This window comes from Balaenoptera ricei, chromosome 1 (assembly GCF_028023285.1).
Source record: "Balaenoptera ricei isolate mBalRic1 chromosome 1, mBalRic1.hap2, whole genome shotgun sequence".
In the NCBI taxonomy this organism is placed as follows: domain Eukaryota; kingdom Metazoa; phylum Chordata; class Mammalia; order Artiodactyla; family Balaenopteridae; genus Balaenoptera; species Balaenoptera ricei.
In genome coordinates, this window is record NC_082639.1 from 140872416 (window position 1) to 141449131 (window position 576716).

Sequence of the window (576716 nt, forward strand, 5' to 3'; positions counted from 1 at the left end):
CCTTTCTCTCTCTCTTCTCCTTCTGGGACCCCTATAATGCGAATGTTGTTGCGTTTAATGTTGTCCCAGAGGTCTCTTAGGCTGTCTTCATTTCTTTTCATTCTTTTTTCTTTAGTCTGTTCCGCAGCAGTGAATTCCACCATTCTGTCTTCCAGGTCACTTATCCGTTCTTCTGCCTCAGTTATTCTGCTATTGATTCCTTCTAGTGTAGTTTTCATTTCAGTTATTGTATTGGTCATCTCTGTTTGTTTTTTCTTTAATTCTTCTAGGTCTTTGTTAATCATTTCTTGCATCTTCTCAATCTTTGCCTCCATTCTTATTCCGAGGTCCTGGATCATCTTCACTATCATTATTCTGAATTCTTTTTCTGGAAGGTTGCCTATCTCCACTTCATTTAGTTGTTTTTCTGGGGTTTTTTCTTGTTCCTTCATCTGGTACATAGCCCTCTGCCTTTTCATCTTCTCTATCTTTCTGTAACTGTCAGGTTTTTGATTTTTGATTAATTATTTTTACGGAACTTTTTTCTATTGTCATTTTCATAATATCCTTGTTATTCTCAGGGCATATGAAAATCAGTGAGTTTGGAGAAATCTATCAATACTGCATTCTACATTTATAACAGTATCTGAAGAAAATAGCAAAAGGGCCTTTAAGAAGAATCTTGGAGGGAGATGAAAGTATCTTAGGTAATTGGGGTGATTTTAAGCACTTATATGCAAAATAACTTTAACTTTTCCGAAGAGCTTCAAAGGTAAGTGATAAGGCATTTAATAGTAGCTGCTATAGTAGCAAAAGAAGTATTTTAGCTGATCCATCAAATTGCTGGCACCACACCATACTGTCTAGTTTTTGTTATCATTTCTGGTTATTTTGTTTTATGTGGGGTAAGGTAGGAAAGTGAAGAGGAAGAACAAAATTTGAGTCCTGACGGAGAATAAGACCAAGCAACTAAATCTGAAATGATCACTCCTCTGCGAAGAAAGAATCTATAACTGCCCTACAAACCAGTTTGAGGGCTCATTAGGAAGTAAAAGAGTAACAGATGACTCTTCCTGCTGGTACAGCTCACATGAAGAGATAATATTTAACATCCAGAAGCTGCTGGAGGGCTGAGGGTGGAGAGCTGAATACACAAACAGCTATGTTTTCACAGAATAATAGACAAACAGTATATAAACAATATAAATACCATGCAGGACTGTGCTGAAAATGTAAAAGTAGTCCCCCACAGTTAAAATGCTTTATCCAATAGTTTGTCAGTGCCTTGAGAATAGAGACCGTGTGTCTCAGTAGCCCAGTTGACCACTACATCTAGCACACAGCAGATACTCAGTACATTAGGAGGGTAGGAAGCCAGGAGCCCCCCAAGCTGTGTGGGAGAGCTACCAGCACATTACAATTCAAAGCCACATCCAAAAATGTTAAGGGGTCTTGCACCTACTTTCCTGCCTAAGTATACAGCTGCCAGGCATAATCTGATCCTTTCTTCTGACTAGTTCAGTATTGCCATTATAGATAACGTTATTATCTTCTACCAAAAAAGATGTCTCCCAAGAGTCTTGAGGTGCGTTGTAGTTTGCCTTTTCATTGAATTCCCCCAGATAGCTCTTTCTGACTGTTGCAGTTGCGGTTAACTTTTATCAACCTCAGAGATGGACTTTAGCCGTTGGTATAAGTGGGACATATTAACCTTCTAGTCTATTCCAAGAACCGTGTAAGATTTGCTACATAACTTATTTGCTCCAACACTCATGGAATCATAGAATTTCAGAGCTGGGATTGCTCGTCAAGATAATCTAAGCAAACTGCTTCATTTACAAGTGAGAAAGCAGAGGCTCAGAGAGAGATTGGCCCAAGGTCACAGTGCGGGTTAGTGGCTGAAGTAGCATTAGGATCTGTTAGGATCTGGCTTTCCTGATTTCTTGTTCGATTCCCTTTCTATCGAGCTCTTTGGATTTCACTCAACACTGTACAAAACAATAATATTTCACATTTTCATAGTACTTCACAGGTTTCAAATCACTGTCACCCAAATTGCTTTATCCTGCCAGTGATGAGAGCAATAATAATTATTGTTACAACTAGCACTTATTGGTAACTTACAACAAACCAGTTACTAAGTGCTTTTGCATTATTTTATTAGTCCTCACAATAGTCCTATTAGTAGGATACTATTATTTTCACTCTTTTATGGATCGGGAATGCAGACTTAAGGAAGTTAAGTAACTTTCCCAAGGCCACACAGCTAGGAAATGGAGCAGTTTAGAAGCCTCCTAATTGCCTGATGCCAGAGCCTGGCCACCCACTGTGCCCTCCCTCACAAACGCCCTCCACAGCAGACAAAGAAGGTATTGTAACCGTACATTTTAAAGCCATGCTTTTTGCTTGTAGTTTTAAGTTTAATTTTATAGGAATTTTACAGTAGTTCAAGCCTAGAAAATAGATGAATTCCCTGAAGAGAAGAACAGAGAGAAAGCAGCCTCCAGGGATGCCTGCAGTTAAGACCCAAGAGCAGGAAGAAAAGTTAACACATAATTAGGAGTACTACCCTATTCCTTATAGCCACAAACTTGAAACTGTATTGATTTTATTTAAATTTAAAGTATAGTGTGTAAGATTAAAACTATGATTATGTAAAGTAGTTTTCACACACACACATTCACATCTACACACACATACACACACACACACACACGCAAACACACACACGCGAACAGGATTTTAATGAAACAATGTGCTGACTGGGTTGCCCGGTTACCAGCCATCACTTAAGCAGGTACCAGCAGGCATTTGGGCTAAATTCCTGGCACCCAGATGGACTCATTTGGAAGCAATGGTGACCTGAACAATGTCTGCCATGGCCTCCAAAACTAATCACCAATATTTGATGCAGGAATCTATTTTTCATCTTAAGGCATCATTATGGAACCAGTTTACAAGTTCCCAAGCAGTCTGGCAACTTTATGAAGCCTTTCCAACCCCACCTCCCCCAGAGAGAACAAACCCTTCCCTTCCACATGTTCCCGCCCAAGAATTTTATAAACCTGGATTAGCTCACTAATCTCATTGTTCAGGTGGTATTTATCTGTTTATCCCAACAGCTAAGCTGTGAGCACTGTGGATGGTTCCGATGATAAACATATTGAAGAGAAAATAATTTAGGCCTTGGAATCAGAGGTACCTATGCTGGATTCCTGGCTTAGCCACTCAGTCATTGTGACCTTGGGAAAGTTACTTAACATCTCTGAGCCTCCATTTTTTCACCTATAAAACAAGCATAATAATAGCTGTGAGAATTAAACAAGATAAGCCAGTACATTGCAGCCCTCAACAAATGGCAGCTCTTATGAAGACAGTCCCTGTCCTTGAACCTTTCACCATCTAGTGGAGAAAGGCACACAAAAAATACGCTTCTAAGGGAATTCCCTACCAGGCCAGTGGTTAGGACTCTGCACTTCCACCCCAGGGGGCATGAATTCGATCCTTGGTCGGGGAGCTAAAATCCCAGAAGCCACGCGACGTGGCCAAAAAAATATAGGCTTCTAAAATGCCTGTGAAATGGCCTATGATAGGGGGCTGCAAAGGGGGCTGTGAGAGCACAGAGAAGGTCAACCTACCCCACTTGGAGAGCATCATTTCAAGAAAGTCTCCCAGAAGAGGGGTGAGGAAGAATTAGCCAGACAGAGGGCACAGCTAAACGTGTCCCAGGCAAAGGAGTGCATGAGAGAGAACGTGGCATGCTCAAGGAATTATAGGTGGTCAGTTATGACAGAAGTTACGGTTTGAGTTGGAGAATGGTGAGGGATGAGACTGGAGAAGAAGATGGTGGTGTAGAAAGAACGTAGGTATTGGAATCAGACAGTGAGGAATCCCAGCTTCACCACTTTCCAGCCAAATATCCTCAACCAAGTGACCTCTTTCTGAGTCTCGGTTTTCCCATTTGTAAAATGATTGTGATTCCATGAACTAGTGTATGTAAAGTGCCTGGCACAGAATGTACATTTTTTTTAATGATAGCAAGAATTATTTATCTCTGTTTATCTAGGACGAGCTTAGTGGTTGGCCATTTCGATTGAGTCGATGGAAAGATGAATGAATGGGTAAATTCATTCACTTATTAATGTTAGCATTTATTAGACACCATCCTGGTGGCAGACACTGTTCTAGTCACTGGGGATATAGTAGTGAACAAAACAGACAAAAATCCTTGCCCTACTGGGACTTGCAGTTCATGAATTGAGATGGAAAGGGGGCCACTGGTGTCTGTGAGGGGACAGTCTACTTCATAGCCCATGTGGCTCCAGAGTTATCTGATAAAAAGCTAATAAACTGACAAAGCAAGTTTCCAAGTTTCCAAGAGGTCTAGATGTGAGTCCCACCTCCTAACAAGGAGGAGTTTCTTGTCCCCTCCCTTAATTGCTTCTCACTTATCAAACCCCAGCTTCCTGTTGTGATCCAGGGGAACTGGTGAGTTGTGTTGTTTGGCAGGAAGAAATGTCAAGGAGGGCTCAGTTCATTCTTGGGCTCTCAGTCTAAAGTGGTGGCAAGAGGAAATAGGAAAGCAGCTCACACAAAAAGGCTATGGAGAGGGAGATTTGCCTATCTCAGCAGCCACGTGATCAGTGAGCTCAAATGCCTTGTGATGCGTGGAGGTTTTATTTCAATAGCAGGATAATCATATTCACATGTGCATATCTCATTACAAAAAGGGTTCCCCAGGAGATTTCATTTAATTCTCAGAAGGGCTCTACAAGGTAGGAATTAACCCCATTTAATCCCATCCCTTTCCTTTAAATTAACTCCTCCTGGCCTGTGGTATATAACTACACCCAAGCTTCAATCATAAACAAAACAACAAAAATCTTTGTTCATCTCTCATCCCTCTCTAACCAACACCCTATTCATCTCCTCCTAACAGCCAAGTCCACTGAACATTAAGAATATGCCTGGGCTTCCCTGGTGGTGCAGTGGTTGAGAATCTGCCTGCTAATGCAGGGGACACGGGTTCGCACCCTGGTCTGGGAAGATCCCACGTGCCGCGGAGCAACTGGGCCCGTGAGCCACAACTACTGAGCCTGTGCATCTAGAGCCTGTGCTCCGCAACAAGAGAGGCCACGATAGTGAGAGGCCCGCGCACCGCGATGAAGAGTGGCCCCCGCTTGCCGCAACTAGAGAAAGCCCTAGCACAGAAACGAAGACCCAACATAGCAATCAATCAATCAATAAATAAATCTTTAAAAAAAAAAAAAGTTAAAAAAAAAAAAAAAAGAATATGCCTGTTAGATAGAACTACCATATGATCCAGCAATTCCACTCCTAGATATATACTTGGAAAAGACAAAAACACTAATTGAAAAAGATACATGCACCCCAATGTTCATAGCAGCACTATTTACAATAGCCAACATAGGTAAGCAACCCAAGTGTCCATCAACAGATGAATGAATGAATAAAAAAGATTTATAGTGGAATATTACGCAGCCATAAAAAGCATGAAATTCTGCCATTTGCAGCACCATGGATGGATCTAGAGAATATTATGTTTAGTGAAATAAACATAATAGAGATATAATGTCAGATAGAGAAAGACAGATACTGTATGATATCACTTATATGTGCAATCTAAAAAGTAAAACAAACCAGTGAATATAATAAGAAACAGATTCACAGAGTGAGCAAACTAGCAGTCACTAGTGGAGGGAAGGAAGGGAGAAGGGGCACAGTAGGGGGAGGGGATTAAGAGGTACAAACTACTATGTATAAGTCAGCTACAAGGATTTTTTTTTTAATATATTTATTTATTTATTTATTTATTTTTGGCTGCTTTGGGTCTTCGTTGCTGTGCACGGGCTTTCTCTAGTTGCGGCAAGCGGGGGCTGCTCTTCGTTGCATTGCACGGGCTTCTCACTGCAGTGGCTTCTCTTGTTGCAGAGCACGGGCTCTAGGCATGCAGGCTTCAGTAGTTGTGGCTTGTGGGCTTAGTTGCTCCGTGGCATGTGGGATCTTCCCGAACCAGGGCTCGAACCCTTGTCCCCTGCATTGGCAGGTGGATTCTTAACCACTGCACCACCAGGGAAGCCCTACAAGGATATATTTTACAAGGAATTATAGCCATTATCTTGTAGTAACTTTTAATGCAGTATAATCTGTAAAAATACTGAACTACTATGCTGTCCACCTGAAACCAATATAATATTGTAAATCAACTATACCTCAATAATAATGATAATAATAAAAGGAATATGCTCAGTGACCCTGTTGCTCTCCTCCCATTCACTCTCCACTGTGCTCTTCCCCTAAATGCCACTGGTCCAATAGATGCTTGCCAGTCAGTCCCCATTGCAGTCGGCCTCTTGCCGCATTTGAAGCCAGTCTCTGCTGGTTCTCCTTCTACTTCTCAGCCCACTCCCCAGGCTTGTTCTTAGATTCCTTTCCTCTGCCACTTCTCTAATGTTGTCAGCCAGGGTTCTTTCTACCATCCTTCTCTCTCTCCCCCTCTCTCTCTCTCTAAGTGAACTCTCTTTTTTCTTCAAAATCCTGCCCAAGCTCCTGATTTGGGAACCCTTCCCTAATCATAGTCTCACCACTTCTCACCTTCTCATTCTTCTCTCCCACCTCCAAAACATACACTGTCCCCGCCTCTCGTTTTCCTGGGAACTCTTCTGTAGCTTCAGTAAAGCACATCCCACGTTGTGTTGTGCCGGTGCATGGGTCTGTCTCCGCAGGAGATTACACAAAACTGCAGGGTGGAGCCAGTGACTTCTCTATTTTTGCATTCTTGGTGCCTGGCACAGGGCCTGGCACATGGTAGACAATAAGATTCAGAGGCGTTTTGCAAATTCTCAAGAATCAAACAGCTAGGAAGTGAAAAGGCAGGACCTCAACCCTAGTCTTCTGACTTTAAAGGATATAGTCTCTCTGCCTCAGCACAGAAAAGAACCATGTTCCAAGTATTTTACTGTAAGTGCCTCAACCCCAGCAAATTATATATAACAAGGGGCAAGGTGGCAGGAAGGACTTCCTTTTCCCCACAAACACTGCCCCAGCTACCAGGTGTGGAAGGATTGTTTGGTATTTGTAGCCTTCCTTTTGCAAACTCCAGGATGAGGAGAAGGAAGAAAAAATAAAACCCACCTCCCATCTCTTCCTCCCAGTGGACAATCACCCCCATCACTTCCCTTTTGAGCCAGGAGGCAGGAAGCCTATCCTAGCTCATGAAATTCCCCACTTGAGAGGAGTAGGGGGTGGCTTAATAAGACACTTTGTGGCTGGGCCAGCCCTGAGTATGATCGCTGCCATCCTGAAGTAATTCTCCCGAGGAAACCTTCAGAAGGTGGTCACAGATATACCTAGGAGGAAAGAAACTTCCCCTTTCCTCGGGAATAAACAAGTTTCTAGGGAGATGCTCTGAAATCAGACAATGTGTGCATTTGCCAATTACAAGCTCAAGTTCCACCCAAATACACACAATCAAAGGCTTTCCCAAGGCCGTCATTACACACACAGGGCCCTCCTGCTGTTTAGGCAGCATTTTAGTACTGCAGTGAAGCAAGATAAATGTAATCAAAGCAGCAAGGTAAAGACAGACCCATCCAGTAGTGCCTTTTCCAAACCTGATGACTCACTTAGCCTTGTCTTTTATAATGTCGCAGTCTGAGAGGGGGAGAAGGAAATGAAGAGGAAAAGAGTGGGCTGTGTTGTACATGTAATTTGTTTCCCCGTTTCAGACGGCTTTTTAATGAGCTTTCTCATCAAGGGCTCTGTGAGCCTATGCTTAAAGTTTTCCGGACAAGCAAATGAGCAGGACTGAAATCAGATGGCATCAGGCCAGCACCTCATGTTTTGTTTTAAAGATATAGTAAGGGGGTGGGGTAGTATGAAAGAAAACATTGTTACTTGTGAGAAGAGAGATTTGATAACTCTTTAGTCCAAGATAATTTGGAAATGAATGTTGTGATTTTCCCCACTCCCCATGAAAATTCTAATATTCATCAATTATTAGAATATTAGTGTGTATCTGTGATAGCATTTCTCTGTTCAAACGGTTCCCATGGAGAGAAGTAACTGTCCTGTGCTATCCTAACCCTGGGTTCATATTTCTGATAAGGTACTCATCACATTGCATCAGAGATAATGTACCCTCTAGGCTCTGATCCCCCATGGGGCAGGCACTCAACCTCACCTAGCCTCCTTTATATTTCCATGGTCCAACACAGTGTCCAGACACATAGACACTCAATAAATGTGATTTTACCATTTAAGTGAATTCATTAGGTGCTGTTAGTACATGAAAAAGTACATAAAATAATTAGACCTAAGTACTAGACTGCAAATCAGAGTAATTTATCACCTTGCAAGGTTCAACAAACATTTAATGTGCTAACAGCCCCTAATTAAAGCAGCAGCCTTCAACTGAAATTTTCAAGAGGAAAGAAGAAAAGTACAGTCAGCCCTCTGTATCCATGGGTTCTGCATCTCCAGATATGGAGGCAGACTGTACCACACCAGTTTATATAAGGGACATGAGCATCCGTGGATTTTGGTATCCACTGGGGGTGCTGGAACCAATTTTCCCCTCCCCCACTCCCCAGGATACCAAGGGATGACTGTACTGATAGGTAGGGATTCAGAGATGCAATTTTTTCTTTCTATCATTGATGGATGTTATTTGGTTTCTGAGTAGGAATTAGCTCCTTCACAATAGAGAAAATGATGTGGGTTTTGCTCTGTTTATCTTTCTAGTGAGTTTGCTTAACAGAGCATAAGTATAGAATGTAGGAAAGCAGTTTCTAGCTGTTGCCTATGCTTGAACTAGTTGTCCTGCAATCCTTCCCTCTGCTTGTACGGCATAAGGCATGCCTCACTTGTGATGATTCCAGGGACCTCCAGAGATGACATACTGATATACATGAACAGTCTGACACAGTGTTGGCCACAGAGTGTGTGCTCAATAAAAAACAGTCACCCATTGCTGGGAAGGGCAAAAAAGAGGAGAGGGGCTACCCTCCATTAGATTGGAGAATAGACATCAAGAGAAGGTAACACAATCCTCTCTAAAACATTTTCTCAGTGGTCTAGCTAAAACTGCTGCTGACTGTTTTTGTGTTTCCTGGACTGTATTTCATACCAGAGGTCTAGGCTATCTCTGTGTCTTCCTCTCTCTCACTCATGTCCATACTTGAATGGTCAGCAAGGAGTCAGTGATCCATCCCTACAAGCAGAAGAATGAGACTGGGTGTTCTCAGACCACATATCTGGAACATTTTCTTTGATGGGCATCACTTAGTCGGTATTTCACAAAGTATGATCTGTGGCCTGTGCATCAGATGCCTGAAGGTGCTGATTAGAAGGACTGGTCTCCCAGCTGGCGTGGCATCCTGGCAGCTGTCATTTTATTAGGCTCCCCCATGGATTCTGCTTCCTGCTGAAGTTCAAGAGCATCTGGCCCTGGCTTCTGACCTAGTGGCACCTTGGATCACTAGAGGGCACCCTGGAACAACATTTTCCCCAGGCTTCGGGCTTTCTGCCAACCGACCAGGGCTGTGGCGCCCTCATACTTCTGGGCTACAGTTTCCAGGCCCATCCTGGAACCACAGTTTCCTTTAAGAAACAATCCATTGCCACATCACCAAATACATCTACCATGCATTTCCACAATGGCGCTGTAATAAATTCAGTTTCTAAAGAAAAAATTAGACTTTAAGTCATCCTTGTGTATATTCATTAAACACAAATTGTGAACAACATTAGGTATTAAAAGGATTGATAAAAGAAGTCATATTTCCTACTCTCAAGAAAAACGTGGGAAAGATAAGGCATAAATACGAAATCATTTGAAAATAATTAAATAATGGTAAATTAATTTTCAAATTAATAAAAAATAGAATAAATTACTAAATGTCACACAAACAGGTGCCAGTATATGCACAAACAAGGAACTCCACCGGTGGCCCTGAGTTGACCAGGATCCCTGGGAAGGCATCATGGAAAAGGAGAAGCAGGGTCCAGGGCAGCCCAAGTACAACACATGTCTTTTTAATTCAGGGCTCTTCCTCGTGTCTCAGCAGACAAATAAACATGCAAATACGAATCTGGGAAGGACCACTGGGACTTCTTTTGTCATGTTGGCATAATGCCCATTTGTTCACGAATCCTTGTGGGGCTCTACCACGTGCCAGGCACTGGCCGTGCACTGGGAAGAAAACAGTGGGCAAGACAGACACCTTAGTGCTGCCCTCGGGTGTTTACCATCCAGCAGGGAGACAAATGAACGCGTAATTACAAAGTAGTGTGTAAGTGATAGGTTTAGTAGGAGGTTTGTGGGAGCTCATAGGGGAGAAACCTAACTCCGAGTTGTGGTGGTGAAGGAGGGCTTCCTGGGATAGAAATGTTCAATGAAAGAAATTAAAGGATGAGTTAGGAGCAGCAACAAAAGGATGTTTGAAAGTTGGGGAAGAGAAGAAGCAGATATTTGAGGAACCGAAAGAAATTCAGTAGGGAATTCAACTGGGGGAGTTGGGGAGGGAGGGAGGGCAAGGGAAATGTGCTAAACAGTGTTGGGGGAGCAGTGCGAGCCGAGGCCAGCGTGTGAGGAGCCTTGTAAACCTTAATGGGGATATGTGGACATTATCCTAAGGGTACTGGGGAGCCATTGAAGGATTATGAGCAGGGGTAGTGCCATGATCAGATCTGCATTTTAGGAGGCTCTGCCTATGCCAGGGTCACTGTTAATAAGCCAGTAAAGAATCAGTCTCTCCCTTTAACTGGATCTCTCCAATTTCCTTCCTCCATCCCCAGTCACCAGCTCCCCAGGAAACCCTTTCAAAGCAGAGGTCTCTTTTTAAGGTCAGCTTCACAGGCCAGATAGCAGAGGAGACAGGAATAGCCGAAGAGGTGTGAGTGTCACAAGCTGGACTGCTCTTCTCTGTCTACCCTGTGGTCCTCACAAAAGGCAATCTCCGGCAAAGTAGACAGGGAGGCAGGGCCACGCTGGGTTGGAAGGGGGAGTGGTCTGAACCCCATTTCCTTGGCTGGCCGCCTTAAGCACCACCCTTGAACTGGTTAAAGGCAGTACAGAGGAGAAACAACAAACTTGTGAATGGTGTAGAAAATTTATGCAAAATATACAGAGGCCTTATCTACCTAGGTAGCTGCTGTTTTATTATGCTTATTACTGACTTAGGACTTCGGCTTGACCTGCAAATCAAAACTCTTAATCAGGCCTCTCATCCTTATCTGCATGGTAGCCAAGAGGCAGGTGGTAGCAGTAAACCTTAATGGCTAGAAGCAGCATAACACTGATGCAGCTGATTGAACTTTCCAATTAAAGTCCAGTGCCATGATTGTTAGCCTACAGAATAATGAGTTTTGTTTTTGTTTTTGTTTTTTTTAACCAATGCCACTCAGGTCCGCCCCAAAGCATCCTGCACTATATCCTTATTTCCTAAAATGGAGGTTGTACGGGGAACAGGCCTTCGAGTAATACAGGTTCCTGAATTCCAGCCTCTGTGACAGGGAGGCCTCATGCCCAGTTTCCTTTCCTTCAGAGTAAGGAAGAGTCTGTGTGCAGGGCCTGGAGCCTCTGGGCACAAAAATAGACTATTTGAGCGTTTGGATTTTCCTTTCCTGACAGTGGACTTACTCAGGAAGAGGCACTTAAACAAGACTTTTTTTTTTCCTCTGTGTTTTTCAAAAAACACATTTAATGGGGGGAAGCAAAATTGTTATGGAGAGAAGACTTTTCAGCCGCCTCTTCTTTGTTCCCTAAACAGGCTCAGGTGAGGCAGTCCTTTTGCCCTTAATTGCCTTTTCTGCCTGCACTCCCCACCTCCAGCCCACCCCCATCCCCCATCCCCACCCCCAGCAAACTTCCAGACCCGTTTGCTCAGCACCCACCAAGCCCTAAAAACCCCACCATCTCTTCCATTGTTAGGCTTGTAACTGAGACTTCCCACACAGTGATATGAAGAGACATATGATTCAAGCATCCCCGTTTCAGAAATATTATTATAGTCGCAGGAAAAAAATAGGGGCCTGCTCCATGTCTGTCACCTGAAATAAACTCCTAGTTCCTTCCCTACTGCTCCCCAGATGCTCAGTTCTGAAGATGATTCCAGCTGATTTTGCCAGCCACCCGCAAGACTCCTAACCCCAGCTAGTGGCTGAGGGAGAGGGAGAAGAAAAGGGGACCTCCGAAGCTGGCCACCTCAGGGTATGTGAAGCACATGCTCCTCACGTGGAGAAAAAATGTGCCAGGTAACCTCTAAGACTCCCCTGGGAATCCAAAGTTTGTGTCTCTTTGCAGAGCCCAGAACAGCCTGTCTGTTCTCCTCTCCCTGTTGTGTGCCTGGCGCCTCCCCAATGAGATATCTCCTGGAAAAGCTTTTCCTCTGAGGGGTGGGGAGCTTTTGTTCTCTGGGAAATATGGTGCAGCTAATTAAGAGCATTGTCCTGGGAGGGGGAAGGCTTCCACCAGGGGTGAGTGCCACTGCCTCTGATGCTGTCATGATGCTCTTGGTCTCTCTGCCCCGCTGGGCTAACCGTTTTGGGGGGAGACTGTGATAATGCCTACTAAAATAAAAATAGATATGTGAAGTGAAATCTCCCTCTCTCTCTTTTTAAAAAAACATTTTCTCTGCAGTGAATTGAGTTTCTATTACTAACTCATTTCAGAGAGGGACCCTCTGACAGTTTGGTTTTTGACCCCTACCTATCTGGTAGAAGCTGGAGGTTCCAGAACTAAAGCCATATTCTGTCTCACACTGTTTCCTACATAATGACACATAACACGCAAACATGCAGCTAAAGTAAAATTTCTAGCAACGATTTTGATTTAGCTGTTGGTTGTCAGTGTAGAAGTAGTTCGACAACTCTTAGTTCTTGATTTGAAAAACAAGAGTAGCATATTTCATGGCATTTATAGCAACAGCACCACAAAGGTCTCAATATCTCATATAAGCTGTGATTGTCCCCATAGTGGCAAACCCAATTAGAAATGAACTTTGTGGAGGCAGCATTCTGCGCTTACCTAGTTTGCTCTCTCCGGATTCTAGAATTTGTATTCCTTAAATGTTACAAATATTTATTGAGCATTTACTATGTGCTCAGTGTTCTGGGGGCTTGGCATACATTAGGAAACAGAACAAATACAGATCTGCCCTGTAGGGCTTATATTCTAGCCAGGGAAGATCAACAATAAACAAAACATAGTAAATAGATTATATATTGAAAGGTGATAAGTTCTTTGGGGAAGGAAAGGAAAAGTAGATCAGAGTAAGAGCAGCTGGGAGAGCTGGGGTAAAGGAAATGGGCTGGTCAGAGTAGCCATGAGGAGGTCATTGAGAAGGTGGCACTTGAACAAGGACTTGATGGAGGTGATGGAGTTGTCCATGTGGATGCCTCTGGAGGACAGCTTTTCTGAAAGAGAGAAGAACCAACGCAAGGGACCTGAGATGAGAATGTGCCTAGAGCAGCAAGGAGGCCACTGTGACTGGAGTAGCAGAGTATAGGAGGAGAGGGCAGTCAGGTGGCAGGTTCCAGGTCAGCAGAGCCCTGAATGCCAAGGTCAGAACTTTACCTTTTACTCTGAGTGAAAGCGGGAGCCACAGGAGGTTTGGGAGCAAAGGAATGAAATGATTAGACTTAAATTTTAACAGAATCACCCTACCTGCTTGGTAGAAAAAAGACTGTGGTAGGGTATCAGCAAAAGTGATGAATCCTAGGTATATGAACACATTTTTTTTTCCTGGATGTATTCTGAAAGCAGACAGAGCCAACAAGATTTGCTGATAGATTGGATGTGAGGTGTGACAATAAAAGTTAAGGATGTTGCCAAGGCTCTTGGCCTAAGCAAATGGAAGGAAGAAATAAGCATCACCTGAGAAAGGAAAGGCTGCACCAGGGTCACCTGGGGTCCATTTGATCTGAGTAACTTTTTCTGCATTCTTATCCAAGTGTGCAAATCAGAATCACATGGTGCCAAGTTTGCCAATTTCACTTGCCCAAGAACCTCGGAGATTCTGCTTTAGTAGATCTGGAGTGGGGCTCAAAAATGTGTTCGATGTACACTTTAGGTTGAGAACCACAGAATTGTAAAATAATATTTGGTGGGTTTTTCTGTTTAAAATTCTGGACTTTATAATGAAACAAGTGAAAGGATTTATAGAATTTCTCCCACTCTCTGGGATGAACTACAGGTTCTCCTTTCCAAATTTATTTCGAATGAACTACATCTAGCTTACAAAACAGTTAAAGCTTAAGCATACAGAAATGATAAATGATATAGAATGGAGCTGTGAGGTTAAATTTCAATCTTTTTCACTAGAAAGTTGGTTATGAGATAGTTCTATCCTGAGTCTGTTTAGGTTCCTTTGATGCTTTTCTAGTGTGGGCTAAATATCAAGCCAGTCGCCATCCCTCCAGCAACAAACAAGAAGATGGAACTCCCTGGTGGTCCAGTGGTTAGGACTCCATGCTTTCACTGCTGTGGGCCCGGGTTTGATTCCTAGTCGGGGAACTAAGATCCCACAAGCCCCGCAGGGTGGCCAAAAGAAATAAAAAATTAAAAATAAAACAAGACGACAAGGAGAGTATCTCTGGGGAAGTTTGGAGGATGGTTAAAAAGTGGCATGACGGTATCCTCAACTCAGACACTATACGTAAACATTAATCTAAAGGTAAAGGCTACAGATCCAGATTTTAAAAAACTGAGACTCGAGGAGGCCAAGTTCACTTGGTTACACGCAACTATCAATTCAGTGATAGGACTGGGCTTCAAAGCGACGAATCAAAGGCCCGAGTTGCTGGTTCCCACGGTTGTCAGCACTTCCTCGTCACAATTGGTTCCACCAAGAATCGGAATCCTTCAGTGAAAGGAAAAGTTGCATAATGAAGCAGTATTCAATGGGAACCCTCTATTCAGTCTGATTCCCAGCCGGATCATTCTTTTATCCTGGATCATTTTCTCCAACAATTTATTTCTGTGCAGTGGTGGTGGGAACATTGACAACAAAATGGCACCTTCTTCCTCAGTGTTGCTGCTCCCTGTGTGGATGACTCACACCTGCTGACAGGAACGAGCCTCAGCTTCTTCATTCCCCGCGGAGCTGGAGGTGGATTTTAACTTGCCCTTGCCCTCCCTGTCGTCATGAAGACTGTCAGCTTAGTTCTGATTTAAAAACAAAAAAAGAAAGAAACAAAGCAACTCCACAAACCTTTATTACTCAGCAGGTCACTTAGAGGCATAGGGAGAGCAGCTCAATTCTCCAGGCTCACGTGGAGGGCCCAGTGCAGGCAGTTGAAAAGCCAGCTTTTGACTTGTAAAACAGCAGCTAAATTGGCGGTAGAGGCTCTTAAGCAGGGAGGACCAAGGGCTCTTCTTTTTGTGTTCAAACTTTACGCTGAAAATATTCTTTTCTACTGGGTAGAATATCCTCTTGATGACTTTTATTTGGGGGACACAAAGTCCTGGTCTTGTTGAAATCAAGCATTTATTTGACCTGAAAAATAATGCTCACGTCCAATGAGAGTATAGAACAAATGAATGTAATGTGCTGTTCTTATTGCCAATAGGCTCTGATTGTGAGTTGCTGCCATAGGCTGGCCCTTTCTTAGGCTTTTCCCCACCTCAGACATTCTGGAGGACAGACATTTGCAAAACAGCGGGTCCAAGAATAAGGATTGTTCAGAGAGCAAATGTGAGTAGTTACATGTGATTTAAACCCCTAACCTTATTTTCCTGAGCACCTTGCTCTATGACACCGAGACAGAAGCCCTTTGGCATAGAGATCTATGGAATCTATTTAGATGTAGCCGATCTTGGGAAATAACTTTCTCTGGAAGCAGGACTCAGGTTACTTTCCCACTGTGTGGGAATATTTGACCTTTACTTGCACACTCATTAAATGGCTAGTGATTGAGCATTTTTGCCTGTCTCCTGGAGTTGCTTTGGGATATTGGGAAAGGGGGCACAATTCAAGAGCAAATTGCTCTGATTAATATTATATTTATAGTTCAGTCTATCAAGGTCATTTCCCTAGATGCCCGCCTTCCTTTATGAAGACAGAAATACTGTGTCAGTGTCTCTATCCCTAGAAGAGACAGGAGGCCAGTGAGGAAGGCGAACAGTAATAAAAGTGGGATGCACATGTATTTATATACATATGTATACACACACACACACACACATATTTGGCAATTTGGTGCCATGCGTATGTCTGGTCCAGCTTTTTCTCCTACTCTGAAACTTCTCTTAGGCCACCTTAGTTCCCTCTTCAACTGTTTCTTTGGAAACAAACCCACCTTTGTTAAATAATTTTATTCTGCTTCTATCTCTCCCCTGATCAAACTAAGCATCTGGTGGCACTACTTTCGTTATTAAAAACTGACTTTTAAATCACAAAAGCTTGTGAAGTCTGAACTAAGGTCTAGCTTCCATGACTGGAAGGGAAAGCACCCTCAGAACACAGCCCTTCCCTTGAGCTGGATGAGTGAGATTACAGGTCTGTGACACTGGCAGAATGGAAGGCCCAGTAGTCTTAAGTTACTGGAAAACAAGTTAAAACAGTTACCTTAATGTTTCCTTGCTTTTAACAGTCACATTTATGTAAAGAAGACATTACCTCAGAGTCAGTCATGACGCCTTCAAGGACCTTGAGGTGTCCTGTTTGATTCAGACCTCCCTCCTCTAGAGAGTATAATTCCCTGAGCACTTGGGTAGAAATAGAATGACCTCATTTCCAAAAAGCTCCAGGTGACCAGCGACCATATTGGTGTAATTTGTACGCATGGTGCTTAGCTTATTTATTATTCACTTTTGGGTTAACATTTTAGATACAAACAAGTTTAGATACAAACATTTCCTTCATTTATTCATTTCATAAATATTTAGTGAGTCGCTCTATGGAAGTAAATGATACAGTACCTGCCTTCAAAAGTAATAACAGCCCTCTTTTGAATGCTTGCTATGTGCCAGGCGCCATTCAAAATGCTTTACTTAGCTTTTTTCATTTAATCTTAACAACAGTTCTATGAGATAAGTACTTTATCATCTCCATTTTGCAGATGACAAAACTAAGGCACAGGGCTTCCCTGGTGGCGCAGTGGTTGAGAGTCTGCCTGCCAATGCAGGGGACACGGGTTCGAGCCCTGGTCTGGGAAGATCCCACATGCCACGGAGCAACTGGGCCCGTGAGCCACAATTACTGAGCCTGCGCGTCTGGAGCCTGTGCTCCGCAACAAGAGAGGCCGCGATGGTGAGAGGCCCGCGCACCGCGATGAAGAGTGGTCTGCACTTGCCGCAACTAGAGAAAGCCCTCACACAGAAACGAAGACTCAACACAGTCATAAATAAATAAATAAAAAAGAACGTGAATTTCTTTAAAAAAAAAAGCAAACTGGGCTACTCATTTCAGTAACAGTCAAGTGGTCTTAGTTTGCAAAAAAAAAAAAAAACTAAGGCACAGATTAGCAAGTCATCTAATGTCACAAAATTAGGACATCACAGAGTTTGATTTTGAATCCAGGCAATCTTGCTCCAGAGCCCGAATTCTTAACCAGTGTTCTTGATTGTCATGGTCTCAAGTGCCTTGGGTCTAAAGAGAGAAAACAGACAAAATGTTCTATGATTGAAGGAAGTGTAGGAAATCAGAAAGTATTTAAGAGATATATTGACTTAAGCTACCCATCACTATGACATACATTTTTAGCTAAATTCCCTGCTTTGTTTGAGACTCAAAAGCATGCCTGGGAAAGTACTTCAGCCTAATCCACAATAGGTAGAAACATGCAGGGATATAAATTAGTGGAGGAGAAATGATGTTGCAGAAGAAGTGTTAGTTAGATTGAGACTAAGGACAATCTGCTAGCAGAGAGTCCAGTGTCAGTTAGTTCATTGAGGCCAAAGAGAAGACTGTATGGGGGTAGAGGGGACAAAGGAGAGCTTGGTGACAGATGGCCAGGTCACAAGAGGCCACACGTGCCATGCCAAGAAGTTAGGGTTTTATCTTGAAAATTTTGCACTTTAGAAAGATCACCCTGGCTGCAAGATGGAGAATGGATTTGAGAAGGACAAGATGGGATGCAAGCAGACCAGTCAGGAGATGCTGGCAGTAATCCTGGTTAGAGGAGATGGGGGCTTGGCTTAGTCAGTGGTAGAGGAAATGAAAGTAAGTGAGTGGATTCCAGAGATAGTTAAAGGTATGACCATCAGATGTGACTGAAAATGGAGTACAGATTGAGAAATGAAAAGGACCCAACACAGAACTCCAAGAGAAAGGGATGGCCAATGAAAGAGGAGCTTAAAAGAAGTACAGCCAGAGAGGTACAAAGACAATCCAGCCAAGCAAAGAAAGCAGTTCAAGAGATGATGAACAACAGTATCAAACACTGAGAGGGGAGGAAATAAATGGAGTGAACAGTGTCCTTAGGATTTTGCAATAAGGAGGTCACTGGTGTCCTTGATGATGCAGACAGAGAAAAACATTGATAGCATGAGCTGAGATGTGGTGAGGGTGAGGAGTGTGTGGGAGGTAAAGAACTAGTGACACCAAGTGTAGACAATTCCTTAAGACATGTGACTGAGAAGGGGAAGAGAGAAAGAACAGAGGCCATAGGAGGGTGCTTTTTTTTTTTTTTTTTTAATTGATTAAGCTGAGACAACCATTTGAAAATATTGATGAAAGGATTTTGTTGGGAGGGAAAGGTGGGCAGTGAAGAGAGGAGGAGAAAACAATACATTCCTGAGAAAGTGGGAGGGTTTGGGATCCAAAGGACGGGTAGGGGCTTTAGCCTCAGAGAGGAGGAAGAGGACTTCCATCGTAACCACATAGAAGGCGGATGGGATATGTCTGGTGGGAGCCAGGCTGCAGGATTTGGGTAGGAAGCTGAGGTGGTTATCTAGGGTGGCTTGTACTTTCCCTATCAGTGGGTGTTGAGTCACTTGCTGAGAGTGAAGGGGAAGTGACATGTGTGGGTGGGAAGGATGGCTGCAGATTTGTGGAGAGAGAAGAACATGTGAGAGTCGCTTTGGAGCATGGAAGGGAACATATTACGAGGGTCCCAGCTGGGTCTGAAGTTGAAGAACCTCCCCCACTGTGATGTCTGCTTTTAGCCAAATTCCCTGCTTTGTTTGAGACCCAGGAGCTTGCCTGGGAAAGTGTTTTATCCTACTCCACAAACAAGTTTGAAACATAGGTGGATATGTCAGCTACTTAACTGGACTTAGAATAAATAAATATTTCTTGAAATTAATATTCATTGATGATTCATTTTAGGTGCTGTATTTTACTGGGGATATGCAGACTCCACAAATCGCGTCTTTTCATTAGATTCTAATATCACGACATTGGAATAATTGGTATAAGGAGGTGATATTGCCTGATAGTTAAAAGCACAGGCTCTGGAGTCAGTCAAACTTGAGGTTCAATCCTGATTAGGCTACCTACCAGCTACATGACCTAAAACAAGATAACTTTTTGTCTGTAAAATGGGGATAATAAGAACATTTATCTCATAGGGTTTTAAAGGAGATAATGCATTTGGTGGAATAATATTTTTGACACATTAACTTTTAAGTTATTAGCAACTTGTCTTCCTGGAACTGTTCCTTGTGGTCTACTCCTTGAAGTACAGTGGGGGAGGGAGGACAAGAGAAAAAAGGAGAAAAAAGTATCTGCCTAATTGAGGAGCCCCAACACCCATTAAGAAGATTATGCCAGGCAATCAATACATCTGAAGCCAACAGCAAGAGAAGGGTTTTCTCACCCAATCAAAAAATGGGCAGAAGACCTAAATATACATTTCCCCAAAGAAGACATACAGACGGCTAAGAAGCACATGAAAAGCTGCTCAACATCACTAATTATTAGAGAAATGCAAATCAAAACTACAATGAGGTGTCACCTCACACCAGCCAGAATGGGCATCATCAGAAAATCTACAAACAACAAATGCTGGAGAGGGTGTGGAGAAAAGGGAATCCTCTTACATTCTTGGTGGGAATGTAAATTGATACAGCCACTATGGAGAACAGTATGGAGGTTCCTTAAAAAACTAAAAACAGAATTAGCATATGACCCAGCAATCCCACTACTGGGCATATACCCAGAGAAAACCATAATTCAAAAAGACACATGCACCCCAATGTTCACTGCAGCACTATTTACAATAGCCTGGTCATGGAAGCAACCTAAATGCCCATCAACAGACGAATGGATCAAGAAGATGTGGTACATATATACAGTGGAATATAACTCAGCCATTAAAAAGAACAAAATTGGGTCATTTGTAGAGATGTGGATGGGCCTAGAGACTGTCATACAGAGTGAAGTAAGTCAGAAAGAGAAAAACAAATATCGTATATTAACGCATATATGTGGCATCTAGAAAAATGGCACAGATGAACCGGTTTGCAGGGCAGAAATAGAGACACAGATGTAGAGAACAAACGTATGGACACCAAGGGGGGAAAGTGGGGCGGGTGGTGGGGGGGGATGCATTGGGAGATTGGGATTAACATATATACATATATTAAAAAAAACATTATGGCAGGCTGGTAAAGGCTAACCAAATAACCTCATCAAGGGAAAATATACAGCCTTCATCTGGGTAAAAACAATCAATTGAAACACTTGCCCTGACAGGGAGATTAATTTTGCTTTTCCAAAAGTGTGTTGTGAGCAACCATACTTCCAGGAGATGCTTCCCAAAGGAAGAGTGCTGGGGAAAACTAAGTATGGGAAATGCTATATGTTAAATGTATCTTATGATCATTCACAATACATATTAGCATAATAAAAGTTTGTAGTAAAGAAAAAAAGAGAGAAGGGTTGTCTCTGGGCAATTGATTTTCCCTGAAGAGTAGAAAAGATTCCCTCCATCCTGGAGAGAAAGAAAAGGAGCTGAGGGAGTTTCCTGGTGGTCCAGTGGTTAGGATTCGGCGCTTTCACTGCCATGCCCCTGGTCGGGAATCTTAGTTCCCCGCAAGCAAGCCACGCGGAATGGCCAAAAAGGAAAAGGAGCTGAAAGAGAAGGGTGTGTGTGTGTGTGTACGGGGAGGAGGGTGTCACTGGAGAGAAGTCAAGATTTATGAGAACCAAGCCCATAGGAATGATGGATAACTCAGCAAGCTCTCTATTGCTGGACACTGCCGGTTATCCATTGTTCTGTAACAATTTACTCCCACACTTAGCAGTCAAAGGAAACAAACAAACATTGATTATTTCGCAGTTTCTGAGTGTTAGGAATCTGGGAGTGGCTTAGCTCAGTGGTTTTCGCTCAGGGTCTCTCACACGATTGCAGTGAAGCCATTGGCTGGGCTGCCATCATCTGAAGACTTAATTGGAGCTGGAGAATCTACTTTCAAGCTCACTTACATGGCTGTTAGCATGAAGCCTCAATTTCTCACCACGTGAGCCTTTCCATCAGGATGCTCAAGACACAGCAGCTGGCTTCACCCAGGATAAATGATCTGAAAGAGAGAAGAGAGAGACCAAGACAGAAGCTGCAGGGACTTCCCTGGTGGTCCAGTGGGTAAGACTCGGAGATCCCAATACAGGGGGCCGGGGGCCCAGGCTCGAGCCCTGGTGGGGGAACTAGATCCCTCATGTGTGATGCAGCTAAGGAGCCCATATGCCGCAACTAAGAAGCCTGCATGTTGCAATGAAGGAGAGCCCGTGTGCCGCAGCTAAGACCCGGCGCGGCCAAAAAAAAAAAAAAAAAGAAACATACAGAAGCCACAGTGTCTTAATCTTGGATGTGTCATAGGATCACTTCTGCCCTATTACATAGATCAACTCTGTTACAATGTGGGAGGGAACTGTACGAGAACGTGACTACTAAAGATGAGGGCCATTGGGGGTTATTTCAGAGCCCGGCTATCAGAGACACTGTGAGGCATTTGTTGGAACATCCAGGCATGAGTGGGAGCAGACCATGACTTCCCTGGAATTGTGATCAGCATCTATGGCTCTGCCAGCTCAACTTCCTTTTGGCATCATTTGAGGACTTTACTTCCACAGCAGACTTCCCTTTATTTGACAGGGCCTTCCAGCAGGGGTGATGGCCACCATGCTCTGGGACTGGCTCCTTCCTGCTTACCCTGTGTGTATGACCCCCACCTTGCCGTGAGCCCCAAAGCAGGAGGCCTGGATTTATTCATGGGTGCGTGTACTCAGGAAACTCCCTCACTCCCCAAGATAGTAGTTAAACATACTCCAACTTCATAATAACAGCTAATCTTACTAGATGTTTATCAGACACTATGGAGTCTTTCCGATGAGGAAATTAAGGCCCAGAGAGATTAAGTAACTTGGTGAAGGTAATAGCTAACAGGTGGTGAAACCAAGATTTGAACCCTCTAAACCTGGTTCTAAATCCATGCTCTCAATCTCTGGTTCTATATATTCAGCACAGAGCCCAGTGTTAGTAAGTATTCAATAAATGTTGGTTATAATTATTAATTTTTCTCATTGGAGTAAAAGGTAAATTTCTACATTCAAGAAGCTAAAATATTACTCAGCCATAAAAAAGAACAAAATAATGCTATTTGCAGCAACATGGATGGACCCAGAGACTGTCATACTGAGTGAAGTAAGTCAGACAGAGAAAGACAAATATCATGATATTGCTTATATGTGGAATCTAAAAAAAAGGGTACAAATGAACTTATTTACAAAACAGAAGTAGAGTCACAGATGTAGAAAACAAACTTATGTTTACCACGAGGTAAGGGGGGGAGGGATAAATTGGGGGCTTGGGATTGACATATACACACTACTATATATAAAAGAGATAACTAGTAAGGACCTATTGTGTAGCACAGAGAACTCTACTCATGCTGTGCAATAGCCTATATGGGAAAAGAATCTAAAAAAAGAGTGGATATATGTATATGTATAAATGATTCACTTTGTTGTACACCTGAAACTAACACGACATTGTAAATCAACTATACTCCAATAAAAATATTTTTTAAAAATCAAAAAAAAGAAGCTAAAGAATTGCTGTAGTCTTTTTAAAAGGTAAACTGTACGTTTTTGTTACTTTGTTACTCTCATTGACAACGCAACAAAGTTTATACAAAGTCATATTTACCAAATAGCCATTTTTTTAAACATCTTTATTGGAGTATAATTGCTTTACAATGATGTGTTAGTTTCTGCTTTATAACAAAGTGAATCAGTTATACATATACATATGTTCCCATATCTCTTCCCTCTTGCATCTCCCTCCCTCCCACCCTCCCTATCCCACCCCTCTAGGTGGTCACAAAGCACAGAGCTGATCTCCCTGTGCTATGCGGTTGCTTCCCACTAGCTATCTATTTTACGTTTGGTAGTGTATATATGTCCATGCCACTCTCACTTTGTCCCAGCTTACCCTTCCTCCTCCCCGTGTCCTCAAGTCCATTCTCTAGTAGGTCTGCATCTTAATTCCCGTCTTGCCACTAGGTTCTTCATGACCTTTTTTTTTTTTTTTTTCTTAGATTCCATATATATGTGTTAGCATACGGTATTTGTTTTTCTCTTTCTGACTTACTTCACTCTGTATGACAGACTCTAGGTCCATCCACCTCACTACAAATAACTCAATTTCGTTTCTTTTTATGGCTGAGTAATATTCCATTGTATATATGTGCCAAATAGCCATTTTAAAAAAATAAATTTATTTATTTATTTTTGGCTGCATTGGGTCTTTGTTGCTGCGCACCGGCTTTCTCTAGTTGCAGCGAGCGGGGGCTACTCTTTGTTGTGGTGCGCAGGCTTCTCATTGCGGTGGCTTCTTTTGTGGCAGAGCACGGGCTCTAGGCTCACGGGCTTCAGTAGTTGTGGCACACGGGCTCTAGAGTGCAGGCTCAGTAGTTGTGGCACACGGGCTTAGTTGCTCTGCAGCATGTGGGGTCTTCCCGGACCATGGATCGAACCCGTGTCCCCTGCATTGGCAGGTGGATACTTAACCACTGTGCCACTAGGGAAGTCCCCCAAATAGCCATTTTGATTGAAGTGCCCTCTGAATTGCTCAGTGGTGGATCTAGATTGGCTATGACTACCATGTGTTTTATCTTCCGTTTATACAGTTTTAATAACCCAAAGTCATTCTTTCAAACATGAATGTCAAGAGCTGCCAGTTCTTCCCTTGACTCAACTGTAATCCACACTGCTGCCTGCCTTGAGGGGACTGGAGGGAATGTGGATTCTTCCAGGTTTGAATTTGGCCTCCAACACCAAATCTGAGCTGTGTGACCTTGGGCAAGGTACTTAATTGTTGCTGAGCTGCTGTAAAATGGGACTGTTGGGAGGATTAAATGAGACAAGATATGTAAAACACTTAGCACAGTGCTTATCACAGAAGAGGCTATCCACAGTTAAATGCCATCTTCCCTTTCCTTCTCCCAGTAGCGTTTAATTACTCTAGTTGTTGTGGTCCCAGGTCATTCTGATTATGCCAGTTTATCAGATGATATTCAAGTGCATGAGTGCCTAGTGACATCTCTATTTTTGTATTTTGTTTAGAGACAAGTCTAATCTCTCCCAACATATTCCCTGAGAGCAGAGGCTATTTCTTATTCATATTTATATTTTTGTTCCCTGTAGTGCCTAGCAAAATGACTGGCACATAGTATAGAATTTAATACATATCTGCTGACCTAAACTGAAATCAGAGTATTTGGAAAGGATTGAAACTAAAACATTAAGAAATGCTTGCAATAAAAGATAAAGTAAATGGGTTTGGGGAGAAGGGAAATTTCTATTTCTAGGAAATAAATCATGTGCACTGCATAGATGTTCATATTACATTTCATTCAATACCCTCCACGTACACCTTCAAATTCAATTAAATAACATTTAATGGTGGCAGAAATAGACAGAGATTTATCTTTTGAAAATATTTAATGTTTTATTTCATGAGCGTAAATGATATGAACACCTAGTACTGGAGAAATTATACCATTAATCATATTAATGATTTAACTGGTTTCCCAGAGTGTTTCAGTTCTATTATTGCTTAAGGAGAGAGCTCTTAGAGAGAAAAAGAATTTGCTCTAGAGGAAGTCAGTTTATATTCTCCATTCATCTAATAGGACACTTGATAATAGATCCCTGATGTATCCCTGATAATATGAGTGAGACAATGGGCCCAAGGCATTTTATTTTCCTTTCCCTATTGTCTCATCACACCTGAATGACAAAATATCAACCCTGGATCAACCCAACCATCGGATTCCTCCATGCCCACATCTGTCACTTGGCAGCCTGAAGCTGCTGCTTCCTGTTTGGGTGGGCAGGGCTGTGGCTCTTTTTAACCTCCTTGCTCAAAGGTACTGTGTTTCATTCAATGGTGCATGTCCTGTCAAAGAAATGCCTGCTTAGTTACTCAGTTTCCTGGGTATCTCCTATTTATATAGGAAGTATACATATTATTAAACTTCTGTTTGTTTTTTCTTTTGTTTGGAAAAGAAAAAAGAAATGCCTGGTCACGGCACAGTTCTCGCAAGCTGAGGGGATGGGGGTTTCTCTTAGAGCAGAGTTCCTTCAGCCGCTTGCAGTGTTGTAGAGATGAAATGACTTTTTTAAGGGGCTGAGACAGATGGGTTCAAGAGCCCAACTACCTTTCTCTTTCTTCAGGTTGTATTGCTGAGTTGGGTCTACTGTTCCAGTCTCCTCCCTCCCTCATGGTGATTTTTTCTCCTATCAAGGGTCCCCCTGTCCACCTCTGCAGTCCAGCTTCTGTTGAAGGGGGTGGGGATGAGATGGAGCCCAAGGAGTGGGTGAGGAGGTCTGTCAATGCACATTACTTGGTAATAACTTTTTTAAACGAAAAGTTTATTGGTTTGTTTTTAGGCAGAGTCAAAATGTTCCCATATCAAAACAGCCACTTCAAGGCAGCCACATCAAGATGTTCCTGGCATCAAAATGACTGTGTCAAAGCTGTGTGTCAGCAAATTGTCTATTATAAAACAGCTTGTATCAAAATGGCTGTATCCTACATTGGCACAGGACTTGCCATCAAAGGAATGCTTTTTAGAATGTCAGTGCTGTTTATAAAGGTAAGATGAAAAGTTGTGTTTCTTTCCATTGATGCTCCAACTTTCAGTAGGGAGCTGGACTTAACCACAAGGAACTGGAAGACAAAGAGGCACCACTCTTTATTTCTAGTTATCAATGCCTCCTGCAAAAAGGAATTAGGCACAAATTAACAAAGATGATCCAGCTTTTACCATGGAAGTCATGAAACTCCCATACTAATTTTATAATCGTGCCTTTACACTTTGTTCTCAACACAAAGATCTTTTGGAATTATCGACTAAGAAGCAGCCAACAAATTTATGTCAATATGAAGGCAGCTTGGAGTCACTTGTTAACTGCCTACTACTACTGTGTTCATCACAGCCTGGAAGAACCAGAACTCGTACAAATGCCCTGAGTTGCTGCCTCTTCAGACACCCAATTAGGTTGCAAAACCTTCCCTGGAAGGTTTGATGTTAGAAACCTTTCTTGATGTCTATCTTCAGGCTAAGAAAACTTACAGGTTGGGCAGACTCTTGCACTGGGTATGCAACATATAGTGAACATGGCTCTTGTCCCTGATTAATTGTTGTCCCACTTTTTCTTGACTTAACAATACCATGCTCTCTTGGCTTTAGCTCGCCTCACTGGCCACTCCTTCTCAGTCCTTTTCGGTCTCTCATTTCTCTATACAACTTCTAAATGTCGGCATGCTTCACTGCTCAGGCCTGGGCCCTCTTCTCTAAGGATGACTCTCTTTCTAGGAGAGCTCATTCAATTCTGTTGCTTTAAATAGCATCTGTGTGCTGATTACTCCAAATATGTTATTTCCAGCCCTAACCTTTCCCAGAACTCCAGATTTGTATATCCAATATCCACATCTGAATGTCCAAGAGGTATCTTAAATGTATAGGTCCAAAATGCAACACTAGATTTCCCAACCTAAACCTGTTCTTCTAGTCTTCATCTTAGTGTCAAAATGAACTACATAGTTGCCCAAGCCACAAACATAGAAATTATCCCTCATTTTTTCTCTCTCTATCTTTAAATATATACATTATTAGCCAATACTACTATAGTTGTACCTCCAAAACATATCTGGACTACATCTCCTTTCTTTTCTCTCCACTGCCACAACCCCAGTTTAAGCCACCATCATCTCTTACTAGGGCTGCTACAATGGCCTCTTAACTGATCTCTCCATTTCTTTGCATGACTGGTTCCTTCTCATGTCTTAGGTCTCAGATAACAGGTCAAAGCTCAAAGAGGACTTCCCAAACTACCCTTTCCTCCCACTTGTTCTCTATCAACTTGCCATGCTGACTCTCTTCATAGAACTCACCACAGTGTGTGATTATCTACTTCCTTCCTATTGACTGTGCTCCCTGCTAGAATATAAGCTCCAGTGGAGCAGGGAGTTCAACTCTTTTCCTCGCCGCTCAGTCCCTAGGGTTTACCATACAGCCTGACCCATGGTAGGCTCTTGACAAATATTTGCTGAATATGAATTCAAGTCTTTCCAAAAGAGAAAATCTCTTTGGGATTCCAGAAGTTTAGGAACCATCAATATCTGCTGTTGTTCAGAAATATCCCATTCTGATTGACCACATATACATGTATCAAACATGAGGAATGTTTATTTAAAGGCGTTAAGTCGAGGCTATTTTAAGGCCCAGTTCAGACATAATTCTGTAAAGACTACTCCTTGGTTTGTCCCAATTTATAAACCAGGATGGTGACTATACGTGTTGGTTGGTACCACCTGGCTCAGGCACCAATCATTAGCAAAGTTGTTCTTTTACAAAAGATTTTACAAAAGATTTAATTGGGAAGAAATAATCACATGAATTAAAATGAACAATATTGAATTTTTATCTCTCTGATACATAAACATATGTACCATAAATGGAAATTAGTCAAGGAATGAGAAAATGTTATTTTGTGAACTGGCATGAGTTCTTTTTAGGTAAAACTTGTCTTTGTTTAGAATAATATCTTGAGAGACACCTAAGAAGCGAAAGTACAGGCTCTGTATGTGTTGGAAAGAAACAACAAAAAGATCACAAAGTCATTCTGCATAAGAAATTGGGAAATATGAGAAGAAAAAGAAGAAGTAAATGAGGAGGAAGAGTGGGAGAGAAGGTTGAGCAAAATGTCAGGAGACTTAACTTTGGGTTGGTAAGAATAGAGCAAGAAAATCAAATTTTCAGTTTTAAATTGGCTGCTGAAAAGTGCTGCGTATTTGCCATTTAGCCTCTTATCTGGCAAACATTATCTCTGAATCTGCACGAAGATACTACTGCACACAGCTGCCTCTCATGAATTTGGGGTGGGAAATCTAGGAGGAAGGGCTGTAACCCACCCTTGAGTCAGTGCCAAATGAAGATAAAGGAACAGCTGCAAGATAGAGAGCGAAGAATGGGAATTCAGCAGAAGCCAGAAATCAAATCCTGAGGTTATCAAGAGCGTGGGGAGCCCAGAAAAACTGCAGAGAGTTTGGGGAGAGCATTGGTTTCCCCATAAGACATGGGATGGGGTTTCCAGATGAGTTTATGTAAACCTCAAAGTGATATCTGATTTTCCAGATAATCCAGGAGACATTAACAGTGTGATTCTACTGATAAATATTCATTACTCCTCACCATAGTATTAGTGAAAACCCTAGCTAGGGATGATAGACAGTATGTGTTCCCGTTTGTATCCTCGCCTTTCATCATTGTATCCTACTTTATTTGCTTCTATTCTCCCTGGTGGTTCTGTACTCTAATCTAGACCATATTAGCCACATCATAGGTCACTGTTTTTTTACTATTCTTAGAGTTGGTTATCCAGGGCAAAAAAATTAAATTTATGAAGTCTATGTGGTGGGAAAAGTCTAGCGAAAACTAAATTTTAAGCAATAATAATCAGAAAGACCAAAAGTTTCTACAAAGAGAATATTCAGTTCAATGAAATCATTTATTCATTGAACTCAACAAATATTTCTGTGCTAGATACTCTGCTAGGTTCTCAAACTTTAAATATGAATAAAACCCAATTGCTTCTCTTGATAAGTTCACTGTCCAGTGGGGATACACAAACAGATAATTACAGTGCAATATGGTAAGTGCAAAATATAGTAATAACAATGACATTTATGAGATCATTAAAGAGAGGCACTTAGTGAAGACTGCAGGAGGGGTCAACATTAGGATGGTTTTTGAATGAGCTGACAGCTGAGTTGGATCTTAAAGGATGTGAACAGTTAGTCATGTAGAAATGGGGGTGGGGAATTACATTTCGGTTGGGGTACGTGAGGTGAAGGGAAGTGGAGCTGTGCTTTCTAGAAGGAACCACATGGCAAAGGCATGGAAGGAAAAATATACATAGGCTATACATAGTTTTGAGTTGCTGGAGGCAAGATTAAGACTTAAATGAAGCTAGAGAAAAAGATAAGGGCTATATACCTCTGAGATTTGAACGCCATTTTAAAAAATGTAGACCATCCTATCTGCAATTGAGAAACATTAGAGGGTTTTGAGGCAGAAAAGTGCCATGGCAAGATTAGAATTTTAAATAAATTACTTCAGTGACTGTAAAGAGAACAACTAGAAAGCAGTTGTAGTGGCGCCTGTGGTTGTATCTATATTTTTTAAAATTAATTAATTTATTAATTTGGTTGCGCTCGGTCTTAGTTGTGGCAGGTGGGCTCCTTAGTTGCAGCACGTGGGCTCATTAGTTGCGGCAGGCAGGCTCCTTAGTTGAGGCTCCAGGTCTCCTTTGTTGTGGCTCACCAGCTCCTTAGTTGTGGCATGTGAACTCTTAGTTGTGGCATGCATGTGGGATCTAGTTCCCTAACCAGGGATCGAACTCAGGGCCCTTGCATTGGGAGCGCAGAGTCTTATCCACTGCTCCACCAGGAAAGTCCCATGTGGTTGTATCTATATTTGAGGTAGACAAAACAAAGGAGATTTGTTAGCAAATTTTTGTTCTAGTCCAGGTAAAAGATGAAGAGAACCCTATCTGAGGCATGGATAGTGAAGGTAGAGAGGTGGAGCAGATCAAGTAATGTTGAGGAAGTTAAATTGTCAGGCATGGTAATTGATTGGACTTGCGAAACAAAGGAGAAGAATCCGAAGAATTCTCTCTTGGATGACAAATATGGATAAAGGTGTCATGAGCTAAGATTCTGTCTACAGGAGGAGAAGCTAGTTTAATGGAGCAGATGGAGCGTTCTATTCTAAACATGTGAAGTTCCAGGTGACTTTGGGACAGCCAGAATGAGTCAGGATAAGCTAGAACTGAAGGGAGAGGTGTAAGATGAAGGTACAGCATTGAAATTCATCTCTGTACAGGGATAGTTGAAACTTTGAGGATGCGTCAGATCACCTAGGAAACCTTGTAGAGTGAGAAGAGTGCTGGTCAAGGGAGATTCCAGGGAGAAGATAAAAGGCCAACAAAGAAGGTAGAGAAGGAATGCTCAAAGATACATGAGAGAACAAGGAGAGTGTTATTAAAATGAAGAGTAAATTTTAAGAAGGAAGAATTTAATTGTTATATGTAACAGAAGCATTGCAATATAGGGCTTTCAATTTATCCACTTAGATATCATTTTGAGAGCTGTGTCATAGAGTAGAAACAGATTGAGGAGTGTGTAAGGAGGCAACCCCCTTGAGTATCCAGGAAGGTTATTCAAGCCAGACAAGGACAACACCAGAAGGGAAAGTTATTGGTTCATCTCACATATAAATATAGATACATAAAAAAGAAATAAAATATTTACAGTTCATTAAAAATACAATATAATCAAGAAAGGTTTAATCCCAGAAATGGAATGATAATTTATTTTTTGAAATCTGTTAATGTAACTCACTATCTTATCCAATTAAGGGAAAAAACTAAATGATCACCTCAATAAATACAAAAGGAAACATTTAATAAAATTTAATACTCACTTTATGATTTTAAAATATCTTTCTTAGAAAACTAGAAATAGATCAGAGAATCATTAATATCAAAAACTTATAGAAAACATAATAGTTAATGATGAAATAATGGAAACATTCCTTTTAAAGTCAGAAACAAGACAGAATTAGTGTGTCCATTCCACATTGTCCTGGAGGATCTAACCAATGTAATAAGACAAGGCGGGGGAAAGGGATTGGAAAGAAAGAAACAAAATAGTCATTATATGAAAATAATATGATTATCTACAGAAAACATTCAAGATAATCTTTTGACGTGTAATCAATACATATAAGAGAGTTTTTCAAGGGACTTCCCTGATGGTCCATCAGTCAGGACTCCATGCTCCCAACACAGTGGGCCCGGGTTCGATCCCTGGTCAGGGAATTCCCAAAATCAGTGCTCAAAAACTGATAGTGTTTCTATACATAAGCAATAACCAGTTAGAGAATATAATAATGATAATACCTGAATTACAGTGGCAAGAAAGGCCATAATGTATTCAGAAATAAATCTAACAAAAAAATCTAATATCTGTATAAACAAATAAAACTTTATTGATAGATATAAAATAGGAGAGAAATAGCTTATTCTTGAAGGGAAAACTCAATATTATAAAGAGACAATTCTCCTCAATGTATAAATTTTGTTAAATTTACAGTCAGAATTCCAACAGGGTGTTTTGTGGAATTTGACCAGTTGATTTTAAAATGTGCATGGAATACTTCAGGGCCAAGAATAGGCAAGGTAATTTTGAAGAAGAAAAATAAGGGGGAGAAATTAACACAATGTGGTACTAGAGCATAAATAAATAAATGGGGACCAATAGAACAGGACAGAAAGCAACACATATGAGAACTTGGTATATAATAGAAGTGAAAGTACAAAGTAATGGGGAAAAGCTGGACTATTCAATAAATGGTGCAGGGTCAATTAGCTACCCATACAAGGAAAAATTAGATCCTTCCCACTGTACAGATAAATAAATAACAATTGGATAAAAGACTTCAATGTGAAAGGCAGAATAATAAAGCTTTCAGAAGATAATAGAGCACAATATATTCATTACTTCCAAGTAGGGAAGGCTTTTTAAAATAATTAATTAATTAATTAATTTTTATTTTTGGCTGCATTGGGTCTTCGTTGCTGTGTGCGGGCTTTCTACAGTTGTGGCGAGCAGGGGCTACTCTTTGTTGCGGTGTGCAGGCTTCTCATTGAGGTAGCTTCTCTTGCTGTGGAGCACAGGCTCTAGGTGCGCAGGCTTCAGTAGTTGTGGCTCGCAGGCTTAGTTGCTCCGCGGCATGTGGGATCTTCCTGGACCAGGGATCGAACCCGTTTTCCCCTGCACTGGCAGGGGGATTCTTAACCACTGCTCCACCAGGGAAGTCCCGGGGAGGCTTTTTCAAGGCGTGAAAAACAAACCATAAACAAACAAAAAAGATAAATTAAAATTTCTATTGAGAAAGATATCATAAACAATGTTAAAAGACAAGACTAAGAGAAAATACTTGCAAATCAAATAACTTACAAAAGATTAGGGCACAGTATATAAAGAGAACCTTATAAGTCAATAAGAAAAAGACCAAAATGCAATAGAAAAATACTTGTCAATAACTGTGAATAGGCAATTCAGAGACATGAAATCCAAATTGCCAATAGCATATAAAAAGATGCTTAACCTCTCTAGAGGAAAATGTAAATGTAAAATTTGACTGCTTTTCATATATATGAGAATGGCACAAATTTAAAATCTGATAATATTTTGGCAAGGATGTGAAATTAGAAACCCTCATACTCTGCTAATGAGAAAGTAAATTGGTACAACCACTGTGGAAAGCAATTTGCCAATATTTTATAGAGTGAAATCAATATGTACCCTAATACATAGCAATTCAATTTCCGGACATATATCTAGAGGCACACTTATACATACATATGCACAAGGAGAATTGCCTTAAGGATGGTTACTGCTTTATTGTTTGCAATCACAAAAATTTGGAAACAACCATCAGTAGCAGAATGTATAAATTAATACTGGAGTATTTATACGATACAAAGCTACGCAGCAGTTAAAATGAATGGACTAGATCCATGAGTATCAATGTAGATAAATCTTAAAAACACAATACTGAATGCAAAAAGTAAATTTCAGTATCTATTATGTATATGTAAGTTTCATGGAGTCACAAAAGACAAATTCAATAGGAAAAATCATCAAAAGATTTGCATACACACATGCTATATTTGGTTTATCACATATCTGTCCATCTATCCATCCATCAACACATTTTAGTGCATGCACTTTAAAGAAAGTTGCAGACATCAGTGCATTTCATAGGTCAGGAGATTTTTGATTAAATGGGAGAGATGAACATATAAACTGAGGGAAGAAGCCCTCAATGCTGAAAGTGTGGTTGAAAGAAAAAAGAGAGAAGATAATTGTTGAGGCTGAAAGAGGTGGGAGAGTTTGACTTTTGAAAAAGGGGAGGGACCACTCATTCTTTGAGACTGAAGGAAAAGGTGGTGGTGGGGTAGGGATGTTGAAGGAGATCTTTCTCGGTGGCCTCAATTTTTCTCCTTGATATGGGAGGAAGAAATATTTTGAGAATGAGAATTGGGAGTTGACTAGGTCCTGAGGAGAGAGACAAAGATTAGGTGTGTGTGTGTGTATAATTAAACCATGCCACGCATCTTGCAGGATCTCAGTTCCCCCGACCAGGGATTGAACCTGGGCCATGGCAGTGAAAGCGCCGAATCCTAACCACTAGACCACCAGGGAACTCTTAAGATTAGGTATATTTACCGGAGAGAATGGGAGAGGGAATTGATCAAAAATAAGTTAAGGGATTGATGGAGTCTCTGAGTGCCCGGATGAGCTTGAATCTGTAGCAAAGCAAGACTCTAGATTATGTGATTTTCTCCAGCTCTCAGCTGTTTGAGAAGGAGGAGCAGAAAGAAGCAGACTGAAGGAAAGATCTAGAGTTGATGCTGCAGGACAGGGTGCAAGGGAATGGAAAAGACTCGTGTGAGAGTATTTCAGATGAGCAATTCTTAATCCCAAGCAGGGCATGAGACTAAGAGAGTCTAGGAATCAAATAAAGAGATCAACAGATTTGAGTTCTCATGAAATGGAGAAATGGCCCCTTTGCTGAGCCACAAATTTAGAGAGAAGCTTTGTTCTAACTAGGCTCACTGCTACAACTCCAAACACAGAGACACAGTTTGTTCAAAAACAAAGTCTTCATGGCCTCTTTAGAAACTCTGTGGCAGCCCTCACCACATCTCTGCCTTTTGACAGAGGCTTTATCCTATTGGGACACCAAAAACTGTGCACCAAAGTGTAATATTTGAAGTCCGTCTCTTTCTCTTCCCTATAATCCTCAGTCACTGATTAAAAGAGAAATGCTTCTAGTCACCTATTCTCTTTTAGCCTTGTCCTTTTAATGGTTTAGTACTTTCTCACTTTTTCAGCTTATCACTATAAACCCCTTGTTTCTTATTTCTTGTACCTATCACTACAAGCCCCTTAATCATCCTTTCCACTGAGTCATATGGATCATTATTCCATTGTAATAAAATACATTCTTAATATTTCTTCTTGGAGGTATGTGCCTCCAAGGTAATTAAGTGAGTTTCCTTCAAGGCTAGAAATTGCCCTGCAAATTCCTCGAGTTGGGGTTGTTCATTTTCTCATACATTTGGTTATGTTGTGCTATAGAGGGAGTTGAGGTGCAGGGGTTGGTATTTGGCTACTTGCAATCCCATTGCTACTTCCAGACCATCACTCTTCAACTCTCATGTAAAAGATCACCCTTCTCTTAAGGATGATCACTACCCTCTCCTCCTCCCTGCCACTAACCACCCTTCAGGTTGCTTCCTTTCATTCCGCAAAGACTTTGAGACTTAACTCACAGTCGTCCTCTTTATCCCACCTCCTACCCCCATCCTAAAAGTTCAATAACTTAGCTTCCTTATTTTTGTACCTCCTTAACACTTGCAACCTTCTTTTCCACTCTACTTCAGTTATCTACTTCCCAGGACCACATTCTATTTCTTGTCATCACTCAGACATTACACCTCAGCAATGTTAAACGGCAGTACCCCACTTTCTGACTACTAGCTTCTAACTTCTAGCTCCTCCCTAGTTGTCTTGTAAGGATGTCCTGTTACAGACCAAGTGGAAAATGATCCAAAAAAACTTTCCAGAGTTCTTATTCTCAAAAGCAATCCACCCTGATCAATAATGGTGAGACATTTCAGGAGGTATGACCATGTTAATCCACATTTAGATGACAGCCTTCTAGGGATATATTTTGGGTCTTTTTTGGTCTTTACTCACGAGAGTCATTTTAAATAGGCTCCAACTATTATAACCGATGTCTTAACACCTTTATTAAACTAGAGGCAAAATGAAAATGGGCCAGTGTAGCCTCCACATGTCGACAAATGGTGATAGTATTGCTCTCAGGGTCACATAAGGACAGTGAAATCATTTAAAAAATCACCACTCTAGAATCATTTGGCTTTGATTTTTTTAATTGCATTTTTGGGGACTCATTAGAACCAAAATGCTAAGGAAGGGGTCATTTTCTTTAGCTAGGCTGAAGTAATTTAGTGTTTCTATAGCTACCAGAAAAACACAGAAATTAATTTGCTAAAGATTACCCCCTTCATAGATTGTGTTAGTTAATAGATGGTTGGTACTGTATGTTCCAGGCAGAGCTGGAAAAGATACGGTGTTCAGAGCGCTGGCAAAAGCAGGAGTACACAAAAACACACACAAAAATTTTAAGAGTTCGATACTTGCCATTTCTAAAACAGGCTCTGTAGTGGTCATCGCTGAAAAAAAATCAGCACTTTGTTGCTCTCTCTGACACTTTGCAATGTTTTCATTTTAATTACATGGTATGCGGTAGGACCCTTTATTATTTTCAGTGCTTAGGACCTTGAAAGGTTTCAATGAGGCCCTGATGTCGGTGGCCCTTGTGGCTCCATCTGAGTGTTTTTATTCTTTCTGCGTTCCTGCAGCTGAATGCTGAGGCAAGGTTATTATTCCAGAGGAGGTTGTACCAAGAAGAAATGACTGGCGGAGCTCTGTTTGGCCTGTTCTGCTGCTTTCCCAAACAATACGGTCATCGGTTGGTACAAACAGTGACTTTCTCTTAGGCAACACGGGCCAGGTATAAAAGAGTGCTCACAAAACCCCAGAAGATCCCTAAGTTTTCCTTGGTACGGATGAATGTCTAAGATCCAGCAGTTTCTAATTTATAATCACTGTCAAATGTTGCTGTGAGGAGAATCAGTGTTCCTTAAGTCCTCTACCTCAACCTCAGTTTCCCATTTAGAATACTCACTTCCTTTCCACCTGACCTGCTTCCAAACTTGACTCATGCCACAGCTTTGGTTTTCATCCAACTCTTTCTACCCAGAATGCAGCAGAATGAATGGCAGTCACCCAACCACTTGAGGCTTGCTGTCCTCGGCTCTTGAATAAAAAGACAGAAAGTAGAGAAAGAGTTCCTTTGAAATACAGACCCCTTCTAGGGAGGAGGGAATCTATTTTCTTCCTTTGCATTGGATTCTGCTTAAGACTAAGGATGCAGGATGCTCTCTTGATGGGGGACAGACAAGGCTGAAAAGAGGGACATACTGAGCAATGAGGAACAGCTGAGAGCTACAAAGATAGGGCTGTGCTCATGTATAAATAGAAATGTTGCTGCTACCCTGATGAATCAGACCAGATGTTTCTCTGATGTCTCTGTTTGGTCCTTTGGTTTATAAAAAAAAAGTATAATTTTGCTAAAATTATATGTGAGGCCAGGAATGTGGCACAAATGCTTTAAGCTTAAATAATATGTAAAAGAACAAAATTACGTTACTGAAGAAAACCGTATCAACAAGAAAAACCTCCATTTAGAGAAGGACAGAAAAGAGCAGGAAGGAAACAATCTGTTGATGGAATTGATGAATTAAGATTCAGGAGATCTGAACTCTAATCCTTCCTCTGTCACTAGGTGTGTGACCTTGGGCAAGCCAGGTCATTTTCTTGGGTCTAGCTATATTTATATTTATTTTTAAAAAATATTCATTGGAGTATAGTTGATTTACAATGTTGTGTCAGTTTCTGCTGTACAGCAAAGTGAACCAGCTATACATATACATATATCCACTCCCTTTCAGATTCTTTTCCCATATAGGTCATTACGAAGTAGAGTTCCCTGTGCTACACATCAGGTCCTTATTAGTCATCCATTTTATATATAGTTGTGCGTAGATGTCAATCCCAACCTCCTAATTCATCCCTCCCCCTCCTTTCCCCTCCTGGCAACCACAAGACTGCTCTCTATATCTGTGACTCTATTTCTGTTGGCATATTTATTTTTTTTTAAATGGGGGACGGGCAGGGTGAGAATGGGGTTTCATGTCTGGGTTCATTAAATTGACTTTTTTAGGTGTTTTTGCAGCCCCAAACATCTATGAACCCAACCATGTTTTCCTTTTCAGTTTAGTTTCTTGTTTCCTGGCTTCTAGTTTCATTGAGGGGTTGGTATGTGAAAGACAAGGTAGGGCGTAAACATGAATTAACACAAGGCCTCTGTCCTCAAGATGCTTATAACATACTAGCAGATATTAGAGTTACACAAAATACTATAAACTGTGATTGATTCCAGAGGCAGACATGAACAAATGCCATGGGAACTCAGAGGAAGAAGAGATCATTGCCAGCTTGGACGATAAGAAATAACTTGCTGGAGGAGGACATCCGCATTTGATGGGGGAGGCTTGAAAGTTGGTGAGTTTTTAGCAGTCAGAGGTAGAGAAAAGGACATTCCCGATATAAGAAACAAGAGGAGGCAAGGAGCAAGAAAAGTGCTGGATGTATTTGGGGAACATCAGCCATTTGGGGTGGCTGAGCATAGGCTATGAGTCAGGTAGCAATGATGGTTTGGGACCACACTGGGGAGGCCCTTTTGATCTTAGTAGAGCATGCATTTTACTTAGTAGGCAGCAGGGAGCTGTCTTTCTGAACTTGGATGTGACCTGGCCTGAACTGTGCTTTAGAATAATTCACCTACAGCAAAGTGTAGGATGAACTGGAAGTGGAAAGGTCTCAGGGGAAGGAGGACAGCTAAAAAAACCAATGCATAATCTTGGTGAAAGCTAACCAAGCCTGAGCTAGGACGGTGTCGGTGGGAATGGAAAGCATTCCAAATGGGTTAGATTTATGCAAGCTAGGGAGGGAGGAGGGGACTCAAAGGTAACTCCGTGTTTAAGCAAGTCAGTGGTAGAACCTACTAGTTCTACTAACATAAAAAGGAAATTCAAGAAGAGAAGGGTGTTTGGGCGGGGGAAAGGGGGAAAGAATTCACTTTCCATGCACTGAATTTGAAGCACAGGAAGCATGCATAGCTTAGTGGAGGTGTTCAACATTCACAAACTCCTCCTGACTGGACCTCAGTACTGTGGATGGGGCTGGAAATGGGTATCTTGGAGTCAACATTATCTAAGTGAAGGAGCTGAAATCCTCAAAGTGAAAAGAGCACCAAGGAATTGGAGAGTGAGGCAGGAAGAAGCCGGACAACAGAGTCTTGAGAAATGTCTAAATTCTTCCATTATGATGAACTAGGCATGGCCAATGTTACAGAATATAATCAAGAGAGTGCCACATCATTGTGTCCAAGGGGAAAGGGAATATTGAAAGGGATTGGCTGGTGAACCACAGCTGCATTACTGCTTGGGGAATTAGGGGTTTAGAGCTAGTGTCTAGATTGCCTAGAAGGAACTGGCTATTAAGAAAATAGTTAAGAGCATTTGTGATGATGGAGCCTCTTATGTAAGTGTTTTCTGACAGATGAACAGATGAGAAAATTGGACACGTACCTGGTCCTCAGACTGACAGCCAAGATTGCAAATCCTCATCTCTCCTTTATATTGAAAATGTGTACTTAGAACCCAAAGCTTCTTTCTTTCTTTTGGAAATCTCAGATTATTATCAGCCTTTGTTTTTCAGCCTATGACCAGGGAATTTATTATCTTTTCTCCTCCAGAGTTCCCCAACTTTTAGTTCCCTCTGGTCTGGGTTTTGGGTCAGATTCTTAGAGTTGAATTCCATTGACAATAAATATGTAGATCACCTCTGGGAGCTTGGTGTCAGAAGCTCTAGAGGGAGGAAAAAGGAGGAGAGAGTAGGGCAGGCAGGGAAATGAGACTTTATTGTATTTCACACACAAAGGCCTGTTTGCAAACTACAATGTAAACTAAGACTTTAACAGCAAAGGATTTATCTTCACTTTAAAATCTGGGATTTCACCAGGCAGATAACACTGGTATAAATCCAAGTAGGATTAACTGCTTCCCAGCAATGCAAATTGGTTTAACACTTTTGTTCATTTTATTTTTCTTCAATATTTTTTTTAAGTGATAATAATTTACAAAAACCACGAAATGTTTACTTTTGGCTCCACAACCGTTAGAACAATTCTACCTGACAAAGTGGGGAAACCCCTTAAGGAATCCAGATCCATCAATGAATTAAAAAATTAGGAAACTGGGGTTTTAATCTATGAACTAGTTATGTTACTTTATGTAGGTTGCTTAATAGAATTCTATGCTCCAATTTTTTTCATTGGCTAAATGGTGATTTTAAAAAACACTAGTTCGGCTTATCTCACAGAATTATTGTTCAGGTTGTGAAAGTATTTTCTCTTTAAATTATAAACAGTAGATACATTCCAGACATACTGTTACTTAAGCAACTAGATAACCACTGAAGCCAGTCTGGGGTCAGAATGGGGAGGTGAAGGAAAAACTGGGATTTGGGGAAACTGGATGCAGAAAGTAGGATTACTGGGGATTGGCAGAAGTTTTTTTCTTCAGCTCAACAATGAATGACGCTAATGAGAGAGCAAGCTAGGAAAAAGAAAAAAAAACACTGTGAATGTTTCATACACCACTCCTAATGCTGCTTTGAAATAACTGCTTGGGTAAATAAATTCCATATACAGTGACTAATAAAGAGATGCCCAAATTTGTACATCTGATGCCCATTATTCCCTTGCTCTCTGACTTCTTTCTTCTTTTTTTAAAAAATATTTATTTATTTATTTTCGGCTGTGTTGGGTCTTTGCAGCCGCTTGCTGGATCTTTAGTTGTGGTGCGTGGGCTTCTCTCCAGTTTTGGTGTGCGGGCTTAGTTGCCCACGGCATGTGGAATCTTAGTTCCCCAACCAGGGATCGAATCAGCGTCCCCTGCATTGGAAGATGGATTCTTCAATTTTTTTAAATTTTTGGCTGCATTGTGTCTTCGTTGCTGTGCGCAGGCTTTCTCTAGTTGCGGTGCGCGGGCTTCTCATTGAGGTGGCCTCTCGTTGCAGAGCATGGGCTCTAGGCACGTGGGCTTCAGTAGTTGTGAAACGCGGGCTCAGTAGTTGTGGTGCACGGGCTTAGTTGCTCCGCAGCATGTGGGATCTTCCCGGACCAGGGCTCGAACCTGTGTCCCCTGCATTGGCAGGCAGATTCTTTTTTTTTTTTCAGTGCCCATACATGCATTTATTATTATTATTTTTTATATATTTTTAAACATCTTTATTGGAGTATAATTGTTTTACAATGGTGTGTTAGTTTCTGCTTTATAACGAAGTGAATCAATTATACATATACATATGTTCCCATATCTCTTCCCTCTTGTGTCTCCCTCCCTCCCACCCCTCTAGGTGGTCACAAAGCATGGAGCTGATCTCCCTGTGCTATGCAGCTGCTTCCCAATAGTTATCTATTTTACGTTTGGTAGTGTATATATGTCCATGCCACTCTCTCACTTTGTCACAGCTTACCCTTCCCCCTCCCCATATCCTCAAGTCCATTCTCTAGTAGGTCTGTGTCTTTATTCCTGTCTTGTCCCTAGGTTCTTCATGACCTTTTTTTTTTTTTCCTTAGATTCCATATATATGTGTTAGCATATGGTATTTGTTTTTCCGACTTACTTCACTCGGTATGACAGACTCTAACTCCATCCACCTCACTACAAATAACTCAATTTTGTTTCTTTTTATGGCTGAGTAATATTCCATTGTATATATGTGCCACATCTTCTTTATCCATTCATCCGATGATGGACACTTAGGTTGCTTCCATGTCCTGGCTGTTGTAAATAGAGCTGCAATGAACATTTTGGTACATGACTCTTTTTGAATGATGGTTTTCTCAGGGTATATGCCCAGTAGTGGGATTGCTGGGTCATATGGTAGTTCTATTTTTAGTTTTTTAAGGAACCTCCATACTGTTCTCCATAGTGGCTGTATCAATTTACATTCTCGCCAACAGTGCAAGAGTGTTTCCTTTTCTCCACACCCTCTCCAGCATTTATTGTTTCTAGATTTTTTGATGATGGCCATTCTGACCGGTGTGAGATGATATCTCATTGTAGTTTTGATTTGCATTTCTCTAATGATTAATGATGTTGAGCATTCTTTCATGTGTTTGTTGGCAATCTGTATATCTTCTTTGGAGAAATGTCTATTTAGGTTTTCTGCCCATTTTTTGGATTGGGTTGTTTGTTTTTTTGATATTGAGCTGCATGAGCTCCTTGTAGATTTTGGAGATTAATCCTTTGTCAGTTGCTTCATTTGCAAATATTTTCTCCCATTCTGAGGGTTGTCTTTTGGTCTTGTTTATGGTTTCCTTGGCTGTGCAAAAGCTTTTAAGTTTCATTAGGTCCCATTTGTTTATTTTTGTTTTTATTTTCATTTCTCTAGGAGGTGGGTCAAAAAGGATCTTGCTGTGATTTATGTCATAGAGTGTTCTGCCTATGTTTTCCTCTAAGAGTTTGATACTGTCTGGCCTTACATTTAGGTCTTTAATCCATTTAGAGTTTATTTTTGTGTATGGTGTTAGGGAGTGTTCTAATTTCATACTTTTACATTTACCTGTCCAATTTTCCCAGCACCACTGGCAGGCAGATTCTTTAATTTTTATTTATTTATATTTATTTTTGGCTGTGTTGGGTCTTCGTTTCTGTGCAAGGGCTTTTTCTAGTTGCGGCAAGCGGGGGCCACTCTTCATCGCGGTGCGCGGGCCTCTCACTGTCGTGGCCTCTCTTGTTGCGGAGCACAAGCTCCAGACGCGCAGGCTCAGTAATTGTGGCTCACGGGCCCAGTTGCTCCGCGGCATGTGGGATCTTCCCAGACCAGGGCTCGAACCCGTGTCCCCTGCATTGGCAGGCAGATTCTCAACCGCTGCGCCACCAGGGAAGCCCATGGCAGGCAGATTCTTAACCACTGCACCACCAGGGAAGTCTTGGAAGGTGGATTCTTAACCACGGGACCACCAGGGAAGTCCCTGACTTCTGTTACCATAACTTCACCGGTAATTTAGTGTAAATAAAAATGCTCTAGCTCTATTCAGGGCAGGGCTCTAAATCTCTAGCTTCAACACTTTCTTTTGTCCACACACTGAGGGATACGATGGTTAGACTTGGAAGTCTGACTATGGAGTCAGATAGTAAGAAATCAGGGTTCTAGATACTGGAAATGATCACTTCAATACATCACCAAGCCACATATCAACAAGCTTAATCACAAAAGGTTTTTGAGGGAAAGAAGTTGAAGTAACCAATATCACTGAGGCATTGCAGACCTATCTGTACTGGTGGTTGATTTGCCAGGTAACATGGCTGTTCCTCAGTTTTCTCACCTGTTAAACAGGAGGCAGGATGAGATTCTCTCTAAGGTTACTTCCTGTTGTGAAATACTATTACTCTAAATAACAGTTTAGAGAAAATTACAAAACGCGTCCTCATACCTCTTGATAAGACTGAACAATACAGAAAACAAGATTGTCCCCTTGTAGACCCGTCTCTTTGTGCCAAGTAGGGAGAAACGGGGGACAAACACTAAACAACCCCCCCCTCCCCCCGGCAAAGGAGTTAAAAAGAAAAACCGCAATGTATACTTATGGAACCCTTGCTAGGTTTTATGCAGCCATGTTCAAGAAACATTGTTGGAGACCCACTATGTGCAAGACACTGTTTAAGTTGTTACTTTTCAATTTTAAAATCATAATTATTACTTTTCCAGCAACTCAAATCTGAACTGGTGAATATCGCTTTGGGTGGGCATAAGATTAAACCCAAGGTCAAGGGAGACAGTCTACAGATAAACCAAAAATAAAACGCAAGTGACATTAGAGACTTCGGCAAAAAAGCCAACATATTGCACAAAGATCAAAGGCAAAAAAAGAGAAACATGTTTGGTTAATACTGGGCTTTTGAGCATTTCGTGTGCTTGCGAGGCCCGTCCATCCATCCACACCACACTTCTTAACCATGCTATTCTAAACCGATGACAAATCCAGCTTTAGCGCGGACAGGTCGCAGAGCGCGGTCCCCACACAATCCCACAATCCCAGACCCCGCTGCCAACTCTCCTCTCTGGGAAGGAACGAAGCTTTTCCCCTAGGGTGACTGTAAAATAAAGCAGCATCTCCAATCTCTCCGTCCAATGAGAAAGAAATGTTGGTCCAAACAAATAAAGACATAAATGCATACGTACAAGGAAAAGGGTGGGAAGAGGGGAAAGGGAAGCTCTTTTCCTTTCTTTTTAAATTTCCCGCACCCCTTTTCCACCCCGCCTCTCCACGCCGGCTCCACTTCAAGAAGCAGTTGGGGAGACTGGTAGACCGGGAAACGCACTGCAGGGAGGTGGGGGAGAGGGTATTTGGAAAGTAGGCGGGACTGGCTGGATGAATAACTCGGGGTCCGATTTTTCCTGCCTTCGGCGGCAGTTCCTCCTCCGCTTCGTTACTCTACTGCACACGCGGCTTTGCTCTCGGCCCTCGATTACTCCGGCCTATCACCCTGGGATGCCGCCTGCCGCCGCCACAGCCGCGGCTGCCGGGCTTGTGGGATCCGCGGCGGAGTCGGAGCCGGACCCCGAGCAGCGGCGAGAGCCGTGGCCTGAGAGTTACAGGGGCGGGCCGGCTCATTCCTGGGGTGGGTGCTGAGGACTGGCGGGCGAGAACCCGGGGCCACCGCCCCCCCTCCCCCGCCCACCCAGGGGTGAGGGAGTGGACAGTCGGAGCCCCTGAGGCGGCGGCGGCTGCGGCGGCGGCGGGAGCCGGTCAAAGGGGGCGGCCCCTGGCGGCGACGCCCCCAGACCAGCCCTGCCTGGCCTCACTCCATCCCCAGCCCCGGCCCTATCGGCCCGCGGGTGACGCCGGCTGGGGCACAGAAAGGGGGCTCCGAGGGGGCGGGCGGGCAATCCGCCCCTCCCGGGTCCTTCCACGTCCCCTCCCGGGAGGGACCCATACCTGAGCCCGGACCCACCCCCACCAGGGGCCACGCTGGATCCGCCTCCCGGGCTGGGTCCCGCCCGCCGGCTGCAGGTGGGCAGCAGCGCCCGAGCCGCGGGCAGTGGGCGGCGGGGAAGGAGGTGAGCCGCGTCCGCGCCGGCTGCCGCTCGAGTCCTTGCCCCCGCTGCTGCGCTCTCCTCCTCCCCTTCCCGCAGGCAGGGCGCGGAGCCGCGCGCCCGCCCCGCCGCCGCCGCCGCCGCCGCCGCCGCCGCCGCCGCCTTGTCCCTCAGGGGCACCATGGAGCTCTCCCTATCGTGCGGAGGAGCCGCGGAGGCGCTCTCCTGGCCGGAGATGTTCCCGGGACTGGAGTCCGACTCGCCGCTCCCCCCGGATGAGCTGGACGCTGTTGTCCCGGTCAGTGGGGCCGTGGCCGGTGGCATGTTGGATCGGATCCTTCTGGAGTCCGTGTGCCAGCAACAGAGCTGGGTCCGGGTGTACGGTAAGGACCAAAGGCCGTCTTAGAGGCTGATGTTTCGTATCTTTGCTCAGGCTGAAATTCATTCCCTGGTCTCTGTCCTGTTCTCAGTCCCCATCCATCCTGGGTCCGTTTCCCACATCCCTTTTGGTTCTGGGGTGCATTTCTGACAAGTTTCTCCAGACTAGTACTTGAGGAGAGAGATGTGACTCAGTATGGTCTTTGGACCTTTTCAGATACCTGCAGTAGATTTAAGGTGGAGTTGGGATATGCAGACTTAATTCTCAGGTGGTGACTTCAAGAGAAGTGTCAGCTGATCTTCAAGAAGAACACACCGTGAAATCAAATGAATGGCGTTTCATTGCTTTCTCTGGAGTGAGGCAAGGCTGCAAACTAAGATATTATGAAAAAGCTTAGCAGAGGTTAAGATAATAAAGTAAAAATCAGAAGCATTTATTTGGTGGGAACAGTCTAATTCTATAACCTCCTTCTGAACCTCACTCTCCAAAGGCAAGCACTTAGTCCAAGGGGTGTGGATTGTTTCAGATTGCACCATTGTTTCTGGTGCTCTTTGTAAAGTGACTGGGTTGCTACTCAGCAAGTTAAAAAGTGATGAACACACTAAAACTTTCCCTTTCTGCATTCCTAGTAACCACCTCTTTAATTAAAACTGAATGATGAGATTCTATTAGGGCGAGCCTTGTGGCAGCATTAAAACCATGCTGGTTTTGAAAACCCATAGCCCAAGGATTTATAGCCTGGCATTCAGGACTGAGCTGTGGCTTTCCAAAATATTGCAACGTCAAGGTGTTTATCACTTATCTCACAGGACTATAAAAGACATTAGTAATGTGGCTGAGTATAAGATGGCAAATTTGAAGCACCTGAGATCAACACAATGTTAAGATGTTATCCTGCAGTCATGTGCATCTAAGCCTGTTAGTGATCAAGTACGTTACGTTTTTTGTTTTTTGTTTTTTCATCCTGAACAGGGTATGTGTTTAGTATTCAAGAGTGACTGTGACTTTGAAGTTGTCTTCCTGGATAGTTCAGTTGATTTCAAGACTTTAAGTCTTATCACCATCAGAAAGATCATAGAACTGGGAGTCCAGAGATCTGAATTTTTGTCTCAGTTCTGCCACTAAATGGCTATGTGATTTGGAGCAGAGCAGGTCACTTTTTTGACATCTCATTCCTCTTCTGTAAAATGAGTGAATTGGATTAAATAATCTCTTAATGGTCCTTCTAGTTCTAAAAATCCATCAATTTTTATAACCAATTCTTAAGAATTTATGTATGTAGCACTTTGTATTTTGCTGGATGTTTATAAATGTTTCTTGATGTTGTTTTAATTAACTGAAAGAATTAAAGCAAAGAAGTGGGAGATGATGCAAGGTCACCCTGTTCATTCTCAGCAGATTAAAAACTTTAGTCCCTGATTTTTCCACCCACCTGCTGTTCCTACTTAGCCGATGGTTTATAACAAAGGTTGGTGAGAATCTGAAATTGAGCTTGAATTAGAGTATATTGTGGTTACAACTTTTTCCTATTCTATCCTTCCTGTCCTTATACACTTCTTTTGCATATTGTTTTTTATATGAAGTTAGAGATAGGGCCTTGTTACTGCAAGAATATGTATATATGACAATTCAGTATTTCAGTGTCAAACTATTCTGTCTGGATTTTCTAGACCTAGTGTTAACTACCTTCTTTGCATATAACCCATAAAACTATGTGCTTGTTTTTGTAGTCCATTCCTAGGGCTAGATTTGTGTGTATATTCTTAAATATATATGTATATTCTCTCTCACACACACATATATAGTGTGCATTTCAAAGCCAATTTGCAGACTTTCTACTGCATTGTAACTTTTTTGTCTTCCCTATCAATTAACCAGAAGTTTTTATTTACTGTTCAGTACTGCTACTTTCCTTCCTCTAAGGCAGCTCATCTTGGGTACTACTTTATTGTCTTTAGTTTGATGTAAATATTCCAAAACTATCTGAATGACTTGGCTTTTCTATGTCCTTAGCTAGTTTTTAAGTTGCCTGTTGTATAGCTCTTTGAAAAGCTTTGAAGTAAAAAAAATAGAATGTAGAAAATCAATTTGGAAGAGAGTTTGTTTTGGTTTTCTTGTTTATTTGTTTTGTGTGTTCAAAATCCTGATTGTTTTGGAACATCAAGGTTCTTTTACACAATTGAAAGAGACTTTGATGAGTGTACTCCAATGTTTTTTAAAGAAATCCAGAAACTAGTCTAGAGCATGCAACTGGGGGTTGAGAACCTGGGTTTTCATTCTGGCCTTGCCACAAATTGTTGTTTAACTTTGGGCAAGTAATTTTAAGTCCGTGGGTCTAGGTTTCTACATAAAATGTGGAATCTGGAGTAATTGTATCTATGGTACATTTTAGTTTTAGAGTTTTCTGATTCTATGGCCTACCCTATTATTTAACCTACAACTTTGCCTCCCAATTCCACCCTGACTCTTGGGGCCAGGCATCAAGCAAGCCTTTAATACATTTAAATCATGACTATCAGGATTCTGGGGAGCACTTTTATCAAAAGGTCAGTGAACTGAGTTTTGAAAGAAGGAATGTTGAGGGCAGATGTATATTTGTTTGGAATGTTTTCACAAGATAGGAAGGTGGGGATGGGGATCTCAGATCTAGCTCATTCAGTTTTGAGACCTAACCTAGAATAGACCTGTGGGTTTTAAAGATAGGATGCAAAGTAAGGAGCTGTATTAAGTGCTTCTGGCTTCTGGCTATGGTTTATATCCTCTTCAATATACTTAACGTTTGAAATCAGTATGCATACAAACAACAACAAGAACAGAAGTAACCCCTCTCCCCAAATATCTTAACAGAAACTTTTATTTTATTTATTTACTTACAGAAACTTTTGGAAACAATATTTTATTAGTTTGCCTCACAAAATTTGAAGACTGGGCACTGTTTTGAGTTTGCTACTGATAGGTCTGGCTCTTTGGTGGATTATACCTATATTCAGAGTTTTTTGTATCGTCACGATTGCAAACTTTTTGGAATATGTCCAGAGCTTTATAATATGTAGACCTATATTTAGAACACAAACAAATGCACATTTTTGAGACACAGCCAAGAGAAAATAGTTATGCTGTGCTATTCTTCATTTTCTTTTAGTTGTAAAATGTTTCATTTGTTTTATTCCAATATTATTATAAGTTGTGCCCATGCCCGTCAAGACTATAATATTTTTGACACCAGGGAATCTGTCTGTCTTGTTTATCTCTGTATTCCTATCTTGCCACTCCCTTCATTGTCACAGTGTCTAGCAGATTGATGCCTCCCCCATGGTAAGTCAGTGTGTGCTGAATGTTGATCCATCTGTCCTTTGACCATCTAGATCTCAACCTGACTGACTGTATGGGTGGTAGAGTAGCTTAAACAAAGGCATGCCACAAACAGCTAAATATGGATGCAGAATCCAAGAGCATCAAATGCAGAACATTTTTCAGATATTTATAGCCTCAAAGTGAAGTCAATTGGCTGAAAAAGCTCAGCAGCCCAGCAAAAGGAAACGGGAGCGGCAAAGCCAGCCTCACTGTCTCTGCTTTCTGGTAAACAATGAGGACGTTAAAATTAACTACTTTACCATGAATGGATGGTGAGTGAAGGGCACTATTTGGGGGAAATTAAAGATACCAATCTCCAGCAGTGCCCGCATTGGAGCTCTGCACCCATCAGTACAACAGATCTGCAAGTGTATGCACAGATGTGCGTTTAAATAGCTAGAGGGGAAATATAGTTCTCATGATGAAGTGATCACCAAGAAACCATATTGTTTTTAATTTTAATAGTATGGGCAGGACTTATCTAAAATATTCAGTTAATAAAATAACATCAACATTATTGCCTACCATTAAGCTAATATATAGCTAATTGTTTATTAATGATTGATAGGGATCTCCTGGAAAATTTCTAAAGGCTGGTACTATTTCAGCAAGCAGAAGAAAAAGGGAATTAATCATTCTGCATCAAATATAATATAATTCTAGAAATATGGCAATGGGAATTTGGTAAGAATTTCTCATGAACTGGATATGAGTTGATGGGGGCAGAAGTCTTACCTGCTTGTAGTAAGTAATATTGCTTATACTTCATAAATTAAAACAAAGGATGATTTAATTAAAAAAAGTATATTTTATTGCATTTTTAGAGAACATGTTTCTATGTTTACTTAAAATGTTGCAACCAGTAACAAGTCCAGGAAGTTATTTTATTTTGGTCCAGTATGAATTAGTTATGACTAACTCGCTGGGCTTATACAGAATGTTCTTAGCATAATTCATCTTGAATATTCTCAGCAGCTCACTCATTCTTTTTTTAAAAAAATACTTATTATTATTTTTTAAATTAATTAATTTTATTTTTGGCTGCATTGGGTCTTTGTTACTGCACACGGGCTTTCTCTAGTTGCGGCGAATGGGGGCTACTCTTCGTTGTGGTGTGCGGGCTTCTCATTGCGGTGGCTTTTCCTGTTGCGGAGCACGGGCTCTAGGCGTGCGGGCTTCAGTAGTTGTAGCACGCGGTCTTCAGTAGTTGTGGCTCGGAGGCTCTAGAGTGCAGGCTCAGTAGTTGTGGCACACGGGCTTAGTTGCTCCGCGGCATGTGGGATCTTCCCAGACCAGGGCTTGAACCCATGTCCCCTGCATTGGCGGGCAGATTCTTAACCACTGTGTCACCAGGGAAGTCCCGCAGATCACTCATTCTTACATGCCTTACATATGCACCCCATGACTCCTGTTTTGTGGTAACATGTAGATAAATGAAATTGCTCAACCAAGACTAAAAGTTTTATGTGCTCTAGCTAATTGATTGCCAGAAGAAAATCAGTGACTATGTATTGAGTATATCCCAAAACATGTTCATGTTACTTAAGTGTTTTAATTTCCTCAAATACTATTAATTGAACTTTTACAAATGAGTATTAATGTTTTAGGAATCCTTGGGATCTTAAGCTTGAGTTCAGTACTCAAGGGTGGGGACTTCCCTGGTGGTCCAGTGGCTAAGGCTTCAGGCTCTCAATGCAGGGGGCCCAGGTTCAATCCCTGGTCAGGGAACTAGACCCTGCACTCCGCAGCTAAAGATCCCGCATGCAGCAACTAAGACCCAGCACAGCCAGATAAATAAATAAATATTTAAAAAAATATATAAAAAAAATATTTAAGGCCATTCGTTTAAAAAAAAATATTCAAGGATGGGGCATTGACTTTGAGTGTTGACACATCATTTTCCCATAATCTCCAATACATTTTATACACAGTAGGAGTAGACAGTTCTCCACTGAAATTAAAGAGAACTTCCAAGAAGGCCTAGGTATATACTGTTTATTTTAAATTATATTGATTTCAAGTAGCCCTCCTTTTTTTCCTTCAGGAGAAAATTTATGTATCTCATTTAAATTGTGTATTCTACTAATGTCACAGATGGTGGACAATTTCCTTTACAACATCATAGTATTTTTCTACCCTCTATCATGTTGGTTTATTGCTATTTCATTTTCAAAGAACGAAAATATTTTTGCAGAATAGAAACTATACATCCACAATCCCTTGTCCAAAACCGTTTGGACTGGAGTGTTTCAAAATTCAAAACTTTTGATTTTAGAAAATATGGTATATATAGTGATATAAACCCCCTAGTGGTGTGTGGAGCAACATCAGTCATGTTAATATTTCTGCAATTAAACAAATGGACATTCATGCTAAGTACGGTATAACACTATACACAGTATGATGTCAGTGCAGGTCAGATTTTACTGCTAGAGAAGTTATGGAAAAAGAGTGTTCAGAGCTTTTTGGGTTTGAGAATTGCCGATATGGAATTGAGGATCTGTACAAATTCTCTGATGTAAATAATATGAAGTTCTAGAATGCCCCTGTTTATCTGAGAATAGTTTGTTTATAAGGATTGCCTTTATCTTCTTCAGATAATAAGATTCAGTGTATGCACTTTAAAAAATGATGTACAGTTGTGTCCTATTATGGTGAATGAGATAAATTTTTCTGATTTGCTAAGGAAAAGAAAAGGGATTCATACGACAAAGTAGGCTTTACTGAGATTACTGAGGAAATGGTAGCAAGGCAGTGGTTTCTTACACTTTGTTTTATTAGAAAGAAGGATAAGGTAAATTGAAGTGGAGGGTTTATGTAATTGTTTTTAGCAGTTGCTCTCTTGAGTAGCACAAAGTGATTTGATCACCTTTTGAGTAGGTGAAGCACAAAAAAGCATTGAACTAATGACTGAGTTAATCCAGAAAAAATTCATCTGTCTGCTCCCTTGTCCCACCCTATTGGAATAATTTTTAAGTAACTAGAGAGGTGTTCGGTCTTGTTAACCAGGAGGAGGAGTTTGAAGTGTGCTGAGGGCACTCCGCCCTTGGCAGAGGGATAATTGCTCTCTGATGTTTGTTTCTTCCCAAAGGCTATCAAGTGCTTCTCAAGACCTGTTGGTAGAGAACCTTTTACAAGTTTAATGTAGCTGGTTTTCTTGTGGAAGGCAGCCATCAAGAAGTACATGATATGTAAATAGTAGGGGAAAAAAGATGTCCTGAGGCCCAGCTCAATGGGGTTAGAGGGAACACGGTAAACAAAAGAAATAAAAACTGAGCCCTTGAAAGCATGACAAAACTTCATTTCTGCCCTGTGACATAGACGTTATCATCTTCCTATCTCTATCAGCAGGGTTCAGGTGTTAGGAGTCTTGAGTTTTACCCTCCCTTACTCAGTGTAGTTACATTAATTAGTTGTCTGTGGCCACTTTGCTCATAAGGGTCCAGTTTAGATCCTGATTGCATTCTTATTCCCCCATAAATTGTCTTCAACTTGGCTCAAGTTCTGTTCATGTTGTGTCATTTACAGTAGGCTTTCTAAAAGTATCCCCTCCCTGCTCCTAAGTCTAAGACATTGGTAATACTTGCAGATACTGTTTGGGAGAGTGAAAATTTAGAGAGGAAAAATTTAACGTAAGGCAAGAAAACAAAGTTCAGAAGAATAGTGTGAAGAGTTAAAAAGTGTAAAAAGTTGATAGTCCTAAATATTTTTCAAAATAATCCTTTAAGTTTCCTCATTAAGTAAACTGACTCAGGAAATTTAGCTTATTCCCAAAATAGGAGACAAATTCCACAGTTTGTCAGGATTAGAACTCTTAACCTCAGATTCCTCAGCCTCCTGGTATAGCTTCTAGATCTTACTGCTTTCCCTTAGGGAGATGGCCTTTCAAAGCTGAAGGTCAGTGAGAAATACCAGATTGTTAGTTTCACAGTCTTTAAGGGAAATGCTGGAAGTACCATTACCTAGGTAACAGAAAACAAAAATGGTCAAAACATCCAGAAAGTAGGAGGAGGAGAATAATCTCATAGTGATCCTTAAGAGGCAGATTAGAGGACAGATTAGATCTTTTCCTAAATTCTTTATTCTGCCATTGGAGTGATGTTTTGAGGAAATTTGAATGTTTCATTTATGATCCTTAGAATCCTGGATAATCCTTAGTAACTTTATACCTCCCTTTTAATTTCTAACCTCTCTGATTCATATTATTAAAAATTTAATACTATTTTCCTAATTATGAATGTAATCCATGCTTAATGTAAAGAATTTGAATTATAGGAAAAGCCAAAGAAAATTAAAATCAGCTATAATTCCACCTCTTAGAGATAATTCTTCCTTTAATATTTGATTATATTTTACCAGTTTTTTCTGTGTACAGATATACTTGTTTGTACATATTTGGTATCATACTGCATCTATTTTATATCCTGCCTTTTTCTAATAGCATATTTTCTTATGGCTTTGAAAATGTTTAAAATTTTTTCAAATATATTTTTATTTTTAAATGTAATTTTAAAAATAGGAAATACATTTCCTTCTTTCAGAATTCAAAAGGTATAAAAGGATATGCCATGAGGTCTCTCTCACCCCTCCTCCCCACCCCTCACTTGCCATCTGACAGGCAATCATTTCCCTCCCACACAATGAATAAATGTTGGAAATTTTTGTGTATCCTTCCATACCTATTCCAGGCGTATAGAAATAGATAGATAGATAGGTAAAAACTGCCAAGAGTGGAATCCAAGAAATTTAGTTTAAAAAAATTCAGGGTTTGGGAATTCCCTGGTGGTCCAGTGGTTAGGACTCCGCACTTTCATTGCCGAGGTCACAGGTTCAATCCCTGGTCAGGGAACTAAGATCCCGCATGGCCAAAAAAAAAAAAAAAAAAAGGCTGGGTCATTTTTTGGTGAGATTAATGAAATGACTGGAACAAACCCCCAAAGGAAGTTGGTTGGGTGTTCTGGGGGTCTGGAGCCAGTTGTTGTTAATTGCTTAGTATCTGAATTGATAGTATCATAGTTTTTACTGTGTATATGCTTTTTTCTCCTTTTTTACAGAATTGTTTTTCTCCTTTTTTACAGAATCGTTAACCCATTATAGGAATTGATCTGCAGCTTGTGTTATTCCTCCCTCACATCTCCGCTCCACACACTTATTAATATATCTTGGATATATTTTCCTGTCCATTTGTAAAGTGGTTCCTCATTCTTTTTATGGCTGCATGATGCTTGGATGAATCATAATTTATTAAACCAATCCCCACATTTTGTTGGTGCAAGTGATAGTGCATGAATAATCTTGGATATAAGCCATTTTGCTTGTGTATATCTATAACAAAAATTCATGGAATTGCTAGGTCAAAGATAGGTGTATTTGTAATTTTGAAAGCTATTCCCAAATTGCTCTTCTTAGGGGTTGTACCTATTTATATTTCTCCAGGTATGAGAGTGCCCATCTCCCCGTACATAGGGAATTATCAAGGATTTTTAATGTGACAATCTAAAAGGTAAAAATTAGTCTTAGCTTAATTTTAATTTTTCAAATCTTACATTAAGTGTGATTGAATATCTTACAGAGCCATTTAAATATACCCTTTTTTGTGACTGTACATATCTTTTGCCCATTTTTATTGGGTTGTTGGATCTTTTTCTTAGTGATTTGCAGGAACTCTTAGTATATTAAGAGCCCCTTGTCTGCCATGAGTTGCCGGTATTTTCATTTATCTTTTTTTTTTCTTTTCCTCTATGAGGAAATTATTTTTATGCAGTTGAATGTATCAATCTTCTTCTTCTTCTTTTTTTTTTTTTTTTTTGCCACACTGTGTGGCATGCAGGATCTTAGTTCCCTGACCAGGGATTGAACCCGTGTCCCTGCAGTGGAAGCGCAGATTCTTAACCACTGGACTGCCAAGGAAATCCCGAATGTATCAATCTTATGGCTTTTTGGTTTTATGTCCTAGTTAGGATGGCCTTTCCTATTCTGAGGTCATAAAATAATAATGGTTTGTCTAGTACTTTCTTGTTTTTATTTTTACATTTACATCTTTGATCCATTTAGAATTCATCCTGGTATAAGGTATGAGTATTGATACAATTTCACTTTTAGAAAGATGGCTTTCCAGTTATCCTAGCACCATTTATTGAATAATTAATTTTTTCCCCACTGATTTAAGATGACTCCTTTATCCTTCACTAGATTGCCATATACAATTTGGTTTATTTCAAGATTTTCTATTATGTTCTGTTGGTCTGTTCATGTGCCAGTATCACACAGCTTTATTACTGAGGCTTATATGAAAATATAATTTGTTAATGACTAATTGAACATAACTCATTTAACCATTATCCTATTTTAAACATTAATATTTTTCAAAAATTTTATATTAGCAGTCTATTGATTCTCTTTGTGCATAAGTCTTTGAACTTCTGACTGTTTCCTTAGGCTGAATTCCTAGAAGAGTATGTTTTTAAAGGCCTGAGACTTAGTGCCAAATTTGTGTGACCTTCCTGGAAAGCAGTTCTTGCCACGAGTATATGAAAGTACAGCTCATAATTTTAAGTCCTACTTCTGTATTGCGACTTTCAACATATTGAAGTATATTTGCATAGATTTCATGTAGTGCCTTAAACGTTATTTAGCACATGTTAAATGTGCTCAGAGTTCTAATGTTTATAATGTTTATAAGACTGAGTTTATAAAACTGAGAGTTTTCCTCAATGGTACTCCTTTTGATTAATGGCATATTTCCAGGTGAATGAGGGGAGCATGAGTATAGAGTTAAAGCAGTTGGTCTGCTAAAGGTCAAATCCATGACCATGGCCTTATTTATACGTCAGACTCTCCAACTGAAATGACCTGACACAGATACATAATGTTCTAGATACTCTAAGAAGAACATAGTTGGTGGCTTTCATCTCAGCTGATCGTGTCCTCCTTCTACTCTTTGTTTCTCAGAGTATCAGAAGGAATTGACATCAGTGATTTGAATATAGGTTCATTTAGTTTTAGCAGGATGAATGACTGAGGTCAGGTTAATATAATACCTTATATTAACACTGTGTTAGTGCTGAGTTTTTAGCATGGGATTCATTTAGGTATGTTCTAGGGAAGTTTATAATGTCAAAGCCAAATTTGAGGAATGGCAACAAGAACTAACATTAATGACAAAAGTAATTTAAAATATTTTCTTCAAAAAAAAGGGCAGGAATAGGAATTGTTTTGAAAAAGCATAGTTTGTATAGACCATTAACCAGTTAACCAAATTTTCTTTTTTTTTTTTTTAAGGACTTAATTTTTTTTAGAGCAGATGTAGTTTCACAGCAAAATGAGAGGAAGATAACAGATTTCCCATATATCCCCAGTTCCCACACATACATAGCCTCCCCCATTATCAACATCCCCAATCAGGCTGGCACATTTATTACAGTTGATGAACCTACATTAACACATCATTTTTACCCAAAGTCTACATTAGGGTTTACTCTTGGTGTTGTACATTCTGTGGGTTTGGACAAATGTAAAATGACATGTATCCACCATTATGGATCATACAGAGTATTTTCACTGCTTTAAAAACCCTCTGTGCTCTGTCTGTTCATCTCTTCTTACCCACTACCCCGCTAACCCCTGGAAACCACTGATATTTTTACTGCCTCTGTAGTTTTGCCTTTTCCAAAATGCTGTATAGTTGAAATTATACCCAAATTTTCTTTTATCCATTAGTCATTTGTTTAGCATGTAATAGGAGCACACTTAGAAAGGAACAAAGTAGTTTAACTTTTAATAGTGACATAGAGCAGTTTGAGTGAAATGAAGAATCCTGTATCCAGTTAATATTGTGGAAGTTTGTAGGAGATTTTGTTTGATTTAAATTTGGGCAGGATATACTATATAAGTATCTTGTTCCCATGATTTCCTTAGGCTTGACTCTGTACAATTTTCTGTGTATTTGTAGATTTCAAGAATACCCCAGAGTGAGGAAACCCAAGGTCTTTCTAGTGCACGATCCTATTTTGAAATGGGCCAGTTTTGCCCAGTGGTTGGTGATTAGCCTGTATCAATGTACCTGAAAAAGATGCCCAGCATAGTAGCTACCAACTAAGAAAAGACGTGGTTCAAATCTAAAAAATGACTCTACTTTTAGTATATTCTGGCTTCATAAAGACTTTATAGTAGTTTTCATTTTTAGAGAAATGAAGATTTATTTTTGAATCTTGTTTGATAACATGGTTAAGAAAGAACAGTATCGTATGTGGTGATTCCTATTGAAATAGAAAGATTCTCTAGAGGATTTAATATGGCCATATTTCTTTTGTTTTATTCAGGTCAGAAAGTCCTAAGTCATCTTTTTCAAGCACCCCCTAAATCAGTTTGAGGAAATTTTTAGTTACTTGCACTTTAGGTTATGTTTTTGGTGTACATCTTGATTGTCATACCTTGAGAAGTAGTCATATTACCTTGTGAAGCCGGTAATCTTTCTTTGCCTGTAGCTTAACTGGCAATGATAATGTTTCGCTTATATAACCAGTAATGTTATTCCATTTACCTGTGAGCATATTCTATAAAATGATACCTTTTTACAAAGTTGCTTTTTTTCCTACAGTCTGAAAATACCCTGTATTTTTTTCAATAAATTTATGAAAAATGATAAGTCTTTTCTCCATTTTATTGGGAAGTAATCATGTAAAGTTAGTGATTTAAAGATTCTTGGTGAAGTTATATTGGAATCTGAGTAAGATTGGAATTGAGTTACAATCCAGTACTTTTTTGGGAAAAATTACCCTATCTCTATTATCCAAGTTCATAGTTACTGTTTCCAGTTTAATATAGTTGTGTTAAAATATATCACGAGCTATTTTTTATAAATTAAAAAAATATATTTATTTATTTGATTGTGCTGGGTCTTAGTTGCAGCAGGCGGGCTCCTTAGGTGCGGCTTGAGGGCTTCTTAGTTGTGTCATGTGAACTCTTAGTTGCAGCATGCATGTGGGATCTAGTTCCCTGACCAGGGATTGAACCTGGGCCCACTGCATTGGGAGCATGGAGTCTTAACCACTGCGCCACCAGGAAAGTCCCTATCATGAGTTATCAAAGTAGCATTTTTATGCTTTTCTAAGTTCTCTTAGAATTTAGCAGTATGTCTTATCCTAGCTTCTCTGCCTTTTTTGGAGCCATGTAGGTAAGAATGGGTATTGAGTTCTTCATTGGTGAACTGAAGGAATAAAAGTGAGGATACTAGAGAGAGTAACCAATTCACTGTACAATTCAGTGACATTAAATATATTCACAAAGTTGTGTAACCCTCACCACTACCTATACCCACTTTTGAGAAACTGCCACTTTTCCACAACATCTGCACCTTTTTACATTCCTACCAGCAATGCACAGGGTTACAATTTCTCCACATCCTTGCCTACACTTGTTATTTTCCTTTCTTTTTTATTAAAGCCATCCTAGTCAGTGTGGAGTAATATCTCACTGTGTTTTTTTTTTTTTAATTAATTATTTTATTTATTTGGCTGCGTCGGGTCTTAGTTGCAGCACGTGGGATCTTCGTTGCAGCACGTGGGATCTTCGTTGCGGTGCTCAGACTTCTCTCTAGTTGTGGTGTTTGGGCTCCAGAGCACTCTGGCTCCGTAGTTGTGGCACGTGGGCTCTCCAGTTGTGGTGTGCAGGCTCCAGAGCACAAGGGCTCAGTAGTTGTGCCATGTAGGCTCTCTAGTTGTGGCACGTGGGCTCAGTAGTTGTGGCGTGCGGGCTTAGTTGCCCCGCGGCATGTGGGATCTCAGTTCCCTGACCAGGGATGGAACCTGCATCCCCTGCATTCCCACCAGGGAAGTACCCTTATTGTGGTTTTGATTTTCATTTTCCTCCTGATGAATGGTGCTGTGCATCTTTTGATGGGCTTATTGGCCATTGGTATATTTTTTTTGAGAAATGTCTATTCAAATCCTTCTTTTATATTAATTCTTAGTAGATATATTTGTATTTTTCAAATTATCAGTGATAAGTGTTAATTATCCTATATAGTAATCTTAACTCTAATAACAGTGACAATCATAAGCATGACTATAACAACAACAATAATGTAAAACTTCTTGGGTGCTTACCATGAGGCAGGCACAGTTCGTGGTTCTTTAGGCCTATTAATTTATTTAATCTTCATAACTACCCTATGAGGTAAATGCTATTATTATCCTCATTTTATAGATGAGGGATCAGAGGCGTAGAGATATAAAGGAGCTTGGCCAAGGTTATGGAGCAAGTAAGTGGCTAGTGTGAGATTTGAACTCAGGCAGTTCAGTCTTGAGTCTGTGTTCTTAACTACTGTATAATTTCGTTTCTCATAGATAAGAACCTTAAACTGTTATTATAAAAAGCATTCACTGTGATATTTGTTAATTTGAACCTTGAAGTTTACCTATGTGTTTTATACAGCACCATAACTATAAAATAATGACATTTGATGTGCTGGATATGCTTTGGATGTCATGATGTTATTGAACATCTTCGTAGAGTTGTCCAAGTTTTATTAACTGTAGACAACATGAGGAAGCTGTATGTGGGTGAGTGGTGTGAATAGTTCTATATTTAAAAAAGGTTACACAAAGTCTATTAGTGATCTAAAATTTATGTATTTTTAGCAGTAATACAAAATATAAAAATAGTTTTTTTTCCCCAATAATGCCTTTGTCGGCCTATTATTGATGTTTGACCAAGCCAGTGAGAATACTGAAATTTAAGAGACCACACAATCATAAGAACCATGAATCATTTTCATCTGGGGCATAGCTTTATTCTAAGATTTACAGTTCAAGTGCCTCTCCCCTTTGATATCAGAAATTCTGAAAAGAGAATCCACTTTCATAGAGCCAGGTAAACCCAAGCATTGGTCAGAACTTGGCCATATAAGAGACATTTTAGGATATTTTTAGAATTCACATGTTCTTTTCCAAAAGCCCAGGAACACTGGCCTCTCATCGCTCCTGATTTGTTTTCATCTTAGTTCCTCTTGAACCTGGTTATCTTTATGGGGCATATGCTTTGTAGTTTAAAAATATCCTAAGGTTTGTATTTCAAGGACTCAGAAACTTAAAGCATGATTTAAACACAGCAAACTGTGAATCAGTTCTGAAATTTAACTTTCCTACTAATGAATTGCAGTTCTTCAAAATCTGTGATTCTTTGAGTTATGGGCAGTATAGCAATGGGAAGTGAGTTATAGTGTTACATTCTGATCTAATTCATACGTCTTAAAAAAACCAATTTGATATAATATATTTGACACACAACAAACTACACATATTTAAAGTGTAATTTGATATGTTTTGAAATATATAAATAACTATGAAACCATCACCACAATCAAGAAAATGAACATCTATTTCCTCTAAAAAGTTTCCTTGCATCCCTTTGTAATCTTCCTGCCCGATCCCCGCCACCGCATCACCAGACAACCACTAAACTGCTTTTTGTCTTTATGGGTTAGTTTGGATTTTCAAGAATTTTATATAAATGAAGTCATATAACATACACTTATTTCTAGTCTGTCTTCTTTCATTCAGCACATTTTGGGATTCATCCATGTTGTGGCATGTATCAACAGTTAATTCATTTGTATTACCTAATAGTATGCCACTGAGTAGATATTCCATAATTATTTATCAGTTCACCTTTTGTTGAACATTTGGGTTGTTTCCAGTTTTTTGGCTATGACAAATAAAGCTTCTGTGAACATTTGCGTTCAAGTCTTTGTGTAGATATATGCTTTTATTTTTCTTGGGCAGATACCTAAGAGTAGAATGACTGGGTCATATGGTAGGTTTATGTTTAACATTTTAAGAAATTGCCAAACTGTTGTCCTAAGTGCTTGTGTCATTTTACCACCAGCAGGATATGACAGTTCCAGTTTTACTGCCTTACCAACACTTGGTATGGTCAGTCTTTTTAATTTAAGCCCTTGTAGGAGATGTGTAGCAATATCCAAAGTGGTCTTAATTTGCATTTATCTGATGACTAGTAATGTTGAGCATCTTTTTGTATGCTTATCAGACATTCATCTATCTTCTTTAGTGAAATGTCAAATCAAATCTTTTGTCCATTTTTAAATTGGGTTTGTCAGTGGGCAACAGGTCCTACTGTATAGCATAGGGAACTGTATTCAATGTCCTGGAATAAACCATAATGGAAAAGAATATAAAAAAGAATATATATATATATATCTGAGTCACTTTGCTGTATAGCAGAAATTAACACAACTTTTAAATCAACTATACTTCAGTAAAAAAATAGATTGGGTGTGTCTTATTGAGTTTATATACGTTGTTTGTGTATTCTGGATACAAGTCATTAATCAGATATGTGATTTGCAGTTGTTTTTTCCCGTTCTGTGACTTACCTAATCATACTCTTAACACTGTCTTCAAAGAATAGTAGTTCTTAATTTTGATGAATATTTTCTTTTCCTTTTGTGGATTGTGCTTTTCATATTTTACTTAAGAAATTTTTGTCTAGTCCAAGGTTGTAAAGATTTTCTCCTGTGTTTTCTTCTAAAAGTTTTATAATTTCAGGTCTGTGATCCATTTTGATTTTATTTTTGTCTATAGTGCAAAATAAGGATTGAGATTTACTTTTTTTTTTTTTTTAAACATTTTTTTTTTTTTGAACTTAGCTATGTTTTATTATTATTATTATTATTATTGCTAGATACATTCTCTTTTTTTTTTAAACATCTTTATTGACGTATAATTGCCTTACAATGGTGTGTTAGCTTCTGCTTTATAACAAAGTGAATCAGTTATACATATACAATATGTTCCCATATCTCTTCCCTCTTGCATCTCCCTCCCTCCCAGCCTCCCCATCCCACCCCTCTAGGTGGTCACAAAGCACCGAGCTGATCTCCCTGTGCTATGCGGCTGCTTCCCACTAGCTATCTGTTTTACATTTGGTAGTGTATATATGTCCATGACACTAACTTTTAAAAATATGGATATCTAATTGTTCCTGCACCATTTGTTGAAAAGACTGTTTTTTCTGCACTCAAATGCTTTTGTACCTTTGTTGAAAATCAAATATACATGGGGGTCTACATCTGGTCTTTTGTATATTCTGTCTTTCTACTGTCTATCCTGATTCACAAGCGTACTATTTTGATTACTATAGATTTCTAGTAAGTTTTGAAGTCAGGTATAAATCCTCTAACTTTGTTTTTCTTTTTTCAAAGTTATTTAAGCTATTCTAGATCACTTCCATGCCTGAATGAATTTTAGACTCAGCTTGTCAATTTATACAGAAAGCCTGCTGGGATTTTGATTGTTGTTGTGTTGAATCTATAGATCAATTTGGGGAGAATTAATATTTTAATAATATTAATAACAGTACATCTCTCTGTATTTTGTCTTTTAAAATTTCTCTCTACAAAGCCTTCAGTGTACAGGTCTTGCACATCTTTTGTTAGATTTACCCCTAAGTATATTACAATTTTTGATGATGTTGTAGATAGTACATTAAAAAAATTTAGTTTCTAATTATTTGTTGCTAGTATATGGAACTATAATAGATTTTTGCATTTTTGTCTCCTATCCTGCAGCCTTGCTAAATTCACTTGTTATTTCTAGTGGGTATTTTATAGATTCTATTAGCTTTTTTATACAGAGGATCATATATAATGTCTGCAAATAAAGAATGTTACTTCTTTTCGGATCAGGATGCCTTTTGTTAGCTTTCCTTGCCTGATTACACTGGCTAGAACCTCCAGGATAATGTTTAATAGAAGTGGTGAGAGCAGACATCCTTGCCTTCCTGATCTTAAAAGGAAAGCTTTCAGTCTTTTACTATTTAAGTGTGGTGTTAGCTTTAAGTTTGTTTGTGTTTTCATATATGCCCCTTACCAATTTTAAGACATCCCTTTCTATTCCTATTCTTGATAGGTTTTTTCAGTCAGGAACGGATGTTGTCAAATGCATTTTCTGCATCTATTGAGATTATCATATAGTTTTTCTTTTTTAGTCTATTAATATTAATTACAATGTTTTGTTTTTTTTTTTTCTGGCTGTGAGACTTGTGGGATCTTAGTTCCCTGACCAGGAATTGAACCTGGGCCACCACAAGTGAAAGCACCAAGTCCTAACCACTGGACTGCCAGAGAATTCCCTAATTACACTGATTTTTGAGCCTTAAACCAACTTGCCGTTCTTGCATAAACCCTACTTGATCTTGATGTATTATTATCTTTTTATATGTTGCATGATTTGTTTGATTCAATTTGCTAAAATTATGTTAAAGAATTTTGTATCTATATTCTTGGAGGAATATTGGTGTGTAGTTTTCTTGTGTTGTTTCTCTGGCTTAGGTTTTAGAATGTGCTGACATCACAGTATGTGTTGTAAAGTATTTCTTTCTTTTTTGATTTTCTGGAAGAGTTTGTGTAGAATTGGTATTATTTTGTCTTTGTACTTTTGGTACAATTCATCAGAGCAGCCATCTGGACCTGGACTTTTCTTTGTGGGAAGATTTTTTTCACTTCAAATTCAACTTCTTTAATAAATATAAGGTCATTTAGGTTATTCATTTCTTCTTGATGAACTTTTGTTTTTTGTGTCTTTGAAGGATTATGTCCATTTTGTCTAAGTTGTCAAATTTATCAGAATAAAATTGCTTATGATATTTCCTTATCCTTTTAATGACTTCAGAATCTTTAATGATGTTACCTCTCTCATTCCTGATATTGTAAATTTGTGTCTTCCCTATTTTATCCTCCATCAGTCTGGTAGGTTTAAGTTTATCAAATTTATTGGTCTAAGAAACAGCTTTTGGTTTCATTGTCTTTTTTCTATTTTTTCTTCTTTCTTTCAAATTTTACTGATTTCTGTTCTGATCTTTATTATTTCCTTTCTTCTGTCTACTTTGGGTTTCATTTGTTATCCCTTTGCTAGTTTCTTAATGTAGAAGCTGAGGCCATTGATTTGCAACTTTTCTTCTTTTCTAATAAAGGCATTTCCATGCTGTAAATGTTCCTCTAAGTACCGCATTAGTTCCATTCCCACACATGTGGGATGTTTCATTTAGTTCAAAATAATTTTTCATTTTTCCTTTGGTATCATCTTTGACTCATGGGCTTATAGAAGTTCATATAGTTTCCAAATATTTGAGGATTTTCCAGGTATCTTTTTGTTACTAATTTCTAATTTGTGGTCAGGATATACTTTGTATGATTTGAATCCTTTTACATTAACTGAGACTTGTTTTATGGCCCAGAATATAGTGTACACTTAAATGTGTATTTTGCTGTCGTGGAGTGGAGTGTTTTATAAATATCTATTAGGTTAATAGTGTTGTGCAAATCTTCTGTATTCTTCTTGATTTGCTATCAATTATTGACAGATTTGTTGAAGTCTTTGGTATAATTGTGGATTTGTCTAATTTTCTCTGCAGTTCTGTCAGGTTTGTTTGTTTTTTTTGGCTGCATTGGGTCTTCGTTGCTGTGTGTGGGCTTTCTCTAGTGGCGGTGAGCGGGGGCTACTCTTCGTTGTGGTGCGCGGGCTTCTCATTGCGGTGGCTTCTCTTGTTGCAGAACATGGGCCTTAGGCACACGGGCTTCAGTAGTTGTGGCTCACGGGCTCTAGAGCGCAGGCTCAGTAGTTGTGGCACATGGGCTTAGTTGCTCCGTAGCATGTGGGATCTTCCTGGACCAGGGCTCGAACCTGTGTTCCCTGCATTGGCAGGCGGATTCTTTTTTTTTTTTTTTTTTAATCTTTAAGATTGTGTTTATTTTTTATTTTTTTTTAAACATCTTTATTGGAGTATAATTGCTTTACAATGGTGTGTTAGTTTCTGCTTTATAACAAAGTGAATCAGTTATACATATACATATATCCCCATATCTCCTCCCTCTTGCATCTCCCTCCCACCCTCCCTATCCCACCCCTCTAGGTGGTCACAAAGCACTGAGCTGATCTCCCTGTGCTATGCGGCTGCTTCCCACTAGCTATCTATTTTACATTTGGTAGTGTATATATGTCCATGCCACTCTCTCACTTCATCCCAGCTTACCCTTCCTCCTCCCCGTGTCCTCAAGTCCATTCTCTACGTTTGCTTCTTTATTCCTGTCCTGCCCTAGGTCCTTCAGAACCATTTTTTTTTTTTTTTTAGATTCCATATATATGTGTTAGCATACGGTATTTGTTTTTCTCTTTCTGACTTACTTCACTCTGTATGACAGACTCTAGGTTCATCCACGTCACTACAAATAACTCAATTTCGTTTCTTTTTATGGCTGAGTAATATTCCATTGTATATATGTGCCACATCTTCTTTATCCATTCATCCAATGATGGACACTTAGGTTGCCTCCATGTCCTGGCTGTTGTAAATAGAGCTGCAGTGAACATTTTGGTACATGACTTTTTGAATGATGGTTTTCTCAGGGTATATGCCCAGTAGTGGGATTGCTGGGTCATATGGTAGTTCTATTTTTAGTTTTTTAAGGAACCTCCATACTGTTCTCCGTAGTGGCTGTATTAATTTACATTCCCACCAACAGTGCAAGAGTGTTTCCTTTTCTCCACACCCTCTCCAGCATTTATTGTTTGTAGATTTTTTGATGATGGGGCAGGTGGATTCTTAACCACTGCGCCACCAGGCAAGTCCCTCTATCAGGTTTTGCTTCGTGTAGTTTGAAGTTTCGTTATTAGGAGCATAAACATTTAGGTGTGTTATGTCCTCCTGATGAAGACATAATATCATTATGTATTTTATCGTTATGAAATCATCATCTTTATCACTCATGATATTCTTTGTTCTGGAATCTATTTTATCTGATTTTAATATAGCCACTCTAGCTTTCTTGTGACTTGTGTTAGCATGGAATACCTTTTTCCATCCTTTTACTTCTAACCCACTTGTCTCTTTATAAAGTGGGTTTCTTGTAAGCAGCATGTAGCTGAGTCTTGATCTTTTATCCAGTCTTTCAGTTGGGGTATTTGGACTATTTATATTTAATATGATTGTACTTAATTATTTATATTTAATGTGATTGGTTAGTTTTAAATTGAGTGGTTGGGTTTAAATCTGTTATCTTACTATTTATGTTTTATTTGTCATCTGTTCTTTTCTCTCTTTTACTCTTTTAATGCTTTTTGAAATAAATGTGTATTTTTTATGATTCAACTTTCTATTTTGTTTCACTTTAGTGATTGCTTTATAGTTTATAGTATACATCTTTTAACTTATAATAGTCTACCTTCAAGTGATATTACACTACTTCATGTATACTATAAGAACCTTATAACATTATACTTACAATTCTTCCTTTCTGGCTTTTGTGCTATTGTTGTCATCCATTTTACTTCTACTTATAAACCCCACAAAAATATTGTTTTTGCTTCAGTCTTTTAAAAAGATTTACATAATATGGGAAAATAATAATTTTAGTTGTTTCAGACAGAAGGGTAAATCTGGTCCTTGTTAATCTTGACTGATAGAAGTCCCCCCATATCTGGTTTGGACCCGAATGATAACATGTCCTGGAGCAAATTAGCAGTGTTCTTCTTTTCTTTCTGCGGTTTCAAATCTGGTGTTTTCACCTCTTCAAGGAGGTGTGACCTTGAGCTATTGAAGCTTTGACAAGTTGGGTTTCTTTAGTGCCTTTTACTTATTTAAAGTCAGTGTTCCAACGAGGTCACTGTATCTCCTTAGTGTAGTGTCACCCATATAGCCATCTGACTCAACACAATAAAAAACCTTCATATCTACTTTAAATTCCTCCAAATATGCTGCAAACTATTAATGGCATAAGCCCTGACTACAAATTTCATAGCACACCTCTTCCTATAAATGGTGGAGTGGAAGTTGGGAATGTTTACTTGACCTGAATAAATCAATGAAATACTTTTTTTCTTTTCTGAAGGCGCTATTTTTGGCAAGCAAAGTCAATTTTTCTACATTTAGACTAAACTTCCTAATCTTCTTACTAGCAGGCAATTAAGCTACTAAATCATGCTTATTATTAGGTCAAAAAATAAAGTAATTTTTGCCAAATAGACAATGGGAAACAAGAATGGGTGGGAATTGGTGAATGGCCAGAATTTGGTGTACAGACTGCTTGTTGTAGTGTAGGCAGGGCAATGACGTCTATACCTGTTGGTTCACCATATATATTTTGACTGAAAAGAAAATGTATTGACTTAGGAACAAATGTGTATGTTGGCAGGTCTAATTATTTCTGAATCCTGTCCTAATAGTGTTTACAAGTTTAGTCAGGGAGGTAATTACTTATCAAATAAACACAAAATAAATATAAAATTACAATTCTAACAAATACTGTATAAGAAAGTACACAGGGTTGGTCCTAAGAGTATATAGCTAAATGATCTAATTTAGTTTGGGAGAATAGAGAAGACTTTCTTAACGAAGTGACTAAGATCTAAGAGGTGAATAGGAGTTAACTAGGTGAGGGGAGTTAGGAGTGGGCAGGTGTTCCAGATGAAGAGGGTAGCATGTGCAAAGGTCCTGGTGTTAGTGAGCCTGGCAAGTTTGAGGAACTCGGAATAAAGACAAGAGCGGCTGGGTCATAAATAGTGAGAGGGCATATGGTATAAGATGAGGCTAGAGAAGTAACCATGTGTCAATGATTTGGGTCTGGAAAGTAGTGTCTGGTATATTTGCTTTAGAAAAGACCACTCTGCCTTCAGTGTAGAAGATAGATTGGTGTGGAGCAGGTAGACCAGTCAGAAGGCTATTGTTGTAGTTTGGGCAGGAGATGATGGTAATTCAGACTATGGAGATAGTGATGGAGAAGAGAGAAGTGGACAGATTTCAGAGATATTTAATAGGTTAAAATGGGTAAGATTTGGTGAAGGATTAAATATGGGGAATTGAGATGTGGGGAAGGATGGGGGGATGTGAAAAGGGTAACTTCTGTTTAATTGTGAATGAATATTGGAGGGATATTGGTACTATTTAACGAGATACAGTTTTTTGTTTTGTTTTGTTTTTTGGGTTTTTTCCCCCCAGTGAACTGGAAGCATTTTTCTTCCAGGGAAATGTGTATTTTATTTAGGGATGTTTCAAAGTCCTCTTCATCCTTTAGGACCTAGCACAAATATGACTTCTTCCCTGACATCTCTTTGCCTACTTTCCCCCATAGCTAGAAATAACATTTCCCTTCTCTGAACTTCTATTAAACTTTGTTATGGAACTTTTCATCATCTAACTTGTTGTATTCTACTTATTTGTATATGTTTTATTTCCTTTATTATATTGAAAGCTGCTTATTGAATGGGAATTTTATTCATTTTGATAGTCTCACAGCTAATAGTAACTGTTTCTTTACTGAAATATTCTTTAATGAATTTGATAGTCTCACAACTAACAGTAATATTTCTTTAATACTATCACCTTAGTAAGGTGTGAGTTCCATGAGGAAGTGTACTATTTCAGTTAATTAAAGCTCTGTGTACATTAAGATATCTATATACAAGAAGAATTCACTAGGGTAACATAATGGTAGAAAGGTCTTTTATAATTTCATTTTTAGATCATTAGTCATTATTAAACATTACTTTTTCTAAAGAAGGAACTACAGTTAAATATGCTTTTGCTCAAGGTTTCTTAACAAAATAGGTGATTAATTCATCAGTCTGCAATTGATGAGCTAAGCATATTCTTATAAAATGCCTAACATTTGTGTAAGACTTAGTAATTGTTCAAAACATATTCACACATAATGTGTCTCAATCTAATCCTATAATAGCCCTATTAGGTAGGTAAGATAAGTATTGTTCTAATTTTTTAGATCCATGCCATATATTAAAGGATACTTTTGAAGACCGTGGGGTGAGATTATTTTGTGTTTTCAAAGATCAAAATGTTCCTTTTTACTTTCTCTAATAGATCTAACTGGAAGCCCTTTGAGTGTTAAAGTCATGATACTATTGTAAATAGTAATCTTTTGGATGATTTGACCTGAATAGCTTTTTGGGCTGTCATCTCAATCAGGTTCAGTTTCTGAGATGAACTCAACTCTAACCCATTCTGTTTAAGCATTGTATGATGTTTTTATATTTTAGTTTAAAAAAAGCTCTTAAATGTGTATTCCAAGTAACTAGTAAAGCTGCATTTTAAAATTGATTTACTTATATTAAAAAATAAATGTACCTTGAGTGAAGGAAATAGCAAGATCTTATAAATAAAGCACAATTAAGATTCGGAATATGACAATACGATTCTTTCAAGTTCTTTTAATCTGTTAAAGGGAATCAGAGCAGGATCCCAGAAACCTTCTTTCCCCCAAGTTTTTAAAAATCAGCTGTTTCATTATACATTTTCAGCTTTTTCCAGGTGTCATCAAACTTACTGGTGATTTAGGTTTCTAAACTGTTAGGTTTCTGGGACCTAGCCCTAACTCCTTTATGAAAATCAATACAATATTTTCTTTACATAAGATCACCTTCAGAGTTCTGTGAATAAATTTTTCTCTTTTTCCAATTTCTTCTTAATGTTCCTTTTTAAAAAATGTATTTTGTTCATTAAGGGATTAAAAACTTATATTTGTGTAGCTCTTGGGCATGTAAGATATGCATTTTCCTTTGTGTTCCTCATAGCAATTTTGAGAAATAAGGTGATAGATGAAGAAACTGAGCCTGAAGCAGGTTGGGACTTACTTAGAGTTAGAGACTCCAGTACAGTAGTTCTGCTTTCTCTTTTTTTTTTTAAAAATTAATTAATTTATGGCTGTGTTGGGTCTTCGTTTCTGTGCGAGGGCTTTCTCTAGTTGTGGCGAGTGGGGGCCACTCTTCATCGCAGTGCGCGGGCCTCTCATTATCACGGCCTCTCTTTGTTGCGGAGCACAGGCTCCAGACGCGCAGGCTCAGTAGTTGTGGCTCACGGGTCCAGTTGCTCCGCGGCATGTGGGATCTTCCCAGACCAGGGCTCGGACCCGTGTCCCCTGCATTGGCAGGCGGACTCTCAACCACTGCGCCACCAGGGAAGCCCTCTGCTTTCTCTTGGTCATTTGTTGTCATTACACTCTTTCCCTTCAAACCCTAGATCTCTCTCTGCTTTGTTTTTCTGTAAATTGCTTAAAACAAACAAACAAAGAACAAACCAACAAAAAACCCAGCCTTGTTTTGTTTATCTTTAGCATTTTTCACTAACCTCACCTCATTTTTGGTTTTAGTCTTTCTGATAATGGTTTTCATTCCTGGGTTCCTTTGGAAGCTTTTGGAGATAGATGTTCTTTAAAAGCTAAGCCTGGCTCTAGGACTGCCTCATTTTTATTTATGGTATTCCGTACCTTGAAGACAAAGGGCACCCTAAGTTTGCTCAAAGGAGCATGGAATCCATGGAGCTGACTCCTGTTGTTACTGCTAAAAAAAATCAATGACTGAATGTACCACTAGCTTGAGACTCATGAAATGTTCAACTGAATGGGTTTGGAATGTTAGGTGAAATGTGAAAACATTAGTGTGCTTTATCAGTAATCCTATTTTTGTATGGTATAAGAAAAAAATAGACAAGTATGGGAATATTCATCTATTTTATAAAACCAACGCTTTTTAAAAAATTGAATATTTTGGGAGGCACATTAAGTCAAAAAGAAAATAATGCCGTCTGCTTTTACTATGCTTAAGTCAAAAATGGAGAAAAAGAAATTGACATGGCCACTTGCTTAAATAATATTTTCAGGTCTTCAGGAATGAAGACTGTAGAAGGAATGCAGTAAAAATGATTGGATGTCAAAATGACATGAGAAGTCATTTATCTGTTTGCATCCTAGCACGTCATTTTAACGTGTATCCAGGAAGACAGTGAATCAAAACGACTGGTTCGTGAACTGACTGTACTGTTTGTTAGAGGCAAGTATGTTTGGGGTGCATGAAAAACCTTTTTCAGAGGGCTTCCCTGGTGGCGCAGTGGTTAAGAATCCGCCTGCCAATGCAGGGGACACAGTTTCGAGCCCTGGTCTGGGAAGATCCCACATGCTGCGGAGCAACTAAGCCCATGTGCCACAACTACTGAGCCTGCACTCTAGAGCCCGCGAGCCACAACTACTGAGCCTGCGTGCCACAACTACTGAAGCCCGTGCGCCTAGAGCCCGTGCTCTGCAACAAGAGAAGCCGCCTCAATGAGAAGCCTGTGCACTGCAAGGAGAGAGTAGCCCCCGCTCTCTCTCAACTAGAGAAAACCTGTGCACAGCAACGAAGACCCAAAACAGCCAAAAATAAATAAATAAATATATAATAAAAAAAAAAAGATTAAGATGATAAATTAAAAAAAAAAACCTTTATCAGAGAGCTAGAATTTTTATAACCAGTAAAGGTTTATTTATTTGGGGGGATAAAATTATAGCCGCGGTGAGTGTAGTTTTGCATGAGGGAAAAATAGATGATACAGATTCATTGGATTTTATAGCCGAGCCATTCATCATAAAATGAATCTCTGATATTTACTTTTCATTTCTTAGCTCACACACTACTGTGGACCATTTAATTGTATAGTATTTGAAATCTGTTTTTATCTTTAGATCTTAGTTGAGTCGACCAGAGGCTAGTGGTAATAAATACCAAGTATAGTATAGTCTGTGGATAGAGATTGTTAGAATTTCATGACATTGGTGCCACATTCAACATGTCAACCAGTGTTATTAAAAATGAGTCTTTCAGACAATCTACATAAGAATCACTAGGAATGCTTGTTAAAAATGCAGATCTCTGGACCTTTCCTATTCCTGTCTCCCACTAATCAAAATCTTTGGGAACATTGCCTAGGATTTACATTTTAACAAGCACCCAGGTAATTTGGAGGCACATTAAAATTGAGATCTCCTTTACAGATGTTTGAACATGTTACATATGTTACTCTTCTGTTTAAGATAGTTAAATTAGTTGTGATTTTGTTTATTGCCTCCCCTTTTTTGTATGTTCCTTTGTATTCTTACTGTTTCGTTTGGTAATCATGGTCATTCATTGCACAAGTTACCCCTGTCTCTGACAGGTTCCTCAGGGATGCAAATAAAAACAAAATCCTAATTTATTATGAAACAATCAAATGATCTGACTTAACTTTTTTAGGCTTTTTAAAAATTGAGATATAGTTGATTTATAATATTGTGTTAATTTCAGGTGTGCAGCAAAATGATTCAGTTATACATATGTATGTGTATATCTATATTCTATTCCATTATGGTTTATTACAATATATTGACTGTAGTTGAGTGTGCTATAAAGTAAATCCTGTTTATCTATTTTATATAGGGCAGTGTATAAGCTTTTAATATATGTAGAATTGATGGTTTTAAAAAAAATCTTGCATTTTTTTTCATTTCTCACTATAGGTGGTCATTTGCATTGGCTTCACTATAGGTGGTCATTTGCATAAGGATCTCTGATTTATGTCAGATAATGCACTAAAATAAACTTTCACTTGTAAAAACAAAACAAAAAACAAAACAAAACAAAACAAAACAAAAAGATAGTTAAATTAGGAGATCTTTGAAGGCAGGGAAGAACAAGGATATCTTTTTTTTTTTTTAGGGCCATGTTGTGTGGCATGTGGGATCTTAGTTCCCCGACCAGGGATTGAACCCGTGACCCCTGCATTGGGAGCATGGAGTCTTAACCACTGGACTGCCAGGGAAGTCCCAACAGCCTCTCTTTTAGAGTCACCCTCCCCAGCTTGGGTGGGCGGTTTGCTTTTATTTTATGACCAGCTTTTATCAGATAATTTGACTTTTTTTAAAAAAAGAAATTTTAAATCACCTTTATTGAAGTGAGTTGTCTTTTTTTTTTTAAATTTTTATTTTTTATTTTTGGCTGCGTTTGGTCTTTTTGTTGCGGTGCGCGGGCTTCTCACTGTGGTGGCTTCTCTTGTTGCGGAGCACAGGCTCTAGGCACATGGGCTCAGTAGTTGTGGCTTGCAGGCTCTAGGGCGCAGGCTCAGTAGTTGTGTCGCAAGAGCTTAGTTGCTCCACGGCATGTGGGATCTTCCTGGACCAGGGCTTGAACCCGTGTCCCCTGCATTGGCAGGCGGATTCTTAACCACTGAGCCACCAGGGAAGTCCGAGTTGTCTTTTTTTAAAGTGGAAGTATTTCTAGTTGTAGAATCTTTCTCCATAAACTTGTTCCTATTAATGCGGCAGCATTTTAATTCAGTATTAAATTCTACAGAGAGAGAAAAAAACTTGCGTTTAGAATGTTGTGTTTCAGTCTTAGAGAAATTATCTCCTACCCCTGTTTTTTTTTTTTTGGCGCATTGGGTCTTCATTGCTGTGCGGGGGCTTTTTCTAGCTGCGGCGAGCGGGGGCTACTCCTCATTGCAATGTGAGAGCTTCTCACTGTGGTGGCCTCTCTTGCTGTGGCACACGGGCTCTAGGCGCGCGGGCTTCAGTAGTTGTGGCTTGCAGGCTCTAGAGCGCAGACTCAGTAGTTCTGGCACACGGGCTCTGTTGCTCCGTGGCATGTGGGATCTTCCCGGAGCAGGGCTCGAACCCGTGTGCCCTGCATTGGCAGGCAGATTCTTAACCACTGCGCCACCAGGGAAGTCCTCCTACCCTTCTTAGGTCCTTCCTAACAGCCAGTCCTACAGATATCCTGAGGGAGTTGATGCCCAAATGTTAATTAGAAAAAGTACGTTAAGGAAGTTCTGTTCACCCCAAATGCTTCCTTCAGTGGGTATGTAGCATTTTACCCACTTCCTGTGACATTATATATTTAATGGGAGTACCACATTTCAGATAATTTTTGCTTTATATTTCAGGGGAAATTGAAGTATCTGATTGTTGAAGAATGTTGGAATGATATTCTTACTATTCTTATCTAAAAGTTTTTCCCTATTTTTTTTTCATAAGGCAGTGGGATGGTGTCTCTTCATATGCAATGTAGAATATACTTACTAACTTGTGTAAATTAGGAAACTAATAACTAGGCATGGAATTTTTCATAAAAGTGTAGAAAATTTAGTACCTCAACACTTTCTATGGATGTAGAAAACAATAGCTAGCTATTAATTTCACCCAGTTTTATGAAGTAGAAACAGAAGGCATTTGAAAACACTAACTTTACATGCAACAATGCATGACCATCCTGCTTTATGTGGTATTTGGTAATTCTGTGAATATAGGAGAGTGCTTTTGAGTTTGCACTAGGTGGAAGCTGCTAGAACTGCCACCTGTGTCTTGTTACTGTGATTTGTAAGATAAGTTCCCAAAGAACTATTTATGTTATGATAACCCATTTTTTTCAATTTATTGCTCACCCTTTGGTTATTTCTAGTGTATTGTCATGATGAACTCAACCCCTTGTCTTAGGAATAAAATGCAAATTTGAAGGATGAAACTAGAAACATGATTTTTACCTCTGTTCTGTTTGAGCAAAGTAGTACAAAATTACTGTTGACTTACATATTGAATACTTACTAAGAATACTTATTATAGAAGCAGAAATGCTTAAGTTGATCATAGTACTCCAGGCTTTTGTTGTTGAGTTATAATTCACATATAATAAATTGTACCCATTTATGGGTACAATTCTGTGAACTTTGATGAGTAGACACAGTCATGTAAACTCCCATCTACAATCGAGATAGAGAATGTTTCCATCATCCCGAAGGTAGCCTTGTCTCCTTTACGGTCAGTCCCCCTTTCCCACTTTCAGTCCTTGGCAACCACTGATCTGATTTCTGTCCCTGTACTTTTGACTTTTCCAGAATGTCATATAAATGGAATCATAGAGTATATAGCTTTGTATGTCTGGTTTCTTTAACTTAGAATGTTGCTTTTGAGATTCTTTCATTTTTAATTTTTAAATTTTTTAATGTGTTAGTATTTTATTCCTTTTCACTGCAGAGTGTATTCTATTATACGAACGTGCCACGGTTTATCTGTTCACTTACAGGTTGATGAATATTTTGTTTTCAGTTTTTGGCAATTATGAATAAACCTGCTATATTCATTGGCATGCAGGTTTTTGTCGGGTATATGTTTTTATTTTTCTTGGGCAAATATCTAGGAGTATTAGATTACTGGGTCATATGGTAAGAGTATATTTAACTTTATAAGAAACTGTCAAACTGTTTTCTAAGGGACTGTCCTCTCTCTTCCTCTCTCTCTCTCTCTCGAATAATCTATCAATACATACAAACATATAGTGGTAAAATATTAATAAAATTGACAGTTTTAACCATTTTTAAATGTACACTTCAGTGGCATTAAGTACATTCACATTATTGTGCAACCATCACCACCATTCATCTCCATAATTTTTTCATTTTGTCAAACTGAAACTCTGTACCCATTAAATAACAAATCCCTATTCTTCCTCCCCTTAGCCCAGGCAACCACAGTTCTACTTTCTGTCTTTATGAATTTAACTATTCTAGGTACCTCTTATAAGTGGAATCATATAATATTTGTCCTTTTGTGACTGATTTATTTCATTTATCATAATGTCTTCAAGGTTCATCCATATAGTAGCGTGTGTCACAGTGTCCTTCCTTTGTAAAACTAAATAATATTCCAGTGTATTATATACCACATTTTGTTTATCCATTCATTTATCAGTGGACACTTGGGATGCTTCCACTTTTTGGCTTTTGTGAATAATGCTGCTGTGAACATTGGTGTACAAATATCTGTTTGAGTCCCTGCATTCAGTTCATTTGGGTATCTTCCCAGAAGTGGAACTGCATCATATATTAACTCCATGTTTACTTTTTTGAGGAACCACCATACTCTTCTCCACAGTGGCTACACCATTTTATATTCTCACAGAAATGCACAAGGGTTTCAATTTTTCCACATCCTTGCCAACACTTGTTATTTCTTTCCTCCCTCCCTCCCTCCCTTCCTTCCTTCCTTTTTCTTTTCTTTTTATTTTGATAATAGTATTCTAATGGGTGTAAAGTGGTATCTCATTGTGGTTTTAATATCACAAGCTTTTTTTTCTTTTGTTACATTGTGAAAAATGTCTCTAAAATATCTTATTTTGTTTTGCTCTTGAAATTAAGAACTTATATTATTTTTCAAAAAAATAATAGTAAACTTTCCTGTATTCTGATAATGTATGTGATATTCTAACCAGTTTAAAATTGGATTGCCCTAGGTTTTCTGCTCTCTCATACTTCATAGCTGGGACTGTCGAACTGAAGAATTTGTTCTGTGCTTAGTAGTTATTTTTTAACCTCCTCCTCAAACTCTCCCAGCACACACATCTGCATTCTCTTCGCTGCTGGTATCATCTTACTCACTGGTTTTAAAAAGCTGCGATTCTGGTTCTATTACGAAACAAATGATTTTTTTCTTACATCTCTCCCACCCCTATTGCAAAGTTTTGCTATGACTAATCAGTCATTCTATGCAAACCTCCCATGAATTTAAGTTCTTAGGAACTATATTGTCTTATGAGTTGGAGCCACAAAGATGATGGTTTGGATCAAGTTTAGTCTCCCTACTACAGCAAAAAATATAACATATTTAAAATTTTCTATCTTAGTAGTTTGCTATTAAAAACTATGTATGCAAACTAGTCTAGCACTAGATTGAAAAGTAGGGATATGTGATGCTACATTTTAGACTAACTGAGCAAAATATCTTAAACAATTAAAGAAGGTGTTCTTGAACTGTAGAGACTACATTGTTCATAAATTATATGGCTGTGATAAGAGAAATTGTATTGCTGATAAGAGTTGTACATTTTTTGGCCAATTAGCAGGTACTTGAACATCTACTAAAGGAGCAAAGCTTGGTACTAGGTATTGTAGGGGGTACAGATAATTATAATAACTAATATTTTATGGTGCTTCCTATGTGCTGGACACTCTTTTAGGCACTCAGAATTTATTGCTTATATAATTTTTACAACAGCTATGTGCTGTTATCCTCACTTTGCAGATGAGAAAACTGAGGCATAGGGAAGGTAAATATCTTGGTCAAGGTCACAAAGCTGATGAAAGAGCTTGGATTTGAGCCCTGGTGGTATGGTTCCAGAGCCTGTGCTCTTAACCTGTACTCTATACCAGAAAGTAGAAGACATGGTTTTTGCCCTCAAATAACCTGTAGTCTAGTTGAGGTGACATGTATCTAACACATGCAAAGATATATAATATATATTTTTAAACATTGTAGACTGTAAATAAAGGCAATAAGGAGAAAGATGGGTCCAGTTAGTAGTCAAAGATTGGCATAGCAAGGCAGAATCAGAATTCTAGACTCCGGCAGTATTGTTGCATAATATTATGGAAAGCTGGGATGGGCTTTCCGCTATGCATATGTACTCTATGTGGGTAAGATGGAAAGAAACACCATTCTTTTAGGCAGTACGTTTTTTGTTTGTTCATTCAAAAAATTTTTTTAGCCATGAATATGTAGTCATATTGAATAGCTTATTAACATTCTTTCACTTGTTTCTGAAGTCTATTTAAATGAAAATCTGGGAAAGCTTCAAGAGCAAGTATATTTTATAACCTAGCTGCCTTTTCAAGGGATTTCTACTTGTACTACCCTTTGAAAGTCGTTCTTCATAATCCATGGGAGAAGATGGGGAGAGGGAAGAAAAGAAGGGGGCAGTTGCAGTCATCCAACCCCCCATAAATGACTTTTGTTAGCTTTGTTTTAATACTTCACAAACCTGGTAGAGATGATTTTTCTGAATTAACATTAAATGGTAGCCTGGAAGAAAGGATATCCTTTACTAACATGGTTACCTGCAGCCAGGTGCATTTCAAGTCAAGTGTGCTGATGGGACCCTCTGTAAGCTCAAGCCAAAAAAAAAAAAAAAAAAAAAAAAAGCAAAAGAGAGAGAGGGGTGGTGGGAAGGTAATTATCACAGAACCTGAAAACAGATGTATGTAAACCTTCGAAGGAGAAAAAGGAGGAAGATCCTGAAGAAGATCCCAAAGGTTCTCTGTGAAAGATGCAGCTACAAAATGGGTGACCCTGTCTCAGCTCAGGCTCTGCAACAGAAGCATCAGGAGAACTGCAGCGATTAGTGTACAGAGGGTGCAGACTGTAGGTACCACGATCTCCGTCACCATCTGCATGTAACTTAGCAAAGGCTCTGCAGTGGGGGAGAGAGCAACACGGCAGAAGAGAATGCGGTCATTTTGGCGAATGCAGCTTGATCCTGAAAGCTTCAGCTGTCTGGATAAACTTGGAAAATGGCATCATCACACTTGCTAATTATTCTCATTTGCTATAGAAGAGAACCTGGTAAATTGAATGTTATAAAAAAAATTACGTGAAGGCTTTGTAAGATATTTCAGAAAATATGGACAAAGAATGCTTAAATTTGGTTCTTCCATAGGTACTGTAATAAAGTCTAAATGTATGTCAAAAAACAAAAACAAACAAACAAAAAACTTCAGGTCTGTGTCATGCATTACACAGCATGCTGTCATGTGCTGTCTGCCTCCTCATGACTCTCTGAGTAAATCTGACTCAGTGGTTTGATTGAGGCCTGGCCTCAAGGGAGGCAAACATCCACTTAGAGCAGCTGGAAGATTAAGAATGGTTTTCATTCTTTGGTCCTTCATTGTATAGATAGCTTCTTTTGCCCTCAGTCACATTGTGACCCAAAGATTATAGGCTGATTCTACTCTTCTTTTATTAATTTTATTGTTTCCACAGTGTGTCACAGATAGGAAGATAGAGTGGTTTGAAGATGGAGACTTAAGAAAGGTTTTTGTTTTTAAAGTAACTTTCTTTCTAACAATCACTATTTTCTAGTACTTAATGATGCTATATTTAAGTATGTTTAAGTTTAACACTTTCTCTTGACTTTGAATCATTCTTGAGTTTTAGTGAGATATACAGCCTCTTAAAAATTAGGCAGCATAAAAAAAAATGCTTTCTGTTCTGAAATGGAAGCATTAAAGACACAAGGAAGTTTTAGTCCCTTTTTTTCCTGAGGGAATAACAACAGCATTAATTTTTTTTCATCCCCAAATAGTAAGTAAAAATGATTCCTTTGAGTCATTGATAGTGCTTTCTCTGATTTTTAAAATTTCAAGGATAGATTATTTGGGAAGAACACATCTTTTTGGAACTTCATTTAAGATACATAGATATATATATGAAACTTAAGACACAGAGGAAATGGAATGAACATTACATTTTGTAACTTTGTTACTTTTAGGCTAGAGATAAATTCCTATAGTGGTGATCTTTGTATAAAAGGCCTTTAGTACGTTTGCTTTTCTTTGCTCAATACTTATTCTCAAATCTAGACTTTTCTTATGTACATTTCCATAGCCCATAAACATATTTCCCCTTCAATTTCTGATCAGGACAACTGTACATAACTTCAGTTGAATTCTGGCATTGTTACTTTGTTCCTAAAGAGTAGAAGTTTGCAGTGAATGACTAGTGGAAAAGAGGGCCAGACAGAGAACAGTGCCTCTCTACCCTACTTACTAAAGCACATTAAAAAATTAGGAGGGAGCAAATGATTGCCATGGTGGCTATGTTACAGAAACCTATAGAAAACCTATGGTGAAAGTGTCTGTTTTCTTCAGAAGACATTTTATTTTGTGAAACAGAATTGAAAGGCATTTAAAAAAATTTTTATGTATGTATATATATATTTATTTATTTATTTATGGCTGCGTTGGGTCCTCGTTGCTGCGCGTGGCCTTTCCCTAGTTGCGATGAGTGGGGGCCACTCTTCATTGCAGTGCACGGGCCTCTCACTGCAGAGGCCTCTCTTGTTGCAGAGCACGGGCTCTAGGCGCGTGGGCTTCAGCAGTTGGGGCACGTGGGCTCTAGAGCACAGGCTCAGTAGATGTGGCACACGGGCTTAGTTGCTCCATGGCATGTGGGATCCTCCCAGACCAGGGATCGAGCCCGTGTCCCCTGCATTGGCAGACGGATTCTCAACCACTATGCCACCAGGGAAGCCCCTGAAAGGCATTTTATTTTAGAGAGACAACCTAGTTCAGTTCTCATTTTTACATAAGGTTTATCAACTTGGGCCTTCTGACCCTGATGAAGTGTTCTTTCTATGTCACTTCTTAGGTATTTATGATCTCTTCGGTGATCTAAAGAATTTCTCTCCTGTTGAAAACCACAGGATTAAAAACATTGATCAGTATAGAAAAAGCGTATTGCATTTTATAAACAAATGAAGTACTTATCGATTTTGTAACTTGAAGTCAGATAAACTAGAGTTCCAATCCTGGTTCTGCAGTTTATTAACTGAATAACAGGTTATTTAATCTCCGTGTGTCTAAGGTTCCTGGACTGTGATGTGGAGATAGTAATAGAAGTCTAGCTTATTGTGAAGATTAAATGAATTACTCAGTATCTCATATTGGTAACATTATAACAGAAAGAAGAGACTCTTTTTATGTGATTTGAAACATAACACACTGTACTTTTTTTTGGTATATCTTTTTTGTAAAAAGCTTTACTGAGGTGTAATTTGCTTACCATAAAATTCACTTATGGTAATTGTACAATTCACTGATTTTTAGTAAATTTATACAGCTGTGCAACTGTCACTTCAGTCCAATTTTAGAACAATTCCATCACCCCCAAAAGTTCCCTTGTATCTGTTTGCAGTTAATTCCCACTCCCAGCCCTAGATAACCACTAATCTACTCTCTGACTAGCTAAATTGCCTTTTATGGATATTTCATATAAATGGAATCATATAATATGTGGTTGGTTTCTTTCACTCACCCTAATCTTTTCAGGGTTCACTCATGTTGTAGCATGAATCAGTACTTCATATTTCATTTTATGGCTGAATAATGTTCCATTGTATAGATGTATCACACTTAGTTTATTGATTCATTAATTGATGGGCATTTGTATTGTTGCCACTTTTTGGCTATTATGACTAATACTGCTATGTATATTCATATACAAGTTTTTTGTTATTATGTTTTCAGTTCTCTTGGGTATATACCTACAATTGGAAGGGATGGGTGGTATGATAACTCTATGTTTAACCTTTTGAGGAAGTGCCGAACTGTTTTCTAAAGCAGCTGCACCGTTCTACATTCCCAACCAGCAATGTTTGAGGCTTCCAATTTCTCCATATCCTCCCCAACACTTACTTTCTTTCTGTGTGTGTGTGTGTGTGTGTGTGTGTGTGTGTGTGTGTGTGTGTGTTTTGTATAGCTATCCTAGTAGGTGTGAAGTGGTATCTCATTGTGGTTTTAATTTGCATTTTCCTGATTACCAGTGATGTTGGATGCCTATTAGACACTACTATATCTTTTTGTTAGTGAAATGTTAATTCATATCTTTGGCCCATTTTTAAATTGGGTTGTTTATCTTATTATTGGGTTCTATGAATTATTGATATATTCAGAATACAAGGTCTTTTTAAGAATATGTGATTTAAGATATTTTCTCCCAGTCTATGGCTTGTCTTTTTATTTATTATGGTATCTTTTGAACTGTAAAAGTTTTTAATTTTGGTGAATTTGTTTGTCAATTTTTTAATTTTATGAATTAGGCTTTTGGTATCATATATTGTATAAGAACTCTTTGTTTAACCTAAGGTTGTGATGATGATCTATGGTTCTTTTAGAAGTTTTGTAGTTTTAGCTCTTAAATTTAGGTCTTTGAGCCATTTTTAAGTAAATTTTAATATATGGTATCAGGTAAGATTCTTTATATTCATTTTTTTTCATGTTGATATCCAATTATCCTGTCCCCATTTGTTTAAAAAAAACTGTCCTTTCCTCATCAGATGATCTTAGCATCTTTGTTGAAAAACAGTGGACCATAAGGTAAGACTGTTAGTGAATTTTTGATATGTTGTACGTACATTGAAACATTTTTTTCTTTTTATATCAGCACAGTAAGTTAGAATAAGTAAAATAAACTATTATGGCTCATTAGCAATATTTATATTTTAGCATTAACATAAATACCAGTATTATAGCCCTTTGCTTTTTATAGGATACGGATATTTGCATAACTGAAGAAGGAAAATCTTTATTTCAAATATAGGACAGGTCTTTTCTGTATTATATCCAAATTCATCAGGGCAATTTGTAAAAGAAGTATAACACATTTTAAATTATGGCTCACGTTAAACATGATTTGTTTAAAAGACCAGTCCCTACATCTTTATTTATTGTCATTCTGGGTCTCTGGTTATTGACTTCTACCCAAATTTCAATACCAGTAATATGTGATTGATAATTGGCAGATCATACAACTTTCAGAGGATAAAAGTCAAAAGAAAAATGCTTAATTAAGTTTCTTTTCTGTTTTAGGGACATTTGCTTTTAAATATTCCTCAGGGCCACACTTACTTTTTTTTTTCTTTCTTTTTTTTTTTTTTAACATCTTTATTAGAGTATAACTGCTTTACAATGGTGTGTCAGTTTCTGCTTTATATCAAAGTGAATCAGTTATACATATACATATGTCCCCATATCTCCTCCATCTTGCATCTCCCTCCCTCCCACCCTCCCTATCCCACCCCTTCAGGTGGTCACAAAGCACCGAGCTGATCTCCCTGTGCTATGCAGCTGCTTCCCACTAGCTATCTATTTTACGTTTGGTAGTGTATATATGTCCATGCCACTCTCTCACTTTGTCCCAGCTTACCCTTCCCCCTCCCCGTATCCTCAAGTCCATTCTCTAGTAGGTCTGCATCTTTATTCCCGTCTTGCCCCTAGGTTCTTCTGACCATTTTCTTTTTTTTTTGATTCCATATATATGTGTTAGCATACAGTATTTGTTTTTCTCTTTCTGACTTATTTCACTCTGTATGACAGACTCTAGGTCCATCCACCTCACTACAAATAACTCAATTTCGTTTCTTTTTATGGCTGAGTAATATTGCATTGTATATATGTGCCACATCTTCTTTATCCATTCATCTGTTGATGGACACTTAGGTTGCTTCCATGTCCTGGCTGTTGTAAATAGAGCTGCAATGAACATTTTGGTACATGACTCTTTTTGAATGATGGTTTTCTCAGGGTATATGCCCAGTAGTGGGATTGCTGGGCCGTATGGTAGTTCTATTTTTAGTTTTTTAAGGAACCTCCATACTGTTCTCCATAGTGGCTGTATCAATTTACATTCCCACCAACAGTGCAAGAGGGTTCCCTTTTCTCCACACCCTCTCCAGCATTTATTGTTTGTAGATTTTCTTGATGATGGCCATTCTGACCGGTGTGAGATGATATCTCATTGTAGTTTTGATTTGCATTTCTCTAATGATTAATGATGTTGAGCATTCTTTCATGTGTTTGTTGGCAATCTGTATATCTTCTTTGGAGAAATGTCTATTTAGGTCTTCTGCCCATTTTTGGATTGGGTTGTTTGTTTTTTTGATATTGAGCTGCATGAGTTGCTTGTATGTTTAGGAGATTAATCCTTTGTCAGTTGCTTCATTTGCAAATATTTTCTCCCATTCTGAGGGTTGTCTTTTCGTCTTGTATATGGTTTCCTTTGCTATGCAAAAGCTTTTAAGTTCCATTTGTTTATTTTTGTTTTTATTTCCATTTCTCTAGGAGGTGGGTCAAAAAGGATCTTGCTGTGATTTATGTCATAGAGTGTTCTGCCTATGTTTTCCTCTAAGAGTTTGATACTGTCTGGCCTTACATTTAGGTCTTTAATCCATTTTGAGTTTATTTTTGTGTATGGTGTTAGGGAGTGTTCTAATTTCATTCCTTTACATGTAGCTGTCCAGTTTTCCCAACACCACTTATTGAAGAGACTGTCTTTTCTCCACTGTATATTCTTACCTACTTTATCAAAGATAAGGTGACCATATGTGCGTGGGTTTATCTCTGGGCTTTCTATCCTGTTCCATTGATCTATATTTCTGTTTTTGTGCCAGTACCATACTGTCTTGATTACTGTAGCTTTGTAGTAGAGTCTGAAGTCAGGGAGCCTGATTCCTCCAGCTCCGTTTTTCTTTCTCAAGATTGCTTTGGCTATTAGGGGTCTTTTGTGTTTCCATACAAATTGTGAAATTTTTTGTTCTAGTTCTGTGAAAAATGCCAGTGGTAGTTTGATAGGGATTGCATTGAATCTGTAGATTGCTTTGGGTAGTGGAGTCATTTTCACAGTGTTGATTCTTCCAATCCAAGAACATGGTATATCTCTCCATCTATTTGTATCATCTTTAATTTCTTTCATCAGTGTCTTATAATTTTCTGCATACAGGTCTTTTGTCTCCTTAGGTAGGTTTATTCCTAGATATTTTATTCTTTTTGTTGCGATGGAGATCTCTGGGAGATTTTTGCCATTTGATATTACGTGGAGCTGGGAGGTCTATTGTGGACCAGTGTCCTGAACTTGGCTCTCCCACCTCAGTGGCACAGCCCTTATGCCTGGCTGGAGCAGCAAGAGCCTGTCCTCCACACGGCCAGATTATGTAAATAATTTGCAAGGCAAAGTTCCAGTGGTATTAACACCTGCTTCTTCCGATGTGTACCTAGTAGTAAATCTTGTTTTGTAATTTGGAGGCATGTGTTAAGGCCAACAAGCAACCAAATTTTGCCTGCTCCGCCGGCTGCGGCGGGGGCCAGGGGGCCAGGGCCACACTTATTATTTTGGCATGTGAAAGAGCATTTTTTTTTTTTCCTAAAAAATCTTATGTAACCTCAACCACATCACCTCTGTGTGAGAGATAGAATGTATTCTTATCTTTTTGTATATTTTATACAAGTTAAATCTTGAATATTGTCTTGACTACAGTGTATGTTGACTTGAATAGTTTATCATATGGGAAATATAAGGAAGCCATATGTCATTTACAGTATGTCTGATTTAGGTCCAGTCTTTGGGTGTTACCTTTGGTGATAAACCTCAAGGTTAAAGATTTTTTTCTTTACCTTATTGGGCAGATATAATCAAATATTAATTTTGATCTTCTGACTTTGCTTTTCCTGTCATATATTCTTTCCTTCCTTTCTTTTTTCCTCCCTCCCTTCTTTCTATACACTTAAAAAATAAAATATTTGTAATTTTGTTTTCCTAGGTTATGAGATGGATTTGTATAATTAAATTTCCATATAACTAGATTATAACCTGCTAAATGCCAAGATCCTTTCTACAGTAAGCTTCTTGGATGGGAATATTCAAATTTATTTTCTTGCCCTCTTAGAAAGTAAACACCAAACTCAATTTAACATTCTCGTTATTTATTTATTTAACCATTGGGAGTGGTGATGGTGATGGTGTTTTTCAGAAACTTGGCATTAAGCTGAACATTTATATCAATTATCTTATTTTCTCATTAGCACACAAATTAAGTATTAGTATCTTTAGACTAAGGATTAATTGAATCACCCCCAGGGCAGTAAAATAATTGTAACTTTCCAGTCACATGAGTTGTGAGTGGCGGAATGGTACTGTAAATTCTGGGCAGTCTGACCACACAGTCTGAACTCTTAATCACTATGCAGCATTACCTCTACATCTTTATAAAAATCAGCAGTTATATAGTACTAGAATGCCCTCAATAAGACTGTTTATTCCTGTATTAAAATCCCAATTTGGCTATTCTTTTTTTTGGGGGGGTCTGTACATCTGCTTTTCTAGTTTTTGTTTCCTCATTTTATGGCTTCTTTTTCTTCTTTTTTTCTTTTGATAATTTACTACTGTCAAACATACTTGCTTATATTCCTCTTATTTTTTTTTTTCTAATCTTCTGTAGGCTTGAACATCAGGTAAACAACCTTGTTAATGTTTCTAATCTAAAAGTGAGTAGATCATAAATCAGGATAACATAAATTACAAGATAAATTATCTCCAAATATGCAGAGTGTTACTACAGTAAGATGTCTTGTGGGACACTCAAGATTTTTTTCCAGAAGGATCAAATACTTCATTATTGTATTTAAACATAACATATTTTTTGTTCCAGTTATCTTCTTGGCACTATGATATGATTTTTTCATTTCAAGTTATATGAAATGTATGCAAACAAGCAAGTTTGTTTATTGGAATGGTCAATTCTGGGAATAAATGAACAATAGGTACTTTTTAGTAACAAATCAAATCTACAAATATTTATTTTCTACTATATGCATGGTGCTGGGTAGGATGCAAATAAATATAAAGCATAGCTCCTTTCTTCAGAAGGAAACAGAATACAAGTATGTGAAAAGTAAATAATTTCCAATTTTATGGATACACAGGAAACTTATGTCATTTTGATACATCATTGACGTATCTATTAACTCTAGTGAATAGAACTAAGGTCTGGATGTGGGAGAACTTTTTGTATTCTAAAATTTTTGCTATGAGCTTGTTTTATTTTCACAATATAAATAAATGCTTAAAAAAAGTAAATAACAATAACTTTAAGTAACAGTTCAATACTATAGTAGAAGCAGTTCCCCAGTGATGAATTGATGAATGATAGCTGTTTAAAGTAAGGGAGAAATCTCTCTGGGTATTTAACTCGGAGATAGAATTTGAACTGCAGGATGGGTTTTTCTTGAGGTTTGGAGGATGAGTGCTATAACTGTATGATTTGTACATCTTTTATGTTACTTTCATTCATCTTTTGCAATTTGGAAATTTAGATGATAACAGAAGTTTGATTGGGGCAAGGAAGTGAGATCCATGAGATAAGAGTACAATTTGGTGTCTGTTAGTGCTCAGTGCTTTGTCTGCCATCATCCTTTTACTGTATCCATTCTTTTCCTCTCCTTACTTCCAACCCCTTCATAAACTTGCCTGAGGAAATAGCTTCAGTCTTGTATTTTGCTTTCTTTATTTTTTTTGTGGGGGGGTGGGGGTGTTCTAAGTTCTAAATGGCATGAAACGAACTGCCTGTCACCTGCCTTTCTATGATCACTTTGGTCTCGTTGTATCAGCCATGAGTAAACCTCACAATTCTATGAACAGCAGGACAGACTTGAATGTGGCATGTGTGCAAGGAGGGTATTTACTTTCCTCACACTTAAAAAAGTGCCACCAGAAAACACTTCCCTGTTGTTGGTCTTTTTTTGTTTGTTTGTTTTGTTTTGTTGTTGTTGGTTTTCACAGGAGGTTGGGGGCATATTTGGTGGGAGGGGTAGTAATTTAAGTTGTTCTATAACTTACTAACAAAACTTTGAAAATTTGTCTTATATGTAATTAGGTACTTTAATGTATTAGAGTTTCCATAAGAATTCTGGTGGGGCTCGCGCTCTCTTCCCTATGCGTAGGGCTCTTGCCCTGCTCCCAATGAAAGCCTTTTCATATTGCTCATGTGAAAGAGTAGGGGGAATCCCTCTGAGGTTTAGATAAATCATACCAGTTAGGAAAGTCCTGGGAGAGCCTGGGTGCTAAGTCTGACAAATCCTCTTATCTTTCTTACTGTACTCAACATCTAAAGGGCATTTCATTTATTTTCAGATAATTATGTTCTTTATCAGTAATTGTCAAATCAGGGAGAAGTGTGACAGGATCATGTGGGAGGACCTTTTCTAAATAAATAGCTACCTTGCTCCCCAGGATTCTGATGAATGTTGGGAAAGGAAAAAGGTTGAAGCAGATGTTTATTGGTATCAATAAGAGGATTTTAACAGTTGAGAGATTTCTTAATTCTTTATCTATTGCTGCACAACATCCCCCCACCTCCCCAAACTTAGCAGTTTAAAACAATAATGAACACTTATTCTCTCACACAGTTTTGTGGACCAGAAATTCAGGAGCTGGTTAGCAGGGTTGTTCTGGCTCAGGGTGTCGTAACATTGTAGTCAAGATGTCAGCCAGGATGTCATCATCAGAAAGCTTGTTTGGGGCTGGAGGATGGCTCACTCATATGACTGTTAGGAGACTTCACTTCCTCACTGGCCTCACTTCCTCACTTGGCCGGAAGCCTTAGTCCCAGCAGAGTGGACATCTTTGTAGAGCTGTTGGAATGTTCTCAGGACATGGCTGCTAGTTCCCCTAGAGTGAGTGATTCAAAAGAGGGAGCAAGGAGGAAGCTGCAGTACCTTTTGTGACCTAGTCTTGGAAATCATATACTGTCACTTCTGCCTTATTCTTTTCTTTAGAAGGGAGTCACTAAGCCAACCCACCCTCAAAGGGAGAGAATTAGGCTTCATATTTTAATGGGAGGAATGCTAAGGAATTTGTGGACATATTTTAAAACTAACATAGGGGATATAAAAGAAAAAAATTTTTTTTTCCCCTAATATCTGGCATTAGAAAATATTTTGAGTCGTTCCATTGCAAGGTATTATGGATATATATAGGTTAAAGACTCTGCACTCTAGGATTTTGTAGTCCTAGTTGGGAAAGTTAGGCATTTATATAAACAACAAGAAACGAAGATAAAATATATTTCCAGAGTACTTGTGAATTTTTTCAAATTAACTTTTCCTCATATTGTTTCAATTTATTAAGTTTAATTGGAGAATGCTAACAAATCTTCCCTTCATTAACAAAAAATGTGCTGTTCCTGAGTGTGTGTTAGTTGAACTCTTTAGTGTAAACTCAGACATTCAGGTAATTTAATTACTTGATTTGCCTATTATACCAACTGTATAAAATATAGAAGAGAAATAGCAACATTTTAAATATATCTCATGAACTCTTTCAGTCTTAGGAAAAATAGCCATTCTCCCTTTAATGATCCTAGTTAGCTAATTGCTAATATAAAAGAAATACAGATACCAAATGAGAGTTCTGAATAGAGTTAATTATCCAGACTGTCAGTTTATAGATCTTTATGTAAACTACGATCCTTTTTGTAGCTTTGTATTTAATTAAACATTTCCTCCTAGTAAGGTAGTTTCTCTTTAAACAGAGAGGCAATATAGTACAGCAGAAAGATTGTGGGTTTGGGATTAGACAAATTCAGGCTTGAATCTTTGTTTTGTATTACCTGTGTGACCTTGGACCAGCAATTTAATCTCTGAGTCTGTTTTCTCATCTATAAGAATAGTACCAGTCTCTTGAGGTTTATAGTGAAGATTAAGTGGAAATCATGTGAAGGGTTGCCCCGTGTTTCTTAGGTTCTCAGTAAATTTTAATTACCTTCATTTTACTCCTTTCCCTTAAAGAATGAAAAGATAAGGCAGTCAGGAAAGGTTTCTTTGAGGAGATATGTTTAAACTGAGACCTAAAGGTTCAGCTCTGTCCAGGCAGTGGGGGTAACGTGTGCAAGGCTGTAGGTGGAGACGAGCTTGACAATTTATAGAACTAATCAAAGGCTTGGTGCCTGCACAGAGTGGGGATAAGATTGGAGAACTTAGTAGGAGCCAACTCTTAAAGCTCTTTGAGGTTGCGACAAGCATTAATTTGTATTTAATTCTGAGTGTAGTGGGAGTCATTGGAGAGTTTAAATCCACAAGGGCTGCAACTCTGATTTCCCGAATTTTGAGACAGTAGGCTGCAGTTAATCCCAGAAGAGGGATTTAATTTTCTTTTATTATTCAGAATCTGAGAATTTAATGTTTATTACTTGGTTTCAAGGTTTTTTTATTTTTTAAAATCCAGTGAATAAAATTTTCTAGAGGAGATCCATGTAGATCTAAGATCCTTTCTCAGCAAGAACTTTAAAATAACTGCAGGGACTGAGATAGACTCTCCCCCTCCTCTCTGTTCTGTTTCTGCTCCCAGAATTGAAGTTATTTTTTCCTCTGTCCTCTTTCTTCCTATTACTGCATTTTTAAGGAAGTTAGGAATTGAGCATTTGAAGTGAATTCTGCTGTCTCCTTCTGTTGTTTTTCTGTGGAGTGCTGCACGGTTTTACTGTTGGCTAAGCAGATTATCTGGAACACTTCGAAGGCACATATACTCCCATCCCTTTTTTCTCTTCATGCCAGCAATATTCTATTGCTATGTATCTGGGATATATAGTAGGGAGTAATATTGGTGATTAATTTATTAACCTCTGTTAACTTTGAAAGGAAAAATCTTGTCAGTGCTTTTAGGAAGAGTCAGCCTTAGATGCTGACTGATGCTTTCAAATAGTCACCTATTTTGACTTTCAAGATAGTAGCAGACTTAAGGATTTTTTGAATTGATTTGTTTGTGGCCAAAATATCAAGACTGTGACTATGATGATTTGTTTAAACCAATACCAAATACTTACTTTTTAAACTAAGTAAAAATATATAATGTGTCTGTAGCAGGTACCGTTTTTTTCCCACCATTTCTCCTCTTCTGGATTGCCAAAGACACTGTGGAAACAGACATGCTTTCGCTTCTCTCCCACTCCACACTTTCCAGAAGCACTCAGGAGAGAAGCTGAGTATGTTTTCCTACATTCTGTTAGCTGTGGAGAAGGAAGAGGAAGAAAATGACTAATATTTAACAAATCTTTAGTGTTAGATAATACTTAATTGTCTTATTTAATCCTTATAAACATTTTTATAACACAGGTGATATTCTCTAGAAACTGAAGTTAAAGGATTGAGTAACTTGCCCATAGTCACACATCTCTTAACTGATGCAGTCAGGATTTGAACCAGGTCTGTCTAATTCTGAATCCATGTCTGTCTTTCCTTTTCCATTCCTTTCTTCCCTTCTTCCCTTTTTCCCCTTCTCCTTCCTCCTCTATCTTCCTTCTTTCTTTTCTTCTCCTTCCTTCTTTCTTCTCTTTTCTTTCCTTTTGTTCCCTTCCTTTAAAAAAAAACCCTTTTATTATTATAGAAGTAATCTAGGTGTGTTGTTGAAAATTATAAAATGCATACATACTTTATATTTTACTTAAATACTTAGATAAGCAAAAAAAGTTAAATTCCCACCATTTAGCACCTACCATTGTCTGAACACTTAATGTTCCTTTGCCTTTTTTTAGCTCTCCCAACATTTCAATAAATTTTCATCTTTTTTCAGTGAGCTGATTAACCCCAAAGTTTCCTTTGCAATTGATTTTTCCAAACCAGTATCAGTCTAGTATATGCATTGCATCTACTTGTTACGTCCTTTAAGTAAGATCCCAAATATAGTCCTAGAGAGTAAAGTCACTGGCAAGATTCAGTTGGGAGGAAATTTATATATTATCTCCTAAAGCTGGTTAATATAAATTTTCTGTGACTTTTATGTTTTTCACAAGTTTTCCATGTGAATGACATGAAGGTTAAATATGTCAGTTAAGCATTCACATTACTGTAGGAATAGAAAAATGGTGATTGATGCCTGCATTTGGGAATCTGGGAGGGAATCTGGAATCTGAAGATCTTTTGGCCACCTTTACAAAAAGGGGAGAATAACAACTGATAACCAGTTCTAAACTCATGAGCTAATTCTCCTTAAGTGCCTTTACTTTGTCGGATGAACGATATCATATACTCTTGTACATGGCTATCATAATTGTGGTTCTTTTATGCCTCATATGGATATATTGCAGCTGTAAAAGTTTTTAACAGAATACTTTTTCAGAATAGTGGCCTGAATTAGAACTGACTTTATCATGCATGTTCTCTCTATAATGCATCACAGACATCTCTGTTGGTCTCTTTTCAGAATGGAGAGTTGTGGCCACATAACCCTGAGCAAATAGCAGGACCTTCTTATTCCGTAGTTCCCTTATCTCTAGATGGAATGGAAATGCCCTGTTTCCTTTGATTCTGAACTGTAAACATTTTTTTTTCATATTCTAAGTGCTCTGAAGTTGGGATGTATGTTTATGATTGCTATGTCTTACTATTAGCCAGATGACAATAGAGATGAAGTTATTTGAAAATCTTTTGTTGATACCTTCTGGTAAGATATAGCAACTAGCCACCTTCAGAGATCTGATGGTAGTACTTACCTCAAAGGGTTCTTTTGAGTATCAAATTAGTTAGTATATATATAAAGCACTTAGTACCTGCTACATAATAAATGCTATATGTGTTAGCTATTTTTAATATCTATTAAAAATATAACAACCATGGTTGGCTGATTTATTTATAATTTTAAGATTATATAATACCTTTTCTCTGTGGAACACAAAACACTTTCCATTGGACATTTTGAAAAAGAAAACTGAATTCCTTAATGTTATAGATATATAGTAAATACAAAGGAGAGAAGATTACTGAGTTTTTGAATTTTCTGGTTTAACTCCTTACCATTATTTCATTCTTCTTTCTGATTACCGATTTGTTACAGAGTTATAGATAAAATATTCTTTAGTTTTTACCAAATAGGAAAGTTGCCTGTGATATTGGGGGAAAAAAAACCGAGGAACTTATTTCTTTTCGTATGGTACTGTACTGTTCACTAAATTATATGGACTATATGCCATATTATAATTGCCATATAAAGTTATCAATTGTCATAATATAATTTTTTTTTTAATGTAGATTTTTCCAGGGTGATTTCCTTTGTGGTAAATTAAGGTAGTGGTAAAATAGTCTAGACACCTTGTTACCTTTCATGGGAATGAAATGTACACAAATTTAGCTGTTTCATGATAAAACAGTGGAAGGTTGCGTTTTACTGAGCTCCTCTGTGTCAGAGTCTGAGCACTTTACAAGTGCACTTATATTAACCTTGCTATTCATAACATTTTCCTTTTTACATATACCCTATGTAAAGTTGGTATTCTTACCTCCATTTTACAAAGCTGAGAGAGGTTAAAAATCTTGTTACCTTATTAGTAAATGCCAGGATTTGAACCCAGTTCTACATTATTCTAAAATCTCCGAAAGCTGGTTAAAATTTAAAACTGAAATAGCTGGATCTTCTCTTTTTAGACTAGATCAGTGCTTCTGAATGTTTTCTTCTTTATGTCTCCTACCCCATGCCACTCCCACCCCCCAGCCTTAACCCCCCCCCAAAAAAAAAACTTTATTTTTTTGGAGCAGTTTTAGGTTTATAGGAAACTTGTACAGAAAGTACAGAGTTCTCATACCATCCAGCCCCCTCCCCAACCCCTGCACCCAACACATGCACAATTTCTTCTATCATTAGTGCAGTACATTTGTTACAGTTGATGAGCCAGTATTCATACATTATTATTAACTAAAGTCCCTAGTTTAGGTTAGGTTTCACTCTTTGTGTTGTACAGTTCTATGGTTTTGACAAATGCATAATGTCATGCATTTATCATTACATTATCATACAGAATAGCTTCACTGCCCTAAAAATGCCCTATGTTCCCCCTCTTCATCCCTCTTCCACTCCCCTGTCCCCCTGAATCCCTGGCAATCATTGGCCTTTTTACTGTCTATAGTTTTGCTTTTTTCAGAATGTTCTGTGGTTGGAATCATATAGTCTGTAGCCTTGTCAGACTGGCTTCTTTCACTTAGCAATAGCCATTTAAGGTTTCTCCATGTCTTTTGGTGGCTTGATATGTCATTTCTTTTTATTGCAGAATAATACTCCACTGTATGGATATACCACAGTTTGTTTATACTATCAAAGGACATCTCTTGTTTGCTTCCAATTTTTGACAGTTATGTATTTGTGAGCTCGTTACTTGTTGGACCAGAAAAGCAAAATCTCAAGGAGCCTTTTAGACCCCACCATGAAATTTTAATATCATAGATATAATATGCATTTGTTTATGTGGCCCTTTGGAGGGCCATCAACCATTTAATTAATTAATTAATTTTTATATTTATTTCATTTATTTATTTGGATGCACTGGGTCTTGGTTGTGGCAGACGTGTTCCTTAGTTGCGGCCGACAGGCTCCTTAGTTGCAGCTTGCTGGTTCCTTAGTTGCAGCACATGGGCTCCTTAGTTGTGGCTCACCAGCTCCTTAGTTGTGGCATGCGAACTCTTAGTTGCGGCATGCATGTGAGATCTAGTTCCCCGACCAGGGATCGAACCTGGGCCCCCTGCATTGGGAGCGTGGAGTCTTAACCACTGCATCACCAGGGAAGTCCCTCAATCATTTTAGTAGCTAAAATTTTTCGTCTTCCGAGAACCGTCTTTAAGGTAACTGCATAGACCACTGAGCTCAGCCATTGTGTCAGTATTCCAGATTGCAGCAAAGAAGAAGGGGATAAGACCAAAAGACTCCACTGTTCAGTTGAACCAATTACATATAAGTAACCTTTCCAGAAAGTCCCACACAACATTTCCACGTGATCTCATTAGCCAGAATTTAGACATGTGGCTACACCTGGCTATAAGAGAAAGTAAACTAGATGCATTACTGCCCCAAATAAAATTGGGGCTCCATTATTAAGGAAGGAAGAGTGCATATTGGATAGGAAAGTAGCATTCTCTACCATAGAGAAGGAAATAATAGCTTCTGTTTCTACTGAGATACAATAGGTAATTCTGAAAATTTTGTTGATTATTGCAAGTTTGTAATAAATTAATTTTAGTCATCTATTGACAAGGTCTTTCTTATAAATTCCTTGTTGGAAGGAACATGGAGGATTGCCATGGACATATATTCAGAGGGCTTTAAAAAGGTACTTCTGGGAAATAAGACAGATTATACTTTGATTTTTCACTATAGAGAGGAATAATCTTTCCTATTTTTACTCTTCATACTCAAGCTCTGGAGTCCTAAGGGGATTCTGACATTATCCTTTGCAAGCTTTATTTAGCTGTTATATGCATACCAATTCTAGTTGGATTTCATTCTTTGTTTTCTGATGTTCGAAAAGAAAATTAGAGAAAACTTGAGATATATAAATTATTCCATGAGACACTCAAAAAATATTAGTTGTGCCTATTTTTGCATGCAATCATGTTGTTTTCAAAGCTGTTGCAAGTTTTATTGCTGAGATACTTGGGAAACATGTTCCTGTCTCATTCTGTTATTCTTAGATGATTGAGCTGGAAATGTTTATGCAGCTTTTATAATGGTGACTTATTGGCTGAGTATGTGTGCCTGCTGCTGTCTTTGGCATTTGAATAATGAATTAACTTGTAGGTGGCCTTGGGAAGGGAATGTTATGAATGGATTTTGCCTACGCTTTTTTGGTAGCAAATTATATTTGCTACGAGGTTGCTGTGCCATACCTTTATTTCTTCAACTATTACAAAGCTATTAATTTTCACAGTGATAGATGGCAGTAACCTTTCCCACACCGACCTAGTCTCAGCATGGCGTAATGTCAGGCTAACCTGTGGGTGGAGATGTCTATATAAAGGCTTGGTATGAATGCCAAAGTCACTTAATAGCATAAAATGCTTTCTTTTAGCAGTAGCCTTTGGCTGTTTCCAGCTTTCTTAAGATTGGTTCATTTATTCCATACAACATGGATTATTTATGATGTTGCACATTATAGCTATAATTAAATCTTCCTTTGAATTGGTTATGCCAAAAGTAGATGCTTATGGTAAATACCTCATTGTTTTATTTTGAACTTTTGTATTAGGAGGATTGGATATTTTGTCTTCACCTTTACCTTCCATTCTACTCTCCTTAAGTTTGTTTATAAAAGCAGTAAAATGGGTAAGTGAATATGAACAATCTATTAAAATATATATAAGCTCACAGGCTCCCTTTGGCAAATAAATGAGATTATACAAAGCAAGATGTTTTTTCCCTGGTGGTCTGAGATGCAGTAAGAGAACAACGTTGTGTACATAATGTACAGCTGGAGAAAGCTCACTTTACTGAGCAACTTTATTCCTGAAGTGATGTGGCTTTCATTTTCCAGACTTGCCATAAAATGATTGAGTTGTTAGTTTACCATAAGCATCTGCACTGGAGTAACTGGTATTTCTCTGATGTTCATTTTTTTTTCTTTACTCATTTTTTAAAAAGGGTATAAAACCATAAGTAAGGGATTAGATAAAAGAAGGGACAAAAAAGAGTAAGCCTTGGTAAACTGCTTTGACTTTTAATTTTGACCCTTCAGGGGCAAGTTTCATATATACATCTTAAATCGTCCAAAGGAAAACCATTTAGTTACTGTCTCCTTAATGGCGAATTTAAACACAGTCATTTTATTACAAGCATAATCAACAGGCTGACTGTGTTTTATCTATTTTATTCTTGACTGTTTACTAGGTTAGAGTTTAGAAATTTGGAGAGTTGTCCATGGCTACTTAAAGCTGTTACTCTACACTTAAACGAATATCAGCATGTAAATATATGGGTTTATTGAGGCAGTCTTGGAGATTGCCTTTGTAATTTTGCAAATTACATTTTCTTTTGCTATAATTTTCCACTTGTCTTCTGTATCTCTTATCTGGAAAAAAATGGGACTACTGGGATGGTTAGGTGCGTGCTTGCTTGTGCCTCTTCCCCACCCCACACCCCACCCTTTCATCTTCCCTTCCTTACTTCTTTTAAATATAGATAATTAAAATTATTTCATTAGGGAGGATTTTGCCATGTGGATGATCTACACCAGTGTAAAAATGTGCTTGTTGAGCTAGGTTATTCTAGGACATAAGCTATATCTAAACTATTCATTAATTTATGTGTTACATAGCGATATGAAAACTAAGAAGCCTTTTAGTGATTCCTAAGATATGGAGAATAAAGATAGGAAGAGTTTATGTTCTTAGATATTTTTGAGTATTTGATGTATACAAGGGAACATACTAGGCACTTGTAGGAGTTTTAACCTCTTAAGGAGCATGCCAAAGTCTGATTAAGTAAACATGTGTCTTAAGTAGATTTTTTTTTTCTGATGGTTGTACACATTGTCAATAAAAGAAACTGCAAAATTGCTGTGGTTTTAATTCGTTTTTCTCCCTTAGCCTAAATATTTCTTTCAGTGCCTCTTCAACCATGGCAATCTTTCTCTTCTGTGTCATCTCTTAATTTTCTGTTATTTGCCTAATGGTGTTTGCTGTCTTCGTCTTTTTTCCATATTTTGCCTTAATCATTAATTTACCGTTTTGCCAAACATTTTGAGTATCACTTGAAGAGGGATTCCATATTCTCTCTGTGAGACACATTGGAACAAAGTAGTCACTTTAAAAAGGATGTTCTTTTTTGTTTTGTTTTGTTTTGTTTTTAATTAATTAATTTATTTTTGGCTGTGTTGGGTCTTCATTTCTGTGCGAGGGCTTTCTCTAGTTGCGGCGAGCGGGGGCCGCTCTTCATTGCAGTGCGCGGGCCTCTCACTGTCACGGCCTCTCTTGCTGCGGAGCACAGGCTCCAGACGTGCAGGCTCAGTAGTTGTGGCTCACGGACCTAGTTGCTCCGTGGCATGTGGGATCGTCCCAGACCAGGGCTCAAGAACCCGTGTCCTCTGCATTGGCAGGCAGATTCTCAACCACTGCGCCACCAGAGAAGCCCAGGATGTTCTTTTTTGTATGAAATCAAAACCATCCTATAGGACTTCCCTGGTGGCACAGTGGTTAAGAATCTGCCTGCCAGTGCAGGTGACACGGGCTCGATCCCCGGTCTGGGAAGATTCCACGTATTGCGGAGCAGCTGGGCCCATGAGCCACAACTACTGAGCCCATGTGCAACAACTACTGAAGCTCGCATGCCCTAGAACCCACACACGGCAACTACGGAAGCCCATGCAATCTGGGGCCCGCGCGCCTAGAGCATGTGCTCAGCAACAGGAGAAGCCACTGCAATGAGAAGCCCACACACCGCAACTAGAGAAAACCCGCATGCAGCAACAAAGACCCAACACAGCCCCCCAAAAAAAAAAAAAAACCGTCCTATATTCTCCTTAAACACTTTCCCATCATCCTTCCTTCTACCACCTTCCTAAATGGAAGGCAGATTTGATCAAATAGTGCAGTCTGAATGATTTTCTGTTACACTTAAAATAAATTACATTTAAGATGCAAATAGGATCACTGATTCTTAATTATCTTTTGTCTGACCATTGGTTATCCTCCTTCATTAGCTAATGGGAACAAATTAGACTAGGAATGGCTGTTAGTGGATTGGATTTGGAAACTGCCTCAACCCCAGTATATAAACATTGTGAGTTCTGTTAGTGTTGTTTTCTGCTTTAGATGCTTCAACTTGTAACTTTCCCATTTTTAAAAGTATTGTCCTCTTTTGGAGAGTTAGATTGTAAATTAGCTCCTTGTTAGGTCATTAGATAAGCTTGTTCCTTAAACTTTTCATCTTCTTTTTTTTAAAATACTGTTAATACTTTTTAAAAAATTAATTAATTAATTAATTAATTAATTTTTGGCTGTGTTGGGTCTTCCTTTCTGTGCGAGGGCTTTCTCTAGTTGCAGCAAGTGGGGGCCACTCTTCATCGTGGTGCGCAGGCCTCTCAGTATCGCGGCCTCTCTTGTTGCGGAGCACAGGCTCCAGACGCGCAGGCTCAGTAGTTGTGGCTCACGGGCCTAGTTGCTCCGCGGCATGTGGGATCTTCCCAGACGAGGGCTCGAACCCGTGTCCCCTGCATTGGCAGGCAGATTCTCAACCACTGTGCCACCAGGGAAGCCCAAACTTTTCATCTTTTATAGATTTTCTGAGATGTTTTTAAAAATTAAAAGCCTTGTTTTGTTGTCTGATTCAATTAAGAAATTATAGCCTATTGGACTTAACTGTTTTGTATTTTTAAAGGCAAAATAAGAATCCATTGATTATTTTCTCCATAAAAGATAAAATATCACCTGCTGTTATATTAATGGGGACATTAGGGATTAAATTCAAATATCATGATATAGAAATAATAAATACTTGTCGCTTCTATGGGGATTGTAGTTCAAAATTCTTTCATCATCATTATCATCATCATCATCATCATCAATTTTTTAAACTGTAGTTTAGGATCTCTCAACCTTTAAGTATATTACATTTCCCTGAGCTTTTGGGAGTGGGAGGAAAGGGGAAGAGAAAGGGAAGTAAGATCTGTAAAAATCTGTGAGTAGGGGAGGAGTGATATCTTCACTGGGGATTTTTGTAATCTTTGGAGAGGTGGAAGTGTCAGGCATAGCTGTCTTAGAGATAATTGTTTTGACAGTTAAATGTAAATTTCTAAGGACTGAGGATTCTTGCTATTTTATAATTTATGAGGAAGTAGTAATTGTAAAATTATAGAGTTGGAAGTGTTCTCATTGCAGGTCAACTTTTATATTTCAAAGGTAAGGAAATTGAGGTTTTGAGAAGATAAATAGCTTGACCAAAGCTGGTATAAGCGCTAGTATAGTAATTCATGTCTCCTGAATACAGTTCGTGTTAACAGTGACAGTGGTTTAATGAACACTTGCTTTGAATGGGCTCAACATTTTTAAAGACGTGTAGCTTTCTGATTTTTTAAAAAAATATAGGTTATTGTATCTAGTTTTCAAAATGTGTGAAGTTTGTATGTAAAGTTATAAAGCTGTGATTAGATGGTGATGGTAGTTGGCCCTCTGTATACACGGGTTCTGCTTCCTTGGATTCAACCAACCAGGGATTGAAAATATTCGGGGAAAAAAATACCAGAAAGTTCCAAAAAGAAAAACTTAAATTTGCCCTTGCAGGCAACTATTTACATAGCATTTACACTTTATTAGGTATTATAAGTAACCTAGAGATGATTTAAAGTATATATGGGAGGATGTACATAGGTTATGCAAATACTATGCCATTTTATATAAGGTACTTAAGCATCTGCAGATTTTGGTATCCATGGGGTGTCCTGGAACCATTCCCCCCCATCAGATACCAAGGGATGACTGTACATTTTTGGTGGAATATTTTAATTAGTGCTTTTTGTTTGTTTGCCTGCTTTTTAGTGTTGTGGAGGTTGAATAAAAGGTTATTTAGGTCTTTTGTACATTTTCTGTTTTACAGGTGAAACAATACTTTAAATACTGCTTATAACCCTAAAATGATCATTAGGAAAGTGTGGTAAATTTTTTTCTTCAAAAATATTCCCCAGTGGAAAAGAAAATAAACATCTGCATCAAACAAGATGCTTACCTGGGGTTAAAAATAAAAGGCAAAATGAATATTAATAAAAAGCAGCTAGTTACTTCTAAAATTTCAGGGGTATCAGTAAAATTTGCTGAAATTTCTCATGTTAAAAAAGGATTCATTTAATTGGCTCTATATCTCCTTAAGCATTGTAGGGTATTACATTTTAGACCATTCTCCTTAAGGAGTTACTACTTAGTAGTCGCAGATGATCACTGAAACTCCCCAAATGGATGTGCAACTTGAAGTAATTGTGCTTTCCATATGTAATTGTGCTTCATTATTCATGGATTCTGTGTTTGAGAATTTGCCTACTCGCTAAATTTTATTTGTAACCCAAAATCAATACTCTGATGCATTTGTGGCCATTTGCAGAACAGCAGAAAATTTGAGTTCCCGGATGTGCAGGTTCCCAGGTGAGATCAAACAGGGCAACCCTCTCTCTTCTTGTTTTAATTCTCATACTATAAACGTGTGTCCTTTTTGCTGTCTATTTAATTCCACATTTTATCCTATTTTTGTGCTTTTTGTTGGTGATTTTATTATTTAAAATGGCACCCAGGCATAGTGTTTAAGTGCTATCTTGTGTTCCTAAGTTCAAGAAGGCTGTGATGTACTTTATGAAGAAAGCATGTATGTTAGATACACTTCATTGAGGCATGAGTTATAGTGCTGTTGGCTGTGAGTTCAGTGTTAGTCAACAATATATATTAAGATACTTTAAACAGAAACACACATAAAACAAGATTATATTGATCAGTTGATGAAAATGTTGTCAGCAGAGGCACACAGGAACTTAACTATTTCCCTTAGCAGTAATGGTCTAGTAATCACTAATTCAGTGTTTGCAGTGATTTTATAGAACATACCTACAACAAATAATGAGAATCGATTGTATAGTGTGGTAGCCAGCCTCCAAAATGACCTCTAATGATCCAAGCCTCCTTGTATTCACACCCTAGTATAGTCCCCTTCCACACTGAATCTTGTGTGACCAATAAAATACGGTGGCAGTGATGATTTGTAACTTCCAGGACTAGATCATGAAAGGCATTATTACAAATTTGGCGCTTAGATTGCTCTTTCTTGGGGGAGTCAGCTATTGTACCCAGAAGATATCTATGTACTCTTATAGAGAAGCCCACCTAGAAAGGAATTGAGGACCCCAGCTGAGGTATAGTAAAAATATATATTTGGTCATTGTCTCCAGTTTCTGGCATAGAGCCCCTTAGGACCCTTGGAGTTTCCTGCATGTTAGGAGTGTCTTTTGTTATTCATAATGAGCCACTTTTGATCTCATCTGAGTTTGTGTAGGTGAGGTGACTTAGGGTGGGCCACCTGGTTGGCCTCAGGATGGGGCTGGTCACCAGAAAGACCAAGTGATTAAAAGGTAGGAGCTTTCAACCCACCAACTGACCTCCAGGGAAGGAAGGAGAAGCTAGATATTGAGCTCTTTAGGAGCTTTTGAACCGTGAGATTGGGTGAGCTTCCAGATTGGTAAACACATGGGGTTGCTGAGCAGGTGGTGTGGAAGGGCATGGAAGTTCCACAGGGACTCCCCTCCCCACCCCCCCATACCTTGCCCATGCATTGCTTCCATTGGGCTGTTCCAGAGTTTATCATTTATAATAAACCGGTAAATGTAGGTAAAATGTTTTCCTAAGTTCTGCGAGTTGTTCTAGCAAATTATTGAACCTGAAGAGGGGGTTGTGGGAACCCCCAGTTTAGAGCCAGTCGGTCAGAAGTATGGGTGGCCCCCTGTAGACTTGTGACTAGCACCTAGCAGTCTTGTAGGACTGAGCTTTTAACCTGTGGGCTCTGTGCTAACCCTGAGCAGTTAGTGTCAGAATTGAATTGAATTGTTGGACACTTGGTGTTGGGGAATTGGGGAATTGGTGTTGGAAAAGACACCATATATTTGGTGTCAGAGATTTAAAAAACTGTACACAGCTATAGCACCAACTTGCCAGTCAGGTGAGTGACACCTTGGAAATCGATCTTCCATATCCAATCAACCTTCAGTTGGATGTAGCCTAAGCTGCCATCTGACTGTAACTACCTGGGAGACCCCATGTGAGAATTAACTGGCAGAGCTTGTCTCAAATTCCTGACTCACAGATCCTGTGAGACTAATACATGATTACTGTGATTTTTAAGCCTCTAATTTTTGGGATAATTTGTTATGCAGGCATAGAAACTGATACATCTCTCTCTCTCTCTTATTTTTAACCTTTTTGATAGCAAATTTCAAGCATACACAAAAGTGGAGAAAACCGTGTCATGCGTCCCATGTGACCATTAGTCAACTTCAATGATGATTAACTCATGGCCAATCATTTATACCAGTTTACTCCCCAGTCACACTTCAGATTATTTTGAAGCAAATCCCATACATTTTTTTACCCATAAATATTGCAGTATGTATTTATAAAAGATAAGAACTCTATAAATCATTATTATATCCCTCCAAGTTAATCATTTCTTAAAAATCATCTAATACCCAATCACTATTCATATTTCCCTGGTTTTATAATTTCATTTTACGTTTAGTTTATTTGAATGAGATCCAGATAAGTTCCTGCATTTTAGTCGTTGATATATTCATAAGTCTCTTCTACTTTGTAGGTTCTTCCTGTTTCTCTCTCTTTCTCCCACCCCACCCCTTGCAATGTTTTGTTGAAGAAATAGGATTGATTCTTTTTTGCAGTTTCCCACAGTCTAAGTTTTGCTGACTGCATCCCTGTGGTGTCATTACCATGTCATCTTGCCCCTGCACTTCCTAAATATTTGTAGTTATATCCACGGGCTTGATCTGATTTAGATTTTTTGGCAAGACTGTTTTGTTAAACAGCCTTATTGAGGTATAATGTACATAATGTAAAATATACTAGCTTTAAGTAAACAATTCAATGAATGTCTGTATATTTATAGTTATGCAACTATTATAACAATTTTAGAACACTTGCAAAACACTAATCATGCCCATTTATAATCACTTCCTATTTCTGCCCCTAGACTTAGGTAACCACTAATCTATTTCTGTCTCTGTAGATTGGCTTTTTTTTTTTGACATTTCATGTAAATGGAATCATAGAAAACATGTTCTTTTGTGTCTTGCTTCTTAATACAGAGTATATTTTTGAGTTCATCCATGTTGTGGCATGTATCGGTAATTAGTCCTTTTTTATTGTTCAATATGGTATTTCATTATATGGTTATATCACATTTGACCATTCACCAGTTGATGTCTCTTAATAATAATGCTGCCTCATACAACTCAAAGCAGAAAAACAAAAACAGAATGCAAAAACAATCCAATTAAAAAATGGGCAGAAGAACCAAATAGACATTTTTCCAAAGAAGACCTACAGATGGCCAACAGATATATGAAAAGGTGCTTAACATACCTAATCATCAGGGAAATGTAAATCTAAACCACAGTGAGCTATCACCTCACACCTGTCAGAATGGCTTTTATCAAAAAGGCAGATATATGTGCTAGTGAGGATATGGAGAAAAGGGAACCCTTGTACACTGTTGGTGGGAATGTAAATTGGTGCAGCCACTGTGGAAAACAGTATGAGGGTCCTCAAAAAATTAAAAATAGAATTATCATATGGCCCAGCCAATCTACTTCTGGGTATATATCCAAAGGAAACAAAATCTTATCTCAAAGAAATATCTGTACTACCATGTTCATCACAGCATTATTCACAAAGCCAGGACACAGAAACAACCTAATATGGTATATTTTTATACAATGAAATATTATTTAGCCATAAAAAAGAATGAAGTCCTGCCATTTGTGACAACATAGATGGACCTTGAGGGTCCAAGTAAAATAAATCAAACAGAGAAAGACAAATACTGTGTGATCTCACTTTTATGTGGAATCTAAAAAAACCTAAAGATAGATACAGAGAACAGATTGGTGGTTGCCACAGGCAGGGGGATAGGAGAATAGGGGAAATGGGTGAAGGCGGTCAACATGTAAAAAATTCACTTACAAGGTAAATAAGTTCTGGGGATTTATAATACGTAGCATATTGACTGTAGTTAACAATACTGCATTTATATTTGAAAGTTGCTAAGAGACTAGATCTTAAAAGTTCTCATCACAGGGAAAAAAATTGTAACTGTGTGAGATGATTGATGTTAACTAAACTTATTGTAATCATTTAGCAATATACACATATATCAAATAATTTTGTTGTACACCTTGAACATATAATACAATATTATATGCCAGTTATATCTCAATAAAACTGGAAAAAAACCTGAAAAGAAGAAAATAATGCCGCTATAATATATTTTTAATATATTTATTTATTTATTTATTTATGGCTGCATTGGGTCTTCGCTGCTGTGTGCAGGTTTTCTCTAGTTGTGGCGAGCGGGGGCTACTCTTCGTTGTGGTGTGTGGGCTTCTCATTGTAGTGGCTTCTTGTTGTGGAGTATGGGCTCTAGGCGCTCAGGCTTCAGTGGGCTTCAGTAGTTGTGGCTCGTGGGCTCTAGAGCACAGGCTTAGTAGTTGTGGCTCACGGGCTTAGTTGCTCCAAGGCATGTGGGATCTTTCCGGACCAGGGCTCGAACCCGTGTCCCCTGCATTGGCAGGCAGATTCTTAACCACTGCACCACCAGGGAAGTCCCACCGCTATAATCTTTTGTATGTAAGTTTTTGTGCAAACATATGTTTTCATTTCTCTTGTGCAGATACTTAGGAGTGGAATTGCCAGGTAATATTATAATTCTATAACTAACCTTTAAAAAATCTGCCAAACTGGGCTTCCCTGGTGGCGCAGTGGTTGAGAATCTGCCTGCCAATGCAGGGCACACGGGTTCGAGCCCTGGTCTGGGAAGATCCCACATGCCGTGGAGCAACTAGGCCCGTGAGCCACAACTACTGAGCCTGCGCGTCTGGAGCCTGTGCTCCATAACAAGAGAGGCCGCGATAGTGAGAGGCCCGCGCACCGCGATGAGGAGTGGCCCCCGCTTGCCGCAGCTAGAGAAAGCCCTCGCACAGAAACGAAGACTCAACACAGCCAAAAATAAATAAATAAATAAATAAATTAATTAATTAAAAAAAAAATCTGCCAAACTATTTTCCAAGATATTGCCTGTCTTTATGGCATGCCTATCATTTTAGTTGTCTAATGTTCATTCTATAGCTCCATGACCAAAAACTAGCAACATAGCTATTTAAATTAATTAAAATAAAATTAAAAATTCAGTTCCTTTGTCACACTAGTCACATTTCAAGTGCTTAATAGTCGCATGTGGCTAGTGGCTACTATATTGAATAGCATAGGAAGAACATTTCCATCATTGCAGAGACTTTTACTGGACAGTGCCAGTTTATAGTCTGTTTTCAGGAAGGGCTCAAGGGAATTATATTCCCTGGGTTCTTGCATATTCATAAAAGTATGTGCCAATATACTTTAAGGTCAGTTTGTGTTGCTATAGAATCTTTGGTTATACACGTCTTGTAGCTGTTGGTGTTATTGCCTTGTTTGCTTATATTTTGAGGTTCGTGGGAATTTCACTTTATCTAGTTTTTAAAAAAATGTTGTTTGTGAATTATTGGTTTAGGTATCCTAGTTGTTCTGTTTTCACAGGGGAATTTAGGGAAATTCAAAAGTCTGCAGCCTTCATCGTCATCGTCCCCAAATCCCTTCACATTTATTTTACTTGTACCTGTTACTGAGAATTGTAACGGGTTAGGGCTAGGAAGAACTGGGAGGTCATTTAGTCTCTAAACTTCATTTTAGAGGTGCAGAATCAGAAATTTGGAGAATTGTATTGTTATAAGCAGAGTCAGGTTATACCCCAGTTTGCTTGACTCTCATCAGTGCTCTTCCCCACATCTGTAGCACTGAGACAAAGGATAAATTAAAGGGGAAGTCAGATGACTTACAAAGACAAAACGGATACTTGGGTTTAATTGGCTCATAAGGTTAAATGAAAAGAAGGAAAGGGAAGCAGCGTAACCAACTGAAACAGTTATAAAGAATCAGATATAATATTCAGATATACGAATATATATTGTGTGTTTATAAATATAATTTTAAAAATTTAAGACTTTTTTTAAAGAGCAGTTTTAAGTTTACAACAAAATTGAGAGGGAAGTATAGGGAGTTCCCATATACTCCCTGCCCCCCACATGCATCCTCCCCCCACCCCCCCACCAGAATGCCAGAATGGTGTATTTTTACAAGGATGAATCTACACTGACACATCACATAGTCTACCTAAGGTTTCACTCTTGGTGTTATATATTCTATGGGTTTGGAGAAATGTATAATGATATAAATCCATCATTCTAGTATCATGCACAGTATTTTCACAGTCCTAAGAATCTGCTCTGCCTATTCATTTCCCTCTCCTACCACAGCCACTGATCTTTTTACTGTCTCTATAGTTTTGCCTTTTCCAGAACGTCATATAGTTGCAATTATATAGTATGTAGCCTTTTCAAATTGGCTTCTTTCACTTAATATGTATTTAAGGTTCTTCCATGTCTTTTCATGGCTTGATAGCTCATTTCTTTTTAGTATTGAATTAATATTCCATTGTCTGAATGTACCCCAATTTACTTATCCATTCACCTACTGAAGGATATCTTGTTTGGTTCTATTTTTTGGCAGCTATGGATTATGCTTCTGTGAACATCCATGTGCAGGTTTTTCTGTGGACATAAGTTTTCAGCTATTTTGGGTAAATACCCAGGAGTACAATCGCTGGCTTATATGGTAAGAGTATGTTTAGTTTTGTAAGATAGTGCCAAACTGTCTTCCAGAGTGTCTGTGCCATTTTGCATTCCCACCGGCAGTGAATGACAGTTCCTGTTGCTCCACATCCTTGCTAGCATTTGGTATTGTTGGTGTTCCAGGTTTGGGCCTGTATAGGGGTTAGTGGTATCTCCTTGTTTTAATTTGCATTTCCCTGGTGATATATGATGTGGGGCATTTTTTTCATATGTTTATTTGCCATCTGTATATCTTCTTTGGTGAGGTGTCTTTTAAGGTCTTTGGCCCATTTTGTATTCATTTTGTCCTAGTCCGTGGCTTGTCTTCTGATTCTCTCTATATTGTCTTTCACAAAGCAGAAGTTTTTAATTTTAATGAAATCCAGCTTATCTCTTTCATGGATTATGCCTTTGGTATTGTATCTAAAAAGGCATCACCATATCCAAGGTCATTTAGGTTTCCTTCTGTGTTATCTTCTAGGAGTTTTATAGTTTTGCATTTTACAGTTAGATCTATGATCCATTTTGAGTTAATTTTTGTAAAGGATGTAATACCTGTGTCTGGATTTGTTTTTTACATGTGGATATCCGGTTGTTCCAGCACTATTTGTTGAAAAGATTTTCTTTTCTCCATTGTACTGCCTTTGCTCCTTTATCAAAGATCAGTGGACTGTATTTATGTGGCTCTGTTTCTGGGTTCTCTGTTCTATGCATTGATCTATCTGTCTGTTCTTCTGCCAATACCACAGTGTCATGATTCTTGCATCATAGGGAGTCTTCAAGTCAGGTAGCATCAGGCATCCAGCTTTGTTCTGTTCCTTCAGTATTGTGTTGGCTATTCTGGGCCTTTTGCCTTTCCATATAAACTTTAGAACCAGATTGTTGATATTCATAAAATAACTTGGTGGATATAATGAAAATATTTTTAAGGTAGGTAGTTAGAAAACTATTTGTCCATTAAAATGGACTGAAAAAGCCTCCTGGAAAAAGGAAGAGTAAGCATTCCATGGAGGCTTCTTAGGGTGTGTTGGTAAGATTTGGTAATTCTGTGACCAGTTATCCTCTTCTGGGTCAGCTATGTGTTTACTGCAACATTTTATAATGTCATCATTTGTAATTGTTGAGAATTGTTATTACTATTTTCAAGTAAAAACAAAATTAATTTAGACTATTAACCGTTGCCAGAAGTAGATACAAATAACGGGAAATTTAAGATTGTTTTATTATACAAATATGATCAGATATTTAGGAAGTAAAGGAATCAATTGAACAAAACCTATGAAAATTACTAAAAAGTTTGGCAAAGTGATAAGAAATAAGATAAAAATACAAAACAAATAACCATTATGTACCTAACAAGATTGTAATCTTTCTAAAAGCAAAATCCGTATTTCTTTTTAAAAATCCTCCATTACTGCCCAGTTTTAATACTGAATTTAAAAACTTTCTTAAATTATCATTGGTATATGATTAAAGATTAAAAATAAGTATCTCTATCTTTTTTGACCCACCTCCTAGAGTAATGGAAATAAAACCAAAAATAAACAAATGGGACCTAATGAAACTTCAAAGCTTTTGCACAGCAAAGGAAACTATAAACAAGACGAAAAGACAACCCTCAGAATGGGAGAAAATATTTGCAAACGAGTCAGTGGACAAAGGATTAATCTCTAAAATATATAAACAGCTTATGAAGCTCAATATTAAAAAACCAAACAACCCAATTAAAAAATGGGCAGAAGACCTAAATAGACATTTCTCCAAAGAAGACATACAGATGGCCAAGAGGCACATGAAAAGCTGCTCAACATCACTAATTATTAGAGAAATGCAAACCAAAACTACAATGAGGTGTCACCTCACACCAGTTAGAATGAGCATCATCAGAAAATCTACAAACAACAAATGCTGGAGAGGGTGTGGAGAAAAGGGAACCCTCTGGCACTCTTGGTGGGAATGTAAATTGATACAGCCACTATGGAGAACAGTATGGAGGTTCCTTAAAAAACTAAAAATAGAATTACCACGTGAGGGCTTCGCTGGTGGCGCAGTGATTAAGAATCCGCCTGCCAATGCAGGGGACACGGGTTTGAGCCCTGGTCTGGGAAGATCCCACATGCCGCGGAGCAGCTAATCCTGTGTGCTACAACTGGTGAGCCTGCTCTCTAGAGCCTGTGAGCCACAACTACTGAAGCCTGCGCACCTAGAGCTGGCACTCCACAATGGGAGAGACCACTGCAGTGAGAAGCCTGCGCACCGCAACGAAGAGTGGCCCCCGCTCACTGCAACTGGGGAAAGCCCGCGCGCAGCAACGAAGACCCAATACAGCCAAAAATAAATAAATAAATAAATTTATTAAAAAAAAAATAAGAATTACCATATGATCCAGCAATCCCACTACTGGGTATGTACCCAGAGAAAACCATAATTCAAAAAGACACATGCACCCCAATGTTCATTGCAGCACTATTTACAATAGCCAGGTCATGGAAGCAACCTAAATGCCCATTGACAGACGAATGGATAAAGAAGATGTGGTACATATATACGATGGAATTATTACTCAGCCATAAAAAGGAACGAAATTGGGTCATTTGTAGAGACGTGGATGGACCTAGAGACTGTTATACAGAGTGAAGTAAGTCAGAAAGAGAAAAACAAATATATATTAACGCATATATGTGGAATATAGAAAAATGGTACAGATGAACTGGTTTACAAGGCAGAAATAGAGACACAGATGTAGAGAACAAATGTATGGACACCAAGGGGGGAAAGTGGGTGGGGGGTGATGGTGGTGGGATGAATTGGGAGATTGGGATTGACTTATATACGCTAATATGTATAAAATTGATAACTAATAAGAGCCTGCTGTATAAGAAATAAATAAAATTCAAAAAAAAGAAAGTATCTCTAGTAGTGATAGACGGTTAGCTAAGCGGTGTATGGCTGTTTTGCAGATGCCTTTTAGTGATAAGCTTAGTAATAAATAATATTGAGGCACTGAGTAGTCACTTGTAGGTTTGAGTGTGTATTTTTTGAATAAGGAGGTGGTATAAATTAAGTTTGATCCTTCGATATGTATCAGATAAATTGGAGAGGGCAGATCCTAAAGACATGGGAATCTGGACAATCTCAGTAATAGTGATAAGGGTTATGAGTTAGGGTAGTGGCTCTCTAAAAGTAAGGGAAGATGTGGTTAAGAAATTGGAAAAAAAAACCCTTTATTTTGAAATAATTTTAGATTTACATGTGTTGCAAAAATAGTACAGCGAGTTCCCAAGTGTTTTTTTCCTAGCTTCCCCTAATGTTAATATCTTATGTAACCTTAAATCAAAATGAAGAAATCAACATTGATACAATACCATTAACTAAACTACAGACTTTATTCAGATTTCACCAGTTTTTTGACTAATACCCTTTTTCTATTCCAAGGTCGAATCCAGTATATCATGTTGCATTTAATTGTCATATCTCCGTAGTCTCTCCCAATCTGTAATGCTTTCTCAGGCTTTCCTTGTTTTTCATGACCTGATACTTTTGAAGAGTACTAGTTACATATCCTGTACAGTGTCTTTCAATTTGGGTTTGGCTGATGTCCTATCATGATTAGACTGGATTTATGCCTTTCTGGGAAGAATACCACACTTGTGAAGAACCCTTCTCACTGTGTCATTTCAACAGGTACATGATATTGGACTTCCCTGGCGGTCCCGTGGTTAAGACTCTGTGCTCCCAGTGCAGGGGGCATGGGTTCCATCCCTGGTCGGGGAAGATACCGCATGCTGCGTGGTGTGGCTAAAAAAAAAAAAAAAAGAGATACATGATATCAACATGACTTACCACTGGTAATGTTAACTTTGATCACTTGGTAAGGTTTCTCCACTGCCAAGTTGCTATTTTTCTCTTTCCATAATCTGTTCAGTAGAAGCAAGTCACTAAGTCACTATTCAAGGGGAAGAGAATTAAGCTCCACCCCCTGGAAGGAGGCATATCAAAGAATTTGTGGACACGTGTTAAACCTACCACGTAATTAATCAGTATTTGAGGGAGATATCCTGAGGCTGTGATAATTAGTAAGGAACATTTTGAGAGAAGAGTTAGTTTTTAGTAATCGATTAATAATATGACATAAAAGAAAGGGAAAGGAACTCCCAGATTTTGAGTCTCGGTGACTGATTGATATATTGTTGAAAGAAATAGTCATTCACTTTGGTTCTGTCATTGATTCAGTCTTTTTTACACTAAAATCTAGTTCTAGAAAGTATAAACAGGGTTTAGACAGATAATCTAGATATAGTACCAGGAAACAGGACCTTGATTCTATATTCTTCTCCGGGCCCAGAGGGCATTAGCATATTTCAGGATATAGATGCCATTCTGATGTAAATGACTTGGTTCTGAGTCATCTTCGTCTGGTTGCATGCTTTGTCTTCTAACAAAATTTCTTGATTATAATTTATGCATTTTTTTTCCCTGATAAACTTGCCCTTTATTTTTAAAATTTAAGACATTTTTAGGAAGTTTTTCCCTGTCTTGAAGAACATAGCTCAGTACATAATAACCCAGGAAGAAAAAAAAAAAGATTAGAAATGTGGTGACATCCTATTGTTATAATTTACATGTTACCTTTAAAAAAATCTGTTAATGTCTTCCAGGAGATTTTTTTAGTCAGTTCTAAAGCAGCCTCCTACATCTTTTATATAGCACAGGAGACAGATTTTGCTGGATCACCGTCATCTTGCCAGCCTAATTTTTTTTACTTTTACACAGAATATGTTGGACTTCCTCTGTCAGTTCTACTTAAAGCCCCCCGTGAATGACTGGTTACCACTGATGACTATCTTTCAGCAGACTGTGGTGTATGCTACAGGGCTTTGTTGAGAATATTGTACCTCTGTTCTATGCAGGGAACAATTTAGTTAGGTGCTATTACATCTGTATCTAAGTTGTTACAGAGATCTTAGAACCAAGATCCCTTCTCCTTCCTGGTAATTAGTAATCTGCCAATTGAATTCATAGTTTCCAGAAACCTGTTGTAAAATCGTGCTTCATTGTTCCCCCACCCCCCCATAAACCTTATATTTCTTGGCTTGTTTAATGATTACTAGGTATTTTATTGCAAAGAGTATTTTAAGAAGTTCTGTTTAGGTAATATTTACTTCACAGCTGGGAGCTCGTAATTACTCCTTATAATAGAAACTTGCAGTCCCCAAATTTCTAACTGGAGGTTTAAAAATGATTTCATTTGAGGCATATTAAACACTGGAATTGAGCCACCAAATTATTCACTATTTGCTGTTGAAAGCACATACATAAATGAGAAGAAATGAAGCTATTTATTTAGAAATGATAGTGATATAAATTATTGTTTGTTTTGAGAATTTTCTCTCATTTACCTGACTTTAATTTTAATTTTGTGCATTATAAAAATCATTCATCTCTAAGTAAGCATTGTGTGATTTCTGCCCTCTTCCCCATCTTATTATATCAAGTAGTTCTAGGATGAATATGAGTTATGTGTTAATTTAGTGGATTCCTTGTAAACAGTAGATTTAGAATATGATATGAATGTTAATATGGAACTTTGGTGGTTATAACAGTAAATTGTGGATGGGATTAGGGGATATGTATTTTTTTTTTTGTCAGAATGTCAGCTGTGCTCAGATGCATACTTTTTTATTTGAAAGAAATTAGAGTGGCTAAATTATTAGTGTTAGCTAAAGTACTAGACTTTTTTAGAGCCATTTAGCAATTCTATTTAGAAGAGTAAGTGATGGAGTTTTGGATGATTGGCATTTAACAGGTCTTGTATTAGACTTTCCAGTAAATGCTAGTCTTAAAAACACAGTGAAAAATGTCAGTGTTAGAAACCTGATTCAGTGAATGTGTATAGATAGATGATACTAATTAACATAAAATAAAATAAACATAATGTTAGGACAGGTTGGAAAATGTGATTATGTATAAGACCCTTGGCAGAGTCATTTTGTGAATGCCTAGAATGGCATTTCATCTATAAATCCACAATTCTATTTAACCTAAATACCTACTCCTGAGTATCATCTCTTCTTATAATACCTGACATTATGGGTAGCCTTCTTTGTGTATATAAAATGATAGTACATATTTGGTGGGCCTTGACTGTCATAAAAATCCTATTTCTGAACATTATATAGACTTCCTGAATTCCTTTCTGCATCCCCATCATCCATATTCTGTTTCCTGAATCTTGATGATTTTGAACTATTGCATTGTGACACTTCTTGCCCCAGATCATTCACAATGTTTTTTAGCTTAGTGTGACTGGGCTGGCAATAGTTTAAATATTTTCACTGTGTCCTGACTTGTAGAGGGAGCCTCCCAGAAATTTTACATTGCCAGGTGCTTCCCTGGATCGCCGCACAGCCAGAGCCTAGAATTTGTTTACAGTGGTGCCCATCTGCTCAGGGTTCCCCCATGTCCTGCCATTCACTTTCTGTCATCCCTCTGCCATTTTACCACCCAGTTTTTATTCTTGTGGCGATTGGTGCTTGGTCAGTGGAAGGGCTATAGGCCTGTAGGAAGGAGAAATACCTGGTTCTAATTCCCAAGGCCAGAGATTATTGAGGTGCCTCTGAGGGTTATCTGCTGCTCCCTGGGTAGCTGGTTCAGGTGACAGGCTCTCAAAGCCTTAATTAGGGATACGATTATATCTTTTAGTACCCTGAGAACATTACCACCATTACAGCATATATATCTATTTTTAGACTTGTACACATTCAGCCTTCAAGCGCATCTTTGTAAATGTTAAATATAAAAGTAAGGGACAACCAGTATTAAGTGATGCTTTACTAAAGAGTTTATTATTGCTACAAAGTTTGTATATAAGATTCAAAAGTTAAAGGAGTTATTTAAAAAGTCAGTCAATGTTTTATTTTATTTAGTTCAGTGTTAACCGGTTTCAGCCCTATACATCTCATATGAAAACCACTAATTTTTCAAAAAATACTTTTGTATTCGGATTGCTTTTCATCTTTTGCTGATTTCTAAATGGTAATTTTCTTTTTTACATGTATCTAGAAAATTAGTGGCCAGTGGATGTATTTAGTTTGGCTGCTTTCTTATGCTTGCACAATATATATCAAGAGGCCAGGTTGGGTTAGGCAGGTGTATGCTTGGTTGCAAAGCCACCTTATTCTCTATTTGTTTAACTCACTGCATACATTTTATTTTAATTGCAAGTCTCCTGTTGACATTTGAGTTTGCAGCCCTGCTTTAGAACAACAAACATCATAGTATAGTGAAGGGATAGGTTTTGGAATTAGACCAACTTGGATTCAAAACCCCACTCTGCCTCATATGTTGTGTGTCCTTGGACAAAGTAGTTGACAAAATCTTATTTACCTCATTTGTAAAATGGGGAAAATAATATTCTTTTTAAGGATTAAATTTAAGAGACAATTTGTATGTAGCATCTGGCATATGGTAGGTACACCATAAATGGTAGTGATTCTTATTGTAGACAGAAGAACCACTAGTATCATGGTAGCTTTCTCAGAATATTAGTAGTATCTATTACTTTGATCCTCCATGCTTTCTTACCTTATAATTCAAATCCCCAAGTTCTTTGTGGAAATATTTAAATGGATTTCTCCCTTAGAATTTACTTGATGTTTCTCTTAATAGGTATCCATTTCATCCCAATATTTCTGAGGTCATAGAACATGGGACAACATGCAAGTGTTAAAAAGTATTGTAATAAAAATGTTTCTTGATGACGTCTAGATTCTAAGGCATAAATTTAGATTACTGGATAGTACTTACTTTGTGAACTCTATATTGCCAAAATATAGGCTTAAAAAAGTATTAATCATACTGGAAGCAGGTAAAAATGTAACCTGAAGTTTGGAATATAAATAGAATAAATAATAGAAGACTTAATTTAGAAATTATTCTTGGAAAATAAAATATAGTTTTAAAAGAGTGAAAGTTTAAGCCTGTACTTGGTGTTTCCAACTAAATTGTGCAAGTTAGTATTACACTGGATATGTTGGGTTTTTATTTTAGAATTCTTTATCCTTCATATTTTTGTCTTCTTTATTTAGCATGCACATCATTGCCACAAGAAACATTGCTCATGAGATATGACCCCATAGCATCCATATTGATGATGTCTCTCTGACTATCATGTGTATATATATCCTCTAACTAGGCCAGTCACATAATACAAGAGGGTAGACCTGGCATATCTTATTTCAAAGTAGTGCCAAGGCTTTGTCTTGGCTAACCGGACAGTCTGCTTAACAGCCTAGTAGTTTTCAGATGCCCTAGAAAATAAAATTAAACAAAACAAAGCGATGCAGGGAAAGTGTTTCAAGACAAACTGATTTATACATCCACCTGTTCTTTTCTAAGATGCTTTCACTTACTAGACAATTATTGAAAAAATTATTTTCTCTTCTGCATGTATTCCATAAAATACCACTTTGGATGAGTGTGGCCAAAGCAAAAATCAAAATGATCAGAACTTTAAAATTTCCAGTTATTTCTGGGAAAGTTTTCTGTAGTTTTGAAAACTACAGTAGAACTTGTCCAGAGGAAAAAAATAACTTCATAAAAATAATAAAGTAATAAAATTATTACTTTATAAGATTGTCAAGAGAATAGATTTTCTTTTAATAACTAAACTCACGAAATGAGATCAGGGTCAAGGTTGGTAATGAAGGGATCCCATTTATGTTAAATTTATTGAGGAAATATTTACTAAGCCTGTCTAATGAAGAAAAGGTCAATCAAACAGTGAACAGCCTGACTTATGGAACATTTTGAAAGAAGATAGCTTGATTGCTCTCAATAATGTGCAGGATTAGCCCACACTAGAGAAGGAAGAGGGAGTAGTAACCAGGCTTCTTTTGTAAGAGAGAGAACTTAAACTGGGTGAGACTTGTATTAAGCGTGTTCATCACTCAGAATCAGTTGTCAAAGGGATTTGATGCTGTTGACTGTGGTGTTCTCTGGGACATAATAAACTCCACATTCTCTCTGATTGCTTCTTTGGCCTCTTTTTCCTCTCTGCTCCATGTAGGTGAGCGTTCTCCCAAGTGTCTGTCCTGCTGTTTTTCTTTCTCTTTTTACTCACAAAGGTCTCAAACACGTTTTTCTTTTTTTTTTTCCCCTCAAATAATTAAAAAATTGAGATATAATTTACATACCATGAAAGTTACTCTTTAAAAACGTATAGTTAGGTGGTTTTTAGTATATTGCTCAATAACTTGTGCAACCATCACTGCTGTCTAATTCCAGAATATTCATCACCCCAAAGAGAAACCCTCTATGCGTTAATAGTCACTGACCATTTTCCCCTCCTCTAGTCCTTGGCAACCGCTAATTTTCTTTCTGTCATTATGGAATTGCCTATTCTGTACATTTCATTTATGTGGAATCATATAATGTGGCCTTTTGTGACTGGCTTATTTTACCTAGCATAATGTTTTCAAGGTTCATTCATGTTACAGCATGTATCAGTACTTCATTCCACTTTATGACTGTATAATATTCCAATGTGTGAATATACCACATTCATCAGTTGATGGACATGTGGGTTGTTTTCACTCTTTGACTACTATGAATAATGCTGATATGAACATTTGTGAACAAGCTTGTTGATGGGTTTTCAGTTTTCTTAGGTATATGCCTAGGAGTGAAATTTCTGGGTCATATTGTAACTTTGTGCCTAACTTATTGAGGAAATGCAGAAATGTACCATTTTATATTCCCACCAGTGATGAAAGAAAATTCCAGTTTTTTCACATCCTTATCAACACTTGTTACTGTCCATCTTTTTCACTATACCCACCCTAGTGGGTGTGAAGTGGCATCTTTTTGTGGTTTTGGTTTGTGTTTCCTTAGTCATTGATGATGCTGAGTGTCTTTCCATGTGCTTATGGGACATTGTGTATCTTCTTTGGAGAAACGTCTATTCAAATTCTTTGCCTGTTTTTTAAATTGATGGTTGATTTGTAAGAATTTTGGATACCAGACCCTATCAGATATATGATTTGAAAATATTTTCTCCCATTCTGCAGGTCGTTTTTACACTTTCTTGATGATGTCTTTTGAAGTATGAAAGTTTTAAATTTCAATGAAGTCCTGTTTCTTTTTCTCTCTTTCTTTTTTTTTTTTTTTTTTGTGCTTTTGGTGTCGTATCAAAGAAACCATTGCCTACTCCAGTGTCACACAGAATTATGCATATGTTTCCTTCTAAAAGTTTTATAGTTTTAGCTTCAAAAGATATCAGGAAAGTGAAGAGACAACCTGCAGAATGGGAGAAAATATTTTAAAATCATATATTGATATAAGTATACTGATAATGAACTAATGTCCAGAATATACATAGATCAATGTTGAGTCAATTTTTGTGTATGATATGAGGTATGAGGTCCAATTTCTTATTTTTACATGTGGGTAGCCTGTCATTCCAGCACCATTTTTGAAAAGACTGTTCTTTCCACATTAAGTTGTCTTGGCACCCATGTCAAAATCAATTGTTCTTAAATATATGGGTTTTTTCTGTTTCCTTGATCTATTTGTCTATCCTGTGTCTGTACCACACAGTCTTAATTGCTAGCTTTGTAGTTAGTTTTGAAATTGAGAAGTGTGTGTATTCTAATTTGTTCTTTTTCTAGATGTTAAGTTCTAATTCTGACAGCTAAATTGTTTTAGCTATTTTGGGGTTCCTTGCAATTCCATGAGTTTTAGAATAAGCTTATGAATTTCTGCCAAAATATAATCAGCTGGAATGTTTATTGGGATTTTGTTTAATCTGTAGATTAACTTGGGTGGGGGACTATTGCCATGGTAATGATATCCAGTCCATGAACATGGGATATCTTTCCACTTATTTAGGTCATCTTTAATTTCTTATACTGGTGTTTTATAGTTTTCAATATACAGGGCTCTCACTTCTTTTGATAAATTTATTCCTAAGTATTTTATTCTTTTTCATGCTATTTTGTTAAAAAAAGAGAAAATGATAAAGCATATGTGATAAAATAAGAACATTTGCAGAATCTGGGTGAAGAGTATATGAGAATTCTTTGTACAATTCTTTCAACTTTTCTGTGAGTCTGAAATTACTTCAAAATAAAAAGTTTAAAAAACATTACATAAAAGGAAGATAAGGCAACTGGTGGATACAGGAATTAGCTCTTAGATTTGCCAGTTATTTATTATTTGCCAATACTGGGTGGGGTAGGCAAAAATAGAGTGCATTTCTGAGTTCAGGACGCCAATTATAACATCTTCTGTTTTGGCAATCATTATTGTGCCAGCAATCAGATAGATTAGTGTCATTTCTAATTCTAATTATTTAAAAAGTTGGTTCTTTCCAAATGGAACAGACTCCAAATCTTCATGGGAAACATTTAATTTTTAAGCATCTAAGCAAGAATTACAATGATAAATAGCATTGTGGTCTGTATATATGTGTATGTGTGTGGTGTTTAAACCATATTTCTCCTTCCTTGTTCTAAGTGCTTTCCTGAAAATAAGCTATCATTAAATTTGTTGATGTCGTTTTCCTCTAGGAATGCAGGATTTTTGTCTTCTTTAAAGGAGACAAAAATATGTATGGCTGATTATTGACCATGGTATTAAAAGCTTGATCTTGGGCAGTCCTGTGCTTGATAAATTACTTATTTTAGTGGAGTGATATATTGTCATTTTTACTTATTTTTCTCATTTCATGAGACCAAAGTTTTAAGTTTTTTCAGAAGACATGCTTTTGTTCTTCAAACATTTCATATATGTGTGTGTGCGTGCATGTGCACGTGTGTGTGTATAAAATTATTTAGAAACAGTGAACATGGTGCTTCAGTTTTTAATCAGATCAGCCTTAGGTCCAGAAGTATGTAGTTACAGTGAACATGGTGATTGAGTTTTTCATCAAATCATTCTTAGGGCTAAAACTATGTTTTATTCATTTTTATGTTCCTAGTAATTGATATTCAATGAATATTTGATTTTTAGAACTGAAAGGAACCTTTAAACTAGACCTCCCGCCTAGCATTAACCTAGTATTTGCCTGTTGCTCTTTAAAGGCTTTAGTTGTAAATGAGTGAGATGGTAGAATTGCATTCACGATCTTTCCCCTTCTTTATGCACATGCACACACATGCATACTCATACACAGTTCTAGAAACAGAGAAGATGGGAAGATTTTTTTTTTAAATGGGTTGTGTGCTGTGATCAATCTCAGTGTTGCAAAGTGTGAAAATAACAGCTGTGTGACAATACCAGTGTGGTCACTTAAGGGATTTTTCAATTAAATGCACTTAAAAAAAATCAAAGCATGTTATCGACAATTTTAAGGGGAAAGTTTTTAATGAAATGACAGACATACTTATGGAACTAAAATCAGTACGTACCTTATATGAATAAGACATGGCTAAAAGTTCTATATAGTTTTAAAACAGAGAGGTAGATATTTCATTATTAGTATGTTTATTCAAAAAGGAAGCAAAAATAAGAAAAAAATCAGTGAATGCTGGTCACTTTTTAGTTTAAAATTTTAGTCATTTATATGGATTTTTTACAGTTTTATTACAGTTCTTTCTAGCTTTTGTTCTGAGGAATGCATTTCCAGTTGTTACTCAAAACAATCAAACAAAAAACTTCCCTAATTGATACATCCAACAAGATTTTTATTTCCTTCCAGCAACATCTGGCAAGATATTTTCCATCTTTAGTGGGTTTTTTAAGGCTTTTAGTAGTATGCACACTAAGAATGTGCATATGCTACTAGTTATTAGTATTTTATGCTATTTAAACACAATGACAGAATGACAGTGGACTTTAGCCCAGAAGACTTGAAGTTTAAATTAGAGAGGCAGATAAAGAAACGACAGAATGAGAGAATGAAGATTTATAGTTTCCAGTTAACTGTTGTGAAACTTAGTCATGTAAATGATTTTACTTTGCCTTTTTTTTGTCTTATCGTTGATATCTGTACCATACAAGAGAGAAATAATTTCCAGTTTAAAAGATGAGCTTGTTTTTCAGATAATCAAAATAATAGATTTTCAGTTGCTTGAGAGTACTATTTTGAAATCAGCAGTTTGCATAATTCAGTTCTTTTTAAATTAGTTGTATGAGAAAAAAAAGATATAAAAACAGACAGCTGCTTTTAAAGGGGAAAACAAGTTTTTAACTACATCTAAGAGCATTTTTAAAAATATCAGTTCATCTTGGATTTAGAGTGTGTTTTCAATGTTAACTAAACAACCAGATTTTCCTGTCAACTTTGGAAACTGCTGAGGGTTAGCTTGATTCATGGCACAAGCAGATGGCATAGTGCTTCTGGCAGAATGGGCAGAAAATTCCTCAAGCACCCACCTGCGTATGTTCTAGTATTCATAATATCCTGTGCACTTTTAAACTTAAATACTCTCTACAGTTTTAACACATTGATTGAAGTTGAAATCAGAGATAGCACACAAATAGCTAAGATTTAGTCTTATTTCAGATCCTGTGACAAACTAAAAAGTGAAAATCGTAGACCAGAAAGTTGACTGTCTTATTACTGGCAAAATACTGCATATTTATTATATGTAGATGTAGATGTATCCTCCAAGGAGAAAATTGATCAGAAATCTTATTACTAGAAATCTTTTTTTCTTTTCACACCTTTAGCTTAATTTCCAGAGGTAATTCCTTTAGAGTGCTTTATAAAGGACCGATTTGTAATCAGAAGTTTTCACTGGTAATCTGTGAGAGAGCACTTCTGTTCTGAGTATGATATTTTCTACTCCCACTTTCCTGTCTCATTTTAAAATTTGGGATTGTGGTATGTTCTGCCTTTAATGTGGCCTGAAGGTCTTAGCAATAGCACTGCTAGCTTTGGAAGCTAGTGGAAATGCACACTGGGCTCTGTATTTCTGAGATTTTTGCCTACAAGCTTATGTTCAACCTCACAGCAGTCAGTGGGGCTGTCTGTACCATCACGTGAGCAGTGGGTAGTGGGTCACACAGAATGAACTCTTTTATAGTCATGCTTATGTCAAGTGTTATACAGCTCATATATGGAAACCAAAGTCTTTTAATATTTTTTTGAGCATGTATGGTATTGTTGAAGTTAATTGTGGCTCTATAAATTTATTCTTTTAACTACCAAACTAATTTTCATTTAAATTTAATATTTCCAAGACAATGAGGAAAGATCAATGAAATTATCCTTAGTTTTCATCATGTATTAGGGCAGTAATACAGCAATAGAAGCTGTAATCTTTAAAATTATTTTTAGCATTGGTATATGCAACTGCATATACCAGTTGTCCACCTGCCCTTTAAAATGTAACATTTGTCAATTTTTTGACATTTTTATGATTACCTTTTATTTTTTTAAGCCAGTGTGTACTCAAAGAAAACAGCCAAATGTCTATTTATATTTGAATATCTCCAAGTCTTACTTAACTGTAATGGTTACTTTTTTTCCCTCTCTGATTGACAAGTTGTATTCACAATTTAGAAAAACCCAAAGGGATCTTTGGTGACAGTTCTTATTAGAAGATTTTATTTTGGTGAAGTGTTCATTTATTTTTATATGTCTTTCAGATAAGGCTTTTCAGTAGGTTCATTCTTGGATGAGTTTTTTTTTTTTTTTTTTAATTTAAATATTTTTATTTTTTGTCTGTGTTGGGTCTTCGTTTCTGTGTGAGGGCTTTCTCTAGTTGCGGCAAGCGGGGGCCACTCTTCATCGCGGTGCGCGGGCCTCTCACTGTCGCGGCCTCTCCCGTTGCGGAGCACAGGCTCCAGACGCGCAGGCTCAGTAATTGTGGCTCACGGGGCCAGTTGCTCCGCGGCATGTGGGATCCTCCCAGACCAGGGCTCGAACCCGTGTCCCCTGCATTAGCAGGCAGATTCTCAACCACTGCGCCACCAGGGAAGCCGCTGGATGAATTCATTTTTGAAAGGTGTTCTTTTTAATCACTGCAGTTGACACTAATTGCCTTCCTTTTTGGGTGTTTAATGAGGATGCTAACTTTTGAGTAGATCCAAGAGATGGTCTTTATCTTTTACCCGTAGAGGAGGTATAAGGCAAGAGATATGCAGAAGTCTTATTGGTCTTGCTTATGACACAATTATTAATTAAAGATTCCTCTCCACAATTCTCAAATTTGTGGAGAATTTTTTTTTCTTACCATTTCTTTTTTTTACCATTCTATTTATGATTGAATTTGCCTTTTAGGGTTTGCAACCATATGTTGAGTTCCAAATGTAGAGAACAGTTTGAAGTTTTACCTTTAAAATGAAGGCTATATTATTTAATTATGGGACAGCACAGTTTTAAAATGGGGATGGAGTTAGGCGGGTGGGCCTTTCCAAAAAGCAACTTGTAAGAATTACTAGGGTGTTTATGCTTGCCAGAGTGCTGCCTTCTTAACATTCCACTTTTATATTTCAAAGAAATACATGTCATGGAAGAATGGAAGTTTTAAAATAGATTAGCAGTTTGGCTAAGTGATTATGAATACATTTATTTTCACTCTTAAAATACTTAGTGTGTGACTTTGTCCTTCCCCATCCTCCTCACCCTGATTTATTTTAGATTTGTCTTGTTTGGTTTAAACTTTTCCTCATTTCTGAATATATAGGTTGAAAATAGGCAATACTTTCTATTACTTGGTTGCTAAGAAGGATTCCAAGACATTTGAAAGTGGATTTTTGACTTGCATTTTATAGGGAATAGAATGTTGACCAGAGAATTAAACATTTATGGAATAGATTAAAGGATTTCCTCTCTATTTTAACATAGAAATAGATACAGTAAATTGTATTAGGAACTAGCTAAATTGAGATACAGAAATTCTGTGGTCTTTCCCCAGAAGAAGTATGTTAAGACATAGTATACACATGTTTTGGTAGGAGCATAAAAGAGGAAGCTGCTAAGTTAAATCTAACAGCTACTATTGTGGGAAGAGTTAAGTCATAGTTAATTCCTCCATTGCAATAAAATATATAATCAGAAAAGGGAATTTCTAATTAGAAACATGCTTCTTAGGAGGATTAAAATATTTTTAATATTCATTCACATGTGCAACTATTTAAAATTTTCTCTCCTGTTTTACAGCATACTTTTCAAGAGGAGTTCTTTGGTGGTTCTTTTTTTTAGGGTTGGCCCTTCTGTGTTCACTTTTTAAGCTGATTCAGTTTGCCCTGTCCTCTGAAAGACATGCTATTTACTTGTATTTCATGCTTTTTTCACAGATCTTATTTATTCAGGAATTCTGCTCTATCTTTAGCCTTTTTTCAGATCTTCAGGTTTCAAATGTTAATCATTCATGCATCAGCATCTGTTTACAATTAAGCACACACACACATATACACACACACACTTATGCATGCATGCCCATATGCACATACATAGCAGCCTGGGTGTTTTTCTGTTTAAAATGATCAGTTCTTTTTTAAGTTTTGTTGCTTTGAATTGTTCATCATTCCATTTCTTCCTTCATCATTTCTCATTGATTTTTAATGACATTTTCTCAGCCAGTTTGAATGGGAGCAGTAAATTCATTTTGGCTAAGTTTCTTGGCATATGCTCTTGCTCAACATAAATTTGCTTGTCTTTATGTCTTTAATAAGTTAATAATTAATATTTACTTAATCAGCGGTCAGTAAATTCATACACAACTGTACACCAATTGTTCCTGAGAGTATGGAGCATTTTTATCCACATACTACATCTCTAGGCCATCCAAAAGCAATTTCTAATCCTGAAGATATGAGTTGAAAAGATAAGGAACAAAACATAAGCCTTTTAAAGTAACCTGATCTATCAGCATATTGTTCCTCCTCATTCTTACCCTCACATTGGTCCTGGTTTTGTTTTGAGAAGCATCAATACCATGGAGCTCAGGCAGTTTAACCAGTAACTGGATTCTGTCCACAGGGTAGAGGCTAAGGAAACATTAATAAAACCTGCAAACTCTAATATTATGTGAGCAGCTTCCTCTACAGAAGAATGAAAATAATAATTGAAACTTGAGTAACTTGCCTAAAATATTGGTCTGAGAAATTCAGTCTTGAAGTCTGAGCAGTTAGTGGTTCTGAGGGAAGCAAGGACTCTTTAAAAATGGGGTAGATTGTACTTTGTCCTTTCAAATGATATTGTACCCATGGAATTGGAGTGAACCGGTTCTACTGTTCTGTGGAGCTTTTGATACTTTTATAATTGGTAGATCAGATCCTCATAGAAAGAGTAGATTGTGAACAGTTTCTGTGGCAAAAATTCTTTACCCAGTACTTAATATAAGCTATTTTAATCAAAATTTAAGCTATTTTAATCAGATGGCTTATTTGGAGATATTTTACGAAGTTTTGGCCTGGGGGGAGATGTGAGACTGAAGTGCTAGGAGCGGGACCCCCCCCCCCCCACCAAGTATTAATTGCTTTCTTTTTTCACAATCTTTTATGGGAGTAACCCTGTCCATAAATTTACCCTCTTACTTGGTTGTATCATTCAAGGCTTTTAAAAAAGATTCATTGCCTAAGATTTTTTTAATCATTGAGAAGTTTATCGGTGTATAAATTTTATCCATTCCTGGAGAGCCTTTTTCATCTTCTGTTTCATGGCCTTACCAACCTGAGCAAGATTCTTTTTCTTTTTCCTTTTCCCCTCTTTCCATTCTTCTCTTCCTTACGTTCATTCATGACAGCCCTTTTCCACATTTGAACCTGGTCAAGGCCTGACTAAATTTGGAACTATTATTGACTGTGCCCTGTTTGGAGAAGTTGTCAAAGAAAAATTGATACATGAAAGAGATGTATTTTTAATGAATTTGCAAGTCCTTTTAATCTTTTTTTTTTTTTCCCCCTCATCCAATTTCACAAAATCAAGTATACCTACAAATTGGCCCAGGTAATAGTGTGTCAAGGGTTCAGGTGAGAGGAAGGACTACTTCTAACTATGGCCTGCGTAACTTGTGGAAATGGTGGTAGTCTAAGAGATGCTGACTATAAACCCATCCTCTAGCATAATGAGATTGATAAAAATACCCACAAATTAATCCTATAAACTATCATTTAACAATATTCAGTTTATAAAGAAGCTTGACAGTTTTCCCTTTTAAATGTAATATTGTCATCCCTAGATCAATGATTCTCAACTCTGTCACACTCACTGTCTACTTGTTATAGCAAATATTTTGTGATATTCTCTTTATCCTATCCTGTACCCTCCTGGTAGTCTTTTTAGAATATCTGTATCTCTTATCTATCTGTATCTTTCTATGTCTTTACTATTTGGGAATTGGTGTCAGGATTCTCTCTTCTAATATTTATCATATTTCCTTTTTTATTTGCCATCCAAGATTAATGTTTACCTGATAATAGTTTCTACTGTATTAATTTGGAAAATTCTAAAAGCATTTAGCAATTTTTGCTGAGACAAAATGTGTCTTCTCTAACATATAATCTGAATGATGCCATAAAATATCTTTCAAGTGAGTATATCATTGGGGGAAGAAGAGTTAATGGGGGCTTCTCTTATCAGAGTGGCACCTAAGTTATGTATTCCATAGGTTAGATGAAGTTAAACTGTTTCTAGGCCAAATTCCCTAAATGATTAGGTTGTGTTGGAGATGAGTTATAATTAGGTCAGACAAGAAGGCCTGAACAGATAATAAATGAGAGGCTAATTAGTTTCCTGCCTCTGCTTCTGGATTTAAGCAGCCTAAAGAGTTCATGCATGAACCCTTTGACTTTGGCATTTACTTTCCAAGGACAATTGCAGGCAGCAGCTAGTTCCTTGATGAGCTAAATTCAGCTCCTTCCTGAGCTCACTTTAAAAAATAATCATCCTTGCCAGATTTCAGCTTGAGTTGCCTGTTTTCAAATCAGTAAAAATGATTGTCAAATCCTGATTGCTGTATATTGCTTACCTAGAGTCAGTCAAGAGACACTTTTAGAAAGGTTTCTACTGTTCTGTGGAGCTTTTGATACTTTTATAACTAAGGTGAGATAGAATGATATGGTACTTGCCACCTTACTGAGAATAGGGAGGTTCTAGATTTTAGAGCTGATGTCACTGACTTGACTGCTGACTTTAGGAGAACAACATTTTCTTAATTGTTGTTTCAGTTTTCTCAGTAATAAAATGCAAAGAGTGATCTTAGGTCCCTTTTACTTCCATGATTCTAACACTTTTTTCCCTTTTAGTTAAGTTATAGGAATGATTAATTATTCCCACTTAATTCCATTCATTTAACTTAGAAAATTTTTATTAACTTTTTAGGGGGGGAAGTCATGTGAGTATGGAAAACATTATAACAACTACAAGGAAGTATGATGAAAGGGAAGTCCACTTCCTACCCTAGACTCTCCCAGTTTCTCAGGCCTCTCTCCCAGAGCTAACCATTAATGCCATTGTATCCACTCAGAAATATTCTATGCATGCATGAGCACATATATGTTTGAATGCATGTGTGTGCCCACTTTTCACCAAACATATTTTGTATTTTACTTTATTTTTATCATATTTTATTTTGTATTTATTTATATTTATTTTAAACATTGACATTCTTTTGAAATAGATTATACATAAATAATAATGGCTATAGAGTTTTACAGTTATTTAATAACTAACTTATTTACTTAATGCAGTTTATTTTGCTAGACAGTTACTACACTTTGATCCTTATTAGAAAATAATTTATGATCAGTTAGTACTTTTCTTCCATTTTAAAGATGGTGAGAAGGTATGTGATATAATTTCAAACAACAATAGTAATGGTGATAGTGCTTTATATTTTATAGTTTTTTTCCATTTGGTTCACATGTTTTAAAAACTTACTGTGTCAAAACTTTCCATTTTCATATGGCACTGAAAGTGGGGTGGTATTTTCAGAGTGGAAACATTCCATGCCAAGGTTTCCAAGTCCAAGAAACCTGTCAGAACTAGTTATGTAGTTGACGCCTCTTTGTTTTGTCTAGGCAATCAGTAATTTAGGTAGTTAGAGCCTCTCAATACACTGTCCTTTTACCTATGCTCTTTTCCCCTACTGGCATTTAGTCCAGTTATATATTCAGATAAACAAAATGTTAATGTGATTCACAAAATACATAAACATTTTAAATTCTCTCATAAATAAAATAAATCCATGCCATTTAACTAGGATGGGCAAATTCATTACATATATGCCGCTACTCTCCTGGGCTTTTGCACTCCTGGCTGATACTTCATTAATAATCCTTCACAGTTCTCTTTTCTCTGAGCTTAGACTCAGCCTCAGGATCTTTCCTTTTTTAATTTTATTTTTAAATTAAAAAATTTTTTAATTTTATATTGGAATATAGTTGATTTACAATGTTGTGTTAGTTTCAGGTGTACAGCAGAGTGATTCAATTATACATATATATATATCTACTCTTTTTCAGATTCTTTTCCATTGTAGGTCATTACAGAGTATTGAGTAGAGTTCAGGATCTTTCTTAATATATACTTTAGATAGTCAGTGTTGACTCATCAGAGTTGGTTAATCATATAACATTAAACCACATATAAAATTAAACCATGTAATATTAAACCATTGTAATTTTAAAGTTCTGTTTGGAGCATCCTATCAGTGTAGACCATTATAAGGAAAATGGATCTAAAATTTGCTATCTCTAGAATCTCCTTCCTCTGAATATTTCCTTCTTCTTTTTTTTTTTTTAAAGGAACAGTGGGTAACATGAGTAGGTGAGAGAACAGTGTCATGAATACAGGGTGTGATACTGCCTGAGAATTACTCAAAGTCTCCCTGCTATTGGAAAAAAATAAAATGCCTGAGTGATGTCTTTGGAAGCTGATATATTCAGTGGTATCAGTAGGCTCCAATATGATCTTTTTCTTAAGTTTTGATAATACTGTATCCAGATCAGTGTTGTTTGGGATTTAGTAACTATACCATGATCTTGAATTACATCTATGGTTGATTAATATATCTTGAAACTTAATTTGTGTATATCATTCATTCATTCACCTGCCATGTGCCAGAGACCATGCTACATCCTGAGGTTATAATGGTGAACAGGAATAGACAAGGTCCCTGCTCTCATGGAGCCTAAAGTTTAGTCTCACAGACAATGAATGTATAAATATAAACTGGTAAGTGGTGTCAAGAAAAGGAATGTGACTTTCACTGGGAGATAAGGGAAGATTTCTCTGAGGAAGTGATATTTGAATTGGGATTTAAAGTGGAGGGAGCACTGGGAGAACATTCCAGTCTGAAGGAACAACATTGGAAAGGCCCTTTGGAATGAGGAAGGATAGTGTATTAGAAAAACTAAAGAAACCAAATAATGCTGGGTGTGAAGGGTCTTTGATGGTGTTAGATTGTTCCAGAAAGTAGGCAGGGAACAGGCCTACAGTAAAAATAGCTAATTTAAATGACCACAGGACTTGATTAATTCTAAACTGTTCTGTAAATACTTTTTGTAGTTCATAATAGATAATGCCTCATACTACCATTATGTTTTAGACTAGAAAAACATTTCCAATCTTGATGTTAATAATTTCCATGAAGTTTCAAACTAGTCATAGCTGAAACCTGAATCTCATATTGAAGAGTTTTATCTATCTGTCTTGTGATTACAGTTTTCAAATTTTGTGTTGAGTGTTACTTATTGAGTTGATTTTTGGCTTTAGGAGCATTAGCTATCATAAGACTTGTGTCAGTGATAAGAAAGGAATTTGAGAGCTTCTGAACACCAGTGCAAACATTTAGACATTAGATTACCATAAAAAAATTAACTTCAATACAAGTAATAAATCAGCATCAGAGGATATATAGGACAGAGTAGGAAATGTGAGTACTAACCACTTGAAACAAAGAATGAAAATAAAACATTATTTAAATGATTTATTTCATTTATGTCATGTTTGCAACGTAGCGATAATCTGAATGAAGAACTGGTATTTATTTATAAGAGCTGAAGTAAAAAACCACTCAAATCATTATTTAATGAAGGAAGAAAAACAATATCTTTCTAGACAGATTTATAAACACTTTTTACTCTGAGACACTTGGAGGCCTCCAAGTGATCTTTTTAAATGAAGTATGGTAAGTCAGTTTATTATGCAGAAACTGTAGGCAAGGGATTTTGCTCAAATTTCTGAAGCCTTCAGTAAAATGAACTGTGAAAGCCTCAAACACAAGACCCAGAAGTAGGGATTACAGTCCAAGATTATTGGTCACAATAATCCCTTCTCTTCTGCCTCCTTGTTTAGGAGAATGTCACATTTATAAAAAAAAAAAAAAAAATTCCACTTTTTCTAGTGGAAGCCAAAATCTTGGTCAGTGTCAGAAGAAATGGTAAACAGGTGATCCTAATGATGAACCTAAGAGTTTTTTTATATGCTTAATTACAGTTACTAAATTACCTCTATTTATGACTTCCCACTTACGGTACTTCCTCATAGTCTTGTGGCTTTCTGAATCCTTGCAAGTCACTACTCAAAAAGTCTGCATTTATATGATATGTAGTGGTGGCTGACAACTTGAACAGAGGTCATAATTAAAAGTGAACCTGGAAAATTGGAGTAGATGCAAAAAAAAAAATTTGTTCTCATTAATTGAGGGGTATTGTATGGAATACTATGCTAATTTTTTCCATTTATAAATTCTGAAAGATCTAACAACCCTACTAAAATAAAGTTCAAGTGTTTTATTATACTTTTTCATATTGATTTCATGGCTTATATGGTTTTTTTAATGCTCTACTTTCAGATAGCCAGACTCTAATACCGTAACAATGTTGCCATCTACCACATACTAAGTGCCTTATATGTGTCTGGCATTTTGCTAGGTGTTTTATTTATATTATTTGAAATTCTTACAACAAATTTTCAGGGTTCACATTATCAGCCTGTTTGAGAAGTGTGGACACTAAGCCAGTGTTCAGTGTTGTGTTGGTGAATGTTCAACAACTGGCTCCTTGGTAAAAAAAAAAAAAAAGCCCTGATTTGAAGCATTTGCTGATTTCTGTGGGGTAAATGCTCCCATCATGGCTGATTTCAAGTTATCAGCTGACTTCAGATGAAGTCAGTGAAGGGGATTTGGGAAGAGAAGGGCATGACTGGCCCTCCAGCGGTATGAGCAGGCTCTAGGGTACCACTGACTGAGATCTTAAAAACAAAGTAACTAATCTGATAAAGGCAAAATTCACACTCATATCAGTCTAATTCTAAAGACTGTACTTTCTCTAGAATACTCCTTTTCCTTTGTGGATAAAAATTAGTAGAGTACTGCCCTTTTAACTTGAGGAAGACAAAGAATTGGAAGAGATGGGAGAGAAAAGGGGGAGGGAGGGGAGAAGGAGGAAGAAAGGAGCTTTAAGACTGAAATTTGAGAGCAACTGATTCAGACCGTGTTGGAGTGGGGGAAGAGAAACATAAGTCTTAGTTAAAGTCGTAACTCAAGTTTTATCAAAATGGTAGCAACCAACTGTGATTTTTTTCACTCTCAAGAGGCTGCACAGAATATAGAAATGATAATAATGGCTACCATATCTTAAGTGGGATTGTGTTCAGACAACCCCCTTCCTGTAACTGATGATCTATTCTTACCGCTCTTATTCACACCATCTTCAACCAGTGACCACACCATTGCCCACAAAAACAGTCCAACAAAGTAGCTAATGTAGATAATAAATAACAATCTCTTATTCATATGACACAGAAAATGATCACAATTTTCTGGGGTAAAAAAGAAAGCCAAATACGCTGTCATATATTCAGCATTTGCAAAACTGCTTATTGTTATAAATAACAAGGGGAGAGAGGGTTTCAGAACACATCTAGAATGAGTGTTCATTCACTTGAATTTTACAGAGACTGATTATGAAATATGTATTAATCTCGATGCTCTATCTACAGTAAAATCCTATTACTACATGTAGCTTTGAGATATATAAGGTGACAGATTAAAAAATTTTTCTGTATGTTTATAACCAATCACTTAAAAACCATGTATTTTACTGAAATGTTCTGAGTTCTTTTAATGGTATTTAGATTCTTTCATGAAGCATATAAAGGCTGAGTTGAGCCAAGTAGCATTAATACCCAACAAGAAAGAGAACACATTATTAATTTTATAAATCTTTCCTTTTCCCACTCTTGTAAAATATTTGGTATTAAAAATAGGATATGGGAAAAGAAGAAAAGAAGACATCATTACCCTACCTTAGCCACAGATTTTATGGTTAGTTTTGCAACTAGAAGCATCTAAAATGTTTATTCAGGAAAATACTAAAATAATCCTGAATAGGGACTTTATAAAAAAGGCACATAGTATAGTAAAACACACTTTGTTTGTGTACAAATAATTGTAGCTTACAACCAAATGTACCTATTGAAGCTGGAAAGAAGAAACCACTGAAATTTAATTCTACTGGCCAGTTTTTTTTTTTTTTTTTTTTTGGAAACTTTCCTTTATTTAAAATTTGATTTTATTTATTTTTTATACAGCAGGTTCTTATTAGTTATATATTTTATATATATTAGTATATATATGTCAATCCCAATCTCCCAATTCATCACACCACCACCACCCCCCACCACTTTCCCCCCTTGGTGTCCATACCTTTGTTCTCTACATTTGTGTCTCTATTTCTGCCCTGCAAACTGGTTCATCTGTGCCATTTTTCTAGATGCCACATATATGCGTTAATATATGAAATTTGTTTTTCTTTCTGACTTGCTTCACTCTGTATGCTACTCTCTAGACCTATCCACGTCTCTACGAATGACCCGATTTCGTTCTTTTAATGGCTAAATATTCCATTGTAAATATGTACCACATCTTCCTTATCCATTCATCTGTCGATGGGCATTTAGATTGCTTCCATGACCTGGCTATTGTAAATAGTGCTGCAATGAACATTGGGGTGCACGTGTCTTTTTGAATTATGGTTTTCCCTGGGTATATGCCCAGTAGTGGGATTGCTGGGTCATATGCTAATTCTGTTTTTAGTTTTTTAAGGAAAAAATACTGTTCTCCATAGTGGCTGTATCACTTTACATTCCCACCAACAGTGCAAGAGGGTTCCTTTTTCTCCACACCCTCTCCAGCATTTGTTGTTTGTAGATTTCTTGATGATGGCCATTCTGACTGGTGTGAGGTGATACCTCATTGTAGTTTTGATTTGCATTTCTCTAACGATTAGTGATGTTGAGCAGCTTTTCATGTGCCTCTTGGCCATCTGTATGTCTTCTTTGGAGAAATGTCTATTTAGGTCTTCTGCCCATTTCTTAATTGGGTTGTTTCTTTTTTTCATATTGAGCTGCATGAGCTGTTTATATATTAGGAGATTAATCCTTTGTCCGTTGACTCGTTTGCAAATATTTTCTCGCATTCTGAGGGTTGTTTTTTTGTCTTGTTTATAGTTTGCTGTGCAAAAGCTTTTAAGTTTCATTAGGTCCCATTTATTTATTTTTGTTTTTATTTCCATTACTCTAGGAGGTGGATCAAAAAAGATCTTGCTGTGATTTATGTCAAAGAGTGTTCTTCCTATGTTTTCCTCTAAGAGATTTATAGTGTCTGGTCTTACATTTAGGTACTTAATCCATTTTGAGTTTATTTTTGTGTGTGGAGTTAGGGAGTGTTCTAATTTCATTCTTTTACATGTAGCTGTCCAGTTTTCAGAGCACCACTTATTGAGAGACTGTCTTTTCTCCATTATATATCCTTGCCTCCTTTGTCGGAGATTAGTTGACCATAGGTACATGGGTTTATCTCTGGGCTTTCTATCCTGTTCCATTAGTCTATATTTCTGTTTTTGTGCCAGTACCATATTGTCTTGATCACTGTAGCTTTGTAATATAGTCTGAAGTCAGGGAGTCTGATTCCTCCAGCTCCATTTTTTCCCCTCAAGACTGCTTTGGCTATTCGGGGTCTTTTGTGTCTCCATACAGATTTTAAGATTTTTTTGTTCAAATTCTGTAAAACACTGCCACTGCTAATTTGATAGGGATTACATTGAATCTCTAGATTGCTTTGTGTAGTATGGTCATTTTCACAATATTGATTCTTCCAATCCAAGAACAAGGTATATCTCTCCATCTGTTTGTGTCATCTTTGATTTCTTTAATCAGTGTCTTATAGTTTTCTGAGTACAGGTCTTTTACCTCCTTAGGAAGGTTTATTACTAGGTACTTTATTCTTTTTGTTGCAGTGGTGAATGGGATTGTTTCCTTAATTTCTCTTTCTGATCTTTCGTTGTTAGTGTATAGGAATGCAGCAGACTTCTGTGCATTAATTTTGTATCCTGCAACTTTACCAAATTCATTGATTAGCTCTAGTAGTTTTCTGGTGGCATCTTTAGGATTCTCTATGTATAATATCATGTCATCTGCAGACAGTGACAGTTTTACTTCTTCTTTTCCAATTTGTATTCATTTTGTTTCTTTTTCTTCTCTGATTGCCATGGCTAGGACTTCCAAAACTATGTTGAATAATAGTAACGAGAATGCACATCCTTATCTTGTTCCTGATCTTAGAGGAAATGCTTCCATTTTTTCATCATTGAGAATGATGTTTGCTGTGGGTTTGTCGTATATGGCCTTTATTATGTTGAGGTAGGTTCCCTCTCTGCCCACTTTCTGGAGAGTTTTTATCATAATTGGGTGTTGAATTTTGTCAAAAGCTTTTTTTGCATTTATTGAGATGATCTTATGGTTTTTATTCTATAGTTTGTTAATATGGTGTATCACATTGATCGATTTGCATGTGTTGAAGAATCCTTGCATCCCTGGGGTAAATCCCACTTGATCATGGTGTAGGATACTTTTAATGTGTTGTTGGATTCGGTTGGCTAGTATTTTGTTGAGGATTTTTGCATCTATATTCATCAGTGATATTGGTCTGTAATTTTCTTTTTTTGTAGTATCTTTGTCTGGTTTTGGTATCAGGGTGATGGTGGGCTCATAGAATGAGTTTGGGAGTGTTCCTTCCTCTGCAAGTTTTTGGAAGAGTTTGAGAAGGATGGGTGTTAGCTCTCCTCTAAATGTTTGATAGATTCACCTGTGAAGCCATCTGGTCCTGGACTTTTGTTTGTTGGAAGGTTTTTAATCACAGTTTCAATTTCACTACTTGTGATTGGTCTGTTCATATTTTCTATTTCTTCCTGGTTCAGTCTTGGAAGGTTATACCTTTCTAAGAATTTGTCCATTTCTTCCAGGTTGTCCATTTTATTGGCATAGAGTTGCTTGTAGTAGTCTCTTAGGGCGCTATGTATTTTTGCGGTGTCCATTGTAACTTCTCCTTTTTGATTTCTAATTTATTGATTTGAGTCCTCTCCCTCTTTTTCTTGATGAGTCTGGCTAAAGGTTTGTCAATTTTGTTTATCTTCTCAAAGAACCAGCTTTTAGTTTTATTGATCTTTGCTATTGTTTTCTTTGTTTCTATTTTATTTATTTCTGCTCTGATCTTTATGATTTCTTTCCTTCTACTAACTTTGGGTGTTGTTCTTCTTTCTCTAGTTGCTTTAGGTGTAAGATTAGACTGTTTATTTGAGATTTTTCTTGTTTCTTGAGGTAGGGCTGTATGGCTATAAACTTCCCTCTTAGAACTGCTTTTGCTGCATCCCATAGGTTTTGGATCATCTTTTCTTTGTTGTCATTTGTCTCCAGGTATTTTTTGATTTCCTCTTTGATTTCTTCAGTGACCTCTTGGTTATTTAGTAATGTATTGTTTAGCCTCCATGTGTTTGTGTTTTTTATGGTTTTTTCCCTGTAATTGATTTCTAATCTCATAGTATTGTGGTTGGCAAAGATGCTTGATATGATTTTAGTTTTCTTAAATTTACTGAGGCTTGATTTGTGACCCAACATGTGGTCTATCCTGGAGAATGTTCCGTGTACACTTGAGTAGAAAGTGTAATCTTCTGCTTTTGGAAAGAATGTCCTATAAATATCAATTAAGTCCACCTTGTTTAATGTATCATTTAAAGCTTGTGTTTCCTTATTTATTTTCATTTTGGTTGATCTGTCCCTTGGTGCAAGTGGGGTGTTAAAGTCTCCTACTGTTACTGTGTTACTGTCGATTTCCCCTTTTATGGCTGTTAGCATTTGCCTTATGTATTGAAGTGCTCCTGTGTTGGGTGCATATATATTTATAATTGTTATATCTTCTTCTTGGATTGATCCCTTGATCATTATGTAGTGTCCTTCCTTGTCTCTTGTAACATTCTTTATTTTAACGTCTATTTTATCTGATATGAATATTGCTACTCCAGTTTTCTTTTGATTTCCATTTGCATGGAATATCTTTTTGCATCCCCTCACTTTCAGTCTGTATGTCCCTCTAGGTCTGAAGTGAGTCTCTTGTAGACAGCTTATCTATGGGTCTTGTTTTTGTATCCATTCAGCAAGCCTGTGTCTTTTGGTTGGAGCATTTAATCCATTCACATTTAAGGTAGTTATCGATATGTATATTCCTGTTACTATTTTCTTAATTGTTATGGGTTTGTTTTTGTAGGTCCTTTTCTTGTCTTGTGTTCCCCACTTAGAGAAGTTCCTTTAGCATTTGTCGTAGAGCTGGTTTGGTGGTGCTGAATTCTCTTAGCTTTTGCTTGTCTGTAAAGCTTTTGATTTCTCCATCAAATCTGAATGAGATCCTTGCCGGATAGAGTAATCTTGGTTGTAGGTTTTTCCCTTTCATCACTTTAAATATATCATGCCACTCCCTTCTTGCTTGTAGAGTTTCTGCTGAGAAATCAGCTGTTAACCTTATGGGAGTTCCCTTGTATGTTATTTGTCACTTTTCCCTTGCTACTTTCAATAATTTTTCTTTGTCTTTAATTTTTGTCAATTTGATTACTATGTGTCTCGGTGTGTTTCTCCTTGGGTTTATCCTGCTTGGGACTCTCTGCACTTCCTGGACTTGGGTGGCTATTTCCTTTCCCATGTTAGGGAAGTTTTCGACTATAATCTCTTCCAATATTTTCTCGAGTCCTTTCTCTCTCTCTTCTCCTTCTGGGACCCCTATAATGTGAACGTTGTTGCATATAATATTGTCCCAGAGGTCTCTAACTTAGGCTGTCTTCATTTCTTTTCATTCTTTTTTCTTTATTCTGTTTCACCGCAGTGAATTCCACTATTCTGTTTTCCGGGTCACTTGTCCGTTCTTTGGCCTCCGTTATTCTGATATTGAGTCCTTCTAGTGTATTTTTCATTTCAGTTATTGTATTGTTCATCTCTGTTTGTTTGTTCTTTAATTCTTCTAGGTGTTTTTTCCTTAATTCTTTTAGGTTTTTGTTAAACATTTCTTGCATCTTCTCGATCTTTGCCTCCATTCTTATTCCGAGGTCCTGGATCATCTTCACTATCATTCTGAATTCTTTTTCTGGAAGATTGACTATTTCCACTTCATTCAGTTGTTTTTCTGGGGTTTTATCTTGTTCCTTCATCTGTTACATAGTCCTCTGCCTTTTCATTTCGTACATCTTTCTGTGAATGTGGTTTTCGTTCCACAGACTGCAGAATTGTAGTTCTTCTTGCTTCTGCTGTCTGCCGTCTCGTGGATGAGGCTATCAAAGGAGCTTGTGCAAGCTTCCTGATGGTAGGGACTGGTGGTGGGTAGAGCTGGGTGTTGCTCTGGTGGGCAGAGGTCAGTAAAACTTTAATCTGCTTGTCTGCTGATGGGTGGGGCTGGGTTCCCTCCCTGTTGGTTGTTTGGCCTGAGGTGACCCAGTACTGGAGCCTACCCGGCTCTTTGGTGGGGCTAGTGAGGGACTCTGGGAGGGCTCCTGCCAAGAAATACTTCCCAGCACTTCTGGGCCAGTGTCCTTGTCCCCACAATGAGCCACAGCCACCCCCCACCTCTGCAGGAGACCCTCCAACACTAGCAGGTAGGTCTGGTTCAGTCTCCTGTGGGGTCACTGCTCTTTCCCCCAGGTCCTGATGTGCACACTACTTTGTGTGTACCCTCCAAGAGTGGAGTCTCTGTTTCCCCCAGTCCTGCAGTCAAATCCCGCTAGCCTTCAAAGTCTGATTTTCTAGGTATTTCTCCTCCAGTTTCTGGACTCTCAGGTTGAGAAGCCTGACGTGAGGCTCAGAACCTTCACTCCTGTGGGTAGACTTCTGTGGTATAAGTGTTCTCCAGTTTGTGAGTCACCCACCCAGCAGTTATGGGATTTGATTTTATTGTGATTGCGCCCCTCCTACTGTCTCATTGCAGAATTCTCCTTTGTGTTTGGATTTGGGGTATCTTTTTTGGTGAGTTCCAGTGTCTGCTTGTCGATGATTGTTCATCAGTTAGTTGTGATTCTGGTGCTCTTGCAAGAGGGAGTGAGTGCATGTCCTTCTGCTCTGCCATCCTGAACCAATCTCTACTGGCCAGTTTTGGTATCAGATAAGATATACATTCCATTCTAAGTTGCTGGATTTAATGACATAATGTTTTTTATATTATATTCTTATCTGTTTAGTGTCTCTAGACTCTATAGTGATGTCTCCATTTCATTTGTGATATTGGTAATTTGTACCTTTTTTTCTTGGTTAATCTGATTAGAGGTTTTTCAATTTTATTAATCTTTCTCCAAAAAACCAGCTTTCTGTGTCAGTGATGTATAAAATTTTAAAATATTTATTTATTTTTGGCCGTGCTGTGCAGCTTGTAGAATCTCATTTCCCCATCCAGGGATTGAACCTGGGCTACAGCAGTGAAACCCGGAATCCTAACTACTAGGCCACCAGGGAACTCCCAATTTATTTTTTAAATTGCGCTATATTTGACATATAACGTGTAAGTTTAAGGTGTACAACGTGTTGATTTGATACATTTACATATTGCAGTATGATTACCACTGTAGCTTTAGTTAACACCTCTATCACATCACATAATTTATCATTTTTTTGTGGTGAGAACATTTAAGATCTAATTTCTTAGCAATTCTGATGTTTATAATACAGTATTGTTGATTATAATCTTTATGCTGTGCACTAGATCTTCAGGACTTAACCATCTTCTAGTTGCAAGTTTGTACCCTTTAATAACATCTTCCCAACTCCCTGATCAGGGGAAGAGGTATTTGGGACATCAACTACTGTTTCACTTCCCTCCTCCTTTTCATATCAGGTCAGCTACATTTTATCCTCCTACCCCAAATCCCTACACATTGAAAATGCCCGTGACACCTTGGAAGACTAGAAAGAGGTAGAAATCCAAGGTAAATGGCATCTTGATCATATCTGTATTTTGTGCACTGCATTATTTTTCTTTCATAATTTAGTGCCTGTTCCAGAAAAAGAGGTGGAGTGTGTTTGTTGAGAGGGGCAGACAATATGCGTAGTTAACTAATGTTGTTACATTTTCTTTAAATAAACCTTTAATAATAGAATAGTTTTAGATTTGTACAAGAATTATGAAGATACTACAGCATTCCCATATACCCCACACCTATTCTCCCCTGTTATTAATATCTTAGTAGTGCACATTTGCCACAATTAATGAACCAATATTGATATATTATTATTAACTGTAGTTCATACTTTATTCATATTTCCTTATTTTTAAAAAAATTTATTTGGTTGCTCTGGGCTTAGGTGCAGCAGGGAGGCTCCTTAGTTGTGGCACGCAGGTTCCTTAGTTGTGGCATGAGAACTCTTAGTTGCAGCATGCATGTGGGATCTAGTTCCCTGACCAGGGATCGAACCCGGGCTCCCTGCATTGGGAGTGTGGAGTCCTAACCACTGTGCCACCAGGGAAGTCCCTCCTTAGTTTTTACCTAATGTGTTTTTTCCATTCCAGGATCCTATCCAGGATACCACATTAAATTTAGTTATCATTATCTCTTTAGGTGTTTCTTGGCTGTGACAGTTTTCAGGCTTTCCTTGTTTTTGATGACCCTGACAATTCTAAGGAGTAATGGTCAGGTGCCTCAGTTGAGATTTATGTATCATTTTTCTCATGATTAGATTTGGGTTAGGAGTTTTTTGGAGAGAGATGCAGAGGTAAAGTGCCATTTTCATTACATCATATCAAGAGTACATACTATCAACGTAACACTTTTTTTTAAGCTTTATTGAGGTATAATTGACAAGTAAAAATAGTGTATATTTAAGGTATACAACTTGATGTTTTGATATACATTGTGAAATGATCACCTCAGTCAAGCTAATTAACATATCCATCACCTCGCGTAGTTTTGTGTGTGTGTGTGTGTGTGTGTGTGTGTGTGTGTGTTGAGAACACTTAAGATCTACTGACTTAATTTCAAGTATACAAAACAGCATTATTAACTATAGTCACTATACTGTACATTCAGTCAACTGAGTTTATTCATCTTGCATAACTGAAACTTTGTGCTTGACCAGTCTCTCCCCATTTTCTCCACCCGCCTAATCTCTGGCAACCACATTCTGCTGTATGTGTATTTCAGATTCTACATATAAGAGAGATCATACAGTATTTGTGTCTCTGTGTCTGACTTAATTAGCATAATGTCTTCCAGGTTCATTTATCGTGTTGCAAATGATAGGATTTCCTCCTTTACAAAGGCCAAATAGTATTCCGTTGCATATGTGTGTGTATGTATGTATGTGTGTGTATATATCTCACATTTTCTTTATCCATTTATCTTTTGACGTTTAGATTGTTTCTGTGTCTTGGCCATTGTGAATAATGCTGTAATGAGCATGGGAGTGCAGATATCTCTTCGAGATCCCGGTTTTATTTCCTTTGGATATATACCCAGAAGTGGGATTGCTGGATCATAGGGTAGTTCTACTTTTAATTTTTTGAAGAACCTTCATCCTATTTTCCACAAGGCTGTACCAATTTACATTCCCACCAACAGTGTACAAGGGTTCCCTTTTCTCCACATTCTCACCAACTTATCTTTCCCTTTTTCTGATTGTAGTTATTCTAACAGATGTGATGTGATATTTCATTGTGTTTTTGATTTGTATTTCCCTGATTATTAGTGATGTTGAGCACCTTTTCATATATCTTTTGGCCTTTTGTATGTCTTCTTTTGAAAAATGTTTATTGAGGGCCTTTGTCCATTTTTTACATCGGTTTTTGGTTTTTTTGCCATTGAATTGTTGAAGTTCTTTATGTATTTTGGATATATATATTTTTTAAATTATTAAATGTAGTTTTTATTTTTTAAAAAATTATTTATTTATTTATTTGTTTATTTACTTTTGGCTGCATTGGGTCTTTGTTGCTGCGTGCGGGCTTTCTGTAGTTGCTGTGAACGGGGGCTACTCTTCGTTGCAGTGCGCGGGCTTCTCATTGCGGTGGCTTTGGCTTCTCGTCGCAGAGCTCGGGCTCTAGGTGCACAGGCTTCAGTAGTTGTGGCACGCGGGCTCAGTAGCTGTGGCTCACGGGCTCTAGAGTGCGGGCTCAGTAGTTGTGGCGCACGGCCTTAGTTGCTCCGCGGCATGTGAGATCTTCGCGGACCAGGGCTCAAACCTGTGTCCCCTGCACTGGCAGGCAGATTCTTAACCACTGCGCCACCAGGGAAGTCCTATGTTTAACCCCTATCAGATACAAGGTTTGCAAATATTTTCTCCCAGTTTTAGGTTGCCTTTTCACTCTATTGTTTCTTTGCTGTGCAAAAGATTTTTAGTTTGATGCAATCTCATTTGTCTATGTTTGCTTTCGTTGCCTGTGCTTTTGGCATCATATCCCAGAAATCATTGCCCAGACCAATGTCAAGAAGCTTTTTTGCTATGTTTTCATCTAGTAGTTTTACTGTTTCAGGTATTACGTTTAAGAACATGATTTAACACAATTGATGTTGACCTTGATCAGCTGGCTGAGATAGCATTTGTCAAGTTTCTGCACTGTGAAGTCATTCTTTCCCCCTCTTTTTCATATTGTATTTTTGGGAAGGAAGTCCACTGGTCAGCACACTTAAGGAGTGATGAGTTATGTTCCAACTTCTTGAAATTGGAGTATCTACATGAATTATTTGAAATTATTTCTGCACAGGAGATTTGTCTACTCCTCCTTGTCTCCCCCTTCCCCCCATTTACTTATTTATATCACTATTTCATACTTTGGGTTTACAATCCATACTATTTTATATTTTTTGTTGTTCACATTATTCTCGCTTTAGCCTTTGGGAGCTCTTTCAGCTGGCTCTTTGTCCTTTTGACATTCCCCATCATTGTGCTTTTGTCTGAAAATGTTCCTTACTTTTTGGAACTACAGGATGCTCCCGGCCCATCTTATATATTTTCTACCCCAGTCCTAGAATCAGCTATTTCTCCAAAGAGCCCTGGTTCCTTTTTTTATTGGAGAATGGCATTGGGACTCAAGATATGGGCACTAGGTGTTCTTGTTTATACTGGGGCTTTGTTGCTTCTTGGCTTTCTAAGTTGACAGAGGAAGGACATATATGTGTGTATATTGACCTGTGTATATACACGTATCAATAAATAGTTTTAAATGTAACCATCTGTATCTATATAAGCTAAAACATAAGTTCGTACTCATGTCTCTAACTGTTTTCTATTACCACATGGATCATTCTACCTTCCTTCCATGGCTTATCCGTGAATTCCCACTCCAACAAGGAGAAACCTGGCTCCCATAGTCTGACACCCATTTACTTAATTGTTCAATTTCAGTATACCTGTGTAGGGGTTTCAGAATTGTTAATCCACATCTGTGAGAAATAACTTCATCACCTAAAGTAGACTGCTTATATATAATTACTTTTACTTTTAGTCTTACAGACTCCAGAGTTACTTACAGTAGCACTTGTTACCCCCACCACCTAAAGTGAGATTGTTTCATTTGTATGAGAGGTAGTTTGTTTTATCAGATTCTGCATTCAATCCTGGGATCCCCCGACTTCCTAAATGATTTATTTTTAGTTTGTATCCTTTAAGGTGCAGTCTTTTATGCTATAAAGTTCTATGGGTTGACAAATGTATAGTATCATGTATTCCCCATTGCAGTATCATAGCGAGGAGTTCTGCTGCCTAAAAATATTCCCTGTACTTCACCTATTCAACACCCCTGTCCCCTCTTACCCTGGCAACTATTGATCTGTTTACCATCTTTATAGTTTTGCCTTCTCCAGAATGTCATACAATTGAAATCATACATATTATATAGGATTCCCAAACTGGCTTTGTTCACTTAATAATATGTATTTAAGATTTCATGTCTTTGTGTATCTTGATAGCTCATACCTTTCTTTTGTTTAATAGCTTATTATTACCACTACCTATTGAAGGACATTTTGGTTGCTTCTAGTTTTAGTGATTATAAATAAAGCTACCATGCTCATCTGTGTGCAGGTTTTTGTGTGGATATAAGTTTCAAACAGTTGTGTAAATACCTAGAGGCATGACTGCTAGGTCATATGACTATATAAGACTATGTTTAGCTTTTCAAGAAATTGCCAAATTGTATTTCACAGCATCTGTACCATTTTTCATTTTTACCAGCAATGATTGAGAGTTCTTGTTGTTCTGCATTCTTAGCAGCTATTGGTATAATCAGTGTTTTGGATTTTAGCTATTCAAATAAGTGTGTTATGGTATCTTACTGTTCTTTTTAATTTTATTTATTTATTTATTTATTTATGGCTGTGTTGGGTCTTCATTTCTGTGCAAGGGCTTTCTCTAGTTGCGGCAAGTGGGGACCACTCTTCATCGCGGTGCGCGGGCCTCTCACTATCGCGGCCTTTCTTGTTGCGGAGCACAGGCTCCAGATGCGCAGGCTCAGCAATTGTGGCTCACGGGCCTAGTCGCTCCATGTCATGTGGGATCTTCCCAGACCAGGGCTCGAACCCGCGTCCCCTGCATTGGCAGGCAAACTCTCAACCACTGCGCCACCAGGGAAGCCCACTGTTCTTTTTTTAAATTAAAAAAAATTTTTTTTAATTGAGGTATAGTTAATTTACAATGTTTTAGTTTCTGGTGTACAGCAAAGTGATTCAATTATACATTTTCTTTTCATATTCTTTTTTATTCCAGTTTATTACAAAACATTGAATATACTTCCTTGTGCTATACAGTGGGACCTTCTTGTTCATCTATTTTGTATATAGTAGTTTGTATCTGCTATCTTATTGTTGTTTTAATTTGAATTTCCCCAATGACACATGATCATCTTTTCATATGCATATTTGCTATCTGTATATTTTTTTGATGAGTATCTCTTCAGATCTTTTGCCCATTTTTTAATAGGTTGTTTATTTTCTTACTGTTGAATTTTAATTATTCTTTGTATATATTGAAGACAAGTCCTATATCAGATATGTGTTTTACAAATATTTTCTTGCAGAAAATATGGCTTGTCTTTTTTCTTAGAGCTATCTTTTGCAAAGCACAAGTTTTTAATTTTAATGAAGTCCTACTTAATCAGTTTTTTCTTTCATGGATTATGTATTTTTGATGCCATACATATTTAAAAACCAAACATGAAACGCCAGGTCACATAGAATTTTTCCTATGTTCTCTTCTACAAGTTTTATAGTTTTGCATTTTGCATTTAAGTCTGTGTTCTATTTTTAGTTAATTTTTGTGAAAGTTGTTAGATCTGTGTCTGGGTACATTGTTTTACATATAGACATCTGATTTGTTGGAAGACTATCCTTTCTCCGTTGCATTGCCTTTTTGCTTTTGTCAAAAATCAGTTAACTATATATGTGTGGGTCTCCTTTCGGCTCTCTATTCTGTTCCATTGATCTATTTGTCTCTTCTTTTGCCAATACCATGCTGTCCTGATTTCTGCAGCTTTATAGTTAGTCTTAAGATCTGGCAGTGTGATCCTTCATCTTTGTTCTTTTTTAGTATTATGTTGGTTATTCTTAGTCTTTTTCCATTTTATAAAGCCTTAGAAACAGTTTGTTGGTATCCACAATGTAACTTGCTAGGAATTTGATTGAGGTTGTGTTGATATATATAGATCAAGTTTGTAGAATTGACACTTTTTCAGTAATGAGTGTTCCAATACATGGGATAGCTCGTCATTTATTTAGATCTTCTTTGATTTCTTTCATCAACGTTTTGTAGGTTTTGCATATAGTTTCTGGTCATATTTTGTTAGATTTATACCTAAGTAATTCTTTTCTTTTTTGGAAGAGGGTGAGATGCTATTATAAATGGTATTTTAAAATTTTCTAATTACAATTGTTCTTTGTTGGTGTATAGGGAAGCAATCGACGTTTGTTTAACTTTGCATCCTGTGACCTTGCTATAATTGCTTACTGGTTCCAGGAGATTTTTTTGTGGATTCTTTGTTTTTTTGTCCACAGATATCCATGTCATCTGCAAATAAAGACAGTTTTATTTCTTCCTTTCCATTCTGGATGGCTTTTATTTCTTTTCTTGTCTTAGTGCAGTAGTTACGACTTTTAGTAGGATGTTGCATAAGAGTGGTGAGAGTGCACATCCTTGCCTTATTTCCCATCTTAGGGAAAAAGTGTCCAGTCTCTCACCATTAAATATGATGTTAGCTATGTAAGTTTTTTTGTAGATATTCTTTATGAAGTTGAGGAAATTTGCTGAAGGTTTTTTTAAAATTCACAAGTGTTGGATTTTTTCCTTTTTTTATTGAAGTATAGTTGATTTAAAATGTTATATGGATTTTCCAAGTCTTTTTTTTTTTTTTTTGTCTTCAGATGATTTTATGATTTTTCTTCTTTATCCTGTTCATATAGTGGATTACATTGATTATTGATCTACTCTTTCATGCTTGGAATCCTACTTGGTTGTAGTGTATAATTCTTTTTGTACATTATTGGATTTGATTTCTAATATTTTGTTGAGGACTTGTATGTCAATGTTTATGAGAGAGATTGTTCGGTCGTTTTTTTTTCCCTTGTAAAGTCTCTATGTGATTTTGGTATTAGGATAATTCTGCTTCATAGAATGAGTTAGAAGGTGGTTTCTCTGCTTCTGTTTTCTGGAAGAGATTATGGAGAATTAGCATTGCTTGTTCCTTATGTGTTCAGTAGAATCCACCACTGAAACTATCTAGACCTGGTTCTTTGTTTTTAGAAGATTATTATGTTACCCAGTCCAAGCTTGTACTGCTCTCCACACCACAGGCCAGTAAATCAAGAGACGCAGTATTGGGGCAAGGAATAATGATTTCATTAGCAAAGCCCGCAGACCGAGAAGATAGTGGACTAGTGTCCCAAAGAAACATCTTATCCAGGTTTGGATGCTGGTTTCTTTTATAGAGCAGAGAGGGGGAAGTAAAGTAAAAAAGGTGATAAGCTGTTGCAAGTATTTCCTGGTTCTGCCAGACTCTGCAGGACATGTGTTAATTTCTTCTTTCCTGCAACCATGCACAGGTGGGCCAAGTCAGGATGTTTCCTGTTACCTTAAACAAAGGTATTTTAGCTTAAAGTTTAGGCATGGGAAACAGGGTTCCCTGGAGATATGGGCCGTTATGTATACTTTAAACTATAGGCAACATCCCTTCAGTGATTAATTTGTAGCAAAAGCAGTAGAATACAAACATTAAAGTAAAAGAAACAGATCCAATACGGAGTCAGATTTGTTCTTCCCTGTTTTAATTATTGATTCATTTTCTTTAACATACATAAGGTTATTAACGTTTTTTATTTTTGTGTGAGTTTTGGTAAGTTAAGTCTTTCAGGAACTATTTCATTTAAGTTTTCAAATTTATGAGCAGAGTTGTTTGTAATATTCATTTATTATCCTGTAATGTCTGTGTGATCAGTAGTTATGACTTCTCTTTTTTTGCCCTGATAATTGATAATTTGTGTTTTCTGTCTTTTTGTTTACCTGTGGTAGAGATTTAGACATTTTATTGATCCTTTCAAAGAACTAGCTTCTGGTTTTGTTGATTTTTCTCTATTGTTTTCCCATTTTCAGTTCCGTTTATTTGTTTTTTTTTTTTTTCCCCTGCTTGTTTTACCCTTAAGCAAGCTCTAAATGAATTCACTCAGCTCTATTTCCCCCCAAATGTCCTTTCTTTCCCCCCTTCATTTTTGAAGGTTTTTTTCCCCCCTAAATATAGAATTCAGTATGACAGGGTGTTTTTGTTTGTTTGTTTTTTTGGTGTTTTTTTTTTTTTTTTCCTGCTCATAGAAATGTTGTTCCATCATCTTGAAGCCTGAATTTTTTCTAATGAGTAATCAAGTTATTCTCACGTTTATTCCTCTTCATGGTATATCCCCCAACCCGCTGGCTCACTTTATTATTTTTCTTTTTATAACTAGTTTTCAGCAATTTAATTACAGTTGACCCTTGAACAACACAGGTTTGAACTGCAGGGGTCCACTTATATGTGGATTGTTTTCAGTAAATACGTACTAAGATCTGTGGTTGGTTGAATTGGTGATGTGGAACCAGGGATAAGGAAGACCAACTGTAAAGTTATTTGTGGCAGGTTTGACACCCCAACCCCCTGTGTTTTTCAAGGGTCAACTGTATTATGTGTCTTGGTGTGGTTTCCCTGGCTTTATCCTGCTTGGGGTTTGTTGGTTTTATGGATTTTTAGTTCAAATTTTTACAGATTTCAGACTTCTTCAACTTTATTTCTGTCGCCTCCCCTTTTATCCTCTCCTTCAGGAATTGCTTGATATGGTCCCACAGACTACTGGTCATTATTGTCAGCCTCCTCTCCCACATCTGTTTTCCAATTATATATTTTGAATTGCTCTCTCTTCATGTTTAACAATATTTTCTTTTGTGGAATGTAATCTGTTCTGCTCTTCTACACATCAAGTAAAATTTTCATTTCAGATATTGTATTTTTCAGTTTCATAAATTCCATTTGGTCCCTTAAAAAATTTCTTCCATTTGTTTGCCTCTTATCATGTCTTCCTTCAAGTCCTTAAACATATTTGAATAGTTCTTTTATAGTCTCTATCTGTTAAGTCCATCATCTCTTTCATTTCTGGTATTGTAACTACTGACTAATTTTCCTACTGGTTATGTTTCACATTTTCCTACTTCTCAACATGGGTAGTAACTTTTGATTGGATTTTGGACAGTGTGAATTTTACGTTGTTGATTTTTTGCTTTCTGTTGTCTTCCTCTAATTATGGTTGAATTTACATTTATTGAGAATCAGCTTGTTAGTTTTGAGGCTTGACCTAAAGCTGTGTTAGGATGGGTCTAAAGTAGCCTTTTTTTCTTGGGCTAATTTAGTCCTGCTACCAATGCATAACCTTTGGGAATATCTACACATGCTTTGGGTATTAAACAAGATTTCTTCTTTGACTTGAGGGATCTCAAATATCTTCCAGACCTGAGTTGTGAGGATTTTCCAGTTTATAGCTCCCTAGTAGTTTTCTTGGCCAGTAGTCATGAAGTTTAATCCTCCACACATGCAGCTTAATTATGCAACCAGTCACTCAAAGGGATCCCCATGCAGATTTCTGGATCTCTTTCTCTGTGTAATTTCCTTTTCTCTAATACTTTACCTGCAAATTCCATCAGCCTCAATCTCCCTGAACTCCCATTTTTGTCTCCTCAAATTCAGTGAGACGATTGTGTTCTGCCTTGTGCCAATATTCAGAAAATGCCTCCAGTTTAAAACCCAGGATTGTCATAAGGCTTATCTGACATGTTTTCCGTTTCCTAGGGATCACAGTCCTGTGTTTCCTGTTTTCTAATATCTGAAAAATCTTGTTTCATATATTTTGTCTGGTTTTCTAGTTGTTTACAGCAGGAGGGCAAGTTCAGTATCAGTTACTTGGTCATGGCAGGAAATGGATGACTGTAGTTTCGCTTTTAGCACAATATTAATTATGTCACCAAAAAGTCTACCACTAAAGTAATTTTACTTAACAGATAATTTAAAATATTTCCTGTCACAAAGCATGTTTAAATAAAACCTAGAAATAGTAAAATCCTTAAACTTACTTTCTGATTCTATGTTTAATTCTAATTCAACAAACATTTATGGAGTATTACTATTTAGAAGGTAAATTATATTCAGTATTTACAAATATCTGTATATTAGCCTAAATATGAACTAAATTGCATTGTTCTAGGGTGAAGAACTCTAGGAGTCACTAAAAGTACTTAATTTCTCAAATATATAACCCCCTAATCCTCAGACGTTTCTTCTGTTTTGACTCAGTGATTCATAGATGGAACCACTAAGTTTGCTTAATATGGAGCCACATTCACTAGCACCAATTATAAAAGAAAGACCCATATGGTTGTTAGAAGCATCCAAAATATAGGCACATAACCATAGCAATTATTGCCATCTACTTCTAATGTTTATTTATGTTACCTTTGTAAAATCTGGAGCGATTACACAGATATCAAAGCATCATTATCAATCATGAGGCACCATAAGTAAACGATTCATGATAGTCTCCAAAACCATGTGGCGAAATCATTATGGCAAAAGTAAGAGACTTTTAGCAATAGCTATAATTATAGTTCTTATATTCCCTGGTACATATACCCCACATAATTTTAATAAAGATTGATTATCATGTAAGGATATAATAACTAATTCCTGGTCCAGTATTGGAGTCGGTTGAAAATAAGGGTTGTGGAACTTTGTGGTAACTGGTAGGAATACTGCATCTATCATTTTTTGAACTAGTAATATGTACAAGTATCAGATATAGGAGAAGGAAAGATCATAGTCAACCAGAGAATTCATCCTGAGTCACTGGTCTCAAGATCATACCTCTTAATAATATCAAGAATTTAATTAATACAGTGTCTTGAAAGCTTTAAAATTATTTCATTTTCAACAAAGGTCGTAATAACCTCTTACACCATATATTAGAGTTATATTAACTCTGATTGTCTCGAAGTCTCAGTATAGATTAGTAACTGAGCCAGCAAAAGAACCAAATCTCCAATCTGTGAATATAATCTATACCAGTTGTCTAAAAAGTGTGGCGTGTACATCCCTGGGAGTACACAAAATAATCCTCTGGGTTCAGGTCTTAAAAGTATTAGCACTGCTATTGATATTTTAAAATCTCATTCTGTTTAAATTTATGCTTTACAATGTACGTAACATTAGTGAAATAGTCTATATATGTAATTTATAAATAAATATAACTAGATAGAGATGCATGCTCAAATTTATTTTGTAATGACAGTGTGTGTTGGTGAAAAAAGTTTGGAGCTATTATTCTCTACTGTCAATCAGCGGTTCTTAACTGGGGGCAGTGTCTGGAAACATTTTTGATTGTCATGACTAGGGAGTAAGGGTAGCTTCAGGGAGCTTCTAGTATCTAGTGGGCAGAAGCCAGGGGTGCTGCTAAATGCCCTTCAGTTCACAGAACAGTTTTCTCTGCTAGCACACGCCACCAAACACACACACAAAGAATTATCATTTGGTCTAAAATGAATTTGAGAAACCTTGCTACAGGCTGTATTTCTTCTTCCTTGATAGATGGATAGCAAAGAAGTGAGTCTAGCCCATTTTTCTTTTTCATCTCACCTTAGACTAATACTGGGCTTTCCTGTGTGTATGTCTATATTTTTAGTATCTCAAAAATAGGCACCAAAAGAACTGAAGGTACTTGTAAGTATCCAGACCTTTGTAAAACCAAAAGGGTAATCTAATTAATTAGAGGAAAACAAGTAAGAAAATGTGTGAAGGCCCACATAGTAGTATCTTAAATATTTGTGTGTGATTTTGCACTTCATCAAATTCTACTTTGTATGCTACCAAACCTTTTGATATTTTATAAATTAAATTGGTGTCCTGATGCATTGAAATCTAAAAAGAAAGTAGCTACTGATAAGATTGACAAGAGAGAATCCATCATCAATTAGAATGAACTGTTTTGCAAAGTAAAGAACAAAGACTATATGGTCTAATGATTTTGGTGAAAGTTTCTGACTTGAAATTTTATTTCTGAGTTTATGTGCTTTCAGTACATTATTCTTTGCATATTAAACTTTATTTTGGTTTTTACAGCCTGGGGATAGAAAAAACCCTTTTTATAGTAGGAATAAACATTCACTGTGTGTCTTCCATTTCAGAGCACAAGTTTTTAGATAGTGAAGACCTGTCTTTATTTGCATTTATATCTGAATCAAACGTGTCTTATTTCTATGTGTACTTGTGTGCTTTGAATAAAGACGATTCCAAAGAGGTGCAAGGCTGGCCTTACAAAAGAGTTGTGTAAGGATTAATGGCTTCAAGTATTAGAAAAATGAAATAGAACAGTATTCTATCACCATCTAGTTGCTTCTACTTTTGATAACATACGCCGAAGAATATGAACCAACTGTTCCTCACTCTGCTAAGATGCTTAAGGAGTTTGGTCAGCATAGCTGAATTGTTAGCATGATTCTTAATTAAAATGGATCATCATCTAATTGATATATGAGGTTCTCCCTGAAGTCAGGGGATAAGCCTCTCGAGTTCCCTCTAAATCCAGAAAGAAGCTTAAAAGAGGGAACAACTGGAGAGTTATAGTCAGAATTAGATGCATTTAATAATAGCACTACTCAAACTATCTCCGTCTAAAAAATTTTTTCAATCTGTTGTGTACCAGTACTTTAGCAAAACACAATAAAAATGGATAACTAGAGAAATGAAATAAAAAACAAGCTGTAATTTTTTTATTAGATTCAATAGATATAAAATTACTCTGTCAAATTTCTGTAAAGCTTTAAACACTTATTCTCGATTTTTGTATTCATCTTGACACAGCCTCATAGCAAACAGTTTGTGGACCACCAGAGGTCTGAGAACTAAGCTTTGAATAGGACTGATTTCAATAGAAATTATTTGAAATAAAATTTCCTTTTTTACTGTTTACAACTTAGCCTTCACTAAGTACAAATTCCTGCCTAATCTCAGTTGAAGTATGACCTTCTCTGCAAAGCTTTCCTTGACTTACCCAAGCTAACTTGGGTAATCCATCATCTGTACTCTCACTTTACTTCAAAGGGGCCTTCATTCTATCAACTATTTTATTAATTCATTTATTTTATTTAAGGAAAATGTAAAAACAATCCTTAAGAACTGGGGATCTAGGAAGGTTTGTGGCACATAGCAGGCAATAAGTAAAAAATCTGCTCGATGAATGAAATAAGAATTGAATATATAAATGCAGCAAAATCCTAAGGCTCTAAATGTCAGTACATACTGGATGGAGGAAAACGTCATTTTCTGGAAAGAAAAGAAGACAGTTTATTAGTCTCAAAAGTTAGACTAGTAATTTTATGTCTATGTGAATCAAATTTTTATAAAAATAATTCTTGATAGAAAAGCAGACGAATACATACATCATTTTGTAACTGTATAACACAGACTGGGAGAAAAAAAGAACTTAAACCACTTTAACCCGCTAGCAACACTGTTTTAAACAGTTTTTGGCAGAGGAGGAGGATGTTAGGATGGGGAAGGGGCTTGAAAACTAGTGCCCTAAGAGTTTGAAGGTTACTTTGTGCTATACTGATACCTTCTTCTTGCTCCTCCAACTTGGTATCCCATCATACTCTTTCAATTTATTTTAATATATATTTGATGATACCTTACTCTGCTAGGCACCTTGGAAATTACAAAGGAACTTGAGCGTGAGGAGATTAAAATCTGGTGAATAATTCAAAATATATAAAACTAACTAAAATACAGAGTAAAATGCATTAGATACTGCAATAGAAGAGTGAATGAAGAAATTTAAAATATGTCTAGATTATTTTAAAATTAAAAGTGTTTATAGATGACACATCTGTATTGAAGTGGATTTAATATTTTCTTTAAATAATAAAATCGATAATTTAGAGAAAGGTGGTTGGATAGATAGACCATATTGATCTAGCTTAAACAGCCCATCAACAAATGGACAAATTTAAATTTAGCCTCTAATCTACAGGAGATGAAAATGGTGAGGAATTTAGAGGTGTACAGCCTTTTGCCTTGAAAGTGTGACTGAGTAGGCAAATGAGTGTATAATTTTCAGGACTTCCTCCTGTGAGGCTGCACAACTATTTCCTTTGCATTCCATCTCTGAGAGACTGGTTTAGAAGAGGGAAGAAGTACAGAAGTCTGAAGTCCTAGGATGCGGGCACTGCCCCCAGGGAAAGTTCAGATCTTGCATCACTTCTTGGGTATGCACACATTTCCAGTTCCCACAGAGAAGCTGATCCTTGGCAGGAGGCAGATAGACACAGCCAGACTGAGTCACAACTTGAGAATCAGGAAAATTACTTTTTAAAGGAATAAAGGCCCTTAGTAGGATCAGATTTCTTCAGCTAAACAAGAAGCAATGAAAAAAATATATTTAAATCTGGATCACATTTGAGGGAACCCATCCCAACAATTTCAAATTATTCTGCCATGACATAAATCAGTGTGGATTCATGTGGCAATTACCTTTATTGATGCTCCTTCACAAACATTGACTGATAATCTTCTGTTGTATTTTAACCCCACCTGCCAACTGTGTAATGTTCTCTAAATATGGTTCATAGGATAAGAACAGGTCATGTTATCAAGCGAATGTTGAAGTCCACAATAAATGCCATAGACCCTCTTTTCTATCCTTCCTGATGAGTTTGTTGGAAAAATCTTAAAACGGTAAAAATAAATTGCTTTTGCTTATAATTTTATGAGTCCTCTATATAGAAAAGAACAAAAATTAAATAAGCTAGCACTGTCCTAAAAAACCGAGGACATGGTTTTATGATGTCATGCTTCATAAAAGTTAATTCTGTTTGGAAATTCTTTAACCTTATTTCATTTCTTTAAATTTTTACTTCTATCTCTTTTCTCTCTCCCCCAACCACCCCCCCCAACTCCTGCTCAGCAGCTAACACAGGTACTTAATATATCACTTCTTTACCTAGATTTAAATGTCCTCTTTGAGAGGGACCTAATCTTTGTTTCCTTGTAGCTAACAACTTATATTGCCTCATACATATATGAAACTGAAACAAATCTAACTATAAGGGCTTGACACAAAGAATGATTTTAAATTTAAATGTAGATATTTTTGGTTCAGTATGCCCAACAATTGTTTGCCAACCATTTTTTCTGTTGCTCTACCTGCCATAGTCAATTGATGAAAAACAAAAATAAAAATAGTTGTGTAGGACATTGTAAGAGATAGTACTTCTGATACTGTAGTCTGAGTAATTTAAAAACTTTCAAGGGTAATTTTTGACTCCACCCAATTTTAACTTTTACTTTGAGACCTAACTCCACTCCTGCTTCCATTTCACTCAGCACAGATACACAAACACAATTCAATTCCACTATAGTCCCTTTTTTATTTGAGTAAAGTAAGGCCAAGAGATATTAACTGATTTGCTCAGGGTCAGCCAGCTAGACTGTCATGGGTGGGACCAGCTAGACCTCATCTTTTTTCTGATTGTAAAGCTTATATTCTATCCTACAATCCAGACCTCTTCTAATTTGCCAGCAGTCAAGACACTACTTTCCCTATAGTAAAAATTCATTAAGTATTTGCTATTTAATTAATTTCACTTGAACAGCTGATTATTATCTTTTCAATAATATGCAACTTTGGTTGTTACGAGGGTTACGAGTTACTAGGCTTGTGTTGAATTATTGTTCTGCCTCTTGCTAAATATTGCTCTACTGCTTAATAACTGTGGCTGTGGTACCTAATTGTGTGACTTTGGGAATTAGCCTCATTTTCTTCATCTATAAAATGGGAATAATACCTACCTCATAGGGTGCTGTGAGAATTAAAAAAGATAATATAAGATGTTAAGTATTCAATAAATGGTATGTATTATTATCCTTTAGCATACTTGCTATTTTCCCTCTCAAAAAACTGCTGCAGAAGGTGGATCATTTTTTTACGACGTCAAGACTAAACAGATTTATTCATCAAACTACACATTATTTTCTGGATAGAACTCTTGAAAGCGTAACACATATACCCAGGACAAAAAAATAAGCTAGTTATGGTGGGCTCTGAATTAAATATATTGGATTCATTATTCCAAGGCTGTTATTGTGATCATAAAAAAAATAGGTTACTGACAGTTTCCCCTCAACTCATACCATTCACATATGTATATTCATATTTTTCCATGCGATTAATATATATTGTCCACACTGTTCAGGTGACTTATGTAAATCTTAGGATTCTGTAACATATTAAAGATACAAGTCCACTACCCCAAGATCAAAGACTTAAGAGGATTCTAGATCTCAGAAATACTTGAGGATATCAGTATAATCATAGTAAATAAAAAAAAGGAAAGAAGGATGTAAAATATTATAGGCTTTTAATTTAAGAAATAAAGTATACTCTTTAATTCTCAAAAGCCTTTTCTCTCTTTGTGGTACTTGTTTTCATTGATTAAAAAAAAAGTAAATAGTTGCCGGTGGTATCATATATGCCTAAAAATATTGCTTTGCAAATTTGGGGGGCCATTCACACTCATTAAAACCATGTTAAAAAATAACTATAACACTATAAAGAGAAGGAGAAGTCAAAGAAAGGCAAAAGTGAGAGAAGATATTTGCAATGTATCAATATAAAACAAAGAATTAACATCTAAAATAAAGAACTCCTATAAGTTAATAAGGGAAAGGCAAACCACCCAATAGAAAATGAGTAGACTTAAAGTGACATCTCACAAAAGAAGAAACAGAAGTTGCTAGTAATTAATCAGGAAAATGCAACTTAAAATATAAGGAAGCGCCATCACACACCATCAGATCAGTAAACATTTAGAATTAATATTGAAGGAGATATACAGCAATAGGAATTCTTATTTAATACATCTCATGGGACTGTAAATTGGTACAGCACTTTAAAAAACTCTTCGGCTTTACTTGCTAAAGTTAAACATGCTCATAGCCTATTATAGATACTCTTGTAATTTTTTGGAGGCAAAAATTCTAGCCTCAACTACCTGGAGGCTGACAAGAGGGAGCCAGACCCTGCACTAAGCAAATGTAGCCTTCTACTAACACTTTCCCTCTTCTCTGCACCTCTGATAATTTCATTCTGTTCCTCAAGCATATGTAGAACACAGTATCCTCCTAAGGGGGAAATACAAACTGGAAGATTTTTGTATTGTTTAAAATGATCTCCAGAAGAAAGCTGCTTGCTGATCTTGATGGAGGCAAAAAAATGAAAGGGATGGTTCTTAAGCCAAATATTGAAAATTTCCACAAATTAAAAAGTACAACACTGTATTTTGAGAAACCTTGACTTTAAGATTTGATTAAATCATCCTATAGTCTATACAGAAAGAATAAAAAGCCCTTTATGAAATTGTTTCATGGGTTTTTCCAATTAGTTTATAAAATGCTTATACAGTTAAAGACAAATCATTTGCCATTTTAATTTCAGTTACAATTTATCATGTACTTTCTTCCAGAAAATGGAATATAATTGTATTTCATAACTGGAGGAATATATAAAGGCTTCCAAATTCATTCCTGACCATAATTAGGGCCTAACATATCCATGATAAAAAGGGAAAAGAAATATTAGAATTACTAGTTAAAAATATATAGTCAAGCAATTAGTAAAGCCAGTTATTTAGAATCCTTTTTGTCATTCAGATACTGTCAAAAATTGGTTCATGTTTATGGAAAAATAGATGCTTATGTGAATTAACAGGCCATATCAGATCTTATAGAATTTTTAGTTAAGTGGTTTTTATCCCTGAATGATTTAGTTAAAGGCCAGAAACAGAGTTACTTCTTAGCTTATTGGAACCTGACATCTATACTTAACGTTTTACTGAAATCACGAAGGTCCTGGTTTCTAAATCTAATGGCAACTTCTAAATCCTGAACATTATTGACTTCTGTTTGACGCTTGACCATACTGTCCTTGAAATTCTTTCTTCTCTGGTTTCTTTAACGTTACTGTCCTAATTTTGTTTTTCTGACTGTTCCTTCCCAGCCTGTTCCTCAGTTCTAGTCCTTTGCCCTTCCCTTAAGTATAAAATTCTCATCAGTGTATTTCTCTTGCTCTGTGTACTCTGTTCTCTTTATACTCTTGTATACCCAAACAAGCCAGCTTAGATGAAGGTTTCAGGAAAGATAGGAATAAAGAAAGCCAGAGAGGAAAGAGGAGTAGCATTCTGTTCTATTCTTAAAGATCTCATTTTAGAGACCAAATGGCTAAACTATACTTTACCTCTACCCTTCCCTTTCCCTTCCTATTCCCTACTAGACCTTGCTACACCAATGCTTTTCTCTCTTGAATATTCAACCTTTCCCTTTCTACTTGGTCAAACTTTCAGCCAAGAGTTATTGACAATACTTGTGTGTGACACTGTCCACAAAAACTCTGAGAGAAGTATTATTTTCATTTTAGAAATGAGGAAACCAGTTAAGTGACAAGCCCAATCAAAGTTACACAGCTAATAAGGAATGGATCTAATACTGGATGTGGAAGGCTATCTGGCTATAAAGCCCATCCATGTTCTTTGCAATTCACCATTATCTTCTTTTTCAATTTAAGATCCCATCCTAGTCACTACTCTTTGGTAAAAGTCCTTGAACCGTGAATTCTGTTTCTAAAAATCTACTCCAGAAAAGTCAATATTGGAACAAAGATCTGTACTAAGTTGTTTGTCACAATGTTACTTTTAAAAGCAAAGACAAACCGATGAAAAATCTGGAACAACTAAACGTCCATCATTAAAGAAATGGCTGAATAAATTATGGTGATCTATTCAATGTAATATAATATAGAAAATAAAAGTAATGAGCTTAAAGCATTTTAATGATGACTGGAAATGTGTTATATGAAAACATTATGATTTTGATTATAAGGAAATATACATATCCCTAACACATGTACACATTAAAAATATACCAGAAGAGAATAAACTAAAATGTTCATTGAGTGGTGAGATACTAGATTATTCTTTTATTGCTAAACAGACTAATGTATGTCTATGGTTAATAACTTATAAGGCTTGTAATGAAAAACAACAGTCTCCTCCTCCCTCCGCCTTCTCACTTCCAGAGCAACTACTTTTAAATTCTTTAAATAGTTTACTCTGGGTTTTCTCAAATATTTAATGTGACAATATTTTCTGTTTCTTGATCTTAGATATTATATATTTAATTCTTCCTCTTTTGAGACATTAGGACTCTTATACCACCCACTTTCACTACAGCATCTCCAAAATAGCTGTATATCGTTTAGTCAAATCGGAAAAAAGTGTTTTTTTTAACATGAGACCATACTTTGATTATATTCTTTTCTGCTTTGTGACCTAGTTTTGGGACTTCCTCTGACTGCTTTCCAGGATTAGATACCCTATATCCTAGATCCCATGTATTCCTCTTTCTTGAATTACTTCTCATTTTGCTGAGGCATATCATCAAGTAGCTTCCTAAGAAATGATGCACTGAGATCAAAATTTCTGAGTCCTTGCATGTCATTCTGGTCTAATAACACTTTAATATCTTGAAGGTATTCACTGTGGCTCCTGAAAAGTCCAGTGCTTTTTCATTTTCTTCATTCCTTTGTAGGTGACATTTTTATCCCCCTTCCTTTAAAGTTTTAAGCTCATCTCTTTATTCCCAATATTCTGCAATATTGTGATGATGTGCACTGGTTGGGTCTTTTTTCATTCAATAATTGGTAGGTTCTTTTAATCTAAAGACTTGCATTTCAGTTCTGGGAAATTCTCTTTCTTTCTGTTTCTTTTATATAACAATATCCTCCCATCCATTTTCCCATTCTTTTTTTCTTGGATTCTTATTAATCAAATGTTAGACCTCATAGATTGATCTGCGTATCTTTTTTCCCCTCATTTTTCTGCCCCTGTTTTTTGGTCCTTATTTGTAGGATGTTTTCCCAACTTTTCAAGTGGTATTTGAGAATTTGTTTTTATCTTTTTGTTTTGTTTTGGCTAATTTGAATTCCCAGCAGTTCTTTCTTGTAATATAATTGCTTTTTTTCTACACTGAGATAACTCTGGTCATTCTAACATAGAATAATTGCCAAGATATGTTGGAAATAGTAGAAAAGAAAACAAAGTCCTGTATAGTTTTTATATCATGTTATCACCTGAGAGAAATAAAAAGGAGGCACCTACCTAAATGCTGGGTGTGCATTGATTAGTTCTAAAAGGATATAAGAAACAAGTCATATTGTTGACTCTTGGAAAAAGCACTGTGGGACAAGGGTGGGATATAGACCTCCTTTTTACTATGTGCTCTCTGTAACATTTGATATTTGACCATACACATGATTTTAAAAAGACAGCAATTAAAGTCTTTTTTAAAAAAAATTTATTTTTATTGGAGCACAGTTGATTAATGATGTTGTATTAGTTTCAGGTGTACAGCAAAGTGATTCAATTATACATAGACATGTATCTATTTTTTTTCAAAATCTTTTCCCATTTATATAGTATTCCCAGAATATTAAGCAGAGTTCCCTGTGCTGCACTGTAGGTCCTTGTTGGTTATTTATTTTAAACATAGTAGTGTATATTAAGTGAAGTAAGTCAGGCAGTGAAAGACAAATCATATGATATCACTAATATGCGGTATCTGAAAAAAATGTTACAAATGAACTTATTTACAAAACAGAAAGAGACTCACAGACTTAGAGAATGAACTTATGGTTACCAGGGGGGAAGGGTGGGGGGAATGGATAGATTGGAAGTTTGAGAACAATTAAAGTCTTAATGAGGTTGCATAACACAGTTGCCCATTTTTCTTTGTACAAGTGTTTCACCTGTTTTGTTTGTGTATTTTTAGTAGTAAAAATTGAGGCAGGAGTAATATGACTTTTACTTTTGACCCTAAGATTCTTGGGCAATTTTATAAACCAAATAAAGGCTAATTTTTAAAAAATTGCTTTTTTTCTATAGCATCCTGTTTTTCTTTAATGAAGGCAAATATCTGCATGAATCATTCTGAGAGCAGTAATAAGAAGGCTTATTATTTGTCTTAAAGCTCAAAGTTATGTTTCCTGGATTTTTAAAAAAATTATTTGTTTGAAGTTTTCAAACTTCTTAAAGCTGTGGATTGATATCTTTCATCAAATATGGAAAACCCTTAGTCATTACCTTTCAAACAATACCTGTCTTCATTCATTCTTCTTTTGGGGGCTCCAATTTAACGTGTTAAACATTCTCCTTGTTACTTCTAGGTCTCTTTACTCCTATATTTTTACTCCTGAATATTTTCTATATTTTTATGTTTATTTTATGTTTTTGTATTTCCATGCTTTCTTCTGGATAGTTTTCTCTGACCTAATTCTCTCTTCAGCAGTATCTAATGTTTTTTCTGAGATCTAGGACTTCTATTTAGTTCTTTTTCTGATCTACTATGACATTTTTATAATTTGCAATGTTTTGCTAAATCTCAAGGCTTGGATTTTATTGTCCTGTATATTGTAGGCATGTAATTATATAGACTTGGCTTTGCAATTCGAGTGCATATCTCTGTTAATGTCTCTGTTAGATATGTATGTTTTTATTGCCTGTTGGTTTTACTTGTTTGTGCTCATGATTTATTGCCTTCTCATGTGCATTGTTATCTTTTATTTTGTGCTGAGCATTATATAGCATTAGAGTCCTTTATCTACAGAAATCCAGAAAGCTCTGCAACTAAATCTGTTTCATAACTGATTTATTGTCCAAACCTGCTGTGAAGTGACATAAAGCTATTTAGTCTTATCCAACTTAGTGTAAATGTTTGTACTTTTTGTGTCAGATTGATAACAGGGTGATGCCCCATACCCTACTGATGATGTAACAATACATGGTGTATGTACCATATTATCTTTCCAAAATGTGAAATCTTCCAAATTCTCAAACACATTTAGCCTGAAAGTTTAGATAAACAATAGTGGACCTATTTGAAAATTTATTTCTAGAAATAATTTGAGGCTTGGGATAATGTTATATTTCTCTCAGTGAGATTTTTATTATTTCCTGCCAAACACTAAAGGTTCTAACAAACTGGAATAATCATATCCAATTTCAATTCTTGAGATTTTTGATGAGCTAACCTAAAAGAGTAAAAGCCAAGCTCTTTACAAATCTGGTTTACTTGTAATTCACTTTAGTCCTAGGGTGACTCTTTGGAGTCCCAGTCCAAAGTGGGCTAAAGAGAAGGGGATTAGTAACCTGGGTTTCCAACCCTGTCTTTCCCTGGTCTCTGACTTTTTACCTCTTTAGACCCTTTGCCTATTAACAACATAGCTCAGTTTCTCAGGATCTCTTTTTGGTAGCAAAGGCTTTCAAGTAGGAACTGCTTCCAGTGCCAGGCTTACTCCTCTGGATTGTTGTCTCATTCAGGTACTTCCTCACCATGGTTAGTTGTTTGATAACATGAAATCTTTGGTAGGTCTTGGAACCAGGAATGGGATCATTAACCCAGTTGTCTCAGTTCAGGTTCTCATTATTTTACTTCCAATTATATCCTAGCTGGTCTCCCTCCATTGAGCCATGTCCCTTGCCATCTAACTTCCTGACCATTACCAGAAGTAGCTTTGTAAAAAAACCCAAACACAATCACATTACTAGCTCACTTAAACTTTTTTAGTTGCTCTCATTATTTATAAGATGAAGACCAAATTCTTTACCAAAAAAGAGTCTCACTAGTCCTCCCTTGGCCTACCTCTACAGTAGTATTGTCTCCCATTGCCTTTCTCTTTGTACTCTGTATGCTAATCTTTGCCTGAAATATTTTATGTCTTTGTATCTTTGCCAGTACTTTTCTCTTTGCCAGGAGTGCCTTTCTTCTACCCTCAAACTCTATCCCCTTGACCTGAAGAACTTCTCATCCTTTAAAACCTGGGAAAATTGTTGTTTTTTTCTGTAGAACTTTCTTCATGTATTCTCTTATCACCTCATTTTCCACAGAGTAGACTATGGTTTCCATTTTGTCCCTATTATATTCCATATGTAGTTAATACTTTTGAACTAACCAACCTATCTTAGCAGTTATTAGTGTCCATGTCTGTTTCTCCTTACTAGACTCCAGGGTCATTGAGGGGATATAGAATGCATTGTAACTTATGCCCATTCCTTAGCCGAACTCTGAGAATACAATATGTGCCTTAAAAATGTCTGTTGAAGTAATTGAATGAATGTTTTGACCTGAGCAGTATTGTAAAATCTTTCTCACTTGGTATTCATAATGAACTATAAAGTGAAGAAGTACATTATATAGTTTCTAAAGTTTTATCTTGTAGAATTCTAGGATCCTATTACATGTTGAGATGATCTACAGTTTGGAAAAGTATCTCTAAAAGTCCCTGTAAAATTTTGGAGGTCACCAAAAACTGGCAGAGTACATGTTCAACTAGTTCAGTTCATCATAAGGTAGTAGGCATTCAGAAAGTGTTTGTCGAATGAGTGAATTACAAAAGAACTCACCCAACAAATAATATGGTGAACCATATAATAAGTTGAAATAACTAAACAAATATAAAAATAGCATTTTCAGATTGCTGTCTGTATGGTTCTTTTATGTGAATTCTATGACCTACTAAATGGCTCATGCCAATTAGCCCATATAGGAACTGGTACTAGGATATGGCAGCAGTATAATAAATAATCCCAAGTAGGGCATTTGAAGAACTGCATATCTGTGTGTGTGTGTATGTGTGTGTGTGGTAATTTTTATGTTTATTATTATTTTTTTAACTTTTTATTTTATATCGGAGTATAGCTGATTAACGATATTGTGATAGTTTCAGGTGCACAGCAAGGCACCTCAGCCAATGTATACATTCTCCCCCAAACTCCCCAAGAACTGCATATCCTTGTTGGTTGCTAATAGTCTGAGGGAAAGGATGACTAGGAGAAATAAAGATATTTACCATTATTACTCACATGCTTGAGGTCTGTATGGCTGCCATTAAGAGGTGATGGCCCATCACACTTATAGGTAAGATACAGTTTGAGTGATGTAGCTTGAGTTTTTGGTTTTTTGTTTTGTTTTTTAAGTATGAAACATACCATGAAAGAATAGGAATTAAAAAAATGGAAAAGGGTTGATTTTTAGCTGACAGAAAAAAATGTTGACAATAACTATATAATTGTAATTTAAAAAGCTTAGGAAATTGAGATTTTATTTAAGTGTAGGAATTATGTTGATATTTATATTGACAAACAGTTGTAGAACATTGCTACTAGTTGTGAACTATACCACTTAAGAGTGATGTGGTAAATTTCTGGATGTAAATCCTAGGATAATTATAGTAATAATACAGACCTATGTAAAAGAGAAGCCTGAGGAATAATGTCATGTAGGGCATCAAATAGGTGTTGGCTTTTATGAAATGCATGAGATTTTATAAAATTCCCGTATGAACTAAATGAGAAAATGAGATCAGACTTGGAAAGTGACCATCTAGCCAGGCTTCTCATTTTTGATGGAATTTTCATTATTTTGATCCAGAGTATCAGCTCCTTTGTTCTCGTTCCAGAAGGTGGTTGGTTCACTGATGATAAAGGCAGAGTCTGATGAAGAGGAGCTTGGGCTTCTTTCCATTACCCAGACTATATCTCAATAGAATTTATTGAGTATATAGTTGTCATCACTAATTCCTTATTTGCCTAATGATGTCGCTGTACTTTCAAACACAGATGCAAAGTATGGGAGGAATCTTTTACGTTTAGTTGATTAATGTCAATACTGCTTGTTAAAGGCCCTTTGAGATTTAGGAATTTCAGCTCCATGAATACAGGGATAATCTGACAATCCTGTATTTCCAGGGACCAAATACTTCAGGTTTTCCAACTCCTGTCAGAACAGTACAACTTGGTGGAGGCTCTCCCTAGTGCTAGGATTGGCCTAGCTCAAGGTTACCTTTCTTCCTGGAACTAGATCTCTTTGAAAGGTAGTCTCTCCTACCTCATCTACTGTCTTTATCATTTTATTTTTTTGAGTCATGCTGAGGGTGATATGTCTGATTTAGACTCTTACATAAACCTTTAAATAGCATAATTTTGAAATATTTGAGTTTCACTGTTGCAATAAGAATTATATTTAGACATAACCAATTTGGATTTAATTTCCTCTTCTTTTTCTGTTATCCTAGGTGGAAGCTTAGGTTATTGATTTTAGATCTTTCTTCTTTACTAATATATGCATTCAGTTTCCCTCTAGGTACTTCTTTGTTACATCCCACAAACTTTGATGTCTTATTTTCATTTCCATTTAGTTCAAAATTTAAAAAAAATTTCTCTTGAGATTTCTTCTTTGAGTATTGTTTAATCTCCACATATTTTCAAAATTTCCAACTATCTTTCTGTTAACTGATTTCCAGTTTATTCTTCATGGGTCTGAGAGCATACATTGTATGATTTCTAGTTTTTCAAATTTGTTAAGGTATGTTTTATGGCTCAGACTGTGGTCCATCTTTTTGAATGCTGAATGTGAGTTTGAAAAGAATGTGTATTCCATTGTTGGATGAAGTAATCTATAGGTATTAATTATACCCAGTTGATTGATGGTGCTGTTGAGTTCAGCTGTGTCTTACTGATTTTCTGCCTACTGGATCTGTCCATTTCTCATAGAAGGGTGGTTGAAATCTCCAGCTATAATGGAGATTCATCTATTTCTCCTTGCAGATTTTACCTCATGCAGTTTGACACTCTGCTGTTAGATGCATATATATTAAGGATTCTTATATTTTCTTAGGGAACTGACTCTTTTATCATTATGTAAGCCTTTATCTATCCCTGATTCTTCTCCTTGCTCTGGATTCTGCTCTGTTTGAAATTACTGTAGCTACTTTAGCTTTCTTTTGATTAGCATGTTATATGTTATATGTGTTAGCATAGTACATCTTTTTCAATCCCTTTATTTTTAATATATTTGTGTCTTTATATTTAAAGCAGGTTTCTTATAGACAACATATAGTTGGGCCTTGTGTTTTGATCCCCACTGACAATCTCTATCTTTTAATTGGTGTACTATTTAGACCATTTATGTTTAAAGGGATTTTTGATATAGTTGGATCAATATCTATTATATTTGTTACTGTTTTCTAATTGTTGCTCTTGTTCTTTGTTTCTATATTTGTCTTCCACTTTTTTTGCCTTTTGTGATTTTAATTGATTATTTTATATCATTCTATTTTTTTCTTTCTTACTTTTTTAAAAAAGTTTTTAAGTGTTTGCCCTAGAATTTGCAATATATATTTACAATTAATCCAAGTCCACTTTCAAATGATACTATATTGTTTCCCAGGTAGTGCAAGTATCTTATAATAATAAAATATTCCCAATTCCTTCCTTTGGCATCCCCAATTTTGGTGCTTAGCTAAGTCTACCTTAGTACAAGCTGCTTGGTTATTTATCAGATGTACAATGCCGATATTTATTTCAGGTTATCAGAATGTTGTTCATTTTCCAAGTATATGTTCATTAAAGAATGTATAAAACTTGTTGAGTGCTTGTAGTTATCTTTTTATGCTTTTTTAAGATTTTCTGCAAACAGTGATGCCAAAATTTTTCTTAAAAATAATTTTTAAGAAAACCTAGAAAAGCCAGATAATAGTTTCTGCATCAACTAAATTGACATTTCTGGAAAAAAATTTCTTAACAATTAAAGCAATATTTCCTGCCTCCCTTTTGCCCTCTTCTCATTTCACAGAATTCTTTTATTTTCCTCTGTTAATGCTCCTCTCTGTCCATAACCTTGAAGAAACAAATAGCCACTTGGTTCAAGGAAAACAACTCCCTGGAGTATATCTATCTTCTCTCCCCTGTCCCCCTCCCCCATCGTGTGTATTTTAATGTGATCTTCCTGGTGTCAGAGATAATGTTAAACTCAAACAGTGATCACTGACCCTTCTTACTACTAGTCTGAAGTTAGGTGCTTTTAGTTTAGATCTTTCTCAGATTTTATTAATGAATTCAACAAATATTTATTGAGTGCCTATCATATGTCAAGCATTGAGAACTCTGTAGACAATAAAACAGGCATGGAAATGATAGTTTTGTGGGTAAAACAGTCAGTGATTAATTATCTCACAAGGAAATATCCAAATATAGCTATTACTGTAATAGGGAGATACATGGGACTGTAAAGGCCTATAAAAGGAGATTTGACCTAGTCAGGGAGGTCAGGAAAGGCCTCCCTTAGGAAGTGGTAGCACTTGAACTGAAATGTGAATTATGAGTAGGCAATTGATGAGGAGAGAAAGATCCTTACGTGTAGAGGGAGCAGTGTGGGCAAGAGCCCTATGGTGGGGAAGGAGAGTGGCTAGTATGAAGGACCAAAAGGTTTCAAGGGAGGCTGAAGGGGTGGGATAGGTAGGGACCAGCCTATATTGAGGAATTTTGGTTTGTTTTGTGTTGTTTTTGTAAGAGTATTGGGAAGCAATTGAAAGGTTTTAAACAGTATGCAGTAAATTTGTATTCTGAAAAGATTATTCTGACTATAGTGGGAATGATGGTTTACAAGGGGATGTAGTAGATGTAGGTAGACTAATTTAGGAGGCTGTTATAATCTAGGTGAGAAATGATAGTAGGTTGATTTAGAGGAAATGGTGAGAAGTAGATTAAATAATACTTAGGAGGGAAAATCAGCGAGTCTTATGGATTTGATATTAAATGGTAAGAGAGGGAGAGGACTAAGGTTTGGGGCTTGTACAGTGGAGTGGATGCGGTGCTTTTTATTAGAATAAGCAACACTGGAATGAGACCAGATTTTAAAGGAAAGATCATGGGTTAAGTTTTATACATTTTCAATTTGAGAGGCCACAAATTGTCAAATTGAATATATGAGTATGTTGCTCAAAGAAGACAAGATCTGAACTGGAGGTATAAGTTGCTGTGGTAACTGTGAATGATGATGTGCATGGTGAGAATATGGAGAGGGGGTGCCTAGGACCCAATTTGAAGAACTCCTAACATTTAGAGACTAGATAGAGAAGAATGCACCTCAAAGGAGACAGAAAAGGTGTGATTAGAGAGGTCAGAGGAAAAGCAGAAGTTTTTATTTTTTATTTTTTAAAAGAGACTTTAATAATGGCATTAGGAGTCATCTGTGTTTTGGTTTTCATTTTAAAATGTTTTCTTATTAAAAAATGATTATCAATTCCAGCAGTTGTCTGTTAAAAATAATCTTTATTTAGTGCTTTTAGACATATCTTTGTCTCTTAAATGAAAAGCAGTTGTGTACGTGTCAGGTGTGTCTTTGAGTTCTACTACTTAGAAGGGAGGTAGTTTTTGCCACAGGAAGTGTTTCATTGGGAAGCAGATGTGCTCCAGTGATAGGAGATGGGAAGGGGATGTTTTGTTATTAATTACTTAGCTTTGTATAAACAAAGACTTTGTATTTTTAAAAGATGTATTCTTCTGGTTTATAGAAATTAATCCTATTTTTAAAGTTTTTCATGAGTCGATCTAAGAGGTATGTACTCTCTTTTCTGATAACAGAACTCCAGAACTCTTTGTTAATTGTAGCATGTGTTATGTCTTCTATTATAAAAGAGCATGTGGGATTTATAGTATAGAATTTCAGTATAGAAAAGGTGTGTCTTAAGAAAGGAAGTGGTGGCAGACTAGTATTTGTAAACTGAGAAAGCTCAAGTTTTGCCTTTTCATCTCCGCTTGCTTCCCTTAGTTGAAATAAATTTTAAAAAGCCATTTTAATGAGAAACTGATATCCTATTTTAACCTTTAAAAAAGAAAGAATTTTAGCATTTAAACAAAATAACACTATAATGTCTGGCCTTAATGTCACAATTATGCTCTGTAAGCCTAAATTTCTCAGCTACGTTCTGTGGATCATAATTTGGAAAATGCTAATTTAAAGAGGTTTTGGAATCCTGAACTGGGAATTAAGATACACCTGTGTTCTTCCTTTTGTTTGTTTGTTTTGTTTTTTGCTGTTAACTAAGTAGTCATGGACAAGTTCTTTTCTCTGATCTTGTTTGATTATATGAAAGAGTTGGTTAAGTTAATCTGTGATGACTTGTTTAGTTCTCTGTTCTCTAATTCTGATTCTGTGAGTTAACATTAAGGCTTCCATTTTTACTCTGGGTAGATTTAAAAATATATTTATTTAGGGACTTCCCTGGCAGTCCAGTGTTAAGACTCCACGCTTCCAATGCAGGGGGCGCGGGTTCGATCCCTGGTCGTGGAACTAAGATCCCACATGCTGTGTGGTGTGGCCAAAAAATAATAATAATAATTTAAATTTTCTGCATTCAAAAGGAATAAAAATACCCACTCGTAAAATTTCATATATTACAGAAATTAATAATATAAAAATTAAAATCTCCTGTAGTAACAAAAATAACAACAGATTTTATTATTGTTAAAAAAGAAAATATTTAAAAGAAATAGTAACAGATTTTTCTCTCTGTGCATATTCCACCATGTACATACTGATGTATTAATGATAATCTTCAATAAAAGTGGGATCATGATCTACTTTTTTATAGTATATATTGCTTTTCTACCTTCTCTCTTAGACCTCTTACCACATAAATTTCTGTTTAAGTTTTTTCTTACTATTATGACTATAGTATATACTTACAATTAAAAAATAAAACTTTAAGGATCTCAGGTGATTTCTCAGTTGTACTCCTCACAGGCATCACTCTTTAAAAATGTGTCTTTGGGGCTTCCCTGGTGGCGCAGTGGTTGGGAATCTGCCTGCCAATGCAGGCGACACGGGTTCGAGCCCTGGTCTGGGAAGATCCCACATGCCGCGGAGCAACTAAGCCTGTGAGCCACAACTACTGAGCCTGCGCGTCTGGAGCCTGTGCTCCCCAACAAGAGAGGCCGTGACACTGAGAGGCCCGCGCACCGCGATGAAGAGTGGCCCCGGCTCGCCACAGCTGGAGAAAGCCCTCGCACAGAAACGAAGACCCAACACAGCCAAAAATAAATTAATTAATTTAAAAAAAAATGTGTCTTTGTAGCTCACCTAATATATGTGTTTGTTTTTACATAGTTCTGTACTGTGATTTATTTGTCACTCTCCTATAGATGGTCATTCGCATCTTCCTCCCTTGCTTCCTTCCATTAAAAAAATGCTGCAGTTCATAAAGTGCAGAAGATTGTTCAGTTTTTAATTGTGCTTTATTTATATATTGTAGTCTTTGCTGTCTCCAAGGAAGAGGTTTGGATTACTGTATATTTGATTCTCAGTACACTACCATGAGCTAAGTCTCTACGTGATGTATATGCTCTCACAGAATATTTCAGGCAAATGTTCTTGCTTTACCCTCAATCCCAATACAATTTTTTTATTTTGGTGAACTTGACTGAATCTTATGGGAGCCTTGAGAATTCCATTAGTCCTTTTATTTAAAAATCTGTCTGTAGTTTTTTATTCAGAATTTGGCCCATGGATCAGCATAGGTATCACCTAGGAGCTGGGTAGAAATGTAGAATCTCAGACCCTCTTCCACATGTACTAAAGCAAGATCTATATTTTAATTCAGTCTTGGGGTGACTCATCTACATGTTACAATGTGAGAAGCACCAGTTTAGAAGCAGATCTGTTGCATTATCTTTTTATGCTTGGTCCTCTGTGCCCACATCATGAGTTTGATCCTTTGGTTCTTATTGTTCTGATATAGAGAGGAGGAAGAAAAGAAAAAAATGAAAAGTTTGAACTAAAGAGTGGAATTTACTAAGGATAAGAGCTATTTCCCCTCTGCTTTTATTGTGCCTTCCAATGGTAAGGTCTCCTGTTGATTTTTACCTGGTTTTTTACCATACCAGTTATGTGGAGAAGAGAAAATATAGTCAGTTCTACTATCATGCTTGGTTTTGTTTTGGTTTTTGGTGTTTTAAAAATAAAATTATTTTATTTTATTATTATTCTTTATTACATGTTTCAGGTGTTTTAAAAAAATTCTTTAAATTTAATTTTATTTTATATCACGCTTGTTTTGAAAATGAGGATTTGTACCATATGATTGATAGTAGGGAACAATTTGAGCATTACATGAATTTTGTGTTTGCTTATGTGCCATTTGTTTGAGAAACGTTAGCTGAATACAGAAAACTGTATCCAAGTAAAGCATCGTGCTGTAGCAAATACTGAAAGGCAAACATCTCGACCAACTACCGGCTACCTCAGTTCCCCATACTTGTTATGAGCCACATCCATCCACTTAAGTGTTATAGCTGTCCTTCAGAGTTTAGATAACCCTCCTTCCATCACTTCACAAAAACACAAAAGTTACAACCCTTCTGATGCCCACTGCAAACTTCAGGGTTTTTTCAAAGTAGCGTGCTGTATTTATTTTAGCGCTTAGGTGTTTCTTAACTATTTAACCTGTGTAAAATGGTCTACAGTTTTTATTAGCTTCTTATCTTTTTTTATGTGTCATTGTTTCTGAACGTTGCTTCCCAACCCCACTTCCTCATAAGCCTTGAAGTTTTATTATTCAATTTGGTATAGTGTGATGATTTTTAGAAATGCATGTCACATTATAGCAGAATTGAGTATAACAATAGACTCTCAAGATTAAGAGAATCTCAAAAGAAATAGGTTCCATCCCTTATGCCTTAGACATGGTTAAAAATTCCCTTACAAATCACTTCCCTAACATTCTGTAGACCCCCCCTTCCTAATGTCAGCCTTTCACAGTCAACTGGCAGTTCCAAGAGGGCAGGGACAGTGTTCTATTCTTTTTTGTTCCTCTAGTCTTTTTTTTTTTTTTTTTAATAAATTTATTTATTTATTTATTTTTGGCTGCATTGGGTCTTCATTGCTGCACGCGGGCTTTCTCTAGTTGTGGCGAACGGAGACTACTCTTCATTGCGGTGCACTGGCTTCTCAGTGCGGTGGCTTCTCTTGTTGCGGAACACAGGCTCTAGGTGTGTGGGCTTCAGGAGTTGCGGCTCGTGGGCTCTAGAGTGCAGCCTCAGTAGTTGTGGCATACAGGCTTAGTTGCTCCGCAACCTGTGGGATCTTACCTGACCAGAGATCGAACCCATGTCCCCTGCATTGGCAGGCGAATTCTCAACCACTGCACCATGAGGGAAGCCCCTCTAGTCTTAATACAGTGCCTGATACGTGGCAGGTACTCAATAACAATTTAAAATATGGCTCTGTGTGAATATAAGTACTTGTATGTTTATTTAGAGAATTCAGATATTTCTTTTGACTTAGCAACCGAGTGGTTCTTAAAGCTGTGCTTTAAGTATTACAAATTACTATTAAGAAAATTAATAATAATTAGTTGATACTTGAGGTGGCAGTAATGTTCTTGTTATGACACTTCAATCAGCAGCCAATTTTTATATTAGGATTCATAATGAATGTGGTAGTTCAGTGGCACTAGTGTCATTGTTTCTAATTTTAAAAATTATAAAACCTGTGAATATTTTCTTAAAAATTATAAATTCATTATATATATTTGATAAAATTCAGAAAACGAAGAGTGTCAAGTTGTCTTATATTCAGATGAAAGATAAAACTTGGAGAAATAACTAACATAAATGATATTAGGCTTTCATAATGATAGAAGATAATTTGAAGCATTTGCCAAATCCACCTTTAGCCAACTGTGAGAGAGATGAATCTCTTCATTTCTTTGATTATTCCTACTTAGAGACTGTCACTTCCTCAATCTATAGTTCTTTTGCTTTCTGATTTCGCTTGAATGTTTTTCTGTGCTGTTTAATATTTTCCATTTCCATATTCCTTAAATAGGGAAGTTTATGGTTAGAAGAATTGTAGTAGTTCCTTAGAAACTATGGCAATTATTTTTACCTTACCTATTTAGTGTGTAAAAGTATTTTCTCATTTAACACTGAGTCTCTGAATTTTACAGTGTTGATTATGGGGCTCAAGTTCTACTCCTATGGTGCAACTTTTCTCAAAATTATAGTTTTAATTTAATTTTTCACTGAGGTATTTTAATAGGGTGATCTTGATTAAGTTCCCTCTCATGAAACCTGTGAAACTAGATACTTTGTTATATGTATTACTCAAAAGATACTCTGAAATAGGGACCATTACAGTATTAATAATAAAAATATCTTACAGACCCAAAGGAAGTAGTTTGAAATTTAAAAAAATTTTGCTTGTGTAATGTCTTATTTTGATGAAATTTCAAACCTATAGAAAATTTGCAAGCGTGCAAGAAACTCCCATATACCCTTTACCTAGATTCAATAATTGTGTACAGTTTGCCCCATTTCTTTGGTCATATTTTATCTACCTTTATATGCATAGTTTTTTCCTTGAGTCATTTGAGAGTAAAGTGGAAACATCATGCCTCTAGATCCCTAAACACTTCAGTGTGAATTTCGTAAGAATTAGAACATTTTCTTTCATAATCAAAATCAGGAAGCTTAATGTTAGTATGATTCTATTATCTAATCCATAATCCATATTAAAATTTTGTCAATTGTCCCAATAATGTTCTTTATAGCTTCTCCCCCCCCACTTTAGGATCAAATCCAAAATTAGGCGTTATTTTTAATTGTTTCTCCTTAGTCTCCTTTGATTTACAACAGTTCTATTGCCTTTCTCTGATTTTCTTGACCTTGACATTTTTGCAGCAAAGGATACAGTTATTTTGTAGATCTTCTTTAATTCAAGGTTATCTGATGCTACTTGTGATTAAATTTAGGTTATGCTTTTTTTTTTTTTGGCAGGAATAAATCACAAGCTATTCTTTCACAGTTCATCATATCAGGAGTTGCATAATATCGGTTTGTTCCGGTATTGGTATGTCTGTCTGTCTGTCTGTCTGTATGTATGTATGTATTCATTCATCCATTCATTCATCCTCTCAATGTATTTACTCCTTTCCTCAAGCCTAAAATACACAGAAGGGGCTTTCAGAATTGCTAACCCATTACACTGGATAAGTAAACTTACTAACTAGAGTATAGTATTTACAGTTTTTTAAGGTAAAATTTAATTATGGAAAAATGCATAAATCTTAAGGGAACAGTTGGATGAATTTGACAAATAAACACATCCATATTCACATGTATATCAAGACTTAGAAAGTTTCCATCACCCCAGAAAGCTTCCTGGTGTCCTTTTCTTGTTAGTAATGCCCTCCACCCCTGACAACTGCTTTCCTGATTTTTTTCCCCCATTGTAGATTAGTTTAGCCTGTTTTAGAACTCTGTAGAAATGGAATCATACAGTATGTGCTCTTTTGTGTGTAGTTTCTTTTGTTGGCATTATATCTGTGGTATTCATTCACATTGTTTTGTTATTAGTAGCTTATTCTTTTTATAGCTGAGTTGTATACCATTGTATGAAAACATCACAATTTGTTTATCCATTCTACTGTGATGGATATTTGGGTGGTTTTCAGTTTATGGGTATCATAAATAAAGCTGCTGTGAAGATTGAAGTACAAGTTTGTATATTTTCATTTTTCTTGAGTAAGTGCCTGTGAGTGGAACTGATGTGCATTGGGTAGATGTATGTTTATCTTTGTAAAAAAATATTGTCAAGTTTGTTCCATAGCAATTGTATCATTTCATACTTTTATTACTAATTATGAGATTTCTGGTTGCTCCACATCCTCACCAACGTCTGGTGTTATTAGCCCTTTAAGTGTTAGCCATTTTGGTGAATGTGAGTGATATCTCATTATGGCTTTAATTTGCATTTCTCTAAATCCTAATGAGGTTGAGTACTTTTTCCATATGCTTATTGACCATTCATATAGCTTTCTTTATGAAGGATTTGTTCAGCTCTCTTTGCCTATTTTTAACAATTGGGTTTTCATTTTATTAATAAGTTGTGGGAGTTCTTTATATCTTGTGGTACAAATTGTGAGATGTTTGTATTGTGTATATTTTCTCCCATTTTGTAGGTTGCTTGTTGATTTCTTAATATGTCTTATTAGACATATTAAGGTTTTGATTTTTATGAATTCATATTTATTAATGTTTTCCTATCATGGTTATTACGTTTTGTATTCTAAGAAATCTTTGCTTACCTTCAGTTCACAAAAATATTCTCTTGTGATTTCTTTTACAAGCTTTATCATTTTATATTTTACATTTAGGTTTATTTTCCATCACAGATTAGTTTTTGTGGATTGTGTGATGTGCCATAAATAGAGATTAGAACTTAATGTTTATTGTTTTTCTCTTTATGCAGATTGACATTTCTAAGTATTTTTTTAAAACAAGGGAATATTTTACGATTGTAATACGCTCTAGTTTGATATATTATGCTTTTGGGAAAGCCAAGTTCTTCAAAATTTCCTTAATATAGAAATGTATAAATTTACAGACTATATAAACAAATGAAGATGAGATTATTACTTTATGATAATGGAAATAACTAGAACATTTTAATATGTTTCAAAGAATAGGTATGTTACCAACTTTACTATTTGGCAGTAATAAGAAAGAGACTTAGTGTAAGAACTGTTTTTCATTGTACATATTCTACAAATAAATGGATGGTTTTTTAGTTTTCCACATGAAATCATCATTTTTTTATACAACTTGCAAAGTGATTTGATTGCCATGTTATATGTCTTTTATTGGTGGTCTAAAGTCTGTCAGGCTTTCCATTCGAAACCCCTATTTTCAGGAGTTTATGAGCAGACAGTTGAAAAAAAAATTAACCAGCCAAAAACTTGGCATTCATGATCTTGGTTCAATATAAGGTACTTGCTTTAACAAAATTTTAGGTAGTCAGCTCTTTTTTTTTTTTAAGTTGTAAATAGCACAAAGAGGAATAAAGGAATTTCTATGGTTAAATACATAGGGAATATTTTTCCGGACAACTTATCCCAATTAGATTTTCAAAGCAAACTTTTCCCTTCTAGAAATCATTTAAGTATGTACTTTCCTGTGTTCCAGTTTCCACAAGATGTTGCCTCAAGACTTTCCTTTTCCTTTGCTATAGTTCATAGCAAATATCCTCTATCCCTTTTCTTTTTTTTTTTTATCCATTTGTGCTTTTAAAATTCTCCCTAGTATGTTTACATTAAAAATGGCTTTATATTTTGGCATTCTTTTGTCCATTTTTCCTCGTGTTTGCAGTGCCTACTTGCACAAAACAGTATATGACTTTACCAATTAGTTGAGAAACAGTATTAACTTTGAGAGAAGTTGTGGTATAAATAGCAAGGATTTTCTTGAAATGCAAACTTTAAAAACTATTCTGAAGAGCTGTCACTTAGAGAGCAGGCTTTTAGGCAGATTTTTTTCTTCTTCTTCCGGAAAGTGTGGATGTCAGCTTGAGTACTTTCACAATCTGTTTTTAACCCAGTGTCATTCACATAGTGAACACTTAACTGCTATTGGTCCATAAAGGTGTTTGTGGGTTTTTTATCGCTTTATTTCACTTCTCATTTTTTAAAAACACCATTTCCTGAAAACTCAGTGCAGAAATATAACCTACTGCAGGAAGCGAGATGATCTTCTTTTGCTGTATTATGAAGATAATTTGCTTCAGACAGGAGGTTTTTGGGTGCTTGCTGAAATTTCAGAGATCTGGGAAAACGGGGTAATAACATGACACCAGCTCTTAAGCAGCAACATCTGCTGTGGTTCAAAGCCGCACAAAGAAAGCTGCTTAAGCAGTTGAATGTTTTGGACTGCACGGACAAGTGTGGTTCGACTGCAAAGACTGCAGAGCAGTGGAAATTTAAAGTTTCGAGAAGTTGTTAAAAAATGGAGTCATGGAAGATGAGCATCTTTAGGAGACAAACATCACCGTGTCCTCCGAGCTATCGAAGATCTTTGTCAGAACCTGATTATGCACATTCAGAGATAGGAACAAGCGTAAAGAGTTATCCATGGTGTGGTCCAATGAAAAGCAAGAGGAAGAAAAATGAACAGGCTGTTTTCAATCTAGGAAAGCCACTGGGTGCATATCGGTGGCAAACACATCCCAGCTTTAGGTGGAAAGGGGGCAAAAGGGAGCAATTGCAAAATAATAAAGGAGGCTTGGATGAACCACAACAAGAGGTCCTGCCAAAGATGGTTGGGGATAATGTTTCTTCCTCTGCTAATGAGGTCCTTGGAACATCAATGGAGAAGCAGAACCTGGTCAACACTCGGTCACTTCGGGTTCCATTCAGCAGATCTCTTTCAGAGCCAGAACACCGCTGCAGTATCAGATTTGTTAGACGGTGGCCAACTTCAGTGGGGTCAGTGGAGTCTGAGCAGCAGGGATATTTCATCCGTGGCATTTTCTCTACTCTTTCCAATGGCTTCTCCAGGATGCTGAGTCTAAAAGGAGAATCAACCAATGAGCCAGTAAGAGAAGGTATATTGTGATGAATAAGGGGAAAGAGGGAGGGCTCAGATTTAATGACTATTGGAATTTTAATATTTGTGTTTTATAATAATTAAACCATTATTAATAATTTAAACCATTCTATTTGCTCATTATAAACTAATTTACTTAATTAGTACAATTTTTAGAAAGTAATAAACACTGCTTTAGAGACTCAGTGAATGATAGTAATTAATAGTAAAAAATGGATTTAGAAGAAATTTTTTATTACGTTATACTCTTGAACCCTGTTTTGGGGCCTGTGTAAAACTATTTGTTTTGTTTTGTCTTTTACCCTTTTTAATCCCGTTGATCTACTTTTGTACATTAAATGCAATTTAGAGGGAGAAATTATCAAATCATCTTCTCCTGACACAGTTGAGAATTAAAAGGTAGAATTTCTACTATTATCTCTTCATAAAAATTGACAAATGTTATTAGAGAGAACTATTTAGAGCTGAAGTGTATTGATAGCTTTTAATAAGTGGGGCTTTTGATTTGCTCATGTCATAGTAATACACAATTTGAATGTGGAAGCAGAAGATGCAAATCTTGAATATTTCTTTAGATGAGAAAATAGAAATTCGTGTTTGAGGCATTTCAGGTAACAGAGTCGTCAACATTTAAAAAAGCTCATTTAGGACTTGTTTAAATTTTTAAAAGTATTATATTGATGATAGCATTTTAAACTACAGAAAGAACTTAAATTTTTATCTGATTGCCTTGGAAATGATTGATCTTATCTGATGAAGTATTCCAATTATGAGTTAGGACCTATGTTTGTTTGTTTTTTGTTTTTGAAAACCTTAACACTGAAACTTTTGGATATGCTCTTACCGTTAGAAAACTTTATCTTATCTTTATTATGAGATTGACCAAATCAGCAGAAGTTTAAACTCTTTCTAAAACTGTGGGAATTGTTGAATAATTTTCTTATTGGAGTACAATTTAATTTCTTTAAAAATAATAACAGTAAAAAATTGAGTAATTTTCCAAATATATTTGTGCCAGAAATTCAGTATTTCTCCTAAACCTTGTCCTCCCTTAGATTTCCCTTTGCCCGATGAGTTTTAATTATACTATTAAGTAAATATGTTTTCTTCTTACCCTTGGCTTGTAGATAATTACCAAAAGAATAAAGTCTTTCTTGATGTGCCTCTATTAACATTCTGCTAAAATTTTTGAAAGGCTAGGTTGTTGCATTTCCTTGGATACTAGTATGTCTGTTTCCTTGCCAGGTGATCATAGGATGATCTAAGTAAAGGAGCATCAAAGGAAATAAAGAGTTTAAAAGAAATTCTTAGAATCAGTGCCTCTCAGTGGTTAACATGTATACATTTGATAAAAGAAGGCTATAGGTTTTTGGTTTTTTTTTGGTATTTGTATTTACAAACGTTTTTGGACTTTTGTAGTTAACTTTCAGTTTTTAGCAACTATGCCAACCTATTGGTAGCCCACTTATGTGTGAGGTGCTCTGAGAATGTGTCCTTGCTTCTTACACATTTATGGTCCACTTAAAGTGATATAAAATATTCTATATTTATTACTTCATAATATCTTATACATTCTAATCATATATAATAATTATGCAAATGGAGGCTTAAACAGAGTTTAAGGTGCTATTATAAGGAATTTCAGATCCAGGAAGTAAAGAACAGTACATAGTGTTCCTACCAGTCAGATCAGCAGTTTTTATTTAGCAGTAACTATGATATCTCCTAAGTGCTTCACTAGTGGACAGTCAAGCTCTTAAGGCAGAAATATACTGTTTAATACAAAGACTGGAGCTAGTTCTTGTGTAGAGATTTCCTTTTCTCTTTGCGCGGTAGCTTCTACCCAGCCTAGAGTCTACGTAAGTGGTTTTCGAACTTTCTGCAGTTGTAAACCTTTCTTCATTTCTCATTCCCCACAGGGGAAAGAATACATTGACCCAGGAAACCTGAATTCTACTTCCATCTATGCCAATTCTCATTTTTAAAATTTAATCTCTGAATTTCTCTTTACACTTTTATGGGATAGTAATTTCTTTCTTACAAAGTGATAAATGAAATTTGGAAATACTATGTAAATTATAGTTTATGTAGCATTTATTCACAAATGCTGTGTGAGTAGAACGTGTTCTTATCAGAGTTGCTATTATAGTATTATGGCAAGGTGTGGGATTATTAAAATATAGATGTCTTTAAGCAAATCAATATATTTTAAAATTTGAAACCCACTAGTGTTTGTTACTTTTCTTGTTTGATAGGAATTGCAGCATATGAGGGGCATTAAATAATATAGTATGTATTTAAAACATTTAAAATAGTGTTTGGCACATAGCGGTTGTGTAGTATATATATATATATATATATATATATATATATATATATATATATTTTTTTTAATGTTGTGTTTTCATTTTTTTCAGTCAAAATGTTTTTTTTCCTTTTTTTTGAAGTATAGTTGATTTACAGTGTTCAGTATATATTTGATATTGTTTCTATTAAGAAAGTGAGCTTATAGGGATATAGTTTTAAAAAAATAGGAAAGAGAAAGAGGATACCTGATCATTGAATTTGTTATAATTACCAAGCATAAATAAATTGTAATGTGCTAGTCTTAAATTCTGTGACTCTGAACTTGTTCTGAGCATGTGTATGTTCTGAGCATATACAAGTAACAATTCCTTGTGTCACAGCTGAATACTGTTAATCTCATGCTTAAAGCAATGAAATATATCATACTCAGGATTACTAACCAATTGAAGAGGTAAAAGCTCAGAGGTTTCACTACTGTACTATGTTTAACCCTCCAGCTGTACAGTATATATTCCTTCACCTGCTACAATATAAAAAATAAAACTTGTGCTTCTTATAGCTAAAAGTAATTCCAACTGCTTTGGGCCCATGTCTAATGGTGTCACCATGCTTGCAATAGTGGAAATAAATTGAAACACCCAATAAAAGAGGATTAACTAAACAGATTATGACATATCAAATCAACAAAATACCATATAGTCTACATAACTGTCACTTATTAGCTGTGTGAAACTCAGAAGAAACTTATAAAATATAAATATACATGGGATGTAAACTATATATATCCCATGTGTATAACACTTAAAAGGAGAAATTACTGGGAAGCAATTTTATTCCTAAATTATTTTTCTTCCTCTGTCAGTAGGTATAGATAGGACTGAAAGCTTAAAGAAAAAAAAGTAGGAAAAGAAATTAAATATACCTTATGTAGTTCTCCTTTCTGGTTACAGTTAATATGTTGTCTTTATCTATAATGTCATAGTAATAACAATATCCTCTCTCCCCCTGTTACATTTTTAAAGACCTCCTAACTTGGGAATTAGAAAGCTTTACTTTTTTTTCTTCAAGATAATTTTCTTTTAATAGTGTCATTCAAATTTAATCAACTTATTAATAAAAAATCTAATTCAAAAAGACCTTATACATTAAATCAACAGACACTGCTCTTGGTACTGGGAACACAGCACATTATTTAATTAAGTAACTAGTGACTTCCTCACTTATTCTAGGGAGTCAGTACCTAAATTAGAAAAAAAATAGAGTACTCAGTTCGTAAGATGTACATATAGTAAATAGTGGTAAGGTCTAGTTATTATAAGAACTTATATAATACCTCAGATCTTCTCTATAATTGGACCTTCTATTTGCTTTATATCATAATGAATTAACGAAAGAGACCTCTTTGCAAAATACAGAGGAATATATTCCTTTTCTGCCATTTCTCCTAAGAATCATTGCATTTCAGTATGCATAACCCCTACCCAGCTAGCAGTTTGTCACTCATCTGTTGCTTTTAAGCTGTCTTGCAGTTGTCAGTCCAGCATTTTGTCACTTATGATATTTATGATGTCTATTGTTAAGCAACTTTGAAGTTAATAAATATATTTTTAAAAACTTAGGCAATGAACTTTAATAATTTATACTATTTACATATAACTTTATTGTATTTAAAATTATCCAACATATCAGTATAATTCTTCTATTTTTAAATAAATGTATTCTGGGTGTATTAGTCTGCTAGAGCTTCTATAACAAAATACCACAGACTACATGGCTTAAAAAAACAGATGTATTTTCTCACAGTTTGAGAGGCTAGGAGTCTAAGATCAAGGTGTGGTTGGGCTGCTTTCTCCTGAGGCTTCCTCAGCTTGTAGACAGGGCTATCTTGTATTCTCACTTGGCCTTTACTCTGCACAGGCAACTCTAGTGTCTCTCTCTCATCTTAAAGGGACACCAGTCCTATTAGATTAGGGCCCCACCCTTATGACCTCATTTAACCTTAATGACTTCCTTAAAGGCCCACAGTCACACTGGGGCCTAGGGCTTCAACTTACGAACTTTAGAGTCACACAGTTCAGTCCATAACATCAGGGAACAAAGGTCTCATCAATTATGAGGTCATTAATGCAATATACTAGCATAAATTTTAAAATGTTATATGACATAGTCATATATATGCTCAAACTTAAAATAATTTGTTATGAAGTTAAGGAGCTTTAGAGAAAAATAGGCTATGTCACTTTAAATTTGTCTTATTTTTCTCATTGTATATGTATATTTTTAAAATGGTTATAAACAGTATAAGTTGTATTCCTTTTTTTCATTTAAGACTATTTCATATATATTCCCGTCTATTGACCAATAATAAAAATGTTGAGGATGTGGGATACTCTACTAATCTATTATATTGAAATGTTGAAGTAGGCTCTATTGGACACTTTAGTTGTTTATAGTTTTTTTCCATTACAGTTTCTCCTTATGGATATGTGCCCCACCCCCCTTTCCCCGATTTGGCTTATTTCTTTGGGGGTATACTAGGAATGATTATACTGCAGAATATGACTATCTTGTAGCTCATTATATATTATAAGATTTTCCACTAGAAAGATATAACACATTAATAATGCCCATAACAATTTATGAGTACAATTTCCCCCCGTGACTTTACCAAATTTGGGCTTAAGCATTGCTTTATTATAGTTCTGTGATTTGTGTTTTACTCATAGCATAGGGTGAGGAAAAGGAAAAGATCTTTGGAGTTGGATGAGTAGGTTCAGGTTTTTACCCATGTGGTTGTCTAGTTATATGACTGAGAAAGTTTCACATAACCTTTCTGAGCATCCATTTTCTCATCAGTAAAGTGTGGGATGGTGATAACATCTTGTAGGGTTATTATAAATAGTAAATGAAACAAGATATCTAGCTCTTATTAGGTACTTAGTTAATAAAAAGTTTTTATGGTTATTAGTTTAATAGGTATATAATATTACTATTGTATTTTTATTTTATTAGTGAAGTGGTATATTTTTCCATAAAATAGTTTATATTTGTAATATAATATTTGAGTATTTTTCAAGTAGCCTCTCTTGTTTCTTTTGACTATCAAGTGGAATCTGAGTATATGTAGCAATATTTCGTTTATTTTCAGTTACTCTACATTGTAGGTTTTAAAATCATTTACATTTATCCCAGATATTTTTGTTTTCAAATAAAATTTGTGCAGTTTAAAAGACTTATTCAAACCTTAAAGCATGTTTGTGATCCTTCTTCATTTCTTGACTATTTAGAAAATTTATCTTAACAGTTAGTACAAATATATCCTTATAGTTCATTATTTTAAAAATTTGTTTTGGAAATGCTTAATTATATTCTATCTGGGATTGATTTAGTTGTATGAAATGAGGTATAGAGCTAAGCAAATTATTTGTAACTTAAAACCTTTGTAACAAATTATTTCTTTCTACATGATTTCAGTATGTGTTTGAAATATTTTTTTTTTATTAAAAATTTTTAAAAACTGAAGTATAGTTTTCTGGGTTTTTTTTTTTTGCTGCGTTGGGTCTTTGTTGCTGTGTGCAGGCTTTCTCTAGTTGCGGTGAGTGGGGACTACTCTTCATTGCGGTGGCTTCTCTTGTTGTGGAGCACAGGCTCTAGGCACACATGCTTCAGTAGTTGCAGCATGCGGGCTCAGTAGTTGTGGCACACGGGCCCTAGAGCGTGCGGGCTTCAGTAGTTGTGGCTTGCGGGCTCTAGAGTGCAGGCTCAGTAGTTGTGGTGCACGGGCTTAGTTGCTCCGCAGCATGTGGAATTTTCCCGGACCAGGGATCAAACGCATGTCCCCTGCATTGGCAGGTGGATTCTTAACCACTGCGCCACCAGGAAAGTCCCTAAATTGAAATATAGTTGATTTACAATGTTAGTTTCTGGTGTAAAACAAAGTGATTAACTTTTATATATATATATAAAGTTTATATATATATATATATAAACTATATATATAAGCTTTTTCATGTTCTTTTCTATCATGGTTTATTACAGGATATTGAATATAGTTCCCTGTGCTATACAGTAGGTCCTTGTTGTCTATCTATTTTAAATATATTAGTTTGTATCTGCTAACCCCAAACTCCTAGTTTATCCCTCCTCCACCCCCTTTCCCCTTTGGTAACCATAAGTTTGTTTTCTATGTCTGTGAGTCTGTTTCTGTGTTGTAAATAAGTTCATTTGTATCTTATCTTAGATTCCACATATAAGTGATATCCTATGGTATTTGTCTTTCTCTTTCTGACTTATGTCACTTAGTTTGATAATCTCTAGGTCTATGCTTGTTGCTGTAAATGGCATTGTTTCGTTCTTTTTTAAGGATGAGTACTATTCCATTGTATATATATACCGCATCTTCTTTATCCATTTATCTGTCGATGGACATTTAGGTTGCTTCCATGTCTTGGCTATTGTAAATAGTGCTGCTGTGAACATTGGGGTGCATGTATCTTTTTGAAATAGAGTTTTCGTCTTTTCTGGATATATGCCCAGGAGTGGGATTGCAGGGTCATATGGTAACTCTATTTTTAGTTTTTTAAGGAAACTCAATACTGTTTTCCATAGTGACTGAACCAATTTACATTCCCACCAACAGTGTAGCAGGGTTCCCTTTTCTCCACACCCTCTCCAGCATTTGTTATTTGTAGGCTTTTTAATGATGGCCATTCTGAGCAGTGTGAGGTGATACCTCATTGTAGTTTTGATTTGCATTTCTCTAATAATTAATGATGTTGAGCATCTTTTCATTTACCTATTGGCCATCTGTGTATCTTCTTTGGAGAAATGTCTATTTAGGTCTTCTACCCATCTTTTGATTGGGTTGCTTGGTTTTTTGTTATTGAGTTGTATGAGCTGTTTGTATAGTTTGGAAATTAAGTCCTTGTTGGTTGCATCGTTTGCAAATATTTTCTCCCAGTCCATAGATTGTCTTTTCATTTTGTTTATGATTTCCTTTGCTGTGCAAAAGCTTATAAGTTTGATTAGATCCCATTTGTTTATTTTTGCTTTTATTTCTATTGTCTTGGGAAACTGACCTAGGAAAACACTGGTACGATTTATGTCAGAAAATGTTTTGCCTATGTTCTCTAGTAGGAGTTTTATGGTGTCATGTCTTATATTTAAGTCTTTAAGCCATTTTGAGTTTATTTTTGTGTATGGTGTGAGGGAGTGTTTTAACTTCATTGATTTACATTTACATTACACCACTTGCTGAACAGACTGTCTTTTCTCCGTTATATATCCTTGCCTCTTTTGTCAAAGATTAATTGCCCATAGGTGTCTGGGTTTATTTCTAGGCTCTCTATTCTGTTCCTTTAATTCATATGTCTGTTTTTTGTGCCAATACCACGCTGTTTTGATTACTGTAGTATTGTCTGAAATCTGGGAGGGTTATGCCTCCAGTTTTGTTCATTTTTCTCAGGATTGCTTTGGCAATTCTGGGTGTTTTATGCTCCCATATAAATTTTAGGATTTTTTTTTGTTCTAGTTCTGTGAAAAATGTCATGGGTAATTTGATAGGGATCACATTAAGTCTGTAGATTGCTTTGGGTTGTATGGCCATTTTAACAATATTAATTTTAAGAAAATTAATTCTTCTAATCCAAGAGCATGGGATATCTTTCCATTTCTCTGAATCATCTTCAGTTTCCTTTAGCAATGTTTTGTAGTTCTCAGCACGTAAGTCTTTCACTCCTTGGTAAGGTTTATTCCTAAATATTTTATTTTTTTGATGTGACTTTAAAAGGGATTCTTTTTTTACTTTCCCTTTCTGATGTTTCATTGTTAGTGTAAAGAAATGCAGCAGATTTCCATGTGTTAATCTTGTATCCTGCTACCTTGCTGAATTCATTTATCAGTTGTAGTAGTTTTTGTGTGGAGACTTTAGGGTTTTCTATATATAGTATCATGTCATCTGCATATAATGACAATTTTACCTCTTTCCTTGCAGTTTGGATGCCTTGTATTTCTTTTTTCTTATCTGATTGCTGTGGCTAGGACTTCCAATACTGTGTTGAATAGAAGTGGTGAGAGTAGGCATCCTTGTCTTATTCCAGATTTTACCAGGAAGGCTTTCAGCTTTTCACTCTTGAGTATTATGTTGGCTGTGGGTTTGTCATAAATAGCTTTTAGTATGTTGAGATATGTTCCTTCTATACATACTTTTGTAAGAGTTTTTAATCATGAATCGATGTTGAATTTTATCAAATTCTTTTTCTGCATCTATTGAGATAATCATGTGGTTTTTGTCTTTTCTTTTGTTGATGTGGTGTATCACACTGATTGATTTGTGTATGTTGAACCATCCTTGTGACCCTGGGATGAATCCAACTTGATCGTGGTATATGGTCTTTTTTATGTGTTATTGGATTTGGTTTGCTAATATTTTGTTGAGAATTTTTGCATCTATATTCATCAAAGATATTGGCTTGTAATTTTCTTTTTTGGTAGTTTTTTTGTTTAAAATATTCTGAATGTCTCTATGTCTGTTTTTAAATGTTCCCTGGAATTTCTCTTATTTCACAGATTTTTCTATTTCTAGAAGCAATAAGGTGTTTTTTTTCCTGCAAAATGAAATAGCCTTTTCTCCAATTATAAAAGTAAAAAAATTTTTCTGTTTAAAATTTATGCATAACCTATCTGATTCTCTATTTTCTTTACGATAAAATAGAGCTAGTATTACAAATGTCATGAAGTTGTTATAAGGATTAAATCAGATAGTATGTGTCAAGCACGTTACCTAACTTATAGTAAGAGCTCAATTAATGGTTTAAAATAATAATAATGCTGTATGTTCATGAAGATACACCTTGGAATCTTTTTTCAGTAGACTTAATAAATAAAAATATTCCAATCTTAGTTATATATTTATAAATCAGTTTTGTCTAAGTGTTATTTTCTAAATGTGTTCTTAAATTCTGGGAATACTTTACTTTAGCTTCCTATTTGTTAACTGTTTAATTAATAGAAGAACGATTGCAATTTTTTACAGTATGTAGTCTTCCCAATCAAGAGCACCGTGTGTGTGTGTGTGTGTGTGTGTGTGTGTGTGTGTATACACACTTCCATTTGTTCTTGACTTCTTTAATTTTTTCCATTGGAATTTTGCAAATTTTTTTTAATAAGAGAAAAAAATTAACCTTCAAATATTATTATACTTATGATTGGGCTCTGTTTTTATTGCATATATTACAGTTAATTTTAAAGATGGTAAGGAGGTACATTGATCTTTATCGTGAGCTCTAGTTTATTACTGATTAATTATCTGATATTTAAAATCACCTTATTTTTGAAGCAGAATATTTTAGTGAAAAGATCGGTCTTTGGAGACATAAAGAACTGTTTTCAAACTCTTTTTATGTCATCTATTTGCTAAGTAATTCTTGGTGAGTTTGTTTGACTTTTTTGAGCCTTACCTTCCTCATATTTAAAATAAGGATAATATCTATATTGAAAGATTATTAAAAAGCAACGTAATGCAGTTGTCAAGAATCTGAGGTTTTCTTTAGAGATATTTAGAGATAAACCTGGCTTTAAAGAGAATAATTAACACCAACTTTAGGGTTTACCTTTGCTGGGGAGAACTAAGCAGACATGAAGGGAAGGAATGCATAGGTTGATGTAAGTCACTGGCATTGTTTTCATTAGGGTTTGAATTATGGTTTTACCAATATATGTTGCAGTACAAATAAGGAGATAAATGGATGAGTTGATTAATTTACAAATCAGGCCATGCATGACCCCTTAATAACAATAGGTCATGAATGAAGAATGATAATTAAAGTGATTAAAGATATTCTTAAATTCTGCCTCTACCACTCATTAGTAATGTGACCTTAGGCAAATTACTTTATCGCCCTAAGCCTCAGTTTCCTTATTTGTAAGATAAAGTAATATCCACTTTGTATGTTGTTGTGAGGGTTAAATGAAAGGGGATGTGTAAAGTTCATAGCATGTGCTCGTGAGATAGTAAGAGCTCAATAAGTTAATACTCAGTGGTTTGTTGGAGGCAGCAAGCAGAAGCCAGTTTTGTGCATCTGTTCCCAATTCCCATAGTGACATGGCAATGATAGCTTAAAATTAGACACGGTGGGACTATTTATACTCCAGAAATGTTACAGATCAGAGAGGGGTGATGGTTGGGGTGATGGTGGTGTTTCAGGAACTGCAGTGTTAAATGTTTAACAACAACCACTGTTAACTCCTATTATTATTTAAATATTTAGAGTTAATAACTAGCATTACTGCAGAAAATATGATTTTGACTCTAGAAATAAATATGCTTTTTCTCACATGAAGAACTTTTATATTTGATATTTTATAGTATCAATTAAAGTTGAATACTGAGTTGTTATTAAATGCCTTATTGTCATCTACTGAGATCTATTTTTTTTATCATTCTTTTTCTATTATTTTACTAGCATTGAAAGTCTAGGATAACCTATGTATGGTGGATAATTGGTTTGAGGTATTTTTTTGCTGAGGTATGCTAGCACTTTTTTTTTTTTTTTGGGTAAGTCATCTGTAACTATGTTTCTGTCTTTGAGATTGCACAGTAATTTTTTAAATCTTATTTTGAGTGATTTTGTGGTCAAAACTATGTATTAGTTTTTAGCCCCTTGAATAAAGTGTAATCCTTTTCTGAATATTAGAATGATATATAATACTTTGGAAATTATCTCTAGTGAATTCATTCATGGTGCCTTAATTATTCAGTGATATTTTTAAAAAGGTGATTTAATATTTTGCATTCCCTATTATTGATAATTGTTTTTCTGCCTCTTGTTTCATTTTGGTGCTTTCTGTTTTTAAATTATTTTCACGTGAATTTTCAGTATATTAATATAATATAAGTAAAATATAAGTAAAATAACCTCCAACATTAATACAATTTGTATTTATTTTTGCTTCATATTTAAGTAAATCCAATTAATATAAATGCAGCTAATTATTAGGTATAATCAATAAAAAGAACTTCCTTGAATATTTTAGTTTATTTCCCTCAATGAATTTGTATCAAAGGCTTCAATGAGTCTATTCCTTTTTAAAAATTTTATTTATTTTTTTATTGATTTACAATGTTGTGTTAATTACTGCTATACAGCAAAGTGATTCAGTTATACATATACATACATTCTTTCTTATTTTCAATCTATTCTTGAAAGCAGAATTTTCTTGTCCTTTTTGTCTCATGCTTAAATGATCAGATTTCACTCTTTCCATGTGGTTATGTAATTTCTGAGCAATCGGAATAATAAAATGAAAAAAATATGTGCTTTATATGCAAAGACTTTCCTTAACAAATAACTGGTTTGATTTTCTTATCTAAAACAAAGTAGTTTAACTTAAATTCATCAAGTCAGTAAGTAAATCGATAAATTTATAGAGAGCCAACATCCTAAGGAATAAAATTTCCTAGCTATTTATTTATTTATCTAAAATATCCTAGCGTGTTTTCCAAACAAACAGACAAAAATTATTCAACTGTTTTCCCACCTTCTCCTGGCTGCCAGTATCTTTTTTCAAGCTCATTTTGTAGAAATTTAAGTTAGAGAGCCATTGATTATCAAACCCTTAGATAATCAGAAGATATTCTTTACTGAGAGTTAATGGTGCCATCAACCATATAGCAGTTTTTCTAGTCTATGCCCAATAATCTTGAGTGCTGAGCTACCTCTAACCTTGAATAGAATTTATCACTTCATAGGTATGTAATCTGGACCTGTCTTTCAGCGTTAGAATTTGTTGTTAATCTCAGTTTCCAAAATCAGAGATTCTAATTTTGGACATAAGCTGAAAGCTAGTAGAATTCTCAATAACCATTCTAAAACTTGCCTAGTCATCCAAGTAATAATTTTTTTTATATAGTTGCAGCGGGGTCATTTTTTTGCTCCTTAAACCTATAAAGATTAGTAATTCCTTAGTTTTCAGTTGCTCATAGTTTTCCAGTAAAGTCTTAACAAGTAAAGTAAAGCAAAAAGAAAAAAAATCAGAAAGGATTTGGTTTTAAATATTGTGATTAATAGTTTATTTCACTGGTTGGAACTTTATGTTATGACTTGCACTGAACAGTAGGATGTCTGGCATTTACCTTGGAGCAAAATTAACCTGTGACTTTTTATATTGGGCTCTGATACCTTAATGTAACTGGATCCAGATCTTCCTTTCTTTATTGACTCCCTTCATTTTTTCTTCATCACTAGCTGCTGAGGATGATACAGAAAGGAATATAGCCCATTATCCATACTCCACACTAGTTTACAACATAGTGAAGAGGCAGATATGTAAACAGATAAATAATAGTCCCTGAGAAGATGTCATTTGAAATAGATTTGGATTAATAAAAGTCTCTCAAGTTAAGTAAAGGAGTTAGGGGTATTCTAGACAGAGGGAACAGTGTGAAGGCCAGGAGTACATCTAGGGAATGGTGAGAAGTTCACAAGGTAAAAAGTGTAGAGTATGTGAAGATGAGTAGATGTGACTGGAAAGGAAAGTGGAGGGTCAGTGTTTGAAGCGTTCTATGCTGAGTACCAAGCTAAAGTTTGAACAGAGATTTTAAAGTAGGAGATAAGCAGGAAGATAATTTTATGTTAGCATGGAGGGTGGACTAATGATGGAGAGATACAATTAAATTGTGCCAGAATGAGACATGAAAAAAGCCTAAATTAAAGTGTTGATAATGACTGAGGGTAGAGACTTAAAAAGACTTTTCTGAGGTAGATTGATAGAATTCGAAGAATAATGCAGAAGACAAATAGGAATCAATAGTAACAAATTATGTAGATTTAGAAAATGGTGACCCCTTTAACCAAGTTTGAGAATAAAGCAGAACAAGTTCGTAGGGGAAGGCAGTGAACATGTGTTCAGTATTTTGTATATGCTTGGTTTTTCAACCTCCGGGTACTTTATATGCATTTATCTGGTTTAATCCCCTGAATAATCCTGTGAGGTAATTATTCTCATTTTAAAAGTAAGGAAGTAGAGGTTCAGAAAGGTTTAGTTACTTCCCTTAGACTACGCAGCTAAGTGGTGGATCCAGGTCTCTCTGACTCCAGGCTCCTGTTCTTACCCTCCATTTTGTGATGTGATGTTTGAGAGGTTTTCAAAAACCTGGGAATAGCTGTCCAATGAGCATTGAGGAATAAAGGGGCAGGAGTTCAAAAGTAGAGACGAGGTCCCATATGAAGATATACAAGGACGTTGAAGTCACAGGAGAGTATGAAATCACTCAGTGGAGGATGTAGTGTGAGGGTAATGAGTGTGTCAAGACTAGCACCCTGACCTTGGCACATCTGGCCATCTTACTCCAGGCTAACCAGAGTCTATTAGCAGAGCCACTCAACTTTTACAATTATAGACTTGGAGTTAACCTATCATGGTGACAAGTTTAACATTCTTACTTTTATACCCACACAACTTATTTATTTAACAGCTTATTGAGATATAGTTCACATACCATAGAAATTACTCATTTAAAGTTACAGCTCAATTGGGTTTTTTTGAATTGTGGTAACATATACATACCATAAAGTTTACCATTTTACCATTTTAAACATTTTATTTTATTTTTTAACAGTTTTAAGTGTGGAGTTCAGTAGAATTAAGTACATTCACCTTGTTGTGCAACCATCACCACCATTCATCTCACAGTATTTCATCTTTCTAAACTGAAACTCTGTATCCATTAAACAAATACCTCCCTATTCTTCTCTCTCCCCAGCCCCTGGTAACACCATTCTCCTTTCTGTTTTGATGAATTTGACTACTCTAGGTATTTCATGTAAGTGGAATCACACAATATTTGCCCTTTGGTACAGTTTAGTTGTTTTTAGTATATTCATGGTGTTTTGCAGTCAACATGGCAATCAATTTTATAACATCAAAAAGAAACCCTGTACCTATTAGCAATCACTTCCCAATGCACCCCCTTCTCCTCCTGCCATAGATAACCACTAATGTGCTTTGTGACTATAAATTTGCCTTTAGATTTCATATAAATGGAATCATTCAATATATAGCCTTTTGCGTATAGCCTCTTTTACTTAGCATAATGTTTTCAAGGTTCGTCCATATTGTAGCATCTATCAGCACTTCTTTTTATGGCCAAGTAGTATTCTCTTATATGGATATATCACATTTTATTTATGTATTCATCAGTTGATAGACATTGAATTGTTTTTACTTTTTGGATATTATGAATTATGCTGCTTTGAACATTCATGAACAAGTTTCTACATGGACATGTTTTCATTTCTCTTGGGTATTTACCCTTCTGTTTTGTGAAGGACACATCCTGCGTCCAAGATAATGAATTAGTGTTTTGAGACTTTAAGTTACATTTAGTTTCCCATCTTTTATCTAAACATGTAACAATTTTGCCATTTTATTTGTGTTTTATATCTGTATATTTACTCAATAAATATTTGTATAAGGTATTTATAAGATTTTAGTCTTAATTGAATACTTTCATTAATTGGCAATTTCCTACATGGCATATCCTACAATTACTTTCAGTAACTGGCAATTTCCTACATGTGTAATGAAAACATAAACATAAGTATGTTTTTAGTTTAGTGTGATCTAGAGTTTTCTTTTGGTAGCTTGACTGTAATGAACATGGTGATTTGTCTTCATTGCCAGGATGATTATCATATTTTTATCTGCCTGAGGCAGTTTTCATTTAATTTCTCACACTCAAGGTCGGTATATCTTTGTGAGGAAGCAAAGAGAAGAGTAAAATGAGTAATGACTCTGAATCTATGATTATGAAACCTCATCCATATGAGTATACAGGTTCGTAGTTACTGAGCTTTAGTCAGTAAACCACAGGCATTTTTCCTGTCATTTCTTGTGAATTTTCTCATTGAGATATCCTTAGTTTCTTTTTCTCTTAGTTTATTTCTGGATTCGATGATGATTATTCATTTGCCTTTACAAAACAAATCCTGTGTTGTATCCATGTTTTTAGACATTGTCACCAAAATGTCAAAGTAGTTTGAAGCTTAAGGGATACCAATTCAATTATAATTTAGCACAGTATAAAACCATAACCATGGTGAAAATAAAGGATATTTTGAATGCTATGTGTGTGGTTTGTTGTTCTGGAGAAAAGTGGTATCTGGTGGTAAGAACATATGAGTTGTTGTCAGCATTTGTGGGTTTATTCTCAGATCCAAGCTTTTTTTTTTTGAAGAGAGACAGAGATCATGCTTGGTATATGTTTAGTACAGTGCTTTATATACTGTAAATACATTGTAACTAGTGAAGATTTTATACTATTGGCAGAATAATATACGACAACTTACTGATAGTATAGGTAAAATAATGATAGCTGTCATGGGTCCTTTGTGATTCCATTCTTTAAGCTGTCTTCAAGAAAAACATGATTAATATTCCTAAGAAGTAGTGATGGTATTTTAAGCAACTTATAATGAACTTTTTGTTTTTCAAAGTATTTAGACATTACTCTACCCAAGGGACTGCTCAAAATTCTACCTAGTAGAACTCATCCATTTCACAGTATTACTTTCCAGAATCTCAGAGTAAGAAACATGCTTTAAGATTGTGTGATGATTCTAATATGTGGAGACGAGGCACTGACATTCTAGTATTTAAGTTTTATTTACCTCCATCCTCTTGACAGCATCCTAAACCAAGGGTTTTAAAAAATAAGCCTTCTTGTATTACTACTGGTCCTTGAGCTGGATGGAGGTGTTGTACCCTTAAAATAAGATACTAAAGATCTCTTTCATTGAAAGATCTCTTTCATTGTTCTAATTTAACAACATTGTTTTAAAATTAAAGTGCAGGACATCAAGCACAAGGAAAAATTCTGAAGAAAGAATAGTTTACAATTTATAAATAAAATTTTAAAATAGAATGAATTTATGAATACATCTGAATATCTAGCTGTTGATAATCATGCTTCCTTCTGGAGTGCTATGTATTTAGAACTTACATATCCTAAAGGAGTATTATTGATATAAATCTTGTCTGTCCTTGGTATAAAATGCGGAGTGCTGAGTAACTGTATTAAAGAATAAAGTGCTCTCTATGTACAGACATCAAAAGATCTCTGAGCTGTATTGCAACAAAAGTACTGTATATTTTGGGGTTCTTTGTAGTTTTCAAACCCTATCACATGTGTTATTTGATAAGTACATTGTGGAGAAAGTAGTAAGTTCACTTTATGTATGGGGAAAAACACTTTATATATGGAGATAAATATTGTATTTCCAGAAGGAACCTCTTTCCTCTTAAAAATGTGGCTGTGGATTTAGAATTGAGAAATGGGAGATCCTGAGAGTTAGACCTGAATCCTCTACCAACCTGATATCTCTATCCTTCTATCTTTACATTAATTTAACTAGAATAAGTCTAGCGTTGATCATGAGTGAGATTCAGTAACCTTTACTAATACCTTTTCTTCCTCTGCCAGAGAAGGATGACCAAGGATTGTACTGGGCAATGAGCCAAGGGTGGCAAGCAGCCTCCTAACTTATCATTGCAGTATCTTGAACAACTTTACTCTTCATCTTGTTAACTACTAAATGCAGATAATAGTACAGATGAATTACACCCCCCACCCCTGTCACATACATACATATGTAGAGAGGTACATGCAGAGGCTACAGTTGGACTGCTTCGTCTGGAAACTTCTTTCCATATGAAGATTTTATATTCTCTTGCTATGGTGTTTACCTTTAGCTGTCTCCTCAGTTCACCTGGTCACTCACTCATGGAGCACTATTCGAGCACTAGGATAGAGAACTGCCTTATTTCACCCACAGGTTGTTTCTTGATTTGTTCATGGTGTTTTTGAGTGTATCTCTTTGTATAGTTTTCTTAGTGGTTGCTCTAGAAGTCTTACAATATTCATATGCGACATCACAGTTTACTGGTATCAACATTTTACCACTTTGAGTGAGTGAAGTGTGGAAATCTTACTTCCATTTAAGCCCCTCCACTTTAAAATAACATTTTCTTGAGTATCAGATGGTATTGTAATTTTTGCTTCAATCAATAAATATTTATAAAACTCATGAGGAGGGTAGAATATTATACGTCTTCATGTTTCTGCACTTACCATTATTTTTTTCTTTCTTCCCGATGCTCTAAAATTCCTTCTTTTATAATTTCCTTTCTGTTTGAAGAATCCTCTTTTGCTGTTCTTTAAGGGTAGGTCTGCTAGTGATTTTCAGTTTTCTTTCATCTGAGAATGTCTTTATTTCCCTTTCATTTCTGAAGGATAGTTTCACCAGGTATAGAATTTGCATTGACAGTTCTTTTCTTTCAACGCTTGAAACATTTTGTCCCACTTCCTTCTGGCCTCTGTGATTTCAGATGAGAAATCCACTGAATTCCCTATAGGTAATAAGTCATTTTTCTCTGGCCGCTTTCAAGATTTCTTCTTTGTCATTAGTTTTCAGAAGTTTAATTATGATGTGTCTTGTCTTGGATTTTTTTTGGATTTATCCTATTTGGGTTCGTTTAGCCTCTTGAATCTGTAGGCTTATGTCTTTGCCTACCCTTTGGGAGGTCTTCAGCCATTGTTTCTTCAAATACTCTTTTATCCCTACTCCTCTCCTGGGACCCTGATGATACAAATATTGGATCTTTTGATATTATCCTACAGGTCTTTATTCCTTTTAAATTATTTTTTTGTGTCTATTTTATCTCTTGTTTATTTTCAGTAAATTCTGTTGATCTGTCCTCAAGTTTGCTGATTCTGTCTTCTGTCATCTCCATTCTACTGTTGAGCTATTCTAGTGAGATTTTTATTTGTTATTGTATTTTTCAGTTCTGTAATTTCCATGTGGTTTTTAAAAAATAATTTTGATTTCTCTGTTGAGATTTTCTATTTTCTTAATTTGTTCTAAGAGAATTTATAATTGTTTGCAAAGCATTTTATGATGGCTGCTTTAAATTCCTTCTCAGATAATTTCAACATCTGATTCATCTCAGTTGATTTTCTTTTCATATTTGAGTTGTGATATTCCTGTTTCTTGGTATGATGGATGATTTTTTTTTTAATTGAATCTTGAGCATTTTGACTGTTATATTAGGAAACTCTGGGTCTATTTAAATCTTTTATTTTAGCAGGCAGTCACCTTATTTAGATTTACCATGTAGTTTTAGGCCTACCATTGAGGGGCAGGTTCCAATGACAATTTAATTTTCAGATCCTTTGCAGCACTGTTTTAGTCTGCTTGGTTTATCTGGACCTCCTGCTGGTCCCTGCTAGTGCTGGTTGCAGGGAATGGAATGAGCTTCCCCAGAATAGGCTATCTGTGCTTCTAGAAGGGAGAAGGGAGTCTCCAGCCAGTGGATACAGAGGGGCTTTCTGGGCTGGGCTGCTGTGGTAAGATCCCACTGTCTGTAGGAGATGGAGAACAATTCCCAGGCTGAGCCCTTGTTGTGGTAGGTCTCTCTTTCCAGTGCCACCTTCAATACCTCGACCTAGTGTTTCAGTGGGAGAGGGGAGGCTCAGGTCTGGGGAGGGGAATGAGAGTGCTTTCCTTGGCTGCTCACTGTCTGTAGTCCTCCCTATCAATACCCCCTTACCAGTGCTGTTGGGCTTGCCTAGTGTCATTGAAAGTAATGAGCCTACCTAGGGCACTTCCTGTTATTAGGTTTGGGGCAAGGTCTGGGTCAACTTCTCTTGTTGAACCTGGGGTTGTAAGATGTTCTGCCAATTCAGTGAAAATTAGAATTATCTACCTTACATAAATAAGTCAAAACATATGAACCAAACAGCCCTTATACTTACCATCAGTTCCACAACCCCAGAGATTTGGGAATATCCCATACCAGAGCACCCATAGGGCACATCTTGTCCTTTAGGAGTTCCTGCATCTCTTCTTCCTGGGCCCATCCTTTTTTGTGATACCCTATGCTGTCCTCACTGCAGCATGGAAGCTAGACTGTCTGCGTTCACCTGGTTGGTACCAACTTATGGCTTAATCCAATTCCTGTAGCCTTTCTCCCATTTCTCACGCCACCCCTTTTGGGACATACTTGAACCTTTGTTACTGAAGCTAATCTGAGAAGCATTCCATTCCGAAGACACCTAACAAGTCAGCCTTCTTTCTATTTTCAGAGTCCTATGGCTACCTTTTCAAGTTCCAAAGTTTATAGTTGTATTTAGCAGGGAGCAGCAGCAAGACAGGAGTCTGTGTCATCTTGTCTGGTCCAAGACTCATTCTTAATCCTTTGTTATTCACATTTTTGTTTAGAGTGCCTAACCTGTGATCATCTATGTCAATTTTCTTCAGTTGTTAAACAATATAAATCTTCTGCATCCTGTCTTATAAGAACTTTTACTTGGGATCTGAGTTCTTTCCCAACATAGCTCTCATCAGCTTTGTGAAATCCTATCTCTTTTTAACAAGATTAGCAATTTGACTCTGTAGTTATTTTGCACTCATACAGTATTCAACAGTGATCAACAAAGGTTTAGCGATGGATACTGTTCAAGTGGCGATTGAGTTTTATAAGGAGTCAGTTAACTAGTGAACATTTTTGTGTTTGGTAAACTTTTATTTCTCTATAAAAATTTATAACTGTGAGGACTACAATGAATACTTATATAAGCAAAAACCTTCCTGTATATGTCGTTTTACTTTATTTATTTTGTTATACTACTTTAGAATTTAGAAAGACTTTAAAAGTCCTCTTGTGTCTTTATTTTACACATGGGTAAAATATTAAAGACATGCCTAATATTAAGATGACCTTGTAATTTGTAATCTAAACAGAGAGACTTTTGAAGATTGAAAGGGGGCATTATTAACAATTCGGGACAACAGGTATAATCTGGGACATGTGGTCATACGAGTAATGATCAAATTGCTAGTAAGTACATAACTTAGTTTAATGAGATCCCAAATCTCCTGACTTCTGTTGGGTAGCCCTGATGTAGCATAGCATTATGATTATGATTGTGGGCTACAGAGTCAGACTACTTTGGTTCATATCCTGACTTTACTCCCTACTAACGGTGTGACTGTGATCAATTTATTCAAATTCTCTGTGCCTCAGTTTCGTTATGTGTAATATGCCAGTAATTATAATTCCAACCTTGCAGGAATGCTGTGAGGCTTAAATGAGATTATGCATATAAAGCCTTTAGTACAGTCAGTGGCTAGCACTTAGTAAGTATTATGTTTGCTGGTGTTATTACTACTGTTATTTTGTAAAATCCTAAGATCAGAAAAGGTAAGGGTTAAGTGAGGTCTGGTAGCTTCAGTGTGAGATTAAGAATCAGGAGTTTGGGGTTCTATTTCTGTTTTGTTCCTGACTCACTTGGACTCTTTGGGAAACTGCTTAACCTTTTTGTGTCTAAATCTTGCAATCTAAAGCTAGAAGAATCTTGCCATCTGCTCACTTCATGGAAGATGGTAAAAAAATTTTTGGAAAATGCTTTGAGATCTGTGGGAGAAAGGTGCTATATAAGCTTATAACTTTATTCATCTCTGCATTGACATTCACTTGCTCATTAAATATGTATACAGTTTTTCATCAGCATAACTACTAGTCCAAAGTTACTATATATGTATAATGTGTGGGTGATGATAGTTCTGTTAGAACATTTTCTTTTGTGTTTCCTTCATCATTTAAAAACATAGATCCTCCTTGCCACATTATATTAGAAATATATATATATATATATATATATATATATATATATATATATATATATAAATCGGATGTATAAATTATGGATAATGACCAAACAATAATTTCTCATTTTTATACTTAGTTTTAATTATAATGTAGGTTTCACTCTTTTCAAAGAAATGAAAAAGTATGAAAATGGGGGCAAAGAGTGGTAGGTTGATTAATTATAATGACAATAAAATATGGGCTAAAAGGTAACTTATAAGAACATTTAGTCTCTTCTTCTGCCACAGTAGAATTGTATTTTAATTAATTCAATTCAGTAATTATTGATCAACTGGCTATTATGTGCATGCAGAAAGGTAAGACAGTTCTTTTCCTTACATGCTTACATTCTATTAGGGAAAATTAAAATGTAACTATTTACCTTATTCTTACATTATCTTTAATGGTGTAGCTGATAGTGGTTGCAGGTAGAGGCAGTATATGAAATGAAATGTTACACAAGATTTTGACAATTTTAAATTAGTGAGATTTAGCTAAATATTTTTATAAGGTTCAAAAAGTCAAATGGTCAGGTCAGAAAAGGCATTAAATTTGCCAAGTTGATTTCTCATTGTAGTCCAGAATCAGTGCTAATTTATATTCTTTAGATAAAGGAAAAAGTTATATATTCAGGAGAATAAAATAATTGAAAACTTGTGCAATCTGAAAAATTATTTTAGGTGGCTTTTTGTTCCTTACAATTCACTTTGAGATTTAATCTGAACGATTTTCACTTCAAAAGTAATTCTGAGGAATTGAAAGAAATTCAAGATTTGAAAATAAAATTAAGTGAAAAATTATATTCTAAACCTATGAATTATTGCATTTTAAATGTAAAATTGGAATAATCCAGGTATAGATTATGAATATTCAGATAGTAAACTCACCCTGGGATCTTGCTACTCACTTATTCTTGGAGGAGAATATTAGGATAGCACTATCTTATCCCAGCAAGATCTCAATATGAACACTGATATTTAAATAAAAAGTAAACTCTATATTTTAATGTTTGTAGTTACATGAAGATTAGAAAATGAACGATAAGTTATATTTTATTTTATTTTTTAAACATTTTAAAATTTCCATTGTAATTTCTTTTTTTTTTTAAATAAATAAATTTATTTATTTATTTATTTTTGGCTGTGTTGGGTCTTCGTTTCTGTGTGAGGGCTTTCTCCAGTTGCGGCGAGCGGGGGCCACTCTTCGTCGCGGTGCGCAGGCCTCTAACCGTCGTGGCCTCTCCCGTTGCGGAGCACAGGCTCCAGACGCGCAGGCTCAGTAGTTGTGGCTCACGGGCTTAGTTGCTCCGCGGCATGTGGGATCTTCCCAGACCAGGGCTCAAACACGTGTCCCCTGCATTGGCAGGCAGATTCTCAACCACTGCGCCACCAGCGAAGCCCATATATTTTATTTTTCAGGGGACTTTTTAGTGTGATGTTTAGGAACTGGCAACCAGTTTCTCTTAGTCATTTTCCTTCAGTTGCAGATCTCTGAAATGCTACATAGAAAGAGAAATGAAAAAGTCTATTAATTATTAAGATTAGAACTCAAGCATTGGCTCAGAAAGCTCAAGAATGAATTTTTAGATAAAAGTTAAAGGCAAAAAGTTTACAATAATATTTAGAAAAAGGATCAAATGCTAAGAAGCATTATGAAATCACAATCTACCATCTAGTTTGGTAGTCCAGAAACTGAGGATTCTTCAGTAACACCTTGTTTTCCCTTTCTGTCACCAAATCCAGTTCATCATCAAGTCATGTCTTTTCTACCACTTAAATATTTCTCTAATATGACCTTGCTTTATTTCTTCTACCACACAATGACCCCAATCTACCATCCCTTTTGCCTGGATTACCATAATAGTCTCTGTGTTGGTTTCCTAGGGCTGCTGTAACAAATTACCATAAACTGTGTAGCTTAAAACACAGATGGCTCTCACACAATTCAGGAGACCAAAAGTCTGAAATCTAGGTGTCAGGGAGAATTTGTTCTAGGCCTTTCTCCTAGCTTCAGGTGATTGTTGGCATTCCTTGGCTTTTAGCTTCATCACTACAGTCTCTTTCTCCATCATCACATGGTCTTTTTCTTTGTGTGTCTCTTCTGGGTCTTCAAATCTCCCTCTCTTTATAAGGACATGATTCATACTCCAGTATGACCTCATCTCAACTTGACATTTTACTAGAAGTCCTAGCCAGGGCAGCTAGGCAACAGAAGGAAATAAAAGGCATTTAGATTGGGAAGGAAGAAAGGAGTAAAAATATCTCTATTTGAAAATGAAATGCTCAAGTATAATATCCTAAGAAAGCCACTAAAATTTTGTTAAATAAATGAGTTCAGCAGAATGCCAGATAAATATACAAAAATCAGTGGTATTGCCATAAACTTTCAATGAATAATACAAAAATGAAATTAAGAAAACAACTCCATTCACAGTAGCATCAAAAAAAGAGCAAAATACTTAGGAATGAATTTGACAAAAGAAGTGCACAACTTTTACTCTGAAAAACTTCAAAATGCTATTGTAAGAAATTAAGGAAGATCTCAATAAATGGAAAAATATCTCAAGTTCATGAATTAGAAGACTTAATATTGTTAAGATGGCAATACTCCCTAAACTGATCTGCAGGTTCAACGCAATCCCTATCAGAACCCCAGCTGACTTCTTTGTAGAAATGATACGCTGAATCTAAAATCTATATGGAATTCTAAGAACCAGAATATGCACAACAATCTTGAAAATCAAAAATAACAAAGTGGGAGGACTCATGTTGCCCAATTTTACCACTTATTACAAAGCAGCAATAATCCAGACAGTGTGTTACTGGCTCAGGGACAGAAATATATATCAATGGAATAGAATTGAAGTCCACAAATAAAATCATGTGTTTCAGGTCAACTATTTTTTCACAAGGGTGCTAAGACCATCCAGTGTGGGGGAAGAACAGTATTTCGAACAAAGTGTTCTGGGACAACTTGATAGGCAGATACAAAAATTGAAATTGGACCCTTACCTCACACCAGATACATCATTTACTCAAAATGGATCAAAGACATACACATAAGAGCTAAAACTATAATACTCTTAGAAAAATTAATATGGAGGTATATCTTCATGATCTTGGTTTAGCAAAGGATTCTGAGAAATGATACCAAAAGTATGAGCAACAAAAGAAAAAATAGATAATTTGAACTTAATCAAAATTAAAACTTTGGTGCATTAAAGGATACCAGCAAGAGAGTGAAGAAAAGACAACCCCACAGAATGGAAGAAAATATTTGAATATCAACTATTTGATTTGGGATTTTTATCCAGAATATATCAAGAACTCTTACATTTCAAAAATAAAAAGACAACCCAGTTTTTAAAATGGGCAAAGGAATAGACATTTCTCCAAGGAAGATACACTAATGATAATAAGCATATGAAAAGATGTTTGAACAAACCCTAATACAGGGAAAAAAGAAAGATGTTTGACATCATTAGTCATCAGGGAAATGCATATCAAAACTACAATGAGAGAGACATCACCAAGATAGCAACATAGGAGGCTCTAAATTTCTCTCACCATGGACACACTGAATACACAGCTACACACAGAATGATTCCTTCTGTGAGAAATCCAGAAACTAGCTGAGTGCCTCCTATATATTGGGCAGCTGAGAAAAACTCATATCAAAACAGGTAAAAAAAGCTGAGACAATCCTTGCCATAAATCTCATCCCAGACATAGTACCATATAGTTGTGAGGGAAGCCTCAACTCCCAGCCTCTCCCTGAGGAGTGAAGGGTTTAAATCATATATCTAGGACCCAACTTTTAAAGCTGAGGGACTGGCCCCCAAATCACCTAGCTCTGAAAACCAAGAGGGCTTCCACAGGAGTATAGCAGACAAAGAAGTAGTTACTAATGAGTGTGTGAGCACTCACTGCAGCTATTCCCCTGGGGCTCAGTGCAAAGGGAGCAGGGGAAAACATGTCCATCTCCCAGTCTTTCCCTGGAAGGGATTTGACTGCATACTTTAAAAGCTGCTGCCTGAGGGTACAGCTTCTAATTAGCATGCATAGAGATGCTGACTGTGATCCTACTAGGAGACCAAAAAAGCCAGTGGGTACTTGCCCTGCATTCTCCCACTGGCTTACTCTTATTTAAAAAAAGAAAAAAGTCTCTAGTTTCTACCTGGAAGGAGAGTGTCCACCTGTCTAATGCCCCCATTTTTACAGCTGCCACCTGAGGTACCAGCTATCATATCTCCTAGCCCTGATAACCAACAGGACTTGGCATTCATTAGTCCCACAGGACCATATTAAGCAAAACAAAACAAAACAAAAAACAGTTTTCAAATGGGTGCATATGCACTTCTTGCAGCTATCCTTATCCCACCCCTCCACTGTTAGGGTGATGGGGCTCAGCCAGAAAGTCAGGCAAAAATGCCAGTTTCCCAGTTTCTACCTGGAAGGGATTTGACTGCATACTTTCCTAGTTGTTGCCTGAGGTTCCAGCTTCTAATCAGCCTGCATGTACTAAGTGAACTACTAGAGGGGGCCCGACAGACCTGGTGGGCACATCCCCCGCTGTTTCCAACTGGCTCATTCCAACAGTTAAATCAAGTTGCCAGCATCTCCCTGGAAGGAGCCTGTCTACACATCTAGTACCCCAACTGTTAAGGCTGCCACCCAAGGGACTGGCTCCTAAATCACATCGCTCTGGGAACAGGCTTGGCATTCACAGGTACCCCAGGACTAAAACCGAGCAGGACCCTGTGGGGCTCCTGGGCACAGAAACCTTTCCGTGTCCCTCGTTTCTTGTAGGAAACAGACTCCATCCTCCATGATGTTCCCTGAGTTCCAAAGGGCAGATTCGAACAGTTGCTAATCTGGGAACGGAAGGGAGCCAAGGAACAATAGTGCAGCCTTGGGGCATCATCCTGGTTCCATCTCAAAGGATACACATCACAAATTCTTTAAGCTCTTTATGGAATTAAAAGCCAGCAAATGGAAGCTGTCAGCATTCTTCATACCAGAGAAGACCACCAGAGGCCAGGAACCAGAGAAGCTCATCAAGATTACCTGAGACCAGATTAGAGGAGTGCAGGCCCTGCACACACCCTAATCTTATCAGCAACCCCACCCTTGAACCATTGCTATAAAACTCCTTATCAAATCCTCCCAGGTTGGGACACATAGTTTTTTGGGACAGAAGCCCACTGTGTCCCCATTTGCCTGGCAAAGCAATAAAGCTATTCTTTTCTACTTCACTCAAAACTCTGTCTCTGAGATTTGATTTGGCACCGGTGCACAGAGGCCGAGCTTTCAGCGTCAGGACCACAAAAAATGTAGAAGTGGTTGTATTTGAGTGCACAAGCACCACAGAGTGAGTAAGCAAAAACGCACAACTCCCAGCTTCTCCTTGATTGGAATTAGATTATTTATTGAATGTCCTGATTCTCCCAGCCCCCACCTGAAATGTTTCTAATTAGCCTACACTGGGGAGCCGAAGGGTCAGTCAGTTTGTAGTCACTGGGAGCCTGTATGGGCAATTCTCACACCTTGGAGATACTGATGGGTCTTGGCACACCCTCAATTACTGGGAGCCACTAAGAAGAAAAAAGGTGCTTTGGACAATCACAGAGGTTCAAGAGAAAACCAGGAGCTGATTGACAAGATTTATCAGATTGGGCTGATTGACAAGATTTATCTCTTACACAAGGCCAGTATGTTAAGACTTTGAGGAGTGGCTTGAGAGGTGGCTGTTTTATCTAATGTGCAAAAACCAACACGGAGAGTCAAGGAAAATGAAGAAACAGGGAAGTATGTTCCAAACAAAAGAAGAAGATATATCTCCTGAATCTGATCTTGTGAAATGGAGATAATTGATTTACCCAATAGAGAGTTCAAATTATTGGTCATAAAGATGCTTACTCAGGTCAGGAGAGCAATGCATGAACAAAGTAAGAATTTCAACAGACATAGAAAATACTAAAAAGTACCAAACAGAATTCATAGAGCTAAAGAATAAAATAACTGAATTGATAAATTCAATAGGGGGGTTCATCATCAGACTAAATCAAACAGAAGAAGGGATCAGCAAACTTGAAGACAGAGGAAAAAATAATGAAAAAGAGTCAAGATAGTTTAAGGGACTTATGGGGTACCATCAAGTGGACCATATATGCATTATAGCAGTCCCAGAAGGAGATTAGTGAGAGAATAGGACAGAAAGCTTATTCAAAGAAATAATGTTTGAAAACTTCCCTAACCTAAGGAAAGAAATAGACACCCAGATTCAGGAAGCCAAGAAGGTTTCAAAGAAGATGAATCCAAAGAGACCCACACTGAGGCATGTTATAATTAAATTGTCAAAAGTTAAAGACAAGAGGAGAATCTTAAATGCAGCAAGAGAAAAGCATTATGGTACATACAGGGGAATCACCATAAGACTTTGAACAGATTTTTAGCAGAAATCTTGTCAGCCAGAAGGTTGTGGGATGATATATCCTAAATGCAGCAAAACTTAATGGGTTTCAGCAAAAGCAGTTCTTAGAGGGAAGTTTATAGTGATAAACGCTTATATTAAGAAAAAAGAAAGATCTTAAATAAATAACCTAACTTAATACCTCCAGGAACTAGAAGAAGAAGGATGGAAATAACTAATTAGAGTGGAAATAAATCATATAGCTACTAGAAAGCAATAGAAAAGATCAATGAAACTAAGAGCTGCTTCTTTGAAAAGTTAAACAAAATTAACAAACCATTATTAGCTAGATTAAGGGAAAAAGAGAGAAGACTCAAATAAAATCAAAAGTGAAAGAGGAGACATTACAAACGATACCACAGAAGTACAAAGGATCAGACGAGGGTACCAAGAAAAATTATATGACAACAAATTGGATAACCTAGAAGAAATAAATTCCTAGAAAGATACAACCTACTAAAACTGAATCAAGAAAAATAGAATATCTGAACAGACCAATTACTAGTAAGGAGATTGAATCAATAATCCAAAACCTCCATACAGCAGTCCAGGACCAGATGACTTTACTGGTGAATTCTATCAAATGTTTAAAGAATTAATCCCAATTCTTTCCAAACTCTTCCAAAAAATAAAGAGCAGGGAACACTTCTAAACTCTTTTAACAAAGCTAGCATTACCCAGATATCAAAACCAGACAAGGACAACACAAGAAGAGAATATTACAGGCCAGTATCCCTGCTGAATATTGACGTGAAAATCTTCAACAAAATATTAGGAAACAAAATTCAACAGCACATTAAAAGGATTGTATACTATGATCAAGTGGGATTTATTCCTGGCATGCAAGAGTGGTTCAAGATATGCAGGTCAGTGAATGTGCTACATCACATTAACAAAATATAGGCTAAAAAATATCATCTCAACAGGTGTAGAGAAAATATTTGACACAAGTCAATATTCTTTCATAATAAAACCTCTCAACAACATAGGTATGGAAGAAATGTGCCCCAACATAATAGAGGGCATATATGACAAACCCACAGCTAACATACTCAATGATGAAAAGCTGAATACTTTTCCTCTGAGATTAGGAAAAAGACAAGGATGCTCACTTTCATCACTGTTATTCAGCATAGCACTGGAAATCCTAGCCAGAGGAATTAGGCAAGAAAAAAATAAAAGACATCCAAATTGGAAAGGAAGAAGTAAAATTGTGTTTGCAGATGATATAGTCTTATATATAGAAAACTCTGAAGACTCTATCAGAAAACTGTTAGAACTAATAAGCAAATTCAGTTAAGTTTCGGGATACAAATAAATATACACATACCCCATTTTATTGTGTTTCACTTTATTATGCTTTGTAGATATTGTGCTTTTTTCAAATTGAAGGTTTGTGACAACCCATGGCAAGCAAGCCTATTGGTGCCATTTTTCCAATAGCATTATTTTAAAATTATGGAATATACATTTTTTTAAATTGCATAATGCTATTGCAAAGTCAATAGACTACAGTATAACATGAACATAACTTTCATATGCACTGGCAACCAGAAAAATTTGTGTGACTCACTTTATTGCAATGTTCACTTTATTGTGGTGGTCTGAAACCAAACTTACAATATACGTGAGGTATGCCTGTATACAAAAATCAGTTGCATTTCTATACACTAACAGTGAACTATTGCAAAGAGATATTAAGAAAACTATCTCATTTATAATAATAGCATCAAAAAGAACAAAATGCTTAGGAATAAATTTAACCAAGGAGATAAAAGATCTGTACATTGAAAAATAGAAGAGATTGCTGACAGAAATTGAAGAAGACAAAAATAAATTGAAAGATATTTTGTGTCATGGATTGGAAGAATTAATATTGTTAAAATGTCCATGCCACTCAAAGTGACCTACAGAGTCAGTGCAATCCCTATCAGAATTCCAATGGCATTTTTCACAGAAAAAACAGTCCTAAAATTTATATGGACCCACAAAAGACCCCCAATAGCCAAAGCAATCTGGAGAAAGAACAGCAAAGCTGGGGGACATCACACTTTATGATTTCAAACTATGCTAGACAGCTACAGTAATCAAAACAATGTGGTATTGGAATAAAAACAATGACATAGATCAATGGAACAGAATAGAGAACCCAGAAATAAAACTGTACATATATGGTCATTTACTTTTCAACAAAGGAGCCAGGGATATACAATGGGGAAAGAATAGCCTCTTTAATAAATGGTGTTGGGAAAACTGGACATCCACACATAAAAGAATGAAACTGATCTTCTATCCAACACCATACATAAAGACCAACTCAAAATTGGTTAAAGACTTAAATATAAGATTTGAAACTATAAAACTCTTGGTAGAAAACATAGGGGATAAGCTCCTTGACATTGGTCTTGGAAATGATTTTTTTGGATTTGACACTAAAAGCAAAGGCAACAAATGTAAAAATAAACAGGTAGGACTGCATCAAACTAAAAAGCTTCTTCTCAGCATAGGAAATCATCAACAAAATGAAAAGGCAACCTATGGAAATGGGAGAAAATATTGGCAAACCCCATATCCAATAAGGGATTACTATCCAAAATATACAAGGAACTCATACAACTAAATAGCAAAAAAATTAACCCAATTAAAAACTGGGCAAATACTTTTAATAGGTACTTTCCCAAAGAAGACATACAAATGGACAACACATATATGAAAAGGTGCTCAGCATCACTAAAAATCAGGGAAATGCAAATCAAAACCACAATGAGATATTGCCTCAGACCTGCTATGATGACTAGCATGAAAAAGACATGAGGTAACAAATGCTGCTGAGGATGTGGATAAAAGGGAACCCTTTAATACTGTTGATGGGAATGTAAACTGGTACAGCCACTAAGGAAAATAGTATGGAGGTTTCTCAAGAAATTAAAATTAGAACTACCGTATGATCCAGCAATCCCACTTCTGGATGCATATCCAGACGAAACAAAATCATTTTCTCAAAGATATATCTGTACTCTCATGTTCAGTGCAGCATTATTCATGATAGCAAAGGTATGGAAACAACCTAAATGTCTGTCTACGGATAATGGATAAAGAAATAAATAAACACACACACGTACACATATATATAAAATGGAATGTTTTTCAGCTTTAAAAAAGAAGGAACTCCTGTTATTTGCAACAATATGCATGAAGTTGAAGGGCATTATCCTAAGTGAAATAAACCAAACAGAGAAAGACAAATACTAAATGGTATCACTTATATGTAAATCTAGTTTAAATAAAAAGAAAGTTGAGTTCATAGAAACAGAGTAGTATTATGGCTACCAGGGGTCAGGATTGGGCTAAATAGGGAGAGTTTGGTAAAAGTATACAAACTTTCAGTTATAATATGAATATGGTCTGAGGATCCATGTATAACATGGTGACTATGGTTGATAATACTATATTGTACAATTGAAGTTTGCTAAGAGAGTAGAGCTTACGTGTTTCCGTAAAAAAGAATTAAAAACTCAGATAATAACAAATATTAATGAGGATGTAGAGAAATTGGAACCCTCATATACTGATGGTAGGAATGTAAAATGGTGCAGCTGCTTTGGAAAACAACCTGGCAGTCCTTCAAACAATTAAACATAGAATAACCATATGACTCAATAGATGGACTTCTGGATAACTACCCAAGATAAGTGAAAACATATGTCTGTATAAAACTGTGTACATGAATGTTTTTATAGCAGCATTATTCATAAGAACTAAAGGGCAGAAACCACTTAAATGTGTATCAGCTGATGAATGGATAACCCAATTTGTATATACATGCAATGGTGTACTAATATACGCTACAACATAGATGAGTCTTAAAAATGTTATGCAAAGCCCACATATTATGTGATTCTAGTCATGTGAAATATCTAGAATAGTGAGATATAATGGAGGCAGAGGGCTTCCCTGGTGGTGCAGTGGTTGAGAATCTGCCTGCCAATGCAGGGGACACGGGTTCGAGCCCTGGTCTGGGAAGATCCCACATGCCGCGGAGCAACTAGGCCCGTGAGCCACAATTACTGAGCCTGCGCGTCTGGAGCCTGTGCTCCGCAACAAGAGAGGCCGCGATAGTGAGAGGCCCGCGCACCGCGATGAAGAGTGGCCCCCACTTGCTGCAACCAGAGAAAGCCCTCGCACAGAAATGAAGACCCAACACAGCCATAAATAAATAAATAAATAAATAAATAAATAAATAAATAAAATAAAATAAAAATTAAAAAAAAAATCTTAAGTATTAAAAAAAAAAAAAAAAAAAAAATAATGGAGGCAGAAAGTAGCTTAGTGGTTGCTTAGAATTGAGAGGGTAAGATTGAGTATGATAGTTAAAGCATGATGAAACTTTTTTTCGAGGTGATGAAAATGTTCTAAAATCAATGGAGATGGTAGTTGCACAGTTCTGTGAATATACTACAAAGCATTGAATTATACATGTTGATTTTATTCTATGTGAATTATATTTCAATAAAGCTACTATAAAAGAAATGTCTATCTCCCCAGGTAAATTACATGTGTTTTGGTATCACAGATACTGTTTATTTTATAACCATTATATTGCTTTTTAGACTTTAGAGTGTAGCGTACAGCCACAAACAGCCTTTTAGTGATTTGAGTTCCTGAAAAAAAATCTTCTATTTTAGACTGAGTGATACAAATTGCCTGAAATGGGAGGTTTGCTTTGCCTTCATAGTAGATGTTAATTTTGTTATTTTAAAAATAAATTTATAAAACTTGTTTTAGCACATTTGGAGATCCAAGAAAGATTGATGTCTTTTATCTTGTATGTATATGTTCTAGTTTTATCTTCCTCTACAGTCTTAACTTTTGTTAACATTTTTAGAGTTCTCATTAAGACTTCTGCTCAGTATAAATCAAATTGTGTCAAACAGTGACATGAAAAATGTCTTTTGCCAGGTAGAAATTTAAACCTGAATATGAAATATGATATGATAGTAAACCAACGAAAGACATATGAAAGACAGTTGTTCTTTAGAAAATGGACTTAATAGGGAAGTTTCCTTCTTAGTTTTAGTTTTAGGGAAGGGAGAAATGTAATGGTAGGTTCTATGATTTTAGGATCCTTTTTCTAAATCTCATTCTTTTTTTAAAATTAATTAATTAATTATTTGGCTGTGCCAGATCTTAGTTGCAGCACACCAGATCTTCATTGCTGCGTGCGGGATCTTTAGTTGCAGCATGCAGGATCTCTTTTTTAGTTGCGGCATGTGGGATCTAGTTCCCTGACCAGGGATCGAACCCGGGCCCCCTGTTTTGGGAGTGTGGCGTCTTAGCCACTGGACCACCAGGGAAGTCCCTCTAAGTCTTATTCTTAATTAAGTTGATTAGAATTATATTATTTCAATATTTTAAATATTAAAAATTTTCATTTTGTTTAACATTATGACTTTTGCCGTCAGATTTTAAAATCAATTAATGATTTATACAAAGCCTTTTTTAGAATCTTCCAAAGAAGAAAAAACAAGTTAGCTTACATATAAAATTATTTTTCATTATTTTATTTCTTCTATAATTTAAAGTCTTTTTGTAACCTCAATAAGTAGCATTGCTAAAATAGCTGGAGCATTTTATAAAAGACTTGGTGGATTAGGTGATATGATTAATCCCCCCAAACTCCCCATTCCTTCTGTGAAACCTTGTGACTGTCGCTCAGGATGCCCTGGACATTTGGGGCTAAAAAGCTGCTCTCCAACATGCACCCTCACTTATATACATTTCAGTGAAGTTGGAAGCTTACCAAGAATAAATGATGTTTCTTTGCAAACCTGCCAGTTTTATTTTTGTTATTGGAATTACATTAAATTTTCATGTTTTGTAAATTGATGAAGTATGAATGCAAAAAGTTTCCATTAAATTAAATTTTCATATTTTGGAAAGAATAAACAGAGGTTGTTTACAAATAATTGTTCTTAATCTGATGATCAACTATAAAAAACTGGGGAAAAAGTTTGGAAAGACTTTGTGTTCCAGTTATTTCATCAGTGTCTTCAGGTTTTCATTAAGTAAAAAAAATAACTGAAAATCATAGTTGGTATATAATGGGTGTGGTTTGTGCAGAAATACTGTGCAGTCTATGAATCAATAGACTTACATTCTAAAATAAGGCTTGGCTCTGTAACAAAATATTGGCCAGTGGGTTTGTGTTTATATGTGTGATTTTAAAATATACTTTTTAAGGCATGCAAGTACAACTTTAAAAAAATTCTTTATTTAGCTGACAATGGCTTTCTAAAGTTAAAAAAAATGATCACATAAAAAGGCATCTAGTATACTTTGGACCTAGTTTGCTAATAGTCATACATACCATCATTTACAAGAAGTTTGCAGTCAAGTTGTTGTCCTCCCCATCCTTAACCATTGATAAGAGTAAAATATCTTCTGTTCCATCTCTGGATACCTGCAACTGTTAAATTTAATAATTATTCCCTCTGTCTACCCATAGCACGCACTTCTTGTTTTTCTTTGTGTGTATCACATTGTATTGCTAATATCTGATTATGTGTCTATCACAATGGACTCTGTACTTTTCTTCCTAATGTCTAGCACAATGATTTGCTTAAAGCAGTACTCAATAAATGTTTAAGATCATACATTTTTCTACCCTTTAAAATTGATAGATTTAAATGACATGCATTTACTTTAAGATGTGTCGAGATGGATGTCTTCATTTTCTGCATTGGAGAGTATAAATTTGTACATACATTTTTCTGAAGGATTGTTTGGAAAAATGTGTATAAGAGTCTTAAAAACTGTAAACCTTTGATTCAATGATTACGTTTCTACAGCTTATTCTAAGAAACAATCAGAGATACATACAAACTTTGAGTGTATATTTGTTGTGAAATTATTTATAAAATCGAAATATTGGCACAAACCTATATTTTCAACATAAGAAATTCACTCGAATTTTGGTACATCTATATGGTACAATACTACATTAAAAATAATTCTCAAAGATGATAAAGGACATCAGACAATGCAAACAATATATTATCAATAAATTATAGCTTATTATATTTAGCACATTTTTTTAATTGTCATGATAATTTTGGACCCTTATTGTGTGTCCATCATATGTACCATTCCACTCAATTCTGTGTCATCAGTAAATTAATATGTATGCCATCTTGTTTATCTAATTTATTGTAGGACTGAGAGTTTATATAGTAAACCACTAGAGATTGGGCAGGTTCATATGCTTCACCCTCTTGATGCAGATAATCTTCATGTGCTTGTTCTTGGCATAGTTATGAAAACATACAGTTTGGTCTTTGATCTGCAATGCTAGAGAAACATACAGTTTGGTCTTTGGTCTGCAATGACTAAACTATAGTAGTAGTATCCTGCCATTTCTTTCTTTGCTCTCTGCTTCAGTGGACATTGCTTCTTCCATTTGCCCTGCTATAGGCTCCTGGCCATTTTGTCCCACTCTTCCTTGTTTCCTACTTGGATATAATGGAAAGTATGAAATTATAGGAGTTACTGAGTAGCTTCTTAGCTACTTATCTCAAACTCTTGACTAGATTTGACAATTTGAAAGCACTGTCATTAATGATAAAACTGGCTTTTAATCAGTGAAATTAGGTACTTTTACAATAAGGTGAGATGATTCCACTTAAAGAATTACTTTTAGTAGATGCCCGTTTTGACAGAATAAATTGTGATTTATTATAAGCAAAATATGTTTAATCACATCTTATGATCGTCATCTCTTGGACAAAGAAATGCACCTGCGTGTAAATCTTGGCTTGATACAAGATGTACACGGTCACAAAATTCAGTTTTATGGTTGGAAGGCACAGAACCCATGATCTGGTTCTTTGTTGTAATTATTGCCATCTAGAATTGTACTTTAAACTTTCTTTTGCTTCAGATTTGCACCAGTGCCTTGCTAAATTTAATAGATAACTTTTCTCTACCCTTCCTCGTTAATTGTCATGTGGACACTGATGACTAGGCAATATTTCTTACTTTTGGAGGCTCTAAGGGACTTATATAAAGCTCAAGGGGCTTTCTAAAGTTAAAAAAACTTTAGATTTTATATCTCTATCCTGTAGTTTGAGCATGATGTAGTTGAGCCTTTACATACATCATTCTTTACATTACTTTTATTAAAAAGGATTTTATGAATGGTTAAATAAGTCACTTGCATAAATAATTTTTTTCTTCACTAAGATTATGACTTTTCTAAGGATTAAAACAATGTAATATATATCTTCAAAAGTACCAAGCAATGTATAAGCGCCCTAAAATAAGCTCAGTACTTAATAACTTGAATTAAGATAAGTAGGCATCTAATAACTTGAATTAAGATAAACAGGCATCTAATATTGGGTTGGCCAAAAAGTTCGTTCGGGGTTTTCCATAACCTCTAACAGAAAAACTCGACCAAACTTTTTGGCCAACCCAATACAACCTTCCCCGAGAGGAGTTATTTTTTTAAAAAATAATGATGTTATTTCTTTAAAAAATCATCAACAATGTTATTTTTTAAAAAAATACAAAAATGACTAAATAGAGAGTCTCTTTCTTTGCCCTGTAATCTTGGCATTGTAACGGTCCAAATGTGAGGTAGTATAATGGAGAAAAACTACAAGGTATGGCTTTTCATTCTTACAGCTTCGAACTCCCTGCTTGCTTCCATCCTCGGTAAACAGCTCTTGGGAACTCTCTAGCTGCAGTCTTCGTGAGTTCTCCCAATTTTCCTTGTACGTTTCCAGCCTGCATTTGGAGAAATACTTGCTTAAAATATTTATCTCCTAAATAGAAAAATAACTCTGGAACTGTTCAAAATCTCAATGGCACACGTAATTAATGGAAAGCATTTCACAAAGTTGATGTAAAGATAATATAAGTATTTAGGTTTAACTCTGGATAGACAGATATTAGAGAAGAGCTTAGTATAGACCTTTTATAACAATGTAGCCCTAAACTACCACCTTTTTAAAGAGTCCTTTATAAAAGATTATAAACTTATTTGACTTTTAACAATAATATAGTTAATCATAATCACCTCACACTTAGCCTGTGTTTCTATTTTGCTGTAGTTATTCTAGCTAGAATAAACAAGTTTACATACTAAAGTCATATGTGTGAGCTAAAGGCTAATATTAAGGAAAAATAACTTTTCCAGGAAAGGCACACAAGGAAGAAGTTATTTTACTTTTACTAAAAGAGTACTCTGTAACACAGAGGAACATTACTGTAGAGATTAATCAGAAGTGTTATGTGCATTGCATTTTAAAAATCGGTAGTGTGGTTTCATTAAAGATACCCTAGGCTGGCCTTTTGAGAATCTCTCTATTAACAGGGCTATGTAAATTCTTAATCCTCTTTTTTGTTGTCATTATGTTGAGAATATAAAAATGAATAATTAAATGATTGAGGAACGTTCTTGAGAATATTACTTGGAAGTATTATTGGGGCAGAATCAGTGCCTTTTCTCTGCTGGAAACAGTGACTAAAAAGAAAGTGTGCAGGCTCCTGGTATTGTTATGAAGGTCGTGCTCCTGGGCTTTGTATAACTGCAGGGTATTTAAAGTTCCTGGTATCCTTGGAAACACAAACTGTGATACCAATTGGTGCTTGTGTTTCAATGATGTCACACAATTTACAGATCCACACAATGGATCTCTTGTTTGTGGACCTACAGAGGAGTTCAGATAGTTTTGGAAAAGCACCTGAAGAGAGGGAGAGTTTTCTCTGAGGCTTTAATTTTAAGAACCAGTGACAATCTTACTATCCATTCCTTAATCTTTTGAGTTTGGATTCAACTCTTTTAAAAAAGAAAAAAATATCACCTGCTAAATTTCTTTTTATATGTGTGTATATATATATATATATGTATATATAGAGAGATATATATATCTATCTATCTATATATTTTTTTTTGGCTACATTGGGTCTTCTTTGCTGCACTCAGGCTTTCTCTAGTTGTGGCGAGCTGGGGCTACTCTCTTCGTTGTGGAGCACAGGCTGTAGGCATGCGGGCTTCAGTAGTTGTGGCATGGGGGCTCAGTAGTTGTGGTGCACGGGCTTAGTTGCTCTGTGGCATGTGGGATCTTCCCGGCCCAGGGCTCGAACCCGTGTCCCCTGCACTTGCAGGTGGATTCTTAACCACTGCGCCACCAGGGAAGCCCTAAATTTCTTTTTGTTTTACATTCTTGTGATTGCTTTTGAGGAGTATATACATGTTTTTGTGCTAATTGAAACATGTAGAGAGACAGATGAGGATTAATTGCTCCTCTCAAGTTTAGCCATCAGCTGTGCAGTGGTAAGAGGCTTATAGAACTGAGAGTATTTGAACTAATTGGTTAGAATAAAACAGTGCCATTAAAAAGATTATCTTCTTTTTTCTCCTCCCTCTCTTTCTCCCTCCCTCTTCCCCTCTCCTCCTCCCTTCCTTCCCCTCCCCCCGCTACCCCCTCACCATTGGTAGGCTGACTTAAATGATGTACATTAATTTGACCAAACCAGTCCAAAAACAAGTATGTGTTTCTTCTCTTACATTCACTTCTGCTTATAATTGTTTCTATGGCCAAGTGGCTATAGGTTTATTGGCTCTTCCTTTGTAAAGTTTGCATCAAGAATATTGTGTATATTCATGGCACAGTGATCTACCAGAACCTGTCCAATGATAACAGATGCAAACCTGTGTAGTTTGGTTTTTTCCCCAGAATATTTCCAAGGAAAAATTTATTTATATATATCATATAATCCTGAAGATCATTCATAGTTTAAGTTGTTTTTTCCCCTCATTTTATTTCAATATTTTTAGCATCAGTAGTTTTGAATTGGATTAAGAAACGACTCCATTATTTCAGATACATGATGTAAAAAGAATAATAAGAGCTCACATTTACTGAAGTCTTACAATATGCCAGACACTGTCTAAGTGCTTGACATTTCTTATTTAATCCTCACCACTTCCCTGTGAGGTAGAAACCATATTGTTCCCATTTTAAAAGTAAGAAAATTGAGAGTCTGAGAGGTTAAGTATCTTGACTAGAGTCTCACAGCTGGTAAGCCATGGGATTCCTTATCAAGCAGTCTTACTCAGAGTCTGTGCTCTTAACCGCTCCACCATTATGTCTCTCAATAACAGTAACAATAATGAGAGCTAATATTTATTGAGCCAGAATTTCTTCCCTGTGCCAGAAATTGAGAAATTGTTCTCAGCTTTTTCTAGTGTGTTAACTTAATCAAATAACCTACGCTGGGGACATGGGTCCTGCCATGATTCTGAGCCTTACTGCCAAATTTCTGGCTTTAGTAGTCTCTTCTCAAAGATCTTTGTAAACAATTCAAATCTGCTGAAAATCAGGGTTGAGTTATGCTAAGCAGCTCTATATAAGAATCCTAGCTGAGGTTAGTATGTGCCAGGGCACTGTGAGTTAGTATCACCTTCCTGTATATTGAAGTACTTTATTACTTTTCTTTCAGGGGAAATTAAAACCTTAGAGAGTCATATGAGGAGTATAAGTTTCAACTCCATGTTCCAAATGCTATATATATATTAAAGCCTTATAGCCGGCATTTCTTTTTTTGATTCCTAGGGTCTTTAAGTAGACTTGAACTAGTTAAAAATAGGTGGTTCCCTAGTAACAGGTGGTTCTCTATTTTCTTTTTTTTTTTTGGTCCTCTAACTATATTAATAGAGGAAGTTAAGAATCTGTGGACTCAAAGTTAGCATTTCTATGCCACCCACACTCTGTACCACGATAGAGAAGTTGAATTATGGATGTATTGAAGTGCTTTAAACTTTGTTTTGTTTCTTCTACATCAGCTTGATAATTGATCAACTTAAGTTTGGAGCTTACCTTTAATCATTTTTTAATTTGGTAGTACCTAACTATATATTTTTTATTGAATAAAGTTATTTTAAAATTTAATCTTTTTTAAATTAATTTTTATTGGAGTTAAATTTTAATCTTAAAGTAGTAGATGTATATAGTTACAAGTGGGTACTACAAGGATTGAAATGCAAAAGAGTGGCTAGCTTCCTTACCCATTGCTGCAGCTAGTTTCTGTTCCATGCAGGCATCCACTTTCAGCTCCTTTAGAGGCTTTTTCTACTACTTACCTTCATATTTTAAAATAATTCATGCATTCACACATACTCATATGAAAATATAGATAGACTTACATAGTTTCAAACACTCTTTGTTTGGAACTATCTTCCACTTTTAATCTATTTTAAAAATTATCTCTAAACACACACACACACACACACACACACACACACACACACACAAAATACCATGATCTTATTCTCTTTTATAATTGAGAAAAGGAGTATCAGAGACGTTAAATCATTTGCCCCAAATCATGGAAATAGTAAAAAGCAGATTTGAATATAATCATCTGACTACACAGCTAAATTCATGTTTCATATGAGTTAGATTTGTTCAAAATGGGACCATATAGTGATTTCCCCTACCTTTTTAATGCCCAAGTGGTTAATAATAATACTAACAAATAAACTTTTATTCTGTGCTTAGTATGTGTGAGGCATTTGTGAAGCACTTGATGTGTATTATCTCATTTGAACCTCACAGAAATCCCTAAGAGAATAGTTGCTTTGTCATCCTTATTTAAAAATGAAGAAATTGAGGTTTACTTAGGCTGAGTAATTTGACCAAAGTCACACAACTTATAAACAGAAGATCTAGAATCTTTTTAAAGATAATTTTTATTGAAATATAATATACACAGAGAAAAGTGCACAAATCCTATAGCTTGGTGTATAGCTTGATGAATTTGCATAGACAAGATACCTGAGTAACTTGGACCCTGCTGAAGAAACAGAACATTACTAGCATCCCAGGAACTCACTTATGTCCTTTCTCAGTCACTGTACATCCAAAGAGTAACAATGGTGCTGACTTTAATATTGTAGGTGAATTTTACATTTTTGAACTTTCTATAAGCCATTATACAGCTTTTATGTCTGAATTCTCTTGCTTAATATTTGTGAGCTTTATATATGGTGTTATATGTAGTTGTTTTTTCACTCATTGGTATATAATATTCCATTTTCTAAATTTTCACAATTTATCTATTCTGTTTGTGGTCATTTTGGATTGTTTCTAGTTTTTACTATTAAGAATAGTGCTGCCGTGTGCATTCTGACACGTCTTTTGCTGAATAAGTGTCCACATTTCTCTTGGGTATGTATCTAGGAGTAGAATTGCTAGATATGTATATGTTCTGTTTTAGTAAATATTGTCAGTTTTCCAGAGTGATTTTACCAATTCACACTCCCACCTGCAGTTACTTTACATCCTCACCAACACTGTTATCTTTTTCATTATAGCTATTCTGGTGGGTGTGTAGTAATATCTCACTGTGGTTTTAATTTGCATTTCCCTGATGATTAATAAAGTTGGGCAACTTTTTACATGTTAAGTGGACATTTTGATACTCTTTTTTATGAAGTGGTAGTCATGTCTTTTGCCCATTTTTCATTTGGGTTGTCTGCCCCTTTCTTAACAGAATATATTGGTTTTCCTTACCTCTGTCCCCTTTTTCTGAGACATGAACTTCTGACTCTTCTAGTTTTTATTCTGGCATTTATACTTCTCTTTATTCTAAACAATATGCATATACTGCTGCGTTTTTATTCATCAATTTTAGAGCTTTTTGTTGATTTTCTATTATGATAGATGAGGATTTAGCTATCATATACAGTCATCCCAACTTCCTTATCATAGTTATCTATATCTATATCTATCTATCTATATCTATCTATCTATATATATATATTTTAAAATCACTATTCAATATTCCTTTTTTCTTTTCCATCTCTTTGTCTTTTTGTTCTGCTTACTGGGATTATTTTCTGAACCTTATCTTCCACTTGTACTGTTGAATTTTGTTTTATATTTTTTTCTATCGTGTTTTTAATATCAGAAGCTCTTTTTAGTTCTATGAATGTTGTTTTTTATGAAGAGTATCCTGTTTTTGTTTCATGGATGCCATTACTTCTCATGTCTCTTTGAGGATAATGGTGGCTGTTTGGTTTTTTCCCTCCTATATCACTTGTATCTCCTTCAAGTTGCCTTTTTCTGTTTGTTTTGATCTCTATTTTCTCATGCTAGAGGCTTTCCTCTGATCTCTGGTAATCCTTGTTTGTCTGCTCCAGATTAAGAATGGATTATAAGAAAATTGCTTGGAAGATCTGAGTATGAAGTTGGGCCTTGTCCACTGAGGGCTTTACCGTAAGGTGATCTGGGTGGGCTGTTTGTTGGGAGAGCCCCTTTGGTTAGTATCTTTGGTTCTTTCCTCATGAGCTGATCTGATTCCCAAAGAGTGCTCTTCTAATTGCCTGCCTGGTGAGTACAAGTCTATCTGCCTGTTATGAGAGTCAAATGGGGGGTGAAAAGAACTTTGGAGGAAGCACTTCTAAGCATTCCTTGAACGTTTCCAGGATGTTCTTCTCAACTGTGACAGTCATCCTTTAGTCCACCCCTTATTTTACCCTTCCAAGCAAGCAAACCTCTGTTCTTTTACCTGGGTTGGGGAGATAGTTACCCATTAAATAGTCAGAGAGAGAATCTTGGGACTCTGATTCATCTTTTTTTTTTAATTGAAGTACAGTTGATTTATAATGTTGTGTTAGTTTCAGGTACACAGCAAAGTGATTATATATATATTTACATATTATATATATATTCTTTTTCAGATTCTTTTCCCATATAGGTTATTACAAAATATTGATATAGTTCCCTGTGCTAAACAGTAGGTCCTTGTTGTTTATCTGTTTTATATACAGTCATGTGTATATGTTACTCCCAAATTCCTAATTTCTCCCCCTGCTCCCCCCGCCCGCCACCTTTCCCCTTTGGTAACAATAAGTTTATTTTCTATGTTTGTGGGGACTCTCATTCTTAAATCGGTTTTACCCAGTTCTTGTTTTAGACCACCCCTTCTCCCCATTGAGAGATACCTAGTGCTGGCCTATCCCTGAACTTTTTGAGGATTCTCTAGTATAAATTGGGTTGGTTCTTACCTTTTCTCACTCTTATCTCAGGATTCAATTTTCTCAGGCCTGGTTAAGTCAGTTACCACTTGAATGTATTCTTTATAGCTTCTAAAATTGTACTTATTTCCTCTCTATTTCTGTTTTCTCTGTCATTGTGGGTTATCGTCACTGTCTCTACATATAAATATAAATTTATCTTTACTGTAGTTTCAGTGGGGTTTTGAGAAGGACTGAAATTATATGTTCAGTCTGCCATTTTATCCTAGTAACTGCCATGTATTTCTTGAAATGAAACTTGAATAAGGCATTTGTGGACCTCTTGAAGTAATTCTGGGTTCTTTTGTAGGCCAAGGTTAGAAGTTTTAGACCTAGATAGACAGATCTAGCTTTTGACTGATTTCTTTTTTTCCTGATATGACCCAAACTAAATTCATCAGCTTCTCCCTCAAACCTAATCTTCTTCCAGAATTCTTAATCTCAGTAAATGAAACCCCCATTCACCTCTTCACACAAATGCAAATCAGTGGTGTCACTCTCCTGTTAAAACCTTTCGGGGACTTCCTTTCCTTCCTAGGATCAAGATCAACGTCCTTAACTTGGTTTATAGGTCTCTGGGTGTTCTTGGCCTGGACTGTTTCACCAGCCCCCTAACTCTGCACTTACCTTCTTGTTCCCCATGCATCAGTCATAGGGGCCTCCTTTTCAGATTGTTAGAGGAGCAGAACCACTTTATTCCTCAAGGGCTTTTGGGCCTGTGATTTCATTTGTCTGAAATGCTAATACTTATACTCCTCTCCATACTGACACACCAGTAACCATGCTCCCAGCTGCAATAATGCCCCAGACTAAGTCCATAGCTCTTATTCTGTGCTCCCACAGCACCCTATACTGCTTCTTTATAGTGTTTATCATAATTGTTTAATAATCGTATGCTAATTGTACAGTATTTGACCCCTCAACTAAATTTAAATTCCATGAGTTCAGTGGCTTGGTCTGTCTTGTTCACTATTAGATCCCCAGCATTGAGTACAGTGCTTTACACACAGTGCATAAATACTTACTGAATTACAACCAAAACCAAATGAAACAAAAAAACAAGGAGAAGCTTTATGATATGCTAGAAAAAATCCTAGTTTATATATCAGACTAAATTCTAAGATAACTGTGCTAGATGTGTCACTTTGAACAAGTAATTTTATATCTCTGAGCCTCATTTTATTAATCTATGAATTGAGGAAGTGTGATTTACTGACCTTCAAGATCTTTCAACTCTGATTTGTTTCCCAAAGGGTCTCCTTCTTCCTCTTCTATGCATTTCTTATCCTGTTGACCTTTATTTTTTAAATTTCTTCTCCCACTTGATTCTCATCATTATTTGCTTCCCTATATTCTTTTTTTTCTCTTTACTGTCTATAATGTGAAATGTATCCCTTGATATCTGAACTCTCACCATTTAAATATTTGCTACTATCTCTTGGAAATTTTTAACTTAAAATTGACTATTCACATTGAAATATCATTGAAAGAAACTTGCATGTATGTTCCGGCCAAAAACATTAAGTTGCACATTAATCTGAGTGAGAGAATATGGAGTAGACTATTGTCCGTGAATCAGTTGTTTTCACAACAGGATTGTGTTTCGTGATAATGTTGTTTAAAGGTTTCATGCAATCTAAATTATCTTTATCTTTTTTTTAAAATATCTTTTTTTAAAATAAATTTACTTATTTACTTTTGGCTGCATTGGGTCTTTGTTGCTGCGCACAGGCTTTCTCTAGGTGCGGTGAGCGGGGGCTACTCTTCGTTGCGAAGCGTGGGCTTCTCATTGTGGTGGCTTCTCTTGTTGCGGAGCACGGGCTCTAGGCATGCAGGCTTCAGTAGTTGTGGCACGCGGGCTTCAGTAGTTGTGGTTCGCGGGCTCTAGAGCGCAAGCTCAGTAGTTGTGGCGCACAGGTTTAGTGGCTCTGTGGCGTGTGGGATCTTCCCGGACCAGGGCTCGAACCCGTGTCCCCTGCATTGGCAGGCGGATTCTCAACCACTGTGCCACCAGGGAAGCTCCAATTATCTTTTAAGATAATGGAAAAGGCTGTGAAAAGTAGGTGAGCCTAGGAGGATTAGAAAAACTCTTATGTTAGGAAATGATAAAGGCTGAGAGACAAAAGACAAAAAGTTAAAAGATATAAACTTGGCTGTGCACATGTTCTGATGTACTATACATATGATTTTTACCTATTTGTGAGAAAAAATAAAATTATGAAAGTGATGTTAGTTTTTGAAACCTCATAGTTAATTTTATTTTGTTGTGCTATTTGCATTCATTATGCATCTTTAACAGATAATTGTTTCTTTAAATTATAGAACACGTTTGCAGTAGAAAAGGAAAATGTAACTTGTATCTAATACCGTATATATGCACAAATGTATTCACTAACAAGTTTATTAAATATTAAATGATTTTGTATGTTTAGTTTTAATTTAGAAATTTTTGGTGGATTGTATAGGGGGGCTTAAGAATACTTAATATTGGGGGAAATTAATTGGGAGTTTTAGATGGGCCTGAACTGAATTATTCTTTTTCCACTTAAAATCAGAATATAGTCTCCGTTATGTGAAAATTTGCCATCCAACACATTTTCAGAAATGGACTAGATTTAGACAAGAAGGATGTACGTTCTATTTGTGTTGATTGTATTGAAGAGAAAATGCAAAATGCTTCCTTTTACTGCTTTATAGTCTCATATTTTAGTTGTTTGTTTCCCCTTACTCATTTGAGGTCATTGGTTTTTTGATAACAAGAAAGGTTTTTCACCTCTCATGTAAGTCAGCTGAGTTGTGTCAGGACCTAGCTGACTGAATTGGCTTCGTGACTTAGCAGTGAGTGACTGATAGGATTCTTTAGAGAAGCCTGCACATATTATCTCCTTGATAGTTTTCACTGTAAGCTCAGTGATTTGTGGTTCAAACAGGTCACAATTCAGAAAAGATGCAAATTTAGGTCTGTGTTCTATTCCATTTGATACTGTGGAGAGAGGTAGAGCTATTAAAAAAATTTTTAATGCTGCCAAACTCTTGATAAGTTTTATTTTTTAATGCAGTCTGCTGCCTTCTACTCTCGTATAGTGAGATAATGACACAGTATTGGCAGTATAACCAATTGTGAAAACCCCAGAAACTGATCTCTCAATAGTGGTAAGCTATTTACTTTTTTTTTCCTTTCTCCTCTAAGAATCACATTCTTTTAAAAGCTCTACTTCTTTCCCCACAGCAGCTGCCCCTAAAGGAAAGCGATGAGATTCAATTCAAAAAGAGGCAGGCATGGGGGGTATATTAATATAGGAAGAGGTACTAAATATAACAAGAAGATAGAGTATTACATAGTGTTTGAGATTAATTCTTAGTATAGTTTGTTTTTCTACCAGTAACAGGAACATGAGATACAAAAAGGATCTTGAGTTTTGATCATTTATACAACACCATGGCTATGTTTTAAGTGCCAGACTTATATTTTCTTACACTTTTCTTAAATTTGCACAGTGCTTGACTGTTTAAGAAAACTTGCATATAGACCCCCTTTTTTTCCTTCTAAGGATGAGTATATAAATGAATTATTTTATTTTGAGTATTTTCTGTTTTTCTGTTTAGGTAAGAGTATGAACTGTAGATGTGAGTGGTCTATTAGGATTGAAGAGCAAGCTGTGATTGACTGCCATTTGTCATCTTAACATGGCATCATTCATAACATTCCATTCAGTTACCCAAACCATATAGTTGCTTTAGCTGTGCTTGGCCCAATGTGGCAATTATGGGACTTATTTCTTCTAATGCATATCTAAAAAGTGAAGGAAAACAAAATGATCTGCTCTGCCTGCTGTTGCATGGCACAAGTGATCAGGTGCAGTGCAAACTGTGTACTAGTGATGTGGAAGGGAGAAGCAAGGTGGAACCATCATAGGAATTGCTTCCCAAACTAAAATTAGTTCTTCTGCAAAGAAAAGTGTTACCTTTATCAAGGAATAGTTGATAAAAAATGTTAAGTCAGTCATGCCTTTAAGGAACTTATTATGTTGTTATCAGTTAAGTGTGATGGAGCAGAGTTAGAATAACCCCTGTGCTTAGCCCCTGGTGCTGCTGAGACTGAGAGTGAGGCAGCAGAAGGGCTGTTTGCAAACCTTAGGCTAAAGGAAATAATTCACCAGAAAGAAGAGTCATATGTTATCTCCTGCTTGTCTTCTCTTCTCTTAAAAAGGGTGATGGTGAGCATAGGGGATTTCCTGACTAGCCACAGGTGATCCATTTTCTGGAAAAAAAAGACACAAACCTGTCTCTTAAGGGGAAAAAAACAACAGTATTTATTGACGATGATAAAATTTAAGATCCAAAACAAAGATCAGTATTTTGGAAAACTTGAATCTGTCCCATGGAACTTGACAGCTTCCCAGTACTTAAAGACTTTTCTGATGATCAAGACTTTCTGAAGATTAATGAATGTGAATTTTTGATATTATGTAATGAAAAGTGTCAGTGTTTAGAAGATCTGCAAAACTAAGTGAACCATTTTTTCCTAAATGATCAATGCAGAGTGCCCCAAAGTCATGCATATGGGTAAAAAGATCCGTTCAAAGGGCAAGGTATACCAATGATTTTTAACTTAACAGAGTATGAAAAGTTTATTGAAGTGGTGTCAAATTCCACAATTTACTTACTTTTAAGGAGCAACTGCATGCCAGTTTTTGGTATAGTATTAGAAAAGGCGAGCCACAGTTACCTGAAAATGCTATTAAAATACTCTTCCCTTTTCCAACTATATATCTGTGTGAGTCTAGATTTTCTACTTATACTTCAGCCAAAACAACATAAAGCAAGAGATAAAAAGTTGAAACAGATACAAGAACCCAGCTGTCTTCTATTCAGCCAGATTTTAAAGAGACTTGCAAAACTTCAGTGTCACTCCTCTCACTAATTATTTTGTTTTGTTTGGAAAATAGTTGCATTTCATCAAAAATGTGTTATTTATGTTAACATGCAGTAGGTTTGTTATTGTTGTTAAACGAATAAATATTTTTAAAATTTCTCAGTTTTAATTTCTAATATGGTAAATATTAGTAAATATAACCCACATAAACAAAAATCTCTTTGAAAACAAAGAGAAACAAAATCTCAATTTTAAAAGTCTAAAGGGATCATGAGATCAAAAAATTTTGATAATTACTAGTCTACATGGTAATATCCAGTCTCAAAGAAGCACTTTCCAATGGGATTCATTGAGTAACCGCTGATTCTTTTTAATATCTCTAAAATTATTCAATTTTTGTAATAAGGCCAGCATCCAGTATCCTTAGTATCCTTATAGGAATGGGACAGCGCAAATATAAAATTGTTTTCCAGTTTTGCTATTAAGATTCTTATTTGTAATTCTAAGGTAGTTATCGTATTCTGTAGTGAATTTTAGATACTAAATGTAATTGGAAGTCAGAAATTAGATGTGTGTCACCAGAGCAGGAGAGAAAGAGGGTGGGAGGGAGGAAAGGAGGGAGGGAGAGGAGGACTGGTAGAATTGGTAAAGTGAAATAAGGCAATAATCTGAGTTTGTCCTGTCAATATAGTCTCAGTAAACAGGCTTTACAAGTGTACTATTAAACCTTCATTTAGCCACGGAAATGAGGACAAGATAGAATGAATAAATTAAATTTATAGGTTTAAAAAAATTTATTTAAATTGTTACTTAAAGTGCCCTTCAAACCTTAATCCAGAAATGCTAAAAAGAACCAAAAAATCCTACTTATTCTAACTTCTTTCTTGTTTTCTTCCTTTTATGCATTCTTATAAAATGATCAAAATGTGGATAATAGAGAGTAGAAAAAAATGTGAAACTATAAAATTTATAACATGGCTAATCAACCTCATAATTTAGACTGACAGAAAAATGTAAAATATAGAAGTATTGCTCCCTATTTCATTCTACCTTTAGCCCTGGAGAGGAGTAATTTGGGGTCCCCAATATGCTTTATGAGACATTGTCTTGTTTCACAATACCATGAAGAAACTAGGAACAAAGCTCCAGTTGGAGAAGGGGAGAGCATTAAGGGAGACTGTAAGAGAATTAACTCAGGATGACACAGGGAAGATAATTTAGGTTTTCTTAAATTCAGTGCTGATGCAGATTTATATTTTATCAGGAAAACTGGGTTTCCTGCTGTAATACAGTTTACTGTATTCTAATTTTATGGACAGAGTCTGTCAATGTCTTCTTGCTCAGTGTGGATCATAAGATTACTATTCAGATTAAATTGCAGGGGGCAGTTTAGGTCACCCACGGCCAACTTACATAAGAAGGTTAGTCATTTGAATGAAAACTTGTCTAGGCCACAAAACCACCACATTTCTACATAAAGTAGGTACATCCCTCTCTGTTGAAGTGGTCTTGGTATTTGACTCTAAAAATAGGCCTACATTGTGGTAAAAATCTAACCCATTTGTTTATCCAAATCATGTGAAGAAAATCAGCTTTGACATGGCTTTTAAGTTTAGGCAAGAATCTTTTATCTGTGTCAAAAATGATTGAGTCAGTTCCTTTAAAGCTTTTTGTGATAATTTTAGGAAAATTTGAAGTATAAAGAAAACTTTAAATTAATTTAAATTCTTGAAATAAAAGAGTTAAGGGTAGGGAAGAGAGAGTTGACGTGGAATGGAGAAGCTATCCACGCAGCATGTACTGGTTGTGCGAGGTTCAGAGGCGATAGAAGCGGAAAAACAAGGGGAAAAAGGAAAAAACAGTGAACCTCTAAGAATTAGTAACATGTCAAGCCAAGCCCTGGTAATGTTATTAGTTCTTGAATTTTGAGTTATTTTGGAGGGTAGTTGATAAGTTCCCCAAGCGTGCAGAGCAACAAGTTTAGATAGACTTTTAGAGAGCAAGGAAGTTAAGCCAGAAGGAGCACTGAAGATAATATTGGGTACATAAGGGGATGCAAGAAGAGAGACATATACCTAATGCCCTAAGTACTAACTTCTTTACTTTCTACAGATCTCCAGCTATAGGTATGCATATTTGAATAATTATAGCATAAAAACATCTAGGAAATCATTTGAATTTCCTTGAAGTCAGTCAATACCAGGAATACCTATCATCCTGTGATAAAAAGACTAAAAGTCCTTAGAAAGTAATAGTAATGAAGATTCTCACCTAATAGGTAAAATGTGCTTATTTATTATTTACAACTCTCCTGCACTCATGGGTGTTTGTTTTCTAATTTCTTCAGTTTGAGGTGCTCCTCTAGTGTAATATTTAAATAGTAAGAAGTAATGTATTTTAAATGTTTCCTGCAGTATATTCCTGAGAGGAATTAGTCCTTCATGGCTAAAGAACTTTTTTTTTTTTTTTTTTTTTTAATTTAATTTATTTATTTTTGGCTGTGTTGGATCTTCGTTTCTGTGCAAGGGCTTTCTCCAGTTGCGGCAAGCAGGGGCCACCCCTCATCGCGGCGTGCGGGCCTCTCACTATCGCGGCCTTTCTTGTTGCGGAGCACAGGCTCCAGACGCGCAGCTCAGTAGTTGTGGCTCACGGGCCCAGTTGCTCCGCGGCACGTGGGATCCTCCCAGACCAGGGCTCGAACCCGTGTCCCCTGCACTGGCAGGCGGACTCTCAACCACTGCACCACCAGGGAAGCCCTAAAGAACTTTTAATATATACTGAACTGTCATAAAAGCCTTACTCAATGGATCTAATGTGTACTTATGGTTAAAATATGTTCCAAGTTTTTCAACAGCCCAAATGAACAAACAGTTCATATTAAAGAGTTTTTAAGTGATTTTTTTGGATCTGACCCCTAAAGCAAAGGTAAAAAAAGCAAAAATAAACAAGTAGGACTATATCAAACTAAAAAGCTTCTGTACAGCAAAGGAAACCATCAACAAGATGAAATGGCAGCCTTCTGAATTGGAGAAAATATTTGCAAATCATATATCTGATAAGGAGTTAATATCCAAAATATATGAAGAACTCATACAACTCAGCAAAACAAACAAACACCCAAAACAGTCTGATTAAGAAATGGGCAGAGGATCTGAATAGACATTTTTCCAAAGAAAACATATAGATGGACAACAAGTATATAATAAGGTGTTGAGCTTCCCTAATCATCAGGGAAATGCAAATCAAAACCACAATGAGATATCACTCACACCTGTTAGAATGGCTATTATCAAAAAGACAAGAAATAACAAGTGTTGGCAAGGATGTAGAGAAAAGGGAACCCTCGTGCACTGTTGGTGGGAATGTAAATTGGTGCAGCCACTATGGAAAACAGTATAGAGGTTCCTCAAAAAATTAAAATGGAACTACCATTCAATCCAACAATTTCATTTCTGGGTGTTTATCCAAAGAACGTGAAAACAGTAATTGGAAAAGATATATACAATAGCCAAGATATGGAAACAACCTAAGTGTCCATTGGTGGATAAATAGAATACTACTCAGCCATTGAAAGAGATAAAATCTTGTCATTTATGACAACATGGATGGACCTTGAGGGTATTATGCTAAATGAAATAAGGCAGACAAATACTGTATGACCTCACTTATATGTGGAATCTAAAAACCAAAACAAAACTCACAGATGCGGAGAACAGAATGGTGATTTCCAAGAGGAAGGGGGTGAAGGGGGGGGGTGGGTGAGAGGGTGAAAGGTTTCAAGAGGTACAAATTTCCACTTATAAGTCATGGGGATGTCAACTATAGCATGGTGATTATAATATTGTAGTGCATATTTGAAAGTTATCAAGAGAATAAATCTTAGAAAGTTTGCATCAGAAGAAAAAAAATTTTTTTTGTAACTTTTTATGGTGACAGATGGTAATTAGACTTATTGGGGTCATTATTTTGCAGTATATACAAATATTGAATCATTACGTTGTACGCTTGAAACTAGTATAATGTTACACGTCAATTATACCTTAATAAAAGAAAACAAATTAAAGTAACAGGAAATGAGACGTTTAGAAGAGTTGAAACGTTTAACTTTGATATTGTGTGCCTCCACCTTTAAGAGACATGATGGTAATATGTTTAGATCTTTCCTTGAGGAAATTGCCTTCTATGTTTTTAAGATCTTACTGGCCTCTAGTGGTAATATGATGCTGTAGTTTAACCATTTCTAAATCTTACAACTGACTAGAAATAAAGTTATTTTGAAGACATAGGCTGCCAATAACTCACTCCTTCAGTACTGGATCAGCAGCACTCTTGAGTGTACATGCAATATCATCTTCTTCCTAAAGACTGTCTATCTTTTGTTCTTGTCTCTGAGTCACGCCCACCTCTTTCTTTTGAATGATACTAGTTTTGCTCTGAAGTGACCTCCCATTATTTTAGTGCATGTACAGTGGTGATTACTGTGTCAAGTTTGTACTAACAATTCTTCCTAGTGTCTCAGCCCTCTTTTCTTCAGACTATGGGGCAAAATTTTCCCTCTGTATATAACTTTTTATTTTCTTCAGAGGAATTTAAGTTTTCAGTTTACCATTTAGATTTATGTTTAGACCTCCTTACTTTGATTTTGAAGAATCTTACATTTGAACGAGGAGTTTACCAAACATGGCAATGATTTGTCACTTTTGTTTTTTGTGTTTGTCACACAGATGTGAAAGGGCCACCTACCCATCGTCTGTCTTGTGGCCAGTCACCCTACACTGACACAACAACATGGGAGCGGAAGTACTGCATCCTCACAGACAGCCAGCTGGTGTTGCTCAACAAGGAAAAGGAGGTGAGGTGGATATTACTGAGAAAAGCTACTTCCCTTTTCTGACCAAATTCCTGAAATAATCTAGTTTTTATTTGCATCTTGATGAGTTGCATTTATGAAAATGGAGACTTTATGAAGGATACACTCTAAGTGGGTCTAAGGGGCTGCTGATGTCATCATGATGATACGTGATTGCCGCAAAGGCGTGATGTCAACAAGACAGGGCTGGATTTTCACTAAGGAATAGTGAAAGAGATATTGAGTTGAGTAATTTGCAATGCGAATGGGTTGGATTGTGTAGACCTGGCCCTGAAAGTGGTCCAGAGAGGCTATTGGAAATTATATCAGTCTAGCTCCTCGCAAGTAACAAATAGCACAGTCAGCAGATTAATTGAAAGAGGTTTAACAAAGGGACTATACAGAGGCATGGGCAGCATAGGGGACCCATCAGATGGGGATAAAGTACCCATGAACTGGCAACAGCAGAAAGCAGTTATCACCCTAGACCTTCAGGGCAAGGGAAGGGAGCAATGTTTCTGGAACCCAGAGAACTGTAGTTGCATGAAAGGGCTGCATAGCAGTTGCTATGGCTATACACAAAAGAACACAGCCTCTACCAAAACAAAAATGACCAGCAGGGAGGAAGCAAGGGAGAACAGACACACCAGCTCTCTTTCCTGCTTTCTGATTTCTTGCCAGTGTTACCTACTGGCCAAACCTAACTTGAAGCCAAAGGAAAAGATTGCTTTTGATGTGTTCTGTAGAGATTTGTTTCCTGAAGTACAGCAAGGGAGAGAAGGGCAGAGAGTAGATCTGGAGAGGCAGACAGAATGTAATTAGCACAGACATCTAGTTCTAGGTAAACTTTCTGTTCTTGTAAGTGAAAAAACCCTTGAACTTATCATATACTATTACTGCTTTACTCCTCAAACTATTACAGTGTACAAATCCTTCCACATCCAAATAATTCATTTGCTTATTGGTGGTTTATTGGATAGTTGACTTGGTAAGGCCAAAAAACCATCCTACTCCCGAGCTCCACAACATAAAAAAATTAGTATGATCTTGACAAGAAGAGGGATAATGGGAGGGAAGGAGAAGAAGAGATCTCATTCAATGATGGAGAAAGATTAATTGCCAAAAATATATATAAATAACTAGAAAGCTGTAGGTAGAATATCAATTTCATAAGCCATCCCTCTGGAAAAGTTAGTTCAGAGGAAGCAGTGCACAAAAAATACATTTCTTAATTCTAGTCTGTGGATCTCTACCTCCCTTTTCTCTTCTCTCTCTCCTCCCCCTCTGTCCCTTTTCTTTTGCATCTCTTCTCTTACTCAGCATTCTTTAACATCGTAAAGGCAAGATCATAGCAATAAAGCAATTTCAGTTTCTTCTTTTATTTTCATAGGCAGTTCTTCCTTGCAAGGGCCTGGCTAATGTGCCCTCTATGAACTTGGTTATTCTTTTTCTCCAGCCATTGAAAAATGTCCCTTACTTTTGTTACCATCTCCCTACCCATGACCGTTTTCTAGTATTGTAATATAATTAAACTTAATTTTATTAAAATAATTCAATAAAGGTCAGCCCTTTCTGGAACAGTATAGTACATGTTGCTTTGTTTCTATTAAGTAGATACATAATAAAAATTGGTAGAGTGAATATTAGTGTAGAATATTTCTAATTATCCAATTTGAATAGACAGATAATTTAACACGTGCATTTAAACCAATCGACTCTGTCAGCAGTCTTTTATCAGAGCTATTAATAAGGAGTGATATGAACATATCATCTGCCATCTTTTTGCCCTTACCTACATTTTATTCAATTAGTAATGTAAGAAATGATATAGCCTAAAGATAGATAGCATAAGGTCAAGAGCATTCCTTATCTAGAACCAAGATATAATACATGAATTAAATATTACTGATCAATTGAGTAATCCAGGCTTGGGCTCCCTTTAGTCCCATAAAATAACTGTCCATGATGAATGATTTCTAAAACAATTTCTTATGTACTTCATCGCTTTTTATGCCAGCCATCAAGAGTAGCCCTAGACATCTGGGGAACCCCTCATTTTCTCTTCTGCATATCGCTCTGTAAATCCTCTTTTCTGTCCCTGCCTTCCACTCATCCTTTCCCACCTCTTGAAACCCTTTGTCTATGCCCTCTGCAACTCACAGTCCATCATCAGCCAAATCAGCTGTTTCTTCCACCCCTTTTCTGAAGCAGTTCCTTAACTTCTTGGTCTCGTGAGAACCAGTAGCTTTCCTGAGGACACTGTCATCTGTGAAGTCCTGTCAAGTGATGGCTGGTTTTTTCCCACAGCCTTCATACCATGCTGCCTGTAGTAGGCATCCTTCTCCTTTCATGGCTGCTTCCTGTCTATTCTCCCTCATTTTCCCTATAAAGCCCAGACTCTGAGTCCCCTGTTGTAGTCATCTTCCAGCCCCACCCCCGGCCCCTGTCATTTCTCCTCATTTCTTGTTGATTTTAGCTCCTGGCTCATTATCATTATTTCCAGCACTACTCCAGCCTTAACTTGTGAGGATTCCAATATCTGCAGAGATGATTCTTTCAACACACTGGCTCTAAGTTCCTTGAACTCCTCTCCTCCAAGAATCTTTTCCTCTACCCTGCCTCATTGCTACAACTTCTCAATATTCTCAATTGTGTGCATCTTACTGTCTGACCTCCTATCTTTCTAGCTCATCCCTTTTTCCAACAGTTTTTCAATCCTTTGGGACCTATAGGCCATTGATCCTGTCACCTTTTCTGCCCCTCATACCTCTGATATCCTCTCTTCCCTCTTCTCCCAGCTTGAATTCCATGGTCAGTCATTTTAATCTTTGCATACTATTTCCTTGCCCTTTTTTTGCATCATCATACTCGCTTGGCAATGTGATAGGTCAGTTAAATCCTGCTCCTCATCTATCCTGCCCTGCTTCCATGCAGCATAATGTGTCTGGAGAAAATCACTCCACCCTGCTGACAGTCTTTAAACTAATGGCTACAAATCTCATGTGAGCCTCTAATGCTGCTTGGCAATCACAAAACATTTCCTAGTCCAATTACTTTCCAACTCTACTGGACTAGTGCTTCTCAATCTATGCGTGGTAAAGGACCAAGTTTTTCCCTACCTCATCATGAACAATAAAATACAATAATATGAATTGTAAAGAAAAATGAAGTTTTAAAAAGACAAAAGTCTAAGTCCAAATTTTTTATTAGATTGAACAAAAATGAAATTACAGTTCAATAATAATGATAACATAGGAAAAGAAGGAATAGAATTACAAAAATTGTACATGTTCATGGAGAGTGTGCTGTGCAATGAGATGAATCCACTGATCACACCAGGCACAATTCTCAATTTCTGTGTTGCTAAATTGTTTATTGTGGACCATTAACAAACAGTTTGCAGAACAGCACAGGACCTTGCACCACACTTGGAGTAGCACAATCCAGGATGATTTCTAAGATGATTTTTCATGCTTCCTCTTCTATTCTAATTCCTTGTCTATTACCCTCACTTATAGCTGATTACTTTGCTGCTTATTTCACTGAGAAAATTCAGCCACTCAAAAGAGAGCTCTTTTACCATGTCTACCCATCCGCCAGCAACTATTTCCTTATACTCTGATTTCCCTCTTTTCACTGTGGTTGGATTGCCTACAATCCAACTGTCAGCCCCTCCCCTTGTGCCCATTCTTGCCTATTCAAGGATGTATCAATAGCAGTTCTCCCTTACCTCTTTTACATCTTCAACTCTCTGTTCTCTACTAGATCATTCCCATCAGCATGCTATTATTTCTCCCATCTTAAAAGAAAAAATGAGCCTGCATTAATCTCACTTCTACCGCCAGTTACCACCCCTTTCTTTGCTTCCCTTACCAGCAAAAATTCTGGTAACTTCTAAACTCACTGTCTCTAATTCTTCTCTCATTCTCTCTTAAACCTACTTCATTCATACTCTGACCTATACCACCTTGTGAAAATTGCTCTTGTTAAGCTCACTGGTGACCTCCACATTGCTAAATTCAGTGGTCAGTTCTCACTTCTTATCTTACTTAATCTGTTAGTGGCATTTAATGCAGTTGATCACTCATTCCTTCTCCTAGAACCACTTTCTTCACTTGGCTTCCATGACACTGTGCTGTCTTAGTTTTCTTCCTGTCTCTCTGGCAGTTCCTTCTGAGTCATCTTTGCAGATTTCTCTTCTACTCTCCAAATCTCAACAGGGGAGTGCTACAGAGTTCAGTCCGTGGACCTCACTTCTTTAGGAATCTCATCCAATCTTATGACTTCAAATACCCTCTAAAGCTGATGATCTTAATTTTTTATCTCAGTCCTACACATCTCTCTTCTCTAGACTCATATATCCATCTGTCCATTATACACCTCTACTTGGATATGGCTTCGTCACTGTTTTAAGCACATTGGGCATGTTCCTGCCTCAAGACCTTAGCCTTGGCTTTTCCCTCAGATATTTGCATTACTTACTTTCTCACCTCCTTCAACTCTTTGCTTGCATATCACCTGCTCAATAAGCCCTACTCTGACCAACTTATTCAAAATTGCAACCCCTCCCTGTATCTCCATTCAGAACTTCCGATCTAATTACCTGGCTGTATTTTTTTTCCCCTATAGCATTTACCACCTTCTAAAATGCTATATAATTTATTTATTATGTTTATTGTCTCTTTTATATAAGCTTTTAGGGCAGGGATTTTGTCTTTTTTTCAGTGCTATATCCCTCAGTGCTTAGAACAGTTCCTGACACATAAGTAAATTCTAACAAATATTTGTTGAATAAATTTTGAAAAAGCCACATTATAAACTTTGATTCCTGAATATCCATTTTTTAAATTTAAGTTTGAGAGGAGACGAACCTTCTATCTTTTCTTTTTTATGTGATAAGTCTTCCCACAACAAGAGGTGTAATTACATATTTTTTCTAAGACTGGATAATAAAAGAGGGGAAAAATAATCCATAAGATGCTTTTCCATTGTTGAATATGAAATTCCATCTTTATTTATTGAGCATCTGTTAGGTGTAAAATATTGTGGTTGCAAAGATGCAGTTTGTCGGGAACACATTGAGGTAAATTAAAAGTTAAAACTGTTCAGAACTAGATACAGAGGTGGTGGTTGCACAACATCATGAATGTACTAAATGTCACTGAATTATTCACTTTACAGTGGTTAATTTTATGTTACGTGAATTTCACCTCAATACAATTTTTTAAAAAAGATTATTACATTACCACAAGGGAAAGATTAACTAAGATATTGCCTGGGGTGGGTTATCGTTTAAAGTAGAGAATGCCAAAAAAGTATCTACAGATAAATTTATGATTGAGCCATGTCTTTAGGGACAAATAGAAGCTCACTTGGAGGAAAAGAAGGGAAAGATATTCCATGTATATATAAAGATACAAAGTCAAGAAACATCTTATATCTCTTTGGCAAACTGCAAAATGTTCAGAATTCTTGGAATATAATTTGCAAGAGGAAAAATGATAGCTGGCAAGAGCTGAATAATAAAGTACCTTGAAGGCCATGCTAAGGAATTTGGACTTTATTCTAGAAATGATTTGGACCATGGAAAGGTATTTAACAGGGCAATGACATCATCACATTTACTTCTTAGAAAAGTAACTCTGTTGATCACGTGGAAAATTGAGTGAAAGGGATCGGAAGGAAATAGATGAGTTATGTTATTGCAATAGACCAGGTAAGGGATGACAAGTTTATGCAGTTTAATGCCCTGAGACAGGTATGTTCTACCACTATAAGTTGGAGAAACTGGATTAAATCTCTAGGATAAGAAAATGTTAAGGCATTGTTATACCTGCTACTTGAATTTTATTTAATATTCTGTTAATTTCATGATAGGAAAAGTTTAGAAATCCTTTTTTTTTTTTTTTTTTTTCCTTCTTTGTGGAAGGACCAGAATATGCTGTCACTCTTTTTACCTTCCACCCACATTATCATGAAGAATATAACTCTTATCTTTGGAGTTTTGCGTTGAACAATTTAGAATTCCTTGAAACAAGGACTTTAAGGAATTTCCTGCTAAAATTATCTTAAAAAGCTGTTTTAAACCTTAACCAACTAATCACAGGGGTGTTTATTGCTGTATTAATAAGATCAATTAAGAGGGTTCTGTAAGGGTTTAAACTGAATCCTTAGCCAGGCACTGTTGGAATGTGGGAGGATTATATTAGTCTAGTATCACTCATGTATTCACTGTGTGGGATCTTTTAATGCTGTCTCTTAACTCTGCATGTTTCCTGTCAGAAATGGGAAAAAGTTTGCTTGGGCAATGTACATGGGAAGAGTGTTAAGTACACTAGTTTCCAAAATGGGAATGTAACAGAAGAGTAGATCTGGGCAGAATGCTGAAAGAAGTGCCAGGAGTATCACCTTGAGAAATGATTCACTGATTCAGTAAATTGCTTCATGCAAATTGTGCCAAATAGACATTGCTTATGTGTTATGAATTTACTTCCCTGCCCGGATGCCAGGATAGGCCCCAGCTGGCTTGGCACCAGCCCGTTCAAAGAGGACGTAGGAGGCCATTTGAATTCCATTTTGCTTGCAAGAGATAAGACCAAATAAACTAGAGATTAAGGAGTTGAGGGAAATGGTAGAGAAGATAATCATGAACTCCCCAGGGTGCAGCCAGTATAAAAATACAAAAGAAAGCTGAATTTGTGAGCTCCTTTCTTTTGGCAATAACAAGGCATTAAGAATGGTAAATGTGGCTCCTTTTTTCTTCAGTCAGACTCTACTTTCTGTATTTGGAATTTTAAAAGCTTGATGCTAGTGTAAAGGCAGCAAGGTAGTAATAATGCAATTTCAAAATATTTTAAAATATTTTTCATGATTTTGGAAAACAGTATTTACACTCAGATATATTGATGAAAATAGCAGTTAGGCTTTGTGCAAACAGCTAAAATCAAGTATTATTTATCCTGGGGTAAACTACCCATGGCATATTTCGTTCAGAACTACTTTCAAGTTATTCAGCAGATGCATAATGTGCCCCTGTATGTGAATTCACTGTTAGGAGTTACAAAGAATAAGACACAATTCTTTCCCCTCTCCCCAGTACCAAATTTGGTTGTGGGAATAGGAAAAATAATTTTAAAATGGCATTTGATAAATAGCACAAGTAAACTGGATAGGATAAAAGAAAGAAATCCATTTATTCTAAAGCACTGTAGTCTGTGTCATTAAGATGCTATTGACAATGGGCAATTACCAAAGGAAGCTTAAGAAAGGAAGGGGATCAAAGTTATGTGTTATGAATATTAATCTGTAAGATGTATTGGAAGAGGGAAAGGTAGGAAGGAGACAGACCAATTAAGAGACTACTATTCCTCTGATCTAAAAACTTGAATTGTTTCCCAGTGCTTCCTGAATTATTCATGGCCTGGTATTAAAGCCCTCCCATGTGGTTGGTTATAATATATTTTGGTGTTCTCCCACTTCTCCCCCTTAAGAGGTTGTAGCTAAATTGGCCTACTCCTGGTTCCAAATACAGTAAAAAAATAGTATGCCTACCAACTTCTTGGCTGATGTTATGTTATTTCCTTTGCCTAAAATGGCCCCCATCTCTACCCATCAAATATTCATTTATTCATTTGTGAGTTGGAGCTGTTTTAAGGTTTGGAGATTGACTGGTAAGTTAAGCTGTTAACTTATGTGGAATTAGTTGCACAAATGAATAATTATGATTCCATGTATAAGTATAGTGCCAGAGAAAGATCTATTATTGGAGGAACCTCAGGGAGGTGTACCTTAACCTCCCTTAGGGAACTGATAGAAAGGAAGGTTCCTGGAAGAAGCAATGCCTGTCCTAAGCCTTAGGATGGTTAGGAGTTTACCTTGCAGGTATAGAATAGAAAAGAAAGTGAGAGAAAATATTTCAGGCTGAGAGGACAAACTAAGCAAAGGCATTGAACTACAACATAAGGAATATGTTAGGGAAATGCAAGCAATTTGGTGTTCCTAGTATGTAAAGTCTAAACCTGGTTACTTATACAGTGGCCAGATTGTGGAAAACCTGGTATACTATATCAGGGAACTTGCACTTGCTCTGTAAGACATTAGTTTCAAAACACTCTCTTAGCAGAACAACGCCTTTTGTAGAAAAGCTTATGCAGAAGCCCTGTACAACAGATAAACTCCAAATTATGCTCTGGTTGAAGCAGACAGATATGTCCCTTGTCACATGCACACACAAACATACCATCACTTCTTTGAAAAACACTGCAAAGGAAAGCAACTGAAGGCCTTTAAGTCTCAGAATGACTGGTAAGTCAAGCTGTTAACTTATGTGGAATTAGTTGCACAAATGAATAATTATGATTCCATGTATAAGTATAGTGCCAGAGAAAGATCTGTTATTGGAGGAATCTCACGGAGGTGTACCTTAAATGATTATAATTGCGTTTTAGAAATATTCTGGTAACTATGTGAAGGATAGATTTAAGGGGCAGAATATCACCAATGAAGAGACTGTATTAGTAGTTTGGATAAGAGAGAATAAGAGGCTTTTGACACCAGCTGTGATGGAGTAACTGGTACAAGACTAGCCCTCCCATTGCAAACAAAATAAGACTGGACCAAAAAAATATATATAGCAGCCAGAGATTGGTTCAACATGGTGGAGTAGAAGGACGTGCGCTCACTCCCTCTTGCAAGAGCACCGGAATCACAACTAACTGCTGAACAATCATCGACAGGAAGACACTGGAACTCACCAAAAAAGATACCCCACATCCAAAGACAAAGGAGAAGCCACAGTGAGACGGTAGCAGGGGCACAATCACAATAAAATCAAATCCCGTAACTGCTGGGTGGGTGACTCACAAACTGGAGAACACTTGTACCACAGAAGTCCACCCACTGGAGTGAAGGTTCTGAGCCCCACGTCAGGCTTCCCAACCTGGGGGTCCGGCAACGGGGGGAGGAATTCCTAGAGAATCAGACTTTGAAGGCTAGTGGGATTTGATTGCAGGACTTCGACAGGACTGGGAGAAACAGAGACTCCACTCTTGGAGGGCACACACAAAGTAGTGTGCGCATCGGGAACCAGGGGAAGGAGAAGTGACCGCATAGGAGACTGAACCAGACCTACCTGCTAGTGGTGGAGGGTCTCCTGCAGAGGTGGTGGGTGGCTGTGTCTCACCATGAGGACAAGGAAACTGGCAGCAGTTCTGGGTAGGACTCCTTGGTGTGAACCCTCCCAGAGTCCGCCATTTGCCCCACCAAAAAGCCAGGTAGGCTCCAGTGTTGGGTCGCCTCAGGCCAAACAACCAACAAGGAGGGAACCCAGCTCCACCCATCAGCAGACAAGCAGATTAAAGTTTTACTGAGCTCTGCCCATCACCAGTCCCTCCCATCATGAAACTTGCACAAGCCTCTTATATAGCCTAATCCAACAGAGGGCAGACAGCAGAAGCAAGAAGAACTGCAATCCTGCAGCCTGTGGAACAAAAACCACATTCACAGAAAGATAGACAAGATGAAAAGGCAGAGTGCTATGTACCAGATGAAGGAACAAGATAAAACCCCAGAATAACAACTAAATGAAGTGGAGATAGGCAACCTTCCAGAAAAAGAATTCAGAATAATGATAGTGAAGATGATCCAGGACTTCGGAATAAGAATGGAGGCAAAGATCGAGAAGATGCAAGAAATGTTTAACAAAGACCTAGAAGAATTAAAGAACGAACACCCAGAAGAATTAAAGAACAAACACACAGAGATGAACAATGCAATGACTGAAATGAAAAATACACTAGAAGGAATCAATAGCAGAATAACTGAGGCAGAAGAACGGATAAGTGACCTGGAAGACAGAATGGTGGAAGTGGAATTCACTGCCGTGGAACAGAATAAAGAAAAAAGAATGGAAGGAAATGAAGACAGCCTAAGAGACCTCTGGGACAACATTAAACACAACAACATTCGCATTATAGGGGTCCCAGAAGGAGAAGAGAGAGAGAGAAAGGACTCGAGAAAATATTTGAAGAGATTATAGTCAAAAACTTCCCTAACATGGGAAAGGAAATAGCCACACAAGTCCAGGAAGCGCAGAGAGGCCCATACAGGATAAACCCAAGGAGAAACATGCTGAGACACATAGTAATCAAATTGACAAAAATTAAAGACAAAGAAAAATTATTAAAAGCAACAAGGGAAAAATGACAAATAACATACAAGGGAACTCCCATAAGGCTAACAGCTGATTTCTCAGCAGAAACTCTACAAGCCAGAAGGGAGTGGCATGATATACTTAAAGTGATGAAAGGGAAGAACTACAACCAAGATTACTCTACCCGGCAAGGATCTCATTCAGATTCCATGGAGAAATCAAAAGCTTTAGAGACAAGCAACAGCTAAGAGAATTCAGCACCACCAAACCAGCTCTACAACAAATGCTAAGGGAACCTCTCTAAGTGGGAAACACAAGAGAAGAAAAAGACCTACAAAAACAAACCCAGAACAATTAAGAAAATGGTAATAGGAACATACATATTGATAATTACCTTAAAACTAAATGGATTAAATTCCCCAACCAAAAGACACAGGCTCGCTGAATGGATACAAAAACAAGACCAATATATATGCTGTCTACAAGAGACCCACTTCAGACCTAGGGACACATACAGACTGAAAGTGAGGGGATGGAAAAAGATATTCCATGCAAATGGAAATCAAAAGAAAGCTGGAGTAGCAATACTCATATCAGATAAAATAGACTTTAAAATAAAGAATGTTAAAAGAGACAAGGAAGGACACTACATAATGATCAAGGGATCAATCCAAGAAGAAGATATAACAACTATAAATATATAATATAACAATATAAATATATATAATATATATATTTATATATTATAATATAACAATTATAAATATATATATAGTGAAGATGATCCAGGACCTCGGAGTACACCTCAATACATAAGGCAAATGCAAACAGCTGAAATTACTTGCACTCCCTCTTGCGAAAGCACCAGAATCACAACTGGCTGCTGGACAATCATTGACAGGATGACCCTGGAATTCACCAAGGAGGATACCCCACGTCCAAGGACAGAGGAGAAGCCACAGTGAGACGGTAGGAGGGGCGCAATCAGAGTAAAATCAAATCCCATAACTGCTGGGTGGGTGACTCACAGACTGGCGAACACTTATACCACAGAAGTCCACCCACTGGAGTGAAGGTTCTGAGCCCCACGTCAGGCTTCCCAACCTGGGAGTCCGGCAACAGGAGGAGGAATTCCTAGAGAATCAGACTTTGAAGCCTAGTGGGAATTGATTGCAGGACTTTGACAGGACTGGGGGAAACAGAGACCCCACTCTTGGAGAACACACACAAAGTAATGTGTGCATCGGGACCCAGGGGAAGGAGCCGTGACCCTGGGGGAGACTGAACCAGACCTACCTGCTGGTGTTGGGGGGTCTCCTGCAGAGGCGGGTGGTGGCTCTGTTTCACCGTGGGGATAAGGACACTGGCAGCAGAGGTTCTGGGAAGTTCTCCTTGGCGTGAGCCCTCCCAGAGTCGGCCATTAACCCCACCAAAGAGCACGGGTAGGCTCCAGTGTTGGGTTGCCTCAGGCAAAACAACCAACAGGGAGGGAACCCAGCCCCACCCATCAACAGTCAAGTGGATTAAGGTTTTACTGAGCTCTGACCGCCACAGCAACAGTCAGCTCTACCCACCACCAGAGCCTCCCATCAAGCCTCTTAGATAGCCTCAACCACCAGAGGGCAGACAGCAGAAGCAAGAAAAACTATAATCCTGCAGCCTGTGGACCAAAAACCACAGTTACAGAAAGATAGAGAAGATGAAAAGGCAGAGGGCTATGTACCAGATGAAGGAACAAGAAAAAACCCCAGAAAAACAACTAAATGAAGTGGAGATAGGCAACCTTCCAGAAAAAGAATTCAGAATAATGATAGTGAAGATGATCCAGGACCTCGGAATAAGAATGGAGGCAAAGATTGAGAAGATGCAAGAAATGATTAACAAAGACCTAGAAGAATTAAAGAACAAACAAACAGAGATGACCAATACAATAACTGAAATGAAAACTACACTAGAAGGAATCAATAGCAGAATAACTGAGGCAGAAGAACGGATAAGTGACCTGGAAGACAGAATGGTGGAATTCCCTGCTGCGGAACAGACTAAAGAAAAAAGAATGAAAAGAAATGAAGACAGCCTAAGAGACCTCTGGGACAACATTAAACACAACAACATTCGCATTATAGGGGTCCCAGAAGGAGAAGAGAGAGAGAAAGGACCAGAGAAAATATTTGAAGAGATTATGGTCGAAAACTTCCCTAACATGGGAAAGGAAATAGCCACCCAAGTCCAGGAAGCGCAGAGAGTCCCATACAGAATAAACCCAAGGAGAAACACGCCGAGACACATAGTAATCAAAGTGGCAAAAATTAAAGACAAAGAAAAATTATTGAAAGCAGCAAGGGAAAAACGACAAATAACATACAAGGGAACTCCCATAAGGTTAACAGCTGATTTCTCAGCAGAAACTCTGCAAGCCAGAAGGGAGTGGCATGATATACTTAAAGTGATGAAAGGGAAGAACCTACAACCAAGATTACTCTACCCGGCAAGGATCTCATTTAGATTTGATGGAGAAATCAAAAGCTTTAGAGACAAGCAACAGCTAAGAGAATTCAGCACCACCAAACCAGCTCTACAACAAATGCTAAAGGAACTTCTCTAAGTGGGAAACACAAGAGAAGAAAAGGACCTACAAAAACAAACCCAAAACAATTAAGAAAATGGTCATAGGAACATACATATCGATAATTACCTTAAACGTGAATGGATTAAATGCCCCAACCAAAAGACATAGACTGGCTGAATGGATACAAAAACAAGACCCATATATATGCTGTCTACAAGAGACCCACTTTAGACCTAGGGACACATACAGACTGAAAGTGAGGGGATGGAAAAAGATATTCCATGCAAATGGAAATCAAAAGAAAGCTGGAGTAGCTATATTCATATCAGATAAAATAGACTTTAAAATAAAGAATGTTACAAGAGACAAGGAAGGACAATACATAATGATCCAGGGATCAATCCAAGAAGAAGATATAACAATTATAAATATATATGCACCCAACATAGGAGCACCTCAATACATAAGGCAACTGCTAACAGCTATAAAAGAGGAAATCGACAGTAACACAATAATAGTGGGGGACTTTAACACCTCACTTACACCAATGGACAGATCATCCAAAATGAAAATAAATAAGGAAACAGAAGCTTTAAATGACACAATAGACCAGATAGATTTAATTGATATATATAGGACATTCCATCCAAAAACAGCAGATTACACGTTCTTCTCAAGTGCGCATGGAACATTCTCCAGGATAGATCACATCTTGGGTCACAAATCAAGCCTCAGTAAATTTAAGAAAATTGAAATCATATCAAGCATCTTTTCTGACCACAACGCTATGAGATTAGAAATGAATTACAGGGAAAAAAACGTAAAAAAGACAAACACATGGAGGCTAAACAATACGTTACTAAATAACCAAGAGATCACTGAAGAAATCAAAGAGGAAATAAAAAAATACCTAGAGACAAATAACAATGAAAACACGACGACCCAAAACCTATGGGATGCAGCAAAAGCAGTTCTAAGAGGGAAGTTTATAGCTATACAAGCCTACCTAAAGAAACAAGAAAAATCTCAAGTAAACAATCTAACCTTACACCTAAAGAAACTAGAGAAAGAAGAACAAACAAAACCCAAAGTTAGCAGAAGGAAAGAAATCATAAAGATCAGAGCAGAAATAAATGAAATAGAAACAAAGAAAACAATAGCAAAGATCAATAAAACTAAAAGTTGGTTCTTTGAGAAGATAAACAAAATTGATAAGCCATTAGCCAGACTCATCAAGAAAAAGAGGGAGAGGACTCAAATCAATAAAATCAGAAATGAAAAAGGAGAAGTTACAGCAGACACCGCAGAAATACAAAGCATCCTAAGAGACTACTACAAGCAACTTTATGCCAATAAAATGGACAACCTGGAAGAAATGGACAAATTCTTAGAAAGGTATAACCTTCCAAGACTGAACCAGGAAGAAACAGAAACTATGAACAGACCAATCACAAGTAATGAAATTGAAACTGGGATTAAAAATCTTCCAACAAACAAAAGTCCAGGACCAGATGGCTTCACTGGTGAATTCTATGAAACATTTAGAGAAGAGCTAACACCCATCCTTCTCAAACTCTTCCAAAAGATTGCAGAGGGAGGAACACTCCCAAACTCATTCTATGAGGCCACCATCACCCTGATACCAAAACCAGACAAAGACACTACAAAAAAAAGAAAATTACAGACCAATATCACTGATGAATATAGATGCAAAAATCCTCAACAAAATACTAGCAAACAGAATCCAACAACACATTAAAAGGATCATACACCATGATCAAGTGGGATTTATCCCAGGGATGCAAGGATTCTTCAATATACGCAAATCAATCAATGTGATACACCAGATTAACAAATTGAAGACAAAAAACCATATGATCATCTCAATAGATGCAGAAGAAGCTTTTGACAAAATTCAACACCCATTTCTGATAAAAACTCTCCAGAAAGTGGGCATAGAGGGAACCTACCTCAACATAATAAAGGCCATATATGACAAACCCACAGCAAACATCATTCTCAATGGTGAAAAACTGGAAGCATTTCCTCTAAGATCAGGAACGAGACAAGGATGTCCACTCTCACCACTGTTATTCAACATAGTTCTGGAAGTCCTAGCCACGGCAATCAGAGAAGAAAAAGAAATAAAAAGAATACAAATTGGAAAAGAAGAAGTAAAACTGTCACTGTTTGCGGATGACGTGATACTATACATAGAGAATCCTAAAACTGCCACCAGAAAACTGCTAGAGCTAATTAATGAATATGGTAAAGTTGCAGGATACAAAATGAATGCACAGAAATCTCTTGCATTCCTATACACTAATGATGAAAAATCTGAAAGAGAAATTATGGAAACACTCCCATTTACCATTGCAACAAAAAGAATAAAATACCTAGGAATAAACCTACCTAGGGAGACAAAAGACCTGTATGCAGAAAACTATAAGACACTGATGAAAGAAATTAAAGATGATACCAACAGATGGAGAGATATACCATGTTCTTGGATTGGAAGAATCAACATTGTGAAAATGAGTATACTACCCAAAGCAATCTACAGATTCAATGCAATCCCTATCAAATTACCAATGGCATTTTTTACGGAGCTAGAACAAATCATCTTAAAATTTGTATGGAGACACAAAAGACCCCGAATAGCCAAAGCAGTCTTGAGGGAAAAAAATGGAGCTGGAGGAATCAGACTCCCTGACTTCAGACTATACTACAAAGCTACAGTAATCAAGACAATATGGTACTGGCACAAAAACAGAAACATAGATCAAGGGAACAAGATAGAAAGCCCAGAGATTAACCCACGCACCTATGGTCAACTAATCTATGACAAAGGAGGCAAGGATATACAATGGAGAAAAGACAGCCTCTTCAATAAGTGGTGATGGGAAATCTGGACAGCTACATGTAAAAGAATGAAATTAGAATACTCCCTAACACCATACACAAAAATAAACTCAAAATGGATTAGAGACCTAAATGTAAGACTGGACACTATAAAACTCTTAGAGGAAAACATAGGAAGAACACTCTTTGACATAAATCACAGCAAGATCTTTTTTGATCCACCTCCTAGAGTAATGGAAATAAAAACAAAAATAAACAAGTGGGACCTAATGAAACTTCAAAGCTTTTGCACAGCAAAGGAAACCATAAACAAGACGAAAAGACAACCCTCAGAATGGGAGAAAATATTTGCAAATGAATCAACGGACATAGGATTAATCTCCAAAATATATAAACAGCTCATTCAGCTCAATATTAAAGAAACAAACACCCCAATCCAAAAATGGGCAGAAGACCTAAATAGACATTTCTCCAAAGAAGACATACAGATGGCCACGAAGCACATGAAAAGATGCTCAACATCACTAATTATTAGAGAAATGCAAATCAAAACTACAGTGAGGTATCACCTCACTCCTGTTAGAATGGGCATCATCAGAAAATCTACAAACAACAAATGCTGGAGAGGGTGTGGAGAAAAGGGAAACCTCTTGCACTGTTGGTGGGAATGTAAATTGATACAGCCACTATGGAGAACAATATGGAGGTTCCTTAAAAAACTAAAAATAGAATTACCATATGACCCAGCAATCCCACTACTGGGCATATACCCAGAGAAAACCGTAATTCAAAAAGACACATGCACCCGAATGTTCATTGCAGCACTATTTACAATAGCCACGTCATGGAAGCAACCTAAATGCCCATCAACAGATGAATGGATAAAGAAGAAGTGGTACATATATACAATGGAATATTACTCAGCCATAAAAAGGAACGAAATTGAGTCATTTGTTGAGACGTGGATGGATCTGGAGACTGTCATACAGAGTGAAGTAAGTCAGAAAGAGAAAAACAAATATCGTATATTAATGCATGTATGTGGAACCTAGAACAATGGTACAGATGAGCCAGTTTGGAGGGCAGAAGTTGAGACACAGATGTAGAGAATGGACATATGGACACCAAGGGGAAAAAACTGCGGTGGGGTGGGGATGGTGGTGTGCTGAATTGGGCGATTGGGATTGACATGTATACACTGATGTGTATAAAATTGATGCCTAATAAGAACCTACAGTATAAACAAACAAACAAAACAACTAATACTAAACTTTCATTGGGTTATTTGCATGGAAATATGTTAATATAAATGTTTCAGACATTACATGAAATTTCTAAAAATCTTATATGTTCTGGTATAATGTTATAAGTAATAATCCTAGTTATTACTTTAAGATGTATATCTCAGAAACAACTAATTTTCTTGTCAACTGCATTATTATGAACTTTCATCAAATCTTTAACCATGGTCATTTTTAAGTCTTTTGTCATTTACAGACAGTTCTGGGTGTACTCTGATGATTTTGCAAATATGTTCCTATAAAAGGGTTTCATCTTCAAGAAATTCATGGAAAAGACTCTGACAAGTAAAGGTTTCTGGTAACTGACTGTACTGCTGAACTGAATGAATAAGCATTTTCAGAACTCTAATGAAAAACTGATGAACTCATAAAAGTGCTAACAAAAGATCAAGATGAAAAAAAAATTAATTACATGGGACTGAGTGAACTGATGAGGATGAGTATAATTTTTGTGACTTTCTGTCTGAATTAAAAAAAAAAAAATCCCACAAGGACTCAGAGGCAAAGAATATACAAATCAATTTTCACTGCAAAGTAAAGGAGCTGTTGCAGTGGAGGATTACTGGACTGAATGTCAATATTATGACATAGTATGAGTGTGTTTCATGTTTGGTAATTGCAATCATTGTTGCTTTTGTTGTGGTCATCCATGTACAATGCTTGGTGTCAGTCTATTTATCTCTTGTAAAAATAAAATACAGTGTGTGTGTGTGTGTGTGTGTGTGTGTGTGTGTGAAAAAAAATAAATAAATAAATTACTTTTAAAAACCCGTGGGGAAAAAAAAAATGCAAACAGCTATAAAAGAGGAAATCAACAGTAACACAGTAATAGTGGGGAACTTTAACACCTCACTTACACCAATGGACAGATCATCCAAACAGAAAATTAATAAGGAAACAAAAACAGCAGATTACACTTTCTTCTCAAGTGCACATGGAACATTCTCCAGGATAGATCACATCTTGGGTCACAAATCAAGCCTGAGTAAATTTAAGAAAATTGAAATCATATAAAGCATCTTTTCTGACCACAACGCTATGAGATTAGAAATCAGTTAGAAGAAAAAAAACACAAACACATGGAGACTAAACAATACGTTACTAAATAACCAAGATATCACTGAAGAAATAAAGGAGGAAATCAGAAAATACCTAGAGACAAATTACAACGAAAACACCACGATCCAAAACCTATGGGATGCAGCAAAAGCAGTTCTAAGAGGGAAGTTTATAGCAATACAAGCCTACCTCAAGAAACAAGAAAAATCTCAAATAAACAATCTAACCTTACACCTAAAGGAACTAGAGAAAGAAGAACAAACAAAACCCAAAGTTAGTAGAAGGAAAGAAATCATAAAGATAAGAGCAGAAATAAATGAAATAGAAACAAAGAAGACAATAGCAAAGATCAATAAAACTAAAGACTGGTTCTTTGAGAAGATAAACAAAATTGATGAACCATTAGCCAGTCTCATTAAGAAAAAGAGGGAGGGGACTCAAATTAGTAAAATTAGAAACGAAAAAGGAGATGTTACAACAGACACCGCAGAAATACAAGGCATCCCAAGAGACTACTACAAGCAACTCTATGCAATAAAATGGACAACCTGGAAGAAATGGACAAATTCTTAGAAAGGTATAACCTTCCAAGACTGAACCAGGAAGAAATAGAAAATATGAACAGACCAATCACAAGTAATGAAATTGAAACTGGGATTAAAAATCTTCCAACAAACAAAAGCCCAGGACCAGATGGCTTCACAGGTGAATTCCATGAAACTTTTAGACAAGAGCTAACACCTCTCCTTCCCAAACTCTTCCAAAATGAAGCGGAGGGAGGAACACTCCCAAACTCATTCTATGAGGCCACCATCCCCCTGATACCAAAACCAGACAAAGATACTACAGAGAAAAAAAAATTATAGACCAATATCACTGATGAATATAGATGCAAAAATCCTCAACAAATACTAGCAAACAGAATCCAACAACACATTAAAAGGATCATACACCATGATCAAGTGAGATTTACCCCAGGAATGCAAGGATTCTTCAATATACGCAAATCAATCAATGTGATACACCACATTAACAAATTGAAGGATAAAAACCATATGATCATCTCAATAGATGCAGAAGAAGCTTTTGACAGAATTCAACACCCATTTGTGATTAAAACTCTCCAGAAAGTGGGCATAGAGGGAGCCTACCTCAACATAACAAAGCTCCTATACGACAAACCCACAGCAAGCATCATTCTCAATGGTGAAAAACTGAAAGCATTTGCTCTAAGATCAGGAACAAGACAAGGATGTCCACTTTTGCCACTGTTATTCAACATAGTTTTGGAAGTCCTAGCCACAGCAATCAGAGAAGAAAAAGAAATAAAAGCAATACAAATTGGAAAAGAAGAAGTAACACTGTCACTGTTTGAAGATGACATGATACTATACATAGAGTATCCTAAAGATGCCACCAGAAAACTAGAGCTACTCAATGAATTTGGTAAAGTTGCAGGATACAAAATTAATGCACAGAAATCTCTTGCATTCCTATACACTAATGATGAAAAATCTGAAAGAGAAATTAAGGAAAGACTCCCGTTTACCACTGCAACAAAAAGAATAAAATCCCTGGAATAAACCTACGTAGGGAGACAAAAGACCTGTATGCAGAAAACTATAAGACACTGATGAAAGAAATTAAAGATGATACAAATAGATGGAGAGATATACCATGTTCTTGGATTGGAAGAATCAGTATTGTGAAAATGACTATACTACCCAAAGTAATCTACAGATTCAATGCAATCAAATTACCAATGGCGTTTTTTACAGAACTAGAACAAAAAATCTTAAAATTTGTATGGAGACAGAGAAGACCCTGAATAGCCAAAGCAGTCTTGAGGGAAAAAAACGGAGCTGGAGGAATCAGACTCCCTGACTTCAGACTATACTACAAAGCTACAGTAATCAAGACAATATGGTACTGGCACAAAAACAGAAATACAGATCAATGGAACAGGATAGAAAGCCCAGAGATAACCCCATGCACCTATGGTCAACTAATGTATGACAAAGGAGGCAAGGATATACAATGGAGAAAAGACAGCCTCTTCAATAAGTGGTGCTGGAAAACTGGACAGCTACATGTAAAAGAATGAAATTAGAACACTCCTTAACACCATACACAAAAATAAACTCAGAATGTGTTAGAGACCTAATGTAAGACTGGACACTATAGAACTCTTAGAGGAAAACATAGGAAGAACACTCTTTGACATAAATCACAGCAAGATCTTTTTTGATCCACCTCCTAGAGTAATGGAAATAAAAACAAAAATAAACAAATGGGACCTAATGAAACTTCAAAGCTTTTGCAAAGCAAAGGAAACTACAAACAAGACGAAAAGACAACCCTCAGAATGGGAGAAAATATTTGCAAACAAATCAACAGACAAAGGATGAATCTCCAAAATATATAAACAGCTCATGCAGCTCAATATTAAAAAAACAAACAACCCAATCCAAAAATGGGCAGAAGACCTAAATAGACATTTCTCCAAAGAAGACATACAGATGGCCAAGAGGCACATGAAAAGCTGCTCAACATCACTAATTATTAGAGAAATGCAAATCAAAACTACAATGAGGTATCACCTCACACCAGTTAGAATGGGCATCATCAGAAAATCTACAATCAACAAACGCTGGAGAGGGTGTGGAGAAAAGAGAACCCTCTTGCGCTCTTGGTGGGAATGTAAATTGATACAACCACTATGTAGAACAGTTTGGAGGTTCCTTAAAAAGCTAAAAATAGGATTAGCATATGACCCAGCAATCCCACTACTGGGCATATACCCAGAGAAAACCGTAATTCAAAAAGACACATGCACCCCAATGTTCATTGCAGCACTATTTACAATAGCCAGGTCATGGAAGCAACCTAAATGACCATCAACAAATGAATGGATAAAGCTGTGGTACATATATACACTGGAATATTACTCAGCCTTAAAAAGGAACGATGTTGCGTCATTTGTAGAGACGTGGATGGATCTAGAGACTGTTATACAGAGTGAAGTAAGTCAGAAAGAGAAAAACAAATATCGTATATTAATGCATATACGTGGAAGCTATAAAAGTCACATGGATGAACCGGTTTGCAGGGCAGAAGTAGAGACACAGATGTAGAGAACAAACGTATGGACACCAAGAGGGGAAAGTGGCATGGGGTTGGTCGTGGTGTGATGAATTCGGAGATTGGGATTGACATATATACACTAATATGTATAAAATAGATAACTAATAAGAAACTGCTGTATAAAAAAATAAAATAAAATTCAAAAATTGAAAAAAAAATATATAGCAGCTATTTTTAGGCATTGGACAATAGGCAGCCAAAGACAGTGATGGTCACCATTCTCCCTGAAGAAAAAGAAGGCTCAGAAGAAGCATCATACAAGGCAAAAAGGTTTAAAAAAAAAAAGAAAAAGAAAAATTTCTCTCATGTTACCGAACCTGAAAGATACACAATTTTTAGACTAATTCAGTGTAAACAAGTAAATGTGAACTAGTAAACTAAATTAGGACAATCAGAATGGACAGAATCGTTTTTCTAAAATTGTCTTTTCTAAAACTGATTTTCTTTGGCTGTATACTAAGATTTGTAAACTCCAGCTTAGTTCATTTGAAGATACTTGAAATATTATACTAACTTATAAGAAGCAGGTCAATATCTTTAAAAGAATTATTTATGTAAGAAACAGTCAGTGGTGTTGTAAAAGCAAATGATTCTTAAGAAACACACGTTTAGAATAAAAGTAAATACTATTCTCCCTTATATTCTGAGTCAGAGATAAAATGCCCACAACTTTAAGAGTGATACTGTGAATAAAACCGTTCTTCATATTTTAAGTTTCAACAGTGGGAAACGAAGAGTCTACATTGAAACTTTGAGAATATAATTGTGAGTGAAGTTTAGGCCCAAATAAGAAGTTTGATATATTTTATTTATTCTCTTCTTAGATATGATAGAGACAAAGTATATGATAATAGAAACCATTTCTTTCTTTTTCCTGGATATGGCCTTTATAAATTTCCACAGATAAGATTGTAGGTCATTCCCTCCTAAAATGTCAAAAATAGCTCCTCTTTTCTCTATGGCTTACGCCTTCATTATTTCAGGTAATAGGAGTTTGGGGGGAACTATTACAAAAATAGTTATGTTTATTTATGTTCATCTGTTTGTTCAAAGATTCAGACTACTTTTTTTTTTTCCAAATTTACCTCCATGCTTTCCTAAGGCAGGTAGAGGATACATTTTTACCTTTCTTACTAGGAGGGAGTTATTTAACCTCTTGGTGCTACTCTTTTAATTATTTAAGTAGAGATCATTTCCACCCTGAAAGGGGTGGATGACTTAGATTACTGTTCTTAAAGTTTTATATTACAGAGAGCTTTTAGAAGACTTATTAGCTTTACTGATGCTATTATTTGATATTCCCTTATTTTTTAGAGTTTTACCTTTCTTAATTCCACCATTTGGTTTCTCAGTGTGCAAGCAGTAACCGTAGTTATGGTCATGAGGAAATGAGGAAAGAGTATGAGAATTTTCAGTCCTTATGAAGACATTAGAATTTTGCTCTTCAAATTGTCAGTAGCACAGAGAAAGCTTCCCTTGGTATCATCCCCTTGACCCCAGTCTTAGGAGTTGGATTACTGAGGCAAAGCAGAAAGCATGTACGTTTAAGCCCGTATCTATTCCAGTTTTGCTGGATCAATTGATATGCCCATAGTAATCATCTGGAGAGATAAATTATTCCTCCTCTGTGAAAAGGGGATAATAATAATGGCTTCCTCATAATGTCACACATGTAAATTCCTTAGCCTTGCACATACTAAGAATTTAATGCGGGCTTCCCTGGTGGCGCAGTGGTTGAGAATCTGCCTGCCAATGCAGGGGACACGGGTTCGAGCCCTGGTCTTGTAACATCCCACATGCCGCGGAGCAACTGGGCCCGTGAGCCACAATTACTGAGCCTGCGCGTCTGGAGCCTGTGCTCCGCAACAAGAGAGGCCGCGATAGTGAGAGGCCCGCGCACCGCGATGAAGAGTGGCCCCCGCTTGCCTCAACTAGAAAAAGCCCTCGCACAGAAACGAAGACCCAGCACAGCCATAAATAAATAAATAAATAAAATTTAAAAGCAGGCATCTAAAATTTAAAAAAAAAAAGAATTTAATTCTAGTCATTATTATTGAAATTTGTTAAAAATGTCTGTATTGGAGCCATAAGAATTAGAGACTATGATTAACTGTTACTGAATTGGTTGCCTGGACCCGCACCAGGGTCCTAGCCTAGGCCGAGGGGTCTCAGCCGGAGAGGTTCTTTTTCCACTAAGATTCACACAGCCAATAATGAAACTGGCCGAAGAATGGAGGAGTGTGGGAATTTAGTTCGCAAATCAACTTCTCAACCTGATTCGGGCTGAGACACCATAGATATAGAAGGGTCCAGGTAAAAGGGAAAGAATTGAGTAAAGAGAAGTATTCATAAGATATCTGAGAACAAGGCTGTGGTTTGGACCCAGAACTGAGGCAACACCCCTTTTCAGTCCTTGTATGGACTTTTCCAGTTGTCATGGCAATTGTCAACTGTCGTGGTGCTCATGGTTGTGTCATTTAGCATGCTAATGTATTACAGTGAACGTACCGTGAGGCTCAAGGTCCACTGGAGATCAGGTTTTCTGCCATCTTGGGCCTAGTTGGCTCTAACCAGTTCTTGTTTTTCTGTTTGCAGCTTCCTCCTTTTGTAATTGAGCATGAAACTCAGATAAGGGCAGTTAGTTTCCATTTGAGGGAGGGGAGGAGGTATGATTCCTGGGCAACTGCCTTGGTGACATAATTCCTGACATATTTTACCAAACTATTTAAGATGTTACAAATACTGTTCTTAAGTCTGATAGAGGTTATTAATAAAATCTCATTGTGAAAAGTCTTTGCCCTCTACCCCCGAAGTAAGATGACTTGGTCTTTTAGAATTACCGAAATTGAAAAAAAAAAAAAAAAAAAAAAAAAAAGCAACTTAGAGCCATCCCATTATCCTACAGTGATAACCAGTGCGTAAATTGTAAAATAGTTAACGAAATTAGAGATCTTTTGTACCATACATAGTTCTTATTCCACATGTACAAACAGAAAAAAAAGTTATGCCAGAAAAAGTATTTTTTAGGATTTCAAAAACTAATCTCACTTGTGGAATAAAATATGCCATTTTATGTATCAATTAGTATCTATACACTAAAAACGTGTATAGGTAGTATAGTATTTCATTAACTGTCTCTAAGTGCTTAATTTTAAAATTGGAGAAAATTTAGTTGATTTTACTACTTTTATCTAACAAAACCTTCTTTTAAGAGAATTTTGGAGTGAAATCTTTCTGGTCAACTTTTATTTCCATTTACCTTATTGACGATTGGGCAGGAATGGGACTTGTGAACCAGTTTCTGATGTAAAAGAATCTTATTTGTGTGGGTGTTTTGTTTTCTGAGCTCCCTAAGCAGGTACACACCTGGATGTGATTTGTACATACTTCATGTAAGTTAATTTGCATACTCACCTTTCCTGATCTTTCAGTTTTCTTTTTAAAGAAAAGATTCCTGAAAAAGGGTAATGACTTTAGCCTTTGTGCATACATTATTTCTACATTTCTTCTGTTTTGCTCTGATGATTACACACTCCTGCCTTCATCAATTAAAAACGTTATTCAATCAGAAGGTAGTTATGGCACTATTAAGTTTCATCTCTTTTTTGGTTTACTAGATACCTGTGGAGGGAGGACAGGAGCAGCAGACAGATTCCACCAAAGGGCGATGCCTGAGGAGAACTGTCAGTGTCCCTTCCGAGGGTCAGTTTCCTGAGTACCCACCAGAGGGCGCCGCTAAACTGGGTAAGCTAATGTAAAAGGGAAGAAATTCCTAGGTTTTTTTTTTTTTTAATTTATTTATTTATTTATTTTTGGCTGTGTTGGGTCTTCGTTTCTGCGCGAGAGCTTTCTCTAGTTGTGGCGAGCGGGGGCCACTCTTCATCGCGGTGCGCGGGTCTCACTATCGCAGCCTCTCTTGTTGCGGAGCACAGGCTCCAGACGCGCAGGCTCAGTAGTTGTGGCTCACGGGCCTAGTTGCTCCGCGGCATGTGGGATCTTCCCAGACCAGGGCTCGAACCCGTGTTCCCTGCATTAGCAGGCAGATTCTCAACCACTGCGCCACCAGGGAAGCCCAAGAAATTCCTAGTTTTTATCCGGTAATTTATGGACTTGTTATTGAGTGTTACAATAAAACAAAACATCCTTCATTTACTGTTAAGTAAGTACTTTAAAATATAGTATGTTAACCAAGAATTAGAGATCATTAGAAAGTTTTATTCTTTATAACCAAGTGGCAGCAAAGTTATTTTACAGAGAGAAGATTTATCTGAGCGCTAGCTGGTTTCTGTAAACTCCTAGGCAAGCCGGATGATATGTTGTTTCTGATTTTACTGCTTGGCTTTAAATTTTGAAGGAACATTAGGTGATCTTATTGAGGCACTGATATTCACTGGGGAGCCAGTTTTGGTTGGAAACTTAGTATTGAATGGTTTGTGCCCTGTTCACACAGCTCCTGGTGTTGTCTTGTATAATGTAATGTCAGATTAGGCTAGTTTAGCTGAGCTAATTTTATATGACCCATGTAAATTATATTCAGGACTGTGGTTGGAGTGGGTGACAGAAGGGAGACATCAAAAAACCCCACTTGAGTTGTTATATACTACAGGAATTAATGTCAATATCAAAGCTGCTCTTTCCCTGTTTCCTACCAAATGATTCTGTTTGGTGTTTTGCATGCTTACCAATGGATATTTAAATAATTAGACCAGTCAGGTAATTTTAAGTGAACATAATTAAGATTAAATAAAATAATGAAAGAATTTGAAAAGTAGGAGTTGCTTTGGTGTTTTGCATTGTGGTATTATTGTTTGCTTAGTGAACCTAGACATTTAGTCATAGACATTTAGTAGGTAGATGAAACAGAATCATTTATTGTCTCTATGTTTGTTAGTATGGATAATTTTGTGATTTTGTTGTATTTTTGAAAATCAGGGTTTTGGTTTTTTTGTTTGTTTTTGCCTTTTCCTTCATTTCCTTTCATTTTCTAAATGGAGCTCAGATTCTTAGTCAGAATTTGAATCCTTTAGCTCTCTTTTTATCCTGTGACATTTATTGCTTTTCTAGACATTAGTCAGGTTAGCAAATACTTTTCTCCAAGGGGTCATACTTGGAAAAATCAAATTTTCCTCGCGTCCATTGTACTTCTTTAGCATGTGTTGAAACCAATTTAGGTGTGGGCTTAAATTATATTGCAAACCTTCCTGGATGTAACCATTTTATAGCCTGTTTGTATTTCACATACAAGTTCTATGTGAATTGGACTAGCTCAGAGTCACCTTCTTTCAACTCCTTTGCTGTCATTATTTGTAATGTTATGTTGATGACTCTCTTTGCCACTTCTCTAGGGTCCTTTGACTATTCACACTTTGATCCACAAAAGTCAACTGATTTTTGAGGAACTGTAATTGTAGTCTGAATAACTATTATGACTTTATAGGAGAGAAATATGTAGTAAATTGTTAAATGTCTCCAACATTCCAGGTACAGGTCCAAAAGACAAACTAAGATGAGGTGGCCAAGATGTGTAGTCCAGAGCCAATCCTCCACCTTCTGTCCTTGACAACAAGTCTGGCAGCCGCCTTGACTCATGGCAGTCCATGATCATTTTTGGAGTGGATGTCCTAAATTAGCATTAGGAGCTATGGCCCATAAATATTAGAGAGAAAAAGACTACTTTTAGAGCCATTCTTCCTTATATGACAGTCTAATGTTGAATTAGATAATTATTCTGTTGTTCTATTTTTATTTCTCAGTGGTTTGTCTTGAGGCAAAATTTCCTGCTGTCAGCTATTTAATTGAGCAATTGCTATATATGTAACATTTATGCCAGTCCCTAGGAATGAAAAGAGATAGAGATAAGATTTCTGCCTTTAGAAAATTCTTACTTAGTTAGGAAGATAGATTATTGATGCCTATTCATAGTATATACTATTATTGTTGTATATTGTGTGGCTTTTATTGATTTTTATTTTTTAAAAACATTCATTTATGTGACAAATAATTATTGAGTGTCAACTATGTGCCAAATGCTGTTTTGGGAACTTGAGATATAGCAGTGAAAAAAAAAGTAGACAAAAACCTCTCCCTTAGTGGAGCTTACATTCTCTTGAGTAGTGACAGACAATAAGCAAGAGTAATAAGTAAAATATATACTGTGCTAGAAGGTGATAAGTACAGAGAAAAAAATAAAGTAGGGATCAGGGATAGGAAGTGTCAGGGAAGTATAATTTTAGCTAAGGTGACCAAGGAATGCCCCACTGTTGAGTGACATGTGACTAAAAATTTGATAAAAGTGTGGATATAATGCATGTGGATACCTGTGAGTGAGGGGTTTCACTCGGGAACAGCTAGTATAAAGTAGGAATATGCTAAGAGTGTTGCAGGAACAGCATAGAGGCCAATGAGACTGGAACGGAATGAACAAGGGCGAGAGTAGTTGGAGATGACATCATTGAGCTCTTTGGCAAGCAGATCATAAAGGTTTTGTAGGTCATCGTAGGAGCTTTGGCTTTGACTCTGGGAGGTGGGGAGCCACTGACCTCTATACTGAGACTAGGGAAGCAAGAATGGGAGTTTAGAAACTAATTAGGGTGCTATTGCAATAATCTAGACAAGACATGGTAGAACTTGGGCCATAATGGTAGTAGTGGAAGGGCTGAGAAGTGACCAGATTATATTTGAAGGTGGAGCCAACAAGCCAGTTCGCTGGTTGGATTGGATGTGGGAAGTGAGAAACAGAAGAGTGAAGAATTTTGGCTAGAGCAGCCGGAAGAATGAAGTTATTTTTTAAAATAAGGAAGACTGGGAGAACCAAGTTTGAAAGTGGGACTGCCAGGAGCTCAGTTTGGACATCTTAAGTTTGAGGATCTTATTAGATACACAGATAGAAATAAGAGAGTCTGGAAATTAAGGGAGAAGTACAGACTGGAGATACAGATTCAGGCTTTTAGCAAATAGATGGTGTTTGAAGCCATGAGATTGAGTGAGATCATCAAGGGAAGTGTATTTAGGTAGAAGAGAAAAGCTCAACACTAAGCCCTGGAACATTTAGAGGTTAGGAAGATGAGGAAGCATTAGTAAAGGATGGACCAGAGAAAGAGAATGAAAATATAGAATTTTGTTTCCAAATAAGTAGGTCAAGTGTGTGGGGAAGCCCTTCTGTTTTTGCAGGGTTCTTTCCCTTTGCAAGCTCTGCATTCTCTTTGTTCCTCACCAGTAGAGGAACCCCAAGGAGGACAGATCAGTTTTTGCAGATGTAAAACCATGGCATACATTTTGATTTCAGGTGTGAGGCAGTCAACTATGGAGAAATGCCCACTCGTGAAAAACATGCACCGTTTATTCTACCTCAGAGAATTCATAAAAGAAAAGAGCCCTGTGAATATAAAGGATCTGTGAAGAACTTTTGTTAGTGGCTGCCAATTTACTGTCCTTCAGAGACTTCAAACTGGTGAAAAAACATGAATGTAAAAAGGATGGGAAGGCCTCTATTTCTGCTTCACACATTGTTCAACATGAGCAAATTCGTAGTGATGGGAAACCTAATAAATGTCAAGAACTTAGAAGAAAAAAGTGTGTGTGAAGAGGCAGAGTGGGGAGTGGTTAAGCCCAGAATGTCCTTCTCACTCGCTAGTTCTCAGTCTCTTGCATTCAGCAGCTTACAGATTACCCAAAATACAAAAAATTTATATTTACCCTGGCATTTGACACAGATTTTGATACAGCAAATTTTTTTCCATTGAAAATGAGATATTTTCTTAAGGCATATGAACATCTGGCCTGAAGCACCCATTTCCAAATTTAGAAAACCTAGAAAAAACTATTTTCCCCTGGTAACAATATCCAGATTTTAATTTATTCATAAAAAAAAGATTTTTCAAATTGAAACCATGCAAAAGCATGATTTACTGAATTTTCAAAAGGAAATTACTTCTTCAGATGGTAGGGTCTTTGCATACAAGCAGTACAGGGAGGTATATAAATTGACCACATGAACTAGAATGAGTAAATATTCATATTCAATGTAAATATAACTTACATGAATTCAACTTTTTTTTAAAAGCCACTGGACACCTTTCAAGAACACTGTTAAATAGAGGAAAAGTGAAAGCTGAACAGTGGACAACATTTTTGTGACACATACATTTATAGAAGAAAATGTGTCTCTACTACTGCATGTTGTCTGCTGCCTGGCTGGGGGATAGCACAAAGGTGAATTGAGAAACTTGTCCAGTCTGGTTGTTGTGTTTCTTCGACATTCCAGTAAAGTTAATGCTTTGATGCCCAAATGGGCAAAGCAAAGTCAGAGCCTGAAGTGAGCAAGACCCTTGTTTGCAGGTGATGTCAGAAACGTGATAATAAAGCTGGTTTAATGAGAAAGTGCAAACACTCATAAGTGCATGCTTTCTCAATTCTCAAAAACAACGTTCAAATTGAACTGACACATTCAAAACCAAGCATCTAGTAATTCAAGGCTGCAGAGATCTCCATGCCTCTATTTTATTACATTGAGATAAAATCTTAAAAGTACCCCATGATCTTACTTACAAAATCTCTGGATTTTTAAAAAACTGTGCCTATGATATCCCATTTGTTTCATTATCATGGAGTCCTCAAAACCCAGAAATATCTGGTAAATGTACTTAAAATTATAATTTCACATAGTATGCCTTTGATACACGTTAGCAAGCATAGGAAAAAAATATTAGAAGTCTTTTAGAGTCAAAGGTAGCTGTGCGAAATTTTCATGTTTATGTAAATGAAGAAGTCAAACAGAAAATCTAAAATAACACCACCAAAAAAAAGGGAAACTAAACTGGAAAAAATTTGAGGAAAAACCAGCCTTGCACCTATGTTTTCCTAAGTTTATTGACCCAAGTGATGAAAATTTGAGGAAATTTTTAAAAAAAGGAATATTAAAAAGTAGCATATACTAAGACATTTATAAAATTATTGAAAAGGATAACTCATTTAATCAAAATTATTAGAGGATACTGATTATTCAAATCTTAGCTTTAACCCTGACTGTCTCTGTTAAATTAGGCTGAGGTCTAACTTTATGTGTAAACTAATGACTCTTTTTATTCCCAAGACGTTCACTATTAGGAGTATTGACGTATTTTCAAGATGCTAGAGTCTTCTATAAAAATACAAGGTGGTAATGATAATATTGAAAGAAAGGGAAATGAGAGTAATGAAGATTTAATATTACAAGAAACATATCCTTCCATTTTTCAAATAATAGAATTTTATTTTTTCACATTAATTTTATTTTTTTTAATTTTTATTTTGTATTGGAATATGTTTGATTAATAATGTTGTATTAGTTTCAGGTGTACAGCAAAGTGATTCAGTTACACATATACATGTATCTATTCTTTTTCAAATTCTTTTCCCATTTAGGTTATTGCAGAATATTGAGCCACGTTCCCTGTGCTATACAGTAGGTCTGTGTTGGTTATCTATTTTAAATATAGCAGTGTGTACATGTCAATCCCAAACTCCCAATCTATCCCCACCACCCACCCTTCCCCACTGGTAACCATAAGTTCGTCCTGTAAGTCTGTGAGTCTGTTTCTGTTTTGTAAATAAGTTCACTAAATAATAGAATTTTAAATGGTGATAAATAATGACTGTGTATAGTAGCACTCATTATTTAAATTGACTATTAAATTTATATATATAAAAGTATTTGTGATTATATATCCTTCGCTGTGTAAAAAGCATTTTAGTTTGATGTAGTTCCATTTCTTTATTTTTGCTTTTGTTTCCTTTGCCTAAAGAGACAGATCCAACAACTACTGCTAAGAACAATGTTAAAAAGCATACTGCCTATGTCTTCTTCTAGGAGTTTCATGGTCTTAGGTCTTACATGTAGGTCTTTAATCCATTTTGAGTTTATTTTTGCATATGGTGTGAGAAAGTAGTCCAGTTTGAATCTTTTGCATGTGGCTGTTCAGTTTTCCCAACACCATTTATTGAAGAGGCTATCTTTTCCCTATTATATATTTTTGCCTCCTCTGTCATTGATTAAGTGACCATATAAGCATGGGTTTATTTCTCTTACACTGATCTATATGTCTCTTTTTGTGCCAGTCCTATACTGTTTTGATTGCTGTAGCTTGTAGTATAGTTTGAAATCAGGGAACGTGATACCTCCAGCTTTGTTCTTCTTTCTCAATATTGTTTTGGCTATTTGAGGTCTTTTGTGTTTTCATACAAATTTTTGGATATTTTGTTCTATTTCTGTGAAAAATGTCATTGGTATTTTGATAGGGATTGCATTGAATCTATAGATTGTTTTGGATAATATGGTCATTTTAAAAATATTAATTCTTCCCATCTGTGAGCACGGTATATCTTTTCATTTGTCCATGTTGTCTTTAATTTCTTTCAGCATTATCTTATAGTTTTCTGACTACAAGTCTTTTAATCCTTAGTTAGATTAATTCCAAGGTATTTTATTCTTTTTGATACAATTGTAAATGGGATTGTTTTCTCAATGTCTCTTTCTGATAGTTTGTTATTAATGTATAGAAATGCATCAGATTTCTTATGTTAATTTTGTAGTCTGCAACTTTACCAAATTCATTTATTCTAATAGTTTTTTTTGGTGGCATCTTCAGGATTTTCTATATATAGTATCATGCCATCTACAAGCAGTGACTGTTTTACTTCTTCCTTTCCAATTTGGATTCCTTTCATTTCTTTTTTTCTTGCCTGCTGTGGCTGAGACTTCAAATACTGTGTTGAATGAAAGTAGACAGAGTGGGCATCCTTGTCTTGTTCCTGATCTTAGAGGAAATGCTTTCAGCTTTTCACTGTCTTGTATGATATTGACTCTGGGTTTGTCATATATGGCCTTTATTATGTTGAGGTATGTTCCCTTTATACCCACCATGTTGAGAGTTTCTATCATAAGTGGATGTTGAATTTTGTTGGAAGCTTTTTCCTGCATCTGTTGAGATGATTGTATACTTTTTATTTTGAGTTTGTTAATGTGGTGTATCACATTGATTGACATGCAGGTATTGAACTATCCTTGCTTCTCTGGGATAAATCCCACTTCATTGTGGCATATAATCCTTTTATTGTATTGTTGAATTTGGTTTGCTAATATTTGCCGAGGATTTTTGCATGTTATGTTCATCAGTGATATTGTCCTGTAATCTTTTTTTTCTTTTTTTTTTGGTCGTGTCTATCTGATTTTGTTATCAGGGCAATGGTGGCCTTGTAGAATGTGTTCAGAAGCATTCCTTTCTCTTCAATTTTTGGGAATAGTTTAAGAAAGGTGTTAACTCTTTAAATGTTTGGTAGAATTCACTTGTGAAGCTCTCTGGCCCTGGACATTTGTTTGTTGGTAGTTTTTAAAAAATTACGGATTCAGTTTCCTTCCTGGTAATCAGTATGTTCATATTTTCTGTTTCTTCCTGATTCAGTCTTGGGAGATAGTACATTTCTAGGAATTTGTTCATTTCTTCTAGGTTGTCCATTTCATTGGCATATAATTGTTCATAGTAATCTCATGGTCTTTTGTATCTCTGTGTGGTCAATCATAACTTCTTTCATTGCTGATTTCATCTATTTGGTACCTCTCTTTTTATTCGTATTCTTTATGAGTCTGGCTAAAGGTTTATCAATTTTTGTTTATCTTTTCCAAGAACCTTCTCTTAGTTTCATTGATCTTTTCTTTCTTTCTTTTTTTTTTAGTCTCCTTGTATTTCTATTCTGATCTTTATGATTTCTTTCTTTCTCCAGTCTTTGGGTTTTTCTTGTTCATTCTTTTTTCCTAGTTGTTTTAAGTGTAAGGCTAGATTATTTATTTGAGATTTTTCTTGTTTCTTGAGGTAGGCTTGTATCACTGTAAACTTCCCTCTTAGAACTGCTTCTTCTGCATCCCGTAGATTTTGGATCATTGTGTTTTCATTTTCATTTGTCTCCAGGTATTTTTTGACTCTTTGATTTCTTCAGTGATCCATTGATTGTTTAGTAACATATTGCTTAGCCTCCATATGTTTGTGTTTTTTGCAGTTTTTTTCTTATGGTTGACTTCTAGTCTCATACTGTTGTGTTTGGAAAACATGCTTGATATGATTTCAGTCTTCTTAAATATAAAATATCTTAAATATATTTGTCTGTGGCTTAGGATGTGATCTATCTCAGAGAATGTTTCATGTGCACTTGAAAGGTGTGTGTATTCTGCTGCTTTTGGATGGACTATTCTATGTATATATCTATTACATTCAAATAGTTAATGTGTTATTTAAGACCAATGTTTCCTTATTGATTATCTGTCTGGATGATTTATCCACTGAGGTAAGTGGGGTATTAAAGTCTCCTACTATGATTGTCTTACTGTCATTTTTCCCTTTAATGTTTGCTAATATTTGCTTTATGTATTTAGATGCTCCTGTGTTGGATGCATATGTATTTACAAGTGTTACGTCTTCTTGTTGGATTGATCCCTTTATCTTTATGTAATGTCTTCTTTGTCTCTTGTTACAGTCTTTGTCTTAAAGTGTATTTTTTCTGATGTAAGTATTGCTACCCTGGCTTTCTTCTCATGGAATTTAGTGTTATGTTTGGATTCCTTTCTCTTATTTTGGTGTGTATCTATTATATATTTTTGGTTTGTAGTTACCATGAAGTTCATATGTAACAACCTGTCTGTATGTGATTATTTTAAGTTGATGGTCTCTCTTTTTTTTATTTTTAGCTTTTTATTATGAGAATTTTCAAACACAAAGTTGAATAATGCAATACACATCCATGTGCCCATTACAGAACTTCATCAATTGTCATCATTTTGCTAATCTTGCAGAAACAAGTGTTAATTATAATCAGAGATAAAACAGGATTCAAACTTTGTGGAAAACAGTAAAATATACTTTTTTACCAACAGTCAAATGGTGAAGATGGGCAAAATCATCTCATGGTGCAACATGGTAAAGTAAATAGAGGGTTAAGGTCCTTAATAGAAGGATGCGTCTTGCATGAAAGGAGGTGGGACATATTTTATAGGCCCCTCTTCATGCTGCAGGAAGATTAAGTTGATGATCTCTTAAGTTCAAACACATTTTAACCACCCTACATTTAACACCACCCCCCGACATTTAATATTTGTGACATCATATTTTACATCTTATGTTTTGTCTATCCCTTAACTACTTATTGTAGATATAGATGATTTTACTACTTTTGTCTTGTAACCCTCCTACCAACTTTGTACATGGTTGATTTACTACCTTTACTGTATGTTTGCCTTTACAAATGAGATTTTTCCTTTTGTAATTTTCGTATTTCTAATTGTCATCTTTTCTCTTCCCCTTAGTAAAGTCTTTGAAACATTTTTTGTAAGACCAGTTTAATGATGATGAGCTCTTTTGGCTTTTGCTTTTTTGTAAAACTCTTTATCTCTCCTTTAAATCTGAATAATAGCCTTGCCAAGTAGAGGATTCTTAGTTGTAAGGGTTTTTTTTCCATCACTTTGAATATATCATGCCACTCCCTTCTGGCCTGCAAAGTTCTTGCTGAAAAGTCAGCTAATAGTCTAATGCCGGGGTCCCCGATCCCCAGGCTGCGGACCGATACCGCTCCTGGCCTGTTAGGAACTGAGCTGCACAGCAGGAGGTGAGCGGCGGGCGAGCAAACGAAGCTTCATCTGCCGCTCCCCATGGCTCCCCATCGCTCACATTACCGCCTGAACCATCCCCCGCATCACTCACATTACCACCTGAACTACCACCCCCCATCCATGCAAAAATTATCTTCCACAAAACCAGTCCCTAGTGCCAAAAAGGTTGGGGACCACTGGTCTAATGGTTGTTCCTTTGTACCTAACTAGTTGCTTTTCTCTTGCTGCTTTTAAAATTTTCTTGTTACCTTTAATTTTTGCCCTTTTAATTATAACGTGTCTTGTTGTAGCTCTCTTTAGGTTCATTTGTTTTGGACTCTCTGTGCTTCCTGGGCTTGGATATTTGTTTCCTTTCCCAGGTTAGGGAAGTTTTCAGCTATTATTTCCTCAAATAAGTTCTCTGTCGCCCTCTCTCTCTTTCTTCTCCTTTTGGTACCCCTATAATGTAAATGTTAGTATGCTTGATGTCGTCTCAGAGGTATCTTAAAAACTATCCTTATTTTTTTTAATTCTTTTTTGTTCAGCTTGGGTGATTTCCACTACTCTGTCGTTCAGTTCACTGAGCTGTTCCTCTGTATCATCTAATCTACTTTGGATTCCTTCTAGTATATTTTTTATTTCAGTTATTGTAGTCTTCAGCTCTGTTTGGTTCTTCTTTGTATTTTCTAACTCTTTGTTAAACACTTCACTGTGTTCATCCATTCTTCTCCCAAGTTCATTCAGCATGTTTATGATCATTACCTTGAACTCTTTATTGGGTAGATCGCTTATGTCTTCTTTGCTTAGTTTTGCTTCTGGGATTTTTGTCTTGTTCCTTTGTTTGGAACATCTTCTATCTCCTTGTTTTGCCTAATTCTCTTTCTCTGTATTAGGTAGGTCAGTTACATTTCCCAATTTTGGGTAAGTGGCCTTATGTAGGAGACATCCTATGAGGCCCAGCAGGACACTCCCCTCTGGTCACGAGAGCTATGTACTCTAGGGGTGTCCCCTGTGTGGGCTCCATGGGCCCTTCTGTTGTGTTGGAGCTGACTACGATGGGTGGGCTGATAGGCAGGGCTGGCCCTTAGCCCAAAAGGCTGCCAGGCCATGCCTCATTCAGTGGCTCCCAGCCTATTGGTCCTAAAGCCATTTTTTAAATTTCACTCTTATAAGCTAGATTTAGATTAACAGCTAAATCATTTCTTAAATCGGTAAACCAAGGAAATCGGTTCTGAGTCAAGGTATCAGACCACAGTCTCTTCTAAGTTATAAGTGGATGTTTAGATTCCTGATTTGCTCTTTTATCTTCCTCCCCACCCTCATCATGGAATAGTACAGGTTAGTTCAGTTTTGTGAAAGGTGATTCCAAGGCAATGCTGCCCATCTGGTTGTGCAAATTATGTGTTGCCCAGCAACTAGGGGTACATGTCATCTAATTCTCATTGTTGATTTGTCCTTATTTTGTAAAATGTCCAGCAGATGGCAGTAAGGTGTCTTAAATAAAAAATTCCTTTTCTGATTCAGTTAAGTCATTTGTATAGGCTACTGTCAGGGTTGCTGTAAATCCAGAAGACCTGGGGAAGGAGAAATCATGAAGGAGGTCAGTGTTTAACTGTGGACCAGCTACTTGCTAAGTTTAGAAACTGTATCATATCTTAATATTTAAGTTAGTCTAACACACTTTTTTTTTAACTTAAATAAAATACATTCTATTCTTCAACTTTGACTGTATACTTTTATAACAATCTGGAAGGTCAGGCTAGAATTTTCAAATTTGGTCCCATGTCATGAGAGGCCCTACAAACAGGCATGTGGACATCCTGGCTGATACATTCAAGCTCTGTTGGGGTTGGTGCCCCAAAACACCAACCAAGTAGAGCCCTCTAAAATGTGATGCCCAGGCGAGGGGCCTCTCTCGACCAGTCCTAAGGCAATATTAACCTTAGTAAACCACTATGGTAGTTGGAGAATTGGGTGGGAATAGTAATGAGTGGCATCAGGAATGGTTTTTGATTCAGCCTGGACTTCTGAAGAGAAAAATGGTGTATTGAACATAAGCATATAATTTGTATTCCTCGCAGAAACCCCACTACAACTGTAGTAAAGGGATATTCTTTTAAAGACATGATCCTTCAAGGATAAGGAGAATGGCAAAGAAGAAAACAACCACAAAAAACAATAATACATAATAATAAATTGAAAGCTGGAAAGCAAATGGAGTGTGGTAAATGACCTAGCTGACCTGAGAAAGCCAAATCTTAATCTAGCAACGAAGAAAGCCAAGAACCAACCAGATTTTACCTCAGAATCTTCAAATAGCTTAGGAATCGATGACACCAGGAACACATAGTAGTAGATCCCTCAGTCTTCTCCTCTCCCCCAGACCACTGAATCGTTGCTCTTCCTGCACCCATCTCTACCCTAATGGAAGGCTGTAGGTTAATTCTCTGGGGGAGAAAACTCAAGGGTCTCTGGACTGGGTTATACCAGGCAAAGTTGAGAGCACAGGGCACTCTACCAAATACAAGGGAATAAAATGAACACCTGCATACTGAATGATGAGACCCCTCCACCTGTCTCCCTCACTTGCCTTTTACCCTCCAGGCAGGAGATCAGTGCCATGGGGATACTTAACCAGCCCAAGAGGAAAGACGTAAGGACACTGACATTCCCAAAGCTAGTAGTCATCAGAGGGAAAGCCTCTAGCTTGAAAGAAAAAATCCAAAACAAATAAAAAACAAAAGGAAAAAGAAACTTGGAGGAACAGAGATATTCAGGGAATAGAAAACTTAAAAAAAATATATGATTATTTTCAGAGAGAGAAGATATTACATACGTGAGACAAGAACTGAATGTTACACAAAGCCAAAATGCTGCTGTGTATTAAAAAAAATTGTAACAGAAATAAAACTCAGTAGAAGTGTTGGAAGATGACAATGAGGAAATATCCCAGAAAGTAGAGGAAAAAAAAGATAAAATAATTAGAGTATCAGTTTAGGAAGTCAAAACAATGAGTTCCAGAAAAAGAAAAACAAGGGGAGGAAATCACTAGCAAAATAATTTAAGAAAATTCCCACAACTGAAGGATATGAGGTTCCAGATTGAAAGGAATTACTAAGTGCCTATGACAAGGCACATTTTCGGGAAATTTCAATTTGTCTCTGATGACAAAGAAGCCGTTTTACAAACTGCCAAAGAAAGGAAAAACAGATTACAAACTAAGGACCAGAAATCAGAATGGCTTCAGACTTCTATCAGCAGTTTCAGAAGCTAGAAAACAATGAGGAATGCCCTCAGTCTTCTGATGGAAGATTATTTCAATATAGAATTCTGTATTTAGCTGTAAGTCATGAATTGCACATGAGGATAAAATAAAGACATTTTCAGACATACAAGGTTAAAAAAATTACCTGCTACACATCATTTCTCCTGAGGCTAATGGGATTCATTGTTAACCATGAACGTGCAGGATGTGGGACATAGGATAGGAGATCCAGTTCAGGGGAGAGACGGAGGGTGCAGAGGGAACCCGGTTACATAGCTCGGTAGCAGCCGCAGAGTGATGACAGCCAGTTCAGACTGGAGCAGTCAGAAGGCTGCCGTGAAGACTTCTCCAAGAAGACCAAATTGATATAACTGAATTAATTGAAACAACAGGAAACGAATATGGGATCAAATTGACAATAAGGACATAGAAATCTAAGCAAATAAATGATGACAATAACTAAAGCAAGTTTCCATGCTTGTTCAATACTAGTTGTAATGTCCTCTTAGACTTGAGGTGATAAGCAACATAAATAAATGCTTTTATGACTAAAGCCAGCTTCCTCCCACTTTATTATAAGTATTTAATTCATAAAATTTACTCTATTTTAGAAGCTAGATAAGTTAAAATCAAAATAGCACACTTGAGTCATTCCTAGTTCTGCTCTCTCACTGATTCACTAAACATCCTTCTCCAGTAACTGTCACATTCTAATTTTTAGTATATTATCTGGTTCTAGAACTGACTAGAAGTTAGGACACTTTAGGACTAGCTCAGTTCTTCATCATCCTTTTCTAAAAAGCAGCTTATTTGTGCTCACTACCTAATCATATTTCTGTACCTTGAAATCTGATTTCATCTGCCACTGAAATTTCCAGCAGTATCAGAGATGTGATAAGTTCCATAACTGCTGTCCTCTTCACCTTCTAACTCTCTTCAGAGTTTGTAATGGTTGACTTCCCTCCCCTCTTCAGAGCTCTCCTTTCTTGACTTCTGTTACTTTTTTTCTCTTGGTTGTGTTTCTCCCTCGCTGTACCTTCTTGACTATTTCCCTCTTTGTAAGTGCAGGTATCTAAAGGTCTTATCCTTACCCTTCTTCGCTTGCTTTGTCCTTTCTCTGTAGACAACTTCACCTATCTTCATGTTTCCAGATATCATCTTGGTGCCAATAACTTTTAAGTCCCTATTTCTGGCTTTAATTTCTCAGTTCCAGACCTGAATTCCCAATTGGTCATCTGAACATCTCTACTGGAATGTTCAAAACTGAAGCCATTCTCTTTGTGTAGTTCCCTTCTTTATCCCCTCCTTCCCCCCAGCCTGTTGTTCTCATGTGATTGCTGTTTCTGTTAATATGACCACCATCCTTCTAGTCCTTCTAACCTTACATTACTCATTTGTTTCTACCTAGATGTCTTAATAACTACCCATCTATCTCTTCTTGGTTCTGTCTTCTTCCCTCATGTTATTCCTTTCACTGCTTGTTTGGCATTAATCTTCTTAAAATCACTATTGAATCATATTACTTTATTTCTTTAAACACTTTTGCCGTATCTCCATTATCTATAGGATGAAATCCAAATTTGCAATAACACTACAGATCCTCTGAATTCTGACCCAGACTTGGCTCTCTAACTTCCTCTTTCTTTACCCACCACAGATATTCTGGGTCCAGGCCTCGTAGGACTGCTTCAGGTTTCCCGGGCATTCTCATACCTGGGCTTCTGCTCACATTGGGCCATCAGCCTGGATTATCTTGCTATGTTCTCTCACTCCACCACCCTCATCTATGATAGTCGCATTTGTCCTGAAGCCCAATTAGATATCACCTCTTGGCAGTTGTTTCTTTTATTCCACTAATCTGAATTCACAGCACTTATCTCTGATAAACAGCTCCTTTTTTAACCTGTAATAATGAATGTATGTCCTTACACTTTAACAAGTTGTTGGTGTGTATCTTCTTTACTAGATTGGAACCTCTTAGTTGACAACACTATCTTCATTTTGGTGTCACCATGGCAACTAGCAGGTTGTTTTGTGCATGGTTGCAGGTTGAGTGAGTGAGTGATTGTTAAGCAAATGACTGACACATTAGAGAAACCTTTGCTTGACTTTTTCAGGTGAGGCACTTCAAAGTGAAAAGTAATCTTAGGTGTGGGAAGTATTTCCCCTCCACCCCAATCCTCTGCAGGGAAAACCACATCCACTTCAGAGAAATATTTTAGGAATGATATTAGAGAATTAGTATCATTATGCGGCCACAGGGACTATAAACAGTTATACAGTCACAACTGTTGGTTCTGATAAATGCAAAGTTGATATGCGCCATTGTCCAAGTTAACAAGTCATAGCGTTGAGTGTACCTGGTTGCAAATGTCAGATCTGAACTCTTAGATTGTGCTGCTGGTTAATATTGTAACCATAGTTGTGTTAGTGAGCGCAGCATCTGTGCTTTTTTTTTTTTAAAGATTTTGTTGGTAGTAAATAGCTTTTATTAAATATTTTCTTGTTCCTAATACAGAATGGTAAGATAAAATAAGTTCTTTTAATAATAGAAAATGATCTTTTTACCCTTTCTGCTGCATTTCAGGTTGATAGCATACACGTGTGTGCTATTGTTGGCGTTTCGGTTAAGAGATTAATTAGTCTATCAAAATCACAGGAGCAGATTTAGCAGTTATCTCACAGGTAGGGAGCTTACTGCTTTAGGAAAGAAAGTTCATACCTGTGACTGGAACTCTCCATTCTCTCTGAAAGGATTGCCTTTATCAGAGGCAGTTGTGAGGCAGTGGAAATGGCACAAGGTTTGAAGTTGCCCTAACTGGATTCCAATTCCATCTCTTCTCATCATATATTTTTTTAAAGATTTTTTTTGTGTGTGATGTGGACCATTTTTTTTTTAATTAATTTTTATTGGGGTATGGTTGCTTTACAATGTTGTGTTAGCCTCCACTGGACAACAAAATGAATCAGCCATACACATACAGATACCCCCTCCCTTGAAGTGGACCATTTTTAAAGTCTTTATTGAATTTGTTACAGTATTGCTTCTGTTTTATGTTTCGGTTTTTTGGCCCCAAGGCCTGTGGGATCTTAGCTCCCCAAACAGGTATCGAACCCACACTCCCTGCATTGGAAGGCGAAGTCTTAACCACTGGACCACCAGGGAAATCCCCTCTTCTCATCATTTTTAACCCTCAGCCTCAGCTTCCTTATCTGAGGAGATGTTTATTATGATTTGAAAGAAGAATGCATGACCAACAACATAAATTTTAATTTGAGACAAACTTCAATTCTCTCTGACTCATGGAACCAGTGAGATAATAGAAGTGTTATGTTTCTCATTTTATGTTTCTCATTTTGCTTGGACAGGTTTAAACCAACCCAATAAAGAAATTTCAGGTATGGCATCTTAGGAAGCATCCTGTCTCTGTATCTCATGACTTTACTCATTTGTTTTTTCCATTTTTACTTGCACAGTTTGGCAAATTCCTTTCTTCTGAAGTACAGTCATAATTCACCATTCTGTTATGTAACTTGAGGTAGAAAGATGGGAGTGGAGTTGTTTATGGTGCATCTTGAGATTTATTTTTGAGACTTGATCTAGGCTCTTGGCTGCTATAGAAACTTTCCAAAAAGGAAAAATATATGATTCAGATAAGTTGAGCAAAATTATCTAAACATTGCTTACTTTACTTGCGCCAGCAGTGTCTCCTTCTCCTCTCTCCTTCCCCTCCCTCTCCCCAACCCTTCCCAGCCCCTTCTCCTGTTCTTTTTTTGGTGGGGGAGGGAGCAGGATTGGCTCAGCTATTTACTGAAGCCTTTTTAGTTTATATTTCAAACAGAAGGATTTGTAAATCAGAGAGGTGGAAAATCTAGTTGAGTTTGTATCCAAACAGACTGGAGCTGCCTCCAGGGATGAAGCGTGTTTTGTTATGACCCTCTTGGCACTCCCCTGCCATCTAATTTCTGTAGTAACAATACTTAAGAAAGGAAGCTCCCAAGTTTCTCATAAAGCTGTTGTGTCTGCTGGATTGTTCTGACTACTTTCTTTTCTCTGAAATGTACAGCCTATTTACTTTCCTGTTGTCTTCAGAAATTTGCACGTTAACTTTTTCCCATTTCAGTTGACAGTTAATATATCACAACAGGAACTTCCCATCCATTTCATTTTTTCCCTTTGCTTACAAAATAATTTTTATTTTGTCTGTGTTTGCCATGTTATTTCTAACTACAGAGTAGAGAATAACAGGAAAAATTCAAGGTAGAAAAGAGTAAAAAGAAGATGAATTCTTGGGATAGGAAGGAAGTGAAAGAGACTGAAGTAGAAAGAGAACTGGAAATAAAGATTATTATTTTATGTCAGTTCATTTTTTTTTATCTTAGAGCACTTTGGGTTTTTTTCCTTTTACTTTACTCAAAGTAGTGCCATCAAAGAGTCAAAAACATATTTAAACAAACCTTTTATAATTAATTTTTAGAAGTAGGAACTGTAGGGAAGTATTCAGATGTGTGTTAGGAACCAGATGAGCTAGGGAGGGAGCCTGTGAAATAATACATTGGGAGTGACTGACAGTAAGAGAGAGAAAAATATATTTAAAAGCAGAATATCATCAGCAGTGCACAAAACAATTAGATAAAAATAGCCTTGGAGTAGCTGCTCAAAGCTAGAAGGTTCCACAGTGGTAGGTAAGCCTCCCAAAAAAGAAACCGCATGCAAAATAGGAATGAGGAGAAAATGTGGCCTCTTTAATAATGTTTAATGTCAGTGATATAGCATAGGGTTGTTGATAAAGATGAGCTTTTATAACTAAATGTGTTTCTATGGTTAATAAATTAGAATTATACTAAAATTTCCATAAGCTTTCCCAAACTTAGCAATGAATTTAACTGCTCTGTTGTATTTATGCCTAAATAATACATTCTTATATAGTACTTGTCTTAGTCCCTGCTGCTATAATAGGATACCATAGACTGGGTGGTTTAACAGCAAACAGATTTGATGTCTGCTAAGGGCCCTCTTCTGGGTTGCAGACTGCTGACTTCTTGTATCCTCACATGGTGGGAAGAGGACGTGGGAGCTCTCTGGGGTCGCTTTTATAAGAGTACTAATTCTATTCATGAGAGCTCCACCCTCATGACCTAATTACCTCCTAAATGCCCCAACTCCTAATCCCACCACTCTGGCGGTTAGAATTTCAACACATGAATTTTGGAGGGACACCAACATTTAGTCCGTTGCAGTACTGTTGTCATACCATCATATAAATATTGTAAGGTCCTTACTGAAGGACCAGTTTGATGTAGTAATAATGTCCAGGTAAATAGGATAATCTCATTCTAACTAATGTTTCTTTTCTATTTTGAATAAAACTTAAAAATTACCAAACTCTTTATAAAATTCTAGTATTTGTATGTATCCAAGTTTAGTTGCTGTCATTGAGGACCTCTTAATAGCTATTTTAAAGCACACTATATTCTAGTATCCATTTAAACTAGAAGGTGGATTCTTGAGGCTAGAAAGTTTTTTAAAATTAGAAACTGGATATCAGAAAACTGTTAAAATGCCATGGAGACGGTAATAAATAACATCATAATCTGTTGTTGAATCTGAAGGCATAATGGGCAGGAAGACACCCTTACTGATTCTTGTAGCTACAAAAACAATAGAGAAAACCCAATAGGAATATACAACAAAAATCCAGTAGGAAGAACAAAATATATACCTGGTGTAGTGAATTGATGATGGCCTTCAAAAATGTCCTGATCTCCAAGTGGCCTTGTCCTAATATCCAGAACCTGTGAATGTGACTTTATTTGGGAAGAGGGACTTTGCAGAAGAAATTAAATTAAGGATCTCTCAATGAGGCCATCCTGGTTTATCTGGATGGGTTCTAAATCCAATAAGATTTCTGTCCTTAAAAGAGACAGAAGAGAAGAAGACATAGACACAGAGGAGAAAGCCTTGTGAAGCAGAAGCAAAGATTGGAGTTACATAGACACAAGCCAAGAAGTGCCTGAAGCTATCAAAAGCTGGAAGAAGCAAGGAAAGATGCTCCCCTTTGGCCTTTGGAGGAAATGCAGCTTTGCCTATACCTTAATTTTGGACTTCTCGTCTCCAGAAAACTGTGAGAGATAATTTTCTGTTATTTCTAAGCCACTCAGTTTGTGGTAATTTGCTCTAACAGCCCTAGGAAACTAATACACTTGGGTTTTTTTTTTTTTGATAAATTCAATAAATTCTTGAATAAGTATGCTCTGTAGACTTTATCTCACCTCCTGTCATGTTTTTTGGATACAATACCATGAACTGGCTATTTTAAGTGGGAATCTCTGATTCTTCCTGTTTCTTAGTATCACTGATTGCTCTATCAGTTTTATCTCTTTATATTTTTAGAATAAAAATAAAGAATAGTTATGAATATGAAGAAACGAGAAGTGTGGCCAGATAGACACAATGATGGTGAAATAGTGACCATGCTAAGGACTGGCTATGCATTCTGTCATCTACTCCTGGCAGTAGTCCTGTGAAACAGACGCTGTTATTATCCTCATTTTATAGACAAGAATACTGATGCCAAATGAATGGCAGAACCAAAATTCAAACCCAAATATGTATGACTCAAAATCCAGTTTATTATGGTGCTTCCCCATCCCTTTGTACAAATGGCAATTACTGATTGACTATTTCTTATTTTAAAATGACTTAAATTACTGACAAGCAGCTGTGAGACCTTGTCTCTCTTTTCTCTCTTCCCAAGATTTTGTTCCCGATTCAAAGCCCTACAGAGTGACTGACTTAGCAAATTACCTTTCCTTATGGAGATAATCCTTTCATTCATCGTATATATTTTTAAAATTTCTATTAAATGCTGCACACTGTTCTGGCCTATGTGAATAAAGCATTCAAAACAGTCAGCAGTGCAGACCAAAGCCCCTGCCTTCATGGAGCTTACATTCTGGTAGGAGTAGACTGACAAAGATAGACAGCTCTATGTTATGTCATAGGGTGATGAATGCAGTGGGGGAAAATTGAGGTGGGGTACAGGATCTAGAGAGTACTGTGGGTGGGCAAGTAGGCAGAGGAACATTATTCTATATGAGATGACCAGGGAAAATCTCACTGTTTAAGGGACATTTGGTCAAGATCTGAAGGAAAAATTCCCAGAACTGAAGGTTATGAGTTTCCAGGTTAAATGAACCTGTTAAGTGCTCAGCAACGTAAATAAAGACCTATTTCAAAGCACATCTTCGGGAAATTTCGGAACATCTGTGATAAGGAGAACCTCCTAAAAGTTTATAGGGATTTAAAACAGAAACAAAAATATGCTATACAGCATTCGAATAAGAGTGGCATCTGAGTTCTTGACAGCAATGTTAGAGGCTAAGACCATGGAGTAGTGCTGTTAAAGTTCCACGTGAACATGACTCAAAACTGAAATTGTATTCCAAGCTAAATGATCTGTCAAGTAACAGAAGGGGTAAATCGAAAAGAACAAGAAAAAGACAAAGGGAATCCCCAGAATACTGGTGAAGGAATGTCCCGGGATGGCAGCCATGTAGCTGGCTGAGAGAGTGTCCAGTCCAAACTGGGGTAAGAGGATAGAAGGCTTTTAGGGCCTTCTCAATTTAATCTCAATATATCTAAATAATATTCTTATACCACTAGGTTTTATTTAGAAATGTTGAGATAAATACCAAAAGACAAGGCTAAAAATTAAAAGAAGGAATGCCTTTGATGGGGTGGGTTATGGGGTTGCTATTTTTTTATTTATTTGATTTTAAGTATAGTTGAGATTTTTCCCACAATGTACATATATTACTTAATAATGTGTAATTTAAGGAAACAACCTTCTGAACGTGTAAAATCAGCATGATAGTTACTACTTTACAGTGTTGTGAAAAATAACATGTTAAAATTAAGTTCCCCAGAAGAATGCTGGCACATACTGTGTGCTCATTAAATGTTTGTTTCTTTCTCTCTGCCAGTTTTGTTGTATTTTCTGTGAGAAAAGAAATCTTGAGTTCCATACAATCGATGTATGAACACATTTAAAATCCAACTAGTTTTTAAGTAGGGTACTGAAATTTCAGACTTTAAGTACAAATTATGCATAGTTTAATAGATTATGACAAACATTCTAGATGCCAGATTTTTCATGAGAACAACTCCTTTCATTAAAAAACAGTCACAGATAGTAAATATGTAATCAGAAATGAAGTACACAGCAAACAATTAATTTGACGAAATTTAATGCCCTTTAACCACTTTGGATGTACTTCTTACTATCAACTGGACAGGAAAATCTATCTCCAGCAGTATTTAGATCAGTATTTATTATACATTCAATAAATCTTGGTTGATAATATTGTTGACTAAATTGCCTTAAGTTATCGGGGTCATTTGTGGCAGGAAAAGTATAAATGTTGTTGACTGCTAAAGTGAAGGCACCAGTTTATTTCAGTTCCACTTTATTACAGCATTACTATCAGGTGACTAGTAAACCCTGCACAATCTTTTCTCAAAATTATTTCATTGGATAAGTGCTGAAGATTGAGCTAATATTAGCCCGTAATATGAGGAACATAAGTGATGTGTTAGTTTGTTTTGCTGGTGCTGCTTGAAATATATGCCCAAAGTTCTATAAGATACTATCCTACATACCTACTGAGAAATTATTTCACAGAACATTTCATTTGTACCTCTCCTTGGGTAATTTATAACGTCAGCATTTTCTTATCGAGGCATCTACTGTTACAGTATAGGGTATATGTAGTGTCTTATCTCTAGTAGTCTTGGTAAGAGTAATACTTTTTTGACAAAGTTACAGACTTCTTCACATGATTGTAGTTGCAGGGGGATGTACTCTAGACCATGTAATGAACGCATTAAAAGTGATCTCTGGTAAAAGAATTAAACATTTTTATAAATGGAAGGAAAAGAACCATTTAGAGAATCCAAGGTGATGGTAGCTTGTGAGTCCTGGTAAATGAAGAAATCCATAAAGATATTTATCACAAGAAGGTGAGCTTTTTGAGGGAAAGAATGCCATGTCAAATCAGGGATGAATGATAAAAACTGTTCTCATTCCCCGCCCCCCGCCTTTTTACAGCCTCCCTCCCCCAAACACACAGAATACTATTTTTATTTTATTTTATTCAACAAATGCTTACATAGTGGTTTGTGCCAGGGATTGTTCCAAGCACTTTGCAAATATTTACTTACTTTACTCTATGAGCTAGGTACTATTATTATCTCTGTTTGTTTACTTTTTTAATATTTAATGAAACCAAGGCAGGGCTTTTCCAAGACTCTGTAAGTAGTAAATGGCACAGCTGGTATTTGAACCTGGTAATCTCGCCCTACAGTTAGTCCTCTGAACCTCTATGCTCTTTCTGCTGCTCACCTTAGAGTGGTGAGCAAAAGAGGCTGAGTTCTTAGGACTTCCCTGGTGGCGCAGTGGTTAAGAATCCGCCTGCCAATGCAGGGGACACAGGTTCGAGCCCTGGTCCAGGAAGATCCCACATGCTGCGGAGCAACTAAGCCTGTGTGCCACAACTACTGAGCCTGCACTCTAGAGCCCACGAGCCACAACTGCTGAAGCCCACGTGCCACAACTACTGCAGCCCGCGTGCCTAGAGCCCATGCTCTGCAACAAGAGAAGCCACCACAATGAGAAGCCCGCACACCACAATGAAGAGTAGCCCCCACTCGCTGCAACTAGAGAAAGCCCACGCGCAGCAACGGAGACCCAACGCAGCCAAATATTAATTAATTAATTAATTAATTAATTTTAAAAAATCTCTTCTAAAACAAAAAGAGGCTGAGTACTCCTGAGTCCTGTGACGCTGTCAACCGTTATCTCCTTATACCGTTAAAAAAATAAATTTATTAGCAGAGTTGTCTGTTTTACTGTCACTTAGTGGAAAATAATGTGTCGTCATTTATTTGAAAATATGAAAACAAAATATGTAGGTTTCTTGTTGCTATTGGCAATCTTAGGAAAAACTATGATGAATGAAATTCTGTTTACTAAAGATGCAACTTCATGCATCATTTAGAGAACTTCTCTACCAAGAACATGGTTGGCACTTAATAGCACTCAGTAAATATTGAGCCTAATTAAACAGTGAACAAGGATGCACAATATATTTTCAGCATTTTCCAATTCATCATATTCTTTTTAATTTCATGTGATATGGAATTTAAAATATGTATCATGAAAGCCTTAGGAAATTTTGAATGTTTTATAGGAGATCATTTTAATCATGCAACAGCTGATGGTACAGGGTAAACCATGATCCATAATAATCACATTTTACAAATTCAAGCCTAGAACTTCTCTAAGGACAAAACATATCCTTAAAAGCAGTGTTGTGATCTTTCTCTTGCCAATGAGATAGAAACCATTGTATTTATTTCCTGACATGAGGGGGAAAGGGATATTTCCAGTTCCCGTACACAAATATCCCTGTTCTTATTTCTCTGGATGGCCTCTTGAGAGATCTAATAGTGGAAGTGTGATTCTGCCCCTAGTCACCAATGACGATTTCCTTAGCAAATTCATTAACCCCTCTTTTATCTCTCAATTTTTGTCACTTATAAAATATCACTTACGTATTAGACATCCCCTAAATATAGCTATTTTTCACTTATTTCTGTTTTCTATCAATATGACATTTTAAGACCAGCATGTTAAATACATTATTTAGTTTTAAATTAGTTCAAAAACCCAAGCCATAGGCGCTCTAACTTTATTTTATCCTGGGGCAGATTTATCTGTTAATAGTAACCATTATTGAAGGTAGATTAAAGAATAGTACAGGCACATAATCATAATTCTTGAATATGTTAAAACCCAAATTTTTGTTTTTTATTGGAGTTACATCACTCCTATCACTGAAACAAATCTCTCATAGATGATTTTCAAGTTTTTCATTGGTTTTTAGCTTCAGCAATAATAAAGTTAGATGCCATGTTCTGTTGCGGAGAGAAAATACGTTATCCGTTGTGACGGACCGAAAAATTTGTTATTAAAGCAAATGGCAAATCAATCCTTGAATGCAGTATTTTTATTGGTGAACTACATGGTGCTTTCTTTGTAGGATTGCTGGTTTGGAATTGACTATGTGCCTTGTCTCATAATTCTGTACCTTTTGTACCATTGCTTTTGCCTTTTCTGGAAGACTATCTAATTTATTTCTTATTATGTAGAACTTTATTCGGTAACTATAAAGAATTATTTTTTACCGTATGTGCAGAAATTTAGAAGGAAGTTTAACCTCTTGAAAGTTATTTTTCATATTTACTGATATTTTCTAAAACTGAAAATGATTATTTATGGAGTTATTTTTTATGTCCATAGTGTTTTACACTTGACTTTAACAGATTGGCGGATCATTCATCTCACCTTTTAAAATAAGAAAAAATCTCATATCATTACATAGGAACTTTCAAAAATAACCCTTCTCAAAAAATAGGGGGAAAATGTATGTATTTCAAAATGTAATATTTGAAACGAAAATGTAATAACACTAGTATCATTAAGTGGAACAGAGATGCACTCTTGGAGCCTAGAATATAATTGAATAAAAGGGTCTAATTTTTATTACTATCACCATCCTAATGGTTCAGAAGTAATGACTAGAAGTACCACAGATTAATTTTCCCCTTGCTTAAGAATTTCAGTTTTCCTTTGGGGAATGGATTTTTCTATTAAAAAATAATCAGAGCCATCTTTTTAAAAATCAAATATATTTGACACATAACATTGTATGAATTTAAGGTGTACAACGTGTTACTTTGATACATTTATATATTGTAATATGATTACCGTTGTAATGCTATTTATCACATTACATAATTGTAATATAATTTTGTTGTCCATATTTATTACATTGTACATTAGATCTCTATGGCCTACTTACTATCCATTGCAAGTCTGTACCCTTAAACAACATCAGTTTTATCCCCCCAAACCCATCCTCTGGTAAGCACCATTTTACTGTCTGACTTGTTTGTTTTGAGTTTGACATTTTAGATTTCATATATAAGTGATGTCATACCATATTTGTCTTTCTCTGTCTGACTTATCTCACTTAGCATAATGTGTTCAAGGTCCATGCATGTTGTCACAAATGGCAGGCTATCCTCCTATCTCATAGCTGAATAATATTTCATCGGTATATAAATCATATCTTTTTTACCCACTCATCTGTTGATGGACATTTAAGGTTGTTTCCGTATCTTGGATATTGTGAATAATGCTGCAGTAAACATGGGAGTGTGTATATCTCTTTAAAATACTGTTTTCATTTCCTTTGGGTATGTACCCAGTAGTGGAATTGCTGGATTGTATGGTAGATCTATTTTTAATTTTTTGAGGAACACTCATATTATTTTCCATAGTATTGGATCAATTTATATTCCCATCAGTAGTGTATGAGGGTTCCCTTCTCACCACATCCTTACCAGAACCTGTTGTCCCTTGTCTTTTAGATGATAATCATTCTGACGGGTGTGAGGTGATAATATCTTATTGCAGTTTTGATTTGCATTTCCCTGATGACTAGTGATGTTGAGCATCTTTTCATGTGTCTGTTGTCCATTTTGATGTCCTCTTTGCTTCATGATTTATATCTTGGAGTTCTGCTAGATTTTATCTTGCTTTAGTTAGTTGTAAGAGAGTAATGGAAATTGAGTGAAGTGGACTTTACCTGCAGTATGCACTAGTGTTTTCAATTATATAGTACATGTATATGTTGTTGTATCAGTGGTATGCCAAAGATGACTGTACCATGACATCTTTGCTTTTTGTAAGTAGATTTATGGAAACAGTAGCCCACACTCGCAAATATTCTTTAAAAGTAAGGCAAAAATAAATGCCTAATGACATATTTTTACTGAAACTGAAGTGTTATCTGCATTATATGGGAAAGGTGGACTAATAGTACTTCAGTTGTGACAGCAGATTAGCTTAACAGGAAATCAACAAGCCAAGCCGTGCAGATAGTTATATATGTATTTTAAAGCCACTGAAGAAAATGAGTTTTTGAAAGTTTTATTAAAGTTCAATTTAAGCTCTTCTTTTACATGAGGAGGGCCAATGTCATAGGCATGTCCTTGGCTCTGTGAACACATTGAGATATCCATTAATATCCAACCCTATCCCAGAAAGCTTTTAGTTGCTTCTTACTGTTTATTAATGATTTTTTTCATAGAAATAGAAGTGTTGCTTTTGTTTCTGTAGTATATTATTACTCATACACTGAAATAAAACTAGAAAAAGATTTACCTGGATTTTTCCACAAAGGTTTTGCTTATTTTTCTTTGAAGTATGGTCCTATTCATATGACAGCCTGAGTATTGAGAAGGGTGACTGATGTGTGATTTTGCCTGCTCTTTATAGTGCTTTCTCCTGACCAGTGGCCATTTCAGGTAAGCAAATGCAGTCTACTAAATCATCTTAGCTGGAAAAGCAAGGCAAAGCTCTAATGCCTAGCCAGAAGTTGTAAAAACGTTGTGTGGCCATCAAAATTGTCACTTGTCTGGCATGTGCCTTTTCTAAACACTCTGAGTACTTTGCTAACCATATGACTAACAGATCCTCTGGTCTTTATAATGCCTTTTTATCAGAAGAGAAGTATGCCTTGTGGTCCCATCATATACAAATAAAATGGAATAAAAATTAGAATTTCAGTGGCATTTCTGAATAAGTGGGTGACTTTGGTGTTTGTCATTCTAGTTATAAACAATGGTTTCCTTTTCTAATACGAACTCTGAAAAGAATGCAGTAGGAAGGCCACAGCATCAGAATGTCAGTCTGGTTTATGGGGAGACATTAAAAGAAACTGTGTTTATGGTTAGAAGAAGCTGTGTCTCTGATCATCTGCTGTTCAGAAGAGGGAGCACACGTACAGACTGGTGTACACCTCAGTTTGACTGCTATCAATGTCTGTATCTGCTTGGAGGAGGAGATGACATGTATTACCAGGATTTTTTGTTTGTTTGCTCATTTGTTAATTTGTTTGATAAGAAAGTGGATGTGCAAGTAACTTTTAATTATATGCAGCTAGCTTTTTTGTGTGTGCCCTTTGATTTTCAGAAAATCATGCATCTATAGTTTTAGGGTTTCTTAATGGCTGTTACATTGACTTCTATACCTGTACCAAAGTCAGAATTCCATAATTACTTTTGTAAGGGGTAGGGAGAAAATATACTATCCATATTCTTCAAAGTTCACAAAACATACTGTTTGATTCATAACTGGAAAAAAAATATCCTAGCGTTTTAGAAACAAAACCAATATTCGTTGACACTGAACTTGGAAACTCACATAGATACAGCCTTCGGTAGTCCATTTATACCTGTTTTCAAGCTATTTGTTTATTTAGCAGATATTTATTAAGCATTTATTATGTGGTAGACATTATATAAGTTCCAAGAAGGACAAGAACAGAGTGCTGTGTTAAGTTATAATAGGACCATAGTTTGACAAGGTGGTGACCAAACTTTAAATTTGATTGATGCTCTTATTTATGTTTGAATTATAATATGGAATTCTGGAACCAGAAGAGACCTTTAAAATTATCTACTCCAACCCTTCATTCAGTGTTTGAATCTTTCTTATTATTCATTTGATCATTGCTGATATTCGACTATTTTTGACTTACAAAAATGGCATTTTCACGTAGTTCAACCTAGTAGAACCATTTAGTAAGTACAGTGCTGGATCATGACTGCGTAAGATGGATTAGTCAAGACAACCCTATCCAACTCTCTGTATAGGGGAGAAATGTGAAACCAGATATTGACAAAATAGTGACTATTTGCAAAAATAAAATGGCTCAAGTGCCCTCATCTAACCAAAATGAATATGCTGGGTGCTGAATTGAGCTTTCTAGTTATGTGATCCAATATATCATTTCAAAGCACCTTCAGACTCTATGAGGCTTTTCTAACGCATGAGGGATTTTCTGCATGGACATGGATTTCAGTTACTTTGTAACCTGAGCTCATGGCTGGAGTGTGAGCCATTTACGCATGCTTCTCCAGCTTCTTAGAGAACTCCTTAGTGTTGTAGTTTAAGATTTTATCAGTCTCTTCAGTGTCTACCTCAAAAGCTGCATTTCTGTGATCAAGGCAGCACAACACATGGCTGTGGGTTCAGAGACATTAAAAATTATTCCAAGAAGCAACATCTAGGGATCAGGATTTCACCTATTACAAGTAGGTCCTAATTGGGTAAATGATGAAATGACTATTTTCCCTTAGTATATAATTCAATTGTCTTCAATTAGTTAACTTGAAATCGCACAAACCTGAGACGAATTCCTTTATATTCTTGTTTCACCGCATGTACATACACAGTGCTAGGCTGTGGCATCAGAAAATGGTATGCTATGGTCCCTGTCCTCAAGTTATTCTAAAGCACTCCTCAGTGTAAGTACTTACAAAGGTTTGGTAATTGAAATATATTCTTTCATCCATCCATCCATCTCTCCATCCAGGCATCACTAATTAAGTACCTATTAAGCCAGGCACTGTTATAGGCTCTAGCAATAAGCTGAAAACAAGACAAAGCCCCTCCCTCATCTACCTCATGTTCTGGTGGAGAAAAGAGACATTAAACATCAGTACATAGTATAATGTTAGAGAATGATGAAGGCTATAAAGAAAAAAAAATAGTGGAGAGTAAAAAAAAAAAAATACAGAGGAGAATGTAATCAACTCTGGGTAGGAAATAAGGTAAACCACACTAAGAATATAATTTTAAATCTGGGTTTTGAAGGGTAAATAAGAGTATGACAGGCAGACCAGGCAAGGAAGGAACTTCTAGATAGAGAAGCAGCAACTTCAAGGCTAGAAGGCATAAAATGGGATTATAAATAGGAATGCTTACTTGTGAAAAAGATTTAGTATAGAAATTAATAAAATATGGTGTATAATATCCTTTGAACAGTGTTGACTAATGGAATAATATCATATTTGGGTATATGAAAAATTGTTTCCTCAACAGTGCTTCTCAGATTTACTCAAGTGTCAGAACTCTAGGTAGGAAAAGTGCTTTTTGCAGAACACAGTAAATTATTGTTATAATTCACCTTTAGATATCTGAAAATGTCATTATCGATCTGAATTTGGAACTATTCCAGGCATCTTTAAGATTAATTAACAGTAACAGATTCTAATATTTTAAAATATATTTAAAAAGAAAAAACTCACACTTGAAAAAATCGTATACATGAACTTTCTCTGTCATGTCACGGAAGATTGCTATTATTCTTTTTTGTCATCAGAACGCGAGTTCAGTAGCATAGTTTGAGAGCTGCTGCACTACAGTTATTCATCAGATGGGCTGCCAACCCGTGTGGGAAGAGTTAGGGAGTCACTGCCTCTTGTAGTAGGCAGCCCCTTCGGAAAGCGCCTTGCAATGGCTCTGACTTCCTTTTATTGAGCTGAAATCTCTTTCCCTGGTAATTTAGACTCACTGCTTAGACTCTAACTTAGACTCTGACTCTTGGATAGAATGATGGAAATCATGACTTATTTTTTATAAATATTCTGAGGAATAATAAGTAAAAATAATTTTGGTATACTTTGCACTATTTTAAAGTTAATTATAAATGAGACAAATAATGATAAAGCGTAAAGCTCACCTGAGTGAGAAGAGGGTAGGGGTTGTTGGTGTTTTGTTTCATATAGGGCAGGGTGGGAATCTGTGGTCTGTAAGTCTTCATGGTCAGATCCTTAGTTTGTTCTTTTCTGTATAACTTTTTGTTTATGTCTTTTCCCCCTCTATGACTCTTATTTGAGTAACAATAGGGTTTATAGGAATAGTTCTTCTGAAGTAGAGATAGGAAACTCAAAGTAAAGGCAGAGGAAAATACAATGTTAGAGTATTATGATCCTTTAAAGAAAATGAAAGCAGATAACGAAAACCAAATTATTATGGAATTAAAGGAGACTTTATATGTGAATCATTGAGACTTGGAGAGAAAAAGGGGAGGGAAAAAAGGGTGTCAAAGATACATACATTCACACTCATCACACATATGTATGTATGTGTACATATACAAATATATCTGTGTGTAAATGTATATCTAGATTGTATATGAGAGAGATATATAATACATATATATAAACACATAAATAGAGATAGAGTATATTTGTTTCTATCAGCTGTTTGTTAAACGGTAGATAAAAGATTGAAACCGGGCTCTTCTCATGTCTGTCCTGTTCTACTGTCTGAAGTGGCAGGTGGAATCTGCTCAGTGATTCAAACAGTGAATTTTTTAATTGCTCAGTCCTGACATGCTAACCTTAGCAGACGAGCAGCTTCAGAATGTGTTAGGTCATCATACCAATAATGAAGATTACATCATTGACCTGCCTTCCTTTTTTGGAATGTAGGAAAAAACAAACCCTAGAAATACGTCAGATTTGAAAACAAACCAAAATAATGACTGAGAATAGTGATATTATCTATAGTTTCATCACAACTAGTTGACTAATCAGTTAGGAGCCATTCTGTTTATAAAATTAATTTTTAATTATTCTTTATTTTTAAAATGAAGTTCTAGCTTAAGACCTGAATGAAAGGTTTCAGAGAAATAAAAATTTTCTTTTCTGAATTTAAAATATTTCTATTGCAATAAGGTGACACACTGAGTGACTTTAAGATAATAATATTTGTGTTAACAGACTTCTATATATACATCAGCTGTAAGATATTTCCCTGGGTTTTGAAAAGTTTATGTTTTAATTCAGCACAATAACACTCAAAATAAGAATCTCTGAAATTTGTTTTATTTTTCTATCCCTAAAATAGGACAGATTTTGAAGTAGATTGCTTTTAAAAAAATGAATCACTTCTTAAAACACACAGATGTACACATCCACCCTTGGGACAGAAGAAATGAATTACCTCGCTTGGTAAATCGCATTGCTTCTCCTGAACTAGATTGCCTCCGTCATCCAGTGCTGTGAAAGAGAGACGCTCTGAGCAGGAAGGATAGCCATTGTTCAGTGCTCTCTAGCAAAAGAACTGGGCGGGGAGGGGTGTGTGGGGGGATGGAGTTTGACTGGCGTTGGCTCTGGCTTTTCTACATTCCAATCTGTCTGAGGCACAGAGCGAGAGCCAAAAAAAAAAAAAAAAAAAGAAGTGGAGAGAGAGAGAGCAAGTGAGCAAGCACGGTGACGGTGAGTACCATACGGTATAGAAGGTATAGAAAGTGTTTTGACTGGCATGCCGGAAAGATCATGTTAGCAACACCCAGAAACTTCACGAAATGCAGACCCCAGGTAAGAGTTCCTAGAGTCTGTCTGAGACAGAAATTAAAAGTTCCTATATATTTAAAGGGAATGTGTGCTTTTTCAAAATTACACAAATGGAATGACTGTTTACTTTTGTGCTTATTGGCTTTTAAAAATAGGTTGTTTTTCATTACTGTGAGTTCACAGGAATACTGTTTGGAGGCTGTCAACATCCAGTACAAAATCCAGCTCAAGAATAGCCTTCTGAGAAACTCAGATAAATTAAAGGTGTAATGATCATAGCAAAATACTAACACTGCAACATTTACTTGTTCTTTTAATAATTTGAAGTGGATTTCTTATTCTGTATCTTCCCCAGATTCTTTATGAAATATTAAGATACCTGGGAATGGATACAGCCCATTTCTCTCTGAGGGAGACAAAATATATTGACCATTAATAATATTGTAACAACCTTGCTTGAATCTCAGTAGCGTGTAGTAAATCTGTTTAATTCGGAAAGCTCAACAGGTTGGATCCATAGACAACAGTAAGAGTTCAAATGAGAACTTTGCTTGTTTTTTGTTTTTTGTGGGTTTTTTTGCCCAAGCAGGCTTTTAATATCCTCTGCCAATAGATGATAAGTTAGAAACTTTAATTAGCTCATTGAAAGTTAAATCTGAAAGAGACTTGAGAGACGTCTACTGCAGTCCACTCTCTCCATTTTCAATGAGAACATTTAGGTCTAAGGGAGTTGATGCTTGCTCGAGATCACAGCATTACAACAGAATTGAAAAGAAAATCCAGGTCTCGTGATCTGCAGTTTACTGGTTTTTTCATGGTACCAGCTATCAATACATTTAGGCTTTATACTTTATCCATACTGTATCTGCTGGCTCAGGTACCATGAATTATTGCCTAAAGACCAAATGCATCGTAAACCTAGATTGAAATCTTATGGGGAGGAAATATTGGGGGTTGGATGTCATCAATATTGATATCATATTCTTTTTCGAAACCAAAAATATATAACAAAATATTTATCAGAATAAAAAATAGCTTTCAGTTAAGGAAAATAACTATAGTTTGTATGTTGCTTTTATATAAACAATTACATAGCTGTGGCATGTTCTGAATATCTGTATATGAAATTAAAATTAAAATTGATTTTAATTTCTTTTAAAGACTTTGGGACTTAGCAACTGCATAATTTAAGTTAGTAAAGCTGTTTTGGGGTAACTTGTATCTATTTACTGGAAGCAAAACGTCACCCCATAGTCACTGCCTTCTCTATGTTTATATTTTTTTAATGTAAGATAACATTTTAAAATTATCCAGCTGTTTGAACCAGTTGCTTCCTTATCCAAGGTCCAGCTCTGTTTCCTCCATTTATAAGGGTCCTCTGTTACACCACCTCATGAATTATGTGTTAGATGGTAACTTAAGTGGAGGATCTTGAGAGTCACAACAGACAGTGAACATCTGTCTTCATACATTTTCATTTAGTCCCTAAAAAGGTTGCTGCCCTTTCTATTTTTCTGGAGACCATTGTGGGGTTGAAAGAGGCCACACTATTCTAGTGAGCTAAATAGTAAAGATAGCCACTGTCAAAAGGATCTGTCATGGCTCTTTACAATTCCTGGGAACAAGTTAGCTTGATTTGGCTGTAAGCACAGTGAAGGGATGCAGTGTTTTTGTGTTAAAGCTTGACCTGCTGTTCCAGTTTTTGACTAGGTCTGTGTAGATGCAGTTGTGATTTATAAGTTTGTGAGGGATGAACAGTAAGTTGTAAGGAACAGTTTCACTACTGCTCTCGGCTATCGGAAATCAAATTACAAAGTACATTCTCTACCCAGAAGGAAACAAGAGACTGTCTTACTGCCGAATCCATTATTAAAACACACTGTTTATAAAAGGACTGATGGCTGTGAGAATGAGGACATAATGCTCTATCCAACTTAACAGTGTTCATGTTGTGTTACACAGGGCTTAGATTTTTTTCTCTCATCTTTTATCCTGCTGGCGTATGTGAAAGGACTGCCATGATATATGTGTATATATTATGTATGTATATGGTGGGTGGATGGATGGATGGATGGATGAAGATGGACTTTTGGCCTTAGTGTATTTCCGCATGTTAGAAACAATCAAGTCATTAATCTATTGCTGGTATTTTACTGACCTAACTTGAAAGAAACTACTTTATTAACCAATCTGATAATTATAAAATTACTACCATGCATTGGAAAGAGAAAAATATTAGAAGGAAACACATACTCCTTTCTCTGTCCTGAATACAGATGTCAGATTATGCAGGTTTATACTTTCTCTGTTAGAGAAAAGCAGTGTGCTAATAAGGTGCCCATTTTATGACCAAAGACAGATTGTAAATGGGAAGGGAGTGGGTAGGGTGAAATGAATGACATGAGGAAAGAAACTCTCTTATGTATGTGAAACAATTTTCTTTTGACCATTGTTTTTTTGAAGTCAGGCCCATTTTCACTACTCATGATTTTTTTTCCTTGATACTAGTTTCTCTAAATTTTTTTTCATGAAATATATATCCATATAGTTTATATATTAAATTTGCAAAGAAGGTAAACAGCTCTGCGTCATAGCCATTGACATTTTTCTGATAAAAGTTTGGCTATAGTTGATCAAAACTTTTGTCTCATTCAGAGGAGTTACTTCTTTCCCACTGCAATTTCTCTCTACTTATTGGGTATATATAATTCAGTGTTTTGTAATGCTCTGAGTTGTCAAGTTAATTCTTTACTCATAAAGGTTACCTGATTATCCACTCAAAACTCTGGGAATCCTATTATGTAGACCACATGGTTGTGTTTCCCCTTCTGCTCCAGTCTTGACCTTCTTCAGCAGCCTGTAAAGAGGAAAAGTGTTACGCTGGTTTTGTTCTTTCTGTTCTTTCACGCTCTCTAGTGGTTGTTTGTGGTTGTTCTTGTTTTCAGTTCCCTATCAGTTTTAGTGAAGCAGGTGACTGTGGTGAAATCAGATTCAGCAGATTCTTACACTTGAGGTGCATGAACTTTCTAAAATATCTAACTCTTTAGTGCAGAAAGAGAAAAAAATTGATTATGTCCTGTTGTTTCCTATTGAACAGTGAGTCAAGAAAATGAGTTATGACTCAGCAATATGAATCCTCTTAGAGCTGTCTTTTCTTTCTCTTTATTTTTGTCTTCCTTTGTGTGTATGTGTGTGTGTGTGTGTGTGTGTGTGTGTGTGTGTGTGCGTGCTTATGGGGATTCAGTCTATCAGAGTTTCACATGTAATTATGGGTATGATATCTGCTTGTGTCTGGAAGCCTTAAGCGTTGCCACTGAGAATATTTTCTTTGTGCATACTTGACAAGTAGGAGAGACTTACTGAATCATCATTAAAATTCAGATGAAGGTCTTTATCTTCTCTGGTACCTTCCTCGCCCCTACTCAGACTGTACCATTCTGCTGAATGAGGAGCTCTCTGAACTTAAACACATGGAGAAGGAGCCAGTGAGGAGTTCTTATCAATAATTAGACTCTGTAAGACTCCACATTTCTGTCATTCTCAGGTTTACGATATTTTATAAATAAGTGAATTGCTGAAACAGCAACTTGTAAAGTTAGTTCAGGTTAATACAGTTTTGTTCTTTGAAGAATAAAAATGACCTGGTTCTGCTTGCTCTTCTTTGTCAGACTTTCAAAAGTAAGTAAGCAAACAAGTTTAGCTGCTAGGATCAAGCCGGTGTCATTCAGGACCAGGTGTCACCTAGGATAGCCAGCCTGTTGGACAATTTGCTTACTCTGATTATTGCATTTAATTCAGACTATAGAGTACCTTTGGAAAAACTTAGCAGCACTGTTGTATAGTTAACTATTCATAGATATTACCTATAGTTAACATGAAAACTAGAAAAACTGGATATTCTTTCACTTTTTAACCCTCTGGTTTGTAACTTTCTTGCTAAATTACATTTCAAATGGGTTGTGTGCAGTTGATTTGATTTCTGGTCTCTTGATTCAGATAGGAGAAGATAAGATGTTTGGGTCCCTACTTCAATAATCCCTTTTTCTAGGAACACCTAGACTATAAAGCATCAGTTAAATAAATGAAATAATTTATTTCATTTGTTTAAAAAAGGAATGATGTGTCAAAGGGAGTGCAAGAAGAGCCACCAAAAAATCTAGCCCGTGTGAATACATTGAAAGAATTGGGTTTGCTCAGTCAAAGGACAGGACAAGATGTGATGTGTCTGTGAACAGGGAAGGATAATCATCTTTTGTGTACCAAGAGCTCATTATGAAGAGCTCATTTCTAAGATTTTGTTCAGTATGGTTATATTTCTTATTAGCATTTTCTCAAAGTATAGGAAACAAATCACTCAAAGAAAGGATAATAGATTATTTACCTTCTGCATATGGTAAAGGAACTGTATCACAGTAAGTATTTGGTCTGATTTTTGTGAGTCTCCATTATACAGCTGAAATATAAGGAGATTTTTAATGAATTAAGATCTTTATTTTATCTTCCATACAGTTAGCTTACGTACATCTTGAAATTTTTCTTGAAGCATTTTTGCCTCCCCTTAATACTCAGTGAAACATCATGGTAGTTTCCTGAAACAATAAATGTCACTCTGTTTTATGAGTACCATTTTTTACTTGTAAATATTTGCACAGTGACAATTGCTAAAATTATGAAATATATTTTTAGTAACTTTGGTTTTATTCATTTCCTTTCCTTATAAATACAGCACTCAGTAAATATTTGATTGATGATCAACTTGTAAAGGTAAATTTTCCGAAGAAGTAGCTTTTTTTCTTTTTTTTTTTTCCAATTGGAGCCAGTGTTGACCATCTTTATAAACAAAACCAAAAACATGGTGTAAGGAAGAAATCCGAGGAGTTATTGCTGTCATTACAAAGAATGAAAACCAGTCTCCCTTGGAAACATTTTTATTAACAAAACCAAAGTGTACTATTCAAAGGGAATTTATTGCAATATAAAAGGCAGAAGTCTTTTTAGAAAGTTTAGAAGTTACTTGTTTGTTTTATTTGTAAATGGAAAGGTATTTAAAAGCAGAAGCCAGGCTTTCCTCTGGTCCTTTTTAAAAAGAAAATCCAACCAATTATTTACCAGTTTTTCTCAGAAACATATCTTCTGAGAAACTGCAAAATGTGAACAAACTGCAAAATGTATTTGACAATCAAATTTTAATTAACAAGAAATAGTGAGCTTCAAGGACGTGACTATTTTATTGCTATAAAATACTGTGATTTATGACAGCTTCCCAGTAGGTTTCTTCCAGTGTCAGAAATTGTAAGCCCATTTTTATTTTGCTTAGTTCTTGAATTAAATATTTAAAGGTAGACTTTTTGTTTCTCTTTTCCCCTGTCAAACCTGTGTTACAGGAGAATAGAAACTGGTTTTTTTTAAAGCTTTCCAGGTTTAGTCCAGATGTTGCTTATGTTACATTTTTCTCTGACAATCTGAAAAGAGATATTTTTAAATTTTTATATCCAATCATAATATATAACAAACTCCTACACACCTATGAGAAAAAGGCAAGACTTCAATGCCCATTTTACAAAAGAGCCTATCCAAGTGGGTCTTCAGTATATGAAAAGGTGCTCAGTTTCATTATTCATCAGGGAAATGCAAATTTAAACCAGAATGGAATTGCATAACCATCAGAATGTCTAAAATGAGAAAAACAGAAAATGCCCAATGTTGACAAGGATCTAGAACAAAAGGAATTCTCACACACTACTGATGAGAGTATAGATTTGTACAACTACTTTGAAGAACTATTTGACAGTATCTACTAAAGCTGAACAATGCTCTGTGACCCAGCAATTCCACTCCTATATATGTACCCAACAGAAATGCATACATAGGTTCACCAAAACACCTGTACAAAAAATGTTCGTAACAGCTAAAAATTAGAAACCACCCAAATGCTCATTAGCAGTAGAATGGCTAAATTGTGGTTTGCTTACACAATGGAATTCTATACAGCATTGAAAAGAACTACTGCTTCCTGCAACAGAATGGATAAATCTCACAAATGTATATTGAGCATGAAAAGTTAGTCTCAAAAGAATATACACACCGTTTGATTCTACTTTTATATAGTTCAAATTCATCTGAGGTGATAGAAGTCAGGATAGTGATTATCCTTATGGGGTAATGACTGGAAAGGATGTATAAAGGAGGCTTCTGGTTGCTAGTAATGCTGTTTTGTTTTGTTCTGTCCTGTTCTGTTTAATCTAGGTGCTATTTACTGGGATGAGTTCCATTTGAAAAACTTTATTGACCTATGCACTCATTATTTATACACTTTTCTGAATGCATGTTATCATTTAGTAAAGAGTCTGAGAAAAGATATTTTTATAATCTTTCCATTTTGCTAAAACAGAACCACAAAATAGAAACAAAAAACAATAAGCAAACTTCCAGGATGATGGTATGATATTCTTTGAAAGTCCATTTTGTTTGCATAGATGGTGAGGAATGACCCCATGTTTATTCTTAAATTGTAAGTTGCCTAGGGAATCCCCTGGCGGTCCAGCGGTAAGGACTCGGCACTTTCACTGCTGAGGCCACGGGTTCAGTCCCTGGTCGGGGAACTAAGATGCGGCAAGCCGTGCGGTGCAGACAAAAATAAAATAAATTTGCCTAGTCTATGTGTGCTGTCAGGGACTTTACATTTGGAGTCATTTAAAGGGTTAGATGGGGAAAGCCTCAGATAGACTGGGCTTATAAGTGCATCTTCAAAACAAAATTGCAGGATGTGTATAATAGAACTACCAGGCTTTCCATAAACTTTCAAAGTACCATTCATAAGCATTCAAAGACATATAAAACACTAATTTTCATATGACTTAAATATTTTATAGTAGTAACAATTTATATATATATATTTCTGTAGTGTATATAAAGATATAAATTTACTCATACCAAACATTAATTTTTACATATAGTTATTAATTAGTTCTAGATACAAATTTAATAAGAGTTTTCTGTACCTTTGGCTTTAATATCATTTTGCTTTAAAAACATTTCTATGCTTTTAAAGGATATGTGATTACTTGTTTTATTGGAAGAAAAATAAAACTTTTTTTTTTAACATTTTTATTGGAGTATAATTGCTTTACAATGGTGTGTTAGTTTCTGCTTTATAACAAAGTGAATCAGTTATACATATACATATATCCCCATATCTCTTCCCTCTTGCGTCTCCCTCCCTCCCACTCTCCCTATCCCACCCTTCTACCTGGTCACAAAGCACCAAGCTGATCTCCCTGTGCTATGCGACTGCTCCCCACTAGCTATCTATTTTACATTTGGTAGTGTATATATGTCCATATATACACTACCACTCTCTCACTTTGTCCCAGCTTACGCTTCCCCCTCCCCATGTCCTCAAGTCCATTCTCTAGTAGGTCCGCGTCTGTATTCCCATCTTGCCCCTAGGTTCTTCATGACCATTTTTTTTTTTTTTTAGATTCCATATATATGTGTTAGCATACGGTATTTGTTTTTCTCTTTCTGACTTATTTCACTCTGTATGACAGACTCTAGGTCCATCCACCTCACTACAAATAACTCAATTTCGTTTCTTTTTATGGCTGAGTAATATTCCATTGTATATATGTGCCACATCTTCTTTATCCATTCATCTGTCGATGGACACTTAGGTTGCTTCCGTGTCCTGGCTATTGTAAATAGAGCTGCAATGAACATTGTGGTACATGACTCTTTTTGAATGATGGTTTTCTCAGGGTATATGCCCAGTAGTGGGATTGCTGGGTCATATGGTAGTTCTATTTTTAGTTTTTTAAGGAACCTCCATACTGTTCTCCATAGTGGCTGTATCAATTTACATTCCCACCAACAGTGTATGAGGGTTCCCTTTTCTCCACACCCTCTCCAGCATTTACTGTTTGTAGATTTTTTTGATGATGGCCATTCTGACCAGTGTGAGATGATATCTCATTGTAGTTTTGATTTGTATTTCTCTAATGATTAATGATGTTGAGCATTCTTTCATGTGTTTGTTGGCAATCTGTACATCTTCTTTGGAGAAATGTCTAAGAGTTTTTCATCACTGAAATGTGGAAGTATCCAACACTATAAATGGAAGATACTTAATAAATGTTAATTTCCTTCTTTTTCTTTGCAAAAATACAAGCATGATATTTTCTTGAGCATGCCTTTCTTCTCTTCTCACATAAATCGCCCCCCTCCATCTTATCCTTCCAGTTCTGAATCATTAAAATGCATGTGTTTAGTTCTATGGATTCATTTACAGCAGTCTTCTCCACTAGATCCTTCATATTTCACGCTTTACTCAAGCTCAGTGTTTTCATGTTAGCATACTAAATTAGTTTTCTATTGCTGTTATAACAACCATACACTCAATGACTTAAAACAACACCCATTTATTATTTCACAGTTTCTATAGAACCAAAGTATAGGCAGAGTGTAGCTGGTTGTCTGCTCAGCGTATCACAAGGTCAAAACCAAAGTATTAGCAGGCTGCATTCTCATCTGGAGCTCAGAGTCCTCTTGTAGTTGTAGGACTGAGAATCCTGTTTTCTTGCTGGCTATTGGCAGGGAGTCATTCTCAGCTCCTAGAGACCACCTTTGCGTCTCATTCCTGTGACACTCCCAGAACATGGCAACTTACTTCTTCAAAGCCAGTGAGAGAATCTTACTCTAGTCTACTATGATGGAGTCCAGTATAATATGCAACATAATCACAAGAATGACTATACCATCATCTTTGCCATATAATACAGCAGAATCGAGGGAGTGACTATCCCATCATATTAACAGATCCAGGGCCCCACCTACACCCAAGGGTAGAGGATTATACAAAGATGTGAGAACCATATATACCCACATCATAAACACCAAAGCCTTTGTGCACGATTCTTAATTGTGCTTCTTTTCCCCCCTTTCATGTCGAATGTAGACTATTCTTTGAAATTAATGATTCTCTAGTTCTGGCAGGTTAACAGTCTCATCTTTATTTTAATTAAATTAATATTAGTTTTATGAAGCCTATGCTTCTTTTCTGTGATAGCAGCATTTTCATTTTCAATCTGCCACCCATTTTTAATAAAATAAAGGAAAACACAGTATAATCATGTAAATATTGCCGAACAGATTCTGATGCCAAATTAGCTGTTGGTGAACATGTGACCCCACCTCATATTTATCATCAACTGATGAATGACAGTCCTGAATTTTTTAAAATTTCTGAATTAAAAAGTTATAGACCTATCCATTCTTAAATTATTTTGCTGTTGAAGAATGATCTGAACTCTAGGGAACTCCCTAGGCCTCTAAAGATGTTGTATATCCTGCCCATCATGACAGTTTCCTGCCCATTTTCAATCCTGCCTTCTAATTATAGATCTTTCCAAATGCATATCTTCTAATGCCTCATAATTCTTGGTAACCTGTGCCGCTCTTATTCCTTGAACTTTTATTTATTTATTTTTATTTTGCTTTGTTTATTAGATTATGTTTTTAAACATAACACTTGAGATATTAAGTTATTTTCCGTTTAATTTGTAGTCCTTATTAGAGTACTGTGTTCTCTTCTATGTGCCATATCTAAAAAATTTTGGACGTGTTTTCAGTGATGGAAAGGCTAGAAAATAAGATCTTGAAGAAAACTTAGACATTAAGGTTGTCCAGTGTGAGGAACACAGTAATACAAAATATATATGAAAGCATTGTCACAAACTATTTTCCCTATCCATTAAGAGGAGGAAAAAGAGAATGTGGCAGTATGTAGAATCTGAGTGAAATAGAAGTATGTAGGTTTGGGGCTTTAAAACTGTGACTCTTAGGATCTTCTTCTTTGTGAGACATCATAAGTTAAATCTTACTTTTCCTGAGGTCAAATAAATCCTACTTGAAAACCAAAGAAGTTAATTGAATAAAGTTTCAAGTTCCATGCTCCCTTGATTATGTATAATTTTCTAATCCATTATAATAATTGAAGTATTATGTGGGTCTATTTTAAATAAAATCTTAATTAAAAAAATAACAGTAATAGCTGACATTCCTAGCAGTTCAAACCAGGCCCAGGTATAAAAGCTCTTCCTTCCCCCACACTCCAGGAATTCTATTATTTTCTGCACATATAACTAAAATTAACAATTAGTATTTATCCTACCAGACTCTCTATATGTGTGTGTGTGCGTATATGTATGTGTATAAGTAGCACATGAACATGGACAATTTTTCTGTGTTTTCAGCATGATCAAATGATACATGTTGTAGTTCAACTTGTGTTTTTCACTTAAGAACATATTATAGGCTCTTTGTTTCTGGTAATGGTGGGCTAGGTTTTCCGAATAACCCTCCTACTGAAAACAACTAAGTGAGATAAATGTATTTTTTTTAAAAACTGTCCTCTTAAAAGCATCAGAGACACTTGTAAATAATCCACAGATCAATGAAGAAGTCATAAGAGAAGTTAGAACCAAATGGTACTGAAAATATTATATATCAAAATTTGTATGATTTAGCTAGAGTGGAACTTGAAGTTAGAAAAATAGTACCATAGTAAAGAGCATAGAAGGAAAGAAAAAAGGATTAGAATAGGAATTAATTAAACAAATCAGACATGCAGTGGAGAAAATCAACAAAGCTAAGAGTTAGTTATTTGAAAAGACATAAAATTGACAAACCTTTGGCAAGACTGATCAAGAAAAATATAATTATTATCCAGAATGGAAAAGGATATGTTGCTATCAATCCTGCATACAGTAAAAAATACTTACAGAATATTATAAACAATTTTATGGAAACAAATTTTTAAATTACATGAACTAGTGAAACTTTTAGGAAAATACAACTTGCTGAAAACTGACACAAGAAGAAGATCCTAATATTGTTAAAGAAATTCAATCTGAAATTAATAGCTTTACCTCAAATAAAAATCCAAGCCCAGAAGTCTTTGCTTAAGTATTCTAGCAGACATTTAAGAAAGATATAATTTCATATAATGGAACACTACTCAGCAATAAGAAAGAATGAAATTTTGCCATTTGTGGCAACATGGATGGACTTGTAGGGCCTTATGTTAAGTGAGGTAAGTCAGGCAGAGAAAGACAAATACTGTATGATGGCACTTATATGTGGAATCTAAAAAATACAACAAACTAGTGAATAAAACAAAAAAGAAGCAGACTCGCAGATATAGAGAACAAACTAGTGGTTACCAGTGGGGAGAGGGAAGAGGGGAGGGGCAACATAGGATGGGGGGGAAAGGATTATTATGGGATTACAGTAAGTCCCCTACATACGAACCTTCATGTTGCTAACTTTTCAAAGATGCGAACGTGTGTTCCATCAATGTCAGACGGGAGTGAAATTGCAGCTTGCCCTCCATCTCCTATTGCTGATGATCCTTCAGCTCTACCATCTCCCACCTCCTCTCCCTCCTCCAGTCAGTAACTCTTCTTGCCTGTTCACTTGATGCCAGCCCGTATATGCCAGCTGTTTACTGTACTACTGTGTACTTTTCAAGGTACTGTACTGTAAGATTAAAAATGTTTATTTTTTGTGTTTGTTTATTTTTATGTATTATTTGTGTGAAAAGTATTATAAACCTATTGTGGTACAGTACTGTATACCCGCTTGTGTTATTTGGGTACCTAAGCTAACTTTGTTTGACTTACGAACAAATTGGACTTAAGAATGCTCTCTCAGAATGGAACTCGTTTGTATGCGGGGGACTTACTATATGAAATTGTGTGTATGAAACTTTTGAAAATTGTAAAGCACTATAGAATTTAAAGAATGTTTCACTCAATTAAAAAAATTGAAAAAAGATATAATTTCAGATTACACAAATTCTTTCTGAAAAAGAAAAGAGACTATACACATTAGCTAATTTTATAACACTGGCATCACTTCTATACCACCTGACAACAACATTACATGAAAGGACAATTATAGGGCAATCTTATTCATTATCACAGATGCCAAAATCCTAAACAAATATTAGTAAATAGAATAATACATTATAACAAAATTGGGTTTATTATACCAATGCAAAGTGTGTTTAATATTTAATAATTAGTATAATTCACTATCAGTGGACTAAAGGAGAAAAACTTAAAATCATCTCAATTGTGCAAAAACCATGTTTGATAAAATTTACCAACCATTCGTAATAACTCTTAGCAAAACAGGAATAGAAAAGAACTTCCTTACTCTGATAAAGGGTATCTACAAAAACCCCTCAACAAACATACTTAATGGTTAAAAGCCCCCCTTTCAGATGAGAATCAAGACTAGGATGTCCACTGTTACTTCTGCTATTTCACATTATACTGGATGTCCTAGTTAGTACGGCAAGGCAAGCAAATATTATAAGGATTGGAAAGATACAAAATTTTAATAATTTGCTGATGATGTAATTGTCTGTTCAGGAAATTTTAAAAAAAAACAACCTTTACAGATAATGAGTTTAGCAAGGTTGATAGATACAACATCTGGAAACAAAAATCAATTGCATTTCTGTATCGACAACAAACTAAAAGTGAATTTTTAAAAAAGATAACTATTTACAATAACATAAAAAGTAATTACCTAGGAAATAAATCTAGTAAAAGATGTACAAAACATCTAGAAAACTATAAACTTTGTTATTTTGTTATTGCACTTCACTTTATTGCACTTTGCAGATAACTGAGTTTTTTACAAATTAAAGGTTTGTGGCAACCCTGCATCAAGGAAGTCTATTGGTGCCATTCTTCCAACAGCATTTGCTCACTTCATGTCTCTGTGTCACATTTTGGTAATTCTCACAATATTTCAAACCATCCACCAGCAAAAAGATTACAACTTGCTAAAGGCTCAGATGATGGTTAGCATTTTTTTAGCAGTAAAATATTTTTTATTGAAGTATAGTTGATTCACTTTGCTGTACAGCAGAAATATAAAACTTTATTAAAAGAAATTAAAGAATAATTGAAAAGGGGGCTATACCATATTTCTGGAATCAGAATATTGGTTTGTAGGATGTTAATTTTCTGTCTACATTTCTCTATACATTCGATACAATCCCAGTAAAAATCTCATGAGTGTTTTATAGAGGAATTTTACAAATGGATTATAAAATTTATATGGATTATAAAATTATACAAAGGCCCGAGTATAACCAAAATCTCTAGAAGAAATATAAATTGGTAGGACTTGCTCTATCAGCTATCAAGACTTTTTATAAAGCTATAGTAATTGAGACAAAGTGATATTGGTTTTAGAAATAGACCAGTGGAACAAAGAGTCTTAAAACAGATCTGTACATATATGTACATTTTTATTTATGATAAATTGACACTGCAGAGTGGTGGCAAAATTATGGTCTTTTCAATAAATGGTACTGGCTCAACTAGTTATTCGAATGAAAAAAAAAAAAAGGAAGTGATTCCTTCTTCACATGTTATACAAAAATCAACTTCATATGGATTGTAGACCTAAATGTAAATGACAAAATAATAACATGAAATATATTTTTTTTAATTGTAGTATAATTGATTTACAATATTGTGTTAGCTTCTGGTGTACAGCAAAGTGATTCAGTTTCGTGTGTGTGTGTGTGTGTGTGTGTGTGTGTATGTGTGTATTCTTTTTCACATTCTTTTCCATCATGGTTTATCACAGGATATTGAATATGGTTCTCTGTGCTATACAGTAGGACCTTGTTGTTAATCTATTTTATATAGTAGTTTATATCTGCTAATTCCAAACTCCTAATTTATCCCTCCCCCCCACTCTTTCCCCTTTGGTAACCATAAATTTGTTTTCTGTGTCAGTGAGTCTGTTCCCGTTTTGTAAATAAGTTCATTTGTATCACTTTTTTAGATTCCACATTGAAGTGATATTATATGATATTTGTCTTTCTCTGTCTGGCTTACTTCACTAAGTATGATAATCTCCAGGTCTATCCATGTTGCTGCAGAGGGCATTATTTCATTCTTTTTTATGGCTGAGTAATATTCCATTGTGTATATATTCCACATCTTCTTTATCTATTCATCTGTCAGTGAACATTTAGCTTGCTTCCATGTCTTGGCTGTTGTAAATAGTGCTGCTGTGAACATTGCGGGTGCTTGTATCTTTTCAAATTAGAGTTTTCTCCAGATATATGCCCAGGAGTGGAATTGCTGGATCATATGGTAACTCTACTTTTAGTTTTTTAGGGAACCTACATTCTGTTTTCCATAGTGGCTTTACCAATTACATTCCCACCAACAAAGTAAGGAAGGTTCCCTTTTCTCCACACTCTCTCCAGCGTTTATTATTTGTAGACTTTTTGATGATGGCCATTCTGGCTGGTGTGAGGTGATATCTGATTGTAGTTTTGACTTGCATTTCTCTAATAATTAGTGATGTTGAGCAGCTTTTCATGTGCCTCTTGGCTATCTGTATGTCTTCTTTGGAGAAATGTCTATTAAGGTCTTCTGCCCATTTTTGATTGGATTGTTGGGTTTTTTTGTTATTGAGTTGTATGAGCTGATTGTATACTTCGGAAATTAAACCATTGTCGATCATGTCGTTTGCAAATATTTTCTCCCAGTCCATAGGTTGTCTTTTCATTTTGTTTATGGTTTCCTTTGCTGTGCAAAAGCTTGTAAGTTTGATTAGGTCCCATTTGTTTATTTTTGCTTTTATTTCTTTTGCTTTGGGAGACTGACCTAAAAAAACATTGGTACGATTTATGTCAGAGAATGTTTTGCCTATGTTCTCTTCTAGGAGTTTTACAGTATCATGTCTTATATTTAAGTCTTTAAGCCATTTTGTGTTTATTTTTGTGTATGGTGTGAGGGAGTGTTTTAACATCATTGATTTACATGTGGCTGTCAAGCTTTCCCAACACCACTTACTGAAGAGACTGTCTTTTCTCCATTGTATATTCTTGCCTATATCATAACGTCTTTATGGCTTTAGGATAGAGAAATAATTTTTAAATCAGACAGAAAAAGCACTAACTGTAAAGAAGGAAAAAGTGATCAATTTTACTATGTTAAGGACTTCTCTTTATCAAAATACACTGCTCAGAGAGCAAAAAGGCAAGCTACATAAACCAACAAAGAAAATAATACGAGAATATATCAAGCACTCCTAAAAATTAATAAGACAAAGCTCAATAGAAAAGTGGACAAAAGACTTGAATAAGCACTTCACAGAAGAAGATAACCAGATGGCCATATACATTTGAAGAGGTGCTTAGCCTGATTAATAATCAAGGAAACCCAAATTAAAACTATAAGATATCACCGTACAACCTCTAGGTTGGCTGAAATTTAAAATCTGATGAAACCAAAGTTGTCAAGAATATAAGAGCAATGGGAGCTCTTACATTGCTAGTAGGAGTGAAAATTCATACACTTTCTTTAGAAAACAATTTGGCATTATCTAGTAAAACTGAAAATAATGCTAACCCAGTAGAAATACATATTTATGTACATGATGATACATGTACAAAAATTAAAAACATCCATAATAGCCCTCAAATGGATACAACTTGGAAAAAAAATCAATAAATTGGGATTTTTAAAAAGTATGATAGTCATACAATAGAATACATCAATGAAAATGAAAAAACTGTAGTGACACACAACAATATTAATAAATCTTAAAAATATAATCTTGAAGGGAGGGGCAAGATGGCGGAAGAGTAAGACGCGGAGATCACCTTCCTTCTCACAGATATGGTAGAAATACATCTACACGTGGAACTGCTCCTACAGAACACCCACTGAACGCTGGCAGAAGACGTCAGACCTCCCAAAAGGCAAGAAAATCCCCACGTACTTGGGTAGGGCAAAAGAAAAAAGAAATAACAGAGACAAAAGAATAGGGACCGGACCTGCACCAGTGGGAGGGAGCTGTGAAGGAGGAAAGGTTTCCACACACTAGGAAGCCCCTTCGTGGGCGGAGACTGCAGGTGGCAGAGGGGGGAAGCTTCAGAGCCACGGAGGAGAGCGCAGCCACAGGGGTGCAGAGGGCAAAGCGGAGAGATTCCCACACGGAGGATTGGTGCTGAGTAGCACTCACCAGCCCGAGAGGCTTGTCTGCCCAGCCGCCGGGGCGGGCGGGGGCTGGGAGCTGAGGCTCGGGCTTCAGTGCTAGCCGGGAGGGAGTCCGGGAAAAAGTCTGCAGCTGCCGAAGAGGCAGGAGACTTTTTCTTGCCTCTTTGTTGCGCGGCGCGCGGGGCGAGGGGATTCAGAGTGCCGCCTAAACGAACTCCAGAGACGGGCGCGAGCCGCGGCTATCAGCGCGGACCCCAGAGGCGGGCGCGAGCCAGGGCTAACAGCGCGGATCCCACAGCAACAGGGGCACAGAGGGAAAAACGGCGAGATTCCCACACAGAGGCTTGGCGCCGAGCAGTGCTCACCAGCCCGAGAGGCTTGTCTGCTCACCCGCCGGGGCGGGCGGGGGCTGGGAGCTGAGGCTCGGGCCTCGGTGCTAGCCGGGAGGGAGTCCGGGAAAAAGTCTGCAGCTGCCAAAGAGGCAAGAGACTTTTTCTTGCCTCTTTGTTTTGCGGCGCGCAAGGAAAGGGGATTCAGAGTGCTGCCTAAACGAACTCCAGAGACGGGTGCGAGCCGCGGCGATCAGCGCAGACCCCAGAGACAGGCAGGAGACGCTAAGGCTGCTGCTGCCGCCGCCAAGAAGCCTGTGTGCGAGCACAGGTCACTCTCCTCACTGCCCCGCCCGGGAGCCTGTGCAGCCCGCCACTGCCAGGGTCCCGTGATCCAGGGACAATTTCGCCAGGAGAACGCACGGCGCGCCTCAGGCTGCTGCAATGTCACGCCGGCCTCTGCCGCTGCAGGCTCGTCCCACATCCGTGCCCCTCCCTCTCCCTGGCCTGAGTGAGCCAGAGCCCCCGAAGCAGCTGCTCCTTTAACCCCGTCCTGTCTGGGTGGGGAACAGATGCCCTCAGGCGACCTACACGCAGAGGCGGGTCCAAATCCAAAGCTGAACCCCGGGAGCTGTACGAACAAAGAAGGGAAAGGGAAATCTCTCCCAGCAGCCTCAGAAGCAGCGGATTAAAGCTCCACAAACAACCTGATGTGCCTGCATCTGTTGAATACCTGAATAGACAACGAATCATCCCAAATTCAAGAGGTGGACTTTGGGAGCAGGATATATTAATTTTTCCCCTTTTCCGTCTGTGTTTTGCTTTGTTTTTTTGTTTTTGTTTTTGTTTTTTACTTAAAAATTTTTTTTCCTAATAAATGTTTTCTTAATAATTTTTTCCTTATTTTCTATTTTTAGAAATTAAAAAAATTTTTTATTAAGTTTTTTCATATTTTTTATTTAAAAAAGTTTTTTTCTTAAATTTTTTCTTGATAATTTATTTATTTTTTACTATAAAAAATTAATAAATCTATTTTTAAAAATTAAAAAAATTTTTCTCTGAATACATTTATTCTTAATAATTTTTTTCTTATTTTTTATTATAATAGCTTTATTTTATTTTATTTTATCCTCTTTCTTTCTTTCTTTCTATTTTTTTCTCCCTTTTATTCTGAGCCGTGTGGATGAAAGGCTCTTGGTGCTCCAGCCAGGCATCAGGGCTGTGCCTCTGAGGTGGGAGAGCCAACTTCAGGACACTGGTCCACAAGAGACCTCCCAGCTCCACGTAATACCAAACGGCGAAAATCACTCAGAGATCTCCATCTCAACACCAAGACCCAGCTTCACTCAACGACCAGCAAGCTACAGTGCTGGACACCCTATGCCAAACAACTAGCAAGACAGGAACACAGCCCCATCCATTAGCAGAGAGACAGCTTAAAATCATAATAAGGCCACAGACACCCCAAAACACACCACCAGACGTGGACGTGCCCACCAGAAGGACAAGATCCAACCTCATCCACCAGAACACAGGCACTAGTCCCCTCCACCAGGAAGCCTACACAACCCACTGAACCAACCTTAGCCACTGGGGACAGATACCAAAAACAACGGGAACTACGAACCTGCAGCCTGTGAAAAGGAGACCCCAAACACAGTAAGATAAGCAAAATGAGAAGACAAAAAACCACACAGCCGGTGAAGGAGCAGGGTCAAAACACACCAGACCTAACAAATGAAGAGGAAATAGGCAGTCTACCTGAAAAAGAATTCAGAATAATGATAGTAAAGATGATCCAAAATCTTGGAAATAGAATAGACAAAATGCAAGAAACATTTAACAAGGACGTAGAAGAACTAAAGAGGAACCAAGCAACGATGAAAAACACAATAAATGAAATTAAAAATACTCTAGATGGGATCAATAGCAGAATGACTGAGGCAGTAGAACGGATAAGTGACCTGGAAGATAAAATAGTGGAAATAACTACTGCAGAGCAGAATAAAGAAAAAAGAATGAAAAGAACTGAGGACAGTCTCAGAGACCTCTGGGACAACATTAAACGCACCAACATTCGAATTATAGGGGACCCAGAAGAAGAAGAGAAAAAGAAAGGGACTGAGAAAATATTTGAAGAGATTATAGTTGAAAACTTCCCTAATATGGGAAAGGAAATAGTTAATCAAATCCTGGAAGCACAGAGAGTCCCATACAGGATAAATCCAAGGAGAAACACGCCAAAACACATATTAATCAAACTATCAAAAATTAAATACAAAGAAAACATATTAAAAGCAGCAAGGGAAAAACAACAAATAACACACAAGGGAATCCCCATAAGGTTAACAGCTGATCTTTCAGCAGAAACTCTGCAAGCCAGAAGGGAGTGGCAGGATATACTTAAAGTCATGAAGGAGAAAAACCTACAACCAAGGTTACTCTACCCAGCAAGGATTTCATTCAGATTTGATGGAGAAATTAAAACTTTTACAGACAAGCAAAAGCTGAGAGAGTTCAGCACCACCAAACCAGCTTTACAACAAATGCTAAAGGAACTTCTCTAGGCAAGAAATACAAGAGAAGGAAAACACCTACAATAACAAACCCAAAATATTTAAGAAAATGGGAATAGGAACATACATATCGATAATTACCTTAAATGTAAATGGATTAAATGCTCCCACCAAAAGACACAGACTGGCTGAATGGATACAAAAGCAAGACCCATATATATGCTGTCTACAAGAGACCCACTTCAGACCTAGAGACACATACAGACTGAAAGTGAGGGGATGGAAAAAGATATTCCATGCAAATGGAAATCAAAAGAAAGCTGGAGTAGCAATTCTCATATCAGACAAAATAGACTTTAAAATAAAGACTATTACAAGAGACAAAGAAGGACACTATATAATGATCAAGGGATCAATCCAAGAGGAAGGTATAACAATTGTAAATATTTATGCACCCAACATAGGAGCACCTCAATACATAAGGCAAATACTAACAGCCATAAAAGGGGAAATCGACAGCAACACAATCATAGTAGGGGACTTTAACACCCCACTTTCACCAATAGACAGATCATCCAAAATGAAAATAAATAAGGACACACAAGCCTTAAATGATACATTAAACAAGATGGACTTAATTGATATTTATAGGACATTCCACCCCAAAACAACAGAATACACATTTTTCTCAAGTGCTCATGGAACATTCTTCAGGATAGATCATATCTTGGGTCACAAATCAAGCCTTGGTAAATTTAAGAAAATTGAAATCGTATCAAGTATCTTTTCCGACCACAACGCTATGAGACTAGATATCAATTACAGGAAAAGATCTGTAAAAAATACAAACACATGGAGGCTACACAATACACTACTTAATAACGAAGTGATCACTGAAGAAATCAAAGGGGAAATCAAAAAATACCTAGAAACAAATGACAATGGAGACACGACGACCCAAAACCTATGGGATGCAGCAAAAGCAGTGCTAAGAGGGAAGTTTATAGCAATACAAGCCTACCTCAAGAAACAGGAAACATCTCGAATAAACAACCTAACCTTGCACCTAAAGCAATTAGAGAAAGAAGAGCAAAAAAACCCCAAAGCTAGCAGAAGGAAAGAAATCATAAAGATCAGATCAGAAATAAATGAAAAAGAAATGAAGGAAACAATAGCAAAAATCAATGAAACTAAAAGCTGGTTCTTCGAGAAGATAAACAAAATTGATAAACCATTAGCCAGACTCATCAAGAGAAAAAGGGAGAAGACTCAAATCAATAGAATTAGAAATGAAAAAGGAGAAGTAACCACTGACACTGCAGAAATACAAACGATCATGAGAGATTACTACAAGCAACTCTATGCCAATAAAATGGACAACCTGGAAGAAATGGACAGGTTCTTAGAAATGCACAACCTACCGAGACTGAACCAGGAAGAAATAGAAAATATGAACAGACCAATCACAAGCACTGAAATTGAAACTGTGATTAAAAATCTTCCAACAAACAAAAGCCCAGGACCAGATGGCTTCACTGGCGAATTCTATCAAACATTTAGAGAAGAGCTAACACCTATCCTTCTCAAACTCTTCCAAAATATTGCAGAGGGAGGAACACTCCCAAACTCATTCTACGAGGCCACCATCACCCTGATACCAAAACCAGACAAAGATGTCACAAAGAAAGAAAACTACAGGCCAATATCACTGATGAACATAGATGCAAAAATCCTCAACAAAATACTAGCAAACAGAATCCAACAGCACATTAAAAGGATCATACACCATGATCAAGTGGGGTTTATCCCAGGAATGCAAGGATTCTTCAATATACGCAAATCAATCAACGTGATACACCATATTAACAAATTGAAGGAGAAAAACCATATGATCATCTCAATAGATGCAGAGAAAGCTTTCGACAAAATTCAACACCCATTTATGATAAAAGCCCTGCAGAAAGTAGGCATAGAGGGAACTTTCCTCAACATAATAAAGGCCATATATGACAAACCCACAGCCATCATTGTCCTCAATGGTGAAAAACTGAAAGCATTTCCACTAAGATCAGGAACAAGACAAGATTGCCCACTCTCACCACTATTATTCAACATAGTTTTGGAAGTGTTAGCCACAGCAATCAGAGAAGAAATAGAAATAAAAGGAATCCAAATCGGAAAAGAAGAAGTAAAGCTGTCACTGTTTGCAGATGACATGCTACTATACATAGAGAATCCTAAAACTGCCACCAGAAAACTACTAGAGCTAATCAATGAATTTGGTAAAGTAGCAGGATACAAAATTAATGCACAGAAATCTCTTGCATTCCTATATACTAATGATGAAAAATCTGAAAGTGAAATTAAGAAAACACTCCCGTTTACCATTGCAACAAAAAGAATAAAATATCTAGGAATAAACCTACCTAAGGAGACAAAAGACCTGTATGCAGAAAATTATAGGACACTGATGAAAGAAATTAAAGATGATACAAATAGATGGAGGGATATACCATGTTCTTGGATTGGAAGAATCAACATTGTGAAAATGACTCTACTACCCAAAGCAATCTACAGGTTCAATGCAATCCCTATCAAACTACCACTGGCATTTTTCACAGAACTAGAACAAAAAATTTCACAATTTGTATGGAGACACAAAAGACCCCGAATAGCCAAAGCAACCTTGAGAACGAAAAATGGAGCTGGAGGAATCAGGCTCCCTGACTTCAGACTATATTACAAAGCTACAGTAATCAAGACAGTTTGGTACTGGCACAAAAACAGAAATATAGATCAATGGAACAGGATAGAAAGCCCAGAGATAAACCCACGCACATATGGTCACCTTATCTTTGATAAAGGAGGCAAGCATATACAGTGGAGAAAAGACAGCCTCTTCAATAAGTGGTGCTGGGAAAATTGGACAGGTACATGTAAAAGTATGAAATTAGAACACTCCCTGACACCATACACAAAAATAAACTCAAAATGGATTAAAGACCTAAGTGTAAAGCCAGACACTATCAAACTCTTAGAGGAAAACATAGGCAGAACACTCTATGACATAAATCACAGCCAGATCCTTTTTGACCCAGCTCCTAGAGAAATGGAAATAAAAACACAAATAAACAAATGGGACCTAATGAAACTGAAAAGCTTTTGCACAGCAAAGGAAACCATAAACAAGACCAAAAGACAACCCTCAGAATGGGAGAAAATATTTGCAAATGAAACAACTGACAAGGGATTAATCTCCAAGATTTACAAGCAGCTCATGCAACTCAATAACAAAAAAACAAACAACCCAATCCAAAAATGGGCAGAAGACCTAAATAGACATTTCTCCAAAGAAGATATACAGATGGCCAACAGACACATGAAATAATGCTCAACATCATTAATCATTAGAGAAAAGCAAATCAAAACTACAATGAGGTATCATCTCACACCGGTCAGAATGGCCATCATCAAAAAATCTACAAACAATAAATGCTGGAGAGGGTGTAGAGAAAAGGGAACACTCTTGCACTGTTGGTGGGAATGTAAATTGATACAGCCGCTATGGAGAGCAGTATGGAGGTTCCTTAAAAAACTAAAAATAGAACTACCATATGACCCAGCAATCCCACTACTGGGCATATACCCTGAGAAAACCATAATTCAAAAAGAGTCATGTACCAAAATGTTCATTGCAGCTCTATTTACAATAGCCAGGACATGGAAGCAACCTAAGTGTCCTTCATTGGATGAATGGGTAAAGAAGATGTGGCACATATATACAATGGAATATTACTCAGCCATAAAGAGAAATGAAATGGAGGTATTTGTAATGAGGTGGATGGAGTTAGAGTCTGTCATACAGAGTGAGGTAAGTCAGAAAGAGAAAAACAAATACAGTATGCTAACACATATATATGGAATCTAAGGGGAAAAAAAAAGGTCATGAAGAACCTAGTGGCAAGATGGGAATAAAGACACAGACCTACTAAAGAATGGACTTGAGGATATGGGGAGGGGGAGGGGTGAGATGTGACAGGGTGAGAGAGTGGCATGGACATATATACACTACCAAATGTAAAATAGATAGCTAGTGGGAAGCAGCCGCACAGCACCTGGAGATCAGCTCGGTGCTTTGTGACCGCCTGGGGGGGTAGGATGGGGAGGGTGGGAGGGAGGGAGATGCAGGAGGGAGGAGATATGGGAACGTGTGTATATGTGTAGCTGATTCACTTTGTTATAAAGCAGAAACTAACACACCATTGTGAAGCAATTATACTTCAAGAAAGATGTTTAAAAATATATATATATATATATTCTTGAGCAAAAGAAACCAAATTCAAAAATACATATGTTGTGTTATACCATTTATATAAAATTCAAGAAAGGGGAAAACAAAACTGTGTATTGAAGAATACACATTTGAATGTTAAAACTGTAAATAGACACAAAGAATGTTTAACACAGAAAGCAGGATTGTGGTTATCCATTGGGTAGGGGGAATTGGGATCACATGGAGTATTTGGGGACTTATGGGTTGCTGGCACTGTTCTGATTCTTGCTTTGGTGATATTAGATAATTCATTAAACTCTACACTTAAATTGTATGCTATTTTAATATTTCAAATAAAAATAATATGTTGAAGACATCTTTTCATTTCATTATATTTACATCTGTAGATCCTTAAAGTCTGCATATTATTCCATTGTAGATTTATCTATTCCCCTACTTAGGAACACTTATTGTTTTTAGTTTTTGCCATTACCAACTTTTTATTAAACAACTTTGTACATATATCTATGTTCAATTGCTTGTGCTGATATTTCTGTAGGATTGGTTCCTAGAAATAGAATCAAAGGTAGTTTACATTTCATACTTGATAGATACTGTTAACTAGCCTTGCAAATTTGTTCAAGATGTCTTTTGCTTTCCTATTTGAAGCTTTTAATTTTTATGTTTTTCTTTTCTTTCTTTCTTTCTTTCTTTTTTAATTTTTTTTTTTCTAAATGGCTTGATACAAGAGAAGTTTATTTACCTTTTACATCCAAACAATGATGTATCAATGTTGATCCCGGTTGTGGTATTTTACTATACTTTTGCAAGATGTATCATTGGGAAAAACTGAGTAAAGGATACAGTTTTCCTGGGGGATCTCTTTGTATTATTCCTTCTGACTGTATGCAAATCTATCATTGTTATAAAATTAAAACTTAATTTAAATGGAGATATGCACGTGGGTGATCTTCATGGGCCAGGCCTTGGAGAGGAGCAAGTCACGAATGCTCACATCCCATTGGCTAGAACTTAGTTACCTGGCCATACCTAACCACCTGGGGGTTTTATTAATTAATTTATTTATTTTATTTATTTATACAGCAGGTTCTTATTAGTTATCTAGTTTATACATATTAGTGTATATATGTCAATGCCAATCTCCCAATTCATCCCATCACCCCCTGTTTTCCCCCCTTGGTGTCCAGATGTTTGTTCTCTACATCTGTATCTCTATTTCTGTCCTGCAAACCGGTTCATCTATACCATTTTTCTAGGTTCCACATATATGCATTAATATACGATATTTGTTTTTCTCTTGATGACTTACTTCACTCTGTATGACTGTCTCTAGGTCCATCCACGTCTCTACAAATGACCCAATTTCATTCCTTTTTATGGCTGAGTAATATTCTATTGTGTATATGTACCACATCTTCTTGATCCCTTTGTCTGTTGATGGGCATTTAGCTTGCTTCCATGACTTGGCTTTTGTAAATAGTGCTGCAATGAACACTGGAGTGCCGTGTCTTTTTGAATTATGGTTTTCTCTGGGTATATGTCCAGTAGTGGGATTGCCGGGTCATATGGTAATTCTATTTTTAGTTTTTTAAGGAACCTCCATACTGTTCTCCATAGTGGCTGTATCAATTTACATTCCCACCAGCAGTGCAAGAGGGTTCCTTTTTCTCCACACCCTCTCCAGCACTTGTTATTTGTAAATTTTCTGATGATGTCCATTCTTACTGGTGTGAGGTGATACCTCATTGTAGTTTTCATTTGCATTTCTCTAATAATTAGTGATGTTGAGCAGTTTTTCATGTGCCTCTTGGCCATCTGTATGTCTTCTTTGGAGAAATGTCTGTTTAGGTCTTCTGCCCATTTTTGGATTGGGGTGTTTGTTTTTTTAATATTGAGCTGCATGAGCTGTTTATATATTTTGGAGATTCATCCTTTGTCCATTGATTCGTTTGCAAATATTTTCTCCCATTCTGAGGGTTGTCTTTTCATCTTGTTTGTAGTTTCCTTTGCTTTGCAAAAGCTTTGAAGTTTCATTAGGTCCCATTTGTTTATTTTTGTTTTTATTTCCATTACTCTAGGAGGTGGATCAAAAAAGATCTTGCTGTGATTTATGTCAAAGAGTGTTCTTCCTATGTTTTCCTCTAAGAGTTTTATAGTGTCCGGTCTTACATTTAGGTCTCGAATCCATTTTGAGTTTATTCTTGTGTATGGTGTTAGGGAGTGTTCTAATTTCCTTCTTTTACATGTAACTGTCCGCTTTTCCCAGCACCACTTATTGAAGAGGCTTTCTTTTCTCCATTGTATATGCTTGCCTCCTTTGCATAGATCAGTTGACCATAGGTGCGTGGGTTTATCTCTGGGCTTTCTATCCTGTTCCATTGATCTATATTTCTGTTTCTGTGCCAGTACCATATTGTCTTGATTACTGTAGCTTTGTAGTATAGTCTGAAGTTTTTCCTCCAGCTCCGTTTGTTTCCTCTCAAGGTTGCTTTGGTTGTTTGGGGACTTTTGTATCTTCATACAAATTTTAAGATTTTTTTGTTCTAGTTCTGTAAAAAATGCCATTGGCAATCTGATAGGAATTGATTGCATTGAATCTGTAGATTGCTTTAGGTAGTATAGTCATTTTCATCAATCATTTTCATATTGATTCTTCCAATCCAAAAACATGGTATACTTCTCCATCTGTTTGTGTCATCTTTGATTTCTTTCATCAGTGTCTTAAAGTTTTCTGAGTACAGATCTTTTACCTCCTTTGGTAGGTTTATTCCTAGGTATTTTATTCTTTTTGTTTGAATTGTGAATGGGATTCTTTCCTTAATTTCTCTTTCTGATCTTTTGTTGTTAGTGTATAGGAATGCAGCAGATTTCTGTGCATTAATTTTGTATCCTGTACCTTTACCAGATTCATTGATTACCTCTAATAGTTTTCTGGTGGCATCTTTAGGATTCTCTATGTATAGTATCACGTTGTCATCTGTAAACAGTGACAGTTTTACTTCTTCTTTTCCATTTTGTATTCCTTTTATTTCTTTTTCTTCTCTGATTACCGTGGCTAGGATTTCCAAAACTATGTTGAATAATAGTTGTGAGAGTGGACATCCTTGTCTCGTTCCTGATCTTAGAGCAAATGCTTTCAGTTTTTCACCACTGAGCATGATGTTTGCTGTGGGTTTGTCATATATGGCCTTTATTATCTTGAGGTAGGTTCCCTCTATGCCCACTTTCTGGAGAGTTTTTATCATAAATGGGTGTTGAATTTTGTCAGAAGCTTTTTCTGCATCTATTGAGATGATCATACGGTTTTTATTCTTTAGTTTGTTGATATGGTGTATCACATTGATTGATTTGCGTATATTGAAGAATCCTTGCATCCCTGGGATAATACCCACTTAATCTTGGCGTATGATCCTTTTAATGTGTTGTTGGATTCAGTTTGCTAGTATTTTGTTGAGGATTTTTGCATCTATATTCATCAGTGATATTGGTCTGTAATTTCCTGTTTTTGTGATATCTTTGTCTGGTTTTGGTATCAGGGTGATGGTGGCCTCGTAGAATGAGTTTGGGAGTGTTCCTTCCTCTGCAATTTTTTGGAAGAGTTTGAGAAGGATGGGTGTTAGATTTTCTCTAAATATTTGATAGAATTCACCTGTGAAGCCATCTGGTCCTAGACTTTGTTTGTTGGAAGATTTTTAATCACAGTTTCAATTTCATTACTTGTGATAGGTCTGTTCATATTTTCTGGTTCTTCCTGGTTCAGCCTTGGAAGGTTATACCTTTCTAAGAATTTGTCCATTTCTTCCAGGTTGTCCATTTTATTGGCCTAGAGTGGCTTGTAGTAGTCTCTTATGATGGTTTGTATTTCTGTGGTGTCTATTGTAACTTCTCCTTTTTCATTTCTAATGTTATTGATTTGAGTCCTCTCCCTCTTTTTCTTCATGAGTCTGGCTAAAGTTTATCAGTTTTGTTTATCTTCTCAAAGAACCAGCTTTTAGTTTAATTGATCTTTGCTATTGTTTTCTTTGTTTCTATTTCATTTATTTCTGCTCTGATCTTTATGATTTCTTTCCTTCTACTAACTTTGGGTTTTGTTTGTTCTTCTTTCTCTAGTTCCTTTAGGTGTAAGGTTAGATTGTTTATTTGAGATGTTTGTTGTTTCTTGAGGTAGGATTGTATTGCTATAAACTTCCCTCTTAGAACTGGTTTTGCTGCATCCCATAGGTTTTGGATCATCATGTTTTCATTGTCATTTGTCTCTAGGTATTTTTTTATTTCCTCTTGATTTCTTCAATGATCTCTTGTTTATTTAGTAACGTATTGTTTAGCCTCCATGTGTTTGTGTTTTTTACGTTTTTTTCCCTGTAATTGATTTCTAATCTCATTGCATTGTGATCAGAAAAGATGCTTGATATGATTTCAGTTGTCTTAAATTTACCAAGGCTTGATTGGTGACCCAAGATGTGATCTATCCTGGAGAATGTTCCGTGTGCACTTGAGAAGAAAGTGTAATCTGCTGTTTTCAGATGAAATGTCCTATAAATATCAATTAAATCTATCTGGTCTATTGTGTCACTTAAAGCTTGTATTTCCTTATTTATTTTCATTTTGGATGATCTGTCCATTGGTGTAAGTGAGGTGTTAAAGTCCCCCATTATTGTTGTGTTACTGTTGATTTCCTCTTTTACAGCTGTGAGCAGTTGCCTTATATATTGAGGTGCTCCTATGTTGGGTGCATATATATTTATAACTGTTATATCTTCTTCTTGGATTGATCCCTTGATCAGTATGTAGTGTCCTTCCTTGTCTCTTGTAACATTCTTTATTTTAAAGTCTATTTTATCTGATATGAGTATAGCTACTCCAGCTTTCTTTTGATTTCCATTTGCATGAAATATCTTTTTCCATCCCCTCACTTTCAGTCTGTATATTTCCCTAGGTCTGAAGTGGGTCTCTTGTAGAGAGCATATATATGGGTCTTGTTTTTGTATCCATTCAGCAAGCCTGTGTCTTTTGGTTGGAGCATTTAATCCATTCACCTTTAAGGTAATTATTAATATGTATGTTCCTATTACCATTTTCTTAATTGTTTTGGGTTTGTCTTTGTAGGTCCTTTTCTTCTCTTGTGTCTTCCACTTAGAGAAGTTCCTTTAGCATTTGTTGTAGAGCTGGTTTGGTGGTGCTGAATTCTCTTAGCTTTTGCTTGTCTGTAAAGCTTTTGATTTCTCCATCGAATCTGAATGAGATCCTTGCCAGGTAGAGTAATCTTGGTTGTAGGTTCTTCCCTTTCATTACTTTAAATATGTCATGCCACTCTCTTCTGGCTTGTAGAGTTTCTGCTGAGAAATCAGCTGTTAACCTTATGGGAGTTCCCTTGTATGTTATTTGTCATTTTTCCCTTGTTGCTTTTAATAATTTTGCTTTGTGTTTAGTTTTTGCCAATTTGATTACTATGTGTCTTGGCATGTTTCTCCTTGGGTTTATCCTGCCTGGATCTCTCTGCGCTTCCTGGACTTGGGTGGCTATTTCCTTTCCCACATTAGGGAAGTTTTTGACTATAATCTCTTCAAATATTTTCTTGGGTCCTTTCTCTCTCTGTTCTTCTGGGACCCCTATAATTCGAATGTTGTTGCATTTAATGTTGTCCCAGAGGTCTCTTAGGCTGTCTTCATTTCTTTTCATTCTTTTTTCTTTATTCTGTTACGCAATAGCGATTTCCACCATTCTGTCTTCCAGGTCACTTATCTGTTCTTATTCCTCAGTTATTCTGCTATTGATTCCTTTTAGTGTTTTTTCATTTCCATTATTGTATTGTTCATCTCTGTTTGTTTGTTCTTTAATTCTTCTAGGTCTGTGTTAAACATTTCTTGCATCTTCCCAATCTTTGCTTCCATTCTTTTTCCAAGGTCCTGGATCATCTTCACTATAATTATTCTGAATTCTTTTTCTGGAAGGTTGCCTATCTCCACTTCATTTAGTTGTTTTTCTGGGGGTTTTATCTTGTTCCTTCATCTGGTACCTAGTCCTCTGCCTTTTCATTTTGTTTATCTTTCTGTGAATGTGGTTTTTTTTCCACAGGCTGCAGGATTGTTGTTCTCCTTGCTTCTGCTGTCTGCCCTCTGGTGGATGAGGCTATCTGAGAGGCTTGTGAAAGCTTCCTGATGGGAGGGACTGGTGGTGGGTAGAGCTGGGTGTTGCTCTGGTGGGCAGAGCTGAATAAAACTTTAATCCACTTGTCTGCTGTTGGGTGGGTCTGAGTTCCCTCCCTGTTGGTTGTTTGGCCTAAGGCGACCCAGTACTGGAGCCTACAGGTCTTTGGTGAGGCTAAAGGTGGACTCTGGGAAGGCTCACACCAAGCAGTACTTCCCAGAACTTATGGGCCAGTGTCCTTGTCCCCTCAGTGAGCCACAGCCACCCACCGCCTCTGCAGGAGACCCTCCACCACTAGCAGGTTGGTCTGGTTCAGTCTCCTATGGGGTCTCTGCTCCTTCCCCCTTGGTCCTGATGTGCACGCTACTTTGTGTGTGCACTCCAAGAGTGGAGTCTCTGTTTCCCCCAGCCCTGTTGAAGTCCTGCAATCCAATCCCACTAGCCTTCAAAGTCTGATTCTCTGGGAATTCTTCTTTCCATTGCCAGACCCCCCGGTTAGGAATTCTGACATGGGGCTCAGAACCTTCACTCCAGTGGGTGGACTTCTGTGGTATAATTGTTCTCCAGTTTGTGAGTCAGCCACCCAGCGGTTATGGGATTTGATTTTATTGTGAGTGTGCCCCTCTTACTGTCTCATTGTGGCTTCTCCTTTTTCTTTGGATGTGAGGTATCTTTTTTGGTAAGTTCCAGTGTCTTCCTATCGATGATTGTTCAGCAATTAGTTGTGATTCCTGTGCTCTGGCAAGTGAGCTCTCGCTCACTCCGGTGCTCCGGAGTGAGCTCATGTCCTTCTACTCTGCCATCTTGAACCAATCTCCAATTTTTATGTTTTTCAATCTGTCTCTTTTCCATTGTAGTTTTTGGCTTTTGTTTCATGCTTAGAAAGGCTTTCTCAATTTAAGATTTGGTCTTTATCTGGAATTTATTTTTGGTTTTTTGAAATGAGATTCTTTTTTTTCTCCACCTGTATAGCCAGTTGTCTTAACACCTTTTGTTGAATAACCTTCTCTTTCCTCAATGATTTGAAAAGTGCCCTTTATTATCAGCTAAATATCTATATGTCTTTTTCTGGATTCTTTTTCTGTTCCACAGATCTGTTGTTCTATTCCTACATCAATATCACAATGTTTTAATGACTATAGATTTTAATGTGCTGCTCTTCCTGATGTAGCAGACTCCTTCTAATTAGTTAGTTCTTCCTTTTCAAAATGTGTTTGGCTTTTCGCTCATACATTTACTTTTCCAAGTGAACTGTAGAGCAAGTTGTCCCCCACCACCAGCCAAAAATAGAAAAATGTGTGTTGATATTTCACCTAGGCTTATAATGAGTATAGGTTATTTGGTGGAGAATTAACTTTCATACACATTTCTAAGTTTTAATTGTTTTTAACTATATATAAAGAGCAAGTTTTATATATTCTTTTAGGACTTATGTTTTCAGTTATATATTATATGACTAATATCTTTCCATGTTGTTGCTGTGTTCATTTATTTGACTACTATATGACTTTTACACTGTTTGAATATGCCAAACAAATTTAGAGTTTAGGTTGGGTGTGCTTCTAGGGTTCCATCTCTCACTGAAGGGTATTTGGTTTGTTAACAGAATTTTGCTATTGGTATCAGTGGTGCTATGAACATTCTTGTACATATCTTCTTTTATTCATTTGCAGGAGTTCCTCTTTGCTGTATTCCTAAGAGTGGAATTTCTGGGTCTTAGGGTGAATAAATGGTCAAATAATGGTCAAATAATGCCAACCTATTTTCCACCAACAATGTATATGAACTCCTGAGAGATCCACATTCTGCCTAATACTTGATATTGTCAGAATTTTAAATTCTAGTCTTGTAATGAAGATTAAATGTTTGATTTGCATAACCTGATTGCCAGTGATACTTAACAGTTTTTCGTAATTCTATGGCTATATATGTTAATGCTTTGGTAAAATTATTTTTCTCTCTTGCTCATTTTGCTATTGAGTTGTTATGCTCTTTCTGTTAATATGGAGGAGTTCTTTTTATGTTCTTGATAGTCACCCTTAACAGTTTTGTGTATTGTGAATATATTCTCAATTTGTAGCTAGTCCTTTCACTTTCTTTTTTTAAGGTGATTGGATGGACAAAAGTTCATAATTTTATAAAGACAAACCTATCAATGTCTTATAGTCAGTATTTCTTGTTTCTTGTTTACAAAATTATTTCCTACCCCAAGGCCTCAAGATATTTTTTATTAGGAGTTTTAAATTTTTGTTCTTGACATTTAAGCCTTACTCCACCAGGAGTTGGTTTTTATATGTTTACACTTTTTTCATGTTGAAACTTTTTCCTGCCATTTCCTGCCACTATTCATTTTATTGAATAGTCTTTCTTTTCCCTCATGGATTTAACAGCACCCCTATCTGTCATATGCAAAGTTTCCTATTTTTCTGCAAATGTCTTAAATTTTTCTTATTAAGCTTATCCCTAGTTTATAGTTTCCTTCTTTTTTTTTTTTTTGAATGGGATCTTTTCTCCCTTTAATTTTTCTAATTGGCAGTTACTGATGTATAAGGAAACTCTCAATTACTGTATATTTATCTTTATTCTAATCATCTTACTAAATCCTTTTATTGTTTTTCAACTGATTGTCTTGTCCCCTGTTGCCGTCCTCACTTAGGGATACATCTTATTTTCTGCATATACTTATCATTTGTTTCTTTCTTTTTTATATTTATATTCCTATTGCTTGTCTTGTCTTAACCACATTGGCTAGAACCTCTTAGCAGTAACATATAATAGACCCCGGCAAGCCTACATCCTGTTAAAAAAGTGCTGATTATGGATATCTTTATGTTGATCCTAACCTTAAAAAAAATGTTTTTAATGTTTTAAGTTTGTATATAATAGAACTACTGGTTTCTATATCCTTTTTTAAGTTAAGAAAGTTCCACTCTATTCCAAATATTCTAAGATTACTTTCAGAAGAGTTACTGGATATTATCAGTTGCCTTTTCAGTATCTCTTGATATGATCATTTGGTTTTTATCTTTTAATCTATCATAATAGTATATTAAAATGTTTATTTATTTCTCCCAAGTCACAGATATAAAGCCAGGAAGACTAAATCTGGTAGGTCATTGGTAATATAAATATTGTCCTTTCTAGTATTCTCAAAACCCCTTAGAAGATTTAAGTATTTGTTATCCAGCATACTGACTTTGTGCTTATCCTTTTACTCTACTTATCTAACTTTATTTCATAAAACATCACTAATGAATTTCCCAAGAGATTTAAAGTTTTGTTATTTTTAAATTATCTGCAGAAAAACCTGGGGATCTTTCTTCACGCTGACTAAATACATCACTGCTGAAAAGGAAAGCAAGGCAGTGACTTATTACCATAGATTCCACACCAAAGCCAAATGATGTTATCTTTCAGTGAACTGTGAATGATTCTCTTATAAATGGCTGTAGGACTTTGACAAACCTTTGACTGTGTTACTGTTGTTGAATTAAGTTCTTCTATCTATGGCAGTTTCTTCTGCCCCAAACCTCAAGATCTTTTCAGTGTAAGAGACCTTAATAAAATAGAGAAAACAAGAAAAGAGAGATTTGTGTTTGTAATTTTGTAATATTTTTCTGACAGATAGCTCACAAATTGTACAAGCTTCAGGCCCCTCAGCCCCTAAGTCTGCCTCTGTGTGTAAGCCAAGAGGAGGAGGAATGGGTGTTGTTTTCTCCAGTCCTAGCCCCCACCTATACTGTAAGTGCTAGAAAGCTGATCTCTAATAATATGGTGGGGAACCAATAGTTTTTTGGTTACTTTCAGTAATTAAAAATGCCCCTCCCACCACTCTAACTTAAGTGGGAGATGCCCAGCTGATTCTTTCAGTCCTTCCACCCCCTCCCTTCCTTTTCTGGTTCTAACCCCTCTGATGTTGGAGCTGGGAAAGGGGATTAAGAAAAGGGACACAAGTTTTTACTTAGCTGAATATACAATTACAAGGCTATAGGCTGCTCCACTGCTGCATCTTGGTCAGTGTATTATTTTGCTAAGGCTGCTGTAAAAAAATTACTACAAACTGGGTTGCTTAAACAACAAAAATGTATTGTCTCACAGTTCTGGAGGCTGGAAGTCCAAGATTAAGGTGTCAGCAGGGTTGCTTCCTTCTGAGGACTGTGAGAGATATGTTATTCCTTGCCTAGTTTGCTGACAATCTTTGACATTCCTTGGCTTGCAGAAGCATTACCCCGATCTCTGCCTTCATCTTCATATGGCGTTATCTCTGTATGCATGCTTCTGTGTCCTAATTTCTCAATTTTATAAGGATATCAGCAATATTGGATTAAGGTCCACTCTAATGATCTCATGTTAACCAGGTATGTCAGCAGTGGCCCTATTTCCAAATACGTCCTGTCCTGAAGTACTGGTAGTTAAGACTTCAGTCTATGAATTTTTAGGAGACACAATTCAAACCATGTTTTTTATCCTTCCCTCCCTCCCCCGCCTTTCTCCAGCAGGTCTACTGCCTCAGCTCTCTAACCTAGAATGAATTACTAGTCAGATACACCCAGTCTTTATAAGTGATTCTTTTGGTGCTTCTTTATTAGGTTGGGGGGGAGGGGATAGATAGGCAGGGAAAGCACTACTTTCTAGACCAGCACTGACATTTTGGAAGATAATCTTTGAATCCTCTTTGCCCTGCTTGTAAAGACTGAGAACTTGAGGAAGCAGAGAGGCCACCTCCCAATAACCCAGAGGAGGTAGGTATCTGGCTCCAGTTGTTTTCCACTTTCTTTGAAATGTAGGGATACTTAATCCACTTTGGGTTTATTTTAAATGTGGGAGGCAATAGGAAATAACCTACTCAATGTTCTTTTTTGAATAGAGGGAGGGGAAGAATCATTTCAGTCTGTGCACAAACTAAGTAGGGGAGTGGATTTGTTCAGGCAATTATAACCTAAAATTCCTTCAAATAATAAAGTACTATCCCCTTACCCTTCTTTTGGTTGTACTTTTTTTTTTTTCTTTTTTTCCTTTTTTTTTTTTTTTAATGTACTGTTCACTAAGGATCAGCTTAGTTTAAATGAGAAAGACCTTAAGGATACTTTGTCTCTTTAAATCTGGGTGGTAAGGGTAGATCATCAGAGAAGTATAGACCACGAGCTTCTTGAGAACAAGTTCTTTTTCTGATTCATCTTTAGATGCCAGAGTTGTATGTGTTCCATTTTTGTATGAATAACCTTCCCAGGTAGATAATAGTAAAGAAGTTCTGCCTTTTAAACTCATTTAATATCAAATGGAGCATGTTTTGCATATCTGTTGATGCAACTATTTTGTTCCAATTCATTCTTATATGAAAGCCCAATTTGCAACATATTCAAATATTAACCAAAAGGAAAATAAATAGGTGACTGCAGTGTTTGTTTTTTGAGCATGTCTATGTATGGTGATTTAACAATCCAAGTGAAAATAAATTTATTAAAATTTTTGATAGTTACTATTTTTAATGTAAAAAACTAGATGTGAAACCACTTGATTTTTTTTTTTTTTTTCCGGCTGTGTTGGGCCTTCATTGCTGTGTGCAGGCTTTCTCTAGTTGTGGCGAGCAGGAGCTACTCTTTGTTGTGGTGTGCAGGCTTCTCATTCTGGTGGCTTCTCTTGTTGTGGAGCACAGGCTCTAGGCATGCAGGCTTCAGTAGTTGCAGCATGTAGGCTCAGTAGCTGTGGTGCGTGGGCTCAGTAGTTGTGGCTCACAGGCTCTAGAGCACAGGCTCAGTAGTTGTGGCGCACGGGCTTAGTTGCTCCGTGGCATGTGGGATCTCCCCAGACCAGGGGTCGAACCCGTGTCCCCTTCATTGGCAGGCAGATTCTTAACCACTGTGCCACCAGGGAAGTACAAAACCACTTGATTTTTTTTTGAGTTGCCAAAACATTTCTGTAATAATACATACATTCATTGTCATAATAATCATTATGTACCCATAATCTTTAGTACCCATTAATTTTTATTAGGTACCACATGTCCAAGTTAGGTTTTCTCTTAAATCCACCAAACATTATATTTTTTTCCTCCAAACATGTTACATTACCTAACTTGAAAAAATTACTTAAAATGATGAATAAAAATTGACATGGTTTCCATTGTAAAATTAGCAGTAACAAATCTGTCAAGCACAGCATCAAACAGCCTCATTAAAATGCCTATAGGGTCAAACAACCATGTCACATATCCTGATCAGGCATGGAAAAATAATTTTATTTATTCATTCACTTAACAAATATTGAGTACTTACCCTGGGCCAAGCATTGCACTAACTTTCCTTTTGTTAAGAGATACTTGTGAAAAAACAATCAGGTTATCAGAATCACTTATTGGTAGAAAGGAATAAAACAAATGTCTGTACTCTATGAAATCCAAGTTGATCTTTTCATACCTTCACTTTAGAAACTATGGGATTTGCCTTCCTGATTTTGTTGGGATGTTTAGATTCCTACACAATTTATTTACCCTTGTTGTACTATCTCAGATCATTGAGGAATGAAAATAATTTTACTTCCCACTTAATGACTGTTCACCTTTCAAACTTTTCCCAAAATATCTAAATATTTTATGGGAAAAAAACCTCTAATATGGAGTGTGGTAAAGAGGGTCAGCTCTGGAATAGGAATATGTAAGTCCTGGCACCACCCACCTCCAACCCCTTACTGGCTATATGACTTTGTCACTTCTCTAAGCCTTAGTTTTCTTTAAACCTTAGTTTCCCCAGATATAAAATGGGGAAAATATTACTATCACACAGGGTTGTTATGAGGAGTAAATGAGATTAAACATGTGTTGACTGAAAAAAAACCCCACAATATGAGAGTTGTGAGTTGTTTTATTTGGAGCAAAATGAGGACTATAGCCCAGGAGACAGCATCTCAAGGTAGCTCTGAGGAACTGCACTGAACAGGTTGTGGGGGAAGGATCAGTATATATGTGATTTTGGTGAAGGGGAATACATGCAGTCAAGCACACATTTTTGCAGAAGGTTGCTGCTAGTCTTGTGAAGGTTACTGCTAGTCATGAGGAGCAGATATCTCTGTTAAGGATTTTAGTGCTTTTTTAGATATGAGAAGATGAAAGAATTTGGGCTCATAAAATCTTCTCCTGAAAATATCTAACTATGTGAAGGCCTGTCCTGCCAGTTTTTCCCAGAGCACAGAGTGCCTCATTCCTGATCTCCACCCTGAACTCCTTTCAGGGTGTGTTGAAGGTCCGCAGCCAGCTGCAGCGGCTAGTGACTTAATTCTTGTAGAGGCAGATGGCAAGTGCCGATTTTCAGTTGGCACATATAAAGCACTTCGTGTACTACCCTTGTAAGTGCACAATATATTTGATCTTTTATTATTCACGACAAATGTTCAAACTATTATTGGTTCTAGAGACATTAAAGAAGATATTTTCAGTTTACTTGCATAGCAGTGATAATCTTAGATGTGTAGGTTTATCCATCCATCTAACCACTCACTCAGTAAATATTGAGGGTCTATCTGCTTGATATTGTGTTAGATACTAAATAAAAGACTCCAAGAATTGCTTTGAGTACAATTAGTTGCAAAGTTTAACTTTTTATTTTAAAGAAAAATCATTTAAGAATAATTATACATTATCCACTTTCCGGATCTTTTTGAGAAAGAATTATTTGTTCATTAACTACAGTTGTCACTTTATTTACATTTTGTCCTTAAAAGAATAGCTTTAGTGTTTAAGGAATCTGATTATCTTTAATTCTAGATAATCATCAACTTCCTCAAACAAAATCTGCCATTAATCTTTGACACGTTACTTTTAAGCTTCTGTTTCATAATAGTGTTAACTACCTTTTAATTTTTTTTAAACTGCTTTACATTTTGATACCACTTTTCACTGGAGGATATCAAGCACCTTCTATTACATATTTTAAAAAATCATACAATAGGAATGCCTCTTATAATATTAACATCCTTATTTCTCTGTGGCTTCACATGTCAAAAGTGCTGCTTTCTAAATCCAAATGTATGAAAATTCAGCTTAGCTTCATTATTTCTTCAGCTCTAGTCATAACATAACATTTCTGACAAGTGAAAACAATGGTTGAGTGCATTCATTGATATATAACTTATCATATGTAAGTGGTTTGACGAATATATATGTATGTGTGTGTGTGTGTGTATATATATATATATATATATATATATATATATGGTAATAGTACTATTTAATGTATTGGCCTGAAGATTTTGTAAAGGTCAACTCTATTCCTATTACAGTAAAATATCTCCTCACCAAAATATAAGGAAAAGTTATGGTTTGACATTCACTTGAAGCTCTTTAGTGGTAAAAGTTTATACGTGTCCCAAAGAATATCAGGATGGAAATGCAATCACTTTATTTATCCTTTAGTTGCCTTTTTTTTAAATTAGTTATTCCTACTTCTAGGCCTTTATCACAACAGTATATTGAATGTTAATAAGTTTAATAGTAATCCTTCAGAAATATAATAGGCATTATTTTAATATGATATAGACTCTTACTTTGAATTAATTATTACTTGCAGTCAGTACTGTGATTTCTCAGTCACCATTGCTTGAAGACAATTTCTTTTTCAAATAAAGGACTTTGTATGATATTGAAATAGAATTTGTATAGTAGATTTTACACATAGAGACATATTTAATTTTATCCTTAAAATATCAACCAACATCAGTTTTAAATGTACTGATTTTGGTAATTGTTCTGGATTATATAAGAGAATGTCCTTTGATTTCGAAAATACACACTGAAGCCGTTGGCAGTAAAGGGCATAATGTCTCCAACTTTTTCAAATGGTTTAGAAAAATGCATATATATCAATATAATAGTAATATACACAGGAAGAATGATAAAGCAAAGGTAACAAAATGTAAACAATTGGTGAATCTGGCTAAAAGGTATATAAGTGTTCCTTGTACTCTACTTGTACCTTTTTTGTAAGTTTTAAACTATATCAAAATGTAAAACTACCCCCCCAAAAAAACTCCACCAACTTTGCCAACTTTAGTTAACAATGTACGAAAAGATCTATTTTCATATATTACTTGCCTTTGTTCATTCCTGAGTATCTAGCATTAATCTTTTCCTGTGTGCAAGAACAATAGAGTAGGAGAAAAGAGACTGATTCAGTAGTTTTGGTTTCTTCAAGAAGGATGGAAATCCTAGAAGAATTAGGAGAAAAACATGGTACTTGTAAAATTAGAAAATAACTCTCTTATGCTGTAGCATTTTAAAATTTCTGGTGTAGAAAAAGCAGATTCTATGATACATCTTATTTGGATATCCTTTTAAAGCGTAAGGGTTCCATATGAGAACTTGTATGAGAACGTTCGTAGCAGCATTATTTATAATATTAAAAAGTGGAAACAATCCAAATGGCTGTCAGTGGAATACTATTCAGCCATTAAAAAGAATGAAGTAGTGATACATGCTGCGACATGAACAAAACTAAATGAAAATCAGGCACAAAAAGTCACATATTATATGAGTTCATTTGTATGAAATGTCCACAATAGGAAAATTCATAAAAAGAAAACATAGATTAGTAGTTGCTAGGGGCTTAGAGGTTGGGAAGAATGGAGAATAACTCCTCATGGGTGCAAGGTTTCTTTTTGAGATGAGGAAATGTTCTGGAATTAAGTTATAGTGATGGTTACACAACTTTGTGAACATATTTAAAACCACTTTTAAAAAATTAATTTTATGGTATATGAATTATATTTCAATAAAGCTCTTATATGAAAAAAGGCCTAACATATCACTCCTGCCTCAAAGTCATTCCATCTAAATAACGAGAAGGGCCAAAGACCCTATAACCTTACATGATCTGGCTTCCTATTATTTCACAGACCTCATCTTCTTTTATGAAGATGAGGGTCATTCCAATCTACCTGCACTGGTCTCCTGACTATTGCCGCTTCTAAGCCTTTTTATTGGTTTTTCCCTCTTCCTAAAAACCTTGCAACCCTTTACTCAAAAGTCAATCTCGCAGAGATGCCCTCCCTGGCTACCCTCTAAAATTGTAGACCTCTCCAATATTAGCTATCCCTGTTCCTTGCTTTACTCTTCTTCTTGACATTATTCACCGTCTAACACAATATATATCTTACTTTTTAATCTTGTGTATTGTTTATCTCTTCCGCCTAGAATATAAACTCCATGAGGGCAGAGATTTTGCCTCTTTCATTCACAACTGAATCCGAGGGCTTAGAACAGTCCTTGGCACTTACTAATCACTAATGTTGTCAAATAAGTGAATCTGAAATCATAAGTACAGGCAGCTATAAGAAAAATCAGGAATATTAAGTAATTGAAGAGAGAGCTACATGTTTTATACTCTTTATTCAAATAAAAATTGTTTCCTATAGGACCATGAGACTAAGGAAGTGGGAGGAAAGAAATGACTTGTGTTTAGTGTCTTGAAAATAAAATAATAAAGACAATTATTCAGTTCTTAAAATGAAAATAAAACTTTTTTAACCCAGGCAAATAATTCTTTTACTTTTTTACAATCATAAGGACCTGGCAGAGATCTACACATATATTAATTACTTAAAAAATATTGAGTGAATTGACAGTGTGGACCTAAATCAGGTGTCAGTAAACTACACCCCACAGGTTTTTGTTTGTTTGTTTGTTTGTTTTTTTGTAAATAAAGTTATATTGGAATACAGCCATGCCCATTCATCGACATATTGTCTATGACTGCTTTTGGGCTCTAATAGTAGAGTTCAAATAGTTGTGAAAGAGACTGTATGGGCCACAAAGCATAAAATGTTTACTGTCTGACCCTCTATGAGAGAAGTTAGCTAACACCTGCCTAAATTAGTCCTTGTAGGATATAGATTATTATAGTAGGGAACCTTGGCCAGATATTGAGAAGTTCAAATTTCTCTTCTTTGACTACCTATGTTACATTGAACAAGTTTAAGTTTTATGAGCTTTGGTTTCCTCATCTGTAAAATGAAGATAATACCCACCTTACATTGTTGTTTAAGAATTTTAAGTCAGATATTATATGTAAAGCACTTAGTGAAGTGAACCAGAAAATACTTTAGTAAGTTGTAGCCCAGTAAGTGGCGTGTGCATGTGCACGCCTGTGCGCACACACACCCGGAAACATAAATGCCCTCAAGTAGAAACTCTTTCAATCACATTTTCCAGGTACTTTCAATATTATTAGGAAAATAATGAATAAAATAAATTCAACAAATGTTGATTAAGTCCTTACTACACTTCAGGCACACAATAAACCACCAAAATCTACAGGATTTGGTCATTTGTTGAAAAGATTATAATCAAACATTGTTTCTTAACTGTGAGTCCTACTCACAGTATTTCAGTGCCTTTGATTCATATTTTAGCAAAATGTACAGTCCACTATAAAAATTGTTACATTGTCAAGTAAGTTTCATTGCTTTATCTGTAAGGAAAATTTTGCATAAGGAGGACTAATACATACTTTTATGAAGATGAGGGTCATATCAATCTACCTGCACTGATCTCCTGACTATTACTGCTTCTAGGCCTTTTTATTGGTTTTTGCCTCTTCCTAAAAACCTAGCAACCCTTTACTCAAAAGTCAGTCTCTCAGAGATGCCCTCCCTGGCTACCCTCTAAAATTGTAGGCCTCTCCAACATTACCTAACCCTATTCCTTTCAGGAATGTATGGGATTCTTTTGTTTTAATCTATCTTTGGTATATAGAATCACAATCTTACTTTCAGTAATATATTATTCAACTAACATTTATTAATCATCCACTATATACTAGGCATTAAATTTTTTTTTAATTAGTAGAACACACTTTTTGCCTTCTAATTGTATAGTGGAGGAAATAACTACCTAAACAAATAATTTCAGTAAAGTACTAGGAGCAATAACAGTGCAAGTGTGGATGAGAAGGCTATTAACTCTGCATTAAAGTGTCAGGGAAGACCTGGAGAGGTGATATTTGAGCTGAGCCTCACTGGATCAGTTTGATGTTGTCAAGTACATATGGTTGAATGATACCTCGCAGAGGAGGTACCAAGATCAATCAACAAAAATTTTTGAGCACCTACTGTATGCCAGATAATGCTCATACTGGAGAAATACCAATGAACAAAGCAGGTAAATTTTTCCTGCCCTTGTGTAGATTACTTTAAGTGCAACATGCGACGGCATGGGAGTGAGTGAGGTAAACAGTAACGGGTTGAGCCGAGGAGAGTTTGGGGGCCCCTACCAAGAAAACAACAGGAGCCGTATCACACCAGAAAGTTGGAACTCAATGCCCTAGGCCAGTGGTTTCAACCTGGGAGCTCCAGAGATACTGATGCGTTATCAAGTTATTACAAAGGGATTATCAATCCATGCTTAGATACTAAACAAGCAAGACATTTCAATAAAATGTCTTCTATAAGTATTTGTCACTACTTTTCAATTTTATGTAGTTATTTTGAGTAATAAAATATAGATTTATTCAAACATATGAGTTCATAATACCCTTTTTTTTTTTTTTACATTTTCTGTTTTCTCAATCAATTGGTACTATTGCTACAACGACTTTTAAGTCACTGTCTGTCAAAATGACTAATTTTAAAAAGAGATCGTAAAATATCCAACCTGAGATCTCCTGCCAATGTGGAAGCTGTTGAAGCTTTTAGAGCAGCCAACCAAAACTTCAGTAAATACTAAGTACACTCCTAGGCACTGCTCTCGCCGCCAGGGTTACAAAGCTGTGTCCTCAGGGAACTTACAAAGTGAACAAGAGTCCAGAAGAATAATAATGAAGTAAACATGGAGAGGAGGGTATGGATTCACCATATATTGAGATAGTAACCCTTAAGCAGTAAGAATTCACTCTGAAGGCAGATTTCTAGAGTAGAAAGAAAGAGTAGATTATTGGGAAAAGAGCTAATTTTTTTCTAATGCAGGGGAAAACTCTGTCTTTTCAAGAGAGTTTTTTTTTTTTCCTCATAGTAACAAACCCAATCAATCTCCAGAGAACAGGGATATTAGGTCTCTCAAAATACCTCTTCTGCTTGATTTTTCTCTGCCTATTAATAAGGTATAAGCCTGTGAAATAATCCTAAATCAAACCATGTAAATACATAATGTAAATCACATAAAAAAATCCATCTGGATCTGACTCCTTCACAATGACATTGTAAGTGTGACAGGAGTTGAAGGACAGTTGTTTGCTCCATTAGTGGATCTTTGAATCTTCAGCCCAACAAGCTCACTTCTCTTACTTCTTTCAGATTTCAGCGTTCTTTCCTTTACACACACACACACACACACACACACACACACCCTTTCCTTTCTTGCTAAGAAAGACAAAGCTATTGACTACAAGCCCAGAGTTGCCCCCAGGTTCCGACCACTGGCTCGAATTCTTATGAAGTGGACTTGTAATATCCTTAATGTTGCTGTTGGCAGTCAGTTACAGATTCCATTATTGTCGATCAATGCAGTCGCCATGCGAGGTGGGGGGAGGGATGGAGGAGGAGCAGAAGAAAGGAGGGATGAGAGCTTCCTATTCACAGATTTATCAACCTGCCTTTGCTCACAGGAAATCTTCATAAAGGGGGCTGGGATGCTGTTGAAACAGCTAAAGCAGGAAGGGGTTGGGGGCTGCAGTTCTTTCCGGCTGACTGAAAGGAAATTTGAAAACCTTTCTTCTCAGGACAAAACAAAATGCTGAAATTGTTCTTTTGCCTTTGTTTTTGTTTGATGATATGATTTACTTAACTGATTAGCTATTGTGCTGTCTGGTTATCTAAGCTGCTTCAGTGTAGGAACCTGTTTCTTTTTCTTTGAGTATCTTTATTCTTTATTTTCCTTTGCTGTCTCCTGACATTGAACACAAATCATTATTCAGTTTTTTGCTGGCTCTTCTTTCAGGCTAAAGCTTAACACCAAGAGACTGAAAGACAAATCTCTCTTTCCTTCTCTTCTATCACCCTCTTTTAACCCTCTCTATTTCCTTCCCCCTCCCCCACCCCCACCCACCCCCCGTATTAGATTGGTGTCACAGAGACAGAATTCAGAGTAGAGGGAGGATCACATTTTCTCTCTCATTATTACAGCCTAGCCAGCAATTTTAGTATTAGACCCCCAAGAATTTAGTCTCTGTATCTTTCTTTTCCCGCTCCATCATTCAGTAATTGTGCTCTGTATGGAAAAGTTTTCTGGCTGGAGAATGAGTCTCCTTTCCCCCGGTGATGTGGCCGAGTGGTTGGATAGTAGCACGGAAGAGGAGAAGAGCCTTCTGTCATTTCTGGGTACGGTAGGGCTCTGCTTGTTCTTTTAACCCTTTGTTGTCTGAACTTCTCTTACTTTGGGGAGTAGGACTCTGAATTTTCTAAAATCCACTTCTGTATTTTTAAAAGGGGGAAGAGGAATTAACAGAATATGTTTAAGTTGTTTGCTTTTCAAGTTTTGTTTATGTCTGTAGAAATAGTGCCATCAACATTAGCTATGAGAAATAAGAGACAGTTTGCTTGGCTTTAACAAAGAGTGCCAGCTCCATGCAAGGCTTACCATGTCATCTGGTCAGCTGTTCGTGGTATTTAGAGAACTTCTACTAGCCAAAATGTATTATTGTTTTACTATACCTTTCAATACAGTGATGATGAGGCTTGCCGCGTGAGAGTGGGAGGAGGCTTTGTGTGCAAGAAAGCCAACATATGGAATGAGAAGTAGCTTTTATGCAAGGTTTAAAATATTCGGAATGTTCATATATAAGATTTTGACTGGGTATATAAAATAGGACACATGGACCAGCTATCACTTTAACTTTCCATTTACGGGTGCTTTCTAATAAATTTCTAAGTAAAGCAATTATTGGTTATGGAATTATTGATATAATAAACAAATTCCTAGGAAAGTTTGGTTGTAAATTCAATTGTATCTTAAGTTAATAGGAGAGCTTGATACTTATAAAAATCCTACTTGTGAATACTTTTGTTAGATTAATAATTGCCTTCAAATTTATCATTTTTATAAATTTATCGTATATTTCCTTAAATATAAGTATACCTTTATTATAAATGGGCAGAATTTATGGTGTTCTAATTTATTCCTCATAAATAATCTCTATGACCTATGAAAAGTCTTCTGCCATTCCAAAAGATATCTCTGTCTTATTTTACTTTCTTTTATTATATTTAGCATATAAGTTTCTGTTTTATTAATTCAATTATGTTTTCAACTTTAACATTCCATAAATGATTTCTTTTTTTATGCAGTTTAGATGGAAAGAGTCATCCTAATCAGGTTTTTTTTTTTTTGATTCTATAAAAACTCAGATACATATATTTAGATATTAATCCTATTCTTAATTTGTTTATCATAGCTTTGCTTATCTTGGGCATTTGGTGACTTTAAGAAATACATGTACCTCTTAACTCCTCATTTCTCTGAAGCTGCTCTAAATCTACTTGCTTCACGTTCCCTTCCCCCACACACATAGAGAAATACCAATATCCCTGAGTAAAACCAACCACTTAGACCCTACTGCATCGTGGGCAAGGAAGGTAGTCATCACTAAAGATCTTTCCTTTGCTCTTGCATGATATTTTTTATGAATTTTAATTATCAATCCTCAAGATTAATTCATTTCTTTTTTTGGCTATTTCCCTACTATGCCTAAAAAGGATTTGATCAAATAAATAGAGATGGGCAAATAAAAAGTACTACAGTTTGTACCCCCTCTCACCCACCCCCACTCCCATTCCTCTTTATCCACAGATGGGGATAATAAAGACAAAGGATGTTAGGACATACTTAGAAGAAAAGTGCAAATTCCTACAAATTATCCACGTAGTGGAAGGAAACCTGAGAATATATAATAGATAAAATGCAGGTAAGTCAGAGTCATGATTCTGCTCAAGGGCTGTAACAAGAAGTTAGTTACTGAGTGAATAGAAGCTATGTATCCCGTGCTCTGCTGTGGCAGGGTTGAGCCCTGGATGTCAGCAAGTCTTAGTTTAGGGATTGAAGCTCAGTCCTGAGCATGGGTAGCAAACACCTCCATCTGTGGATAGACAGGAATTTACTAAACTCCTCCAGAGGAACTAGGAGCAAACTCTCTTTGATATAGCTTGGAATAACTTGCAGTGAGTCATTTGCTAATGTAGTTACCATTGATGAGAACGTGCTTTTCCCAAGGAAGATGCCAAGAGAAAACAGTCTACTTTATGGTGAATCTAGGATAAGTGGAACTGAAAGGGACATTGAATCAGATAACCTATGCAACTGTGCTTTCTTTACCTAAGGAATTTTATGGCATATATCCTTCTAGGAGAGGAGATGAAAGAAAAGCACTCAATCCTGGTTAGGCTTTACTACTTCATCTTTGCACAATAGCCACATAAGTGATGTTCAGGCCTTCCTATTAATTTAGTGCACTGCTGGTTTGATGAAATTTCATGAAACTGTGCCCTCTTCATTAGTCTATTTAAAAATTCCATGGCTCCCTCATCACCTATCAGATAAAACACCTTACTCTAGAACTTATTCTGGCCCTTCCACCTGACATTCCAGTATTCCTTTCGGCAGTGGTAGGTCAGAGGTAGGGAGGACCCTTCATTCCACCAAATTCATTAACTTTCTCTATCTTGGACAAGCACTGCCCTTTCCTACCTTTGCATGTGCTGTTTCTTCTATCGGCAATGTTCCTTCATCCAAACTGAACTTTCCGAGACCCTACCCCTATTTCAAATCTTGCTCATGAACAAGATACTGTGCTAGGTACTATGACTGGATACAAAGAAGTATAAGATAGAGCTGCTTGTGAGAAGCATAGAGTTTGGTTGGGGAGAAAACATGAACTATGTACAATTAAGTGAGAAAAAATTAATGATAATTCAAGACAACAATGGAGAAAATAAAATAAGGCAGAACCTGATTGTGAGATGATTTATCCAGGCAAAAATTTCTTTGAGGATTTGAAGAAGGGAGACATCATTTTTGATTAGGAACACTGAAAATTGCCTTATAGAGATAGGATTTAACCTGAATCTTAAATGATAGAATATATTTTTACGGAAATGGTGGAGTTTGCTGTATGAAGGGAGTATCATGAGGAATATTAAATTATTTTCATGTCCGAAGAGTAAACTGATTTGAAAAGAATGGAAAGTTCATGTAAAGAAGTGGTAAGAGATAATACTTGAAGGATATTTGGTGTCTCACTGTTTAGGATCTTTCATCACAGGCTAATTAGTGACAATTTTATCCTGAAAGCAGTTGAGAAGAATTAAAGATTCTTGAGCAAAAAAAGATATGTTCAAAATAGTTTTTTAGGAAGACATATCTGAAAGTGTCGCACTAGGGGAAGAACCTAGAAGTGGTTAGACCTCTTTGAAAGCTATTACAGTAGTCCAGATATGAAATAAGTGCCTCTATTTTAAGGTTTAACCCTCTATATTATAACTAGTTGTTTATTTATTATTAATCTAGATCGTGAATGCCTCCACAACAGGGGCTCAATCCTCTGTCTTTTCAGCACCAGTACACTCCAAATGTACATGAATATTTGCACAGCTCAGATGAATAACTGAAATGAAAATATGGAGAGATTATAAGAGATCTATAAGCAGAGTTGGTGACCGATTAGAGGAATGGGGAACAAAATGAATCAAAGACTGTTTTTGAAGTTGGAAGGCTGATGGTACCACTAACAGGAATAGAGAAGTTGGGAAAGGGAGCCAGTTTTTAAGGGAAGAGGGTAATTTCTATTTAGATATATTGAGTTTGAGGTGACTAGTACACATCTGGATAGAAATATAGTTCTGATGATTGGAAATGAAGTCACAGATAGAGAGCAGCATCTGGGAGCCATCTAGAGAAGAAAGATTGTTGAAGCATTTGTAGGTTATCTACTGTTGAGAGACTGTCAAGAAAAAGTGGAGAGCAGGGATTGAATCTTGAAGAACACCAAAGGTAGGGGTGGGGTGGGGTACAGAGGAAGAAGAGATACAGAACAATCCTAATGGAAAGAAAGAAAAGGTCAACAGTGTGGTCAATAGTGTCATTGGTTACAAAAGCCCAAGAGAAGTCAGAAAATATTGTACACTGAATTAGACAGTTGGGAGGCTTTTAATAACATGTGAAGGTATCGATGCTATTTCATTCATTAGAGTTAAGGGAGAAGAAATCAGATTTTATAATATTGAGAAAGACAGCAGATGGTGAGACAGTGAGAGCCACAGATTAGGTCTCTTGTCTGGAGAAATCTGTGACTGATAGAAAGGAAAAGGTACCTTTTTTTAAAACTGGGGAGAAGTGCATATTTTTAGATGGAGGAGAGAACAAGATATTGAACTTACAAGAGAGGAGGATAACTGAGAGAACAAAAATCCTTTATGGTTTTGAGGGTGAAGGTGGGATTAAGGGCACAGAATTAACCTTTTGAGGGGGAGAAGGGAGAAACTCATACAGGAATCAAAGATGCATGTGGAGATTTAGCCATAGAAAGTAGGAAAGATGAGGAAGATAATAGCCATTGTATTAATCTTATGGCATTTGTCTTATCCAGACTTGGGTTGTAGTTGGTTATTTGTGTATCCATTTATGTTGTTATTTGTGTACCCATCCAGCACTCCCCTGCTACTGCAGGGTAGGGATCTTAATATTTGGCATTTTCCAGAATAGTAGTAAATAGGTGCTTAATTAATAATACTTAATAAGTACTTTTTTGAATGAATGAATGAATGCTGTTCAGATACCCACAAGTTTGAGATTCAGCCATTTTCACAGTTATCTAAATTATTCTGGCAGATCTACCTTTTACTACTATTCTCTATTCTCATACCTACAAGTACCATTTAAGGCACATTGGTAGTGTTTGCAATTATTATTCAGTGCGTTATAAATTGGTTTTCCAAATTCTAGAAAAAAAGAAAATACTTAACAAATATTTTGTACTCCTTTAAATTTTCTAAACTGACGTACATGAATTCATTTCATTAAGTCATTCAAGTAATAGAATAATTCTATAAAAGAGGAACACGATTTTTATTAAATCTAAATATTTTTAAGTGTCTAAGTGACTCTACTAACTATAGTTAATAATTTGGCATTAGCAATTATTATCTGATTTTTTTAAATCACACCTAACATCGGTGGAAAGCATATTCAAAAATTAAAACTCTCATTTCTGGCAATATGTCAGACTAGATATCCTGAAAAATAATACAGAAACAACTAGAAATGTCATATTAATGAAAATTTTATTTTATTTTTTTGATTGAAGTATAGTTGATTTACAATGTTGTGTTAATTTCTGCTGTACAGCAAAATGATTCAGTTAGACATATATATACATTTTTTAATATTCTTTTCCATTATGGTTTATCACAGGATATTGAATATAGTTCTCTCTGCTATACAGTAGGACCTTGTTGTTTATCCTTTCTGTATATAATAGCTTACATCTGCTAACCCCAACCTCCCACTCCATCACTCCCCCAAACCTCTCCCCCTTGGCAACCACAAGTCTGTTCTCTGTGTCCTGGAGTCTTTTGAAACAAACATTTAAAACTAAATGGCTGAACTCTCCTCTCAGGAGGGAAAGGAAATTCCCAGGAAGAGAACAAAAGAAAACAACTAAAAATCCAGGTAGTGAATTGCCCTGGGGATATTTGCCTGTCTCAGAATTCCAAAAAGTTAAGTTTTAATGGCCACAAGATAGGAGATAGATTTAGGGACCAAACAAAGAGAGGAATTAGAACTGAAAGCCCCACCCCATTGTTCCCCATAGGACGGGGTTCCTTGTAGAGTGAAAGTGGAAATTTAAAAATCTGCTCACTGACAAAATTGACAAGTCTTATTTATCTTAGACTGGACTGATGGGGGAGGGAGGAAGATAAAAATCCCCTGAGAATTCATAACCACAGTTCTGATAAGGTAAAACAGAAATAGTGGACAACAATAATATGTCAGAGATAGGAAGGGGGTAATTGGAATTGAAGCATTTTAAGATCACTGAATTATTCAAGAGAAGGATAGAAATCAGGATTAGCTTTAGGCTTTAGGTACACGTGTTAAAATGTTAAGGACAACTATTAAAAGAATAAAAATAGAGTGCATAATTTCAAAAACAGTAGAGGAGAAAATGAATTTTTAAAACTTGATCAATCTGAGAAAAGACAGAAAATCAGAAAAAAAGCATAGAAATAAAGTAAACAGAAAACACAATAAGATGGTAAAAATAAAATCCAACTATATCAGAAAACACAATATATAAAAATGTTAAAAAGGTAAAGTATGTTAGACTCAATTTTTTTTAATGCTGTGAATAAGAGAGACATAAGCGGGACTTCCCTATGATCCAGTAGTTAAGACTTTGCACTTCCCCTGCAGGGGGCACAGGTTGCATCTCTGGTCGGGGAACTAAGATCCCATGCCATGTGGTGTGGCCAAAAAAAAAGAGAGACACACACACAAGGACCCAAGAGGGTTAAAAATAAAAGTTTTGGTGGTGGGAGAGGGATAAATTAGGGGCTGGGATTAACATATACACACTACTGTGTATAAAATAGGTAACCAACAAGGACTACTCAGTATTATGTAATAACCTAGAAGGGAAAATAATAAAAAAAGACTATATATATGTATGTATAACTGAATCACTGTGCTGTACACCTGAAACTTACATGATACGGTAAATCAACTATACTTCAATAAAAAAATAAATCAATTTTTAAAATATTTATTTCCTCAAAAAAAAAAAAAGTAAAAGTAAAAGTTTTGGGAGAAGATATATCAGGCAAATACTAATTAAAAGAAAGCTACCATAGCCACTGAAAATGAAATCAAATGGATCTTTATGTTAGAAAGTGTTACTAGAAATAAAGGAGGTCCCTATGTAATGATAACATATAAAAATCACTAGACAATTATAACAATCTTACATGCACTCAGTAACAAAGCCTTAAAATTTATAAGGAAAAATTGACAGAAGTATAAGGAAAAATTGATAAATCTACAATCCTATTTACAAAAATTAGTAAGGGTATAGAAGATATAAAAAACAAAATTAGCTTGAGTTAATGAACATGTATAGAATCCTGAATCCAACTTATGTAGTCTTCTCAAGTACATATGGAATCTTTATGAAAACTGACAGTGGATTGGGGCATAAATCTCAACAAATCAAATTCTTTATATCATACAAACATATTCTCTTTTTTTTAATCTTTCTTTCTTTCTTTCTTCCTTCCCTCCTTCCTTTATTTGGCTGTGTCAGGTCTTAGTTGTGGCATGCAGGGTCTTTTGTTGAGGCATGCTGGCTCTTCTTTTCGGTGCATGGGCTTCTCTCTAGGTGTGGCACAGGGGCTCCAGAGCACGTGGGCTCTCTAATTGTGGTGCGCAGGCTCAGTAGTTGAGGTGGGGAGGCTTAGTTGCCCTGCGGCATGTGGGATCTTAGTTCCCCGACCAGGGATCGAACCCGTGTCCCTTGCACTGGAAGGTGGATTCTTAACCACTGGACCACCAGGGAAGTCCCCCAAACATATTCTCTTGATCTAATGAACTAAGTCAGAAATCAGTACCAAAAAATTTACTCTTAAAATTTTTCTTTTTGGAAACTTTTAAAGTTACTTATTATAACTCTTTAGTCAAAGAAAAAAATAACCATAGAAATTATAAAATATTTAGAACTAAACATCCTGAAAATAGTGCATATCAAAACTTGTAAAATATTGCTAAAATAGTTACTAAGTGAAACTTACAGCCCTAATCTTTTATATTGAAAAGGATAAAATTAAATGAGCCAATTAAGCATTCAGCTCAACAAGGCAAAAAAAGAAAGAATAGACCCAAAGAAAGTTTAGGGAAAGAAATAATGAAGATAACAGCAGATGATAATGAAATAGAAGACAGAAATTAAATGTAATAGTATCAATAAAGCTAAGAGTTGTTTCTTAAAGAAGTCCAATGAAAATAGATAGAACTGTCAAGATTTGACCAAGACAGAAGAGAAACCACAAATAAACAATGTTAGAAATGGGGAAAAGGATACAATTACAGAAAATCAGAGACTTAAAAAATAGACTATTGTGAACAACTTTATTTGAAAATTGAAGAAAATTGACATTTTAAAGAAAGATATAACTTATTAAAATTGGCTACAGTAGGAATAAAAAAATGTAAGTAGGGCTGCTACCTATAACCATTAAAGAAATTGAATCAATAATTTAAAATCTACCACCGATTGTGGTTTGATTTCTCATATAGCTTGACTTCTGAAAAAGAATAAATGCTGGATCACACTTGCATTAATATTTACATTCAGTGATAGTTCAGTTTTTCATTGCAAGTGAATAAATGGTATCTAAATTGAAAAAAAAAATGCTAAGAACCATGCTAAAACCTAAGCATGGCAATTCATATTGAGCCCCACAAGTGGTCATGGTTACCTTAGAGTTTTTAAGTATTACATCCTTTGTTGAGGGGATATCCTTAGAAAAGGAAAAAAAAAAAAAGGAAGTTCTTTCAAAATTTTTCCTTATAGGGATATGCAAGTAAAAAACTAAAGGGGGGGCTTCCCTGGTGGCACAGTGGTTGAGAATCTGCCTGCCAATGCAGGGGACGCGGGTTCGAGCCCTGGTCTGGGAAGATCCCACATGCCGCGGAGCAACTAGGCCCGTGAGCCACAATTACTGAGCCTGCGCGTCTGGAGCCTGTGCTCCGCAACAAGAGAGGCCACGATAGTGAGAGGCCCGCGCACCGCGATGAAGAATGGCCCCCGCTTGCCACAAGTAGAGAAAGCCCTCGCACAGACACGAAGACCCAAGACAGCCAAAAATAAATAAATAAATAAACAAATAATTTTTTTTAAAAAACTCACATTATTTAAAAAAAAAAAGCTAAAGGAAATCAAGGTGAACAGATATCTCAAGAAAATGGAAATTAATAACAAAATATCAAGACTTAAACCTGATTAATTTATGTTCAAGTGTGCTTCTTAGTAAAACCTGAAAATTTGTGAATTTTTAAATAGAATGATGCATAGAAGGAAAAACTTAATCTCCCATGAAACTTCTTTATCAAACTCTCAATTATAGTGGAAGATTCAAGTTAATAGACATAAAATGAGAGTGATTCTTTAACTTGATTAGTGATACACTTTAATGCCATATGTGAATTAGAAATAACTAGAAAATTTATTAATAATTTTATTATGAATTAAGTTGAACCATATGAAATTGCTGATATTTTTCCATTTTAACATACAAAAAAATGGCAATTCTATACGATCACATGTGTTTTTTTTTTTTTTTTTTAAACTTTGGGTTTATTTTATTTATTTATTTATTTATTTATGGCTGTGTTGGGTCTTCGCTTCTGTGCCAGGGCTTTCTCCAGTTGCGGCAAGCGGGGGCCACTCCCCACCGCGGTGCGCGGGCCCCTCACCATCGCGGCCCCTCCCGCCGCGGAGCACAGGCTCCAGACGCGCAGGCTCAGCAACTGCGGCTCACCGGCCCAGTTGCTCCGCGGCATGTGGGATCCTCCCAGACCAGGGCTCGAACCCGTGTCCCCTGCACTGGCAGGCAGACCCTCAACCACTGCGCCACCAGGGAAGCCCGATCACATGTGTTTATTAAAGGAGAGAAAAGGTGACCAGACTATGCTGAACTATTTTTTAGTTGTTTAGTTAAAATTTATTTGTTACCAATTATCTTTTATTCTGTTTCAGTATTCCCTGCAAGACAAGCAAGAATGGGTGCAAATTGTTTATGGAAACTTTGTGGGAGAAATACTTAAAATTCAGAGAATTCTATTTATTAAAATTTATTTTATTTGAAAATTTAGACAGGATCACCACTGTTCAAATCTTGCAGTGCAAGACCTGAATTCATGTAGTTTGGCACCCAAAACTAGAGAACATATAATCAAGTAATGTGAACTTATACAAATATATTACTTGGAAATCAAAGAAATGTGAATAATTAGGCCTGGTTTTATGGAAGCAGATGAATTGAAATTAGTATTGAAGGTTACCTAAGATTTGGCAGATAGGTGAAAACCATTAGCAAAGACAGACACAGAGGAATTAATATGGCCCATTTAAGATCAGAGATCATCTGACTAAGGCAATTTGTTGGAAAGTGTTGGCAGAAAAGAGTGACTCTGTAAGGTGGGGGCTAGGTGATATTTTTTCAATGCCTGATTGTCTATCTTTTAGATTTCTGGGAAGGTAATTACATTAAGAAAGTACTGTTTGAGGGAGAGTAATCTGGTAATGGTGAGCAGGATAGCTTTAAACAGAGAGAGACAGGAGTCAGTGAGATTAGTTAGGAGGGTCCTGCCGTAATCTACATGAGAAAATAAAAAATCCTGGACTAGAGTGATATATGGTAGTGGAAATAAAGAGAAAAAAATGAGATCAACGTTCAAAGAGAGACTTGACAGTGTTTGGTGGCTAAAGGGGTACCAATCAACATTATACGCTCCTCCCGTTTCTGCTACTTTCACTAATAAGTGAGGTCCACTGTAAAGATTTTTTGTTTTTTGTGCAGTGCCGCATGCATATTTGGTCCTCAGTAAATGATTAAGTTCTAATCTTTATTAGAGGCTTGAATATTTCTATGTTTTCAATACTTTCAATGCTTTCTATTAATGTCTGTTTTGGAATAAAACCCAAATTAGTCTTAAAAGACCCTGGCATAATCAAGGATCAGATCTTTTGAAAAAAGATTTTAGAGATGAACAGTGAAATTATGGTATGAATAAATCAGATTTACCCAGAATTATATTTGAAACATACTAATAAAGTCAGTTATAGCAAAAGTTTAGATAAAGGTCTTAGAGCATCTCTGTAAATTAGAAGACCTATTGTCTTCCAGAGTTGAGGACAAAATATTATTCACCAAAATGAAGCTATGAGATTAAGAAAATCTTATAAATAACTAGATTGAAATGTTCAAAACAGTAACTTTATGCTGACCAATGCTTTTTATCTATTTTTGTCTCATAGAATTGGCCTAAGTAGTTATCTTTCCACTTAGGTGTACTGAAGATTGCTTTATGAGGGTAGAAGGGCAGGTTTTCTTTTTTTTTTAAGACTGTTCTTTTAGAGCAGTTTTAGGTTCACAGCAAAATTAAGAGAAGGTTACAGAGATTTTCCTGTGTACCCTTGTCCCCACAAATGCATGGTCTCCCCCATTATCAATACCCCCACCAGAATAATACATTTGTTACAGTCGATGAACCTACACTAACACATCATAATCACCCCAAGTATATAGTACAGTAGGACTCATTCTTAATGTTGTATATTTTGTGGGTTTGGACAAATGTGTAATGACATGTACCCACCCTTACAGTATCATACATAATATTTTCACTGCCCTAAAAACCTTTGTGCTCTGCTTATTCATCCATCCCCCTAAGGGTGGGTTATTTTTTGGAGGGCTTTTTGTCACTTTTTAATTCAAGGAATGAGTGGTAGATATTCTTTATAGCTTAATTCCTATTTTGTTCAAATTTTTTCACCATTATGTTAAGCAAGTAACTTTTCTCCTTCTTTACCACATTGCCTCACCTCTCTTTGTTTCATGATTAGAATGTTCTTATTAGCATTAGCATTCCAGTATTGAGAGTTTTCTTTGATGGGGTTTTGTTTGCAGTAAATTATCCCCCAAAGAGTATGATTTAATTCTCTGTGAAATATGAAGAATCATGTGCACTTGTTAAAGTTCTCTGAGTTATTTTTAGGAAGAAGTAAGAAAATTGAAGTCTCCATGATTGTTTATCTTATTTTTCTTCATTACGATCCATTATACAAAACACAGGGAGAACAGGATAGCGTGCAAGGTGATTAAAAGTATAGGCTCTAGATTCAGATCGCATGGGTTCTAATTCTGATTCTGCCCTTTACCAGCCCTGCAAACATGGGCAGAGTAATAGAACATCTTGCTTCCTCATCTGTAAAATGGGGGCTATAATTCCAATTCCAGAGAATTGTGAGGATTGAAGAGAAAATTAATACAAAACACTTAGCATGTAATAAGGAATAAAAATGTTAGTTTGGTGTTGTAGTTATCCTTGTTATACTTTTATTATTACTACTAAGATCCCTGGTTGTTATCACTAAGAACCATAGATACGCTTTGTATTTGAAAATTAAGATAACCATATAAATATCTCTAAACTGTTCTCTTAGTCTTTCCAGTTAACAGTGAAAAGTGTTCTCTATCATCTCATCCAGTATAATCATGTGAAGCCCTAAGTTGAAGAAATGGAATACTTGCTTGACCAGAGAGAAATCTGTTCTCCTACTATATTAACAAGAAGAATTTTTAAAAAATAATAATAGAGAATAAATTTGTTGAAGTAAAGAAAAGGTGGGGGAGACTAGATGGCTTTACTTTCTGAGAATTCACCACATTTCTGTACTTAGCACCAATTTGTACGTATTGAAATGTGTCTAGGGCATGCAAACTTGAAAGGACTGCTTGTTTGAGTGAAGTACTGCAGTCTAAGTGATACAAATTGGATGAATTAAAGTGGCTCTGGGGATTTGTACTTCAGAGCAGCTGAATGGTAGTGACTGTCAGTGCCTCGGCTTTACAGCAGTAAAAGTGAGATACAGCAGAAAATGTCCTGCTGAAAATTAGGTGGTGAAGTCTATAAAACACCCAGGTGCTATGTTGTTAGCAACTATATAAATGCAGGATGTAATTTTCTCCTCTTTGCTCTTGTCACTTTTCCTTTATAAAATTCTTCTCTACCTTCATCTTTAAGCTCTCATTACCTTTAAGGAATCCTCCAACAAAAAGTATGAAACGTCATGAAGCCTTTTTTTTTCTTTCATGTTTGCCATTTGTTATTAAAGGCCCTCTTGCTAAAGAGGTACAAACCCATTTCCTAATACTATTCCTTCCTTCCTATTCTGTTCCTTAAGTGTCTTCTGTGCCTCCTGTGGAAGAAGCATTCTCCTAATTTAGAATTCACAGCATGGAGAAATAAGTTATTTGCTTATTAACTCATTCATTAATAACTTGAGCCATGGACTTATCCTATTTTGTCATCATTTATGCAATGTAAGGGAAAATAGATGATAGCAAAGTGGATTCATTCACAGCAACACCATACACATTGAAATTCCAGTGACTTGAATGGGTGAACAAACATTTTGGTGTGTGTTTAATTTTCTATCATGCTTTCTTGAAATGTTTTTGATTTTTGAAAAGGTTTTTGAAGTGAACTAAAGAATTTCCTTTTGATAACAATAGAGCACTTGTTTCCTAAATATAATGTCAAAAATATTAATGGGGCCTGTGAATAATTATAATTGACAGAGCATTCACATTCATTCATGTTTTATAATTCTGTACACAAAATTACTAGGAATTGGCTTGGATTGCTATTAATGTGAAGTGTTTAGACATACTGTATATGCCATCTGACTGTATCTGTGAACATGTAATGTTTTTCTGGTCTGTCATAACTAGAGAATTTTGCTGTAAGAAGAATATTTTGGTTCCTTACATCATTGTCCACCAAATCGAAACTTTATAAATATCTTTCTTCATTCTGTTTATCGTTTGTTTTGAATTTTCTGAAATTACTTTCACATTGGTAAGGTTATTCTCTTCTTTAGATTTTGCCTCCATCTTCATCTAAGAGAGTAATAAATTGCTACTACCTCAGGGGCTACCGCAAGAACTAAGTAAGAGAGATACTAGACCCAGTGGTTAGCACATAACAAACATTTAACATTAACTCAAATTATCATAAAAATAGAAAAATATTTCTGCCTTAGACAAATTATTCACAAAAGGGGTACTTAAATAATTTTGAAGTACATCTTTTTCTCCTAAAAAAACGTATTTTTGAATCATCTCCTCTACTTAAAAAAAAAAAAAAAAAAAACGATTGTAACTTACTCTAAGTGATAGACATTATCAGAATTCATGACAGTTTTAGCTATGTTGTTTATGTTAAGTATATGCATGTATGACATGACAGTATATGAAATTTGGTTAAATGTGACTGAACAAAAAGTAAATATAGTTGATATTTATAGATATTTTATCATAATGACATTACATAATAGATACTTTTCTCATTTATTTGCAGAGGCTTTTAGAACCTAACCCTCAGTGAATATAAGCATTTTCCTTACTCTCTTTCCAAACATAATAATACTCTAGAATCATTTCAGTCACATTCATTATTCGAAATCCTAAAAAAAAAAAAAAATTAAGAAAGCGCCAATAAGTGTCTCTCCATAGTAGTTCTTTGTGACTTGTACCTTTGGATGAAGTGCATTTCACCAGGTGGTTTTTCGTTCAGAGTGAAAAGCCAAGTCCTTATGTGTAGGCCTACAAAGCCTACATGATCTGAGCATGCCTGCCCTAATTCCTCTTACGCCTTCTGCTATTATTTGTCCCCACTTACTGACAGCAGCCCCACTGGCCTCCCAGCTGAACTTTACCCTAGAAGCTCCGTATTGTTCTCCCTCTGTCTGCAGTCTCCCTCCCTGATAAATCTACAAGCCTGACCTCTTCACTTCCTTAAGTATTGGCTCCCACTCACCTTCTCAATGCATCTAGCTACCTATTCACTATAGTTACTGTAGTGAAATTATTGTTCCTACTCATCTCCCTTTCTCTGTCCTATTCTTTTTCCCTCCCTGAAACACCATTTGTTACATTGACTTCGTTATAAGTAAACTAAAGGCCATGAGCACACTATTAGGTCTGAAAGGCAGAATTGAGTTCTGTTTGTCAAATAGGCACATCTTCCACCAAAAGTGCCTTTGCCCTTATTATTATCTAGTTGTCAATTCCTTTGCCACACTTTTAAAAGAAAGCACACTGACATAGAAGAAAATGTGTATTTTGAGGAAATGACGTTGTAATAATGTATTTTGGATTTAGAGAGCCCCATTCTTCCAAAAAGCTAATTTTGGGTCAAAGCATATAAACTCATTCATCTTGTCTTCATCTCTGGTTGGTCTGAATAACCCAGTTTATTAATGCAGACCAGAGCAGGAAAGGTTGAAATGGCTTACACATTATCACACAGATAGTTGGTAGAGCTGCTAAGAAAAGCACCCAGATGTTCTCTTTGTTCAATACATCATCCTATGTGGAGCTGTATTGGAGGTTATCTCTCATTATTATAAGTTGTCACCTCATCTCAGTTCATACCCAATGGCAGAGGAAATGAAGAGATAAATTTAAAACTTAACTGGGCTTTTTATAACTTTTTTTGCCTTTCAATCTGAAGATGAAAAATATTATTTTTAGAGGGTGAGAAAGTGAACAAATTAGTTTTAGACCTTTATCTACCGAAACAATATCATATGCCTCTTGTCTTAGAGAGTGAGCATATTTTAAAATGACTGTAATTAAATATTGTGACTATGAAAGGAATATTAATTTTTACAGCAGGTGAAAATAATGCAGTAGTATGTAGCATGGGGTGGGTAGGGTAGAGAGCTGTCTAATTTTGGTCTGCTGGGACTGGTATAGATTTTCCATCCAAATCAGCAGAAATGTAGCTTTAAGAGCATAGTAGCAGCTTTCCTTTTTGCTTGGAGCTTTAAAGTCAAAGGTAGCTGGACCAGTTTAACATGCAGGCCAGCCTGTGACTAATCCAGCAAGTTGTTAATTCTGTTCTTACTGATGCTGCTCCCCTGTTTCTAAGTGGACATTGGTTCTTTGGGTATATGTTCTTCTCTCAGCTTTGAAATAGTTATGAATCTTCTGAAAACTAAGCAACCCTAATATTCAAAGACATCAGCAGATAAGTTGCACTGATGTGAGGGCTGGGAAAGTCAAGAAGTGTAGACTTCCTCCTCTTATCATTAGTTGATTTAGCTTATTTTGTTTCCTTGCTTTTCCCTCTTTAATGGCAATTGTTCAAACTTCAAAAATAATTTAATTTCTTCTTTTTGAACCCAGTGACATTCTTTAAGCTACATCAGAGTTGTGATTTTTTTTTCGTGATACAGAAAGAGAATCTAAAGATAAGTACAACAAAGAACATATTGTTAGGGTTTGAAATGTGGTTGCTCATTATAGCCAAAATAATTTCAAATAGCTAAAAGCACTGAAATATATTTACGTAATGAGTTCATATGCCTGAAAACTAAAATTAGATGTTTGGAAGACAGTAAGGAGATAAGTTTCTTTTTCTTCCTTAGCCAGAACATTGCAAATTAAGGAAAACTGTTTACTAGATCATTTTATCCTTGCTAATGGAACTTATTTTTCTCCCAATATGGTTTCTCCATCAATTATTCAGAGATTAAAATATATTGTAATATTCAATCTCATGTATCTTCTAATGATCAGTAATTATCAGAGGAAAGATGAGATCTCCTTCTACCTTCACCAGCCCATCCCCACCTGCCTGCCCCCCATATAGAATTGCCTGACTTAGATAATCACCCTTTAAAGTCATCTTCCTGGAGTCTGAAAGTCTTGTTGTTCAGTGTGCTTTGACAAACTGATTTGTTTAAATTCAGTGCTTTGTGCCATTCCTATGAATTTTAATTATAGTACCATTTTTTAGAAATGTGCAGTAGAATTCATGTGTGCCTAATTCTGAAAATGGCTTTGTACATTAAGGCTCATTTAACCACAGATGGTTAGAGAGAAGTTGAGAGGCAGTTATTGGTCATAATTTTAAAACACAGTAATAGCATGGAACTTTCTTGTACTGCAGGCATTTAAGACGCTGTGTTGTCAACCTCTCGGTCATTAGGCATGTTGCGATTTGGCTTATGTCTTACTGGTCAGGATGTCACAGTGAAGAAATGTTTAGTCATGGAAAGAAAATCAGTGTCCAGCACGCAAAGATAGTAATAGGGTAAGCACTCCCAATTGGATTTTCATAGGAGGGATTGATTTGTGTGTATTACTGGGTCTGTGTAAAATGGTGTCCTTTTGGCACTAGATGAATATAAATTTCAGGAAATGTTTTTTCTTCTGCAGATTAGTGTAATACAGTGAAATTTGCTGTAACTGAGGGGAGGCAGTGGTTGGGCGTCTGCTAATAGCCTGAAAGTAACTAATGAGGATGTGCAGTCGGAACAATTGATTGAATAGCTGCAGTCCTGTGTGTTGCTTTCTCGCTTGCTCTCTCTGCAAGCTGTAGAGAGGGAGGGGGAAGAGCAAGACACAGGGAGGGAGCGAGAAAAAACGCTTTCTCTTAAGTGGAAGTAGCACGGATCCCAGGGGCCAGGAGGCCAGAAATGGAAGTTTAAACTGCATCTATCTTTTAAAGGGAGAACAGCAGGAATGAAAATGTCAGTCTCCGGAGTCACGATTTACTCCTTATTTTTTAAGATCTGGAAGATAACACAGAATACTCTTTTTAGGATGTGTTTTTTTTTTTCCTTGTCCATGTTGAGATTATCTAATGTTATCTGAGAAGCTGGATTCCTATATGTCTGTCAGTTGAAGTGGAGATGGGAAGCAGTTGTGATAAAGGTATAATATGTATATATCTATCATCTGTGTGTGCGTGTTTATGTGCATATATATATGCATATATATGTATATCACTCTATAAAAATTTTTAAATGTAACCTTAATATAGTGTATAGTAATTAAATTGGAGAATACCACATCATCTGCAAAATCTGAAGCTTGTTAGGTCAATTTGAACAGATTTAGGATTCCAGAGTAAGATCTTAGTGAGGTCATATTGCCAGAACAAGGAGAAGCTGATCTATTTTTATATCAGCATAGGCATATATGTTATTTTATCCTAGCAGCAGCTTTTAGTCTTCTCATGGACCTTTGGCTGCAGGCTAGTGAATCATCTTATCTGCACAGAACTGAACTTTGACCCTTGTGCAGACACCATCAAATCATGTTCACTAGGCAAAATTTGTTCACAAGAATATGAAAATATTTCACTGGCTTATATTAACTCCTATATTGCTGACATAGAGAAGTAGATTCATACACTGAGATGCAAATATTAAGTGAACTTAGAGATATTAAACATAGCTCAGAGGAAATTACTTTTTATATGTACATAAAGATATAAGCTGTCACACTAAAGCAGATTCTTAACAGTGACCAAGTCTCCCTAGTGTCTTGATAATATCTCTTTAGAGGTAAAGAAACAAATTATGTAGAGATAGAATGTAATGTATCTTTAAAGCAGACTGATTTTTTGTGAGAAAAAAATCAATAATTTTACAGGTTAGCGAAAGATCCTAAATTTGTGTTTTTTATGATGTTCTTTTTTTCTTTTCCAGAGGTGCCAGCAGAAAGGTCCCCCCGCAGACGGAGTATCTCAGGGACCAGTACATCAGAGAAACCCAACTCTATGGATACTGCAAATACCTCACCCTTCAAAGTACCAGTAAGTGTTTCTCTTCTCAAAAAGAATACTTTACTTTTCTCCTTTCTTTTTAGAGTTAGAGACAGCTGCTAAGAAATCAAAACATTTTGTTCCTCAAGAATCTCTTTATCAAGTCACTAACTAAAACCTATCACAAGTCTATAAAGATGCTGGTAGGAATTTTTTTTTTTTAAAGGATGGCTTATAGTGTTTTTAGTGATGGAGCCTAAGCAGAGAATGATGAGACTCATAAAGTTGCAGAGCAGAAAATCAGAAAATTAGATTAGAAAATTAGACAGTTGTGAATTCTAATCCTGAAACCTGGCCCATGCTTTGCTTAAGCCATCTTTTAGATGACTATATAAGTGCTTAAGAAATACCGTGGAAGAAATATTCCAGTTAAAAATACTCCTTAAACTGACTAGGCAGTACTGAGAATCAATATTAAATATGAAGGAATGCTGAGATGGAAAGTCTGTAAGTGATCAGGTCAGCTGACTACCAGTTGCAGTGTGGACCTCTTTGATATAACTTGGAGTAACCCAGATTTTAATTCATCCATTTTCTTTGTTTATTGAATAAGAAATATACTTACTTTCTAATCATATCATTTTATTAAAATTAATTCTTTTTAAACTTGAAAAGAATTACATCCGTGAAGTTGGTCATTATTATAGGTACACTGGAAATCAGTATAAAGTAGAAATAGCCTTTTCTATTGGGAAAAAAAGGATTTTTTTTTCTTTTAATTCAGCCAAGTTAATACATTGTGTTCTTTATTCCAATATAATTTTTTAAAGTTAGGATGACCTTTTAAGTAGAACTGGTATTTTGAGATATAAAGCTGGCATTCACTTGTAAATTAACCAAAGTGAATGTTTTATTTTACATTAATCATGAGAAGCAAGATTTCCCCTTGTTATATCTAGGTGCCTTGTAGAGTTTGTGAATATCTATTACTGTGACCTTCAAATTTTTACAAATCTTCTCATTTTTAAAGACCACAAGCAAGTGTTGGATTAATATTCTAACCAAATTATGACAGGAGTTTTAAAATACTGGATTTCATGCCTTTTACTAAATTTCTTTATTCTAATAGACATAACTATCTATTTAAATTTGTTTTCATGAATGAAAAAAGCATCTTTTCTCTCCCTTCCCTGTCTTATTTTCCTGATGAAACCAATCAAATATAGTGAAACTATCTATCTATGTAAAGAGTTTGGTGAAAAGGTTTCAGTTAGAATTTGAGTTTTTCCTACCGTCATGCTAGAATAGAATGGTGAATACTTAATTTTATTTTTCTTTTAACATCCGTAACTGAAGAAGAATATTCTTCTGCATGTGGTAACTTTGAAGTACTTCCTATATTGAATCTGAAGTTCATGACTGGGCCTTTAAAATTTGAATTAATTAGCAATAACAATTTTCATTTATATTTAAACAGTAAATTGACAGCTAATTTAAGGTTTACCTTAATAATAAGACTAATTATTTTTGAGTAAAAGTAATAAAACAATGCTGCATATACATGAAGACTAGCACTACTCACAGACTACTTACTCAGGGATCGAACCCAGGTCCCGGCAGTGAGAACGCTGAGTCCTAAGCACTGGACCGCCAGGGAATTCCCTCATTTGTTATTCTTTTTACAATCTCGGCCACGTCATGGATTTAGAAATATTGAGGGAAAGAAGGGTCCCCAGACTAGCAAATTGCAGTCACAAAGCCCATGCACTTAGCTCTCTAGTAGAATTTAGCCATTCATAAGCCTTCATCTAGACAATTGTTTGGAAAAATAACCGTGCAAACACAATGACTGCAATTTTTTTTAATGGCAAAAAAAAAAAAAATTGTCAGTGATTAGAGGGAGGAGGCAGAGAAAATGAAAAACAAGGAGTCATAAAAACAATCTGAATTCATTTAGGATAAAGGCATATAGCCTTATACTTATTGATAGTCCTTAAGGGTACCATTGTATTACAGGATGGATGGTGCATAGTGCAGTAATTGAAATTGATAATAATAGTCCTGAATCATTAAGGAAAAGTGAAATTATATTGTTTGTACCAGGCTTTTTTTTAAAACTGGAAACTGTGTAATATTATGTGATATATATCCATTGAGAATATTTAAAATCTTAAAGATATGTGAAGCTTTATAAAAATTGCTATTCCAAAAAATCTGGTTTGTGAAGTTCCTCACTCCTTGATGATGCTGGATAAATAATTTATATTCTTTTAAGAGAAACCAAAATATGCTGGCTAAATGAGGCACTGCAGTACTTGGATGTCTGTGGAAGTATGCTGTATTTTTTAAATCTCCATATGATACCAATAGCTAATGTGACTTACATCACTTAAATGTATTGCCAGAAGAAGTATGTCTAGTTTTCAGATTAACACAAAATATTTTTGTAATAAATATCACAAAAGACTTTCTGAATATGGGAAAGCAGTACAAAAAGGAACCTAACTTTGAGATACTTAACTTTTAGTTACTTATATAGTACCTCTAAGATCATTTTCATGTTAACTTTATAAAGGGGCAGGGGTGAGATATAAGCACAAGTACTTGTGGTTCTAAGACTCAGGTGTCTTTGCTGTGGTGAACAGCAGGTTCACTACCCATCAGGAGGACCCAAAAAGGAGCTAGTTGTGGACTCTCCAAAAGGGCCTTATTCTTCCTAGATCTATTTTCAGGCTTATTGAGGGCAGATAAAATAGATTTTTAACAAGTCTTGATGGAAATTGTTGACAATGACACACTTAATGAATGCTTACTTTGGGCAAAGTATTGGTGATTCACCAATTGATATTGATGAGACTATTGATGCTTTCTTAGCACTCTACTTGGTACTGGGGAAACAGAAATGAACACAACAGAATTTCCATACAAGAGAACTTATAGTCTAGTAGCAAGAGACAGAAAAATGACCAGATTCATAAGGAGGTTGATGAGCATGGTGACACCGGTTTTTAACAATGCACTATGTAAGCTAAGGCTTTGTCAAGGAGCCAGTATTTCAGCTGTGTTTCAAAGGCTGAATGAAAATAGTTGAGAGGGAAAGGAGAGTATTCCAGCCTGAGGGAATAGCATTTTGGAAAGACATACTTCATAAGGTGACTCACACTTCAAGGGAATATGGGAAAGCATTTCCTGCTTTTCGAGGCAGGAATCGAAAAACGTGTAGGCAAAAATGGCTAGAGAGAGGGTGGAGAGGTAGGTTGGGGCAAGAATGTGAGTGGGTTTGTTTGTCAAGCTTAACTAAATTTTGCTGGCCACTAAAGCATTAAAGATTGGTTTAATTGAAATATTTGCCTTGGCTTAAAAGCTAAACCAAGTTATATAAATACTGGGACATATTGGTAAATTACTTGACTCTAACCTAAGTGACTCTTCTTGCTATCACTATCTCAACTCAGGGTGATAGGTAAGGGGCTATCATTCAATAGAAGGCCAGTCCAGCACCCACCCCTGGCTATCAGCTGACACTGCTGGTAGTTCTAGAGTAGTGGTTAGCCTTTGAGAGATCCCCAGAAGCCAGTGGGTAAGAGTTGTTTGTATCCTGCTGACTGCTGCTAGATAAGGCAGAAAGGATATATATCTTTGCATATCTTCCTTATTCCCCCAAATTTATATTTTCTAAACTTAAAATGGATAACTAGTAAGTAGTATATTCACGTATATTCCATAGTCTAATCCATCTTTATGCAGATAGTAGACAGCAGAGTCAATAAGTTTAAAAATAAGAACGTAAGAAATGAAAGAAGGAAGTCATATGGCCACTGAACCTATAGGTTAAGGTAAGGTCTCAGCTTTTGGGAATGTTTAAATGTATTTGTACTTTTATCTAATCATAGGCATAAGAAAAGCAGAGATGTGCAGGGTAGTTATTCAGTTCTTCCTCCACTCTGATTCCATGTCTCTTCACCTTAATTCCAATTGCAGTTATTTGTTTGTAGGTCTGTGTGCCTCATTAGACAATAAATATCTCTTCTACTTAACTTTTTTTTTAATTGGAGTATAGTTGCTTTACAATGTTGTGTTAGTTTCTACTGTACAGCAAAATGAATCAGCTATACGTATACATATATCCCCTCTTTTTTGGATTTCCTTACCATTTAGGTCACCGCAGAGCATGGGGTAGAGTTATCTTTGTAGCTACCCCAATGCCTAACAACAGAGCCTTGCACATAGGAAACACTCAACAAGTAATTGTTGAGTGGATAAAATATAAATGAATTATCTAAGAACCTGAATCAAGTGACTGTGTTTCACACTTACTCTCTTGGTATTACAGATGATGTCTCTAGTCAAGTGGATTACTAAACCATTTAATAACCACTAAGAGATCGTTTGGAGTAAAGGAGTGCACCTGTGCAAAATAGTTACCTTTTTTTTTCTCTTCAACAAAGAGAGATCTTAATTTATATTTGGAATCCAGGGCTATGATATTTTATGTATGTAGTGTATACTCTTTCTACTTAGGTTGGGAAGTGAAACTAGGTAGGATTCTTTATTTAATGATTTATCTCTGTGGATATTTCTTTGAGCCGTTTAGGTGTCAGACATACGTATAAGCTTGCAATGTTTTTGCAGATTTGAGTTTTGGCTATTAGATTCTTCAAGAACAATTTTAGTCATTTGAATAGTTTTTTGCCTCTTTTTAAAGATCCTATTTTTCATTTTTTTCTTTAACATCCTGCTAGACTTTTTGCCTTTGTCATATTTGTGTTTTCCTTTAAATAAAATATCCATTGTATGTTTTATATATTGTTAAAACTACATTTAAATGATGTTACAAGAGTGACTGGGAAGGAATGAGTAAACTAATGAAAAGTTATCCAGGTACTTAAATTTAATTCAGAAAGGGAATATGCTAACATCTTGTAGTTGTATATATTTGTTTCACATTGCCTGAGTTTTTGCAACAGGCTTCTTTCTTTAATATTCTATTTATAAAGTGACTATTGATATTTATGATTTTTGTATCACTTCTCCTTAGACGATGCCATCAATTTAGCTTTGGCTGAAAGAAAGCTGCTGTGTTCTGGGCCAGGTGCTTCGCTTAGTGTTTTCATTTCCATAACACAATGGTCTGAGTTGGCCTTCCCTGTGAATGTAACACAATGCAGTCGCAGCTGCTTCATTTATATTAGCCTTGAGCTTGGCTCTGAAAGAATTCAGGCACTAAAATATATGCCAAGACAACCAGAATGCAAATTTGAACTAAAGCAGTAACCGACTATTCCTATGTAACCCTCCTTGTGTTCTTGTCACAGTGACTCCTGAGCATTCCCAATCAGACATACTAGGTACAGAAGACTGTCAAAAGATGGAACCTTTGCATAGTTTTTAGAAGAAAGTAAAGCTTTAGAGGAATAAATGTAGACTAAGTTAAATTCTGTAAAAAAAAAAAAAAAGCCAAAAAAACAAAAGTAATGTTACATCCTTTCTTAAGTATTGAGATATCGGGCTCAGTTGGTATTAGCCATTGTTTTGAATAGAATCCTCAATAAGATCTTTGTTTTTCCAAAGTAAACAAAGAGACAGAAAGCTTCGTGCCCACTTAATAAAGACCAGAAAGTGTTCATTGTCTAAACCAGTGGTTTTCAACTCTGGCTGTACACAAAAATCATCTAAGGAACTTCAAAATATACTGCTTCCTGGGCTCCACCTCAGACCAGTTAAATCAAAATCTCTGGACTAGAGCCCAGTCTTCTGTATTTTTTAAAACCTTTGCAGATGATTCAAACATGCAACCAGGGTTGAGAACTATTTGTCTAAATGAGTGGTTGAAGTATTAGGAACCCACTTAGTCAATGTATTGCCTGTGGACATCAGTGCCTTCTTTTGTACCTTCAAGTCTGCCGTAAAAAACTAGCAAGTGAAGTTTCTCAGTGGCATGCTATCGCTCACAAACAAGTTGCTGTGTTGTATATTAGTTGCCCTTCTGAGTGTTTACCACAGTCAGTTCAGATGACCTGTCTAATTTTACAAAATACTTGCTTTATTGTGGCAGAGTGACCTCTGACCAGCCTAAGAATCTGTTTTAGCAGTAAAATATTCAGTTTGAATTCATAGCACCCGAGCTACAATCCTGTTTCAATTTTTACATTCTCATTACTGTTGTATTCCAGGACACTTAAAGTTCTTTCCTCTGCTGCTTAAATATTCTTTATTCATCTTTCTTCTCTTTCCTGACCATCTGCATGGAGTTAAAATCCATAGTAGGATTACCCTTCAGTGATACCTTTTTCAATAAAGAGAACATTTATATTCATATATGTATGAATACATATTCATGTTATATGTCTATCAAAATAATATAATAAACATAGGGATGCCAGAAAAGAAAAATTATAGTCTGAAGGTATTAAATATTAACTATACCTCTAAATCATTTTGTAATCAGAACGGGTGTAATTTTAAAATCTTTTAATGATAAATACCCCAGAAAATATAAAATTTGGAGGAAACAAAAAAGGATTAAGGATACATACAACCCCTTAAGGAGGACAGAAAGCAGATAGCAAATACCTGGAGGAAAAGAGAGCAGGCATGGCAGGGAATATTGCCAAGATCCTAAACTTGAAAGAATCAAAGAATGATGGAAAACCTCCTCAATCTATGGTTATTCCTAGAAACAGGTTTGCAATAGTGCTAACTAGTGGAGATTCCAACTTATCCTGCCCAGGAGAAAAGGGCTGTTTGAGAGAGAGGGCAGGATGAACTCAAATGTAGTTCATTCTTAAGGATAGTGTACTCTAAGGCCATCTCCTCAAAGCCAAGATATTTTTCTTCTGTTTTAATGGGAAAGTAGAGGCTTAACTCCTTTCATATCACAACCAGAGATAAACGTTTTGAAGGGCTAATACCCACTTAGGGGAGCATATAGTTAACCACTAAGTATAACTGATATCAGATGCTATCTCCTTTCAAAGAAGTTAGGAAGTTAGAAATATATAAAGGAAACCTTGCCAACTTCTTGATTTGCTACGGTTAGCTGTACAGAAAGGTATTTTTGTACTTCTTAGCTATACCTATAGTCAACAAGGTACAAGCATTGCTGGTGAACAGTAATACCCCTGAGGTGCCTTCCTACCATCAGGCCATTTAATTTTATAACCAATGCCAGTACCACTCCACTGGATCTTTAAATGGTTTGTTTGTTTTATATTAAACATCTATGAATTTCAATTTATCATTTACTTATTTTTTAACTGAAAACTAGTTGATGTACAATATTATGTTCTTTTCAGGTGTACTGCATAGTGATTTGACATTTGCATACAATGAAATGGTCCCCATGATAAGTCTACTAATGATCTGTCCCCGTACAAAGTTATTACAATATTATTCACCATATTCCTTATGCTGTATATTATATCCCTATGGCTTATTTATTTTATAACTGGAGGTTTGTACCTCTTAATCCCCTTCCTATTTCACTCTCTCTTCTCTGGCAACCACCATCTGTTCTCTCTATCTATGAGTCTGTTTTTCATTTTGTTTTATTTGTTTGTTTTGTTTTTACATTCCACATAGCAGTGAGATCATACTGTATTTGTCATTCTCTGTCTGACTTTATTTCACTTAGCAAAATACCCTCTAGATCCATCCATGTTGTCACAAATGGCAAGATTTTATTTTATTTTTTTAATGGCCAATAGTCTAATATGTGTGTGTTACACACAAACATACACATATATACACATACATACCACATCTTCTTCATCTATTTATCTAGCAATAGATACTTAGGTTGTTTCCATATCTTGGCTATTGTAAATAATGCTGCAGTGAACATTGCTGTACATATCTTTTCAAATTAATGTTTTTGTTTCCTTCAGGTAAATACCCGGAAGTGGAATTGGTGGCTGTTATGGTAGTTCTACTTTTAATCTTTTGAGGAACCTCCATACTGTTTTCCATAGTGGTTATACCAGTTTGCATTCCCACCAACAGTGTATAAAGGTTCCCATATCTCTACTTCTTTGTCACCACTTTTTATTTGTTGTCTATTTGATGATAGCCATTCTGACAGGTGTGAGGTGGTATCTCATTGTGGTCTTGATTTGCATTTCCCTGATGATTAGTGATCTTGAGCATCTTTTCAGGTGTCTGTTGGCCATCTGTATGTCTTCTTTGGAAAAAAAATCTCTTCAGGTCCTCCACCCATTTATTAATCAGCTTGTTTTTTTCTTTGATGAGTTGTATAACTTCTTTGTATATTTTGGATATTAACCCCTTATTGGATATATTGTTTGCAAATATTTTATTCTATTCGGTAGACTGTCTTTTTGTTTGTTGACGGTTTCCTTACTGTGCAAAAACTTTTAAGTTTGTTGTAGTCCCACTTGTTTATTTTTGCTTTTGTTTCCCTTGCCTGAGGAGACAGCTCCAAAAAATATTGCTAAGACTGATGTCAAAGAGCATACTGCCTATATTTTCTTCTAGGAGTTTTATGGTTTCAGGTCTTACATCTGGGTCTTTAATCCATCTTGAGTTTATTTTTGTATATGGTGTGAGAACGTAATCCAGTTTGATTCTCTTGCATATAACTCTTCAGTTTTCCCATTTATTGAAAAGGCTGTCTTTTCCTTATTGTATATTTTTGCCTCCTTTGTCATAGATTAATTGACCACATAAGCATGGGTTTATTTCTGGGCTCTATATTCTGTTCCATTGATCTGTGTGTCTGTTTTTATACCAGTACCATACTGTTTTGATTACTGTAGTTTTGTAGTATAGTCTGAAGTCAGGGAGTGTGATTCCTCCAGCTCTGTTCTTCTTTCTCAAGATTATTTTGGCTATTCAGGGTTTTTTATGTTTCCATGCAAATTTTAAAGTTATTTGTTCTAGTTCTGTGAAAAATATCCTTAGTATTTTGATAGGGATTGCATTGAATCTGTAGATTGCCTTGGGTAGTATGGTCATTTTAACAACATTAATTCTTCCCATCCATGAACATGGTATATCTTTCCATCTGTTTTTTTTGTCCTAAATTTCTTTCGTCAGTGTCTTGTAGTTTTCCAAGTACAGGTCGTTTACCTCCTTAGGTAGGTTTATTCTTAGGTATTTTATTCTTTTTAGTGCAATTGTAAATGGGGTTGTTTCCTTAATTTCTCTTTCTGACAGTTTGTTGATAGTGTATAGAAATGCAACAGATTTCTGTATATTAATTTTGTATCCTGCAACTTGACTGAATTCATTGATGACCTCTAGTAGTTTTCTGGTGGTGTCTTTAGGATTTTCTATGTATAGTATCATGTCATCTGCAAACAGTGACAGTTTTACTTCTTCCTTTCTAGTTTGGATTCCTTTTTATTTCTTTTTCTTGTATGACTGCTGTGGCTAGGACTTCCAAAGCTATGTTGAATTAAAGTGGCAAGAGTGGGCATCCTTGTCTTGTTCCTGATCTTAGAGGAAATAATTTCAGCTTTTCACTGTTGAGTATGATGTAAGCTGTGAGCCTATCATATATGACCTTTATTATGTTGAGGTGTGTGTTCCCACTATGCCCACTTTCTGGAGCATTTTTATCATAAATGGAGTTGAAATTTGTCAAGAGCTTATTTTGCATCTATTGAGATAATCATGTGATTTTTATTCTTCAGTTTGTTAATGTGGTATATCACATTGATTGATTTTCAAATACTGAAAAATTCTTGTGTCCCTGGAGTAATCCACCTTGATTATGGTATGCAATTTTTTTAAATGTATTGTTGGATTTGGTTTGCTAATATTTTTTAAAACATTTTTTTAAAAATATTTATTTATTTATTTATTTTTATGGCTGTGTTGGGTCTTCGTTTCTGTGTGAGGGCTTTCTCTAATTGTGGCAAGCAGGGGCCACTCTTCATCGCGGGGTGCAGGCCTCTCACTATCGCGGCCTCTCTTGTTGCGGAGCACAGGCTCCAGACGCGCAGGCTCAGTAGTTGTGGCTCACGGGCCCAGCTGCTCCGTGGCATGTGGGATCTTCCCAGACCAGGGCTCGAACCCGTGTCCCCTGCATTAGCAGGCAGATTCTCAACCACTGCGCCACCAGGGAAACCCTGGTTTGCTAATATTTTATTGAGGATTTTTGAATCTGCGTTATCAGTGATCTTGGCCTGTAATTTTCTTTCTTTTTCTTTCTTTCTTTTTTTTTTTTGATATCTTTGTCTTGTTTTGGTATCAGGGTGATGCTGGCCTCATAGACTGAGTTTGGAAGCATTCCTTTCTCTTCAACTTTTTGAAGTAGTTTGAGAAGGATAGGTGCTAATTCTTGTTTAAATATTTAGTAAAATTCACCTGTGAAGGCATCTAATCCTGGACATTTTTGGGGGGGAGTTTTTTAAATTACTGATTCAGGGAATTCCCTGGCGGTCCAGTTGTTAGGACTCGGCACTTTCACTGCCATGGGCCCAGGTTCAGTTTCTGGTTGGGGAACTAATATCCCACAAGCCACACAGTGTGGCCAAAAATAAATAATTTAATAAATTAATAAATTAATCAATAACTGGTAATAGGTCTGTTAGTATTTTCTATTTCTTCCTGATTCAGTCTTGGGAGATTATACGTTTCTAGAAATTTGTTTATTTCTTCTAGGTTGTCCACTTTATTGGCATATAGTTGCTCCTCTTAGTCTCTTATGATCCTTTGTCTTTCTGTGCTGTCAGTTGTAACTTCTCATTTTTCACTTCTGATGTTATTGATTTGAGCCCTACCTCTTTTTTTCTTGAAGAGTTAAAAGTTTATCAATTTTTTTTATCTTTTCAAAGAACCAGCTCTTAGTTTCACTAATCTTTTTTATTGTCTTTTTAGTCTCTATTTTATTTATTTCCACTCTGATCTTCATTATTTCTTTACTTCTCCTAACTTTCAGTTTTGTTTGTCCTTCTTGAAATTTTCAAGTTCCTTTAGGTGTAAGGGTAGACTGTTTATTTGAGATTTTTCTTGTTTTGTGAGGTAGACTTGTATCACTATAAAATTCCCTCTTAGAACTGCTTTTACTGTGTCCCTTAGATTTTAGATCACTGTGTTTTCATTTATCATTTTTCTCCAGGTATTTTTTAATTTCCTCTAATTTCTTCAGTGACCTATTGGTTGTTTACTAGCATGCTGTTTTTGGAGTTTTTTTCCCCTAGTGGTTGATTTCTAGTCTCATACTGCAGAAAAGATATTTGATGTGATTTCAATCTTCTTAAATTTATTGAGAATTGTTCTGTGACCTAGCATGTAATCTATCCTGGGGAATGTTCCATGTGCACCTGAAAAGAATGTGCATTCTGCTGTTTTTGGATGAAATGTTCTCATTATATACCTATTAATCCATCTCGTCTAATGTTTCATTTAAGGCCAGTGTTCCCTTACTGATTTTCTGTCTGGATAATTTGTCCACTGATGTAAGTGGGGTATTAAGGTCACTTACTATTACTGCCTTACTGTCAGTTTCTCCCATTATGTTTGTTAATATTTGCTTTATGTATGTAGGTGCTCCTATGTTGGGTACACATGTATTTACAATTGTTATATCTTCTTGTTAGATTGATCCCTTTATCATTATGTAATGTCCTTCTTTGTCTCTTGCTACAATCATTCTTTTAAAGTCTATTTTGCCTGATATAAGTATTGCTACCCCAGCTTTCTTTTCTTTTGCATTTGCATGGAATACTCTTTTAGCTTTTGCTAGTGCTGAGATCTTCATATTAGAGGGATGCTTTTATGACTTTTTATAGCAATGTAATTAATGATCCACAAATCAGGAAATATAAAGTGATATTGTTTTGACAGCCTTCTTCTGAACAGTCTTCTGTTAGTATTCTCCTAATGCTTAGTTCCAGTGTCCCATAGTAATTTAAATTTAGCTTGCTCCAAACTGTACCCACTTATGTTTTTCCCCAAAACTGTTTTCCCTCTGAATTTCTAACTTTTTAGCACTACAAATTTCTTCAGTTCCCAGAGCCAAAATCCTAAGAGTCAGGCCTGGCTTCATGAGCATGAGACCAGTGCAGTGCACAGGGCCTGCACTCAGGAAGGCCCTCTGCATGGAGTTTAATGCTCAGTGGTTGCCATCTCAAAATTCTTAATGATTCATTTTTGGATTTGTGATCTGTGTTTTGTAAGTGAAGTCCAATGGGATAATGGAGCACGTGCAGGGACTTGGAACCAAGGCACGGTACCACCTCCCACTGCCTCTCTGGGATGGATTCTACATTCCCCACTTTCCCACCCGCTGGAACACCAGCCACCCTTCCTTTCTCTGCCGCACCCAGCCACAGCTATCACTCTCTGACCCTAGTGGGGCCTGTGCACAAGCATAAGAAAGGTAGGGATTAGGCTGCGCACTCTTGGCAGGGCTGTCCTTGCCCTTACCTGTCATCTTCACTGGTGTCTGACAGGTGACCAGAGACCACAACCCAGTTGAGGCAAGCCTCTGTTCATCCCCAATTCCAGGTACCTAGTGAGTTGGAGTGGCAGCCATGGGAAGGGAAGAAACCTGACTCAACTTCCCTGCCCTGGGCCAGGGCATGGCGCATGGGTTTGGTGGCTGGGGAGGAGCAACCTAGCAGCCAGTGGGTCACCCACACAGTGAGTTGTGGGCTAGGGCCCCAGGCATCTGTGAAGGTCTGCACCTCTTGCCCTGGTGCCCGAGGGAACATGACATTAAATAGCAAATGAAAAATACCATAGCAGATGGAGAGGGAGACCGCTGGGAAACATTTTCTATTTTAGTACTTAATGGCACTGTTTTCCTGCTTTTTGAACAAGGGCCCTAATATTTTGCACTGAGCTCCTCAAAATATGTAGCTGGTCCCATCTAATACAGTGGGGATTTTAATTCATCTCCTGGCCTCCGATTCCTCCTTCACCCACTTTAGCTTTCACACTGCTGCCAGAGTGGTCTCTTTAAAATTTAAATCTGATCATTACTTGACTCTCCCTTGGTTAAAGTCCTTTAGTAGCTCTGTATGGTCCCACACCCATGGACGTGACCAAATTTTGTACATTTTATTTGGCTTGCACAGTGGGTTCTTTCCACTCTCCTCCCTCTCTGCATTTTTCCTTCCCCTCATTTGAATGTCTTCAGACATAGTTAGCTTTTCCTTCAAAAAGCATCAGTTACGTGCTGAAACCTTTTGCGTTTAACTTGTGTTTTACTGGGTGATCAAAACCAAAGTTAACTTGGCACAGAGAGCCTTCCATTATCTAGTTTTCTGCTGCCCTTCCAGTCTCATTTCTTTATACACAATACCCCCTTCCCTACCGCCAGTTCTTTAAGCCTCCAAACTTAAAGAGCGCTCCATCTTAGTGCTCCATCTTTATCAAACTTAAGTTCCTCAAAAAGTTTTCTCAGGTTTCTTTGCACATTTCTGCCTAGTAAGGCCACCTCCTATACTCCCTAAAAGTATTCTCATCCTTCACAACTCAGCTCCAGTGTCTCCCTACCTCTTGTAGGCAATATTAGCCTTGACCTCCTCTGTCCTTCCTTCGGAATGTGCATTTACCCATTATAATACTGATACCACTGTATTGTAGGGCCATTATGTATATAGTTACCTTCTGTGGTCTATGATATTCTAGTTAGTAGTCTCCAGAATGGGTTGTACATACCTCAGAGGGTACACAGCACAATCCATTTGGGTTGCAGAAAGAAAATAATAAATGTTTGATTTTTTAAATTTCACTCTTTAAAATTTTTATGTTCTTGATTGTTTTATAGTCATACATCAGAACATTCTTATACTTTATAAGTAAACAGTTTTAGGAATGCACACCAACAATATTTTACTCATTTGATACATAGTCCAGACAATTTAAAAACTACTCTTCTAGGAGGGTTCCTTTTTCTCCACACCCTCTCTAGCATTTATTATTTGTAGACTTTTTGATGACGGCCATTCTGACTGGTGTGAGGTGATACCTCATTATAGTTTTGATTTGTATTTCTCTAATAATTAGCAATGTTGAGCATATTTTCATGTGCCTTTTGGCCATCTGTATGTCTTCTTTGGAGAAATGTCTATTTAGACTTCTGCCCATTTTTTGATTGGGTAGTTTGGTTTTTTGATATTGAGCTGTATGAGCCGTTTTTATATTTTGAGATTAATCCCTTATTGGTCGCATCATTTGCAAATATTTTCTCCCATTCTGAGGGTTGTCTTTTCGTTTTGTTTGTGGTTTCCTTTGCTGTGCAAAAGCTTTTAATTAGGTGCCATTTGTTCATTTTTGTTCTTATTTCCATTACTCTATGAGACGGATCCAAAAGATATTGCTGCGATTTATGTCAAAAAGTGTTCTGCCTGTGTTTTCTTCCAGGAGTTTTATAGTATCTGGTCTTACATTTATGTCTTTAATCCATTTTGAGTTTATTTTGTGTGTGGTGTTTGAGAATGTTCTAATTTCTTTCTTTTACTTGTAGCTGTTCAGTTTTCCCAACACCACTTATTGAAGAGACTATCTTTTCTCCATTGTGTATTCTTGCCTCCTTTGTCTTAGATTAATTGACTATAGGTGCATGAGTTTATTTCTGGGCTTTCTGTCCTGTTCCATTATCTCTGTTTCTGTTTTTGTGCCAGTACCATACTATTTTGATTACTGTAGTTTTGGTAATGAAAATTGGTACAGCTATTATGGAGAACAGTATGGAGGTTCCTAAAAAACTGAAAATAGAGCTATCATCTGATCCTTCAGTCCCACTCCTGGGCATATATCCAGAGAAAACCATAATTCAAAAAGACACATGCACCCCAGTGTTCACTGCGCACTATTTACAATAGCCAAGACATGGAAGCAACCTAAATGTCCATTAACAGATGAATACAGAAGGAAGATGTGGTATATTTATACAATGGAATATTACTCAGTCATAGAAAAGAATGAAATAATGCCATTTGCAGCAACATGGATGAACCTAGAGATTATCATACTAAGTGAAGTAAGACAGAAAGACAAATATCATATGATATTGCTTATATGTGGAATCTAAAAAAAATGATACAGATGAACCTATATACAAAATAGAAATAGACCCACAGACATAGAAACAAACTTATGGTTGACAAAGGGGAAAGGGGAGAAGGGGGATAAAATAGGAGTTTGGGATTAACAGATACACACTACTACATATAAAATAGGTAACCAACAAGGACTTACTGTATAGCACTGGGAACTGTACTCAATATTTTGTAATAACCTATAAGGGAAAAGAATCTGAAAAAAAATAGATATATATGTATCTATAACTAAATCATTTTGCTGAAACTAACACAACATTGTAAATCAACTATACTTCAATAAAAATAAAACTTTAAAAAAAAATGACAATATTTTTAAAAAACTGCTCTTTTAGAAAATCAAGACTGTATCTTATTCATCTTACAACTCCAGCAATGACCTTTTCTTTTTCCTAATCTGTTTATGAAAACTCAATAAATAGGTGACATTCATGATTGCCCAGCATATGTACATTGTAAAGACATTAACCTTTTATGCCATAGCATCTTCATCATTAGGTGATGGTTTTAAATTAATCAGCATTGTATACTGGATTTTTAAAAAAAGATTCTACATTAATCCGTTAAGTAAAATAGAATTAAGGGTGGAATACAGTGAGTAGAAAGAAATAATTTTCTTTCACTGAAAGCCCTATTAGATTAATGGTAGAAAGGATGACTCATGGGGACTATCTTAGTTTGCTTCTCACTCAAATAATAATTGGAGGTGTAGTAATGTGGTCTTCTCTCAGCCTTTTAAAAGTTAAATGAAAAAAAAAGATACTACATCTGGCAGAAGTGAAGGTCAAAACCTGATGATCTGTCCTTGGCTACGTGAGCTCATATCTTATGCAGTCAGTGAGACCATCGCTGTCACTCAGGAGAACTTCTCCATTAAAATCAGCTACCTGCAGTTGAAAAAGGCTTTGCACTCTTCTGCCCATGTGATCTAGGGCCAGTGTCACCTGCCTTTTTAATTATGCCAGAGTATCAGTACAAGGATTTCATATTATTAGCATTTAAGAATTTGGACATAGAACAGGGAAAAGAGTGGTAAGAACCATATTTTTTAATGTTTGTTCAGCTAGCATCTCCCTTGTGTGACCAAGAGCAAATTGACCTCTTCTAAGGCCTATGGTGCCTTTTATATGATAATGAAATACCACACAAATATTTTAAGATCCTTTCAGGTTTGCAGATTAAAAGGTATCATGTACTAAGAACCAATTTGTTAATATTTTGGTGCCTAAATTCATAATGGAAAAAAATCTTTGCAGCATTAGAAAGGAGTACAGTTAGGAAATAGCCTCTAGAAGTTATATAAATATGCCTAGTAAAGGCTTTTCCATTGTGCATTTCTCCCTGCCTTCCCCCACTTTATTCTATACTTTAAAAATAAATAAATAAAAGCCTACCCTGATAGGCATTAGTAAAGAGTAATTACGTTGTTTTACTTGTACCTTTTGCTCACCACCATTTCCATAATATGGGTTTTAGGCGCATTTTGTTTCACCAGAGGCAGGAAGAATTTTATTTTTTTAAACAACTAATAAGCTCCAAAGCTCCCCTTCATCTATGATGCTGTTATTCTTAGAGTCCTAGAAATGAGAGCTAGAAAATTTCAATTAAATTCATCTAGTTCATCTCCCCTGACAATGAAAAAACGTCTTTCACATTATATGATACTTTTTCAGGCTTCCATGATAACCTCTGGGAGACTATCCAATAGACTAATAGACCTCACTTAGGGGGAGTGTTATCTTTCTTAGTTTTAACCCTTCATTTCTCATTATTTTATCCCTTAAAGCCATCTTCCTTAATAGTCATGCTCTGTGAACTTGAGTAAGATCAGCAGTCTCTTCTAGTCATAAGAAAATCAACATATACCTCATTAGCAGGAACTAAGGTGGTCTACAGAAGTGCGTATTTCAGATACTAAATTTTTCCTCTTTAAACACCAGATTCGGTTTTATTTTAATAATGTTGAGGGTTTTTTCCTTCAGATGTATTACATATTTTCCCTTTCTTTTTTTTTTAATTTTTTAAAAATTTATTTATTATTTATTTATTTATGGCTGTGTTGTGTCTTCGTTTCTGTGCGAGGGCTTTCTCTAGTAGTGGCAAGTGGGGGCCACTCCTCATCGCGGTGTGCGGGCCTCTCACTATCGCGGCCTCTTCTGTTGTGGAGCACAGGCTCCAGACGCGCAGGCTCAGCAATTGTGGCTCACGGGTCTAGTTGCTCCGCGGCATGTGGGATCTTACCAGACCAGGGCTCGAACCCGTGTCCCCTGCATTGGCAGGCAGATTCTCAACCACTGCGCCACCAGGGAAGCCCCTTCCCTACTTTCTTGAGTGAATTGGAATTTGCTTAATAATTCAGGTTAATCATTACTAGCATTTAGCAAATATATGTTAAGTAGCCCATTGTGTGCCAAGCATTGAAGAAATACAAAGATGAGCTCAGTAATATTTGCCTTTAGGAGTTAAGACTCAATAAGGGATATAAAATAGGAATAGAACTAATTATTGGTCAAAACAGAGAAAAACAGTAGTATAAACAAAACATCTTAGGTAATCAGAAGTGAGAGACTAACTCCTATTAGAGAAATCAAGAATGGTTTTCAAAACCATTGGTATTCAAAATAAATAGTGTAGGGACAACTGAGTGGCCATTTGGAAAAAAAGATAAAATTAGATGTAAGGTGTATCTGCTACCTTACACAAGCGTAAACTCCAAATGGATTAGGGATCTAAGTGTAATAAATAAATAAATAAATAAACGATACAACTACTAGAAGAAAACATAGAGGAATGCCTCTTTAACCTTAAAAAATATTCTTCTGTAATGAATGGTTACTGAAAAGCCAGAGGCCAAAAAAAAATTTTTTTTTAAGTGCATGGCAAAAAACATCATAACAAAGTTAAAAAACAGGGACTTCCCCGGTGGCGCAGTGGTTGAGAATCTGCCTGCCAATGCAGGGGACACGGGTTCAAGCCCTGGTCTGGGAAGATCCCACATGCCACGGAGCAACTAAGCCCGTGCGCCACAACTACTGAGCCTGTGCTCTAGAGCCCACGTGCCACAACTACTGAAGCCCACGCAGCTAGTCTGAGCTCTGCAACAAGAGAAGCCACCGCAATGAGAAGCCCACGCACTGCAACGAAGAGTAGCCCCTGCTCGCCGCAGCTAGAGAAAGCCCGTGCGCAGCAACGAAGACCCAATGCAGCCATAAATAAATAAATTTATTTATTTATTTTTAAAGTTTAAAAACAACCCCGAAACGAAGAGTAGCCCCCGCTCGCCACCACTATGAAAGCCCGTGTGCAGCAATGAAGACCCAACAACGAAGACCCAATGCAACCATTAATTAATTAATTAATTAATTATTTTTTAAAAATTAAAAAACGACCGACTGGCTGGGAGAAAATATTCATAACATATAAAGCATTATTTAAAAATGAAGGACAAATGACCAAAAACCCAATAGAAAAATTGAAAAAGATATGAATAGGTAATGCTCAAAAACTATAAAAATTGGGGGCTTCCCTGGTGGCGTAGTGGTTGGGAATCTGCCTGCCAGTGCAGGGGACACGGGTTCGAGCCCTGGTCTGGGAAGATCCCACATGCCGCGGAGCAACTAGGCCTGTGAGCCACAATTGCTGAGCCTGCGCGTCTGGAGCCTGTGCTCCGCAACAGAAGAGGCCGCGATAGTGAGAGGCCCGCGCACCACCATGAAGAGTGGCCCCCACTTGCCACAACTAGAGAAAGCCCTCGCACAGAAACAAAGACCCAACACAGCCAAAAATAAATAATAAATAAATAAATAAAAACTGATTGATGGTTGAGCCATTTGGTAAATTTATTAAAAAAAAAGAAACTAGTAAAAATTGTTCTGAACGTATAAGAACAATGTTCATACTCACTTATAATCAGAGAAATGCAAATTAAAACAAGATAGAGATACTACCTCACCTTTTAGGCTAGCAAAAACTATAGACTATGACAAATTAAGTTGACCAGGTTATGGGAAACAGACACTCTCATACATTGTTGATGGGAATGCAAACTGGTACAGCCTTTCTAGAGGGGATTTTGGCAAAGCTACGCATGCATTTACCTTTCCACCCAGCAATCCCACTTTTAGCTGTCTACCTTCAAAATACAACCTCCATCAGTATGAAAATACACACATACAAGGTATTCCTTGCAGCATTGTTTGTAATTGCAAAATACTGGAAACAACCTAAATGCCCACTCATAAGAAATTAACTACATCAACTACGTATGCAAGGTAGAGTAATGGCCTCTCAAAGATGTACACATCCTAATATGCAGAATCTATGAACATGTAGTCATACATAGCAAAAGAGACTGTTGCAGATGTGATTAAGGCTAAAGACCTCAAGGTGGGAAGAATATCCTAGATTATCCAGGTGGGTTCATTCTAGTCACATGAGACCTTAGAAATTGAGAACCTTTCAGAGAGATGCAATATTGTTGGCTTTGAAGATGGAGGAAGGGAACCATGAGCCAAGGAATGTGAGTGGCCTTTAGAAGTTGGAAAAGGCAAAGAACGCATTATCCCATAGAGCCTTCAGAAAGGAATACAGCCCTGCTGACACCTTGATTTTAGCCAGATGAGACCTGTGTTGGACTTCTGACCTACAGAACTATAAGATAATAAATTTGTACTGTTTAAGCCACCATGTTTGTGGTAATTTGTTACAGTGGCAATAGAAAACTGCCAGTGATAAAACTGGTGAAATTAGAATTAAGTCTGTAATTTCAGTCAGTATGTTACCCACCAGGGTTCTTGGCCTGCTTAATTAATAGAAATTGATAAGAGCCCGGACAAGAAATTCAGGCAGTGGTTTATTGGGGCCCCTTCTGCAGCAGGAGGGAGCGAAAACAAACAACAGGTTCCCTTGCTCGCTCCCTGGGAGGAGGCGAGCTGACTCCTTATATGGGATGAGGGTAGGAGTGGGTACAGGGGTCGGGCTGGAGGGGTGGCTTAGGTGGTCTGCCCACTCATTTGGTGGTGCTGTGTGCAGGGTGCTTTTGCTCCCAGATCCTCAGAAGTGGCATTTGGGTTTTTGGTCTTTTTGTATCTTGTTCATAATTTTCCCCAACTGCACATGTACACAATTATTTTTAGTTCCTTTGTATTTTGTTGCTGGAGGAGACGTTTGTCCAGGTGCAAGCACTACAGCAAAGGGTCCCAGGTCCCAGGTCCCAGCCTGTATCAAGTGTGGTACCTATGTTCATTCCTAGTTTTCATAATTATACTATGGTTACATACGATGTTAATGTTAGACAAAGCTGGTCAAAGGAAAACTCTCTGTACTATTTTTCCAAATATAAAGGAAAAAATATCAGAGATTCCTTCCCTTCTCAAGATCCCTCCCCGACTCACCTCATTAACATCTTAATGTTAGTTGCCTTTCTTTCCTGCTATTCCTTTGTGAATTTCCAACTAGGCTTTTAACTCATGTTAAAAGTACAGACTTGTTCACAAAAATTTTTAGCAGATTTATTCTTAATAGATACAAACGGGAAACATCCCAAAAGTCCATCAGTTGGGAATGGATAAACCAATTTTGGTACATCCATACAGTGGAATAAAAAGGAACAACTACTGATACATACACCAACATGGATAAATTTCAAAAACAGTATGCTAAGTGAAAGAAGACTCCCTACTGCATAATTCCATTTATATGGAATCAGATTAGTGGTTTCTAGGGGCTGAGGGAGGAGGAAGGGATTGACTATAAAGGGGCACGAATAAATTTTTTTTTCATTTATTTATTTATTTATTTTTGGCTGCATTGGGTCTTCATTGCTGTGCACGGGCTTTCTCTAGTTGCGGTGAGCAGGGGCTACTCTTTGTTGTGGTGCGCAGGCTTCTCATTGAGTTGGCTTCTCTTGTTGCAGAGCACAGGCTCTAGGCACGTGGGCTTCAGTAGTTGTGGCTCATGGGCTCAGCAGTTGTGACTCATGGGCTCTAGAGCACGGGCTCAGTAGTTGTGGTGCACGGGCTTAGTTGCTCCGTGGCATGTGGGATCTTCCCAGACCAGGGCTCAAACCCGTGTCCCCTGCATTGGCAGGCAGATTCTTAACCACTGCTCCACCAGGGAAGCCCCACGAATAAATTTTTTGAGCGATAGAAATGTTCTGTATCTCAATTGTGGTAGTATACGTCTGTCAAAACTCATCAAGCTATACACCTAAAATAGGAAAGGAAAAATAGTGAATTTTTCCTTTTATAAAGTATACTTCAATGAACCTAATTTTTTAATAGAAAAGATATATTTGAAACATAATATATAAAAGTTGAAAATAAAAAGTTTAAAAAATTTTAACAAGAAAATTATCAAAGGAAATCTGGCATAACAGTGTTCTATCAAGTGAAAATGAATCTTTAAGACAAAGACTATCATTAGGGATAGAAGAGGTGTGCTTAATATCGTCTGTTTGGTCCCCTAGTAAATCAGCATATCAGTAAGTTATATTATGATGTTATATATAACAAGTATAACATATGTTATGTCACATAATATACATATTTTACTTTTATATTTTAATATAACCTAATAATATCAATATGTTAGCATTGTTTAGATCTGATTAACGGGTATATGTTTACTGTATTAACTTCTGTGCTTTTGTATGTTTAAGAGTTTCATAATAAAAGTTTCACTTCATTTAACAAAAGTATCATTGGATTCTTCTAAAAATGGAGATCACTGCTTCATATCAAAAAGTCTGATTTATCAGCTCTGGGCTAGAAAAACAATTGTAATTTATGATAGAACCTTTTCTTTTCCCCTGTGATGCTTAAATTTGCAAACAAACATAGACAAAACAAAAACCCAAAATCAAAAAGCCCCACTAGAGAAGAAACTACTCACATTGAAACTGCTTATTAACTATAAAGCACTTTGTAACTGTTTGTGGTTTTGTTATTATTCTTGTTACCTAGAGTTTCCCCTTCTGTTTAGACTTCCAATAACTGGAAGATAAACTAAGTAAAATATGATAACTGAAAAGTAGAGTTTGACATTTTCAGTTACCCTTCCTTTTCCTTTTTCCTTGTTTTCTACAATTAGATTTTAGTCAGCATTTATCAAACATCTGTAAGTTCCTAAGTTATATTAAGAAAACAAGGGAGGGAATAATTTATATATGGCACAGCCCTTCTTCTCAGGTAATTACAATCCATAATAATGTGAACTGCTAAAATATGCAAAATACACAGGTTAAGTTAGTAATTAAACTATAACTTAAAAAGTAAGAATAAAAACAATTCTCACCTGCGTTCTTTCTAGTTGACAAGGTGACATTTTCTTAGTGTGAGTCATATAACATTTTAAGGAACTGCTATTAAAATTACTTAATCACCTAAAATTGTTTAATCCCTTGTGTGGTCACTGATATGGAAAAGTCTCAAACAGAATTAAAGCAGGGTTCTGTTGCACATCACTGTGTTTTTGTGTGAAAGGTGATGACATGTTTCTCTGCCTCTTCTCCATGTCTTAAGGGAACAGCAGCAGCCCTAGGATGCTGGCAAGTCAGTGTCTCTGATTAGCACCACTGAGGCTTCTGAGAGCAGTTGCATAGCAGCAGTTTTATTTCAGTTACCAATCATGCCCTGATAGCCAAGTTCAGCCTTCGGGGGTTACTCCAATTTGCAGGTGGTGAACAACTTTTATTGTTATCTTAACATTTACCAAGCTCTAGAGAAAGACACCATTTGGCTTTTTCTCTTTCACTGGCAGTTGCTAATTTTAAGCCTTATTTTGGCCAAAAATAGTGAGTACCAACTACTTAAAGTAAGTCATTTTAGTTGTATCAATTGCTATGACGATATAGTTGTTTAAAATGATACGCTTTTTATTATTTTTAAGAATTGTAGATGGTAGCAACAGCAATCCAAAGGAGAATTGTATGAAGTAGGATTTGTTTGGAGGGTTTTGTTTGTGTTCTTTCAGATTAGGTTGGTATCAGAAGGGTGAAATCAAGTTTATTTGCAGTCTTCTCCTTTGTTTCCATTTATGATACAGGATTTTTAGGGTACATTTATAGGAGCATCATTTACCCTTCAAATTAACATAAGACATAGATATCATAACTTTTTGTGAAAGAGAGAAACATTTTCCTAATTGGCATCCATCTATTTTTAAATTTTATATTTGGGTTTTTCTTCTCAGTGACCACAGAATCAGTTACATATAAAAGTAATTTCAGGGCTTCCCTGGTGGCACAGCGGTTGAGAATCTGCCTGCCAATGCAGGGGACACGGGTTCGAGCCTTGGTCTGGGAAGATCCCACATGCTGCGGAGTAACTAGGCCCGTGAGCCACAACTACTGAGCTTGCGCGTCTGGAGCCTGTGCTCCGCAACAAGAGAGGCCGTGATAATGAGAGGCCCGCGCACCGCGATGAAGAGTGGCCCCCGCATGCCGCAACTAGAGAAAGCCCTCGCACAGAAACGAAGACCCAACACAGCCAAAAATAAATAAATAAATAAATAAATAATAAAAATAAAGGAATTCCTTTAAAAAAAAAAAAGTAATTTCAAAAGGATTTCAATTTTACTCTAGTTTAATTATAGAGATAGGAGCCTTAGGAGCAAATTTTTTTAAGTCACATGTCACATTAGTGGGTTTTTTTGGTTTGTTTTCCTTTTTTCTCTCATATTTTTGAATTGTTATACTGCATTTTTGCCTCTTTGTGGTATATAATTCTATAATAAGATGTGTGTAGAAATTAAGTATAGTACACATGGGGGAAATGCATTATATTATAGTGCCTAGAGTATTTGAAGAGAAATTAGAATGTGGAGAATTAGTACAGTATCATGGTTAAAAAGCAAGCGTTCCAGAGTCAGACTGCCTGAACTTGAAGTTGTACTTTGCGACTTAGCAGCTGTGTGACTTGGGAAAAGTCAGATAGCTTCTCTGTATCTCTGCTATTGATATATAGTTGATGAAGAAAATGAACTCTTCATATATTGTGCATTCTTGCTCAAAATTACATTAAATTTTCATAGGTAAAAGTATTTCTCTCAGAAAAGCAAATGCTTATTTATTTATGACTCTTTGAATGGTCTTGTCTCTCATTGTTGATTTCCTTAGAAGTCAGAGTGAAAGGTGAGGTCCTTACAGTGGCCTGCAGGCTCTGCACACTGTACCCCCTACCCCAGTACTGGGACCAACACCAGCCTGCTACCTCTCTGACCTCATTTCCTACAACCCTTCTTACTGCTTTCTCCATTCCAGCCACACTGACTTCTTGGCTCTTTCTTGATCACACTAAGCATGCTTTTGCCTTAAAGCCTTTGCTGAGCCTAGTCCTGTTGCCTAGAATGATTTTCCCTTCCAGTATCTGCTAACTCAAGGCTAACTCACCTCCTCTTCTTTACTCAATATAATCCTTCTCCATAAGGTCTACCATGACCACTTTGTATTCCCAACCCTCTTTACGCAGTTCTGTTTTTCTACAGTGCTTGTCTTTTGCTAATTTATTTTGTTCTTTGTTTATTGTCTGTCTCCTTCCACTGGTATATAAGATTAATGAAAGCAAAGATTTTTGTTTGTTTACTGATTATCTCAAGTGCCTCAAGTGTCTGGCAAGTAAATATATACACAAATGTACACAAATGAAACTTTTTAAGTACTAGCAATATACTGGGTTTAAATTCTAACTCCTCACCTATTAACTGTGTTACCTAAAGCAAGTTACTGAATACCTGCTTTGTGGAGTTGTTACATGGATTAAATGGTATCAAATATTGGAAAGCACCTGGCCAGTGCTTGATAGCCAGGAAGCCTTCAGTAAATTCATTCAGCCAACAAATGTTTATTGAACACTTAGGATATACCAAGTATCATTTATAGGCACTGGCATACATCACAGAACAAAATAGCCCCAAATCCCGGATATTGTGGAATTTATTTCTAGTTTCCTTCCCTTCCTTTGTGGTGGTGGTTTCTGGGAGGAAAGACTCATGATTTCACCTAGCCTGTTCAGTAGTCTCTCATCCTAGATTTATATTCAATTAATACTTATAGGTACCCATTTTCCATTATTTTAAAACTACTTTTGCATTCAGTTATCTTATTCTTTGGGATGGCCTTAGGAAGAGGATTTTTTAATCCTCATTTTACAGATAAGCAATCTGAAACTTAGAAGCTGTGACTTGTCCAAGGTCATTCAGCTAGGAGAAATTGGAGCCAGGATTTGAAGCCACACTTCCTGATTGAGTTCCCCGTTCTTTCCGTGGTGGCAGTTGTAGCAGAAACACCATGATGGCTTTTATTCATTTCACTGCCTATTTTATTTCAGTTCTACAAACATATATTGAGCCCCTACTAAATGCCAGATATCAGCCCTGCCTTGGGGATGCAAAAATTGTTTAGTCCCTGTCCTATGGAGTTCAGAGTTTAGCAGGGAAGTCTGTTGACACATCAGTGGGTATGCAGTGTGCTAAATGTAAGGCTGGCTCTATTTATAGATTCTTGGAAACACATAGGAGGGGCACCTAATCTAGAGCAGGGTCAGGACATGCCAAACTAGACACCTTAGAAGAGATCATGCCTGAGCTGAGTCTGAAAGGATGACTTAACCAGGGAAAAGGGAGGGAATATGAACAGTAGCGTAGATGCATGATGACTGTAGAGAATTGGAGGCTTTTAGATTTGCTGGCGTGTAAAGCATGAAGTAGGGAATGGTCAGGGGTCGGCTAGAGCAGTTAGTAGCTACCAGATGATACCGTATTCTACAGGTAGAACTCTTACCAGGACCACTCTTTTAGGTACCTTTAGGTCAAGTATCCACCCCGGTCTACTCAGCTATAGCCAGGGCTATTCATGGTACAGAGCATACTGACCTGTATGTAAGGAATTGCTCAGAAGGGGCCCGTGGGAAAGAAGGCATACCATACGCTCTGAGGCTTCCCAGAGGGAATAATGTTGCTGGAAGGCTCAGTGCATGGTTGGTCCAGGCAGAGGCATAGTAAAAGCCAAGCCAAGCTTGGAGATAGTGAATATTTAGTGGCATCAGCCCATTCAGCTATGTGGTCTTCCTGGACAGCCTGATCACGGGACCACATTTTAAACATTGATTCAGTTTTGATTTTGGATAGCTGATCATTAAGAGGATGGAGGCTATTGGTGATTGAATAGCTTCAGATCATTGGTCCGGGAGTCTTGGTTGAATAGAGAGAAATGCAGGGTCACGGAGAAAAATGGGGTGGTCAAGGAACTAGCGGTTTCTATGAGGTTGGAGAGTAGATGTATTTGGAGAAAGACATACCTGGTCAGGAAGAAAAGTCAGAAAGAAGAGTATTACTGTCTAAGGTGTCTGAGGTGAGGGATCTGAATAATGATAATATCTAGGGCGTGGTTCTAGGAGTGAGTGGCTGGAGAGGAGGTTAAAGGTTATTGGAGTTAAGGAATTGTGAAGCTAGCATATGAGATGGATCCCTATGCAGTTATTTACTAGCATGGTGTTATGAGCTAAGAGACAGAGAAATATTGCAAGCTGGGGGCTAAAGTCCTTAATGAATAAAGGAAAGTGAAAGAGAGATTAATACATGAGAACGGCAAAGAGTGTGATAAAGGGTATTAAATCAAGGTCATATAAACCTCAAAGAATATGCTTTACTCCAAACCATTATTTTATGGAATAAAGGTTTGGAAGCAGTCGTAATAAGCTAGGAAAATCCCAGCTCCTCTTTCTGGTACCATTGAATATTGGGTAGAGAGAATGGAAAACGTCTATCAAATAGGGCTGTAAGCTAAACAGTCTTCTCGGGTGAAAACCATGTTTCAGTTATATCAAGGAAATGAAAACAGAATTTTGTAGTAGATTCTACTACCTCCATGAAATATCACTGACCACTTACGGCAGTCTTACACTTTCCCTTATCTGTATTCCTTAAACAACCATAATTTTATGTATATACTTCTGAGGTATTTACTGAGCACTTATTAAGCTTTAGACACTGTGGTCAGTGTTAAGATAGATATAGCATTATACCTTTCCTCAAAAGTTTAAGGGCCAAAGGGAGCAATAATTATACATGAATAGCTGGACAAATCACGTTTCCAATCTTATTTTTCACTACTACTAATCATTTACCCACCAAACTAAATCTACTTAATGTATACCCTGTGTATTGTTACCTCCATGACGTTTTTCATGCTATGCTCCATACAATACCCTTGCTACTCAACACCCCCAAACCCAAATCATGTCTACCCTTTGGGACCTAGCATATACCACTTCTTCCATACAATTTCCCTTTGTTTTGACGAACTCCTGAAATAATTTCCTATGTACCTCTCTAAAATAATACCATGTTTCGGGCTTCCCTGGTGGTGCAGTGGTTGAGAATCCGCCTGCCAATGCAGGGGACACGGGTTCGAGCCCTGGTCTGGGAAGATCCCACATGCCGCAGAGCAACTGGGCCCGTGAGCCACAATTGCTGAGCCTGCGCGTCCAGAGCCTGTGCTCCACAACAAGAGAGGCCGCGATAGTGAGAGGCCCGCGCATCGCGATGAAGAGTGGTCCCCGCTCGCCGCAACTAGAGAAAGCCCTTGCACAGAAACGAAGACCCAACACAGCCAAAAATAAATAAATATATTTAAAAAAAAATAATAATACCATGTTTCATCAATTCTAAAATGCATATTTTTTCACATTTTAACATCTCTGGAGATTACTGTTTTTTTTTTCCCCAATAAAAATTGAATTTTATTGAATTTTTTTTTTATACAGCAGGTTCTTATTAGTTATCCATTTTATACATATTGGTGTATATATGTCAATCCCAATTGCCCAATTCATCACACCACCACCCTCCCCCCGCCACTTTCCCCCCTTGGTGTCCATATGTTTGTTCTCTGCATCTGTGTCTCAATTTCTGCCCTACAGACCAGTTCATCTGTACCATTTTTCTAGGTTCCACATATATGCGTTAATGTACAATATTTCTTTATCACTTTCTGACTTACTTCACTCTGTATGACAGTCTCGAGATCCATCCACGTCTCTACAAATCACCCAGTTTTGTTCCTTTTTATGGCTGAGTAGTATTCCATTGTATATATGTACCACATCTTCTTTATCCATCCATCTGTCGATGGGCATTAAGTTGCTTCCATGACCTGGCTATTGTAAATAGTGCTGCAATGAACATTGGGGTGCATGTGTCTTTTTGAGTTATGGTTTTCTCTGGATATATGCCCAGTAGTGGGATTGCTGGGTAATATGTGAATTCTATTTTTACTTTTTTAAGGAACCACCATACTGTTCTCCATAGTGGTTGTATCAATTTACATTCCCATCAACAGTGCAAGAGGGTTCCCTTTTCTCCACACCCTCTCCAGCATTTGTTGTTTGTAGATTTTCTGATGATGCCCATTCTAACTGGTGTGACGTAATACCTCACTGTAGTTTTGATTTGCATTTCTCTAATAGTTAGTGATGTTCAGGAGCTTTTCATGTGCTTCTTGGCCATCTGGATGTCTTCTTTGGGGAAATGTCTATTTAGGTCTTCTGCCCATTTTTGGATTGGGTTGTTTGTTTTTATAATATTGAGCTGCATGAGCTGTTTATATATTTTGGAGATTCATCCTTTGTCCGTTGATTCGTTTGCAAATATTTTCTCCCATTCTGAGGGTTGTCTTTTCGTCTTGTTTGTAGTTTCCTTTGCTGTACAAAAACTTTTAAGTTTCATTAGGTCCCATTTGTTTATTTCTGTTTTTATTTCCTTACTCTAGGAGGTGGATCAAAAAAGATCTTGCTGTGATTTATGTCAAAGAGTGTTCTTCCTATGTTTTCCTCTAAGAGTTTTATACTGTCTGGTCTTACATCTAGGTCTCGAATCCATTTTGAGTTTATTTTTGTGTATGGTGTTAGGGAGTGTTCTAATTTCATTCTTTTACATGTAGCTGTCCAGTTTTCCCAGAACCACTTATTGAAGACACTGTCTTTTCTCCATTGTATATCCTTGCCTCCTTTGTCATAGATTAGTTGACCATAGGTGCGTGGGTTTATCTCTGGGCTTTCTATCCTGTTCCACTGATCTATATTTCTGTTTCTGTGCCAGTACCATATTGTCTTGATTACTGTAGCTTTGTAGTATAGTCTGAAGTCTGGGAGCCTGATTCCTACAGCTCTGTTTTTTTCCCTCAAGACTGTTTGGCTATTCGGGGTCTTTTGTGTCTCCATACAAATTTTAAGATTTTTTTGTTTTAGTTCTGTAAAAAATGCCATTGGTAATTTGATAGCGATTGCAGTGAATCTGTAGATTGCTTTGCGTAGTATACTCATTTTCACAATGTTGATTCTTCCAATCCAAGAACATGGTATATCTCTCCATCTGTTTGTATCATCTTTAATTTCTTTCATCAGTGTCTTATAGTTTTCTGCATACAGGTCTTTTGTCTCCCTAGGTAGGTTTATTCCTAGGTATTTTATTCTTTTTGTTGCAATGGTAAATGGGAGTGTTTCCATAATTTCTCTTTCAGATTTTTCATCGTTAGTGTATAGGAATACAAGAGATTTCTGTGCATTAATTTTGTATCCTGCAACTTTACCAAATTCATTGATTAGCTCTAGTAGTTTTCTGGTGGCATCTTTAGAATTCTCTATGTATAGTATCATGTCATCTGCAGACAGTGGCAGTTTTACTTCTTCTTTTCCAATTTGTATTCCTTTTATTTCTTTTTCTTCTCTGATTGTCATAGCTAGGACTTCCAAAACTATGTTAAATAATAGTGGTCAGAGTGGACATCCTTGTCTTGTTCCTGATCTTACAGGAAATGCTTTCAGTTTTTCACCATTGAGAATGATGTTTGCTGTGGGTTTGTCATATATGGCCTTTATTATGTTGAGGTAGGATCCCTCTATGCCCACTGTCTGGAGAGTTTTTATCATAAATGGGTGTTGAATTTTGTCAAAAGCTTTTTATGCATCTATTGAGATGATCATATGCTTTTTCCTCTTCAATTTGTTAATATGGTGTATCACATTGATTGATTTGCATATATTGAAGAATCCTTGCATCCCTGAGATAAATCCCACTTGGTCATGGTGTATGATTCTTTTAATGTGTTGTTGGATACTGTTTGCTAGTATTTTGTTGAGGATTTTTGCATCTATATTCATCAGTGATATTGGTCTGTAATTTTCTCTTTTTGTAGTATCTTTCTCTCATTTTGGTATCAGGGTGATGGTGGCCTCGTAGAATGAGTTTGGGAGTGTTCCTTCCTCTGCAATTTTTTGGAATAGTTTGAGAAGGATGGGTGTTAGCTCTTCTCTAAATGTTTGATAGAATTCACCTGTGAAGCCATCTGGTCCTAGACTTTTGTTTGTTGGAAGATTTTAAATCCCAGTTTCAATTTCATTACTTGTGAGTGGTCTGTTCATAGTTTCTGTTTCTTCCTGGCTCAGTCTTTGAAGGTTATACCTTTCTAAGAATCTGTCCATTTCTTCCAGGTTGTCCATTTTGTTGGCATAGAGTTGCTTGTAGTAGTCTCTTAGGATGCTTTGTATTTCTGTGGTGTCTGTTGTCACTTCTCCTTTTTCATTTCTAATTTTATTGATTTGAGTCCTCTCCCTCTTTTTCTTCATGAGTCTAGCTAATGGTTTATCAATTTTGTTTATCTTCTCAAAGAACCAGCTTTTAGTTTTATTGATCTTTGCTATTGTTTTCTTTGTTTCTATTTCATTTATTTCTGCTCTGATCTTTATGATTTCTTTCCTTCTGCTAACTTTGGGTTTTGTTTGTTCTTCTTTCCGTAGTTCCTTTAGGTGTAAGGTTAGATTGTTTATTTGAGATTTTTCTTGTTTCTTGAGGTAGGCTTGTATAGCTATAAACTTCCCTCTTAGAACTGGTTTTGCTGCATCCCATAGGTTTTGGATCGTTGTGTTTGCATTGTCATTTGTCTCTAGGTATTTTTTGATTTCCTCTTTGATTTCTTCAGTGATCTCTTTGTTATTTAGTAACATATTGTTTAGCCTCCATGTATTTGTGTTTTTTACGTTTTTTTCCCTGTAATTCATTTCTAATCTCATAGTGTTGTGGTCAGAAAAGATGCTTGATATGATTTCAGTTTTCTTAAATTTACTGAGGCTTGATTTGTGACTCAAGATGTGCTCTATCCTGGAGAGTGTTCCATGTGCACTTGAGAAGAAAGTGTAATCTGCTGTTTTTGGATGGAATGTCCTATAAATGTCAACTAAATCTATCTGGTCTGTTGTGTCATTTAAAGCTTCTGTTTCCTTATTTATTTTCATTTTGGATGATCTGTCCATTGGTGTAAGTGAGGTGTTAAAGTCCCCCACTATTATTGTGTTACTGTCACTTTCCTCTTTTACAGCTGTTAGCAGTTGCCTTATGTATTGAGGTGCTCCTATGTTGGGTGCATATATATTTATAATTGTTATATCTTCTTCTTGGATTGATCCCTTGATCATTATGTAGTGTCCTTCCTTGTCTCTTGTAACATTCTTTATTTTAAAGTCTATTTTATCTGATATGAGTATTGCTACTCCAGGTTTCTTTTGATTTCCATTTGCATGAAATATCTTTTTCCATCCCCTCACTTTCAGTCTGTATGTGTCCCTAGGTCTGAAGTGGGTCTCTTGTAGACAGCGTATATATGGGTCTTGTCTTTGTATCCATTCAGCACGCCTGTGTCTTTTGGTTGGAGGATTTAATCCATTCATGTTTAAGGTAATTATCTATATGTATGTTCCTATGACCATCTTCTTAATTGTTTGGGGTTTGTTTTTGTAGGTCCTTTTCTTCTCTTGTGTTTCCCACTTTAGCATTTGTTGTAGAGCTGGTTTGGTGGTGCTGAATTCTCTTAGCTTTTGCTTGTCTGTAAAGCTTTTGATTTTTCCATCAAATCTGAATGAGATCCTTGCCAGGTAGAGTAATCTTGGTTGTAGGTTTTTCCCTTTCATCACTTTAAGTATATCATGCCACTCCCTTCTGGCTTGTAGAGTTTCTGCTGAGAAATCAGCTGTTAACCTTATGGGAGTTCCCTTGTATGTTATTTGTTCTTTTTCCCTTGATGCTTTCAATAATTTTTCTTTGTCTTTAATTTTTGCCAGTTTGATTACTATGTGTCTCGGCGTGTTTCTCCTTGGGTTTATCCTGTGTGGGACTTGCTGCACTTCCTGGACTTGTGTGGCTATTTCCTTTCCCATGTTAGGGATGTTTTCGCCTATAATCTCTTCAAATATGTTCTCTGGTCCTTTCTCTCTCTCTTCTCCTTCTGGGACCCCTATAATGCGAATGTTGTTGTGTTTAATGTTGTCCCAGAGATCTCTTAGGCTGTCTTCATTTCTTTTCATTCTTTTCTCTTTATTCTGTTCTGCAGCAGTGAATTCCACCATTCTGTCTTCCAGGACACTTCTCCGTTCTTCTGCCTCCGTTATTCTGCTATTGATTCCTTCTAGTGTAGTTTTCATTTCAGTTTTATTGCATTGTTCATCTCTGTGTGTTTGTTCTTTAATTCTTCTGGGTGTTCGTTCTTTAATTCTTCTAGGTCTTTGTTAAACATTTCTTGCATCTTCTCGATCTTTGCCTCTATTCTTTTTCCCAGGTCCTGGATCATCTTCACTATCATTATTCTGAATTCTTTTTCTGGAAGGTTGCCTATCTCCACTTCATTTAGTTGTTTTTCTGGGGTTTTATCTTGTTCCTTCATCTGGTACATAGCCCTCTGCCTTTTCATCTTGTCTATGTTTCTGTGAATGTGGTTTTTGTTCCACAGGCTGCAGGATTGTAATTCTTCTTGCTTCTGCTGTCTGCCTTCTGGTGGATTAGGCTATCTAAGAGGCTTATGCACATTTCCTGATCGGAGGGACTGGTGGTGGGTAGAGCTGGCTCTTGCTCGGGTGGGCAGAGCTCAGTAAAACTTTAATCCTCTTGTCTGCTGATGGGTGGGGCTGGGATCCCTCCCTGTTAGTTGTTTGGCCTGAGGCGTCCCAACACTGGAGCCTACCCGGACTCTTTGGTGGGGCTAATGGCGGACTCTGGGAGGGCTCACACCAAGGAGTACTTCCCAGAACTTCTGCTGCCAGTGTCCTTGTCCTCACAGTGAGACACAGCCACCCACCGCCTCTGCAGGAGACCCTCCAACACCAGCAGGTAGGTCTGGTTCAGTCTCCTATGGGTTCACTGCTCCTTCCCCTGGCACCCGATGCGCACACTACTTTGTGTGTGCCCTCCAAGAGTGGAGTCTCTGTTTCCCCCAGTCCTGTTGAAGTCCTGTAATCAAATCCCGCTAGCCTTCAAAGTCTGATTCTCTAGGAATTCTTCCTCCCGTTGCCTGACCCCCAGGTTGGGAAGCCTGACGTGGGCCTCAGAACCTTCACGCCAGTGGGTGGACTTCTGTGGTACAAGTGTTCTCTAGTTTGTGAGTCACTGACCCAGCAGTTATGGGATTTGATTTTACTGTGATTGCGCCCCTCCTACCGTCTCATTGTGGGTTCTCCTTTGTCTTTGGATGTGGGGTATCTTTTTTGGTCAGTTCCAGTGTCTTCCTGTGGATGATTGTTCAGCAGTTAGCTGTGGTTCCAGTGCTCTCACAAGAGGGAGTGAGAGCATGTCCTTCTACTCCGCCATCTTGAACCAGTCTCCCTCAAATTACTCTTTTATCATATGCCATTTGTCATCAGCGTTTTTGAAAGAAAGAATATATCATGGTATTCTGTGGAAAAACATGAACAACAGCTACTCTGAGTCAAAAAAATAGTTCAGAAGAATGAAGATGCGTTAGGGATACCTTAACTGATTTTGTATATATTCTTTTTATGTGTACACTATGTGATATATGACAAAACCAGCCAAAGTAAGTCTTTAAAAAACTTATTTAATACAAAATAAAAATTCTAAGTGGTAAGGCATTGTTTTATAGTTAATTGGCAGCTTTTTTCTTTGTATACATAAAATAATGGTGTGACTTACAATCACTGGTGTCCTAGATTCAAAGAAATATGATAGTGTTATTTTGTGATTAAATATGCCAGGCATTAAGAGCATGTACCTTCCTAATACATGTTGTGTCATTTATATTTGTGTTTATTTCTAATCTTATATTAAACTACAGGCTCTTTGAGGGCAGAATTTGTGTTTGTTTTATCTTTGTTTCCCTTACAACACCTAGTACAATGCTTTATAACATATACACATAAAATAAATACTTAATAAATAAGTGGATTAAAATATGAAGTATTATACAATAAGTGCCACAGGAAGGTAAAGTACTATATGAGTGAACATCTACTAGTACATTCTCAATTAACTGCTTAACTGTAGTGTGTTAGAACTGTATTTATATATGGTATTTGGTCCGGTCCTTGGGCTGAATCTCAACTTAGGCCAGTGTTTTTTGAACCAACTATAAATGATCCTAATAGAATTCTATAAATTTAGGTCTGGTTTGCTGACTACATTTACGAGGAAATGTGGTGACTCATCTTGATTGAATCATAGAAAGTAGTAAATAAAGCCTTTGCCTTAGAGAACAGCTGACAGTGACTTTCCCTAATGATGCTAAGATTATACAGGAGATCAGGCAAATGCCTGTCTCTAAGAAATATAGTACTTTTAAAAATAGCCCTGTTTTTTTTCCCTCCAATCAATCTCAATACACCTACAATAAAAAACAGCCTGGGGAATAAAAAACAGCTTAGGGAATTATGTCTATGCGATATTTTCTAGTTTTTACCCTTATTCTTTGGGCTATAAGTACAAGAAATAACATAAGCATTTTTCTTCAGTCAGCTAAATAGCTCTAGTTCTGATTCAAATAAGTTTGTTTCCATTTTTTCTCTGGCAGTGCTTGTGTGTTTACTTGGCATGGAAAAGCACTATGGTAGTCCACCCTACTGTTCAACAAATATCTCTTTCTAGATACATGATAGGATTGTACATTCTTTCCCTGTTGAAGTTAGGTGTGGTCATGTGACTTTTTTGTCCAATAAAATGAGACCACTAATGACATGAAGCTTTAAGAGCAAGTACAAAATTTACCACACTTCCTTTATCCTGAGGCAGCAACTAATAGAAGCACAAAGATGGAGCCTCCCTTAGCCTAAGTCCCTGAGTGAGGATAGCATAGTGCCAGGTCCCCGTCATATTTGACCAGCTCATAGACACATAGTACGTTTTGTGCCAGTAAGATTGTGGGGTTATTAGATAAGCATAACCTAGCTTATCATGATTAATATAGTCTTCACCCCAAAACAGTGGGCTTTAGTGGTAACTAAAAGAATATAACAGATTTGATGTGCTGGTATTGGCCTAGTATTTTTTTTTCTTCCTTATGGAAATATTTATTTACACAGCTTCTCTAAGCTAATATTCATCACAAGGTGAATAGAAAGAGTCAATTCCATACATCAAAATACTTTTCTTTGAATTACAGTCTTTTGTCAAGACATTTTGATATACTTCTATGAGATGTCCTTTCATCTGGCAACAATAGAATTGCCAATTCATTCTTGCATTTATTCTTTTATTCAACAAACTTTTTTGAATGCCCATTATTTGCCAGGTGCTAAGACTAGGAAGATGTTCAAGGCACTCTAGATAGTTTGGTGGAAGTGGCAGAAGGTAAGCAGGGCTAAAAACTATAAGGCAGTTTGTTCTTCTGAAGTCTAGGTGCTTCACTGGTTTCATACATGATACATACCTGTTTCATTTTAAAATAGTTAAACTACATTTAAAATTTAACTTCACAAGTACCATATCCAAGGTGACATAGATCAATTTTTGCCACTGCTGAGACCACCAACATATTACCTTAGAAGTTAGAAGTTTCTTTACCATAGCTAGTATAGAAACTGTTTAAGAAATAAGAAATTAAGTGCCATCAAAAAGTTTAATTCTTGACATATATACACCATCAAGTGTAAAATAGATAGCTAGTGGGAAGCAGCTGCATAGCACAGGGAGAGCAGCTTGGTGCTTTGTGACCACCTAGAGGGGTGGGATAGGGAGGGTGGGAGGGAGACGCAAGAGGGAAGGGATATGGGGATATATGTATACATATAGCTGATTCACTTTGTTATACAGCAGAAACTAACACAACATTGTAAAGCAATTATACTTCAATAAAGATGTTAAAAAATAAATTAAAAAAATTTTTTAAAGTTTAATTCTCCCAATTATCATAGAAGAAAAAAATTTTTATCACATTATCAGGTAGTTTCCAGCAGCTGTATTTTACAAATTAAAAAATTAAAAGCTGAATTCTGTTTCTGGTCTTCATTATAAGAATCTGAGTATCTTTTGCAAAGGCAGTGCGGATGAGTTAGGAGACAGCAAGGTTCCCTTTTGGTTCTTTTTCCCATCACTTTCTGCCTTTTCATTCTAGGGGTTCTTCAGCAAGCGCCTGAAAGGCTCCATCAAGAGGACCAAAAGCCAATCAAAGCTTGACCGAAACACGAGCTTTCGGCTTCCCTCCCTTCGCAATACAGATGACAGGTAGGAGTTCACTTGCTTAAAACAAAGAAAGCAATTTTACAGTGCATTTTGATAAGGCATTTCGGTCTTCATTAACTTTGCATCAATGATAGTTGGAAAGATCCAATACAAAATTTACTTTTTTGTCTTGCTCATATTGAGGCAAGGTACAAAATATTGGCTTAAATATCCAACCAGTTTAAAAATCTTACAATATTAGAGAGTGTGTGGATACCTAAGAACTAATTTAAGAATCGGTTGTGCTGTTTCTGTCGAATCAAGTTCTAGTGGTCAGAGGTGTATCTTTCTTTTGTAGGATGACCATAAGGGATGATGATGGCTGTAGCTAACATTTTTTTTTCATCTTTTCTTTTTAAATTTTATTTATTTATTTATTTATGGCTGTGTTGGGTCTTCGTTTCTGTGCGAGGGCTTTCTCTAATTGCGGCAAGCGGGGGCCACTCTTCATCGCGGTGTGCGGGCCTCTCACTATCGCGGCCTCTCTTGCTGCGGAGCATAGGCTCCAGACGCGCAGGCTCAGTAGTTCTGGCTCACGGGCCCAGTTGCTCCACGGCATGTGGGATCTTCCCAGACCAGGGCTCGAACCTGTGTCCCCTGCATTGGCAGGCAGATTCTCAACCACTGCACCACCAGGGAAGCCCCAGCTAACATTTTTTGAGCACTGTATTAAGTGCTTTATATGCATTATCTTATTTAATCTTAATAATAACCCTGTAAGAGAAATATTAATATTATCACCATTTTATAGATGACAAGTCTGAGGAACAGAGAAGTTAAGTAATCTTGCCCAAGGTTATACTGCTTAGTAAATAGCAAAAATGGTATTTAAACTTGGGCAATTTGGCTCTAAGAGTCCATGGTCTTCACTGCTACATTGTTCTTTGTGTATAGTATATGGACTCGGCCTCATTAATTTGCAGTCACATCTAGAAGATATGTATGAAAAGGAGGCCTGGATTTCAATAATTAGGACTACCAGCTTAAGCAAACCTCAAATGCAAGGCTTGCTAAGGATAACAACCCTCTAAAATGATTGAATGTATACTAGGACACATTTGTAATACTTCATGTCTCTACAATGTTCAAAATTTAGAAAATGGTACTTGTGTCTTGACACATCACCACCATCACCAGTATTTATTGAGTGCTTACTCCGTGCCAAGTATTTTTAATGTAGTATCTTATGTAATACAGCCCTAGATACTATTATTATCCTCATTTTACAGATAAGGAACTAAGGCAAAATAGATTGAGAAACTTGCCCAAGGTCACACAGCTAAGTAGTAGAGCTTCGATTTAAACTCATGTCTGCCTTTCATAATGATACTCTTATTTATACTTGGGTGTTTTTTTTTTACTTTTGGTAACAAGTCCATTATTTCCAGTTATCTGCATAACAAACAGAAATATAGATTATAATCTCTATAATGGCAGATTATAGATTTGCCAGACAGAGAATTACTCTCGTTTTATATGTGAAGTAACTTGTCCCCCATACTGAGTTGATAAGAGGCTACTGCTTTATCAGCTCTTCTTATCCCTGAACCACGTTAGAGATGTTCTGTGAAATTTGCAAGTATGTTCAATTTGCAGTGTAATTGTATTGTTAAATATCTCTTTTATACCTTTTTGTTTTAAGGTAATCATTAAAAAAAGATCTTTCATTCTCATATTTTTCCCTTAGATTTTACTGTATAGCACAGGGAACTATATATATATAACTGAATCACTTTGTTGTACAGCAGAAATTAACACAACATTGTAAATCAACTATACATCAATTTTAAAAAATTACTTTTATCATTCAACCATTTACATTTTATCAGTATGATGGATGAATAGTAATAATAAACACATATACAGTATGTACTATGTGCCATACACTGTTCTAAGCACTTTACATAAATGAAATCATTTAATCAACGTAACAACCCTAGTTACAGTCATGACCTCATTTTGAAGATGAGAAAACTGAAACAGAGAAATTAGTAAATTGCACAAGTTCACACAGCTTAGAAAATGGCAGTACTGCGGTTCCAATCCAAGAATTCTAGCTCTTGAGTCTACATTTTTTAATTTATGCTATATTGCCTCTCACAAAAAAGGCAGGTGGGGGGCATTTCTTTGTTTTAATTTGTAGTTACCTAATGCCTACTAAGTTGACCATCTTTTCACAAGTTTTCTTCTTCTATGACTTGCTTATTCATCCCTTTGCCATTTTTCTATTGAGCTATTTGTCCTTTTTCTTATGGTTTGGAGTAGTGCTTTATTATTACTAGGGATTGTAAGCCACTATTATGCACGTTGTTAAAATTTTCTTCCAGTCTGTTTCTTGTGTTTTTAAATCATGTCTCTAAATTATATAGAAGTTTTAGATTTTCACTTGGTCCAACATGTCAGTCTTTTTCTTTGTTGGCTTACCTGGCCAAATTTGACCAGAACACTGAACTCAAGAAGCCAGGGATCTCTTTCTCATTAAATTTCTCATTATGATGCTGTTCAAATCACTATATCTCACTTCTTCAGGAGGAGGAAATATTCTACCTGGGGTATTAGGAGGATAATGAAGTAATGATCATGATATTTTGAATTCTTCAGGCTTTTTGATAACAACAAACCTTATCTGCACTGATTACATTTTAAAAAGATAAAATTATCCTCATGAGGTCTGAATTACTGCTTTCAGATGGCAGAAAAACAGTTGTAAATGAGTTAATTTCATCTAAAGAAAGTTATTTCATTACTACATATGATCAGTGAGCTTTTCTGTGCAAAAGAACATAGGGTATTTTAACATGCAGACTTAATTGATCAAAAAGACCCTCCAGGTTTGTCTAGCCCAATGATCTGCAAATCGTAGACTCTGCTCTAAGGCCCTGATGGAATTTGGTACCAATGTTGCTTTGGGGATCAATTTATAATGATCCTTAAACTCAGAATTTCCTTTGTGAAGTTGTGGGGCATAGGCATAAGGAGTAAAACTTTGCCAAATAATTAATATTTTTAAGAACCAAATTTCTTGTTACACAGTAACATATCTAATTGTGACGGTTATGTACAGACTAGAAAGCCATTTGCTACCAGGGAATGTAGAGTACTAAAGACACAGCCCCAACCTCAAGGTGTCCAGTAGAAGAAGTAAATATTCAGGAAGAAATGGTATAGGGGAGGTGAGATTACTTCTTGTTAGGTGGACCAAGAAAGACCTTAGAGGGCAGTGGCCTGTGAGCTGAACCTTAAAAAAGCAGGTATTATTTGAACTGAGAAACAGACACATGGAGAGAGCATTCCTCAGAATGGAAATAATAAGCAAAAGAAGAAAACAGGAAACTACAGAGCTTGAAAAGAAATACTGAGTAGTTCATGGTATATAAAGGAGTGAGGTAGGAAATGATTGGAAAGGTAAAGTTCCAATTTTTACTTTGATAGGTAAAAAACTTTGTGTTTTTTTGTCTTAAAAATGACTCAAGGGGCTTCCCTGGTGGCGCAGTGGTTGAGAATCTGCCTGCCAATGCAGGGGACACGGGTTCGAGCCCTGGTCTGGGAAGATCCCACATGCCGCGGAGCAACTAGGCCCGTGAGCCACAATTACTGAACCTGCGCGTCTGGAGCCTGTGCTCCGCAACAAGAGAGGCCACGATAGTGAGAAGCCCGTGCACCGCGATGAAGAGTGGCCCCCGCTTGCCGCCAGTAGAGAAAGCCCTCGCACAGAAATGAAGACCCAACACAGCCATAAATAAATAAATAAATAAAATTAAAAATAAAATAAAATAAAAATTAAAAAAAAAAAGACTCAATATAAGAAACAGAAATATGAACTCCATCTTTGATGAAACAAGGATAAATCTGAAGATAGATTACTTAAAACTAGAGGAAGATCAGACATAGTTGCCTGGAGAAGGAAATTCTGAAAAAAAGTCTATCACTTAATGATTCTGATCAGTTGCTAATTAAGAGATACTCAAAACAGTAATGGCTTAAACAAGGTAAAGTTATATTTTCCTCACCTATAAGAAGTCTGAGGGTGGGCAGTCTAGGACTAAGGGTTCAGGGCTCTTTGTGGGCTTTTTCCTCTGCCATTCTCAAGATCTTCAAGGATCTCTTTATGAACACAAGTTAGCTACTGGAGCTCTAGCCATAGCATCCATGTTTCAGGTACCAGAAAAGAGAGGCCCATAAAAGGACACCTGTCTTCCAACCAAGTTATCTCCCTTTAGAGCAATTTCCCTGAAACCTCACCCAGTGGCTTCTCATTGTCACTTTTATCTGCAAGAGAGACTGGGAAATGTTATACATTGGTACGTTGTTGCCCCCAATAATACAGGAGTCTGTTATTAAGGAAGGAGGAAAAGACGGGCATTAGGAAGACAGCTAGCATCTCTAACATAAGAAAGACGTTGATTTACCCACTCACCCCCAGAACTCTGGAAAGATTCAGCTCCCACCCAGCTCTAGCAGGCCAGCAGCCAGGCTTACATTCATCACACAGCAAATTTGAGAAACTGAACCAGATAAAAAGACCTACAGATACCAACATTTATGTTCCCCCATTACAATTTCAGCTGGTAATTCTACTCCTAAGTATATGCAAGAGAAATGAAAAACGTATGTCCCCATAAAAATTTGTAACATGAATGTTCATAAACATTATTTATAGTAGCCTCTAAAGTGGTAATGACCCAAATGTCCATCAACTGATGAATGGATATACAAAACATGATATATCCATGCAATGCAATATTATTCAGTCATAAAAAGGAATGAAGTACTGATACATGCTACAACATGGACAAACCTTGAAAACTTTATGCAAAGTGGAAGAAGCCAATCACAAAACACCATATAATGTACAATTCCATTTATGTGAAATGTCCAGAATAGGCAAATCTATGGAGACAGTAGATTAATGGTTGCCAGAGGCTGGGGATATAGGGCAGGGGAAAGTGATGAATGAAGAATGACTGCTAATAGACATAAAGTTTCTTTTTGGAGTGATGAAATGTTTTAAGCTTAGCCTGTGGTGATAATTGCACAACTCTGAATATACTGAAAATGGTACACTTTAAATGGGTAGATTTTATGGTATGTTAATTATATCTCAATAAAGATGTTAAATTTTTTTTTAAAAAAACAGCTGGCCAGGAAGTACTCTGCAGTGAAGCTCACTAATCTGTAAGCTCTATTCCAGCACACAAAGCTTCCATTGAGTTCTTTAGTGCTTTAATCTTAAATGTAAACAGATGGCCAAGAATCTCCAGATATTTGAGGAAATTCTTCAACATGAAAGGCAGAGAGAAAAACAAATAAATAGAAGAGAGAAAAAAGAACCCAGAAGAAACAGAGACAATGCATAGAGCCAAAAACAACTTCAAAGCATAATAAATATTTTCAGAAGATAAGATAGTGCATCTATGAAACAATAAGATGCTATAAGGAAAGGAACCTCAAAGAAACAAGAAAGAGAGCTTGGAAATTGAAATATAAAAGCTAAAGTCAAGTCAATCTCCCAGAAAGTGGAACAGAAAATTAGAAAATCAATCCAGAAGATTCTAGTAAAAGAAAAATTTTATTAGAAAACTTTGGAGAGGAAATTGTCAAAGAAATAATACAAGAAAATTTCCCAAAACAAGAAAATATAAATATCCAGATTGGAAAGGCCACCAAATTCCCAATACAGTGAATGAAAAATGACAAAAGACTTTCCAACACATACACACACACACGCACACACACACACACACACACACACCAATTCACTTCATCATGAAAGAGCACAACACCAAGGGTTTAAAAAAAAATCTTAAAAGCTTCTAGAAAGAAAAAATAGGTTACATACAAAGGAGGTATGAAAGCATTGCATTGGAATTCTCAATAGAATATTGAAAATCAAAAGTCAGTGGAGCAGTGTTTTCAAAATTCTGAGTGGAGGTTATTTTCAACCCAGTATTGCATACACAGGACAGAATGTCAGATGAGGAGTTTGGATTTTATTGTATAAGCAATGGGGGATCTTTAAACATTTTTGAGCATGGAAGTGACCTAATCAGAATTGTGCCAATTATAGATTTGTCCAACAATGGAATTTCAAATGACTTGGTTTGCAGAGAGTAAGTTTGGGAGACCAATTAGCAAAAAAAAAAAAGCTATTGTAGGAAATAAGAAAGGCTCTAAAGAGGGTAGTTGGCAGTGGGAATGAAGAGTCAGAGACAAGATAGGAGAAACATTTTAGAGGCAAAATCAATAGGATGTCACAAAGTCATCATTGTTCCAAAGCCATCTAATCAGATAAAAGCCAGTAAAGTGATTTCCTAGAATCAATATTGGCAGCATTTTCACATTAAAACCATGTCATGTGGAAGGGTGTTGGGACAGGAGAAGACTCTGCTATTTCTGCCTTATATTGAAATACACTTTGAAAAGTTTGAAAAACTAGGAAATGCTGAAAAAACGTGGTTATACAGCATTGTCAGGCATTCCAGGATTTCGAATGCCTGTCAGGTTGCCAACCTTGCTCTGGAAGTGCTACTTAAATTTACCAAGTCTTGAGGTAAAGATAAGCATATGGAATAGAATTTTCTCAACTCCTTCAAACGTCCTTCAAGTAAAAACCTTTGCAGTAATGTCTTCGATTCTGAGGCTCACTGACAAAGCATGGTTTTAAAGTAGTCTGCTTATTCTTTGTCAGGAGATACCTAAGAATAAGTGTAGTGTTCATTTGTAGGGTGTATACACTCAGCTTCTTGAGTTTCTCCTAAGTAGAACTAATTTTTTAACTTTTTTTTTTTTAATTTGTATACTCACAAGAAGTTGTAGAGTCTTGCAAGCACTTCCCCCAGTAGTGATATCTTATAACTGTAGTGTAATATCAAAACCAGGTAATTGACATTGGTACAATACTGTTAACTAGACTACAAATTTTGTTTTTCACCAATTTTTATGTGCACTCATTTGTGTGTGTTTATAATTCTATGCAATTTAATCCTATGTATAGATTTGCATAACCACCACCACAATCAAGATACAGAATTATTCCATTACCAGAAAAGAACTCCCTCTGCTACTCTTTACAGTCATACCCACCTCCCCACACCCATCCCTGTCCCCTAGCAACCACTTTTTGTTTTCTACCTCTATGGTTTTGTTATTTCAAGAATGTTATATAAATGGAATCATATAGTGTGTAGCCATTTAAGATTGGCTTTTTTTTTCACTAAATAAAATGCCCTTGAAATCCCTCCAAATTGTTGCATCTATCAATAGTTTGTTTCTTGTTATTGCTGAGTAGTATTCCATTTTATGGATGTATCAAAATTTGTTAACCAATCACCTACTGGAGAACATTGGTTTCTGATTTTTAGCTATTAGAAATAAAGCTGCTGTGAACAGTTGTGTACACATAAGTTTTCACTTCTCTGCAGTAAATACGCAAGCATGCAGTTGCTGGGTTGTATGATACGTACTTGTTTAGGTTTAGAGGAAACTGCTGAACTATTTTCCAGAGTACCTGTACAATTTTACATTCCCACCAGCAATTTTTATGGGTTTTGTGTGTGTGTGTGTGTGTGTGTCCCAAGACATTTTCACCTCTGTTTTCTTTTAGAAGTTTTATGATTTTTAGCTTTTATATTTAGGTCTATGATCCATTTAGTTAATCCATGGTTACTCTAAATCAAAGGTCTTGACTCAGAGCCTATTGCTGTTCACTTCGAGATAGTAATCAAAACTGCATACTTACCCCAGCCAAGCCAATTGCAGACAGTCTGCTTTTGGAGAAGGAAGTATTATAAACTACTTACTTCTCTCTTCGCATCTACTCTTCGCATCCAGCTTAACTACCCGCGGTTTTAGGTGCCCTCCAGATTTGGGGCAAGGGAAGAGACAGAAAGGAGGGGAAAGGGAATAAGAAAAGTTTTAGTACTGTCTTAGCCTTCCATAATGCTCTCTGAGTCTGGCAGATGTTTAAAGCTGACTCTTCTATCATGAGATACTTTGAAGAATTCTTCAGAAATGTCTCATCTTTGAGGAACTCTCATCTATGGTTTTTTTGAGTTTCATGGGTACATTTCTATTCTAGGTGTTCACTTGCAACTCCTTCCACAGTTTCTAGGAAGGAATTTTTGCCGTTCTAGTCTTCACCCTTCCAATCCTCTGGTCTACAGGAAATATTCACACATCCTTTGCCCTGACAAACCTCTAGGAGTGCAGCCTAATCCAAAAGTATCAACTTGGGCTGTGCTACCAACAGTTAGTCATTTCTCATCCTCTAGATTTCCTAGATAAAATCAAACCCCACCTTGTATGCGTTCCCTACCAATATCCCTTGTGTATGTTGGGGGCAGGGTGGGGATGGGAGGGATGAGCCTCACAGCTTTCTCCAAAAATTCTCTCTCACAAAATCCTTTCCCTTCTCCATACTCTCACCACTTTTTATAGTCCTGCTCTGACTGAGAGGTTCAAGGTAATGGAATCGGTTCCAAAACATTTCCTTTGTAGATTCTACAGTTTGGTACTTCACTGCGGCATGCACCTGTTTTATCTTAGAGTCTCAATTTGAAACTTCAATTTTAATATCTCATCACATATGTATATAATACTTTTACTAATCTATAATCTTGAGCATAACGTACAAAATGGAACATGGCTCTGTCCATTCCCTAACTCTCCGCATTATCTCCTACCACTCCTACCAGAAGTCCATCACCTACTTACTAAACTGTTTCATATTTCTCTACTTTTAATCTTGCTGCCCTCTCTATCCCAAATACCATATCCTATTCCTACACCGTGTCCTTTGACAGGCTTACTTCTAATTCATACTTATGCAACAGTACCCAAGTCAGGAGTCATATGCTCCCTGACTTCTTTTCCTTGTTCTTCCTGTGCATCATTCTAGACTAAGCACCTACCCCATATACCCACCCATGGCCAACTGTATACACCTTATTATAGGACTGACTGCTTTCTATTGAATTTATATTTTCATGTTTCTGCTTACTGCAGCAGATGGGAAGCTCCGCAAGTGTACAATCTTTGTACCCCCACCCCCTACCACAATGCCTGTCCTATTAAGGAACTTAATTTCTTGGCCTGAAACAAAAGGAAAGAATCCAAACAAATTCCAGATAATAGAGAAGAAGAATCTCCTTCACTATGGTGTACTTGGATAGAATGACAACTTCTCAGAAATTATTGGATTCCAGGCCATTAATTAATCAATACAGCCTAGCTATAGATTATAGAGTTTCCCTTACTAGTGTTTACTGATATGGACCAGTTAAGGAGCCCTTAGTTTTGTGAACTAAAATCCAATTGAAGTTTCTAATTATGTCATGATAGCATTTTAAATTCGTTAGAATGCTTTATCTTAATAGAAAAAAATTATTTCCATACATTTATACCTTCTATCTTCATATTCTTCCAGCAAGGAATATATTTGGGAATAGCTCTCCTAACCTAATAGTTTACATAAAATGAACTAATGCTTGTCATATCACTGTGAAAAACTATGTTTGCAATGATAGTCCCATTTGTATGGTACTGTAGTTTATGAGATATTTGTAAAATCATAGATGATTGCGTTTGATTTTCACAATAACTATGGGAGGTATAGGAACAGAAATCATTATCCACGTTTTACAAATGAGATAACTGAGGTTTAGAAGGAATAAATTATTTGTTCCACGTCACATAGCTAGTGAGTGATTTGAGCTGACATGAATACGTAGGGCTTTTGGGTCCAAGTTGATTGCCTTTTCCATTATCCTCTTTGTTGCATGTGTTGATAGGAAGCCTAACCTGCTGAGAAAATGATTGAGAAAGAAGGAAAGATCAAAAGGAAAAGTCATGCACACACACATATATATACACACAAACATATTCAAACAACAACTCTTAATAAGAGTAGAATACTATGCAGTAATAATTAGTGAGTCAATTTATGGTCATTATATTTTCACAATTTGGTAAAATATAAAGCAGACTCCCTACTATGCTCCTATCATCTTCCCTTCCCTCCAAATCCAAGTGGTTTGGATGAAAAATTAAAATAGAATCAGTAAAAGAAAATATAGCTGGATTTCTTGTGCTCTTGGAATGGAAGAACCCTTTCTAAGCATAAACTGGGGGAAATAATTACAAACATGACAGAAAAAGTACTAATTTACTTAATTTACATAGTATGTATCAATACATATCAGTTAAGTTAAACAATTAGAAAAATGGTTTAAGAACATGAAATAACAGTTCATAATTCACAGAAAAGAGAACTGAGATTGCCAATATACATGTTTAAATGTCCTCAACCTCATAACTAAAGAAATTCATACTAAAGCAATAGTATAGCAATGAAATACCCTTTTTTACCAATTATACTGGCAAAGATGTTTGAAGTTTAGCCATATCTCATTTTGGTGATGTGTATAGAAACATGCACTATTAGTAGGACTTTAAATTGTTGCCATCTATTATGGAGGATAAATAGCAATATCAAAACTTTAAATGTATGTGCCCTTTGACCTAGCAGTTTCACATCTGGAAATTTAAAGCATGAATACATGCACATGTGCTTCAAGGTATATGTACTAAGATACTTTTTGAACCTCAGTGGTGATCACCAAAAAAAAAGAGAAAAGAAAAGAGACTTAGATGGTCATCAAGGATTGGTTAAACTTCTATAGGCCCATATAAGGGAATACAGTGATCATTAAAAAGCAGCAATTTATATCTATATGTTCCAGTGTAGACAAATTTCCAAAATATACTCTTAAGGAAAAAAAGTATGGTAGAATCTCATTTGTATGTGTATACATACATACACACACACACATACACACACATATATGTATATGTATAATATTTGGTTGTCTGTGTACAAAAAATTTCTGAGAGGGGTCACAAAAATCATTAATAGTATTTTCTGTAGGAGATTGAGGGAGGTACCCTTATTTTTATTTTTCACCTTCTGTCCTTCTAAGCTCTTGGCATTTATTACCAAAAGCATTTATTACTTTATTATTTAAGGGGAAAAAATGATTAACTAGAGAAAACCTCCTTCAACCCCATTTCAACCTCATGCCTCCCTGTAGCTGTTTCCCAGTTGCCACCTCTTCACCATCAGACTTTATGAGTTAGTCTCCACTTTCTCATATCCTATTCATTTTCTCAACCGTCTGGAGTCTCATTTTTGTCCTCGTCATTTCACTGAAACTGCTACAATTATCTCCAATTATCTCTCAGTTCATATACCCAATGGCTACTGTTAATATTTTAACACACTCTATCTTCTACAGTAATGGACAGTCCATCCTTTTTAAGAGTTCTCTTCCCTGGGCTTTTATGATACTTGAGTCTCCTGGTTTTCCTTCTGTCTTTCAGATTCTTCAGTCTCTTCTGTCAGTTTTGTAGATTTAAATGTTAACATTTCTCAGGTTATTTTCTTAGGACCTTTTCTCAGTCTACATGTTCTATTTCAGTATTCACATTGTCTTAGTCTGTTGAGACTGCAGTAATAAAACATCATAGACTAGATAGCTTATAATCAACAGAAATTTATTTCTCACAGTTCTGGAGGCTAGGAAGTCCAAGATCAAGGTTCTGGCAGATTCAGTGTCTGGTAGGGACCTGCTTCCTGGTTCAAAAGACTTCCCTTTCTCTGTGTCCTCAGATGGGGGAATGGGTGATGGATCTCTTTGGGGTCCATTTTATAAAGGCACTAATCCCCTTCACGAGGGCTCCACCCCCCTGACCTGATCACCTCCCAAAGGTCACACTTCCTGATACAATCACATTGGAGGTTAGCATTTCAACATAAATTTTGGGGTGAGACATTCAGTCTGTGGCAAACATCTACTCCCATAGGAACCTCAAACTTGTACTAATCTTGATTTTATTTCCCCCCTTGCTTCAACCAACATTGCCTCTCACTTCCCATCTCTGTAAAGGACATTACCATCTTTCTACCCAGTGGCTCAACCTTGACTCTACCCTCTCCCTGATGCCTCCAGCATTGCAGTCATTAAGGCCTATTTACCACCTAATACCCCCAAATCCATCCACTTCTGTATTTCTGCTGCTCTAGTTTGTGATCTTTACTCAGGTTACTATCATAACCTATGAACCAGTCTCTAAGTCATTATTTCTCTCTCCTCTGTGTACCCCTCTCTTCCTCCACTTTTTAGCCAAAGTATACTCTTGCCAAGGCACACATCTGATCATGTCATTCACCTTCCACCACCCACAACCTTTCTATGTCCATCCACTGGCCTTGTGATCAAATTGGAACACCCACATTACTACGGGTCCCATCATGGTATCTCTCAAGCCTCATTATTCCCCATGCCTCTTCTCTCAGCCCCAGCACACATCCACACTGCACCAGAGCCACACTGCTGAATTCTTTTCAGTTCCTCAAACACCCCAGATTTGTATGTTCTCACTACAGGCCTTCTCACATGCTGGCCATTACCTCTAGAACGCTCAGTACCTCCACATAGAGCTAATTCCACTCCATCCTTAAGTTCACAACTTCACATTACTTTTACCTCCAAGAAACTTTCTTTGAATCCCCAGCTGAAGATCCAGGGCCCCTACTAAGTGCCCACAGAGCCACTATTGCATCCTTTTTCCTAGTTTAGGGATGATTAAGAAGTAAATGTCATTGAACTTCATCAGTGTCTAACTTTCTTTCTTTCTTTTTTTTTTTTTTTTGGCCTCGTGGCACAGCTTGTGGGATCTTAGTTCCCCGACCAGGAATTGAACCCATGCCCTTGGCAGTGAAAGCGCAGAGTCTTAACCACTGGACCTCCAGGGAATTCTCTAACTTTTTACCCTCTTTTCACCCATACTTAATTTTATGGTAACGATGAGGCTGAAAGCCTAAATTCAGAAAAAAAGAAAAAAAAAACTAATCTTTCCACTCACTCTTACACTAGTAAGTATGTTAATTGAGTGGTTTATGAGTGTGGTTTGGTTTAGTTTCATGGGTTTTTTTTAAATTCAGTATAGTTGTGTTTACATTGAATTTGTTTAATAGGCATTAGTAGATTTTATTCCATTTGCAATTTAAGAACAAAAAAAGGTGTATTACAATATGGTACAGTTTCTGTAAGGAGATTGTTCCCTAGTGTCTGTCATATTGGAAGCTGGTTGAGTTTTCTGCCCTTCAGAACATGTTTTAATATTTATAATCTTGTCTTCATTCTGTGCCTGTCTTCATTGTCTGTATACATGTATATGTACCAAAATAGGTTGAATGTCATTTTTGACCGTGATGATAAATTTCCTTACCATGAGTTTAAGTGAAAACTCAGACTGACAGACATCCTTCTTTACCATTAGCAGCTGGGCTCCTTAGACCATCCTGTCAGAGGCTGAGAGCAGAGAGAAGGAAGATCAGCGGTATATGTTACGTTTCCATAATAGCTTTTTGTGTGAGTGGTTGTATGATATTTTTTTAAGTAAACATAAAAACCAGTGAGTAGTATAAGCAGTAGGGACTGGCTTTAACCGCAGCAGGTAAATCAGTGCAGCTAGGGCTGTCAGGATCCTCGGGGGGACATTTTTTTAGCACACAAGCAGAACTCTGATGAATGAGCTCTTATTTCTTTCTTTCTTTTCTTTTTTTTTTTTTTAAATCCAGGTAGGGAAAGGTTTATATTCAGTAGTATAGGAAAGGATCTGCTCTTTCAAACAGAAAACATCAGTTGGATAGTTTCACAGATACCAGGTTGAAAAACAGTAAAATCTGGGGAGCAAGTAAAGCTGCCTTTTTCCCAAAGTGAAAGCTCAGATGCAACTTTTAAAAAACTGATTAGACCCTTTGTAAGTTTATTGGTAGAGTATTAGGATACCAAATTTTATTAATTTCTACCTGGGAAATTTTCAAACCAGATAAAGTGCCTTAGGAACACATACTGGTGAATACAAACATATATTGCTGTACTCAGTTTATGGCTGAGCTGTCTTTCCAAGAACTCAGCAAAGCAGTCTAGAATCATAACTGCCATGCCAAGCAGAAATTCACCTGCACTGGAGTACAGGATTTTGTGTGGCAATAAGCATTTTTTTCAGTTATATTTTTAATTAAAAGTTTCCCACATTTGTAACTGAATCTGTAAAAATGTGCCAGATTGAGCTAGCACATCCAAGCACCACTGGTGCTTTGGGGGAAGTATGCTTTTTAAAAAATTGGATGGTTGAGCTGGGAAAAATCCAGCTGTTTTACTTAACATTGCTCTTACTCAGAGTTCTTTGACTCCCTTTTTTTCTTCAGTGAATCCAGTGGTGTGTGTGTTGGCTCCTCACCCCCAACCCCTTCACTTTTGTCTTTTAAGATTGATTTCAGATAGTGATGTGGGTTAAAGCAATATAATATTAATTCACTGTAGTGGGTAATAGAAAGCTATTCCTGCCTTGTAGTTTCTCTCTTAAATAGGTCAGAAGCAGCAGGTAATCTTCATCAGCAAAGCAATTAGATTTTTAACCCTTACCTATCACATTGAGCCCTGAATTATTACATGGTGTTTGGGATGATGGGGGTTGGGGAGTAGGGATGCAGGGATCGGGAAGAGAACCAGTAGTCAAGGGATTCACAACGTCCACTTTTGAGGTTAGGTTCCTTGATGGCCATTGTCAGATTGGACTGGGAAACATCGTTTTAAACTCCTATTTTTCTCTCTATAAATCCACCTTCTGCTTTCCATTAGAGAAGTAAACTGTAGTGCCATACAGAACTGCTAAAACTCTGATTAGCAGACCTAAGAAAAATCAACTCATAGGAAGGTACAGGAGGAGGTAAACATGATTAGAGAGGACTTGGGCTTACTAATGCTATTATATAGAAATATTTGCACAGATTATGCCTCCCCACCGCTGCCACTCCCAGGCTGCTTAATCTTCCTGTTTACTGTAATCCTGCTTCTCTGGGAATTACTTCTGTCTTCTCCAAGTCACTTTCTTCCCAATACAGGAAGGGCTTGCTTATTTGTTCATTAGCAATGTTGAACATATTAGCAACTTTGGTGTTCAGTTCATGGGCATCGGTGTGTACATACACACAAACACATAAATGCTGAACAACAGGAGACCCTGAACTATATATATTAACAGCTGAAATTTCCATAACCAGGAAGAATTTTGAATTCTAATTCCAGGTGGCTTGGTTATGATATCTGTTTATGGCTGTATTTGGAAGTTAAACCTGAGTATCAAAATGACATTTGTTCAGCACTGGAAATACAGTGAATAAGGAAAATTATCCAACTCTTTCTGAAAGAAAAAAAAATGTAACTCAGATAAGTTAATGAAAGTAATACCTAGAAACATTAAACTAGGGTAAGCACTGCAAAGGAAATAAAACGGATGTGAGAGAAAGATTGTACTTGCAAGGTGGGATGTGGAAAATACCTTTTAGTAGCGGGCTGGGGATCATCTAGCAAACATCTAAAGCTTCGCAGCTTCGTTCTCTAGCAGAGTTAAAAGATTCTCCTCCACCCCCAGAGTTGCCTCAGTTTTTTTCCCACAGCTTTTGACTCCGAAATTGTTCATGGAAGTGGGTGGGGCCTCGCCATTCCTTCCTTTCTGTCTTAAAATGGTCACATTTGCAGAGCATGCTCCTTGAGTCCTTCAAGCTGCAGCTTCTCCCAGCTGCCTTTGGCTCTAATTTCCTTATAGGTGTAGCACCATGGCAACAGGCCCAGCCTAGAGCCCAGGAACCTTGTTTGTGTTACCTGCGGGGCTGGATGCAGCCTGAGGAAGAGAAGAATATTACCTGTCCTGCAGCCTATTCGGAAGATGACTTCATGTTCTGTTATATGTGTTTCTGTTCTGCTTCTACTGAAGACTTGAAATTACACCTGGAAAACATTTATCCAGAGATGTTATCAGTAACCGAAGGCAGCAGGGGAAACCATCTTCTATTGGTTCTTGTCTCCTAAAGAGTTGTTTTCTGAGATGTAGTTCAGAAAGTGATTTGCTGTACCGTGACATGTGGCACCGCTATGATTTGGGGGTGCACTGCAAGATGGCTGTACAGTTGCTTCATGTAGGTAGACATTTATTTGGTTTGAGATAAAATTAATTTATGTTTTAGAATATTTTCCTAAAGAATTTAAAACATGAAAGTAAGCCTTATTTTGTACCTCCTATTTTAAATATGCCTTCATCTTCCCTGTTGAGAGGCTCACTCCCAGAGCAGGATAGCCTTTTCCCCTACAAGCAACTCCTCCTGGGAAAAACGGGCTGGAACTGTTGTTTCATATGTGTTTAGAAAAGATTACAGTATCCTGTTGCCTCAACCAGGCTTCCTATGAAGCATATTGGGAAAGGTTGTATGGTAATTACATTAAAATTTGTTTTTGCATTTAGTTATTTATAGTTGATATGCTCTGTTGACAGTATATAACATGTCATTGTCTTATCCAGTAGAACAAAAGGAAATAAATGTGGAGCCATTACATTGTTATATTTTTAGGTACAAAACATTAGGTGGCTTTTGTGCATCCTTTGTATTATCAATAGTAAATATAATTATTGACTTTTTGACCGTAAAAAGATTGCTGAACATTAGAACACACATTTTTGTGTGTGGAAAGAAGAATGGACTAAGGTCCTATTGCTTAAGATGTTTTTTACTGTACGGAGTTTGATTAAACAGTGTTAGAATGGGAACAGAAGGGTAAGAGCAGCCTTTTGTGCTAGTTTCCTATATCTCATTACTTTATAATTTAACTGAAAGCTACTCTGACGTTAAGTATTTTGGTTCCTTTTTAAGTTAACATGGTTATTTCAATGAAATTAATGAAGCTGCTTATTTAATGTGTTTTACAAAAACAAATGTCTTTCCACAAGGCATTTCTTTTTATCCCTATTACTAGGTACTTCTGCTTGAAATATATGTATTTAACTCCGGGTGTTTCAGTCAATAAATACTATAATTACTGAGTAAAACTGCATAGCTACCCAGTTCTGGATTCAAGAATATTGTGTTTTATATTGTTTGGCTTCATTGATTCTTCCAAGGGGAAGGCAGTGAAGTACTAGCTCCTGTAGTGACAAGAGTCATGCTTCCCCTCATTCCTTTTTAAACAACTAGGGGACAAAATCAACCAGAATGCCTGAACGGTGTTGACAAAGGTCTGTTCTTCTAGTTTGAACATTTCTTTTGAGGGTGCGAAGTTTCTTCAAGGCATTTTACTCTTTATTCATATTTGTACAGTAAAGCATAGATAGAACCAAGAGCTTGCCAGAAAAGAATTCCATATAGAGATGGAAATCAGACCTTTGGAAAAGCAGGGTCTTGTGCTGAAAAGTTTGGCTTTGAATCTGGGTTTGTGTATGCGTGTTTATTCTGCCAAAGCAAAAGGAAACAGAATGAGGGTTCAGTCACTGCTATTTTGTCACTGATAGTAGAGGATAAAGCTATAGCATGGAAAAAAAAAAAAAAAGAAAAAGAAACGATATGTCTTTTGATAAAACCTTTGCATAAAAAAAAATGTGTAAGATAACCTTAGATGATATATATTTCTCCACCTCCAACACAGGAATGAGGATAAAAACAATGTCTGTGGCGGAGCTTCAAGCTCCCTTGAGACTAGTAAAATTATAGCACATTTTTGTGTTTTGTTGAAAAAAGAAAGTGTGTACACACAGACACAAATATGTATGTGGTTTATCTGTGCCACATGAATATGGTCCTATTATTATTGTTACAGATTAACTGTTAATTTGCTCATTTATTTTCCTCTTAGGCATTTATACATTTGGTTAAGCCTCCATTGCGTTTGACCTTTATTTTCTTGTTGGCCAAGTGGTTACACTACCATAAATATCTTTTTCTACTTTTAGGTCTCGTGGGCTGCCTAAACTAAAAGAGTCACGTTCCCATGAATCCCTGCTGAGCCCATGCAGTGCAGTGGAATGTCTGGATCTTGGTAGAGGGGAGCCCGTATCAGTGAAGCCACTTCATAGCAGCATCCTTGGACAAGACTTCTGCTTTGAGGTAGAAAAGTGTAGGAAAAAGGAAGAGTAGTTAGACAACAAAGAGATTTTCTATCCAGTATTCTTGTGATCGCATTACTGTAGTATTGATGATTTGATCATCTTAACTGGTTTTCAGTTGCTGAAAATTACCTACTTACAGGGGAAAAATTGGAAATCTGCTAATCTGATTCTGTTAGTGATTAAAGTTATTAATGATGGCTTCTCATTCCTTTTGGGCTTGTCTGCTTTCAAAAGAAATGAGTTCTTCCACTCAGTGCTCTGTGGTGACCTAAATGGGAAGGAAATCCAAAAAAGAGAGGATATATGTATAGATACAGCTGATTGACTTCGCTGTACAGCAGAAACTAACACAACATTGTAAAACAACTATACCCCAATTTTTAAAAAATAAATAAATAAATGGGTTCTTAGTGCATTCTCAGCAGAGGTCACAAGATTAATAATAACTTATTGTTAGTATTTTAATTTTTTAGTATTGATAAAGATATCACACAATATGTTATTATTTTTCTCCTGAAAGCCAAACCCCCCAATTTTAATGATCCTTTTGAGGAAATTGACTAAAACCATAATTTTTCTAACTAAAACATGGACAGTTCAAGATCTGGGACCATGTCTTATTTATTTTTGTAATCCCCAGCACTTAGCCCAGTCCCTGGCACATTGCAAGTGCTTAACTTCTTCAGTGAACAAATTGCCCTTCACCAGAAAATTTCATCATCACCTTTTATAAGGTAATTTCCCCCTCCCAAAGTAAATGTACACAATTGGCCATTTGCAAATTTAATTTCAAAACCATCCATATACTTGTTAGGGTTATGATTTAATTAATGAGCACAAACTTACAAAGTTATTAGTGATGAGTCCTATGTTAGATATTGTAGAAGTTGAAAGATGTTTTATACCTTTTCTTATGGACCTGCACTATCCAACAGAAATACAGTGCAAGCCACATGTGTAATTTTAAATTTTATTAAACCCAAATGTTACCACTTCTAACATGGAACTAAAAATTATCACTGAAACTTTCTACATTCTTTTTTTAAAAACTGAATCTTCAAAATCTGGTGTATATTGTACACTTATAGCACATCTCAGTTTGGACTAGTATTTCAGGTGCTCGCTAGCCACGTGTGGTTAATAGCTACCATATTAGACAGAATGTAACATCTGATCTGATTCACTAGGTTATAATCTGAGATTGAGTTAATATGTACCACTTTAGCAATTTGGACAGGTCATTTATTGGTGTTCTTTTGTATAAAAGTCACTTGAACTTTGCCATATTTGTAGAGCTCAGTTCAACGGATTGTATGCCCAGCCAGGTGTTAGGTTCTAGGCATAGAGACAACATGCTTCATTTTTAAAGGACATTGATAATAATCGTCAGGCTAACCTAATTAAATGATTGGCAATCAGACTGGTTGCCTAGTAGAAGAGAAATCGGTTCCAAAGTAATTCAATACTGGTAACTCTTTTCAGTTTCACGTAGTAGCCTTCTGTAACATTATAATGAAGGCAGTCCCAAGAAGTAAGTTGTTTTAGAGACCTTCTTCCCTTTTTAGTTATTTTTATTAACTCAGAATTGAGCATATTTATTTGCAGGTAATTTTTAAAGGTTTAAGTTTAATTAAAGGTTTTTAGTTTTGTTCTTTCTAAACTGTAGGCCAGTTTTAGGTTCCTGAGCTGAATTCTCAATGGCCTTTGTCTTCATACCTGCATTCTAGTAGATGCTAACTAGATAACAAAGCAAAAAGTGAATGTGAATGTACATATAGATATCATAAAACCAGCAAATATCATTTTGGTTACCATGTAGTATAATATGGGTTCATAGCATATCTCTAACTCTTAAATGATACAACTAGGAAGATAGAGACCCCAAGCCCTGTATTTCCTTTTCCTTATCTCTAATCTTTATGTTGAAGGTTACCTACTTAAGTGGAAGTAAATGCTTCAGCTGTAACTCCGCTTCAGAGAGGGATAAGTGGATGGAAAACCTTCGCAGGACAGTTCAACCAAATAAGGTAATAGTGGCTTTGAATGTCCAAAAAATGTATAACTCTATAAGCAGTAAGTTGATTGCAGGTAAATAGAGTAATAATACCTTAAATTTTATAGAACTTTTAAACACATATACGTTTTGTCCTTTTATGCTCAAAATAATCTTATTACAGATAGTATCATGATATTACCAGTGTGGATAAGAGCAGCAGTCCCCAACCTTTTTGGCACCAGGGACCAGTCCCATGGAAGACAATTTTTCCATGGACGGTGGGGGGCGGGGGGGTTTTGGGATGATTCAAGTGCATTACATTTATTGTGTACTGTATTTCTATTATTATTATATTGTAATATATAGTGAAATAATTATACAACTCACCATAATGCTGATAGGAGGCGGAGCTCAGGCTGTCATGTGAGCGATGGGGAGCGGCTGTAAATACAGAGGAAGCTTCACTCGCTTGCCCGCTGGCTCACCTCCTGCTGTGCAGCCCAGTTCCTAACAGGCCACAGACCGGTACCAGTCCGTGGCCTGGGGGTTGGGGACCCGTAGATAAGAGGACTCAGAGAAGTTAAGTCACTTGACCAAGTGAGAAGCTAGTACAAGACAGAAATGGGACTAGAACACAAGTTTCTTAATTACTTATCTCTATTTTATTTGCAGAAAGCTAATTCAGTTGCCACAAGACTGGCTACATGAAAACTTACAGGATGATATTTTTTTAACCCAAGTAAAACAGAATGTATGTGGCTCTCTGAGAGCTTGCAATCCCCTTCATTATTTTTTGACTGCCCTTAATGAAGTACATAGCATCACCTACTTTAAGAGGAAAATGTTGTCTTTCTGGGATTTCAACTCTCAAACACAACTTTGTTACTTCTTTATAGGACAATTGCAGACGAGCTGAAAACGTTCTCCGTTTATGGATTATTGAAGCCAAGGACCTTGCCCCTAAAAAGAAATATTTCTGTGAACTGTGCCTTGATGATACCCTCTTTGCTCGTACAACCAGCAAGACCAAAGCAGACAATATTTTCTGGGGTGAACATTTTGAGTTCTACAGCCTTCCACCTCTTCATAGCATCACAGTTCACATTTATAAAGATGTGGAAAAAAAGAAAAAAAAAGACAAGAATAATTATGTAGGGCTAGTCAATATCCCCACTGCCAGTGTGACTGGTCGCCAATTTGTAGAAAAGTGGTACCCAGTGAGTACACCTACACCCAACAAAGGAAAGACAGGAGGACCTTCTATTCGGATTAAATCACGTTTCCAAACTATCACCATTCTGCCTATGGAGCAATACAAAGAGTTTGCAGAATTTGTCACCAGCAACTACACCATGTTGTGTTCTGTTCTTGAACCAGTAATTAGTGTGAGAAATAAGGAAGAGTTGGCCTGTGCCTTAGTGCACATTCTTCAAAGTACTGGCAGAGCCAAGGTAAGTGGAAAAGGTGGGTTGCATTACCCAAAATCTCCTCCCTACCTTTTATGAAGAAACAAGCACATGTTTACTGTGGAGATTCAAATTAGAGAAATATGCTTTGCTAATGGTCAAAAAAAAAAAAAAAGAGAATTAGGAACGAAACCTATTAGTGGTTCTTAGATCCAGAAACGATAGAGATTATAAAAGTGAAGAAGTAAAATGGAGACTAACAAGTATTTATTTAAAGTTTATTTGCATGAAATAGAGATACTGCAGCTAGCTCTTTATTGTCTGACAAAATAAATGGTAGGATTGGTGGATACTCCCTCAATATGTTCAGGATTATTTATCTTTAGTTCTGGAGTGTGTTGTATGATGGTTTTATTCCTCACTATATTTTAAATTAAGATTGACTCATGACTGTACCCCCCTAGTCACAGAATGAGGTATTCCAGAAGCATGCTGGTCATTACCAAGAGTCTTCATGAGATTAACATCTAAATTTGGAATTAAAATACCAAGGGATGTTATTTAATTGTTAGCTGTCTCATGATAACCTTATGTCAATTCATGCTGGATAGAAGTAAAAGTTCAGGAAGATAGAAATATACTAATTGTATAAAGAACACTAAACAAATGATAGGGTCTTTTTTTAAAAATTTTTATTGGAGTATAGTTGATTTACAATGTGTTAGTTTCAGATGTAACAATTGATAGAGTCTTTGATCAGCCTGAACTGTGGTAATTATCACCTCTGTGAGGCATATTCACTTAACTAGGCTAAGTCTCCATTATATTATATGCAAATTGGTCATGGTAAAATTGTATTTTAGATCTAGAGGAGTTCACAGCTAGAATAATTTATGTAGAACTGAACAATAAAATAAAGCGTTTTTAAAATTTCTTGATACAAATCAGAATATATCAAATATTCAATATTTAGTCCCTTATTTAACTGCCCTCCTACTGATTATCATTTTGGTGTTTGAATTTACTAATAATAATTTTGAGCTTTCTGGTGTTAAAAAAGGTGTCATTGAAATTTTGAGTCTCATCTTTGAAATTGTATGGATATATTCTTTCTGTTCTTCATTTGCTCAGGGTTCAAGGATATATGTAGGATTTTTAAACAGCTTTATTGAGGTACAATTTACATATCATAAACTATACCCATTTAAAGTGAAAAATTCAGTGAGTTTTGACAGATTATGCACCCATGGAAACCACAGCAATTAAGATACAGAATGTTACCATCAGCCCCAAGTTTCTTCCTGACCCTTAGCACAAGAGTTTTAGTAGTGACTCCTAAGTCTACAACTCTTTTACAGTGTTGATCTACCCTGGAATAAATCCCATTCATGTTTAAAATGCTTAATTTTAAAATAAAAGTAAATCAGCATATTCCCTCTGTTTTTGATTTTGGAGACTTTGAAATATCCAGTGAATATATAACATTCAAAATACAGGATGTTATCACATTTCAAATTGAACAACAGTAAACAATGAACTTTAAATCAAGTTCCTTAAGACTGTTGAGAAATGAAGCAGTTATTTCTTAAGGGCTTTATTTCTCCTTATGCCTTCCTTTGCTATGGATGGATGGATGGATGGATCGATGGATGGATGGATGGGGATACATACATACATACAAATATAATCAGCCTAGAAAATGAATTCAGATGGTTAGTTCAAGAAATTTCATGTTGATACTATGGACCAGTTTGTAACCATTATATATTGAATGCCTAATATGTGTCAGAAGCTGTTAAATGCTGGAAATATAGAGGTGAATAAAAATAGACACTGTCTTTGGTCTCATGGGACTCACAGTCTTCTGGGGAAGACAGATGTTAATCAAATAATTACAGAAATGTGTGATTACTGTGAAAAGTGCAGATTTTTAAAAAGTTATATGGTGCTGTGAGAATGTGGATTAAGGGGACCTGACTAATGGAGTTCAGGGGCAGTGTTGGTAAGATAAGGCTTCACTGAGGAAAGACGTGCAAACTAAAATCCAAAGGCTCTGAGGAATTAACTCCATAGCAGTGAGGGCAGAGCAAGGGTGGGAGTGAAGCAGAACTGAGAACAGCATTTGCAGAAAGCTCTGTGGTGAATAGACAACATTGTGTGTTAGAAAGGGCTGATGTATTCAAGGACCTACAAAAAAAAAAGGCCCTTGAGACTAGAGCACAATACAGAGAGAATGGTATGAGATGAGGCTGGGAAGATAGAAACCAGAAAATATAGAGACTTGCAGGCCACATTCAGAATTACAGTCTATATCAAAAGTGTGATGAAAAACCTTTGAAGGAATTTTTAACTTAGGATTGGTGACACCTAAAATTTTATCCTGACTGACTTTTTTCTTTCAAATGAATCTGGTAGCTTTAGTTTTAAAGCAGCGTTCCCAGGATGTTTGATATTTCATCAGTCTCTCCTAATGTATGTTATTTATTCAGTTGCTTTCTGCCTGACTGAACATTATTCTACCAGGATTTTCTGACCGACTTGGTGATGTCTGAGGTGGATCGTTGTGGAGAGCATGATGTCTTGATCTTCAGAGAGAACACCATTGCCACCAAATCCATTGAGGAATACCTCAAGTTGGTGGGACAACAGTATCTTCATGATGCATTGGGTATGGAGAAGAAAAACATCTGTTTTCTTTTCTTTCCCTTTTGATTTTTAGACCCTCATGAAACAACCAAATAGAACTCAAATTCTGCATGTTATCTGGTTCTAGCTGATTAAAGTGTTAAAGTTGGAGTTTCAGCTGTAAGAAGTCTCTGCAGTACTCAGCAGGGGACAGCAGATTGATTTCTTACACTATGTACCGTAAGAGAAACCTCATCAGCATAGGCAGCTACCCCCATGCCCTCAAGTCCCTGAGATTCTGAGATACACAGTAATGTTAGTAATGAGATGTCATTTCTAGTTGACCTGTTTCCCCCAAAGTGTTGGGTATTTATATCATGATATAAATCCTAAGTCTTGAAAGTGTTAGCATTATGCCTCTAAAATGGAGAAACTCCTGCCAATTCCCACAACTCCCAATTTCTGCCTTCCAGACCTACAGAATTTTTCACAACTAATTTTTGTCCAATCAGTAGTTCTTAATGACTAGACCACCCACTTGCAGCTCCATATTTGGTCGTGACATTCAGGTGTTAACCACTAGAGTAAGACACTGTGCTCGGCACTTTGATATACATTCTGATAAAGCAGACATGAGTTCCTTGAAGAAGAGTGTCATTTTTTTTATCCCCATATCCCCAGTACTTCACACAGAATGTAGAGCAGCACCATCCTAAAGAAACATAATGTGAGTCACATGTGAGTAATTTAAATTTTCTAGTAGTCACAGTATAAAAACGGTAAAGAGAAACAGGTAAATTTAATTTTGATAACATTTTATTTAACCCATTATATCCAAATATTATTTAATACGTTATCAATATAAGAATTATTAATGAAGTATTTTACTTTTTTCATTCTAACTCTTGAAATTGTGTGCATTTTATATTTATTACACGTTCAGTTTGCACTAGCCAAATTTCAAGTGCTCAGCAGTCACATGAGACTATCAAGAATAGAAAATAAGGTATGAATGAATGGATAAATGTTTGCCGTTATGGAGCTTACAATATAAATAGATAAGAAAGATAAGGATATCCCTGTAACCAAAAAGAGAAAGAGAATCCTGTGCCTTTTCAAATAATTAAAGAAATTGATTATACCTGATGGAATTATAAAATTTCCCTTGTGACATTTATGATGTGTGTGTAGCTTGAAGTTTAGCAAGGTTTGTAAAAGCAGAGATTGGACAAGGGAAATGGCAGGGGTTAGCATAGGGGAAAGAACCTCATGAACAAAAAGGCATCGAGGTACCAGAGAACCAGGCATGTTTGGAATATAGCCAATTAGCTGGAAACTAAAGTGAAAAAGACAAGTCAACAACAACAAAAATGATTAGACAAATAATTAGAACCAATTAGTTGAGGGCCTTGACTGCCTGGCTGAGGAGTGTAGATTTTACAGTAATCGTTGGTGAATGACTGGAAGTTTTGAGCAGGGTGTTTTTAATAGAATCAGTTTAACAGAGTGATTTAAATGGGTTGGTGAAGAAAGCAACTGAATGCAGAGACCAGTTAAGAAGCCATTATAATAAGGAAGGCAAGAAATAACAAGACTCTGAATGAGGTAATCGCCAAGAGTAAGAGAAAAGTTGGATCTAAGAAATATTAAAGAAGTTGAGCTAATAGGACTTGGCAACTTTTCAGTTTGTGGGAATGGGGCATGGCTTGGTGGAGGAGGAGATCAAATATTACAGTTAATTTGGGGCCTTCGTGAGTGACAAGAAGGATGATGAGATTCTTAACAGAAAGAGAACATAAAAGTAGTAGGCTTGAAAGAATGAGAAATGATATTTTCACTTCACATGTATTCAACTTGAAGTTCAAGTAGGAAATCCCAGAGGTTCTAGGTAGGAAATCCCAAGACATCTGTCTAGCTGGCTGGTGAAAATTTAGGACTAAGTTACCCATGTGGAGGGAATCAATGAAACTACAAGATTACAGGAGCAGGAAGAGAATAAGGCCAAAGACAGATCTAACAATGCACCTGGTTTATGGTGTAGAAGGAAACAGAGGAATCAGAGAAGTGGTCAAAGAGAGAGGAAGCATGCATGCACACATGCAAAAAAAAGAAAGAAAATCAGGAAAATACTGTCTTAGACACCAAGAGGAAAAAAGTATCAATAGAGTCAGAGATTGGGGAAAGTAAAGATTAAAAAGAAAACATGGCTATTGCATTTTGATGACTAGTGATGGCTGGGACTGCTCTAAGGAGCACAGGAGCCAGGTTGCACAGGCTAAAAAGTGAATGACTGCTCAAGAAACAGAACCGTTGTGTTTACCTATGCTGGACTCACTGTAGTAGCAGTTAATTCCTACCTTGGAGAAGTAAATTTTTTCTTCTCCTGCTTCCTATCTTCATATTTTTTTCTTTTCTCAAGTCATGTGCTTTAGTTTAAGATCTAATAGGAATTTAAAACAAGACTAGTGAAAATGGATTTTCATTGACATTAGGAAAGGTACAGAATCAGAGTTTTACATAAAAAGCTTATACAGTCATATCATAAATTACGTATCATGGTTTGCTTTAATGATTTGCACTGCCTTATAAAAAGCAATGATGACGCATCTCAAACAGTATTCTCTGTTCTGGGGAGATAAAGGTGTAGATATTTGTTGACCATCTACTTCTTAAAAATCAGATATTCATATTCTACCATCAGTGTGCTAAATAGGCTTCCCAAATGAAATAATTCCTGAAGTGAAAAGGAGAGACAAGTCCTTTGTTAATCATTACAGTTAATTATTAACTGTCCTAGAACAGTTAATAATTAAATAGCTGATTGGCTCAATGAGACCTGAAAATTGATTCAGTGAGCAGGGGAAGAAATTCAAGTAACCCCACAAAGATCTCTATTATATTTGTAACCCAAAAGCAAGGACCAGGGTGTTGAAAATGGCTACTGCTTCCAAGAGCACAAACAAAATTAATTGGTAAGCTTCTTCAGGAAAGAGATTCTACTGTCTTCTCCCCATCTAACTCCTCATATTTCTAGTTAGCCTTTTTTTTATATATATAAATTTATTTTATTTATTTATTTTTGGCTGCACTGGGTCTTCATTGCGGTGCGCGGGCTTCTCATTGCGGTGGCTTCTCTTGTTGCAGAGCACGGGCTCTAGGCACGCAGGCTTCAGTAGTTGTGGCATGAGGGCTCAGTAGTTGTGGCTTGGAGGCTCTAGAGCGCAGGCTCAGTAGTTGTGGCTCACGGGCTTAGTTGCTCCGCTGCATGTGGGATTTTCCCGGGCCAGGGCTCAAACCCGTGTCCCCTGCATTGGCAGGCGGATTCTTAACCACTTTGCCACCAGGGAAGCCCCTGTGAGAAGTTTTAAATAAAAAGGCTTCACAGTGAAGTCTCAGTAAACCAAAAAATCAAATTAATAAGTACAGCTGAGCACTCTGAATAATTAAAGTTTTGTTGTATTTCGTACAGTTTGGACAAAAAAAATAGATGTTATTTGCAGACTACCTGAAGAATTCTCAGAGAAAATTGAGTTAAAAGTTGCCAGTCATATTAAACAATATCTACCTGCCTTTTAGCCAGTCTTCATTTATCTTGAGTAAAAGCATTACTGTTTACAGACTCCGCCTTAGTTTGACTTAAATTAAGTCTTTCATCTGTTAACCCCTTTTACCTTTCTAATTGAAATCAGTTTGCATGTTCATGCATCTGATCAACAGGAAACACCATCTTCTGTGGCCTATAGAAAAGTCTCTAAAAAGGCCTAATTTCCACGATTGGTGGCAGAGGCAAATTTCCTTTTAGCAATAATATATCCATACCTAGTGGCTTATTTCTATACATGAAATTTGGATGCTAGATAATAATGAGTTAATGAAACACACCATAGAACATTCTAGGCACAAACTCAAATTTAAACAACATATTGAACACCCATCCTCTTTGTCCTTGATGTTTTTTTTTCAAAGGCAAGAGAGCAGACATGAAGGGATCATTAAATCTGTCTCAGTAATTTCTGATCAGCTAAACAGCTTCTAGGTGCAGATCCAAAAAAGTTCACCTTTCAATGTGGTACTTTCCACACTATCAGACATAGGTTACAGTTCCTGTCTTTTTTTTTTTAATTTATTTATTTTTGGCTGCGTTGGGTCTTCATTGCTGCACGCGGGCTTTCTCTAGTTGCGGCGAGTGGGGGGTGGGGGCTACTCTTCATTGCTGTGCGCGGGCTTCTCGTTGCGGTGGCTTCTCTTGTTGCAAAGCATGGGCTCTAGGCGCTCGGGCTTCAGTAGTTGTGGCACGTGGGCTCAGTAGTTGTGGCTCGCAGGCTCTAGAGCGTAGGCTCAGTAGTTGTGGCGCACGGGCTTAGTTGCTCCGCTGCCTGTGGGATCTTCCCGGACCAGGGATCGAACCTGTGTCCCCTGCATTGGCAGGCGGATTCTTAACCACTGTGCCACCAGGGAAGTCCCAGGTTACATTTTCAAAAGTGAAAAAAATTTTCTCAAGTTTGGAGGATTTTAAATATATCATAATCGGGTAAAGAGAAAAAACTTTAGATAGTTAATTTACTTCTGGACCCTTGAGTTATTTATTTGGTTCTTTTCTTGAAGAATAAAAGAAAAATACTCTCAAAATTCACAAGTTATTTATTAATATTAGTTATTATCTCCTGGAATAGGTATAACTCACTAAGCTGAATATTAATGATATAAATTTAGAGGTGGATTGATTTTTACATGAAGTATTTGACATTGATGACTTATTTTTAAATTCAGGTACTCTTTAAATGAGGTAAATTGTGTGGGAGCACATAGCATAGGTGATGTTGAGAACATGTTCAGTAGAAATCCTGTGAGAGTTGGTAAACATTTTTAAAAGCCTTTTACCAATTTTGATTATTTCACTCTATGAAAAGTTATTTTAAAATTACGAAGTTTGTACATAACAATACTTATTATAAGGAGCCCCTACTAAGTACCAGGCACTGTATCAGACACTTTTCTTTTCATGCACTATTTTCAGATCCTCACCATAGCTCTGGAGGGTTGGAGTGATTAATGCTGTTTTCCAAATAAAGCACCCAAAACTCAGACTAGTTAAGTGACTTCTCATGGCCCCACAGTTGGTTAAGTGATGGGTCCAGGATTTGACCCTAGATCTTTCTGGCTCCAAAGCCTTCACTTTTTCTCTGCACCACTTTCTTTTCTGTGCATCACTTAGATTCCTGTTCTCCAAGCATTGTTCTTCCAAATAATCACTTCCCATCCTCTATCACAGCTATTTTTTAAATCTTTCATTTATCTTAGTACTAACCATTTTGATAGAAAATGCTCTTTGATATTGCTGCTGCCACTTAATTTTTTATAGGAATTACTGTTCACTTTCATGAAGTCTATTAATAACTAGCCTGAACTTCAATTAATATAAGCAGATTTAAAAGGAGCTGTGAAAGTTCTACTCCTCTGTCATAAAGACCTATAAAAAACAAAAAATAAAAACATACTACCATCTCTAACAAATATTTATTGAGCCCCTGCAATGCTTTGGAAGCTATTTAATAGGCTTGGGATTTGAACATGAATAGAACCCAGTCCCTGACCTTCAATGGTATTCATCCTAAAGATGAGACAGGCGTGGGAACAAATAAGCACAAAACAGTGTGAAACATAGAACAGAACAAATATAAGGTATAGTGCATGGTGGAGGATAAACAAGTAAGGTAAGGATTTGCTCTTTCAGGAAATACTGGGCATATCTCTATAGAGGCTAAGATATATGAACAGGGCATCTAAGCTAAATTTATTTGGAAAAACATCCAGATTATATAAAGAGATGCTCTGCTATGTGCTATGTTGAATGACTGTCCCCATTAGGAGAGGTAGGCCTAGAGACCCTTACTTGAATATGTGTTTGGCACCAGTATTAGCAGTTAAAAGCATAGGTAGGCTAATCATTCAGACTTGGGTTATTTATTCTTCTAAAATAGTAACAACATTATTCATAAGGTAAAGAGGCCTTATAATAAGAATAAGTAATGAGTTCCTGCTAATATATTTGTGGTTTTAGATAAAAGATTTAAAGTTGTAGCATTTTTTAAAGTAGTTTCATTATTCTTTTTGTAAATACCATGATGATGATGTTAATGAGTGCTGTTTTTCCACTTCCAGAGTAAGGAAAATAAACATGACGTATAGGAGGTGGTATCTCTTGGGTTCCAAAGCAGTAACCCTTCGTGAACAGTGTTTTGTGCCCTCCATGTCAGGAATCAGAACGAATTCCCCATTACACATTTTAGTACAGAAATCCTACATTCTTTTATTCTCTTCAGGAAGACACTATTTATAGTTATACTGTCTGTCATCTTCTCTCTTGAAATAGGGGAGTTCATCAAAGCTTTGTATGAGTCAGATGAAAACTGTGAAGTGGATCCCAGCAAATGTTCATCTAGTGAACTGATAGACCATCAGAGCAACCTGAAAATGTGCTGTGAGCTGGCTTTCTGCAAGATCATCAACTCTTACTGGTGAGCTGCTGTCGGTGCTTCATTCCCTGCTATTGGAACTTCAGTTTTTCGATATGAGTTATCACAGTGTTAACTGTTATTTCCCAACCAAAGGAAGGACTTATGGGAAAAATTGAAAGTTTCCCTAATACAGTTTTGTCTAAAATCTAAACCTCTCTTGTAAGCAGAAGTTGCTCTGAACTATCCACCTAAATATAATATTTCCCCAGAATATTAGCACCACATCCTCGAATACCAAAAGTATTTTAAGGACTTTTAAACATATTTACTAGTGTCAAACAAATGTGTTAATGATTTTTGATCATTATTGTAACCCCAGCAATTGGTGAGATTTTGGAAGCTTTTGATGAACAGTCTTTAGAGAGGTTATGATGAACTGTAGTAAACCAAATGGTTTAGTCAGGAGCCTCATGCCATTTTCCCACTTTGCAAAACTAAGTTTACACTAATTCCTGAGTTTTGTAGCTTTGGGTTTCTGTTCTCCATCTGGATGTCTATGAATTTTCCACCACTTCTCAGGCATGAATCAGACAGAAGCTCTCTCTATTAGGCCATCCTCATAACCTGGCTCTTTTGGGCCAGAGTGGGATCACCTGTGCTTTCTTGGGTTATGGTACTTTTATATTTGGTCCTTCTTCCTTCCCCAGTGTTTTCCCTCGTGAGTTGAAAGAAGTGTTTGCATCCTGGAAGCAGCAGTGCCTGAACCGCAGCAAGCAAGACATCAGCGAGCGGCTCATCAGTGCCTCGTTGTTTCTCCGTTTTCTGTGCCCGGCCATCATGTCTCCCAGTCTCTTCAACCTCATGCAGGAATATCCTGATGACCGCACATCTCGGACTCTAACTCTAATTGCCAAGGTCATCCAGAACCTGGCCAACTTTGCCAAGTAGGTGTCACTACCATGCCACTTTTTTTTTTTTTTTTTTAATTTATATTTATTTTTGGCTGTGTTGGGTCTTCGTTTCTGTGCGAGGGCTTTCTCCAGTTGCGGCGAGCGGGGACCACTCACCGTCGCGACCTCTCCCGTTGCGGAGCACAGGCTCCAGACGCGCAGGCTCAGTAGTTGTGGCTCACGGGCTTAGTCGCTCCGCGGCATGTGGGATCTTCCCAGACCAGGGCTCGAACCCGTGTCCCCTGCATTGGCAGGCAGATTCTTAACCACTGCGCCACCAGGGAAGCCCCATGACCACTTTTTAACAACATGGTTTAAAAAGTACATGAGGCCTAACCTTTGGATGAGCGTGGGGTGCCTCATCACTCATGTTCCATGATTTTCACTGTGGTATTATTAAAAATAGCAAAAAAAATTGTAATCAATTTGAATATTCACTTTATAGAGGAATGGTTAAGTAGTCTATGCATTCAGTGGAATATTTGCAGCCACTGCAAGTTGTGTTTACAAAGAACCAATAATATGCAAAATGATAAAGATATAATTATATTAAATGAAAAGTTTTATTAAAAACTCCAGCCAAAAAAAAGAGATAGGATACCAAATGGTGCATATACTTTTATCCCAACAATATGAAAACACAAAAACCTAAGTATAGGAACGTTGGGAAAGACAATCAGTCAAAATTCTATGGTTACGTTATCTAAGACAAGTGGCCTGGCCCCTTCAAAAAGTCAATATCATGAAAAATGGAAAAGATGGAGGGAGGACTGTTCTGGATTAAAAGAGACAATGCAGTGCTTGAATCTTAATTGGATCTGAACTGGAAAAAACATTTATAAAAATCATTTTGGGGACAATTGGTGAAATTTAAATATGAACTATATATGAGATAATTTATAAGTAATGTCTTTTAAAAGTTTTAGTGTGACAATGGCATTGGTTTATGTAAGAGTTATTCCTTATTCTGGAGAAATAGGTGCTAATGTACTTAGAGGCTATGCCTGCAACTTAGTTTAAAATGGTTCAATCAAAAAAAGAGAGAGAGTGAAAAGAAACTTGGCAAAATGGGAACGGTTGGTTAAAATAGGTGAATGGCATATGGGTGTACGTTGTATATTCTTTCAACTTTTCTGTAGCTTTCAACTTTTTCAAAAGAAGTTAGGAGAAAGCAGTTGGAGAAGAAATGCACTGAACTGTAAATAGCAGATATGTTTGGGTGGTGAAATGGGTACACCTACCCTTTTTTCCTTCCACTTTTCATTGTTTTCAATTTTTTCTTAAGTTTAATTTTTATAATTTATAGAAAACAATTTTAAGAAATCACTGAGAAGCAATTCACACTGGCAAAATCGATCCCAGACTTACTCCGTATTGAAGCTTAAGTACAAGTTTCTAGTAGCAATGTATTGAAGGAAAAGATTAGAACTTCAATGAGATACATTGTTTTCTAGCATGTGACTTTTTAGAAGTGCACTATTTTAACTTTGTATGCTCTATATATATGCTAACACAGAAATATACATGTTTACCCATATTTGAGCTAATTCTTGTAAAAATTGTTTCTAGTTTATTTTGGAACATGCTTTATGGACTTAAACAAGGCCTGGAAGATAACTAGAACCTAGATAGGCAAAGAAGAGAGGAAGTTCTCTAGTAGAAATAAATAGCATGAGCAAAGGCTTGGAGAAGAAAAAGAGTGTAATGTATTTGGGGGACTTTGAAGAAGCTAGCGATATTGAAGGTTTATACTGATAATGAATGTTTACAATGGCTTTAAATACCAGGAAACAAGGATTTTGTCTTTACCCTATAGAGAATAGAAAGCTATTCAAAGTTTTTGACTATTAATGTAATATTAAGAAAGTATGTCTTAGTATTTATCACTTATAGATAATCAAATTAGTCACCTCCCCCAAATTAAAAAAAAAAATTTATAGCTCTGTGTAAAGTCAATTCAAAATGGTCACATTTCTTTTCCTGAATATGTTCTTTCTCATTTTCTCTCCCTCTACTTCAGATTTGGTAACAAAGAGGAATACATGGCATTCATGAATGATTTTTTAGAACACGAATGGGGTGGAATGAAGCGCTTTCTTTTGGAGATCTCTAATCCGGACACCATCTCGAACACCCCAGGCTTTGATGGTTACATTGATCTGGGCCGCGAGCTTTCAGTTTTGCATTCCTTACTGTGGGAAGTAGTTTCCCAACTTGATAAGGTAAAGTAGGCGGGAAGGGTAACAGGAGATGGGAGGTAGAGAACCCTAATGTACCTGGATTCTGGAGAGTATCTACAGAGTAATCACATTCATGCTTTCTGCTTGTTGAAAGCAACCTTTTGCCCTAGAAGTCTGGGAGGAAATAGTTACGATTTCTGAGTAAAATATGTGCCCTACAAACCAGAAAATTCTAGTAAGCCACAAAATTATTAACATATTTTTAAGTAGTTACCTGAATTAATGGAGTATATATTTCTATAAACAAATATGTTTGTGTATTTGCCTAGAAACTAATATCAAATATTAGTGTGTGAAGCCTTATTCATGTATAGTAGAGTGAGATGAAACCTCATGTAGTAATTTCTAATGGAAGTGTGGACTTAGAAGAATACTGAGACTATCGTGTTTAAGTAACTTACCTTGAGATTTATTTTTATCATGCAAGTCAGAGGGTTTAATATAACTATTAGTACCTATAGAGTTATGTGGGATCTGAAAATCCTGATGTTTTCTTTTCATCTGCAGATGTGAATTAAGAATAGAGAAAACAATTATCATTTTTAATCATTTATTTTCTGACTATAAGCTAAGAATTTTTTTGTATATCATATTAATAACTAAATATATACCATGCCAATCATTTTCTTCCTTCTCGAATTTTGCAAAGAGGAATAGAATTGTTATGGAAAACAGCCTAACAGACTCTGGCTAGGTTTATCACAATAATTATTTATTGATGTTTTTGTTTGCTACAGCTACTTTATAAATATCTGTGGTGGTATGTTAGAATAACTTCAAAAAACAAAGTTATTTTTCTGTGATAAGAATTTGTTTATTTGTTTTCCTCCATTTTCCTATTATTTTTATTTTTTTTTTTGAGTCAGAACATTTTTTATTTTTTTATTTTTTGAATTTTATTTTATTTTTTAATACAGCAGGTTCTTATTAGTTATCTATTTTATACATGTTAGTGTATATATATCAATCCCAATCTCCCAATTCATCCCACCACCACCACCACCCCCAATTATCTTTAAAAACATTGCACCAATAAAATGAGGGAGAGGGGAGTAAAACCTATTAACAAAGACCACTTTCCTGAGGAAATGTAAATGGTAGGGTGTCCACTGGTGCCCAAAACATTTGTAAAATAATAAACTGTTTCTTATTCTCAAGGACCCCTTCTTAACTTTTAGAAATGCTAGCTAGATTTTAAGTTGCAGCTATGCTGAGGGTAAATTCCTTGGATATGAATCATGGCTCAAGAGAGTCAAGCAAGTAAAGACATTCTTCAGATGGCATCTGTACTCATTTGAGCAGGGTAGAAGAGTCTGTTGAGAAGACAGCGAAAACCCAGAGGCAGCCATGTAAAACTGCCTAACGGATGAAGGTTCCCATAAGACCCCATGAGAATGAGAATTCCCCAAAGAAAAAAATGATTGAGGTGGATAAAGCAAATCGTAAAAAGTTATTCTTCACTGAATAACTGCATCAGTGGGATGCAGATACAGTTATCTTCTGAAATCAACCTGGTTTATTCAGGGTCAAGGTCTTTTTAACAGGCTTTGCTGTGTAAACACACGTTCTCCTTTTTAATCTCTGTTTCGTCCTGGGAACCAGCAGTACATCTATCTAGACACATCTCAGAGATGTGTCATAACTTTGCTGTTTAAATTTTTCTTAAAAAATTGTCTTGCTGATGCAAACTCAGCTGGCAGTAGGTCAGGGTTCCCAAGATTAAATGGCTAGTGGATGGCAATATCAACTGTGTGCCCTGCAGTGCTCTGGACCCCTGAATGCAACACCTTCTTGTATGTTGGCATGCATTTCTTTCCTCACATGATCCCTTTTCTTTGGAAGTTTCATCACACTAGCCAATCCTCTGGTCTTAAAGTTCTTTTTGGTTAGAAGGTGTTTGGTTCTTCCCCTACCCTCCCCCACCTTGACCTACCAGCCTCCCAAAGATTTAGTTTGCTTTGCATGTCTATTTTAGTTGGAATGGCAATAGTTTGGTTGTTTTGAGCATGTCTTTTAATTTTTATTTGCATAATCCTAATTTCTATTTCCTTTCTTTCCTCAATGTCTGCTGCATCTTGTTTCGCCTCCTCCATTCATCTCGACGCCATGGTTCTGCTGCTCCATAACAATGCATTATGAACCTGCCACTCCCATATGCAAACACCTACCCTTCCCTCCAACCTCCACCCCTCCATCAATGGGCATCGTTGTCCCAAAAACAATCTGTGGTGGATATCGCAATGCTTATTATCCAATTAGGGTGAAAATTCCTTCCTACAGGCGACCGTGGCAAAATTGGGACCTCTCCCTCGTGTTCTTGCTGATATTACCAAATCTCTGACTAATCCTACACCAATACAACAGCAACTGAGACGCTTCACTGAGCATAACTCCAGTCCAAATGTCAGTGGAAGCCTCTCCTCTGGGCTGCAGAAAATTTTTGAAGACCCTACTGACAGGTATGAATTTCAGAGAGAATTGGAACTACTTATCTCAGAGGGAGATAATATTTAGAGATTTGGGAAAAATCTATTTAACTTACTTGTTGAATTTACAACTTTAAAATCATGAGCAGTTGGAAAGAATCTTCTGAGATAAATCCAATTGTTTGTCATAATAATACACATGATCTAAGATACTTATTTTCTAGAATGATATTGTAGAGTTATATTCAACAAACTTATAAAAAGAACCTATGTCCTGCTTAATGGAAAACTAAGGGCTCTATGAAATTGATATTTTCAGGTATTGTAGCACTCAAAAATCTGAGAACCTCAGTTGAAAATATTTTAGAGCTGGCTGTGTCAGCTGAACAGGTAGATACAGTGTTGATGCTTAGACTTTGTTTTCTGTATTGGCAAGACTTGTGCCTTTAGTAGGGACCCTTTGGTTGTGCACTCAGGGCTTCTCGAAGGTTTAGACAGAACCAATTAACTAGGAATTGGAATACCTTGGGAGGTTTAAAACCTAACTAGGAAATGATTGGAATTCTAGTAAAAATCTAAGACAGGGATGGAGTGGTCTATACAGTGTTATTCTCCACCTTTGAAGAAAAACTAAAAATGTTGGATCTTATCCTAAGAATTGTGATGATGAAATCTGTGTTTAGAAACCAATGTAAGTATCCACACTAGGCCTCTGAGCCTTCTGAAGAGTTCATATGCTTGAGTTGAGGAATCTTAACTCTGTTGAATTTGCCACAGGAGTAATTAAGGGTCCTTTCCTTTTCCACAGTGATTTGCATAAACTAAAATCTCCAAGCCAGGACAACACAGATAGCTATTTCAGAGGGAAAACGTTATTGCTGGTTCAGCAGGCCTCCTCCCAGAGCATGACTTACTCTGAAAAGGATGAAAAGGAAAGTAGCCTACCTAATGGCCGGAGCATCTCCCTCATGGACCTTCAGGACACTCATGCCGCCCAAGTGGAGCATGCGTCTGTCATGCTTGACGTGCCGATGCGCCTGACTGGAAGCCAGCTTTCCATAACCCAGGTGGCCAGCATCAAACAACTTCGGGAAACCCAGAGCACTCCCCAGAGCGCACCCCAAGTGCGGAGGCCCCTGCACCCAGCCTTGAACCAGCCTGGCAGCCTCCAGCCCTTGTCATTCCAGAACCCTGTCTATCACCTCAATAACCCAATTCCAGCAATGCCAAAGGCCTCTGTGGATTCCAGTTTGGAGAACCTAAGCACTGCCAGTTCCAGGAGCCAAAGTAACAGTGAAGACTTCAAACTCAGTGGACCCAGCAATAGCAGCATGGAAGATTTCACCAAACGTAGCACTCAGAGCGAGGACTTTTCCAGGCGGCACACTGTGTCGGACAGACACATACCTCTTGCTCTGCCACGGCAGAATAGCACGGGGCAGGCCCAGATCCGAAAAATGGACCAGGCTGGGCTAGGTGCCCGAGCCAAAGCCCCACCATCTCTGCCACACAGTGCTTCCCTACGTAGCACCGGGAGCATGTCACTGGCATCTGCGGCTCTGGTGGCCGAACCTGTGCAAAATGGGAGCCGGTCCCGGCAGCAGTCCTCTTCCTCCAGAGAGAGCCCTGTTCCCAAAGTGAGAGCGATCCAGAGACAGCAGACACAGCAGGTAGGGGTGAGTGCTGGAGGGGGCTGCCAGGTACTTGGTCCAACTGTTTCCTCGGTTCTTTATATATAAATCATTGAGAAATCCAATTGCTAGCAGGGTTTCCACTTAAAACTATTTTTTGCAACCTTTTAATGGAAAGAGGAAATGAAAAGTTTGGGAGGCTTCTGGCTAGATGAGGCAGCAGAATGTAGCTTGCCTCATTACTCTTAGGAGACTGTAACAACCACTCCAGGGGCCTTTCTGTCTCTTCAAGCAGCAAAGCTATGATCTCAGTTATCACTGAGAACAATCTGTGATGTTGAGTAATAATTAGACACTTAAGCTGTGAATCTACAGGCCAATTCAACTAGGATATATTTTGGGAATCTGGACATTAATCCTCCTTAATTTTTTTTCTTAAGTTTCCAGAATAAAGTTTGGCACTTTCAGCCAAGAGTTTAGTGTAACTGCTCTCTACTCCATCCCCCAACTCCCTCTGGAAGTAGTAAGTCCCCGTGTGCCTTTTCCTGGAAATGGCTAGAAAAATAAACAACTGAACACCTATAGAAGCAAGGTAAAGGAGAGAGGTAAAAAGATAGAAACATAGGTGGTTGACAAGTATTCTCTAAACATTTATGAAAATCTCTTATATTTCTATTTACATGGACAAGCCCAGCTCATATCTCACCTAAATTTAATATAAGATTATCAAACTTTGTTCTTCACAAATAAAAATGTTTCTTAAGAATTTTATCATTTCTTCTTTACAGATTACATTTTGAGGCACCAATCCATATTTGCTCTTGAAATAAACTAAGAACCTTATGAATGCATTTATACATATCTTACTTTCATCTAAAAAAGATTTTTCTCCTAAAAAAAGCTTTGTTGAATTTTTTTTGAAACCTAATCCTACTTTATTTGTATTAGGGAGCTTTGTGATTAGAAGAGTTCTATGACAAATCCTTTTGTCAGCAGAATCACTGGTCAGAGGAGACTGCAGTGAGACCCCCAATGTATCTCTTTAGTATATTTGCATTTTTATAGGTAAGCATTTACTGATTGGGCTGCTTCTGCCACCACTCTGCTGTGGTCAGAGCCCTTGCCCCTACTTTGATAATTATTGTTTAAAATAAAAATTAGAACATTTACAGAATCCTTGGATACAGAAGTAGAAGAAGGGCTGAAAAACTTAAGCTGATTCTGGTAGCCAACTTCCTGAGCAAAACCTCCTAGTTGGTCAGTGCTTTCCTGAGAAATAAGCTTTTTCTTCAGTCTTAAATTTTTCATTTTTATTTTGTTATATTTCCCAAAATTTCACCAATTCATTTGATTTAATACACATTTTCATTTAAAGAAAAGGAAAAAAGATTATACTCTATTAATTTACATAATGATTATATTATATAATTTTTTCCTTTTCTTTAAATGAAAATGCTTTTATATATATACATCTTTTATATATATATATCATATATGTACATTTAATTTATGTTAGGAGGCTATCAGTCTTTCCCACCTTATTGTGAATTAGTTTCCATACTTTGATTTTATGCTAGCTTCTAGTTGAGATCAACCCCTTTCAGATAATTAAATTGTTGATTGAGAGGAGAAAAGAAAGATAAGTAATTTTAGAGATGCAATACTGTGTGGAGGCAAATGTCTATGTGGGGGTTTAGTGCAGCTTGAAGGCCCTGAGGATGAGGTAAGGAGTAGAGAAGAATATCAGATTGGCAGAGAGGGGCAAGACAGGCCACAGGGCGGGCCCTCTGCCTACTTTTCAAAGTTGGACTTACTCCCAGCCCTGGAGAGAAAAGAAGAATGTTTACCCTTCCCTCCTGTATCATGTTGTCCTCAATTCCCAGGACCCGTGACTCAGACTGACTGTTTATAGATATTGTAAATTAAATAGCCTTTTGTGTGATCATCTGAAACCAATTGTCATTTATAATATCTGTGCTGTAGGAAAATGTGACACCTATCATATAAGCACTACGTGTTTCTGTGCGTGAATAGAAAGCTGTCTGGATAGATGGGAGGTAGGAAATGCATATGGTCTTCAGACAACCAATTAAAATACTTTTGAGCCATAGCCATTAATGAGCTTGGGAATGTCTATATTATGTTGGCATGAAGTGGGGCATAGCCACAGCACAGCTTTACATATTCAGCCCTGTTTGTGCCTTTGGTGGTGCTGCCACTGTCATACCAGTTAAACCATAAATCACTGTATTTTGATTGCTCAATTTTCTGTTTTTTCTACACTGGCTTTTTCTATGCAGATGTTTTATTCTTTCAAACTTATGTTATTTTTTTTTTTGTTCCTTATCTTTCTTGCTTGCTTTTCTCATCTCACTCCCATGAAGCCTCTGATGTTCTATATAATCAGCACATTTTTTACGTAAATTCCTTTACATATTTTAATTGCAAATTGTGTTGGGGAATTCTTCTCTCCCAAAAACTGGAGGATTTCTTTGTGGGGATTGTTCTGCAGGCATTTGTAATTATTGGAGGTTTTGTCCCATGCAAATTCCATTTGTATCTTAGCACAAAGGACCAGCCATTGTTGGCAATGTAACTAGCTTCAGTCGTCTCCATTTGCTGAGTAGGAAGGAAATAAAATCCTAGTTCTACAGAGAAGGAATTTTTTGACCCTTTTTGGCCTCTGTTTGGATTTCTTTTTTTTTTTTTTTTTTTTAGTAAATTCCACTTGAGTGTTTTTCTTTTAATCTTTTTTTTTTAATTTATTTATTTATTCATTTTTGGCTGTGTGGGGTCTCCGTTTCTGTGCAAGGGACTTCTCTAGTTGCGGCAAGCGGGGGCCACTCTTCATCGCGATGCGCGGGCCTCTCACTATCGCGGCCTCTCTTGTTGCGGAGCACAGGCTCCAGACGCGCAGGCTCAGTAGTTGTGGTTCACGGGCACAGCCGCTCCGTGGCATGTGGGATCTTCCCAGACCAGGGCTCGAACCCATGTCCCCTGCATTGGCAGGCAGACTCTCAACCACTGCACCACCAGGGAAGCCCTGGATTTCTTTTTAATCATTTTCCTCTCCATCTTGTTTTTTTGTGTATCATGTACTCTGTGCACATAATAGACTCTATTTACAGTATATGAGTTGTTCAGATTATAGCGTGTTACCTAACCTTAGAAATTCTAATTTGAAGAGGCTTTTTAAATAGGTATTTGACAAGCCTATCAGAATGATGCTACAGTTTTCGCATTTGGATTTGTTGAACCCTCTCCTAACCAACCTCTTCAAGGATTCTCAGAGTTTACTTACTAATTTAGTCAGCTCTTTCTTTGGTGTTGATAGCAAAAGTGTTATTCATTTATGGGAACCTGACTATTTCAGACTATGGAGAAGCTGAAAGCAACAAGTCTTATTTATATCTAGTAAATAAACAGGGAACCGGCCTGTTCTCAGTCATCCTCAGCATAGCCAGGCTAACTGTAGGATCAGTGAAACTGCTTTCTCAAGCCCTTTTGCCCTAAAGCATTATTATTTTTCCCAGAGAAACCCTATAAAAGCTTTATCTCAAAAGGGTGATATTCCTAATAGGAATCCGTGCTCCTTTTCATTTCGTCTTTTTCATCCTTCATTTTCTTTAATGATCCACTGTTGGAAGTCAATGGAGAAAATGCTCTTCTTAAGGCTATAGCTAAGCAAGATGACATCTGAACCATTTACCAACCTCTTTTCTCAATTTCTTTGACTATAAACTAGAGGTATTAAATTTTGTTGTCTATCCAGCTTATAAAGGAGATAGAACAATCACTGAGGAAAAGCCTTTGATGTACTTCCAAAGGATTAGAGGAAAAACATAGGGTATCCTTCTTTTAGTAATAAATTACACTTTGGTAATGAATTCTAAAGAGAATCCAAAGTAATTATAAATGAATAATATTTTATTGAACATCAATTGTGCAATGACATAGTCACTACCATTCCAAAAGAAAAAAATTCTATGATATATGGTGCCATGCTTCAACGGTTGACAGTCTAATCAGGAAATAAGACCAGCACTCAGAAGACCAATCAAATAGATGTAAAAGACAGTATATAGTTCTTTCATATGAAGAACGTATTACAATAAAAAATAATTTTGAAAAAAATTTTGAAATAAAAATCACCTCCATAGTCTTCAATGTAGATAAAACTATTTCTGATTTGTTCAGTATTACTTTTCTGCTCTTTATAATTATGTAAAGGTTTTATCATAAATACAAGGAATAGTTATATTAGTCTGATTTATTTTTTCAAAACTTATTGACCACCTACCGTATGCCATGCAAAGTGCTAGGGTATATGAGGAAGTGGTTGAAAAACAGATTCAACCAATAAAATAGGAATAGACTGGAATGCCCAGTTTCCATTGTACACTGTCTCATAATTCACTGGACATTGTTAGTCCTTCTGAAGATATGGTAGCTACCACCAACACCAGTGAAATGAACCAACTCTTTATTTTTACAGCTTCTCACTTTACATTTTATGCCTAGATTACCTAAGAAGTTGTTTTTAATATGCTTTTAGGGGCTAAGATCTCTCTTCAGTATGTTCTTAGGGATACTATTAGTTTGTAGTGCATTTATTGGCACTCACTAGTTACTCGTAACAAATCACAGGGGAAGAAAGTTCTTGGGAACAACATATTGTTAACTATAAAGCAGAAAGCTACTTAATTAGCTTCCTTGAAGTTTTAAATTCCAAACATTAAAGTTATTCATTTTAGTGGCTACTTTATCTCAAGCAGCTGCTGAATAGAAAATCCTGGTTTCACAGAAAAGCAGCTCTCCTGTGCCCTACGTGGTAAAGGGATAAGATTCTAAAATTAAAAAGGCATTTGTCTCCTTTAAGTATTGACTTTCTATTAATTTTTAAAGACTCAGAACCACAATATTTTGCCTTTTAGGTGTACATATATCAAATAAAAACCTAAACCCCTTTTTAAACTATTTTTCTCTAAATACTAAAGCAATTTATTGTGCTCTGCTTTCAAAATCCAGTAGGGGGAGAACTAGGGGTGTGTGTGTGTGTGTGTGTGTGTGTGTGTGAAGTACCTTGTAGTTTACAAACTGCTTTTACATGCTGTCTCATTTGTTTCTCATAATAACTTTTGAAGTAGATAATTATTATCTTTTTTAATATAAATGATACTATAGTCTATAGATCAGTGTTTCCAAAGTGTGATACTCAAAATTATTTAAGTATACAAGGTATTTAATCAATCATTTAATTATTTTAACACATATTAGAAAAATATCTAACTATTAATATAAAATGTATTTATAAATTTATAATATATATAACATTAAACTCATGATTTTACTGATAATATTGCTTAGCATAAGGACTTAGCTAACTGAAAAAGGTTGTTTTAAAGAGATGATAAATAATATATCAGTGACAACATGGTTATGACAAAAAAAATGAGAATGATACACAAATGAATGAAGTATAAGAAGCCTACCTACCATAGTGGAGATGAAGGTAGACTTTTTAAGAACTGAGGGTACTGAAGTTTAAGACATGTTTATATTTTTCTTGACACAGCAGAGAAAATGGCTTTAAAGAAGGACTTTCTAAAAGTTCATTCACTGTTGCTTGTGTGTGCCTCAGGCATGAAGCTGTTTTTTATTGATATGTATCTGTAATCTGTTTGTAAATCAGCCAAACCAGGTTCTTCTTCAAACCTTTAGGAAATACCCTCATACTACTTTTGTATGAATATTTTTTAAAGTCTCTCCCAAATAACCTTTTTGTCTCTGAAACCAATTTTTTTCATCTAGTCTTTCTAAATCTCAAAGTCATCAAGATACCCCTTATTTTAAAATATCTATATATTTAGAGTTTAACCAGGTTTTATTCCAAAATGACATAAAGATTCTTAAGGTACATAGCTCTGCATGGGAGAGAAAATTCCCTTCCAATTATTTATAGAGTGTTGGTCCTCAAAATAGAAATTCATTTTAATTATAAAAAGGCTAACTCACATAAAAATGCTTTGTTCTGTCTATCTCTCTCTCTCTCTTTCTCTCAAGAAAGCCAGAGAAAAAGAATTTGTTGTCTATTTCCATCATTGTTTATGGAGAAAGCACTAATGTTCAGTAGCCCAATACAAATTATCATATCCAGGGCCAGTTTTCTAAGCATAAATACAGTAATAACATCTAAGCTCTATAGTACTCCATAGTTTCCAAAGAACTTTCACATACATTATATTGTTCAGTCCTTAGAACTCCCTGGGAGATGGTCAGGATAGGTGGTGATGGTGGTGGTAGCCCTATTCAGTAGATTTGGAAAAAAGTATTTAAGAGATTAAGTGACAATGTAAGTAGCAGAATTGCTACTCAAAGCCAGAATTCTTATCACTCTGTATATCTGTTGGAAAAGGGCAATTTATCTAGCTATCCTAACTGGATAGAAATATCCCTTAGACTATGTTGATGTCCATTGTTTTGATCCTGTATTCATCAAGAAACTTTCTGGTAAAATATGAACTTCTGAGTGATATTAACCCATGAAGAAGTGTGTCTGTAAAAATGACCAATATCACTTTTTTTTCTCTTTCCCTAAATGGTTGATGTGAAAATTAAGAATTTGGCATTCTGATATATAAATGGGTACCAGGTGAGTTGTTTAGCATTAATCAATTCCTTGGTTCCTGATCATCCCTGGTTAAGCAGGTGTTTCCTCACCTGAGCAATCAACCATCAACTTGTGCTTTCTTTCTCTCATTCTGTCATCATCGTAATTTCATTAGGTAATGACCTAATGAAACCATTGGACTAATTAACAATTTTAAGGCCTTGGCTTTCCCTCTCTGGAGGGAAAAAAAGGCAGGTTCTTAGATGTGATTTCTATTCACAACATTTCAGAATATTTTATTCTTGTACAAATGGATATTCTCTTCCCTCACCCCCAGCCCTTGCAGTAACAAAATATTATTTAGAACTGGGAACATTTATCAGAAAACAGTGATCACAATTATGTCTTCTAAGAATAGCTCTCTTTGTGAAACATAACTGTGGATGAGCTCTTTTGGGAGATGCTAATAGGTATTTCTGACGCAGGTTCAGTCACCTGTGGACTCTGCCACAATGTCCCCAGTAGAGAGGACAGCAGCCTGGGTTCTGAACAATGGGCAATATGAAGAGGATGTAGAAGAAACCGAGCAAAATCAAGATGAAGCCAAGCATGCCGAGAAGGTAGAACCTAGTCTGTCTTTATTGCCCACACAGTGATAGGCCACCCAAAGGATCGTCTAGCCAAGGAGATGATCTCCCCAGGGTCCCCAACTTCAGCTCCACCTCTTATGTTAACGCTTATATGCGTATCTGTGTATGATAATTCAGTAGTGTTTGTGTTTGAAAATATGCGGAAATGTCCATCAAGCTGGGGTGGGAGGATTAGCTCTAATTTTTTTTTTTTTTTTAATATGAGTTGCCTTAACTTGGAGAAAACTCTGCTACTCATTTCTAGTCATTTTAGGTGAATATTTAGTGTTTCTGTATAACTAACCATAGTCAAGATTACCCTTGGACTAGACTTCCTTTCTATATCTTTGTAATGATTTTGTCTTTTTTTGTTTTTGTTTGTTTATTTATTTATTTATTGGCTGCGTTGGGTCTTCGTTGCTGTGCACGGGCTTTCTCTAGTTGCCACAAGCAGGGGCTACTCTTTGTTGCGATGCGCGGGCTTCTCATTGCAGTGGCTTCTCTTGTTGCAGAGCACAGGCTCTAGGCACATGAGCTTCAGTAGTTGTGGCTTGCAGGCTTCAGTAGTTGTGGCTCGTTGGCTCTAGAGCGCAGACTCAGTAGTTGTGGTGCACGGGATTAGTTGCTCCGCGGCATGTGGGAATCTTCCCAGACCAGGGCTCAAACCCATGTCCCCTGCATTGGCAGGCAGATTCTTAACCACTGCGCCACCAGGGAAGTCCCTTTTTTTGTTTTTCTTTTCACTTTTTCTGGGTAAAGAACTTGTAACACTATAGCTGATTTTTTAAAAGACATTGACTAAAAAAAAAAAAAAAAAAAAAGACATTATCTATTGCTTCAGTTTTGTTTCGTTTCGTTTTGCTAAGAAAAGTTGACATGAAGAATAAGGATTATCAAACAAGAACATTGACATCATGTATGGCATTACCTAATTTAATTAGCAACCAGACAAGTAGCTTCTGCTTACTTATCAGCAGGATCCTAAACTATGCTTATTGATGCAGTCTACCTCTTCAAACTGTATAAGAACTGTCATCTTTGACCTTCTGGATTAATAAGCATAGTGTAGGACCATGATGTTGGATAAGCAGAAGCTAACTGTCTGATTGTCAATTAAATGGAATATTATGTAAAAATACATTGCATTTTACAAAGCAGCATACAGATTTATCATTAGTTACTAATGAATTTAAATAGGCCATATACAAGAAAGCTTAATGCTTCTCGCCTCACCCAGAAATTTGACATTCCAGTTACTCAAACCCCAACCCACAGCAGCTTCAGTACAAGAAAGGGCCACGTAACCAATTGAATTATATAAAGCTTTAGTGAATATAAATGTATATAAAGCTTTAGTGAGAAAACAGACATATGTGTTCCAACAAGCAGTAGCAAACTGGGCAGATGAACGACATCATGAAAATAGGCCAAGAGGCAGTATTAATCAGCCCCAGAGAACATGTAGGCCTTTTGCTTAGAGCTTGTGACCTGAATGGTTTACGCTTTTATAGCTGGGGAGAAAGCAGCCATAAAATTCTATTTATTGGTTTAGTAACTTAACATTATGGAAGTGCTGCTTGCTCTCTAAAGGGCTGGCTCTAGTAGGGTGAAAGAATGGCAGTCTGATGAGTGAAGGCATGTCAGAGATCCTACAGTACAGGTGATGATACAGAAATCTTTTCTCATGTAGACCACTGGCTTTTGGCTTATTTTAAGTTATCTGTCAGGCTTCTAAGTGCTTGATCTTTTTTTTTCCTGCTCCCATTTGATACCGTCACAGATTGGATGTGGCTTGCAGGAACTGGTGGTTTAATGTGGAGAGTGATACATAAATGATATAGATTTGGAATGCCAAGGTAAGATGAAAAATGTAATTTTAGGAGGTGGGCAGAGCTCCTAAGTGATGCCTGTTGATAATTTTAAAGAACATCAGCAGCCCGTGGGATGGCAGTTCAGGCAGCCTCCAGCTCCATTGCCTAGGGTTTCTTTCGTAAAAAATAAATCACTAACGACTAAAACCAGCGTAACTCCAGTATTTCTCTCCTTGTCTGTGGCGCCTCTTCTCCTCTGCTCTAGTACGAACAGGAAATTACGAAACTGAAGGAGCGCCTGCGAGTGTCCAGCCGGCGGCTAGAGGAGTATGAGCGCCGGTTGCTGGTGCAGGAGCAGCAGATGCAGAAGCTGCTGCTGGAGTACAAGGCCCGGCTGGAGGACAGCGAGGAGCGGCTGCGCAGGCAGCAGGAGGAGAAGGACAGCCAGATGAAGAGCATCATCAGCAGGTTAGAGGTCGCCTGGCGGTGGACGTGGGCTGGGTAGCTAGGGCTGCGAAGAGGTGGGACGATGACCCAGAGAATCCTAAAGCAATGGCAGCAAAAGCCATTTTCCACTCTACGTGTCCTCTGTGGTACTTGGTACAAAGGTGACGGCTGACTATATCTCTTATGCTTTTCTAAATGTGAGACCTTAGTGCACTTCCTTTGAAGATAGAGGTAGTCTATTTTCCTTTAGTTGTAACGATTAGAAAAAACTAAAACTCAGTGACTCCCTTGAGAGGTCTCAGAGGAAAACTGAATCTTAAAAATGTACGTATTCAATGTCTAAGGTTAACTTACTTTTTTAGAACAAGCCCAGAGAGGTGGAAGGGAGTTTCATGGGATGTCTTTAGGGCCAGAGAATCAAGGGAGAAGGCCAGGGATGTCCAAGGGAGGCTAAGGGAGGGGGCAATTTTACCAAATGCTACATAGCACTTACTATGGGCCAGGTACTTTTCTAAGCACTTTACAGATAAAATTTGTTTAATCTGTTAATAATAATTTGATTAATGCCAACCTCTGAAGTAGGCATTATTATTATTCTCATTTTACAAATAAAGAAACAGGCAACAAATTCATTAAGTCACTTGCCCAAGGTCACTTAGTGTTGCTTCTGGGATTTGAAGCCACGAAGTCAAGCCCCAGAGGCCATGCTCATGACCACTGTGCTTCAGTGTTGTTAAATGCTGTAGGCAGGTCAAGTAACTTAAAGTCAGAGAAGGTTTGCTGTTTTAGCAGCACAGAAGTACTTAGCAGTCTTACCGAGAGGCTTTTCATGGAGTTAAACATCAGGGGGTTAAGATGTGAATGGTGGATGAGAAAGAAAGTAGACCTACTATGTGTAGAGTACGCTCTGAGGAAACTTAACTGTTCAGGGGAAGAGGAAGGTCACCTGTTACAAGACAACAAGATTAAGAGAGGGTTTGGTTTTTGTGGGTTGGTTTGCTATTTTAAGATGAAATAAGTTGTGCTGAGGAAAGGATCTGATAGAAAAGAGAGAGATGATAATTGTGGGAATGCTATTCCAGAGGAGGTGAAAATCCAGTCCCAGTAGAGAAATCAACTTTGGATGTCTTCTTCTAAGGTGGGTGAGAAGATAGAGCATGGTTGCAGATCTTGTACTAGGAAGGAGTGGCAGTACTGAGCTGTCCTGAGTGCGAGTTTCTTGTCCTCTATGTTAGCCAGCTCTCTCCTTGAAGATGTTGATCTCTCCTTACTACCCAATTCTAGGCTAATGGCTGTGGAAGAGGAATTGAAGAAGGATCATGCTGAGATGCAAGCAGTTATTGATGCAAAGCAAAAAATAATTGATGCACAGGTAAGCAGATTCTTAATCTAGTGGAAGGCACTTGTTTATAATAACTGTTATCTCCTGACTTCCCACCCCTTGCAAATGCCAAGGCACATGATGGACAATAGGTCACTGGAAAGTTCTCAGCATTACCTTTTGAAGAGTAAAAGAGTTTCTTTGTGACCTCTATGACCTTTCCTTTCCTTTACTGGTGACAAGTCTGTTAACCTAGCAAAGTTTTAGCGTGCTTAGTGCAGTTGCTCGACAAATCTCAACCTAGTGCATGATGGGGTTTACTTCTTTCCTTCTGGAAAGGAGGGCATTCTCTGAGGGGGTACCTGTGAAAAGTACACTGCATGTGTCTGGCTTGTGACCTCCACTGACCATTGCTTGGCTATGATGTTCACAGTCTTGTCAGTCACGTCCACTGTGCCATCAGCCTCTGGCCCCAAACAGTAGTCTAGCTTCAGGGGAAAGACAGGGTGGTGAAAGGTACCCTTCCTTGTTACTCTTTTGGTTCTGGATTTGGCGTTGATGCCTGGGATTCGCTTGGCTGCCCTTCTCTGTTGGCGCTGTGCTTGGAGAGCCTCTTTTGGTTGATGAAATCGGAACCTGGGCCTCTGCTCACTGCAGCTTCTACCTGTGACAATAATGGCATGACAGAGCACTGCCAAGAGCACCCCCTCCCAGGTTCACGTCAGTGATCAGAGCAAAACCCAGGAGGCAGGAAATGTTTCTAATTCCTTTTTCATTTTATCAGTGCAAAACATGGTTGTATTTCTTAGAGTGAAACAAATAACAAACGGCAGTGCAGCTTGGATGTGGCTGGTCTGGCCACTGAATGCATCACCTCCCTGAAGACCACCCAGCCAGGTTCGCGTTTCTCACCCTTAAGTACCATATCATTTCCCTAAGCTCTGAAATCAAAATGGGAGCAAGGACTTTATGTCCAACTTTCTTCTCTCCTTATCAGCCAGTAGTCAGTCTATGGTAGAGCCCCCAGTATTCTTAAACAGGCATTTTACCCCCAGTCTAGTTTCCTGACAGGGCTAATATGGGATGGGGTTTATTTTACAAAGGAATTGGGAGTAAGGCTGAAAGCACAGCCATGGGAAGAATGCGTCATGGGCCTCCTACTCCCTCACATACACGAGACCCGGAAGTCGAGTGTGAGTTGTCATGCTCTCTCGTCAGCACGGTTCCCAGAATATTTTGGACCCTTGAACTCTGCAGTTTCTGGATATTTAGACCTCCTAAGAGTCAGAAGAAAGTTCTTACTTGGTCCATTTTTTAAACTTTTCTAGGTGTCCCCAAGGTAGGTGAGGGAAGGGTAGCAGAGACAAGTCCTTCTCGACACACTGTAAAAATTCATCTGAGAGGCTTAAGAGAAACAGCCTGGATAAAGAAGGCAATTTAGTCAGGAAAACAAGTATTGATAAGTGTTCACTTTGGGATCTTCAATATGACGGTGTAAAGCAGAGAGAGTTCTATTAATAACTACACCCGAATAGATTTTAGTTCTAATGAGATCATACAGACCGTTTTAATAATTTCAGCTTGTCTAAAACCGTGTCAATCTTAAGCAGAGGGAGCTTGGGGGTGTCGTAGTCGTGGCTCTGTGCATATAGTATTTCCACTTTCTCGGTTGCCTGTCAAGACAACCTCATCATTAGCTTCTGAAGATTTCTACCCCACCCCTGCCCCCCATTTTGACATCTAGGGTAAGATGACCAGGTATGAAGCATGAGTCATAGGCATAGAAGATGAAAGCAAGGGAGGGAATCAGGTTCATCAGGGCTCAAAAACTCTGGAAAGTAAGGACCTTCTCTCAGTTAACACGAGGGCGTCACCATTCAGGAATGGGAGAACTCTTATCCTCAAAGCATCAGTCAATGTCAGACTTGTGGTCTGGCTAAACTAGATAACAGTTTGGGTCCATATTTCAGGCAGTGGTTTTCAAATGGTTTGATTCTGTGGACTATTTTGGTGGAACCAGAGATACCTTCCATAGATTGCTTTCCAGCTGCTCCTGCTGACCATTCAAGAACAAGGGCTTCTCTCAACTAAATTTATTACTATATAATAAATTTTCTACTGGAGGCTCACTATGGATCCCTAAAGAACACTTGGAGAATCCATTAGACCACATTTTGAAAACCACTGCACCATGCACAGCACAGATGATAAACACTAAAACTAGTTTTTTTTAAAATTATAATCTCCTTAAAAGGAAGATTTCCCAGTTCCAGCTGTTGTCTCACTGATACATTAAAATCTTATTCTAGCAAAAGACTATGAAAATCCTTTAGTGTCTTTTGTAACAAATGACTTTTCCTTTGAAAGGATAAATCTTACATCTTAAGTGTTTGATGGAGCAGAGCAGCCCTTCTGGCATTATTTAATAGAATGAGGACATGTTTGGGGGTGAAAGCTTCCCAGCGAGGGAACCCATACTTTTATGTCCCTGACATCTGCCTTGGTGCCACTGGCAGTTAAAAAATATTTCTGAAATGAATTGTTTTCCTTATACTAGCGATGGGCCCAACATTTCCCAAAACAGGACAGGTCAGGTACCCAGCGAACTGGTTTCCATCTTCTCTCTCAGCAGCCCTGTGCCCCTACAGACAAGGCTGGTCCCTGAACTCATCCTCTCCATCTCCTCGAGTCAGTTTATGCTCCAAAGGCCCCACTGGGATCAGCCACTTTCCACTGGAACCGGGAGAGGATGAGTACTCCCCTGGTGACCCTGTCCTGGGCCTTGTAGCAGCACCATGGAGATACTGGTGATGGTACTAAGGGACCATTTCTTAAACGTCAGACCAGGGGCTGTGCCACCTTTCACCCCCCAGGATCTCTCCATGTGACTCAGATGGAGGACTTCCTCCTAGGAGAAGCAAGCAGCTGCCTAGTTACTGTTGCAAGTGATATCTCCGCTGTGTTAAATTACAGGTCATAAATGGAGATGAGATTATGCAAACAGGCAAGTAACCCGTCCATTCACTAGCTGAGCAGTTCCCAGCCCTGGCCCGGTACACTGGTCTCCTACACATTCCAGCTCCTGCACTCCCCACACTTGAAATCCTTCCTGTCAGGCAGGAACTAGATTGCTTTGCCATTCAATCCAGGCAGAATGGAGAAGTCAAGGCCATCTTTTGCCAACTGAACTTGACTTTCAAAAGTCCCTGTTTGATTTTTTTTTCTTTTATTTTTTGTTTTACTTTGAAAGGTTGGCAGTGGGGGGAGTTACAGAAGGGAGTTTCTCCACTTGGAAACTTTCAACTGTTTAGTAGAAGGGCTGCTTGACTTCAGCTGTTACTCTTGCAGGAAATAAATAAATACAATCATTCTTAGCCTTTTTTGACCCTTTAAGAATCAAATAATTTTTCATGAATGCCTAATTTCTTTGGATCAACTCTAAAGAATCCTGCACTCCTTAGAATTGAGGCATGATAATTTATCCTAATACTAAAATATCTTTTCTTTTTTAATCATTTTTAGATATTACCAGGTTTTCTGCTTAGAGATCATTTCTAACCATAGGGGGAAACATCATATCTGGCTCCCACCCCTTTTCTCCTGGTAACCACTGGCCAACCCTTACTTACTGACTTTTAAAAGATCTACCTGTTATCCCAGTAAATTCCACTGGCTGTAATTTTTTTAATTATTATTTTTTTAAAAGCCTTGTAGTTCTTTCTTTCTTTGAGTTTTGCTTATCCTTAAAACAAGTTACCTTCCCAAAGTAAAAAGCATCTTAGGCTAGATTAGGGGCTAGTTAATAATGCTGATTTTTTTGTATCTTACCACCTGAGTTCTCCATCAGGGAAAGGAAAAAAAAAATGTTAGTAATAACAAGTGTGAGCTAGTTTTTTTTCATACTTTTGAAACTGTGACCACCAGCCCTGCTGCCATACAGATCCCCGCCCCACCCCCAAAGCAGGAGATTAAAGGGAAGCCTTACTTGATGCTGTTGTTGCATATGCTTTTACCTAAATTTCCCCCCAGGGCAGTGGTCTTCACTCTGCATCCTTGGGCAGCTCGTTTCGGCACAGCAGTGCTGCTCATGGCCCTGTGGAGCTATGCTGTAACAGCAAGGAATAGCATCTAACCCTCAGCCCTTGTATGTCCTCTCTGAACCTGACCATGACTGTCCTTACCATGCTTTTCCCCGAGTAAAACACTCCCTGGGTAGGAAAGCTCTTTTTGGCTTTGGGGATTGTTCCTCACATGCTTTTTTTTCCTCTTTTTTGATATCATAGATGTAGGTAAAGACTGTCCTTCTCAGCGTTAACTTGTTTTCTAAAAAATGGCAACTTCATGTAGGAAAGGTTCTAGGATGATTTACCTAGCTGCTGAAGCTAAGATTAGGATTTCTCTCCTAGTCTTTGTGAGACTGATATTTTGATGGGATGATTTTTATTTTTGTTTAATTTAGATGAGCCTACTTTTCTCTAGATTGCCATTTTTTCCCTCTTTTTTCTCTTGGTTTTTTTTGTGTATTCAACAGTCTTTGGTTCCAAAATATTGGTTCTAAGCCTTTTTTTTTTTTTTTTTTTTCCCCAAGATTCAAAAGTAAAATGAAAGCAGTCTCCTTATTGGGTAGCTTTCCTGGAGTACCTCTGAGCTGGAATGAGTCTAGGAGCTTGTGTTCTCTGTTTGTTTTCATGTGTTATGTTTCTGGCATCCCCCTTTGGCCACATCTCCCTTCCCATATTCAAATAACTCCTTGGTCTGAGCTTTTGGCTGCTTCTCCCCCTCTTGCTGTTGCATCCTCACTTTGTTGGTGACTATAAACTGCCACCATGCATTGTTTCAGTTTTGAGCACCATGTGAATTCTTTCCAAATGTGACTGATGTGACCCCTTCGGGGTCTAAGAACCCATAGATCACATGCACTTCTCTTCTGTGAAATGAAACCTCTGGTGCTTCTTTCTTTGCCACCTAATCCCCATGTTTTAGTTTTGACCCAAAGTACTTAATACAGCAAGGCAGCTTGACACCTCTGTTTCATAGTCCGAGGTAACACATGGTGTCATTTTTACATGATGTCCTAGGGTCCCAAGGGATGATTAATAACAAATCTTGCTATGCTGAAAGGAAAAAAGAGAGAAAATAAACACAGACCCATTGGGCTCAGGGGAAGCTGGCCTGACTAGGGTGCAGAAAGAGGCAGAGACGTTCCATTTGTCTGGGAAGCATCATGTGTACTGCTGTTTGATAGAAAGCATTAGAACAGTCATTCAGTAGAATATTACGGTGTAGTTGCCTGCGTGGAGCCAGAATAAAGCCATGATTGGTGTGTTGTAGGAAAAACGGATCGTGTCGCTGGATTCGGCCAACACCAGACTGATGAGTGCGCTGACCCAAGTGAAGGAGCGGTACAGCATGCAGGTCCGCAATGGCATCTCCCCCACCAACCCCACCAAGCTTTCCATCACGGAGAATGGTGAATTCAAAAACAGCAGCTGCTGACGGGCTTTGTGAATAGACAGACTGTGGGAGGAGACAGAAGGAAATGCCCCCGCTCTCCTATCCCCAGCCCTCTCCCCAGCCACACCAGGTTTACAGAATGTTGCTACTTCAGAACAGCAGGGTGGCGAGCAACTCTCCAATGAAGAAAGGAACCTTGTCTTTCAGGGCATAAGGCTAAGACTTCCAAGGTCGACGCTCCCCCACCCCCACCCCGCCCCCCCCGCCCCCCCGCATCCCACGCCCCCCATCCCTGTGTACATAGGGAACTTAGTTCTGGGCCATGTACAGAAAATACCACTGTAATATACCCAAAGGAAGTTAATAATGTAGATTACCTTTTTAATTATTGCTATTTTTATTATTGTTGTCCTCTTGTTGAAAGCACTGCAGTTGTTAGAGGAGGCAAAGTAGGAGCTACATGTGAATGAGAGATGAGCCTGGCGGCTCAGCTGGTAGAGACCACGTGTCTGTCTGATAGAGCACACAGACCGCAGTAGGACATTGTCAGAATGAATTTTTCAGGGATTCCTCTGCCAGTTTAAAAACCCCACTCCGGTTCCCTTGTCCTTTAGGAAAACATGCAAATACCGAGATCCAAACACAACAGTTTATCCCATTGATCAACCAAGACTGGTTCTGGATGGACAGCTATCTGATTTGGGGATACACTGTTCCAGAGGACACAGATAAGAGCTGTTGTATCAAAGCTGGACTTCAGGAGTGATTTCTGCTGAACTCCTGTTGATGTTTATTTCCTTCTGTCTGTAGCAGACGGGAATTTTCCATTTTAGATAGGGGGCTTTTTTTTTTAACCCCAGTTGTAATAAAGGGTGTTCTTTTTCCTCTTTAGAGTTTACAAAACTATAAATATTTGTGTCTCTATAAACCGTCTGCATCTTCACACCCACTTGCCCTTTCCTCCCCCATGGTGGGAGCAGTCAACACCAACAGGGTTTTACTCTCCCCTGGAGAGGTTATTCAAATATGCTGTCCATAAGCCATCCGAAATAAACACCCTTTCTTCCATACAGAAAAGGGCTAACCATACCATACCATGGCAGGAATCTCTGAATATTTCCTATCAAAAAATTTTTTTCTATTTGTAAGTTATAATTTTGGTTTGGGATAAAGGTTTTACCCGGTGTACTAGCAGATCTCTGGGCAGGGTAATTTTATCTCAATCTTTAACTTTTAAATTGCTTCTTCCTCTAATCCCCTCAGTAAAATTTAGAAAAGAAATCCAAATCTGAAGCATTGCTCTCTTAAAAGTCATGATTACTCTTAATGAAAAATAAAATACTAAAAGTGGGAGGACAGCACATTCCAGCTGTTATTCCCATGCTCTTTGTAGATTTGGCAATAATAACCCAGTTTCACTAGCTGTCATCGTTGGCTTTATTGTAGGACAGATTTATTGTAGGACAGAAACAGTCATGGAAGCTAAGTTACTTCCTTTTTTCCAGAGGTGTGAAATGTCATCTTGAATGCAACCTTGATTATCAGAAGTATGGAATGTTACAAGTTAAACAGACATTATATTTACAAGTATATATACACATATACTCACACATATGTACATATAACTGCACAAATAGGAAAAGTTCCTGCCTTCTATGCTGTTGGATATAATGTTTAAAGGGGTTAGAATCTCTTTAAGCAAGATCTAAGCAATTGTTTATATTGAGAAAGCAAAAACATTTCTCAAGTAAGTTAATGATGTTTATTTGAAATTATAAACTTTAAGGAATTTTTTTTTAAGAAGGAAAAGGAGAAAGGAGGGGGAAAAAAAACCACCTGAGGAAGCCATAGACCTGGAGTGAGTGTTTCCACATAACAGAATACTTATAAGGAGACGAGAGAATATTTATTGTGTCCCCTTTTGGGTGAAGCCCCGACAGAGACACCAAGCCTCCATTTCCACCGCACCCCCAGGCTTGCATTCTGACCTCTTAAGCACTGCCCTCAGGTGGGTCTTTGTGTTGGGCCTTGCATCTCGGCAACCTCACCATGGTCCCCAGCCCACAACCTTTTCAAACATTTCCCCTTCGTAACACTCCTGTCTCTGCCAGTCAGAGATCTAAATCAGGAGCTGCCCAGTGTGCTTATCTGATCTGCAGACTTCATGCCCACATGTATTGGCATTTGTGTATTTTCTTGACCCGTGATCATTATTTTACAAATTCTTCTCTCTTCCCTCCAAGCTGAGGGCACACTGTGGCCAAATGACTTATTTTAATAGGAAAGAAACATTACCAATTCTGAAGCAGTGCTTCGTGTTTGGGGAGAGGGTATGTAAACATAGGTCTGTTCTTGTTTGTGGCTATTTTCAGCTCTAGCCATTCTTTATAAAAGTCTTCAGAAAACCTGGTAAAAGAATGGTCAGTTTCAGTGGCCTTAAGTATGTAACATGGGTGATGTCTTACATTGAGGTTTGGAAGCTCTCAGGTGGTGATTACGGATGACAGAGGACTGATAAACTATATTGGAGAGTTGGGGGACACAAAATCAAATATGTTTTTGATGGATGCAGTACATCTTGTCGGCATTATGGGAGCTTATTAGAGGGCTGCCTACTTTGGAAGATTAGATGCCCAAAATGTTTGGATAGCTTATGCAGCCCTCTATTATCAGGTTATCTTGAATGAAGAGAAAAGAGTAAACAAATAATAAAATTAGAGGTAAGCTAGGAGTTCAGTGTAGTTGCCAGATGTTAAAGTTTAGATTATCCTTTGAACCTATTCCTGTCCGAATATTTTTCTGAGTATTTCTTTAGAGAATGCTGCAGTCTATAGAACTTATTCTGAAAGATTTTTTTTTTTTAAGTATGGAAAAAGTCAGCAACAGCTGATAATTTTTATGGAGGTATTGCTTAATTGGCTTTTCTTCAGCCCAGATAAGTGCATACCTCTCTTGCTGGGAGGAGGTGTATGGTTGAAGAGAAGTGGGTGGATTATGATAGCATGTCTTGCACTCCTTCTAACACCCAACACATCACCACATGGTGGGGTGCAGCATAGACCAAGGCTGAATGGAATTTGGAATTCCGGTGAAGTGCTTGCAAAATGCTTGTCCAGATGACAACCAGATTTGGCCATTAACAAGGACAATGTTGGTAGGATTTAGGAAAAGAGCTTTATATTTCCCTTTTATTTTCACTGGAGCAATAAGCTTTCTGAGCCAAAGCAGCAAAAAGGAGTAACATTTCCTTCAAGTCATCACATTACCTGAGTCTCTGCAATACAAGCCATGAAGGAGGGGAGATTATAACTAGGTAACAATGACAAACACTTGAGCACTTACTATGATCCAGGCACTATCACCAAGATACTGTTGGGGTCCAGGGCAGTCTGTTGTAAGGGAAATGTGGTAAAATGAGGTAATCATGCTGCTGTAACGTTGCCTTTTCACTTGGCATTGAGTTGGTCAGAATTAGCTTTCTCTAGTCTGCTTCTACCTTTACCTTTCCCTGTAATGGTGTTGCACAGTGAAAGAAAAAGTAGGATTTCCTGTCTACGACTGCTGTATGCCCTTGAGAATTAACTTGACTTTAAAAGTAAAGCTTTTTAGATCTTAGTCTATTTATGGATCTATAGCTCTACCGACCCTCGTTTCTCACTCTGTCCTCAGAAGTACACTGGGTTGAGAGCAGTTCTTTTTTGGAAGCCCCAGAGCAAGACAGTTGCCATCAAGTGAGTTTGATTACAATTTGTTCTGCCTTCCATCTAGGTTTAGTTCCAGTTACGTCCAGTTTGGTCTTTCTGAGAAGGCTGGTTGTGGGACTGAACTTTGGGAAGGAACCCTCCTTGGGATTTACCTAAGGCCCATGTGACCCTGACTAGAGTTGACACCAGACTAGGCTTGTCACTGGGCCTGACTCAGCAGCTCTGGAGCCCACACCATACCTTCCCTGTGTTTTCACCTTTGGGAGGGTCACCTTCTACAGATTATGGAAAACCAAAAGGGCTTTCTTCTCCATTCCCCTTCCCTTTTTCAAGTCTGATAGTGAAGTCTCCTGCTCGCTTCAACAGTAAATAGTTGCCTTCCCACCCCTTACCTGAGGGCCAAGAATTTGGGATACTTTGTTTTTATCAATATGTCAATGGAAAGGACCTATTTTGCTAGTTTTTTTAAAAGCAAGATATGTTGGGGTGTTGAATTTTTAAATAGAATCTCTTTTTGTGTTTGAGTGATTGTTATTAGTTCTAGAAGCATTCTGTCATGACCCAGTTATGAATGCTCTTGAGTTTAGGAAGGACAAAAGTGATGAAATTTGCATGAGATAGAATAAATATCTTATGAGGAGTGAAAGAACCCGAGGAAGATACATGATCCAAAAGGGGACTAACGCACAGCAGCCTTCTCCATAGCCCAACGGTTCAAGGAAACAGGAGGATTTATATCCTTTGCCCAATCTCGAAATACATAGATATATATAGAAAGGCCGTTTCTGTAGACAACATGTGGGTACCCACACAAAACACACAATTCCTAGGGCTTCCTTTTTCTGAATGTTAATCCATCTTATAGAGCAGTGATTCCCAAACTTCCTTGAGATTTTTTAGATTTTATGCTCTCCTTTGTTAGATTTTATGACAGTGGTTCTTTCCTCTTTAAAATGTACCATATGTGTTATATGTATATATAAGTTAAAATGACTTGAAATTTGGCTTGACATTGTCTCAAGAACGCTAGATATCATTATTGATACCTTGGGGAGTCACAGAAAGAAAGTTGAATATCACTGATGTGACAGTAGGATACAGAAAGAATAGCTTTGGTTCCTGATCAGTTAATCCTCAGGTGTTTGAGGAACCAACCCAGCAAGGCTTGGCGATGAGCCACCCAAGGAAAGCCAGGTGGTCGTTTGTGTCCAGATTTCAGCATGCATTTTAATTTCCTATTCAGTTCTTGTTTTTCAGTGCCCTTGTTTTTCCCTAGGAAATGTTTTAGTTTGGGATTTAAAGCCAGATATATCTGTTGTAGAAAGATTTCCACAGAAGCTGTGTTTTAGGGGCCTCGATCATCTGTGTGGGGCTACAAATATTTAAGAATAACTGTCATATTTATGTCACTTCTAAACTCCCAAGGGAAAATTTTCAATTCCCAGTTCACCAAAAGGTGAAATACTAATTGACCACTATCCTGCAGAAAATTTGAAATAAATAGTACAGGTTAAATTTTGACTGGTGCTTCGACATTTCCTAGTTAACACTAAAATTAACTCAAAGCAGACAGCAGCCCATTAACCTGAATCACACCTGTGAGGAACTTCTAAATTTGATTTTGTTTTTCATCTCCAGGGCCTTAATAAGAGTGTGTTAATACACATGACTATTTTACAATGATAGCTCTAAATAATTTATTTTTTATTTCAAGAAAGAGAAATACACATTAGAAAAACAAAACCCAAGATTTTATTTTATTTTTAAAGCCATATTTTTGTGCTAGTGGCACTTAGATTGTTCCATATGTGAGATCCATATCTGCATTTCATTACCTGGGTTTGTTCTAAAAGAAGATTTATTTTTGTTCTGTGAATAATTTTTGACGGTTCTTGTACATGTACAGATATAGATACGTTTGAGGTCTTTTATTGATATTCCTACAAAGAATACAAATAAACTTTAACTTTAAACATTTCAGACTAAAGTTGCTACTGTATTTGACATATTACTGTTTGACTTCTAGCATGTTATCTGGGTGATTAGGACACTTGGAGAAAAACCAGAAATAAAATGTACGCAGGAACATTATTCTGAAGGTATATTTTAACATTAAGAACAATGCGTCTTAGAATTTCCCAATTTACAGGTAAAAAGTATTTAGCTGTAGGACAAAGAGCTAGCATTAACACATATCGTATTGTAATAACACCCTCAGAGAGCTCCTCATTCTGGAGAGTTGGAAATCTCTTTACTAGCTTGTGACTGGTGAAGAAAATGTCCTCCACTTTATTGAAAGTATGGCCCCACTCAGCTCTCCAGACCAGTTCCTCTCTTAATTCCCCAACAGATTAATGTGGTTTGTTTCAGGATTTTTGTTGTCTAGTTGGGGTTTTTTGTTCTTGTTTGCTTGTAATTCTCGAGGTTATTTCCAAATACCCCCATCTTCTGCTTACCTTCATTCTTTAAAACCCCAGGATGCAGGTCTCATAAGTAGTTTTCTTACAAGGCTAAGTATAGGTCTGAAATACCACCAGTTAGCCTCTTCACATATCTAGTGACTTCTACTCCTCTTTTACTATGAATTAAAAAACTAAAATTCACTCAAAATCCAGAGAAAATTGTGTGAGGAGACTCCAGGTCACAGTAGACGTGTGCTATTTTTTGTTTACTTCAAAGCCAACCCATTTCAATCTGAATTGCTCATGACCTAATGTAAGCTTTAAAACTTCTTGGATCTGAAACATCAAAAAGAGAGAAACTGTTGTTGATGCTATCTTGTGACCTCCTAGTCATCTGAGCCCTTAACTGTCCACCCATCTACCCTTTATGTCCAGCCATACCCTTTATTTTTCTTAGCCTCCCTGCAGCTACCTGCCTTTTGTCGTTAGCACCTTCACCAATAGGAAAGTACAGAAATCAAGTTTGTTAGGTCACCACTATCACCCCCAGCACACAAAAAAAGTTTAATGACAAAGGAGACTAAAACGAATGACAATCAGGGATTCTCAGTCGTGACTGTTCATCAGAATCACTTGGGATCTTGAAAAAATAAGAGTAGAGATGCCCCTTTAGACCCACCATTGAACAATTAAATAGAATCTCTCTAAGGACTGGGCCAGGATTTTTTTTTTAACCTTCCCCACGGGATTCTAAGTTCAGATAGGGTTAACAGCCACTACTCCATATCTCTCTCTTGAGCAATGCGTGAGTGTCTGTTACAATGTTTTCTCTGCTCCCATCCATGGAACTGGGATAAGTTGGCTATAGGTGTTTTGTTTGCCTCCTATTTCAAATTTTATCAGTAAATGCTACTAAAGCTGATAATATACTCTACCTTGTCCCCACCAATTCCATCCTTTGTATCTGTGAGGTAGAAATTCTCTCCATTAATATGAGATAGCTATATTCCAACAAAAGTGACCAGAAGCTGGAATTCCCCATCTTGACCCCAATTTTCCCATTATTGGTTTTAATTTAAAATAAAAGGTAGATGCTTTCTGGTTTGGTAACCCTCCCCTGCCAAAAAAAAAAAAAAAAAAAACGGTTCTTGACTTTTGTAGACTTACTTAATACTCAGCACTGCAGTCTTATTTCTTGAACTTTTACTAAAAAATTTATCAGATGCCAAATTGCATCATTTGCACCTGTTCTTCAACAGCAAAATGCACCAAAAGCTCTCCAGTTCCCTCCCCGCTACCTGGCAGGCATTTGTGCATGCATGCACACGGGCACGCGCACACACACACACACACACACACACACAAACTGTTCTTCCTAGAGACTTCAGTTTGTGAGATTTTAGAATGAATTGCCTGAGTGCTATTTCTTTGGTCTATGAGTAAATTGCAGTAAGCTACCAGACTAATGCCAATCAGTTTCCTTGTCTGTAAAATTATGGTTTTGGCTAGATGGCCTATGAGGAACTCTCTAGCTCTGACATCTTATGATTATTATCTGATATCACTGAAAAATGTGCCTTTAGGTCATATTCAAAAATCAGCTTGAGGCTTTTGTCACAATTATTTAGGAATAATTCTTCCTCTTCACAATCTCTCATCTCACAATACTTTAAAAAAACAAGAGGAAAAAAAAAGCCTGGAACAAATGTATATTCAGAATAATAATTTGATAATAACAATAGCTAAGATTTATTGAGCACTGCCTATGTGCCAGACAATTTGCTAAGCACTTTTTATGGAATATTTCATTTTGTCGTAATACCAGCCATATGAGTTAGGTAGTGTTGTTCCTAATTCATGAGGAAACTGAGGCTAAGAAAGATTAAGTTACTTGCTCAAGGTCACACAACTAATAAGCTCAAAGCCAAGACCCAAATTTAGGTCCTTCTGACTATACTGTATTGACTTTTTTTAAGAGCTCAGGAAAAATGGAGAGAGTAAGAAAAGATCTGAGCACATGAACCAACCTGTCACCATGAGCCAGGATGGTGACAACGGGGACAGATGAGCTAACTTTCCAAAGCTTTTTCTCTTCCTGTATTGGCTTCGACAGGATTGCTTTGCATTGTCAAGTCACCTGACTGATCAAAATTAGAGGACAGAGAAGTCTCACCTCACTCAAAAATTGGTCTTTCATGTCTTCTGGGTTCATCAGAACTGGGATGAGAAAATCTGCTTTCAGGATTCCAAAGAGTTGCCCTGAAAAAGAAAGTACTACCTGGCTCAGGGGAAATTATCTCGTAGCCATTTGAAAACTTCAAGTTCTTGGCAGTCAGGAGTGCCCCCTGGACACCATAGATGCTACATGGTGATTTAGGATTTCAAAAAGAAAGAAGAAAGAGACTGCTGGACAGAAACATACTCAGCCACAACCAGCTAGTAGCTGACAGGAAAGAGCCTCATGAGTGGAGTAACCACTGCTCTCCTCCCATATCCTGGCCACCCTCAGGCAATTATTTTCTTTTCTGTCTCCTCAGTATTTTCCTTCTTCCTTTTTTTTTTCTTTTCTTTTTTTTTTTTTTTTTTTTTGGCATGCCACGCAGCTTGCAGAATCTTAGGTCCCCAACCAGGGATCGATCCCTGGACTGCCAGGGAATTCTTGCTTCTTCCTTTTAATAAATCTGTTGAGTAAATATCCCACACCATGCTGGAAATATTCACCTCTCCCCTGGACCCACGTGTGTAAAGGCCAGCTGTACCCCAGAAAACTCTCAAGTTCTCTGAGCCTATAAACATGCCTAGCCTTCGGCCATGAACGCTGTAATCACAGGAACTACAGCCTCATAATAGGACTACTCTGTATCTGTACAGCATTTTATAGTTTATAAAGTACCTTTGCATAATTATCTCATTGGGTACTTGAAACAACCCTGTGATGTAGGCAGGGTCGTTTTTACTACGTCCCTTTTGCATATGAGAAAGAGGAGATTCTGAAGTAAGGAAACATGCCCCCCGAGCTTTCACAATCGCCAGGGAGCTAACCAACTCTAGGATCCTCATCCTTGTTCCCTTCCCATTTCAGGCTGTCTTTCACAAAAAGGTCTTGAGCGCCCTACGCTAAGGGGTGGCTGTCCAGATATAAATGCCTGGTCGTTAAGAGTGGGAACTTGGTAACCAGAAGCAGTTACCTGGTTTTGGTGTTGGAGTGTTTTCTTTAGCATCTGGGTGATTAGATGAGCTCAAATGTTGGGCCTGAGTGGCAGTAGCTGCATCTGTCATATCGGTGCCACTCCTTTCACTGGTCACAGCTACAAGAGGGGAAAATAAACGAGTTATTGCAAATACAGCCAGGAGCAAGGTGGTCTGAGATTGGTGACCGCCCCTGAGCTAGAAGACAGGCACGGGCAGCCACCGTCCTGCAGAAACCAGCCGGGGTGGGACGCTCAGTCCCTGCCAATCCTTCACTCACCTCCGTAGGCTCATGTACCCAGTAGCTACATCATCATCTCTCATAAAGTGTCTATGATACCGGGATTTGTGGGGCTTAGCAATATTATAAGATACCTCCTCAGGACCGAGTGTTTATTTTCAGTAGTTCCTACCCCAAGAGGCCCAGTGCCCTTATGTAGTCTGCCAGCTACACAGGGCCCCCACCATGGCACCCAGGAACCCCCAACCTCTCCATCAAGGGGTAGCACCTCAAACTCAAAGTATGTATTCCAAAACCAAGGTCAGCCTCCCCCAGCAGCCTCCCCACCCCCTTTATGGTGCCCGTCTACTGAGGCTCTCCAGCTGCTCCCTTACTCCCTCTCACTTGCTGTCACGTTCAGTCACCAAAGTCCTGTCAGTGCCTTGCAGATGTCTTTTTTTTTTTCAAATATGGAATATTTGAACCATATTGTTCTTGTGGTATATTACTGTAAAATATTTAAGCAAAAGTATCCCCTCCCCTGACCCAGGGACAACCACTATTAACAGTTTGCTATAGAATATCCTTCACACACTTGAATTTTTAATTTGAATGCGTAAAGATCTACCTTATTCTCTTTAAAGGCTGCATAGTATTTCACTGAATGTACCATAACTTAATCAATCTGCTTTCAATGGACATTAGATTGCCTCCAGTTTTTCACTGTAATAAACAATGCTGCAACAAACAACCTGTGTGTGGAGGACACGTATATATGTGTATGTGCACCTTGTATTATTATTTCCTTAATAAATCTCCAAGGGTAGAATTTCTGTATGAAAGAGTATGCACATTTTGGAACTAACAGGCATTGCAATGGTAGCACCAGTTTACTGTGCTACCCAGTGTCTGACAGTGCTGATTTTCTCACATTCTTATCAGCATTATCACCCCAGATCTTTGCCAAACTGCTAAGTTAAAACAAAGAACTTTTTATTGCATCTTGCTTTTAATTTGCATTGCTATGATTCAGTGAACAAAGCTGAGCATTTTTTAAAATGTGTTTGTATTTATATTTCTTCAATTAATGTCACTTGCAAAGGATGTAAAATCAGTTCCCCTCAAGTCCCTCCTTGCTCCACTGCTCCAGATCTGGCCTCGGTTCCACTCTCCCGGACTGTGCAAGTCTTTCCCCACACATACACTTCCTGTGTCTCCTCTCCAAAGTGCCCTCTTCTTACTCCACCCAAAGCATTGTACATTTCTTCAGTGAAATGAATAAGTTTGTAAAATCCAGAAGCACAGAAGGGGGGAAACACTCATATTCTTGTTGCCTGAATTTAACCATTGTTAACATTTTCACACGTTTCTTTCCAATCTTTTTTTCCCAAGTATAGGTTGATGTTTCCTTTCAACATTATTGTGACTGTGTTATATGTATAATGTTGAATCATCTGTTTTCCTTTAGCATCCTGATACAGGCATTGCCCCATGTCATTAAAACCACCTTGCTTCTATTGACTACAGAGCTGACCATTTTGCTCACTTGCTAAAAACCTCTGATGGCTGTGCTGACTGCAGGATCCAGTCCTTCAGAATTTGGCCTCAGTCTAGCTCTTTCCCCTCATCACTTGCCGCTTCCTTCCCAAATATGTGACCGACACTCCAGTCACATCAGACTGCTTGTCTTTCCCAAACCACATATTTCCACATCTACCTATCTTTGCCCATGCTGTTCCCTCTGCCAGGAAGAACCTTCTAGCCTTTGCTGCCTGATGAAATCCTCCATTACCTTTTGTCCAATTACCACCACCTTTGCAGGCAGAAAAAATGAGTCGTTTTCTTGCCAAGGCTCTTGGTTCACCCTTCTGCGGCAGCACTAATTAAACTGTCCTGGTTGTCTCTTATTAGCCCGTATTAGAGTAAGCTCTTTTAAAAACAGGAAACGGGTCCTGCTCATCTTGGTATCCACTGCCTTGTTCAAAACAGGTACTCAGGAAATGATTGTTGAATTAAATCATCTACCAGTGTGCAAAACACTATTCTAGGCCTGGGAAAGATATAAAGAGGCATAAAACATAAAACAGCCCCTGCCCTGTGAGATTTCACAATCTTAATAATTCATAATTGTGATCATTCATAATCATTTATAATTAATAAAATGAGACTGAGGCCAACCTTGTCTACTGAATAAGGTAAGGACAGATGGGAGACTGAATCACTAAACATTTCATTACTGAATTGAGATTAGAATAGTAATAACTACCATTCATTGATGCCAGGCACTGAAAGATACCTCTTGACATCTGGTGTTTTTGTTCACTTTAAAAATGAGAAAAATGAAGTTCAGAGAGGTTAGGATGTTTGCCTAAGACCACACAGTAAGTAGAAGACCCAGCATTCCAACCCTTGACTGAAAGACTCCTCTAGCCAAAGATAGGTTTTTCTGCCCTAGATCGCCCCACCCTAAATTATTACCTAGGGGGAGGATGAGGGGGGTGAACTGGCTCTAGGATTCCCCCATGGAGTGATCTGGAATGCACCCAGGGCCGGGAGATGTGGCCCAGCACATACCCTCACCCCCTCAACCTCCCTGACTTGTGGCCGGGGCATGGAAACTAGGGCTTGGTCTCCCCAAAGGAAGACCCAGGCGCCAGGGCGGTGTCCCCAACCCCCAGCGACGCGAGTGGGCGGGCACCTGTCTCAGGCTCTGGCCGGCTGCCAGCGGTCTCCGGGCGTGCGGCCTGGCTCGGAGCTACCCCCTTCCGGCGCGCCGTTGTTGTCTGGGGCCCAGCCGAGCTCCCTGAGCCGAAAGGCTCCGAGGTGCTTTCTCCCGTCCCCAGAAGCTCGGCGCTGCGGGACCGGCTGGACGTGGTAGACCCGGGGGGCGCCGCTACCCACGGGTGAGCCGAGGCCCCGCGGGTGGAGCCGGGCGAGGGGCCCGCTGCGTCCTCCCGCGGCGTCCCGGGCCCGCCCTGGGTCACGAGGTCCTCCGGGGGCGCGGGGCCAGGTGCAGGGCTCGAGGCGGAGGCCAGAGGGGTCTCGGTCACTTCCTGGGGGACAGAGGGGCTCCCCAGGAGCGCGGGGCTCGAGGCGGGGGTCGGCGCGGAGGCCGGGGGCACGGGGCCGAAGGACGTGTTCTGGGCGGTGACTGGCGGGGTCGAGGGCCCACCGTCGGGGACCGGGCCGTACCCAGGGATCTCGAGGTGGGTCGGAGGGCTGGGCGCCACCGTCCCTTGGGTCTGTGGCGCCGCAGGGCCGGCGGAGGCGGAGGCGCGAGGGGCGCGGGGGCGGGGCCCGAGCTCGGCGGGCTCCGGGCTGACTAGCTGCGGGAGCCGCGCCGCCGCAGCCGGACCCTGCGCGGGGCTGGCGCTGGTCCCTACGCCAGAGAGAAGGCTGCCGTGGGGCCCGCTGCGCCGAGCGGCCGGAGTGGGGGAGGTGGGGGGGGAGGTGGGGGGGTGGTGTTGTGGGGGGAGGTGGTGCGGGGCGGGGACCGCGGTGCGCGGGGCTCCAGGACCCTGCAGCGGCCGGGCGGTTCTTCCGCGCATGGCCCTGCACACCCATCGCAGACAGGGCTAAGCACGGAGGGCCTCCTGACCCCGCCAGGTGCGGCCTGGGCCAGGTGAGACCTCGATGGGAAGCAGAAGACAGGCTCTTCCCCCGCTTCTCAACCTCATCTGTTGCCTCCAGGGGGAGGACCGCGTTCCTTAGCAGCTCACAGGGCCCCCACCCCTTCAGGACCGGGGCCTCCCCGCTCAGCGGTACGCACCCCCGACCCACTCCACTCCCTCTGCAAGTTAACTTCAAAATCACCTCCTCCAGGAAATCCTCGTTTAATTACAGGAGCGGGGACAATCCTCTTCTCTGTGTCCCCACCATTCCTGTGACTACACAGGCAACACTGCCTGTCAGGAGCCCTCTTCCCAGCTGGCTGTCAGCTCCTTCGGAACAGGCCCCGCCTTTTCCTTGTGTCCCTGGAATTAATAAAGCTCTGTGCGACTATGAGCAAGCCCCCTAACTTCTGTGTGTCCTCAAAAAGGCAATAATACCGTTGTCAGATGTAGGAATCTGTAAAGATGCCAGGAGAACAGTGATTTTTACCCTCAATTATCCTAGTTTGCTTCAGACCTCATGGGAAGCAAAATGAGGCAATAGCTGTGAAGATGTTTCAGGAATTTAAAGATGCTGAAGCAACACTGTCACTGTCATTCCCAGCCATGTCCCCACAATTCATCTCTCATCTTCTCTCCTCCCAGAAAAGCCCCAAATTGAAGGGATTTGTCTGGCCCTCTATTGCGCTTCCCTCTCTGGAGGCTGAACCTCAGAGGCCTCTCTGATGATCTTTCGTCACAAGCACTGCTCAGCTGGGCAGTGAGGGGGTCTTCCTGTCTCTCTCCCAGGCCAGGCCCTCATCGCCTCACCTGAGAGACCGCACAACCTCTCTTGGGTCCCCTGGCCCGGGAGCTGCAAGTCCAGTGGTCCAGTTCAAGGAAGGAGGTTGATGGTGACCGAGTCCTCCTCCTCCAAACTGGCCCAGCAGAGTGGGGGGCCCAGGGAAATCCCTCTCCATAAGTGGCCCATGGTCGCCACCCCATTGGTTCACCTCTTTCCTGGCCCCTACCTGGCCCTTTGGGGAGGATCCCACGGGACCCACCCTGTGCTGCTGCATCCAGGCCACCTTCTCCACTTCCCAGGCCCTGGAGACCCCAGAATCCAGCCAAGAACAGGCTCAAAGCACCCATAGAGAGCAGAAAACAGGGGAGGGTACTTGGCCTGGGCGTTGTCCCCATGGTCACTTCTGAGGAGGGTGTGTAGGAGAGCTGAGGGAGGGCTGCTGACTCCCGGTGTCCAATGGCGGGGTCTGCAAGAAAACACCACCGGTGAGTGTGAGGGCAGGGCTGATGAGGGGGGACACAGCACCCGCAGGTCTGCCACGCATGACACGCCTGTGAGAGGTCCCACCAGACACTGATGACCAGCCTCCCGTCACAGGAGCCAAACTCAGGAGGGCACCTGTCACAGGACAGGTATGCTCACAATCTTTATTTCTCACAACAAGGGAGGAACCATTGTTTCTATTTTACAGATAAGGATCATGATTCTCATCAAATCCAGAACACAAAAAGAAACAGCCAAGAATAGGCAAATCCATAGAGACAGAAAGTAGATTAGTGGTTGTCAGGGCTGAGGGTGTGAGAGAATGGGGGGGGTCACTGCTAAAGGGTAAGGAGTTTCTTATTGGGGGTGATACAAATGTCTTAAAATTAGTAGTGTTGATTGGACCACCTGGGTATGTACTAAATCTCACTATACTGGCCACCTCAAAAGAGCGAATTTTAAAGGTACATGAATTATATCTCAATAAGGCTGATACAAACAAGAAGGAAAGAAAGAAGGAAGGGAGGAAAGAGAAGAGAGATGGAAATGACAAGGCAGGATGAAGTCTGTTGCTGAGGAGACGTTTCACACACAAGATCCAGAATAACCAGGTGGGCCTCTGGTTCCCATGTGACTGTGGTGACAACAACAGTGTCAGAGATTAACCAAGATGGCGGAGTAGAAGGACGTGCTGTCACTCCCTCTTGCGAGAGCACCAGAATCACAACTGACTGCTGGACCATCATTGACAGGAAGACCCTGGACTTCACCAAGGAGGATACCCCACGTCCAAGGACAGAGGAGAAGCCACAGTGAGACGGTAGGAGGGGCGCAAGCAGAGTAAAATCAAACCCCGTAACTGCTGGGTGGGTGACTCACAGACTGGCGAACACTTATACCACAGAAGTCCACCCACTGGAGTAAAGGTTCTGAGCCCCACGTCAGGCTTCCCAACCTGGGGGTCAGGCAACGGGAGGAGGAATTCCTAGAGAATCAGACTTTGAAGCCTAGTGGGAATTGGATTGCAGGACATTGACGGGACTGGGGGAAACAGAGACCCCACTCTTGGAGGGCACACACAAAGTAATGTGTGCATCAGGACCCAGGGGAAGGAGCAGTGAGCCTGGGGGAGACTGAACCAGACCTACCTGCTGGTGTTGGGGGGTCTCCTGCAGAGGCGAGTGGTGGCTCTGTTTCACCGTGGGGATAAGGACACTGGCAGCAGAGGTTCTGGGAAGTTCTCCTTGGCGTGAGCCCTCCCAGAGTCTGCCATTAACCCCACCAAAGAGCACGGGTAGGCTCCAGTGTTGGGTTGCCTCAGGCAAAACAGCCAACAGGGAGGGAACCCAGCCCCACCCATCAACAGTCAAGTGGATTAAGGTTTTACTGAGCTCTGACCGCCACAGCAACAGGGAGGGAACCCAGCCCCACCCATCAACAGTCAAGTGGATTAAGGTTTTACTGAGCTCTGACCGCCACAGCAACAGTCAGCTCTACCCACCACCAGAGCCTCCCATCAAGCCTCTTAGATAGCCTCAACCACCAGAGGGCAGACAACAGAAGCAAGAAAAACTATAATCCTGCAGCCTGTGGACCAAAAACCACAGTTACAGAAAGATAGAGAAGATGAAAAGGCAGAGGGCTATGTACCAGATGAAGGAACAAGAAAAAACCCCAGAAAAACAACTAAATGAAGTGGAGATAGGCAACCTTCCAGAAAAAGAATTCAGAATAATGATAGTGAAGATGATCCAGGACCTTGGAATAAGAATGGAGGCAAAGATTGAGAAGATGCAAGAAATGATTAACAAAGACCTAGAAGAATTAAAGAACAAACAAACAGAGATGACCAATACAATAACTGAAATGAAAACTACACTAGAAGGAATCAATAGCAGAATAACTGAGGCAGAAGAACGGATAAGTGACCTGGAAGACAGAATGATGGAATTCACTGCTGCGGAACAGACTAAAGAAAAAAGAATGAAAAGAAATGAAGACAGCCTAAGAGACCTCTGGGATAACATTAAATGCAACAACATTCGCATTATAGGGGTCCCAGAAGGAGAAGAGAGAGAGAAAGGACCAGAGAAAATATTTGAAGAGATTATAGTCGAAAACTTCCCTAACGTGGGAAAGGAAATAGCCACCCAAGTCCAGGAAGCGCAGAGAGTCCCATACAGGATAAACCCAAGGAGAAACACGCCGAGACACATAGTAATCAAAGTGGCAAAAATTAAAGACAAAGAAAAATTATTGAAAGCAGCAAGGGAAAAACGACAAATAACATACAAGGGAACTCCCATAAGGTTAACAGCTGATTTCTCAGCAGAAACTCTGCAAGCCAGAAGGGAGTGGCATGATATACTTAAAGTGATGAAAGGGAAGAACCTACAACCAAGATTACTCTACCCGGCAAGGATCTCATTTAGATTTGATGGAGAAATCAAAAGCTTTACAGACAAGCAAAAGCTAAGAGAATTCAGCACCACCAAACCAGCTCTACAACAAATGCTAAAGGAACTTCTCTAAGTGGGAAACACAAGAGAAGAAAAGGACCTACAAAAACAAACCCAAAACAATTAAGAAAATGGTCATAGGAACATACATATCGATTATTACCTTAAACGTGAATGGATTAAATGCCCCAACCAAAAGACATAGACTGGCTGAATGGATACAAAAACAAGACCCATATATATGCTGTCTACAAGAGACCCACTTTAGACCTAGGGACACATACAGACTGAAAGTGATGGGATGGAAAAAGATATTCCATGCAAATGGAAATCAAAAGAAAGCTGGAGTAGCTATACTCATATCAGATAAAATAGACTTTAAATTAAAGAATGTTACAAGAGACAAGGAAGGACACTACATAATGATCCAGGGATCAATCCAAGAAGAAGATATAACAATTATAAATATATATGCACCCAACATAGGAGCACCTCAATACATAAGGCAACTGCTAACAGCTATAAAAGAGGAAATCGACAGTAACACAATAATAGTGGGGGACTTTAACACCTCACTTACACCAATGGACAGATCATCCAAAATGAAAATAAATAAGGAAACAGAAGCTTTAAATGACACAATAGACCAGATAGATTTAATTGATATATATCGGACATTCCATCCAAAAACAGCAGATTACACGTTCTTCTCAAGTGCGCACGGAACATTCTCCAAGATAGATCACATCTTGGGTCACAAATCAAGCCTCAGTAAATTTAAGAAAATTGAAATCATATCAAGCATCTTTTCTGACCACAACGCTATGAGATTAGAAATGAATTACAGGGAAAAAAACGTAAAAAGGACAAACACATGGAGGCTAAACAATACGTTACTAAATAACCAAGAGATCACTGAAGAAATCAAAGAGGAAATCAAAAAATACCTAGAGACAAATGACAATGAAAACACGACGACCCAAAACCTATGGGATGCAGCAAAAGCAGTTCTAAGAGGGAAGTTTATAGCTATACAAGCCTACCTCAAGAAACAAGAAAAAGCTCAAGTAAACAATCTAACCTTACACTTAAAGAAACTAGAGAAAGAAGAACAAACAAAACCCAAAGTTAGCAGAAGGAAAGAAATCATAAAGATCAGAGCAGAAATAAATGAAATAGAAACAAAGAAAACAATAGCAAAGATCAATAAAACTAAAAGTTGGTTCTTTGAGAAGATAAACAAAATTGATAAGCCATTAGCCAGACTCATCAAGAAAAAGAGGGAGAGGACTCAAATCAATAAAATCAGAAATGAAAAAGGAGAAGTTACAACAGACACTGCAGAAATACAAAGCATCCTAAGAGACTACTACAAGCAACTTTATGCCAATAAAATGGACAACCTGGAAGAAATGGACAAATTCTTAGAAAGGTATAACCTTCCAAGACTGAACCAGGAAGAAATAGAAAATATGAACAGACCAATCACAAGTAATGAAATTGAAACTGTGATTAAAAATCTTCCAACAAACAAAAGTCCAGGGCCAGATGGCTTCACAGGTGAATTCTATCAAACATTTAGAGAAGAGCTGACACCCATCCTTCTCAAACTCTTCCAAAAAATTGCAGAGGAAGGAACACTCCCAAACTCATTCTATGAGGCCACCATCACCCTGATACCAAAACCAGACAAAGACACTACAAAAAAAGAAAATTACAGACCAATATCACTGATGAATATAGATGCAAAAATCCTCAACAAAATACTAGCAAACAGAATCCAACAACACATTAAAAGGATCATACACCACGATCAAGTGGGATTTATCCCAGGGATGCAAGGATTCTTCAATATACGCAAATCAATCAATGTGATACACCATATTAACAAATTGAAGAATAAAAACCATATGATCATCTCAATAGATGCAGAAAAAGCTTTTGACAAAATTCAACACCCATTTCTGATAAAAACTCTCCAGAAAGTGGGCATAGAGGGAACCTACCTCAACATAATAAAGGCCATATATGACAAACCCACAGCAAACATCATTCTCAATGGTGAAAAACTGAAAGCATTTCCTCTAAGATCAGGAACGAGACAAGGATGTCCACTCTCACCACTATTATTCAACATAGTTTTGGAAGTCCTAGCCACGGCAATCAGAGAAGAAAAAGAAATAAAAGGAATACAAATTGGAAAAGAAGAAGTAAAACTGTCACTGTTTGCGGATGACATGATACTATACATAGAGAATCCTAAAACTGCCACCAGAAAACTGCTAGAGCTAATTAATGAATATGGTAAAGTTGCAGGATACAAAATTAATGCACAGAAATCTCTTGCATTCTTATACACTAATGATGAAAAATCTGAAAGAGAAATTATGGAAACACTTCCATTTACCATTGCAACAAAAAGAATAAAATACCTAGGAATAAACCTACCTAGGGAGACAAAAGACCTGTATGCAGAAAACTATAAGACACTGATGAAAGAAATTAAAGATGATACCAACAGATGGAGAGATATACCATGTTCTTGGATTGGAAGAATCAACATTGTGAAAATGAGTATACTACCCAAAGCAATCTACAGATTCAATGCAATCCCTATCAAATTACCAATGGCATTTTTTACGGAGCTAGAACAAATCATCTTAAAATTTGTATGGAGACACAAAAGACCCCGAATAGGCAAAGCAGTCTTGAGGCAAAAAAATGGAGCTGGAGGAATCAGACTCCCTGACTTCAGACTATATGGTACTGGCACAAAAACAGAAACATAGATCAATGGAACAAGATAGAAAGCCCAGAGATTAACCCACGCACCTATGGTCAACTAATCTATGACAAAGGAGGCAAAGATATACAATGGAGAAAAGACAGTCTCTTCAATAAGTGGTGCTGGGAAAACTGGACAGCTACATGTAAAAGAATGAAATTAGAATACTCCCTAACACCATACACAAAAATAAACTCAAAATGGATTAGAGACCTAAATATAAGACTGGACACTATAAAACTCTTAGAGGAAAACATAGGAAGAACACTCTTTGACATAAATCACAGCAAGATCTTTTTTGATCCACCTCCTAGAGTAATGGAAATAAAAACAAAAATAAACAAATGGGACCTAATGAAACTTCAAAGCTTTTGCACAGCAAAGGAAACCATAAACAAGACGAAAAGACAACCCTCAGAATGGGAGAAAATATTTGCAAATGAATCAACGGACAAAGGATTAATCTCCAAAATATATAAACAGCTCATTCAGCTCAATATCAAAGAAACAAACACCCCAATCCAAAAATGGGCAGAAGACCTAAATAGACATTTCTCCAAAGAAGACATACAGATGGCCACGAAGCACATGAAAAGATGCTCAACATCACTAATTATTAGAGAAATGCAAATCAAAACTGCAATGAGGTATCACCTCACTCCTGTTAGAATGGGCATCATCAGAAAATCTACAAACAACAAATGCTGGAGAGGGTGTGGTGAAAAGGGAACCCTCTTGCACTGTTGGTGGGAATGTAAATTGATACAGCCACTATGGAGAACAATATGGAGGTTCCTTAAAAAACTAAAAATAGAATTACCATATGACCCAGCAATCCCACTACTGGGCATATACCCAGAGAAAACCGTAATTCAAAAAGACACATGCACCCGAATGTTCATTGCAGCACTATTTACAATAGCCAGGTCATGGAAGCAACCTAAATGCCCATCAACAGACGAATGGATAAAGAAGATGTGGTACATATATACAATGGAATATTACTCAGCCATAAAAAGGAACGAAATTGAGTCATTTGTTGAGACGTGGATGGATCTAGAGACTGTCATACAGAGTGAAGTAAGTCAGAAAGAGAAAAACAAATATCGTATATTAATGCATGTATGCGGAACCTAGAAAAATGGTACAGATGAGCCAGTTTGCAGGGCAGAAGTTGAGACACAGATGTAGAGAATGGACATATGGACACCAAGGGGGGAAAACTGCGGTGGGGTGGGGATGGTGGTGTGCTGAATTGGGCGATTGGGATTGACATGTATACACTGATGTGTATAAAACTGATGCCTAATAAGAACCTGCAGTATAAAAAAACAAACAAAACAACTAATACTAAACTTTCATTGGGTTATTTGTATGGAAACATGTTAATATAAATGTTTCAGACATTACATGAAATTTCTAAAAATCTTATATTTGTATTTGTATGGAAATATGTATGGAAATATGTTGATATAAATGTTTCAGACATTACATGAAATTTCTAAAAATCATATTTGTATTTGTATGGAAATATGTATGGAAATATGTTAATATAAATGTTTCAGACATTACATGAAATTTCTAAAAATCTTATATTTGTACTTGTATGGAAATATGTATGGAAATATGTTAATATAAATGTTTCAGACATTACATGAAATTTCTAAAAATCTTAAAAAAAAAAAAAAAAAACAAACAGTGTCAGTAGCTAGTATCTTTTGGGTGCTTACTCTGTGCCAGGGTCTCTACTAGGTCCCTTATATTTATTCTCATTCATTCTTCAAAGCCATCTTATGAGGTGCATCATCAATACCATTTTGTTTTTTCCAGATGAGGGAAATGAGGCTCAGAGATGCCGCTCACCTTATTTCTAGCAAGTGATAAAGTCTGATTCCACAGGCCACACTTTTCACCTCTTTATTGCGCAATAAGTAATTGCTGTTGCTAATTGCTGATGCCCTGAGGCTAGATGGGGTGCGTTCCATTCTTTAAAGATGCCCCAGAATTAAATTAAAACCTGTTCCAGAACTCCGCTCCCCTCGGAATCTAGAAATACTTCCTTAGGTGTATCCTCACCGCCTCCGGCTGCCAAGAAAACCCATTTCCCATCCCAGCCTAGCCTTGGTGGGTCAAGGGGCAGCGGGGACGACTGTCACGCACCATCGAAGCAGATGAAGGGTTTCAGGGAAGAGCAGGCCACTGCAGAAATTCTGGGGGAGAAGCTCCAGTAGCTGCAGAGACCCGCACACAGTCCTGCCCCAAACTCAGGCACCTGCAGCCAGGTCGGGACGCTGGCACCCGCGTCGCTGGACCATCTCAGAGACCCAGAGGCCGCACTGAAGTAGAGGCCAACCCAGGCCTCAGTCTTACTCATGATGGATTTCAAGGCCCCCTTGTCTGTCTCCTCAGTCACTGTCTGCGGGTCAGCCAGGTCTGTGTGGTGTCTGTGGCAGTACCGCACAGCTGCCAGCCACTTCCTTTCTTGGTCAAATCGCTTGAAGTTCAGATTGCTGATCTGAACCTCAGCTGCGGGCAAAGAATGTAGAGACCACAGGCTTGAGGTCCGGGATCTCTGCCTGCTCAGCGCTCATCGCCCCCAGGACAGAGCCCTGGTTTGGGCCCTGCCCTTGTTCCCCATCCTCAGGTGTTAGGTTTGCTCAAACCCACAAGTTTATAGGCAAACTAAATACCAGACTGGGAGAATGAATGAGCTATCATAGCAGCAGCTGGGGGAAAGACCATTCATTAGGAAAGGCAGGGGTTAAGAACTCTTCTCTTGGCTGTATGGCCTTACAAGTCAAGTCTAAGCCTCAATTTCTCCATCTGTACAACAGGGATAGTAATAGTACCTAAATGTATTTCGTTTAAAGGATTAGATGAAACCACGTATACAAATGATTTACCACAGCGTGTGCAAATATTAAACACGCAATTAAATGGTAGGGTTAAACTTTGCGGGGAGGTGATGAGGGAGATGGGACGATCCTGGTCTGGATTCAGCCTCATTTGTGGTTTCCAGGGTCTGTGCCTGCCGCACGGGCTCTCAGGAGGCTCCCGGCTGAGGTAGGATAGAGGGAGTGTGTGATAGTCTCAGGCTCACACCATCAGGAGAGCCAGGGACAAGAGGTGAACCTGGCGAGGGGCACACCGGCTGGTCAGTGGCCCTGACTTCTGGTGGAGCTCAGACCAAGACTCAGCCTCTCACAGCCTCTACCTCCAGCCCCCGCCTGCCCTGCCCCTGGCCAGGCCTGTCTCATCTGCAGCACACAAGCATCTGTGATTCTAAACAAGGGAAGTTTGGAAAGGAGGTGCTTTGGCACCACCTGAGGGATTGATTCCAGAGACCTGTTAAAGGAAACACCTCTGTTTGCAAAATTGGGTATCACATCCTCAGAGTCAAATAGGGCCTCCCAAACTCTCTGACACATGCCTGCTCACCGAAGCCCCGTCGAGATTTGCCTATTTCCCTCATGTTCCCTATCTAAACTGGTCTTTTAAAGCTACCCTTTTTTAAGCACCTAGTCCTCACCAGCCCTGAGCTTTGCGTGTCGCACACGTCATCTTTTAAAATCCTCACTATAATCCTGAGACGCAGATGTTATTAACCTCATTTACAGAGGAGAAAAGGGAGACTCGGGGAGGTGATGACTTGCCCAAACTCATGCCTTATTAAGTGGCAAGACGAGATTCAAGTGCAGGTCTGCCCTCCTCAGAAGCCTGTGCTATCTTCACTCCGCAGCGCCATGTTCCACAACAAGCAGAAAACCGACTTTACAAAGCAGGCTGAGGAGTGAATTTCCTTTGAAATGTCTGTAACCAGACACCAAGAAACGCTTTGTAAAATATCAGGGCAGTAATATCCCCCTCAGCAGGTGGATGAGCCTGGACTGTGGAGAGGTGCTGCCCTTGCCCCCCACCCGCAAGCCGCTAAGGGTAGGGGCACCAGAAGACTGGGATGCAGCCTGGACTGGTTGGAGACCTTCCCCCAACCCCCCCCCCCCGCTCCTCCCCCCCCCCCCAACCCGGGGCCAGCTGAATAACAAAAGCATTGAGCCTCTGCTTGGGTGTCAGCCTGGGGGCCGCAAAGCCAGGGGATCCCTGGGCCAGGCAGGGGTGGGGGAAGCCAGCTGGCCCAGGTGGACAAGTGCAAGGGAAGGCAGAGCCCTGGAGCCCTGGGTGTGCACCTGGCTTTGGAGAGGTGGTCAGGCTGAGAGCCGGTTCCAGGAGGGTGTGGGGCTCCAGGGCAGGATCTGTGAAACGGGCCACATGTTATGGGGCGGGAGTGCGGCTGCCCAGTGTGCTCTGCGGGCACCGGGAACCGCCAAGTTGAAGCAGGAGAAACGTAGCTCCAGGGTAGAGAGGCTCCTTTGTTCCTATCTACGTGTATTCCATAAATAGATATATACATTGAGCAGCCGTTGTGTGACAGACACTATGGTAGGCCCTGGAAAAATAACAGGTATAAGACAAGCAAGATCTTTGTTCTTGAGGAGAATATGAGAAGGAGCCAGCCTTGCAAAGAGGTAGGAAGGAATACCCCAGGCAGAGCTAAGGTGGGAAGGGGCCACATGTGTTTGAGGAGTGGAAAGCAGCCAGTGTGGCCAGGGAGAGAAATAGGAGATGAGGCCAAGGGTCTCAAGCAGGGCTGGGTTGGCTACAAAAAGGAAGTGATTCTAAGTGCTAAGGGAACCTACTGAATGTGTTTAAGCAAAGTGGTCTGATTTACATTTTTAAGAGTTCACTCTGTACAGAACAGACGGGAGGGGGCCGTGCAGACGCCACGGAGAGCTGTGCCGGTGTGTGGACCTGCAGAGCTGGAGAGAAGTGGGTGCAGTTAGGACGCGTCTGGGTGGAGTCCAAAGACTCCAGGGGGAGTGAGGGAGAGCCCCGCACACACAGCCCTTCCTTCAAGCGGACTCCCACTCCCACCCCGGCACACTCACCACTCCTGGAAAAATCTCTTTTCTGGCTTGGGAATTGCAAGATCAAACCTAGGCTACCCTGGGCTACATTTCAAGGCCCCGTGACGGGCATGGTGTGCAGAGAACTGGGGACACGTCGGGTTGGTCCCCCATACCCCTATTTGAGGACTTGGGGTGTGCCTTGGCTGACTGAGAGAAAAGCAGACACTGGCACTGTTTATCAGGAACATGCTGTCTATAACCATCCCCTGTGTGATCTCAGCACCTGTAAGACAAGGGTCAGTGGCATGGGCTGCCTGGGCAGAGAGGAGCCAGCCAGGGGGCAAGGATGGGGGGCCGTTCCCCAACAGCCGGCACCACGTGCACTGAGTAAATGGTTTTTCTGCAGAGGGGCACCCACCTACCTCCCCAAAGCAAGGGTTCTCCCAGAGAGTGGCTGTGCCACATTCCCCCAGCCCTGCGAGACAAAGCCACCCCGCGCTTAATGAGGAGAGAGACCTTGGACTCTGCTCTGGTTCCTGCACAGACGCAAATGGATCCCCAACCTGACTTTCCCATTTTCCTCCCTTTCTTTTTCCTCTTTCCCCAGATCCTTAATTGGCAGAAGGAGGGGACATAGTGGAACATTTCAGATTTTACTTTTTGACTACCCTGATTTACACCCATTTCTCTGATGGAGCCTTTGGAATGAGGGACAGAAGAGATAGAAACTAAGGCGGCAGAGAAGAATGTAGCAAAAAAGCGTTAAGCTGATAGTTACCCTCTGAAAGGCTTGAGCCAGACCCATGCTCGCTCACTCTCTCTCTCTCTCATTTACTCTTGAGAAGCAAAACCCTAGGAGGAAGACCAGGCCCAGAATATGACTCTGAACACACCGTAGTAGCAGATGAAGGGCTTCTGAGCAGTGCACGAGGCGGCCCCCAGGCTGGGGAAAATGGCTATTGAATACAGAGTGGCACAGAGACCCTCCTCGAAGAACGGCGGCGAGCTCCACCCTGGCACGCTGAAGGTGGAGCCGCTGGACCATCTCAGGCCCCCGAGGCGCACGTCGAAGAAGAGGCCGATCCAGGCCGCGGGGCTGCTGGTAAGGGAAGAGAGGGTCCTGATGTTGCTCCAGTCGCCCCGTGCTCTGCAGCTCGGCCAGGTCTGTGTGGCGCTGCCGGCAGTACTCCAGGGCCTCAGGCCAGCTCAGCTCCTCTTCCACCCTCCAGAAGGTCTTGCTGTCACTGGTCAGCTGCAGGGCTGGGGCAGGAGAGATTGTCATAGTGTGGCTGCCCGTACCCTACTCCCAAATCCAGGGTGTTCGGCCACACCACAGGCAGCCTCCCCAGCCTCTCCTAACCCACTCCACCCCTCCCCTCCCGCCCTCCACTTGCACAGCACCACAGCTCTGCTTCCGGGCCTCTGCACAAGCTGCTCTCTTGGCCTGAAAGACTGGCCATCCTCACCTGCTCCCTCGATCCCCCATTCTCCCGTTTCTCATCTCCCCCTTCCCTCTTCCCCATCCTGGGCAGGCTCCCTTCCTATGAGCAACAATGTACCTTTGTTAATGCTTAGCAACAGTAGAAAGTGTTTACTGAGCACTCACCAGGTGCGATTAGCTCACTGAATCCTTTCCAACAGCTAACTCCCTAGGATAAACAGAACCATGACTGTTTTACAAATTAAAAAACCAAGTCACTGAGAGTTAAGTGACTTAGCCAAGGCCACCCAGTGGGAAGGGGTAGAACCAGGGCCCAGGGACCATGGGTAGGGCTCCCAGGGCAAGGCCCTTAGACAGAGCATGGTTTTGCCCTGATGTAGGTGTCACAGGCTCATAACTGGGGCTGCACATTAGAATCACCTGGGGAACTTTTCCAATACACCAATGCCCAGGACGCCCAACAGCAAGGATCTGAATCTCTTGCTGGGACTAGCATTAGAATTTGTTTAAAGTCGCTGGGGAAAAGGACCTTTTGGCTTGTCTGTCTCCACCACCAGCTCCAGGCAGCTTGGGAGCCTTATTCATCATTATATTCCCAGTGCCCAGCACATCAGACGGGCTGGGTGTATTGAAAATGAATGAATGAGTGAACGAATGAGCACAGACTTCTCCCGGGGAACCGACCCGAACCCCAAGAACTCAATGTTCACTTCCTTCCTTCCTGACTCCATCCCCTTGTGGAGGTGCCAGCAAATGAGGGCTGGTTAAGGACTGCTCTGCTCAGGGTCTTGGGGTGGGAGAGGGGGCGTCCTAGTCCTTAAGGAGCCAGCCTCAAGCCAGAGCCCTAGGAGAGCAAAATGAGACTGAAAAACTGGGCATACAGAGGGGCAAGGATATGCACAATGGGGGAGGACACGGGAAAGGCCTGATGAGGTGCCTGCCAAAAAGAATGATGCTTCTCACACCCACCAGAGGCCAAGAAGATGCTGCCTGTCGCTGACAGAAGTTGGAGGATCCCTGGGCAGGAGAAAAGGAATAGAAAGAAATTACTTTCTTGTGATGTGTGATTCACTTTGATATTTGTTTATCCTATTCTGTTTATTTTTTTAAAAATCACTGGCTGTGGTCCACTAAATTGACTTTAGGATGTTATGGGTCCCAACCCACAGTTTGAAAAATCCTGCTGCCCCAGCTGATCTCCTGGCTTTAAACACCTTGAGATGACAATTCCCAGACACAGCCTCCACCCTGGAGCTCAGTGTACGTGTCCGACTGTCCGTTTCTCACATGCACATGGGTTCACCCTGCCATTCGGCCTGTCCTAGTCGTCCCAGCTCATCACATGGCACCCCTCACCCCAGCACCTCAAGCCCCACCCAGGAGTCACTGTTGGTGCCTCTGTGTCTCTGTCTTGGCAAATCCCATCGGTTCTACAGCAAGTGTGCATCTTGGACCTTCTCGAACTTTCCACTTCTTTCCGTGCCCACTGCCACCCTGGCCCAAGTCACCATCCCCTCCCTGGGACTGACAGCACCAGCCCCAAAGGCTCTCTCTGCTTCCGTCCTCCACTATCACAGTCCCCTCCCCACTCTGCGTGCAGAAGGACCTTTCTGAGATGCTCCTCCTGTCACTGCCACGGGTCACAGGACGGGCTCCTTACCACCGTCCCCAGGCCCTGGGTGTCCTGGCCCTGCTGTCATAGGCAAAGCCTCCTCAGGCTCCCGCACTTGCTCATGCATGCACCCTACTCATCCACAAGCCTCGACCCCGTGCCTCGTGCCTCGGGACCTTTCTCTAGCTTTATTCTTTGAGGTTCCTTCGTTTAGCCCTTAGGCTCAGCCCAAATCTCCCCTCCTCAGAGAAAGCTTCCCGCCCACTTGACCTAAAGAGTCCCCGACATGCCTCTCCCTGTGACTGTCCCTCGTCACCCTGATCATCTCCTTCATTGCTCTTGTCACATTCTGTAATGATCTTGTTTACTGTCTTCTTGCCGAACGTCTCTGACCCCCACTAGGATGGATGTGGGCTCCGTAAAGCGGGGCACCATTCCTGACTGGCACCCATTAGCACTTAATGTGTTGGTTAGATGCGTCAGTGAAGAAATGAATGAGTGAAATTCTACATAAAACAGCCAGTTCCAGGTTCTGACCCCTGGTGGTGGGGTGCGGGCGGGCGGGGGGCAGGGAAGGGGTGAGAGGGGGCAGGGCAGGGGCGGGGAGCCAGGCTGACATGCAGAAACAGTCCCTGCTTCCCACTTTGTCTCCCTTCAACCCCAAAGTCCGGGCATCTCGGGGAGAGGCACCCTTCCCGCAGGTCTGTGCCCTGGATGTGCGTGGAGCCTGGTGCCCTCCTGCCCAGGCGGTGGCCTTACCTGCTGTGCAGAGGGACAGTCGCAGCCCTGAGGCCGGCATGGCTGCAACACAGGACAAGACAGCCGGTGGAAAGGCTCCCCTCCTCTAGAAGAGGCTGCGCCTGGCAATTAGTGAGCAGACGGGGGAGGGGAGGGCCCAGCCGGGGCCTGTTACCGTGGGAGGTCAGGGAGGAGGGCGGCAGACCGACGGCAGGAGAGCTGAGACTCCTGGGCCCTCAAGGCCCAGAGGGACAAGGGGCCGAGGGGACGGGGAGAAGAGGGAGGACCGAGGAGGGACAGGAGCCGGCAGGTGTGGGTCAGGCTTGCCGCACTCTCCTCCCTGCCCACCCTCTCAGCAACCACAGTGCCGGGGAGAGGGCAGCACGATCCCCATTTTACAGGTGAGAAAGCTGTGCCTCCAAGAAGGAAAGGACTTGCTCAAAACTCCAGGGTAGGAAGTAGCAGGGCAACAATTCAAGCTCAGATCATGAGGTGGGGAGGTGATGGGCCCCCAACTAGTCCTACTTCAGTGAGGCCAGAAGCCACCCACCCCAGGCTAGGCTCTGGCTCCCCAAGTAAGTACAGACCAGAGGCCAAGGCACTTTCTCTGGGGGACCAAGAACACCTCTCTCTCTCTCACTCTTCCTTCCTCCCTCCCAACATCCTGTTTATGCCCATAACTCTCTCCATTCCCCTAAGAGCTAAGCTGTTGGAAACCAAAGGCTAGAAGCCTCTTTTTTTCTGCCCTCCACCCCTTCACACCCTTCCTGAAGGGAAGGGCAAACAGCCCTTCTAATTGGAAGGGCAAAGGGAAAGAGGAAAAAATTCTTCATGCCTCAACAATAATGTCCTGCACAATATTCTCTTGTGCAGTGATGGCCTCAGATGACTTCTTCCCAGTGGCAGAACCCGTGTGTGCCAGAGCCTCTCAGGGCCACTCTCTGGGGATGGAAGAGAACCTGACAGTCCCATCCCGGAAAACACCACCCCTGCCAGGACCCTCTCCCCCAGCCATTCATCCAGGTGTCCTCGGTCTCTTGGCGTAAGGGCCCTGCTAGGCTTCCCTCTGGGAGCAGAGAGAACTACTGGGGAAGTACAGTGAGCGTGGAGCGAGGCACAGCATCCTCGCACCCTCACCTCCCCCAGGGCTGCTTCTGGCACTCTGGGTTGAAATTCCACGTGCATTTCTCTTTTCTCCCGCTAGTCCGCGAGCCCCTTGAGAGCTGGGACTGCGCCATAGTCACAAAGCACTCACCCCATAATAAGTACAGCAAAAGCTCTCAGTGAGGAGGAGGTGTGATGGTTTGTATGAGGAGGGTTTGCTATTATTCTTCTCTTTGGAGTCCCACTCCTACCTTAGACTCTGTCTGGGCCATGGAGATCTGGCATACATGAATGAATGAGGAGCCTTACACTGGACATGGAGGGCTGGTGATGAGGGGAGAGGGGACGGCCTTGCTCCCCAGGACACCAGTTTCGCCCAAGTTGTGTGAGGAAACCCAGGCTGGGTAAAAGGAACAGAGAGAAGGAAGCAGCTGGCTTCCCAAGCAACCCAGGAACAAACACTTGGTTTGCATGAGCAACAGAAGCAAAGGGGTTCGTGGAAACTCCCTGTAGCATCTCTTCCCATCCCCCAGGTGAGGAATGCTTTTTCACCTGGACACAATACACCCTTAGGTACGTACAGGTCTACAACTTTAACTTTCCCACAATCTCCCAAACTAACTAGATCTGTATCCCCAGAGTGGAAGCTGCATTTCCCACACTTGCCATATTACTCGGACATGCTCTCAGCATGCCTGAGAGCAGACAGGTTTTCTTCCGCAAAGTGAGCTGCTAACAACTGTTCGGGCTCTTTGTTAGAGATGTGCATTGTGGCTGTAATGCCCAGACAAGCACAGCTCGAGAGGTTTTTCTCTAAGCCTTGATGCCTGTGAGATAATAGAAAAAATATATATTGGTCTCAGCCCCCAGTACCTGGCACAGAGCTCCTAAAACCCTTGTAGTTTCCTGAGTGACAGGAGTGTCTTTTTTTCTGATGAAGTGACTCAGGGTGGGCTCCTGGATTGGGGCCAGTCTCTAGAAAGACCAAGCCATGTTGAGAAGATTGGAGTTTTCAGCACCAGCCTCCTGTCCTTCAGAGTTAACGATTGCTCAGGCCTATGTAATGAAGCCTCCGCAGGGACTTCCCTGGCCGTCCAGTGGTTAAGACTCCATGCCTCCACTGCAGAGGGCATGGGTTCGATCCCTGGTCAGGGAACTAAGATCCCACATGCCACGTGGTGCAGACACAAAAAGAAGAAGAAGAAGCCTCCACCAAAATTCCAAAAGCATGAGGTTCAGAGAGCTTCTGGGTTGGTGAACACATGGAGACATGGGGAGAATGGTGCACTCAGAGAGGGCCTGGAAGCTCCCCGCCCTTTCTTCATACCTCGCCCTGTGTCTTTCTCCCACCTGGGTATTCCTGGTAATCTGGTGAGTAAAATGTTTCTCTGAGTTCTGTGAGCCACTCTAGCAAATTAATTGAACCTGAGGAGGGGGTCGTGGGAATCTCCAATCTGTAGCTGCTTGGTCAGAAGCACAGGTAACAACCTGGACTTGGGGCTGGCATCTGAAGGGGGGTCGGGTAGGGGGTGGAGAGTCTTGTAAGGCTGAGCCCTTAACCTGTGGGATCTGACACTAGCTCCAGGGAGTGTCAGAACTGAATTAAATTGTAGGACACCCAGCTGGTGTCACAGAGAATTGCTGCTTGTAGGTGAAAACCCCCATACGTCTGGTGTCAGAAGTGGTAGGTGTGGTATGACATGGTGTGAGAGCAAAGGAGAAACACAAGGGGAAAGGCTGGGGGGTGGTTTTCCTAAACAATTCCTTATCTGAGAAGTGAGGGTAATAATAACTATTTTACAATCGTATTATGAGGATTAAAGGAAATAATCTTTGTAGTGGCTTTGATACACTGCACAAATTCCAATGTGCAAGAAACATTGCATCATCTATTTGTCTCTAAATCAACTTAAAAATTTTAACGTGTATGCACAATAAAATGCACCTATTTTAAGTATACAGTCTGATCGGTTTTGCAGAATGTATATACCAGTGGAACCACCACCACAATCGAGTCACAGAACATTTCCGACACCCCAGAATGTTCCCTGCTGCTCGTTGCAGCCATCCCTCCCCCACCCCAGCTTCAGACAACCACTGATCTGCTTTCTGTCGCTATAGATTTGTTTTCTAGCCTTTCATTTGAATGGAATTTCACTCAGTAAAACATCTGTAAGATTTACCCATTTTGTCATATGTATCAGTAGTTAACTCCTTTTTATTGTCGAAGGGTATTCCATTGTAGGAAAATACTACAACTTGTTTATTCATTCTCCTGCTGGCAGATGTGGTGTTGTTTTCCAGTTTGAGGCCATTATGAATGAAGCTGCTGTGAATATTCATGAACAAGTCTTTGTGTGGACATATGTTCTTATTTCTTCTGGGTAAATGCCTAGGGGTTGGATTGCTGGGTCATATGGTAAGTGTATGCTTATAAGAAACCGCTAACTCTCTTCCAGGGTGATTATATCATTTTCCACTCCCACCAGCAATGCATGATCATTTTCTCAGTGTGGACATGAACTGTTGAAGACAATTATGCCTCATGGGGCCATTCCTGCTTGAGGGAGAAGTTCTGTTACAGCTAGCTTCTCTAGATTCCCCACACAGCTGGGGAAGCAGTGGAGCTCCTGGGGCAGGTCACTGGAGCCTTTCTCGGACGCTTCCTTGGATCCCTTGGGGAGAGCCACCCAGGGCCCTTTGCTCTTGGGCACTAGGGGGCAGCACACCGTACTGGGCAGCCAGCCCTGCTTCCTTAATCCTGAAGAAACATTTTTCCTGGAACCTCATGGGGAACGTGAACCCTTGGATTCTAAACTACAGCTGCTCAAATTTTTCATTTATTTTCCCCCCTCTGTTTAAGTGCTGTTTTAATAACTGATCTTTTTTTTTTAAATTATGCTTTATTCCTTTAAAAGTAAATGTGTTGGCCAGTAAGAACATGAAAAGATGTGTAATATCGCTAATCATTAGGGAAATGCAAAACAAAACTACAATGAGATACCACCTCACACCCATTAGTATGGCTACTATCAAAACAACAGAAAAGAACAAGTGTTGAGAATGTGGAGATAAGGGAACCCTTGTTAGGGGGAATGTCAGTGGTGCAGCCACTGTGGAAAACAGTATGGAGGTTCCTAAAAAAATTAAAAATAGAATTACCATATGATCCAGAAATTCCACTTCTGGGTATATGCCCAAAAGAATTGAAAACAGGGACTCAAAGTGATATTTGTACACCCATGTTCATAACAGCATTATTCACAGTAGCTAAAACATGGAAGCATCCCAAGTGTCCATTGAGGATGAAAGGATAAACAAAATATGGTATAAACATACAATGGAATAGTGTTCAGCTTTAAAAAGAAGGAAATTCTGACACCTGCTGCAACATGGATGAAACTTGAGGACATTATGCTAAGGGAAATAAACCAGTTGCGAAAGGTTAAATATTGTATGATTTCACTTATATGAGGTACTTAGTCAAATTCATAGAAAGAGAAAGTAGAATGGTGGTTACCAGGGACTGGGGAAGGAGGGAATGAACAGTTGTTTACTGTGAAACTGAGCAGGACCCTGCAGGGCCCTCCCAGGGACAAAAGCCCCTCCACGTCCCCCATTTCTTGTTTGTAAAAAAAAAAACAGGCTTTAGGCTCCTAGGCCTTCCCTGAGTTCCAAGAGCAGACTCGTTCAGTGACTAATTAGGGAAGCGAGGGAATGCAGAAACGAAGGAAAAGCAGTCAAGCAAGAAAAGTAATATTAGCTTAAATAATAGTTCAACCATAAAACAGAGTCACAGGACCCTAGTTCCTACCGAAGGGATATAGATAACAACCAGACATGTATCTTTGAGTTGTTCTGCATTAACTAAGACCCCCTCACCCCTGCTAGGTGGGGAATGATGACTACATGCTGATTGCAAGCCATGGACCCCAGATTGGTTGGACCCAGCAGGTTGATGATTAGGATTCCTGAAACATCACCCTGTTATCTCACCACCAACCAATTAGAAGAAAGTCCATAAGCTGATCATACACCCTGCCACCGTCACCGCTAATGCGGCCTTTGAAAACCCTTCTTTAAAAGTCATCGGGGAGTTTGGGTCTTTTGAACAGGAGCTGCCTGTCCTCCTTGCTTGGTGCCCTGCAATAATGCTGTACTTTCCTTCACCACAATTTGGTGTCAGTTGATTGGCTTTGCTGCATGTGGGGTGAGCAGACCCCAGTTTGATTCGGTGACAAAAGGGTGCAGAGTTTTCATTTTATAAGATGAAAAGAGTTATGGGGATGGATAGTGATGATGGCTGCGCAACATTATGAAGGTATTTAACACCACTGAACTACACGTTTAAAAATGGTTGTGGGGGGTTCCCTGGTGGCGCAGTGGTTAAGAATCTGCCTGCCAATGCAGGGGACACAGGTTCGAGCCCTGGTCCGGGAAGATCCCACATGCCGCGGAGCAACTAAGCCCGTGCGCCACAACTACTGAGCCTGTGCTCTAGAGCCCGTGAGCCACAACTACTGAGCCCACGTACCACAACTGCTGAGCCCATGTGCCACAACTACTGAAGCCCATGCGCCTAGAACCCGTGCTCCGCAACAAGAGAAGCCACCACATTGAGAAGCCCGCGCACTGCAAATGAAGAGTAGCCCCCGCTTGCCGCAACTAAAGAGCGTGCAGCAACGAAAACCCAACAAAGCCAAAAATAAATAAATAAATTTATTTATTTATTTATTTATTTATTAAAAAAAAAAATAGTTGTGGGGATTTCCCTGGCGGTCCAGTGGTTAAGACTGCTTCCAATGCAGGAGGTGCAGGTTCGATCCCTGGTTGGGGAAATAAGATCACACATGCTGTGCAGTGCATCCAAAAAATAAAATTAAATTAAGTTTTAAAAAATGTTTGAAATGGTAAATTCTGTGTGTATTTTACTACAACAAAATTTTGGGAAAAAGTAAATGTTTCCTGAGTTAATATTATTTACCTAATTTGACTATTTTTCTTTTCATTAACTTATGTGCATTGTCTCCAATTTGATAATTTAGCTCTGAAGTTACTGAATTCTTTTTGTTTCATATAACTGTATGTGTGTATAGGTGAACTTCTTGCTTTGTTCTGTTTTACATAATTTTCTTCAGCAATTATTTCATCCTTTTAGTAGTTTCAATAACTTAATAGATTCATTATTAATTTCTTTTAATATTTTTTATTTATTTCATTTTTAATATACAGTGCGGGGGAGGGGTTCCAGGAGGAGGGAGTTAGCTGGGTGCACACCACATGTGCCTGGGTGTGTCTATGTCTCCTAAATAATCCCCACCCCCATCCTCACTCCAACACAGAGGGTGTTGGTCCAGAGCCCTGGGGAGGGGGGCGGGGCTACAAATGAAAAAGAGGAATCACTAGTACTTCTGCTAAGTGCTGCTTCCAGCCCTAAGAGATCCTGGCCTGGAGTAGGTGGAGGAAGGCATTGTCCCTGGGAATGAGAGGGCTTTGGAGCAGCTAAAGTTCACAGGAAGCATATGCCACACCCCTTACATACTTTACCTTATTTAATTCTAAGAGACAAAATTCAAAAACCCTATGAGGTAGGTACTTCATTATTATCCCATTTTCTGGATGAAGAAACAAGTTCAGAGAGGCTAAAACACGTGCCCAAGGTCAGGTAACTAGTAGGAGAGGACCTGGGACTTGAAGCCTGGTCTGTATGATGTTACAGCCCAGGCTCCCAACCAATAGTGCTGTGTTCCCCGAGGCTGCTAGTGAAGGCCTTATGTCAGAGCTACTGAATCAGAAGCAGGAAGGGATGGAGTCCCACATCTGCCTTGTGCACAATATCTTCTTATGGGCAGGCAGGTGTTCAGGCTACTTACCTCTTTGAACCCCAATTTTACAAATGTCAGGTGGGAAATGCTAACGTGGGCTGCATTGGTCGGGGTGGTCCACGCCTCCTCCCCCCAAGTAAGGACGGTGGTGGGTCCTTGCCCCTCCGCTGAGGTGGCCTGGGGAGGAGGTTAAATGTGCTGGCTGTGTAGCCAGACTACCGGGCTTCATTTCACGGCTCCTCCACCCAGCTCTGCGACTTCAGAGAAATTATTTAGTCTTTGAGTTAAACGGCTTCCTCATCTGTAAAATGGGAAGAACAACAGTGCCTACCTCTTAGGGTCATTGTATGGGTTAAATAAAATAAACACATTCAAAATGCTTGGTTAAGACACTAGCTATTTTATTCCCGTGGTTCCCCGTATCCCTGTAGGTGAACCCTTGACTCTAGTTCAACCTGCAAGGACAGAAGACCGGCAGGGTCACCAGGAATCACTGAAGCAGAGAATCCAGGCCCACAGGTCCAAAGCCCCCCTTCAGGGAAACCAAAAGTCTCTCCTTAGCAATGGGACGGCCAATGTCTTCACACCTGCGCTACCCTGCCCTTCCACAGGGAAAACATGCCGTAGCCCCACACGTCCATGCACCTGTGTGGCATTAACCAAGCAGTGTGACAGGCTAGGGAGGCAGGAGACTGGAGAGGCTGGGGGCGTGCTCCGAGCTGAGAACGAGCTCAGAAGGGGCTGAGACGGGGTGCAGCCATGGCCAAGGGCTGCGCAAGGGAATCTGAAAAATAGGGTGTTCCCTCCTGGCAGAGCAGGGCATCAGGAGGGTACGGACAAATACCCTCCCACTAGATGGGTGTCAGGAGACAAACACCACGAGTGAGCAGAGGAGGAGGGGTGACCCCTTGGCGGGGGCCGATTCATAAAGCTGAGCAGAGAGAGAGAGAGAGCCATCTTCCTGGAAGATTTTGCCCTGAAACCACCAGCCACAGCAGTGGGGTGGGAGAAAGCTCTCCAACAAGGACAAAGGGAAGAAGGAAGGATCTGGTATCAGAAGAGCCAGGGGCGAGGGTCTGAGGCCAAGCCGGAGGTCAGTTACCATGAGATCAGGCCTCACGTGCCACGACTCAAGGAAGGAAACAAGCTGTGCTCCAGAAGATGAGGACATGGGTCAAGAAGGCAGCAGAGACAGGTAATATGATGGTTAATTTTACATGTCAACTTGACTAGGTCACAGGGTACAGCTGACCCTTGAACAACGTGGGTGTTAGGGGTGCCGACCCCCGGACAGTCAACACTTTGCATATTACTTTACAGTCAGCCTTGGTATCCACGGTTCCGCATCTGGAGATTCAACCAACTGCGGATAGCGTAGGACTGCAGTATTTCTTCTGAAAAAAATCCTCATATAAGTGGACCTGTGCAATCCAAACCTGTGTACAAGGGTCAGCTGAATTTGGTTAAATATTATTCTGGGTATATTTATGAGGGTGTTTTGGATGAGATTAACATTTGAATTGGCAGACTGAGTAAAGCAGATTGTCCTCCCTAATGTGAGTGAGCCCCATCCAATCTGTTGAAGGCCTGGGTAGAATAAAAGGCTGAGTAAGAAATAATTCTTTCTCTGTTTTACAGCTGGGACCTCAGTCTTCTGTACTCAGACAGGAACTTCCACCATGGGCTCTCCTGGGTCTCCAGCTACAGGTGGGAGATTTCGGGGCTTTTTGGCCTCCATAATCATGTGAGCCAATTCCTTAAAATAAATCTCTTGATTGATTGATAGATAGATAGATAGATAGGCAGATATTCTATCGATTTTGTTTCTCTGGAGAACCCTGATACAAGTAACCAAGTGGAAGGCAGAATAGAAGGCCCGTTGAATGTCTGCGGGGCCTGGCAAGGAGCAGCAGGACAGAGGCCAGGTAAGTTTACTGAGTGGCGTCAGCAAGAGGAATCTCACTGACACCAGGTCGGTACTGCAAAGTCTCCTTTGTGTGGACTTTGGGGCTTCCATTTTTCCAATTCTCTGAGTACTGAGAGCTGAGGGAGATCCACGTACAAAACCCAAGGGTTGTTACATTTATGGATATCCCATTATTTCCCGAGGCAGGAACCCACAGGACCTCTGAGAACGGGCATGTGTTACCTGCAGACAGTGTGATGTGATGCAGTATCAGCCTGACACACTCACAGCTCAGAGGACACCTTCTTGCTGTATGTTGTTAGAGGATGTGTAGATCTACGTCCAGTTCCAGCTGCTGTGTAGAGTGACAAGGCCAGGTAAAGGTGAACTTGGGCCCGATGGAGCAGACAGAGAAGGCTGATTTGGTATGTAATACACCTGCTGGGACAGGCTAGCAACTCTCTCTGCTGGAAGGAAGACCCATTTGATACATGGGAGACAGGTAAACACTCACCGTCCAGGCCTCAGCATGGAGGGGATGGTCCCACTGATATGGGGGGAGCGTGTCATCTTCAGAGACCCAGGCAGGCACTGGCGATGGGAAAGTTTGGCATGTGGTAGGTAGCATTCCCCCTCATCCCCCCGCCTCCTGCGCTGGGTTTAGAGAAGAAATTCTCTAAAGTGAAGGGTACTGGGAAGCTCACAAGGCCAGGAATGGGATCCAGAAGAACATGGCAGAAAGGCAGCTCTGAGAACTGGGCTGTGCACCTCCTCTGGGCTCTCAGCACCCTGAGCCTACTTACCATATTGTAAGTGCGATTCTAATGATGCCCTGTCAGCCCATCAATGATGAGTTCCTAGGGCCAGGGCCATGCCAGGTGTCTCTGTGCTCCTCGTGCCTAGCAGAGTGCTTGGCACACAGTCAGGCTCAGTAAACGTGTGTTGAACCAGCAGGGGATTTGCTGTGGAGTCCCCTGCATAGTGACCCAGAGCTCCTTGCTAAGACCCAGCCTGGCCCTGAGCCTGGATAAGGGTGACCTGCCAGTGAGTGGTGGCGTGGAGAACGAGGCCGGCCCTGGGATTCACGACTCTCTGCGTGGGTTGTTATTGTCACAGGTTTTATTCTGTCACAAGAACGGGGTTGCTTTGTTTTGATCAAGAATTAGAAACAAATCAACGCTTATGTTTAGAAGGCTCAGCAAGTGACTGTGGCCTGCTTCCGTGTTCGATTCCACCCAAGTTGTCTTTCCCAGAGAGCGATTTTTCACACGAGCTTTGCCACCCAGAGGAGCGGTGTCACTTACACCTCCTTCCTCAACTTCAAGTGGAGCCCAGGGCCCAGAGGGTTCTTCTCAAAGTGTTTGTCTGTCACGTGGCCCAGGGACACCCCAGAGCCGTGTGGACAGGAGCGGGGGCTGCCAGTGGCCCCGAGGAACAAGGCTGGGGTGGAGCCGGGGTGGACTTGTGGATTCAGTCTCCTGAGCAGGGGAACAGGCCTGCTGGAGAAAGCGCTCCCTGCAGAACCAACATACAGGGCGACGAGCCGGCAAGCTCTTGTGAGGTAAAGGCCGTCATCCGAGGTGATGAATCTGTGCAAAAAAAAAAAAAAAAGTCTCTGCGCGATGTTTGGCTACAAAGAACCAACCAAGTGAAATCACTCATTGTAAAAAATGATGAGGGGCTTGATAGTAAGACATCAGATCTGCTTTTATCATGGCCACTAATTAAAATGACCAACTCTGAGAATCCACGAGATGTCACCAAATAGAAGTCCCCGACATTTCCATAGGCCATGTGCTTGTGGGTCACCAGGCAGGAGTTACTGCTGCACGTGTGTGACTTTCCAAAGACCTACAATTAATGGGAACATGGGGCCATCTCCATTCACCAGTCACGTTCTTAGTTGCAAAAGGAATCCACATCAGCTGGTTTAATTGTTGGGAGAGCTGGAGAAAGAGGCTGAACTCCCAGCTTCTAGGACAGCATTCAGCCCCTCATCAGAGAACTGGCTGATTCAGAGCCGGTGATTCGCTCTACCTGCACCAGCAAATGGGATGCCTCAGCAGAACTTCTCCACCGTGAGGCCGGGAGCTAAACAAAAACCAATGTTACATGCAGACTATCCAAGTGGATCTGGGTATATGGGGTGTTTTTTAGTTTTGTTAAATCTAAACTAAATCAGAACAGCCAAATATTTTGGCATGAAATGCAAGAGGTATGTGGAATCCATTGAATTCAAGATCCAGAAAGACAAGCAACCCATTTATACACATTCTATACAATACTTTTTTGCCAACAAAGGAAAAAATCCACAGCCCTGTTTAGAGCTCAGAAATGTAACAAGAACGAAGAAGCAAACCTCTAGAAACGGCCTAATTCTTAGTCTTTAAATGCACCAAGGTTTCCCCCACTGACAGCTCAGCCTCCTGCGAGAGCCTTCCAGGCTCGTCCAATCTGTTTGCCTTTGCCAGGAGCTATTCTCACCCTGTCTCCACAGTGGCTCTCAGAATCTGTGTCTGGCTCCTCTGTCTGGAGACTGGTTTAAACAGCCTTCTCCAGCTCACTGACCTCTCCTGATCGGGCTCTACAAGCTTCCTTGCTTTTATCACCACTCACAGCTCCAGGGCAAAGATGCTTTCCCCAGCCCAGGCCCTGGAACTCCTGCTGAGGGAAGAAGATTCACACAGTCTGGGCCATTCTTCACCTAGACTCAGCTCTGAGAGGCTAATGATCCCAGGGGCAGAATGGCCAAGAGAAGGAAGTTAATCAGATGTGAAAAAGGCACCAGCCAGGCTGACCCCACAGGAAGCCCCCTAGTGACCAGTATCCCCAGGTTCTGGAAAACTGTGGTCCAGTCTGGGTTGGTGTCCATGTCTGGTGGTGGGGGCCAGCTGTAGGCATCCCCAGGCAGGGGTCACGTTCAGGGGCTTCGTGGGACTAGACACAAAGGTTCCTCTAAGGAGGTTATAGACTTTCAGCCAAGAGGACAGCGGCAGGGGCCATCTCCCAGTGAAGGGGCTGACAAAGGTCAGACCTCTCAGTCAGGCCCTAGTGCTTCTCGGAGGGCTCAGAACAGCAAGAGAAGCTCCAGACCAGACCCACATTCTGATGCCTGCAGGAGGGGAGCGAGGTGTGCAGGGCCTTCTGCAGAATGGGACTGGAATAGACTGGAACTGTTGTATCGCAAAGCCCTGGACCAACAGGATCATTATCCCAATCTCTGTCTCAATGTCCCACCCGCTGGCCATTCAGGTGACAGAGAGGTAGATCCCTAACCTGAACTCAGCCAGTTCACGTTTGTTAGGAGATTTCATCTCAGCTCGAGAACCTGGTGTAATCTTCCCTTCCAGACCTTGTTGGCTACCTCCCTTTTGCACCAAAACCAGAACCCCAAACCAAGCTTTCTTACGAGAGGACTTGTTAAAGTGAAATAGGAGAGATGAGATGCTTTAGGAAGGGGTGGCAGAGATTGGTTGCCCGCTCCTTAAACCTATTTCCTCTTATTCTTGGGAGACACGTGGCCACACATGCCAGCCTCCTTTCTGGTTAGGTGTGGCCTTGTTAGTTTGTAGCCGAAGAAATGTGAGTGGGAGGGATGCAGGCTGCCCCCAGGACTAACCCATGGAATCCTCCCATTTGTGAGCCTCCCTGGACACCACGCCGATCACAGTCCCCCAACAAGGGCAATCCAAAGAGGCTGTTGCACCAGTTTGATTGCTTCAGTGATAAATGGGAATCTGGAGGTGTCAGAGGTGGAGAGGAGGCTACAGACGGGGATAGCAAGTGTAGAGAGCCTTGGATCAGGGAAGCCAAGAGAGGCAGGAGTATAACTGCCATCCTCCTCTACTTGGGCTGCATCCAAAGACGGTAAATGGACACCAGCCAAGTAAGGAGGCCCCAGGAGCTATATGTGGCAGGAGCAGGGGAGCCTCTGAGGGTTGGTGGCTCTTTATTTCACACAGCAGGCTGCACTGTACCAGTTGGCTGTGGGAACCGTAACAGGTTCCCCTGGGTCCTGGGAGGCCCTGGCAAATGCATCCCTGTCACAGAGAACACACAGGAGAAAAAAGCCTGCGATCCTCAAACAAAGCCTTTGCTCTGACTTTTCACTTATCATTAGCTGTATTGCGGTAGCTGGAGATTTACCATTAATGGTTCAGAATATTACGTTTTGTTCCTGAAATAGAGGCACTAGAAGTTCACATGATAGAAATTCCATAGAAACAATATAGTAGGACTTGATTCTAGCCAAGATCTGATACACTATTTATAGGAATGATCAGAAATTACATAGGAACCAATGTGTCAATGAGAAAAGGTGTCTGAACCCTGCACAGTGTAGAAGTAAGGTGTCTATAAGTCAGTTACGTGGGACAATGCGGTAACCAATCATATAAAAGTCCCGTGAGAGGTCCCCTGGGGCTAAGAACCAGCCAGCACTAGACACTGCAGTGTGAGGCAGGGTGTTCAGGAGCCAATCATTGAGGTCACGTGTGGCAAGCTGTGTCGTGCAAGGTTGACTGGAGACCACGGCCGTCAGGACTCTGGGCACCTTTGTGAATCAAAGGGCTCTAGAACACTGGGTTCCCTGTAGTCAAATGGGCCCCTCAGCACAGATGACGTTCTCTTCACCTTCTCTGGGCCTAGATGTGAGTCTTGGCTGAGCCTGGGCTTCATTGTAGGCTGGACCCTGGAACTTTGTACCTCTGGAATCACAAGAGGCCAAACACAGAGGCCTAAGGCCATTTTTAATCCTCCTTCCCCCGGCCTCCACCCTGCACACAACATTGTCTTCATGAAACTGAAAGATCAGGACCCCTATAAAGAAAAGGAAATCCAAATGCCATCAGCTTGGGGAAGAGAGACACATGACTGCTTCTTTCTCTCTGTTGGGAATCTCCCCTTTCACCAAACTCCATTGGAACATCAGAGTGCTCTACGGTCCTTGCTGTGGACCAGTGGATTTTGCCCTGAAGTGGGGTTAGGAAAAGCCTACCTGACATTCTCCAGGTAAGAATGGCCTACGGCCTACATATAACAAAGTCATACTTCCACATCACAGGGCTGCTTCCACCTAGGGCCTCGCATAGTTGCAAAATCTTAGAGAAGAGAGTAACAGACTCATTTATTCAGGTTCATTAAACATATTCCCAGCCCTTCCAGAACATACTGATGACAACAATGATGTATTTGAGGGCATGAATAGCAAGTACTATACGAAGGCACAAGCCTGGAGCTGTGGGTCTGTAGTTAAATTTCTGTCCAAATGATGACGACGATGATGATGATGTGTGTATAATTTTCTACTTTACAAAGAGGTTTTCACAATGAGACCTTGATTCCTTTTACACCCAATTTCCTGATATATGGGCCAGTGGGCTCATGTGACATGCTTGGCCAAGAGGAGACTCATTTAAAAACTGCTCAGCCAAGCAAAGGACACTTAGCTGCAGGCCCAGGAGGAGTTCAACCCCAAACAAAGACGAGAAGGTGCCCATTTTCACAGAGCTGGTAAATGTTGAGAAGGAGACCATCATTTTCATTGTAGTTTCCTGCTCAAGCCTATGGGATCTTTGGAAACCTGTGGAGAAAGGGCCCTCCTGCCATGTGGCCAGCGGATCTGGGAGGACCGAGCACAGTGGTCAAAGGACCTTAGCGTTCCAACCCCTCATTTACAAGGGGGAGAGGAGCTTGGGAAGCTCCCCGCCACTTCCTTGCCTCCACTCCCATCTCTTTTCCTCCCCCACTGAACAGTGACAGACGTTCTCCTTTGGTTGTGATGGGCTGAGACTGAAGGCTCTCACCAGGTTGAGAGCTGCAAAATAACCCCCTAGGAAATGCGTCAGAAATGCTGCAAGTGACTCCGAAGAAGCTCCAGTGCTCAGGACCTCTGGGAAGAACAGGCATAGGCGCAGGAAATGGGAAGGTGAGGGTGATAAGTCATGTCCGGGGTGCGGACACACACTTCACATGCAATTTGCATCATTTCCTGTACTGTCTGTTCTAGGAATTTCCAAATTGGCCCTTTCTGTAGCAAGTAGTAGAGGGAAGAAGGCATGCCCAAGGATAAGAGGAAAGAGAATTATTCAGCATCCAGTTAGGCTTGCTAACCTGGATGCTGAATAATTTTAGGTCCCAGAGGAGGCCACGTTCCTTTGCTCTTGAAACACAAATCACAGTTACCCGCAGGATGGCCTCAGTATTCTTCATCGCCCGTCATCTGGGCTTTTCCCCGACCGCACTGTCCACATACTGCTTCTTGCCCTAACGCTCTTCCGGGATAGTAGAAAAACCAGGAGAAAAGAATGGAGTTGGGTGTAGGAGGGGAGAGGGGACAGAGCCAGCTGTGCAGTCAGGCCTGGGCATCAGAGATCGCCCTGCCGAGACTGGCACCCCTCCCCCAGCACAGACAGCCCCGGATTAGCACAGTACGTGCACCTTGAACCGGAGAGACTTCAGGGCATCTCAACCCAAAATAGCTTCAGACTCGAGGAAGGGTCAGGAGAGCAGGTGTGTGGGCTCCCAGGAGAAGCTCGTTGTTGAGGGCAGACACCTTCTCCTGGTCTTTGGGTGGGTCCCGCTGGGAAAGGAGTGCCAGCAATTTTTGCTTCTCCTGGGGCGTGCCTTGTGCTCGGGCCATGCAGGCTGTGGTCCTTCAGGGTGGGCTTTCCAGGACAGCCCCTCTCCCCTTGCAGGAGGGAGACTTCGTGTCTTTGGAACCCAGCCTGAGGTCCTCTTCTCAGCGGCTGAGGCACCCCAGGCTCAAAGTTGCGGTGACACTCTGGCCGGCATGCGGGTCCTGGGCATTGTGACCTCAGCTGTTCCACACACAGAGAGGTGGGTGTCCTGCCCTCACCTCAGCCTGTAACCTGCATAGGACAGTGGCCTGGTCCCGGGGCCCATTGTGGGGAGGTTGGGAAGTTGAAGAACACTCTGGCCTCCTCCATCATGTCGGCCAAGAGGGCAGAACTGAAGAAAACAAACCTGGTAAAGGAGAAACGTTGCTGGCCAATGTGGGGCCTCTTTGAACTCTCACTGGTTGGAGTTGGGGGGTACAGAGAGTCCCCAGCGAACCCTTGGCTTTTCTTTCTCCCTCTGAGCATGACGTGGCCTCTCAGGCTGGAAGGAGGGTGGGGAATGGACCCCTGGCCTTGGGGTGGGAAGGACCCCTGCCAGGACAAGGAGCACTGAGATGCCCCACCCCAACCCCGGCCATTCCGGGAGCCATGAGCCCAGCCAGGCCTGCATTTTACCCGCGTGTTTAAGGCACACAAGAATCTCATCAGATAAAGGTAATTATCATCCACGATTTACAGATGAGGAAGTGAAGGCTCAGAGAGGCTAAATAACTTGCCTAAGTCAACACAGCTGGTAAGGAGGGCGGCTGAGACTAGAATTCAAGTCTGTCTGTCTACCTCCAAAGTCAATGCTCCTGAAAAAATACTTAGACAGCTTCCTTCAGTTATCTTAAAGTGCTCCCGCCAGCCCTCACCCCCGCCAGCTCCCCAGGGAGAGGGCTGCCTGCTGAACCGGCAGGTGTCATTCATGAGAGGAGTAGAACATGAGAAAATGTGAGTTATCTTGGCTCAGGTGCCGGGGGTATGTGGGCCTGTGCTTAAGCGCAGTTGGACAGGCAGGGTTGGGTGGGTGGAGGGTCCTCCCCAATCCTGATGCCTGGCAGCCTGAATCCCAGCCTCCTGTCTCTGCAGAACAAGAACTACAAGGCAGTTTGCCTGGAATTGAAGCCAGAGCTGATCAGAGTAAGAAGCTTGTTTGAGGTCATACCGGCAGCCAGGCCTGAGACGCATGGGGAGGCGACTTGAAGTCAGGGGTCATTCGCTGTTCCTGGTGGCCAAGACTTGTCCCAGATGCTGGCGGATACATTGAGAGAGAGACAAGCTCTCTGCTCTCACAGAACAAAGCAGATACCTAAATAAATAAGGAAAAATTCAGTAGTTTTACCTATGATGCAGAGAATTAAAAATAGGGAGATGTGACCGGGGGGCTGCTGTGGGTTGAGGGTGTCAGGAAGGCCTTCCTCTGAGCTGAGAGCTGTAGGACAAGGCTGCGGCCCCTGGAGGGCTAAAGACGAGTGCTGTGGGCAGAAAAAGCAGCGCGCACAGAGGCCCTGAGGTGGGAATGAGTATGGCTGTGGAGGGGACAGAAAGCTGAGGCCCAGTGGGCCAGGAAGGGAGTGGAATGAGATGAGCTCAGAGAGGGGAGAAGGATGGAGGAAACTCCTGCACAGGTGAGGCCAGGTTACCTCTGCGCTGGTCCAAAGGGAGGAGCAGAAACTCGGAGTCATCCCTCCTGCCTCACCCTCCCACGCCTGCAGTTTCCAATATTCTGCGTTTCTGTTTTCAACCAACAGACATATGACTACAAAGGAGCTAAACAAGAAGGGCCATTTACCAAACCAGGAGGGACAAAGGAGCTAAAGGTAGGTGTGTGGACCCAGGAGACAGGAAGTTGGATCAGCACAGTGAACAGGTGGGGCCGACAGAACAACTTCTGCCGCAGGTAAACTGCTGGCATCTGCAGTTCTGCTCCAGCCCCTGTGACTTCATTTCTTCTGGTTCTCTCTATTTTAAAATAGTTTCAGACTTACAGAAAATTTTCCAAAAAATGGAACAATGAGTTATACCCTTCCCCCAGATTCCCAAATGTTGGCATTTTATCTTGGTTTTTTTTTCTCTCTTTCATTTTCACACACCTATATATAACATATATATTTCCTGAACCATCTGCGAGCATGAGGTTCTCTCAAATTTCGGTATATATTTCCTCAAAACAAGAACACTCTCTTACACAGCCACAGTACAATTATCCAAACATCAAAAGCAGGAAATTAGTGTTGATACAGTTCTCACCTACAGCCCTTATTCTAATTTCACCAGTTATCCCACTAATGTCTTTCATAACAAAAGAGAAGATAACTTTTTTGGTCTGGGATCCAATCCGAATCACACCTTGCATCTAGTTTCCATGTCTCTTCAGTCTTTTTTCATCTGGAACAGTTCTTCGACCTTGTCTTTTGGGACACTGTCATTTTTGATTACAAATCATTTATTTTGTGGAATGACCCTGAATCTGGGTTGTCTGATGCTTCCTCACCATTAGACTTAGGCCATGCATTTTTCGGTGGTCACACCACAGGAGCGAAAGTATGACCTTTTCAAAGTGCATCACATCTGGAGGTACAGGATGTCTGTGTGTCCCACTATCCTATTTTCTTAATAGCATCCTTTCTTTCCTCCCTGCTGGCATCTATCTCTCTGCTCCTCTTTTGGCAAGGCCCCAGGATCTTTCCTTTCCTCCTTTTGACCGTTTCCCTTCCATCCAAGACATTTCTTTACTCCTTCTCTATTTTATTTCCTCAGAATGAACTCAGGAAGGTGAGGGAAGAGCTCAAGGAAAAAATGGAGGAGATAAAACAGGTAACAGGATGAGACTTTTCAGCTCACGGAGAAAAAATGTAGCTTCAAGGAAAATGCAATGCCTAACTTTGAATAGTAAAGAAAATCAGAAATTGCATGGAAAAAGCAATCAAACCAACTGAGCCCAAATCCCCTAGAGTGTTTAAGTGTCAGCAGCTTAGGTTATCTGTTTCTTACTTGTTTGATGCTTAAACCCAAATTTTGAATGATAAGGGCTCTCTAAGATATCTCATTAATAAGGGTGGGGAGATACAACCTTAGTGACAGAGTGAGAGGGGCTGACCTGGAATTTGGGGGCAGTCAGGGACCAATTCCATTGTCCTAATACTCTTCCCCTGAGCAAGCTGCAGAGAAAGAATCTTCTTCTTGTTTCTCTGATGGAATCACCTATAGCATATTTATGAACAAAGGAAATGCTCAAGCAAGTACGTGTAATTGAGCTGTGGTCTGAGCTCCACATGGCAGCCTTGCAATGACCAGATCCAAGCTGTGCCAAGGCTGCTGCTGGTGGTGACTTGATGATACACTCACCCTAGTCCCTTCACAGACTCTTGGGAAGAAAGTGGCTTTAGTAGGCCATTATTAGAACATTCCTTAATCTTCATCCAGCTCATTCCAGGGGAGCAGCTGCAGCCCTTAGCTTAAAATGCCTGAAGGACAACTCCACATTCAATAATGTGCTCTTTGCCTTTCTTCCTCACTAGATAAAAGATGTAATGGACAAGGATTTTGAAAAACTCCATGAATTTGTGGAGATTATGAAGGTAAGCATTTACTGAGTGCCCTCCATGGGCCAGTACCATACTAGGAATCATGCAAGGAGATGCCAAGCCTGCCCTGCAAGTGCTTACAACTTGATAAGAGACCCAAACTCTATTGCAAAAAAGAACTAAATAACAAGTAAGTACCAAGCTAAATGATGACTGGTTGTCAACTAACCAGGGGTTTAGAGAAGTGAGTAATGAATGCAGGTTGGGGTAACCAGAAAAGTCCTTTCAGAGGAAGAGAACCTTAAGGTGAGTCTTAAGGCAGCATTGGAAATTTAATATGAATCTAACCAAGAGCCCAGTAAGATTATTTTTGAACTCAGTAATTACTAAAAGGATCATCTAGATTCTAGAATAGCAGTTTACAGACTTTGGTGGGTTTCAGAATCACCAGGAGCACAAATATAGGAAACAGAGCTCAGGTCCTGTGTGGATGGGGCTGGCACCCTGGGGTTTTGTTCATGGTCCCCAGGTAGAAGATTGAGAACAACAAATGCAGAAGCATAAATAGGCAAAAGCATTTATTTATAAATTTTTCAAGAGTTGTAAGGGGGCATTACTTCTACCAGATATTAAAATCATAATGAAGCCAACTTAATAATCAAATTAAGGTGGTACAACCCAAGGATAACCAGACAAATGATGAAACCAACATAGATAATCCTGTAACAGCCTCTCTGCCAGGAATGCACTGAGAATCACTTCTGAGGATTTCTAAAATCCATTTACCCAGGCCCTGGCCCAGATAAACTGAATAAAAACCTCCAAGGTTGGGCACAGTTGCTCAAAACTCTGTTAAGTGATTCAGATCCTTGCTCCTGATGAGAACCAGGTCCTTAGCACATTAGCAGTAGTTATTAACATTGGCTATGTGTTGGAATCACCTGTACTGTGGTTTTGAACAGCTCCTCTTTGCACCTGGCTGCACTCCATAGCAATTATATCAGAACCTCTTAATATGGGGTCTGCGGACTTCCCTGGTGGCACAGTGGTTAAGAATCTGCCTGCCAGTGCAGGGAACACGGGTTTGATCCCTGGTCCAGGATGATTCCACATGCTGCGGAGTAACTAAGCCCATGTGCCACAACTACTGAGCCTGCACTCTAGAGCCCTCGAGCCACAACTACTGAGCCCACGCACTGCAGCTACTGAAGCCCGTGCGCCTAGAGCCCATGCTCTGCAACAAGAGAAGCCACCACAATGAGAAGCTCGCACACCTCAATGAAGAGCAGCCCTTGCTCGCCGCCACTAGAGAAAGCCCACGCGCAGTAACAAAAACCCAACACAGCCAAAAATAAATTAAAAAAAAAAAGAATGGAGGCAAAAATCGAGAAGATGCAAGAAATGTTTAACAAAGACCTAGAAGAATTAAAGAGCAAACAAACAGAGATGAACAATACAATAACTGAAATGAAAACTACACTAGAAGGAATCAATAGTAGAATAACTGAGGCAGAAGAACGGATAAGTGACCTGGAAGACAGAACAGTGGAATTCACTGCCACGGAACAGAATAAAGAAAAAAGAATGAAAAGAAATGAAGACAGCCTAAGAGACCTCTGGGACAATAGTAAATGCAACAACATTCGCATTATAGGGGTCGCAGAAGGGGAAGAGAGAGAGAAAGGACCCGAGAAAACATTTGAAGAGATTATAGTCAAAAACTTCCCTAACATGGGAAAAGAAATAGCCACCCAAGTCCAGGAAGTGCAGAGAGTCCCATACAAGATAAACCCAAGGAGAAACATGCCAAGACATATAGTAATCAAATTGGCAAAATTAAAGACAAAGAAAAATTATTGAAAGCAGCAAGGGAAAAACGACAAATAACATACAAGGGAACTCCCATAAGGTTAACAGCTGATTTCTCAGCAGAAACTCTACAAGCAAGAAGGGAGTGGCATGATATATTTAAAGTGAAGGAAAGGAAGAACCTACAACCAAGATTATTCTACCCGGCAAGGATCTCATTCAGATTTGATGGAAAAATCAAAAGCTTTACAGACAAGCAAAAGCTAAGAGAATTCAGCACCACCAAACCAGCTCTACAACAAATGCTAAAGGAACTTCTCTAAGTGGGAAACACAAGAGAAGAAAAGGACCTACAAAAACAAACCCATAACAATTAAGAAAATGGTCATAGGAACATACATCTTGATAATTACCTTAAATGTGAATGGATTAAATGCCCCAAGCAAAAGACACAGGCTCGCTGAATGGATACAAAAACAAGACCCATATATATGCTGTCTACAAGAGACCCACTTCAGACCTAGGGACACATACAGACTGAAAGTGAGGGGATGGAAAAAGATATTCCATGCAAATGGAAATCAAAAGAAAGCTGAAGTAGTGATACTCATATCAGATAAAATAGACTTTAAAATAAAGAATGTTATAAGAGACAAGGAAGGACACTACATACTGATCAAGGGATCAATCCGAGAAGAAGATATAACAGTTATAAATATATATGCACCCAACATAGGAGCACCTCAATACATAAGGCAACTGCTAACAGCTATAAAAGAGGAAATCAACAGTAACACAATAATAGTGGGGGACTTTAACACCTCACTTACACCAATGGACAGATCATCCAAACAGAAAATTAATAAGGAAACACAAGCTTTAAATGACACAATAGACCAGATAGATTTAATTGATATTTATAGGACATTCCATCCAAAAACAGCAGATTACACTTTCTTCTCAAGTGTGCACGGAACATTCTCCAGGATAGAGCACATTTTAGGTCACAAATCAAGGCTCAGTAAATTTAAGAAAATTGAAATCATATCAAGCATCTTTTCTGACCACAACGCTATGAGATTAGAAATCAATTACAGGGGAAAAAAACGTAAAAGACACAAACACACGGAGGCTAAACAATATGTTACTAAATAACAAAGAGATCACTGAAGAAATCAAAGAGGAACTCAAAAAATACCTAGACAAATGACAACAAAAACACAACAATCCAAAACGTATGAGATGCAGCAAAAGCAGTTCTAAGAGGGAAGTTTATAGCAATACAACCCTACCTCAAGAAACAAGAAAAATCTCAAATAAACAATCTAACCTTACACCTAAAGGAACTAGAGAAAGAAGAACAAACAAAGCCCGAAGTTAGTAGAAGGAAAGAAGTCATAAAGATCAGAGCAGAAATAAATGAAATAGAAACAAAGAAAACAAGAGCAAAGATCAATAAAACTAAAAGCTGGTTCTTTGAGAAGATAAACAAAATTGATAAACCATTAGCTAGACTCATGAAGAAAAAGAGGGAGAGGACTCAAATCAATAAAATTAGAAATGAAACAGGAGAAGTGACAACAGACACCACAGAAATACAAAGCATCCTAAGAGACTACTACAAGCAACTCTATGCCAATAAAATGGACAACCTGGAAGAAATGGACAGATTCTTAGAAAGGTATAACCTTCAAAGACTGAGCCAGGAAGAAACAGAAACTATGAACAGACCACTCACAAGTAATGAAATTGAAACTGGGATTAAAAATATTCCAACAAACAGAAGTTCAGGACCAGATGACTTCACAGGTGAATTCTATCAAACATTTAGAGAAGAGCTAACACCCATCCTTCTCAAACTATTCCAAAAAATTGCAGAGGAAGGAACACTCCCAAACTCATTCTACGAGGCCACCATCACCCTGATACCAAAACGAGAGAAAGATACTACAAAAAGAGAAAATTACAGACCAATATCACTGATGAATATAGATACAAAAATCCTCAACAAAATACTAGCAAACAGAATTCAACAACACATTAGAAGGATCATACACCATGATCAAGTGAGATTTATCCCAGGGATGCAAGGATTCTTTAATATACACAAATCAATCAATGTGATACACCATATTAACAAATTGAAGAATAAAAACCATATGATCATCTCAATAGATGAAGAAAATAGATGCACAAAATTCAACACCCATTTATGATAAAAACGCTCCAGAAGGTGGGCATAGAGGGAACATACCTCAACATAATAAAGGCCATATATGACAAACCCACAGCCAACATTATCCTCAATGGTGAAAAACTGAAACCATTTCCTCTAAGATCAGGAACAAGACAAGGATGTCCCCTCTCTCCACTATTATTTAACATAGTTTTGGAAGTCCTACCCAAGGCAGTCAGAGAAGAAAAAGAAATAAACGGAATACAAATTGGAAAAGAAGAAGTAAAACTGTCACTGTTTGCAGATGACATGATACTATACATAGAGAATCCTAAAGATGCCACCAGAAAACTACTAGAGCTAATCAATGAATTTGGTAAAGTTGCAAGATACACAATTAATGCACAGGAATCTCTTGCATTCCTATATACTAATGATGAAAAATCTGAAAGAGAAATTAAGGAAACACTCCCATTTACCCTTGCAACAAAAAGAATAAAATACCTAGGAATAAACCTACCTAGGGAGAAAAAAGACCTGTATGCAGAAAACTATAAGACACTGATGAAAGAAATTAAATATGATACAAACAGATGGAGAGATATACCATGTTCTTGGATTGGAAGAATCATTATTGTGAAAATGACTATACTACCCAAAGCAATCTACAGATTCACTGCAATCGCTATCAAATTACCAATGGCATTTTTTACAGAACTAGAACAAAAAAATCTTAAAATTTGTATGGAGACACAAAAGACCCCGAGTAGCCAAAGCTGTCTTGAGGGAAAAAAACGGAGCTGGAGGAGTCAGACTCCCTGACTTTGGACTATACTACAAAGCTACAGTAATCAAGACAATATGGTACTGGCACAGAAACAGAAATATAGATCAATGGAACAGGATAGAAAGCCCAGAGATAAACCCACGCACCTATGGTCAACTAATCTATGACAAAGGAGGCAAGGATATACAATGGAGAAAAGACAGTCTCTTCAACAAGTGGTGCTGGGAAAACTGGACAGCTACATGTAAAAGAATGAAATTAGAACACTCCCTAACACCATACACAAAAATAAACTCAAAATGGATTAGAGACCTAAATGTAAGACTGGACACTATAAAACTCTTAGAGGAAAACATAGGAAGAATACTCTTTGACATAAATATCAGCAACAACTTTTTTGACCCACCTCCTAGAGTAATGGAAATAAAAACAGAAATAAACAAATGGGACCTAATGAAACGTCAAAGCTTTTGCAAAGCAAAGGAAACTACAAACAAGATGAAAAGACAACCCTCAGAATGGAAGAAAATATTTGCAAACGAATCAACGGACAAAGGATGAATCTCCAAAATATATTAACAGCTCATGCAGCTCATTATTAAAAAAACAAACAATGCAATCCTAAAATGGGCAGAAGACCTAAATAGACATTTCTCCAAAGGAGACAGATGAAAAGATGCTCAGCATCACTAATTATTAGAGAAATGCAAATCAAAACTACAATGAGGTATCACCTCACACCAGTTAGAATGGGCATCATCAGAAAATCTACAAACAACAAATGCTAGAGAGGGTGTGGAGAAAAGGGAACCCTCTTGCACTGTTGGTGGGAATGTAAATTGATACAGACACTATGGAGAACAGTACGGAGGTTCCTTAAAAAACTAAAAGTAGAATTACCATATGACCCAGCAATCCCACTACTGGGCATATACCCAGAGAAAACCATAATTCAAATAGACACATGCACCCCAATGTTCATTGCAGCACTATTTACAATAGCCAGGTCATGGAAGCAACCTAAATGCCCATCGACAGACGGATGGATAAAGAAGATGTAGTACATATATACAATGGAATATTACTCAGCCATAAAAAGGAACAAAGCTGGGTCATTTGTAGAGACGTGGATGAATCTAGAGACTGTCATACAGAGTGAAGTCAGAAAGAGAAAAACAAATATCGTATATTAATGCATACATGTGGAACCTAGAAAAATGCTACAGATGAACCGGTTTGCAGGGCAGAAATAGAGAGAAGGATGTAGAGAAGAAACGTATGGACACCAAGGGGGGAAAGCGGTGGGGCGTGGCCATGGTGGGGAGGGGTAGTGGTGGGATGAATTGGGAGATTGGGATTGACTTGTATACACTGATGTGCATAAAACTGATGACTAATAAGAACCTGCTGTATAGCACAGGGAACTCTTCTCAATACTCTGTAATGACCTACATGGGAAAATAATTTTAAAAGGAGTGGATATATGTATAGGTATAACTGATGCACTTTGCTGTACAGCAGAAACTAACACAACATTTTAAATCAACTATACTCCAATAAAAAAGAATATTGCCTGACTATATAAGGGAAAAGCTTAACTCAGTTAACAGTATAAACTGAAATAGTATATAAAGTGAATTTTAAAAATAAAAATAAGAAGTATGTATTTAACTGGATGGTCTAAATATAACTACAATGGAAGAAATCACAAAGGAAATATTGATAATATTTAACAATACAAAAATTTAAAAAATTATAACAGAAAAGCACCATACACAGAGTTAAAAAGTAAGCAACAGTTTTGGGGAAATAATTTTCCACAAATATGATAGACATAGACAAAAGCTTTTTATGTGTAACATACAAAGCTCACACAAATCAATAAGAACCAACTAGGAAAATGGGCAAAGGGTATATGTGAACAATCCACAGAGGGGAATATTACTAAAAAGCAATAAATATATTAACAAGTTTTACCTCATGAGTAACCAAATAACTGCAAATGAAAACAATACTTAGATAATTGCCACATTCAAATAAGCCAAGTTGTAATTTATGGCAATTATAAAGCAAGATAGGAATGCTCTTGTACTGCTGATTGGAGTACAAGTTTGTACAAAACTAAAAAGGAATTAGACAATAGGTATCAAAAATATCAAAACTCCATGACTTATCAACTCCTTGACTTCTCAGAATTTAACCTATGAGAATAATCAGAAATGCCAGCATGGGTATATATAAAAAGATGTTCATCACAGGATTATTTATAATAGCAAAAAATTATAAACAGCCACAATTTTCAAAAGTAGAGAAATAGCCAAAAAAATTACGATACATCTATATAATGAAAATTCACTATAGGAGACAGAATTTAGAAAGAATACTTTTAATGAGAAGTGAAAAAGCAAGATGCAAGTAATATATACAGGCTGATCTCAACAGGTGAAAAAAAATTGGTAAGTAAATATATAGAAAAAAGACTGGAAAGAAATATACCAAAAGGGTTAATTGCTGTTATTGAAAGGTGATGAGATTAATTTTTTCTTTTATATTCCTCTGTATTGTCCACATTGTCTGCAAAGGGCATGTCTTATTTCTATATCAAAATGCAAACACAGTAAGTGTTTTGTTAGTGGGTATCACAAGGCACAAAGGAGGCTATTTCGGGCACGGGAACAGCTTGCACACAGCATGGAAGCAGGATGAACGCGAAGCTTCTCACAGTCAGTGGGGAGATCAGTCATAAAAGAGGGATCATTGGGGGAAACTGTGAGAAATAAAATGGAGTGGGCACAAAGGCGGTGGATAATGAAGGCTTCTGAAAGACAGGCAGACAGGTTGGGACTTGGTTGTGTAAGCAGTAAGAGGCCTCTGGAGATTCTTAATCAAAGAACATGCTAGGAGCAGCACTTCAGAAAGCTGAGCTGGCAGCTGCTTGCAAGGTGGCCTGGGGGAGCCGGTGGGGGCCGTCTGGAGCAAGAATATCAAACTGGAAGCCGCATCCCCGCTCGAGGTGAAGAAAGCTGGACCAAGTGTAGAAACAGAAGGAAAAGGGTAAGTCTGAAAGATGCAGCGAAGGAAAAATAACATTCTTGGTGATTGATTCAGTATAAAGAATGAAGGCGAGGCAAGCATGCATGATGACACCAAAGTTTTAATCTGGACGATTAGAAAAAAGTGGTGACAGTGACAGGCTAGTTGGGAAGCAGCTAATTTAGAAGAGAAAGTGAAGAGGTCAGTTTGGAACATGATGAGTTTGAAGTGATGGTGAGACTTTTAAGAATATGGGACGTTTTGACTCTGATGTTTTGGACCTGGGGGAATATTGACTTCAAGGATATTTGACTTTATTTACAAATACAAATGTCTTATTCAAAATTTATACAAACATTTTAAAATGCTTTTCAAGATGATATTTTTTGGAAATCATTTCCATCCTGACAGTGTAATTCCTTGATCAATTTTCTCCCCCAGATCAGTAAACTCTTCCCAGATCTTTCATTTTTTATTAAAATGGTTTTCCTTGAAGCAAATTATTTTTCATTTATATTTTGTGATATTCAATCCAACCCTGTTTTTGTCCTTCACAGATATTGTCAATAATACTGTCACCATCTTAGAAATTCTTTGTGACCACTATTTCTATCCAATTTTTCCGGGTCAAATTTTATAGATCTAAAATTTGCCAAGAAGATTTTATTATTATTTCAGTTCTTAATAATAAATGTGAGGTGCCATTTGAACTACTGTCTACTTTATTTTGTGTTGACCATTTCTGCCAGGAGTTGGGTAAAAGATGGAACAAACACAGATACACAGGATCTATGTACATGGCAGGGGTCAAAACACTGGAGTCAGAAACGTCTTTGTGGGGGGTCACGGGGTTTGTTTTCTTTTTTTTTTTTATAAATTTATTTATTTTATCTATTTATTTATGGCTGTGTTGGGTCCTCGCTGCTGTGCACGGGCTTTCTCTAGTTGCGGCGAGCGGGGGCCACTCCTTGTTGTGGTGCGCGGGCCTCTCACTGCGGTGGCTTCGCTTGTTGCGGAGGACGGGCTCCAGGCGTGCGGGCCTCAGTAGCCGTGGCTCACGGGCTCAGTAGTTGTGGCATGCGAGCTCAGTAGTTGTGGCTCGTGGGCTCCAGAGCACAGGCTCAGTAGCTGTGGCACACGGGCTTAGTTGCTCCACGGCATGTGGGATCCTCCCGGACCAGGGCTCGAACCTGTGTCCCCTGCAATGTCAGGTGGACTCTCAACCACTGCACCACCAGGGAAGCCCACGGGGTTTGTTTTCTTGGTTCCATGATTGTATAGGCATTGAACCAAGGCAGATAAGGGTTTTATTCAAGTGTGAGATCAGGTAAAATAGATCCTGGCCTCTGACTCATATGGAGACTTTGGACAAGCCCCTAATGACTCTGCCTGTGCTTCAGCTTCGTTATGGAATGGGGGAGGAGACAGGGAGAGGTGGCACATGTCAGGTACATCCTAGTGAGCCACCTCACCCAGGGCTGGTAAGGATTCTTGAGGAAGTAAGATGTTGCGGTGGTCTCTGAGTGGTTTGCAGAACGAGGCAGGAAAAGGGACTTCAAAAGTCCTTCATGATGATGATTTTAGCTTTGAATTCTCTCTTGAAGGAAATGCAAAAGGATATGGATGAGAAGTTGGATGTTTTAATAAATATACAGAAGAACAGCAAGCTGGGAGTGTAACCTGCACCCGTCACTCTTCAACCCTAAAGAATCTCCTCCCTTCGCTTTGCTAAGTGTCCTCGGGGTTCAGTGGACTCCCAGACCCTTCAAGGAGCTTGGTTTCTCTTCCCCAGTGGCTTGTAGTCAAGGCCTTCCATGGCCAACCATGCTACTGGTTATCTCCTTTCATGTTGAAAATTATCTCCCCAATTCTGCCCCTCCCTGAACTCCCAGTCCTCTCAGGAAAGGACCAAAGGAGCAGCAAGAACTCAGGCTGATAGGAAAGATGGACAGAGACCCACAGATTCGGCTCAAGAAAATGGATGGAGCTGATGGAGCGCCACTCGCCCTTCACAAAAAGATGATGGCACTACAACAACCAAAAAAGGATCCAATGGAGTCCCTTCACCAATGTGATACCTGCTGTGTAATGAAGCCCTCCCTGACCCTGCCCCGGTGTTACACCCCTGGGTTCCTGTTCCCTCCGACCTCCCCTGGGCTCTCTCACTCCCTTACCTCTTGCTGTAAAGGACTGGTTCCACTCCTCTCCTGGCCCCAGGATGCCTCCCTAGTTTTGAGTCCGCTCTGGGGTCTTGCCCTATAGGCCTGGGGTGATTCTGAAACCATGACCAAGTAGGACTCAACCCTGGATGCACCTGTTCCCAAGTGCAACTGTACTGTTATGTCCTTTCGTATAGCAAGACCTGATGAGGTGCCCAGCAGGCTGGCCATCTTGGACCAGGGAAAAATGATCTTTCTGGTGCCGTTTCTGTCCTCCACAGGAGAAATGTTTGTTGTGTGCCCCAAAGAACAACTATAATCAGGGGTAGGTAGATCCATGGAAGCCCCTTATCTCAATCGGGTGCCCCGTCCTCCCAAAGGCAGTGTGCTCAGGGGTGCATTCCCATCAAATCTCACCCATGGTTATGGTTATGCAGGCTCTGCCCCCCCCTCACATCCACTCAGTCTTAGAGGACGTGGCACAGGAAGGAGGACTTGCTTAGCCCAGCCTGGAGGCCGCTGCCTAGAAGCCCCCGTGGGGGGGAGGGTGCCTTGCCAGCTGCTGAGCTGACCTTGCCTCAGGCTCCTGACTTTCTCCCCATATAACAGGCAACTTCCATACCAGGCCTGGGCAACCTTTTCACCCTTGGCATCTGGACCTGCTTTCTGATTTATCTGTGCTTCAACTCCTGTGTGACTGAGGATGTAGTTCCAACTTAGTGCCACCGCAGGACCTATCAGCAGCTCTGGTTCAGCCTCTCCCCACTCCTTGAGCTGCACAGCAAATGCTTGCTGCCCTCTTGCATACCACCCTGCCCCTGGCTCCCTCTACCCGGAGAGTAAAATCTTCATTTAAAGCCAAAGCGGGAGTCAAAGTGTTGAATATCAGCCTCAAACTTGAGTGTGCAAGGAGTGTCACTTTTTTGGATTGAAATCAGTGTATTTCAGACTCCAACCTCTCTTCTTGCTTCCTGATGGTTTAGTGGAAAATTCTTAAGGTCATCCTTAGGGTCTTCCTAAGGATGATCCTTCCCCCCTCATCCCTGCTTCCCTCCTCTTCACCTGGTTCTGAAAACGTCCCAGGTCAAAAGAGAGGAAGGGAGGCCCTGAAGATATCAGATGCCATTCTGCGTGATCCCAGAAGTGTGTGTGAGTGTGTGTGTGCGCGTGCACGCATGTGTAATTTGGGCAATGGGAGGAACCCCCGGGCCCAGGGTCTAGCCTGCACTGCTTCCCTCTGAGGTCTCGTCACTAAGCAGGACTTGAGGCTCCACTGCTTATAGGAACTTGGTCCCCTTCTTGGGCTCTAAGGATCCACCCTCCCTATCCTCTGGAAAGTTTCCTCAACCCCACCCAAAGGAGACCTAGCCTTTCAGAGGCCTTTAAAGGTGGGGACGAGCCATTGACCTCCCACTTCAAGCTGTGTCCTGCCCCAAATCCCTCCACCGAGGGAAGGTGAAGCCTGGTTGCTGGCTTGAAACCAGAGCAAAGAAAGATACAGAGAAAACAGTATTTCAACAAACTATCTTGCCATGGGTGCGATTCTTTGGCTTCAGTTCAACGAACGATGAATTAATGGGATTCCATATTTTATTTCACATCAGCTCTTTCTTGTTTCATCTCTTTGCTAAGTTGGCTGCTTCAACTTTTAGATGGTCTAGTAAATGTTCAAGTTCTTAATGGCTACATAGTCATGAGCGGTGCCTTGGGTGCTTCAGATAAACATTTAAAAAACAAACAAAAACCAAAACAAAACATAGGCTTTGCCCTCAAGGAGCTTATAGTTTTAAAGGAGAGATGGTAAACACATGTATTGAAAACATGGACCATATATAAATAAGTACAATCATCACAAGCCTGTGATGAAAGCAGAAATGGATTCGGAATGGGGAAAAGAAGGGTGGGTATAGTCCTCTATTAGTTTCCTATTGCTGCTATGACAGATTACCACATATTTAATGGCTTAAGTCAACACAAAATTGGCCCAAAATTGTTCTCACTGGGCTAAAGTCAAGCCTGCATTCCTTCTGGAGACTCGGGGGGATCCGTTGCCTTGCCTTTTTCAGATTCTAGAGGCTGCCTGCATTTCCTGGCTCACGGCCTTCTTCCATCTTCAAAGCCAACAATGGCCAGTCAAGTCTCTCACTGTGCACCACTCTGATTCTTCTTCTGCCTCCTGCTTCCACTTTTAAGGATCCTTGTGATTACATTGGGCCCACCTGGGTAATCCAGGATACTCTCCTCCTTAGTTTAAGGTCACCTGATGATCAACCTTACTTCCCCTTTGCCATGTAACATGACATATTCTCAGGTTCTGGGGATTAGCACATGGACATATTTGGGGGTTAATATTCTCCCTACCACAGGGGACTCCCCAAACCCCATCCCTTGACTACCAAACCTCCAAACACTTAGGAACACTGCATCATTCAGTTCTGTGCAGCGGTGGTTTTAAAATAGGCCCACAGATCGACATATATACACTACTCTGTATAAAATAGATAACTAATGAGAACCTACTGTATAGCACAGGGAACTCTACTCAATGCTCTGCGGTGACCTAATGGGAAAGAAATCCCAAAAAGAGGGGATATATGTATACGTATAGCTGATTCACTTCGTTGTACAGCAGCAATTAACACAACATTGTAAAGCAACTATATGCCAATAAAAATTTATTTAAAAAATAGGCCCACAAATTCTTTGATACTCTTTCAAGAGGAATCTAATTCCTCTCCCCTTAAGTGAGGGCTACACCTAGTGACTTGCATCTAATGAACAGATTATGGCAGAAGTGATGAGGTGTTACTTCTGAGACTAAGTCACAAAAGACATGTGGCTTTGGCCTTGCTCTCTCTTGGACACGCATTCTGGGTGAAGCTTGCTGCCGTGTGGTGAGGACATCCAAGCGGTCCTATGGCAAGGGCCACGTGGCAAGGAACCAAGGCCTCCTGCCAACAGCCATGTAAGGCATCATCTTCCAGCCCTGTAGGGCTTTGCAATGACTGCAGCCCTGGCCAACGACTTGACTGCAACCTCATGGGAAGACCCTGAGCCAGAACCCTACTACCTAACTACCTGACCTGCAGAAACTGTGAAATATTATAATAAATGCTTGTGGTTTTAAGTTGCTAGATTTTGAGGCAATTTGATATGCAGCAAGAGAGAATACACGTGCCAGTTTTTTTGTGTGTTTTTGTTTTTGGCCGCAGCCTGCAGCTTGTGGGTTCAAACCAGGGATCGAACCCACAACCTTGGCAATGAAAGCACAGAGTCTTGACCACTGGACTGTCGGGGAATTCCCACACGTGCCAGTTTTAAGAACTAAGACAAGGTCATCAGGGAAACAGGGCTGTCAGGATCAACTGAAGTGCTGAGTCTTTTTTCGTGCAAATGACCGTACACTGCTAATCAAGCCCCCAAGGACTGGTGACAGTGGTCTCTGCAGTCCCTGTCCCTTGACCCTTTCCGAGCTCCCCCGTGCCCTAGTTCCACGTCCTCCAACTTGGAGGCAGCAGAAGGACAACACTGTGTGTTGGGGGGAACAGTTCTGCCTGGCTCTCACACAGCTGTCATGTCTGCCCTTGGGAATGGATGTTCGGGGAGCCACAGCCTGCCATTCCCGCCAATGCTGCTCTTGGGCCAGCTTTGCTGGTGAGCTTGTGCTTTTTCTGTAGGTCTCAATGTCATGTCATCTGGAAGGGAATTATACTTAACCTTGTCTCTTCTCCCAAAGATGCTATTCCTGTCCCGCGTACAGAGCCTCTTGGGGGGCACTGGCCTGACCTGGGCCACCATTTCTGCTTTGTGCTACAGGATCCAATTGATCCGAGCAAGGTGGACAGCCAGTTCAACTTTCCCAATCGATTTCTTTCCCTGGGAATTTGAAATTGGAATTTGGTGAGACTCAGCTGGCCCCCAGAACTGGACTTATAATTGGGAGCTGAAGAGGCCTCTGCCACCATTGGCCAAAGATGCAGATCTACAGAAAAAAAAAAAGAAAATCATTTTGCAGAGAGAGAAGAATGAAACAGAGGGACTGAGAGAAGTGGAGACTCGTGCAGTTCTGCAGAGGGGGCTGTGAGAGCCACTGTCTGGCCCAGGCCCTGGCCTGGCTGGGCTGGTGCTGGCCCCTGCCTTGGCTTCATGAGAGCCTCTGGACCCTTGGACCGAGGTGCACATTTCTGTTTAAGCAGAGTGGCTTTCTGTTACCACCTAACAAGCCTGAGCTAAGGCCCCACGGTTAGAAGGAATGTCAGAGATTGGTCAAATCTCTTCAATTTACAGTGAGGATTCTGAGACCCAGAGAGGTGCAGTGAGGTGCCCTCAGGCACACAGCCCATTTGTAGCAAAACCAAGACCAGAACCCAGGTCTTCTGACTCCTGGGCCAGTGCTCTGTGGCTCTCTGGGGCTGGCTATATTTCCAAGGGCAGTAAGATGAGATAGAAGGCAGTCAGCTGGATCTGGACATGAATCAGTGGCGTGGCCGCAGGTAAGTCACTTCACCTCTCAGATTGCTTTTCCATCTGGAACGTGGGCATAACCACACCTAATTCAAAGGGGGTTGAATGAGAGCACATGCAGAGGAATTCAATTCTTTAAAAAAAATTGCTCTGAGAACAATGATGATGAGGTCAGAACTGCCTTTCTCAGATTAAAAGGCTTCAGTTCTCCATCCCGCCTCCAGTCAGAGCCAGGTCTGCAATAAAATGAATTTTGATCTACTTCGATTTAAAAAAATGAATGTTCTGAGAGGAGGAAGGATGCGTATATTAGGAAATCAATCAACAGGAAATTATAAACATGGTATGGGGATTGGGACTGCCTGTTCTAGAGTACAGAGCGGTCCCTTGTAACACAGCATCCCACCCTGTAACCTTGGTGTCTGATTCCAACAGAGTGAGGGGTAAGTGGCTCACCCTAGCTCACGCACAGGTAACAGGTGCTGCAGCCCCAGGCCCTGACTCAAGCAGTCACCAGAGAAACAGGAGGGTGCGTCATTTGGCAGCCAGTAGGCAGGCAGGGCTGGGCCCAGGAGGAGGCCAGGCTGTGCCATCACTTCCCATCACTGCCCTGGGCCCTGGCATGACCCCCACTCACAGCTTCCCTTCTCCCGGTCACAGGCCACAGCCAGCCCCAAAAGGTGGATGAGGATGGGCTCAGGTGTCCACCACCACAGACGGGAGCCCCATCTCTCTCAGATGCAACAGGTCTGAGTATATCCATTTCCATGACAATGGGTTACCCACCCATCTTCCTAAGGGGGGTTGCCCTGTCTGATTCCAGGGACCCCTAGAGCCTCCCTGAACCCCCTTCAGTATTTGAAAGGTCATTTACCCTCCTACACGTGTGATCAATGTGACTCTTTGGTACTTCCCTCTATATTAGATCAAAATACAACCAAACAGAAATCAAATCTCACTTCTGGAGAATGAACAGTGAGTCTGAAAGCCCAACCCCAATTCCAACTCTAGAGGACTCAGAAGGTGAAGAATATGCCTTCAGCAGGTGATGGAGCAGAATGGTGCAAGGTTCTGCCCACCTGACACTTTATTATCAATATCAGCTTTTAAACGTGACCAAGAAGGGTTCGTTGTTTTTTTTATGGGTGATGAGTTTGTGGGGAGATGAGCGACTCCAATATGAGTCTAATCCATACAATATTTCTGAGGGCAATTTAGTGATACATATCAGATGCTTTAAAAGATAGGAAAAGATTACAGGTGGCCACTAGGATTTAGTTATAAGGATACTCATCATGGAGTCATTTATGATATATATATTTAAAAATCAGAAACAACATAAGTGGACACCAGTTGGTTAAATAAATTGTGGCACATCCATAAAATGGAATGCTCCACTGATATTAAGAATAATATGTTGTTGAAATATATTTAATGCCATCAAGAGACGTTAATGATATAATGTTAAATGAACAAAAAGCAAGTTATGAAATAAAGTATAATCCCATTTTTGGTAAAAATTTGGTGTGTGTGTGTGTGTGTGCACATAGGGAGGCCTGCATGAACTGAAAAGACCTAGAAGGATATATACAAGAATAGAATAACAGCAGTGGTTTTCTCTGAGTAGTAGGATTATGACAATTTCTTATGTCATATTTTGTGCCTATCTATAAATCTCTAAAGTTTCTACAAGGAACATGCATTGTTTGTATAATAAAACTAATAACATTTTTCTTTTTTTAAGGAAGAGAAAGGTGACCCAGGAAGGACCCTTAAGAACAGAGACAAAGTCAGGTGAGATCTCCCCAAATCCTTTCTGATGGGAAGCACCTTGGACCTTTCTCTTTCCTGGGAGTGGCCAGTGAAGTCATGCCCTGTCCATGTGCTCATCCAGAGGAAGGGGGCAAATTAACACCACTAAAAGGACAATTTAAAAGGACAATAGAGGGGCTTCCCTGGTGGCGCAGTGGTTAAGAATCCGCCTGCCAATGCAGGGGACACGGGTTCGAGCCCTGGTCTGGGAAGATCCCACATGCCGCGGAGCGGCTAGGCCCGTGAGCCACAATTACTGAGCCTGCGTGTCTGGAGCCTGTGCTCCGCAACAGGAGAGGCCGCGATAGTGAGAGGCCCGCGCACCGCGATGAAGAGTGGCCCCCGCTTGCCGCAACTAGAGAAAGCCCTCGCACAGAAACGAAGACCCAACACAGCCATAAATAAAAACAAATAAATAAATAAAAGGACAATAGAAAACAAAATGGGAATGGCTTTATGTTTTTACCCATGAGCGACACTTACTCGATACGTGTTCTCCCACCACTGCTACCAGGGGTCTCTGCACACTCCTCTCTCCTCTGAGGAAGTACAGTGGTCTGGAGTAGAGAAGGAGCCCCTGCAGTCTATCCCCAACGAGCCAAACTTGTCCTTTTAGAATGTCACTTAGATCTCGTTGCTCTTATGGTCAGAACTGCCAGTGTTTGCCCATTTCTCTCAGAACAAAATCCAAAGTTGGTGCTTGCAAAATGCCCTGTGGCATCCACCCTGCTACCTTCACACTCAGCCCACACATACTATTCTCCCCCTCACTTTCTGGGCTCTAGCCACACCGGCTTCTTTGTTCTTCTTCACACATACCGTGTACACTCTTGCCTCAGGGCCTTTGCACTCACAGACATTCCTGCCCATTTCCTCAGCTATCCGTGTGGCCGTCACCTCAAAGTTACCTTCTCAGTGGCACTTTCCCCATCTGTACAAACAACAATATCCCCACCTCCAGCGTTCCCTATCCTCTTTACTCTGCTTTATTTTCCTCTCCAGCTCACTTAGCACCAACTTTTACATACTATCCATTTCACTTGTTGTGGTCTGTGTTCTTCTGCTCGAATGTGAGCTCCTTGAGAGCAGAGATTGTGTTTCTGTCACTGCTCTACGGCAGGGCCCAGGGCAGTGCCAGGTGCACAGCAGGGAGTTGACAGGGACTTGCTGAACGGACACATGAGTATAAAGATATTTGCCATGTACTGGGCACTGCAGGCTCTGCGCTAAGAGCTTCACCTGCATTGTTTCATTTTATTCTTACGGTAACCCCATGAAATCATTCTGTCTGTCTTTCTATGAAGTCATTTAAATGGTCAACCTCCCTATTTTGTATAGGAAGAAACAGGCTAAGAGAGAGAAGGTAATGAAAGTAATCTGTCTGAGGTCACAGAATAAGTGGCAGAGCTGGAGTTTGAACCCGAGCATTCTGATGTCAGAATCTCCCCGTGTGTCCCTGGGCCAGCAGTATCAGCATTACCTGGGAGCCTGTTAGAAATGCAGAGTCTCAGGCTATATGCCAGGCCTACTGAATCAGGACCTGCATTTTAACAAGACTTCTCAGGTGACTCCAGTGCCCACTGTAGTCTGAGAAGCAGTGCTCTATGCTGGGCCAGCAGGTGTATGGAAAATAGGGGGCTTCATTCAGCTAGGGGCTGCTGCAGTTTGGGTTAGTGGCCTTGGGTTCTGTACCCCTGTGGCTGGTTCTCCTGCCCACTACCCCTCGACCCAGGAGCTCTTTAGTATCTGCCGGGCTTTGGGGGGAACCAAGGTTCGTGATGAGGAGGGAAAACGCAATGCCAACCTCTGTCCAGGAGCCAGTCCTGCTGTGGGCACTGTTGCTTCTCTTTCTTGGAGGAAGGTCTCTCAGCTCACTCAGGGAAAACCAGACCTGTGCCTCTTAAAAGCATGTGAGAGAACCCAGTGGCATCAGAGATGCAGCACTGAGACTGGAGCAGAAGCTAGTTCCACCTGATACTTAGGCACTCGGGCCAGGGAGGTTGTTAAAACAAAAACAAAACCTACTGTCAATTAAATTATTAATGCCTGGGAACCCACCCTGACATCTATTTTTATCACCGAGCGCCACCTTCAGTCTTGACATTCATGAAGAGTGGGCCTGGAATAAAACCAGAAACCCACCCTTCCAGCCTCTCCCAAGCCCATTCAAAACAAGAGTAAACATAAATGTAAACCCAAGTATGTAAAAACCGACTATGAAAACGCACCAGCAGAGGGCGCTGTGACCCCATCAGTCCCTGCCCCACTGACCTCTCCAGAAAGAAAAGCTGCAAAGACACAAGGAAGGAAGTCACACAAGATTAGGGGTCTGGGTCCTGGTCCCACCCTGGCTTCATCTTTGGAATCTTGTGGGAGCCCAGGACACCTGACACCTCTGATCTGTGCCCACCGGAAAGCCATAGGGATCGGTTCCAAAAGGCCACCGCCCAGTCTAGCATTTGGGATTCACAATGAAGTGACTTTCCTTTACTCCCTTATTTACTTAACCAGCATTGGTCGAGCACCTGCTGAGCCAGGCACAGGGCTAGACCATGCAATTTTCCCAAAAAGTGGTGCCATAACAATAGTTAGATTCTAAGGCTAGCCCCCTAAAGACTTTCAAATCTTTAATATAGAGAAAATAGAACTAATGAGATTATTTTCTGTTCTAGGGTCAGAGGAAAGGAATAGGGGAAGGGCAGTGTGGAGGAGAGGAAAGAAAGTGTGGGATGAGAAGAAAGAGGAGAGACGAGGAGGAGCAAGGGGACCCCGGGGAAGAGAAAGGCAGTTTGGCTTCCAACCCCTGCCTGGTGCATATAAAATATAGAACCTTAAAAAGTTTGTCTTTGGCTTCCTCCCATTTCCCTTTCTAGACCCTGACTTGGGACTTAATCTCGCCAGAGCCTCGGACTGCATGGGGCACTCCCAGAGCTCCTGCAGCACGCCCCAGCCCACCCTGCCCGTCGTGGACGCCATGCTCCAGAGTTTTCTACCCCTCCACTCCCCGTCCACACGCCCAGGCCTGCAGCTGCCCTTCCTAGCTCCGTGTTGGCAGCTGAGTAATCCATTAAGCTAACGCACCCTGATATATGGCAGATTGATCCTCCCAGGGACATGTGTATCTTTTCAAGATTACCCAAATTCACCTCTGAGTGGTAGATTCCCAGACAGTGGGCTGGAGGGACGTGACAATTTCAGGCTGTTTGTGTCGGGGGCGGTATTTTGAGAGAAAGGCCAGAGCACCTGCCAAGGGGTGTCTCACACAGTCTCTTAGAGGAGCTGGCAGGAGTGACTTCCAGGGCGGGGGGTGGGTGCTAGTATGGAAAGGTCATTGGCAATAAAAGATTTGCAGGTCAGAGATTAATCTCTCTGAGCAGTTTTGAGTGCGTGTGTGTGGGTGTGTGGGTGTGATTCCCTGTGTGTGCTGGGATAAGGCCAGAGGGAGAAGGTCAGTTTAGGGGAAAAGGTTGGAGTGCAGGGCTGGACGCAGGAGAACCGCTGAGGTAGGAGAAAGGGCCTCCCAGGGCCGGGGCCTCACTGTGGCAGCAGCAGGCCTGCCTCCGCAGGGACCACCTCCCAGGAGCACCGCTTGGCCGAGCACACTCTGCAGATTCTGGCCGCAGAACAGAAGCCTGTGCTGCCCGCTGCCCTGCACGGTTCCCTGATGGCCGGAGACCTGCTCAGAAAGTCCTGCCTCGGCGCCTATGGGCGGGCTGGGGTCTGAAGGGCTGGGTCTTTCCCAAAGGGCCTGCTGGTGGGAGGTAAGGGGACACTAAAGGGGCAGGGAGGATGGTGACAGGACCACTGCAAAGGCAGACGCCTCCATCACAGCCATGGGCCACACAACAGGCTTAACCAGGGTGCTTCGGGCTGAAGTTGTCCTCCAGAATGAATCCTGGGCATCAGGCATGTCGCTTCCTCACTTCAGCTGCCCCCGAGGCTCCCAGAGGATCCCAAACCTGCCGCTTGCTGTTCCTCTGAAAGGGTCCACTGGCTGTGCAGGAAGTGAGGTGAGGAGGGAGGAAACCTCTTTGCTCACCAGGCCTTGGTACAACAGGAAAAGCTGCATACCTGTCCACATGGAAGGATTTAAAGCTGGATTTAAAGCCCTGCCTGGTTCATTGTGGAAATGTTCCCCCAGTTCCACCTCTCAAAGTCCCAGCCATCAATGGTGACGGAGGTCAAACTAGAGGTTCAGGGGAGGGTTCTAGAGTGCTGATAACATCCTATTTCTTAATCTGGGTGGTGGCGATATGGGTGTGTGCTATGTATAAAAATTTATTCATCAAACTGCAGATGATAGATGGTGCAGCTACTTTGGAAGACAGTTTGGCAGTTCCTCAAAAATTTAATGGAGTTACCATTATGACCCAGCATTTCCACTCCTAGGTATACACCCCAAAGAATTGAAAATATATGCCACACAAAAAATGTGTGCGTGAGTGTTTATAGCAGCATTATTCATAACAGCTAAAAGGGAGAAATAACCCAAATGTCTAGCAGCTGGTGATGAATGACAAACAAAATGTGATCCATCCATACCATGGTATATTACTCAACCATAAAAAGGAATGTTGTACTGATACATGCTACAGCATGAATGGTCCTTGAAAACATTATGCTTAGTGAAAGAAGCCAGTCACAAAAGACTACATATATAATAGTATGATTTTATTTATATGAAAGGTCCAGAGCAGGCAAATCCACTGAGATAGAAAATATTGTAGATTAGTGATTGCTGGGGTCTGGGGGAGGGGGAAGTGGAGAATGAGTGCTAATGGATATGGAATTTCTTTTGGGGTATGATGGGAATGTTCTGGAATTAGTTAGTGGCAATGGTTATACAACTCTGTGACTGTATGAAAGACGACTGAAGTGTATACTTTAAAGGGGTGAATTTTATGGTGTGTGAATTTTATCTCAAAAACTGGATCAAGCGGTACACTTATGATTTGTTCCCTTTGATCTATGAATGTTATACCTTAATAATTTTTTTTTTTAATTTAAACGTGAAGATGCCACTTCTTTGTTGCTGTGGCTCCTGATTTAAAAAAAAAGTCACAGCAAAAATGCTGCCTCCTCTATGATGGCTCCCTCACCCCTGCACTGAGCTCCTTTAGCATTTAGTGCTGATACCCCGCTTACTGCTTATTGCTTGTAGAGCCTGGCCACTCAGAGTGCAGCCGTAGACAAGCATCCCTGTATCCCTCGGAGGCTTTTTAGATGTGCAACATTTCATGCCCCGCGGGCCTGCAAATCAGACTCTGCCTTTCAACAAGATCACCAGGTAATTCGCACACAAATTAAGGTTTGAGAAACACTGCTCTAGAGCAGGGGTCCCCAACACCCCTCCCCGGCTGTGGAAGAATTGTCTTCCATGAAACTGGTCCCTGGTGCCAAAAAGTTTGGGGACCACTTGTCTAGAAGGCTTCCCCCACCTGCCTCCCCCTCCACCTGGTGCCTACACCTTATGACTGTCTTTGTCTCTCCCCACCTAGCGCTCATCAGCATTTGTGGATTCAGGGCTAGTGGCCTCAGAACTAAAGCCAATACCTACTCTAACTCTAAGACCAGGATAGAGAAACTGAAATCAGGGGACACTTTGGTCAGATAAAAGAATATGTCAACTCTGCACGTCCAAAGTGAGGTCTCCAAATACCATTTCCCACCGAAAGGCATCAGAGCTTTGGGAGAAATGGCTGATTCTAGGTCTAAGCAGAAAATGTACAAGTCTTCTCAAGTCATGTTTAAAAGATTCATGAACCAACTGGAAGAGACTTCCGCTGATCAAAATGGGGCCACTTGAGCATCAGTAAGAATATTAACTGCAACGAATTGAAACACATCAAATGTGTTAAAAATCCATGGATTCATAGTAATACTAAAAACTAAACTAAACTCTGATTATTCACTGTTGGAGGATGGTAAGAAAGCAATTCATTGTTTTGAAAATGGTAAATAAAGGGAGGAAATCAAGCAATTATCCTGGGTGTCAAACAGTAGATAAACAGTAATATCTGATTGTATCATTCCTCCTTTATTTATAAGTAGGAATACTTCTATGAAGGAGAAAATGATAGAATCAGATATGACTATTCTGAAAGAGTGATATTTCAAAAGATTCAGGCATTGACCACCTGCAGCATCCAGTATCAGGGAAAGAGACAAACAGACATCACGTGCCTCCTGTTGGAAGAATATCCCACCACTGAAACCACACCTGAATATGATTAAGCTCTAGATCCAAGTACCAATTTACAGGAAAAATAGGGACAGAGATCCTGTAAAATTACACCATAGGAAGGTTATCAGCAAAATCTAGATTGTGGACAAATCTACAGAATAAACAACCCAGTGTCTTCAACAAACAAATTGAGAGGAAAAAAAAAGACAGGAGTAACCTATAGATTAAAAAAAAAGTTAGAGCAGCCAATTTCAACAGGTGAACCTTATTTAAACCCTGATTCAAACTGTTTTTCTAAAAATCCATTTATGACAATTTTGAGACAATTGGGGAATTCGAACACCAGGAATTACTGGTTATGATACAAAAAGAGTTCTTTCTGAGTGATTTACTAAGACTTTTACAGATTAAATAGTATGATATCTGGGATTTGCTTCAGAATAATAGTTGAGGGGGGGATGGGGCCAGTGTGGACGTTGCTGGGCTTGACGGGTGGGTGATAGCGCATCATAGCATTCTGTCTACTTTGGTGTATGTTCAAAAGTCTCTAAAGTTAAAAAGCTAAGACAGACAAACAAAAGATTTATAACAAAGTGTTGATGTAAGAAAAACATATAAGCAAAACAAAACAGGGTGTAGGTAAAGGATCCATAACTGTCTAAGAACAATAAGATGACGTTTCTTGTTTCCTTCTCAACCTACTTTCCCATAACTAGATTTTTTGTAGCGTAATAATTTGCCTTCAGAAGTGTTCTACAGAATGAGACTCTCAACTCACAGTCCAGAGAATGAAGCAGAAACTTCAATGTTTTGAAAACTGAAGGAGAAAGAATTGGCTACAGAGACAATTATGGGGGACTTCCCTGGCGGTCCAGTGGTTAAGACTCTGTGCTTCCACTGCAGGGGGCGCGGGTTCGATACCTTGTTGGGGAACTAGGATCCCACACACCATGCTGTGCGGCCAAAAAAAAAAAAAAAAAAAAGAATTGTGGGTCAGAAATGAGCATAGCTCAGTTCATACCAGAGGCCCACCAGCCAAGGGCATGAGTCAGCCTGCAGATGTGCTCACGGCCGCGTTGGGGGTGGAAATAGTATGTCAGTTTAGCATCCTTCTCCCCAACAGAATCAAATGTTAGAGTCATGGGTTTGAACCCTGGCTTCACATTCGAATCACCTGGAAAGCTCTGGAAACACACAGATGCACAGGATTCCACCCTGGCCCCATTAAATCTCTGCAGGAGGCCCGAGGCTTCAGTGATTGCCAAAGCTCTCCCAGGTGACTGATCCTGACACGCAGCCAGAGCGAGAGGATTTTAGCCAGCCTGCCCACATTTAAATAGCTGGATAAACCTGCTGGGAAATGATGGCACTCACTGCCGGATAAATGACAAAGCGAGTTGGTAAGTGAAACACTGGGTGTCAACTTGATTCTGTTTGCTTTGAGTCACTTGAGGTCATTTGGAGCCACTGTGTCCAACCTGAGTCACTTTTCTCTGGGTCTTTGGGGTGTGGCTGAGATCCAAGGAGGCCAAAGGTTGGCTCCTGTGGGCTTGGCTGTGGGCTCCCGGGGCTGCACGTTTTGGTGGCACATAGCAAGTACCAAGGGTAAAGAGCTGGCCAGCAGAAGTCATGGTCTGGATCAAGTTGGGGAAGGAAAAGTTTGGGGTCCACAAGGATGTCCTCCTGCTCTGTGCTGGGCTGTGAGTCAACCCCAGGAACACCCAGCGGCCAAGCCAGCAGCGCCAAGCCCAGATTCCATCTCCACGGCAACGAAATCCCTCCCGCGGGATCTGGGTCTGGCGCTGAATGGTGACCTTCATGGGTGCCACCGTAGAAAGTTCAACTAGCTAACTAACAGGGAACAGAGAGATTTCAAGTCAACGTGGGAGGGAGGCCCATGAGGGAGGGGATATATGTATACACACAGCTGATTCACTTTGTTCTACAGCAGCAACTAACACAACATTGTAGAGCAATTATACGCCAATAAAAAAAATATGGAAAGAAAAAATAAAGTCAACGTGTCAGGAGCCACTGATCCCTGGCAGCTGAGGAAGGCAGTCTCTAAGCAATCGTGGCACATTATGGGAAAATGTGATTCGAGTTTCCGAACTTCCATTCCCAGGTATCCACCATGGCGCAGAGAAAGGCCCCTCACTGCAGCTTCCTCGCCGGGCAAGGTGGCTGGACATGTCCTCGGCCTGTGTGGGTGCTGCACGGCCTCTGCTGCCTTTGGAAAAGCTGTGACATCTCTATCCTGACTCAGCCATCGCCAGCCATAGCCCAGGCCCCACCCAGGAGAAGCCAGGAGCCTCCCAGCCTAGTCCCTGACTTGGAGGCTTGCAGCCTTCCTTGGGAGGAGGACTCCAGCCTCAGTTGGTCTTGTGAAGTCAGAAAAAAATATCAGGGACATGAGGCTGGGAGGTTTGATGACTCATTTAGAGCCAGGAACGTCAAAGGATTGTCCCTGGGACATGACGGCGGTAGTTATAACCTTTATGCTGGGGGCTGGCTGCTGCACAGGGGCTCTCGCCTGCAGAGGCTTTGCTGGGAGAGAAGCCCTCCTCCTGTGAGGCACGGGCATTCAGGGACACGGGTGGGGATCTGGCAGGAGTCGCATAGCAAGGCTTTGACAGGCCAGGAATCCTAACTTCAGGGACCGGAAGAAGAAGAACCCCAAACACTGTTACTGTAGGCAGAGCGAGACGGCAGCTGAAAGCTCAGCACAGCCACTCCAGCAGAGCCCGGGTGGCGGGGGGCACGGAACTGGCTGACTGGCTTAAGCAGGGAAGGAACTTACTCAGTGGGTGTGGGGATGCACACAGATGTCATCAGCGGGGAGGCTGGAGACCCACGCTGGGGAAACGTCCCAAGGCAGGAGACCCAGCCGAGGCCACGCTACGGTTAGGATGCCACTGCCGGGACTGCTGCCACTGGGCACGGCACGCTGCCTTCACAGATGGTCTTCTGGCCGAGCTGCCACGGCCCCAGATGAGTTCTCTTCTGTCCCTGCACCTTTCCCATCCCAGGTCAGAGCCCCCAGTTGCCTGGGCCATTTCCTCAACACCTTCCTGATGCCCCAAAGGCCTGATGGACTGCACTGAAAGATCAGTTTCCATCACCATCCATTCAAGAACTCTCTTCTCTCCTTGCCACAGTTAATACTCCAGCCCCAAATGCTCCCTCCCTCCCTCCAGGACCAGAGTCATACACCCAACTTGGATGTTTGAAAGGCATCTCCTCTGAACACATCCAAGCCAGAACTCTGGATTCACATTCCCCCGACACCCCATTCCTCCCCAAGCCTTCCCTGTCACAGTTAATGGCATACTTCTTTTTTTATAAAGAGGGAGAGCTGTGCAGTAGTTAAACACTGAGTTCACTCAAATCCGAGCTTTTCCACTTGCTAGCCATGTGAAACTATGCAAATGGATTAAACTCTCTGTGCCTCAGTTTCTTCTTCTGTAAAGTGGGGACAATAAAAACACCTAGTTCATAGGAGTGTTGTCAAGTTTTTTTAAATTTATTTTCATTTGGTTGTGCTGAGTCTTAGTTGCAGCAGATGGGCTCCTTAGTTGCGGCAGTTGGACTCCTTAGTTGCGGCATGCATGTGGGATCTAGTTCCCTGACCAAGGATTAAACCTGGGCCCCCTGCATTGGGAGCACGGAGTCTTATCGGCTGCGCCACCAGGGAAGTCCCCTGTTGTCAAGTTGTAATGGCTTTAAAATATGCCAAGGGTTCAGAAGAGTTAGCCTGGCTAACGGTACATGTTAGGAGTTGTCATCCTTCCAGTGGCTCAGAACAAAACCCTGAAAAGGATCCTTTATTTCTCTCTTTCCCTCACACATCATATCCAAATCCATCAGCGATTCCTGTCCATTCCACCCTCAGATACATATCCCAAATCTGACCTCCTCCCACCATCTCTATTGCTACTGGCCTAGGCCAAGCTACATCGTCACTTCCAATGACCTCCTAACCAGTCTCCCTGCTCCTGTTATTGCCATACTCCCCTCATCAGTTCTCCGAATGGCAGCCAGAGTGATCTTTAAAAAATGTAAATCAGAAAAAAATAAAAAGGAATTCCCTGGTGGTCCAGGGGTTAGGACTTGGTGCTTTCTTAGTTCCTGGTCAGGGAACTAAGATCCTGCAAGCCATGCGGAGCAGCCAAAAAAAAAAAAAAAAAAAAAAAGTAAAATCAGATCACATCCCTCCTTTTCAGACTCAGAACATAAGTCACACCTCTTACTATGGCTGGCAAGACCCCACCTGTTTTGGCCCTTGGCCACCTCTCACACCTCATCTTCTACAACTTCCCCTCCCTTCCTTGGCTCTGAGTGTCAGTTGGTCCCTCCGTTACCCTGTTCTGCCTAGAATAATGCCAGAGTAGAGGAGGTGGATCGGGGGCTGTCGTCCTAGGGTGGTGAGGGGAAATTTCTCTGAGGAGGAGACATGTGGGCACACTTGAACAAGTATTGGAGAAAGTCATGCAAATACCTGGTGTGAGGAAGCATACATACATACATATATACACACATGTCTGCACAATGACTTGATTTTCTACAAATGGTGTTCAGTGAGGCCCCCAAACCCCACTGGGGAGGTATCCAGAGTTTCAAGGCAGCCTCAGGTGTGGGAATGCAGACCTGGTCGGCTGGAGGAGTCCTGCTCTGGCCGCCAGGTACCACTTTCCTATTCCCACATCAGCCAGAGGGCCATGTCAAGGGCTGGTGGGCGGAGGACAAGCCCGATGGATTCAGGTGTTCTATCACCTCTCGGCTGGAAGCACCATCCTCAGGGGAAGGAGGTGAAATCCACAACACCCTCTCCTTCTCTGAAGCCTCCCTTCTCTGAAGCCTCCCTTCCCCGAAGCCTCCCTTCCCCTCTCTGAGCCTTTCTCTGCCCCCACAGGTAGGGGAAGTTGCCAGCGGAAAACATCCCTTTGCTTTTCCGAGGCGAAAAGAGAAAAAGCACCGAGACCCATAGGAGAGCCACCCGGGCCGCAGAAGTGGGTGCAGTTTCCTGGGCAGCTTCCTTCGGATTTCAGGGACTTAAGTTTAAAGGACAAGGGCAGGGCTTCCCTGGTGGCGCAGTGGTTAAGAATCTGCCTGCCAATGCAGGGGACACGGGTTCGAGCCCTGGTCTGGGAAGATCCCACATGCCGCGGAGCGGCTAGGCCCGTGAGCCACGACTACTGAGCCTGCGCGTCTAGAGCCTGTGCTCCGCAACGGGAGAGGTCGCGATAGTGAGAGGCCCGCGCACCGCGATGAAGAGTGGCCCCCGCTCGCCGGAACTGGAGAAAGTCCTCACACAGAAACGAAGACCCAACACACCCAAAAATAAATAAATAAATTTATTTAAAAAAAAATAAATAAATAAAGGACAAGGGCAGCTCAGTGAATAAATGAATGCTTCTAAGGCATGGACCTCAAGGTCCCCAAGCCATAGACTGGTAATAGTCCTGCAGACCTCTCACTTCTGCCACGGGCTGTGATAGAGTCCGCTGGCCCAGAACGTGACCCTGGGGAAAATTTCAAGCGCCGCTGAAATAGTATTGTTACTGTCTTCGTCCGCGCTGTTGATATTACTGCCATTCCGGTCTCTTCTTTTGCTAAGAGTGGATTCGTTCCTGGCACAGGAATGACAGCAACCTAACACCGCGCACTACTCGGCGCCAGGCACTGTTCTTAATTGTCTCGGTGTCCAGCGCGAGCGGCGGGAGGGAGCTGGGGTCGTGGGGTGCAGTTCCCGCGGCGCCCACTGGGTGGCGCAGGCGTCGCACTCTGTCTGGAGCCGGGAGCCAGAGGCGGGCTGACTTCTAGGGAGGGGGTCCTGGGAGGAGGAGGGCCCCTCATCTGTGACAGAGGACCCCGACGTCGCAGCCCCGAGCTGGGAGGCCCGCTGCGGCCTCACCCCGGCTTGGATTCCGACAAAAGCCTTCTGTTTGCTTTCCAGAAACTTTTCTCTTCGGGGATTCGCATCCCGCAGAGCAGGCTCCAAGGCCACGCACGGGCTTGGCCACAGATGTACTGGAACGGGGGTAAAAGGAGGGGGGGGGGCGGAGCGGGGAGAGGGAGGAGGGGGGCTCTTGCAGAGAGAACTGAGGAGGCACAAGGCGGTCAGTGGTCAAGGCCAGGCCTGCGGTCAGCCTTCTTGGTTTGCTAGTTAGCCAGCCTGCTGCGTCCTGATTTTGGGGTTCTCGTGCAGGTGCTGGGGCGGGAATAGGAGGCTCTCCCGGGAGAGGGGAGCCAAGAGGAGGAGATGGGGGCAGAGTAGCGGAGAGGAGCAGAACTAGGCACCTTGGCAGGTAGGGCCCAGGCCCGCTGGGATGAAGTGGGGCCCTCCCCTGCCCCACTACTTCCTCTCCCTCCTGGGTACAGCTGTTTGGCATTTTCTCCCGAGGTTCTCTGATTCTTGTGGGAACCTGCCCTCTCGCCCTGCTTCTGACTTGACCCTTCTTCCGCGTCTGGGCAACGCACCATCTGTCTAATTTGAATCTGATTTTTGCTTGTGAGAAGAGAAACAGGTGAGGTGTGAGGCACTGGAGCGGCACATGCACACCACTCCCGGGATGTTTCTCCACACACAGCAGGGACCTAGTGTTTATTGTCCGACTGTGTAAGAGGGCGCTGGAGAGGGACGTGAGAATAACGTGCCCCTGGGCTATGTTATCAAATGCACATTCCACCTTCTCATTCTGAAAGGTTCTAATTCAGGAAGACAAGGACGGGGTCCAGGAATCTGCATTTTAACAAACACCATCCCAAGGCATGGTGGGTAGGCCACATTTGGAGAGATACCAGCCAAAGCTTTTGGGCACTACTGTTCCAAGAGGAGACACTTGGAGTCAGCAGTTCCTCCTTCCTTTGTGAGCATTGCCTCTGGCTTGGTGTGGCTTCAGGCTCAGCAACTCCTTGAGCGTTTTGTCCCCTGCCCTCAGCCTCTTCAGCTTTCTCAGGCCTGGTTTTTCTTATTTTTCTTTTTCCTGACCTCACTGGAACATTGAATCCCATTCTTTCAGAAGGTAAGCTCTTTATTAGCATCAGCCTGGACTCTTAGGAATCCTCAAACAGTTGTGCAGCATTGGATTAATTCTGTAAGAAATGAAATTTTTAAATTTTCCAGCCGTTCTTATAGAACCTGCATTCTGCAACCACGTCATTTTCTTTTCTTAAATGGTTCTGATTTGAGCCTAAAACACACCCCCCCCCACTCCCACCCCCATTCCTCTGAGCCTCCCGAACTCCAGATCTTTGCGCTGTCAATCACAATTTCTTTCATTCTTTTTATTTTTCATGGAATTAGAGAGGCAAAAAAAAAATTTTTTTTTAAACAAAAGATAAAATTTCTTGAACTCCTGGAAGAACTTAAGGTAACTAAACTTCTCTGGGGTTTATTTTCCCTCATGGCTCAACCTTCTATCGTAAAAATAGAAAGTTGGCAGACAAATAAATTATACAGAGAGTCCTCAAAGTTGGGTATTTTATTATTGCATTTTTAAGAGCAGTATTTTGTAATTGCTCTGATAATACAAGGGATGATATTTGTGAGAGTGAGCCCACAACACCTTCCCTGCTGGGGTCTGCCCTCTAAGAAGCCTGTGTGATGGATGCACACCATCACAGAACATTAATAAGGAGGAAGCTGAGTGCTGGCGCCTGGAGAGACAGAAAGCAGTAACTAGGCCAGACAGGCCTGTCATTTTCGCGCTTTGAGCAAGAAGTGAAAAATGGAAAATGGTCCCTCTACCTTCCCAGCAAATACAGGGCCTGGCTCAGAATTTCCTCTGACTTTGTGTCCCCAAGACACTGGCTGCCCAATTACATGGAGCTGGATCCAGAGAGAAACTGTTCGTGAGAGTTCAGGAAAATGAATGTTCCCTCAGCTCCGTGAGGGCAGATGGGTTCCGGGTGAGATGGGAGATCTTGGGGAAGGTCATAACTGAGCCCCCGATGCATCTAGAACCCTTTACATTTTCATTTTTCTAAAATGTTTGTCACTTTCTAAAAATTATATTTTCAAGTTAGATTCGGTAATGTGTTTTCCAATATTTAACAGGGCCTCAAGGAAGAGATAATGCAGGACTTCCTTGGTGGTCCAGTGATTAAGACTCCACGCTCCCAATGCAGGGGGCCCAGGTTCAATCCCTGGTCAGGGAACTAGATCCCGCATGCGTGCCACAACTAAGAGCCCGCATGCCACACCTAAGGCCTGGCGCAGCAAAATAAATAAATAAATAAATATATATTAAAAAAAGAAAGAGATAATGCATTTCTTTGTTGGGTAGAAGGGTGCTAAACTTGCAAGAATCTTCTTCTTGTACTACAGAAATGGCAGTTCTGCTTCTTTGCTAGCCACGGAGAACTTGCTCTGCAGCAGCTACAGCCAGTGCAGGGCCCCCAGCCCAGGACGAGAACAGGACCACACCCGGCTCCTCCAGGCAGCCGCTGGACTCCAGGACACTGACTCTGCAAGATTTATTTTGACCACGTAAGTGCCATGTGTGCTGTTTCCACTTCTTACATTTCCCCATTCTCCCTGAGAGGGGTCTGTGTCATTGCCTGTTTACAGAAGGGGAAAGGGAGGCTGAGGGAGGCTAACACCTGGCCCCAAGTCACAATCCCCCTGAATGTGGTGCCGCCCACCTGGGCATCCCGGATGCCTCGACCACCAAGGGCTTCAGCCAGTGCATGTGCAACAAAGGACAGAAGGGATCTGGGATCAAGCCCAGTTGCTCTGATTCACATTCCAAATTCTTTCCACTTCATCAAAAAGCCAGGACAATGATCTTCAGCTGTTTCATTGAAGACCTAAGAAATCTGTGTCCCCACCTTCTCTGCTTTAACTCTGGAGCTGCGTAAGCCGATCATCATTTCATGCCCTAAACCAAAGAAGAAACTCTACAGTTATAAACATGAACATCACAAAGGATGCTCTCTGGCCCATGGGGAAGACAAGTACCTACAGGACAGCTACACGGAGCCTTGAGGTTTATTTCCTAAGTCACCACCAGGCCATCCCAGAATGGCATTTTGGAGATAGACAGAGAAAATGAAAATGTTCCCACTCTGATTTGTTACTTGTAATGACACCAAGCAAAGGACTGAGGGGACGATTCTGGGCCAAACTTGGAAGGCCAGGAGGAACACGCCTGTGTCATGTAAACATAATCCAAAGCAGCTTGTGTCAGACAAACATTTCGCTTCTGGAACTCCTGAAACCTTCTTGGCCCTTGAATGTGGTAATTCGTCTGAACATTTTATTTTACTTTATTTTATTTTATTTTATTTTTTCACTCCTTGCTTTTTAAAAAAAATACATTTATTTATTTATTTATTTTTGGCTGCGTTGGGTCTTTGTTGCTGCACGTGGGCTTTCTCTAGTTGCAGTGATCAGGGGCTACCCTTTGTTGCAGTGTGCGTGCTTCTCATTGCGGTGGCTCCTCTTGTTGAGGAGCGTGGGCTCTAGGTGTGCGGGCTTCAGTAGTTGTGGCACGTGGGCTCAGTAGTTGTGGCTCACGGGCTCTAGAGTGCAGGCTCAGTAGTTGTGGCGCACAGGCTTAGTTGCTTCGCGGCAAGTGGGATCTTCCCGGACCAGGGCTCCAACCCGTGTCCCCTGCATTGGCAGGCGGATTCTTAACCACTGTGCCACCAGGGAAGTCCAATCTAAACATTTTAGAAACCATTTAACCACATGCAGTGGAGGCAAGGAGTGGGAGTGGTGGTCTTTAAGGAGTTGTCTCCATTTTGAGGGCCACGCAAAAATGAGATGGGCAGAAAACTGCCAGGGTGGTTTTCCAGACAAAAACTTAAAGAGGAAAAATGTTCAAGAAAATACATGATATGACTGATGATGTCATGAAGTGAAAAGGCCATCATAAATGCTAATAAATATAGTGGACAGATGTTCCCCAGATGTTCATTTGAGACCTGGTTCAGGTCTCCTCCAGGGAGGCACTTGTAGCAACACTAGCATCTAAACTCATTCCCTTTTTTCTTTTTTTTTTTTTTTTAATTTTTTTTGTGGAAGAAACGTACTTTATTTATTTATGGCTGTGTTGGGTCTTCGTTTCTGTGCGGGGGCTTTCTCCAGTTGCGGCAAGTGGGGGCCACTCACTCTTCATCGCGGTGCGCGGGCCTCTCACTGTCGCGGCCTCTCTTGTTGCGGAGCACAGGCTCCAGACGCGCAGGCTCAGTAGTTGTGGCTCACGGGCCTAGACGCTCCGCGGCATGTGGCATCTTCCCAGACCAGGGCTCGAACCCATATCCCCTGCATTTGCAGGCAGATTCTTAACCAATGTGCCACCCGGGAAGTCCCAAAACTCATTCCCTTCTTTAACCTCATCTAAAGTTTTATAACGTGCAGAATACACCACAGTATTCAAAAAAAAAAAATCCACTTATATTTGACTGGACTCCTTTCTCCAATACCCACTTTGGGGTCAGGAACTACCTCCTCAATGAGAAGAATGATAATGCCTAGTAAGCACTGCCTTTAGATCCAGGCAAGAGGAATCCTTGTCCTGATGCAGCACTTTCATGGGATAAGCCCACATCCTCCCTTCTGGAATATTTCCCAAGTACTTGGGGCCACATAAGCCCCTTTTCAGGTCTGTCTTTCCTGGATAGACCATGTTGCCAGTTCCTGGAATGGCCAAGGGGGAGCTGTTTTGCAGGGGGTCTGCTTGGACACAGAGCTGGGTATCCGCCTACCTCATGTGAGAGCTTTCATGCCACCAGAGCCTGGTGGGAATAAAAGGGGGTTGGACAGCAGGCCGGGCACCAAGACTCTCTCCCTGTGCCACTGCATTCTAGTACAGAGTTCCAAGGAGGCCAAAAATTCTATGTCTGGACTGGACTTTCCAGCCTCGTGTTGCTCTGAGGAACTTAAAAAAAGGCAATGAGGTAGAGGCACTTTATGGGCAGAGGTTGCCTGGCTTGCAGTGGGAGGGGCACGGAGAGGTCTCCCGGCAACAGGGCTGTGGGCTTCCGTTGGATCTCTTCTTCTAGGCTCCACACATATCTGAGGCAGCCTGGGCATGTCCTGGCTAGCTCAGTCCCTGAAGGTTCTCTTTAATTCTCCTCTTGCTATTGCTGTCACCTAACTGGAGCTAAGAAACGAGTCATCAAAATAATGAAATGCCTAGTTAAGCTTAAAAACAAAACTAGGGGACTTTCTAAATAATAAGTTATAAAAAACAAAGTGGAAACTGCAGTTCCCCATAATGAATTCAAAGACTCTGTTCCAAGATGGAAATAATGTTAAGTAAGGGAGTTTAAGGCAAAGGAGGTGGTTAGAAGAGAAAGGTGACTGACATGGAACTGAGAATATACCAAGGCTCCATCTCAAAAACAGATGTGTATCATTTGTAGCAACGGTTCTGTGTGTTGCTCTTTTGATTTAAAATATAGCATAACTTCACTCTTTTAGATGCCACTAACCTAAAATATGGATAAATGTACATGGTCAGGCTAGACTGACACTTTCTTCTACCCCACTTAAAAGATTTACTAAGAAAATTGAGTGGACAAACAGGAGTGCAAGGGGAATGCCAGGTTTAATTAAGAAATCAGCTCGTTAAAGGACTTTAGCACAGTAATTGTTGGTATGCACATGGTGCTGTGAACTATAAATGGGTCATCCATTCTTTGAATGAGACTGAAAGGGATCTCTTCTTGGAAGGACTTGGGGAGCCTTTCAAGTTGTTGAAAGGTAGCAAGTTGCATTTCATCCCCATCAAGCAGTAATGATTGAGTCCTTTTAAGCCTAACAACAATAGGTAATATCTTCTAGGCGTTTACTACATACTAGGCCCTTGGATGAGTGCTTTCCTAGCATTTAGCCCTCACAACAAGCCTATGAAATAATGTGTACTAGTATTATGGCCATTTTACAGATGAGGAGACTGAGGCACTGGGAGGCCAAGGGCCGTGCCCAAGTTAGCCAGCTAAATACTAGGTATACAAAGACAGGTACAATCAGCTCTCTGCCTTTAGGAAGTTTGCTACCTAGAATTTTTTTAACGTTGTAAATTTTCTAATTTTAATAAGCTCAGATCAGCTTCATCTTCCAACTGATCTGAATTGGATAAGTTTCACTATAGTAAAACAACATGAGATATTTTTCTAACCAATTAACTATTGTCATGGATTATAATATGAATGAGGGGAAAACTGTCTGATGGAATATCCAGTCCACACTTGGGAATCGACTGCCTGAAGAACATTCTCATTTCCAGATTGGAACATGGTATGTATTATGCCTGAATGATGACAAAAACAGTGCTGATTTTGTAACAAAACCTCAGGGAAGCTATTAACAAGTCGGCATTTCTAATTCATGTGGAGATGATCATTTTATTTATCAGAAAATTGCAGCAGTGGTATTCATTTAATTAAGAATCTGGTACTGTGGAAGGGAAATTTTGTGAAGTTTGTAATATCGCAGACAAACATGAATTCAAACGCAAAAGAAAATTGGTTACGTATCTAAGGGTCAGCTTCTTTTCCTTTGACCCTCTCATTTTACATGGTTTGAGAGCTGCTTAACAAAGGAATATCATTATGTTGTATAATTTTATAAGATTTTTTTTATGGCAAATTCATCTAACTGGTAACTGTACTAGGCTCCTAAAGAGCCAGAAAGAAAAGTGCTTCCAACGTTTGACAACAGCTAAGGAAACTATCTCTGTGTATTGGAAGGCAGGTTAACATCTAGCTGCTTTCTCAATTGTAAATAAAGCATTGGCATATTCTAATCTAGTTAATAGGCATTATAAAATCAAAAAAGTAAGAAAGCAGGGTTGAATGAGACAGAATCTGAGAAAAGCACAGAATGGGAATCAGATGGAAACTGGAAGGGGACGAAGAGTTTGGAAAAGGTGGCAGAGGAGAGCACCCACTCTTGGTGGCTGACACCCCACCTTCGCCAGGAAACACTGCTCACCTGTCGAAGCCTTAGGCCTGCTTATCTCCTGCATCCAGGTGCCTGCCAGTGGGTGTGCCACTTCCATGGCCCAGCCTTCCTAAGCCGCCTCACCTCCAGGTCTGGATTCATTGTTTACAGTAAGCGTTTGTTGAGCACTAGTTATGTGCCAGGTGCTGGGCTGGGTCACACCCATGAACAAGGAGAACAGGTCCCTGGCCTCTAAAGCGGATGTTCTGGTCAGAGGAGACAGCTGTAAACAAGTAGATAAATAACTGTGAGAGATGCAGATGGCAATCTGTGCTGTGATGAAAATAAAGCAAGGTAAGGGGATTGAGTGTGATGGAGGAACACAGGTGATTAGAGAAGGCCTCTCTGAGGTCGTGACATGTTAGCAGGGAAGGAGCCAGCCATGGGAGGCTCCGGGGGGAGAGCACTCCAGACAGAGCAAGTACCAGGGCCCTGGGGCAGGTAGGAGTTTGTTGTATCTGAGGATGAGCGAGAAGGTGCCAATGTAGCTGAACTGTAGGAGGGGAGAAAGTAGGAGATGAGGGTGGAGAAGTCACAGATCCTGTGGTCGTCTAGGCCAGGACCAAACCCCTGGATTCTCTTCTAAGTGGAATGGGAAGTGATTGGAGGATCTTAAGTAGGGAGGTGATAAGATCGATTTCCATTTTCCAAATATTATTCCGTGGAGCCTGGGTTATAGGCAGTTGAGAGTAAGGAGGCGAGTGAAGAGAGTGACCAGTCATAGCATCCCTCTTCTTCCCCAGAGGTGAGTGCAGGAGTGGGTCTGTACCCCTGCTGGGGGCCTGAAGCCCATCCGTAGGATGTTTCTGTGGAAGTTAGAAGGTCAGACTCTCTTTCCTCTCTTTGGTGTTGAGCCACAACTTCTGCCACTTGAAGGAGCCAGAGAAAGTGATAAGGGGCTGAGAGAGGTATGGGCAGCGTCAAGGCCACATCTGCCTTCCCTGAGGTCCCAGGGCTGCCCGGGCTCCTCCAGCTCTTCCTTTGATTCCAGAGCTTTTAGCTGAAGGAGTTCTAACAAACACACGGAGGTTAGAGATGGAAAGCAGATGGCCAGGAAGGAGTGGAGGAAAAAAAGAGGGGGAGATCGACCTTGGCCTTGAACGTGGGTGGGATCCAGGAGGAGTGAAGCAGAGATGCGCGAGCTTTGGCCCAGAGATCTCAGGCGGTGAGGACTCTGTGATCCTGGCAAGAAGACAAGTGTGTGTTTTCTGTCCAAACATCCAAGTTACTCATTTCCCCAGGTGACGCTGCAGCTGGGAGACCTGTGAACAGTCCCACAGCTAATAGCTCACAATTCTGGGTTTAAAAAAATGAGGATGGTATTTAAACCAAGAAACAAGAAAACAAACAAGGGCAGTGCCTTAGTGTGTATTGCACAGGGGGTAAAGCAAAATTAATTCACAAAGATTTCCTTTAAAATATAGGGAAAGAAGGTCCTGACATTTTTCTACAAATTCTAATGGAAATTAATAAAGATGAGCAAAAATATCACAAATATTGTCATTATTCTGTGTGACATCCTGTTATTTTATTGTAGTGAATGCGAAGTATTTACAAAGGATTTAGTAGCTTCTCTCTTGCCTCGACCTTCTGCTCTCCGTTTTTCTGGTAAGGGTTTAAGTTCCTCAATCACCAGTTGTCTGACCAGCCACAGAAGTTGCAGCCTAACCCCGTGCAGCAGGTAGACGTTAAGTCTGGAATGACTTAACCTGCTCCAGGAAGAGGTTGATGAATCTGAATGGGAGGTAGAGGTTATATGTGGGAGGGGAGGAAACCTTCGTTCTAAAGCGGGACATCTGGTGTCCCTTCGCAGGCATTGCTCCCATTCAAGCTGTCCTCACGTTCTCCATCATCGGCCACATGATATCCTATGGGGCTAGGGTCACCCTTTGGCGAAGTGGGAGAAATGCCCTCCCAAAGGGGCCTCTAAAAAGTGCTGCTGCTGCTGTGTGTGTGTGTGTGTGTTAAAGTTTAGTGCAATGGTCTTTCCAGCTTCTACTTACAGCTCCCGCTCTCCCTAGATCAGGGCCAGGCATCGATTTGATGTCAAACACCAACTTTTCCTCAGCCTTCACTGAGGCTTGCACTCCTCACACAGTCAAGGTTGTCTTGCTGCCTCTCTTAAAATGAGTTCTTTCCCAGGCCAGGCAGCACCTCGGTCCCTCACATAAGGAGACTGTAGGTGGGCCAATCGCACCAGTTCACCCGGCATTTCTAGACACACCCACCCTCTTCCCATCCCCCACTTCAAGTGCCTATACCAAGTGGGTTCGAGGAGCAAATCTGTGTTTAAATGAGATTAGACTGGCAGCCAAGGACAGGATGATTTAGCCTGCAGCAGAATCTTCTGGAACACTTGTTAAAAATACAGACTCCCAGGGGGCTTCCCTGATGGCGCAGTGGTTGAGAGTCTGCCTGCCAATGCAGGGGAAAACGGGTTCGAGCCCTGGTCTGGGAAGATCCCACATGCCGTGGAGCAACTGGGCCCGTGAGCCACAACTACTGAGCCTGCGCGTCTGGAGCCTGTGCTCCGCAACAAGAGAGGCCGCGATAGTGAGAGGCCCACGCACCGTGATGAAGAGTGGCCCCCCGCTTGCCACAACTAGAGAAAGCCCTCGCACAGAAACGAAGACCCAACACAGCCATAAATAAATAAATTAATTAAAAAAAAATACAGACTCCCGGACCCTACCTGGATAGTGTCATTCACTAGGTCGGGGCAGGGCCTGAGAATCTGCATTTTTAACTCCTGCATGTGTCCCACCGTCACCTCCACCCCCATGATTCTGATGCATTGACTGTCAGACCTGGCTGAGAGGGAAGCAAAGCTGGAGGTCAGGAGGTCAGTGTGGAGCTTACATTGTATGGGAGAGATGCCTGAGACCCTCAGCAGAGAGAGGAAGGGAAGGAGACGGACACCAGGGACACAGTGCGGAGGCAGAGGAAAGGAAGCTGGGAGGGAGCGGGGTCCGCCGCTCCCTGGTCTGCGTCCAGGCCAGAGCCCACTTTTCCAGCAGGTTGCGGCTCTCACACGTGTAGGGAGGGGGCCTGGGCTGTGTCTCCTCCTTCTGGCTCCAGCTGGCTCTGCTCCCCTGACAGCAGCTCTCTCCCTGGGGACAAGCCAGGGCCACTCCCTGGGAAGGCTCAGGTTACAGCTGTGCCCTGGCCTCAAACTCGGCCTCTATATGGCCCTGCCCGGTAAAGTTACCAAATGCGAAGTGTGACAGATTCCTGGAGGAGGACAGAGCGTGGAAACCATGGCTGATCCCAAAGTGTTGTCTTTTATGTCCCAAACCCACTTGGGGATAACAACGGCACCTGATATTTCCAGAACCCTCTTCTGGGGGCTTTCAAAATGGCTTGACTCCATGGGGATCGTGATCCTGGGACTTCTTTTTTTTAATGTACATAATGGATTGTCACATACAAGTGTCAAGGTTATTTTTCTTCTTCATCTATTCGCTATTTAAGTGGGGGGAGCATTAATCTCATTTTATAGACATGGATCATTTCTGGATATAAACGGCTCCCTAGTTTTAGAGACTCTAACTTGAAGCTCCTCTTTTCTTTCCTTTTTTTCTTTTTTAAAAATTATTTATTTATTTTTTGGCTGCATCAGGTTTTTGCTGCTGCGTGCGGGCTTTCTCTAGTTGCGGCGAGCAGGGGCTACTCTTCATGGCGGTGCATGGGCTTCTCATTGCGGTGGCTTCTCTTGTTGCAGAGCACGGGCTCTAGGCGTGCGGGCTTCAGTAGTTGTGGCACACGGGCTCAGTAGTTGTGGCTCGTGGGCTCAGTAGTTGCGGCACGTGGGCTCAGTAGTTGTGGTGCACGGGCTTAGTTGCTCCACAGCGCGAAGCCCCTCTTTTCTCACAGAGCTGTCTCATTTGTGTTAAGGAGGGCCGTTCTTTGTGGGTGGTCCCCGTGGGCCTTAGAGAACCATTTTACCCAGGGAGACTCACCTGAGAAGTTGCCTCCAGCTGGCTTTGTGTTCATCCAGAGCACCTGGTTCAGGCTTCCGCCCAGAATGGCAACCTCGTAAATGCTGCTGACCCTCACCCTGGATCTAGCCTTCACCAAGGGAAGGGGCTCTGTGCCTTTAGCCCAAAGACTTCATGGAGATAATGGGATCCTTCCACAGACGAGGTAGGAAATGGGGGTTAGGGTCAGAGGGATTATCTTAACTCCCTAGAGAAAAGTATCGTGGCAAAGCTTGTGTTGAGGCTTAATTGGGAGACGCAATATCAAGGCATCCAGAGTGAGGGGAAGGGAAGGAAATGTAAGGCTGCACAAAATGAGGCAGCCTTGAGCTTGGTCACGGAGGATGTCTTCCAGACAGGCCAAGGGGATCCGTCCATAGATCAGAGTAGGAAGAGGAAGAAAAAGGACTTTATCATCTGTGGGCTCCTTCCTGTCTCCTGTCTTTCTCTGGTCAAAGTTCTCTCCATGGTTTGTTAATTCCTCCGCAGTTCTGACTGTGTTACCTGTCTCCCGTAAGCAGTCACTGGGGAAGCTGGACCCCGGACCCCACGCTTCATTCATTCGGATTGGGCCTGGTGTCAGACAAGTAAAAAACATGCAGAAGCCCAGTGTTCACCCAGGGTTATTAGCAGTAGCTGCTGAAGCCAGAGGACAGGTGGGCGAGCAGACTTGCGAGACACATAAACCGAGTTTGCTTTGGTGATAAACAAGGAGTTAGGGATTAAAAAAAAAAAAAGGTTGGCTTCTTGTTTGTTTGTTTGTCTTTCCACTGAAACTTTGGCCCTACTAGACCTCCAAGTGCCATTTACAACTTACTCCTCTCTTGAGACTGGCATCTGCCTTTAGCAACATATGACAGTGGAAAGGAGAGTCCTGGAGAAGTTGTGGGGGGAAAAGATTCAAATGTCCTCATGTCCCAGACTACCCCACCTCATTTCTTTGCCATGCTCTACTACTTACTGTGTGACCTTGTGGAAGCCACTTAACCTCTCTGAGCTGGTATGGCAATTTCATGAGAGTCAGCATAATGCATACAACACAAGGTCCTTTAGAGAAGTCTGTGAAATAACAGATGCATAAGCACTTTGAAAACTCTGGTGTGCTCTCGAAGGCAATGGGCTCTTGGTAGCGCTCCTCTCTCTTCCTGCAGCCCCACCTACCATCCCTCTTGAGACACTCTGGCTTCTTTCTCGGGCCTTCCTGGGCTTGGTTCCAGCTGCGTTTCTAGCAAGAATCTCTTCAGTTCTGGCCCCAACCCCATTTGCTCCTTCAAGCTCATCTATCCCTTGAAACAACCTCGCCTTGGCCCTTTATGAGGGAGAATTCTGACATTCATATGAGGGATCCTACTCTTTTAGCTATAATGGTTTGCTAGGGCAACGATTTCACAATTTCACAATAAAAGGAGCTTTCTTTTCAAACAATGAGTAAGCTCTGCACAAGTACTAACAAGTCGGGAACCATAACAACTTGCATGGGAAAAGCTGGTCTGACTGTATCCCGGCGTCTTTATATTCAGGCTCAAAAGAAATGCAGGTTAGCTTGTTTGTTTCACTGCTAAGCCTTTTTTCGCTCAACACCCTTTCCTTCGCATTGTCTCATTTTAGCCTCCCAATGACCCCTATGAGGTAGGAAGGGCACCTCCATTTTTACAGTGGAGGAAGTGGAGGATAAAATAAAAACCCGAGTGATTTTTCCCAAGGTCCCAAACAGCCAGTCTGAGGTCAGATCAAATGAGAAACTGTGTCTTTTAGTTCCTAGTATTTTCTGTTGAACATTGCTACCATCATTTTCACGTGTCCCTATTCCCTTTATTCTTGATTTTCACAAGAACTTCTGTCTCCAGGGAAAGCGTCCTGGCTTCTAGCAGGTGCTTGTGTTCTTGGTAACACGATTTCTTTGATTCACCAAGAAAGTCAGTTGCAGAACCATGTGGCCACTAGAGACCAGCCCAAGACCACACGGCCAACTTCTTCCCTTGAGCTCAGGGGAGGCCTGAACCAGTGTTTCCTAGCTGGTTGAGGGAGCCTTGGGGTGCCATGACCTGCCCCAGAGTTCAGAGCTGAAGAAAGGCCCAGGGTCACCCCGAACTGAACCTCATGTTTTGGGGCTCCCCTCGTGGGAGTCTGAGCCTTACCCTCCACCTCCATCCCCAGAGGCTTGATGGCCAGATGGGGGACCTCCACATCTTTTATTATGCTGAATGTTGTCCCGCTGGTTTCTGTTTTTCTCGGGGGACTGTGCAAGGTGATGGCATTCTGAGAGGGAATCTGGGGGATGGAAGTGGAGTGAGCATGGGCTGGAGAGGTAGAAAAAGAGGTTGGGAGAGGAACTTCAGAGAGGGGGCAGAGATGCTAAAGGGGATGGACTGTGGCTGAGTGGTGTGCATGTACCCTTCTTTGTTTCTCCATGAAAGCTTCAGTCAGATTTTTGTTACTAGCTGGTGCTTTTGGAGTTAATGGGGGGAGGGGTGGCAGAAGTGGGATGGGACTGGTTGGGCATGAAGGGAAGCAGGGGCAGCCCAACTGTACTTAGTCACAAGCAGGTCACACATGGAGGATTTCATCACAGAAGAGGGGGTCTGTGGCTGGCCTAACTCATCAGGGCATCGGTTTCCAAATCTGAAGATAAGTGTTTATCAAGAATTCTTCCTTTATGCCTACTCCCAATCATTCCTCTTTTAGCTCAAATTCAAATCCATTTCTTCTGGTTTGGCTCAAGCTGAATCCTTGCCAGTGTCCTAAACTTTGGCTGACAACATCCAGAACTGTAGGGAAAGCGGTAGCTGGCAAAGGAAGAAGGCTCTGGCCAGCATCACTGGAAACCGTGGGCCAAGCAGTTTGGGAAAATGAATTGCACTAGTACAGAGGCTATAGGACTGTAGCCATGGGAAGGGGCTGCTATTGTTCTGCAGAAAAGATAGTGAATAATTTCCACTTGGTGAAACAAATTATAAGGAAATTCAGAAACACCTGGCCCTTCCAGGGGTATAAATTCCAGTGTTAATGGGCACCAATCTGAAGCAGCTTAAGACATTAATCACCGTGTGCAATACTGGCATTCACTGTTAGTCCATGTGTATCCAAAATTTGTCAGGCACTATTTAATGTCCTCAACCCTCTCCTATCTCACATGTAAATCCATCTTCTGTCTTTACGTGTGATGGCCAGAGATAAGCCCATGTCTAACTTTCTCAGCAGTGAGGCTCTTCCTTTCTTGTTAGCACAGCCCCACCTGGTTAAGCTAAGGGTGTTTGGTGTAGAAACCCACCAACTGCTTGTCTCAGTCCACTCAGCTGCTATGACAAAATACCACAGACTGGGTGGCATATAAACAATAGAAATTTATTTCTCACAGTTCTGCAGGCTGGAAGCCTGACATCAGGGTGCCAGCATGGTCGGGTGAGGACCCTCCTCCAGGTCAGATTTCTCTTTGTATCCTCACATGGCAGAAGGGGCTAAGTTATCTCTCTGGGGCCTCTTTTATTAAAAGGGCACTAATCCTATTATGATGGCTTTGACCTTCCAACCTAATCACCTCCCAAAGGCCGCACCTTCTAATACCATCACACTGGGCTTTAGGATTTAATATATGAATTTCGGGGGGTACAAACATTCAGACCATGGCAGTGCTACAACTTGCAAACCTAACTGGTGTCTGCCCCTACGCAGGGCCCCACCTACAGAGATAACTAGAGATTTTGCTGTGTATTTTTTTTTAAATAAAGATGCAAATATTTATCCATATTCACATATATGCCTATGTAGTATATTAACATATCAAAGACAGGGAAGGTAACCAGGTCTTAAATGACTGTATCTATTTTTAAGGACCATCATTTTTATCAGCCATTTAGATTTCAGGGCACATTTTACTTCTCATTTCATTTGACACATGAGAAAATTGTTGCAAGCTAGTTGAGCTGTAAGGTGAACTTGACTATGATAATGGGACACAGCTCAGCAAAGACAGCAAGGTCAGCTGACCGGTGTTCTGTTCTCCTCTGCATGCTGTATCTACTGACCTGGTTCAGGATCACCTTTTTGTTCTCCAAAGAGCTATTACATTAGCACCAGAGTGGCTCAGGAATGTCTTTTGTACAATTAACCAGTAAGGATGCCAACAGATGTATGTGGAATGAATGGATTCAAAGAGACTGATTAATATTTGTAATTAATCCTGGAGAGCCAACTTTGCATTGAACTATCAGCCTAAATTCCTTTTTCTAAATGGGTCTAGAAATTCTTGGGCGGGTGGGAAAAATACCTTGTATAGAAAATGTCTGTTTAAATCTCCAGTCTGGCTATGTCAACTGTGTTGATCAGGATAGGCTAGATATGCTATAGTAACAAACAGCCCTCACATCTTAGGATTTGTGCAACAAAAGTTTATTTATGGCTCACACCATATCTGAGGTCTGAACAGTTATCCAGAGCAACTATCCTCACATGTTGACTCAGTGTTCCATTCGATCTTAAGGCTCTTCCTTATCAATGCATGTTTCCCTGATTGCCACAGCAGAGAAAAAGCAAGGAAGAGCAAATAAATGGAGGTGACGTGTCATATTTAATTTGCAAAAGCAAGTCCCATAGCCACACTGAACTCTGAGCAGGCAGATGTATCAGATATTGGCTCATGTAAAAAACAAAACAAAACAAACAAAAAAACCCCACTGCAAACTTATGCTTTCAATAACACTGTTTATAATTTCTTGGGATTCTGTGAGTTGAATGGGCAACTTATTTGCTGGTTTTGCCTGAGCTTACTTGTACAGCTGTACTTGGTTGGATTGGCTGGGCTGAAAAGTCCTAGATGTCCTCATTCACGTGTCTGGCATTTCGTTCTGGCTGTTGGCTGGGGTGCCTCAGGTCTTCATGTGGCTTCTCATCCTCCAGTAGACTCAGCTGACTTCCTTACATGATAGTCTCAGGACAGTGGTCCATGAGGACAAAGGCAAAAGCTGCCAGGTCTCTTGAACCCAGGCTCCAGAACTTGCACAACACTTCTGCCACATTCTATTGGCAAGCAAGGCCAGTAACAAGGCCAGCCCAGATTCAAGGTATGGGGAAATAGTCACTTGGTGGAAGGAGTTGCAAATATTGTAGCCATGTGTTTGAATCTATTACAGCAGGATACATGAACATTTGATTCTTGTTATTTATGGTAGTAATGTTCTATAAAGTCATTGCAAATAGAAAGTATTGAACCATTGCTCCTAGGGGAAATACAAGGTTAAGTTCCTATGAGCCTCTGGATACAACATTTTAATCAACTGGTCAATAATAACATTGTTTTATGAGAGTACCTATTTAAAGACACCTTACTTAATATATATTGTTGATTCATTAACATTAACTCATGTCCAGCAGCGCTATAACTCATTCCTGAATGAAGCTTATCTAATACAATGTTTTCTCCATAAGGCATATCACAGCCTTCATGTCCTTAGAACACTAGATAGCACTTCAGCATTATACTTGGGAATCGTTTAAACAGTGAAATCACCAACAAAAAGCACAAAAATGTGGGGAAAAAAATCACTAAATAACACCCCCCCCCCGCCCCCGGCAAAGGATACATGTTTATAGTATAAGAGCTGAAACAAGAAAGATTGTTTTACCTCAGCTGGGAACATGTGTGTCAGACAACTCAAATGTTTTACCACTCTGCTCATGTCCATGAATGAGCATGAAAGCAACATGAGTATTGATTTGGGGATTACAAATAAATTTTAGTAAGTAGGTGAGTTTGCAAATATGGAACTCACAAATAATGAGGATTATTATACATAGAAGAGGGAAACCAGGTTGATGAACAGTGGTGATTCTTTTACACTCATTCATGGGAAAACAGGAAAGAAATGAACATTGCTGGAGTAGTTACTATGTGGTTGCCTTTTACATTTACTATGTCATTTAATATATATTATAAAACATAATTTAATATAATCTTTTAATATATTGCTGGATTCAGTTTCCTGGTGTTTTTTTTTTTTTTTCTTGTGATGTCTTTGTCTGGTTTTGGTATCAAGGTACTACTGTCCTCATAGAAAGAGTTAGAAAGTGTTCCTTTCTCTTCTATATTTTGGAAGAGTTTGTGAAGGATTGGTGTTGACTTTTCTATAAACTTTTGGTAAAATTCACCAGTGAAGCCATGTGGTTCAGGGCTTTTGTGTGTGTGTGTGTGTGTTGGGGGGGGGGATATTTAATTACCAATTCAATCTCCTGTCATAGGTCTGGTCAGATTTTCTGTTTCTTCTTTTTTTTTTTTTTTCTTCTGTTTCTTCTTGAGTCAGTTTTGATAGTATCTTTCTAGGAATTTGTCCATTCATCTAGGTTATCTAATTTGTTAGAATACAAGTGTTCATAGTATTCCCTTATTTTTATTTAATTTCTGTAAGGTCAATGTAATACCTGTCATCCTTGATTTTAATAATTTGAGCTTTCTCTCTTATTTCCTGATCAGTGTAGCTAAAGGTTTGTCGATTTTTTAATCTTTTCAAAAAACCAACTTTTTGTTTTGTTAATTTTTTTCTATTTTTTTCTTCTCTATATTTTATTTATTTTCACTTTCATCTTTATTGCTTTCTTCCTTCTGCTTGTTTTGGGTTTCATTTGCTGTTTTTCAAGTTTCTTAAGGTGGAAGATTATGTATTGATTTGGGATCTTTCTTCTTTTAAAATATTTAGTTACAAATGTCCTTCTATGCATGTTCTTTGTTGTAGCCCATAAGATATAGTATGTTGTGTTTTCATTTACATTCATATCAGAATCTTTATTCTAAGTTCCCTTGTTTTTTCTTTTCTTTCTTTCTTTCCTTCTCTCTCTCTCTCTCTCTTTTTATTTTTTCTTTTGATCCATTGGTTATTTAGGAATATGTTGTGTAATTTCTACATATTTGTGAATTTCCCAAATTCCCTTCTGTTACTGGTTTATAATTTCATTCCGTTGTGGTTGAAGAATATACTCTGTATGATTTTAATCCTTTTAATATTATTGAGAGTTATTTATAGCCAAACATATGGGCTATCCTAGAAAAAGATCCATGTGCACTTTAGAAGAATGTGTATTTTGCTGTTGTTGTGTGGAGCATTCTATAGATATCTGTTAAGTCTAGTTGGTTTATACTGCTGTTCAAGTTTTCTGCTATTTCGTTGATCTTCTGTCTCATTTTTATATTTATTATTGAAAGTGAGGTTTTGAAGTTTCCAACTATTATTGTTGAATTATCTATTTCTCCTTTCAATTCTGTCATTTTTGCTTCATGTACTTTGGGACTCTGTTGATAAGTACATATATGTTTGTAATTGTTTTATCTTTTTGATAGAGTAACGCTTTTATTATTATAAAATTTTCTTCTTTTTCTCTAGCAACAATTTTGTCACATATTAGTATAACATAGTGTAATTAATTTGTGTAATGTTTTATCTGATATCAGTATAGTTACTCCAGCTCTCTTTTCATTACTGTTTACATGGTATATCCTTTCCATTGTTTTACTTTCAACTTATTTGTGTCTAAAATGTGTCTCTTATAGAAAGCATATACTTGTATCATGTTGGTTTATTTTTATCCATTCTGCCAATATCTGCCTTTTAATTGGAGTGCTAATTTCATTGAAGATCTTTTGTATATGATAAGTCGATTCTCTCTTGCTGTTTTCAAGATTCTCTTTTTGCCTTGGCTTTTGACAGTTTGATTTTGATGTGTCCAGGTGTGGGTATTTTGAGTTTATATTACTTGGAGTTTGCTGAGCATCTTGAATGGGTAGATTGATGTTTTTCATCAAATTTGGGACGTTTTCAGCCATTATTTCTTCAAAGGTTCTTTTGCCCTTTCTCTTTTCCTTCTGAAACTCCAATTATGCATATGTTGGTACACTTAATGGTGTCCCACACATATCTTTGAGGTTCTATCCATTTTTCTTCATTCTTTTTCTTTCTGTTCCTGAGACTGGATAATTGCAATTGACCTATCTTCAAGATTGCTAATTCTTTCTTCTGCCTGCTCACATCGTCTTTTGAGCTCCCCTAGTGAATTTTCCATTTCAACATCAGAATTTCTATTTGGTTCTTTGTATGTATGTATGTATGTATGTATGTATGTATGTATATGAAATTTCTATCTCTTTATTGATATTCTGTGTCTGGTGATATATAATTCTTATACTTTAGTTCTTTTGGTGATATATAATTCTTATACTTTAGTTCTTTAGACATGACTTCTTTTAGTTCTTTGAATATATTTAAAATAACTGATTTAAGGTCTTCATCTAGTAAATCCGATGTCTGGACTTCTTCAGGGACAGTTTCTATTGATTGCTTTTTCCTGTGTGTGGACTGTACTTTCTTGCTTATTTACTTGTCTGGTAATATTTTGTTGAACACTAGATATTTTAAATAACATAATGTGACAACTCTGGAAATCAGATTTTCCACCCTTCCCAGGTTTGTTTTGCTGCTGCTATTTGGTGTTGTTTGTTTGTTTAGTGGCTTTTCTGAACCAAGTCTGTTTTCTTTGTTAGGTTGGCCACTGAAGTCTCTGCTTAATTAGCTTAGTGGTCAGCTAATGATTGCACAGAGATTTCTTTAAATGCCTAGAACTAATAAGTCTCCCAGTCTTTGCTGAGGACTCTGTGTGAATGTTGAAGCACACCTTCAATACTAAGCCAGGCAGTTGACAACTCTGTCTTAGCCTTTACTTCCTCCTTTTTCAGAGCTTCAAGGTCAGCCAGAGTTGAGACTTTAGGGCCTTCTCAGGTATTTTCTGAACATGTGCACAGCCCAACATATGCATATGACCTTGTAGATTCCCGAGAATGTGTCAGGGTTTTTCAAAGCTCCTATAAACATTTCATTCCACAGTTTTTCCTTTTAAACTTTTTGCTTAGCTTATTGTTTGCCCCAACTGTTACCCATTGCTTTAGGCAGCCGTAAAGTTAAATAATTGCCTCTAATTGTTGTCAACAAACATATCAGAGTAAAAGACTTTTCATACTGAGTGAGCTCCAAGGTAGGTCACATAGAGATAGCCTTGCCACTGGGGTTTTTCAGAAAATCACCAGACAACTCAACTAATGACCATTCTCTGGGAATGAGGTTTTAAAGGTGATTCCATCCTGTTTTGCCCACTCCAGTGGCTGGCAGGTTTCTAGTTTTCACCAGGATTGGAAGCTTTTGGTTTTCAAGGTCACCATGGAGCTGGAGAGGGGTCATGTTAAAATGTCACAAAGTTTCCTGTTCTTACTGAGATCCAGTGGTTTTTCTTGAATAAATACCTATGGATTGAATAAATAGGCTAACCAAAATGCATTTTGTTAATTTTCAGAGTTTTGGAAAAAGTTGATTCTGACCATTTTGGCAAGTTTTCTCATTGTTTTTAATGGAGGAAAGAGTTTTTGAAGTTCCTTTTTCATTCATGTTCCTTGGTAGCTATTTTGATCCTTATTACAGCAGTTAGGATTAGGTTCATATACATGTGACAAAAAACCTGAGTTGGGGCTTCCCTGGTGGCACAGTGGTTAAGAATCCTCCTGCCAGTGCAGGGGACACGGGTTCGAGCCCTGGTCTGGGAAGATCCCACATGCCGCGGAGCAACTGGGCCCGTGAGCCACAACTACTGAGCCTGCGTGTCTGGAGCCTGTGCTCCACAACAAGAGAGGCCACAATGGTGAGAGGCCCGCGCACCGTGACGAAGAGTGGCCCCCACTTGCCGCAACTAGAGAAAACCCTCGCACAGAAACGAAGACCCAACACAGCCAAATAAATAAATAAATAAGTTTATTAAAAAAAAAAAAACCTGAGTTAACAGTGGCTTAAATACACAGGTTGTATTCTCTCACATTAAAATTTAAAAATAAGTTCAAACTGTTCAGGGACAGCAGCTTCTTTCAGCTTTCAACTCTGCCAGCCCTAGAATATGGCCCTCATTTTCTTTTCTTTTCTTTCTTTTTTTTTTTTTTTCTATATATAATCTAGGTATATTATGTATAGAATACCTACAGGTGCACATACGTAAACACACATACATCGTTAAGGTTAAGCTTTGGGTTAGGGTTTTTGTGTCTCGAAGACTTGCATTGTGTGACTTCTTGGCCTGTTTTCCAGATGACCCCCCGTCTCAGTTACATCATTTGCAAATCAGTGTTCTCTCACATTCGCTCCACTGCCTTTTCATCTTGCGGATACTTTGCCTGTGCCATCGAAAAAACTTTTCAGTCACCTGGAGCCCCAGCTGGCTTTATTGTGCTTCTGTTTCCCTTGCCCAAGGAGACCGATCCACAGACATGTTTCTAAGACTGAGGTCCAAGAACGTACTGCCTGTGGGTTTCTTCTAGGCCTGGCCTGGCTTTAGGTTTTACATTGCAGTAGTCGATTTAGTGTTAGGTTCTTGTTGTAGGTGGTATGAGAAAGGAATCCAGTGTGATGCTTGTGCATGGAGCGGTCCAGTTTCCCCAGCACCATTCATTGCACAAGCTATCTTGTCCCCATGGGACCTTCTCACCTCCTTTGTCAGAGACAAATTGACCACACAAGCATGGCTTTCTTTCTGGGCTCTCTGTTCTCTTCCTTGGATCTATGGGATGTCTTGTGTGCCAATACCATGCTGTCTTGATGATGGTAGGTTTGCAGTCTAGTTGGAAATCAGGCAGCGTGGGACGTCTGAAGTCTGCATTTCTTTCTGAAGAGCATATGGACACTCTCTAGGTTCTTTTGTGTTTCCAGACACATTTCGGAATTCTTGGTTATACTTGTCTGAGAAAGTCTGTGGGTATTTTGAGAGGAATGGCATCCACTCTGTGGATTGCCTCAGGGGCATGGAATCATTTGCACAAGACGGACTCTTCTGACACATGAGCACCGCCTATCTTTCCATGTTGGGTGTGTGTCGTCTTCATTTTCTTTCATCGATATGTCTCTCATCCCATTTTCTGAGTTTTGGGTCTTATAGGTCGTGGGTTAGATGGACTCCTAGGTATTTTCTTTGTGTTGTTACCATCATTGTCCACGGGGTTGTCTTCTTCCTTTCTCATTCGGTTAGTTTGTTGTGAGTGTACAGAATGGCAACCGATTTCTGTAGCATCGATGAAGTTTGTACCCTGCAATTGAACTGAGTTTCCTGAGTTTTGTTTTGTTTTGTTTTGTTTTGTTTTGTTCTGGTCGGGTCGGGTTTGTTCTGTTCTGGGGGGTTGCCTTCACATTGTCTGTGCAGAGAATCGGGTCAACTGGAGTCTTTCCTCTGCCATCTGATACTCTTCTTTCTTCTTTCCATGCCGTTATTATGGCGAGGACTTTCTCCACATTTGTGTTCCGCCTTGGTGGGCTCCGGGTCCTCCAGCTGACTAGGGGGGAAGCTTGGCATGGTGCTCCAGGTCAGAGCTGGCAGTGCTGAGCCCTTTTCATAGCCCAGGATTGGGCCCCATGGACCTCTGGCCCCTGGTTCCGGACAACCCTCCATTGGCCCTCATTTTCATGGTCTAAGAAAACTGCTTAGCTCCAGCAATCATATCTGCATTCCAGGAGATAAGAAGAAGGAAGAGGTGAAGAAGAGCACACACCCTTCCTTTAAGTATGCTTCCCAGAAATTGCACATGATATTTTAGAAGGTAGTCACATAGCCACACCTAGCTACATGGGAGGTTGAAAAATATGGTCTCTATTTAGAAGGCCATGTGTGCAGCTAAAAACCAAGAGTTTATTACCAAGGAAGGAGAGAAACTAGCTGTGACGTGTATTTGACAGGTAAAGAAACTAAGGTTTAAAGAAGTTCAGCAATTTATTCAAGGACACCCAGGCAGTATGTAGTGGTGCTAGGATTCAAATCAGGTGGTCTGATCCTAAAGCCTGTACTTCTTTTTTATGTTTATAGAGCACATTTTATTTTATATAATTGAATCCCATTGATATAATAACAATGCATTGCTGTTCTTTTCTGGGTGAAATATACAAAGTTCACAAAATTTCTCTCCCCTTGGTGCATATCATACATTTTTTTTTTTTTGGTTTTTAAAATTTTTTTTTTTTTTAATAAATTAATTTGTTTATTTTTGGCTGTGTTGGGTCCTCATTGCTGCCCGCGGGCTTTCCCTAGTTGAGGCGAGCAGGGGCTACTCTTCCCTGCGGTGCACAGACTTCCCACTGCAGTGGCTCCTCCTGTTGCAGAGCATGGGCTCTAGGCACACGGGCTTCAGTAATTGTGGCATGTGGGCTCAATCCCACGAGGCACGTGGGATCTTCCTGGACCAGGGCTCGAACCCGTGTCCCCTGAATTGGCAGGGGATTTTTTTTTTTAAATATTACTTTATTTATTTATTTATTTATTTTTATTTTATGACTGTGTTGGGTCTTCGTTTCTGTGTGAGGGTTTTCTCTAGTTGCGGCAAGTGGGGGCCACTCTTCATCGCGGTGCGCGGGCCTCTCACCATCGCGGCCTCTCTTGTTGCGGAGCACAGGCTCCAGACGCGCAGGCTCAGCAATTGTGGCTCATGGGCCCAGTTGCTCCGTGGCATGTGGGATCTTCCCAGACCAGGGCTCGAACCCGTGTCCCCTGCATTGGCAGGTAGATTTCCAACCACTGCGCCATCAGGGAAGCCCCGGCAGGCGGATTCTTAACCACTGTGTCACCAGGGAAGCCCCCTTTAAAAAAAATTTTTTTTAACTTTTTATTTTATATTGGATCATAGTTGATTAACAATGTTGTGTTAGTTTCCGGTGTACAGCAAAGTGATTCAGTTATTCATATACATGTATCTATTCTTTTTCAAATTCTCTTCCCATTTAGGTAGTTACATAATATTGAGCAGAGTTCCCTGTGCTATACGATAGGTGCTTGTTGGTTATCCATTTTAAATATAGCAGTGTGTACATGTCAATCCCAAACTTCCTAACTATCCCTTCCCCCAACCCTTCCCCCGGAAACCATAAGTTTGTTCTCTAAGTCTGTGAGTCTGTTTCTGTATTGTAAATAAGTTCATTTCTATAATTTTTTTAAGATTCCACATATAAGCAATATCATACGATATTTGTCTTTCTCTGTCTGACTTACTTCACTCAGTATGACAATCTCTATGTCCATCAGTGTTGCTGCAAATGGCATTATTTCATTCTTTTTAATGGCTGAGTAATATTCTATTGTATATATGTACCACATCTTCCTAAAGCCTGTACTTTTAACTGTTTTGCCATACAGATTCAGAGAAGTTAAATAACTTGATGAGGTCACAGAATTGGCAAGTGCAGATCTGTCTGGCCCCAAAACTCATCTCTTTTCCATATTTACCCCAAGCCATCTATTTTACTCTGGTAGGCCATCAGGAGAGTGAAAAATATAAACCTCACTGTTCAACCTGAAAATTCCTGATAGAGGTTTATTAAGATATCTAAATAAAGTACATCAAGTGTCTTTTAAACACAGGACAACAATGAGTGCTTGAAGGACAGCAAATGAACCAAGATGACAGATAATCAGAACTAGAGCTATTAATAAACATGTGCTGTAGAGCCTGCTTGCTTTCTGAAGTGAGAATAAAGACCCAGTAAGGTACAGGTTGTGAAATGCTATTAAGAAATCAGTATTGAAGTTTGCAATCTTGAACAGAACGCTAAGTACTAAGTTTATTTAGTTTTTCTTACTAATCTCCTAGATTCCTAGCCCCACTCTAGCCAGTCAGTAGGTTATTATTAGTCCCTTCCACTCACATCTGGCTCTGGGATGGGGTGAGGCCCAGAGTAAGCCCAGGTCTTAAGGTTCCACTGAGCTCACCCAAGGTCTAAGAGAACACAGTCCAGTGCCTGCCTTGACTCACCCCATTTCTTTTCTTTCTTTGTCAACTCTTTCTTCACTGTGGATTATCCTAAAGCTGAGTTAATTGAGGCCTGAATAAGGAAGGTCATATTATAATTATAAATTCAGGACAAGTTTTCAATTCAACCCGAGCGCCTTTTCATGTTGCTCACAGAGAATACCCTCATGGAGAGGGTATCAATGGAATTGCAGTTTGATAACCAAACAGAAGCACAATTGAAGCTGTGGTGACTAATACACAGCCACTCAAAGATAATCCACTGTGGTTTGAATCCATCACATACATACACACACACACACACACACACACACACACACACACACACACACGGAGAAAAGATTGGGTTCCAGCAGCTGGAGTAATTTTAGCTCTATCTAATGGTGTATGTTTGAATTACTGAAGTTAGAAAACTCATGGGTGGAACTTGGGCCCCACTGGGACCTGCCATCTGTCCCCCTCCTTTGCCTCTGGAAGCTTCCTCACTGGCATGCAGCAGATCCCTATTTCTAAGAGCTCCCTCTTCACCCTGCCCTGGAACCCCAAAAATAACCTCTCCTGATACTTTCCCTTGACACACACACACACACACACACACACACAGGTGCAGGAATAACTCCAGCCTCTGCTTTTGTCCTCCACTTTGAACTTTTTCCGGGCTTTTGGCGCCTCCCCACTGGTCTTTCTATAGCTGCACATCTGAATTCTTTCTGTCTACAACAAGGTTAACAGATGCCTATTGTTCGAATACCAGATTGCATTTAATTTTAAAAATTTAATTGAACACTTTATTTTGAGGTAGATTCACATGCTGTGGTAACAAATAATACAGGTAGATACTATGAGCTCTTTGCCCAGTTTTCCCCAATGGTAATATCTTGCAAAACTATGGTACAATATCAGAGTCAGGATATTGACATTGGTCTAATCCCCAGAACTTATTCATGTCTCCTTCATCGTGTGTGTGTGTGTGTGTGTGTGTTCTTTGCTATTTTATCACATGTGGAGGTTTGTTTATCAATCACTACCTCTTGTGTTGCCCCCCACGTCTAACCCCACACATCTTCTTCTTGCTCCCTCCTCCACCTCCCAGCCCTAACCCCTGGCAACCTGTTCTCTATTGCTATATTTTTGTTGTTTTAAGAATGTTATATAGATGAATCATAACCTATGTAACCTTGTGGGGCTGGCTTTTTTGACTCAGCCTAATTCCCTTGAGATCCAGCCAAATTTTTGCATATATTAATAAGTTGTTCCTTTTTATGCTGGGTTGTATTCCAAGGTATGGATGTACCATAGTTAATTTAACCATTTACCCACTGAAGGACATCTGGGTTGTTTTCAGTTTGAAGCTATTATGAGTAAAGCTGCTATGAATGCTCATATACAGGTTTTTCTATAAAGAAAAAACATAAGTTTTTATTCTCTGGGATAATTGCCCAAGAGTGCAGTTGCTGGGTCATGTGGTAGTTGCATGTTTAGTTTTATAAGAAACTACCAGAATGTTCTCTACCAGCAATGTATGAGTGATTCCGTTTCTGTACATCTTGGCCAGCAATTGATATTGTCACTACAGTACTTCTTATATTAGTCAGTCTGATGGGTGTGTAGTAAAATCTCATTGTGGTAATTTAAGTTTTTAAATCTATCTTTATATTTCAACTTTTAATTGTAAACTGATTTGTGCAGCTTTCGTGTATTGTTTTTTTCCTAATACATTATTTTATTTTTTTCTAATACATTATTTTATTTTTTTACTTCTTTTTTTAAGTTGAACTATAGTTGCTGTACAGTATTTTATAAGTTACAGGTATACAATACAGTGATTTGCAATTTTTAAAGGTTATACTCCATTTATAGTTATAGAATATTGGCTATATTCCATGTTGTACAGTATATCCTTGTAGCTTATTTATTTTATACATAGTAGTTTGTACCTCTTAATCCCCTACCCCTACCTTGCCCCTCCCCGCTTCCTTCTCCCTACTGGTAACCACTAGTTTGTTCTCTATATCTGTGAGTCTGCTTCTTTTTTGTTATATTCACTAGTTTGTTGTAGTGTTTTAGATTCCACATATAAGTGATGTCATACTGTATTTGTCTTTCTCTGTCTTGTGTATTATTTGTCAGAAGCTTCTTTACTATTAAACAACTGTGTGGAGTGTTGGAAAAATTCAAATTTTCCACCAAATTTCTGCTAGTATTCACGTAATTCCATTTCACTTGTCAATCCACACTTTTTTCAATATGCTTAGAATTCTATCACTGTCTGCTTTTGATAGATGACTTGATGTACAATGTTGAAAAATCTTCAGTAATTGTCAACTCAAAAGTTAACGTGACATATACTGCATAAATAATGTAGTTAATGGGCTATTCTCACCTTCATGGGCCTATTATAAAGGGAATTGCTTTGTCCAAGTACCAATTATGTTTCTATATTCATAAAATATTTTTCTAATCAAAAAATTAAAATATGAAAAATAGACATCTGACTATATCTCTTCCAGCCCTTCCAGAATGAGAATTCATTCAGCCTCTCCGCCCAGTTCTGATCTGTAAGCTTCCACCTCGATTCCTCAATTCCATGTAGCCCAGGTCCCACCCCAGCTTTCCGGCCATCATACTAGCCCCTGGGGAAAAATGAGAGGTAAGAGGGGAAACTCCGTGTCCAAGTTTTTATTTGTCTGGGAGGGAAATCGATGTTTTTAGCAGACAACTTGAATGTTTACTTTGAAAAAAGTAGAGACCCAGTTGCTTGGATACAGCCAGAAATGCATATCATTGAATCTGCAGACGACCTGTAGTCATTTTGTCCTTATTTGAGTGTCTAATGTGTTAAGGGGGAAAATGAGACAGCTCTAACAAATAACTCATACCTGCTTGGGCTTTCCCTGTTGGTCCTCTGGGTGTGTGTGCATGCATCACACACCCACACATAAGTGTGTAATGAATGGCTTAGTATAAAACCCTGCAACAAACATCAATTCTGTAGATCACCAGGGAGGCCTAATTGGGCTCACTAGCAAAGCAACTTCTATAAAGACTATATATAGTAGGCACATGCCTCCGTAGGCAGTGCAGCTATTTATTTTTTTAATAGGGGATTCTCATGTTACAAGGGCATCACAGATTACTGAATAATTTATTTAATGGTAGATTATATGGGCTTCACTCTTTGCCAATGAGCTCATACCCAAATGTCTAAAGGAGATAATGTGAGCAAAAACTAGAGCTCAGGCTTGGGTGAGCTGGTTTTTTTTTTTTAAGATATGCATAACTATTAGAGCCATATATACGTATTTTACTTAATAATATCTCAGCTGCATTGTCATATACATAATCGAGGCACCACTTCATTACTGACATTTAGCTAACTCGTAGCAATGCATACAGCATATGGCACTGAGAGATACAGAATAGAATAATAAATGACCTTGTCTATAGTTGGTGATTCTAACAAAGGACTGTGATATATAAGGGTATGTTTGTTCTCTATGAAAATATAGGGAAACAGAGGGAGCAAAATTCAATGAAAGGATGTTAGATTTGGAAAATGGAGACAAGAAAAAAAGATCTGGATAGGTATCTTTCTGTGAACCTCTATTGTTATCTTTTCAATGATTTGAAATACAAAAAATAATCACTTCCAAGATTATAGAACTTAAGACATTTTGCCTTGAACTGTATATAGTCCTCAGGTAAGCAGAGGTACCTTGGAACATGGACATACTTTTGTATCAAGCAAAATTCTGATGAAGATAAAATTTATTTTAAAAAATTTTAAATTTGACAATAAAGAAGGCAAAAGATTTGAAGAGGCACATCACGTAGAAGGAAATTCACATGGCCAATAACTGCGGCAAGAGGTGCCTTATTTTTTTTAGTAATCAGGGAAATGCAGATTAAACCCATAATGAGATATCCCTATATACCCACCTGACAGTTAAAATTTTAAAGTTTGACAATAATAAGCGCTAATGAGGACAGAGCATAATGGGAACTACCGATAGTGGGACTTGCGATTGAAGCAATGATTTTGGAAAATAGTCACCATTGTCTACTGAGGTTGAAGATTCACACAACCTGTTTACAAGTGAAGAAATGCCACTGTGGGAAAATGCCCTGGAGGTAGATGTATATATGTATCCTGTGCACCAGAGTATATACAAGAATGTCTAGAGAAACATCGTTCCTAATAGCCCCAACCTGGAGACCACCCAAATGTCTGCCCGACATAGAAAGTATAAGTGAGAACTTGAGCCACTTGCAATAGCAGGGATGAATTTCACAGACAGAATGTTGAGCAAAAGAAGCAAGACGCATTTGGTAGAAAGCTCATAAACAAACAGGCAAAACTCAGCCTGTTGTTTAGGGATGCATAGAGAGAGGCTAAAACTATAAAGAAAAGCAAGGAAATCATTATAAGAAAGGTTAGGATGGCGGTTACTTTTAGAGGAAAGGAAGGATTGTGATAGCAAAGAATACTCGAGACTTCTGGGCACTGGAAACGTTGTATTTCTTGACTCGGCTGTGGTTTCATGGGTTTTCACTTTACAATTATTCACTAAACTGGATATTAATTTTTAATGCACTTTTGTGTATGTATGTTGTATTTCACACACACCTGCACACGCGTACACAAACTATTAAATACGAAAAGATTGAGATTTGAAAAAAGAAACTCCCTAGTTCAATTTAGTTCCTTTAAAAAATGAACATGTTCAGTTGCATGAACATTTAAAACAATAAGCGAAATCTTATGTGTAGTTTCACATGAGAATTCTACAACGTAGTGCTGGAAAGACGGCCCGAGGAGAGGAAGAGCCCTTTTCCAGCAATCCCTGACCCTCAGCAGCCGTTTCCCTGGGCAATTCTTTGGGCCTCGATCCTCATCTGTAAAGAGGGTCAGACCCAGTTAGAACTCCTCGAAAGTGTCTGGTGTATTCTTGGGATTTCTCTGTGGGAAATTTAATTTTTTTTAAATAAGAAATTCTTACCGTTTTGATGAGAATCTAAAGAACATGCATGTCACCTGGGTCCTCTGTGTGTCCACTTTAGAGCTGACAGTGCCAGGATCACTCTGTGATTCTGATTACGTTGGGGTCCTGATGTGCTGTTTCAATTGTCTCAGGCCACTAAGGTGAAAGCACAGGTGACCCTCAAGAGTAGAGTCTGCGTTTGCCAAGTGACCTCACGGAAGGCTCACAACCAGAGTTTTCACAGGAGTTTGAAGAGATCATGTTGTATGAGATGTGAGTTAGGGGGCGATGCCTAACCCCAAAAGTGACTTGGCACCCAGTGACAAAGTGGGGGGCAATTTACTCTGCAAAATCACGCCATCTGTCTTGTTAAAGTAATGCTGTTAACTTAAGATTTATTGGTTTGCTGCTTGGTTGTCAAAATCGTGACGCTGTTTTGATTTTATAGTTGTAGAAGTTACAAGCCTGTGGGATGCATGCCCAGTTTCATGCTTGTACATATTTAACTAACGATCTTATAAAAGTCATTTATATCAACACTGGAAATCCTCAAACATTTTTTTTTCTTGAGAAAGCACCACATGTCGTTGGAATTTGAGCCACGCTGAGCCCCGTGACCTTCACTGACCCTCCTGTGATTCTGTTTCCATTTTGGAAGTCAAGCCCTTTCCAAAGCAAGTGGGAGGGTGTGTCCCTGGTGCAGCCTGGAAGCCCAACACCCTCGTCTCTAGTCGTGACTCTCTACTGCAGGTGATTTTGCCTCCAGGGGACATTTGACAGTGTCAGGAGACCTTTTTGGTTGTCACAGCTAGAGGCAGGGCCTAGTCAGCAGAGGCCAGGGATGGGGCTAAACATCCTACACTGCACAGGACGGCCCTCCATAACAAAGAACTCTCCAGGCCATAACGCCAGTGGTGCCCAGGGTGAGAACCCCTGGTTCTGCTCTCTAGACCTTTTACTGCTCTGTGTTTGTTTGCAGTTTATCAGGATAAGGCAGTAGTTTTCTTTAATAACTTACCTTTCCTGGCAACTGTTTCCTTCCACACAGGAGAAAAAGATAAGCAAGCAAAACAGTGCCTCAGGTGTGAGGTCAGTTGCATGACTGGCTTGATGTAAGAGTGGGGTTTGGAGGGGGTCAGCCTTTCTACTGTTGTTGAGGCAACCTTATTCCTGGTCCTCCTCTACCGGGTCCTGGTCCACCACCTACATAGAGTGACCTTGCTTTGCGGGGACCTGATCCCTGATGTTTGTAGCTGGTCTCTAAAGGGACTGTGCTCCAGAGTGATTCCCAGGGGAGCCAACATCTCTTCCAGAATAAACCACCGGAAATAATATTTGAGAGCTTCCAACAGATCTGAGGAATCTGGAGCAATCTCCAAGGTTGATCTCAGGGTTCCCGTAGTCGTGTTTGTCTACGTGCCTGTAACGGCTGCTGGGGGACGTCTGCCCCGTGGCTATCTATCACCACGTAATTCTTGTATTTGTTCATGCAGAATCTGCTGGCTGTTCCTGGGTCCTATCTCACCTCCCCCCCTCAGATATTTAAATCCTTGGGAGTAGAGACTTCTGTGTCTTTTGCGGTCACTGGTGCACCCCCAGCATGCTCAGCACGGTGGCTTGCTCTGTGGTGGTCACACTGGCAGCAAGCTAGGGAAAAAGACCATGTTAAAAAACAGGCCAGCTGGGATTATGGGTGACGGTTTCCTGAACACGGCGCCCGTCCTCTGCAGCCCCTCGTCTTGCCCATCTGTTGTTCTAGTGACCAGTGTCCAGTCACAACCAGCCTCTTAATTTTGAAAGCATTCAAATCTACAGCGTTCTCCTGACAAGGGAACAGCCCTTGGTCTCCGGGACCAAACAAGTGGATGTGCTGTCACTCACCGGGCCTGGCAGGCTGCCCAAGGTAGAGATGGGCAGGGCTTCTGAGCACTCCTCCATCTCTACCCTGTCTGGCCTCCTCCCCAGCGCACTCCCCCAGGGTCACAGAGACCGCTGTGGACAGGACTTCATCCAGCCCTGACCACCTCCGATGTAAAGCAGCTGACGGGATGCCTCACATCCTGCCTAAAACCACCACCCTTTCCTCCCCACCCCCATCCCTTTCTAAAAAGAAAAAACCATTCCTCTCTCTAACGTGTAGTCTTTCAAAGATACAGTGGAGGCACCATGCCTTTAGCAAAACATGGGTGCTCCTGTGGTGTGGCAAACAGAGCCCTTGTTTCCTGGCTGGTACTTTAGGGGTCTGCTCAGATCCCACAGCTGAGAGGAGGCCAGAGCAGCCAGGGATCACTGACAAAACCGAGGGGCACAGACATCTCCACTCGGCACACAGCCCGCAGACCTCCTCTCCCCATGGGCTCTTTGGTGGACACCGCTCCCCCTCCTCCAGGTGCCCTCCTCCTGGGTCCTGCACAGCTGGACCCACACCTGCATGGCTCAAGGTGGCTCACTGCAAAAGAAATGCAAACCATAGTTAAGGAAGGAAGCAAAATTGAAGGCCAGAGAAGCTGAGCACTGGGGGTAAGGGAAAGAGGCTGGACCACAGAAAGGAAGGCCCATCGTGGAGTCAGAGGTCAGAAGAGTGACGAGCACAGCAAGTAATGCTGTAGGAGAGAGGTTAGTGGCCATGGGTCAGGTAAAGTCCATGAGCAATGCCAGGCTGAGGCCTCTCTTGTGGGATCTTGATGTTTCAGGTTTGGGGTAGAGGGAAGAGAGAGAAGGACGTGACGGCATCGGGATGACTAGGCAAGACTTGACAATCCTTCTGTCCATTTCAGCCAGATTTTAAATCTATTATGTCCAGACTTGGGGGAAAGGGAAGGAGTAGTTGTGATTTCCCCCTGACTTTACCCCAACACAATGATGACCTGGAGCCCAGTGTATGACTCTGAAAGGGCAAACCAGACTCCGTCGTAGCCAAAGCATAGCCCCCAGCTCAGTGGTGGAGAAGAGCTAAATGTGGTCCATCCACCTGGTGTGAGCCAGAACCTAATTTTAGCCTCTTATGAGCATATGCAAAGTGGGTCACCAGCTGCCCTGTCAGCCTCACCCAGGGCCACTTCTGCTCTACATCCTGCACCTGTGGGGATGTGCATGTCTCAGGGCTCGCCGGCCAGTTCTGAGGCTGAGAACATCCTAGACTCACCCAGGCCTCCTTATTCCCTTGGCAACAGCCAGCTCCTTCCTCCCCTCCCACCCCAGAAGCAAAACCACACTTCCTGCACTTCTGCCCTGGCAGGCGGACCCCATGGGGGTAGGGGCCTCATGGAGGAGGTCTGTGCCCTGAGTTACAAGCAGGGAGGAGGACGGTGAGCCCACTTGCCCCTGTGAGATGGGATACGATCAGGTCAAGAACCCATGGTTCAGTGTGCAGAACATCCCGGCTCCTATTTTCCCCTTCCTCTGGCTGCTGGCATTTTGTTCTTGTCATGGTTGATTAGCTCCCTAAGTAGAGGTTAGACAGAGAAAATGAAAGGAGAAAAATGGAGAAATGAAAAGCTCTGGTAAAAGGTCTGGTGGGGAAGGAATTTAAAACCAATGAACCAATTGAGATGTCAATTATCCCATCCACTCCCTGATACCTTTGTGGTGTGCAGAGTTAAATGTTGGGTGTAGGCACAAAACACATTTTACACTCATTCACCAATGAGTTCTCTGGTCTTCAGCTTGAAAGCTGGTGAACTCAAGGTCAGGATGGTCTGCTGGGACCCAGGCCACCAGGTGACACCACACTCACAACCGGCCTGCAGCCTGAATGACAGGAAGCCCCACCTGTGTAGACGGCTGGGGTAGTAGCTGCGGGGAGTATGTGTGATGTCTCGTTGGCACCATGGAAAGACACACACAGGGATGGGCTGTGGGAGCGGAGAGAGTGGAAGAGGCAAAGAAATGTCTCTTCCTCCGCCATCCTCTGGGAGAACACCGAAGTCCTGAAACCTGGCCCTGAGGGATGACCACATTTTAGAGGACCATCAGGGAACAGATCTGAGTAGTGGGAAGAGGCCAAACACTGAAAGCCTCAAGTGCCCCTCTGGCAAGAAGAGCAGACCTTGCTGCCAGGACTCTCAGGCCTAGAATTCTCTGCTAGTGGCCTCGCTTCTTTCACCTTATTTATCCTTCCTCTTCACTGGACTATGTCACTCAAAAGAAAATGCGATGCTTAGGGAAATAAGTAAGACAGAGACAGACAAATACTGTATGTTATCACACGTGGAATCTAAAAAATATGACAAACTAGTGAATATGACAAAAAAGAAGCAGACTCACAGAGAACAAACTAGTGGTTACCAGTGGGGAGAGGGAAGGGGAGAGGGGCAAGACTGAGGTAGGGCATTAAGAGTTACAAACTATTATGTATAAAATAAGCTACAAGGATATATCATACAACACTGGCAATATAGCCAATATTCTAGAATAACTGTAAATCAAGTATGAACTTTAAAAATGTGAATTGCTATATTGTACACCTGTAACTTATATAATATTGTACATCAACTATACATCAATAAAAAAAGAAAGAAAAATTTTTTAAAAAATAAAATGAGGTGCCAAGATTTTTTTGATAAAGAAGAAAAAAAGAAAATGCAAAGACGGGCTATGCAGTTCCAGAAAGAGTCTCTGTGGCTCCACTAAAGTCAAGTGGGCTATGAAACTATAGGAAATGTCAAAACAGGTGCCAAAGGAGGAAGTAAATCTCTTCTGAGTAGCTGCTAAATTAAACTCTATTCATCTATGGGATGTGGGGTAGAATTATCTCCCCCATTTGAAATCCAGTTTCTACCCTGCCCGTAATGGGCCATCCAAGCCACTGGCCATTTAGGAGAACCAGCTTGCTCTCTCTTAAGGGGTTGGCCTGAAATCACTCTACCAACAGAATTCACACCACTGGCTGAGATCCTACCCAGAAAACAAAGTCTCTCCAATTTAACACAACAAACATACATATACCTTTGATATTTAGCTGGTGACTATCTGAGAATGTGGAGTTACAACTCAGGTCACCTGCCCTGAGTACCACACAACAGAAGGAGAGCCCTAGTAGCATGGGCAGCTGAGTGGCAGCTGAGAAGCAGCTGAGAACAGCATGGGCACCATCATTCACTAAACCACCCTCCAAGTCAAGCCCACAATTTAAGGCAGTCCGTGACTGAGGAGTTGACATGGTCTCCTCTGATGAACCCCACTGATAAACCACTGTTCCCACCACCACCACCACCCTCCTTCCTGCGATCTCTGGCTTTACTGGTGGGAGGGCCTGGAGTGGGTGTGTTATCACCACCGCAGACTGCCTTTCGCCACATGCGGCGCTGCCACAGACAATACCAAGCAACGGGAGAATCGCCAGACACAACGGTTTCTCTGGCACAACTCAAGAGAAGAGACTCGGCGTTTTTGCTTTGTATGGACCCGGGGTACACTTAGAGGGGGAGAGGAGATGGCCTGGTTGTGCCCTGCTAAAAGGGATTTCCCAGAAAGTCATAAATCCGAGCGACAAAATCAGCGGGCACTCATGGAGCACCTGCTACGGAAGACTGCAGAAAAGAGCTCCTGAGGGCAGCAGGTTTGGGTTTCCTGGTGTGGGGACTGAGGCACAGAAGTAGGTCTGTCTGTCTGTCTGTCAGAGAAAAGTGAAGAGGGCAATCCAAGAATAACAACACGGAGGGGAGGAAAACCCAAGAAATATACCTTTGAAATGACTGTTTCTCTTTGGAAACCATAAAAGTGAGTAAATCACATTGTTTGGGTCCCAAGTGGTGTGGCTTCCTCCCCTATCCAAGGATGTGGAGCAGTCATGGGCCATGCATGTGTGAAGTCAAGGAAAGGAAAATGTCACACGTCTATGGCATTTTACAGCTTCTCTTACCCATGTGGTTGTACCTGATGCTCACAGCAACCTCTGAAGTGGACAAGAATTACTATCTTCATTTCACAGATGAAAAAAATGGAGTCTAAGAGAGGTTAATTGACTTCTTGAAAGCCACACTCTTTCTACATGGCAGAGCCTGGATTAGAACCTCGGTGTTCTAACTTTAAATTCAGGAGTCTTGCAGCTATGGCAGTGATTTTTAAACTGTGTACCCAACAGAGCATCCTGGGACAGGAAGGGGATCCTGGCATCCCCAGTCCCCACTCAGATGGGAGCAGCTCCAATTTTATTTGCTTTATCTGTTGGTGTTCCATTCAAGATTTTGTGTGTAAAAAGGGGGTTTGATATAGGTTGGAAATTCACTGCACTCTGCCATGATCCTTCCAGTGGGGGCTCAGCCTCAGGACAAGGAGTCCACATGGAACACGTACAAGGAAGGGAGGGATGGAGATTACAGCTCCAGAGGCAAACTCCCCACATGCGCATGCTCGGCACTTTAGGTCGTAGGGAGGGAGAGAAAGAGCTGAAGCCTTCAACTGGGGAAGTGCTTCCTGGCTGCACATCATGGGGTGCTGCCTGGTCAGCTTTGTGAATCTTGTCCAGACAAATCTAAAGCCCTCAGCAGACTCTGAGTCACAGACTGTCCAAGCTCAATCAGCTATTGCAGCCTCATGCCTGGTATTCAATGCTTCTGGGCTCCTCCATGCCCAGCCTCCAGTGAAATGCATGCTTATCCCGAGGGTTGCTGGGGAATCACCTAGTCGGGGGGTGAGGCCACTCAGGGTGTCTGAACCCTAAGACCTCCCAACAGTTTGCCTTTTTCTCCGAGCTCTTCTTTCATATGACTGTCTGCTCTCTCACTGCTGTTCTGATCTTTCCAGGAACCCCGCATTACACCTGCTGGTTTCAGCTTCTCTAAACAGGATCGGTTTAGAAACAGCCTCCTACTTCTCCCCAACGTCCCACTTGGCAAATATTCTGGCTTACCAAGGGCCTTCTGGAGCTGTGTGGAGTTGGGCAAATCATTTAAGGTTGGGTTTTGACCCTTTAACCTGGCCTATTATAAAGCCTCCTGCAAGATTTGCCTAAGGCCTGACTGCTGTCATCACGGTTGATGGACCTAAATACATCCATTTGTTCAGATTTTACAAAGCCCTTACAGCTTGCTTTTGTCATTTGTTTTCACATCTCTCTCCTTAAACTACTTGTGACAGAAAGAAATCAGACAGACCTGGGTTAGGATTCCAGCTTTGGACTTACTAACTGTAGAATCTTGGACTAGCTATTCAACTTTTCTGACCTTCCTTTTCCTCATTTATATAAAAGAGATAATACCACTGCACAGGGTTGTTGTTTTGTTTTTTTAAATGAAGAATAAATGAGATAAAGAATCCTGTACAGTGTTTGGCACAGGGTCAGATTTAAATAGATGCTAGTGTCTCCTTCCTCCTTAAGGATAAAAAACAAAATTTATCCACATTTGTTTCCCCCAAATCTAGCACAATGACTGGCACATAATACACACTCAATAAGTGTTTGTTGACGGTGTGAATGAATGAGGAGTGAATCAAGAGGACATATATGAAACTGATAGGACAGGCCACAGGAAGAGTTGCCAAAACTTGTTGAGTCCCGTAAAACAAGTTATAGTATTAGAATTTGAGAAGTGAGAAATGTACCCTAAAGAGGTAATCAAGTGCTCCAAGCTGTACTTACAAAGATGTTCATTGTTGTGTTCTTTATAATAGTGAAGTTTTTGAAATAACCTACATGTCCAACAAAAGGGACAAGGTACATTAAGGTGATTTAATGCAATAAAATACTATGTACCCATTTTTAAAATGTAGATTTAGAAGTATTATTCTATAAAAATAACAAAAACATATTTTTAGGTGAAATGGTATGTTATAAAATTGTACTCATAAAATTATCTGTATTTCAAAAGAAAGAAATACTTTCAAGAATATGAAAAGACAGTGGTTATGTCTGGATGGTGGAATTACACTAATTTTTAAAATATACGTTTCAATATTGTTTGACTTTTTATGAATCTCATTTTTATAATCAGGAAAAAAATTTTCTTTTGGAAAACCAAAACGTACAAAGGGCATAACAATCAGTGGGTGGCGGTTGTTTTGTTTTTTGTTGAAAATGTCAAAACTCAGTATAAACTCGAGACTCAAAGGAAAATGTATCTGGAAGGCTAATATGATTGTAGGAAGGTCGAGGTGTGGCTGTTGCTTGGGAATAGCTGGGACCACATCTGTCATACCGCATCTCTGGGTGTTGGTATCATTCCTTCTACTGTAGGCCAGCTTCCTCCCCACAGCAGGAAACACCATCTTTTTTTTTTAATATTTATTTATTTATTTATTTTATTTTTGGCTGTGTTGGGTCTTCGTTTCTGTGCGAGGGCTTTCTCTAGTTGTGGCAAGTGGGGACCATTCTTCATCGCGGCGCGCGGGCCTCTCACTATCGCGGCCTCTCTTGTTGCGGAGCACAGGCTCCAGACGCGCAGGCTCAGTAATTGTGGCTCACGGGCCTAGTTGCTCCGCGGCATGTGGGATCTTCCCAGACCAGAGCTCGAACCCGTGTCCCCTGCATTGGCAGGCAGATTCTCAACCACTGCGCCACCAGGGAAGCCCCCAGGAAACACCATCTTGATGAGCTCTGAGCTGCTAGTCTCCACCACAGAGAGGAAATGGGCACTGTGCGCTATGGTCCTTAGGTCATAAATTCCAAAGGTACACTGCAGTTGTCCCCAGTGGGCCAGCTGTCTGTCCTTTATCCAGCCACAGTGCCCAGGGCGTAATGGGCTCTATAATTGGCCCAGCTTGTGGCCCGCTCCCACCCTTAGGTCCATCAGTGTGACCCAGATGGTGGGTCCTGTGAGAAGAGCTTCATTAATGGGTTGAGAAATGGTTGTCCTCTTCCCCCTGCACTCTTCTGATATGAACTAATATTTCCTCAGAGGTGAGGAAGAGAAGATAGGAAGTTCTGAGTGCGTTGGCTTAATTTCTGTTTTCAAAGGAGTGCGGGGGAAGGCCGAAGGTAGAGGGGTGGCCAGGGTTGGCTCAACAGTTGTCAGTAGCAGAGGCAGTGAATGAGCTTCCCTGACATGTCCCTGTGCTGGTGCACAGAGTCATCTGAGTTCTCAAATAGCTTATGGCTCAACCCAAGGGCTGAATGCTGGTTGGATAGAGGCATCAGCTTTTGTTGTTCTCATTACCTGACCTCTCTTCCTGAGCACCTTTCATCACTACCTTGTTAAGCTGGGAGAAATATATTTTCTAAAGAATGGTGGATTTTCTTAGAGTGTGTTGCATGAAACAGCCAGAGCTCAAAAAAACATTCAGTGGTTTCCATTCCTCTGTGCATTCCCTGCTGCACTTACTTACTTTGGAGATGATAATTTGATTTATTTCAAAAATAGAGTGGCTGTGTCCAGAAAATAAACACTTTTAAATGCAGTAGGATCTCATGATATCATAGCTCACTGTTACAATTCAATTTGGAATAAGGTATTTGGTTGAAATGAGATCAATGCACTGTGAGTGCCTGATGGTCAAGAACTATGCTTGTGTCACCTCTGAGCCCTAGCTCCTAGTGCAGTGCTGGTCCACTGTAGGTCCTTAGAGGTTAATGGTACTCAGAGGTCACATGGTTCATTCTTAATATATTTGTTTCTTTGGGTTTCTATTAATGTTTTTTTCTTCCTGCTTACATTTTTGTATCTATTAAGGATGCCACACATTTCCCAAATGTGGTTCCTGCAGTAAACCATTTTCACAGGCATGTTCTTCCTCTGAGTCTTTGAGGTGATGTTCCCTTTACCTTGTTCTCCAGCATTTCCCCACTTAATTCATTTTTGATCTCTTTACTCATCCTTGCCCAAGGTAAGACCTAGTTTCCCAGCAACAGAGAGGCTATTTGGTCTGCCTTGGGTTGGGTTCATTGTTCACGTGAGCACTGGCTGAATCCTCTTCTTTTTTTTTTTTGAATTTTTGAATTTTATTTTATTTTATTTATTTTTTTATACAGCAGGTTCTTATTACTTATTCATTTTACACATATTAGTGTATACATGTCAATCCTAATCTCCCAATTCATCACACCACCACCACCCCTGCCGCTTTCCCCCCTTGGTGTCCATATGTTTGTTCTCTACATCTGTCTCAATTTCTGCCCTGCAAACCAGTTCACCTGTACCATTTTTCTAGGTTCCACATATATGCATTAATATACGATATTTGTTTTTCTCTTTCTGACTTACTTCACTCTGTTTGACAGTCTCTAGATTCATCCACGTCTCTACAAATGACCCAATTTCATTCCTTTTTATGGCTGAGTAATATTCCATTGTATATATGTACCACAACTTCTTTATCCATTTGTCTTTCGATGGGTATTTAGGTTGCTGCCATGACCTGGCTATTGTAAATAGTGCTGCAATGAGCACTGGGGTGCATGTGTCTTATTGAATTATGGTTTTCTCTGGGTATATGCCCAGTAGTGGGATTGCTGGGTCATATGCTAATTCTATTTTTAGTTTTTTAAGGAACCTCCATACTGTTCTCCATAGTGGCTGTATCAATTTACATTCCCACCAACAGTGCAAGAGGGTTCCCTTTTCTCCACACCCTCTCCAACACTTGTTGTTTGTAGATTTTCTGATGAAGCCCATTCTAACTGGTGTGAGGTGATACCTCATTGTAGCTTTGATTTGCATTTCTCTAATAATTAGTGCTGTTGAGCAGCTTTTCATATGCTTCTTGGCCATCTGTACGTCTTCTTTGGGGTAATGTCTATTTAGGTCTTCTGCCCATTATTGGATTGGGTTGCTTGTTTTTTTTAATATTGAGCTGCATGAGCTGTTTATATATTTTGGAGATTAATCCTTTGTTCGTTGATTCGTTTGCAAATATTTTCTCCCATTCTGAGGGTTGTCTTTTCGTCTTGTTTGTAGTTTCCTTTGCTTTGCAAAAGCTTTTAAGTTTCATTAGGTCCCATTTGTTTATTTTTGGTTTTATTTCCACTACTCTAGGATACTACTCTGTAGTATCTTTGTTTGGTTTTGGTATCAGGGTGGTAGTGGCCTCATAGAATGAGTTTGGGAGTGTTCCTTCCTCTGCAATTTATTGGAAAAGTTTGAGAAGGATGGGTGTTAGCTCTTCTCTAAATGTTTGATAGACTTCACCTGTGAAGCCATCTGGTCCTGGACTTTTGTTTGTTGGAAGATTTTTAATCACAGTTTCAATTTCATTACTTGTGATTGGTCTTTCATATTTTCTCTTTCTTCCTGGTTCAGTCTTGGAAGGTTATACCTTTCTAAGAATTTGTCCATTTCTTCCAGATTGTCCATTTTATTGGCATAGAGCTGCTTGTAGTAGTCTCTTAGGATGCTTTATACTTCTGTGGTGTCTGTTGTAACTTTCTAATTTTATTGATTTGAGTCCTCTCCCTCTTTTTCTTGATGAGTCTGGCTAATGGTTTATAAATTTTGTTTATCTTCTGAAAGAACCAGCTTTTAGTTTTATTGATCTTTGCTATTGTTTTCTTTGTTTCTAGTTAATTTATTTCTGTTCCGATCTTTATGATTTCTTTCCTTCTACTCACTTTGGGTTTTGTTTGTTCTTCTTTCGTTAGTTCTTTTAGGTGTAAGGTTAGACTGTTTATTTGAGATGTTTGTTGTTTCTTGAGGTAGGATTGTATTGCTATAAACTTCCCTCTTAGTACTGCTTTTGCTGCATCCCATAGATTTTGGATCATCATGTTTTCATTGTCCTTTGTCTCTAGGTATTTTTTTATTTCCTCTTTGATTTCTTCAGTGATCTCTTGGTTATTTAGTAACGTATTGTTTAGCCTCCATGTGTTTGTGTTTTTACATTTTTTTCCCCCTGTAATTGATTTCTAATCTCATAGCGTTGTGGTCAGAAAAGATGCTTGATATGATTTCAATTTTCTTAAATTTACTGAGGCTTGATTTGTGACCCAAGACGTGATCTATCCTGGAGAATGTTCCGTGTGCACTTGAGAAGAAAATGTAATCTGCTGTCTTTGGATGGAATGTCCTATAAATATCAATTAAATCTATCTGGTCTGTTGTGTCATTTAAAGCTTGTGTTTCCTTAGTAATTTTCTGTTTGGATGATCTGTCCATTGGTGTAAGTGAGGTGTTAAAGTCCCCCACTATTATTGTGTTACTGTTGATTTCCTCTTTTATAGCTGTTAGCAGTTGCCTTATGTATTGAGGTCCTCCTATGTTGGGTGCATATATATTTATAATTGTTATATCTTCTTCTTGGATTGATCCCTTGATCATTATGTAGTGTCCTTCCTTGTCTCTTGTAACATTCTTTATTTTAAAGTCTATCTTATCTGATATGAGTGTTGCTACTCCAGCTTTCTTTTGATTTCCATTTGCATGGAATATCTTTTTCAGTCTGTATGTGTCCCGAGGTCTGAAGTGGGTCTCTTGTAGACAGCATATATATGGGTTTTGTGTTTGTATCCATTCAGTGAGCCTGTGTCTTTTGGTTGGAGCATTTAATCCATTCACATTTAAGGTAGTTATCGATATGTATGTTCCTATGACCATTTTCTTAATTGTTATGGGTTTGTTTTTGTAGGTCCTTTTCTTCTCTTGTGTTTCCCACTTAGAGAAGTTCCTTTAGCATTTGTTGTAGAGCTGGTTTGGTGGTGCTGAATTCTCTTAGCTTTTGCTTGTCTGTAAAGCTTTTGATTTCTCCTTCAAATCTGAATGAGATCCTTGCCAGGTAGAGTAATCTTGGTTGTAGTTTCTTCCCTTTCATCACTTTAAATATATCATGCCACTCCCTTCTGGCTTGCAGAGTTTCTGCTGAGAAATCAGCTGTTAACCTTATGGGAGTTCCCTTGTATGTTATTTGTTGTTTTTCCCTTGCTGCTTTCAATAATTTTTCTGTGTCTTTAATTTTTGCCAGTTTGATTATTATGTGTCTCAGCATGTTTCTCCATGGGTTTATCCTGTATGGGACTCTCTGCACTTCCTGGACTTGGGTGGTTATTTCCTTTCCCATGTTAGGGAAGTTTTTGACTATAATCTCTTCAAATATTTTCTCTGGTCCTTTCTCTCTCTCTTCTCCTTCTGGGACCCCTATAATACAAATGTTGTTGCATTTAATGTTGTCCCAGAGGTCTCTTAGGCTGTCTTCATTTCTTTTCAGTCTTTTTTCTTTATTCTGTTCCATGGCAATGAATTCCACCATTCTGTCTTCCAGGTCACTTATCCGTTCTTCTGCCTCAGTTATTCTGCTGTTGATTCCTTGTAGTGTAGTTTTCATTTCAGTTATTGTATTGTTCATCTCTGTTTGTTTGTTCTTTAATTCTTCTAGATCTTTGTTAAACATTTCTTGCATCTTCTCGATCTTTGACTCCATTCTTTTTCCAAGGTCCTGGATCATCTTCACTATCATTATTCTGAATTCTTTTTCTGGAAGGTTGCCCATCTCCACTTCATTTAGTTGTTTTTCTGCAGCTTTATCTTGTCCCTTCATCTGGTACATAGCCCTCTGTCTTTTCATCTTGTCTATCTTTCTGTGAATTTAATCCTCTTCTTATTCACATTTTAATGTTTATTTGGCCACCCCATGTGGCTTGGGGCATCTCTGTTCCTCGACCAGGGATTGAACCCAGGCCCTCGGCAGTGAAAGCGCAGAGTCCTAACCATTGGACTGCCAGAGAATTCCCCCATCCTCTTCTTATTCCATAGATGGGAGCACATTCATGGGTATAACTCCCAGCCCACTACAGGCAATTGTCTTTCTCTTGCAGTGGATTTAGTCCAGATTCCCAGCAAAAACATTGCTCTGGAAGATCTGCTGTTCCTCAGGCTATTTCCTTTTGCCCCAAAACAATATAGCACAAGTGAGATTATATTTTCAAGATGCACAGAAGAATTTTAGTATGGCATTATCTACCTATAGACTTACATGTCTCATCCCTGAACAGCCACTGCAGTGATAGTACACTGTAGCATGTTTTCTTTGTACTGACACTTGATAATCATTGAGCACTGAGGGGAACCAAAAGAGTGTCTTTCCTTTCCTATTTAGCATAAAGAGCTATGGAATGAAGAAAGTCCACTAAAAACCATGGCAAGTCTGGCAACATGTATCCCATTTCCATAGCCATATACCATTACTACAAGCATTATTTACTTTGTTTTTCAGTATGAAATCGTTTTTCAGTGGCAAGTAAAGAGATATATATCAACAGTGCCTTAAATGAAAAGGACATTTGTTTTCGTTAAACAAGAAGTCCAGAGGTATGGTCTTAGGGGTGACCTGAGAGCTCAACTGTGTTATCAAGGGCTCAGGATCTTTCTCTCTTTCTCACTTTGACTTACTAGGCATATTGCTTTTCATGATTATGCTTATTGCCTCTTGGACTTAATGTGGCTACCTCTGTTCCAGGCATCACATCCATTTCCAGATAGGAAGGGAAAAAGGATGGCAGCAAGCTTTCCTTCAAGTCTGTCCCTTTTATCAGAAAAGCAAAATATTTCCTGGAAAACTCCCAGCCAACTTTTATTTTGTCTCATTGGTCTCAGCTGGTAACATTTCACTCCTAGCAGCAAGGGAGGATGGGAAAGTATTTTTTCAAAGAGAAATAGTACAACCATGACTGGACTGAATTTATCGATCTTAATTTATTCCCTGAGTCAAGCTACATTGCTGCTACACACCACTGACCTCCACCATCATTCAAACAAAATCAGTGTTGTGTTAGCCATGACTGCTGTCAGTCAAGGGCAACCTTGGCAGTGTATTTTTGGCTGTGGCGCTGATAGCTATAAAACTGACCAATGTTTTCCTAAGATAAAGGTTCTTTGAATATAGTGAAATGATGTATGATTTTGATCACTGAAAATGAATGTGGAGTCAGCGGAACTGAATATTATCTAATATTACATATTTAAATAATGGCAGCATGGCTGTTGAACTCAAGAAGACTACAGAGACATCAAATCAAATAATGTTTATACAACCTCCCTTTCTAAAAGCAAGTAATTTCAGAACCCAATATATAAGGAAATATAAACACCATTTGCACTGGTCGTTCAAATTTCTCCAAGCAAGTAAATTCTGAGAATCACATACTTCAAAGAGCCCTTTCTAGTCAACATTTCTACTCAGTTCAAAGTGAAAGGTATTTCTTGGACTGTGGCTTCCTCCACCCAAGCCAAGACTGCAGAGGCTCATTGCCTACTCCTGTTTCTTCCCCCTCCTATTATTGTCTCACAAGCTCATCCCTTAGTAAAGTTGACTTTGGCATTAGAGGTCTTCTCTTAGTTCTCACAGGGTGAAAGGTAGGGAGTTCAGGTGATGGACCATCCCAGATTGCTTAGGACTGATGCTTCCCTGGGAAGTAGGGCTTTCAATGTTAAAATCAGGACAGTCCTAGGCAAACCAGAATGGTTGCTCATCCTAAGGGTTATCACCAACATGAAAAGGCATGAGGGAAAGGGGGTTTGAGAAGAAGGAAGGAAAGGGAGGGAGGACCTGGGAAGTCATGGCCATTTAACCCAGCTCTAAATTGTATGGCTTTCCTTTCCATTTTGATAACTGGGCTTCCTGCACATCAACTCACCAGTGATACTTGAACTCACCATTTTTTCAAGTTCTTTACTCTTCCAACCTGTACATAATTGCCCATTTTTCACCTCCCGGTTCTATCCCATTATTACTACTTTTCCCAGTTCCTGTTCCCATTCACCAGATTCAGTGGTATTGTAGGTGAATGCTTTGAAGCCCCCTCTGCTCCAACACATAGCAATAATAGATAACATATACAAGAGAATTTTGAAAGTCATAACCACACTCAAAAATGAGGTACATATGTCCATGGTCCTGGAACTGAAATGCAAAGTGATGAGTAGAGGCTGATCTGAGGACCTGCCAGGCTCTGGATCTGGAAATAAGTAGTAGGAACTGCAAGTTTGGCTTCGGCAGATACACCACAGGGGAAAAGTGCTCCACACAAGGCATGGGAACCATAGTCATGCTCAGAGCTCATGACGAGAAGCCAGGGCAGGGCTTCCTTGGCCTGTGAAGTGAGCCTGGAAAACCTGCTGCTCACCAGTGCCACGGGTATAGCTTAGCGCCTTTGGAACCAGGAAGAAACTCAAACACCAGAAGGGGGATGCATAGAGAAAAAAGAAAGGCATTGAACATATTGATGATCCTGTAAACCCAACTTTAAAATGCATGAAGAAATCTTACACCAAGAAAGATAGCCAATAAAATCAATAATTGGAATGAGTTTTTTCAGAAAAAAAAAGAATAATAAAAAATTCTGAAAAAGACTTGAAAATTTACACATTTAGAATCTTTTAAGAGATAAATGAAGGCATTACATATATGCCACTGATATATTCTGCACTGAAACAGGCAGAAATGAAATAAAGATTAGAAATTATGAAAAAATAACCATTGAAAAAATTTTAAACTCAGTAGGATAAATACTAAACTAAACATAGCTGAAGAGAGAATTAACAAATTGGAATTGGGAGGAATTCACCCAGAAGGTAACAGCTCCAAAGGGGTCATCCAAATAAGACAGAGAATGTCAGGTGCTATGGTTATGGATTGGGGGCTCAGGAAAGGCTTGTCAAGAAAATATTTGAGCAGTGACCTGACCAAGTAAGGATGTGAGTGATGTGAATGTAAATAAAAATAAATCAAATAAATCCAAAGATGCACAGTGGTAATAATACCTAGTTTCCAAGTTGCTGTGCAGATTAAATTAAATAGCATACATAAAAGCACACGTCCAGTGCCTGACACATAATTAATAACAAATGTTAAGGAGCTCTACTTCCCTTCCAAAGAAATTGAGTTAATAGAATAGAATTTATACTTCTGCCTCCATATGAGGGGGCCTTTTGCTACCTCTGCTGGAGCCCCAGCATCATTCCCAGGGGACTTGAATTGGCTGATGATTTTTGGATCAAATAATGGTGGATTTAGCTCTTTGTGACAAAGTGGCTGGAATGCTGTCAGCTGTCCATATGCCTGTTTTCTCCTTCTGCTTCTCTCCCTTGAGAAAAACTCTATTTTCCCCTCTAGCATTAACTAAACAATCCAGTCACGTCTAAAATATAGAGATGACATTTTAGTGTATCCAGGGAACATGGCTAGTAGTTTCTCTGCAAATCTCAAAATTTTATCAGTGCAGCTCTAAGCATTTCTCCTCATTATGTCTTGTCTGGAGCCTCAAAGAACTCCTGACAGAGGTCACGAAAGGGGGAGAGACAAAGCCACCCTCTTTCTGAGCATGGAGCCTTTTCAACGGGCAGGCCCCTGATGGAAACATTCCCTAATGAAAAGAACAAAATAAGACTGCTTCACAGCGAACAGCAACAGAATGTTCCATTGGACAGAGAGCAGCTTCTTAGACGTGGGAATCTGAGAGACTGGATTGCATTCAAAGAAAATGCCCCTAGAGTGATAAAGAGCAAGTCCTGGGGGCTCAGCAAGAGTCAAGATTCCGTGCTTTAAAGGGAGCGGGGGTTCCCTGCCAAGGCCTGGGGCGGGGGTGGGGGGGAGTGGGGGGGTGGGGGTGGGGGGGGAGGGAGGGGCGGGGCTGGGGGCGGGGCTGGGTATCCTAGGAACTGAACTAGGCTGGGATATCAGACTCGGGATGATCCAGGACATTAGGTGGAGCAGCTTCTCCATCTCTTGAGCAAAGCAGAAAAGGGAGGCTGTGATGGACCTGAAAGGAGAAGCTGGAGGTGTAGAGTGTGCGTGTGTGTTTTTCTAACCAAAGAGAGAAAACGTGTCCCGCCCTCTCTGAGTCCTTGGCTGGGAAAAGGTTGATTTAAGGAGGAAAAAGGAAAAAGAAGGAGAAACATCCCTTTCTGCTGCAGCTAAGACTGCTGTTTGCACTCAGTTCCAGAGGGCGAGGCAGGCTATGGGACATTGGGTAGTGGTCCAGGAGGTCCCCTCAGCATCTCAGTCCTGCCCTTGCCAGCACAATTGTCCCACACTAGCAAGTCTGTTAAAAAAAATCAGTCTTCCCCTTGTTTACTTTGAGTTCTTTTTTTTTTTTCAAAAACTGCACATTTCACCAACTATGAATTATTTTAAAAAATAATAAAGAACTGAGCATTTCAACTTTGGCTTTGTCGGAGGTAAATATTCATGCTTGGGATGGGAGAAAATAACAGGAGTTGCAAGGATAAACAGTAGGATTTTAACATCTCCACCCCCACGATGCAGATATTCTCTGATATCTTCTGCAGGAGAAGGAAAAAAATCTTAAGTTCACGTCACATTGAAAACAACACAGGGACTTCCCTGGTGGTCCGGTGGTTAAGACCTCGCCTTCCAATGCAGGGGGTGCGGGTTTGATCCCTGATTGAGAAGCTAAGATCTCACATGCCTTGCGGCCAAAAAAAAAAAAAAAAAAACCAAAACATAAAACAAAAGCAATATTGTAACAAATTCAATAACAACTTTAAAAGTGGTCCACATCAAAAAATCTTAAAAAAAATTTTTTTATATCAGATGCTTGTGGGAATTCTCTGGTGGTCCAGTGGTTAGGACTCTATGCTTCCACTGCAGTGGGGCAGGGGTTCCATCCCTGGTCGGGGAATTACGATCCTGCAAGCCACGCGGCACAGCCAAAAAAAAAAAAAAAAATCAGATTTTTGGGGTGAGATTAGAGAGAAAATTATTGCACACCCACAAAGTGAGAGTGTGATGTATGCATGTGTATAAGCAGGGGCTCTGTATCGTCGTGTTGTTTTGTTTTCAGTGTGCTTGCCCACCTCACACACACATACAGCTTGAAATGCATCTCTAATCAGATTTCAGTCCCTATGGTAGGCAGGTAGGAGAGCCGTTAAATAGAGGAAACTTCAAATTGAGAGTGGGGCATTGTTCAGTTATCAGTATTTATCAGGCAGGGTCTCTGCATTGCGGCAGGCTCCGTACACATCTTTTGATTAAATTAATGCAGGACACCAGAACAGCAAGCGTAAATGGATTTGATTCCTTTCCTTAGGGACAGTCATTTGCTGGTAACCCGTATCATGCCATAGAACCAGTTGCCTACTCACAGAGACTGCCATAGGGTGTATGTTTGAGTAATACAATAAGTCCTAGTTTCTCAGTTAAATCCTTTTTAGACCTAGTTCCTCATTCTAATTGGAAACACTGTATTGATCTATTTTCTTTCCTTGTACTTTGATACATATAGTTTTTTATTTTTGTTTTTATTGAAGTATAGTTGATTTATAATCTCGTGTTAGTTTCAGGTGTACAGCACAGTGAATCAGTTACATATATATACATATATATACACGTGTGTATGTATGTATATGTCTGTTTGGCTTACTTCACTTAGTATGATAATCTCTAGGTCCATCCATGTTGCTGCAAATGGCATTATTTCATTCTTTTTTATGGCTGAGTAATATTTCATTATATATTGTGTGTATATACATATATATACATATATATGTATGTATATGTGTGTGTCTATATACACACACCACATCTTTATCCATTGATCTGTCGATGGACATTTAGGTTGCTTCCATGTCTTGGCTATCCTAAATAGTGCTGCAGTGAACACTGGGGTGCATGTGTCTTTTTGAATTACGGTTTTCTCAGGGTATATGCCCAGTAGTGGGATTGCTGGGTCATATGGTAATTCTATTTTTAGTTTTTTAAGGAACCTCCATACTGTTCTCCACAGGGGCTGCACCAATTTACATTCCCACCAACAGTGTAAGAGGGTTCCCTTTTCTCCACACCCTCTCTGGCATTTACTGTTTGTAGACTTTTTGATGATGGCCATTCTGACCAGTGTGAGGTGACACCTTATTGTAGTTTTGATTTGCATTTCTCTAATAATTAGGGATATTGAGCATCATTTCATGTGCCTTTTGACCATCTGCATGTATTCTTTGGAAAAATGTCTGTTTAGATCTGCCCATTTTTTGATTGGTTGTTTGTTTTTTTAAAACTTCATCTGCTGTTTAAAGTTAACTACTTTTCCTCATGTGATCCTCCAAAAACCATAACCCCTTGTGACATCCAAGAGAGTATTCTGAGGAATGCTGATAGCTCAATACTTTTAAAGAGACTTCTAGGCCACAAACCCTCACAGTCTCTCTTCCTATTCCTCAGCCTTCATACAAAAGGCCTTTGTTACAGATCTAGAACCCAAGCCCTTGTGTCCATGATTCCCAGAGTGGGAGATGTGGAAAAGGGGGGGGGGGGGAGGAAAAAAAATCACCTGTTCAATATTATAGAGCAAAATAGCAATTCTGCCAAACTAGAAATTAGAATTCACTGGTTCCGAGTGATCTTTTTGAGAAGCATTTTCAAATTAAATCTGAATATATTGAACAGCTGTGTGTAGGGATTTGTTTTATGTAGTGGTAGTTAAGTGTGATCATATAAAGTGCACTTAAAAAGAAAACGTGGAGCAGAAGCAATTTATCTATTGAATTTAACTAGGAATATTCATTTGAATGGCTAATAATTTGACACTAGATGGGAAAATTACTCTACTGTGCCTCTTTCTGTGCGAGACTCAAGAATCGTCATCAGTTGTCCCCAATCCCTTGTCTCCTGATGAAATCAACAGTGAGTTTAGCAGCTTCTCTGTTATTATAATTCAGCTACTTTCTTTCTATTTTAATCAGAGCAGATTACTTTTGATCAAACTAGCATCTCTGGATATAATCTACACTGTATGACCTCTTTTGGTTAATGAGAACTGGTTCCGTCTATTCATCTTATGTTTGTGCAGAGCTAATTTATCTTTGACCAATATTATTATGCTAATTATATAAGTACAGTTGGCTCTTTCAGACAATTTCTATTATGAGAGCTCCTGAAAGTGCAACACAGAAGAAAGGATAACATGGAGCAGACATGTAGTTAGGGAGATTATGAAAATCCTTTCCCAGGTATCAAAAATGTATTTGATGTATCGAAATTTTGGTCTTTGTATTATGATGCCTGTATCCTCTTCTGGGCCCAGATGATCCTTCGGTTTCATGGAGTAAAATCTCAGGTGCGTACAGGGGCTAGGAAGATAAGGTAAATGAGTAAAAAAGACAGGGTTCATGTGTTTGTGTCTGTGTCATGTGAGTGACGGCCAGAGAGGCCTGGACCCTAGAGAGCACTTGCTCCCTCTGAAGGAGGCTACCTGGCCCCTCGCCATGACACCATAAGGGAATGCAGCTCCGTGTGGCCAGCGAAGCCAGAAATCTGGGCTTGAGTGAAGTGTCCTGATTTTTGAGTGGCTCTTTTTTTTTTTTAAATACTGAGCTGAATCCAAATTTATCCGAGGCTAGGACCCAGCAGGCTGCCATTTTGTGACCCCTGCTCCATTCCATACAAAGGTCATTTCAGGAACAAGCTGCTTAGAAATGGTCTATAAATTAGCTGGAGTATCCACCAGGTGGCAGGAAGAGGTAGACGATTTCTCCTGCTTGCCAACCTTTCCAGCGTCGAAGATTTCTGTGGATCCATCTGCAATCTTACAAAGCAGCTGTCCCCTTGGTCCCAGCAACAACCACTGCTCCCCAAATCTTAAAACAGCCAAACACTGAGGAGACCACCTCCCTCTTTCCCTATCATTATTAGACACAGATATGCCGGAAAGCAGAAAACATACACCACCACCGCAACCTACCACCGCCCCTTCCTGGCACCTCACCCTCACCCCAGCGGCCACTGGGGAGCCAGTCTGTGAAGCATGAAAGGCAAACAGCCCTGACCCTGCTTCCTCCTTTCTCTGAGTGTGAGGGCACTTGGTATGAGGTGGAAAGTCGCTGAAGATGAAGGATATCTATGCCCCGGGGTTGGTTTCTGCTGTAACTGGGAGCAAACAGCCCACCTGGGCAGACAGCTGTTTTCACATCAAGGCCCAGGATTGAGTATCATCAAGGTCTACTTCATGCCAATAGCTGTGTTTGAGGCCTGAATTCCTGATCCCCTGCCTGGCCTCGCCCTTTTTCGGCTCTCAGCTGTCCTGTCTCCCAAGCTGTGTGCTCCTCCTGCCTCTCTGGCTGGTTTGACCCTTATACCATTGTTCAAATCCATAGCACACAACCCCAGCTGGCCCTTTACCCAACAAAGACTCCCTATCTGTCTGCACCTCGCCTTGGCCCAGACTCCCCTGGCCCGGCCCAACCCTCTGCTCCCAGCTTCACCCAGGCTCCCCCCACTCCATCCTCTCCATCCTCTAGCCACACACTCAAAGCTGCGCTGCTGGGACTGCTGCCCCTCCCAGAGCCACCTCATTTCCTCTCCTCGGAAGGCCCAGGGCTAAAGGCAGCACACAACATAAATCTGTGACTTGAGGAGAATGGGATAAGGAGAGACTGCTCATTTCACTAAGAATTAACAGGACAAGATAGCTCTACATTGTAGAAGGAGAGAGAAAGGGTGTAAAATGCTAGAATCTATGAGCCAGAGAGATTTGGAAATGTCAACGTTTTTCAGCTACAGTCATCCCTTGGTATCTGCAGGAGACTGGTTCCAGGACCCCCAACCCCCAGGATACCAAAATCCCCAGATGTTCAAGTCCCTTATAGAAAATGGTATAGTATTTACATATAACCTATGCACATCCTCCCATCGTGTACTTTATTTTTTAAAATAAATTTATTTATTTATTTATTTATTTAATTTTGGCTGCATTGGGTCTTTGTTGCTGCGTGTGGGCTTTCTCTAGTTGTGGCCAGCGGGGGCTACTCTTCATTGCGGTGCGTGGGCTTCTCATTGCAGTGGCTTCTCTTGTTGCGGAGCACAGGCTCTAGGTGCGTGGGCTTCAGTAGTTGTGGCTCGTGGGCTCTAGAGCACAGGCTCAGTAGCTGTGGCGCACGGGCTTAGTTGCTCCGTGACATGTGGGATCTTCCTGGACTTGGACTTAAACCCATGTCCCCTGCATTGGCAGGTAGATTCTTAACCACTGCGCTACCAGGGAAGTCCCCTTCATATACTTTAAATCATCTCTAGGTTACTTATAATACCTAATACAATGTAATTTATGTAAATAGTTGTAAATAAAATGTAAATGATATGTAAATAGCTTCCAGCATGCAGCAAATTCAAATTTTGCTTTTTGGAACTTTCTGGAATTCTTTTTCAAATATTTTTTAATATGAGATTGATTGAATCAGTGGATGTGGAACCTGCAGATACAGAGGGCCAACTATAAACGAGAAAGCCTAGTGCCTGGAATACGGCTGGGCTGGGAGTGGGGACCCCTGCCCAGGGGCCATGGAAGGGACAGATTGGCTTCAAGATTAGGCTTCCAGACTCTGCCCCATCCTCTTCCTGGCCAGCTGGAAACAGAGTTATCCTATTAGGAAAAAGTGTGGGCTCATTTAAAGGGGGGTTAAATAAGGCCATGCCAGGCAAATTTCCATAACACCAAATTGCAAAAGGACATTGTAAATTGGTGAGAGAGCCCCGCCTGGGAATTCCAGGACCTGACTTCTGGTCTGGTCTGAGTCTGTGAGAGCTCAGACTAAGTACTAAACCTCTCCAGGTCTCCATCAGTTCACTGAGAATATAGAAGTTGGATTAGATGAAGTATTAGTTATCTAAGATGACACAAATCAACCCAAACCTTAGCAGCTTAGAACAATAAAGTTATTATCTCACAGATTCTGTGGGTCAGGAATCCAGGCACTGCATAGCCAACTCCTCTGACTTAGGGTCTCTCTGAGGCTGCAATTAAGGTTTCAGCTGGGGCTGCAGTCATCTCAGGGTTCAGTGTGGAGAGGATCTGCTTTCTAGCTCACCCAGGAGGTTGTTGGCAGGATTCAATTCCTCTCCGAATTCTAGGCTAAGAGTCACTGTTGGAATAAGAGCCTCATTCCCTCTCTGGCTGTTGGCTGGAGGCCTCCCTCAGTCTCTTGCTGCAGGGGTCTCTCCACAGGGCAACTCACCACATGGCGGCTGGCTTTCATTAGCATGAGCAAGAGAGGGCAAGCAAAATGGAAGTCAGAGTCTTTGTGACACCCCATCACTATTGCTGTATTCTGTTCCATAGAATTGACTCACTAAATCCAGCTCCACGCCCAAGGGAGGGGAGTACACAAGGGCATGAATACCAGGAGGCAGGGTTCATTGGGAACTATTTTAGAGGCTGCCTACCGCACATTCTCTCCAAGGCCCCTCCCAGCTCAGATTCTATGAATACTCCCTCTCTCTTCCCCAGAAAGGGGCTACACATTCTGTGTACAGCCTCAACTTCCAAGACTCTCAGCCAAGAGCCCACATGGACTCTGACATATTCTTCAACTGGAGTTAGCCAACATGAAAAATGTAGTCAAATAGGAAAATCATCTTATCCAAAAGGGTTAGACTGTGAAAAGAAGACATTGGATTTTCTTTATTTTGGTGGCATCCTCGATCACAGGACTCTGCTGGTAGACCAGATATCTTTTTAGAGTAGAAGGGAAAATATGTCTTTGTTTAGAGCACTTCAGAACCAAATGCACTGAAACCAACCTATTCAGAGAACCTAGGTTGATTCAAGGTTCCTGCAGTGCTAGGAGGAGTGTCACAATTCAAAGGCCAGTCCTGAGTCTTGCTTTCTTTACAAAACAATCGAAGTCATGGATTATCCTCAGAGCCTCTGTGAGGTGTTAACATTTCCTCTGGAATGATATGACTTTCTTCAGACATCTAAGCCTGTACATGTTATAGCATTGGGCTGGCTCAAATCTGGAGAATGATCTAGGGCTCCAGATCCTGAGGAATGTTGGGTTGATTTGAATTAAATGAGATAAACCTTCCTTTGCAGAAAATAGAAATTAATGTTCCTATCTTTGTCCATCACACAGGCACTTTGTAAAGCAGTCATGGATTCTTTCTAAAAATCTGTTTTAATCTATCAGAAGTCTGTATTTCCTTTACTAATAGCCCTCTTTAAAATTGTGGTTATCATAAACCCTTCATTTTTTGATGACCGAGAGCTCTTCTAGCTTGGGAAGCTGTTCTATCAATGTGCACATACACACTAACCAGTTTGGAATCTGTAGGCAAACTGAGCCTCAGTAGCTTCTTCTGAATGAAAAGATTGAGATCCCTGTTTTTACTTACAATTTCTAATTTTGAGGATTCCTCAGCAGTACATTTTGAATTTATGAGATTTTAACTGATCCTTTTCCATTTTCTTTTCATCATACTTAAGAATCTAAGACTTACAGGAGTTTTCCTCATGGTCCAGTGGCTAAGACTCTGTGCTCCCAATGCAGGGGGCCCAGGTTCTATCTCTGGTCAGGGAACTAGATCCCACATGCCACAACTAAAAAAAGTCCTGCATGCCACAACAAAGATCCTGCTTGTAGCAACGAAGAAGATCCCGTGTGCCGCAACTAAGACCCAGTGCAGCCAAATAAACAAATAAATAAGTATTAAAAAAAAAAATCTGACTTACAGATACTTAGATTTATAATTATCAAAGCTTTTTCATGTAGTTCCTTATTCATTCTTTCAAACTTGATAAGAAGAGGGATTTAATTCTTTACTGGGAGGCAGCATAGTGTAAAGAAGGTACATGGAGTTTGACACCAGATGGGCTGGAGCCCTCAGACTTCCGTCAAGTTACTTTACGTCGTGGTGACTCGTAAAGAGTTTTCATCTGTAAAGTGGGATCACAGGCGCCTATCTCACAGAATGGTTGCAAGGATTAAATTACACAGATATACCTATATGAAGCGTTTAGTGCCATGCATGGAACTGGTTACTCAGTAGCTGTTGGTTTCCTTTACCGTTTATGGAGAAGCAAAGGGAGATCCCGAGAGCGTCTCCAAATGGTCAACCAAATAGGAACAAGAAGAGATGGAGGGACTTCCCTGGTGGCGCAGTGGTTGAGAGTCTGCCTGCCAATGCAGGGGACGCGGGTTCGAGCCCTGGTCTGGGAAGATCCCACATGCCGCGGAGCGGCTGGGCCCGTGAGCCACAATTGCTGAGCCTGCGCGTCTGGAGCCTGTGCTCCGCAACAAGAGAGGCCGCGATAGTGAGAGGCCCGCGCACCGCGATGAAGAGTGGCCCCCGCTTGCCGCAACTAGAGAAAGCCCTCGCACAGAAACGAAGACCCAACACAGCCATGAATAGATAAATAATACATAAATAAATAACTTTAAAAAAAAAAAAAAAAAAAAAAAAAAAAGAAGAGATGGAATTCCTGAGTCTAAATCATCAGCCTTTATTGTAGTCATGTGTTCCTTTAGCAAGTTATCACCAAAATATCCTGCTTCACCACTTTGAGAAGCTTTATAAAGCTGAAATGCCATATAAGAGACATACTGCCTATGCCATTCCTGTGCCCTCAGATAAGGGCAGATTTGCTCTCAACTGGTTGAGGTAAAAGGAACGTTGTATGTAATACACGCAAAAATGCTGATATGCCCACTTTCTGATCTTATGTTGTACTGGGTTTTGTGGTTTAGCCTCTGCATCTGAATGCATGAAAAGTGAGCACAGATAAAGGTGGGCAATAGGTTCTCTGTGGAGCCCCCTGCCCCTCACAATAAATAGCTCCCCTACATGATTCCTGAAGGCAGCTGCATGTTTGGAAATTCCTCTCCTTTACCTGGCAAGTAGCCTGAGATAGGCTCAAGCTGCCCAGGAGTAGCTTTGCAGTGTAAGCAGCCACTGGACATGCACCACACCCTGAAGCCTGGCTATAAGGGAAGGGGACTGAAGAAAGGCAAAGATCCCGGGTCAGGGGTTGGAGGAGGAGAAGCTGAGAAGCAGGGGAGATACCCCGCTCTGGGGCCTGGGGCCTGTTCCGGGCGGGAGGCGGGGTGTTGCCCTGGACCATTTCATTAAATGTGAGGGAGAGACACAGAGTACACTGGCCCAGTGGTTTCTCTTGGCCCCTGGAGGAGGATTATAAAGGCCTTTGCCAGCTATAAAAAGTAAAGTAAATGGGTTGAATGTTGAGTATTCAATAAAATTAAGAAAGACAAAGATGGGAAGTATAAAGAGAAAGGAGGGTTTGTATGGCATCATCAGTCCCAGCTGCCTCCAACTCCTTTCTTCCAAAGCCCTCACCTCTAGGACTCACCTCCACCTGCAGTCTTTCCTCTCCACTGGGACTCTTTCTGCCCTCCCTTCTCGGGGAGCTTGCTGCTCTCTTGCTCTCCTGGCTTTGGAAGCTCCCCTTAAATTCATCCAAGAAAACACACCTAAGATTACAGAAGAGAGTATTTCAAGCAAGGGAAGCATTTCAGAGCACAGATACAGCTTGGCCTAGGATAATGTACATCAGGGCACACATGGGCCAAACTGACAGAGCTTCTGGGGCAGTCTCTCTTCTCCAACTCTGAACTACACCAGGAAACCCAGCTGAAAAGTCCTCCTTTTCGGGCCTTAGGTGTTGCCCCATTCACATCCCACCTGCCTTCCCCTTTTTTTTTTTTTTTTTTTTAAAATTATTAGCACCTTTAACTATTATTTATTTATTTATTTATTTATTTATTTGGCTGTGTTGGGTCTTCGTTTCTGTGCGAGGGCTTTCTCTAGCTGCGGCAAGCGGGGGCCACTCTTCATCGCGGTGCGCGGGCCTCTCACTATCGTGGCCTCTCTTGTTGCGGAGCACAGGCTCCAGACGCGCAGGCTCAGTAGTTGTGGCTCACGGGCCTAGTTGCTCCGCGGCATGTGGGATCTTCCCAGACCAGGGCTCGAACCCGTGTCCCCTGCATTAGCAGGCAGATTCTCAACCACTGCGCCACCAGGGAAGCCCTGCCTTCCCCTTTTATACCCTCCCTCCCTCTCACTGCCACTCCTGGCATTCTCACCAACACCCAGTAGTTACGGAGAGAGCCTGGTGCACCTCTCTGGAGAGAGAATGGAGACTACTTGTGCAAATGAAGGACATTAACCCAAAGGACACGTCAAGATTACTTTTTAAATCTTGCTACTAAATATCTTCTGGGATTATCTGGGATTATGGTGGTATTTGTAGAAAAAGCATCCCCAGACAAATGCTACATAAATTAATACCCCTGGGTTTATAATTTCCCGACAGCTTGTTACTGATTCGTTTTTCAGTTAGGTAGTGAGTCCTACACCTGGTCACTTTTAGTTTTCTCAGACATCCTTCCTTTGCATGTGTAATGATCTACAGACCAAAGCTCAAGGAGGGGAAAATCCAACATGATGGAACTAGGATGAAATATTTTGTCATTTACTACCCTTCACCTCTGAGTCTCCCCAGCCATTTATCTGTTTTGAGGTTTGAGATTTTATACACACACACACACACACACACACACACACGCCCCTCCTGGGCCCCCCTGCCCAAATCCTCTGGTTGGTGGAGCTGGCAGCAGAGCCCTAATCTGGAGATCTGGAGGCCTGGCTGAACCACTCCAGAGAGTCAAAACCACAGCCAGGAAGCATTTGCACAGCACTCTCCTGTGCAAAACACAGAGTGGCACAGCGAGTGTTCAGTTTCAAACCTAATTCTCACTCCTCCAATGCAAACTGCCTCCTCACCTGCTTTTAAGGGTGTCATTTCTACAGTGAACTTCCTTGAAAACTCACTCTCCTTCTAGTGGGTCTCCTTCTAGTGAGTGTCCTTCTAGTATACCCTTCCCCGTCTTTCCCTTTCACCTGGCAACAGAAGACATTTTCTGTCCCCTTAGAGCACACTGGCATGACATGCAGCTTCTGGGGGAATTCTTCAAAGAAACAGAGTCTTGCTTGATCCCTGACCTACTCACACAAAGAGTCCATAGCAGGAAGGCCCAGTTCTCGGCCGAGTGAGTCCCAGCATTACCACCCACCAAGCACAGCTGCTCTGCTAATTTTAGAACTCTCTGAGAAGCCACCTGACTTCAAGGCACTTGGGAGATACACATCACACCCTATCTCAGGAGTTGATCTGGGGTGTGGCCCACTCCTTGCTTTTCACACCCAAAACACCTTTGTGAGGTAGAAAAGTGACTTTCAGGGAGGCTACTCTGAATAAATGATAAAAAGATAAAACAACCCTCCATCAGCTAGCAAACTGCAAATTCTTTCCACCTAGTCGAGCCCCCAGCATTAGACTGGTCTGTCCATCGGCCTGATCTCTGCCTGGGCATCCGGGTCCCACCTCCCATTCCACATGTCCGAAGTGGAAGTCACCAGCTTCCCCCAGACCCTTTCTTCCTGTCTGCCTGTCTGAGGCATTTCCAGTTTCCCAAGTGAGGACTCTCAGGTCAGCCCTGACTACCTCCGACCTCCTCTCCAGTCACTAAATCTTAAAGTTCAAACTATTTTAATCTCCTGAACAGGTGTTCATAAGCTTCTCCTCTCCATCCCCACAGCCTTTGCCCTCCATCAGGTCTTCTTCAGCCCTCACCTGCTCACTGCAACAGTTGCCAGCAGGCTCTCTGCCTGCCTTTTCACACTCTAAGTCCAACTACCAAGACCATTTTTCTAAAACCACATCTATCTCTGGCTTAAAACCCTCCAAGGTTTCCTGTCAGTTACTCCGTGCTATCTGCACATTAAAATCACCTGGGCAGCTTTTAAGAAAATGTCAGTGCCCAGCTTCCATCCCGCAGAGATTCCGATTTAACTGGCAGGGTGGGAGGAGGCATCCATATTTCTTTTTGAAATTCCCTAGGAAACTGATGTGCAGTCAGGGGTGAGAACCACTGACCGCCAGGATCAAGTCCAAGCTCCTTCCCATGACACCCAAGACTTTTCTTGACTGGGCCCCTGCCCACCTCTCCAGCCAGCCTCACTCCTAGGCTCTCCATGCCTTTATGTTCCAGCGACACTGAACTGCTTGCATTTCCCACCATCATACCATTCCTCATGCTGTTCCCGAGGCCTGAAACACCCTCCCTACTGGTCCAACGTCATCTTCTATGGAAATCCATTCCTGACCACTCACCTCAGCAACTTCCCTTACTCCCCGGTGCTCCATAAAGCCTTGGGTGTGTCTCTGGTACTGAACATCCACACTCTGTTAGGGTGATTTACGTATCCGTCTTCCTTGAGCAAAAGGGAGAGGTTATTTACATAGGGTTACTTCAATCCATTGTTTAGACATATTTAAGATGTTTCTAGATTTTTTGATACTGTAAATTATAAATACACTGTTTATGTCCTTATACATTGCACACACATTTAATTGCATATGAGCAATAACTAACATTTACAATTTTGATAGATATTGCCAAATACCCTCACCTTCACTTACTATGGGTTAAATTTTCTTTCGGGCTGTGCCAACTTGATATGTGTTTTTTTTTTTTAAAGGATTCTTTAAGAAAATGCTTGTAAAGAAAAAATATCCATCATTGCCCAATACAGAGTGTATTTATTGGTCACAGTCCAAAATATATCAGGTCATCACACAATTCTTCTAACCAAGATTGTGTAACTCAGGGTTGTAGTATTTCACCCCAGTATCCACTTACCAGAAACTACTATTTATTGCTAATTGTCAGTGTACATCTAGCAATGAAAGCCCAACCCTACTTATAGTAGGACATGAAAGTCATCTTATGACATAAAATTGCTATGGTTCATAGTACGAGGCAGTAACTAAAATGTTCATCCCTGTGATTGAATGACCAGAAAGAATGCACCATGGTTGCAAAGCTCAGCTGAAGATTGTTAGAGACGTACATCCTCAGGGCCAGGCAGAGGCCTCACCACAATCCACAGGACAATTAAATGCAGGAGTGGGCAGGAGGGGTGAAGGAATGGTCTGGGTATCAGTTGAGCACCTTTCAAAGGACTGCCAGTGGTGGGCCTCCTGGGAATGAACACTCCCAAGTAAACTGTGCTTCTTTCATAAAGAAGCTCAGGCCTTTCTGAGCTACTGGGTTGGTTTGTTTGTTTACTTGTTTGCTTGCTTCTTTGTTTTTTAGGCTTTGAGTTATGAGCCAAATCCAGATATGACTGCATTGCCCACATATCCATTCAAGGGATAGGTTTTAAATCATCATGCTGATAGGAAAAATTTTTTAAATGACTTCATTATCTCAATATGCCAACAAATAAATCAAATCAACATTTATTCCTTTTGAAAACTCTAAATATTTTAACAAAAAGCGTTTCTGTATTAAAGTTTCTTAAAAAAACCAAAACTATGAGCCAATGTTATATAAAATGGAGAATCCCTTCAAAGCAGAATCAGAGCCAGTATGCCCCCTGCCCCTCATTGCACTCAGCATGATATTAAAGGGCTGACAACAACGTTCTGAGAAGGGCAAGAGACAGAGGCACCTACACAGGAAAGGAATAATTAAAGTATCTTTGAGAGACGATATTATTACATACTTATAAAACCCAGGCAGCAAGAGGTAACAAAGAGCTATGGTGTATAAGACAAATCCCCCAAATTTGGTGTTATTCTTTATGGTAGTGGTACACATAGAAAAAGAGATTCCATTCTATAAGAGTAACAAAAATCATAAATTCTTGATTGACTCAACTTGGAATAAAAAATATTTATCTAATTGAAAGAAATGTAAAACACCATAATAGGAAAAGTAAAGGGAGACCAAAAAATGGCAAAATGTCCTTGCTTCTGGTTAAGAAGAGAGTACAGTAAAGATAATATATCTTAAATTAGTATGCAAATTTAGTGTAATTAAAGTTCCCTAAAGATAATTTATACAGCTTGACAAATAATGTGAGATTAGTCCAAAAGAAAGAGCAGTCAAGAATAACAAAATTTTTTTAATTTATTGAAGTATCCTATTAGATTTTGAAACATATAACAACTAAATCTTTATGAAAATTGTATGGTATTGACATCAAAACAATGAGAAGGGGGGGGGGGAAATCACTAATTGAATAAAATAGATATTCCAGAAACAAATTCAACAGCTTTAGGGACAAAATATATTGGGGGAGGGAAGGGAGTATAAGCATTATAACAATAGATGAAAGAAACATTATTTAAGCAAAACTGTAGGAAAAACAGGGGAATAATTATATATACATATATGTCATACTTAGAATGAATTATTGAGAAAGTATCTGGTGTCTTGACTGTTTTTGGTGGTTTATGGTTTTGTGGAAGCTTTTTTTTTTTTTTTTTTTTTTTGCTGCTGTGGACTCATCAGCAAAGAGCAAAGACTGAAGAGAATTTTCCCCTTACCCCTCGCAGAGAAGGCCGCCAGCCTCTGTGTTCCTGTGTTCCTGGCTCCCAAGGGACGCATTTTGTGTTTTAGGATCAAGTCTTTGTTTGCGAGCACTGGTTCCCAGGCAGGAGGAGGCTGGGGTGGGGGAGGTGGGGGGATGAGGTGTCTGGAGTTGGGGAGAGGCTTGATGCCAGGCTGAGAGTGGTTGGTTCTCTGGTTTGAGGTCACTAGGAGAGGGGAACACACAGTGCCCAGGGGGTGGCAGGACCTTGAGTGGGGGAGGGGATGGCTGCAGGGATATCATCAAGGCCAGTCACCAAGCCCCTCAGCTCGGGAGCAGCTGCCATGCTGTCTGGCCTGGTGAGGAGAGAGGACGGCTACGGGGCCTACCAGCTGTCGGGAGGTCTATGCTCACCGGGGCGAGGAGCATCTTCTCTGGTGACCAAATGCATTAATGACAGAGGCCTCTTTCCCCATCTTCCTAGACCGAGAGGGCCCTGAGGGCCTGGTACAACCTGGGGAGGCAGGGGGCGAGGACCCCCTTCCTAAATAATTACTACTGGGCTCAAAGAGTTAATCCTGGCCTACAAAACAAAGTGATTTTTCTTGCACCTTAAGCACAGTGGAACAATTCATAACTATTACATGCATCCTACGTTTTGATAAACCCAGATGGTTCAAAGAATAAACAACAACCGCAAACTATTTTGAAAATTAGAAAACAAGCCAGTATATTTATTCCAGTGGTGGAGGACAGATACATTTCTGGGGTCAAAAAAATAAAAAACAGGAGATTAGACAGAGGGATCATGGAAAAATATACAGCCTGACTGGTACGTAGAGAAATACAATCACATGGTATACCCAGATTGCCCCAAAATGGCCTGGATTTATTCTAACTCCGGATCAACTATAATTAATCCATAAGTGACTATTAACAAAATGTTTTAATTACAGTGGTGTAAGCCCAGCAGTGTAATCTGCATTTTTTACCAAATGGGATGTAAACATTCGTGCAGACTCCAAGTTAACAAAGGACTTATTCAGCTTGTGCAGTGTCTCACCAGAGGATGCTTTCTGAAGCAATGCTGAAAAAGGGTCTGGGCCTTCCGACTCTTATGAACCAGCCACTTAATGCTCTCACACCATAAGATGGTTGCCAAGCCCGTGGCCATGAAGCAAAGCCGAGCTAACCTCCCCAGAGGCCCAACACAAAACCTGGGTCTCCTTAGCATTATGTTAGAAATTCAGCGGCTGGCAAGGGGTCAAGGCTAAATGACCCCACAGTGTGGCCACCGAGACGTCAAGGTGAAACAAAACCAACCCTTCCCTCTCTCTCTCTCTCTCTGTTGAGAGAGATTTTAAGATTATAAGATATTGGCTCATGCAATTATGGAGGCTGAGAAATCCCACAATCGGTCGTTTGCAAGTCAGGGACCCAGGAAAGCAGGTGTAGTTCCAATCCAGGCCTGAAGGCCTGAGAGCCTGGGTGGGGAGCAATGGTGTAAGTTCCAATCTGAGTGCAGGAAAAGATCAGAGTCCCAATTTAGACAAGGTTAGGCAGAGAGCAAATGTGCTCTCCCTCCACCTTTTTGTTCTATTCAGGCCCTCAACAGAATGGATGGTGCTCACCCACGTTAGGGAGAGCAATCTGCTTTACTCAGTCTACTAACTCAAATACTAATCACTTCTGGAAACACTGTCACAGACACACCCCAAATAATGTTTAACTAGATATCTGGGTACCCCGTGGTCCAGTCAAGTTGACACATAAAACTAACCATCACCCATGTATGTAGGGGTTCAGCAGGGACCACCCATCTGCCTAACACTACGGTTGTGAAACTAATCGCCCATGTGTGTCTCATTAGCAGGCTTGGCTAAAAATTGTAATTGAACCAAACTTCATGATATAGTTTTCTGAGTTCCTCAGATTTAATTCCACTAAAATTTCAGAATGAAACGTGGACATCGTGGATTGCTGACAAAAGGAAAAGAGGTGTGAATAATTCCCCGAATGTCCTTGACTCAGATTTGAGTCACATGGATTTTCATTCAATACCATTATCACTAAAAACCAGCACTGGTGGTATAGTGGTGAGCATAGCTGCCTTCCAACACCATTATCACTAAAAATAAATGAATGTAACTTACTTGAATTTCTGATCACATGGTTCACTACTGTAAAAACGTGATTGTTCCTGCTCAAATTATAGAGTCAACCAGGCCAAATCTAAATATGTAATAAAAATAATTCTTTCTTTTTTTTTTTTTTAGAGAAGGTCTCTTTTTTTTTAAATTAATTAATTTATTTATTTATTTTTGGCTGTGTTGTGTCTTTGTTGCTGCACACGGGCTTTCTTTAGTTGCAGTGGGCGGGGGCTACTCTTCATTGCGGTGCACAGGCTTCTCACTGCAGTGGCTTCTCTTTTTGTGGAGCACGGGCTTTAGGCATGCAGGCTTCAGTAGTTGTGGCACGTGGGCTCAGTAGTTGTGGCTTGCGGGCTCTAGAGCTCAGGCTCAGTAGTTGTGGTGCACGGGCTTAGTTGCTCCGCGGCATGTGGGATCTTCCCAGACCAGGGCTCGAACCCATGTCCCTTGCATTGGCAGGCAGACTCTTAACCACTGCGCCACCAGGGAAGCCCAAAATAATTATTTCTTATACCTGCAGTTTGAGTCAACATTATGATTAGACCACTAATGACCTTATGTGTGCTGGTTGTTGATCTCTTCCAAGTGTTGATAATTTTATTTTCCCTTTCCATAAATGATGCTCCTTCCTGTGGCTGCTCAGACTATTTCCCTTTAGGCTGTGGCCAAAGATGAAATTCCACATTTAGTCAATTGGAATGTTGTTACCATCGGGGTAATGGCAGAAGCACTGAATTTGGTGCTGTAAGACCTGAATTACAGTCCAGGCTACCCCACTTACGAGCATGTGACCTCGTGCAAGTTACTTGACCACACAGAGCTCTGGGCTCTCCTTCATGAAATGGAAATGATAATACCTGCTCTGACATTCTTCCCTGAGGCTTGCAGTGAGGCTCAAATGAGATATTATACAAAAGTCTTTGTAAAGCATAGACTGCCATCAACTGTAAGGTATCATGATTGGCATGCTCTAGGAATCAATGTGCTTAAACCTGGAGTGTATTAAAATCACATGACTCACTGGCATAGAATGTTCATTTCTAGGCCCTGTTCCCAGGGTCTAGTTTAGTAGATTCTGGGTGGAGCTTGGAGATCTGCATTTTTATCCCTCAACCCCATCAACACCACCCTTCCCCTGTCATGTGATTTGTATATGAATGGTCTAGGGATGACACTTAGAGAAATACTAATGTAAGGGTAAAATAAAACACTTCAGAAGAACTTCAGGAATGGCCCTTCAGAAGAATAAGTTAGGTCCCGACAGTTTGGGATTAAGTGTCACATATCTAATTGTTGTAAGTGATAAGCTTAAATAAGTTAATGAACTGACGCCCTGTTGGAAGATGTTACTCAAATAAATTTACTACAGAAAAAATAATATTTACTGTAGAATTGCTGTTACAGTTGGTTGAAAATAATGGAAAAGACTTGTTTTCCACTCTAACTTAGCTTCCTCTAATCCTATTTGGGGCCAGTATTTCTGGTTTCACTCCTTCTCTGACACGATTTCTGTACTGAATGAATGTCCTCCTTTCCATCTGGGGGAGAATAATGGAGTCCTGTCATCTTAACAACGTTGTGCGCTGAGCCATGTGGGCATGCCACAGGCCAGATAGCTGAGGGAGAAACAAAGCTTCAAAGATTCTGGAAACCGCTGGTGCATCCAAGATGGGAAGCAATAGAGCTGTGGTCTCTCAACAGCCACAGACTCAAATGATAGCTATTTTGTCATTCCGAATAGATTGCACAGGGTCAGCCGTGGGCTAAATTATTAAGTCACTGAAATTGACTTTGATGTTTCCCCACTATCTCCACTTCCTGGTCACTCTTATTATCCCCGTCTCCTCTCCTGGTCAGGGACTCGGGACCCTCATTTTGATATCCCACCATGCCCTCTTTGATTAGCCAGAACTTGGAAACTTTTTCTTTTCTATGACATCACCCCAGCTGCCCACTTTGCTCAGTGTCCCTGGTGTAAGAGGAGGTAGTGGCGGTGCGGGGGACTGGGGAGTGGGACTTTATTCCGTCAGCATATCTGTGTTGTGGTTTAATGTGTCGCTCCCCCTAGGTTACTGAGGACTTTCTGGAAAGATATTTTCATCCCAAAGAATAGAAATTCCCGGAATTATAGGCACCTCAAGTAGCCTTGGAGGATGGGTGGGGGATAGAAGAGAAATTCTCAGGTAGTAGCCCTCCCTGAGTCACACCACCCTGGGCGGTAGTACGGACAAGCCATGCACATTTCCAAGGGATTTATCTGGGGACTCCATGGATCCATTGTTTGGACTCACCAGTAAAATGACTCCCTCTCGCCCACCAGCCTCTTTCTGTTTCCTGAAATAGGGGGGCTACACATTTCATTGACTCCTCTTAGCAGCCACACAAGGAAGGTGTTATGCTAACCCCCTTACACAGTGAACCATTGGATCTCTTCAAGGACAGTATAAACTGTGAAGGTTAAATTCATCAATGCCAAGAATTGACTGTACTGACCCTAAATGAATATACTGTACCGAATTTAAAAAGAAAAAATACACGACCTCCAGCGGTGGACCCTGATCGGTTCAAGTCAATTAGTATAAGCCCAGGTCCCTTGCCACAGTGATTGGTTTTATCAGAACTAAGCCAATCATTTCATGGCATTCCCCTGGCTGCATTTGACCTTATTAAGGGCAGTGAAAAGCAAGAAGATGTCGGAGGGTTTCTGGGAAAGGAACTACATTGTTTTTATGGGAACGCTTCTGGATGTCACTCTTTCTCTCTCTGAAAATTGATAAGGAAGCACATATCGGTCTTTTTGTTAGCAGCCATCTTGCCTCAGCCATAGGATGAAATCGACACCAAAGGCAAAACAAAGAGCTAGAACAAAACTGATTCGTTGA

General features: G+C 38.8%; 3 protein-coding genes across 5 annotated transcripts; 2 read left to right on the forward strand and 1 right to left on the reverse strand.

Annotated features, from left to right (window-relative positions):
• The first annotated feature begins 44499 nt into the window (after positions 1 to 44499).
• Positions 44500 to 439864, forward strand: RASAL2 (RAS protein activator like 2). Of its 3 annotated transcripts, none has more exons than XM_059937207.1 (18): positions 44500 to 44732; positions 225714 to 225841; positions 250541 to 250667; positions 343659 to 343765; positions 380132 to 380241; positions 398083 to 398236; positions 400167 to 400265; positions 401131 to 401685; positions 404164 to 404308; positions 410639 to 410783; positions 411431 to 411667; positions 413694 to 413895; positions 416173 to 416372; positions 417148 to 418009; positions 425066 to 425200; positions 427286 to 427488; positions 428752 to 428839; positions 434120 to 439864. In XM_059937207.1, exons 1-18 carry the CDS (start codon positions 44531 to 44533, stop codon positions 434282 to 434284), a joined length of 3864 nt encoding a protein of 1287 aa, XP_059793190.1. In that variant the 5' UTR covers positions 44500 to 44530; the 3' UTR covers positions 434285 to 439864. The 3 variants fall into 3 exon arrangements, with proteins under 3 accessions (XP_059793190.1, XP_059793180.1, XP_059793198.1); XM_059937197.1 differs by having other exon boundaries at positions 44520 to 44732; positions 416194 to 416372; XM_059937215.1 differs by lacking the exons at positions 44500 to 44732; positions 225714 to 225841; positions 250541 to 250667 and adding an exon at positions 281971 to 282101.
• Positions 439865 to 440522: 658 nt separating this feature from the next.
• On the reverse strand, positions 440523 to 460065 carry CLEC20A (C-type lectin domain containing 20A). Its single transcript, XM_059930751.1, is given in 9 exon segments — positions 440523 to 440684; positions 442522 to 442607; positions 443537 to 443656; positions 446456 to 447136; positions 448379 to 448618; positions 456040 to 456405; positions 458064 to 458129; positions 459677 to 459917; positions 459919 to 460065. Coding segments are annotated over 9 exon segments (2028 nt in total). The 3' UTR covers positions 440523 to 440603.
• An 18292-nt stretch (positions 460066 to 478357) lies between these two features.
• On the forward strand, positions 478358 to 492190 carry TEX35 (testis expressed 35). Its single transcript, XM_059903710.1, has 9 exons — positions 478358 to 478396; positions 479119 to 479169; positions 479781 to 479849; positions 480790 to 480846; positions 481551 to 481610; positions 490966 to 491036; positions 491254 to 491446; positions 491802 to 491845; positions 492130 to 492190. The coding sequence occupies exons 1-9, from the start codon at positions 478358 to 478360 to the stop codon at positions 492188 to 492190; spliced, it is 645 nt and encodes a 214-aa protein (XP_059759693.1).
• The last annotated feature ends 84526 nt before the right edge of the window (positions 492191 to 576716 follow it).

What these genes read in the sequence shown, in the direction of transcription:
- RASAL2 (XM_059937207.1), top strand. Translation starts at nt 44,531, where the DNA reads ATGGAGCTCTCCCTATCGTGCGGAGGAGCCGCGGAGGCGCTCTCCTGG. An exon ending in AAAGTACTGGCAGAGCCAAG is followed by an intron (nt 401,686 to 404,163) that starts GTAAGTGGAAAA and finishes TTATTCTACCAG; the next exon opens with GATTTTCTGACCGACTTGGT. An exon ending in TTTGAAGACCCTACTGACAG is followed by an intron (nt 416,373 to 417,147) that starts GTATGAATTTCA and finishes CCTTTTCCACAG; the next exon opens with TGATTTGCATAAACTAAAAT.
- TEX35 (XM_059903710.1), top strand. Translation starts at nt 478,358, where the DNA reads ATGTCGGCCAAGAGGGCAGAACTGAAGAAAACAAACCTG. An exon ending in GAGGGACAAAGGAGCTAAAG is followed by an intron (nt 479,850 to 480,789) that starts GTAGGTGTGTGG and finishes TTATTTCCTCAG; the next exon opens with AATGAACTCAGGAAGGTGAG. An exon ending in AAGAACAGCAAGCTGGGAGT is followed by an intron (nt 491,037 to 491,253) that starts GTAACCTGCACC and finishes CTGAACTCCCAG; the next exon opens with TCCTCTCAGGAAAGGACCAA.